The sequence below is a fragment of the Squalius cephalus genome (genome assembly GCF_949319135.1).
Source record: "Squalius cephalus genome assembly, chromosome: 15".
Taxonomy (NCBI): Eukaryota; Metazoa; Chordata; class Actinopteri; order Cypriniformes; family Leuciscidae; genus Squalius; species Squalius cephalus.
The window spans coordinates 19,560,248-19,982,878 of record NC_137136.1 but is presented as its reverse complement, the minus strand read 5'-3'; the positions used below and the strand labels follow the sequence as shown (position 1 = coordinate 19,982,878).

At 37.7% G+C, this 422,631-nt stretch overlaps 26 protein-coding genes and 2 long non-coding RNA genes across 51 annotated transcripts in view; 15 read left to right on the top strand and 13 right to left on the bottom strand.

Moving 5' to 3' along the window:
* The first annotated feature begins 2,609 nt into the window (after positions 1-2,609).
* mfap5 (microfibril associated protein 5) lies at positions 2,610-7,258 on the top strand. Its single transcript, XM_079893971.1, has 7 exons — positions 2,610-2,689; positions 4,085-4,169; positions 4,288-4,317; positions 5,503-5,541; positions 5,617-5,704; positions 5,817-5,890; positions 6,794-7,258. The coding sequence occupies exons 2-7, from the start codon at positions 4,124-4,126 to the stop codon at positions 6,895-6,897; spliced, it is 381 nt and encodes a 126-aa protein (XP_079750097.1). The 5' UTR covers positions 2,610-2,689; positions 4,085-4,123; the 3' UTR covers positions 6,898-7,258.
* A 6,884-nt stretch (positions 7,259-14,142) lies between these two features.
* On the bottom strand, positions 14,143-16,541 carry aicda (activation-induced cytidine deaminase; the record flags this gene model as incomplete). Its single annotated transcript, XM_079895746.1, has 5 exons — positions 16,465-16,541; positions 15,314-15,479; positions 14,809-15,088; positions 14,587-14,702; positions 14,143-14,193 (listed from the first exon to the last, which is right to left on the bottom strand). The coding sequence occupies exons 1-5, from the start codon at positions 16,482-16,484 to the stop codon at positions 14,143-14,145; spliced, it is 633 nt and encodes a 210-aa protein (XP_079751872.1). The 5' UTR covers positions 16,485-16,541.
* Positions 16,542-20,570: 4,029 nt separating this feature from the next.
* nat14 (N-acetyltransferase 14 (GCN5-related, putative)) lies at positions 20,571-23,991 on the bottom strand. The gene is made up of 3 exons (XM_079895695.1): positions 23,765-23,991; positions 23,220-23,305; positions 20,571-22,515 (listed from the first exon to the last, which is right to left on the bottom strand). The coding sequence occupies exons 2-3, from the start codon at positions 23,298-23,300 to the stop codon at positions 21,754-21,756; spliced, it is 843 nt and encodes a 280-aa protein (XP_079751821.1). The 5' UTR covers positions 23,301-23,305; positions 23,765-23,991; the 3' UTR covers positions 20,571-21,753.
* A 364-nt stretch (positions 23,992-24,355) lies between these two features.
* On the bottom strand, positions 24,356-33,792 carry znf628 (zinc finger protein 628). 2 transcript variants are annotated; one of them, XM_079894085.1, is made up of 7 exons: positions 33,487-33,792; positions 30,736-31,280; positions 30,509-30,581; positions 28,935-30,020; positions 28,513-28,855; positions 28,119-28,273; positions 24,356-27,251 (listed from the first exon to the last, which is right to left on the bottom strand). In XM_079894085.1, the coding sequence occupies exons 2-7, from the start codon at positions 31,110-31,112 to the stop codon at positions 24,993-24,995; spliced, it is 4,293 nt and encodes a 1,430-aa protein (XP_079750211.1). In that variant the 5' UTR covers positions 31,113-31,280; positions 33,487-33,792; the 3' UTR covers positions 24,356-24,992. The 2 variants fall into 2 exon arrangements, with proteins under 2 accessions (XP_079750211.1, XP_079750212.1); XM_079894086.1 differs by lacking the exon at positions 33,487-33,792 and adding an exon at positions 33,331-33,436.
* A 446-nt stretch (positions 33,793-34,238) lies between these two features.
* il11a (interleukin 11a) lies at positions 34,239-41,228 on the bottom strand. Its single transcript, XM_079894044.1, has 5 exons — positions 41,101-41,228; positions 40,332-40,492; positions 37,260-37,352; positions 36,815-36,976; positions 34,239-36,188 (listed from the first exon to the last, which is right to left on the bottom strand). Exons 1-5 carry the CDS (start codon positions 41,105-41,107, stop codon positions 36,015-36,017), a joined length of 597 nt encoding a protein of 198 aa, XP_079750170.1. The 5' UTR covers positions 41,108-41,228; the 3' UTR covers positions 34,239-36,014.
* Positions 41,229-41,423: 195 nt separating this feature from the next.
* LOC307172035 lies at positions 41,424-52,215 on the top strand. Its single transcript, XR_013823640.1, has 3 exons — positions 41,424-41,494; positions 43,812-43,891; positions 51,205-52,215. It is a non-coding gene; the product is annotated as an uncharacterized lncRNA (long non-coding RNA).
* A 16,700-nt stretch (positions 52,216-68,915) lies between these two features.
* rasip1 (Ras interacting protein 1) lies at positions 68,916-85,304 on the bottom strand. The gene is made up of 17 exons (XM_079895443.1): positions 85,003-85,304; positions 83,595-83,981; positions 82,424-82,545; positions 80,974-81,422; positions 79,452-79,712; positions 79,128-79,357; positions 78,526-78,687; positions 77,915-78,119; positions 75,696-75,994; positions 75,210-75,371; positions 74,182-74,222; positions 71,478-71,632; positions 70,831-70,943; positions 70,453-70,741; positions 70,153-70,316; positions 69,893-70,034; positions 68,916-69,441 (listed from the first exon to the last, which is right to left on the bottom strand). The coding sequence occupies exons 3-17, from the start codon at positions 82,543-82,545 to the stop codon at positions 69,263-69,265; spliced, it is 2,973 nt and encodes a 990-aa protein (XP_079751569.1). The 5' UTR covers positions 83,595-83,981; positions 85,003-85,304; the 3' UTR covers positions 68,916-69,262.
* Positions 85,305-91,532: 6,228 nt separating this feature from the next.
* cox6b2 (cytochrome c oxidase subunit 6B2) lies at positions 91,533-96,075 on the top strand. Of its 2 annotated transcripts, none has more exons than XM_079894159.1 (4): positions 91,533-91,621; positions 92,136-92,262; positions 92,708-92,808; positions 95,782-96,075. In XM_079894159.1, the coding sequence occupies exons 2-4, from the start codon at positions 92,157-92,159 to the stop codon at positions 95,833-95,835; spliced, it is 261 nt and encodes an 86-aa protein (XP_079750285.1). In that variant the 5' UTR covers positions 91,533-91,621; positions 92,136-92,156; the 3' UTR covers positions 95,836-96,075. The 2 variants fall into 2 exon arrangements, with proteins under 2 accessions (XP_079750285.1, XP_079750286.1); XM_079894160.1 differs by having other exon boundaries at positions 91,564-91,684.
* Positions 96,076-97,821: 1,746 nt separating this feature from the next.
* slc2a3b (solute carrier family 2 member 3b) lies at positions 97,822-108,453 on the top strand. The gene is made up of 12 exons (XM_079894155.1): positions 97,822-98,102; positions 98,871-99,013; positions 103,099-103,200; positions 103,291-103,451; positions 103,551-103,791; positions 104,472-104,634; positions 105,627-105,814; positions 106,196-106,300; positions 106,482-106,586; positions 106,791-106,850; positions 106,968-107,168; positions 107,258-108,453. Exons 2-12 carry the CDS (start codon positions 98,990-98,992, stop codon positions 107,513-107,515), a joined length of 1,608 nt encoding a protein of 535 aa, XP_079750281.1. The 5' UTR covers positions 97,822-98,102; positions 98,871-98,989; the 3' UTR covers positions 107,516-108,453.
* A 6,943-nt stretch (positions 108,454-115,396) lies between these two features.
* ephb6 (eph receptor B6) lies at positions 115,397-172,496 on the top strand. The gene is made up of 19 exons (XM_079894151.1): positions 115,397-115,504; positions 130,871-130,935; positions 132,247-132,519; positions 137,099-137,262; positions 137,546-137,841; positions 149,460-149,615; positions 150,263-150,534; positions 154,264-154,345; positions 155,202-155,326; positions 156,019-156,181; positions 156,971-157,085; positions 157,404-157,459; positions 159,702-159,818; positions 159,994-160,241; positions 161,193-161,411; positions 161,598-161,747; positions 168,714-168,898; positions 168,985-169,140; positions 172,274-172,496. Exons 1-19 carry the CDS (start codon positions 115,441-115,443, stop codon positions 172,377-172,379), a joined length of 3,012 nt encoding a protein of 1,003 aa, XP_079750277.1. The 5' UTR covers positions 115,397-115,440; the 3' UTR covers positions 172,380-172,496.
* Positions 172,497-176,789: 4,293 nt separating this feature from the next.
* On the top strand, positions 176,790-185,743 carry trpv6 (transient receptor potential cation channel, subfamily V, member 6). 3 transcript variants are annotated; one of them, XM_079894152.1, is made up of 18 exons: positions 176,790-176,866; positions 177,006-177,081; positions 178,198-178,358; positions 178,771-178,868; positions 178,957-179,079; positions 179,182-179,322; positions 181,522-181,620; positions 181,715-181,890; positions 182,014-182,160; positions 182,340-182,419; positions 182,719-182,854; positions 182,943-183,029; positions 183,146-183,222; positions 183,729-183,894; positions 183,987-184,053; positions 184,620-184,888; positions 184,973-185,079; positions 185,173-185,743. In XM_079894152.1, the coding sequence occupies exons 2-18, from the start codon at positions 177,025-177,027 to the stop codon at positions 185,417-185,419; spliced, it is 2,238 nt and encodes a 745-aa protein (XP_079750278.1). In that variant the 5' UTR covers positions 176,790-176,866; positions 177,006-177,024; the 3' UTR covers positions 185,420-185,743. The 3 variants fall into 3 exon arrangements, with proteins under 3 accessions (XP_079750278.1, XP_079750279.1, XP_079750280.1); XM_079894153.1 differs by having other exon boundaries at positions 176,819-176,866; positions 177,010-177,081; XM_079894154.1 differs by lacking the exons at positions 176,790-176,866; positions 177,006-177,081 and adding an exon at positions 177,594-177,670.
* A 145-nt stretch (positions 185,744-185,888) lies between these two features.
* On the bottom strand, positions 185,889-191,935 carry LOC307172098 (C-type lectin domain family 2 member B). 2 transcript variants are annotated; one of them, XM_079894156.1, is made up of 7 exons: positions 191,635-191,935; positions 191,394-191,495; positions 189,319-189,429; positions 187,469-187,585; positions 187,198-187,349; positions 187,000-187,100; positions 185,889-186,027 (listed from the first exon to the last, which is right to left on the bottom strand). In XM_079894156.1, exons 1-7 carry the CDS (start codon positions 191,735-191,737, stop codon positions 185,904-185,906), a joined length of 810 nt encoding a protein of 269 aa, XP_079750282.1. In that variant the 5' UTR covers positions 191,738-191,935; the 3' UTR covers positions 185,889-185,903. The 2 variants fall into 2 exon arrangements, with proteins under 2 accessions (XP_079750282.1, XP_079750283.1); XM_079894157.1 differs by lacking the exons at positions 191,394-191,495; positions 191,635-191,935 and adding an exon at positions 189,515-189,653.
* Positions 191,936-192,258: 323 nt separating this feature from the next.
* LOC307172099 (gamma-aminobutyric acid receptor-associated protein-like 1) lies at positions 192,259-197,056 on the bottom strand. Its single transcript, XM_079894158.1, has 5 exons — positions 196,844-197,056; positions 194,939-195,028; positions 194,463-194,541; positions 193,488-193,606; positions 192,259-192,731 (listed from the first exon to the last, which is right to left on the bottom strand). The coding sequence occupies exons 2-5, from the start codon at positions 195,026-195,028 to the stop codon at positions 192,666-192,668; spliced, it is 354 nt and encodes a 117-aa protein (XP_079750284.1). The 5' UTR covers positions 196,844-197,056; the 3' UTR covers positions 192,259-192,665.
* Positions 197,057-199,168: 2,112 nt separating this feature from the next.
* On the top strand, positions 199,169-210,163 carry leng8 (leukocyte receptor cluster (LRC) member 8). Of its 2 annotated transcripts, XM_079894797.1 has the most exons (16): positions 199,185-199,463; positions 199,933-200,037; positions 200,410-200,548; positions 202,192-202,341; positions 202,990-203,064; positions 203,164-203,584; positions 203,673-203,850; positions 204,056-204,226; positions 204,584-204,802; positions 205,346-205,510; positions 205,611-205,905; positions 206,081-206,182; positions 206,265-206,333; positions 206,413-206,542; positions 206,638-206,845; positions 206,941-210,163. In XM_079894797.1, exons 2-16 carry the CDS (start codon positions 200,021-200,023, stop codon positions 207,101-207,103), a joined length of 2,502 nt encoding a protein of 833 aa, XP_079750923.1. In that variant the 5' UTR covers positions 199,185-199,463; positions 199,933-200,020; the 3' UTR covers positions 207,104-210,163. The 2 variants fall into 2 exon arrangements, with proteins under 2 accessions (XP_079750922.1, XP_079750923.1); XM_079894796.1 differs by lacking the exon at positions 199,933-200,037 and having other exon boundaries at positions 199,169-199,463.
* Positions 210,164-211,503: 1,340 nt separating this feature from the next.
* tpi1b (triosephosphate isomerase 1b) lies at positions 211,504-226,561 on the bottom strand. Its single transcript, XM_079894798.1, has 7 exons — positions 226,213-226,561; positions 224,510-224,633; positions 224,281-224,365; positions 222,110-222,242; positions 221,948-222,033; positions 221,761-221,848; positions 211,504-212,100 (listed from the first exon to the last, which is right to left on the bottom strand). Exons 1-7 carry the CDS (start codon positions 226,322-226,324, stop codon positions 211,982-211,984), a joined length of 747 nt encoding a protein of 248 aa, XP_079750924.1. The 5' UTR covers positions 226,325-226,561; the 3' UTR covers positions 211,504-211,981.
* Positions 226,562-228,899: 2,338 nt separating this feature from the next.
* lpcat3 (lysophosphatidylcholine acyltransferase 3) lies at positions 228,900-247,972 on the top strand. 2 transcript variants are annotated; one of them, XM_079894795.1, is made up of 13 exons: positions 228,900-229,099; positions 230,754-230,861; positions 233,655-233,764; positions 234,354-234,447; positions 235,319-235,353; positions 236,801-236,982; positions 238,015-238,123; positions 240,027-240,113; positions 242,516-242,682; positions 242,804-242,951; positions 245,504-245,659; positions 245,783-245,910; positions 247,565-247,972. In XM_079894795.1, the coding sequence occupies exons 1-12, from the start codon at positions 229,015-229,017 to the stop codon at positions 245,900-245,902; spliced, it is 1,401 nt and encodes a 466-aa protein (XP_079750921.1). In that variant the 5' UTR covers positions 228,900-229,014; the 3' UTR covers positions 245,903-245,910; positions 247,565-247,972. The 2 variants fall into 2 exon arrangements, with proteins under 2 accessions (XP_079750921.1, XP_079750920.1); XM_079894794.1 differs by having other exon boundaries at positions 228,939-229,099; positions 233,658-233,764.
* A 1,646-nt stretch (positions 247,973-249,618) lies between these two features.
* Positions 249,619-267,824, top strand: clstn3 (calsyntenin 3). 3 transcript variants are annotated; one of them, XM_079893643.1, is made up of 19 exons: positions 249,619-249,712; positions 250,743-250,809; positions 253,479-253,601; positions 254,395-254,605; positions 254,702-254,910; positions 256,519-256,668; positions 256,781-256,966; positions 257,317-257,604; positions 257,932-258,044; positions 258,209-258,368; positions 261,091-261,150; positions 261,333-261,481; positions 261,754-261,902; positions 262,939-263,165; positions 263,645-263,806; positions 265,536-265,681; positions 265,850-265,985; positions 266,347-266,531; positions 267,139-267,824. In XM_079893643.1, exons 2-19 carry the CDS (start codon positions 250,743-250,745, stop codon positions 267,286-267,288), a joined length of 2,871 nt encoding a protein of 956 aa, XP_079749769.1. In that variant the 5' UTR covers positions 249,619-249,712; the 3' UTR covers positions 267,289-267,824. The 3 variants fall into 3 exon arrangements, with proteins under 3 accessions (XP_079749769.1, XP_079749767.1, XP_079749768.1); XM_079893641.1 differs by having other exon boundaries at positions 249,619-249,908; XM_079893642.1 differs by having other exon boundaries at positions 249,654-249,846.
* A 2,249-nt stretch (positions 267,825-270,073) lies between these two features.
* pex5 (peroxisomal biogenesis factor 5) lies at positions 270,074-287,743 on the top strand. 6 transcript variants are annotated; one of them, XM_079893635.1, is made up of 17 exons: positions 270,081-270,349; positions 272,597-272,754; positions 273,402-273,440; positions 273,569-273,686; positions 273,760-273,903; positions 275,548-275,638; positions 276,049-276,139; positions 277,117-277,239; positions 278,814-278,924; positions 279,725-279,808; positions 279,908-280,027; positions 282,488-282,631; positions 282,757-282,827; positions 283,095-283,316; positions 284,455-284,620; positions 286,280-286,437; positions 286,515-287,743. In XM_079893635.1, the coding sequence occupies exons 2-17, from the start codon at positions 272,641-272,643 to the stop codon at positions 286,753-286,755; spliced, it is 2,037 nt and encodes a 678-aa protein (XP_079749761.1). In that variant the 5' UTR covers positions 270,081-270,349; positions 272,597-272,640; the 3' UTR covers positions 286,756-287,743. The 6 variants fall into 6 exon arrangements, with proteins under 6 accessions (XP_079749763.1, XP_079749761.1, XP_079749765.1 ...); XM_079893636.1 differs by having other exon boundaries at positions 270,147-270,358; positions 286,515-287,729; XM_079893637.1 differs by lacking the exon at positions 278,814-278,924 and having other exon boundaries at positions 270,074-270,349.
* Positions 287,744-287,909: 166 nt separating this feature from the next.
* On the top strand, positions 287,910-292,303 carry cdca3 (cell division cycle associated 3). The gene is made up of 7 exons (XM_079893634.1): positions 287,910-288,087; positions 288,268-288,419; positions 288,621-288,723; positions 289,521-290,113; positions 290,913-291,252; positions 291,683-291,762; positions 291,868-292,303. The coding sequence occupies exons 2-7, from the start codon at positions 288,282-288,284 to the stop codon at positions 291,958-291,960; spliced, it is 1,347 nt and encodes a 448-aa protein (XP_079749760.1). The 5' UTR covers positions 287,910-288,087; positions 288,268-288,281; the 3' UTR covers positions 291,961-292,303.
* Positions 292,304-293,097: 794 nt separating this feature from the next.
* gnb3a (guanine nucleotide binding protein (G protein), beta polypeptide 3a) lies at positions 293,098-301,231 on the bottom strand. 2 transcript variants are annotated; one of them, XM_079894904.1, is made up of 9 exons: positions 300,987-301,231; positions 299,122-299,248; positions 298,844-298,989; positions 298,048-298,111; positions 296,583-296,745; positions 296,393-296,459; positions 296,066-296,267; positions 293,989-294,205; positions 293,098-293,878 (listed from the first exon to the last, which is right to left on the bottom strand). In XM_079894904.1, the coding sequence occupies exons 2-9, from the start codon at positions 299,176-299,178 to the stop codon at positions 293,772-293,774; spliced, it is 1,023 nt and encodes a 340-aa protein (XP_079751030.1). In that variant the 5' UTR covers positions 299,179-299,248; positions 300,987-301,231; the 3' UTR covers positions 293,098-293,771. The 2 variants fall into 2 exon arrangements, with proteins under 2 accessions (XP_079751030.1, XP_079751029.1); XM_079894903.1 differs by having other exon boundaries at positions 293,105-293,878; positions 299,122-299,261.
* p3h3 (prolyl 3-hydroxylase 3) lies at positions 301,162-312,443 on the bottom strand. Of its 2 annotated transcripts, XM_079894902.1 has the most exons (17): positions 311,478-311,848; positions 311,107-311,291; positions 310,805-310,963; positions 310,025-310,211; positions 309,699-309,830; positions 308,137-308,279; positions 307,882-307,971; positions 307,720-307,772; positions 307,558-307,637; positions 307,315-307,442; positions 307,118-307,213; positions 306,861-307,011; positions 306,625-306,742; positions 306,059-306,134; positions 305,471-305,611; positions 305,221-305,384; positions 301,162-301,231 (listed from the first exon to the last, which is right to left on the bottom strand). In XM_079894902.1, the coding sequence occupies exons 1-17, from the start codon at positions 311,764-311,766 to the stop codon at positions 301,180-301,182; spliced, it is 2,244 nt and encodes a 747-aa protein (XP_079751028.1). In that variant the 5' UTR covers positions 311,767-311,848; the 3' UTR covers positions 301,162-301,179. The 2 variants fall into 2 exon arrangements, with proteins under 2 accessions (XP_079751028.1, XP_079751027.1); XM_079894901.1 differs by lacking the exon at positions 301,162-301,231 and having other exon boundaries at positions 305,000-305,384; positions 311,478-312,443.
* Positions 312,444-313,129: 686 nt separating this feature from the next.
* On the top strand, positions 313,130-325,524 carry usp5 (ubiquitin specific peptidase 5 (isopeptidase T)). 2 transcript variants are annotated; one of them, XM_079894759.1, is made up of 20 exons: positions 313,130-313,465; positions 313,935-314,063; positions 315,504-315,570; positions 315,701-315,828; positions 316,050-316,195; positions 317,192-317,376; positions 317,874-317,968; positions 318,074-318,267; positions 318,913-318,984; positions 319,296-319,386; positions 319,559-319,684; positions 319,769-319,922; positions 320,034-320,208; positions 320,286-320,374; positions 320,661-320,789; positions 321,190-321,333; positions 321,427-321,569; positions 324,367-324,517; positions 324,612-324,696; positions 324,840-325,524. In XM_079894759.1, the coding sequence occupies exons 1-20, from the start codon at positions 313,358-313,360 to the stop codon at positions 324,931-324,933; spliced, it is 2,505 nt and encodes an 834-aa protein (XP_079750885.1). In that variant the 5' UTR covers positions 313,130-313,357; the 3' UTR covers positions 324,934-325,524. The 2 variants fall into 2 exon arrangements, with proteins under 2 accessions (XP_079750885.1, XP_079750884.1); XM_079894758.1 differs by having other exon boundaries at positions 320,661-320,846.
* LOC307172407 (basement membrane-specific heparan sulfate proteoglycan core protein-like) lies at positions 325,303-335,010 on the top strand. 6 transcript variants are annotated; one of them, XM_079894761.1, is made up of 10 exons: positions 325,303-325,410; positions 327,266-327,315; positions 327,423-327,584; positions 327,672-327,803; positions 327,933-328,154; positions 328,247-328,491; positions 328,826-328,928; positions 329,235-329,368; positions 329,443-329,522; positions 334,486-335,010. In XM_079894761.1, the coding sequence occupies exons 1-10, from the start codon at positions 325,325-325,327 to the stop codon at positions 334,613-334,615; spliced, it is 1,344 nt and encodes a 447-aa protein (XP_079750887.1). In that variant the 5' UTR covers positions 325,303-325,324; the 3' UTR covers positions 334,616-335,010. The 6 variants fall into 6 exon arrangements, with proteins under 6 accessions (XP_079750887.1, XP_079750886.1, XP_079750889.1 ...); XM_079894760.1 differs by having other exon boundaries at positions 325,315-325,410; positions 329,187-329,368; positions 334,486-335,009; XM_079894763.1 differs by lacking the exon at positions 325,303-325,410 and adding an exon at positions 325,571-325,751 and having other exon boundaries at positions 329,187-329,368.
* Positions 335,011-335,551: 541 nt separating this feature from the next.
* cd4-1 (CD4-1 molecule) lies at positions 335,552-354,021 on the top strand. The gene is made up of 11 exons (XM_079894628.1): positions 335,552-335,700; positions 343,816-343,931; positions 347,045-347,138; positions 347,239-347,379; positions 347,464-347,607; positions 349,650-349,901; positions 350,316-350,687; positions 351,714-351,965; positions 352,053-352,159; positions 352,235-352,281; positions 352,651-354,021. The coding sequence occupies exons 3-11, from the start codon at positions 347,084-347,086 to the stop codon at positions 352,679-352,681; spliced, it is 1,401 nt and encodes a 466-aa protein (XP_079750754.1). The 5' UTR covers positions 335,552-335,700; positions 343,816-343,931; positions 347,045-347,083; the 3' UTR covers positions 352,682-354,021.
* A 25,630-nt stretch (positions 354,022-379,651) lies between these two features.
* On the top strand, positions 379,652-385,564 carry cxcr3.1 (chemokine (C-X-C motif) receptor 3, tandem duplicate 1). 2 transcript variants are annotated; one of them, XM_079894299.1, is made up of 3 exons: positions 379,652-379,730; positions 381,365-381,748; positions 383,933-385,564. In XM_079894299.1, the coding sequence occupies exons 2-3, from the start codon at positions 381,368-381,370 to the stop codon at positions 384,665-384,667; spliced, it is 1,116 nt and encodes a 371-aa protein (XP_079750425.1). In that variant the 5' UTR covers positions 379,652-379,730; positions 381,365-381,367; the 3' UTR covers positions 384,668-385,564. The 2 variants fall into 2 exon arrangements, with proteins under 2 accessions (XP_079750425.1, XP_079750426.1); XM_079894300.1 differs by having other exon boundaries at positions 379,697-379,730; positions 381,368-381,748.
* A 19,030-nt stretch (positions 385,565-404,594) lies between these two features.
* LOC307172753 lies at positions 404,595-405,313 on the bottom strand. Its single transcript, XR_013823761.1, has 3 exons — positions 405,225-405,313; positions 405,089-405,138; positions 404,595-404,993 (listed from the first exon to the last, which is right to left on the bottom strand). It is a non-coding gene; the product is annotated as an uncharacterized lncRNA (long non-coding RNA).
* Positions 405,314-405,539: 226 nt separating this feature from the next.
* cxcr3.3 (chemokine (C-X-C motif) receptor 3, tandem duplicate 3) lies at positions 405,540-411,716 on the bottom strand. The gene is made up of 3 exons (XM_079895913.1): positions 411,452-411,716; positions 410,565-410,918; positions 405,540-409,326 (listed from the first exon to the last, which is right to left on the bottom strand). Exons 1-3 carry the CDS (start codon positions 411,461-411,463, stop codon positions 408,577-408,579), a joined length of 1,116 nt encoding a protein of 371 aa, XP_079752039.1. The 5' UTR covers positions 411,464-411,716; the 3' UTR covers positions 405,540-408,576.
* An 8,133-nt stretch (positions 411,717-419,849) lies between these two features.
* Positions 419,850-422,631, bottom strand: part of cxcr3.2 (chemokine (C-X-C motif) receptor 3, tandem duplicate 2) — a 3,613-nt gene continuing 831 nt past the window's right edge. Inside the window, exons 2-3 of the mRNA XM_079894041.1 lie at positions 422,446-422,579; positions 419,850-422,362 (exon numbers count right to left, since the gene is read on the bottom strand). Coding sequence (XP_079750167.1) covers positions 421,259-422,362; positions 422,446-422,487 — 1,146 coding nt within the window. The 5' untranslated portion in view covers positions 422,488-422,579 and the 3' untranslated portion in view covers positions 419,850-421,258. The remainder of the gene's footprint in view (positions 422,363-422,445; positions 422,580-422,631) is intronic.

Sequence of the window (422,631 nt, the reverse complement as noted above, 5' to 3'; positions counted from 1 at the left end):
AAACACCTGAAAGTGAGGAGGTTACCCTTCAGTGCATTTGGGAGGGGTGGGAAGAAACATTCTTCCCATTAACAGGTCTATATATTATATGGTGTTTACTATCTGGCACGCTTAACTTATTTTTGTCGACTCAAGGAGGACCCACCGTGTCTCCCTCAGCCCACCCCACATGGAATGATGAAGCACATGAATTCCACAATCGGGTTGTGAGGTCGCAGGACACGGGTTTGGACTAGTTCACCTCTGGCTCTCTCCTGCCTACTATGCCTCCATCTGTCAAAATGTCAACAGCTCCTCTGGTGCTCAGTTTGTCGTCCTAAGACTACTGGCCCCACAGCACAGTATGGATATTGGGAAATCGTGCAGACACGCATGTTGTGTCAACTGCATGATGACTGTCTGGCTGGGTCTAAAGAAGCCACCAGTTAAGCTAAAGGTCAGTACTGAACCAACCATCCCAGTGGCACTGTGGGTTTCCCCCATTCAAAACTGATATAGGTTGTGGGTTAGGGTCAGTATTTGCAGGGTTTATTTTCAGCAGTGGTAATTTTCCTTTCATTTACATGCCAGCCCTACAACAGAATGTCTGACCCTGGACCACAAAACCAGTCACATGGGTCAATTTTCTGAAATTGAGATTTATACATCACATGAAAGCTGAATAAATAAGCTTTCCATTGATGTATGGCTTGTTAGGATAGGAAAACATTTGGCCGAGATACATTGAGAAAATCGCCTTTAAAGTTGTCCATTTATGTTCGCGATTGTGCTGCATTCACTCACAAAAATAAATATTTGATATATTTACGGTAGGAAATTTACAAAATATCTTCATGGAACATGATCTTTACTTAATAACCTAATGATTTTTAGCATAAAAGAAAAATCAATAATTTTGACCCATACAATGTATTGTTGGGTATTGCCACAAATATACCCGTGCGACTTATGACTGGTTTTGTGATCCAGGGTAACAATATGGTCTAATATGTTGTCTATAAAGATTAACCCTAATCTGGCTAAATCTGAAACTTGAAGATTAACCTTACAAAATCAGCACTACACTGTCTAACATTAGTGAAACTACATTAGGAAATTACTTTAAAGTGGACCTAATGAGCAAAATTCACTTGTACACATTTGAACATAAATGTGCCAGCAGTGTATGTACACAACCAACCTTTGTTAAAAAATCCTCTTTTTTTAATCCCCATAAATTATAAGCAGTTTCTGCAATCTGACGGCACATTTCTTAGGCCCCGCCCATGACTGTATATTACACTGCTTTCACTTTAATACTCAGATCTAATATACACATGTGATTTCTTGCTGTTTACGTTCACAGACATAACCAAATGTGTTTATGTGAACTTTGTTTGACACAACCTTGTGTGTATTTGACAGTTTAAGCGCAATAAGACGTGAAAGAGAATTTAGTTTAATACTCATGGGACGCACCTTCTGACAACCTGCTTTCTGTGCGCGTGCTTCGGCCATATATCAGAAGTTTAGACTGATATTAATATTAACAATTAAATATATATTTCATAAATAATATTAAAAAGATTAAGATTATTTTCAGAAAATATATCTTACATTTTTAAAATCCTACCTTACTAAATTTTTTAGCATAAATCTAACTAATTTTATTGTGATTTGTGCCTAAAACGAAGAACAAATAGCTGGCGGGGTCAAAAAGTAATTCATGATCTTACGTAGATTTTCTTTTAAAAAATGTATCTCATAAAGGATGTTTAGCTATTTTTAATGGAAAGCAAGACAAAAATGCAGATTAAGAACAAAAATAACATAAAAATAATAATAATTTTAATAACAGTGAAAATGCAAGTCATATTATTAGTATTGTTATTATTAATATTAATAATAATAATTGTTATTATAATTATTAATATGACTGAATAATACTTACATGTTGACTTTAATGTAATTTCTATTACCTATGGAAAACATTATGTTATTATGAAAATGTCAAATCATCTCTTTTTCATACAATGAAAATGTATGGTGATCATTGGCTGTCAGACGTGTTCAGAACAGCCAATCACCGCTCTGTGGTGACGCCTGCTGGTGGATAGATATGTCTGCACAGACACTGTGATTTTGCCAAGTAAGACATGGGTCAATGTATTTAGTTGATCCTGGAACAACATTTGAGTCTGAAAATTTAGTCCTAACCCTAATCTTAACCCTACCCATAAACTTAACCCTACCCATAACTTATCCCTAAAATCAGAGGGAAATGATAGGTGAATAAAACTGATGTAGAAGCACCTAACCCTGGTCAAATTATGTTCACCATGTAGGAACCGTAGTGAATTACTATTAAGTTCACAATTATATATTGTTATCATATATATATAATTTATACATACATATACATATTCTGGTTCAGAACACAAAATAAATCACCCATGCAGGACTGCCAAACAGGGCCCAAGACCAAATTATAAGGTCAAGCCCCCAATTTTTTTTTATTTTTTTTTTTATAAAACCTTATTATCTATAAGGGCTATAACTCCAAAATTTGAATTAAAATGGGAAGAGCGAATGAGCAATAGAGAGAGAGAGACAGGCGGAGGGATGTTGAGGGGAGGGAAGAGAAAGGGAGGGGAAAGTAAAAGCCAAAGGATTCTGAAAAACACAAGGAGCAACAGAGGATTGGAAATTTGTAAGTATTAAAAACAAATTCTTTTTAGAATATTACATCATTACCATCGTCATAACACATCATCTGGTCATTGCTTTTAACATGCACACAGTAAAACAGAAGATATGCATTCAGAATGTGGGTAGTAAAGAATCTTAATGAGATGAATATGTAAAAATCTGCATTACTCTTGAAAAAAAACATGCAGCGGTATAAGAAATACACACTTCAAGTGAAAAATAATGCAGAATGTGAGTGTAAACTGTGTGTTGATGCATGCACATTTGAGTTGTCAGTTTATGAATATGGAATTGATTCTTCAGGCGAAACTATGGTCTGAGGGAATGCATAGGAGTGCAGATGTGTTTATGTATGAGTTTGTGTGATTTTATGCATCTGTGTGTGTATGTAAGCATGTGTGTGTGTGATTTTGTTGAGACCACAGGGAGGGGTGGGAATGCACATTCTTTAGTGTGAGCTCATGTCTTGGACACAGAAATGCAGGCTTAGAGGAAAAGACTTGGGGAGAGACAAGGAAACAGACAAAGCTGGACGGATGGAACAGCTGTAACTGATATCTTTAATGAGCGATTGAGAACAGAGAACTTATGTTCTGTGACATCAATAAATGAGAATCTGCATGAGTCAGAGGCAAATGGAAATCTAGATTGGTCTGCCTTCTCATACAGAATTCTTTTAGAATTTATATATTTTGTCCAAGTCTTTCGAGGATGCCTATAAATGGTTCGATTTTGGAAGTGCATGGTGACTCTTAAATGTGTTAACAACAGGGCCTACTTAGGAGAAAATCTGTTCTGCCGGCACACGGATACATAGTGACTGGACTGAAAGGTTTCTCAAAACAACCCCCCCCCCCAAAAAAAAAAAAAAAAATTAGGATATATAAATAATAAATGCTGTTCTTTTGACTTTCTAATCATCAAAAAAATCCTGGAAAAAAATGATCACAAATGTCCACAAAAATATAACACAACACTGATAATAAAAGGAAATGTTTCTTGAGCAGCAAATCATCATATTAGAATGATATTAGTGACACTGAAGACTGATGATGAAAATCACAGAAATAAATTACATTTTTAAATATATTCAAATAGAAAACACTTATTTAAAAATGTAATACTATTTCACAATATTATTGTTTTTAATGTATTTTTATCAATACATGCAGTATTGGTAAGCAAAAGAAAATTCTTTCAAAAAGAATTTTACTGACCCTAAACATTTGGACGGTAATGTATTAACTCTTACTTTATATCTCAACAATAACCTTATAATCTTTATTTATTTTACTTTTTACTCTGAAGGGGAAACAGTCTTCCATACCATCCACTTTAATTTTGAATACTCTGAAAGCTATTTCGGGGGTTGTTATGATATTCTCTCTTTCTCCAGGCCCTGAGCTGTGATCGGACCCCGTAAAGACCCTGAAAGATGGGCAGCTATCCAGTCTCTGTGCTGCTATGCTGTTGTCTCTTTGGTAAGTTCATCAAAACAACCAAACAGAAGCCAATTAATTTAATTAATATGAATGAATGATTCCTTTTGAATGCCCAGCCAACAAAACTTTTCTGCTTTTTTTTCTTCTTTTCTCACAGTACTTGTTACTGTCCGGGCACAACAAGCTGGTAATTCACTATGACACTGTAACTATTTTGTTAAAATGATTGTGTGTGTTTGTGTGTGTGTCTGTGTGTGTGTGTGTGTTTGCTTTTTCAGTTGGTACATTGGTTTAAAACAACTATTCATTACATATATACTGTATTTTCATTAATGTCAGGGGCAAGTTGTCATGTTTTATCTGTTATCATTTAAATTATATATTTGTTTAGCTGTTTCATGGATAATTAGTGTTTTACAATAATTTAAATGTATTGTTAATATTTACCAACAGTCTAAAAAATAGTCTAAAAAGTAAAGAGTTATAAAAAAAATCAGGAAAATCAGTCAAGAAAAAAAAATCAAGAAAATATTTATAATGAACATATATATTTATTTTGAGTTATGTCAACCTCTAAAAATATTTAATCTGGTAGAAATTCATATTTGTAAGTAAAAAATTAAAAACCTTGTAATCACAAATGACTATAAAAGTCATATAAATTCATTGGTAATAAAAAGTGATGATTTTGTGAATGATTTTATATATTTTATTAAATCATTTTAGTTAAATATTATTGTTATAAATATAGCCTAGTTTATAATATTTATATAAATACATAAATATTTCATTAAATTAGTTTGTAATGCCACTCTTAGTTGTAGTAAATTTAAAAAAAGGATGAAAACTGCTGTTTGTAGAAAATGGCTCTCTTGTCTAAAGATAAACTATTTCTATTATTTTTTATTATTTTTATTTTATTCGGGACCATGTACAATTTCAAACATAAATGTTACCATTTGATGCATTGTACCAGAGTTAGCCACAGGCTAATTTACATCTGCAGTTCCCAGGCAGGAAAAAAAAACAAAAAACATACAAATAACACTCCCCCACCCCCCACCCCCTAAACACACATAAACAAAACACATTTTGTATAAACCATATTTCAAAAAAGGTATTCTTCTCATACAGCCTCAAAAGTCCTTGTTGTGGCAACTCACCCATTCGCCTGTTAAATGAACTGTATCTTTTTCCCTGGTCCGCAGAAATGTTCTTTAGTGTTTTTGTAGCCAAGACTTAAAGTACTTAAAGTATGTGTCTTTACACACACTGACTTTCAAAAATAAACCTACCCTGAGTCAAAAGCGTGATAAAGCCCTGGTTTCCCGTACACATTTTTAGTTTGCTGTGTTTTTCTTTTTCTTGCCAGAAATACAGGAAATTGATGTTTCTGCTTTGCCACCACCAGGTGAGTTTGTATATGCAGTATATGCGAGTACGCCATTTGTATCAAGACAATAACAGTCTTGCTTCTGTCCCACAGACTGCAGAGAGGAAACATACCCCTGCACCAGGATGTACTCGGTTCATCGACCGATAAAGAGATGTATTCAATCTCTCTGTCTCTACAGGTGACTAACACAGAGCTATCTTTCCTGCTGAAATTCTCCTCTGCTGAACATGCAAAACGAGATTTGTATTTGACATGGTGCGTGTGAAATAAATGACATCTGTTTCCTCCAGTCTTCCAAGAGTCTATGTGATCAACAAAGAGATCTGTGTGAGGACCGTGTGCCAGCAAGACGAGATCCTGATGGGTGAGGCACTCACAAACTACAGAACATCCCACTAATGTGAATTGGAACTTGTGATTTTTGAATGGACCATCTTGTTATATATATATTGTTGTGATATAGTGCCCCCCCCCCCCCCCCCCCCCCCCACACACACACACACAAAATCGCTCACTAACTTATTTTGATGAGTTAAAGCAGTGTAAAAACATATGTTGCCAACTTATTGATCATACATTTTTTTTACAGTGTGATATTAAGAATAGTTGAATATTAAAAATAATATTGAGATATTATTCATATTAAAAATATTAGGATTATTTTCAGAGAATGTAGGCTATCTGTATATTCTTAAAGTCCCCCTGTGGTGAAAATCAAGCTTTTAATGTTGTTTATATGTCTATGTGGTGTTTTTAATGTGTTTTGAGACAAACCATGTGCAAATGCAAAGTCAACACCATTGCTGAGTATTTTCTCCTTAAAACTGCAGTGAACCAAAGGCAGTCTCAAAAACACGGTTTGAAATCTCTGGTGTTTCTGACATCACAAACTACCTTGTAACCAATCATGTCAACGTGTGATCGTCAACAAGTAGATCTCTGAGCTGGTGTGAGTGAGTGGAGGCGGGTCTAATTTTCATATTCATAGAACCACATATACTAAATGAGGCAAGGGTGTAGAGTTACATTCAAGTTTCAAGGAATTTTTTTTTAAATATGTCATTTTGGTGATCAAAGGTGAGTTTAAAAGGCATAAAATGATTGACTAGGGATACTTTATTATCTTACACTACCATTCAAAAGTTTAGAATCAATAAAAAAAGATTTTTAAAGAAGACTTCCATGCTCACCCAGGCTGCATTTATTTGATCCAAAATAAAAACTCAATCTTATGGTGGTAAGTACTCTCTCTCTCTCTCTCTTTCAGCTGAACTCTGTAGAGAGAAATCTGGGTGGCCGAAACGCCAAAAGAGGACAACTAGGAGACACTGTCGCCGTGGCTACCCAAAAAACTGGGCAAACAAGGCCTAAAGTCAGATGGATGACAAAGTCAGAGATAAAAAGAAGAGAGTTCTGATTCCAACATATACAAATCTGAATGTTGAATTTTTTAATGTGTTCCTAAAACAAACGAAGCGGACACAATCATTACTGTTCAATATCACTTTTCATCACCTTTTTATCATTTTAAAGTTTGTGCTTCGAACTGAAATAAGCTTGGTTGAATGTCTCAGAGTTTTAATTCTCTGGTGCTGAATGTTAAAGAAGCCCACTGTATAACCACTATATGTGCTTTATATTCTTCTAGTATACTGTATATGACCACACCAACCACTGTAAGTAAAAGACAACATCCACAATAGCAAATAAAAATGTTTATATGTTTCATTTATATGTTTCAGAATTAATTTTTTACTCTCAAAGATCAGACTAATTTGTTCTGGACTGTCAGGATGTAATTGTTGTGTTTAGCATGGGGTTTTAGGATAACCTGTTATTGTAGAAAACTACCAGAACAGATTAAATATCGTAATCATATAAAATCATGAAAAAAAAAAAAAAAAAAAAAATGATGAGCATGGATAAATCACTAATCTTTTAAAGTCGTCATGAAATCAAAATTTACCCTATTTACTTTGTTAGCACACATTACTAGTCTTGTGGTGAACAATTAATCCGTGCAAGTTAATACAAAAAAAATTGTTTGACATGGTAAGCTTTAATGAAAATCTGAAATGCTCTGGAATGGTGTTCCTTCTCTGATGACATCAGTTTGACGGCTTGTGTTGAATTTCCTAACCACTCCCCTCCAACCATCAGTCTGATATGAGCGAGGGATGGAGAGGAGGTGCGCTTAAGTAAAACCCCGCCCTCTATTCAATATTCAGTTTCACTTGGGCTGGATCCCAAATGGCACACTCCGGCCTTGTGGACCTCCTTCGAGTTCACACTTGGTGATGTCAGGAAGTTCAGACCTAAGGGGCGCTGGCCTCGAGTCCACGAGGGCACGCGAGAGTGTATTTTGGGACAGGCAAACAGGCACGAAACTCCTCCCCTCATTTATCTGATTGGGCGTTCGCAATGATTCCTGGGTAGGTAACTCGTGCACAGGGTGCGAAAGTGCGGGCTTCGCCGAAAGGACACCCTATGGACTCGTACACTTGGCGAGCATGCGCAATTTAAGGCCACGAGACCACGAGTCCACATGAAGTGTGCCCTTTTGGAATGCGGTCACGCCATTTGTGCTCCGGAGAAGCGCGGTCACGCCATCTACGCTTAAAAATATATTGCGCGTCTACACGAGGTTGCGTGGTAGGCTAAAGGTGTATTTAACATATTTAAAAAATATATAATAAAATAAATAAAATTAAATTGTTTTCTGCAAACTCCAACAGATTCTTGTTCTACATCTCCCTGAGTACCACTGTGGGGAATTTCATGTTGTTCTACTGTTTCATTCTGTAATAATTGCCTGCCAAAGTCATGACCAATACTATTTACCTTGCTATATAAATTATATAAGGCATATTTATAAATTCATAAAAGAAAGAAAGATTAGTTAGAAAGAAATATATATAGAAAAAAAGAAAAAAAAGAATGAAACAGTAAAGCAATATGAAATTCACCACAGTGGTACTCAAGAAGTAGAACTAGAATCTGGAGGAGTTTGCAGAAAACAATTTGATTTGATTTTTTTATGATTTTATAAAATACTTTTATAAATCAATTTTAACATTGAGCTAATTTTTTTGTAAATTTGGAGTGCTGTCAGTACAGAGAACAACGACAAAAATCGGTGTTGCCTACACCGTGTTATCCTCTTTTTAAAATTTGCACCCTGTTGACTTCAATGGGGCAAGTTTTAAACCTGCTTTTAGCCTCTTAACATCTTTGATTTGTCATTACAAGTGCCCAGCCATGTGAGTGATTCCTTTAGAGTGAACACGGTGAATCTGACTGCAGTAGATGTGAAAGATATGAATAAAAATGATGTTATTTCAGCCAGCGCACATACCTGTATTTACATCCTGTTTTCGGTTGAAGTCCACAGTAGTCGATTGTCGAGTTCGGGCGCATGATCGTACGTACTAAACCTATGCGCGTGAACTCGACAATCGACTACTGTGGACTTCAACCGAAAACAGGATGTAAATACAGGTATGTGCGCTGGCTGAATTAACTTAATTTTTATTCATATCTTTCACATCTACTGCAGTCAGATTCACCCGTGTTAACTCTAAAGGAATCACTCACATGGCTGGGCACTTGTAATGACACATCAAGGATGTTAAGAGGCTAAAAGCAGGTTTAAAACTTGCCCCATTGAAGTCAACAGGGTGCAAATTTTAAAAAGAGGATAACACGGTGTAGGCAACACCGATTTTTGTCGTTGTTCTCTGTACTGACAGCTCTCCAAATTTACAAAAAAATGAGCTCAATGTTAAAATTGACCGGAGTTCTCCTTTAAGCTCCGCTCCTTTCTTCGACCCTCTCTGTCTCTGGTCCTGGCTGTGCTCACTCAGTGTGCAGTGTGAGAGGGGGAGTGGCCAGTGGCTAGAGCGGCAAAAGCCAATGTGTGCTTCTTTTACTAACGGTACTAACGGTTAAAGAGATCTGCGAATAATAATAGACACACACACACACACACACACACAGAGACAGACAGAAAGACGTTCCTGTAATTTAAAGATAGATATAATATTTAGAAGTAAACAGCGTAGCTGACTTACAGATTCAGTTAACATCCACAAATGAATAAGCGCGACGATTCAGGGAGCAGGCTACACAGTGAACTCCGGAAAAACACTACGCTTGAGCAAACAGTTTGTGAATAGGCTACTACAAATGATGGCTGTGAATAAAATATGATACTCAGAAGTAAACAGTGTAGCTTACTTAATGTTTAGCTGACAGAGTGTTTATGTCAGAATGTTTATTTTTAAACCACAACCTTCTAAGTGCTCCTTTTACCGATATTACCGATATCTTTTGCATTTCTAATCCAAATAATGTCAAACCTGGCACTGCACTTACTCGTGCCCGTAGCAAGACACCTGTCAAGTTTGAAATCCATCGGACTAACGGTTCGAGAGATATGCGAATAACAGACAGATAGACAGACACACAGACAGACAGACATTTCTGTAATTTATAGATGTCTATATGTCAAGGTAAACAGTATTAGTCATGACTTTGGCAGGCAATTATTAAATAATGAAACAGTAAAGCATGAATTCATAAAAAAATATAATCAAATTGTTTTCTGCAAACTCCACCAGATTCTTGTTGTACGTCTCCCCAAGTACCACTGTGGTGATTTTTATGCTGCTTTACTGTTTTATTCTTTAATAATTGCCTGCCAAAGTCATGACCAATACTATGTAGATGTAGAACAAGAATCTGGTGGAGTTTGCAGAAAACAATTTGATTATAATTTTTTATGAATTTATCAAATATGCCTGTATAGCAAGGTAAATACTATTGGTCATGACTTTGGCAGGCAATTATTACAGAATGAAAAAACAGTAGAACAACGTGAAATTCCCCACAGTGGTACTCGGGGAGATGTAGAACAAGAATCTGGTGGAGTTTGCAGAAAACAATTTTATTTTATTTATTTTATTATATATTTTTTAAATATGTCTACCGACACCAAGCGCCTACACCTTTAGCCTACCTCGTGTAGACGTAATAGCCTACTCGTGTTTTCTGCAATTTATTTTTACGCGTAGATGGCGTGACCGCAGTCATTTGGGGTCCAGCCTTGGAAATAGGTCACAATGAAGTAAAGTCAGTTGCAACTTCCGGTTCACAGGGACTTTTAAAAAATAAGAATGGTCCATTTTAATTTCATGGTGACTTTAACACAACAAAGTGGCCAATTTGCATGTAGTATCATGGAATGTTATAGATAGATCAAACAGTAGGGGGCGACAGACATGATAAAAAAGACTGCAGAAAGCAACTTGCTGTGAATTAAATCAAGACCTGTCCGGGAAACAAAACATCTGTGATACAAGTGTATTCTCTGAGTAATTCTTTGTTTTGATAAGTGGAGATAAATAATAGAAATGATGTAATGATTTGATTTATGGCCTGTGCCTGGTGCCTGAAATGGTTTACTGATCTCACTGTGGTCATGAATAACACATTTTTTAGACAATATGTCGACAATATGTTTACTGATATGTAAACAGATGGAAGACGGAAATCTTTGTTAATCTTTGTCTCTTCTTCACAGTTTTGAAATCATAATCACCGGAAATGCCGTTAAATGTGATTTGTAGCCTATACCTTTCTACACCAGCAGTGTTTGAGTAGTTTCGTACATTATATTCATGAGACAAAACGACAGTCTTTCATTCTGGTTGAAGAGCTCTTTCACTTGCCATTAGATCCAGACTCAGAGCACATAGTTTCCACAACTACATAGATGGGAAACAGATCCCTCTACTGGACACAAGGGAACAGGGATACAAAGGGAACATTTACTGTAGGTCTCTGAAATATAAACTAAACAAGTGAACATGCAGAAATATGCCTTGCTTAAATACAGTTTTCTAAAAAATGTAAAACATAATAATAATAATAATAATAATAATAATAATAATAAAATACATACAATACATACAGTATATATATATATATATATATAGAGAGAGAGAGAGAGACAGAGAGAGAGAGAGAGAGAGAGAGAGAGAGAGAGGAGAGATCTGTTTGGTTACCTTCATCTTCTCAAATTTACTAGAATTCCCATCAGGCATACTGTAATCAGAGTGTGTTTTCTTTTTGACTCAAAGACCTCTTTTGTACAATACAATAATTCGGCTAAGACATTTCCAGTATTTCTGATGCAATTATGACAACTCTGCTTATTTTCAAACTTTATAATACTGAGAGTGTTAACATATTAAATTGAATAAATTATTTCCAGAAGATCCAAAATTCTGATTCTGTATGATCTTTAATAGAAATAATATTTATTTAAGGTTGAGGAGAGAATTCAGTCTATGCTGTAAAAAAAATTATATGATCAATAAGTTATGACAACATGATTTTTACATTGCTTCAACTCATCAAAATAAGTTAAGCAATTTTCAACTTTTATAAGTTATACAAGATTCAACAAAAAATGTTTTAAGTCAGTTTAATGTAATTTAAGTTAAAATTACTTAAACATCCAAGTTGATTTTACTTAATTTAAGGCGGCAACTTTTTTTTTTACAGTGCACATTGTGTGTGTGTGTGTGTGTGTGTGCGTGCGTGTGCGCGCAAGTGTGTGTGTGTGTGTGTGTGTGTGTTTTAGACTACATTGTGAATTCCTGCTGGTTTATGCTGGATTTTTAAGCAGGGATGTTTCAAGAAAGCAACATATGTCCACTCACTGTCCAGAATCAAGAAATGTTGATAAACTTGAGAAAGTGTGGGCAGAACTGCATAAAAATGTTGCACTAGTCGCCCACACAGTAGCCTACATACCAGCCTCAACAATACACATGATGTATACACTGTGTAAACAACTGCTATAAGAATTTCACTATTACTGAGTTTACCAAATTTGGTCAAATTAGGATGTTAGGATGGGTCTTCAATCTTCAACCCCCTGGCCAAGGACCTCTTGGTGTGTGGAGCCATAGATATGTGTATACATGTATCTTTTGGTGGAGCAGTGACCCAAGTTACAAAATGGTATAAAAATAAATACTACCATATTCATGAATTTACACAGGCATCACGTTTTGGTCCACAAAGAAGGTTAGCATGCAAATAAAAAAATTGCTTTAATAAATTAAAACAAAGGCAGTATTTCAAACAGAGTAGCAGCGTAACTGTGCTCTAAACACAAACAACACCAGAAAATTATCACAAATAACTGAAAGGCTTAAATACACAAGATAAGAAACTGAACGCAAACGTATGTGATCTAATTAATCATACAATGAAGAAGGAAAATGAGAACAAAAGAAAACTAATTAGAGGAATAAGGCAGGCAAACCAGATACAGATCACAGTGAAAATGAAACCAAAACTGAGTTTAACCGTTACAAAAGGCTATTGTTATGATACTTACATTACAAAGCCATTCAAATTATCATTACTGATGTTCATAGTTATATACTTGCACATTTCATTTTAATGTTGGTGGGACAATGAAACATTCAGCAAACTTTTACCCCTGGTTTCACAGACAAGGCTTAAGTAGTCCCAGACTAAAATGCATGTTTGAGCTGTTTTAACTGAAAGCAACTTGCACTGACATATCTTAAAATACATTGGTTCCATTGTTTTGTCTCATGATGTACATCAGTAATGTTTTTTTCTAAGGCACGTTTATAAAAGCTATAAATGTCCTAATTGAACTGAACTAACTCATTTTCTGGTTAATCTCTGCATATGTTTTCACTCTTTCATGGCAAAGTCTTGTATATTCAGTGTTACACTGCAACTCTGAGCCCTTGTATCCTGCATTCCCGTGTCTTAGGGTATGTTTACATGACAGCAATATACTAAAAAGAGACAACAATGCTGGCAAAACGATCCCGGTTCACACGGATCTGAGAATCACTTTGAACGGATCTGTATACTCACTTTGTAAAGAAACACTCCGCGAACATAATACGCATGAGTATGACGTCACCGTTTTCACAAATTCACATTTTTGTTGGTTACATGGAGATGGTAAAGGCATCATTTTCAAAACCGTGCACTTTGAAACCCGTTTTCAATAGCTTGCATTTTCAGGCCCCCCAAATGCCATTTTTGTGTAAATGAACGGCCAAAACGCTTGGCCACTTATCAATTATCAATTCTTATCAATGTTTCTTCTTAATATTTTTGTGGAAATCATGATATGTTTTTCCAGGACTCTTTGATGAATTAAAAGGACAAAAGAACTAAATTTATTTAAAATATAAATCCTTTGTAGCAAAAGATAAAATATCTAAATAAGATAAGCTAAATATCTTGTATTCATTTATTTCAAACAACAAAAATCTTACTGACCCCAGATTTGAATTTTGAAGTGAATGAAACATAGAGTATGTATTCCACAGACATTACTAAAAATTATACAGGATTATCACAGATAAAATGGTAATGCCAAAAAACAGCTTTTATTTTGACATTCAAAATAACCACATTAATGCTATACATACAGTACAAGATCAGGTCAAATTCAAGTCAAAGGATTCAAATCTCAGGTAATACAGCACCATTTCTCTTCATCCCAGTCGGTTCATCTCAGTGTTCATTGATTTGTGAATCTCATATTTGTGATCATAGCCCGAGTAGAGTAAAAACATCCCTCAGATCCTCAGTCTCGCAGGGCTACAGTGAAAAAGAAAGCAAGTCATTTAGCACTGACAAATATGCCATGACCTCTGACCTCATCAAATATTTACCTATAATTATGGATCACAACCACAAAAGCTACCATTAAATAAAGTGAATACATGTAAAGTGGGGCACTTTCTTAATGACTAAATATTGCTATAAATGGCCACATCAGTGTCATCTCAAATTACCCAGACAGCAACATAGTGTCGGCCCAGCTCCGGCCCACATCTGTTACGCGTGGAATCCACATGTACCAGATGTGGCCCGGATCAGGGCCGACACTATGTTGCTGTCTGGGTAGTCTGAATGACTGAATTTAGTTAGTATTCATTATAATCTTGTAATTTAATGCCAAGGTCGTATTAAGATTATTAAATCTGTAACCTGCAGGATCTGATTGAGTTTTCGACCGAGTCGGACAGAGTTTTGCTGAAGGTCATCCCAGGCTTTAAATCTCCTCTCCCTCCGAGCAACAAATGTTTGCCAGCAGTAGAAATAGTCTAAAAACAGAACAGAATCTAATAAAGGACAAGAGTGTGGCATGTAATTTGAAACATTGCATCACAAATATAAACCACGCCCCCCTTTGTTCCCTCCCCCATTTACCTTTATACGTCATCACAGAGATCTGCACTCCTGCCCTCTTCAAGTGTCGCAGTCCTTCCCTCTCCAGGCTGTCCTCTTCATCACAGAAGTAAAGGCGTGACACAAAGATTCTCAGACGAAGGTTGGGCGTCTGCGACAGGAAGTGGGTGAGTTGTTGAGCGCATTTAGAGCAGGGCGACCAGGAGCAGAACCAGGTCACTGAGTAACATATTCTCGCACCGTCCACACTTGAACCACACAGGCCCGGACACAACGCACCCAAGTAACGCAGAAAGAGCAGCTTGAGATGAAACAGGAGATAAAGGTTACAGATGGAGTATATATAGAGTATATATATAGTATTATAGAGTTATTAACTTTCCTCTTACTCATTCTTTCTCCATCTGTAACCTTTATCTCCTGAGGTTACAGATGGAGAAAGAATGAGTAAGAGGAAAGTTAATAACTCTATAATAATGCCTTTATGATAATATCTTTTCTCATTATCAGTTCATCTTCCCCTCACTTCTACATGGCAGCCGGTGCGATTGCGCAGGTGTCCGAAGTCAAAGGAGAGGGAGTCTGGGCCGGTGCGCCTCTTTACTACAAAACAAAGGTACGTCTCGTGTCTCCCTCGGGCCCAGCGCACATTCTTATAATGGAAGATGAATTTCCTCTGGGTCATGAGCACACTACAGTAAAACATGACACTCTGTTATTCATTTGCACTTTGAATAAGCGCAGACTTAAATTTGGTCTCTTTTTAAACATGAACATGGCAGATGAAGTGGAAAAAAATTTAAAAAGTGAACTTGTAAAAAGTTATAAATTTTACATTTATTGTTAGAAAAAACACACCAAAAAAATGTCAATTTTTTTGGTGAAATATATATCTTCCAAAACATGTTTTACTCTAAAACTGTAAGAAAATCAAAGCCATAAATCTACACAAGTAATGTTCCAAAATTGAAGTTGATATCTCAAAAAATTAGCTTTCAGTAAGAATTTGTTTATGCGTATTTCAGAAAATATGTCTAGTATACATAATTCCAATTCTCAAATAAATGTCTTGCAAATGCAAAGATTTAGAGATATTTTTATTGTAAAAAAAAATAAATCTGTTTAAACATTATTAATAATAACTTCTAAACTGTAATATTGTGCTAAAAATAGTTCTTAGTTACTTTCAGATGTAACAAATCTAAAATGTAATCACACATCAAATATAATCATAAAATATTATCACATCACAGGGAACTTTTGCACCTATAGAAATTGAATAATTCAGAAAGTCCCATCTGCAGCATCTTGTAATGATCACATTGTTCAGCACGACTGGGACACCTGCAGTCATTAGTCGGTTAAGTTTAGTCTTGGTTCTCAACCATGTGCATGTAAAAATAGACATGCATCTAATAATTCCCACAATCACTCACAGATATTCACACTAATAACTATCAGTTTCAATTTACACCTTCTGAAACTGGAGAAAGTCTGAAAACAGGTCAATGCTCTTGCACATCATTAAAGTGCATGAACTAAATGCACCAATGCATTGATTTATTCCTTTATTAATAAGTTCTTATAAAGATGGGTATACAGCTTTATCTGCATAGCGCATATAGACAAAAAAATCCCCCTTTGTCTCTCACTATCACTTGTTTTGTTTTCACTTACCTGTCCAGCTTGCTGATCATTCCGAAAGTCGAAACTTGCTAACTCATTTAGTCACATCAGTGAGAGTTTAAAAATGGGTAGAGGAAGAGGGAGGTATAGAAAACGTATGACATACTCATATAGCTGTAAGAAAGAGGGTCCCTGATTGGGTGAAAATGGTTTTCAAACCTGTTTGGGTGGGTGAGGTGAATTTAAACAGTGACACGGCTCAATAATCAGTGTATGTGATATTTAAAGAGATATGTAAAAGAGTTACAGTCTTAGTTGCACTGACAAAAGACAGTGTAAATCAGAAAAGCAAAGAGCCGTTGCATAGGTTAAATTGTGAATTGGCATGATGGAAGGATGCATGCATTTATTATCTATTTTTTAAACTCTTTATTCCTCAAGTTTCTACAATAGCTCTTGACCTTGCCTTAACCGCATATTAGTCTCTTGAACATCTGACGTGTTTTCAGACCTTTTTGCTCCAGAATGTGCGTCAGAAATTGCTGCCAACGGCATAACCAAAGCCAGTTGGAAAATTCCAGATCTCTTGACTTGCACCCAGTCAGGGAACCCTCCGCTTCATTTTTCCCACACAACCCAAACACTCCCATATACCTTCTCTCTCTTGCTCAGATTTTCTCCATCCGCACCCTTTCCACTTGTTTAGTTTTTCCCACAGGGGAAGCTTGTTTTACTACAGGAGGTCATCACCACAACCCCTGGAGAGACCTTCCCAGTGGGTTTTTTCCAAAAAGCCACTTAACCTTCACACAAGCAAGCACACCAGCGCACAGGTATAGGGAGAGGACCCGGTGAATCTGCCTGGTTAAGGAAGGAGAGTAGCACATCTACTGCGTGCTTATTCATTTGTTTCCGTCTGCAACTGTCTTTGACTCTTTCCTGGTGACTTTAAAGTTGGCATCCTGTGTGTTTGTCTGTCTCCAGTCACTCTACTTCACCCTCTCATGCACTCTGCGGCCAGGGAAATCACCGCTCTCCAATGAGCTCCCTCTCAAGTGTGTGTAAGTGTATGTCTGAATTCGAACATCTGGAAGAGATCTGTCTGCTCCCATGATTTACCTTCCGACCACAAGTCTTTCTGAGGTCTTACCACAATGCGCTATGTGTGTAGAACTTGGGAAAACAGAGAAAAGAATATACTGAAGGTCCTGCTCCTGTTAGAGTTGATTCTCATGATTGTTTTTTTTTTTTACCTGATAATAATTTGCTTTAATGTGCATTATCAAGAAAAGACAAATATAAATCTTATAATATACACTGACAATAATTATTATAAAAGGCCAGTTTGCCCAAGAATGAAAGTTCTGTCATCATTAACTCATCCTCATGTTGTTACAAGCATGTGTTCTCTGGAGCACAAAACAAGATAGTCTCAGTTCTTTTTTGTCAATACTTTGAAAGTCAGATGGATCTGATGTTGTTTTGGACCCCATTGGACTTTCATTGTAAGGACAAAAACAGCTATAACGCATTAAAATCTTCTTATGTGTTCCGCATGAAGAAAGAACTACATGAACTAAATGATGACAGAATTTGTAACGTTTGGTTCTCACAGGTGACCCAAAGCCCACTTTGCTCCATCTCTTGCTGATGGTGGGTAATGAAGACCACCACATTGTGTCAAGGGGCACAACAAATGAATCGAATCTTGGCCGGAAATGCCAAGTCATATTTTCCGAAACCCACCCACCTACACACACACACACACACACACACACACACACACACACAGAGAGAGAGAGAGTGAAGCCCATCGTGCAGACAAACTCAACCACAACTCCAAACACACTTACTTTCCAGAGTCATGAACTCACATCTGTTTCCTGGCGACAATAATAGTTACACATCAGTTAGGGGCATAGTAGCAGGTGTTCAATTGCCTGAGCTGCTCTGTACATTATAACAAAAGCTCCTCCACAACAAACCAGCCACTATGACTTGCAAAAGCTACCAATAGGAAAGATGAAGTAATTGTGCTCATTAGTTGACTAACACAATTGCAGCCCATAAAAGTTTAGTGGCTGGTACTAAAATAGGTTTTAACATTAGATTTGTACATGTGCATGACAGACACGGCTCTGTCTGAAGAAAAAATAGCGTTATGGATCTACTTCTAGTAGATTCATTTATATATCTCAATGTGAGTCTACTGAAGATGGTTGGATAAAAGAAAAAGTTTTCAGGTAGCAATTCAAATCATCCTGAAACTGTATTAAAAGCTAAGCATGCATAATACTGTGTACGGTAAAGTCATTTCAAAACCAGAAAAATGAGTTCAACAGGCCTACATATTCAACATGTTTTATCACTTTACATTGTTTAGTTAGTTCAATAATCTATTTTAATAGTTAAAAGTCCGATCTTGTAAATATGCTTAATTGTATTGAATGTGCACTTGTAGTGTAGTTATATTTTTTAAAAACTGTAGCCTACTTAAAGATAATATAATCTTAATTAAATAAAATTCCACTTAAGTGTACATTTTCACTACTATCGCTGCGTCTGAAATCGCATACTGTCTGAGTAGGTACTACATTGGAGTTTTAATTTACTTCACGGCCGCTAAATAAGTATGTTCTATGTAGTATATGTGTAGAATGAATGAAATTCGGACATACTATGTCCGCCATGTTGTTACTGTCACGTGACCTACCAGCTTTAGTTTCATAAATCCTCTCTTGTGGCCTCACGGGATGGTAAAGTGTCCATCGAATGCGCATTTCATAATCTCTGCAGAAGTAGTAGGTCATCTGGGGGGTTTTTTGCCTACTGTTTTTCAAATATATGTTGCGTCCCAATTTGTGTACTTAAGCACTATAAATAGTGTGTGTTCAAACTGAAAATTGAGTAACAAAATTACCTTATAGAATTCGTACACTAGACGGTTGAGTGCATAGTGCATAAGTACATAGTTTATAGTCATTATAGTCATCATTTAGGACACGACAAATGTATATGGACTACTCTTTTGGCATACTGTTTTTCTCATATTATATAGTAGAAAAGTATTCGATTTTGGATGCAGCGTCTCTTAACACACTTAAGTATACTTTTTAAAAATTTTAATCATGTCAAATTAAAAGTTGTAATTTAAAGTACATTTTAAATTGCTTTAATTTTTTTGTATTTTAAATAAGTGCGCTTTTGATGTGTTGACTAACATACATACACGTGAACTGTAGTGTTATTCGATATTATATTTAAAATTAATATATTTTAAATGTACTAAATTGCTACTTCATCATTACAATTACATACTTACAAACATTTAAATACATGAGATAATTTCAATAGAAATTACATCAAAGCATATTTTAGTTTAGCCTACTGCAAATGCTTGTCAGTACATTCGACAGTACATTTTAGTTTAAACATATTTCAAACAGAATAGAATTAGGAAACTATATAAGTACTTAAGTGGGTCAGAAACGCCCTCTAAAGTTCAGTTAATTGCATTTAATATAAATTTAAACTCTAATAATTTTAATTTAATTGCAATTAACATTGCATTCAGTTTAAACTAAAGAATATTCTTTTAAACTATTTTATTTCCCTATTAAGCATTCTTTTTAAAGTGTACTTCTTTTTCACAGGGATGTGGTTTTAAAACAACAGTCAAACAGGTTTAAATTAGCAGCTAAAGCCTTAAACGTGACAGTGCAGCTTTCTGTTGCAGGTGAGCATCAAGTCGACCACACAGTGAACTGTATAAACATCCGGTGGTAAATGGCAGCCTCACATGCTGTTGAGTAGTAGTGTGAGTGGTTAAGGTATAGCTGGTGTTTTAAGCTAACCACACAGCATGAGCAGCTCTTAGTTTCAAATACACTCAGCATCTCTAAACTGTATCCACCCACACACATTTAGAGTAGCATGCGGGAATTAACTGTACTTGCAATGTGTTTTGCAGCAAATTTAAAGTAATCGGGCTGGATATGAGATTAAACTCAATTTGCAATGAGTTTGTACAATGTGTCAAGGTTTGCATCTGGTGAAATTTATCAGAGCATTTTCAATGCAGCTAAACCACAGATATTTTGGTATAGAAAGATCGGTGAAGCAGAAAAACAGATAACCATGCCTGGTAGACACACATTGAAAGGTTTTACACTCTGAGCTTAATTTTATTCATACAGATTATTCATCAACAGTCAAGGGAAACAAACAAAATGTTTTCACAAAACTCAAATTCACTTAAATAAGGAGAATAAATAAGGAAAGCACATGTAAATCATTATCTTTGTCCAGTTGGCTTTTAAAAAAAAGCCTACAAAAATCCCTTTAAAAGCAATCCATGCTATAAACAACAAGATGGCTGATTGTCCTTTCAGCCAGACTGACACCTTCATGGCTCTGGCTTTGAAACCCAGTGATGATTCTGTAATGTTCAACATTACAATTCTCTTAAGCAACAATATAAATGATTTATATAAAATAACACAGCCATCACTAGGTTACTAGTGTCAGTGATTCGCTGGGACCATGTGAAAATGAACAAATCCATTTATACATTTGAAATCTAATCATTTGCAAAGGAATATTCCATGTTCAAGACAAGTAATTGTGACAACTGACAGCACACAATGTTGATTACCACAACAAGGGACAAGTCAAAATATCCTTAAAGTTGCCATTAAATGAAAATCTATTCAACAAATCCTTTTCACTAACAACTAACAAGTCCCCAACATTAACAAGTCTTTTTCGAAAATCAGTAACTCTTCGATGTACGACACAATACAGAAGAAAAGATGTCACTACTTCAGGTCCATGACGGCAAAGATCTGGGTTACAGTGAGGCACTTATAATGGAGTAGGCCAATTGTAAAATATAGTAAAATACTTGGTTAATGGCAAAATACTCACTGTTTCAATAGTATAACCACAAGATGTAAACACCATTCATGTTAACATGATTTTAGTGTGGGAAAAATTGCTTACTAACCTTTTCTGTATAAAGTTATATACAACTTCAACTTCAGGTTGAAGGTCCAATGACTATTCAACTTCATCGACAAGACAACATAACTCCATAAACCATAAAAGACTGTAAAAATGATTATTTAAACAACTTCACAGCTCATATTATACACATTTTAACAGAGGAATTAAATTGCTTTTATAAAATTATTAGCTTCACATTTTACCTTTACATCCTCCAAAGTCAAAATTATTTTTGTGGTCGCATTTAACATTACATCACTGGTTGATTGAGCTTAACTTGTATTGAATCCAGTATATTCCTTTATTTATCTGTAAAGTCTTTAGTTTCAATGACATTTATAGATCCTTAACAAACACTTTAGTTAAAGGGAACCCCAGCCAACCCTTCTCTGGCTCTTCATAATCCTCATCCTCCTCCTCTCCCTCAGTCCCTGCAGTCTCACCCTGCAGACGATAACCCAGCCTCCTGAAGAAAGCTTCTCCCACCCTGGAAGGAAATGGCACGTGGGCGTAGACCCGCCGTATGCCACTCTGCTTTGTTTTGGACTCCAGGCCCTGCACCAGCAATCTGCCCAGTCCCTCTCTGCGGTACCAAGACTGAACCACCAGCCTGCAGATCCTACAAACACCATCCCGACTCCAACTGTCTCTAGCCACGCATCCCATTATCTCCGCGTCAGAGTCCGCAACCCACACCTCTCCAGCAACCTTTGCCCTCTCCTTCAGCTCATCCTCATCCACCTGCTCTCTCTCGATTGGCTTCTTCTCTTTGGCTTTTTTACGGCGTCTGGTTTTCTCCTGGTTGGTGATCAGTTTGGCTCGGTTGAAGTAAGGGTTGGGTAGATCTGGCTCGGTGTCTGCGTGGTAACTGCTGCCCACGTAGTCCCAATACGGCCTGCTGGAGCCCAAGATGCCCACCGATCGCGGGATGGTGAGCTTGAGGTAGATGATGAGGATGAAGACGGGAATGACCAACGCCAGGATAAAAGAGTGCAGCACACAGCGGAGGATGGAGGACAGGGTGGCCAGCAAGAAGAGAGCAAGCGGACGGGTCAGAAGGTGAAGAATCAGGCGGTTTTCCATTCCCTCACATCCTTCCTGTAAACAGAGATAGAATGAGAGGAGAAAAGATGTGAGAATCTCTATTTTTTTGCAGAATCATTTGTCCACTTATCCATTTCATCATATAGCATCAACAAAACATAAAACATTATTTTTAACCATATTGAAAAAGATATCTTCAAAATACAGTATATATTTAAATCAATAAATCATGTTGTGTTCTTGCTTTAACAAGTCTTGTAAACAACAAAGACTGCTAACAAGTCACTGTTTCAGTCACTTCCAAAATCTATTATTGTGTTTTTCAGACAGTGATTATTTCATTAAAGCTGAATAAGCAGGTATAGTATCTCAAAAAGAGGCTTTCATTTTTCACAATATATAAAACAATGAAAATGTATTGCTCTGTAATTAACAACCAAAACACAACCGTCTAATACTAAAGAATTCAAAAGCATTGATAGTGTGCAAATATCCAACAAACTTATTCAATGTTGGCTTGTTTAAATGTACTTCACACTGGTGTAGAGAAATAACACATAAATAACCCCTCAATGGAGTATCTCCTATTCATTTATATCTGTGTAGTTCATATTGCTAAAATGAAGAGATTCTTGTCACTGTAAAGTGCATGTGGCCTAAGTTAAAATATAAACTGGGAGAAAGGACGAATGAAAAGAATGAAAAGAGAACGGGTGAGGAAAAAATAACAGCCCATGAGGGATAATGTTGAATCGCACCTTGATGAGAGCCTTAACAGCTTCAATGTCCTTCTCCTGCATCCTCCGCAGGACTACCTCACCAAGATCCAATCTAACCATCTTACCTGAGAGACATTATCAAAAAATAAATAAATAAAACAGTCATGCCTCATGTTAAACATCAAAATAGGGAAATCTGAATTCATTCTAGATTTTCATTTTATTTCAGAGAACCCAGCTGCAGCCTGCAAGAAACAGGAAATTCTCGTAGGAATGCAAATAAAGACAAATTTAAAGTGATAGACTTGTGGTTTATGTATGACTTCCTCATGGGTAATTACATTTTCAACATTTATCGAAAATAATAAAAAATAATAAAAAACAAAAAACTCATGGCATGGCTTGTTTGTCTTTCAGGTTGCAACAGGTTCATGAAGCATTTCACAGGTTTAAAGTAGAATGCTGTACCGTTAGCTTGCTCCATCAACCCCAGTGACACTATTTAAACCCTTATATGGTAAACGCCGCCTTCTTTATAGCTCAATCTATGGCTATCATATATAGAGCATGCGTGACCTACTTACCTAATATTCAGAGACGCAGGGATTGCTTTAAAAGAAAAGCAATACCCTCCTCTGTAGTCGATGTTACTTGTAGTGTTTGAGGGATTTAAGGATTCAGTGTTGTCTGTCTTCCCGCATGGAATGTAATTTGAACCAATCCTCATCCGGGAATACGAGCCTGCGCAAACTGCGTAGTGTGGATGCATACACGTAGCGGTTGAACCTTTCGACGCTAAAAGCGCATGCGCACTGTATGGATTTGAGTTGTGGCGTTATAATACTAATAAGGATGATAACAATAATTCGTCACATTTATATTGAGCTTTGTTCAGCACTCAAAGCGCTTCATGGAAGGGGTGTCTCCTCAACCACCACCAATGTGCAGAATCCACCTGGATGATGATGACGGTTTTACACACGTGCCTACGTTTTTATTGAAAAAAAAAAGTAAAAGTTGGCAGCTCATCTCTGTCTGTAAAAGAATAATTTTCATCCATATCAAACTGGAAAATTAAATGTATTCATTAAATCTAACCAAAAATGTACCTACAAATGAAGTAATCTGAATATACTTCTAAATTCTGAGAATTTAGTAAAACAGCAAACACAAATACTGACATTCATACCTATTTTTATTGGTAATTGTCATCTAGTACCAATATTAAGAAACAGAGTAGACATATTTACAAAAGTTCACTTTGTACAGTAACTGTCAACATGACAGCATATCATATTTCATATTAGTTTATAAATTCTCTTTTCAGTGCACCCTGGATGTAGAAGAACACCGGGGATTTTCTTCATTTAGAAACCATTGTTTTTGGTTGGGCTGAATTTGATGATTGTGGTTTGTGAAACAGCTCTCCGTAGGGGCCAGGTGAACAACCGCTATGTGCTTTATCCCCACAAAGTGCAGTCTTGGGGGGACAACAGCTTAAGAAGAAGACACGGTGGTGTTCTAAGGATGTCTATGTATGCAACAAACAATTCTCAAATGATTTATGTAAGATTTAACATAGGTCCTGTGTCAGTCCTACAGCTACAACACTGTCATCAGCTTCCTAATCTTTAAAACCATTATTCACAGTTCAAAAAGAAACACTTTAGAATGACAGAACCATTACTTGAAATGAAAACATTTGTATATCTGGTAACACGTGCCACTAGTAGTTTTGCATGTGAAACAGTGTCATGAGGTGTGAATGGTGTTAAAGCAAGTTAAACTATCAGATTTACTCCATACTCAGCCCTAAATTCCAATCAGTCCCATCTCTGATGATATGCTCTCAGCCTCAGCAACTTTTGACTCTTCTGACATTACTTCCTCTTGTACCCCTTGTGCATCATTATTTTGCTTTTCCTCAGTTCCTTCCACTAACCTATGTCCTACATCTGCTGCCTCTATTCCACCCTCTCTCAAACTGCTGGTGCTAACTTCAATTATAACAATACCTTCTCCTCCTTCTAATTGGAAGATTCCCTCCATTTGCCCAGAGTTTGCCCCAACAGCACTTTTATAACTGCCCCTTGCCCCAGAACCGTTGCCATCACCTTCTATCAGTGCAATCATTTGAACACTGTCCCCTGGACCTGTGCTTCCATCAATTTTTGTTTCGTCACCAAGCTCAAACACCACATCTTGCCCTTCCAGAGGCACCAAAGCTTGACCCGGGTGGCAAGAAAGGCTGAGATCCTCACCTGGGCATCCGATGTAGCCTGAGCCTGGTTGAATGTTCTCCTCACCCGGAGACTCTGTTTGGAAATGAAGCACAAATGACTTCTCTACTTCAACATTTCCCTCAGTATTTGCAGTTCCATGCCCCTCACTCTGTCCAGCCCACTCTTGGAGTAAGTTGAGAGAGACCATTTCGGTCTTCTCTTTCCCTGCATCTCCCTCGCATTCTCCCTCTGTCTGAAACCGGAGTACATATGACTTCTCTCTTCCCCCACTATTCCCTCCCTCTTCTCCCTGGCCCTCACCTTCGATCTGTAAGACATAAGACCGCCCTGCATCATTCCCTCCCTCCATCTCCACCTTTACCTCCATCCCATCCCCCTGATCTCCATTCTCCATTTCTTTCTTTAGGCACAGAACAAAGCGCTCCCTTGGAATTTCTTCGACAGCTTTCTCCTCGACTGGAACACTCTCAGTATCACCGCTCAACACAGCGGAACTGTTTGCTAGTGTAGAGTTTTGCGTCATCGACATAATGCTAACTGCAGGGACAGAAGGACTTTCAGGTACTTGGCTATTGCTGACAGGCGACACAGCCAGTGGATTGTTAGAATTAAGCTGTGGGAACTCTGTCTTTACAGAAGCAGCAGAAGTGGCACTGGATATCGTAGTAGATGTGGAAGTAGCAGCTGAAAACATAAATGGTTGCTTGACTGGTGTGGTATGAACAGTAGGAGGGGATTTTGGGGTAGCAGCTTTAGGCTTCCGTCCACGTCTATTTCCACCTTTCCTGCTACGACCGAGGCTTCCTAAAATGGGACGAGTCATCGTCGATGTGCTTTGAGGCTGGGCAGTGATGAGGGGAGCATTATTATTGGTCAAAATAAATCTCTGCTGTGTCTGAACTGGTTGAAATTGCTGAATTTGAGTTTGGGGTGCCGCCAAAACTTGGGGCATTGCCTGAATGGTCTGCAGCAAGGGGAGGGTCTGTGGTTCTGAAGAGGTGGGAAGAGTGTTTGTACCAGATGCTGTGGGGACCAGGATCAGACTAGGCTGGTTACCATTGTTAGACTGGCACTGAAGTAGCAGAAAATTCTGTGTCTGTGGAGGTGGTGGGGGAGGAGGGGGTGGTGGAGGAGGGGCTTGCTGTGTTGGAGTGGGATTGGAGAGTGGGATTAGTTGCAGCCCTGAAGTTGTCTGGATCATAAAATAATTCTGTGATGTGTTTGGAGGTATGTCAAGATTTGGGGGTGAAAGAATCAACGTGGAATTGCCATCACTAGGAAACAATGAGGTAAGCCCTCCAGGTACATTCAAGTTTACATTTAGCGTTGCTGTCTCTGAAGCCCCAATACCTTTAGCCACCTTTCCTGCTTCCTTTGTACACGCTACTGCACCCCCAGAACTGTGAGTTCTCAAGTGCCTCTGCAGGTAGGAGAGCATGACAAACTCTTTTCCGCAGTGTTGGCACTTGAAGTCCTTGCGCGAGGAGTGTGTGCGTAGGTGCAGCTGCAGATTAGATGAGTGGGTGAAGCTCTTGTGGCACTGGGAGCACTGAAAGGGCCTTTCTCCAGAGTGTGTCCGTTCGTGCTGTTTGAGGTTGGAGGTCTGAGAGAAAGCCTTACCGCACACAGAGCAAGCATGTGGACGTAGGCCAGAATGGAGCTGACTATGGCGACGGAGACAGCTGGTGTTCTTGAAAGACTTTCCACATTCCTGACATACATATGGCCTCTCACCGGTGTGCTGGCGAAGATGGTACTGGTAGTGTGAGCTCCATTTAAAGGTCAGTGGACAGTAGGGGCACTGAAAAGCCCGCACACCTGTGTGGACCTGTATGGGTTAAGAACAATTTTCAAGATGTTTTAATATTTATCTTGGTTTCTAGCTGATTTTGAAAACATAAACAAAATTCAAGAAATACTTCCCCCAAAAATTTAAATTATGTGAATATCTACTTAAATTTAAGTGGAACTTTAAAACTTAAAAACACACAAAAGCACCATAAAAGCATAATAAGTGTATAATAAATGAAGTTTTATGACTCGTTATATAGCTTAAAAGACACAAAACGAAATTGAAGTTAATAGTAAGCTTTCCTTTAGTGAGCTGCTAACTGCTGCAACCAAATCATTGTGTCAGTAAGTTGAACTTGTGAATCGGATCAGCCCATGAATTAACCATTCAGACCTTTTTTTTTAAACCAGATCAAACGATTGTAATGCAAAAGATACAACTGGTTGACGCCAAGGAGAACTAGTGTGTATGTCAAGGATGTGGATGTTTTTGTATGTTTGTTTTGCTATTCACATTTATTTCTGATATTAATTTCTTATTTAATTTTATTTCTATTACTCACACAAAATTGTGACTATAAAAGACTTGTACTATACTGCACAAATACAGACAACTTTTAGGATACTTTCACGGTGCCTTTGAAATTTGACAGATCCAGTCCCTTTTTATGACATTTATTATGATAAATAATAAATTAATTCTAAATGCACAGAACATCAAAACATTTACATTTGTGTTCCATGCAATTTATTTAAAAATATTTAAATGTAATTAATGTAGCAAATACATCACAGCATTGATTTAATAATGCAAAGTACGTATTTTTTTTTGTTTTTTGTTTTTTTACATTGCTCTTGCGCAGAAACAAATCAAAACATCACGTTGAAAAGCAGCTGTGTTTACCCTTTGGTGTATGGAGAGCAGTGAGGACCTTTTGAAGCTCTTGCCACACTCTGTGCATCGATACGGTCTCTCCCCAGTGTGATCTCTCATGTGGTACCTAAGTCCTGATGAACCTTTAAATGACTTCCCACATTCAGAGCAGCGATATGGCCTCTCTATAGGGAATATAAACAGAAATACCATCGTGAGATAAATATCACGTTGTGTGAGACAATGTCTCATGTATCAAATGGGTGTTTTTAATACAAAGATGTAAGGTCTTCATATATCAAAAGCTTGAGAACAAATAGCATAAATGTATAATAAATGAGAAAAAATAAACCTCACAGTTAGAGAAGCCAGATTTTGAATATAAACCAACCAAATGGTTTAACATCCACTGCAGCACCCTTACCGTTATTTGTGGCAGATGTCTTGCTACCTCCACCTCTCCTGCTTCCCTTCCCTGATGCTCTGGCAGATGGCTTCACAGCTCGTCTCTCTCCCTCCTCGGTGACAGCAATTAGACTGACATGGATCTCTCTCTCTCCATCTTCACCATCTCTTTTTAAAGAGGGCAGGGGCAGTGAGAGAGAGGGACAGACGATCTCTACTTCCGCCTCTGCCTCAGCAAGCAGCCTCTGCTCGGGAGTGTGGGAGTGCTGGTGGTTGAGCAGAGAGGAGAGCAGAGGAAAGGAGCGGTCACATGCCGAGCAGTTGAACTGAGAACGCGACTCAGACAGAGCGAGAGGATGGGCCTTGAAAAGAAACAGATAATGAGAAATGGAGGTTGTTTCTTAAAAAGCTCTTCTTTGACAAGAATTTCTTTGGTCTTACCTGAGCCATGTGTCTGGTCAGTCCACTGCTGGTCTTGAAACTCTTCCCACAGTAGGCACATTCTGTTGTAGTTTGTGCAGTTGAGACACTGGTCTCAGTGGACATCTGATTCACAGACGCGGTGAAGGTCTGAAGTAGATCATACTGTGCCTGCCCTGACTCATTTCTAACCGCATCAAGACCAAGTAACTCTGCCCCCTGACCGCTATCTGCAACTGCGGTGGTTTCAACAACCTCTTCAAAGTCTGCCAACAATGGTGTAGCCCCCACCAGTGACACCCCACCTCCCTCCGTGCTATTTTCTGTAACAACCTCTCCACCGCCTGCTGGACCAAGGCTATCTAGGTGTAGAGTCTGATGTGCCTCAAGGTGACTCTGTGTTGAAAATGTCTCATTACAGCTGCCACAGCTAAACAGCAAAACACTGGCACCCGTGTCGGTCTTGCTCATGTGGATATGCTCTGTGCCCGTGACAGCGGAGGAAGCGGGTGTGAGCGTCAGCTGTGGCAGAATGTTCTGATTGGCTGTGCCTGAGGTAGCAGGCGAGGGCGTACAGTGAGACAGGAACACCTGTCCGACTCCTCCCTCCTGTCCACCCACGAGGCCCACCATTTCAGAAATGCTCATCCCAACAGTGTTCAAATCCTCCGTCAGCACCACCTCCATCTCTCGAGTTGCTGACTCTGGACCGGCCCCTCCAGCCTTCCCAGCACTCTTCGCCTTTCCTTCTTCGTGAGAGATGCGATGCAAAGCCAAGTTGGATGAATGCGTGAAGCTGCGTCCACAATCCCCACAGATATAAGGACGTTCTCCCGTGTGTATGCGCATGTGCTGTCGCAGATTAGTGGACTGACTGAAGGCCTTAGTGCAGACGTCACAGACGTAGGGCTTGAAGCCCAGGTGTACATTCTTATGGCGACGCAGGCTGCTGGAGTTCTTGAAGGCTTTGGAGCAGCTGTCACACGGGTACGGACATTCACCAGTGTGCTGGCGGAGGTGATACTGGTAGTGCGAGCTCCATTTGAAGGTTAAAGGGCAGTAGGAGCACTGGAAAGTGCGAAGACCTGTATGCACACTGCGGTGAATCTGGATATATAAACCATTGGGATAAGAAATAAATCAAGTTGCTACAATTGTTACATTTGAAGAAAGTCACCTTTAAGACCAAATACATTCATAAATTCTCAGAATGAATGGTTAAAACTACAGTAAGGGTGTACATAATAATCTCCAACTATCAGAGGGCTAGGAATGCTACATAAAACTTAACCATGAAATCAATTATCATTTTCATTTTAAAATAAAATAAAAAACTAAATGTTCAAAAGTTTGGGGTCAGTCATAATTTCTTTGGAAAGAAATGAATACTTTTTTTATTTGGCAAAGACACATTTTATTGGTCAAAACTGACAGTAAAGACTTTTACATTGTAACAGAAAATTCTATTTCAAATGAAAGCTGTTCTTTTGAACTTTCTATTCATAATCAGAACCCTGAAAAAATGTATCACAGTTTGATTTATCTGGACCATAAAGATATATATGGTGACACTGCTTGAGATTGGAATGGCTCACCTGTAGAAGAGAAGAGCGTTTGAATGCTTTACCACAGTCATCGCACTTATAGGGCTTCTCTCCAGAATGAGACCTTAAATAACACACAAACAAACTTTATGAAGTAAAAATTGTGGTGAACAGAAATAATAAAACAAAATAAAGTAGTCTCTGCACAGAATCACATCTTACATCGGGTTTTGTGACCTGGCATGTCAACCCATATCTAGAATCATTTGACCTCTCACCTCTGGTGGTATAGTAGGGCAGATGAGCCCTTGAAGGCCTTAGGGCAAAGGTTACAGCGATATGGCCTCTCGTTGTTATGGCTTCTCTGATGATGTGCCAGTCTGGATGACCACTTAAAACTCTTCCCACAGTCCAAACACTGGAATGGATGCTCTGGGTTTTGAGCCACTGTTGCAACGGGGGGTGATGATGATGTCACCATGTCACCTGTGAGCCCGACTGTTACTGACTCTTTGACCTCTTCTTCTCCCCTCTCTCCATCCTCTTCTCCATCCTCTGTGGAGGGGAGGAGGGAAGGAAAGGGAGAGAGGGAGGAGGATGTTTGAGAAGGTAAGAGTTCGGTTTGGACCACCAGAGTAGCAACAGAGTTGGCCATCAGAAAATGTTGGGCTGTAGTGAAGGGATCTCAGTTTTGCAGTTTTGCTCTAATTATGGCAGCCATGGCTTGTGTTTGATGGAGTTTGGGCCAGTTTTCTCAGATTTCAGCCAGGGAATCTTTTCTGAAGATGAAAGTCTTCTGTCGTCTTCTCCTTCGTTGATAGAGCTGTACACATTTAAATACATAGAAATAGATTTAAGATGTATTATATGGATAACAAAATAAATAGGCATATCAGATCCTCATATTAAAATACGTTCCTCGTATGATTTGTTTAATTTACGGTATTTTGTCTCTCGGTGGAAACAAATCAAATTAGGCAGATGTCAACATCAGCTTGAATAGAATTTACTCATTCACAAAAACTATTCAAGGTAAAAGTAAATATGACCCAGACTACACTTAAAATGAGGATAAACATGGTTTGTGCTATGCAGAATGTGTTTTGGACTTTGAATTATGATCTGCCATGGTCAATGAAATTCAAGAGAAATTAGGAAACACTCAACCTATTAAAGGAGACATATCATGCTTTTAAATCGTTCCTTTTAACATATAAATCATACATTTGTAGTCTATATAAAGCGGAACTGCAATGCTTGGGTCTGAATTCATCATTATTATAGTTCCACAGGCCCCTTTTTTACCCCTTTTCTGATGTGCGTCTGAGAGCAACTCGTTTTGGTGCGGTCTCTTTAAATACAATTGAGACACGTCATACCCCGCCCCCTCTCCAGGTTGCAGAGGTTCAACTCCACCCCGTTCGGCCATTTTTGTAGTTTGATAGCAGAGATACGATTATAGCGGCACAGAAACTTTTTATTCACACGTTATTAACAAAATGTCAACAACGGAAGACTTGTCCAGCCAGCCTTACATGTTCGAGCCAGAGTCGGAGCCAGAGTCGGAGCCGGAGCGAGATGAAAATGAAGACGACGAACCTGCAGAACAACGTCTTCATATGGATGTATCGCAATGGTGTGTTACTGTATTTACACATGAAACTTTGGTCTTCCGACCTTTTACCACCGTGTCGATTTATTTTGATTAATATGTGCGAGGGAGAGAGAGCAAGACAGCGTCTAGTTTGGAGACGGTGTCTTGTTTACACTTTCGCCTGGCTCCGAAGAGAGAGAGAGCGCGCGCGCGACCGGGTCTCTCTCTCTGCTCGTTCTTTCAGTTAAACATGCGCCCTGTCACAAGCGCAGCAGTTCATCTACATTAGACGGTGTAATGAAGCGTGTGGGTTACTACATCCAACAACCGAACATTTTAACTTACCCTCTCGTAACTTCTGCATCTTTTAGCTTGGACTACAATATTGCAGCGAGAAATGAAAATGGCGGATTGCTCAAAGTGTTGGGCTGGAAGTCAATGTCCTTATTTGGCAGTTCCGCTGCAAATACTGTGACGTAATAGTTCACAAAACGTCATAGATAACAGAAAAATCTGAACAGGTTGAAAAATATGACCAAAACAGAATATAAAGATATCAACGAAGCACCTAAAGAGAATAATTTCAACTTTTCTGTACTTCTAAACACTCCAAATATACAACAAAATGCATTTAAGGGCTAAAAAAGTGGATTTAGCATGATATGTCCCCTTTAAGACAACCCTATTGGTCATCGGAACACATTGCAGCAAATCATTATAACAGTTTGAGGTAATATTAATGCGCATTAAATTTAAAATTCTATATTTTGTTTTACTTTCACCCAATAATTTTATGACTGAAGCAAAAACAGATGAGAAACTCTGATATATTGTAAATAAAAATATATAATAGAGTCCAAATGTGAGAATACACAAAAAAATCTGGGATTTAAATGCAATTTGAGCCTGGTAAAAAAAAGTTTTAAAATCGGTCATGATGTGTGGCACTGATCATATGCTTTGTACAGGTCAAATGTTCTTCCATTGAGTGCTAGATGATCTTTGGATCATTCTCAAATCATGCAACAAAACTGTGGAGTGTCCTTAAAGCAAAAACTAAGACTAACGTTAACCAAATACGAAGATATTCTAAAAATATATGAAACTATGACATTTATGAAACTATTATGCTAGTCATATAATTTGTAATGAAAAAAAAAAATTAGAAAGCCTTTAGACAAGACTGCGTGTTATTTTAATAAGAATTATTTTCCAGGAGTAATTCTGATCATCAATGTATCTCATCATCAGTAAACAGACCATCTGAGAATTGACCCACCTTCTCCTTTAAAAATCCTCCTCCTCCTGTTTCACTCCCCCTCCCTCACCCGCTATCTATCTGTGTGTTCCTGCCTTCTTGTCCCATGGAAAAGGGGGAAAAAAAACAAAACACAAAATGAAGATAAAAGGATTCAATTGGCCAAAGCGCACTCACCCCTTAGTTTCTATACAAATCAATAGTGGATCGTTTTATTGGCTGTTTGTTGAATTATTTGTGATATCTCGATCCGGCCTTATCGAATCCATTTCAGTCTTGTCTTCGTTCCTCAAGCGTCGCAATATTTATCGGAATAAGTACATTATTCAATGCATGTGTTATTCCCCTGGTCCATTTCTATGAAATGGTCGTTTTTGATGTAATGAAATAAGGCCGAAGTCCGCAGTGTTAGTCCACACAACCTTAACAATAATCTAGAGCACAAACTAACCAGCAGTCGCCCGTCTGTGACCGCCTCTCAGTAAAGTCTTCGGCTATTGGTTAGTTCTCGTCCCCTGTTGGTTTGTCTCATTGGTCAAAAACATACTGTGACGAACTTTTAATTAAGATGTGCGTAAAGCGTCCGCAGTTTTGTTTTAAATTAACAGGAAATAAACCCATTAGGTTATTCTACAAATCTCGCATCCTAAATAAGTCTCAATTCTTGAGTATAAACAAAGGAATTTCATGTTATGCACAGGTTTGGCTCTGCGCAAGGATTTGTGGGAAATGTAGTTCAGCCCATACGTCATCGCTTGCTCAGTATGTTCAATATACGCTAAACCTGCAACAGTAAGAAAATGTGCATGCCTACTGAAAAGTAATGATTAGTTATTATGTTTTAAAGGTATATTCCCCTTTTTAATTTTAGTATTCATAATTTTAGCCTTCCCTTTTAGACAATGGACAACAACCACATTTCAAAAATGTAGGCTACATGTAAATTCCTTTATTGTCTCTCTCACAAGGCACACAATTGAACACAGTCAGCCAATGTCTGCATATTTAGTGCACATACATGTAGCAACTTTGAGTCTATGTAGACACAGAAACCGACCTAAACAGAGATGATTGGCGGTGAGTAGTAAAAAAGTACAAAACATGACAGAAGTCTTGCTTCTGAATAGCGAAAATAAATAATTTGAACATAATTGACCATTTTTATATTAATAATAACATTATAATAATATCAATAAATAGTAAATACTGTATCAAAATCCTAAAAAGAGAGAAGGAAAGGGAAAAAAATAATGTTAATATTGCAACACATTGATAGAGCACTGGACTTAAACACGCATTGTATATACCAGTTTACATTCGGGAACATGTATGTACAGCTTTACAGTACCAAAGTATCACAATACATAGTATTTTAAGGCTTAGGTTGTCTTTTTCTCATGTTGCTTGAAATAAGGTTTATCAAAACATGTTCCTGAATCACAGAACCAATCATATAAAAAAAAAACCCAATATAAACCCCAATATGCTGTGCAAAAAATAAAGACAACAACATAAAAGAAAGACAAGCAAAGTTCCGGTCAGTGCTAGTCCTCTCTCCTTCAGCACTGATATACGTTACACTCCCAAAATATTGCTACATCTAGTGGCAGAGAATTGTAACCTAGGTAACAGTGAAGAGAGAATTAAATTGTATAAAAATACAATCAGTTTAATAAGAGACATAAAAAGTTGTCGTACATGTGTGTGTGTATATCTGTGTGGTACAGTTGAAGCTGAAAGATAAAATAAGAAAGAGTACACTTCTTGACTTGCAAATGAAAGAATGTTGACAATGTTGACGTGTATCAAGAAATCAAATAAATAATATCATCAAATAAATAACTAGTCAATAAATAAATAAATACATAAATAACGAATAGTTCTGAAAAATGAATTGTATAAAAAAGAAAAGGCAAAGGAAGGTTTACGGTTAAATGGAGTGCCAGAAGCAGGATGTCGACTGGAGTGCACTTGTTATTTTCAGATCGGACTCCTTCAATGATCAGGCTTCAGACTGCGACAGGGATGGACTGGGACTAAAAATAAATGGGCCTGGGACATACAAGGCCCATTACAACCCACCACAGATAATAACCCACTACAACATCGCACAAAGCATTGGGGGATGTTTAAATCTTTCTCACATGATTCAACTTTTGTCCAATATGGTGTCAGATGATTTAATGTGCCCCTTTCTATGACTCAATTTACCCCTATTTTGGGACTTTGACTGGACCTTATTTTTTGAGAGGTCATACTTCTATGGCACTACATTTCAGCTGATGGAAAACATTCTGAAATAAAATTAGGCCAAATCAATTATTGTTTTCCTGGTTCCATATGCAATATTCATAATTGTGCATGACTGGAAATGCAGAATTGTGTTAGGCACAGATTCGCTCTCATGCTTATACTTGGTTTGGTAGCGAACAGTAATGGAGGTTTGAATGAGACTGAACAAGGGTAGGTTGTGAATGGGTAGGAGAGAATAAGTTGAAATATTCAACTTCCGTCCTTTCATTATTTTCCCACAAGTCAACCCAGCCCACTGGGAAAAGTCCCGTTGCTCCCTATATGGCCAGTCCATCCCTGGACTGTAATAATGATCGAGTCCTGGCCTTTTTTGCTGTATTGTAAAGAGACTTCACCGCTGAGGTTTTTTTTTTTTTTTTTTTTTTTTTTTTGCATGTTAGCGTTGAGGTTCCTCATGCTGGTAATCTAGATTTAAGGGTAAGCAACACTCGTGAGGCCCAGTCACAGAAGAGCCGGAACTGCAGCAGGAGTTCCTGAGAGGACTGAACCACCTCCCAATGAAAGGCAGGATTTGGTGGAAGTGAGGGAGAGGGAACGGGGATCCGGGGAGCCTCTGCTTTGTTCATCTGAAATGTAAAAAAAAAAAAAAAAAGTCACAACCATGAATTGAGTTGATATTTCCATGTAACTATACATTATAGTCTCACCAAGGCTGCATTTATTTGATCAAAAATACAGTGTAAACAGCAATATTATGATTTTTTTTTTTTACAAATTAAAATGACAGTTTTCTGTTTTATTATATTTTAAAATATAAATTATTGCTGTGATGGCAAAGCTGAATTTTCAGCATCATTACTCCAGTCTTCAGTGTCACACGATCCTTCAGAAATCATTCTATGCTGATTTGCTGCTCAAGAAACATTTCTCATTCTTATCAATGTTGAAAACAGCTGTGCTGCTTAACATTTTTGTGGAAACCATGGAAAAATCCTTTTTTTCAGGATTCTACGATCAATAGAATGTTCAAAAGAACAGCGTTTATTTTAAAACAAAAATCTTTTGTAACATTATAAATGTTTTTACTGTCCCTTTTGATTAGTTTAATGCATCCTTTTTGAATAAAAGTAAACCTTTGATTGAGCATTATACTTTAGATTTTTACTACATTTTGTAGGTTTTATAAACAAGAAATAAGCCAATCTTGTAACAGTTGTATCGTTTGCTGAGAGATGTGCGTCTGAGCACGTACCTGACATTGTAAGGAGTTTATGAGGCTCTTAATTTGGGAGATCATTTCCGTCAACTTTGGTACTGAGCTGTGGTTCTGCTTGCGAGTTATTCTGTTCAGCCACTCAAAATGGCGCCCGAAGGACTTCAAGTCCGCATGGAGCTGAGAAAGAGTAGGCTTGAACTGCAAGAGAGAAAAAGAGAAAGAGCCAAAAAGAACATTAGTAAAAGAATTCAGAACAAAACAACATGATAATGTCATAGCAAACTACCCAAAGAACTACATTGTACAAGCATACAGATAAAGCGCCATCCATAGGGCAGTGCAACTGGTGCGACCCATGCATTAGGGAGTCCCAGGCCCCACAATTATGAATTGACCAATTGGGACCCCCTTGCTTGGGATGGCTCTGTACTGTTAAAGAAAATAAAGGGCAGCACGAGGGCCTATTTGTCCTCATACACACCTCCAGAGTGGTGAGGTCACTGACTCTGCTGCTGATCGCTGGAAGAGACTTGAACCTGTGGTGATCAATCTCTGCACCAAACACCGGGTCTTTCTGAAAAGAAAGGAAAAATGACAGAACGGGCATCAATAAAAGTTAAAAACTTCATATTGCACACACATTCTGAATGGAAACGTCATGGCACTTTCCTCTAGTCACACCTAAGTTCTAGATCCCCAACTTTGAACTCAACAATCAAAACAAAAGAGTAACAGTTGTGCCAGAAATGAAACGACTGGCATCCACTAGCAGAACCACCGCAGAATTACAGGGAACGGCGGTCACCCAGAGTTCCCCGAGCTTTAACTTCTGAACCAAGACAATTCAAGTTCGTGACCTGAAGCCACAGGATGTTTTCTAGAGGAAGAATAACAACATAAGCAATGACTAAGGAGTTTAAAGTGGAATAGACAACACTGGGCAGCAGGGAAACTCCAGGGTCAGGACTAAAAAAAGGTGCCATGACGTATGGGCCGGTCCGTGCCTTGCTGCACTGTCATCACGTGGCACTAGAGGGAGACAGAAACAAACTCAGGTGTTTGAAAGATATCATAAGGGGCAACGAGTGACCCTAACTTGTTCTCGTCCGTGTTTAGACAATGCGTTACAGTATCTGCGGTTCCTAATGTGGCCGCCACGTGAACGAAGCAGAGACTGTTTACAAGTCATCCGAAGGGTTGTTTGTGAGCGCTAATGAGTGCTGATAAAATGACAGGTGTAATGCTCCCTTTGTGTCTTTCAAGCCCCGTCAGAAGAGGAAAACAACATCGCAGACCAATCAGAGGTCAACGTGACGAAAATAATAGCGTGCTCAAGCCAGCTTTCTGTTTGGAATGATGTGTTTTTTCCTTGGCTTGTTGTTGTTTTTGTGCTCCCTCAGCTCTGCGTCCCTCTATTTTCTCTATCTAGGCTCGTAGTATCAGCCAAATGATGACACATCCATCCTTTAGCTCACCGTCCATCTTAGTGGGACTATCATCACACACATGAGCACTTGTTGTGCGTCTCTCTGATCTCTTTATCTCCTCGGTCGCATGTCCCCTTCTCCCACCCCACTCTCTCCGTTTGGATCATGACCTCACTCGACTGATTCTTGTGCCCTCCCTCCTCCCGTCTTCCTGAATGCAAATATGGGAATGTGATAAATCGGAGTGATTTTTATCAGGACACTTTGCTGTGGAGACCGAAAGCTAAACAAGCAGCCCCACACCTACACAGACCACAAGTATTTACAACATGCACACTCTCACCGGCACGCACACACGGTCATACAAACATTGCATGTATACACACTCTCACCACCTCACACAAGTAACAGTAACACATTCTGTACATACACGCACACACAGAGTTTTATAGCTTTCTTGTGGGGACTTTCCGTCGACTCCCAATCTATTTTTCTTTCCTAGCCTTGACCCCTGTAAAGTGGAACTCCATGCAAGAAGAAAAGAAACCAAAATAAATGCTTCATGTCATTGAAAAACTAACAAAATGTTTTTCAAAGTGTGTCGGGCCCTTTTGTCACGAGTGGGGTCTTTGATAGAGTTCTCTGCTGTAACATCTGGTGCACATATACAAGGCGGCAGACGCAAAACACCCTTATATACAAGACGCACACACACTCAACAACCAACCATTATTGTGTCTAATTGAAGCAAAGAGCTGGAAGAGGTGGCATGGGATTTTGGATCCATAAGTGATGGATTCAGATCAGGTGATTCTCTGTGCTGAAAGGAAAATCTGTCCTGTTCGAGATGAGTAATCATTTGAGTTACACATAATCTCAATGAAAACTGGAACCAAAGACCATGCAGGGTCAAAAGAACAGCAGAAATACTACATCTTAAAGGGGTAGAAATGAAAATGAAAGTTCTGTCATCATTTACTCTCTCTCATGTCATTCCAAAACAGTATGACTTTCTTTCTTCAGTCTAACACACAGCAACAAGATATTTAGAAGAATTTTTAAAACATTCCAATTTTATTTTAGTTTAATTTATATAGGCTACTATCATAGTTTTTATCAACATTTCGAAATAGCTTTTATTTTTATAGAAAATTTAGTAATTTTGTTGTATTCCTTTTTTTATATATATTTCTAATACATTTATTTTTTATTTAAGTTCTCTCTTTTTTTGTGTGAGGGTGAGGGTGAGGGTGAATAAATGATGACTGACTTTTCTTTTCTTTTGTTGAACTATTCCCTTTTAATACGAACCCCAATGATCTGGAATCGTATTCCAACAAATAATCAAGCCTCATCCTACGCCATTAAGCAGTACATCTGTTAACATTTTCATTTACAGTGGAACTACATAGAAGGCAGCACTGTACTTTTCACCTTTCTGTGCCACGTGCTTCACCCATGCTGGTAAACAGGACTTCCAAGTAACCATGGGAACAAGGATATGTTTATGTTTCCGAGGTAGGAAAGGGAGGCCTCGGAGAGGTGAGGGGGGCAATGTGGGTTCAAGACCCTCAAAGTACAGATCTCCATCACATAGAAACCACAAAAACCCAACTAAAGCCCACAGCATTTCGCTCTCAGATGGTCTGAGCGCTGGATACAAGCACAAGGCTCGTTCTGAGCCATGCAGATCGTGTTTATTCCCCATCCCGTATGTTCAGGCTCATTAGGTTGAAAGTTTACGAATGTTACATTGCGATCTTTGATGGTGTCTGGGATGTCAGCCCTGCTGCTGGGCCTGAATCCAGGGATCTGGGTTTTTTTAAGTCAGATAGAGGCTACAGTAATGAGCCTTATCTGCTCCCACATGGACTCAAAGCTACCGCAATCTGCTATCTCAGCTCTAATATGAGCCAGCTGAATAAAAAGCCGATTGATGGGTGTGTGCGCATGTTTGTGTGTGAGCGAAAGCGCCAGAGATAAGCCAATTCCTGTCCACAAATCTTTTGCAAGGAGCATTATTATAGCCCAGCTGTTCAGAGGCTCGAGATCAAGATCTGATCATCATCAGCATCTCTGAGTACAGTGTGAGCTTCCTCTCCTGGTGTCACAGCAGATCAACTCACCAGTAGGTCCTGAGTCAGCTTCAGAAGGTGTCTGGTCTGATTGGTCAGCTTGTCAAAGTCAGTTTGGATCTTCCTGGGGTGGGCAGGGAAGGCAGATGCTAACAGATGCAGTTGAGCCAACAGCAGCGAGAGGAGCAGCGATGAGGAGGAGTCACCCAGCACTGCGGAGGAGAGCAAATCATTGATGCACAGCTAAACAATACTCCAATGTTCGTCCCAGGAGCCCGTGCCACTCTTATAATAGGACCGTGTTTCCACACGTCCAAAAAGCATATCAATAATCTCAGCCCAGAGGACACTTCTTTCATCTTTTTGGGAGAATCGCACGTTGCATCACACTTAGAAGAAGAAGCGGTCCGCTGAAGCTGCTGTGCGCCCCGAGCGAGTAACACTTGATCCATTATTACTGTCGACATGATAAATGCTTCTCTAATGAACTAACCGCGAGCGCCTCAAGCCATTATCCTGTCAAACTAACTTAACACATTAACAATAACATCCCGAACAGGTTTCCATTAAAAAGTCCCGCATTTATAAATCACTTTAAAGGCTTGTCAGTTCAATAAATCAGAAGGGATGCTTAGCCTACTAGTTACATCTTATGCAGCATAAATTAGTTAAACAGAGGGGGTTTTAATAAGAAAAGGCGATTAGATGAGTTAAAGCAACAAGTGTCAATCGCAACAGTGGAAATAGCAAATTAGTGACGGTGATAAAAAAAAAAGGAAAAAAAGGAACAGAGCGAATGTATAAACAATTTGACACTTACATTTCATATTTGTCCAGGTCCTTGTTTTAAAAGGCAGATATGTTGCAAATAAATACGCAAACAAATAAACAAACAAACAAACGTATAAAATGAATAAATAAATGAAGCTCCAGATGTTGTCACGTGCTCCAAAGTTCGTCTCTCTCTCTCTCTCAGTATCCGCGCGAACGGCTCGCGACAGTAGTTTACAGAGGAAGAGCGTGAGGTGAGGAAGAAAATGAATGAATGACAGAAGTGTAGGATTAACGAGAACAAGAAAACAGCACCAAAACCTGACTGTGTCCAGTTCCAATAGTTGTTTAGTTTTAACAAACGCGAGTGAGGATGGAAAGAGACACGGCGAGGGTCAGAGAGGTGTATGGAGGGAGAGACAGAGAGAGAGAAGGATGCGAGGGTAAGTCTAATTTTTCGCGAAGTGAAATGTTTAGGCTTGTTTAAAACTTCCTTTATAAAGACGGGGGTATGACACATCCTGAGTCACCACTTCATTCATAAAAACACTCTCTCACACACACACACACACACACACATTCGCCTTCTCCTCAGAGCGCGCTTCCCGCCCCTCGGCACTGTCTGTCTCCTTTTGCGAATTTTTGAAAGAAAGAAAAAAAAAATAAGTTTCTGTTGTTTTTGTTTTTTTTTTCTCTGGCAATATCATATTCTCTAGGTCTGCCTATCTCTCCTGCTATCTCTCTTCCTCTGCACCATCCCGCTATGCGATCTATGGCAATCAAATCGTCCATCTCTTTATCTTTTCATCTGCAGATCTCTTCCCCTCTCTCCCTTTATCACTGCAAAAGTTTAAAAAGCCCATTGTTTCATTTTATATCAGTCAATCTGAGTTTGATAACTCTCCCGTTCTGTCTTTCTCTCAGCCCCGTTATATTAGGAATAAATAAATATAGGCTGCATTATTTGCATAATGTAATGTAAAGGGGGACGCTGCATTGCGCATATTTACCACATACACACCTATTCAAACTTCGCTCCTGAGACAGCAGTCTGTTATTTCCACCCTTTTCGTTCACTGACGCTCCCTCTTATTTCTCTCCAGGGTAAAGGAAAGAGTGAGAGAAGGAATAAAAGAGAAAGGTGTTGCATAGTAAGGCCTGTAAGTGTTGCATAGTAACAGTTAGGGAATTTGCAGAACATTAGCACTAACCCTTCAAGAGCGAAAAAGAGAGCCAAGCAAAGTTAGAGAGAGAGGGAGAGGGGGAAGGTTAATTTAGCATATACAGAAACCAGTGCACAGCACTGGAAACACAGAGTCACATGCAATAAAGCATAGCACAGTGTTGCAACAGAAGCAGAGAGGAGTTTCCAGACAGAGAGAAAGTATGGCTGAGGGGTTAATCCAACCTTACATACACATGCGGCATTAATAGCTGACCTTTCCATATTCACGAAAGTGAAGAAAAACTCGCTCAGGGGTGTAGGAACGACTCGAAATGTGTGAGAGGGGGGACATGTTAAGGTATGGGAATGATTATCTGACAAAAAGTGGGGGAACACTGGAGCTATGGCACAGTGCAGGCACTGGGGTTTAAATGCGGTCTGCATCCTAATCCCATTCAAAGTCCTCCATTTTCTTGGCACTTTTGATGGGTCATAGGTCAAATAAATGACAAATAAGAAAGTCCACAATAAAGAAAATTAAAATCTTTTTAAACAGATTTCAAGCTACATTAGAATTAAAAATGTACACTTTATATTCATGTTGGTTTCATATAGAAAATTTGTATACAATTTTTCATGAATCTTACATTTAATGACAGTATGTTTAATGAAACGTCACCCCCAGTTTTGATGGTTGCAGCATCCTCACTCACACTTATGCATACATAAAGCCCTGTTCACACACAAGCATTCATTTTCCCACTTTCTCATACACTCTCTCACACACACACACACACGCACACAGGGTGTGTGGAGGTAATGTGGTTGCAGGGTCACATTCTGGTTTTGTTGGGTCAGCCGTAAAGAAAAAAGGGAGGAGAGAGGAAGAGATGGAAGGAAGGGAAATGGATGAGTGTGCAGGAGCAATGGAGGGATGGAGGGAGATATTGACACACTCGCTCTTTTAATTTCCCACATCAAAGGGCCGTTTGAAGACACAGCTGGGAAAAGAATAAAAGAAAGAGTGAAGTTAGTCACTCACCGACTCTCTCTGCCTGCATGCCCTGATGGGGGTCTCTTGGGTGGTTGTTGGTGAGTCTGTTTAAGTCCCTAATCCAAAGGGCGTGTGTGTCTGATTATGTGTGGGGGTGTGTTAGCGGGTTACCAATCAGTGGTGATTGCTTTGCTGTATGCGTGTGTGTGTGTGTGTGAGTGTGTGGTCCTGACGTTCAGCCTGTCACATCACCGATCACTAAACGCACTAGAGGGAAGACCGGTAGTCTGAGCTGTCCGGTCACAAACCTCACAGACATTACACCAACTCCCACACATTCGCACACACTCCTCGATCATGGGGGAAGTGAGACACAGGTGGGGAGCAATAAGAGTCCAGACATCCTGGTACCTCATTACTGTAATATCCCCTATTATGAGACACACACACACACACACACATTCATTATGTCCATGTTCACATGCTGCCAGATCTCCCCTCCTGAAATACACATACACTGCAGCACGCAATAATACACACACTGTTTCATTGGCCAACAGGCTCACAACTCAGAAATGGTTTTTGTTGTCTTTTTTAATAGCTTCCTTTGATGTGTCAGCACCCTAGGCAAGAGGGCAGAAGCTTAATTGGAACAATTAAGGCACTAATGAATTTCAACAGGTGGGTAAAATGCTGAGTTTAAGAACTACTGTTGAAAAGCGTTTTTTTTTCCTCAGGAATGGGCAGTAGGCTTAGTGAGACTGATGGTTAAAAAATGAAACTTAAAAGTTCTAGAAAGAGTATATTCTTTTTTGTTTCATTTCACAGATAATGCTTAACTAGTGCATGAACAGGGCAATTTTCTTTTAAAGGAACAGTGATTTATTGTTTATTAGAACAAGATTATTGTTTATGGCTTTCTTTTGTTTGTGGAACACAAAATAAGTTTAGCAGAATGTCCTTGCACTTTACTATGGAAGCTTGTTTCCACCACAGAATAAAACATTTTAAAAGATAATTGCGACTTTTTATCTCACAATTGCGAGTTTACATCTCGCAATTCTGACTTTATTTCTCAGAATTGCGAGATATAAAGTCAAAATTGCGTGAAATAAAGTCGCAGTTGCGTCTTATAAAGTCAGAATTGCGAGATATAAAGTCAGAATTGCGTGAAATAAAGTCGCAATTGCGTCTTATAAAGTCAGAATTGCGTGAAATAAAGTCGCAATTGCGTCTTATAAAGTCAGAATTCTGACTTTTTTTCTCGCAATTGCGACTTTATATCACGCAATTCTGACTTTATAACACGTAATTGCGAGATATAAAGTCAGAATTGCATGATATAAAGTCGCAATTGCGTGTTATAAAGTCAGAATTGTGAGATATAAACTATTCTGAGGTAAAAAAAGAAAAAAAAAGTCTGTCTTTTTTTCCCCCTTAGAATTGGACATTATATCTCACAATTCTGAGAAAAGATGTCAGAATTGCGAGATATAAACTCGCAATTATGTGTTATAAAGTCAGAATTGTGTGATATAAAGTCGCAATTGCGAGAAAAAAAAGTCAGAATTCTGACTTTATAAGACGCAATTACAACTTTAATTCCCGCAATTCTGACTTTATATCTCGCAATTCTGACTTTATATCTCGCAATTCTGACTTTATAACTCGCAATTGTGAGATAAAAAGTCGCAATTATCTTTTAAAATGTTTTACTCTGTGGCGGAAACAAGCTTCCATTCTTTACCATACAATGAAAGTGAAATGGGTGAAAAGTGTAGATGCTAGAATAGAGGAGACAAGTAACTTAGATTTCAAATATATAATGACACTAAAATAATGCAATAAACATTAAAGGTGACATATTATGCCCCTTTTCACAAGATGTAATATAAATAATATATAAATATACCCCCCCAGATCATTTATTATAGTGTGTTAAATTTTCCCCTCTTTGGTTCTATACTTTTGTATGTGTCCCTTTAAATGCAAATGAGCTGCTTCTCCACACCTTTTAGTTTGTTTCTCTTTAGTTTTCTGTTCCCTTTGTTCTAGTTTACCGCTAGCCATTAGTTGTCATGGACACTCTTTCAATCATCACACCTGTTCATTATTTAGTCATCATCACTGTGTGTTTAAGTGCCTCTTTTTGTTCTCAGTTTAGTTGTCCGGTTCTATCATGTGTTTGTGGTTAAACACTGTTATTTTGCCTGCTCTTCATCTTTGGATTACCTGAGTTTGTTTTATTTAATAAACCCTTTTTGTTATTTAATCTATTTTTGCATCTTTATCATCATCCTCTGGACTAAGTGTGACAGAATACCGGACCTACAAAGAAGTGAAGTTGAAGATTGCCTCCATTAATGTAGCTCCCATGGGGAGCTTGCTCAAGGCCAACAGGGCTATGATTTTTATCTCCTAAGGAGGAAGAGACCTGGAGGAGTATGTGGAGGAATTTGTCGGCATCTGCCACCTCACCAATTGCATCATGGAGGGGTTTTAAGATCGGACTCGATGAGGAGATCCGGTTGGTGATGCCGTGAGAAATTCCTGCTGGACGCTGTCCAGCGGACCTTCTTTTGGTGTAGGCAAAGAGGAAGAAGATTCCGCGGCCAGCGTCCAGCCACACTCCACATTAGTCACCACCCCAGAGCCAGACCCAGCACACAGATCAAGCCTGAGGCAATGCCGGCTTAGGATTCAGAGCCAGCAGCCACATCTGTCCCGAAGGAGAAGCCAGAGGTCCTGGCTGACCAGGTGTATGAGACGGCCATGACATCTGTGACAGTGGGGTTTTAGTGGACCTGGAGTCAAAGGAATGGCTAATAGACTGGGAGACAGAGGTAGTGCTTACCACCCTATCCGCCCACGAACCTTCTCTGCCGCTGATCCCTTCCTGCACTAATGTATGTTCATCACCTCTGCCATCATTATCGCCACTGGTGCTGTCAAGCCCTAGTTCATTTTCGGCACCAGCCCTGTCCATCACAGTGTGTTCTTCGTCACCACCATCATTGTCCAGCACCTGGTTGTCTTCATTACCACCATCACTATCCATCATGGAGCCTGCTTCCACACCCAGTCTTCCTCTCCTGCACGCTCCACCGAAGCCAGCCATTCCCTCGGCTACACCACCTCTGACTCCTTTTAGCCCCTCAGTTCCACCATCAGCCCTGCCATGTAGTCCTGATCCGCCTTGGGTCTTCCTGTTCCCAGCTCTGACCTGGCATGTGGAGTCCCAAGCTCTGCCTCTTCCCTCAGAGCCAGCAGCTCCACCTCGGCCTGTCAACCAATTGCCTCTCCCCTGGCTCCTCGGCTCCACATCGGACTATCGTCCCTTCGGTTCCACTGGGCTCCCTCATCCCACAGGCTCCACTTTGGTTGGCCACGGACTTCAGGGCTGTCTGCTGCACTCCATCCCTCCACCCCTACGGCTCCATCAGGCTTATCCATTCCTCAGTCTTCACCGCTGTCCTCACTCACACCTGCGTTGGATCAGTCCTCCGGCCGCCTGGCTTCACCTCAGCCACTCGTCGCCAGGACTCCGCCTTGGTCTCCCAGTCCTTCTGCATCACTGGGTCTCTCGGCCCCACAGACTCCACCTGGGTCTCTACATCTCCAGGCATCACTGCAGTCGTTTGGGCTCAAATGACTACCTTGTTTCCTTTATCCATCACTGCCACGGTTGGTTGACTTCCTCATGGCCGTCTCCTGGGTCGCTCTGGGATCTCGTCGGCCGCCCGTTCTTCCCTGGATCCTTCCACCATCCTCTCCTCCATAGTTCCTCCCATCATCTCCTCCATGGCTTATTCTGCTGTCTGCTCTGCCCAGGTTCCTCCAATCTGCCCCCTATGGGTTTCCAGCGCCTCCCCGGTCCCTCGTTCTCCTCCTGAACCTCCACCCTTCTTCCCTCAAGCCATCCATCTCGGAGTAAGGCCACGTCTTCCCGGAGGGGGCGTTCTGTCACGATCTGTGTATTAAGTTTCATTTTCATGGACTTTTAGTTTGTTTCTCTTCAGTTACCCGTTTCCTTTGTTCTGGTTTCCTGCTAGTCATTACTTGTCATGGACACTCTTTCAATCATCACACCTGTTTGTTATTTAGTCATCATCACTGTAAGTTTAAGTTCCTCTTTGTTCTCAGTTGAGTTGTCCAGTATTATCATTATTATTTGTGTTATTATCTGGTATTATACACGCTGCTATGTTGCCTGCTCTTTATCTTTGGATTACCTGTGTTTGTTTTATTTAATAAACTCTTTTTGCATCTTTATCATCCTCTGGACTAAAGCGTGACAATATTCATTTGTGATGTGTCAAGCAGGGACTTAGGTATGCAATTTACCGTTTATCCCCGTAAATTATACAGTAATTCATAGTTTTTACTAGAAAAAACATATACATTTTACAGTAAAACTATAATGTGAATAACCAGTTTTATTTTTAATCATTTTACTGTACAAAGTACAGACTTTTTTTTTAGTGTAGTTAAGTGTAGTTTTTTTTTTTTTTTTTTTTTTACATGGCGCTAGTAAAGCTGAAGTCATGGATTCAGTTCCCAGGGAATGTGTGCCATGAACTGAAAAAATTTAAGTGCAATGTATTGTAAGTTGCTTTGGAAAAAAAGCACCTGCCAAATTCATAAATGTAAGTAATATATATATTTTAATGTAACTCCTATCAATATTTCATGCCACGTCTGTACTTAATTGGTAACATTTGATAACCTTTTGCACTGCATAGTCTGCATTCATAATCATAATCACACTTTCATTTCCCAAACCAAAACCTCAAAGCAGTTCACCATCATTTGGCTTTAGTCTACTTTGTTTTTTACTGCCAAACTGCATGTGCAATTACAACCATATATTTGTGGAGCCATTTAGTTTTCTTGAATGGAAAACTCCTTTAGGAATGCTAAATGTTTTAGTTTAACAATGTGTGTGTTGGGGATGAATAATTCTAAGTTTATTAGTCAGTGTTACGGAATAAGTTTCTACCAGTCTAAATAGGCAATAACATGATTTGATAAAAGTGAGGATGTTTAAATTACTTAGCAGCAAACTAAATCAAACTTTGTTTAATATTCTGTTCTCCAGTGTTTTAGGCCATATACTTATGATTGTTCCATGCAGGACTGCATATCACCGCCTCAGTCATGAACCCACATGTTGGGTTGTCATGATTTATGGGGACATTCGTCAGACATAATGATTTTTATACTGTACAAACTGTATATTCTATCCACTGGCCCTAAATCTACACATCACAGAAAACTGTGAAAGCTGTTTTCCTCATGGGGACCAAAAAAAAAAAAAAAAAAAACATTATCACAAGGATAAGATATTTCAGATATTGCCATCTTTGTGGGGACATTTGTCCATAACATACCTGAACCACCCAAACACACACACACACACACACCAATATCAACTGTTGGCAGAGCAGCATATGACACTAAATACCTGGAAAAGCATGATCTGATATAATTGAATAATTTCTCTACCATCTCATCAAACCCCCAAGGGAATTTCACAATGACAGGTGTTGAGAAAGAAAAAGAGGGGGAAAAAGTGTCTGCAGGAAGATCAATGTCTGTGTGTGTGTGTGGGAGGATGTATAAATACAGTGAAAAAGACAGATAATTCTTATGACAGGATGTTGTTCATGTCCTTTGACCCTCGCTTACTGCTCCCATTCTTTGTTTGGCAGAGAAGAAAGAGGTGTGTCCAGACCAACAATCTGGCAAGACCCCTTCACCTTTCCCAAACCGTGTGCCCCTCTACAGACGTCAGAGAGCAACTGAGTGTGTTAATGGCTCTATGGGAAAAGCAAAAGGGGGGAGAGAGAGAAAGAATGACACACTGCAGGAAGATAATCATTGGGCAATAAAATGACGTCTCAGAATCTGTCTCACAATGCTGCGAACACAAGCATGTACGAACACACGTGCACAGGAAACCACACACAAAACTGCTGGATTACACCTCTGCCAAATGATCTTCAGTCACATGGGGAGAACAGTAAATCTGTTTTATACAGTCCAATAAGTATATTCAAGTATATTCAGAATTTTCCGATTCTTCATTTGATTTTTTAAAATCCCAAGATCTTTAACTCTATGCCTGTGTTTCCTGTCCCACTTTTCAGCATTCCTGCACTCCTGTTGCTGAATCTACAAGCACACTGCAAAAGTCATTTTTTACTGAGTCTAAATTAAATATAAGATAACAAAGGATGTGTACGAGAAAGTAATGGTAAGAAAACATTTCTCTCTATTGAGTTGCACTTGTAGGCTCATATAGCATGACCTTGTAGTTCAATTCACATTTAAATTACTCCTATGAACTGTTTTTTTGTTATTGAAAACATACATCAAAAAACAATGTAGTCTGATTCACAATCAAATGACTCATATGAATTGGTTTTTGTTTGTGAATCAAAACATATCGCTCAGCCAGCGTAGTCCAGATCATAAAGAAATGACTCTTTTTGAGTTGGTCATTTGAATAATTGAACTCTTTGATTTTTGGGGGGGTTGAACTGATTATTACATTTGTTAAATAGAACTGAATTGCATAGTTCAACATAGTTCATCTATTTTACTGATATAAGTGTTTTAATAAATTAACTAATTAAATAAACTTAATAAATTAAGTTAAATAAACTAATACTTTTTTTTAATTAACATTCTCACAATGTTCCAAGTTACAAGGTTACTGTAAAATTCACAGCAATACTTGAGAAAGAGTTTATATTATATAAGCAAAATGGGCATTGTAACAAAAACATACTCGCATAAATCAAAATCGAATCAAATTCACCACATTTTGTCACCACACACACAAAGCAGTTCGTGTAACTAACTAAGCAAGTGTCTTACGCATGCACGGACACACACACGTACACACAGAGTTGGATTACTAACTCACTTTGAATTTATCTCTTAAAATCTGACGTATTGGAGTGTCATGATATTTTATTTCCTTAACACACACATACAAACAATAACTCTATCTGGTTACTAAAATCCTCCTAAATGGTAATAAGTAGTTGTAAATCACGCATGGCAGTAGCTGTCTTCCGGTCCTCAGAGCTTGGCAGGAGTCTGCCGATATTACGCACACAAACACACACACTGATGCAAGCTGCTTGCTGGAAGACATTAAGATTTGACATTAAGAATGAGTGTGCATTGTGGTTAGGTTAGTAGTGAAATAAAATATATTTTTTTTTAAAAACTGAGGAAAAGAGGAAATAAAAGTAACTATTTCTCCTTGCTTAAATCATTTGTATGAGGTAGTCTATTTTTATTCATTTTCGTTTATTTACTAATACATTCTATATTTTTAACATGCACTAGAATAAAGACTTTTGAATGAGCAAAAGGTCAGAGAGAGACCAAGGGAGAGAAAGAAAGTATGAGAACAGAATGAAGATGGAGGACAACCCACGCAAAAAGTAACATTTTACAGTCTTTCCATACTTTCTGCACCCTCTCTCCCCCCTCTTCTTGCGTCTCATCTGTCCATCTCATGAGCATGTTAACATTTTGCAGACTTCGGTTCAGTCTGTTAAAGCACGCGCATAAAAACACAGGAATGCTGACCGTCCCGCTCTTAGTCTGCTTAAACATTCTTTCCTCACCTGTCATTGTATGTGTCTTGTCTGTATCTCAGACCATCAATTTCCCAGTCTGTCTCAAAAATCATTTTTCTCAGGATTTTTCTTTCTTGTTTTCCAGTAAAAACCTCAAAATTTTGCACTTGCATTTCAGACACTATATCTTGATTATAATTTTTATTACTATTTTTAAGTTTATTCATGTACTTTTTTAAAGCATGAATCGAATAATGTAATATTAAGATTCACACGTATATTCTTTGAAAACAAGTCATTTTTACAAACCTAAAACCAGCTTTTTAAATAAAAATATATTTATAAAGGACTATTCATATAACACAGATATGTCTTTTTGACCTCCATCTCTTCTAGGATCTCTCCATCTTTCACCGCCTCTCCATCTCTCTTCATCTTGGCGGAAGAGTAGGTGTTGGAGGAGAGGGCCAAACATAAACCGGGGGCTGCTAAACAATAACAAAAACAAGCGGATGGAAACAGGAGTGAAATATGTAAACAGGTCTGGTCAATAGTATGGTATGTCTCTCTCTCTCTCTTTTTGAGAAAATTAATCAAGGACAGCTGAAAAAGAACTAAAGACTGATGAGACAAAAGGAAAGACAACAAGCATGAGTGGGGCTATTTTTAGCACATTCTTTGTAGCTAAAAAAAGACACCCGGGAGACATTGGGCATTCTCAGTGTCTTTGTCAGTCTCGTCTGATAGCTTACAAGAGAGCAGCGTCACAAGCGGCCAAAGGCCAAACTCATCACCCTCCCCTTTACTGGAGACCTTCTGTTACACATGAACTGGACCCTCCCCTTACTGGACCCCCTTTTGCATCTCTCCTGCGTCACAGAGGGATAACTGGAGGGCTGTGTGTTTTCTAAGGAAGGAATCTCACGGCTCAAAAACAGAGGAAAGGAAAAGTAAAGATAAAGAAAGGGACGTGGAGCAGGATAAGATATGATGGACGGCTGATGTCGGCTGACAGAGAGACAGTGGGAAGGCGAGAAAGAGGGTGAGAATGTATCGGAGACAAGAGGAGACAAAAGATCTTGGAATGCTCCAACGTCATCGGATTGTCACACTGACTGGGCTTTCATCGTGACCCCAGTGATATGAAAGAGGGAAACCTTTGGAGGGCATTCTCATGCTCTTGGTCGTGTGACTAATGCCAACCAACATCCGTACCGCTTGCAAAAATGTGCCATTTAGTCCCACACTGAATCGGCTCAAAGTACAAAGACCACTAATCTCCACCTTCCAATAACTTGGGCATTTCCATTGTGCTGTTAAGCAATGATCCTCCTTATGTCTTCCCGTCTAAGAGATTTCCAGGAGACTTACATTCAGTAGCCTATAATTACTTAATATAACACAAACTACAGCAAATAAAAAACAACATTCCTCTGTACAAAATGTATCATCATAGTTCTTAGTGAGCAGTAGTACCAGTATTACAGGGTGGGACAATCTCCCCTGGAGTCACCATTGTGCCCCTCAGGGGGCCATTGTGCCACTACACCCTGCTTGACAGCTACCTTGTTTGCCAGTCTTTTCATTGGCACCGTTATAGAGTCTTTGGTAGACCAGGCTGTCAGCAACTCATTGTTTAGTAACTCATGTTTTGTCTGGCTAGCTGTAATCTTGTGGGGTCTGATGCCACCCTCATGGTGGTGCTGGCTCTTTGCCTGTGCTTCCAGAGATTTGTCAGTGGTTCTCAGTGCTGGACATGGATGTGTGTTCCTCCACTACTGTAGCTCAGTGTATTAATTTTCAGTTCTTTTTTTGCTCATCCCTTATAGACTGGAGCTGCTGAGGGAGATCCATCAAAGAAACGCCTACTCACCTGTCAATCAAACATACATTGTGCTAAAACAGGCAATTTACTTTTTAGGTGGGGCTTTTAAATAAAGCATGTATAAAAAAAATGTTAAAAATCACTTAGGGGTAAAAAGAGGTTCAAAATACATTTGCAGCGTTAGCCTATACTGTTAGCGAACATCCCAACACCACGCACACTGCAGGGAGCATTGTTTAGTTCAGTGGTTCCCAAACGTGAGGTGAACAAAATGCTGAATTTTTCAACTTATTTAATTTTACCCCACCTTAAAATAACACTAAAACTGAGCATGCATTTCTAACTGTGCAAAAACAGGAAAATGGTAGTGTTGTAAAATCCAATCAAAGTAGGCCTTCCTCATCTTAATTTGCGGTCAAAACTGACTGCATCCACACAAGCAGCGTGCATATGATAGGTTGCATGCAGAATATGCTGCCTTAGCAAATCGCACTATAGTAGCTATGTTTTTGTACCTTTGTAAAAGTGGGGTTTAAGAGAATATATAAACACAAACTGTGTATAGAGATCTATTTATGGCCCTGTTTACACCTATTAAGATGCATTTTGGTCGATCGGATCACAAGTAGACGACGGTAAATACAGGTGTAAACGGGGTCTAAAACATTTTGAGCTTGTCCACTTTCAACCACTTCCAGAGGTAGTTGAGAACGCAATTTGACCGGATTGCTATAGAGTAAACGTTCATGTGGTCAAATGTGTTCGATCAACCGCAAAAGACCGCCTACTCTCCGCCTGAACTAACGAGTAAACATTATGGGAAGTGCGCTAGCCAGATGGGATTTAAACTTTGTCGGCATTAAGACCCAAGTTTGATGTGAAGACGAAAAACGCACCAAGCACAATGTTCTCTCACCATTACTGATTTCTAACACACTTACAGCGTTCGGCGTCGTCTTGCGGTTATCTGAGCAGAAATGAAAACTCCGTAGTTTTTCCGGTGTAGTGCCGAATTATGGGACCCGCCGAATTATGTGACCCTATAGGCGCTGTAGTGACAGTAGGGTTAGGATTAGGATTGGGATTTGGAGTAGGAGTAGGTCGGATTAGCGCAATACAGCGCTTACTAGGGTCACATGATTAGGTGGGTCATAGAATTCGGCACAACACCGTCTCTGTGTTTTTCAGTCGTCCCCGGTCGCGTTCATATGTAAATTGCGCAAGCTCATTTCGTCCGTTAGATCTAAAGACCCTCCCCCTCGAAGACATCAGGACAGAAGTGATTGAAAGCTGACAAAAGAGATGGATTAAAACACCAGATATAAATGGGTACGTGTCTGCCTCGTCAATCTACTAAAATGCATCTTAGTACCAGGTGTAAACAGGATACAGAAACATATCCTGTGTGAGTTCTTGTTAGTAATGTTGATGTGGCGAGCAGGACGAGGTCGAGGGCCGTGGGAGAGCGGCGCGAGGCCGGTGGCGTGATTGATAATGAGTGACACCGGTCTCGTATCTCTCAAGGTGGAGCAGAAGCATAAAGGAGGAGCGACGGGGTATGCAGAAGGATGTTAAATGCCTCAGGGGGAACGCTACTGTAAAACATTTGGGAACCACTGGTTTAGATCAGGGTTCACCAATCTTGGTCCTGGAGGGCCGCTGTCCTGCAGAGTTTAGCTCCAACCAGCTCCAACACACCTGTTTGAAAGTTTCTAGTATGCCTAGTGAGACCTTGATTAGCTGGTTCAGGTGTGTTTAATTGGGGTTGGAGCTAAACTCTGCAGGACAGCGGCCCTCCAGGACCGAGATTGGTGAACCCTGGTTTAGATGAATATGTAAATGAGTGCTGAACGCCTTAAACCCAATAACAAATTCAATAGATTGCACTGTTTTTTTAACAACATACAAATTGTTGTTACATATTTTTTTAAAAGTCTTTCAGTAGTTCACAAGCCTATCCCTCACAGCCTCGTTTTCATCTGTGTAAATTCAATATGGCATCTACCCTGACTAAGGATCCAGTGTTGTTTTGGGCTCCATTGACTTTCATTATATAATCAAAAACTGTCAAATAATTTTTTGATGTTTGTTCTCGTGTGACATAAGCATGGTTGAGCATATTTGATGTGCTCTGTGTGTGTGTGTGTGTGTCACCAACACACACGACAAAGAAGATAAAGATCCAAGACAGTATTTAATAGTATCCATCCACAGGTAAAACCAAACAAAGGCAGGCACGCAAACACAACCATAACATAGACAAGACCGGACCAATGAGACCTGCAAACACAGGAACTTATTTACACAGATCAACCAAAGTAATTAATAAGGAACAGCTGAACAGGATAACAAAATCAAATCAGTCACCATGGTGACAAACTCAGGCGGGAAACCGTGAACCATGATAGTGTGTTTATCAATATTTATATGTGAATAAAAGCCTTAATTATATCAGATTTTTTTTACAATCTATTTACACATTTTTTATAATTAATAATATACAAAGTTTTGGGGAAATGGACTTTCAACAGAAGGACAGAGATCTTGCAGGTTTCATAAAAATATCTTAATTTGTGTTTTGAACAAAAGTATTATTTGTTTAGAACAACATGAAAGTCAGTATTAATGACAGAATTATAACTTTTGTCTGAACTATCCCTTTAAAAGTACCCTATGAACTGAATATGGGCATTTGCACGTCACCGTTTCAGATGGCCTTGAAAAACAACCGTGTTACTTAAAGATCAGTCTCATGTAACAGGAAGTCAGAGCTTACGTTATGAATGGTCAGTTTCACATTCCAAAGCCGAAACAATCCCACTCCATCTTACTCAGTCACTTTCCCTCTCAGTGTTTGTCACTGAAACGTACTGTATGTCATAATGACCGCTCTATATTTATACAACTGTTTACATGACCAGTTAACCTCCCACGGTCAGAGGATCAATGAAGAACAACATCCTCGTACTAAAAGCTCCTCTAATACCACCCACTCAGCGACTCTCTATCTCTCCCTCGAGACGCTCCATTAAATCCTTTCATACACTCACACTCCCGCACATTTCATTGTCTTATCCTTATAGGTATGAAAGGAATGTGAGGAATGGCAGAGTCATAGATAGAGGGAATTTCCCTGAAGGACAGCAACAGACATGCAAGACAGTATGATCAGACAGACTGTGGGGAAAGGGGGGGAGATGGAGGATGGGGTGAGGAGTACAGCAAAGAAGAGAAAAAGAGTTGAATCTTTGATGAAGAAAACAGACACTCAACGGTACAGTAGGGCAGCATTACTCAAACACTTCTGACTGGATCAGTCACACCACCTCAGCATGACTCAACCTGAACTAATCCTAGATCAGTGTGACAGCTCTTCTAACACACTGTGTGTCTGTCACCAAGCTTACAATGTTGTCAGATCAGAGCCTTTACCTGTAATCAACAACTCACTGGACTTTTACTGCAAATCACTTTGAGCTTACAGGTGACTCCCGCACCAGTCGTCCAACCTGACCTCAAGTTCACCACAGACAGGTCAATGACATATAAGAGATCTAGTTTAAAACATTAGAAATGTATTTTTCAAGGTTTTTAAAAGCCATTTTACAAAAAGGTTTTAACAATGTTTTAATTTAGTGTAACCATTAAAAACTAACTACATATTTTCCTTTTTTATTCAAATATCAGAAATTATTCATTTATAAATTTGAAGTTTTTGGGTAGTCACAACACATGACATTTTACAATCTGAACTAACCTCGTCTTGCAATAAAAAGGTCAAATTATCTGATATTTAAATTACGAATACAGTCAGTTTTAAATGCACACTCATGAGGGGGTTTCACTTTATTTTGATGACTGTAACGTTGCACCTACATGTCTACTAACTCTCGTGTTAGTAGACTGGTAGGGTTAGGGTTAGAATGAGTTGACATGTACTTGCGAAGTTACTTATAGTAAGCAGAAAGTCTGTTGGAGAACCATCACAATAACGAGTGAGCAGATATTAAGCAGACAGTTTACTAATACTCTAATGGGAGTTAGTTGACATGTAGTTGCAAAGTTACTTATAGTCAACAGAATGTTAAAAAGACCATCAAAATAAAGTGTTACCGTAATTTTTGACTTTATGATATCTTTATGACTAAAAATATCTAAATGAATTGTAATTCAAAAATTAAAAACATGTTCATTACAGAACAGCTGTATTCAAGTCACTATGACTAGCACTGTATGTCTGAATAAATGAATAGATCTGGACTAAAAATGAGTGTCAAGTCATTGACCCAGGCTTTAATAAAATTACAAAATATGGGCAAGAATGAAAGCAAAGAAGAGGGATCAGATTACAGGACCGCCGGGGTTGATTTCCCTCTGTTTCCTGGCGTTACATCATCATTTGAACTGTGCCGGGCCTTAAGCAAGCGCATGCCATATGCCTCCCACCCAGAACACACACAGTCTTGACAAAAGAGGCATCAGTCTCTCTATATTTGGGCCGAAAGTGTATAGATCAGCTCTGGGAGGAGTCTGAGAAAGGATAGAGACTGATTCTAAAGCTGCCGTATGATTAAGGCGCATGGATAAATGCAAAAAGGCGTGAGTGAGAGAAAAACAGAGACATAATTTCCATACCCTCCTTTAGATAATGCAATATTGTTGAACAGAATGGGAGGAAAAAACGGCTATGTCATCTCCTGTTAAGACTTAAAGGATGAAAGCAAGAATGAAGGATCTCTAATGTTTTCTTTACCCTAGCAGCCACTGATGTGGAGAGAGAAAGCTGTTGTTTGGCTTGGTGACAAGCTCCACCCACTGAATGATTTACAAATGGCACGCTGTAATTTACTTGAATGAGAATGCATCACTGGAGTTTAACAGGTGATGTCAGAGGGCTTTCCAAGATATCACACTGAGATGATGACACACACACACACACACGCGCGCGCGCGCGCACGCACACACACCCTACTGCTTTCTGCCATTAGCACAGAGTACTATTGAAGGGATCTTTAACAGATTATAAAACAACGCTATAAAACGCACAAGTACACACACGTTTTTTTTGGTTATGGCCACAAAGATGAAGCGCACCTTTAAATGTTTCACATAGGAATCACTGTATACAGTGCACCTGCTTTACTGCTTACAGGATCATTATGATTTCAAATACACTGTGAAAGAAAAGCATTGTTAACTGTTATAACAGTAAAAAAGACAGATTGTATGTTTTGCACCTCCAGCATGAGTGATAGGGAGTATTGACAGATCTTCCTTTCACCATGTGAATTTTCAGCATCATTACTCCAGTCTTCAGTGTCACATGATCCTTCAGAAATCATTTGAATACACTGATTTGGTGCTGAGGTAACATTTCTTATTGTTATTAATGTTGAAAACTTAATGTTGCTTAAATGTCTTTACTTTCAGTTTAAAGTTAATGCATCCTTACTGAATAAAAGGATTACATAAAAAAACTGACTTTGAATGTATTCTCTGCCTTAAAAAGCCTTAAAATCTCACGGTTTGAAACACTGGTGCCAATGCCTGTCATCAAAATGATTGACTACTATAACCTTCCAGAACTGTCCAATACGCTGTTACTCCCAGATACAAGCCAATCACTAGCAAAAAAATAATAAAAAAATGTCAACCACTCTAAACCACAAGTAATTTATTAGATTTCATTTAATAGTGGCTTGCCCAGTGCATGGCTACAACAACCATTTCTATTTTGCAGCATTTTCCCATGGGACCAAAATATATTGTTTTTTCTACATTATTCTACATTCTATTCGCAAAAATGTAATTCGCAACTGCCATCAGCGTGTTTGCTTTGATTGGTCATGCCATTAAAGCTCACTGGCCTGAATTAAAAGAGAAAGAGTAAGCGAGAAGCAAAAAGAGAGAGAGGCCAAGAGCCTGTTCTCAGACAGTGAGTGATGCCATGAGCTTCAAACACAGTGAAGAGGTTAAGTACCTATTATGGGATTGTGGAGGCGTAATAAGGGTTGATGGAGTAGACGCAGGCTTGCCACCACAGCCAGGGCCCAGAGATCCCCACACTCTCTGAAAAGAGAGCGTGAGAGAGAGAGAAAAAAAAGAAAGAAAGAAAGAGTGAGAGCTCCCCTTCTGTCCCCTTTCTACCCTCTCTGACACTAATATGGAAAAAAACATGTTTTGAGTGAATACGAATGCAAATATTATTCTTCCTGACTATTACCACTGCAAGCACCTCTGCGCGGGCAGCCAAAGCGTTGGACAAAAAGGCCAAAGACTTTCTCAGTGCCTTCAAAGAGAGCCTACATAAAATAAACACCGCCATCAGATTACAGCCGCTAACATGGCTCAGTGTTAGGCCGAGGCTGGGCGCGCAACTGCCCGGTAAGTGTGGGGTCCGCTCAGTCAACACGATGACGCAGAACGGAACAAAAGCACGACAGAAAAAGCAGGTCTGTCGGAACACAGCCCCAACCCGCAGCACCGCTGACCCCACCGCCACTGCCCAGACCCAGAAGAGAGGAGAGACGAGGGGATGAGAGGAGCGTGGAGGACAGATGAGGTGGGATGGCCGAAGGGCTTGAGCCGGGAGTTGAGGTGTGGTGTGCATTTTGGACGAGACCCCTAAACCCGAGACCAGAGCGGAGACTCCCAGGGAAGGCAAACCTGAAAGAGAGCAAATATAAAACAGAAGGAGGGGTAAGGAAAGGTGGGGAGAGAAATGCAGAGCAAAGGTTAGGGTGGAGTGAGAGAAGCTGGATGAGAGATGTAGGGAGAGGTAAAAGGGACATCTGAGTGGATGATGTTTAGAGACAGACAGGACGGGAACGGGAGCGTCACCGGTGGATAACCTCTCGGTATGACATCACAGGGCTCTTCTAATACGGTGGGCAGCGATGACGTAATCCGCCTGGCAGCAGGAGAAAGTGAATCGGTCCCAGAGGAGAGCTTGGGTGTTTCACTCATCCCGCGTCTAACCTCAAACCTACACACAGTCTCTCTTTCCCATGCACGCACACACACACTGACTACACACACGCAGTCCATTTCATATTTCTCTTTTACACATCAAGGATTCGCTTCAAGAATGTAAATGAACACCGACACGTGTTCACTCCCTCTCTATTCATGGATAGAAATACACGCAAATATGCAAGGATAGATTTTCTCTCTCATACACACACACACACACACACACACACACACAGACTTTGTCAGAGCAGGGTAGGAAACTCAGGGCAGCTCAACCTCACTGACCGCACCGGCTGCAGACACATGCGCACACACGTCTCCATTTATACTATTCACCATCTTTTTGCACTAACATAATGTAGTGCGAAAGGTTTTAACTCTTAAAGTTTTCGATAAATTCTTCAGATTGGAAATTTCAGATTTAAAAATCTGAAATGTTTTTTTTTTTTTACTTTTTATATTTGCTCATATATGGTTGAATATGCAAAACGGTCATCTGTAATAACAGGACCCCATGAATTTTAATTTAATTTAAATGTATGTGTCAAACAGGATGTACAACTTGAATTTAGGCAGTATGAAAATGAACTGAAATTCAATTAACTGTAGATTTATAACTAAAACAGCATAGATAGATAGATAGATAGATAGATAGATAGATAGATAGATAGATAGATAGATAGATAGATAGATAGATAGATAGATAGATAGATAGATAGATAGATGGAAGAATTATTTTGAAGAAAGAATTTACAGAGTTGCACTTCTACTATACATACTAGCCTATATAACAGAAATATTAAATATTTTTCTGAAAAGCATGCTATACTAATCCACCAACTAGATCAGCAACAAATCACCATTCAACAATACAGCCTGGACTAAACATTCATGCCAGTTGGTCATTTCTGCAGCGTCAGTAAAACATCTAAAATCAGGGCAATTCCATTTTCTCTGTGAGAACTTTAAACTATATGGTATTTTTGTTTCATGTCTGTTTTGTATATTTTGTTTATAGTATTTTAGGCCTATGCTTTGCTACCCTTGAACAACAGATAAGGAACATCAGCTGAGGAACAGCTGGTGGCCTTGAGGTTCAGGATATTTGGGTCGCAGCCTGGAAAGCCCCAAATTGTGTAATGAAGGCAGACCTCAATAAGAACAGGATTAAGACTGTCAGACTCTAATGTGCTTGCGTCAGAATTTTGAAAACGTGAACATCATCCAATATTAAATGTGGAGGAGACAAGTTGTACACGCTCAAAGACACAGCTAAAAACACACACACATCCCGACACATACAGAGACCCTCCCTTTCTCTCTTTCCTGACTCAGCAGTTTTGTAGGAAACCTGTGTTGCTTTGAAGAGGCAAGAATCTATCATTACTTGAGAGATGTAGAAAAAGAAAGCAAAGTGAGAATAAGTGCTCCATTGTCTACCTCGTCACCCCTCCTTCCCCCTCTGCCTCCGAAAAAATAATTGTGTTGTCCTAATTACAGAGAGGAACTTCAACAGGTGCGGGGAGCAGCACCTGGAGGAATGGGTGTATATCTTTGCTCGGAGTGCATGTGTGTGTTTTATGGCCGGCCATGTGAGCAATACAGACACACACTTCTAAGGACAGGGCAGACAGTGACACAGAAAAAGGATGGGGAGGCTGACTGTTCACATCAACACTGGCATCACTGACCCATAGCTGTATGACCAGTAGCCTACTATGCCTGAAAAACATCTTTACTGCTTTAACCCAAATAATAATCATCAATTATTCCATGATGAATGGATGACAAGTTCAAAACAGCCCATGGACAGTCTCGCTCATAAACCACACAGATTTGCAAATCAGAAGTCGTATAGTAACTGAATTGATTAAATTTCCACCACAGGGAGGCTGAATCATGACTCACACAAATCTGCCACCGAATTGAGACGATGACATGGCACGGGTGATGGGGTTTAAGACAAACGAGTGCTGGCTGGTGCCGTTGGCTGGACAAATTTAAAATCCGGAGTGATGTAAACGGCTCTCACGGGATCGCATTCTTACCGTAAAAACGGCATAATGAAACAATTGACCGGAAGGGACGGAGATCTGGCACGTTGTCAAGATACAACGCGGAAAAGACAACACAGTTTTACAATAAGTGTGGATTAAAGACTTCACATGACGTCAGTACACGTCTTGGGAATTTTTTTTTCATATCCTCAAAAACATGTAAATCTAAACAAATGAAGCAAGGATGGGCTTGACGCCACGTCCATCCAGTGCTTCGTTTGGGTCAATAAGAGTGTGTTTATTTTCGAACGTCACTGTTAGTGAGAAGGTTGTTTTATCAGGAATAAGAAACTACAAACAGCAGCCTGTGTGAAGTAGCCATCCTTTCTCCGTCACAACATAGATAGCTCTATAATAAATATAGCCTACACTTCAAACTACACTTATCTAGCCTACCACTTTTAACCCTGGTTTAGGACATATAGCATATTTTGAGGATTAAAATAATGCAATTTTCAGGTGTTTTTCTACGGAGCCCCTATAATGGTGGTGGGGAAAAAATATGAGATGGATAAAAAATATTTTTCAATGCTTTTACGTTCACTCACAAATCTTGCGTTTCTCAGTTTCTGGGAAACGCAAAGCATTTGAAAGCGAACACAAAAGCATTGAATTATTATTTTTCCTCCCATCTCCTTTTTTTCCACCATGTCCCTTAAGGGGCTCCGTATTTTTCTAAGTAATCACGTGCTAGAAGTTCGTGTTTGACCAGAGTATATTAGAGAAATGAGAGGGTCTGTAGCCTATCTCTTACCATTGGAGAAAGCGTGACAGCTAACTTGGATCACATCATGAGGCACCTCAGCAGATCGTGTGGCAGTGACGCACGCAGTTCAAAATTTTATGACAGTCAGTTACAGCTTTAAAAGTACTTGCCTTTATATGTATATCTGTTAAATACTATGGTAATGCCGTAAATGAGTCCTGTCTGTCGCGAGTCGCGACATTAGAATTCTCTGCCTTCCCTTATAAAATAACCTTTTCATCATAGTAAACTCTACATATCGTTCACAACAAAAGTATTGTTTAGCGTAAAACATGTTGAAGATTAGTGAACAGGCTGTCAATTACCTAAATTATAAGGTGTTTCCTCACAAAAGCGGTTTATTCAGTGTGAAGCCTCCTCTCCATTGACAACCATTCAAAGATGGCCTCTGCTCTCCTTCCCTGCGTACCAGCGTTATCATTAGCCGTTACGCTTTTTTGGCTAAAGGTTGCAGGCTTGTCATCAAGTGGCTTGGTTTGACCGTTCGCGTCTTTTGCAGCATCTCACGTTCTAAAAACTATTTAACTCTTTCCATATGAGAAAACCCTTCTCTGCCAATAACTTATTTATAACTTATTTAGCATTGATAACAATGATTAAGTTATAAAGTTAGGGGGCGCTATTACGCTTCTCCTGAAGGAGTAGCCTACAGACAAAGAGTATAGAAGCCCACTCTTTGGTAGAGATAGGCACTATGCATGCTCGCTTCCGCGTTTTGTCTCAGCCCGCTCAGTTACATCCGGTGCTGAGTCAGAAGCCGTTTTTTTGCATTAGGTGGAGATAATGGCAAATTACACTCGCTGTATACAACAACTTCCAGCGGTTAACGTGAATGATGTTAACAATATTGTGAGGCAGTTAGCTGTCACACCTAAGAGTAAGAAAGAGAAGGGCTTTAAATTATATATTTCGAGCTACATCGACAACTTTAAGGGTGAGTATTCTCTCATATCATGCGAAATCCGACTAGCGAATCAGTTTCTAAAATCGTTGTCTCCTTTTCTGAGAAAATTTTATGAAAGTTTTTCCGCTAGTATAGTACTTTGACGCTACATTTCACTAAGCGGAATTAAAGACGCTGGCTGAGAATCTCCAGATCAAAGCACAGGTAATAAAGAAGCAGCTGAAATGAGCAATCTCAAATGCATATGACAAATAATGCGATAATCAACAATAAACAGCCTACAAATCAAAATGGGCTAATAATGTTACTGCATGAAATGCCGACCCCGGAAGTGGAATGACTGTGCAAGCATTCGTGTTGATGGACTCGATATAGGCTACTCAATCTGTGTTACTTTTGATCATCGTTCTGAATATGATCCAGATGTAGGCTAGTCTTTGACAAAAACAAGATTTTCTCAGCTTTTTGCTAAAATGTTGCTTTATTTTCTTCTTAAACTTACACACAAGTGTTGATAAAAAAGAATGCATGATTTTTTGTTTAAAAGCAGAGGGTCTGTAGCCTAGAATCTAGACGAACCCTAGCGGCAGCAAAATGTATTTTGCAGCTAGGGTAGTCTAGCAACTCTCCGTTGATTTTCGGAGCTGTAAAAACCTAAATTGGGTCAGGCCAATCACATCGTGTATAGAGTAGGCGGGGCGGGCTTAACATAATGACGACAGAGTTGCGACGGTTCCATAGACAGTAAAAGAAATGGACACAGCGAGCCCATAGGTTTCAACGGAGACAAGTGAAGTCAATTAGAAGCACTCACTTCCTGGGGGTCGAGCGTACTGCGCAGACTCAAACTGAGCTTGACGACGTAGATGTGACGTGAGCAGCCCGTCTGTCTTCTAGTAGCTGTGCCAAGAGAAATCTGAATCATTCCTTTCTGAAACTTGCAGAGACAGAGAGCGTGAGTAGGAGCTGTCCATGAGCTAAGCAGGATAAACTTTTGCTAAGTATTCTGATTAATTACTTTGTCATTTTGCCTCCACGTCCCCCCGATTGCCCGTGAGCTTCTCCTCCTGTCTATATGGTAATTTCTACTGTGCGACAGAGAGTCGCAGGTTATGACGCAATCGTTAGCCTATTTTTACAAAAACTGCTTCTACGGGGCCATAACGTAAGCTACAAGGTAATGGAGCCTTTTATACATTTTCGTGTTTCTTTAGAAATAAAAAATGGACAAATGGAGTCTTTAAACGCCTCAGATGTAAAGTTATTCGCTGTCAAAGTGACGCCAAAATGAATGGGAGTCAATGGAATGCTAACAGCAGGTGGGGGTCCGCAATGGTGGTGCCCGGGGAACCGTCAATAAAATATCAAACCCTGCCCCCCTGGACGGTTCCCTGCTTGAAAACAAAGAATGGCGGCTGCTGCTGGCGAACAGTCTTTCGAATCGGCTTTGGCCGCGACTCTGGAGGACTTGGAGTTACCACCATGCATTTCAGGCAAATTCCAAACTGTGTTTTTGCACTCTTAAAGGGCACTTCGGAAAGGGGACACCATTTGTAGGGGCGTGAACATAAGTGCACAACTGAAGGGATCACAAAGGGCCCTTCCACAAGTCCATATCAATTATTTATTATCTATAAATGAGCCTGCAACATATTAAACTGAAACCACTGGGAGTTTGAAAAGCAAAAGCAGAAGTTATTTTTTTACAAAAATCATCAAATTGCAGCAAAGCGAGAGGGCATGCACTATCCTCCAAATCACCTGTGAGCAGAATAGGTTTGGAGATGGAAAAGGAGAAAGTGACGTGATGTGAAGGCCAAATATGGTAACCCATACTTGGAATTTGTGATCTTCATTTAACCCATCCAAGTGCACACACATTAGGAGCAATGAGTAGCCTAGTGAACACACACACACTGCAAACGGTGAAAAAGACAAGAGCACTAAGGGGAGCTGTAATAAAGCTAGATATTTATAATAAAATAAATTCAAACCATATGTATATGCTGTTAAATATTAGTATACTTGTTTTTTTATTATATCCTGTAGGCTGTAATGATTAATACATTATAAAAAATATTTACATTTTTTTTTTAAATCAGGTCCCTCTCCTCCCTGCACCATCCATCATCTCTGATGGTTTTCCTACATCTCTGTACATCTCTGTTGGTGTCATTGTTTGTGAAAATGTACATGCCTCTATTAGCATCTACTAACTATTATTGCTTGCATTTACAATGTCACATGCCTGCACGTTGAACACAATTTTTCTCCAATGAGGAGGAGGAGGAGGGTGGATGTGGGAGGATGAACAGCACTTGTATAATTGCACTGATTGACTATTAGCTGTCATCACAAGGTTGAATCCTGGGCTGCGTTCAGCCCTGACAAAAAGTTGCAAAACGTTTTTCAAAGGAAACGGTGGTGCGTTGAACATCCTGTTCTGATGACGCAAGAGTTGCAACTATGGCAGCTGAGAAGGCCATTCTTTGTGTTCTTTTTGAAGAATTTTCAGAGCCTGATGAAACCGGTATAAATACAACAAAATACGCTCGATGTTACAGTCACTGCCCTTGCCATCCAGAATAAAAGAGAACATCCCAATCGAGTGAAGGGATTTGTGTAAACTGTGGTTCCTAATTATTGTGATCCGACATTTGCCTCGCATTTCAGGATGAAAAGACAAACATTTCAGGTGAAGGTTCTTACCTCCTAGACTGTGTTATGATATGACTGTATTATTTTTATTGTGAGTATTAGGCTTATCATTATTGCTGATCACTGTTGATATGCTATATTTTTACTATAAAACTCTTACGTCAAACATGTCTTCTAATATCTTCAATTGTTGCGTATACCGAGCTGCAGCGGACACATTTGTAAACGACTTTACTTGGACCCATTGTGCGAGCTGTCTCTTTAATACTGCATGGTTTATATACATGTTGCTGCTGATTGGGCTGACATTTTTGACACACCCACCAAACAAGAGAAAACGTATCTCAAACCCTGTTTGCACACCGTTTCCAGGAAACATGTCGTTCAACCCGGAAACCGGTTTGAGCTTGAACGTGCCCCAGTTATTCATTAGACAGCTATTGATGCTTTTCTGTTCTATCTTGAATAATGTGATGCTTCCTTATGCGTTGTTCCCATAACAGAGATGTAAAGCGTTGTTTCTCTGAAATTTCCAAAGGCTCATAAAATATAATACTTTGTCTTGGCTTGATATACAGTCTAATGAAATCTAAATTTTAAACATCTTTTATTGTGCCAATTTAATGGGCCCAATACTTCCTGTTTGAGCCAATGCAGATGAATGAGCAAAGTTATTTCAGTGCATGACCGCCCTGATTGTAAAGCAAATCATGATTGGTTGGAGTGAGAGAGTGCTATGATTGGTCAGAGCAAATGGCTGTTATCTGATTGGTTTAAGCAGATGGTCACGGTGGGTGGAGTGAGTCCACATATTCATGGATTTGTCTGCATGTCTTGACACTAGAAGTGTTTTAAAATCTACAAATGCAAGCAGGGATCAACAAATGCACTGGAAGCGATCCACTAATGCATGCAGCGATTCACAAATGTGCAGAAAGCGATTCACAAATTAATTCCAGGCAGAATTATGTTTGTGACATAATCTTCTTTTTTTTTTCTTTTTTTTTTTTTTTAAACTCTTTACATTTATTTGTGGATCTTAATCTATTTATTTGGAATAATGCAACAATTCTAACCCCATAGTATATACTCATGACGGGGGAGGAGAGAGAGAGTGAGCAAGAGGGATATTTGAAGAAAGACTGTAGAAAGCAAGATGGCTGAGAGACATTACAAAAGAGAAAAGGTCAGAGTAATATTACTGGAAAAAGAAGGGTTAGGATCAGGCAAGAGCTTTAGGACCTGCGTTAATATTAGAAAAGCTTTCCAGCGCTTGAGAGACCTAAGCGGGAAGGCCTGAAAACTGAGGTTGCGTTGTTTCTGCTTGTTTGAGTTGATTTCAAATATCATATTATTAATATATTTACAACAATGATTCTCAGAAATCGGTTACTGCTAGCCTAGAAATCTAGACGCACCCTAGCGGCAGCAAAATGTATTTTGCAGCCAGGGTAGTCTAGCAAATCTCCGTTGACTTTCGGTGCTGTAAAAACCTAAAATGGGTCAGGCCAATCACATCGTGTATAGAGTAGTCGGGGCGGGCTTAACATAATGACGACAGAGTTGCGACGGTTCCCTGCAACTTGAAAACAAAGAATGCCGGAGCTGCTGGAGAACAGTCTTTCAAATCGGCTTTGGCCGCGACTCTGGAGGACTTGGAGTTAAGTTTTTCTTTGAGAAAAGAGCAAAGAACGGCACTTAAAAGGAAGATGTGTTCGTTTTGCTGGCCAGATTCAAAAGTTGAATCTATCAACTAACGTTAGCTCCGCTGTTGGGAAAACGCTCTGGTTGGTTGAAGCGCTGTCCTATTGCGTGCAGAGTGAATTTGAAAGACAGCCGTTTATCCCGCCCCTTGGATTGAGCCGTGTCTATGGTGAGTTGCCAGACCTAACATCTTGATGTAGGTCTGGCTTGCCAGGCTAGCTTACTGTACCTTTAACTTATAAAGTTAAGAGCAGATCGGGAACACACACACATACATATAAAACATATTTTAAAAACTTCATTATAAATGTACATTTATTTGTATCATATTAACACCAAGAATAAAATGTTCCTGTTGTCGCTGCCTAGCGTTGTCGTAGTAACATTCCATGTGAAGCTAATGAGGAAAATTACATGGACTTTCGTTGCTCCCTTTGCCAAATGCGTTCCAAACGGCTTCATGAAACACAAATCCTCCCACCAAAGTCCCCACTTCAAAGGCTCCGCCCTTCGGAGTGAGTAGGGCATAGGGATGCGCACTTCCGATTGGAATTTGCCCTTACTAGTAAACATCAACTAGGCCTGAACAGTATCACAGAAAAAGATAACCCTTAATTATGTTTACCGAGGGTTTACCCTGACTTCAAAGTAGTAGAACTATCAAAATGCTATATTACCAGCACAAATATTTAGGATTATCTTTATAAACATTGGTTCCATGGAAACTAGAGTTATTACTGCAGTAAAATTGTGATAACTTGGGATTAGTTGAACCGTTATAAAATATTATTTTTTTTAAGAAAAATAAATCCCCATATTAATTTATTATGGTTTTCAGTAGTAACAATATCTATAGTAACTGTGGTATTTAGGTAAACTAGTATGTGGTTGCCCTGGTAAATGTTTGTAAGGGCACCTGTATCAGTATTTCCACTGTAAACACATGGCATATAACAAGTAGACTATTTAAAATTTAAAACCCTTCTAGAATTCCATTATATAAATTTTCAGGATACTGATCCACGACAATATATGTCATAAGTGATTTGCCTTTTTAGTGTACTGGTGGTTTAACTGACCAGTGGTGTTTCTCACTAACTAATCGTTGAATCCATTGCGATCATGCCACCCAGTGTTGATCAATAGAACAGCAGGTGGCCTCCACAGACTCTCACAAACTATGAGAATCCATTAATAATAATAATAATAATAAAACATGCCAGGGGATATATGTCATTTATTACAGAAATACAAACAGTGAAAAACCTACTTTAACAGAACTGTAAAATAAACTGGCATTTATCATTGCAACCAGGCAATGAATTTCCTATAACATAAATCTTTAAGGTAACCAATGCGATTAATTATACATATTCATAATTAAGCCAGTGTATATCCTTTAAAATCAAACAGATGTGCTTGATAGGCAAAGAAAGAAGGAATGTCACCTGAAATGAATTTTACATGTACAGGCCCTTATGTAGCCTACTATAGTATCTAAAGACTGATAGTTTCTCTCTATGAGAACTAGATAATGTTCATAATTTCACAACTGGAATGAAATAATGTTACAGCCTAGTCCTCTGATTAGCAGGAAGTTCATCCTGGTCGAGCCCCCACAGGAATGTTCGCAGGCGTGTTACTTCCTTCAGTAGATCAGGGCTTGGGATTGGCTGAGTCAGGTCCAGGCGAGGTGTCTCGTTAGGCAAGATAAGAGGAGGATGGTCCAAGAAACTCTCAAAAATATCTGAAAACATGTGAATAATATTAAAGAAAAAAATGATATATTATACATAATACATATTATATTACATAGTATATTACATACAATTTAAACGTTTGGGGTCAGTAAAAACATTTTTTTTTATTTTTTGATGAGCAAGAATGCATTTATTTAATCAAAAATACCGTAATATTATATTTTGTTACAATTTGAAATAACTATTTTGTGAATATATTTTAAAATGTAATTTATTCCTGTGGTGTTGAAGCTGAATGTCTTTACTGTCACATTTGATCAGTTTAATTAATCGTTGCTGAATAAAAGTATAAATTTCTTTAAAAAGAAAAACATTTACTGATCCCAAACTTTTGAAAAGTAGTGTATGTAAAAGAAGTTGATGTAACCTATAGTTTAGGGGCGTATTATCATTACTTTTTAAAAAATAAGTTGTTCATTTATTAAGGTTGTGACTCACCACCTCCAAGCTCGGTATCGAGAGGCGGAGCCCATGAGGAAGGTGGCGCTCTCGTTGGTCCAAGTTTATAATGAGTGAGAAGATGGTGAAGCTGGGAAGGATTTAGCAAGGAATGTTCTTCCTGTAAACTTGACCAGGATGACTGAAGGAAGAGAGTGGAAATTTATTGTCATGTGACTGAATTATGGATGTTAAATATCATTGTGCTAGTATTTATTTTCATATTCAGCGCAGGGGTCCGTATGTTCTCAGACTCTCACCTGAATAAGGCGTGTCTTAGGTATGCACAGGAAATTGACCGTAACTGATAGTTTCTTTAGAAACTCTGATGCAATATCTCCAAGGCCTGCTCCTTGTAGCCAGTCTAGAACCAGGTCCAGATTTGTTCGAATTTGAACCGCACGTGACCAAGAGAACAGACTGTCTGTTTAAGATGGAACGAACAAATCATTTTCAACATCACACTGCTGGTCCAGCCATAAACTCATTGCCATCACAAGTCAGCTTCTGTCATCGCTGCTCGAAACCATGCGCAAACACAATTGATTGTAAATTCTCACCTCTCTCCAAGAGTGTGTTGAGAAGAGACGTGTTTGTGAAGAAGAAGAGGTAGCCAAATGTTTGGGAGGTTAGCGGCGGAGAGAGGCAAGCTTCTCGGGAAAGCTGCAGAGAGCAGCGATACACTTCCACCAGTCCAGCCACGGTGGGCGGCAAAGTGGAGACGTCCTCTTCCTCGTCTCCTTCACCTTCGCTACCTGCTCTGTCCTTGGCTCCTGCTTTTCCTTTCTTCTTCTCCTCACTGGAGAAGGGGTTAGTGTCTAACAGTGCTGGGAGGAGGGAGTATAATGTCTGAAAGAGAGAGGAAATGAGATATAAATACATTTAAAACATATAAAAAAAATGGGTCATTCAAGCAGCACTGATGCACATTCTCTCACCTTGGTCAGATGGTAAACACATTGCTGAAAGGTGTGCATAATGACGTCGTCCAGCTGTGCCAGCGCCTCAGAACAGGTGTCCATGTCAGCCGAAAGCACAGGGTCACCCGGGGCTACGGGTTAATGTGAGACAAAACTTACCATACATAACTCAAAATGTCCATAAAATCACATGGAGAAATATTCAGACCATCCCAGGTGTGACTATGTAGCTGATTATTAACATTGGTAATTTATAATAATTGCAATTAGTTTCAGCATATTCATTGACAATAAAATGTTAACTTGCTGCTTGTTGACAATGCACAATATGTTATATGACGAGTACATTTTGACATTTGGCAGAGATTTTAACGTTTACTCCATGAGCTGCTTGTATTCGAGTTGTATCAGCCATACGTCAGTATGTTGAATATATTCTCATTGTAATTATTTTCAAAGTTCAGGCCTAATCCGCAGGTCATAATGTTTGCTTAGACTAGCAGGTTTACCAAAAAAGGACAAGATGGGATAGTTAGAGATGAGAGAAAACTGATTTATTTTAACAAAAGACATAACACGTCTACAGCAGAAGATATGGCACATTGTGTAATACAAGTATTTTTGGTTTTCAGAAAACATGCTATAATCTCTGATCTCTCTCTCACCTTCAAATTCCCATTCTTTTTCCATGGCTTCGACTTTGACCTGAAAGAAGTTGAGGAGCTCCGTGGCATTGGACATCCAGAACATGAGAGGTTGAAGGTCAGATGAGAGCTTCTGCACGCTTGGGGGAGGAAGTTCAACCTCAGCCTCTGCTGGGCTGAACAACCATAAATAAAATAAAACATTATAAAACCACTGCATTGTGCACAAAATGCACAATATATATATATATATATATATACAGTACCAGTCAAAAGTTTGGAAACACTACTATTTTTAATGCTTTTGAAAGAAGTCTCTTATGCTCATCAAGCCTGCAGTTAAAAACAAAAAAAACACTAATATTATGAAATATTATTACAATTTAAAATAATGGTTCTCTTTTTTAATATACTTTAAAATGTAATTTATTTTTGTGATGCAAAGCTGAAGTTTCATCAGCAAGTACTCCAGTCTTTGGTGTCTTATGATCCTTCAGAAATCATTCTAATATGATAATTTGATACTCAGTTATTATCAATGATGGAAACAGTTGTGCTGTTTAATATATTTTTTTGGAATACTTTTTCAGGATTCATTGATGAGTAAAACGTTAACAGCATTTATTCATAAAAACAGCATTTATTCAAAATAAAAACATTTCTAACAATATAAATCGTTACCATCACCTTTTATCAATTTAACGCATTCTTGTTGAATTAAAGTACTAATTTCTTTAAAAAAAAAAAGTTATTGTTCCCAAACTTTTGAACGGTAGTGTATATTGTTACAAAAGATTTCTATTCTAAATAAATACAGTTCTTTTGAACTTTTTATTCATCAAATAATCTGTTATAAAAAAATATTAAGCAGCACAACTGTTTCCAACATTGATCATAAATCAGCATATTAGAATGATTTCTGAAGGATCATAAGACACCAAAGACTGGAGTACTTGCTGATGAAAATTCAGCTTTGCATCACAAAAATAAATTACATTTTAAAGTATATTAAAAAAGAGAACCATTATTTTAAATTGTAATAATATTTCATAATATTACTGTTTTTTTGTGTGTTTTTAACTGCAGGCTTGATGAGCATAAGAGACTTCTTTCAAAAGCATTAAAAATAGTAGTGTTTCCAAACTTTTGACTGGTACTGTATATATATTGATACATTGCTCTGTTTAAATTATTTGTTTCATACTGTGTTTAAAATTTGGATACATGGTTGGTCACCATCTGACATTTTTAGCTTGTGGCATCTAAGAATAGTTTTATAATTTCTAAAGTTCTGTTCACACCAAGAACGATAACTATATTAGCATCCACACCAGCGGATGATATCATTCTGTTTATTCTAAGCGCGCACTACAGTTTTGTCATCTACCGCTTCAAATCCTCAAGTTCTTTAAAGCAGGATGGATTCTGATTGGCTGTCCTTGTTTTCATCACTTTCTGAAAGTGATTCCAATGACATTGTTTCTCTGTGTCATTATCATTATAGGTGTGGTCTAGATTCTGCTATTCTTTGATATTTAGAAAGATTTTTAGAACTATATCTTTATCGTTAGCATTATAGTTATCGTCCTTGGTGTGAAAATGTTATATATACACAGATGAGCCAAATAATTATGACCAGGCACTGGTGAAGAGAATATCTTTGATCATCTCTTAATAGGGCCACATATTAAGTTCTGGGTAGATTAGATGGCAATCAGTTCTTGTAATCAACTTGTTGGATGCAGGAGAAATGGCCGCCTTATGGCAAGGTGAGGTCAGAGAACCTCTGAAACGGCAAGGCTTGTGGGCTGCTCCTGGTCAGCAATGGTGAGAATATATGTGAATATATATATATATATATATATATTGGCCCAGCCCAAAAAAAGTCGCTATTTGGATTTAAATAGGCAAATGCTTAAGAGTCAATCATTGGATCGTTATTGCAGGGCTTATTGTGTTTCTAGCATGTTATATGTTTGGAAACAGTTCTTTTAACTCTAATTGATGGAGTGTGTAGTTTTTTTTACATTTTTTAAACAACCATGTAGGAAGACACTTAAGTAGACTTTACTGAGTGCTCGACTCTTGCATTGTCAATACAAGATCTTGACCAAAAATGTATGCACCTCTTGATGGAAATAAATGCTGTGATGTTTGTGATGTTGTGAAGAGTCGAGCACTCTATAAAGTTTACTCCAGCACATCCCAAAGACTTGCAATGATTTTAAGTTCTGGACTCATGTGTGAAAATGATTCTTCATGCTCACTGCCAACCATTTTTTCACAATTTGAGCCTGAGGAATCTTGACATTGTCATCCTGAAATATGGCCACGATGTGTCTTTCACATAGTTGTTTAAGAAATAAAAATCTGCACACTCCATCAATTAGGGTTAGAAGAACTGTTGCCAAACATACAGTATAACATTGATAGAAACATAATAATCACTGCAATAATGATCCAATCATTGACTCATCACTCAATAATTATTATTTTTTTTGGTCAAGCAGTGTATATACATTTATTTTTGTGTAATATTATTTCATTATAAAATTATTTTTCATACATTAATTATATATTTAAACATTAAATACATAAAAACACAACACATGCTCAGTGCTGGGTAAGGTGATAGGAATTTACTGTTTACAGGCCTGTCACTGAGCAACAATGTTTGAACAGTGTATACAGATCTACAGCATGGAGAGGTAGTGCAGGTTCTTACTTTTGTGTTGGATGTTTGTCACCGAACTCTTTAATTTTGTCCTGAAAGATGAATAATGGAACAGAGAGAGAGAGAGAGAGAGAGAGAGAGAGAGAGAGATTAATGCAGACTCGGATGAATGCATGGGTGGGAGTGTTTGGCTGATGTGTCCGGACAATGACAGCACATTTTCCAAACGGGTGGAAATGACATCAGTCAACCTCTGTTTACAAACTACGGCGAAATTCCAATGAAAGCCTATCTGTGTCTGCAGCTGTGGCTCCTCAACCACAGTTTAACAGTGCAGAGAGAGAGTCCATTTTAAGACACTCCCGTTCAATAAACTATTAGTGTTTGTTGTGTGTTTTAACTGTTACTCCAGTTTTATCTGTGCCTTAGTTTGACAAAACAACTTTGCATGAGCCAAAGAGGAGAGAAAAAGTGTAAGGAACAGTGATGGCCTGTTCAAATCATGTCATGTTCAATATCACCTTTGCATTCCAATAACCGTCTCAGTGCTGTTACATAACAGCCCAACTGTGCTTCACTTTACTCTTAATAAAGGTTGTGGTTTTACACTTTATGATATCATGATATTTAATGTCATCTAGACCAGTGGTTCCCAGCCTATTTTGTCCCATGAGTGAGGCTCAAGCACCACTTCATCAACATCGAATCAGACATAATGTGTTCATTTTTACTTATATTATACTGTACATAATTTACAATGATTCACTTAAAAAGATATCTAAAAATGTACTGTATTTTTAAAAAAGACCCAGAAGTATTTGTCATGTTATAATTCCATTTAGTTTGATTCCATTTGGTTTGATTGGTAGACATTTGATGGGATGAAAATGACAAAACAGAAATACTTTTTTAAAAATCTGGATGTGAGCCGTTAACTAAAAGCACAAGATTAATGCTTAATTCAATTGTTAAAATAATAATAAAGATAATTATTTAATTATTAATTGTATATATTCATTTAAAAACTGTCATTTCTGTTTTATAGGTTTAACAAAACAAAAGCACTTTTGGACACTTACCCAAACAATTCCTTTGATCTGATTGGCTGCCTTTAAAAGCAGTTGTGGTGTTAATTCAGGATCCAGATGTTTAGAGGCGTAGTCAATCATGAGCGACAGAAGAAAGGCAGGTGCTAAGGCCCCGCCCCCTGAATCTGGACTGGAATTCTTCGAAATAATTTCCTGAAATTAAAGTAGAAGTAGTACCCGATTTGTATAAATAAATATTATGATGCCATGGCAAAACTGAAACTGCTGCAGTATTTGTTACACCAGTGATTATATTTTTCCTAAATTAAGTTTCATTGCAACACTCACTAAGTATGCCGTATTATAAACATTTACGCAGAAATGTTGGCTGAACTGTGCTGTGATCGCTGTAGTCTACAGATTTCCGTTCAGTAAATCATTATGATAAAATCCCCCTGTCAGAACTCTGTATTTACATGCACTACTGTTTGTTTATGACAGATATATCAAGGAGTATTCGATCGTATCAGTGTTTACCTGCAGCAAGGCATCAGCATGTTTGGCCTGGAATCTCAGTAGTGATTCTGTGGACCCCAGATACTGCCGAAGCATTTCCTGTCTATCTGTCATCCCACCAGGGCCGTAGGAAGTTGACATGTCACCTTGCCATGGTGGCGGTAAGGCCAGGGGCGGGGCGGGGGTCACACGGGGGTCACGGTAAAGGAAAAGGAAGTGGCTGCCAAGACCCAACAAGTCTCCTGGCTTTAGGGCTGCTTCTCTATAAAGTGGAGCTCCATTAAGAGTGACAGGTCCTCCTCTGAATGGACGGGCCAAGGCTAAGGAAGAATGAGAACAAGAAGCATAATTGCAGACAGTATTGGGCAAGCTATTCAAAACATGTTGCTAGCTGAACTAGCATCAGAAGAAAAATAGCTAAGCTAAGCTAACTAGTTGCACTAGAAGCTACAGCACATTGCAAAAGTAGCTTGCTATGCATTTAAGCTATTTTTTAACAAATATGAAATATTTTAAATAGTAAGCTGTAATTTGATCTAATAGCTTACACGTTTAAACAAAATCCCCATAAGAATTAAAACAGAAAACTATAAATTGCTAGTTGCTGTTTGTGCAAACTGAATAATTACCATATTCATGAACAATGGTATTTGTTTGGTACTCCAATATACCACAGTACTACCATGGTACATACAGAACAAAAATACACAGAAACACTGTGGTATTTAAGTGCTTTTGTGTATTGTTAATGTTTTGATAGTTTTTTGTTTGATGAATGTCTTTACCTGCATCGTTTCACAAGCATGTAAAAGAGTTAAGCATGAAATAAAAATGTACCTTTTTTGGAATATTACAGTATTTATTATAAATGATTTATCCATGCACATTATTATTTATTTATTTTTAATTCATGTACCCTTGTAATCTTTAATCAAAATAACTTCCCCTCCTACTTGCAGCAACATCTCTTATCTTCTCTGATGATGTGTTTACTGGTGTGAGGGCGGGGCAACCTGTCACTCACATGACATCACCGCAATAGCAAACCACAACAATCCAATCAATTCCCAATGTGCAAAATCAAATCCCGTCCTACATTTTTTCTTGTTTGAGAAGCTGTTTCACTCAGATATATGTCACAATAGGGAAGAAAAGACTACTGCAAACTCTATTTCTTGTCAACTTTAATATTGACCTTCTTCGTCGCTAGCAATATAAGCTAGCACAACGGAAGGATTTGCATGTTTGTTTCCAAGGGTTGTCGCTAGTGATCTTTTTGCTGTCCGTGTTATGCCTCCCACACACTATACGACTTTCAAAGTAATCGCATTGCTCTTCTTTTCACACTGTTAGAAGTCACCGATGTCAATTCCCTTCAAAACACATTTCACACTACAGGACTTGGATTGCAGACAGGTCTAGATATTTAACGTGCTACGTATCTCTCGGGCATCACCGACAATATTTAACATGCAAAATATCTCTCGAGCATCGGAGATGTCACTGTGAACTAGCACAGATTTGCCTCTCATTTTGGGCTTTTGTCGGCAATCTCCATTAAATGTTTATGAAAATCAGGGCTAGGGTGTAGGGTGTGGGCGGCATTAGCAGACTAAATATCTAGACCTGTCTGCAGTCCTGTCATTCGAAATTTGTTTAGAATGAAACTGACATTGGCGAGGACCGACAGTTGTGCAGTGTAAAAAGAACAGAAATCCGACGACCTTGGAAGTCTTATAGTGTGTGGGCAGCAGCATAAATACCTCTCGGGCATCTGCAATGCATTGGCACTTCTCTCAGTTTCTTGCCTTTGAAAACTGACACATAGTGATCGTCAGCTGAAGTCATGATTGAGTGCAGATTTGCCTCAGATTTCTGGCTTTTGTTGGTGATTTCCATTAACTGTAGGTGAGTGGAAAACCAGGGCGAAAATCGGGCAGGGTGTGGGCAGCATTAAAAGCATCAAAAAAGTGCAGCACTATTTAATCATTAAAATGGCTCAAATGCAAAGATATTTAGTTAAACCACCCAACACTGATTGCAGTGTTTCTTCACGTCAGTACTGCCTGTTCCTGTTTTATCACGAATGTTTGAAACCCTTGGTGCTGCATTATTGAATGCGAATGTAAAAAATGATCAAAATCAGAGCCCAGGTGCAACAAACCCCTTACGTTTCGTTCTGTGAAATGTTCTTCATTGCTTTTATCTGTCTTTCTTTTGTTAGCTTGGTGTCAGGGTACCTTGACCGCGTGGTTGCTCTGGGACGGCTGTGTCTCTTCTGATCAGGAGGTGTCGGGCAAGCAGGTCAGGAGCTGAGAGGTAAGTGTCCACTTTTAGAGGCCTCTTCCCCTTCCTCTCTCTCTCCCTGTCCATCTCACGCTCACGGAATGTTGGCTTCCGCCCAAAAACATGTGTGTGACCCGTCATTATGTACAACACAAAGTCCTGAACAAATAATAAACAAGAAAGTGAGAGAGTGAGAAGGAGAACAACGAGAGTGGAAAAAAGCTGTTATCATCTTCATTGTGGTCTTTACTACAATCTGTGCAATCTCCTATCTTAAGTTGCAGAAATACAGCGACGATAAGGAATGAAGAGTGTTACAGTTTTCGACAATATGTGCTTGTGTGAGGTCATTGTGCAGAGATGAAGCAGTAGACACAGCATGCTTGTGTTGGCATTGTGCAGCCCGTGTGTGTTTATAGAGCTTCTGTATGGCTGTTTTGTGCAGTTTGTTCAATGGCCATTCCACTCAAAGGTATGAAAGCTTTGATGGTATGTTGTGATTAGAGGAATACAGGAATTATGTCATGGGATGGCTGTAAGATAAGTGAGTTGATGCATGTCTAGCCTTGCTCTGGTCATAGCCCTGCAGTAACAGGAAGTAAGGCCGATCTGTCGGTGGAAGGATCAGACTCTGCGACATCACTTCCAGGTCACAGGTGTCTTTCTCTTCCTCTGCTGCACGAGTACGTCTGTCCGCCTCACATCCACCACCTCTTGGACCGGGGACCTGAAAAATCACACAAGGATAGTACTGGGAATGGATTACATGCATTTATCACGACACACATAATACATTGACTTATGTTGTGTCATATTAGGTATAAATGACATTATAGGGCTAAACAATAAGGAAGCTCAGGTCAGGATCTCTGTGTGAGAGACTTTCATGGGGTGAAAATGTTGGAAGGGCAAGGAGAAATCAAGATCACTTAAAACATCTGTTAATTTGAACTTTTCATGACAAGGAATGGTTAGGAGAGGTTGTAAAATGTACAATTTGTCCATTGGAAGGGTAAAAATATTGGAAGGACAAGTAGAAATCTGAACTACTGGCCAAAACCGGGCAAGCAGAAAAAAGTCCTTATTGTTGAGCCCTGCGTTATTAATTTGATTTCACATTATTGAGGTTGTAATGTATTGAAAAGTTGGTCTGTATCTTTATTTTACCTCTTCACCTTCAGTAGCCATCATGCTCACTATGTTCTTTCTATCCTTTCCATTGTTTGAGGCATTTCCAGAACGCCGAGGGTCATTGGTGGCAGTGTTGCCCTGACGACGTCTTAGACTCAGGTTCATATCACTAATACTCCTCCTAAGTTCTGTGTTCCGCCCTCGATGACCTCGTTCTTCTTCTGGACCACCCCCAGAAGACATGCGACTCCTCCTCCAACGTACACCTGTTACCACAATAGTGTTTTCCCACAAATTAATTGCCACACTGGTTAATACACTTGTAAAATCTTTTACAGTTAAATACGATGATGTTCCAACCTTGATAGCTCTCTCCATCCCTCTCTCTCTCTTTCTCTTTCTCTTTCTCCTCCCTCTCGTATTCATCAAGGCGCTGGATCTCAAACCGTCGTTCAAAACCATCCTTGGGTCTCCACATATCCACTAGCTGTAAGGGGCATTCCCAGGATGCCACGCCCCTTCGACACTCTGTTTGCCATTTAATGGCTCCATCTGGCTGCGGAATGGGCTTTCCAATGACATCACATAACAGGAAGTCCTCGGGGGAATATTTCTGGAGAGCTGACCAGGTGAACAGGAAGTCAAGACATTCAGAGGGGAATGATACAATGAGCGGGTAATGCCTAATTTCCTATATATAACCTGTGATGTCTGCACTCAAATGCATATTTAATTATCTGCAGCTTGCTTTTGATGTTTTATTTTTCATCCATTACAAGACTGAGATAATGGATGAATGAACCCAATATGCTGCAGCGGACCCATATGAAACTGCCTAAATCATTATTTAATCACCCAATGTCATTCCAAATGTGTTAGTATCGTATTTCTGAATAATCTTCACTTAATTCTTTACATACAACAATTCAAACACCACAAAAGCACCATAAAAGTGATTCATGTGGACATTGCACTATATTCCAAGATTTTTTGTGAGGAATGGAATACACTATTCTTCAAAGGTTTGCCGTTAGTTTACATTGTTACAAAAGATTTCCATTTCAAATAATTGGTATTCGTTTGAACTTTCTATTCATAAAATAATCCAGAATTTTTTTTTATCATGGTTTCCACAGAAATATTAAACAGCACAACTGTTTTCAACATTGATAATAATTCTTAAGCAGCAAATCAGCATATTAGAATGATTTCTGAAGGATCATGTGACACTGAAGGCTGGAGTAATAATGCTAAAGATTCAGCTGTATTTTTTTACTGTACTTATCAAATAAATGCAGCCTTGGTGAGCATAAGAGACTTCTTTTTAAAACATTAAAACAAATCTTGGTCATAACAAATGAATGGACTGATGGCATTTTGGCTTTAATGACATCAAACCTGGCATGGCATGTCTGTGTGCCATTTCTGAATCTGAAAGAGGTTCGCAAATGAGATTTCAGAGCAACAGTGGAGGTCAATTATCAGTGAAAAATACTGACTAGTGACTAGTGAACTATATTTTACTACATTCAGTGGCATTGCACAAAACAATTAGCATTATAGGGCACAAGTCTGAAAGACTTAGGATACATTTATGGTGCTTTTGTCTTTTTTGGGATTTTGACAGCTGTGGCCAGATCATTTGCATCATAAATGTATCCAAAAAATGTCTTTCAGACTTGTGAAAGACACAAGACACTTCAGGCACATTTGAAAGACATTTTTTAGTTACATTTATGGTGCTTTTGTCTTTTGGGATTTTGACAGCTGTGGCCACATCATTGGCATCATTTTATGGGACTGTATTTTTTTTTTACAAATGTACACATTAGTGACCACAACAGCTAACTAAACTGGTTGACCATTACAGGGAATGAAATACCTGTGTCTTCACTCTCGTTCTCTCGTTCTCTCTCAGTGTAGCGGGTGATGACCTGCTGAATGAGCTGGCGAGCAGTGGAGTGTATATTTGCCAGGAGGCTCCGATAGTTAGCGCCACTGGACAGGGCATCTCCATAGATCTTGACCAGCCCAGGGGCGTTAGAGGAAGCAGGAGGCAGGTAGTGATGTGATGAAGGGGTGGCAGAATGCGCCCATATTTCCCTCTCACGTTCTCCAATGGCGCGGTCTCGGTCGCTGTTGGACCGGCCTCTCAGGAAGAGGTGAGACAGCCTTTTGGCCCTGGACTGCTGATTGGCTGGGCGAGGGCGGAGGAAGGCAGGAGAAGGGGATGGAGAGGGTGGGGCAAGAGAAGGGGTGGAGTGAGAGAGGGAGGAAGGGACTGATGATGGGGCCTCGTGCAGGGAAGCGGCATCTGAGCTAGTTGTGGACCTGATAAAATGAAGGAACAGGAAGGAGGTGATTTACTAATCATTTATTGTATGTCAATTGTTATTGTATAAGCTGTCTACATACTCAGTGAGGTACTGTATGTACAGACATGTTGATGTCACATACAATTGTTTCATTAATGTGTCATCATTATTTGGAAGGAGGAATGTTAACACAGTGACAGTAAACATATGTCACTTACTCGTGCCACAAATGTAGAGAAAGTAGTATTATTTTTTTTGCCCAGATTAATTAATTGATTCAAAAATACAATTAAAAGTGTAATTCATCATACAATGACTTGAATACAATTATTCTATGATGAACATGTTCTAATTTTCTGAATTAAGATTCGTTTTAATATTTTTGAGTGGCATAAATTCAAAACTATTTGGGTGATACAACTGTCCTGATATTGTAATGAAGAAAAAAACTTATTAAAGTATGAAATTATTGAAAAAATAACCTTATTCATTTCTTTAGAAAAAGTATTGAATAAATATTTGAAAACTTTCAAGGTCATGTGTGGTGCAACCAACATACAAACAGATATACAAATTAATGAATCATGAACTTATAACGAAGCGAGGGCCCTTGCAGATTTTTTTTTTTAAATCTGCACAGGTCAAAATAAGGTCATAAGTAAAATATATTTTTTCTTATTGACCTTGAATGTGTGTCAAGGTCATAAGTCTCAGATATTAAAAATATTAGATCATTTGACCTGTTTAGTTTATAAAATATCATGTGGTGCGACTCCCCCAAAACTTTGTGAATTATTAATTCATGATATTTATTTTAACACAAGACTGATTTAGAGTCATTAAACTGAAACTTTTGTTTAAAATGGTTTAAAAGTTTTTCCATATGAAAATAACATGAATACATTTCTAAGAGCTTGGCACATGTCCTTTAAACACGCGTTTTTTATACTTTACTTTATCAGGGACACTCTTATTTGTCATTGATCCAGAGAGTAAGAGAAAGTTCAGAACACTGACTTGACTGATGCTGCACTGGGCCAACGAGCTCCCAACTTGGCAAAGTGTTTCCGTGGAGAATTTATCCACAAGCCCACTGGGAAATGGAGCTTCCTAAATCGGGGACTGCCAGACTCCTCCATCTGAGGGAGTGAGAGAGGGAGGTGAGGGTTGGACGGGAGTGTGGAGAATGGAAAGATAAAATGGACAAAAATAAATTGAGAAAGGAAGGATCAGGGTAAGTAGGAAAAAGCAAGAAAGGGAAATGTCTTAACAGTCAGAGAAAAAAAGATGCAGAGAAACACCAGAAGAACATTGACATAAGATATCAATATTAGCCGTCGTGCAAGACTTTGAAGTTGTAAAAGATTTCATTTCCTGGGGTTGTGTCATTGATATGTATTACTCTCCAAAATCAGATCTCGGCAGTGAATGACATTCAGTAGACAAATGGCAGGAAAAGCTAACATCTCGTTGAATAATCAGGACGTGCCGTGTCATACATTCTTCGTCATCTAACAGTCTATGAGTAACTGAGCATTAACGCAGCTAGCAGGGAATGCCACAAAGTTGACGGCAGGCGGTGAATAGTTATGGCTCTGAGAAAAAGATTTATTTCACATTCATGTCTACATGTCTAATGAAAAGCAGAGGTTTGGCACTGTTGCTCCTGAGCTAAGCAAACTCGTGGAAGTCAAGTAAGAGTCAAGTGGCTTCGCCAAGAGGCCATGACGAAGATATCAACCAACATGAAACTATCACTGCTGAGGATCAGCCATGCAGCCAAACCACATTCTATGAATATCATCCTTTTTATACTTTGATTAAAAGCGCTGAATGTCGGCTATGCATAATAACATACATGTTTTTGTCCTCCGCCCTGACTGTGGACTTCACCTCCATGTATCCTCGCAGACAGACGGGGAAAACCCCTGAACAGACCCCCTAAGTGTCAGCTGCCCTCTGTCGATCCTCAAAAGTGAACTTCACTTTTAATATGTTGACTCTGTGACCATAATTGATTTCATCACATTCTACAAAGTTAATGGTGGATGTAGAACAACCAAGACACAAAATTTACTACATTTGGTTGGGAAAGGCTTTCAGTATATGCTGACTAAAGCTCCAAACCTGTCATTTTGCATCAGTAAAATGGCTTTTCTCACCAGCGGATGATCTGAATGCGACTTACCCACTGTGACGGGCTTCCTCTTTATAACAGGATAAATCTTCGGAATGGCTGTTGTTGTTTGTGAAGTGTATTATAATAATATAAAATAAATACCAGTGGAGGTCGGCTCTGTGTCTCCTTATTCCAGAATAATAAGGCTTAAATAGTCCATTTTCTGCATGAGGCCTTGCTTTGCTTTACCGGAATTTGTCCTTTCACCCAGTTTTTAGCATGTCTTTTTCATTTTCGCTGTAAAAGTTGTTCTACAAGGGTCCTCTAGTCCTTATTCTTGCTTTCTATTTCTTTCTAGTTTTCTTTCTCCCCTTTTCTGCGTCTATAGATAGAGAAGCAGACCCATTGTTCTAAATGACAGAATTTCCTTCCTCCCCAATGGACAACACCTATATCCTGAGAAAAAAAGAGAGAGAGGGAGACATAGAGAGAATATGAAATATACACATAAAGCAATGTCAAAGAAACTGCTGTATGTACTAAACGCAAGACAAAAAAATGTAACAAGCACTCGTCAGGATATTTAATAGGCCTATGTCCATACAAAATCAAAACGGCGCCGGAAATTGTCTGAGAGTAGTAGAACTCTTAGTAAGGGTAGACGCCATATTGAATTTTACATGGATGAAAATGAGGTTGTGAGGGATAGAGGATTTACAATGGCATTCGCTGTATAAAGGGCCTAGATCACATGTATTTTTCAATACTCAAAATTGTTTTATGGAGTTTTCTTCTAGTGAAATTTCTTTGTTTCGTTTGGCATGCTGTTGAACAACACTACAGTCCATTGAACGTACTTCAATCCCTCACAGCCTCGTTTTCATTCCTGTCAGAAATTAAATATGGCGCTACCCTAACTAAGATCTATGGGGACAATCCTCAGGAAATATAATACATCTGAAAGAACTGAAAAAGTATATATGTTTATTACCTAAAAGAATGGGCACAAGATTAATTAGCACTGGCCTCAGCATGTTTTACCCAACGCTCTTTGGTTTGTGTTGTAGGGCTTTTGAAAAAAAGAGGAAGCAGGAAACCTGGGACAGGATGTCAAAGACAGAGAGGCACCTGTAACCTTTAACCTTGTCAACAACAGAATGATGTGTCAGGAAAGAAGAAGCATTTGTATCCGTATATGTGAATGTGTGTATACATATTCTATTTGAGTGTATACAAGAATAAGAAGCATTTATACCAATACTTAACCAATATTGTTCTTGTTTAAAACCCACATCTAACTAAATTTAGTGAGATTTATTCACAAAACAAGAATAAAATAGTAAAATAACTATTGTATATAATTTTGCTTTTCAAGTTATTTTTTCTTTCAAGGAACATCCAGCTATAACTTCTTTTTTTTTAAGTGTAAAGCAATTATGCTGTTCTACATAACATAAACACACACACACACACTCACATGCACCGTGTCAGACCAAAAGAGTCTGCTAAGAGCAGTTGGTCTCTCAGACAGGAAGCACTGACAGCAGGCTGTGAAGGCTCCTGTGCGTCATTCAGACTTGTCCCTCCATGTTTGTTTTTAGTATGTAAGTGAAAGCTCTTCCTGGCTCCTGGTCAGAGGGAATGGGTTTGGAATGAAGTGTGCATACAGTAGCACACGCTTTCTTTGGTAAAAAAAAGTTCTTATACATCTCTCTCACACTCCAACTCCAGCTCGGGAATGAGAAGATGGTTTGGTAGCCAGCAGTGCCCTACAAAGGCAGAGGATAGTAACTACACTGTGTTCAATTGTTGTTCCCTAGTTAGTCTAGTGTGGGATGAATATAGTGTCAAAATTATCAACACGTGCGAGCTCTAGACTATAATCCATGAACTTGATAAAGGTTGCAGATATGTTTTACTATCTACAACCAAATGCCTTTCAACTTGCGTGTGCAAAATTCAAAATTGAATGAATGTGTAGCAATTTGTACAAGTAGAGACATTTTTTTGAATACAAATGTTTTCTTTTGTATTACTGTATCATAATTTGCGCATGCAACAAAGAATATGTGGGTTTGTGGATCAGGTGACACGCGTTCATTCATTGACGTCTTTTCTGAGTCAATCTCATTTGATTCATTTGGATTTTGAGACTTTCATCCGTTTACTCCGTGTGCCAAAGCTTCTGAAATTCTGGTTTGAATTGGAAAGTGTAAGTTTCAGCACAACTCACCGTCATGTTTATGCAAGAAATTTTCAATGGCAATATGTTCACACTGTACAGCCAGAGGAGAACTTTCCATGCCACAGTCACCTTTGGCTTGCTCACGGGGGAAAATAATAAATGAAAGGAGGCAATTTGTTATGAAACTTTAAACGGAACTTCCAAATGATCACATATGGAATTTAAGATATTATTTACGTACAGTAGCACTTTACATTGTTTAAAAGCTAGACTTGACAAATGCATAAAAATAAAGGCTCCAATAAAAAGGCTGTCAAATGTTATACTAAGAAGGACTTGTCATTCACTAGTTTTTCAGAAAACCATCTATGATCTGATCATTTAAAAGGGATAGTTCACCCAAAACGGAAAACTTTGTCATAATTTACTCACCCTCATTTTGTTCCAAACCTGTATGAGTTTCTTTTTTCTGTTGAACAGAAAAGAAGATATTTTAAAGAATGTTGGTAACTAGACAGTTGACAGCACCTATTGACTTCCTTAGTATTTTTTTCCTACTATGGAAGTCAATGAGTGCCGTCAACTGTCTAGATACCAACATTCTTTAAAATATAATCTTTTGTGTTCTAAAATATAAAAAATAATATTGCAACTCAAGAACCCCAAACAGCCTTAAATAGTATTTAATAATAAAATTTAAAAATAAGATGAAAGGATTTTTTATTTCATTTTTGTAGAATTTTCTCATATTTTTCCTCCTCTGTCATAACACGATAAACCAGCAAGCAACAGGACATTTTTCCTTGTATGTTGTACACCCTTACTGTTCTATGGATACTTTATGTTTTATTATCTATCATTTCAGGTGTCTGATGTACAGCTTGAAGAAGTCAAGAAGTTATTCAGGGTTGTCTTAGTTTTCCTGATGATGGTCCTCATTTGGCACTGGAACAGTTGCGTTCAGTACTTCATATCTGTAATGGAAGAGTTTCCCCAAGACTGCTGGGTTGTAAAAGAGAAAACTGAGGTATGGCTAATTTTTTATTGCTTATACAGTCATTTGTTTGACATGATGTTTATCATGCATTTTGGGAGACACAACAAGTGAATATGGAAATAGGTTATACATCAATATTCCTATGAAATATTAGATATTATTATTAAAATGTTGCTAATTATTACTCCAATTATTAAACTTCTTTTTTCATTAAATGTTGCTCCAAGAACACATTAATGTGCACATTAGATACAATGTATAGATACATTGCATTAAATGGGAATATTAATTTATGGCCATTTTACCCACATATTGCATAAAGTAAAATGGTGTATCAATTCATTCCGTTATATCTTTCATAACATAGTTGAGAATTTTAGTTCAAATAAATCCTGTAACCCCAACATTTATTGGTGATTGAAAAAAAAAATCCCATTGTTTTTGTCTATACATATAATTTCATGTCATTTTATTTTTTAAACAACTGAGTCCTGGTGTCCACTACAGAGGAAATAGCATAACATATGAATAAAATATCATTTTTCAATATTATATAGCATATTTTTCTTATGCTCTAAACAATGTGATGACATGAAAAAAAAAATTAATTTTTTTTTTTTTTCTGGGTCTCAGGAGGATATTCTTTGTTACGGCCTAAGCCTTATGAGTGTTGTATTTGTATTTTGTGTGTATCTGTTTCTGTGCTCTGATTAGTTTCGCTCTCTTGTTAGGCTCCGCAACTCAGTAGCCTATGTATTTTTAATAATGTTTAAATGGTGTAATATTTGTGAATTTGATTATGTAGCCATCTTATCCATTTTCTTGCGAGTGCCGTCATTACTCTCTGGTGCTGTGAACCTAATTCTATTCTCAGGATATTTTTATACCCTACAATTTATAATCGTTTAAATATTGATTGCAAAGGATGGAAATCGACCCAAACAATCTGTAAAATAGTTTAAATGTGCCTTATCCATCACATTCCGTGGCTGTTATTGGTTCATCATTACCATCATCAGTAACACGATTAATGTTCTTTATTTACATGTATCAGTTCAGAAGGTGCTATATACATCATCATTTTTATTATTATTAATCAAGTAAACAGAATAGATGTTGTAATAAGCAAAAAGGGTTAAAACACATTCTGTTCATTTATTCTACTTCTTTCCAAGTACTTTCAGTTTTCTTTGACGGAGGCAGCAGTTGCGCATTGGCAAACTAAAAACAGAAACTCTCTGTGAGGCAACCAATGTCCTAAGTAAAAGTGCAAAACAAAACCATGGGTAATTTGTGGGTCTGTGCTGCAATTTCAGATTTCATCAGTCAAGCATGTAGGTTATCGCTATTTCAACATGAGTCAGCTCACAAGTAATGCATTTCAAAAGGGTGCATATGACAACATCATTATAATAAATAAAATATATTTATTTTCTCAAATAGAGTTTCAGTATTTGGCACAAAAGACAGTGTTTGGCAATGATACAGCGTTAAAGGCACTACAGTAAAATAAAGCACTTTGGAAATGATTCTGTAAACTAAACCAAAATGTTCACAGAAGATTAAAAACAAATTCACTTAGAATTCTTTTGTTTTACTTTTGTGAAATTGAGGGACTGAAGAGATGCACTTTGCAACCCCTTTTTGAGAAATAAAGTATGAACTTTAGCCATAATTTACAGTATAGATGTGGATATTTGATCTAAACAACATTCCAAATCAAATCCCATGATTAAATTAAGTGGCAGTAAAGCTACAAGAACCAGTCCAGAAATAATAATAATAATAATAAAACAACCAACACCTGGTGAATGTCTAAACAAATATACAACATAAATCAACCACTAATCTAAATATGAATATGATAACATCTAAATACTTATTCTATTTGTCTGACACATCTACAAGACTAGAAATAACATAGTAACATTTAAAAGTGTTCTGAAAATTTGAAGGATGTGCGATTCATCATCCGTCCACTAGAGGGAGACAACCAGCACAGGTTAATAAAGGAACAGTTCACCAATAAATGACAATTCTGTCACAATTAATACACCCTCATCGTTTAAAGTTCATATCACGTTTTTCTTATTTCTCTTGTTGTTGTTTTTTTTTTAAGTCAAATGGGTTTCAAATGACGGGGTGAGATAATAATGACAATAATTGTTTAAAGTAGGCTATATTTTTTAAATGTAGCCTACTATTTATATAATTTTGTGAGGTGAGGTTTTCATTTAGATATCAGCACAAACCTCATTTTCTAACAACTGTTTTTACAGTAAATGTGCACTAACAGTGAAACACACACAGTGAGAGAAATCAAGCCCTTGATACACATCTAGTCTTATGTATTAAGGGTTCTGAATGAAGGATTTGGTGTAAAGTGCTCTCAAAACGTGGAGACTGTAACCAGCCGAAAGCTTGATAACATTGTAGGTGGCTTTAGTCCATTCTGAGAAAAACTAAGTGAGGATGTGGCGACCCCTGGTTTAATGCAGCGTCTCTGCTCCTCTACATCCGCTGATTTAAACTGAAATGTATACTATTAATGATGAAGAAGATCAGAGAGCTACGCTGCACCTGGAAGCAGAGGCCCACAGGGAGGATCATTACATTAGCAGGCACACTTGCTCTGGTTTACTCATTTTTTCAGTAATTGCTTTCATTGATAGTTCATTCAATAGGCTACACATATCACGATCTAAATACCGTTCACACCAAGAACGATAACTATAAAAATATATAAATACAATTTTCCAAACATTATTAGTATTATTATTATTAGATGGGTATCCACTCTGAGCTACTAGTTAAAAATAATATTAATAAAAATAATTATGATACATTATATATTTTTTAAATATTATAATATAGTATAACAATTTTTTTTTGTATTTTTTTTTTTGAAAGAAGTCTCTTATGCTTACCTGGCTGCATTTATTTGATCACAAGGAAAACAGTAATATTGTGAAATTTTAGAAAACATATTTTCTATATGAATATGTTTTAAAATGAATTCAGCTCAATGGTCCCAGCTTAATGTGAACTGTTACTGGAGGCTTAAAAGATATCATCAGTTGGAAAGGATATAAAGTTGACTAGCTGAAGACATTACTGTAGCCATACCCATTAATAGACACAGTACTTCCTTGAAAATAAATTCCAGCACAGTACAACAACCATAATGAAATGTCCCTCACTATAGATAATGCTTTAAAATGAACTCTGTTAGAGAGCTACATATGGCAGTTTATCTGGTCAATAAAATACCTTACTCGCCCGTACAACATTTCAAATCCCTAAGTTCTCGCCATACCTGAAAAGGCAAGCCAATATTGATCCTTGTTTTATTACGAGCTCTGTCGCGTTCTCTTTTTGCCAGCAGACTCTCCCCTCTGTTCTGATTTTTATTTTATTTTTATTTTTAATTTAAATGAGTGATTCCCAGGACGTTCAAGCTTTAGCATACTCCATGTCAACCTTTCTCACCCGTTGGGACAACTAACCTATGCCACTCCCACAACATGCACACAAAGTAGCCGGAGCAACTTTTCTATATTTATGGATATGACGGGACACGCATATGATAGTCTGCAATTTCCCGTGAAAACCATCCCACCTGGTCTAAAATATAAACCCTTATAATAGGCTTACCACAGTGAATCAGGGTAAGACAAAACATGTTTTGGAAGAAGGATTAATGATGTATTGACTCATTTTTTTTCAAAGGGACACTATGTAATTTTGTTCAAAAAATAATAAGTCAAAAGCCCTATTTGGATGGTAATTGTTTCTCATGGGGTCGTAAGGTATTTTCAACATTTACAGGGGTTAGTCTGTGATTTTATTGCCATCCGAATCCAGAATATCAGTGTTTTTCTCAATAACACTTCATCACAGCTCCACCTCAGCGAACAAAAAGAAAGAGAAAAAGCGTGAAACATTTGAAGTGGGCAGTTATTGTGGCAGCAATATATGATACAATGCTATTATACATAACATTAAAAATACATATCAAGCAGCTTTATTTTTACCTCAAGTAAATAAGACGCTGCATTATTTTATTATTTTTATTTTAGATTAAATAATAAATAGAACATTATTTTCCTATTATTAATTGAAATATGAATTTATCCGTATTATTCCAAGCATTTTATTTACAGCAGACAATCATATTGCCCCAGCAAATTAAGAAAACACATGTACACATGTGCACGGATTTCTTAACAGATCATTATTGATTTATTAAAGCTACAACTGCAAAAAACTACATTTGTCAGAAAATAATAAAGAAAAAATGCTCCGTTGTATGCACAACTACAACACAAAACTCACAATATAAAACATATTCAGAAATAAATTAATACCCTGCTCCAATGGATTAATTACAAAAATATATAAATACTAAAAGAAACATTCTTTACAGAGATGGAAAGGCTGACCATACAGGCCTTTTTCCACTTTATATGATTTACACACATAGCCACTATTTGTATCATGCTCTTTTTTGCTTTCCAGTGTTTAGTCTGCTAAAATGGTAACTGGTAAATGTCAATATTAGTTTGTCATCATTTTAACGCCCACATTTTTATTGTATATTGCAATTATTATTTTATTAATATTACTGACACAGATGACTATAATTTATATTATCGTTTCATACTATTATTTTATTCCCTTTATAGTGCATCTAAAGATTAGAATAAACACAAGAGGGACGTTCATAAATGAATTGTGTAAATAATAAATAGACCTATTAGAAAATATTATTTTTATTAGAAATAATAAATATATTGGTCTCGTAAGCCCCGCCTTGCCTCGTCCTCATGCTCCCCCCACATACTTTGACTTCCCACAATTCAGTGCGCTTAGAAAATCTTTCGAGAGGACGTTACTATAAGGGCACAGCAAGAGGTAGGCCTCAATATTTATATTTGTTTAGTCCACGTTTTCGTGCAATTGTTTATCTTGTGTAAGGTTTGTTGAAACTCTTTACTTTCACTCTATTGTAAAATTAATGAAATATCAACGGGCGGTTTACGAGAACGGTTCATTTGAGTTAGCGAGTTAGCAAGCGGGCTATTTACGCCGGTTAACGCTACCAAGGTTATGTCACTTGAGTTAATATATCTGCCGTTTTAAGCCTATTTTAAACCTTTTTAACGCGTTTACAATTTCACTATTCCTTACAATTACTCTTTGAAAATTAAAAGAGCTCGTTTAAAGTATAACAAGTTAGTTTTAAGCCTCGTATGATGAGACTCTGGCTGGCGTCAGTTCAAACTGTGACTATGAATGTCACTCTCAAATGTTTTATTAAGTTACCCTGACCAACTACGGCATTTGAACAGCTCAGGCCCCATTGTGCACTTTAATTTTGCTACTTTGGTAATGTTGTCGATGTGTGAATGTTTTTTATGTCACGCAGACCCATTATCTGCGACTGAAGATGGCTGATGTTATTGAGGACAAGATCAAGAACTACAGAACGGCTCCATTCGACGCCCGTTTTCCAAACACTAATCAGACACGAAACTGTTTCCAAAATTACCTAGGTAAGTACAGTAGAAATTATTATATGAGCCATATTTGTACTCAAAAATTATGACAAGTGCTTTCAAACGTTGAGCAGCTAATCTATAACCAAATGCATCATTAATGAAAGCAAGAAGTGCTTTACATACAAGCCTGTACAAAATCATCAGAATGACTATGAGCCTTAGATGCTTTTCAACTGTGATTATTAATAGTATAATGATCTCACAAATAGTTCCCTTGGAGCACCCTGGATTTAAGCGTTTTAGTCAAGGTCACATCGGCGGTAAAGCTGGGTTGCAACAAACATCTGAAGTTATGAGCTATAATGAATCTATTGATTGTTTGACCTTTTCAAAACACATTATGAATTGAGTAACTTGTGGCGGATGCCTGGGTTGTAGACTATGGACTATTTCTGGCTGATTTCAGTGCAGATTACTTACTGTTGTTTCTTTCTGTCAGACTTTCACAGGTGTAATAAGGCTTTGTCAAGCAAAGGGCAGGAAACTTCTCCCTGCGACTGGTATCAGAGAGTCTACAAGAGCCTGTGTCCAATGAGCTGGGTGAGTCTGAATGAATAACCAAGTTATAACACCGTAGTCAGCATCAAATCCAGATTGAGTAGACTTCATTCATCAGTGTGCATTTCATTTCAAAACAATTACTACCTCTGAAATAAATGTTCTCTTTGCTGACATCACCAACCCCTCTATTTTTATTATAATATGTTTCTTCTTTTTTCTTTTTTTTTAAATGTATTTAAATACATATTGTAAATACACAGTTGTTTTTATAATTCCACACATTTTTTTTTCTATTTGCATAGGATTGACAGTTCAGCTGAGTCATTTGGAATTATAAAAGAATATAGACACTACTTAGATAGGTGTCCACAACTAAAAAAATGAAACCGGCAGGGGTGTCCCATCACAATTGGACACTTACCAATAAGGAATTTCATGTTGTAAACTACCATGAGAGAAAATGCCACACCATTATAAAGGGATGCCTACTATTCCAAAATGCATTATGAAAACTGGCACCAACCATTCAGAAGTGTGCTGGACCTTGACACCGGCTCTTCACAAAGCAGAGTAATGTAGGTCTGTAGATGTTATAGTAAACTAAATGTCTATTATAATGTGGATACAGCAAGTCAAGTACTTTATCAAAACATTTTGGCATCTCCAGAGAGAATGCATGATCATACTGTTAAAAATGGTTTTTATTTCTTATGATATAATTCCATAACATTATTTGCGAAATAGTAAAGCCATAGATGAGAACCACTAACCACATAAAGAGATCCGTCTAACTCACAAACAAATACACCACCTGTGTACACCACATGTGCCTCAAACTGACTACATGTTTGAAAAAGATTTCCGATTTGTAAATGCGTTTAATTGATACTTTCTTTTATCACTAAGTTACATGAGTATAGCTGCTCAACTCATTTGTCTCATTTGTTCTGCAACATTGTCAGTGGCACATGACGCAATCCATCGGCATGTCACAAGTTTTACTGGCACATGCCAATGAAAATCGGTTGTGCCACTTAGCATAGCGGCGTATACCAGTGGCTTCTGTTCGTTACATGCCATGCCACTTAATGTTAATACTGCTACTGTTTTCTCCTACACTTTGTTCACTTGCGTTCAATGTTAATGTTTTTAAAATAAGATTTTTCTGCTCACCAAGGCTGCATTTAATTGATTTTAATGTTTGTTTGTTTTTCCTGTGATGGCAAAGTTGAATTTTCAGCAACCATTACTCTAGTCTTCAGTGTCACATAAATCAATTCTTCTCTAATATTTTGTGGAACTATGCATTTACAGGATTCTTTGAATAGAAAATAAAAAAAGCATTTATTTCAATTGGAAATCTTTTGAGACAGTGGTCTCATTCACTAATAATTGGATTGTGGATTATACATGTTTATGTGCACAGGATAACTTCTCACGAAAAATTTCTGCACTAATTCACAACACATGGGTATGCACATGAATTTGTTCTTAACTTCGTTATAACATTAAAGATTTTTTCTAGGGGGCCGTTTACACGACTCCATTTTCAACTGTAAACAGAGCACTTTTTATGCATTTTGGTCTTTCATTTACACATTTTGAGGGCCTGAAAACACACTTTGGAAAACTGGTTTTAAAGTGCAAGTTTTTGAAAACCATACCGTTGTTTCCATGAAAAAAAAAACAGTGAATTTGTGAAAACAAATTGTGACATCATGCGCATGAGTATTGTTCAGTCTATAGGTGCGTAGTTTCTTTACAAAGTGACCTTGCCTAATACTGGACTAGCATGATCTATATCCATGTATAAAATTTTATCTAAACATGTTTATAAGGCCACCAAGAGTATGTGAGATTTGTTTTGCATACGAGTGGTTTTTGTTGTTCCTACATTATTTTTATTTTTTTTTTGTAAATTTAGAATGTTTTAGAACGGAAGTTGATTTGTGTGGACATGATTAGTGAATGAGACCCAGTGTCTTTGTCATTTTTGACCAATTCCTTGTCAATTCCTGAATGGATGCTTGTTAAAGTCTTTGTGTAAAAGTATTTATTCATTTCACATATTTGAATGGTAGTGTGTAAATCATCCACTTATTTAATACAATAACTACAGCAAGCAGAGTTGATCAGACATAAAATCATAAGCAAATATCTTGACGGTCTGCCATTTCAAATCTTTTGTTTCTTTTTTAAATCTTTAACATATTTGCAAGAAAGGAAGCTGAAAATGAGTTCACCTGCATACTATTTCAGAAAATAAACCTGAAGCAAGTACCAAAAACTCCACAAAATAGTCTTTATTGCTTTCATACATAATCTGTCAAGTGTGATTATGACAGGGTATTAGCCTTTAAAAAATGTTTTTTAGTATATTAAAGTGGTAAAGTTTGTCTGTTTAAATGTACAAGAACCTCCATGACTTATTCTGTTTTTACCCTTTGAAAATGTGGCTGTGTAATAGCATACTTCGAAGAAGTGCTTGCAAACGTCAGTGTTACTGGAGATCCATCCGGTAGTTTTGGTATTTCACCATTAAGTAGATTAATGCTGCAGACGTTCATTAGTCACCAAAATATTGAGAGATTCGGATGTTAACTTTTTTTTTTTTGTATAAATCAGAGTAAGATGTCATTCTTGCCTGACTGTCAGGTAATAACTAGAAATGCATACAATTATTGGCAGCAGGGGGTTCCCATCCTGATCATCATAATGAAATGGCCCCTTTTCAAAACGTTAGGAGTGGAGGGAAACAGCTTAATTTAAGTAAAGAACTCTTAAATGAAGTAATGTATAGTACATTTTCTGAAGTCACAAAACATGATCCTCCCTAAAATTTCAGGATTTGTCAACAATTTTCCAATATATAACCTGATGTAGTTGCTCTTTTCCTTTCCTTTTATGCAACAAGACACAAGCAATGACTGTGAAATGTGATAAGATATGAAGGGCTGTGGGATTATATTTAAAATACAATGTGTTCTTGTTTTTGTTCTCTCCTTTCTTCAGGTGGAGAAATGGGATGGACAGATTGAGGATGGAAGCTTCCCCGGAAAGATCTAAATGTTCGCTGTTACCTTCGATTCATGAACTCCCCACCTTTTGTAGAGTACCTCATAATATATTATCCTATTTTGATGTCGTCTTTTGCCCGCTGGAGGAAGAAAGGTCATTCAGAGTGCGCCTCCGAATCATGTGACCTTTTGTCCTTTAGCATTTTGAGGTCCTACATTAGCATCACGCTTTGTCGCTCTACAACTTACTATTAAAAATTACAAAATAAAAACGCACACTTCCAACTGATTTCAGTGGTTTTGTTTTTGTTTGTGTGGGGTGTTTTTTAATAAAGTGCAAACAAATTATAGTTTGTACTGACTGTTTCTAAATTAAACAGTCAATTAACCAGCATACTAAGTCTGACCAGTTGAAAATTTAGTCATTTAGTGGCTTTAGTGAGATGTGGAGTTAAAGAATAATGTGCTATTGAGGTTTTTTTTAATTTATTTTTTATATGTTTTAATCATATTGCACAAATTAAGTTTTCAGATAGCTGATGATGACCAAGAATTCTGTTCCTTCTACATGCCTTGCCTTATTGAATTAACACTCGTATTAAGATACTGGAGCAATGATACGAAGGCTAACAGACAGGATGAGGTTCAGTTAAATCAGTGATTAAGAAGTTAGGTTCTATATAAACCGTTTTCACATCTTTATTCTAACGGCTCTGTTTAATCCTGCTGCTTGAAGTCATCGTGCTCTTGGCTTTTAAAACAGCAGATGGCGGTAAAATAGCATGAATTGGTACTTACTGTGACGGCAACCTTTACTAAGAATTGTGAAAATGTAGCAATTGCAGTGACAACATACTAATTGCACAGTACCTAGAAATTCCTCTATTTCTAAATCTTTAATATCTGATGCAAACCATGAGGGCAAAAGGACACATTGGAAGTGCATAATCAAGGTGAACTTCAGTTTGTGAACTTCAGTTTTCTTGTTCAAAATGCATTGGATCTTGAAATAATCTTGCTCTCCCTAAATAGAATATCAATTTAATTTAAAACCAAAAAAAAAAAAAAAATTGCAGGTTTATGCGCTAATTTTCAGAACGATATTGTAGGCTAGATAGTGTATGTCTATTTATAGCTACTGAAAAAGATTATCGAATATTTTAACACTTCATGGGAAACTTGACTTTTTTGTTTGTTACTGCAGCTTCGACTTCTTCACTTTAGTTTAATACATTAATACATTCATATCACATCTGTACAAGTCTATTCATGTTCCTTTCATGTCAGCGACAGATTAAGTAGGCTACATAGCCTAACTGAAGCGTGCAAAAACTTGACAGTTTGGATGCTGTAGGATAATGGTAAATTGACCCCTTCATTATACAGGTGTACGTTTTTAAACAAGTGATTGAAAATGGCAGGCTCGTGGAGAATTCGTCTTGAAGAATTCAGAGTGTAGGCTACTTCATACTAAAAGAAAACACCACAGTGGCATGATCTCAGTTCTCAAAATGTTTCCTGCAAGTTCCTGTTTGTCTGCCTCAACACAGTCAACTAGCGTTGCGTGTGTGTGCGCGCGCGCTATTAGGCTATGCATTATTACCTTGTATAAATTATACTTTCAAGTCATTTCCTATTGTATTTATTTCGTAATGACCATAAGACAATTTCACTGAACAAATGAAAGCTACCCTGAGCGTAGGCAACGAAACATTTGTTATCACTAGATCACACACTTTGTATGAAGTGCCAGCAAACCCCGCAAATTGTCCAATCTCGGAAGAGAGGACTACTTGTTTACAAACAAAAAAAGACGTAATTTTCTCACAGAAGCACTCACATGACAACAATAACGGTATTATTGTCAGACAGCAGGGTTTTTTCTGGTGGGATGTTGCGCTACAGAGGCGCGATTCAAGTCCAGTATTGTGACGATAACGCGCGAGTAACCAAATAAGGACATAAAATAGGGACGGGTCTCAAAGCATCATTGACTGCCTATCTAGATAAAGTTCTTAGGCTAGGTATCATAGGCACGTTCTGAGTGAGAGCAACTGCTCGCAACGATGCTCTAGTTTTTGAGATACGGACAGGATTTCCTGCGAAAGGATGTTACGTGAGTGACTAAAAATTAAGTTCTCGTTTAATCCTGTGACTCAAATATTACAGAAATAGGGGGAGCATGGCTGTGTGACGACAAAAATTGCAACGTGCTGGTGCTCATGTCTCACTCACCATAAAAACCCACGAGCTCGAGATCGTTTCATCACACACCAGCAAATACCTGTTCGACGCACGAGCTCTGCAAGCATAAACGTAAATATTGTTCTTTTACATTATCATTACATAGAAATATAACATACCATAAGTAGCACTGGAATGATCTTTTATTACAATATTGACTAAAATATTGCTTCATAACTATCTACACGTTATTTAAAATGTTGTTGCCTTAAATCTTTATTAAAATAACCCTCAAGTGAATTATATTATACTTTTTTGTTCACTTAAATGTATTACTGATGAAGAAAGTAGAGAAATGTGTTAGTTGAAATGACAGAAATTGCTGTGACAAGTAAAAGGGAATGAAATAAGGATGTTGTTTGTACAATTATGAAAACAAGTTGTATTAATATTATTATAAAATAAAATATAATACTGTGTTTGTATGAAATATATGATGTGTAAATGCAGCTATAACTTCATGTGCATAACAAGCAGGTCAAATGTATTTAATTAAGGAACTGCATGAAGCTGTTATAAACTAAAGCAAGATTGATTTTATTCACTGGTAGAATGTTTCAAATGTCAGAGTACAGGAATTTCACTGAAACTGAGTTAACCACATTTGAGCGATACAGAGAAGGATGATCTTGAGCTGACAGAAATGCCTCTTATATTTGACTTCCACATTTCTTTGCAATTCACATTGCACAATACTGATGCTCAACTGTCATCTCAACTCAGCAGACATCCGTTGTAGGAAATGAAATTTTTTGTGGTTGTTCTTTATGAAAACATAAAAGGTTCCATTCCTTCGCATTACTAAAAACAATTCTTTGTATTCTTTTTTTCCCACTGTAGAGACTTTTCCAAATACGGATTTGTGTTTACCCATATAAGTTTGGTTTAGCTGCAAGAAGAGGAAGAACAGACGACCTCTGTCTCAGTTGCCATAACTGGCTTTCGCAACGAATAGCAGAATGGAGAAGATGAAAGACAGTAAGGTAGAGTCTTTTTTTTCTGTCAGTGTCTTTATGTACAGAACAAGTTGTGATGTTTAGTTTTCTTCTTTATTCTTGTGAAAAAGAAGTGTGCTTAATTGTTTTGCACTTAACTTCAAATCTTAAAAGTAAAAAAAAGAGTACTTGCAGATAACATTAATGAACTAAATTGCCACTTAAGTGTACTTAAAGAGAGAACACTTTATTTTACAGTGCCCTTGTTACACGTTACATGTAGTATAGTAATAACTATAAATTATGCATAATTACATGCAACTAAGTCTAAACCAAACCTAAAAGTATAATTAGACTGTAACAAGGACACCTTAAAATTAAGTGTAACCTACTGTTTCTTAACACACTTAAGTACGCTTTTAGTATTTTTAATTATTGTTTAAATAATCTTTTGTCATGCTTTTAAAAAGTACATTTATTATTTTAGTTTACAAAGCAGCACACTTTAACCGTATTTCAAAGACAATAGAAGTACTTATGACATATAAAGATACTTAAGTCCCTCTTAAGTGGCTCAGAAAAGCCCTCTTAAGTTATGCTTATTGCATTTAATATGAATTTGAACTATAATACATTTTCATCTAATTGCATCTTTGCAATATTGAAGTATATTCTTATTTCCTTAAATATTCTTTTTCAAAATATGCTTTAAGTGTACTTCTTTTTCACAAGAGATTACATGCAGAAACTATGGTCTTTTATGTAATACAGTATTAACATCATCTGCTTATTTTATGACAATTTTGTAGTTCCTAAGCTAACATGTGTTTAGGCTACTATTTTTCATAATATGAGTCATAGTTTTTGGTACAGATAGATACCTCAATTCTAACCATGGTAATGGGGAGTCACCCATGTGGTTACTACATATTCACAGACACCGAAACTGTGCTTACCATGCAAGAACTGTAGTAAATGTTCAAGGGATGCCAATGGGCATCTGGGTTTGAAATGTTGTAATGTGTTTTTATTGTAGATATACTGTAGCTTGTTTTAATTGCCAGTAGCCTATGATTTATATACTGATTGTGTAATGTTTGTGTGTCACTAATGTGTTGCACTAGTAGGTTTAACTAGGTATTCTTTGATATGTCTGTTCAGGCTATTAGTGTGCAATTGATTTGATTCATCACCTAAATAAATATATGTCGTAGCTGTAGTGAGACATTTTTTGGCCTGCTTTGTCTTTGGAGGCTGTTTGGACCAAATCCCAACTGACTCTGATCCTAGATCTAATTAAGTGAATCATACTGGAATGTGTGAGACAATCTCGGATCAATTTCTTAGTTGGAATAACCGATAGGATTGCAGCATGTGAATTAAGAAACCGAGATGTGCAAAGCAGAACGATGAGGAGAAATGACTGTTCAGAGCAGGGTTTAGATGGCATGTTCAAACTTGAGCGAAATATGAACAACATTCTGACTGGCTCTTACTTGTTTCAGAATGGACTGACAGAATGGAAATTCCTAATCCAAGTGTGCAATTTTGCATCTACTGCAGGTTATTACAAAACTATTAAGTGAGTCACTGAATGTGATGATTTAATAAATAAGTACCGGTATGCATAATTAAGTTAAGGGAGACTGCGGGCACATGGTGGGATGTGAGGGTGCAAATGTGATCTGGTCTATCCTGATAAATAGAGATGAAAGATGCAGTGATGTCGTTATGAATTTCGAATTCGAATTCATTGTTTTCGGCTCCTCACAGATCACATGATGACACCCATATCCTTGTTCACTCCTCCAGAAGTCAGCCGCTGTTTGTGTGTGTGTGTGTGTGTGCATGTTTGGGTCTGTTTAAGTCTGTATCATAAAATCAGACTGGTTTGCACATGCAGAAGTTCCTGTGCTGAGGTTTTTTGCAACAGACATTTGCCAAATATTGCATGCAGTAGTGAGAAAGTTAATCAGTCCACTACAGATTACCATTTACTTCATGGAAAGCATCATTACAAATGACTTTACTCTAAAAGGCCCTACAAACCCATACAAATACAAATGTCACCCAATACACCCTATAGAACAGGCCATCAGATTATTGTTCTTTCTGACCCATTATTTGCTGCTGTACAGAAGTAATGCAGCTCACAATTAGCTTAGGTTGCTATTCATTTGACGCAAGAGGGAGGAACAGACATCAAGCTATAGAGTTTGAGAACAACGATTAGGAGAAAAATGACACCTAAGGACATATCCCAGTTATTATGTGAACTGATTTATGCAACTTTGTTGTTCCACTTTCATACATACTCTGGGAAATTACTGAAATTACTATTGTGTAATATGTGGTTATCAGGATTTGTGTGCAATTCAGAATTTGAGAATGATTTTTAGATTCCTTCCTCTCGAATTGAGGTAGCAAACAGGATGCAGAATCGCATTTTGAACTTGACTGTAATAAAGTATGATTAAAATAAATAGAAATTCATGGAATTTCACAGCTGCAATTTGTAACTAGGCTTTGAGAAAGACCTTTTTTAAGTTTTGATAAAAGTTTTAAAAGCATGAAGGTTTTTAGACAAACAGGATATTGAAGTAGTGTGTGATTATTGAGTGACGCCAGAGTGTGATTTAAAACTAAAGCCAAAAAAGTGAGAAAGACTCTTTTTCCTTTTTTGGTTAGGTTCAGTTACCCTTTAAAGCAGGAGTTATTATAATAACCCGATTTGCAAGGGACCCTTTTCAAAGCTATAAAGGCAGCTATATTTTCATGTATGAAGATAGATTTGAACTGAGAAAACTTTGGCCTTGTTTCACAGACAGGGCTTAGACTAAGCCAGGAGTAGGACTAAAGTTCAATTAGGCCATTTAAGTAGCTTTTATAAACGTGCCCTAGAAAAAGAAAAAAGAAAACATTACTGGTGTGCATCTTGAGACAAAACAATGGCACTGACATATTTTAGGATATGTCAGTGGAAGTTGCTTTCATTTAAAACCGCTCAAACATGCATTTTAGTCTGTGTCATGAAAAAACAGAAGGAGGCTGTCTAAACAATTTAATAATTTATTGATAATGTTTTCTGTGTTTTTGGCTGCAGAGATTAAGTAGTGGATGCGCCTAGCTGCCTATATGGACGTTTCATATGGATTATTAGCCTACATAATATGAGAATATTTATTTTCCAGTTGAATTGGTTCATTTAAAAGATAGATATCTCAAGCTTTCTATAGATATATTTCTCATGTCTGTGAGTTTTGGTTCGTTTTGTGACTTGACCAAGACCATGACGGCAGAAAGCGCATACTAATTGTTTTCATTATTTTACAAAAGCACAATGTTTTTTTTGTTATTGTGAGTTTACAGAAATAAAAGTAGACCCTTTAAAGTTTGGAGTATTTTAAGTCAAATCAAAGTGATGGCGCCGGCGCCTGTATGTCATGCAGTAAGCGTCTCTCCACACAAACACTTATGTGTCTAATAATAGCGCACATTTATCTAGGTTTACATTAAAGCGAGTGGACTGATTAAGTTGCTACTACTTACATGTTTCAAGTGAGAAGCCATATTTGAGGTCGATGAATGATAGGCAAATGTTTGGATTTCCTGCCGTTAATGATCTGTCCATCACAGATTGTGTGACTTTGCCACTTCCTGTGGAGGTTTTTTTTTCTGTGACTAACAGACTAATCTACACATATATATATATATATTGAGAGTAAACAAAAGAAACAGGTTGTCAATACAATCAAATAATTAATCTCATGGTTTCCAATCAGTCTTTAGAAAGCAGAATAAAACAGTAATAATGTAAAAATTTGTATATTTTATATTTAATATATTCAATAATTTATTATTATTATTTATATTATTATATTTTCTCTGAGCCCTTTCTGAACATTGAAGAGAAACAAAACAGTCAACTAAATGGAAAATTATAATGCTAAAAAAAACAACCTGTGCTGCAGAACTATTTGACATAACCGAGAAAGTGCAAGAAATTGAGAAAGAAGAAATAGGACAGGTTTTGTGCACATTTTGAGACTTTGTTGGGTCACAGTTACTTCTTTTATCTTTACTCATGTCATTTTCTGCACGTCACAGTATGTGTATTCCTTCTTTTTGTTTAGGGGAAGCAGGTGACATGCTACCTGGTGCTCTGCGTGTCCACGGCCGTCATCGGCTCGCTGCAGTTCGGCTTCAACACAGGAGTCATCAACGCACCCGATCAGGTAAATGTTTCATTAAATGAGTAGCATTTTAGACTTAAAAAAAACAACGCTTCATCACTTACTTCTGACTGTCTCTCTGTTGATGATCAGAAAGTGAAGAACTTCATCAGAAACGTGACTCTGGTGCGCACTGGAGAGCCCATGGAGGAATCCACACTCACAACAGTGTGGAGTGTCGCAGTTTCCATCTTCAATGCTGGCGGCATGATCGGATCTCTTAGTGTTGGCGCTCTGGTTGACAAGCTTGGGAGGTGAGAAAAGAGTGACCAAATTCAAAATCACACAATTTATTTGGACATAAAACAAATATAAAAGATCTTCTTGTTTCATCTCCAAAATTCTCTTTACAGACGGAAATCAATGCTGCTGTCCAACATCCTGGCTCTGATTGGTGGAGGCCTGATGGGTTTATCCAGCATTTTCACCTCCCATGAGTTGGTGATATTGGGCCGTCTGGTGATTGGTGTGTTCTGTGGTATGTGTACAGGACTGACACCCATGTATGTGGGTGAAATTTCTCCAACGGCACTGCGAGGGGCTTTTGGCACCCTTCACCAGCTCGGGGTGGTCATCGGCATCCTGGTTGCACAGGTTAGATTTTCCTATGGATGAATGTAAATAAGAGATTAAAGGGATCACTCAAAAATGAAGATTAAACTAACCCAAATCTCATTCAAAACCCATATGATTTTTTGCTTGCAATAATAACACCAAAGCTTCCATGCTGAAAAAAGATTCAAAAGCACCATAAAAGTATAGTAACATTGGTCTATACAACTTAAGTATAGTCCTCTGAAGTCATATGATAGCCTTGTGCAACGGACAGGTAGAAATTGAAGACATTATTCCCTAAAAATCTTGACATCTCCTCAGCACATTCAGTGGTGATGTCAGATTTGTAAAGAACTGATTCTTTTGAGTCAGATATTTTCAATGAGTTCATTCACATCACAAAACTGGTCTGAATGATTTGTTCATGAATTGAATTGGTTCGGTTCACAAGTTCACTGACTCATTCACTAATTTCAGTCAATGATAACAAATTACTATCCTTTTCTCATAAAATGATATTGTATGGCTTCAGAAGATATTTGGATAATTTTTATGATGGTTTTGGGTCCTTTTTGAAACTCGAAAGCTTCAATCCATATTCATTGTATTCTTCCTTTAGAAGAAAGGAAGTCGTCTGATTTTTGAACATACTGATTATACACTTAAAAAGTCAAATGCAAATAGTTATAAATGGGTCTTCTTTGTGGATTTTATGGTAGATCTTAGGTCTGGAGTCATTGCTGGGGTCTCAGTCTTTGTGGCCGCTGCTGCTGGCTCTGACGACGCTGCCTGCAGTGGTACAGAGTGTTATGCTGATCTTCTGCCCAGAGAGCCCTCGATACCTGCTGATCAGTCTCAACCAGGAGGATGAGGCACGCCAAGGTGAGACTGCTCAGGACTGAAAAAAAAGTCTTTAGAAGCATCTCATTTGGATCTAGAAAGAGCAGGAGACATGCGCAACACACCATTTAGCACTGCCTGAGCAAATTAAAGGGATAGTTCACTTTGAAATTAAATTTTGGTATGTTTTAGCTTACCTCAAGGGCATCCAAGATGTAGGTGTCTTTGTTTCCGCAGTAGTTTCAATTTTGATATTTTTAGGTCAAACCGTTCTTGTCTGTAGGTCGTATAATGCAGGTCTATGGTCACTATCCGAAAGAGCATGCACAGAGAAGTCCAAATTAAACAATTCCCCATCGTAAGTACACATTGATGGCCTAAGACACGAAACGAGCGGTTTGTGTGAGAAAACGAACAGTATCTATATCGTTTTTACCTCTTGTACACAACCACATCCAAGTGATCTGAGGGCGCGCGCGCTTCCGGCGCTTTCTTGTTTTTTTTTACGGCGGATCGCAAACAAATATGTGCATTACCGCCACCTATTTCAGAAATGGACCATTGACACTTTCTTATACTTCTTATGTTGGTTGATAGGTTAAAGAAGTATAGGAAAGTGTCAATGGTCCATTTCTGAGATAGGTGGCGGTAATGCACATATTTGTTTGCGACCCGCCATAAAAAAAAAAAAAACAAGAAGAAGAAGAAGAACGATATAAATACTGTTCGTTTTCTCACACAAACCGCTCGTTTCGTGTCTTAGGCCATCAATGTGTACTTACGATGGGGAATTGTTTAATTTGGACTTCTCTGTGCATGCTCTTTCAGATAGTGACCATAGACCTGCATTATACGACTTACAGACAAGAACGGTTTGACCTAAAAATATCAAAATTGAAACTACTGCGGAAACAAAGACACCTACATCTTGGATGCCCTTGAGGTAAGCTAAAACATACCAAAGTGAACTATCCCTTTAAGTGTATTTACTCTTCCACACTGACTATGTTGATCTTTCTCTCTTCTGCCCTCAGTGCTGACACGCCTTCGTGGGCATTCAGATGTGGAGGATGACATTCGTGAGATGAAGGAAGAGGCCATGAAGATGTCCATGGAGAAGAAGGTTTCTATTCCAGAGTTGTTCCGTAACTCCGCCTACAGACAGCCCATTATTATCGCCATAATCCTGCAGCTGTCCCAGCAACTGTCCGGCATCAACGCTGTGAGTCTCCACACTTCCCCCCACCAGTTACATAAAAAGTTTACATAATGATCTTTGATTAGCACATCCTGTTAAACATTTTAAACATAAACCTAAAAACTTTAGTGCTTACAACAAGAGAAACAATTTGCCAATGAGAAGAAAAATAAAGTTAACATTCTCTATAACAAGTCATACACAAATGTATCTTCTTTTAATAATGTTCAGATATTTATTTTACCTGAAAACGAGACAAAAATTCTGATTAATGAATGTTTGTTTGCAGTGTTTGTCACTTTGTCAATTTGTAAGGATTCCTTCCATATTTTCCCCTTGTCAACTCCCAGTATTGACATGAACTGTTCTAAATGTTAAATAGCTGCGTTTCTGTACATTTTCCAGGTAATTTATTACTCAACAGAGATCTTCAGAAATGCAGGTATCACTGGGCCAGTCTTTGCCACCATTGGAATGGGTGCAGTCAACACCATCTTCACTGTCATCTCTGTGAGTTTACACAGCTGAGCTAATATACTCACATAAACAAACATTTGAAAAGAACTGTACTGTAGGTAAACAGATGTCACCACCCTTGAATTTGCAATGTCATGCCCTTATATCCGATCAAATACTTTTGTGAGGGTGTACTAAAGAACAGTGTTGATGTTCCCACTGCTTTTCTCAACAGCTCTTCCTGGTGGAGAGGGCAGGGAGAAGAACACTTCATATGATCGGACTGGCTGGAATGGCTGTCTGTGTTCTGCTCATGACTATTTCTCTTAAACTTGCTGCGGTGAGTATCAAACTTAAACGGTGAGTTTTGATATACAATATATAATTAAATATATATGATCATTAATGGGCCTATATGATAAACTACTGATCTTCAGAAGTGTATGGGATGGATTTAACAAGGGATTCATTCAATTAAATATTAGAGAATAGAGACATAACATTTTTATTCATTTTTAAATTCATTCTCTTTTCTGATTTATAGAAGCCTGGAGATAATATACTTCAGAATGGCACTGCTATCTACGAATCTGCATCTGAAGGGGTCAGTGTGTGATCTTACTAATGAACGCCAACTTATATTTATGTGAGATTTCATTCACTGAAGTGTATCATTGCTCTTTTTTTTCTCTCTACAAATGATTCAATTTCCGGCTAGCAGGGAATTTCAGCAATCAGCGTTCTGGCCATTCTGGCAGTTTTTGGATTTGTGGCCAGTTTTGAGATGGGACCAGGACCGATCCCATGGTTCATAGTGGCAGAGTTATTTTCTCAGGGTCCACGTCCGGCAGCCATTGCTGTGGCGGGATGCTGCAACTGGACCGCCAGTTTAATTGTCGGACTGTCTTTCCTACCACTAATGGTGAGAACCTTGTCACAGAATTCAGCAGTATTACATTTTTCATGGACACAAGAGCTAAACGCATTATTATGACCTTGCTTCCTTTCCAGACACTGTGCGGCCCTTATGTGTTTATCATATTCTTCATCCTCCTCATCATCTTCTTCGTGTTTACCTACTTCCGGGTTCCCGAGACCAAAGGCCGGACGTTTGAGGACATTTCCAGTGGATTTTCCAATGCCGCAGGCTCCAATGCTGTCAACTACACGTCTGCAGAGGGTGCCATTTCTCTGCCAGTGTCCCCGTCATCAGAGAAGTTTCAGATGACTGAGCTGGCTGGACAGGAGAAAAGTGGAACAAACCTATAGAGAAAACCCATAATCTACACAAGACTGACACCCTAAATGGAGTCCTACAGTGGACAATAGAGAACAGATGCAGCTAAATAATGGGCATTATTTCAAAGGAAATAGCTAGGATGGTACTGAAAGCCTTTTATAATTGGCAATATAGTCATTATGAGCAAATAAGTGTTACATGTGGTTGCAGCGGCCTTTTGATAAATTGAATGTTTAGTCAGATATAGAGTTGAGTTGCATTTTTAAGACAACTTATGTGTGAGCACTAAGCACTTGTCCATAATCATGTGGAATATTAAACTTATTACTATGACTTATATTTAAATAGTTATTTAACAAATTTCTCATATTGCCCAAAGACTTAAATCAGACTGAATTTACGCACTAATCAGATTCACTGATGGCCTTTTAATACTTGTCCTGTTGTGCTGTTATGACTACTATTCAGTTCATGAGCATATGGTCTTTTGTGCAAAGGAGCTCACATGTTCAGTGTCAAAATTTTGATTAGTGACCTACAGACAGAATCTAAAATAGATTTATCAGTGTTTAAATGGTGTTATTCATCCCTGAAGTATTTCTCATGACGGTTGTCACTAGGCCTGACTGAATGAACACTACTGACACAGGATCATATTAAAGTTAATCATGACAGCCCAGCAATCACAAGAACACATTATTGTTTAACATGTACTTATGTGCATCTCATATTTTCAGTTTTTAGACCCCTTTTGTTGGGTAGTTAATATTGTTTACTGTAAGTATTGGTCAACTGTGTAAATATAAATTTTGTATTTTTGTTTTGTTTGTTTGTTTACATTTATTACTGCATTTTTTTGCACTCTGACTGCATGATTGAGATGTCTGGATATTTACCAATATGAGTGTTTTATATTTATATATTTTATTATATTTATAGCTTATTAAATAAAATTAATTTTGTTACCAAAACGTGATGTTTTTACATTGTTTTACCTTTGCTTATATATGAGTATTTTTAATACACAGCACTTGGAAGCTTATTTTGTGAGAGTGACCAGATCATTCCCACATGATTTGATTTTACTCGCATTTGTGACTGTTTGCATCACAGGAACTCTGTACATATTTGTTGAGATAGGCTAACGGTCATGTGTCACAACATGCATCCTTGTCATGAGACATTGTATCATCCAGAAAAGTCACATATTAATATTTTTTTATTTGTAAGTCAATCATGAGATAGTTTACTGTAATCTAATAATAGCGTCTGATTTACTTTTAAGGGAGGCTATTCAAATGTGTTTTAGAGCGCTATGTAAAAGCTTTGTTCAAAATTAACAAAATATAAATGAGTTAATAAATCATCAATCCTTTTTTTCTTTTTCTTTTATAAATCATTAATCCTTTTTCCAAAACATGTTTTTATCTTACCCAAATTCATTAAGTGAGGTGACGTGAAGGCCAAGTATGGCAACCCATACATGGAATTTGTCCTCTGCATTTAACCCATCCAAGTTAGTGCACACACATTAGGAGCAGCGGGCAGCCATTCACCTCGGCGCCCGGGGAACGAACACACCTGAGCAAGGTGTGAGCCAAACTGTGCAGGACAGTGGCCCTCCAGGGCTGGATTTGAGGAACTGGTGTGGGACTGGGAGTGGCATGCGTTAGTTGTCACGACGAGCAAGAAAGGTTGACATGAAGCACGTTAAATCTCAAAACTTCAGGGAATCACAGGTTAAAAAAACGCCGAACAGAGGAGAGTCTGCTGGCAAAAATAGAACGACAGTGCTCGTAATAAAACGAGAATCAACATTGGCTTGGCTTGTTGGAGATGGCGAGAACTGAGGGATTTGAAATGTTCGACGCGGAGATGGCGTTTTTATTACTCAAAATGTGAGTAGCCTAAGTTAAAGGGCCCCTATTATGCTATTTTAAAGTTTCCTAATGTTGTTGTGGACTCTCCTACAACATAATACACATTTGCACAGCACATCATCACATTTTCAATGACTCTCACTCAAACGCCTCGTCAAAATCCCTCCTTTCCGCGAGCTACTCTGCTCTGATTGGCCAGACAGCTCAGTCTGTTGTGATTGGCCTACCGTGTACAGCGCGTCGAAAACAAAACCGCCCATTGCCATAACAACGTCAGCTCTGCGTATCGTGAGGCTTCCTACACTGTAAACTAAACAGAACAATGACGTCGATTTTACCATATCAATGCGAGCGCAAGTCCTATGATGAAGCATTGGAAGAGCTGTTATTCAACCCGAACCTCCATCACAAGGACGGGACGTTTCTCAGTGATACACTACTCAGTTTGAGGTACATTATGAGATGTTTCAACTGTAATTCCTCACCATTAACAAGTGCATGTCCATCAACAAACCGAGTATTTTTCTAATATATTGCGGTGAACACGTGGAAACTATCAATAACAGTGTATATGTATACATTAACGTTAGCCGAGCTCTAGAGTGAATGATCTGATGTAACATAAACGTTGGTAAAACAAATATTTCCTCAAAGTAGTGAGAACGACAGACAATCTGCATTAATAGACACAGTTATAGGTAATCGTTGCCCACAACTGATTAGCAGAAGTATTTCAGTAAGAGTAATAACGTGAGTTAGCCAGTTAGCAGGAGACCTACACAATATAAAACTAAAAATTAAGTAATTTGAACACCATCTTTCAAGAGCAAGCGGTTTGTGAATCCTGTTTTGAACTCTGAGATTTGAGAAGCAGTCGTCAGTGAAATAAAGGGAACACAGCAAAAGTTTAGGATTATACTGCTGTGGTATCATGGTAAAGATGAATTTTAACCACTGATTCTTCACATGCTGGTCCTTGGGCAGTGAAAAAAAAACTGGCTTTACCTTCACATTATAGAGCACAGCGCCGTCTTCTCGACATGATGCTATCCAGTACCCACAGGAATCAGCTGCTGGTTTGAGGTTCAAGTTTTCCCATAGACAGTAAAAGAAATGGACACAGCGACCCCATTGGATTCAACAGAGAAAAGTGAAGTCAATTAGAAGCACTCACTTCCTGATGGCTGAGCGTACTGCGCAGACTCAAACTGAGCTTGACGACGTAGATGTGATGTGAGCAACCCGTCTGTCTTCTAGTAGCTGTGCCAAGAGAAATCTGAATCATTCCCTTCCGAAACTTGCAGAGACGGAAAGCGTGAGTAGGAGCTGTCCATAAGCTAGGAGCAGGAGCAACTTTTGCTAAGTATTCTGATTAATTATTTTGTCATTTTGCCTCCACGTCCCCCCGATTGCGCGCGAGCTTCTCCTCCTGTCTATACGGTAATTTCTCTACTGTGCGACAGAGAGTCGCGTGGTTATGACGCAATCGTTAGCCTATTTTTACAAAAACTGCTTCTACGGGGCCATAACGTAAGCTACAAGGTAATGGAGCCTTTTATACATTTTCGTGTTTCTTTAGAAATAAATAATGGACAAGTGGAGTCTTTAAACGCCTCAGATGTAAAGTTATTCGCTGTCAAAGTGACGCCAAAATGAATGGGAGTCAATGGAATGCTAACAGCAGGTGGGGGGTCCGCTAATCAATGGCGGCGCCCGGGGAAGCTTCAATGTTTTCCGAAACATAGGGGGCTTGAGTTTTCCATGGTGTCTGCGCGCGCAATAAGTGGGCGGGCAATATGCTAATGTTTCGTCTTGACGTCACAACGAAACGGCTAATGACTCATTTGAAAAACAATTCATTTCATTGACTCAGAGTCGACTCTTACTTTTGAAAGACAATAACTTTATATACGGTGCACTTTCAGATTTAAAACTTTGCAGGATGTTTTCATTCACTTAGAGCTATGTTACACACTACATGAAAGGTCTTTTCAATTCGCAAAAAAAAATATTTTTATGTAAAATTATGAAGCATTTATAGGTCCAAACACTATTTTTCCTCATGTCTCACACCCGTGGTTTCAATGTTGAGATACTTAAAATTAGCTAATTCTTTTACAATATGACATTATTTTATATTAGTTTTATATACATATGACTTTACACCATCTTAAAGTTATTTTTTTGTTGTTTACTGATTGTTTTTATGATTTTTTTCATCTAAATAAACCTGTCCACTTTTGAGTCCTTACCGCAACACTGAAAAAGACTCTTAATATGACATTTCTTCAAAGCCAAACAAATCTCTAGGGAAACAGAAATTAGCATGTGAGCAGGTGTCTGACAGATTGGTCCACCTCCATTAGGTCACTCACAAGATCCAGAAAAAATAAGATAAAGATCATCTTTTCTTCTTAAGTATTTATTGTGCTTCCTTACTATAATATTTACTATAGTAATTGTGTATTTTGAATTACATTTTAAAAAATTATTTATATTACTGTTGAATACATATATATTTGTTGCTAAAAGTCAAAACTGATGTATCAGACCTTGCTGGCTGCCAGTTATCTGCAATATTAGCAAAAATGTCATTTCTGCAGCACGTCTTAGCATTTTTAGGTGTTGTGGTAGAGACAAATTCAAGGTTTATGTATATTACATTGATCAGCCACAATATTTAAACCACTGATAGGTGTGGTGAATATAATTTATTATATCAGTACAGTGGCACCTGTCAAGATGATATATTAGGCAGCAACTGAACAGTCACTTCTTGAATTTCATGAGTTGGAAGCAGAGAAAAGAGTAAGTGAAAAGATCTGAGTGACTTTGACAAGAGCTAAATGGTGATGGCAAGACAACTGCATCAGAGCATCTCCAAAACAGCAGATCTTGTGGGGTGTTTATGGTCTGTAGTGGTATACCTACCAAAAGAGGTGCAAGGAAGGACAACCGGTGAACAGGGTCATGGACGCCTAAGACTCACACATGCACATGGGAAGCAAAGGCTCGCCTGCCTGGTCCGATCACACAAAAGAGCTACTGTAGCTCAAAAAATTGCTGAAAAACTTAATGCTGCCCATGATAGAAAGGTGTCAGAACACACAATACATAGCAGTTTGCTGCTTAGCAGCAGACAGGACAAAGTGCCTATGATGACCCCTGTCCACCACAGAAAGTGCCTACAATGGGCATGTGACTGTCAAATCTGAACCACCCGATCAAGAGACAGCAGCAGGATGCACTATGGGAAGAAGGCAGGCCGGTGGAGGGAGTGTGATGCTCAGGGAAATGTTGGCATTCATGTGGATGTTACTTTGACACGTATCACCTACCTAAGATTGTTGCAGACAGTGGCAATGGTGTTCCCTGATGGCAGTGGCCTGTTTCAGCAGGATAATGCACCCTGCCACAATGCAAAAATTGTTCAGGAAGGGTTTGAGGGACATGACAAAGAGTTCTAGGCATTGCCTTGGCTTAAAAATTCCCTATATCTCAATCCAATTGAGCATCTATGGGATGTGCTTGATGAACAAATCTGATCCATGGAGGCACCACCTCACTACCTGATACCACAGGACACATACGGAGGTCTTGTGGAGTCCTTGCCTTGACATATATTAAGCATGAGGATTAACCTACAATAAGATGACAGAAGAGGGGTAATGAGAAAAAGACCAGATATGAAGAGTTATGGAAAAAGACAGTGGAGGATAAACAAAAGAAACCAGAGGACAAAACAAAATATTGAAGGCCTCAAATTAAGTTTGTTGTTACAATAGAAATTCATACATGTATTAGTATTTGAAACAAGAAAATCATTTTGTCCCAGTCTTGTCTGCAATACCTCTACTATCTTTGACAAAACACCTTCTGTTTTTATCTGTTACTGTTTTTCTCTACAGTAACGTATTGTTAAGGTTACATTATTAACATGTGCCATTAACATTGTGTCCTTACCGATACAAACTGTCATTACCGCGGCAATGATTTATTTTAATTATTAATCCGATTTTTGTTTGCAAAAATTATTTGAACACTTCAGTAGAGATGATTTACACATTAAAATGATAACATTTGTCATAAAAATTTGTATCTTTGGCATGTATGAAAGCAATTGATATCTAAGGTTAACATCAACATTTTCCACGGCATAAAGAAAATCATAAAACCCCCTAATTTTAAATGACTTTTTAATATTAGTTTTTACAAAAATTGACAAATCTTGAAAGTAATGAAAAGTGTTTAAATTTAACGTTATTGTAATGTTGCAGTACGGACATTTTGTAAAAAGAAGAGATGAAAACCATAAAAAATAAATATGTTTCAGATTAAAATCTTAACGATTACATTCAATTTTGTGTACATCTTGTACTGTATTTATGTATTATGGACTGTGATGGTTAAAATTGAAATTCATAGGGTTTTATTGTTTTTTTTTTTTGTTAGAGTCAAAAGTGCCCGTAGTTGAAGAAACACCCATGTAGCTCTTGAGTGTTGTGAGCGGTATGGGTACGTCTTCAGCTGAACAAAGTATCTAGTGAATGTTTAATGAGCAGTACCATATCCATCCGCAGTCATACAGAGCCGAAGCACAACCAAAACAATGTTCTTCCTCAAAATGTATGCAGTTTTTAACCTCTAGATGGCCAAGTTACATAGTGTAGCCTACCTTAAACACTTTATTAGACTTTAAAACTTAAGAAAAAAAAAAAAATTAAATCTTGAATATGTGGTTTTATTCTCACTGGTGTTATATTGTGCACGCCTGATGTGACATGTCGTCATATTATCCAGTCCTTGGAAAGTGAACGAATTTGGATTTCCTTGAAGGACAAGCTCGCCCCCGAGACTCGAGCTTCAAGCTAACTCCAGTCCTGAAAACCGAACTGGATAAAATCGAGGCAAATTATAATAAAAGAGAAGATAGGGGCGAAGAGGAAGAGTGGAATGACTGTCAGAAAGGGTGGTGGCTGTAATATGCACTTGTGTGATGACTGACAGGACGGAATGATATTTCACAACAGGGTGTTATGAAAGGTCATTTTCACCACATAAAAAAAAAAACTTGCTTTTGTAAATCATAATTGTCATTAAAAAGTCATATATGAGAAGAAAAGTTGGAAATTAAAATAATAAGAATATTAATTAGTAGCTTAATTTTTTTGCACTTTTTATCATTATTATGACTTACGCTATAGCCTAATGTATTTTTATGTAATTTATGCCATATGACTTAGTATGTCTTAGCTTGTCATTTTATGTCATAATTTTGACTTTTTATGCCATAATTGTGATTTACCGAAGCAAACTTCCGTAGATCGTGTGTAGGGCACCACCGATATCTTCTGCAGTCACTATGTGTCCACCAGAAGGCGCTGTTTTCAAAGAGATAATTATACAACACTAGTATTCAAGAATACAACAGCCTCTATGTGCCTGTCTATATTGAAGAACCTTTGTACGTATGTCTGTGTGTATGTGTGTGTGTGGAAAATGAGAAGTGACCAAGGCCAAAAGAAAATATTCAAAATATGTATTTTCTTTTCCAGGGAAAAATGCAGCAGTTGAAAGAAGAGAAGAAAAGAAAACACACAGGCAGGTTTCCAAGCTTCTTTTACTGAGTGATGCATATTTCCAATCTGGCTCGCCGTGCCCGATCAGCATGCCAAACCAGAGCCTTCACCAAATGTGACTGTGAAAGCGTCTGTCTCCTGCGTGTCTAGACACTTTTTCTGCGAACTAGCCCAACTCGTTTTAGGCTTTCCATCACAGTGAGTAGCTAAAGTCAGTTTACCGGTCCCTTCATCTCTCTCTCTCTCTCCTTGTTCTTTGCTCAGTGACTTCTCAGTCATAATCATCATCATACATAAATACTCCTCCCTGCTCACCCACCCCCGCTCTTTCTCTCTTCTCTTTAATCTGAGATAAAAACGAGTAGACAGACTCCTCCTCCCTTCTCTCTCTCTCTCTCTCTCTCTCTCTCTCTCTCTCTCTCTCTCTCTCTCTCTCTCCTCCGGTCTCCCTCTCCTGTGTTCTTCCTCTCTGGACTCTACTTGTGTGTTGCTCTGATGGAAATGTGGAGGATCTTTCTGTCTGTCTCTCTTGTGGTCCAGCACAGTTCAGCTGAAGAAGGTATGAAACTTCCTTTGCTCCCCCTGGTGCTCTCAGACCCCCATGTGTGTGTGCGTTTTGGGGGCTCCTACTGTCCGGTCCGGTTCAGAGTGTGTGTCAACATGTGTATGAGTCTCTGAATGAGTCTGTTTGCGGTTCGAACAGTTCACTTTCATTAACATCTGCACATGTGATCGCTGTGGTGCATGTGTTTGTGAGGCTGAAGATCTGAACAGACCCTTGTACTGTATAATGAGTAGCTGTTTATGAGTTACTGTGAATTGAAGAGCTCTCTGTGGATCCTGCCAAGCTGCGTTTATGCTTAACAAAAGGGTGTAGAATAGAGCCAGCGGAGGGGTGAATAATTTGTTGTGTAACCTTTGTCTCTCTCTGACCCATGCAACCCCCCCTTCTCAACTCTCTGCCCCCTTTTTTCTGATATTATAACTGTTATAAGCTCTCATTTTCCCCAGCCCGTTCAACCCTGTGATAATACAGACACCCCACTCACTCAGTTCACTTCACTGTATATCTCTTTTTCTTTCTTTCTTTCTGTCTCATTTTTCTATTGGCTAAATGGTGTTTTCAGTCGATGCGTTGCAGACATGAGCAGTTTAAATAGATGGATTGATGAAGTTGGCATCTCATAGTGAGCTCTTGTGAAAAAGCTCTCAGTGACTCATTTTGTGTGTGTGTATATGTGTGTGTGTGTGTGTGTGTGTAAGGTATTTGGAATGCCAGAGTCTGTTATGAACATGTTTTTTCACAGAAGCTTATTTATCACTGGGTTTTTTTCTAACTTATCTGAATCTGTTATTGTGCTTTGCGTCTCTGCTCGTATTAAAACACTTGTGAAAACCGATATGAGATTGTATGCATTGTAAAAATAAAAGTCAAAGGGACTATAGTTCTACCTGACTGTCAAAAATTACTTTTTTGGTGAAACCAAGGAACATTGCTAAAATTGCATTGGTCAATCAATTGGTAGACTACCCTGCATAGTACTATATAGTCTTTTAGTGGAGGAAAAAAAAACAACAAAAAAAGCTATTTATATATCTATATATATATATATATATATATATATATAGTATATATTTCAATCAAATTAATGCTTTGATTAAAATTATTCTCTTACATTCAAAACATTATCTAAAAGAAATATCTTCCAAAAGGATTTAAAAATCTTATTCACCACAAATGTTCAAACAGTTGTGTGTTTGTGTGTGTGTGCTCTTTTCCCCAAATTGCACTAATTCTATATTAACCACTGCTGCACATCAGTCCCATAACTCTAATGATTCTAGGTTGTTCCCTCAAGGCTATAACTCTAAACTAATTCAGCAAACCCCTTTACCTGCTCTCCTATAGCTAAATGCTATACCTTTCATCACATTTAACTAGTCCACAGCCATTCCCTCAGGCCTATAACTCTGAACTAATGCAGTTGTACCTGCTGTCCTAGAGCAAAGGCCTGTACCCTTCATCACCTTTAATTAACTCAACAGCCATTCATATAGATGCTGCCTGTCTATTCACATAGAGTCCCCTGCCTTCAAGATCTCCGGAAGGCTTTTGTTGGTCTACTAGTGACGATGATCACATCAGACACAGACGCTCTAAATATATATATTTAGTCTTTTGTAATTAAAAAAAAATACAAATGAATAATACATAGTTTCACTGGCCAATACATACAGTGACACCTAGTGGTGTGAATGCAATATCAACAGAAGTTTTCAGGTACTGATGCCAGTGTAAGGCTGTTTGTAGTCAGCAATCATTCATTTATTTTGTAAGCAAAAGTGTCAGGTAACAAGGGGGGTACCAAGATAAACCGGGTAGTATTTAGCTGGTCATGTGATCTTATCATGGAGGTCCTGGTCATAAAGGCCCCCATAAGGTGATCTGCTCAATAAAACATTTTATAAGGCTACCAAGTCTTTCAGTCATATGATTTCAAATGTATTTTTATGAAAGCTTGTTTCCGCCACGGAATGAAACAATTTAAAAAATAATTCCGATTTTATATCTCACAATTCTGACTTTTTTTCTCAGAAGTGTGAGATATAAACTCGCAATTGCGAGTTATAAAATCAGAAATCCAAGAGATAAACTCACAATTCTGACTTTTTCTCGCAATTGCGAGTTTATATCTCGCAATTCTGACTTTATAGCTCGCAAAGTGTTATAACGTCAGAACTGCGAGTTATAAAGTTTATGTCTGTATATCACCCAATTCTGACTTTATAACTCTCAATTGTGACTTTATACCACACAATTCTGAGAAAAAATTGCGAGATAAAAAGTCATGTCAGAAACAAGCTTCCATAATTTTTCGAAATTACTGAATGCAAAAATAATTTCTACTAGACAACAAATAATCCTACCCTACCGTTTAAAAGTTTGGGGTCAGTAAGATTTTTTTTGTTTGTTTGAAAGAAATTGATACTTTTATTCCACAAGCATGCATTAAATTGATCAAAAGTGACAGTATATACTTTTATAAGGTTACAAAAGATTTTAAATGCCGTTCCTTTTAACTTTCAATTTTCAACATTGATAGTAATAAACGTTTCCTGAGCACCAAATCAGCATATTAAAATGATTTCTGAAGGATCATGTGACAATAAATGCTAGGGTAATTCTGATTTGCCATCATATATTAAAATAGAAAATAGTTTTTTTAAATTTGAATAATATTTCGCAATAATATTTTACTTTATTTTTGATCAAATGATTGCAGCTTTGGTCAGCATAAAACACTTGTTTGAAAAAACTTCTTACCAACCCCAAGCTTTTGAGAAGAAAATTGCACACACAAAAAAAGTTGTTTTTTTTTTTCAAGTAAAATATCCTTAAAACAATATATTTTCTTAAGATAATATATTTCTTTTTTTGAGAATATATATGCTTACCAAACTGGCATTTTTGTTGTTGTGTGCAGAAACTTTACTAAATTTGATAGATTTATGATTAAAATAAGTAAAAAAAGGGGGTAAGAAAAATAAATAAGTTAATAAGTAAATAATAAGTAACTTAAGATAATATTCTCTGACCACAAGTTTTAATATCTCCAAGTATTTTTGCTTTTAAAGGTCATTTTGAGTTTTTACTGAAAAACTGAAAATTCCAAGTAAAGCAGTCAACTTTTATAGCTCAGCGAGAGAGAGAGAGAGTTTATCCCTGCTGCAATCTTGTCAGTCTGGACTGAAGACAGTGCCATAGGGTCAGTCTGGTCTGGTTGTAAAATTGACTGTGCTCTCCTTTAGTGGTAATTAGCCTCCACTTGACTCTTCAGGGGTGTTGGTGAAAAGGAGATTGTATGTGCAGACAGGGCTGAGTGTAAATGCACACAGCAGGGTGTTCCTCACTGAGAGAAACAGAACAGTTTAAAAGCCTCACATTCTGGTAAAAGCAGCTTTTACACCCACGCCCCTGTGAAAAGAGAGATATGTGAAGGAGGTGAGGAGGATGGAGAGGTGCAGTGAGAGAGGAGAAGAGCACAGTTTCATGTCATGTCTCACACAGGGCCATGAAAAGGTCCTTGAGGCAGCACAGCTTGGGCTTCACTGAGTTTTTTTTCCCCTTATTGCTAGCCCTGTTTCATGTCCAGTTCCTCTCAGGTTGGATATACAGTATATTTGTGTGTGTACGTGACCTCCTCATGAGGTATCCTGCTGTCAGTATATTGAGTCACGCTGCTGAGCTCTCAGATCTGTACCCATCCAAGCTCAAACTGTTGCCCCAGGCCAAAATGCATCACCCTGCTCTGCTCCATCTTCAGCTGCAGTAGCAACCCCTCCCCTAGCCAGCTTCGGTCGCTCACACCTTAAAGTAATTTGATTACTAAAAATACTGGTTAAATATGTCTTTTTCTTTTGCAGTGAACTCTCATTTGCAAGCCTGTAATATAAAGATAATGTATGAAGTCATAATTGTGAGATATAAAATCGATATAAAATCCCAATTTTAATGTAAAAGAATGTAAAAAAAAAAAATTGTGAGATATAAATTGCAATTGTGCAATACTCACAAATAAATGACAAATAAGACATAGTTGCAAATTGAAATTGTGAGATATAAAGTTCCAATTATGAGAAATAAAGCCCCAATTGTAAGATACATTATGAAGACACATTTATGAGAAATAAAGTCGCAGTATATCAAATATAAAATCCCATTAAGATAAAAATTGCAATTGTGTAATATTAGGATGTAATTTTAGGACTAAAATTGCAATTGTGAAGTTGCAGTGGTGAGATATAAAGTTGCAATTATGAGATTAAACAATCACATTGTGAGATATAAATTGCAAGTGTGAAATATGTCACAATTAAGAAATAATGTTACAATTGTGAGATATGAAGTTGCAATTATGAAAAATAAAGTTGAAATATAAAATCACTCTGTGAGAATGAAATTGCAATTGTGAAATATTAAGTCGCAATAGACATAAAATCACATTGTGAGATATAAAGTTGCACTGGTGAGATAAAACCGTATAAAGAGATATAAAGTTACAATTAAAAGAAATAAGATGATTACTGTGAAATTATGAGATGAAAAGTCACAATTACCATAAATAAAAACTATGATTTTATATCTTACAGCTGTGACATATAAACAGGCAATTATGAGATATAAACTCACATTTGGAATTATAAATTGGAATTGTGAAATATAAAGTCATAATTGGGAGAAATCAAGTCTCAATTGACATAAAATCACATTGTGAGATATAACATTGTAGTCATGAAATATTGTCACAATTGTGAGAAATAAAGAAGCAATTGTGAAATATAAAATATCACATTGTGAGATTTAAAGTCTCAGTTATGAGATTAAAAAAAAACGTCACAATAACCAGAAACAAAGTCTCGATTGTAGAAGCCATAATCTTCTGGTCTGTGATTCAACATATGGTGCAACAGCATTTCAGGCCGACCTTGTGTTCCTTTCCCTGTCCTGTTCTTCTCTCCTCCCCAATCACTTCCTGTCTCTCTTTCATTATACTGTTGAATAAAGCCCCAAAATATAATGTGTAGTTGTTACTTTAACACAATTTTTTTTACCTGATCTGACTCTAAAACCACTTCTTTTCATTGTTTCCATATAAAGCCCATTTCTGAGTACCTGGCAAAACATTACAGTGTAGTCTATGCAGCAAAATTGTGGTCTTAAACGGTCGCCCCATGGCAGTAACATGCTGGATGCACAACAGTCACATAAGAAGCCCTTTGTACTTCAGAAAAGTCAGCCCGCTAAGAGCAAAGATGGCAGAACATCATGAGCTGTTTATTACTGTACGTTCCAACATTCGGCCTCCATCGCTGCAAGGGAAGATTTTTAGGACACCGCATGAAATGCGTGTTGTGCTCAACTCGACTAACGTGGCTAAATAAAGGCAGGATACAAAAGCGAAAAGAATAAAGCCCTTCACGCTTCCCTTGTGAATTGGTGTGTGCACAGGTCAAGCCATCGATGAGATCAAGCAGAAAAATACAGCGCGCCTCTAGGGCCAAATGAGAGCCGTCCAGGTCCAGAGCTGCAGGCTGCAGGAGAAGAAGGGTTCTGCCAGTGTTCTAGTGAGTCATACGCAGCGTTTTGTGGAGAGAGACAGACTATATAAAAGCTTCAATTCAAGATAAACCCGAAATGTGGAGTTTTGATAACATTCACTGACGTGCGTGAGCTTAAATCTGGAATTGTGCTAATCCCTGTCTCGCTCTTGCCATCTCTCTCTCTGTGGTTTGGTGGTAATGAGGGAGTGACTGCATGTGTCCTGGGGTGGCTGTCTGTACACAGAGACATCTGGAGCAAATTAATGAGAACCTGCCAATGTTACATACACAAATATGCATGAAACACACACTGCAACCAAAAGAACTCTAAATTGGATGCAATGTCACATTAGCACTGTCATGCCCATCTGGATTCATGAGTGTGCTGAACATATTTTAAAGATGTTAAAGCTTTAAAAGAGTTAAAGTACTTGTGTTTGAATGCATATCGGGCAAGTATGTGTTTCTTGAACTACTGGCTCTTGTGGACTTACAGGCCTTGTCTACACTAATACGTTTTCGCTTTGTTTAGTCTTTTTCTCTCCGTTTTCTCTCCTGCCATCCATCCACACAGAGAAGGCCTTTTTGTCCTGCGAAAACTGAGCTTTTTATTCTTCTTCGAAACACAAATAAAGAATGAAATCTGAGAGATATCTGTCCCTCCATTGACAGCTACGCAACTACCACTTTGACGCTTCAAAAAGTTCACAATGGGAACCTAAAACTAATCTATATGAATCGAACGGTTTAGTCCAAATTTTCTGAAGAGACACGATCACTTTATTTGATGAACAGATTGAATTTAGGCATGTATTCACATATAGGCATTGATCAGAAAGCTCAACTGAACATGCTTGACACGCAAGAACAAACCTCCTTGATTTTCGCGGAAGCTCAAACTTGCTGCGTAACAAATGAGAATGAACCTCATTGGTTCTTGCATGTCAAGTGAACATGCTTGAGCTTCTGTTTACCACGACTGATGTGTGAGTTGATGAATGTTTATATGTGAATAAAAGCCTAAACTCAATCTGTTAATCATATATAGTGATCGTGTCTCTTCAGAAATTTTGGACTAAACCGCTCAATTTATATGGGTTAGTTTTACAATCTCTTTATGAGCTTTTTGAAGTGTCAAAGTGGTAGTTGCGTAGCTGTCAATGGAGAGACATTAAGAAAAAAATATCTTAATTTGTGTTCCGAAGATGAATGAAAGTCTTACGGGTTTGGATGGAATGACATATTTTTGGGTGAACTAACCCTTTCATTTGACCTTCATATAAAAAAAATCTGTTTAAATAAAAATCAGCCATACAACTGCCTATATTTTGACCAACAAATACATTACATTTTGCTTGCATTTGATCACACCTGTGAGCTAAACTCTTGCTGTATGTGCGCATCTGTGTGTGAGAGACTATTCTAGAAAAGTGTTGGAATAAAACACTCACACCTCACTACTACACCAGGATTAACATTGTAGAGAGTTGTCTTGAGTGAGACTGACTAATCAAGCGTGAACTGACACAGCGCGTTAACACTTCAGAGAACCAAGAAAGCCAAATACACGCATACTCTCGCCCTATAAAAGAACAGAAAGCATTACCCTTTCATCAGCAACCACATATCCCAGAGTAAGAGCAAGCATGAGCACTCAAGTGAACAACTCACAGAGACCCACCACTGCTAATGCAGGACACCCACACATCGTGTTAATACACAGCACACAAAGGCAATGATAATAAAGGACTATTTATATATTATATGTCTGCTGAACAACATGGTAGGATAGACTCAAGTTACTCTAATACTCTAAAACTCTTTACTCCAATTGATATTTCTCAGGGTTGGTTTATATACATGTCAAACTATATGGGGTAAGTTGTCACAAAGACAACCAGCCATTAAACAGACTATTAAATTGGCTTTTTTAAACTGTAAAACAGTTCAAACAAACTAACATATAAATAGAGAGGAAGAATATAAAAATGTAAAAAGAAAATTAGATTCAAAATCGCCAATTACTTTGTTTATTTTCACCCTTTCAAAAGTTTTTTTTACCATTGTGCATCTCAGAACAAAACCCAGTAGCGGTGTTTGAACCCTGAATAAAAATGTAATTTTGAACAAATCGGTTGAGTGATTGATTCAATGACTCACTCATAAAGACAGTGACCTACTGGCATAATGGTTTAACCTGCAGAAAGAGTGAACATCCCCACCACTAATGAAAATTCAAGGGCCTGAAATTAATGTTGTATAAAGAAAAATATAATGTTTTGGCCGACATTAATTGTAATTAATAAATTGTATCTAACCCCAACATATGAAACAAATGTGACATCTTGCCCCAAATTTATAAGAAATCAACTTGCCTTAGGAACACAGTTCAACCAATTATATAACCAATTATACAGATGGCTCTTGTATATGCAAATAAGATAATTTACGAGTCTGGAGGGGGAAAATGCGCCCCTGGTGTCCTCTATAGGTCAAAAATCACTGCAACTTATATATTTACCCTCTCACACGCACCATCTGTCATTATGTTTCTGTCTCTAGCTGCATGCCTCTCTTTTAGTGCTCCTGTGTGTCTCAGCTTTTTAAACAAACATTGTCTCTCTCTCCCTCTCTCTCACATCAATAATGTAACTAAATGTATCTCTGTGTTTAAACTCTGACAGGCCCTTCTGTCACTTACCTGTTTAATAATAAACAGAAAAAGAGGGGGACAGAGAGACAGAGTGAAGGGGACAGTATGTGTGTGCAACACAGGAATGAGAATGATATGCCAGTGGAGTGCATTACTCTAGCACTTACTTACTTGGTTTGGCCCACACAGCAGTTTTTGCTTCCATCAGTGTGCAAACAGCCCCATCTCTCTGCATCACAATGGACCCACTGAGTGCAGCCCGGCACTTCATACATGTCCACGCTCAGGGTTACGGGCTACCTGAGAATCTATTTAGGAGTTCGGGTCATACACTTTTAATTACAGTTAGGGAACTCGGAACAAGTCAAATGGGGGAAAACCCTGGATGAAACCATTTTAAACTGAGATTAAACAGATTAGTAAATAACAGACTAAAACTGTGAGCAGAGTTAATCTTGTTGAAGCCACTGCTCTGTGTGTCTTTCTCAATATATTTCATCATGCATTTTTGTGAAAAACATGGAAATAATACTATCCCTTTGAATAGCACATGCGAATCTCCTTAAATAAATATAATTATCTGGTTAAAATCAAATGAAAACACATCTGGCATTGTGTGTAAAAAGTTGCACTTCTCTGAATATAATTAGAAGAAATCAGTGGTGTAAAGTATTTGAGTAAATGTAATTAGTATAAGTATGTTGTAGTCCTACTTAAATATCAAACTGCCAAAGTCTTGTGATTTCGAATATTTCAATGATTTGCTGCTAGAGGCGGTGATTTACAGCGTCTGTACGGTGTTTACCTGATCTCGGATCAATTTTATAAATTTGTAGACATTTGATGACACATTTGAATAGTAAAAAGGAAGAGTTGTTGGTAAAAGTTTTCTTATTGGTCTGATTAAGCATGCTCTCCAAAAAAATTAAAGATTTGTTAATTTCATTTAATAGATGACACCATAAATAAAACATTTGTAATTGGTTTGTAAAAAGGTGTTTTTATGCATGTTTGGGCTGAGTTTTTTCTCTGCATTTACAATGTTCTAACAAGCAGGGGTCATCAGTCTATGGAATTTGGTTCAATAGATTAAAAGTTTCGAAAAGCTTCATTTCTCCCATCACTTCCATCTACAGGGCATTGAAGGTTCTATGTTTTGTGTGTTTTGCCCTTACTCACCCAAACTAGTTAACAAGCAGCTTTACATGAATGTGCATTAGCAGGTGGTTGTTGAATCGCAGGTGTTTCATATGTGAGATGAGGATGTGGCTGCATTCGCTGATGAGGTTGAATCCATCCGCTATGATATTTTTATGAAGGATATTGGTTTTACTTGTGCCCTTTTTGAGCACTTGAGCTTAACTGAGACTTGAGTGTCTAGACCAATTGTTCCCAACCTTTTTCAACTCGCGGCCCACACAACCAAACACGTAGGTTTCCATGGCCCACTGCAAGAATTTTAACAGAATTTTTAAGTTAGTTCAGTAATCACTCCAAAATTAAGATCTCTCAGAGGTCACTCTTCCGCCGGAAAGAGACTTGCGTACGGCCATTACCGGAAGCCAGTGATTATAGTTTATAAAGTTATAAATATGCATATTTTTCTTACAAAAACGCATTGCTTCGCTTCAGAAGGCCTCACGCGTACGTGACCCTTAATCAATGAAGCTGTCTACAATAACTCTTTACATCGTGTCTACACTTTGTTCAAATGAGAGGATTCTCAAGCTTGCATTCAGCACTGAACAAAAACTATAGTGTTTTGAATGGTGAGTGGATTGACTAACTTAATCACCTCTGATTAGCCATTGCGTTCAAGAAATCAACAGATATGTCTGTGATTGGCTGCACTGCTCAACACTGCAAAAGCACGTTGTAAATATAAACATTTGATGTTCTCCATAGTATGTTGGGCTGGAGAGAAGAAAGTTGCACTACTGTATTTTCTTCGTTTAGCTTTATTTTTAGTCTTTTTGATGTCAGGCATTAATGAAGATTTATCCTTACTTGTAGATGAAGAAACATATGCATTTGTCCTTTTCAGCGACTCTGTTGATAACCATTTATCCATGTTTAAATCTGTTTTACCCTATAGACTACAATTGGTCATATAAAAAATGTTGTCCCGTCCCTGTGAATTTCAGTAACAGCCCTGACCCAGAATCATCCCTCTGTTCATTCCACTCTAACAGATGGAGAGGCCATCTGTAAATGATGATTTGGAGTTTCTGGAGACAGTTTTAGATCCTTTTAGCACTGTAGACCTGTTAATGATATAAATAAAGCCTTACATTACCTTTAGAAGCCATAGTTGTGTTGGACTCTGATTTCAATTGCGACATGTTTATAACAGGTTTGATCATGTTGAATTTGCCAATTGAAGAATCACATTCACTCCCTACATGAACTAACAAACAGTGATGTTTACACAGTATTTCAAGGTACATTTCCACATAACGATCCACAGTATGCATAATTTAATTTTACAGATGTTAAAATACAGTTCATACACATTGTATGTGACTTACTTGCATGTATAAAGGCAGATATAAGAGAATTAGAATTATTATAAATCACCCTGTGTATAATGAGGTCAAAAGGTGTGGTGTGTGTGTGTGTGTGTGTGTGTACGTTATAGGAAGCATTTTTTCCTCCCTTTTAAAGGTTAGATTTATTTTGCTATCCTAACTAGTATGCACAATTATATGGAGAGTTACATTTCATTATTTTCATTTAGCATTGTTTTTCCCCCTGCTGTCCCTGATTGAATATCTTTATGAACAACATCATGACAATTGTAACGCTTAGTGGGATTCCTTGTGGCTGTCCTCTCACTTGACACTAATCGACTGACTAATTACAAACACCAAACTTAGTCAGTTAAAATTATTAAATTGTTCTGCAACATTCATTAAATTTGTTTGAATGGATGCATGAAATGCCTGAGAGCAATGTACTGAATGCTGCTTATCGGCTAAGTGGTCAAGAGTCACTAAAACTATTAACATGTCGCATCAGCATGAATTTCAACTGCTTTAGGGAAGATTGCATTCAGGAAAAATATAGATTTTAAAATTAAAAAAATTACTTTACAAAAAGCAGAAGAATCTAAAATAATTTGCATAGTTAATTAACATAAAACATTTATGATAATAGTGATTATTTTTAAAGTCACCATGAAATCAAAATTGACGATTCTTGTTTGTTTTTTTATGGAATAATGCAGTATTTATTATAAAACAATTTATCCATGCACATCATTAAAAAAATTAATGTGTACGGATGTTCGTCGCAATAGGGAAAATAAGACTATCGCAACTTCCGTTTCACGCTGTCCAAGTACTAATGTTAAATATTAAGGAATACATAATCCTTTAAAAGCACAACATTTCTAAACACTCTGTTATAAAGTGCCCTCTTTTCATGTTAACTGTGTACTAAAGAAGAAAAAAAACAGTAAATCTCTCCCAAATCCCTGCCCTGCACGCTCCAAGCCATCACTGTCTTCAGGAGGAAGAGAAACGATGCATAGGAACCAAATAGAGAGAGAGACAGACAGGAGGGAAATGATAGATTGGCAGAGAGATTTGTGGGGTCCCCATCTGTGAACATAATCTAAAAAAAATCTGTTTACTCACAAGCGGGAGAGAGAGAGATGGAGGGGTGGATTTAGTTTAAGCCACAGAATAATATCAGTTTCTTGGTTTTAAGGGCAGATAGAGGAGGGAGGGGGGAGGCAGAATTAAAAACACTCTCATCCTCAGTACTGTATATGTGACAGCTGTGTGTGTGTGTGTGTGTGTGTGTGAGGCTTAGGCCTTCTGTGAATGTGTTTTATATGACTGCGCTTGTTTTGTGTTTGCTCAGTTTTGCTTGTTCAATTTAAGACTTTAGGTTCTTTACACGAGGGTTTGACCCATTTCACGCTGCCCCAGAGGAGCCAGAGCTCAGCCGCCCCTCATCTGGAAAATATGTGGTATTAAATAAACATGTACTATTTCAGAAATAATTCATTTGTAAATGGTACAATTGATTCCAGATAAGAATTCACTCGCTTCTTTTATTCCTCTTTTCACTCTCTCTCTCTCTGTCGGTGATAAACAGTTCATTAGATGAATGTCAGAGCAAGCATGAGATTATGGGAAAGGACAGCTTAGATGCCCGATTCCTGTCATATCAACCTTTGCTGTATTACGAATTTTGACATAAGTTTTCCCTGTGGCTCATTTTTCATATAGGAAGTTGACAGATGCATTCCAGTGTCATGCACATTTTAGCAACGCATTCCTGGGGACAGTCTTGTATTTTCCTGCTGAGACCACTGGTAAAATGCTTCTATTATTTATTTAAAGGGCCCCTATTATGCTATTTTAAAGGTTCCTAATTTTGTTTTGGAGGTCTCCTAAAATAGGCTTCACCACTCGAGGTGGCTAATTCGTACGAATTCATACGACCTCACTCGTACGAATTAGTACGATTTTTACTAAATCGTACATATTTTACAAGTTGCCCAATTCGTATGAATTTGTACGAATGATCTACCCCTGACCCCGCCCTTAAACCTAATCATCACGTGGGTTTAGACGAATCGTACGAATTTCTACGAATTAGCCACCTTTTAATCACTTGTACGAATTTGTACGAATTGGTTGTGAGATAGCGTTGATTTCACTGCACCCAAGGTTGAAAAGCACTTTAATTTTCTCATAATATACATTGAACATCACATACTTTCTCAAAGAGTCAGAAAACGCTTCTTTGGAAGATTCAATCTCTCTAAACCCATCCTTACCGTCAGCCTACTCTGTTCTAATTGGTGAAATGACCCAGTCTGTTGTGATTGGTCAACTTACAGCGCTGTTGGAAATGAATCACCTATTACCAAATCGATTCTTTCTTTTAAGAGACAATAACTTTATTTGCTATGCACTTTGATCTTTAAAACATTTTACATTGACAAACAGCTATACTACAGTACATACTGCATGAAAGGTAATATTCGGAAAAATGTATAATGGGGCACTTAAAAAAAAAAAGGAAGAGACACATACTTGCTTGCTTTTGTTAAAAAGTACCCATGTAGCCCCCTACAGTCGCCCATATAACAACTTAGTTAAAGCCCGAACAATAACCAGAGGTTATGACTAGTACATTAAGATAATGCTGCTTTAACGCTTGCTATTACCAATAGTATTTTTATCTAGCAGTTTGTCAGGAATCTAGAATCCCACCAGATGTGCCTCATGCTCCATCTAAACTGGGATCTAGTATGTACTTAACCCTTGACGCAGATTTGTGGAAACATAAGACTTCACTTAATCTACTTGAGAAAATTATTTCAGAGTAATTCAGAATAAAATCATATGTAACAATTTATTATGTCAGGTAAATATATCATGCCAATTTCATAATCAGTTCAAAGATAATCAATACAATAACATCAAATGCTCAGAGATAAAGAGTAAAAGATGTTGGCTAAACCCGACATTTAGAAAAAATACATATTGTTGAAGTATTTGAGGTCCTTCAACATTATGGGCTGATCTGAGTTACAGAATGGCCCTGAGCCTCTTGTTGCATTTCTTTATATAGACAGAAACTTCTTTCACATGGAAACATTGGCTAACAATGGTGATTTGCATTCAGAGTTAATACCTTTTGGGAGCAGAATGCCATTTGCCTGGAAGACACACCCTCCTCTGTGTGCGAGTTATCTCTAAACTCTAAGAACTTTATTACCTTTTCTTTGGGAATGAGACCTTTGTACCAGTCGCACTGAGACTTTTCAAATGATACCAAACATGTGTAATACTGTATGATAATTATTCACATTAAACCATATAGATTTTTGGGTAAATATGGTGATCTCAGTGTGAGAGAGAGACAACATGGGGGAGGTGATTGACTCTGGGATGCTAGTTTCTCAAGAGAGAGTTAAATGTTAATTTCGAGAAAGGTCCTTTGTCTTCTCGGGGAGTGGTCGTTCCTCAACCAGACTGCCCGGGATTTTCTAATTTCTCAATTCTTACAATAGGGAATTCTTATATAGAAATGGTTTCTATTTCTGTAATGTTGTGGCCAGAACTAGAAAAAACTGTCTCAGGTACTGATCATGTCCTTTATTTAATGGTAAAAAAGGGTTTAATGTGTGTTTAAATATAATTTTGCATGTCCTTTATTTCAATACAATGGACCCTTTTTACAGACAGTGATGACTTGGTAAATCTAGCAAAGTTTTTCATATTTTAATGTTTAAAAAACGTAATGAACATTTATAACACTAATATATATATATATATATATATATATATATATATATATATATATATATATAAAAATTTACATTTATTTATATAGCACTTTTTACAATACAGATTGTTTTAGAGCAGCTTTACAGAGATAACAGGAAAATATTGCAACAAAGTTTGTTTCCAGAAGAGAATAGCATCAGTCCAGCTTAAGTCAGTTCAGTGATGTTTCATTTTTGTTGTAAAAAAGTTATGAATTTATTTAATTTATATATATATATATATATATATATATATATATATATATATATATATATATATATATATATATATATATATATATATATATACTATATATATATATATATATATATAGTCGCTCTGGAGAAAACCAGTTCTCATATGATGGTGTCAATGCAGGCAGATCAATATTATTGTTGAATATTAAATTAAATGTTACATTAAATGAGAGTGATTTATATTTACATTAAATTACACAAAACTAGTTCAAGTTGTCATGAAACTGAAGTTGCGATTCCTATTGAAGTTCTTTCTTATTGTGACTGACAAGAAAAAATGTAGGACGAGACTTGATTTTTTCTATTGGAAATTGACTGGATCGTTGGATGGTTGTGGTTTGCTATTGCTTGTGATCTCATGTGAGTGACAGGTTGTCCCGCTGGTAAACATGTCTTCAGAGAAGAGGAGAGATGTCATTGCAAGAGGGAGGGAAATGTAAAAAAAGAATGATGTGCACGGATAAATAATTTATAATAAATACTGCAATATTACATTAAAAACAGTAATTGTCAATTTTGATTCTATGGTGATGCTGCTATTAGTTAAATCATCTAATAAACTCTGTCGCTGTCTGTTCATCTCTCTCGCTCTCTCTACTTCTCTGTCCTTTCCTGACTCTCAGTTATGCTGCTGGACACTACGGAGTCCACCGCTGAGCTAGGCTGGACAACGTATCCTGACACTGGGGTAAGATTCATGCATTCATTTAGAAACAAATTTATGTGTATCTGAAACAGACAGATCACACTTTAGAATATTCTGAGGTGATTGTGTGTGTGTGTGTGTGTGTGTGTGTGTGTGTGTGTTTGTGTGTGTGTGTGTGTGTGTGGCGTATTGATGCCCTCTTCCTTCATATGTTTTTTTTATTGTTTCTGTGGGCCTGTGAGTTTGTACTTCTTGTTTTATTCCCGCCTTTCTGAAAACACAAGAGATGAAGCATATTTAAACTTCCTTCCCTCAATTCCTTCATCCTCGGTCAGCTCGACCGTGATATATTTGTGGCCCTGGGCAGCGCAGAGACTGTGACCTACTGAGAAGAACTGAACTCAGTCCTCTACTTACTGTCCCAGCTTCTCTTGCCAGACCTCAGTTTCTCTCTCTCTCTCTCTCTCTCTCTCTCTCTCTCTCTCTCTCTCTCTCTCTCTCTCTCTCTCTCTCTCTCTCTCTCTCTCTCTCTCTCTCTCTCTCTCTCTCTCTCTCTCTCTCTGTCACTGTCACTTGGTCTGCATACATATCTTTGTTAATCTATCCATCTGTGCTTTTCTTATTCTCCTTCGCTCATCTTCTCATTCTCTCAAGCTGTCCACCCCATCTTTTTTTCTCCACGTTCAAGCCCATTTTATTCTTTCGTTCCCTTTTTAGTTCCCTAAACGAATGTTTTCATTCCTCCAGCAGTCATTTCATGTTAAGTTTTTTGATGCTGTGTTTCTCTCCGTCTCCTCTTAGTCACTTGTCTGTTTGATTTATTTTCTTCATCCTCTGTCTCGCTCTTTCTCAGCGTGGCAGTTGTTCGCCGCCTTTTTGTGAGTCAGTGAGGGTGTGTGTGTGTCTGTGATTTCTGTATTGTGTATTTATGGAGAGATTTGGGATTTTCAGCTTAAATCACCTGAAGAGGCAGGAAAGGGCAGGGTATTTCTCTGATATAATCTGTGTCATTTTAACAAAAAATGCATCTTTAAGTTTTTTTCACAGAGCTGTAGATTCCCATTTACATGCAATAGTTCTCCTATTTATTTTATATTCATTGCTATTTACATATTTTACATATATATTACATATTTTACATATATATACATATATATATATATATACATTACATATATATATATATATATATAAATAAAATATTTTTAAAATAAAAATGTCATTAAAAAAATCAAAAGGGAACTCAGACGTCTGGTCTCAATTATATATTTTCAGGTGGATGAAAATATTGTGGTTGTGCAGTATTCATGCCTCAAGCTCATTTTTATTCTCTAACATTGTTCCTCCTCTCAGTGGGATGAGGTGAGCGTGTTAGATGACAAGGGGAGACTCATGCGTACCTTTGAAGTCTGCAATGTCAATCAGAACCCCCGTCTCCAAGACAACTGGCTGGCCACACCCTTCCTGTACCGCCAGTCAGCTCCAAGGGTCTTTGTGACACTGCGTTTCTCGGTTCGTGACTGTGCCAGTCTACGCTCACCCTCCCCGACATGCAGGGAGACACTGACACTGTTCTACAAACAGGCTGACTCCCAGAGAGAGCTGGAGAGAACCTGGGCAGCTGAGGTGAGTGGCGAGGGATTTTCTCACTTTCAAGGCCCAAACCTGCAATTATAATGAGATTAAAGAAGGATTGAGAAATTTGTACTTAGCTCAGTGGTACATGGATCAGTGACATAAGACTCACAAGTCATTGACATAAAAACACAAAGTCAATTCATGCTGTAAAATCATGTTGTTTACAACTGATGATGTGTCCAACCTGCACCATTGGGTGTTTCAAAAACCATGAAATATTATTATAATGTCTGTAGCTCAACTTAAGTCTTACTTTCCAAATATCTCCTTTCTGCAGGACAGTATGGCATCATAAGTACAGTATAGCCTGTTATCAAATGCTGGTTTGTTGGATACCTTGTCCTACACCCACACACAGACATCATATGAAGTATTTTGGCAGCATTCAGTCTTGTAGCATTCTGTTTTGTTTGACTGACTAAGATGTAGGCTACTTGGAACATTTGTCATGATGGAGCCTGAGGTTTTCTTTTAAAGAAAATAAGACCCTTGTGCTCTTTGAATGACTGTATATTGTATGAACTACACTTCCCCAGATGAATCACTCAGAAGAAAAGAAGAAAACTAAACTACATAATACCTCTGACATATCCCTGCAGGCTTCCAATGATATTAATGTAAAACATTAAAGCTAGAATGGTATCTTTCATTGCTTAAGTAAAATCAAATACTAATATACAGTGGGGAGAACAAGTATTTGATACACTGCAGATTTTGCAGGTTTTACCACTTACAAAGCATGTAAAAGTCTGTAATTTTTATCATAGGTACTCTTCAACTGAGTGACGAAATCTAAAACAAAAATCCAGAAAATCACATTGTATGATTATTAAGTAATTAATTTGCATTTTATTGCATGACATAAGTATTTGATACATCAGGAAAGCAGAACTTAATATTTGGTACAGAAACTTTTGTTTGCAATTACAGAGGTCAAACATTTCCTGTAGTTCTTGACCAGGTTTGCACACACTGCAACAGGGATTTTGGCCCACTCCTCCATACAGACCTTCTCCAGATCCTTCAGGTTTCGGGGCTGTCGCTGGGCAATACGGACTTTCAGCTCCCTCCAAAGATTTTCTATTGGGTTCAGGTCTGGAGACTGGCTAGGCCACTCCAGGACCTTGAGATGCTTCTTACGAAGCCACTCCTTAGTTGCCCTGGCTGTGTTTTTTTTGGGTCGTTGTCATGCTGGAAGACCCAGCCACGACCCATCTTCAATGCTCTTACTGAGGGAAGGAGGTTGTTGGCCAAGATCTCGCGATACATGGCCCCATCCATCCTCCCCTCAATACGGTGCAGTCATCCTGTCCCCTTTGCAGAAAAGCATCCCCAAAGAATGATGTTTCCACCTCCATGTTTCACGGTTGGGATGGTGTTCTTGGGGTTGTACTCATCATTCTTCTTCCTCCAAACACGGCGAATGGAGTTTAGACCAAAAAGCTCTATTTTTGTCTCATCAGACCACATGACATTCTCCCATTCCTTCTCTGGATCATCCAGATGGTCATTGGCAAACTTCAGACGGGCCTGGACATGCGCTGGCTTGAGCAGGGGGACCTTGCGTGCGCTGCAGGATTTTAATTCATGACGGCGTAGTGTGTTACTAATGGTTTTCTTTGAGACTGTGGTCCCAGCTCTCTTCAGGTCATTGACCAGGTCCTGCCGTGTAGTTCTGGGCTGATCCCTCACCTTCCTCAGGATCATTGACGCCCCACGAGGTGAGATCTTGCATGGTGCCCCAGACCGAGGGAGATTTACCGTCATCTTGAACTTCTTCCATTTTCTAATAATTGTGCCAACAGTTTTTGCCTTCTCACCAAGCTGCTTGCCTATTGCCAATTTTATCCCTGATGTCCTTACACAGCTCTCTGGTCTTGGCCATTGTGGAGAGGTTGAAGTCTTGTTTGATTGAGTGTGTGGACAGGTGTCTTTTATACAGGTAACGAGTTCAAACAGGTGCAGTTAATACAGGTAATGAATGGAGAACAGGAGGGCTTCTTAAAGAAAAAGTAACAGGTCTGTGAGAGCCGGAATTCTTACTGGTTGGAAGGTGATCAAATACTTATGTCATGCAATAAAATGCAAATGAATTATTTAAAAATCATACAATGTGATTTTCTGGATTTTTGAAAAATTACAGACCTCTCCATGCTTTGTAAGTAGGAAAACCTGCAAAATCGGCAAAAGTGTATCAAATACTTGTTCACCCCACTGTATGTGTGTATATATATATATATATATATATATATATATATATATATATATATATATATATATATATATATATATATTTACATTGTTCAATTAGCAATGTGTAAATCAACATCTTTTGATCGTACACCTTTAGACATTTCTAAGCAGGGTGGCTTCAAGAGATATATAACTTCTACAAGTGCAATTACCAGGTCATGTTTGTTAGAGGAAAACACACAGTGTGGTTTTAAGACACCATTATGTGGAGTCTCAGCAATATGTGTGGTTTATTACTCCTCGGGGGAGAACCGGAGAAGATAATGCTCAAAACAGTAAATAAAAGTTGTAGTTATTCCTGTGGGAGTGTAATGTGGTCTATCGTTGTGTAAATCAAATACTTTTCTTCTAGTTGCGCTGGTCTTGCAACTTCTCAGTTACATAAAGCTCTTGTCATCTCTTCTTTTTTTGCCTTCTCGTAGTTAATCTTTTAAATGCAATGCTGCCGCACTAAAAATATCTCCTTGAAGGAATAGTTCATCCCAAAACTGAAGCTCTGTCATTATTTAGTCAACCTCATGTTGCTCCAAACACATATACTGCTATTTATTCTGTGGAAGGCCAGAGTTTCCAGGTTTCAGGGGCACATCTGATGGCATTTTGTTTTGAAGATTTCACTAGAATGGATAGCAGCTGCGGGAAAGCAATAGATTGGCGCGTGTGTCCAAGATTCCGCTGTTGGCTTCCACCACTGTTAACAGCTGCAATAAACACTCAGCAAGACATTAAAAATAACAAATTCCATTGCCAGATCGACACTCATTATAACACAGACTAACAATGAAAAACTCTGTTCAACATTTGGAGCTGCTTAAGCTGTATTAAATACATCCCTGCCTATTTCAAAAAACAAAGTGATCAGGACAGGCCCCATTATGGTGGCCCAGTAGTGCACAACACAACGAAATTTAAAAAGCAAACATAAGTTCACAACACAACGAAATTAAGCCACAACACAACGGAAAATGTACAATACAACGGAAATGAGCCACAACACAACGAAATAAAGCCGCAACAAAACGGAAATGCTCCCGACCAGGCGACCACTAACGTTAGAGGGCTCTCGGAGCCCGATAAAGTTAGTTTTCCTTGCAGTTGTTCTATAGAGTTGACAGTCTTAATATATCAATACCACGATTAGTTTTAACAGTAGGCTATGTAACCATTGTATATCATTGTATATAAAATATACTTCAAAATCACCTACATTAATTATAGCTGCGTATTTATACTCGAGTCGAGAATGCTTTGACGCGCTACCACAGCGCATGATCCCTAAGGGAACGTCTGGCAATTACACCAAGTGGTTAAAACGTATAATTTATTATAATATAATTTGGTAAATAAAAATAAAAACTATTTGGTGAATTGCAGAATTACAGGAAGGCATTGGCACAATTTCACCTGTTGTAAGTCAGTCTGGTTAATAGGAACTACAACCTTTGAAACATGATAAAAGAAAAAATAACTTTTATTATAGTACAGAAATTTCCTAAAAGATAATTGTTTACTGTAAATATGAAGGGAGGTATTGGAAAAAAGTCAGCTGTAGTAAATCAGTCTACTACCAATACAATCAAGCTTTGAATTTTTAACATGTTTGTTTTTAAATGTTAAAAAGTAATTTTAATTAATACAAATTATACGTTTTAACAACTTAAAGGAATTGGCAGATGTTTCCTTAGGCATCATGCGCTGTGGTAGCGCAGCAAAGCATTCTAGAGTATAAATATGCAGCTATAATGCACATAGGTGATTTTTAATTAATAAATGTCGATATACAATGGTTAGCTACATACTGTTAAAAACTAATCATGGTGTTGATATATTTTTTAGGCCGCTGACTCTATAGAGCGAGGAAAACTAATTTTATCAGGCTCTGAGAGGCCTCTAGTGGTCGAGAGCATTTCCGTTGTGTTGCGGCTTTATTTCGTTGTGTTGTACATTTTCCGTTGTGTTGTGGCTTATTTCCGTTGTGTTGTGGATTCAGTTCGTTGTGTTGTGGCTTAATTTCGCTGTGTTGTGCACTACTGGGCCACCGTACCCCATCCACCCATATTAATATACTATATACTGCTATATACAGCTATACAGTATATATACGATAAACAACTGCTTCTATGAACTGTCACTGTAGACTAGAGGGGTGTGCACATTCTTCAAAATGTCTCCTTTTTTCGTTCAGTGGGGGGAAAGCTTATGCATTTAAAATGACTTGAGAGTGATATAATTTTAATTTTGGTGAACTATCACTGTAAACATGACTGACATATTAATAATTAGTTTGATAGCTCTCTCTCTTACACTGTTCCAGCCTTCCAGTGGAGAGACGAGAGAGGGCTGGGTGAAGATCGACACCATCGCAGCAGACAAGAGTTTCAGCCGTGTGGAGCCAAGCCTGCCTCACCAGTACAAACCTGAAAACGCGCGACGCATCAACGTCAAAACCCGCAGCTTTGCTCCTCTCACACGCAAAGGGTACGATGACCTTTTTGCCTTGCCCCATCTCCCTAAAACCCTTGATGAATGATGGTCACTGTGTGCAGATGAAATGAGGATCCCTCTGAATGTGGTCACTCAGGATCAGGCAATTCTGCTGTGTAAATATCAGCCACAGTGTTAATATTTGCCATGATATGGTTTGAATATGAAAACAAACAACAGTTATTAGTCTGTCTGGTCTCAATGGATGTTTTGCTGGCTATTAAGCTTGTCGTCTGTCTCTTTTCATCTCCCTTTCTCTTTATTCTCTCTTTTTTAGGTTTGTGTTAGCAATAGTAGACAGTGGAGCATGCGTGTCACTCATGGGTGTTTCCGTATTTTATCGTCGCTGTCCAGCAACCAGTCGTTTCCTGGCTTTCTACCCAGCCACGCCCTCAGGGGCGGAGCCAACGTCTCTTGTTCCGGTGACTGGGACTTGTGTACCCCATAGCCAATCACAGGGTGGGACAGCACCAAGAATGCACTGTAACACAGAAGGCGAATGGCTGGTGCCTGTTGGAGGATGTACGTGTGATGCGGGATATGAGCCCAATCATAATGGCTCAGCCTGTTTAGGTGAGTCAACAAAGCATGTAGTCTAATGGTGGAGATTTTGATTCATCTCAGTGACTTGAATCTTTTGAATCCATTTTCCAAAAAGATTTGTTTAGATTTGTTTACTGATTCATTGTGATGGGATATGAGCCCAGTCATAATAGCTTAATTGGCCTGTTTAGGTGAGTCAACAAAACAGTAGTCTAATGGTGGAGATTTTGATCCATCTCGGTGACTCAAATCTTTCTAATTCCTTCACACACACAAAAAAAGATTTGTTCACTGATTTAGTCAGTGATGGATTATAAACCCAATCATAATGGTTTAGGCTGTTTAGGTGAGTCAAAATATGTAGTCTAATAGTGTGGGTTTTGATTAATCTCAGTAACTCGAATCTTTTTTAATCTATTTGGCAAAAACATTTGTTCACTTATTTAGTCAGTGATGGGATATAAGCCCAATCATATAGGCTCTGCATATTCAATTGAGTCAACAAAATATGTAGTCTAATGGTGGAGATCTCAGTGTCTCAAATCCTTTCAATCTATTCACCAAAAAGTTTTGTTCAGATTTATACACTGATTCATTCTGTGACTGTTTCTGCAGGTTACAGCAGTAAGTCATGGAAAATCTTTCTTTATATTTTATGAGTGAGTCATTGAATCATTTACTGAACTGAATGGATAAAAAAATGTTTGCGACCGAAACAAGGTCTACAATACCACTAAAAAACTCTTATATTATTGGTATTTGCGTGTCTTCAATACTACTAGGAGACTCTAGAAAGCATTTTTCTTTAAGCGCGGTTCTCCAACAAATTGCGAGTTTTCTAAAAAAATTTAAAAAAGGTGGAACCGGTGCAATGAATTGAACTGAAACATCCTAAGCCTTTGATTACTTGGAATCTGCTGTGGAGATGATTTATTATTTAAATGTTTTGAATTTGTTTGATGCACCATTCTATATGCAATTATGCATATAGGTTTGTCTAAAGGTGAAGTGGAACACACCTTAAATCAGTGAATGGAACTGAAAAAAAAACAATTTGTTCACTTAAATTATTATTATTTTTCTTTTAAATGCTGATTCATTCATGAATCACTGCTAATGTAGTCATATGGTTTCTGTACACTACACTGACATGAATGAAAGTATTACCCAGCTGGATGTATTTTTTGATTTAGACTCAGCATACAGTGACCTGAAAATGTATTTGTGACATTTAAGTCACAGTCTTTTAGTTACAGTAAACAAAAAAAATCAAACCACATGGCATTTGGAAACAGTGATGAATTAGCTTCAGTATTTTCTTTTTTTAAAAATGACTTTTAAAGGGGTCATATAATGTCATTTTTGTACAAGCTAATATGATTCTTTAGGGTCTAAATAAAAAGTTTGTAATATACTTTAATTAAAAATTCTCATTAGTATTGTAAGAAAACACTCATTTTACCTGGTCAAAAACAGCTCTGTTTTCAGCACGCCGTTTGAGTGCATGTGTCTTTAAATGATAATGAGCTTTGCTGACCCCGCCCCACTGTTCTGTGCATACACCGTTTGTAACACAATTTAACACAATAACCATAACGCGTTGTTTATTATAAACATGGGATTATGAATTATATTGAGAACGTCATGCATAGAAAACATGCCGTAATGTACCCTGAGTGTAAAAATAGCCGCATTCATCGTGAAGCGTGCAGCAAGCGATTTGCAAAGATTAATATAAAGATTAATATAAAGGTCAATAAAACGTTACACTCACTCACTTCTTCTGGAGGTGCAGCAGGAACACGAATAGTTGGTACCGATCCTTTTTTCAGGAGCAGTTTCTTAGCAAAACCAGCTTTATACTGACCCTCGTTTGTAAAGCAGTCTGGTGAAATGATTCGCGCAAACATGAAAGCAATGACGTTGATCGCGGGGAATTCCCTTCGAAAACAAACTCAGCCACTGCGTCTTCAGCTATACGGATTTAGGAACATCAAAATGACTGCTGTGTTCATTACCATTACACCCAAGAACACCACAATCGCTAAGACGCCATTCTACTCAGTGCTCCAGCTATCAGCAATGAACGCGCCGGTTGGCGCAGGCTATGATTGACAGCTCGCTCACGAGGGCGGGTCTGTGTTGAAACGCTGCTGTCAATCAACCATTGTGGGAGGGGCGTCGATTTTGTGACGTCACAAAATCGAACAGCTTGATTCAGGAGAGGGGGAAACATATAAGAAGATTTAAAAAAAACACTGGATGGATTTTTATCATTTTATGATGGTTGTGTACAGGCACTGCCAACACACATTTCAGTACAATCAACTTGTAAAAGTGCATGTACCATTATATGACCCCTTTAACTAATTGGTGTCAACTTTATTTTTAGTGGATGAAGTCAGTTCATCTCAGGTTCACACTGGTCTCCTATCAGTGTTTTCACAGGTATAGCTTATCATATTTACTATGAGTATGATCCACTAACGTTTGACAACCAGAAAGTGTCCAAATACTTCTAACCACCAGCCCCCTTTCACTTACCTTATCATTTCATTGTGTGTGCATCATTGTTGTGTCAGTTATCTCTGAATCAGAACTCTGCGGGCTTCCTGTCATAGTAATTATGCACAAAATTTGAGGGACAAAGAATTACACACGGTGTATTCAGACAAGCGGGAAGGTGCCCATAAACACAGATCTAATTAAAAACACAAAAGCATTTTGTGGTTCCGAGTTACAAATTTGTCTCCACAAGTTAGCTAACGAGGAGGTGCCCTCATTTGGAAAAATATTCCAAAGTTAAATAATGATTTTTTAAGTGTAAACTACAAAAAGTATTCTGTTAGGGGTATTTTAGGAACGTGAAAACCTGAATTAATCTGAAAATGCAATACTTTACTAAATAATAACTGATCAAAAGTGACAGTAAATAGTTTTACATTGTTACAAATGTAAACAAATTATCAAGGTTTCCACAAACATATTCAACATTTATAATAATGTTTCTTGAGCTTCAAATCAGCATATTAGAATTTCTGAATGATCATGTGACACTGAAGACTCGAGTATCGATGCTGAAAATTCTGATTTGCGTCACAGAAAAAAATTACATTTCAAATATATTAAAATAGAAAACAATTATTTTAAATTGATATAATATTTCACAATATTACTGTTTTACTGTATTTTTTCTCAAATAAATCCAGCCTAAAAAAAATCTTACCAACCCCAAACTTTTTAAGAGTAGTATAGATTTATATATGAACAAATTAATGTTGTGGGGATATATTTTTTTTTTAAATGGATGTCCCTAGGCAGTTAGTCTGTAGCTTTATATATAAACAATAAGTTTATTTTTGGGTCAGGTTGTGTTTACCTGAAATCAATATAGTAGATATTTTTCTTGGAACTTTGTCAGCATAATTTGCATTTTCAGTATTGTCTTTTTCCTTTATTGTCTGTTGATTAGCTGATGGAAGAGAAGCAAACAGAGAATTTAAGAAATGTTTAAGACTAACTCATCTTTATCATCAACAAGTTCTTCCTTTCTGTCTATATGAGCAATTGAGGTCAGAGAGGAAGAGAGAGTTGCAGTAGAAGTGGAAGAAAGTGGAGCTGAAAGGCACTACTTTCTCTGAAAGGGGTTAATTTCTGAGGGCGATGCGAGTAATTCAGACAAGAAGTTTTGAGATATCTTGAAGACGAAAGTAGAGTGGTGGGGAGACGGAGAGAGAGGGGGGATAAGAGAGGGTTGTGACACATTTAGGTCACGGTGATGTAATGGCCATTCAGCGGAACAAGTGACAGAAACCACAGGGAAGAGGAGGGGGAAGGACATGGTAGTGGACACGAGTTAAAGACTAGAGGACTGAGATAGCAGAAATTCCTGATGTATTTTCTTGAGTCAGTGCAGGTGTTCCAGAATCTATATTTCATTTAGATGTCGATTCAGCAGCAAACTGATTTGAATTCCTCACTTTTTGTCTCCTTTTTGTGTTCCAATCAGAGCTTGGCAAGAATGTGAGTTATGATTTATGATCTGAATTTATGACCAGTGAGAGATGACAGTGACATATGTACTGCAAAAAAATAATCAAAATAAAATAAATAAATAAATTTTACTTATTAGTATTTTTTTGTCTCTTCACTAAAAAATAATTAAGCAAGATAAATTACTTTAGAATAAAAATTACAATATTTTAATTTAAAACTATTTTTTTTATTATGTTGCTATTAACTATTATGTTGCTTCTGTGCTGTCTAGTCAAGAGCATCAGCTTTCTTCAATTGCCAAAATTAATAAACGGCTTAATTAAAGCTGTTATTGCCGATAAATGATACATGGTCAATAATAAAATTCTTTAATACTTTGCCTTAATAAATTAAAAATAAAACACTTAAACAAAGCACAACATCATAATGTGCAGTATGAAAATGGATATTATTTTTTTAGATCTGCTAAAGATTACATTTAATAGTGTTATTAAAGTAATGTTTTTAAAGATTAACTTTAAGTGATCATTAGGCGACAGAAAAGGTAATCTAAATGTAAAAAATTGAGTAAATAGGCATGTAATTAAATTTCCAATATTTACCAATGTTGATGAATAATAATAATAAACAACACATTGTGTGTGTATATATATATATATATATATATATATATATATATAGTGAATTCCATATTTTCTGGACAAATGTGTTGATATACTGTATCAGATCTGAGGCCTTGAGCTTTTAGCAAGTTGTGTGCTAAAGAGCAAGTCTTATGGAAGTAAAATAATGTCAAATGTTTTTGAAACAAAAAGCCTGTTGAATTGCACTACTTGAAAAAAAAAAAAAAAGGCATTTCATTAACCATGCTTGCATTTTAATGCATTGTATTTTTAGGGCTTGCATTTTTATGGCCTGAAATTCAACATGGTTGAATATTTAAGCTGTGAATATTTCAATTAAAAACATTTCAAGCACATTTTCATTATTAAAAATTCAATAATCCATATTCACCTTTCATATTTCACTTCCAAAATATTCAAACTGTTTAAAAATACAACCTATAATACTCAACAGGCAATTTTCGGTCCATTTTATTTCGCTTTGCAAATTCGCTTCCTCAAATTAAGTGGTTCAAATTCGACAGTAAATTCAATGGAACTGCAGGAAAAGCAGTAGATTACCGAGCATACTCTCCATCTGCTGTTAGTCAACCTCACCAGCAGGTGGTGCAAAAGCGCGTGTTGTGACGAAGACCAGCAACAGTTAGAACAAGCCATTCATTCATAAAACTCATTTACAGCAATGTAAGTGTATTTGTGATTATTATGATGGCGGTTTTATGTTAAATTCAGTGTCTTCACGGTTACTTTCCCTGTGTAGCCTACAAGCATCTTTCTCTACCGTGAACAAGAATATAATGTTATTCCCCGATGCGGATATGATCCAATGTTACATTTTTGAGATTGACATATATTTCTCTTGGTTGTTTAGTGGCCTTAACTTTATATTGTGGCGATGTGCTGCATGCAAGCTATTAGGGTTTCCCTCAATAGTTAAGGATTCCCTTGCTGGACATATAAAACGCTTAACGTAGCTTAATGGACTAATTACAGTGATATAAAAGACCAAACTCGCAGGCAAGCAGATGGACTCAGAATAACGCGCAAAGTTTAATGATGAGCGTTTCCCAGTGATACATTGGCATAAAGTTGGCTTGACATTGGACATTCGCACATTTAGGGACCGTCTCTAAAGTGTATACGACTTTGGTATACACGTTTCTAAATGTGCGAATGTCCAATGTCAAGCCAATTTTACATTTATTAGGCTACATTTAGTCATTTATTTAGCAGACGCTTTTATCCAAAGTGATTTACAGTTAAACTAACAATAGGAGGACAACAATATGCAAGTGCTATGACTCAATATGCAATACACGTAGGCATAGCCTACTATACTATACTATATATAGAGAGAGAGAGAGATAGAAAAGAGAAGAGCAAGTGTTAGTATTGATTTTGGTCGAGTTTGGTCTTTCATATCACTGTATTAGTCCATAAGCTACGTTAAGCGTTTTGTCCCGACGGAAGGGGAATCCTTGAGTATGAGATATTGACGGAAACCGATTATAATCCTGTTCGTGTAGGTAGAGAAAGCTGATGACCTGTAGGCTACACAGGGAAAGTAACAATGAAGTTATTGAATGAAACATAAACACAGCTTTTGTGTCTTTATCATTCTTTCAGCACATATACTGACACAGATAATCATTTTCATTTTATGAATGAATGGCTTGCTCTAACTGTTGCTCTGTCTTCGTCAACAACAAGCGCTTTTGCACCACCTGCTGGTGAGGTTGACTAACAGCAGATGGAGAGTATGCTCGGTAATCTACTGCTTTTCCTGCAGTTCCTTTGAATTTACTGTCGAATTTGAACCACTGAATTTGTGGAAGCGAATTTGCAAAGCGAAATAAAATGGACCGAAAATTGCCTGTTGAATATTATAGGTTGTATTTTTAAACAGTTTGAATATTTTGGAAGTGAAATATGAAAGGTGAATATGGATTATTGAATTTTTAATAATGAAAATGTGTTTGAAATGTTTTTAATTGAAATATTCACAGCTTAAATATTCAACCATGTTGAATTTCAGGCCATAAAAATGCAAGCCCTAAATATACAATGCATTAAAATGCAAGCATGGTTAATGCAATGCCTATTTTTTTTCCAAGTAGTGCAATTCAACAGGCTTTTTGTTTCAAAAACATTTGACATTATTTTACTTCCATAAAGTCTCAACAGTCCCATAGACATGACTATTCTTTTGCTTTGCCCTCACTTGTCCTTCAAGATTGTAGTCAATAAAGCACGACTGAGCAGATGAAACAATTACACCTGCTCATTCACACATGAAAACTTTTTTAGCATAGTGGACAGCTCAGTGTCCATCCTTTCATCCCATGTGGGCCTAATATCAAATGTCATTTGCAGAATCTTCCAGATTCTGGGTATAATTAACCTTTTTCGTTAGATTTTCTGGTGTTTATAAAGGCAGAATGACTCATTTTCACTCCTGTCATACTAATATTCTAAACAGCAGCCTTGAAAGGAGGGGTGACGTTGATTTGCTGTAGGATTTATATCCTCCAAGTTATTAAGGCCATTCAGATTGCATAAAGGCACACTCTTGATATAAAATAGTATGACATTTTTAATTTGCATGTTGATCTGTGTCGTTTTGCCCGATTCTCTGGGATGAATAGGATGGAACCAAAATGTAACTGGTGACTACTACCGGTAGGTTGTTTATAGTCTCTACCTCAGACATGAGTCATGTCCACAAAATGGAAAACACTTCAGGAGTTTGGAAGTCGTCATCTGATTGGTTGAATTCTACAGGATTTTCGGGAGACGCATGTGTTCTTTAACGGTCAACCTGAAAACAAAGCCGTCATGCCGCCAAAGACCCTCATGGAAGAAGAAAGCCATTGTATTTACAACTGTTGCATTGAGGGCTAATCGGGATCAATTAAACTTTGGATTTTCAAAGTATGTGAGGTTCGCAGCACCATTGTTGCAGTAAACTTGCACAACATTCTTGAATAAATCATTTAATATGCACGCCGGTCTGTTATCGTAGGTACTTCGCCTTTACATTTTCATTCCCCTAAACATGATGCGGAACAAAACAAATTATGATTGGTTGCTTTTCATGTTGGTCAGACGTCCTCTTGGCCAATGAAAGCTGCGATGGAGTGCAAATCTTCTGCCATCAATCTGAACGTTCTGGCAATGCGAGAGGTTATTTATAATGTGCAGAGGGCTTTTTGATTGTGGTACATACTTTATATTGCCTACTATAACCATGAATGCTAACACATTCTACAATGACTGAACGCAAAGTGGATAGCGTTACTTGTCAGTGGATGAAACTTGAAAGCTGTGTATTGCCTACATTTCCAAAGGCTGCTCCAGTGCACATGTTGAATAAGTTTTGTTGTAATGCTTTCTGAAGGGAATGCAGAAGAGGGAAAAGCCTTGCCAAAAGAGTTGCCAATTTGTGTTTGACTTTTTTTTTGTGCAAGCATGATTTGATTTTATTGTACTGATGCAAATCATCCATTGTCGAACGACCGTCCGCCTTTAGATAGGGCGTCCATGAGCTTTCAGTCTCCAGTTCTCCCAAATCTAATCAACGGAAAAGCGTATTGTGAAATCCAGGAGCCAGCAGAGCATTACAAGCAAATAATTTCACATTAAATGGGATAATTATGGAGATTAATTAGAGAGAATTGTATGTCCTAGGGTGGTTTCTATAGCGGTTTGAGAAGCTTAGCTCAGAGAGAGAGAGAGCTAAATAAGTACATACCTTTTTATGTCCCGTTTTTGAAGTTGTGCGTCAGTCACTGTGTTTGTTGTTTGTGTGTTTACGTGTGTTTGTGTTTGTGCATCTGTGTGCTTTAGTCAGAATGCTGCAAGCCGAATAAAGAGAATGAGAGCAACCACGAGAGGAAGAGAGAGAGAGAGAGAGAAATTGGGTCAGCGATCTAAATACCAAGTACGATGTCAACGGCAAATTATACACTTCACTGAGGTCTCTCGCTCTCTCTCCCTGCCCATTTGCTTTTACAGTTTTCCTTCATCTGAATCTTTTTCAATGTCTTTTTCACTGCTTCTCTAACATGCTTCCTAATTTAATTTTTCATCTCAGTTTTGGTTTTGTTTGAGGCGTGCTCTATTTAAACTTGAACAGCCCCTCCCCCACCAATGCCTTTAGCTTAATTCTCTCTTGGTTTCTCAAACACTCACATAAACCTGCTCAGAGTAAACTGAAAATATAGTATAATGTAATAATATATATATATACAAATGAATATTTTTTATTATAAAGTTATATTTGATTATATAATAAATAAATGAATAAAATGTGGTTTTATACTGTATTATAAAGTTATATTTAATTGTATAATAAAATATAATTTATAATATAATAGAGTTTTCTGGTTTGACCAATAAGAAACAATCCAAAGAAATTCAATAGAAATCTATTCTAACATTGTGCGTGTGTGTGTGTGTGTGTGCGTGTGTGTGTGTGTGTTTGTTTGTTTAGGTATACCCACATCCTCACAAGATGGCAATATCTGGAATCCTTGTTGGTTTTTTTTTTTTTTTTTTTTTTTGTCCACATGAAAAAACAGCTTATAAATAATATTGAACTTTAATAATAATACAATAATACTATACTTTGAAAATGTAAGAATACAGAAAGTTTTCTGTGATAGGTAGGTTTAGGTTTAGGGGATAGAATATACAGTTTGTAGAGTATAAAAATCATTATGTCTATATAATGTCCCCATAAAACATGACAACCCAACATGTGTGTGTGTTTATGTATATGAATGGATGGATGGATGGATGGATGCATTAAATTGATGAAAAGTAACAGTAAAGACATTTATAATGTTACAAAAGATTTCTAAAATGTATCAGGTTTTAAAATATTGAGCAGCAAAACTGTTTTCAACACTGAAAAAAATGATGAAAATGTCAATAAGACGATACTTGCGCACAAATAAATCTCCTTTTAAACTTTAAATTTGATAGAAGACTGATAGAATAATCAGCATTCTTACTGAGTTAGCTGGCAGCATCCAAGCCCGGCCACCCACTTTGTCTTGTGATGGAAAGGGATAACATACTGTAAACAACATTATGATTAAATATTTCAAACATTTACTGCCAGAACAGTGATTTCAGCCTCTTGAAAACACTTAACCCCTTCAATCTGCACAATGGATACAGCGGCTTTTCTTCAAGAGGTCACAGTCGGTTTATCATTGTTCATGATAGGACACATCTCTGAGATACATAAAGCATAACTAACATAAAGCATTTATTAACCTTTGAATGTGTTAGTTAATAAAAATGTTCATACTAGTTCACAGTGCAAGATAATATTAACAGATTCAATATTTGAGATGTTCATTGTTAACTAATGTAGTTAATTGTTAACAAATGAAACCTTTTACCAATTATACTTACTCCAATGCCTGCCATGCATGTCATAAAAACACCTTTTGTGTCTTCTGCAGATCGACAACTTCTGAATCAAATCAATACCATCTCATTCATTAATAAGAAATCTGGGCCAGTTAATAATGGCTATAGATGTGTTAAATTATTTTTATGAGGAAACTAAATGCCCTGTGGCTAAATAGTGGCCACTAGAGACAAAAATGAGAACCTGTGATTGGCTGATGAGTGGGTGAATGGGGAGTGTGAATAGGAGAGAGAGAATGTTGAAAGGTGTAGGAGATTGTCTTAGGAGTGAGGAAGGTTTGTAGCTAAAACCTGTCTTTTGTCACCGCTATAGGAGAACACATTGGATAATGTAATCCAACCGCATGAAAGATAGATGGACAATGCTCTCTTTCTTTTCTCTCACTACGCCCATCTTTCATCTGTCCTTTCACACTTCTCACAGTAGTGTTTAGGAGCGAATATCAAATCTGACAGACAAGCGAGAACATAAAAATCCTTTTAGCTTGCTGAAAACTGAAATCTCTTTCTTTTCTCCCTCCCTCTCTCTCTCTCTCTCTCTCTCTCTCTCTCTCTCTCTCTCTCTCTCTCTCTCTCTCTCTTTCTCTCTCTCTCTCTCTCTCTCTCTCTCTCTCTCTCTCTCTCTTGCTCTCGCTCTCTCTCTCTGTCACTGAAGTGCTCAAAATGTGTTATCCGTGCTTGACCTGTATATTCACATGGGGACTTGTTAGGACTTCAAGGCTGACAAGGATGAAATGGCAACTCTTAGCTCAACCGTAATTATGATAAAGCGTTAAATTGTCACAGGTTTTCCATGACAAAGCACTTCACCAAATCACAGCATTACTGTCACAAGTGTCATAACATGAGCTCTTCTGTGACTCAGCGATTTGTATTGTTTGATAAGCCTGATCCACTTGGACATTTCATTGTGGATTATGTAAGCATATTGATTCCCGATGTACCCCATATTGCGTTTGTTGTGGTTTGTTCTGTGGCCGCACAATTGAAGGGATAGAGGTCATTGCTGAGCTTCAAGCTGGTTCACAATCGATCTACAATGAAAGGTTGATATGTTTCATAGCTGTGTTTCCCGCAAAGGACTCAAATTAGCAGCCAATTAGAGGTCACAGGGTTGTAGCATTGGTTTTGGGTGGCGAGTGGTTCAAGCAGCTTCAGCTGTCTATTTCATGTGGCATGGATGTTATGAAACTAGAAGCGATTTCTCATTAAATTACATCCTGTCAGAATAACAAAATTCGGGCTGAGCGATTTCCCTCTAACAATGATTTTGCTCTTTGTTTTCTTGGTAATTATACATCTGACTAAATAAAACAAGTGCCTGTGAGAACAATAAGCCTTGCTTATTAAATTTGCATCCCCTAATTGAGTGTGTTTGAAACAAATTGATTTTCCAATCCTCTTTGCAACAGTTTACGTTTCATTTGCCAGTCACTGCATCCAATTGGATCATTATATACCCCTTCTGTACTCGGCATCCAGTTCCTGGTGTAATTGACAGAATTCCAAAGCAGGAATCGGGCGCTTTCCAAAAAGCTTGAGTACATCTTGTGCTGTAATTGTAATGCTTTTCTTTCTTTTCAACAGGATGCTCAATCGGGTCCTATAAAGCAGTGGCCGGCTCAGTTTCGTGCACTGAGTGCCCAGCTAACAGCAGAACCAGTTCAGAAGGGTCTAAACTTTGCGAGTGTCGGAGTGGCTACTATCGTTCACCTACTGATGCCAACACCACCGCCTGCACAAGTAAGAGAGCAACCAGCTATATGTAAGAAGATAAGACAATGAATAGACCATCCTCATTTATACAGGAGAAATGTGAAAAACAGCCTGTCACTGAGGCAGTTCCCTATAAGGGACAACTTTATACCTTATCTACCCCTAAAAGATGTGTATTAGTACCTTAGAGTGCCCATATGTACTCTTTTTCAGATGATTCAGACATGATTTTTTTATTTGACATTTTTATAAGGCAATATTAGTTGTACAATGTCATGTGGTGGGACTCCCCCAGAACTTGATATTGATTAATTGATCATTTATTTGTAAATAAATAATTATTTTTACTTTGAGAAATATCAGAATATCTGTACACAGATCTATTCGAGGTCTATGCAAAATATATTACTTTTTACTTGATGAATACAAAAATATTTTAGTTGAAAATGGTATAAAAGTTTTTCAGAACCATATCAAACCAGTGTGAATAAAAAGTACATTTCTAAAAACATTTTAAAAGATTTCCTTTTCTTTATTGTGGGCAATCATTTGTCATCAACCCAAATTCCTCAAGTTTAAATTCTGCTCTGGTTTATAGAGGGTAATCATTAGACGGTTCAGCAGCGGGTGAGCACTAACAGTGTTTGAGAATAACTGCAGGTTTCCTTTCTCAGGCCCTCCGTCAGCGCCGGTGTCTTTATCATGGGAGTATGAGAGTTCAGAGGGTGGGGTTTCGTTGCGCTGGAGACCTCCCAGGGACATGGGGGGACGGAGTGAAGTGTGGTATGGAGTGGTGTGCCGAATCTGCCCGTCTGCCACTAGCACACCATCCAGCATGTGCTCCTGGTGTGGAGAGACTGTCACTTTTTCCCCTTCTCAAACTGGCTTAAAGCAAACAAGGGTCACCCTCAAAAACCTGCTCACTAGGGTCACCTACCTCATACAGGTACTTACATACAGCACTTTGTTCATATAGAGCCAGAGCCTGTAGAATTCTGAGGAGTCTCATACTGGAAGTACAGTAGAGACAAGCAGGAATAAAATTTTGGAATGTTAGGTGGATTGACTTGCGCCATCAGTTGGATTTCATAGTGAGCATCATACTTACATGCTGATTAACCCTCTGGACCTCTTCGTTTAGGGGTCACACTTGGCTCCTTTTTTTCAGGAAAATCTTAGAATTAGAAAATTTAGAATTTTGAGAGGATTTTATGATACTACTATGCAATATTTATAAAAATTGTATGAGCTATTTTTCCATTAGAATTTATTTTTTTTCAATAAATGCAATATTTCAAATGAATATAATTTGTTTGTGTAACCACCTGTATAGCTCCCTATATAAATATACAGAGAGGCTTTTGGATTCCCATTAGGGCTGCAAGATATGAGGAAAAGCTGCGATGTGCGATAACATTGTTTAATATTGCGATGACGATATGACTTGCGATATTCAAATGTGAATGTTAGCTATAGCTAACAACAATTCCTATTTTTTTTTTTTTTTTTTTTAATAGACATTGTAAAATAGAATATACTGTTCCCATGTCTTAGTGCTTTAATAGGTTATTTGCGTGATAGGTCAAACGTTTATTACCCTCCTGGTTCAGATTACGCGATTTAGCGTGAGTGAGTGAGCGAGGGACAGTGAGTGTGTGTGTGTGTGTGCGTGCGTGTGTGTGTGCGTGCGCGCGCGAGTGAGTGAGTGATACGCGATTTAGCGCGAGTGAGTGAGCGAGGGACAGTGAGTGTGTGTGTGTATGTGTGCGTGCGCGCGCGAGTGAGTGAGTGAGTGAGCGAGGGACAGTGATAGTGTGTGTGTGCGCGAGTGTGTGTGTGTGTGTGTGTGTGTGTGTGTGTGTGTGTGCGAGTGAATGTTTGCGAGTGAATGTGTGCGTGTGACGGCACGCGATGACTGGTCGGAAAGCAACGTGTAGTCTGACATGTTTCTTGTCCACGACACGACAAGATTTTAGGAGTCAAAATCGTGTAATCTGACACCGTGACTATCGTAACAGACACAAAAATCTTGTAATCTGAACCAGGTGTTATTCATCGTGTCAGGCTGTCTGTTGCGATGTGTTCATCGCGCGAGTTCATATCGCGATGACGATGAAAATTCGATGTATGTTCAGCCCTAATTCCCATTGTTTTTTTTTTTAGAAATTAATTCTATTATCTATTATTAAAGTTTTGCATTTAGATATATATTTAGACATTGTAAAGTCTACTTTTTGTCAAGATTTAGATATTTTTTGTTAGATAAGTATCAGTTTTTGCATTACATTTACAATCAAACACTAAAATCTTGTTAGAGAGGGAACACATGGAAAGCATTTTTGTTACTCAGTATTTGATCATTAAAAAATCTAACAAAATAAGGAATGGATAGCGATAATTCTTCATTGCTGTACACTTTTTTTCTGTGGCTGATTGTAGTTTGTGTACCACCAAAAGATTGTCTGAGTTTTCGTATTTTTTTGTATTTCTCGTTCATTTCTTATGTCGGTCATTTTTGACCACAAAGGAGCGAAGTGTGACTTTTTTTTTTTTTTTTTTTTTTTTTGGACCATTTGTGTGTTTTCACAAACGAAGAGGTCAAGAGGGTTAAATGAGAGCATGATATAAGGGAGACCCAGACAAGTTGTCACAAACTGTTGTTTGATATTTTTTATATTTGATATATTTGATTTAATATTTTTGCTGTTTTATGAATCATGTAAAATTTTTCTTTTGTACTTTGTCATTGTTTTGCTGTGAACTTCCCCTGCTACTGATCATTGTTTCTTAAATTAATGATTTTATAACAATAATGGCCCGCATGGCATGTTTAATAGTTTGTTTTTCATAGCTAATACCATTCAAAAGTTTGTGGTCAGTGCTTTTTTGCTGTTGTTCAGCAAGGATGCATTACATTGATCAAAAGTGACAGTAAATACATTTACAAATATATATATATATATATTTCTATTCAAATAAATACTGTTCTTTTGCACTTTCTATTTATCAAAACAGCACAGCTGTTTTCATCATTGTTATTAGTAAGAAATGTAACTTGAGCACCAAATAGGGTTGTAACGGTATGAGATTTTCACGGTATGATAATCGTCTCAGAAAATACCACGGTTTCACGGTATACGATATTAAACTCTCAATCATCAAAAATCATCAGCTACAATGACCCTTAAATGAATGAAAACAGATATGGTTTTTGGTTGAACATGGTTTATGAAAATGCAATCAGATAAAATGTAACAACTTTTGTTTGAGAGGTTTACTAAATTAAAACATGGACAAAAAACTATACACGATAGTAATATATTTCAGTCATTATTTCTTCAGGCTAAACCAAACTTTTTTTGACAGGTTGTACTGAACACCTATGAGTTTCAGTCAGTGTATTTGATGATTATTATTTTAGAAAAAAATATAAAATGCTCATTAAGTGTTCTCTCAGAGTAGCTCTGGATATGTTCATGTGTTCACGTCTTCACATACATAGTGAGTGAGACAGCAGACGCTTTAAAAACCATGATGAGCATCATGCGTACTTGAGTGTGTACTAGATCTACTAGACGAAACGGCGCTGCTCATTCATACAGAGACACGCTAAATATAGAATTAAGGGGGTCGCACACCAGTCTTTTTGCGCTATATATTCACAGACACGCACATCGCGATTTGATTTACTGCACAGCTATATTTTTATTTATTCATCCATCTATCAAATCGCACATTTTACGTGGCATCTGTATTGTACTGTAATTGTTTACAATTACAATACTGGATTCCGGGATTCCCTCTGCATGACAGAAATATGGCCTTAACTTATAAATGGAATTACCTTTATCTTCACGGAGGGATGGTGTTCCCGAATATGGGAGAACATGTTCGACGTGTTTCCTCCTTTTGCCGCCACTCTTCGTCCACATCTCTTGCAAACTGGATATCCATCTTCAAGGACAACCCCACGATCGTTTTTCGGAAAATATTCCCATACTGCAGATTTTAATTGTTTTTTTTTTTTCGGCGGAGGATAGAGATTCGCAGCGTCTCGGACATTTTCAGCGCTGTACAGGTATGGGTGGAGTGTAAGCAGTCAAGCTGAAAGAAGTTGCATAGGCCTATATGCGGCAGCGCGGGTGAAATCTGGTTTCATTTTGTTTTTTGTTTTTTTTTTCAAAACCGCGGATAAGCAAATGTGCACGATATGATAATCGTACATGTCAATATCGCAATAAACCGCCATACCGGTATACCGTTACAACCCTAGCACCAAATCATCATAGTTAGCTATATGAAGGATCATGTGGCACTGAAGACTAGAGTAATGATGGTGAAAATTCTGCTTTACTATCACAAGAATAAATTATATTTTCAAATATATAAAAATACAAAATACCTATTTAAATTGTAATAATATTTCACAATATTACTGTTTTCACTGTATTTTTTTTTCAAATAAAGACAGCCTTGGTGAGCATAAGAAACTTCTTTCAATAAACATTTAAAAATCATACCAACCTCAAACTTTTGAACGGTATTACATGTTCCTATACAGAAATTGTAAAGACAAAGTATAAGTGTCTTTATAAGTATAACTCATTATTATGCCTTAATGCTGCTTATGTGCATGTAAGAGCGTTGTTGCAGTGAGCTGTGTATGATTTGACAGGTTCAAGCTATAAATGAAGTGTCCGCGCTGAGCCCTTTTCCACCTCAGTTCGGAAGCATCAATTTCACCACCAGCCAATCAGGTATAAAGAGCATGTATGCTGGGACCATCCGCAGTGCGCGTGTGCACCAAACTGTTTGCACAGTGTATCTATGTCTTACTTCGTCTGTCTCCAACCATCGCTATGTCTAGACATCCTCCACCCCTCTCTTTCTGCTTCCTCTCCCCACGGTCACAGCTCTTTCCATCTAAAACTCTTTCCCTTCATCATTTTTCATCTTCTGCTATCTGGACCCAGGTGGCTTTGGGTCACGATAGACTGTCATCTCATATAATGGTCAAGAAAGCAGTAAGAGAGACGGAAAGAGATGAAAAATGGAGGGAGGATAATCAATGTGGCAGCCCACAGAAACTTTGGAAACAAACGGTGCAATTCAGATGTCCCTCTCTCGCTGTCTCTCTCTCTTCGTTTTCTATCTTTAGTAGTAATTCAAGCTCAGATGAATTCTGCAGACCTGTATATGATGGGTTTATGTAACTTAACCATTATTTATGCTTTGGGTGCTGCTGATTGAACGGGATTGAGTCACCTTTACAAGCACTTCCACATGACTGATTAACAGACATTGGTTGAGACTAAGGGGGTCGGGGGCTGGAACAGGGTGGGAGAGGAGAATGGTTAACTCATGACCTCATTAACACGGATGAGGCTTCAGCAATGTCTAACTAACCGTCAAACATGCACCAAAGCATGATGTAAATGGCTTATTTGGGCCTACATGTGAATCCACGTGTGTATTATCGCTCTATAATGCTCTTTCTCTTTATAATGAGGAAGGCATTGAATATTCATTCAGAGCAGTGGAAAAGTAGGCTGCCTATTGTGAAGTGATGAGCCACCATGTGGTCACTCTTATAATTACATGTTCTTATCTCAGTGCCTTCTGAGGTTCCCATGCTGCACCAGCTGAGCAGATTCCAAGACTCCATCACGCTGTCCTGGCCTCAGCCTGACCGGCCCAATGGTGACATCCTGGAATACCAGCTCCGATACTACGACAAGGTCATTACTGTTATTTATGCAAAATTCATAATCACCCCCCATAACCGGAGATTATGTTGTTAATTAAAACTAACACTATGAAGTTTTTGTTCATTGAAATAAAGCTGAAATAAAATAAAATATTAATATTACTTAAAACACTAATAATACTCAAATCGATTAATCACGATTAATCACATCTAAAATAAAGGTTTTTGTTAACATAATATATCTGTGTAAATATACATATTATTATATTTATATTTATTGTCTGTGTGTGTGTGTGTGTGTGTATATATATAAATATATACACAGACATGCACACACACAAAGAGAAATATATATATAATATATAAATATAATAATATGTATATTTACACACAAATATTATGTAAACAAAAAAACTTTTGTTAGATGCAATTAATCATTACTTAAAATGTTTAATTTTGCCTTGGCAACTAACTGAAACAAGCTCAAGTACTAAAATTATTTAAAAAATAAAATAAAATTAAAGCTAAATAGAAATATAAAAAATGGCAAAAAGCACATAATATTGAAATAGAACTGGAAACGACATGAGTAAATGATAACATAATTAAAAAATGTTAGGTGAACTATCCCTTTACATCAATATAAAACGTGTATGATGATCTGTAAATAGCGAACAGATGGTGCTTTATTGTCACAGAGATGGTGCTTTCTCTCTCTGGCAGGGGTCTGACGAGGACAGCGCTATGAGCGTCTTCAGTGAAACCAACACAGTGACAGTTGGAGGTCTGATTCCAGGCTCCATCTACGCCTTCCAGATCCGTGCTCGAAATGAGAGAGGCTACGGACCCTACAGCCACACTATTTACTTCAGCACTCTAGCAATGGGTAGGCCATAAATATAACGCGTTATGTCACACTTAATTTATCATTCTAGCTAGCATATATGCAAGCTTACTCATAAGCTATTAAATTTGCAGTCTCAGTAACAACGGTGTCTTCTAGCTGTGTATTTAGTCAAATTGCCCCTTACAGGATAATTACCGATTATGCTCTTCAGAGTTCATTTCTTTTCATTTTTCAGTCTGAGTATAATAATTTTAGTACAAAAAATAGATGCAATTTTTCTTTTCAATGACTTCAGTACGAAATGCTACTTGTTTAGTAAGCATATGACCCATGCCTAGGTAAATATACACTAATTCAGAGATTTCAGATGAACTCCTTTGACTCCAATTTTTGACTCCTTTTGACTCCTCCTATTATTCATTTAAAGTGCCCTCAAATTTAAGAAATTGTCAGTAAATATAGCATATTTTACAAAATCCTAAAGTTATCATCTGCAAATATTTAAGAACTAATTTAATCTTTTTTTTTAAATTAATACTTTTATTCATCAATTTTAAATTGATTAAAAGTGACTGCAAAGACTTTTATGTTGTTACAAAAGATTTCTATTTCACATAAATACGGTTCTTTTGAACTTTCTATTCATCGAATCCTGAAAAAAAATCAGTTTCCACAAAAATATTTTCAGCTTTGACCTTGATAATAATAAGAAATGTTTACTTTAAATATCTTTTTGTGTGTGAATATAATAAAATATTATTTTATAAAATTATATTCTCAGTTATTATGTTATTATTTTATTTGGTATTGCCATTTTTCTCTTTGTAGAGGAACAGTCTAAGCAGATTCAAAATCGCCTGCCCCTAATGATCGGGTCAGTAATGGGCGGAGCAGCATTTCTATTGGTTGTGATAGCGATCATCATTGTCTTTGTGTTTCGAAGGTATGTACATTAAAACCCTTGATCTCAGCTATTGTGTAAGATATTTGTATTATTGCTGTCGCGATTAATCGCATCTAACATAACAGTTTGTGTTTACAAAATATATGTGTGTATATATATCATTAAATTTATATATTGTATGTCTGTGTGTATCTGTGTGTGTATATACTGTACACACACACACACACACACACACATTTATACATATATTTATACATTATACATTTATATCTCACATATATGTTAGATAAAAAAGGCCTGTTTATTGCATATAAAATTACAACAGAACATAACAGTTATTTGGTCTTTTTCCTCTAGTAAAAGGAGAGAGAGCCCTTATAGTGACAGACTTCAGAGATATATGAGCAACAGAGGTGAGAGCTTTATGTCTTGTACCAGTGAACTGCAGTGAATACTTTGTTTTCTGTTCTCCAACAGTCACTTCATATATATGAATGAAGAGAAAAAACACATTTTCACTTCATCTATTAAAGTGGGCTGTATTCAGACTACTTTGTAATTATTGCTATTATGCAACAACTATGTTTTAGTAAAGTCTACACCACAAGTGTAGAGTTTGTCAGTCTGAAAACTTGAGCAGACTGGCAGCATGTCTGTGACAGAACCAGTCATTAGAAGGGTGAAAACCAGTGTAGTCGGGGCCATACGCACATATATGCCGTATACTTACTTTTTGCCCAGGGCTGTTTGCGTATTAAAACTTCTATGGATCAATATTTGCGTGTACCCACTTGCTTCGAAACTCCATAGTCTACTGTCATGTTAGCTTCCCCTTTAACTGTGTCCAATGCTGTTGTGTAAACTCGCAATTCTTTGTTGTAATTGGTACATACCATGCATTAGCACTTCTATCATTCTACCTTTTCCCGCCCATCATCGACTGACGGCGCGTGTTCGCGCTGCAGCGAGAGAACTCCGCTCAACCCCTAAATAACCAAAACTGGCAAGTACTAAATAAATATTTGTACCATAGTTATTGGAAACATATAGAGTTACGATATTAAATAATTATATACATCGCACACGCCCACTTTCAGAGCTTTTATAAGCGGTAAGTTCCCATACGAACTGAAAAGATAATCAGCGCAACCTGACTGAAGCCCGGTTTATTTAATTGTGCATGAATGGCAAGCAAATCACTGTATACATTCACTGTAAAAAATTATATTATCAATAAGTTTTGACAACATATGTTTTTACATTGCTTTAACATTGCATCAAAATAAGTTGAGCAATTTTCAACTTTTTTAATAAGTTAAAAAGATTGAACTCATTTTTATTAAGTCAGTTTCATGTAATTTAAGTTGAATTGACTTAACCAAGTGGATTGTCCTTAAAAAATTTAAGGCAGCAACTTTTTTTTTTACAGTGTACTCTGAATCTTATCACACCTCAAAAGTGGGATAAGATTTCCGCGAGCCCTTCGTGACATCGATGATGAAATGTGTGACCCATTTGAATTCTATTGAGAATTTAACACTTTAAAACGCTATAGAGAAAATCAAACATGACCTAGAACAGCCATAAACTAAAAAGACTGATGAAAAGAAGAGAAAACATCATCTTGTGCCAACATTTATTAAAAAGATTTTTAAACTATTTATGACCATCCTTACTAGAATTTATCATGATTTATTGTGGTAAATTTTTACCAACTTGTATAATTTATAATTTCTGGGCCTGGTTTAACAGACAGGGTTTAGCTTAAGCCAGGATTAGGCCTTAGTTAAATTAAGACATTTAAGTAGCTTTTATAAACGTGCTTTAGAAAAAAACATTACTGCTGTGCATCTTGAGACAAAACAATGACACTGACATATTTTAAAATATATCAGTGCAAGTTGCTTTCAGTTAAGACAGCTCAAACATGCATTTTAGTCTGGGAGTAGACTTTAGCCTTGTCTGTGAAACCAGGCAATAATCTGTTCAGGGAACAGGCTATATATTTTTTTTACTATAGATTTATATTACAACTATGACATGTGTAGGTTGCTAATGAAGTTGCTAACATGACATTGCTAACTTTAATGAAGTTAGTTTGACTTATGGCACATTGAAGTAGAAAATTCTGTCAAACTGATAAGCTTTGAGGTGCTTAAATAATATACAATACATCATAATTGCAGTTATCAACCAACTTTGCATGTGTGGATGATACCACAAAAGACCATTATAATAAACAAACAAATAAATCTCACGAGTGTGCATGCCCTGGCCTGGGGCCCCAATAAAGCAGTACACACTTCAACCCCTCCCCTAATGTTCAAACCAAAACTACACCCTTGAGGAATTGTCTTTTATATGGCCACTAATGCCAAAGCAAATTTAAGAAAATGTTATCTGGATTTAATTTTCACATTAAATTATTTTTCCCCACCCACTTGCATAAAATTAAACCTCAATTCCAGATGTACCACTTTTCACAATGAAAATAATTCCAAAGCAACATGTTTAAATTATAGTCATATAGAACTTATTAAAAATGATTTGTTAACCAATTTTTAGTCTGAATTTATTTGATTTTTAATGATTATATTACAAGTGAATAACAACATACTGGGTGAAACTGTGTAATGTGGATGTTTTTTCATTCAGGTGGGGTGAAATATTACGTGGATCCCTCCACTTACGAAGACCCCAGTGAGGCAGTCAAAGAATTTGCACGAGAAATCGACCCTGCTCACCTTAAGATCGAAGAGGTCATTGGTGCTGGTTAGTACATGTGTGAAAGTTACTTTTCCAGTGTCAAGATAGCATTAACTTGACATACAGCATATAAATCAGATAAAACGAGCATTATGGATTCTATGGCTTTTATTAGTTTTGGTGATATGTTTAAATGTCAGTTTGAAATAGAACAATCTAATGACTGGATTTCTCTTTCTAGCTCAGTTTGGGGAGGTGTCCCGTGGCCGGTACAGGCCACTAGGTCGTAGAGAGGTGTTGGTTGCGGTTAAGACTTTGCGTTGGGGAGTGACAGACCGTGAGAAGAATGTGTTTCTCAGTGAGGCAGGAGTCCTTGGCCAGTTTGACCACCCCAATGTGCTGAAACTAGAAGGTGTGATCACACGCTCCCCTCCTGAACGTCTTATCACAGAATTCATGGAGAACGGCCCTCTGGATGCCTTTCTCAGGGTAAGAAGTGACAAGATGTTATATTCAGTTAATTATTTTTATTTATACAAATGAACTATATTGTTATATTATATTTAAAATATGACAAGATGGAAGTTAAATTATCAAATAGTTTATGAAGAATGACCCTTAGATGCCTTTCTAAGGGTAAGATAAAGTGGCATTTTTCGAGGGATTTTTAGAAGGACTCTGACTCTGACTCTGAGATGGCGAACGGGAACATGGTTTGTGTAACATTAGCAACACATTATCAGCTGTTTGGTGATGTAGTCAAGCAAAAGGCTAATCATATCAATTGCCGTTATGTGTCCGATATTGTAGAGAGCTATAGATAAAATGCATTACATTCTGATACATCGACTTGTAGACAAGCCTGTATAATTCACTCTTCCACTTCTGGAATATGGCTGAATGAAACCAATATTTCCACTTGCCATTGTGTAGCCTTTACTACAGTAAAGTTGACAGAGTAGATCAGGTAGTCTGAGCTGATCTGATGTGATTGAGTGGAGGCGGAGACTAATTTGCATATTCATGGCTACACGTATACTAAATCAAGCATGGGTGTAGAGTTCCATTCAAGCGATTTTAAGACATGAATAAATTATTTTCACAGGAATTTTTTTTTTAAATATGTCATTTTAATTTAGTTTTAAGAGTTAAAATTATTGACTGCAGGGGAACTTTAATTTAAATGATCACAGAATTTATGGAAAATGGATGCTTTACTGTGGGTAAGAAAAAAATTATACAAAATAATTCTACTATTACTAATAATATTTGATTCTTATAAATTAAACATATATATATATATATTATATATATATATATATATATATATATATATATATATATACACTAATTAAAAATTACATTAATAAGAAATTATGAAAATGAAAAATGTTAAAAATACGATATTATATATTTGTAATTATTTGTAATTTTTTAAAGGAAAATGAGGATCAGTTCAGCGTGTTGCAGCTTGTAGGCATGCTGAGAGGTGTTGGAGCTGGAATGCGCTACCTTTCGGAGCGGAATTTCGTCCATCGTGACCTTGCTGCCCGGAATGTTCTGGTGAATTCAAACCTGGTTTGTAAGGTGTCTGACTTCGGCCTGTCACGTTTAATGAGGGGTCTGGACCACAACATGCCCACCTACACTGCTTCACTGGTGCGTTATGGGAAGATTTCTGTAAATGTGCAATACAAAACACTATTATATGTTCAAAAGTGTGGATGTGTGGGAATTCCTTTCATTTTCAATTCCTTGCAGTGGTGTGTCTGTTTTTAGGTCTAGACATCTTTGTTAATTAGCGTTGTCATTGCGTTTGCTCCAATTACTGTCTCTGTCTTTCAGGGGAGTAAGATCCCTGTGCGGTGGACAGCTCCTGAAGCTTTCCAGCATCGTAAATTCAGTTCAGCGAGTGATGTCTGGAGTTTTGGGATACTCATGTGGGAGGTCATGTCATATGGAGAACGTCCGTACTGGGACATGAGCAACCAAGAGGTGAGCATTATAGATTTTACAGTCACATTTGCTTTACATCCCATGCAGTCACAAAGCAATTATATAAACAAAATGTACACTAGAGGGAGTTATTAGACTGTTTGATGAGCAGTTGCATAAACAACCCACAGTAAAGAGTGTGTGTGCAGTTCACTGCTTGGGATTTAAAGTTTTCAGCAGTACTGTGAGCGTGTGACATTAAGCGGATTTTAGTGTATTTTTTTAGAGAAGTTTACAGGCAGCTAGAAATTTCATGACCTCAATCGGTGCGCATTCACATGTCAACCAAAATACAACATTTAATGACTATTTTTTCAGCTGCTTTAATTCCAGAGTTATTTTCCCCAGTTTTTTACTTCATGGGGATTTCAAAGGATTATTCAATAAAGAGCTCTAAGACATGAACCAAGGTGACTAGCACTAAGCCTTTAATTTACAGCAAAAAAGTATTTGAATGTTTAAAGGGTCATTCCACCCATTTGAACATTGTTTTTTATTTAAAGTGGGTCATATATGTAGTCAAAATGTAAAATAAATTTTGAATTTGGTGCCTTCGTGACTGAGGAAAGACAAAAAATAACTTCAGGACGCATTTGTATGAAAGACAACAACTCCCACAATGCACCACATTGCACAGCTCCGCAAGCCACTCCCACTAATCCAGAACAGCGCATATCTGCCTATAAGAGAAATCACTCTTCCATCTACAAGGCTAGCTACCACCAGAGCTTGAAATTCATTTCACTTTCACACAAAATGTCTAGTTAGTTGGCGAACTCATTAGTGCATTACTCCTCGTTTGTATTTCTTTCGAAAAGGTGAATTATTGCATGGTACCTGGATGTTCAGTCAGAACATATGCGGTGCGAAACTAGGATAGTTCTCAACACAAACGTCCGTGTCCTCGTCTGATTCAGAGATTTCGTCCAGGAGAAATTGTCATCGTTGAAATTCTTTGCCACGGACGGACTCTATCTCTGTGTTCGTAGTTGCATCTTACAGTCTATGAGTTGCATAGTGAGATCACCGGCGCCACCAGTCCGCCCTAACTCGAGCCAGTCCGGGCTCCTCGTCCGCGGCAGGCAGGTCTTCTGCCTCGGCTGCTCTTCGCTATAATGCGGCTTGTAAAGGTAGCCACAAACACCTGATTCAAGCATCAGACTTCCGAAATCCTCTTCTTCTATATCATATTGAGCACTCTCCTCCGCTATTGTCATTACTTTACATCTGTCTCCACAGCGCCTGTTAGCTTAGCTTCAAACAAGATGGAGGATATTGCTTTCAGTTTCAGAGAGTAAAGTCCCACCCACTGATCTGTAATAGGTCTGTAGCGTGAGCGGGTCCCGCCCCCTGGGAAAGATGAGGAACTAGTGCTTGTAGTCTCAACAGAAATCCCCCCCTCTTACACTTCCTCCTACAATGACGCAAAATGACGATTTTTGCGTCATTGTAGGAGGAAGTGTAAAAGGTAAATAACGGATTTCTCCCGTCTCAGGGGAAAATGAGAGAGTGTTGCACGACCATTCAATAGTATGACTGGGTTTCTAACAATGCAAAGCTTAATGCAAATGGGTGGAGTGTCCCTTTAAAGGTACTACTACTCTCTGTTTATGTACAGGCCGTGCAGAATTTTTAGGCACGTTGATTTTCTGATCATATTTTATTCCCAGGAACATTTTGCCAATTCCAAACCATATTAGTCTTAATAACTACTATTAATTTTGTATTTAATCATTTATAAGTGATATATAATTGTTCATGAAGGCTGGAAATGAAAAATGCCTTATTTTCAGGTGTGCAGAATTATTAGGCAAGTTTTCTTTTTCAGATAAAATAAGCCAAAAAAGAGATTTAACTAAGACTGAAAAGTCAAAAATTATTAAATCCCCATGAGAAGTATGCAATACTAATGCAATACTAGAGATTGCAGTTAAGGCATGACCATTGGACAGTGAAATGCTCATTGGGTCAGCAGGGTCAGACAAATACAGGTTGAGAAGAAAAGACACATGTTAACTGCAAAAGAATGAAGAGTTAAGGTGAAGAATTAAATGTGAAACCATCAGGAACCCTTTAGTCTTCAGCGCCACCATTTTCCAGAATTGCAACCTACATGGAGTCTCCAGAAGAGCAAGGTGTCAGGATCTCAGAGACTTGGGTTAGGCAAAGAATCCTAAAAAAATTACCCCCACTTAATAAGAATCACAAGCTGAAGTGTTGTGAAATACATGAAGACTGTTTTTTATAGACAGACAGATTGAGAGTGACTCTTGAAGACCACAGCACCACATCCTCTTCTACCACTATTTGAAGAATTCATCTTCCAGAATACATTTTAATAAGTTTTGTGAGTTTATTTTTAGTCCCTCTCCTACCCTGAAGTCCGTTTTGCAGAGATGGACTAAAAATTAACTCACAAAACTTATTAAAATGTATTCTGGAAGATGAATTCTTCAAACAGTGGTAGAAGAGGATGTGGTGCTGTGGTCTTCAAGAGTCACTCTCAATCTGTCTGTCTATAAAGCCTAAAAAAAACAGTCTTCATGTATTTCACAACACTTCAGCTTGTGATTCTTATTAAGTGGGGGTCATTTTTTAGGATTCTTTGCCTAACCCAAGTCTCTGAGATCCTGACACCTTGCTCTTCTGGAGACTCCATGTAGGTTGCAGTTCTGGAAAATGGTGGCGCTGAAGACTAAAGGGTTCCTGATGGTTTCACACTTAATTCTTCACCTTAACTCTTCATTCTTTTGCAGTTAACATGTGTTTTTTGTTCTCCACCTGTTTTTGTCTGACCCTGCTGACCTAATGAGCATTTCACTGTCCAATGGTCATGCCTTAACTGTAATCTCTAGTATTGCATTAGTATTGCATTCTTCTCATGGGGATTTAATAATTTTTGACTTTTCAGTCTTTGTTAAATCTCTTTTTTGGCTTATTTTATCAGTAAAAGAACACTTGCCTAATAATTCTGCACACCAGAAAATAAGACATTTTTCATTTCCAGCCTTCATGAACAATTATATATCACTTATACATGATTAAATACAAAATTAATAGTAGTTATTAAGATTAATATGGTTTGGAATTGGCAAAATGTTCCTGGAAATAAAATATGATCAGAAAATCAACGTGCCTAATAATTCTGCACACACTGTATATGATGAGTCACGCAGGTACTGGGATACTTTTCAGCGGTTGGCGTCTGGGATTACATGAAGAAGCTGAAAAAACTGAGACAGACTAAATCTAGAAGAAATGTGGCAACGTCTCCAGGATGCTTGAAGAAACCTGCCTGAAAATGTCTCGGGTTATGACTGTAACCCTCAGGGAACGAGACACTGCGTCGATGACGACACTTTGCGGAATGCCCCCAGCGTAGCGCGTCTGAAGCATGAACAGGCACAGGCACACTTAAGATGAGAGCACTAGAGTTCCAAGCGTAGAAAGAATGTCCAGGCTATAGAATCTGATAAAAGTTTGAGGGGTGGCCCATCCTGCTGCTTATCGCACACTTCTTGGATCGGGACCCCTGAAAGGAGGGCTCGAGAGGACGCCATACCTCTGGTTGAATGAGCCCTCACAACCAAAGGCAAGCTGCACACCTGATAGGCCATAGAGATATTCTGAATGATCCAGTTACTGATGGTCTGTTTCGATGCAGAAAGCCCTTTCTTGGGTGACCCCGAAGCACACCAGCAACTGATCTGACTTCCACCATGAAGAAGACCTCTGGACAAAAATCTTGAGAGCTCTGACAGGGCAGAGCAAATTAAGTCTTTCTTCATCCGCCTTCACGTGAGGTGGGGGATGAAAAGCCTACAGAAGCCTGTAGGCCGTGCCACATTAGATGACACTTTAGGCACATAGCCCGGCCTGGGATGCAAGATAGCCTTAATATCGCCTGGAGCAAACTCCAGGCCCCTGTGAGATATAGAAAGGGCCTGAAGATCTCCTAATCTTCTCAGTGAAGTAATGGCTAATAAAAAAAGCAACCTTGAAGGAAAGGTTCTTGGCCTCAGCCGACTCCAGAGGTTCGAAGAGGGCCTCAACCAGCAATTCGAGAACCACTGCCAGGTCCCATGTGGGAACTCTGATATGATATGAGCCGCTGGTCTCATCCTCCAAGCCCCACGGAGAAAACGTACGACCAGCTGATGTCTCCCCAGAGGCCCATCACCCAGAGGAGCGTGGAAAGCCGCAGTGGCAGCCACGTACACCTTGAGTGTGGATAGGGTAAGACCAGCCGAGAAGCGATCCTGGAGGAACTCCAGCACTGAAGCCACCGGGCAGTTAACTGGGTCCACCTCACGCTTTCTACACCAAGTGGTGAAAACATTCCATTTTAGGCCGTACAAATTCCTCGTGGATGGAGCTCTAGAGCCGAGTATGGTCTCGATTACTCCTGCAGACAGGCTATCCTCTCGGTACTGTGCCCCCTCAGGGGCCAGACCCACAGTTTCCATAGCTCTACCTGCATCAGCAGGTCCCTCCTGATGGGAATCTCCCATGGAGGGCTGTCCCGGGAAGGATATTATATCTGAGAACCGTACTCGGGCCGGCCACAACGGAGCTACTAGCAGTAGACAGACACCGTCGCAACAGACCCTCTCCAGATTTTTCCTGGGAGCAGAGCGATCAGGGGAAACACGTACAGACGCAACCTCAGCCACAGCCATGTCTGCACCATGGCATCCAACCCCAGGGGGGCTGGTTGCGTGAGGGAGAACCACAGTAGATAGTGTGTCGTTTGTCAAGACGCAAACAGGTCCACTTCCATTGGGCCGAACCTCTTGCATATTAATTCCACCACCTCTGGGTTGAGTCTCCATTTCCCGGGCCTCAGCCCCTGCCTCGACAGGATGTCTGCTCCCTGATTCTGGTCCCCTGGACCATTTTCTCTTTTTTGAAAATGTTTTACAGTGATGGCCTGGCCTAGCTTTACCTTGGTCACCGTGGCCAGGATGGGCTCGATCCGTGCAGGCGACAGTTGTTCCCGCATCGTAACCAAGTCCCACACCACCCCCAGGAACGAACAGAAGAACCCGATATTGGAATGCTTTGCCCCTGAAAGCGAACCTCAGGAACCTCCTGTGAGATGAAAGGATTGATATGTGGAAGTATGCATCCTTCAGATCTATTGTGACAAACCAATCCTCGGATTTGATCTGACTCACGATGGTGTGGAATAGTGAGCATCTTGAACCTGAATATCCCTAGAGACCGATTCAAATGCACCCTCAAGAGCCGACTGTGGATGCCTCGCATCCAAACAGTATCACACACCGATCATGTGTGTCACCTTCCGAAGTTTAACGTGGGCAGGAAGACACATGCTTTCAGCTATGCTTATTGGTAACAATTCAAGTTCCTACAGGACAAACAACACCAAATAGGACAGACAGTTGACACAGAGCGCTTGCTTCATCGCAAAAGCTAACTCTGTTGTGTGTTGGCGTCCCTTTGTAGCGTCCGTGTATGCCTTCACATGTTACGTCATGACGCAACGCCAAACAGGATTGGAATAGTTTTATTCATGCTTCAGACGCGCTACGCTGGGGGCATTCCCCAAAGTGTCGTCATCGACGCAGTGCGAGTTCCCTCGAAAGGGTGTACCTAGGACTAAAACTTTTAAACTCAAAGGGTGATTGTCAATTTTGATTTGATTTAGTTAATAGAAGTTAGTTAAAAATAAAATATATTTATGACAATATTTTCAAAAGCATCCTCACTTTACAGCATTTTTACACTATTTTTAACTTTTTACACAAGTGACTAAAACTTTTCACGCTGTAGATTTGCAGGCTGGTTTCTGCAAGCATCTTGGAGACGTTTGTCGTGGAAATTCTTAATACGAATACAACCTACTTAATCTGACTTCTTCACCACGGACAATTTAAACAACTTGCAGTTGTTAAAAATAATAACTACAGTATCTCGAGGATACTATTCCCTGAATTACCTGAATAATTGCAATACAATACAATACTTCCCTGAAGTAAGGTGACGGCGTCCTGTCAAGAAGTTACTATCACTACCTCAATCACACATGAGCACACAGGTCTTTAGCATCTATACACTCTCACCGTCCTTCTCAGGTGTACGCTGGTCCGACACAGGATCATTAATACTAACTCAGAGTATTACAGCTTCACCCCGAGGGCGGCTCTATAGACTTCCAACACTATCACTGTCTCTACGGTGGTCTTTTGAGCATAGAATTTTTAGTACTTCTATTACTACCTCAATCACACATAGGCTAGGTGTTCTTTTGTTTTCTTTTGAGCATAGAATCTGTTTCTCAGCTGCGCAGCATATACCTGTCACGACTCCCAAGTTGCTCTTTGTAGAAATGAAGTTTTATTTACGGCCGGGAGATCACTGGTCACAACAACCAAGTGAGTCTCCTAAATAGAAAGATACATGTACATTTATATCATACAGTTGAGTAAAAATCATCATAGTCTGCATTTCTCTGTACATTTAATGTTGAAAATATCCATTACATAAAATATTTCTATCACACGTTGCTGCTGTTCTTCTGGATTTAGTCTGTCTCAGTTATTTCTGTTTGTTCATGTAATAACAGATGAACTCGCTGATGGTGAGATCAGCTCTCTGTGTGGATCATACTAGCTGTTGACAGACTCCTGTGCATGCAAAAATCTCACTGGATTATTAGAATTAATGGCAAAAGGAATGTTTGTAATTTCCTGTTAAATGGGGAAAATGAATCATATTTGTTTTGCATTGTTGCACTCTGTTACCAAGTATTTCCATAACACCCTACTAAATTAGTTTTATTTCTCATCTGATTTCTCTTTTTTTTTTGCAGTTCTTGCTGGTTTTCAGTTCCTCTTTCCTCAAAATCATTGTCCATTCCTTTTTTTTTATTATTATTATTTCTCTGTGACTCATACAATGAGACACTGAAAGTGTCATGTCTTCCCTAATTCCTCTCTCTAGGTGATGAAGGCAGTGGTCGATCAGTACCGTTTACCTGCTCCGAATGGTTGTCCCCCGGCTCTTCACTCTCTAATGCTGCAGTGCTGGCAAGCCGACAGGCAGGACCGGCCAGGTTTTGACTCTCTCCTGTCATCCCTTGACCGTCTCATTCGCCACCCTGCCTCCCTAAAGGCAGAACACAGCCGGTGAGATGCTCAAAACTACATTTAGCACTTTTCATTATTAAGGAAACATTGTGTTTCATCTTTTACAACATTCTCCTCTTTCTTAGTCCCACCCAGCCACTCTTAAGCCCCACCCCTACTGACCTCTCATCAGTGTCAACAGTCGGTGATTGGCTAACAGCTCTAAAGATGGACAGGTATAGGGATGCGTTTGAGAGAGCACAGTACCACAGTCTGGAAAGTGTCAGCATGCTCACTATGGAGTAAGTTTAAACACACTTTTCACACTAGTTTGTCCACTTATAATGTCCAACATATTACATATCTGTCAGGAGAATTTGCCATTTTTCTTCATTTTTTCAGAAATAAAAATTCTCAGCACAGTGCCCTTACCACCATCTCTAATTAGGGGCCGAACACCAAAGGTGCGGAGGCACCAATTGTATCTGTTGGCGTTCTTATTATTATTATTAGGGGCCAAGCACTGAAGGTGCGGAGGCACCTATTGCATCCATTGGCATTTATATTATTCTTCTTCCGTTTCTTCTTCGTCCGCCATGGGCGTCTAGTTTCAGGGCAACGCCACCAATAGATACCAATTTTTAAACCTACTGTTTCGAACTTCCCTAGACCGTTTGTCCGATTTTCACCAGAATGGAATCGTGCCATCTCATCTCCAGACCGTACCGACTAAAAGTTATGGATTTCGTGTTGATAGACAAAACTGTTTTTGCAGAAAGCAAAGTTGAGGCATGATGCCAAAATGACTATTCAGGCTTTATCTTTGCAATGCCTTGACATATTGACACCAAACTTTGTATGTGTCATTGTCACCTCACTCTGACCACACCACATAAATTTCGTAATTGCGCCACCTATTGGTCAAAAGTGATAAACCGTTAAATCATATTTTATTGCTCATAGCTCAATTGCTCATTGTTGCAGTTTGTCTGAAACTTTCAGCCATGTTGGCATGTCTTATCTTCTTCTTTGTGCTTGGCCCCAATAATTGCTGTTTGCAGCTATATTTATTTATTTATTTTGTTTAATAGCATTCTGTGATGGACATTTGTAATACTTTTGGAATTAAACGGCCAACTCCTTTTTTTGCTAATGTCACAGCTATCATTTTATGCATTGTAAATACACCCAATTGAATCATATTTTCACACTTCTTTCATAATTTGCCATATTCTTTTTTCTTTATTACATATTACATCCACTGATCTATATAATGACATATCATATTTCATCCCTGTCTCTTTGGTAAACAAGTGCATAAAAAAAGCTTTGTGGGGTAATTATTATTTTTTAATATATATATATATATATACATACATACTGTGTGTGTATATATTCTGGGTTTGAAATTAAAGCCCGCCTAATGCGGGTGGATTTCAGCAGTTGACACACAAACCTGTTTCCCCTCACACACTCATAATTTGCTCCGGATGAAAATTGTTGGTGTTACAGGGCTTGAATTTCAGCGTGGGATTGAGCGTATATTGCACATAATTTTACTCATTCCCGCAGATTTTGTGCTCACACCCAAAGTGCGTGCAGATAAAGCCACCCTCTCAGTACTAAATTGAGTTATTTTTGCTACTTGTTTAAAGGTTATATATATATATATACTTATTGCCCTTAAACAGCTAAAAACACAAAAAACAAGGTTACACTTTATTTTAAGGTGTCTTTGTTACACTGTAATTATACATTTGAGTACTGAGTAGTATCAAGTAACTACTTGTACTTACTGTAGGGTTAGGATTAGTTTTTGGTTTAGAGTTAGTTGCATGTAATTATGCATCATTTATAGTTATTACTACAGTAGCTACATGCAACATACAGGTGCTGGTCATAAAATTAGAATATCATCAAAAAGTTGATTTATTTCAAGAATTCAACTTAACAGGTGAAACTAATATATTATATAGACTCGTTACATGCAAAGTGAGATATTTCAAGCCTTTATTTGTTAAAATTTTGATGATTATGGCTTACAGCTTGTGAAAATCACAAAATCAAAATCCCAGAAAATTAGAATATTACATGAAATCACACAGTAATTACACAGTGATACCATGGTCATTGAACCAGGTTTTGGTTCTTTTGGCAGTGTGGGCCGGTGCAAATCCTGCTGGAAAATGAAGGAAGCATGAAGTGCTCTAAAAATGTCCTGGTCGACGCCTGCGTTGACTCTGGATTTAATAAAGCACAGTGGACCAAAGTCCTCTTTTCTGATGAGAGCAAATTTTGCATCTCATTTGGAAACCAAGGTCCCAGAGTCTGGAGGAAGAATGGGAAGGCACACAATCCAAGATGCTTGAAGTCCAGTGTGAAGTTTCCACAGTCTGTGTTGGTTTGGGGAGCCATGTCATCGGCTGGTGTTGGTCCACTGTGCTGTCCACTCAACGCAGCCGTCTACCAGGACATTTCCAGAGCACTTCATGCTTCCTTCAGCAGACAAGCTTTATGGAGATGCTTCCTTCATTTTCCAGCAGGATTTGCACCTGCCCACACTGCCAAAAGAACCAAAACCTGGTTCAATGACCATGGGATTACTGTGTAATTACTGTGTGATTTCATGTAATATTCTAATTTTCTGGGATTTTGATTTCGTGGGTTTCATAAGCTGTAAGCCATAATCATCAAAATTACAACAAATAAAGGCTTGAAATATCTCACTTTGCATGTAATGAGTCTATATAATATATTAGTTTCACCTGTTAAGTTGAATTCTTGAAATAAATCAACTTTTTGATGATATTCTAATTTTATGACCAGCACCTGTATGTGACAATGACACTAAAATGAAGTGTTACCAAAATAATGTCAAAAAGCTGGTCTTGGCGAGTATTCACGTAAACACAGTCAGTTATGTATAATTTCAGCATCATTACTCCAGTTTTCAGTGTCTCATGATCCTTCAGAAATCATTCTGTTATGCTGATTTGGTGCGTTTTGTCTTATTACTGGTATTATCAATGTTGAAATCAACTGTTTTGCTTAATATTTTTGTGGAAACCATGATGCAATTCTTCTTCAGTATTCTTTGAAAGAAAGAAAGGTCAGAAGAACAGCCTTTAATTGAAAATCTTTTGTAGCATCATACATGTCTTTACTGTCACTTTTGATTAATTTAATATGTTCTTGCTGAATTAGAGTATTAATTTCTCTTAAAAAATGAAATATTGGTGTATTTTATTTCCATTCTTTGTTTAGATTAGTTTCTAAAATGTAATTAGTCTTATATATTAATCAAACAAATACAAAATTATTTTATTCATATTTTAAGATTAAATGTATGGATCTGGGACAGAAGTAATATAATAAAATCTATACATAAAAAACGTTTTAAGTTTAACTTTTCATGTTTCTCTCTTTATCACTCAGGGATGTTCAGGCTCTCGGAGTGAATCTTCTCGGTCATCAGCGGAAGATCGTAAACGCAGCGAAGCAGCTCAGGACACACCTCACTCAGGGACATGTGGAGGTCTAATGCTTCCTACATTGTGTTGACACAGCAGTGCATGCTGGGAGATCTATCCCACAAGAACACTGGAATAGAGACGAGGACGACAAAAAGAGCCTTGAGTGAAAAAGAGGAGTTTTATGAATTATTCCCCCATGTGTTCCACCCCTTGCTGAACTGTTGTCTTCCACATTCTTCTTTTGCTTACTCCTTCAGTGTTACACTACCTCTCACTTTCTTACTTATCAGTTCATTACTTAATGCCATTCAGTATGAACTTGCGCCTTAAGAACACAAAGCTCACAAAGAGAAAGCTCCTTCACAATCAGTATTTTGCATTGTTTTCCAGGAAAAATATATTAAAAAAATATATGTTGACAGCTTGTCAATTATTTTTTCCCCTTTTTTAAAAAAAAAAAAGTGTAAATATTCTTTTCAGAAAATACACTACCATTCAAAAGTTTGGGTTCTGTAAGATCTTTTAATGTTTTTGAAACATTATGCTCACAAGGACTGCATTTATCAAAAAATGCATTACAAAAATTAATAATGTGAAATATTATTAAAATATAAAATAACTATTTTAAAATGTATTTTATTCCTGTGATACAGTCTTCAGTGTCACATGATCCTTCAGAAATCATTCTAGTATGCTGATTCGCTGCTCAAGAATTTATTATTATTATCAGTGTTGAAAACAGTTGTGCTGCTTACTATTTTTGAGGAAACCGTGACACATTTTTGAGGATTCTTTGATGAATCAAAAGAGCAGCATTTATTTGAAATAGAAATCTTTTGAAACATTATAAATATCTATACTGGTTTGATCAATTTAAGGTGTCTTTGCTGAACAAGTATTAATTTCTTTATCTATTTAAAAAACTGAATAGATACAATATAGAAACAATATTTTCTCATTATATACTGAAAAAAAATGCACTTTTGTTTTGAGTCAATCCATGTTGTGTTATGGATGTTATTTTTACTGGAAAACAAAAATATACAAAAATAAAACATTTAGAAAAAAAAAGTTGCACTGTATGCTAAATGTATGGCTGTATAATATCATACAGTATTTACAGTAAGTTATTCAAAAACAAACAGTCAAGTTTTTGCATTTTGCGAATATAAAGCATACACAAGGCCACAGTAGTTCACTGCTTATCTATGACTAAGACCTGTGACGTTCTATCTTCCTACCTGTGATAATCATTTCACATACAAAGGCACATCTGTGCTACTGTGAGCCCATTCCCTTCACCCATCCTAGTCCTGTCCACTAGCAGGTGTGTTTTTCTACACCCAACAAATGATGTAGCATTAAGAGACACTGTAATATATATGAGCATTGTGAAGTAGGTGTTGCAGTAAATGTGATCTACAATTACTGGCTGAAGTGAAAGCGAGATATGTGCTCCGTGTGTGTGTGTGTGTGTGTGTGTGTGTGTGTGTGTGAGAGAGAGAGAGAGAGAGAGAGAGAGAGAGAGAGAGAGAGAGAGAGAGAGAGAGAGAGAGAGAGAGAGAGTAAATCAAATTGTGTTTGTGCGTGTGAATGGATTCATCTGTAAAGAAATCTGTAAAAAGGGAGTGTATGATCATGTATATTTGAATCTGTTTGATTGTACAGTTGTTCACCACTGTTCCACTACTGTCCAATTTTGTAAAATATATATGATTTTGTTTAAAGATGACTACTGAATTTGTTTGTATTATCTTCAAGCTCAAAAAAGTCTGTTCTCATAACGCTGCTGAAATGTCCCTCTTGTTTCCCATAAACAGCACAGAGTCAGCAATATGACAGCTATCAGACACCGATCAGTGTGCGTCAGCTTTACCTGGAGGTGGATGAGATACTAAGAATGAGATCAGAGTATGATCTGATAGGGGTAATGGACACAAAATTCACACATACACAAGTTAACTACTTTAACTGAAAGTAGGCTAGACATGCAGGTTTTTTTTTTTTTTTTTAAAGAAATTAAAACTTATTCAGCAAGGATGCATTAAACTATGGAAGCTTGTTTCTGCTACTTAATATAAAGTTTAAAAAAAAGGCAATTGCGACTCTTTAATCTCACAATTCAGACTTTTTGTTCTTGCAATTTCTCGCTATTGTGACTTTATTTCTCAGAATTGAGTCTCTATTACCTTTTGTATTTTTGTATTCCGTGGCGGAAATATGCTTCCATATTAAACTGATTAAAAGTGACAGTAAAAAATGTAACATTATTACAAAAATAATTCAAATAAATACGTCTCTTTGAAACTTTCTATTCATCAAAGAATTCTGAAAAAAAGCATCACATTTCCACAAAAATATTAAGCAGCACAACTGAAAACTTAGAGGAGAAAAAAAAGACATGCTGGGTTTTTTTTAAAGTCCTTATTATAGTACATACTGTATTATGCGTCAACCATCTCTATATGTTGCAAAACAAAAGCATGCACCCACTTGTTTTTGTTGCTAAACAAGTCCTACACTGTAAATTATTGATGATTATTTGAAATGTCGCACATACTGTAGCATATAGGTTTGTGAAAAGCATCCTGCAAAGACTTAAAGGAGAAATTCACTTTTAAAATGAAAATTCTGTCATCATATACTCACCCTCATGTTGTTTCAAAGCTGTATGAATTTCTTTCTTATGTTGAACAGAAAGGAAGATATTTAGAAGAATATCAGTAACCAGACAGTTTTTGGGTCCCAATGACTTCCATAGTATATTTTTTTCCTACTATGGAAGTCATTGGGACCCAAAAACTATCTGGTTACTGATATTCTTCTAAATATCTTCCTTTCTGTTCAACATAAGAAAGAAATTCATACAGCTTTGAAACAACATGAGGGTGAGTATATGATGACAGAATTTTAATTTTAAAAGTGAACTTCTCCTTTAAGTGCAAAAATAACCAAAACTCTAGATACATGCTACACTTTGACCTTATTGAACTTAACTGAAACTGTTCATTAAATCAATGCAACAAAATAAGTTGTTTGCAAACATTTGTGGTAGGCAGGATGAAATCACAATAATTTGCACACAGAAATCTTACAACATCTTAACATAAAAAAACAACAGTTGTAACTCCCAAAAGCAGTCAAGGTAAAACACATGCCTTGGTTATCAGGCCGTTCTGAACCTCCAAAATAACATCCAGCAAATATGTGCTTTTTTAATGCAAAACAACACATGACTAAGTTAACTGGAGGAAGAAAAAAATAACATCCATTACTTCACAACATGCGGTCCAACTAACATTCTATAGATAGTATCCCATAATGCGTTTTTGAGCCCTTTACACAAGCCATTTAAAACACTATTGACCAACCATTATGACTCATGTACCTGACCATCAAACAATTGTCTTTTACACTATCAAAACTCACCTGAAACATATTATTTACGTTAATTGATAGCATTTAGCCAAATGTAAAACCCTTTGCAAATGTATACATTCAAAGTTGATATACAAAATAGATCAGGTTTCATTTATGTCCCTACTGACACTGTTCTCTTGGTTAACCAAAACACTTATTTCTTCTTTGTGATGTAAACATACAATTAGGCCTTGTTTTTTTACGTCTCTAGTGTTTGACCACTATGTATTATGCCTTAAATGACCCTTTATTACACATCCACTCTCTGATGTTGTTTTTGCCTATAATGTCCGCTTAATCCCAAATTTTATCTACATGCTAAAAACGTTTAAAAAATGTTAGTAAAAGTGTGCTTTATGGACACAATTGTAACCAGTAGGAAACTACATAACATTGGTTAGTAAAAGTGTGCTTTATGGACACAATTGTAACCAGTAGTAAACTACAAACATTGGTAATCTATTGCTGGAACATTGAGAGGGACAAACTGGAATTAAACTGGTCACGTGACTATTTTACATCATGTAAAAATGTTCACCTGAACTCAAGACCATTTATTTAATAAAATAAAATAAAATAAAATAAAGATTTTATGTGGAAAAATCTTTGCAAAATGCAGCAGGAAATATTTTTAGATTAACTCGAAAGTAATTTTTGGTCATAAATGTTACCGGTGAAACGAAATATTTATGTAACTAGGCTTACTCGATGGTTAAAACAGTACAGTACACCGTGTTTCGCTCGTTCTGACAGCTTGACGGACTTTTTTGGTAGTTACCACATGAAAACGTCTGCTTTGGAACGAAAGCCTACGTGCAAAGCATCATTAGGCGACCTGTTAGTGCGCCAAAACATGTGGTCTGTCCTGTTACGTTGAAAGACGTGAAAACAATTACGAAAACCAGTTTATACCTTGATCTGGTGGGGTGGTATCTGTCTGACCAGTCCTTCACCACATTACTGAGATAAGAAGTCTTGTAGCCTAGTCTGTCACTGGCCAACAACAAGGAAGACTCTTTGGTTTTATGTGGATTTAGGCCTGAATGATCCAGTGTTCAGTGGAGGAGAACAAGCACTCATTGATCGCACAGTGATCGGACGTTGGGATATCAAAACCTACCGCGTTTCCATTAAGGTGAATGTTCCGGCCACTGACGGTTGTTTTGAATCATCTGGAACATCCTGGTATTCCTCAGCTGGTTTGGAACAGGTTTGCAGTGCGTTTATCTGACACTGTGTTTTTAAAAGTGTTGACTGATATGGTTTTGTTTCAGGTAGCTTACTCAGTTAAAAATGATGGGTGAAGACCGGAAAATATGGACCACGGACCAATCTCGAAACTCCATAGAGGTACATAGTGAAAGCCCCTTTAAGTTTTTCTTTAAACCCAATCAAGAAGACTACTTAAGTTAAATAAATAAATCCTAAGAAAGTAATCTTGAATATTTGTTTAAAGCTAGTATTTAAAAGGATCTTCACCCAAAAATGAAAAGCCTGTCATCATTTACTCACCCTCAAGTTGTTCCAAACCTGTATGAATTTCATTCTTCTGCTGAACACCAAAAAATATATTTTGAATCTTATTTTGTAATGAAAACGTTGATGGACCCTATTGTCTATCGTTGTATGGGGAAAAAAACCCAAGTCAATGGGGTCCATCAACTGGTTACCAACATTCTTCAAAATATCTTACTTTGTGTTCAGCAGAAGAAATAAGGACATACAGGTTTGGAACTCATTGGGCTCCTAAACCTCAGAGTCCTCTTCTATTGTCCACCTGTGTGAGTGACGTCCTCCTCCCTCCTTTCTTGGCTCAGCTAAAAGTATAAATACTGATGTCAGACTGCTTATTTTCTATTGTCCACTGACATTCAAGCAAACATGCTATACACCAATTACTAAAAATAACATTGGAATAACGTATTTAGGATTTCGTAAGGTAGGTGAATATTGCTTTGAATGCAGGCATCTTGTAGCAAGTGCACAAATAACTGATTGTAATGTTATGAAAGTGGATAGTCTTTTTCTGCATTTTTTATTAAATTTGGCAGACGAATTGTAAAATAATGTTAATGTAAAAATGTGCTTTGTTAATTTGGTTCTATTCAAAAATATTATTATTAATAGTTGTAGTACTAGTAATTATTATTTAATATAGTAATATATATATATATATATACATATACATGCACACACACACATTAGGTCACACCGATAAGAGGAATTTAAGTGTTTGATTACATTGTACAAAAACAGTTCATTAAAGTTTGCGTAATAATAATTTTTAAAAGAATCGTTACATTTAAAGTATACTGATTATAAGTACTGTTGAATGACCCGATGAGGAGGGAAACCGCTTCACCTGAATGTTCATTTAAATATGCAGAAATTCCTAATGCATTTTTGAAAATAATCTTTTTCTGTGGTTTACTTTTTTGGTAATGTGGATTTTTTTTTTTCTGTCAGTCTTTTTGGTCTGACACTCCTCCAGAAATCATGTCACCAGCCATCTCCAGAACTGCTGCAGGAGAGATAAATCACTGGTGGAACCAACTGAAGTTCCGCCTTCAGCATAGAAAAGGATGGAATGAAATGTTGGATGAGACCTTCCTCATGCAGAACAAAAAGTGAATAACTAACTATTATCAATATAATAAATTAGGCACTACATTTGCATTTCAAGAAGGAAATGCTAGTGATGGCAAGGCAGTAAAAGAATAATGCTGAAATTCTGATAAGTTTAGGATTTAGATTTTGATTCTGTAATGTCTGTAATAATTTAACAGTGTTAATCAAAAGGAGATTTAAGTTTAATCTTAAATATCTTTTTTTTAATTTAATTATTTACTAATGGAGTCTGGATTAATTACAGAAATTTGTGTAGTAAATTAATGAAGGAAAATAATGTTATAAAAGAATATTAACTTTAGAATATCACTAATAAGAATATTAACTTTAGAATATCACTAATAAAGGGAAAAGATGTCCTGATTTCAGCTCCCACCTACAGCTGTAGTCATTTCTCTTTCTGTTCTGCAGAGTAAATGACATCCCCCTGTTTTCCGCCACTAAGGAGAATAATGCAGCCTGCATAAGGAAACTGCTTGACTGTTCATCTACAAATATCTTTGAGAGAGGTAAACCACAGTTTTTGCCATTATTTGCCATTGCATAACTGGCACATTGAATGACAAACACATCTGTCACTGTGTGTGTGCGTTCCAGGTGAGCTTGGAGAGACAGCTCTGCATGTTGCTGTGATGAATGATAATTTTGAAGCGGCTGTGGCATTAATGGATGGAGCACCTGAGCTCATCAACGAGCCTATGACCTCTGAACTCTACCAAGGTCGTTGTTTTAAAAAATCTAAATGTTCCTCAAACATTAAAAAACACAATTTTATAACTATTTGTGCTAGAAGATCTCATGGATGTAAGCTGTGATTGACAGGTTTAACAGCCCTTCACATTGCTGCAGTTAACCAGAATGTTAACATAGTCCAGGAGTTGATAACAAGAGGGGGTGATGTGGCAACACCCAGGGTCACGGGCATGTACTTCCGCAAAAGAAGAGGAGGACTTCTGTACTTTGGTGAGATGGATGTTTCTGTTCTATTAATCGTTTTTAGGAATTATTTGATTAAAGGGATGCTTCATCCAAAAATTAAAACTCTCTCATCATTTACTCACCCTCATGCCATCTCTTATGTATATGACTTTCTTTCTTCAGATAAACACTAATGACATTTTTGAGAAAAATTGCCACTCCTTTAATGCTTGAAAAACCACACACAGCAATACACAGTTAATCCCAGTAGGTGAATGTTGATGTGATAGATGTATAGATGTGTGTAAGAAAAATACTATAAATCATTGCCTCCAGGCTACTGTCATACGAGACTTCATGATGTAAGTGTGTTGCGAAGCTCACGCGAGAAGTGGCATCCTCTGTTCTTCCGCGTGAATTTAACACACTTATATTTATGCCAAGCTGAACTTGTGAGCGCCTAGGACAGTTCGCCGGAAGCGTTGGTTTATACAGTGAGGAAAATAAGTATTGAACACCCTGCTATTTTGCAAGTTCTCCCACTTAGAAATCATGGAGGGGTCTGAAATTGTCATCGTAGGTGCATGTCTACTGTGAGAGACATAATCTAAAAAAAAAAAAAAATCCAGAAATCACAATGTATGATTTTTTAACAATTTATTTGTATGATACAGCTGCAAATAAGTATTTGAACACCTGAGAAAATCAATGTTAATATTTGGTACAGTAGCCTTTGTTTGCAATTACAGAGGTCAAACGTTTCCTGTAGTTTTTCACCAGGTTTGCACACACTGCAGGAGGGATGTTGGCCCACTCCTCCACACAGATCTTCTCTAGATCAGTCAGGTTTCTGGGCTGTCGCTGAGAAACACGGAGTTTGAGTAATACATGGTCTCCTTAATACAGTGCAGTCGCCCTGTCCCATGTGCAGAAAAACACCCCCAAAGCATGATGCTACCACCCCCATGCTTCACAGTAGGGATGGTGTTCTTGGGATGGTACTCATCATTCTTCTTCCTCCAAACACGTTTAGTGGAATTATGACCAAAAAGTTCTATTTTGGTCTCATCTGACCACATGACTTTCTCCCATGACTCCTCTGGATCATCCAAATGGTCATTGGCAAACTTAAGACGGGCCTTGACATGTGCTGGTTTAAGCAGGGGAACCTTCCGTGCCATGCATGATTTCAAACCATGACGTCTTAGTGTATTACCAACAGTAACCTTGGAAACGGTGGTCCCAGCTCTTTTCAGGTCATTGACCAGCTCCTCCCGTGTAGTTCTGGGCTGATTTCTCACCTTTCTTAGGATCATTGAGACCCCACGAGGTGAGATCTTGCATGGAGCCCCAGTCCGAGGGAGATTGACGGTCATGTTTAGCTTCTTCCATTTTCTAATGATTGCTCCAACAGTGGACCTTTTTTCACCAAGCTGCTTGGCAATTTCCCCGTAGCCCTTTCCAGCCTTGTGGAGGTGTACAATTTTGTCTCTAGTGTCTTTGGACAGCTCTTTGGTCTTGGCCATGTTAGTAGTTGGATTCTTACTGATTGTATGGGGTGGACAGGTGTCGTTATGCAGCTAACGACCTCAAACAGGTGCATCTAATTTAGGATAATAAATGGAGTGGAGGTGGACATTTTAAAGGCAGACTAACAGGTCTTTGAGGGTCAGAATTCTAGCAGATAGACAGGTGTTCAAATACTTATTTGCAGCTGTATCATACAAATAAATAGTTAAAAAATCATATATTGTGATTTTTGGATTTTTTTTTTTTAGATTATGTCTCTCACAGTGGACATGCACCTACGATGACAATTTCAGACCCCTCCATGATTTCCAAGTGGGAGAACTTGCAAAATAGCAGGGTGTTCAAATACTTATTTTCCTCACTGTAGTTAAAAGATTTTAAAATATTAGTACTTTTCTGACACACACCTATCGTTTCACTTAATTATGAAACTTCAGAAGACATTGATTCATCCACTGGGATCGTTGTGTGTGGTTTTTCAAGCATCAACCTATCAACACCCATTCACTTGCATTAGTTTGTTTTCATCTGAAGAAAGAAAGTCATACATCGAGAATGGCATAAGGGTGAGTACATGAGTACATTTTTATTTTTGGATGAACTATCCTTTTAATTAAAAATATGTTAAGTTTAAATGTAGATGAGCATCAAAAGAGATGACTATTACAAACATAGTTACATAGAAACATTAATAAATAAATTGTTTAAATGTAGGTGAACACATCCTGGCATTTGCAAGCTGTGTGGGTAATGAAGAAATCATGTCCATGTTGATAAAAGCTGGGGCTAATATTCGGGCCCAGGATTCCCTTGGTAAGAGAAAATAACTCACTGGCCTAGTTAAATATTTTACTCCCAATTTGTATATCTGCATATGTGTTTGTAACTTTCTTTCTCTCATGAACAGGTAATACCATCCTGCATCTGTTGGTTTTGCAGCCCAATAAAACAACTGCATGTCATATTTTTGACATTCTGATGTCACAAGATGCAGAACTGGACCCCTCAATCCCTCTAGACAAGATTCCCAACTTCAGAGGCCTCACACCATTCAAACTCGCTGCCAAGGAGGGCAACCTTGTGGTGAGAAAGAGATCTTTTCATGCGTCTCTTCCAAAAACATGCATCTTTTCTGCCACAGGATTGCAAAGTAACATTTTTCAGCTTTTAAAGAGCATGGGCTAATGTTTTTGTGATGCTGCACAGGCCTTCCAGCACTTGGTTAACCGCAGACGCATTATTCAGTGGAGTTTGGGACCACTGACCTCCAACCTTTATGACCTTACTGAGATTGACTCCAGGGTGGATGACCTCTCAGTGCTTGAGGTTATTGTCAGCAGTCCGAAAAGAGAGGTGTGTAAATGTGTGCAGGACACATTACAGCATATCAAACAGGCCTTGACAAAGAAGAACAGGAAAAACTCAGCTTAAACATTAATGATAATAAATAACTGACTAAGCCAGAGTGCTTTAGCTGGGGTGTTGTTAGTTCATCTCTTAACTAAGTGCTTTGTGCATCGTCTCTGTCTCAGGCCAGAAGGATTCTTGAGTCGACTCCAGTGCGACAGCTCGTAAGGCTGAAGTGGAATCTGTATGGGAAACATTACTTCAGGTGCCATATCATGAAAATATAATTATGATATAATCATGTCCATAATGTAGTGTAATGTGACATGTGGAGGTTTAAAGGAACATTTTTATTTTGTCATTGTCGTACCTGAATTTTTTTTTCTTTTCTGTTGACTGTCAAAACGGCTACAAGCTTTTCCACACTTTCAGCATTTTTCTGATTTTATCAGAAAAGATTTCACTTTGATAGCAGTAGTGTGCTATGAAGCCTTACACAATATATGAAACGATGTTTATAATTTCAGTCAAACTAATGATGTTGCACTATTAATCTGTTTACAGGTTATTAATGCTGGTGTACCTGCTGTACATTAGCATATTCACTTTGTGTTGTATAAACCGCCCCCTGAAGGACATTCCTGAGAATTACACCAAAGCAGATAACGACAACACCATAAAAATACAAAAAAGCTTCACGGTGTGAAACATTATTATTTTGATATTTCTGTATGTCAAAGCACTTTTATATATGTTTGCAAGTACCTAATTTCTGTGTGTGTGTTTAGGAGAGCTATCAGTCCTATAAAGATCACCTGCGTTTAATTGGAGAAATTATCAGTCTCATAGGAGCCATCATTATTCTGCTGATAGAGGTCAGCAAAATTTCCCCACACAACTCAGTCTGACTTTAAAAACATTATGCTATGAAATGTAAAGTATTATTGGTATTATGGCAAAACACTCATACCTTACGTTGAATCATTTTCAGATTCCCAGTATTTTGAAAGTGGGGGCTAAACGCTACTTCGGCCAGTCTGCACTTGGAGGCCCCTTCCATGTCACTTTGTGAGTTTATCTTGTTGTAAAGTCTATTATCACAGGGGTTTTCAAATGGGGTCCAAGAACCCAAAATGTATCACAAAATACTGTAAATATACATACATTTGTTTGTTTTTTTTACATAATTTAAATGGCAAAGCTGAATTTTCAGCATCATTACTCCAGTCTTCAATGTCACATGATCCTTCAGAAATCATTCTAATATGCTGATTTGGTGCTCAAGTAACATTTCTTATTATCATCAATGTTGAAAACAGTTTTTCAGGAATCTTTCAAAAGAACAGAATTGATTTGGAATATAATTTTTTTTGTGACAATGTAAAAGTCTTTATTGTCACATTTGATCAATTTAATGTGTGATTGCTGTATTGAACTTGGTCCATAGCTAGGGGATAATCATATTGGAGGGTTTGGCATCAAAATATTTGAAAACCCCTGCATTTTTGTTGAATGAAATCAGTTTGACTCACATCCATTCACTTATACTGAATTTCCTTGCATTTCTGCGGCAGGATAAGCTACGCGTGTCTGGTTGTGATTTTGTGTGTGATGCGCACCACTGGAATGGCAGGAGAGCTTGTGCCGATGGCTTGGGCTCTGGTTCTCGGCTGGTCCAATGTTATGTACTTCGCCCGAGGTTTTGAGATGCTGGGACCCTATGTCATTGTGATTCAGAAGGTGGAGCATTTTGCTGAGGCAGCCTCTCAATGTTGTCGGTTTGTAGACCCAGCATAGCTTAATAATGTATTTGTGTGGATGTTGTTTTGCAGACAATATTTGGAGATTTGACAAAGTTCATGTGGTTGTCTCTCATCTTCCTCATTGGATCCTCAACCGGTTAGTTCAAATACAGTTGCATCACCATATATTAATGCGCAGTGCTGGGTAAATTGCTTCCAAATTCTAGTCTGTTACTACATGACGATACAATACAATCGGACTACTTTTAGATTACTTTGGAATAGGATAAACTTGTACCAATTTGATATAAAAATACAGAGAGAAAGAAAATATGCCATTTTTTATCATCAACAACATTAAACATTATATTACATAAGGGTTTCCTGGGGTTTGTGAAGGAACTACAAGTTGATAAACCTATTAAAAACATAATAGACCTTAGTCAGGGTAGCGCCATATTTAATTTTTGACTGGAATGAATATGTGGCTGTGAGGGAGAGAAGTACGGCGTGTGATCTAGTGATCTAGGACCTTTATCCTTCACAGCCTCGTTTTCATCCGCATTGAATATGGCGACTATCCTGACTAAGGTCTTTAATCTAATTACAAGTACTTAATTTTTGCAATCTGATTATGTAATACAAATTACAAATAATCAGTTACTACCCAGCACTATTGTGAGTTTGTAATGTAAATAATGACTCCCTTGTCTCCTTCCTCAGGCTTGTGGGTCTTCTACATGACTCAAGAATCTTTAGCTTTACCGCCATACCGCTCGTTCCCCATCACCGTCTTCAGTCAGTTTGAGCTGAGCATCGGTCTGATAGACTTGCCAGTGGACCACACTCTCTACACACATCCAGTTGTGCACTCTGTTCACATCTGCTTCAGCGTGGTCTCTTACATCCTCCTGTTCAACCTCCTGATCGCCATGATGAGCGACACGCAGTGGAGGGTCACCCAGGAACGTGACGAACTCTGGAGGACACAGGTCGGTATTGTAGCTAGACTAGTTCAGTCGCACATTTATTGTTCTGGAAGCATGTTGGGTGAAAATGGGTTTCTCTGTTCACAGGTGGTGGCCACTACTCTGATGCTGGAACGGAGGCTATCACTGCGTTTGTGGCCTAGACTGGGTGTCTGTGGCCTGACGTTTGGCCTTGGAGAATGCTGGTACCTCCGGTAAGGACACCCGGAATCACAAATTCAATACAAAAGCATCACGAAACGCTCAATTTTTTTGTCTTATTCTTTCATAATATCTCTTGATTCCAGAGTGGAGGATCGCAATGATCTATTGGTGCAAAAGATGAGACGCTACGCTAACGCATTCTCTAAGGATGGAGAATCAGCCAAGGAGAAGGAGGAAACAGGCAAGAGCAACAGTGGAAATGATCCAATGCCTGAGAGCAACCAGGCTAGAACCAAAAGGAGGCCAAATAAATGCTGGCAACTCATTCGCCAGAGTATAGAATGTGAAAAGGAAGAAAATGTGGATTGCCCGGATTTCAAGTACATCTAAAATGGCCCAAGATCAAGTAGAAATGTTTAGGTGAAATGACATTGCTAATATTTAAAGGGTTCCTGTTACATTATTCTGTATTATTTTATTGTTTAATAATATGCAAACATATAGGTGTGCAACATCAATATTGTTACATATAAAGGTGGAAGTTTAATTAAGAAATACAAAAAGAGACATTTCAAAAAGAATGTATGCGCAGTTCAGTACATTATCATGTGAATATTAGCCATATTTAGTGCAAATAAACAAGCTTTGTGTAAATGATCAGTACAGTTAGAAATGGGTGCAGTTGTAATACAAATAAAACTATTCTAAAAAGTTTCTAAAAATGTATTTTCTGCATCTATAATGCTTCATGGCATGCTTATGGACCAAATGTCCCTATTTCTGATCTTTAGAGAAAAGATAATTAGATTAAGCGTTGAGTTATGATATCCAGATGTATAGTTGGTTTTGATTGGTGTAGTTGATCTTCTGACATCTAGATCTTCTGACAGATGTACTGTAAATATAACTTGCACTGAGAACGGCGCCAGCTCCGTTCAGGTGGGTTATTTGCAGCCAGAATGGCACAATTTCCAGGAGAGGAATCATTTTCCCAATATCTGTGTGCATACGGAAGCATAATAGTCAGTCATTAGCTACTAAATCACATTTAAACAAATACATTCATTTTACAATCATTTTATGTTTTTGTAACCATATGATGAATTATTCATGGTGGCTTGAAGGACAAGGTGTAAAAAGTGCCTCCTCGAGTTTATTTCCTATTTTTAATTTATATTTTTCTGCTGCAACAAACAAACAAACAAAAAAAAAAAAAAAAAAAAAAAGGCAATACATCCCTGAATTCAATTTTTCCATATTATTACTGTCCACTTAGAAAACTTAATGTTGGAAATAAACAAACATTTTGGTTACAATAAGGTCTTATTTGTTAACATTAGTTAATCCATTAACTAACATGAAATAACAATTAACAAATATTTTTACAGCATTTATTAACCTTTGTTAATGTTAGTTAATAAAAACATTCATGTTAGTTCACTGTGCATTAATGTTAACAGATACAATGTGTATATACTTACAAATGTAATAGTAAATGCTGAATTAACTAATATAAATAGATGCTGTTTCAGTATTGATCATTGTTAGTTCGTGTTTACTAATGAAGTTAATTAATGTTGAAACTTGAAACCTTAAAGAAACCTTATTGTAAAGTGTTCTGAACATTTTTTTCCACCTTTTCAAAAATCATCACCCCCTCCAGGCCAAGGGTTGACACTGCATGCTAATTTTTGTATGTAACCATTAACCATTAACCATTGTATGTAACCATTAATTGCAGGGCACTTCCAGTGTGTAGGGAAAAGCAATTCAGAAGGAGACCAAATGGATAGAATTTTTTTGTTCTTTTTTTGGGGTTGAAAAATTATTGGAAATGTTTTGCCAGCAAAAAAAACAAAAACAAAAAAAAAACATCCTTTAAGGTAACCGACTCAGGTAGTAAAAAAAACAAAGCAGCATTTTTTCACATTGCCCTTCAATGTGTTTTCAGTCACATTTTTTTTTCCCACCTCACTGTCAATACAGTGTTGTTAATCCATGTCCATTCATTTGTCCCCACTTGACTTAGCCCAATCCAGTAGTCCAAATTCCCTTTCCTGCTCAGATACATCTGCAGAGATGAGATATTGTCAAAAGGCATAAAAATACATTTAAATGAGATTCACTCCTGTTAGTTTTAATTTGACCATATTTACAGAATTACTGACCTGCACACGTTGATTAGTAATCACGGCAAGATCTCCTCCCTTCCTCTGGCATTCCTCCCTGCTCAGCTGCCAGTTCAGACGGTTTTGAGACATGAAGTAACAAGTATTCTCGAACCTCAACCAGCCCTTGCCACAATCATTGCACAGATGCCCTGCACACATACATTTAAGTGGGGAAACAAGAAAACTCTGAAGTGATGTAAAAATAAGTTGCATATGAAAAAAAAAATTTTTTTTTAGACAACCGTATGTCTGTTGTTCACAAACTCACGAGTTTCTTCAAGAGGATGTTGTTGGTAAACCTCTTGGCATTTATTCAAGCTGCATTCCTGTTCCGGTGGAGACCTGTTCGTCTCCTCTACCACCTGACATGGCTGCGTCCCAGTCACTGTTTATAACATAGTGGAACAATGTTTCAGCACACCTGACCTCTAAATAAATAACCATTTCCACCAAAATACCATAGTTACTAGACTTATTTTTTGTACTGTAAAGTCATAATGTAACATCGAAATCTTGATTAGTTAGTGCAAGAAGTTTTTACAATATTTGTCATTGTGTGTAACTTTTTTATTTTGAATTGATCACATTTTTCTGAAAGTAAATGCTATTTTCTTTTTACGGAATAATTTTAACCCACCTATATTGTTCTAAGACATAACATTCAAAACATTCAAAAATGATTCTTAAAGGGGTGGTATAATGCCCTTTTCACAAGATGTAAAATAAGTCTGTGATGTCCCCAGAGTGTGTATGTGAAGTTTTAGCTCAAAATACCTCAGATATTTTTATACAGCTTGTTAAAGTTGTCACTTTTTGAGGGTGAGCAAAAACACACCGTTTTGTGTCTGTTCCTTTAAATGCAAATGAGCTGCTGCTACCGGCACAGAGGGCGGAGCTTCAAGAGCTTGCACTCACACTGAAAATTTCAAAAACTTTTAGCCTTTGATGTTCAAACCGGATTCAGACAATGACGGAGAGACTCAAGAAGTGACGACATGTAGAATGCAACAGGACATTTCTGAATGGTTAGTTGATGAATTTATGTAGCTTATGTGTAGTTATCTTCTAGTCATTGATTAACATATTCTGTCTTGATAATCTATAAATCGTGTTCTGGGGGCGGGGTTTATGTAAATTCTAGGTTTGGTGATGTCACTAACCCGGGAGGAATGTTCTGTAGTCCCTACCAGCCGATTGTTGTAGTCCTTAAAAAGCAATTTCTTTAAAAGCAAATATCTCCCTTTGCTCTGAACTTTGAGCATTGTAACTTTGCAGATGTTGTTTATGCTCAAACAGCAACATTACACACTAACTAAAGTTAGAAAAGTGAAATCATAATCAACCACCCCTTTAATCATTCTTGATTATGGTACAACGGGTCTAGACCACTTTTAAGGAAAATGTCTGTTTGTTTGTTTTTGTTTTTGTTTTTTGTATCAAAGTGTATTATGATAAAGTCGTTTTAATTCAATCATGGAGTAACACAAATTAATAAAAATTTTTTGGATACTACTCTGGCCAAAAAAAAAAAAAAAAAAAAGACTTTTCCTGTTTTTCATTTCTTTTGGCCTTTCATAATGTTGCAATACAATACATTATATTGTATTATATACTGTATTATTCTGCTATAAAAGTTATTAACAGGTTTATAGTGTACTACAGCTGTTAGTTTTGTGCAAGGAGAAAATTATATCCATGCATTTAGCGCCATTGTCCCCTATCAGGAAACAGTGTGTTTTAAGGGTTAGATCCTAGAAAAAAATGCTAAATAATTTTCATTCAAATTTAATTTGAATTCACACACACACACACACAAAATACAGTTGCATAACATACTGAAAGGTCAAAGGCCATAAGTGGTTCTTCAAGTACCATAATGACCACCGATTGACCATTTATTGAAATATTTTAATAAAAGTAATAATACTAATAATAAAAACTGAAGTTAGCTTATATTTTGTTTGTTTAGATATTGTTGACACAAAGCTTGTTTCCAATATCAAAAAAACGATGTAGAGTTTTGACCAAACTAGCCCAAAGACAATAAAAGAAGTTACTAAAACAATAGCCTAATAGGTTCCGAGTTCTAGGCCTACATGTAAAGACAGTTATACTTACACTTAATTAGCAGTGCAAGGAGCACAATCAGCAACAGGACGCAGATGACAAAAAGAACCAGTGAAATGATGCGGTAAACACGAACCTTCCGGTAAATATCAGACGATGCATCTGGAGAAAAACATAATACATCCTGTCGTTACATGAACCGTCAAATAACAGAAGTCAAGAGGTGTGTAATAACATCATTCATCACCTGAATCCGGCGGCAGCTTTTTCGGCTCAGACTTGCCGCCTGCGTACTTGCCGAAATTGCACAGTTTTACGTACATGTCTCTTCTAACGCAGCGTCTAGACAGAGTTTGCTACTGTAGTGCGCACTTAACCCAGCTCGGCTATCACAAACACACACACACACACACACACACACACTACGGGTGGGTTCGACCGCGCGCGCAGGGGCTTTGAAGACGTTCATCCGTCACTGTAGCAACAGTCTGATGACGACGCTCCGTAACACAATATCGGCTCTGTGTCCTCGTGTGCCCTTATGAGACCTTGAAGCTCTCTCCGGACAAAATAAGATACCCGCTGTCCTTCAGAGAGCAAGATATGCAGCTGTGTCCCAGATATGGGTTTTACATTGTGAACTATGGTCATACAAAAGACTCCTATCAAATTACAGAGCAATCTATAATTTATGCAGGCTTGCAGGGCCATGGTGGTAACAGATGTTTCTAACGAGAAACCACTTGGGTTGGGTATAATCGGATGCTGCTATGAAGCAACTGTTTAGTATTAAATGAAGCACTACTCACAATGTTCCCACAAATATTTTTAGCACAGGTAGGCTATAAAGCTAAACTGTAAAAAACAATGTTAGTAATTTTAAAGGTTAAGAATATGCTGCTTTAAATACCTGTATTGGTTAACTGCAATGGCAATAAACATGACAATTTATGTAGCCCAGTAAACTTTTTAGTATTACCCTAATCTAAGCACTACCACTACAACTCTCAATATTCCCCAAAATAAGTCCATCAAATAGTTTTGCACAGATACAGGAAATAAATCTTTGAGTTGGTTCTCCCAATTTGCTCGCACAAAAACAAAAACAAGTAATAAAAACTCAGTGAGTGTTTTAGCGCAATTTTCTGACGTCATGGGATCACAACACTAAGAGATAGTAAATCTTTTTATTGTTTTTTTTTTTTTTTTTTTTTTTTTTGTGCGTTCCCGAGATTAGACCTTCCTTAACATAATGCCGAAAACCCGAAGTCTCTAGGTGGTCTGGTTGAGGAGGAGATAGAAGTGCAAGATTGGTGCGCACAGACAGAACAGAAATCATGAGTTAACAATCGCAATTTTGTCCGTAGGAAAATTGCGCTAAAAAACTAAAAAAAAAAAACTAAAATGTTTTGTGAGCGAATGCATAGTTTCATGGTATTTTGCTCTAGAATGCAAATTTAATGAAATATAGCTACATTTTCTTCCCATCTCATTATTTTCCATCATGTTCCTTTTAGTGCTCCACTGGGAAAAGGGACATTATGAAGTTCACAACTGATTTATGTTTCCTTTAAGATTTTTGTGTTCTAATCTACTGTCACCTAAATGCCACTTTGATGCATGCAACATTTACATAATACATGAGTTGGGTTTGGTAACCGCAGCTACTTTTTACAGTAAATTTAAGCTTTTTTTTTTCCTCCCTTTTTTTTTTTTTTTTTTTTTTTACAGTGTAGACTATTTATGTACATCTTCTGCATACCCTTTTACCTTGACTTCAAAATATCTGTTTTTGTTCCTCTATTTGGCCTTTTTTCACTTGTCCTGTTTTAGACCAAATAGACAGCTGGACTCTCTATCACGCATTTTTGTAACTTGTGTAACATATCATACAATGAATAATTCACATGAATGCCCGAAAAGAATATTCATTTAAAATAATACAGCATTGTTTTGAATACTTCTGTATTTTATAATTTAAACATGTACTCAAAACTTTAAAGAAATCAAACTCCTGGCATTGTTATCATTAAATGAGTGCTTTTATTCACTTTATTAGCAATTAATTGGCCTAAAATGTGCAGTGATAGGAAAATTAGTTTTGATGATTGAATAAAAAGTTTTACCTTTTTTGACTGTAAAAGAGCGGATTGAAGAGGGCAAGCCATACACATGTTCAGATGGGTTAGAGAGAGAGGAGTAAACATTCCCTTCATCTACGTCTTCCTCTGCGATGTCAGTTGGAGACAATGCAGTTTAATAGAAGAACAGTTAGATATGAGAAGAAAATGCTTCGTGATTTGTATAATGACTAATAACAACTTGTTTACTGCTTATATAAAAAAATATTTGAATAACCATTTTTACCTTTTGTCTCCTCTGGCTTCTTCTCCTCATCCTCTTTTTCCTTCCCCTCCTCAGCCGTTGCAATCTCCTCCAACTCCACTTCTACTTCTGTCTTGCTCGCCATGGCTTTTTTTTTTTCTGTCTGCCAATTCCCTTGAGTTTCGTTTTCCTGACTAATTTGTCAGAGGTCCCAGTAGGTGCAAGCTCTTTAGTTACTGGTTTAATCTCCTATTGTCTCAACTATTCTGAGGACAAATGACACAGTAGTAACAGACAAGCTTCACTTTTAAATATGCTGACCTGATGAGAATTCTCTCACACCAGGATAAATCTGAACATCACACATGATCATTTGTTTTCCCGCAAGTTCCGCTTTACACTCCGGCAAGTTGCCACGATATCCCTCACTTCTCTCTTTTTCGTACTGTCAGATTGAATCAATACACTAATCATGTCTCATCCTAATGGAAAAGAAATTCAAACATATCAAACCCGAGTCTCTTTAAACCTTCTAAGTTTAAGTGTTAAATGTTAAATATGTCTAAAAATTGCTGAATAGGATAATGGACAAGAATGAATGAAATCTGCACTAAACAAATGCTTTAAACATTATGCACAGACTCATAGACAAGAAAGAGGCTAAAATATTTTAAAGATTTGTTTTATATGCACAAAAGTTATTGATAATACTTTACAAAAAAAGAAAAACAAGAACAAAAACCTATTTTCATTACATACAAATGATGCGCTCCTGGGAGAGAAAGAGAAGTCAATACTTGCTTACTCTACTACTGTGTTTGAAGTTTATCTCTGTTTTGACTTTCCATTTTCCCTCTTTCTCTTTAGTGTCTCTCAATTCTCAAGTTCCAATACTTTATTGCCAAGAATCTGTTTAAAGAAACATATAGTTTCCCCCCAAATACTGATAAATGCAAACAGCACCCTTTAGTCCCCATTATGAACAATGCCCCCTGTAGGTACAATGTATTGAATGTGGGATAATAGTGGTAAAATAATGTATCATCTTTCTCTCTCTTCTTTCTTCCTCCATCTCAAGCACCGTAAACACTCTCATTACTGTATGTCATGTACAGGAACAGGTCTTCCTCCTGGTGTTCCTAAAAACAGACAGAGCTGGTCAATTTAGATCAGAAATCATATTTTTAAATTCTTTTAGTTTATGATTAAAATTGTAATAGTAAAAAGTGTGTGCATATAGACCACAGTTCAAAAGTTTAGGGTCAATAAGATTTATATTTAAAGAAATGTATACTTTTATTCAGCAGTGACACATTAAATGGATCATACAGTTTTTTTTTTAAATCAACATGGATAATAGTAAGAACTGTTTCTTGAGCAGCAAGTCAGCATATTAGAATTATTTCTTATGGATCATGAGACACTGAAGGCTGGAGTAATGATGCTGAAAATGTAAAAAATCTATACATTTTAAAATATATTAAATATATTAAGACAGAAAACATATTGTTGATTTTTTTTGTTGTAATAATATTTCAGCATATTACTGTTTGACTTTATTTTTGATTAAATAAATGCAGCCTTGGTGAGCATTAGAAACTTCTTCAAAAATCATTCCGATCCTAAAAAAACCGCAGTGTCACACGCATTTTATTTAGTTCCTTTTGTTTTCCCTGTGTATTTATAGCCCTCAGTTTGTGTTCTCGGTTGTCTGTTCTCGTCTGTGCTTGGTGTTGTGTTATCTTGATCTCCTGAGTGTTGCTGATTTATTGTTTATTAACAGTTTACTGCTGCACAAGATCCAGCTTCAAACTCATCCTTGCTGCAATGAACACCCTTTGCTAATAAAGTTGAGTTTCTAACTCGGCACTAGTGAAGAGGGGTGCTTGAGTTACCTCATACACTGCAGACAGCGGGGAGCTGGATGGAGGGAGGGAGTTTTTTACGAAAAAGAAGAGCGCTTCTTCCGGCCTCATAGACACCCGCTGTCTGATCAGGAAGCAGAGCTGGCCGACTGGAAGAGAAAGTGGAGAGAATGTCAATCTAATCAAAACTGAACAGTATGTAAATGGTTTCATTTCTTCCTCAGAAGAAAGACTGGAATAGGGAAGTTCAGGGTCAGAAAGAGTCTCAAAAAATGAAAAGGCCTTAATTTACTGGCATATCATTACACAATGCTGATGGACAATCATGAGATGAGTTAAATTCCCCTGTAAATTTACAGAAATTATGTAATACACAGTCTGGATTTAAATAGGGAAATGCTTAAAAGTCAATGACTGGATCATTATTGCAGTGATTATTATGTTTCTAGCATGTTTGGCAACAGTTGTGATGGAATGTGTAGCTTTTCATTTCTTAAGCAACCATGTAGGAAGACACCTCTTGATGGAAATAAATGTTGTGATGTTATTTCCATCAAGAGGTGCATCAATGTTTGGTCAAGATCTTGTATTGACAATGCAAGAGTCGAGCACTCTATAAAGTTTACTCCAGCACATCCCAAAGACTTTCAATTTTTTTAAGTTCTGGACTCAGAGGTGTTAATTCATGTGTGAAATGAAATGAAATTCATGCTCACTGCCAACCATTCTTTCACAATTTGAGCCTGAGGAGTCTTGACATTGTCATCCTGAAATATGGCCATGATGTGTCTTTCACATGGTTGATTAAGAAATGAAAATCGGGTTAGGGTTAGAAGAACAGTTGCCAAACATACAGTATAACATTGCTAGAAACATAATAATCACTGCAATAATAATCCAATCGTTGACTCTTAAGCATTTGCCTATTTAAATCCAAACGGCTACTTTTTTTTGTGGTTGGGCAGTGTATAATGTTGAGGGCATGTATGAAATAAGAGCTGTCACCTGTGAGGTCTGAAGGAACAAGGTATTTCTTTTTGTCAAGTTCAGGAGCTCGTGACCTTGCAGCTCTCTCCACAATTATCTAAGGAAACAAACAAACAAACAAATAAATATACAACTCTCCAAAAACCTTCCTTTTAGAGCAATATAATATTAGTTGAAAATTCTGTCATCTCTCATGTCATTCCAAACCTGCATGACTTTCTTCTGTAAAACATAAAAGAAGATATTTTAAGAAATGCCTCAGTATTTTCTTGTCCATACAATGGAAGTACATGGTCACCAAAACTGTTTGGTTACCAACATTCTTCAAAACAACTTCTTTTGTGCACCAGAAGACAGAAATACAAGTTTGGAACAACATGAGGGTGAGTAAATGATCATTTTTGGGTGAAGTATCCCTTTAAAGCTTTGAACCGTCCTGATAATGTAACTGAAATGTATTGTTTTTTATTATGGTTTTCAACCATGAAACTGACTGGAATTTTATCCGGATGTTTGGCACGGACTCTCTCCCCCTCCGCTCTCCTGATCTCCAGTGGAACACTTCGCTGATACTGGCTAGACATCTGAGGGCCAAACACACATGAACAATAACATCAACATTAAAATATAACTAACAAAACATTTCACGCTTCCTCATTTGATGCATAATTCATCTGCCTGATTAGTTATTGTCATTCAAACATGGGCAGAAATAAACACATTGTCAGATCTGCATATGATCATTAATAAAGCATATTTATTCTCTGAATCAGTCAATCATATACACTAGATGTAACAAATTGTTTATCTTCAAATGCTCCGGTCATTCTTCTGCCACCCCACCATGGGCTCTTCCTCTCCTCTGCCCTCAGTCCAGATGTTGTTCACATATACTTCTGCCATATGTTAAAATTCAAACCATATGTACATTTTCTACAATCCTAACACAATACAACAGCTAGATTTTTTAAAGTCACCATGAAATAAAAAAGGACAAATCTTGTTAATGAAATATTGCACTATTTATTAATGATTAAAATGTATATCCATGCACATTATTTTTTTTTTTAAATTCTGTTCCCATCATAATCTTTAATCAAAATATTAATTCTCCTCCCAATTGCAGAAACTTCTCTTTTCTTCACTGATGACATGTTCATTGGCGCGAGGGCGGGACAAACCTGTCACTCACATGACATCACAGAAAAAGCAAACCACAACCATCCAACGATCCAATCAATTCCCAACGGACAAAATCAAGTCCCGCCCTACATTTTTTTCTTGTTCGAGAAGCCGTTTTACATGGATATGCATCATAATAATAAGGAAAGACTATTGTAACTTCCATTTCATGTTGACTTTAATAAAAATAAAACATTTTAATGATAACTAACTATAAAGAACTATAACATAGAAAAGTCAAAGTTACACATTGTCTGCATTAGTTCATCGTCCGTAACTTTACGGAATGTTCTGCCGTTTCATTGAAGATTGTGGAAAATGCTTCAGAATGTTTTATTACTGTGGAACTAGGGAGAATAGTTTGTTATGTTTATATTCACTCAACCATCCACTTGTGCCATGGAGAGGAACATCACATAATACAGACATGCATTGCACACCCATCAATTACAACAGAAATTAAATACTCGGATTTGACATTTTTGCATTCCTATTTACTCTGACGTCTGAATAGCTGAGTGTGCAAAAGAAAATACCAGAAAACGCATCCAATACTGTAGCAGATGATCATGTATGCCAAAAATGACTCTGACCTGTGGGTGTCTTTTTTCTGTGCTCTAAATAGCTTCATTTCACTGGGCACTACAGTTAGCCTTGCACTATATTTCTCACAAACATTACAATATGTTTACTACATGACTTGCACCATGGTAATTTCATGTGCTTACTCGTGTAAATACCATGGCATATGCATATGATAGTAATTCACTACCGTAGTATTATGTAATAATAAGAAGCCAACACGCTTGTTAAGTTGTGATTTGATGGTGTTGCGAAAAAGACGAGTTGCCACATGGAGTGCTGCAATGCGAAAACATGTCGTCCATAGTACTGGCCGCTCCTAAAACACTCACTATTAACACTCATAAACAATAACAATCTTCTGCCGTCAGAAAGTGCATGATACTGTGAGATAACTGCGCCCATAACAACTGCTGGTGACGTAAGGCCGCGAGCTCACATGATATGATATGACCTGCTATTCCGCACAATCCTTGTTCTGGGAACAAAGTGAACTTAATGCGGGTTACCGCGAGGTTGGTGTCTGAAACTTTGGTCCACCACAAATCCACGACCGTTTCCACCATGAAACTACGCTAACCTTATCCACATTAAACTGAGTGGATTGATCATTGCGGTGAACACACAAAACATACCTTGGACGGCTACTGATAGATTCAGGAAGAAGTCAAATGTAACGCCCGTCTTCCCCGCTTAGACAAAGTTCAGATGCCCTTATCAGCGCAGTAATTATGTTGCTCTCCAAAAATCAATAACTTTATATTATAAATCGCCTTCTATGTTGAAGATGTCGACTGGTCCACTTCTCCCACTAAAACAACAACAAATAATGTACCGCCTCATTCTGTAAAGTAACCAATGAGAATTATATAAATAGACTGACATAACGTCTAGCCTTTTAGAGGAAAGAGGAGGCGGGATTTAAATGTGTTGACAGTGCTTCTATTGGCCAAAGTGAGCTGTCGCTCACGTGTACCCCTAGGTCAGCGGAACCAATCAAAATAAAGCATAATTAGGCCAATGAAGAGAGCTCTACATTCTCTGGCTCTACCGTGTTTCTGTGTTACGTGTCTGACGTGTCCTTTTCTAGGCAAAACCAGCATGTGATTATGGTAGCAACCCAGGACAGAGACAATGTTTTTTTTAAGAGTGACATTCGTTATCAACTTCCTAATTGTCTTTTTAGCAGATAGATAAATAAATAAATAGTTTTACTATTAATAAGTTAACTACAACCATCAAACGCGGAGAAAACAAAGTGACTAAAGTAGGCTAGAACACAACTAAACAATAAACAGTATACAGTTGTATACAACAATACTTGTATCTGACCAATGGTTGGCTTCATTATGCAGTGGCACTACAGCCATTACAGACTGACCCAGAAAGTGATGCACACAAATAACATCCAGGGTGATACATGAAGGAGCAATGCATTGTTCTACAACAGTGGATCTCGATCTCAACCTTTTGACTTTAAGGGCCCTTCATTGTCCACAACAACAACATTTAAATTCCCCACCCCCACCCAAAGCATATTCATTATACAAAAACTACTAATACATATCTTGTTTTTATAGTTGTTTTAGCTTATTTTAATGCTAGTTTTAATCTTTTTTGTTTGTTTTGTTTAAGTCATCTTGAGGTCCCCTCAGAAGTTTGTTGAGGCCCACTGGTTGAGAACCACTATTGTACAGTATAGAATAAATCTTGGGGCTGCTAAGGTATATGGGAAAAAATAAAATAAATATATATATATATATATATATATATATATATATATATATATATATATATATATATATATATATATATACAGTACAGGCCAAAAGTTTGGACACATTACTATTTTTAATGTTTTTGAAAGAAGTTTCTTCTGCTCATCAAGCCTGCATTTATTTGATCAAAAATACAGAAAAAAAAATGTAATATTGTGATATATTATTACAATTTAAAATAATTGATTTTCAATTTATTATACTTTAAATTATCATTTATTTCGGTGATGCAAAGCTGAATTTTCAGGATCATTACTCCAGTCTTCAGTGTCACATGTGACATCCAGTCTATCACATGATCCTTTAGAAATCATTCTAATGTTCTGATTTATTATGAGTGTTGGAAACAGTTCTGCTGCCTAATATATTTGATGAATAAAAGGTTAAAAAGAACTGCATTTATTCAAAATAATTTTTTTTTTATATATATAAATCTTCTTTATTATCACTTTTTATCAATTTAACACATCCTTGCTGAATAAAATTATTGATTTATTTAAAAAAAAATAAAGAAAAAAATTACTGACCCCAAATGTGTATTATAGTGTATATTGTTGTTATAAAAGATTTCTATCTTGAAAACATTTGCTTCTTTTTTTTTTTTTTTTTTTTTTTCTTTTTCTTTTTTTTATTCATCAAAGTGTCCTAAAAAAGTATCACAGGTTATGAAAAAATATTAAGCAGCAGAACTGTTTCCAACTTTGATAATGAATCATCATATTAGAATGATTTCTAAAGGATCATTTGATAGACTGGAGTAATGATCCTGAAAATTCAGCTTTGCATCACCGAAATAAATGATAATTTAAAGTATAATAAATTGAAAACCAATCATTTTAAATTGTAATAATATATCACAATATTAAATTTTTTTCTGTATTTTTGATCAAATAAATGCAGGCTTGATGAGCAGAAGAAACTTCTTTCAAAAACATTAAAAATAGTAATGTGTCCAAACTTTTGGCCTGTACTGTATCTATATATTGGACTGATCAGAATTCAGTCTCAGTTTCATATATGTATATATATCGGACTGATCAGAACTGAGTCTCAATTTCAATTTATTCTGTTATCCTATTATGTTAGAAATGCCAATATTTGCCTTCTCTGTGTCATGTGCAGAACATTCTGTCGTCCAATGGGAGAAGCTGGCAGAATTTCCGGCGTCACCATCATCATCTTCTCCAGCCATTTTGTTAGAGGTGTTGACAGTCAGCCATCGAGTTCAACGAAGAAGTTGATATGGGCTCCGGTATTTTCCTAATAACAACTGAACCTTGGTTTGTTTGAGGTCTTCGGTAAACCAATATTAAGCAGCATTTGTACGCGATTATCTACACGACAACCTATATCACACGTTAGAACTATAACTTTTCTCATATTTGCGTAGAATTTTCGGACGAGCTAACAGTAGCTAATTCGTTAGCTCTGGCCAAATGGCGGCGAAGTCGGCACAGCAAGCCCCTACATCGAATTGGTAAGATTTCTACACATTACAAATCCTTACCATCATAAAATATGTCGTTCGCCACATCATTTTGATTGTTAAACGGATGTTTTTTACAAATGGAAGACATTAGTAACATGTAAGTTACGAGGTAAATGGATATGCGTAGTCTAATATCCGCTTCGCTCTAAGTATATAGCGAATTATATTGTTTCACAGTCACTTACGACTTAGTTATTGGTTGAAGTTTTAGTTTAAATGATATGTGAAAATTTACTCCACATTAGAATTTGACTAGAAATGGTCTAATTTACGTTTGGCCTGTGCATAGACTTGATTCACATCAGCGCCATTTTTGATTTTTAACGGAAATGAAAGCGAGCTGTGAGGGATAAACGTAACGTTAGCCTATATCTCTTCGGTGGGTTGTTGTACTGTTATTTAATATGTGTGTTTGGATTGTTCTGTTGACGAAACACTGCAAAAATATCTTTCCAAGAAATTTCAGTTGACAAAAAAACTCCCGTCAGTTTGAGCTGTGGAAAAGTTTAAGTGATCTAAGAGCTTTATACAGCTTTTTACAGCGGATGCCTTTGAAAACACGGTAAGTCTATCCCTCACAGCCTCGCTTTCATACCTGTCATGGCGCTGCTCTGAATAAGGTCTATTAGAGGCCTCGTTTCTGGCTAGCCATAGTCTCTTACCTTTATGGCTTTTACCAACACACTTTTGTGGCATTAATAATGTAAGCTAGGCATAGTATGGATAATAACTGTTAACAATGTGCATGACTGAATTGCAGATTTGAAGTGTACATACATTATAATGTTATGAACTGGTTGTTGTTACAGTCAGTTTTTATTTGTATGTGATCTCCATGTTTTGCATGGGTCAGAGTCTTGTGTAGATGCCTAAAAATGTACTGGAACCTTCTAGATGGTATAACCTAAAGTTGAATGTACATTGTCTTTCACAGGCCGTATGGTAGTAATTCAGGTGGAGAGGGCCCAGTCCATGAGAACCCGGAATGGGAAAAAGCCCGACAGGCTCTAGCCTCCATTACTAAAAGCCAGAACTCAGCCAAGACTTCACCAACCAATCGCACCACCCAACAGGTTAGTTATATCTATATCTTTATATATCCCTATATATATATATATATATATATAGCCTATATCTATATATATATACACACCAGTGATGCGCGGGTCAATGTATAAACAACCCGCACCCGACCGACGTTTTCAACTAACCCGCCCGCAACTCAGACCGCAAAAAAAAGAGTAGAAAATATTGTACCCGACCCGCTTCCTGACCTGCATTTTTGGACAGAGCGCAGAGCGGCATTTTTAAAAGGACGGAGCGTCACCCTATTTCCCGCTCCAATTTCGCTCCGCGCACACCACGATTCTGAAGCATGCTCAGTCAAGCCTGACTCAGTCTAGGCCTACTGTTGATGACTGCAAGATGGATTCTATTTTCAGTCAAAACTCGGCTCAATAATGGAGTTCAAAAAGTAGGCTACTTCAAAAAGGAAAATAAGAAGTCACAGGTGTAGGCTACTATAATATAAAACTAACTATAATGTGGTAGAAGAAAACGAATGTGGAGACATCATTCCAGTCAGTAAAGATTCATTTTGGAATCTAAAAAGACACATCTCTCGTAAACATGCAGTGTGATGTGAACACCTGGGAATAAAGCAAAAGGTTAGCAAATTGAATACGGTAACCTGTAACAAAGTGTAAATTAAATATAGCATAATATTCAAACAATTGATACAAGCCCATTTAAATTTTAATTCTGCGCTCTGCGCAAAAGTTCAGTTATAAGAATGTTGGCCTAATAGTTAGGCTAATTTAGCCTACTTTTAAAACGTTAATGTATATTTTTTCATATTTTTGTTTATATAAATTTTATTTATATTATTAGGCCCATTTATTCGTTTTATTTTACAGCAGTTTGTGTGTACAATGGATATACGCCCATTTAAATTTTAATCGTGCGCGTTGCGCAAAAGTTCACTTATCAAAATTCTGGCCTAATAGTAAATTTACTTTTAAAATTTTTATGTAGGCTATATTTTTGTTTATATAATTGTTATTTATATTATTAGGCCCATTTATTCGTTTAATTTTACAGGACTTTGTGTACGTAGGCTATATTCCTTCTTACATAGGTCTAATTTGTAATTTGAAATAAAACATTTCTATTTGAAAAATGTTGTTGTTGCTCATTAGTTCTTTAGGAGGTAAGGCTGTGGTCTAAGCTAAAAGTGATATACATGTAGATTTTTTTTTTTTCCTTTTTTGGAGCGAGGGGGGGGGGGGGGGGGGGGCGATTTGAGTGGAGCGCGGAGCAAACTGCGTTGAGCGATGAGCGATAATGAGCGGAGCGGCCTGATGTAGCTTTGAGCGGGGGAGCGAACATTTCCGTGAGCGATGATGAGCGGAGATTCTCACCGCTCCACTCCGCTCATATGCTCTCTAGTACTATATAAATTACAAAGGTTTAATTGGCATATTTATTTCAAACGACCCGACCGACCGCGACCCGAATATCATTAAAAGTGACCGCAGGCACCCGCTCATTTCGGATCAACCCGCGCATCACTGATACACACACACACACACACACACACACACACACACATACATGCATACACAAATAGATATGTTCCCTTTTTTATCGTTGCATAAACTGTATGCCCATTTTGTGGTTAATGGTTGATTTTGTTCTGTTTTCTATTATTTGTTAGGTTGGACAGTATCAGGCGACTGTTACAGACTCCTCTACAATGCAACAACAGCAGCAGCAGCAGCAGTACTATCAGCAGTGGTATCAACAGAACCAACAACAGTATGCTGGTTACCCATATCCCTATAACTACTACTACCCCATGCCTCCGGTAAATAAATGCACCCCTTCATATTCTTACAGCATGTACCTGTATACATTCTGTTTGTCAATGAAAAAAAAGTGCTGCACGGGGTGTGAATTCCTTATCTCTGTGCCCTTTGGATGTTAGAGATAGTTCAGCTCAAATAATAAAGATATTCCAAGGCACTCGAATAGTTTTGAAAAAAGTTAAAAAGCCTTTATTTCATCATGGCTTTATCATTTAAAAACTGGTGACAAGTACACACATACAGTCTATTTGTATTTGCGCCAAGAACGGGTCAAAGTAGACGTTGTTCGCGGGCAGCCAATGAAGACCATAGGTGGGGGTTATGCAAATGTTACCACGTTACGTATGCGGGTCACAGAAGTAAGACTGCAATTCCTGATGAGTCGTTTAGGTGGTTTAGAGGTGATTTTTTTGGGGGGGGGGAGACAATAAGTTAATTTATCGTGCACTTTCGACTTAACACCTTTGTAGACCGTTTACATTCACAGACAGCTCTATTACACACTGCATGATGACGGGTAATATTCGAAAAAGCATAATAGAAGCACTTTAACTATAATAAACCTGCCACTTAGCCCAACTTTAAACCATTACAGCTGTTCCTTTTTGTGCAGTTTCCAATATTATAATTTTTTTTCACTCCTCCAGTATGGAGGATCATATCCTCCAGGACAGTATGGTGTTCCAGGGGGCTACCAGACACCAACTACGCCCACTGGACAGGTATAGACTTTTATATATCATCGTGAGCTTCTGCTGGCCAAATGTAGATCAACTAGTTGTGTAAGTAATTCATTCATTCTCCCTCTCTCTCTCTTTCAGACCCCTGCCATGCCTATGGCAGAAGATCAGTCCTCCAGCTATCCCTCCCAGCCCCCTCCTCCTGCAACCCCTCAAGCTCCCCCTCAGAGTCCTACATCCACTGACCAGCCCCCACCCCCTCCTCCACCCCCCATACCTCCTCCACCCAATGCCCAGTACCCTCTTCCACCATCCCAGACCCCCTACAGCCCCAATGGTACCCTGCCATACAGCCCTACGGATTCCAACCCCATGATGCGGGGCTACAATCCTGGGCAGATTCGGCCAGGGTACCAGAGTTACCCAGCACCTGCATATCAGTCCCCTCAGCAGCAGGCTCCAGGACAAGGCCCATATGGAGGTGCAGGCATGGTGGATTCTAAGAAGCCTAACATTAGCAATATGAACAAAGGTGGACAGCAGCTGTGGCAGCGCATGAAACGTATGTGTCTCTGTTAGCTTATGTGTGCTAAACATGTCATGTTAAGTATATCATCCTAATGTTTTTTTTTTTCTTTTTTCTTCAACAGAGGCTCCTGGAACAGGTGCTGTAAAATTTAACATACAAAAGCGCCCATACGTCATGTCCAGTCAAAACTTCCCATCAGCTGAGCAGGCCCCTGGATTGGGATCCCTTAATGCGACAAACCAATCTCCTGGCTCTGTTGTGGCAACATCTACAACTTCAGCTGGATGTTCCCAAACTCGGTAAGCATACCGGCTAATATTTAAAATTAAAAGGCTGGTTGGAACATACTTGTGTCTCAGTTGCAACTGACCACATTTTCTAGATTAAACAGATCATTAGAGCTTTGCTAATTTGAATGCATTTTATCCCCCATATAAGCTCAGTAATATTAATTTAATATAAGACATCAATGACAACAAACTTTTTTTGGGGTGGTTCTTGAAGGCCCCAGGACTGGCCACAGGCCATGAAAGAGTATGTACAGCGTTGCTTCACAGCCTGTGAATCTGAAGAGGACAAGGATCGTACAGAAAAAGTACTGAAAGACCTTCTGCAGTCCAGACTACAGGATGGCTCGGCTTATACCATCGATTGGACCAGAGAACCGCTGCCAGAGTGAGTTGCATCAGTGTCTTTTCAAGCTACTTAACTATTGGCACTAAACATATGAAATAAATCCTAGTATAAAACAATTTCTTCAGTAATTTCAAATCTAGGTATGATCAAGTTTTTTTTATTAGGTGCCATTTTGACTGGACTGTTTTTAATGTGAATAGACAACATTTTCATGCAGAGATATGTTTAACTGATGTATTTAAATGATCACCTGGAAATGTATTTTACAAATTTTTGTCTTGAGTGTAGAGTCTTGTCTTGTTTTTTTTTGTAAAATATAACTTTTGTTATTCACATGGTGTATACATTTTTTTTAAATAAATTGGGACTAAACAACTGCTTTTTTTTTTTTATCAGCCTGAAGCAAAAGCAGTCTCGCTGGCAGGTGGTTCCTCAACGCTCTCAGGAGAATGCTATTGGGAGAGGTGGAGCCACCCGTGGCAGGGCGGGGGCCAGGCTGGGTAACTACAGAAATGTCTTTTCTCAAAGAAGCCCCTCCTCCAGCTCGTCCCACTCCTCATCACGATCCCCATCCCCTCACAACCGACAAAGGGACAGGAGTAGACATCACCGCAGGTAATGCGCAGGGTTGCAAAGTTCCTTAATCTAATACTAACACTTAAAAAAAAAATGTTTTGCAGTTTACCTGTGTCGATTAACCAGCAAAATACCGGAACGAGACGAGGATTCATTAACTGCAGTATTATACCGTTTTATAAGGTTGCATGATATATTTCATACCCATTTAAAAATCATAATATAGCATAGGGCTATTGTGATATTAAAAAGTCTTCGATTCAATTAAATAAGTATATGTGCTGCAGGAGTAAAACGCAATGCTTTATTTACATGCGTGCATGTCACATCAAATCTTGACATATATTACATTGTGTTTTTACAGTGTTGTGTAATAAAACCATATGATTAGCCTACTTGCATTTGATACTTAGGTCTATTTTATTACAAAAATTTTTTATCAGATTAATCATCAAAATAATCGACCAATTACTTGATTACCAAAATAATCATTAGTGACAGCCCTACTTTAAATCATCACTTGAAGTATGATAGAAATTGGAGATCAGCAGAATTTGAATGGTGACTGTCTTCCTTCTGCAGTGATTCTGGCTCCCAATCAGATAGCAGCATGTCAAGTGATCCTCGCCTCCCGTTGTCCCGGCGGCAACAAAAAGGTGGCCGAGGCCGTGGGGCAGAAAGGGAGCGAGGCAGAGGTGGTGTGGGAGAAAGAGGCAGAGGAAGAGGCAAAGCAAACAGAGGGCGGAGGTGAGATATCATTGTACACCAAAATTGAATGCCATTAACAAGTTTTTAACTTTAGGGAATTACTAGTAGCCTCATTGCCTTCTCCTCTGACTTCTATCAGGAATATGGAAGACCTAACGAGTGGAATTGGTAAAAAGCGGAAAGGTGGGAACGCAGGCCTTGACTTTCACGACCCGAATCGTGAAGCGAAGAAGCAGAGCCGTGCAGCACGCTTCCACACTAAATTACGGACTGAGCCCCTGGTGTTAAACATCAATGTTTTTGACCTCCCCAATGGCACCCAGGAGGGGCTGAGTTGGGATGAATGCCCCATAGTCGGCACCTGCCAGGACATCACCAAAATCTACCTGCGCCTCACATGTGCTCCTGACCCTGCAACCGTCAGACCTGTACCTGTGAGTGTTTCTCAAAGTGTTGCTTTTCTTCAGGGATCTGTTTAATGATTATAGTTCTGTGGTTAACACTGGATTCTGTGTGTCTTATTCATTGGTTGTACTGTGTAAAGTGGTCTGTAGTTGGTAATTTATGCAGTTTCATTGAAGATTTGTTTTGAATATTTTCTTGTTTCAGGTGTTGCGAAAGTCCCTGATTGCGGTGAAAACTCATTGGAAAACCAATCAGGATTATTTGTATGCATGTGAACAAATGAAGTCAATACGACAAGATCTCACTGTGAGTTACGCTTACTAGTACTAATTACCTGCCTTACCATTTTCTCATGTAGTGTCTTATCTTGAAATCTTTTGTCATTCAGGTTCAAGGTGTGCGTACAGACTTCACCGTGGAGGTATATGAGACTCATGCTCGCATCGCTCTGGAAAAGGTATGTGATGTAAAGTCAGCTCTGATTAAAAGGCACTTTTGTTCTTTTTGAACTAAACGCACATTTCAACTGTTATCAGGGTGACCATGAGGAGTTCAACCAGTGCCAGACCCAGCTGAAAGCGCTGTATAAAGACTGCCCATCGGACAACATTGGAGAATTCACTTCCTACAGGCTTATCTACTTCATCTTTACTAAGAACTCTGGAGGTATAAATTGCCTTTTCTGTTTAATCTCTAGTTTAAGGTTTTAATCTCACTATTTTGCACTCCAATTTTTATTGCCCTTGCTACGTTTATCATAGACTTGACCACCGAGCTTGTGTACCTGACCCCCGAGCTCCGTGCTGATCCATGTGTAGCTCATGCACTTGAGCTCCGTACTGCCTGGGCTCTTGGAAACTTCCACCGGTTCTTCAAACTCTATCGGAAAGCTCCACGTATGGCTGCTTATCTAATAGACAAGTTTGTGGAGCGTGAAAGACATCTAGCACTGAGGGCCATTTTTAAAACGTGAGTACAGATGCCAGGGAGATTGATTAAAAAATTATGCTATTGATTATTTGAAGTCTAAAGTTTTCCGTCTTGTTTTCCCTTCTCTGCTGCAGGTTCAGGCCCTTTGTGCCGGTGGAGTATGTGCAGTCCAGCTTGGCCTTCCCAGATTTAGATTCATGTTTAGCATTTCTAACAGGGCTTGGGGTTACATTCACCCCCTCTGACCCAAGCAAAATAGACTGTAAAGTCAGCTCAGCCTGTCTTACAACCTCGTAGTTTGGGGGAAAGGGTTGGGGGTCACCAGAGGATTTACACTTATAGAGCTTATAAAGACTGTAGATAAGGGACCAGATATCTGCATAATAGACACACATTCAGAGTCTAGAGCTGATCATATATACGAGATATATCTCAGATTTTTTTAACTCTTGTAGAGTGATGGACATTCTGACAGATGGACAGTTGACATCCATATACAGAGACTTAGGTGCCATTTCAAGACCCAGTATAGCCTATTCACACAGCCCATTTAGTGAAGTATCAGGCAACCAAATACTTGCAGAATATCCCTTACACCAATAGAAAAATGAAACACAGGGCAAAGATCTAATGGGGTCAGGTCAGCTGGTCATGTCAGGTCCCACGTCATAGAGCTCAAAAAGCATTTTCAAGCTAACAGTGTTGTGTGTTCTCATGTTTCTTTCCTCTCAAGCAAACAGCCACAAAGCTCAAGACCTGATATCATCACAGTTAATGCTGAATATAACGTGAGCCAGTTCCCACCAACAGCGTACCAGCTCAAGTCTGTGTGAGGCAACGGATCCTTCTCCAAGATTTTTGTCATCTTTAATGGACTTTAAAGCCAAGTGCAAGTGCAATCCTTCAAGCACGAAGAGGATGGTTTGTATGCCCTATCTTTCTCTTTGCCTGAGATGTCTTCAGTAAGTCAGTGGTGGAGGCACTCCATTAGATCTCCTTCCTCACTTCATCTCTAGGATCCGAATGCTGATAGCCTATAATATTTGGACTGAGTTATAACAAGATCACCTTCAGAAATGCAGATTAGGCCATATTTTCGTACCATCACCAGTTCTGCCCCCACTTCCCACACAGTTTCCTCTTCCACACATGGCGTTCAACACTCAAGAAGCTGGGCCTCATTAGTCATAGATACCATCCTAATCGTTCCTCGACACCCAGGAAGCACAGCTCAGTGACTCAAAATCTTTCACTTCCACCCCAGCTGTGATCGGAATAGGCCCAACCGTTTTAAAGTCATCCAAGTCCACCTAGGGGATTCATTCACCACTAAGTTTGACCTCCAGCCACTGAAGAGCCAAGTCCCCTCAAGCACCACTCAACATAAAAGGTCCACCCAACACGCAGTCAGCCTGACCAAGTTCATTCATTCAGAAGGAAAAGCAAGATCAGTTTTCCCTCACAGCAAGATGGTGGTTGTATCCTGTCTTCTCTCCACTGGCCACCTCATTCCTGCAAGGGCATCCACTTTCCTGCTGTGGTTTGGCAACACATGGGTTTGTATGGCTCCTTAAGCTTCGGCCACATCTACTGGTAATGGCTGGTAAGAAGGACTTGATGTTTTGAAAAAGCGTGGTGGATTCGTCATTCAGCTTGGGTTGAGGTGTTACCATTGTTGAACCACATGCTTGGCTTGATGTCTTTTAACCCTGCTGGCAGGTTGTGAATTTGTCATATCTCATTTTGAAACGGGCCTAATTCTGAACCCTGTTGCACCCTTTATCTGCAAGATTGGCACTAAAAGATCTGTACGAGAAAAAAAAATCAAATATATCGGCATCATTTTACATGGATATTACTGTGGTGCAGTTGTAAATCTCATAGATTCATATGGCATCATGGTCTTAATCTAGCCAATTGAAACATGAATGCGTTATAGTAAAAAAAAAAAGTTGTACCAATTCAGTTTTACAAAGTTCATCTAATGCTCCTTGATCTCTAATGGACTGCTTTAAAATGGTTTCATTGGAGTCGTAACCCAAACATCACTTTCACTGCAAATGAGCGAGGAGCTTTTTAGCATTTTTGCTGTTGAAGTAATCGTATTTATTAAATGTGATTAACATTCATCCAGCATGGATAAGGCTTGGGTCTGAAATATGTGTGCTTTAGCAAGATGTGCTCAAGGCCACTATGAGCAGAAAGCATCCCTAACATCTCGTCTGTAAAATATGTACATATGTTTTCATGCAAATAATGTGCAAAGTGAAATTTATTTTTCTCTTATAGTACTTTGGTTGTTTATAGTTTCTTTTTGTTTGTACAATGGTAAGTGTCATTTTGCTGGCAGTTTTTAAAGTTGAAATATAATGGATGGTAAGCATGTGCACACTGATTTGAGGTTTAGTTAAAATAAGTGAAGTTTCCCATTCAAATATTATAAAATTTATTGCTCCCCTAGACACAAATTAAATAACATGTTATTAAGTAAATCTCTTACAATTCACACTTGTGAAGGAGTCTGGGATTCATGAATTGACAATATGATGCCAAATCTTTCCCTTCTTGATAATTATTTAATATTCCCAGGTAGTTATTTGACTTTGAGGTCAAATTAGTACTGAAGACTGCAGTATATTGAAGTTTGGTTAAGGTTTTTCTTTTCTTTCTTTAAGTTCATTTTGACTACCTAGGGCATCATTCTGTTTGGATGTTTGTATTTGGTTGTACATTGTAAATGAATCATTTGCTACTGGTTGCCACACTGACTTTGCTCTCCTCTCCCTCTCAACCTTCAACCCCTCCCACCCCTTGTTCTCCTCTCTCCTCCTGCACTCCTTTATTACCAAATTCTCTCTCTTCTTGCAGTCATGCACAATCGGAGCAAAGCAAGAGATGAAAAGATGAGGGCAAAACTAATCCAGAGGCACACTGGAAAATGGCCATTGAGACACCCAGACATCAGCCAATTGATTCTTCATTGTGCCTGTTGGTGTCTGATGCATTTGTCATTCTAATGAGAGCTTGCTTTCAATTTGCAATGGTTTTCTTTTCTTTTCTCTTTTTATGCCAATATCAAAATCCAAAAACACCTTGTCAGTCTAAAGTTGATGTATGGATTGTATTTCAGGATTGGCTCCATATAGTGTTTGGTAGAATTGCTGCTGTATGTTCAGGTGTGTCTTTAGTCTATTCTTAACATTGCTTTTTCTTTTTTTTTTTTCTAACTATACTTTGTGTTGTTTACTGATTTAGTTTTTCTTTTATATTTTTCTTTTGCAGTTCTTTACTGACATTTTGTTTGTGGACTGAACATGTTTCTGATGTTTAATATAAGCTGTAGAATTGCATACTGCACATGCCTGGACATACAGATAGTTCTAGACATTTTATACCCTTATGTAAACTTTAGATATCCAAGCAACAGGTCTGAGAAATCCGTAATGTCCTCAGGTCTTTAAAGTAAACTGCAGTTTCTAATGATAATGGTTATTGGCTGCCCATAATGAATATTACTTACGGATTGTCCAAAGCAATGTTAATCTCAATTGATGCCACTTTGTTTTTTTCCATGAAATGTATTTTTAGCCCTTGCTGTTGTAGTTGTGTAATATTTTCACAGCAGTATTACTAACTGTCTCATCCCTCTCTTCAGATGTTGCCTGTCCTCTTCTTAAAACATTGAGTTTCTTTAACTTCTTTCCTCTGCATCAGATCTTTGCTTTTCTTTTAGTTCATATTGGTGTCATATTTTACTTAGATTTGCCTCTGTAAGTGTTCGCTTACATTTTCCACTTTATCCATTGACTTCTTGCCTCGTCTCATCTTTATTTTTTTCCCAGCCATCTGTTATTCTTTCTGCATGTTCTTCTGTCTCCCTCCTCTTTCCTCTGTATTGTGTACTATAATGCAATGTTGCGATTGGTTTATATTTGGTCAGTGCTTGGCAGTAAGTATTTCGACAAGACTGTGCTTGTGTCTGTTTCTTCTTTTACAGCTCCACCTCTCAAAGCCCTAATGTCTCTGCCCTGAAAGAAAATACTGCCATTTGTAGATGCTGATCTGTACATTATGTACATACTTTATCTTGAGAAAAAATAAAGAAAAATAAATAATCTGATGTATACTGATTGTGATTTAGTATAGTGGAAACTATTAGAATTGTCTTCTGAATATGAAGTTACAGAGGTTCCCATGTATAGTGTTCTCCTTCCTGCTTTGCTTTTTTGTTTTAGTTTACTTGAAGTTTGATGTATGAGAGTGATTTATACAATGCTGGTACACTATATTAAAATAGTTTAGGGTTTTTAAAGAATTTAAAACTTTAAATCCGCAAGGATACATTCAATTGATCAAAAGTGATATTAAGTACTTCTCCATTGTTGTGGGAAATTTCTGTTTCAAATAAATGTTCTTTTGAGCTCAAAATAATCTGAAAAAAGGTACCAAAGTTTCCACAAAAATAGAGCATCACAATGGTTTTCTTGAGCAGCAAATTCACATATTAGATATTTTCTGAAGGAAGGATTATTTGACAGACTGGAGTAAATGCCATCACAAGGGTAAATTTTAAACTAGTTTTTTTAATATTTCAACAATATTTCTGTATCAAAAAAGATTCAGTCTTGGAGAGCATAGACTTAAAATATATAATTATGCAGAATGTTCCAGTAAAATAACTTGAGACAACAGAAAAGTGTTGTACACTTCTGAAACATTTATTAGAATATAACCGTCTTGTCCTTTATATCAAATAACCATGGTTATTACATATGAGCAACTTTGCCACAGGCCAGCCAGAGAGAGACTCTTTGAGGGACAGGAAAACATAAGGACAACCACATTCATGGAAAGTAGTTTCACTTGAATTAAACGGACGCTGAGGTTGATTGACTTCATCCTAGAATTTTGACACCATGTACACAAGAATGTTGGTAAACATTATTCAAGTAAAGGCGTGGGCCCTAAAGCCCAATGATGGTTCTCATTACAGTCCTGTACTTAACTACACAAATAGGAGATTTAATAGCACACGTTTCAGTGGAATAAAACTCTTGAGTTTTTAAGTTTGTCCATTTATAATAACAATACAAAAAACAAAAGCACAATAACACTTTCTAAAGAAGAGCAGGATTTGGGAGCAGACCTAATTAGATCGATGATGGTTTCAGCTCTTTAAGCTTTCGCATTAATAATCTCAATAAACTCTGGTTTCAAGGAAGCGCCGCCCACCAGGAAGCCATCCACGTCTTTCTGGGAAGCAAGCTCCTTGCAGGTCCCTCCAGTGACAGACCCTGAAACGATGGACCATCAAATAAAAAGGTTACATTTTCACCAGGAATTTTTTTTATATATAAAAGAGCAGCACACATAAAATATCTTTATTGCGGAGGATATTTGGATCTGCTGTTGCTTAGAAAACGTCTCTAAATCTTCCAAAAAGTAAAGCAAACCATTAACTACGAGCCCTAAAATAAGCACAGCTTCATCAGTTTATAGTAATAAATTACACTGGTATCATGTTGGAACGCTCTCAAAAAAAGAAAAAAGGAGACAGTACAAAAGCTGTCTCTTGGGTTGTACCCTTTCAAAAGGTACACCTTTGTACCTTATTTACCCCTAAAGCCTAAATATTAGTACCTTAAAGAAATATATTAATACCTAAAGTGTACAGAAACTGGCACTAGTTTCATGTCTCTCATATTCTCGGGGGACTCTTTCTCGTTTCATACGGATGCAGAAAAATCACCTCAGAGGACTTTAAACAGTTTTAATATTACTATAACATTGTTGCAGTGTTTGTCCTGTTGTTTGGCTCATAGTTTTTGATATTTTTAGAGGGAGCTTTAAGATTAATATACTAGTAACATAAAATAATTGCTTCAGTCACCATGGGTGAGTCACTCACTCGCAGTGATGGGGAGCTTCACTGCACATCAACTAGGTAGAAATTTACTCTTTTCGTATTTGTCCAGTAGGTTTCCTTTAAAAGGAAACTCCTCCATAACAGTTTAAAGAAAGATTACTTGTTTGAATCCTTGAATGCTGTCAGTGTAAAGTTTCACCACAGTGGAATTGCTTTACACATGGAGTCATTTTGTTTCAATGCTGATGTACCCTCATTAAAAAAAAAACACTATTGTCCAGAAAAAGTAAATGTAATTAGTATCAGGTAACATTGTTGTTTAAATTTGCATAATAATGCCTTTGGTATGGTGAACTTAATCTTGCTTTCCTCAGTCACCATTTGCGAGATACTCGTTCAAATTGATGGGAGAGATTCTGTGAAGAATGAAAAGCTAGAAATTTGCTCTTTTAGTATTTGTCCAGTAGGTTTTCTATAAAAGAAAGCCCTTTCATACTTGTTAAAAAGAAGATATTGAGAAAGTTTGAGCTTGATATTTTAGTCACCAAGAGTGAGACACTCATTCACACTGATGGGGGAGCGTCACTGCACAATAACTGGACAGAAATGTACTCTTTTAGTGTTTGTCCAGTAGGTTTCCTTTAAAAGAAAGCCCCTTCATAGCGGTTGAAATTAAAATACCAAGCTCGAACCTCCACAATCTTTTAGTGAAAATTATATATCACAGCTCTACATGTGGTGTTATTTTAACTCATTGCTGATGTGCAATCATAAAAACTGGTCCAGAAACAGTCTATGTAATTAAGAGGTAACATTGCTGGGGTGTTTAAATTTGCATAATGCCTTTCACACGTTCAACTTAATCTTGTTTTCCTCAGTCACCATGAGGGAGATACTCGTTCAAATTGATGGGAGAGATTCGGTGAACTATGATTAGCTGGAAATTTGCTCTTTTAGTATTTGTCCAGTAGGTTTTCTATAAAAGAAAGCCCCTTTGTGCTGGTTAAAAGGAAGATACTTTAAAATGTCATGTTTGAGCTTTCAAAATATTTTAGGGTAAAAATATTATTACAGTTGTTTAAAGGGTATTACTTTATTGCTTTTTGTGCTATAAACATGCTTGTCCAGAAAAAATAAGTGTACTTGTACTTTTGATTGGTCAGTCGCAGCGCTCAGTGGTCAGAAGTTCCTTAATATTTACCATAACCCATCTGAGTATAAAAAAACAGCACTAGTTTCACGTCTCACATTACACCACGGACTCAATCTTTCTTGTTTTATGCGATTTATAATACAATCTATTTCACAATTTATTTCACATAAGAGGTGTTTGTGCAGTTATTTAGCTGATAGATTGTAATACAATATTTTTAGAGGAAGCTTTACGATGATGTACTAGTAAAAGTATAAAATAATTGCTTCAGTCACCAAGGAAGCCCCTTTATAGCTGTTGTTTGTGAGTGTTTCAGTGTTGGTGAGCGTTTCCCCATCAGTGTTTGTGAGCATGTCACCCATGGTGACTCAAATGTTGAGCTAAAACTTTCTAAATTATTTTCAGATTATTTTTATTGCCAGATTATTTCGACTTTTTTCTCGAAATTTAACGAGTTTTTTCTCGAAACACGACTTTATTCTCGAAATGTAATTAGTTTATTCTCAAGATTGTATTTCGACTTTTTTTCTCTCGAAATTTAACGAGTTTAAAGGGATAGTTCACCCAAAAATGAAAATGCTGTCCTCATTTACTCACCCTCATGTTGTTCCAAACCTGTATGACTTTTTCTTCTGCTGAACACAAAAGATGATATTTTGAAGAAAGTCGGTAACCAAACGACTGATGGACCCCATTGACTTCCATAGTAGGAAAAAAAAATACTATGGAAGTCAATGGGGACCAGCAACTGTTTAATTACCAACCTTCTTTAAAATATCTTCTTTTGTGTTCAGCAGAAGAAAGGAAATCATACAGGTTTGGAACAACATGAGGGTGAGTAAATGAGGACAGCATTTTCATTTTTGGGTGAACTATCCCTTTAATCTCGCATTATAATGACTTTAATCTCGAGATGGTTTTATTTTTTTATTATTGCTTGGCCCCAATTCTCTTCCATAGTGATATAATTTCACTATAAAATACAAAACTTCTACAATCTTTATTTCAACTACTCTAAAATGGCTTCATTTTAAAAGAAACCAACTGGACAAATACTAAAAGAGTACATTTCTAGTTACTTATTGTGCAGTGACGCACTCCCATCAGTGTTAGTGAGTATTTTACCCTTGGTGACTAAAATATCAGGTTCAAGCTTTCTAAATATCTTCCTTTTAACAAGTATGAAGAGATTTTCTTTTATAGAAAACCTACTGGACAAATACTAAAGAACAAATTTCTAGTTAATTATAATTAACTGAATCTTTCCCATCAATTTGAACGAGTATCTCACTCATGGTGACTGAGGAAAACAAGATTAAGGTCAACTTGTGAGTCACCATGAGGGAGATACTCGTTCAAATTGATGGGAAGGATTCAGTTAATTATTATTAACTAGAAATTTGCTCTTTTAGTATTTGTCCAGTAGGTTTTCTATAAAAGAAAGCCCTTCATACCTGTTAAATGAAAAATATTTTGAAGTAAAATATTAACAGTTGTAAAAGGTGTTTTGTCATTACATAATAGAGATGGGTGATACCACTTATTTTGTTTTTGATATGATATCCATCATTTCAAGATATGATACCTCTAAACTGAAGTAAAAAAAAAAAAAAAAAAAAAAAAAAAAATTATATATATATATATTATCGAATTACTAATAATAAAATGGGTAATGATACACACTTAACATCATTTTTGAAAGGCATTTTAACATTCAATACGTCCTAATTGGAGTTTATTAGATTATATTTTTGTTTACACATGGTTAAAATATTTACTTGTAGTGATAACCATGAAAATCTACAAAATATTATAAGCCCAGTTGAACTATGGTCACTGTAATGTTCATTTTCATAAGGGACTGCCAGTGACAGGCTGTTGCACCCATAAAATGCAACCTTTTTATTCTGATTCTTATTCGGCAGTGTGTGAACACTCTGTGATTGATTAGTTCTGCTTTGCAGCATTTATATGCATTCAGATAAGCAGGAAAATAGTTCTAGTACACAATTATCCACTAAATGTAATGCACACAGTATGCATTGAATTGGATGAATAACATATGTTATTGTCAAATAAACAAAATCACTGGTTAAAAAAAAAAAAAAAAAAAAAAAAAAAATAGTATCAATATTTTTTTAATTTGAGTATTGATACTTTCGATGCTCGACGTCAGTATCGATATTTCATATCGATACGCCCATCCCTAGTGATTTTATGCTATAAACACGCTTATCCAGAAATAATTGCATACTTGATTGGTCAGTCGCAGCGCTCAGTGGTCAGAAGTTCCTTAATATTTACCATAACCCATCTGAGTATAAAAAAATTGCACTAGTTTCACGTCTCTCGTATTACACAGAGGACTCATTCTTTCTTGTTTTATGTGAAATCAATTGTATTAAAAATCTCCTCAGAGGTGTTTGTGCAGTTACAGTACTTGGCTGATAGTTTGAGATACAACATTTTTAGAGGAAGATTTTATCTATAAAATATTTGCTTCAGACACCATGGGTGAGACACTCATTCACACTGATGGGGGAGCGTCACTGCACAATAACTGGCCAGAAATGTACTCTTTTAGTATTTGTCCAGTAGGTTTCCTTTAAAAGGAAGCCCCTTATAGCTGTTGAAATAAAGATTAAGCAAATTTGAGGTTGGTATTTTTTAGTGAAATTATATCACAGCTCTATGTGGTGCTATTTCATCTCTTTGCTGATGTGACATCAAAAATCTTGTCCAGAAACAGAATATGTAATTAGTAGCAGGTAACATTGTTGGGGGAGTGTTAAAATTAGCATAATAACGCCTTGCACAATTTCAACTTATACGTGAGATACTCATTTAAAGGGCACTGTTTAAGCCTGTTATTAAGATGTGTTTTGGTCGACTGGATCACATGGAGATGAAGCTAAATACCGGTGTAAATGGGGTCTACTACGTTTTGAGCTTGGCATTGTCCAATTTTGACCACTTCCGGAGGTTGTCGAAAACGCATATGACTGAATGCGTTTGAACAGCCACAAAAGACACCTACTCTCAGCCTACTGACCTAATGCGTAAACATTATGGGAAGTGTTTGTCCAGTAGGTTTCCTTTAAAAGGAAGCCACTTCATAATCTTGAACTTAATCTTCAAGAACTCTTTCTTTCAACAGTTAAGTTCAACTCGTGAAAGGCATTACGCAAATTTAAACACGCCCTGAGCAATGTTACCTCCAACTAATTACATATACTGTTTCTGAAAAAAAAAAAAAACACCACATAGAGCTGTGATATAAGGAAGAGGATTAGGGCCAAGCAATAATAATAAAATAAAACCATCTCGAGATTAAAGTCATAATAATGCGAAATTAAACTCGAGAAAAAATTCGAGAAAAAGTCGAAATACAATCTTGAGAATAAACTCATTAAATTTCGAGAATAAAGTCGTGTTTCGAGAAAAAAAGTCGAAATGAAATGTAGAGAATAACGTATTCAATCAGTGTTCATTGCATAGCCTACTGGTAGAGGACATGGCAGAGTTGGATCACTTAGTCAAGCTATATTTTAGACTTTCTTTCAGTAACAAAGAAATGCTATCAACTTGAGCTAATTATGACAGAATAATAATTAGCATACGAACTTTAAAGAGAATTTGCAAGCGGCTAGGTCTTTTTAGAAGAAAAAAATCAGTCCAATATGCACGATGTACTCGCTTTTGTCCAACATGAAATGACAACCAGTGGACAAATGCAAGGTTATCGCTGGCTTCACCTACGCGCAATTCATCGAGGTTTCCCAGGATACCATAAGACGCATTATTAAACTTGTTGATCCTCAAGGTGTGGAATTTCGAAAAAGGAGACGCTTGAGAAGACGGCAGATTATTTCGACTTTTTTCTCGAAATTAAAGAGTTTTTTCTCGAAACACAACGACTTTATTCTCAAAATATAATGAGTTTATTCTCAAGATTGTATTTCGACTTTTTTCTCTAAATTTAACGAGTTTTCTTGAAACACAATGACTTTATTCTCGATATTTAATGAGTTTATTCTCAAGATTGTATTTCGACTTTTTTCTCGAAATTTAATGAGTTTTCTCGAAACACAATGACTTTATTCTCGATATTTAATGAGTTTATTCTCAAGATTGTATTTCGACTTTTTTCTCAAAATTTAACGAGTTAAGTATTGCTTGGCCCTAATCCTCTTCCATAGTGATATAATTTCACTATAAAATACAAAGCTTGAACTTCTACAATCTTTATTTCAACTAATAAAGATTGTTAGTTAGTTTAAAATTAGCCTGGCTCCGCCCTCCTGCGTACTCCCGCTCAATTTTATTTCCCTTCAGTACTACGTCTGGGATTGTGGTGTATTCTTTGGTTTTCTCCGATCATTTTTTTGGCGGTCCAATCAGCGAACAGAGGGAGTGGCTGAGAACGATGACGTTGAGGTTGTGCGCTAGTTTGAGTTGTAGGGTTACGCCACGACCAAAGGTTAGCGATTGGTTATGGCAGATCCAGAGTGACTCTGGGCAGATCCAATAGTTTTAAACTTCAACAGAATACCCTACAAGGAAATTAACGCTTGTCAATGGAGAGAGGCCAGACTCTCTGTACAAATGAAATGTATGAGAGTCTGGTAGAACCAGGCTACTCTAAAACGGCTTCATTTTAAAAGAAACCAACTGGACCAATACTAAAAGAATACATTTCTAATTACTTATTGTGCAGTGACGCACTCCCATCAGTGTTAGTGAGTATTTTACCCTTGGTGACTAAAATATCAGGTTCAAGCTTTCTAAATATCTTCCTTTTAACAAGTATGAAGAGATTTTCTTTTATAGAAAACCTACTAGACAAATACTAAAGAACAAATTTCTAGATAACCGTAGTTCACCAAATCTCTCCCATCAATTTGAACGAGTATCTCCCTCATGGTTACTCACAAGTTGACCTTAATCTTGTTTTCCTCAGTCACCATGAGTGAGATACTCGTTCAAATTGATGGGAAGGATTCAGTGAATTATTATTAACTAGAAATTTGCTCTTTTAGTATTTGTCCAGTAGGTTTTCTATAAAAGAAAACCCTTCATACCTGTTAAATGAAAAATATTTTTGAAGTAAAATATTAACACAGTTGTAAAAGATGTTTTGTCATTACATAATAGAGATGGGTGATACCACTTATTTTGTTTTCGATATGATATCCATAATTTCAAGATAAGATACCTCTAAACTGAAGTTTTAAATAAAAAAAAAATATATATAATTATCTAATTACTAAGAATAAAATGGGTAATGACACACTTTATTTTTGAAAGGCATTTTAACATTCAATACGCCCTAATTGGAGATTATATTTTTGTTTACACATGGTTAAAATATTTACTTGTAGTGATAACCATGAAAATCTACAAAATATTATAAGCCCAGTTGATCTATGGTCACTGTAATGTTCATTTTCATAAGGGACTGCCAGTGACAGGCTGTTGCACCCATAAAATGCAACCTTTTTATTCTGATTCTTATTCGGCAGTGTGTGAACACTCTGTGATTGATTAGTTCTGCTTTGCAGCATTTATATGCATTCAGATAAGCAGGAAAATAGTTCTAGTACACAATTATCCACTAACATATGTTATTCATCCAATTCAATGCATACTGTGTGCATTACATTTCTTGTCAAATAAACAAAATCACTGGTTCAAACATAGTATCGTAAAGTAAAATAATTGCTTCAGTCACCATGGGTGAGACACTCATTCACACTGATGGGGGAGCGTCACTGCACAATAACTAGCCAGAAATGTACTCTTTTAGTATTTGTCCAGTAGGTTTCCTTTAAAAGGAAGCCCCATTATAGCTGTTGAAATAAAGATTGTGCAAGTTTGAGGCTGGTATTTGAAGTGGTGAAATTATATCACAGCTCTATGTGGTGTTATTTTATCTCATTGCTGATGAGCCATCAAAAATCTTGTCCAGAAACAGAATATGTAATTAGTAGCAGGTAACAAGATATTAAAAACAAGTTCTCTTCAGTCACCATGAGGGAAATACTCGTTCAAATTGATGGGAAAGATTCGGTGAACTATGATTAGCTGGAAATTTTGTTCTTTTAGTATTTGTCCAGTAGGTTTTCTATAAAAGAAAGCCCCTTCATTCTTGTTAAAATAAAAATAAAAAAATAAAATAAAAAAAGTGTTAAAAGTTTAAACGATGTTTTGTAGTGAAGTAATAATAAAGCTTGATAAATGGTGTTACTTTGCCTAGAAATAGAATGCATAGGTAGTAGTACTAGATGATGACATCACTGGAGGCGTATGAATTTGCATTAGGTTCACTTTCAGTCCCATGAGTGAGATACTTACTCAAAGGGATCGGAGTAATTCAATTTTAATGGGAAATTTGGTCTTTTAGTATTTGTCCAAAAGGTTTCCTTTAAAAGGAAGCTGCTTCATATTAGTTAAAAAAGGGTTTGTTTGTTTTAAAGGGTTTAGCAAACAGTCAAATATATATTTATGCATCTATGTATGTACTAAACAATGATATTTATTATCTAGAAACAGTCTTGGAGTGCTTAGTAAAATCTGATCCACTTAAAGTGAAAGGCATAATGGGTAGCATTATGGGTAATGGGTAGTAATTTGAATACCACATTACTACTTACTGTATACATCAGTATGTGCTGCTTTCTATTTTTGAAAAAGCTGCATGTGAAACAATAGGCATTAATGCATGACGCACATTTTAAACAGAATTATGCTACATCACTGTCACATCACTTCAGTCACCATGAGTGAGGTATCCGCTCTCAGTGATTCACTACACCAGAATTAGGTGGAAATTGGATCTTTTAATATGTGTGGATTATGTTTCCTTTAAAAGGAAGCTTCTTATTACTTGTTAAAATAACGATTTATTTAAAGTTTGATTGAAAATGAAAAAGTTGATTATATCCAAGAATTGCATCTGCTTTAAATTTGAGGTGTTTTGTAACAATATGACATACACCTTTTTATGTAGTGACAATTTTGATAAAACGACTGACTGTTGTTACTATACACTTCAGATTTGTCAGTAGCGTGTTTATGTAGTTGTGTGGCATGACTATAATAAATCCCTACATAATGTTTCTATATAAACATACTGAAGTGAATATAAACCAGAATAAACCTTCCCAAACAGTAATACACAGCACTAGCATCATGTCAGTATGTTACATTTGCACAGCACAGTCCACCATGAATTCTCCAGTTCTTTATTTACATTCCTCGTTTTTTTAATAAGCAGTGGGTGGGAGGTGAAAGCATTAAAGGAGATGTGTCTAAATTTGCACACATGATGCCTTTTACATGTTTCAAATGCTTTTGTAATTATTCAATATAAAGTAATGGACTAGTATCAAGAGAAAGATTTGATTTAACCGGTTTAACAACCATTTGATTTAACCAATCAAATGTTGGCTACAATAAATTTGCATGACTCCTCTTATTGTTGAACTTAATCTTGTTATCTTCAGTCACCATGAGGGAGATACTCGTTCAAATTGATGGGAGAGATTCAGTGAACAATAATTAGCTAGAAATTTGCTCTTTTAGTATTTGTCCAGCAGGTTTTCTATAAAAGAAAGCCCCTTCATACTTGTAAAAAGAAAGATGAATTAAAAGTTTAAACTTGACATTTTGTTGTAAGATAGTATTTACACTTAATAACTGGTGTTACTTTGTCAAGAAATAGTATGCATAGTTAGTTGTGGATGACATCACTGGGGGTGTTTGAATTTTCATTAGGTTCACTTTCAGTCACCATGGGTGAGATACTCACTCAAAGGGATCGCATGAATTCAATTTAATGGGATTGTTGGTATTGTTGGAAAAACAATACCAACAATCCTTGTACTATGGAAAAAAGAAAAAAGGAAAAAAGAAAACAATATTTAGAGCACTGACCTCCATAGATGATCCTGACGGAGCTGGCAACAGCCTCTGAGACGTTGGCCTTCATCCACTGCCTGAGCTTGTCATGCACCTCCTGAGCCTGTAAGAACAGCAGTGAGAGACTCGGTCACTGAGTTCAATGAAACCAGGGAACATGTTTGAAAAACCTCCATGCTCTAATTCATTCCAAACATCTCACCTGTTGGGGTGATGCGGTTTTCCCAGTGCCAATGGCCCAAACAGGCTCATAAGCAAGCACCACTTTGCTCCAATCCTTCACATTATCTAAAAGAGATGATAGTTTTATTTCAAATACAAGGAATGTTTTATAATACACACACACCACTAAATCAACAGTTACCTGCAATGAACTTGGTCTGTGCAAAAACCACTTTCTCCGTGATTCCGGCCTCCCTCTCATCCAGCTTCTCACCAATGCAGGCGATCACACTCAAACCGCTCTCAAGAGCATGAGCGACCTTCTGTCCAATCAACTATCAGAAGAAGAAAAAAAATAGTGAGTTCATATGATTTAAGTGAAATGGTGACCGAGTATCTTTTGTGAGACCATTATATGCTTTCAATTTTAACTTTAAACTTTGTTTCCTATGTGGTTTGGCATGGTAATCCTATTCATACGTACTAAATGTACTACACGACTAATAATATCGTTTTTTTGTTCAATTCCATTATTTTCATAAAAATGCTCATTCAGAGACTATGCATATTTAATGAGCTTTGCAAATTTGCATACCCATAATAGTTGACATTTTAACCACCACCAAAGTAATAAAATTCGATTTAAAATTAAATTCTGTTCAAAATAATGTTATACTTCATTAAATCAGCCTCAAACTCAGTGCTACTTTTATTCCATTTCTTACTGTACACATTTTTGTCCAGAGATGGTATGGGCAGGAGTTAGAGGGTGAGAGGATTGTATGGCCTTTTCAAATTTGCATACCCATATAATGCCTTTCAGTTGTTCAAACGCTGCTAAAACTTACGCAAGAAATAGTCACCACCAGTGAGGTACCCACTCAAATTGATGGGAGATCTCACAGCAAAAATGGTAGTTGGAAATTTGCTCTTTTAGTATTTGTCTAGTAGGTTTCCTATAAAAGGAAGCCCCTTCATAACTGGTAAAAGAAATGTGTCTGGGAATATTTTAATAGTGAGCTTGAAGTTTTAGTGAAGTAGTATTACAGCCCTACTACGCGTGTGGTACTTTAATTTATTATGTGCTGTAGTAAACATGCGTTTTCAGTTCAAGAGGGTGACGTTGTTGGTGGTGTTTAAATTAGCGTAAAAATGTGTTTCACGTGTTTAAAGTGCCCCTATTATGCTGTTTAGAATATTACCTTTCATGCCATAGCTGTTTGTGAATGTAAAAGGTCTTCAAAGGTTTAAAGATCAAAGTGCACATCAAATAAAGTTACTCCTGAAAAGAGTCGCAAGCAATTCCAGTCTTTCTTCCTGTAAAATATCTATGAAACAAAGTAGCAAATTTGCATAATGCCAGCCAATGATCTTCATTGGCTGTCCGCAAACAATGTCTACTTTGACCCGGAAGAGTTTGGTTCGTGTTGTCGACATGTCGAGAAGACATTGTTTTCAGCACGGCAAATCAACTTTGCATGCACTTCCAAAGGATGAGGACTCGTGTTGGAATTGACATGGAAAAACCGACACCATCGCTGAGGAAGCCTACGGAGCTGAAATTCAGATTTGGTAGTAATTCAGGCGTTTCTGGCGCGTGCTGTAAGCAGTTGACCAATCACAACAGACTGGGTCATCTGACCAATCAGAGCAGAGTAGGCTGACGGTAAGGATGGGTTTAGAGAGACTGAATCTTCAAAAGAACCGTTTTCTGACTCTTTGTGAAGAAATAAGGTGATGTGCAATGTATATAATGAGAACATTCAAGTGTTTTTTGAACTTTGAATGCATGTAAACCTATTGCATGAGACCTCCAGAACAAAATTAGGAACCTTTAAAATAGCATAATAGGGGCACTTTAACTTCCATTCACCTTGTTTGTTTCACTTACCATGAGTGAGATACTAATTGAAAGTACTAATGGCTGGGATTAACTGCAAAATGACTAGTTGGAAATTTGCTGTTTTTGTCAAGTAGGTTTTCTATAAAAGGAAATCCCAAATATTTGATTAAAAAAAAACCCTGACTTTTAAATTGTTTATGCTATGCATATTTTGTTACTTGTTTGTCTAAATAGAAAGAAAATGTAGCCCTAACCAAGCGCTTTGGTTTTTTTAATAGTATATTGTACATTGATTACACAGAATTTGCATTTGCTAAACAGTACAGCTGCTATAAATCAATCTACACACAAGAGGGCAGTAAAACACATGTTTTTAGTAGCATTTCCAGAATCAACACGTTATACTGACATCAAATACACCTAATGAAATATGTAAAAAAAAAAAAAAAAACTCTGAAAACACACTACAACTGCTGATTTACTCTATAATAAAAATAGGGTTTTCTATAACATGTAAGGCACTAAGTTACCTCATCACTCTCTCCAAACACATGGCGTCTCTCAGAGTGTCCCAGAATCACCCATTTTACTCCACAATCCTTAATCATCGCTGGGCTGAAACAATACAACGGATCTTTCAAGCGACAAATAGGAGTAAAAATAGAAGAAAAAACAGCCATAAAATGTGAATGAATTCGATATATTTTCATTTTCATGGATTATTTACAGTGTTTCTGGACTGTAAACGGGTTGACGTACCTGATCTCTCCGGTGAAGGCTCCCTTTGCAACCTTGTAGCAGTTCTGTGCCGCCACATCAATGTTAGGTTTCAGCTTGGACCTGGCAAAGTCGAGGTAGATGGGTGGGGCACCACACACAACCTCTGTCAAACAAGCAAACGGGTTCAAACAAACAAACTAAACACGGAATTGCAACTGCAGTGCTCTTTTTATGTGAAAGACCACCATGGCAAATCGATGTTAGTGTCCTGAACATTTAACCTGATTACTGACAGGACAACTTGGAGTTCTTGATAGTTCATACTTTTTTAGCAAGTAAAAGGCCTTAAGTATAATTGTAAAAATGTCCACCTTTCGGTCATGGTACACATGTTTTTTTGCTGTACAAACTTTATAAAGTAATAAACAATGCCATTTATGTTCTTATGGATATGTTAAGATAAACATTTACAATTACGGGACAGAAGCAACTTAGGTTTACTTTATTCCATACATTTTTTTGTTCTGTTTAGAAAATTCATGTATCATTTATGAAACAACAGTCTTTTGAGGAACATTTATTTGTTCATCTCTCAGTCATCAGTTTCATTGCATTAGATGTTTTGCTCCCATTGCATTTAATATTTTGTTTAAAGGTTCAATAAACTGTGCAGTTTTAAAACTTTTTTTTAAATATGTCAGTGTTTTTATGATTTTTAAGGCTAAGCTGTGTTCCCCTTGGACGTGGCATTTATACTGTAAAATTATCTTGGGTCAGCCTAAATTAAACTCACTGTAAAGGGCAGACATATCTGGCGCTTCGGCCCCCTTGATAAAAGGTCAAAGGAAAAGTTACTCATATGACTGCATACTACATAGGCCACGAAGTAAATCGAAGAATAGCTAGTCCAAGATATGACAGTCCGACCCATGACCTTTGCGCGTTAAGCGCTTCTCTCTCGGGTTTCAGACCATGAATGAAACAGGCGACGCACAAGCAGCGTGACTTTTGGACTTTACCAATTCAAAGTCCACAGTTGTGTCATTGACACATCAACTCTGTCTGGATTCTCAAATAAAGTCGGACGGTGATGCAGCCAGGTTTACGTCACAGCGAACAGCGGAAACACCGCGCGACCAGAAATCACTCGAAACGCGAAACTGTAACAACTATCGTTCTTTTTCCAGAGTCATATTTTTTAAAGAAATAGCATGAACTAATATAGTACAGTTTTGCTGATAAACCGAGCATCCTAATAATCCTGTCATTTGATTTGACAGGCCTTGAACATGCACACGGTGGAGGCTACGTGCTGGAAATCACACACCATTTCCAGCATTAACCCTTGAATCACGACACAAGATGAGCATCGTTCATTCATTCATATCGAAACATGACGGGCAGTCCACTCTTTTATACATCGAATAGCACTTAAATATCAAATTTGAACAGAAACTGGTTTAAATGTTTCTGTCTGGTTGCCGCTAACTGATTAATCGAGATGATTACAAGCAATAGGTTAATTTACACTGTAGAAAACAGAGCTGTTATCTTATTGAATAACAACAACGAGAAAGAGCCTGTAAATGATGCGCTTAAAGCCGATGGCAGCTGTCAAAAGACCCGCGTGAATGTCATTTCAGGGTCAATGCAGTGGGTTTGCACAACCCCGAAAAGGCCTGTGTTTGCAATGGCATGTGACTGTGCCTGGTGGTGAAGAGGAAACTGGATGAAATACGCACCGGTGTCTGGGTTGAGTTTAGCGTTATTCAATGTGTTGGCGAGCTCTTCAATGCTCTTTTTGTCGCCGTTCATTTTCCAGTTGCCACCGACGAAAAACTTCCTGCCAGTCATGATTGCAAAAAGTGTTGCTTTCACCAGAAAACAATTGACGAAAGAAACAAACGGGAAGACCTCCAGACGAAGAGACAGCGAGGAAACACAGTCCGCTGGGGTTTATATAACGCTGGCTGTAAGCTCCGCCCCCCGGCGCTTCCCATTGGCTCAAGACAACACGCCTGCGAACGTGCTTTCTTTGATTATAGGAGAGAGATACGGGTGCATTCACTGTTCTTTTGTGTTCTTTACTACAAATCACAAACCAGCTGTGCTTTGAAAATGTTTTATCCGGTTCTTTCACTTATGGCATGTTTATCATCATAGGGAATATAACAGGAGACATATACAATAAATGTAAAAATGGAGAAATAAACGCTTTTCTCATTTTTAAAGTCAGAAGTTCAACAATACCTAAAACAATATTAAAGTTTTAAAAATATGAAAGCAAAAATGTGTAAATATTTGTAAACATTTTCGTGTTTTATTTAACGTTTAATGTCCATTTTTTATTTTTTTTTTTTGTTTGTCCTTAAGTAACCACTGAATGTATTTGTAAATCTTTAATAATTGCACTTGGCTTGCAATCTATTACTTTTGATAGACCCAATTGAAATAGGAGAACATGGATCTATCGGCCAGTTCTGGCACTAAAGAGATGTAAAAGAGACCCAAAAATGAAAATTCTGTCATTGTTTACCCACCCTCAAGTTATTACAAACCTGTATGAATTTCTTTCTTCTGTTGAACACAACTGTTTTGAAGAATATGGTACCAGTTTTGGGGCACCATTGACTCCCATAGTATGGGGGGAAAATACTATGGAAGTCAATTGGGTCCATCAATTGTTTGTTTATACAGACATTCTTCAAAAATATCTTCATTAGTGTTCAGCAGAACAAATACATTTACACTGGGTTGAAACAACTTGAGTGTGAGTAAATGATGACAGCATTTTCATTTTTTGGTGAACTATCTCTTTAATGTGTATTTGGAGGTGGGATTAAATTTGCATTCCCACAATGCTTTTCGCTTATGTCGTCTATCAAAGACGTTTTCTGTTATTTTAAGTTATTTAAAGAAAAATATTGCATGAAGTACACGAACGTTTGTTAATAAAACAATAATTTCAGTTTTAATTGGTCTTCTGATATCTTTATACATTATTCTACTCCAGTCATATGGTCACCGTCATAGATATGCCTGTCGAAAGTACCGAAACGGGTTCATCACACGTTCTTACGTGGAAATTTGCTCTTTTAGTATTTGTCCAGAAGGTTTCCCTTAAAGGGAAGCCCACCATACAAAGTTTGAAATATAGAAAAATTAAAATATATTGTGGTTTTTACATACTGAGATGACGCAATTAGTGTTAAACGTAGTTTGACGTAGATATCGAGACTTTTGCAAAGTGCGCATTACTTATAAAATATGCTATTTAATTAGAAAATATTATTTGTTCATTGCAGTATTCTATTAAATTAATACAACGTATGTTAATAAACATCAGTATAAAATGCTCATTTTGAAATTGCTCGTTTTCATTTATACAATGACTACTAGTGTGACAATAAACAGATACAAATATCCAATACATAAATGGCAGCATGGCCCAAACAAACAACATCCTCAAAAGAACAAGTTACTAAGTTCTAAGTTAACTTAAAAGTGATTACAGATCTGGTTTGTTTTATGCCATTGTTTAAAACAAACCACGTGTATTATTGTACACTTGCGTACTACTGTATATCAATTATTATACAGTTGTTGAAATATATATATTTTTTAAAAGTTAGTGCTCTAAAAAGAAAAGATGCCTAGAGTAATAGTGAAAAAAAAGAAAAGAAAAAAACTTTCTTTATTAACTCTTCAAAAACAAACTGACATTAACATTGTTAAAAAAAACAGGGTAACACTTTATTGTGTACTTACCATAGTAATAACAGTAAATTATGCATAATTACATGCAACTAACCCTCATCCTACCCTAACCCTATAGTAACTACATGTTGTTAATTAATATTAGCCTACTCAGTGCTTATTTGTGTAATTACACTGTAACAAGAATGGACACCTTAAAATAAAGTGTAACCAAAAAACAGGCGGGGATCAATACATTTTGCAAGTAATTTATAGTTTTAAGGCACTCCTTTTTGAAGCAGCTTGAAGCATGTAAATAAAATGTTCAAAACATTTTTAAATGCGACAACTTGGAGCTGGAAACAATACAAACAGTATGCAGAGCATGATGTGCAACAGGATAAGTGCAGCAAGGCCGTTTGGTTTGACAAACACTAGAGGGCAGTATTGTGAAGCTGCTATTTTTATCAAGACACTTTTTTTTTACTGTCAAATTGAACAATAAGTCAGTTTCTGCGTATGTCATTCGTTATATTTGTTCTTTACTACACAAACCCAGTCTCACGGACTAATAATGTTTCCATTATCCTAAACGGACTTCAGCACTAAATAAACAATCTCATCCTCGTTTCGCGTCATTAATAAGGTGCTTGGCAATGAACTGAAATGGCACAAGGCGCAATATTGCGCAAGGCGTTTGCGAAAGCCGAGATTGAAGGTTCACTGTGAATGGTGTGAGAGGTGACGAGAGGAGGAGTAAGCAAAACGGAGTTAAGGAGCACGCGAGACCTCACGAGCGCCACACACTCACGGAAACCCGACCGCAGCTACTTCCGCCCACACTAAAGATGGCGGCTCCCTTCATGGAGAAAATAGCCGAATATTTCGGTTCACCCGAACCGGCGATTCGATTGATTTTGTCTGTCTTATTAGGTAAGTGAACGGCGCACAACTGAGATATTTTAGGCTCCGCGGAGAGCTTGTGATGAGTGTCGTTAGGAGTCATTAGAAGCGTGGACAGGTATGTTGTTGTAGTTGTAGTTGTATTTGAAGTCTGCCCAAGTCACACCTCAAGTCTAACCTGTTCCCAGCTGCACTAAAGACACGGAACCAACACCAACTCTCTCTATTCACACCGACTCTAGCCAGAATCAACTGTCGACAAGGGTGACCTACATGTCACGGTTAACTCCACACATCTGCTAGGATTACAACTAGTTTAACTCGGTAGACCTCCATCTGACAGCTGAGCTGTCTTTTCATTTTGCAACTGTATTTTAGTGCTTTGACCTACAGTTAGCTGTACGGATTCGATGCAAATGAAGCTGGGTTTCAAGTTACAGGTTGATAAGAATAGGGTTGTGAGAGCAGATAGCAGGGTTATTTGTACTTTGGCCAGGTGCATTGCAGTGGACTGGACTGCTAAACCACTTCAACCAGATGAATGACATGTGGGCTGTCTGACTGAGCTGGGAAAACATTTGCATGATTTCCATGGAATGACTGTTACAGTACTGTTGTAGTCTTTCTGTAGCGTTTCATGTGTTTGTAACATATATAGTGTTAATACAGTCCCTCAACAGAGTTTTTACCATGTGGATCATCAGAATGAAGCCTGCTAAACTTCCAGTTTTAACCTGTGCATGATACATATGTTGATGAAACTGTTTTCAGTGTAAAACTGTATTCAATGAGGATGGTGTGAGGAAAAACGTCAAGACCGAAAGTTGAAAACATTTAAACTTTTTACTATGGATGCACAATATATTACATATATGAATGAGACATATAGATCACCTTCTGCTGACACTCACTTAAAACAGAGTTGTTATTGTTGAACAAAACTATACATATTATTTAAAACATTTTGATAATTGAAATGAAGTTAAAACAAAATCTAAATCTTAAACGAATATTAGAATAATTAGACTTGGCCACTAATACAGTAGGTTTAAGCTGAAGTTCTATAATTACTAAAACTGAATTAAAAGTAAGCCAAATAGAAATAAAAAACAACAACTAATGATACACATGATCAAAGCGAAAATGAATAAAAAATAACAGCTAATTCAAAATGCTAATAAATACTATAAAAGTTTATAAATAGCACTCACATAAAGTTAGTATTTAACAGCACTAATCATGTTAAATGTAATCATTAGCACATATCAAAGTGAATATCCATTTTTCATATTGTAGGCCTACATTAGAATTAAAATTCACCTGCAGTATTAAACCTATAGTGTTTGTTTTTTTGTAATTTGCTTTGGAGACCAATTAGTGTAGAATTTTAAGATCGGCCATATTGATCGGTCATTGGCCATAACATGAAAATATTCATCAGCTTATTGATTTTATAATTATATTATTAATATTAGATATTTAATATTGGTGCATCCTCAACACAGATCATACACATTCCTATCCGTCAAACGCTCCATCAAAACTTTCTCTAGTGTCGTGCCCTCAAGAGTACAATTTAGCTAGTCAAGTTTATGTGCAATGACACACGCTCATGAAAGAAGCGTTTATCTACAGTTGCCACACATTATATGCCTAATCTGTTTCTCTTTCTTTTCCCCTGCAGGTTATCCCTTTGCACTGGTCTACCGGTGTTTTTTCTTTCATCAGTCTGCGACAGTTGTTCATCTCTTCCACACATTCTCCGGCCTGGCACTGGCCACGTTTAATTTTGGTGAGATAGAGAACGAAGCAGGGAAGGAGTGAGGAGCTGAAAGATCTGATAACTAGTGTCTTTACAACTGTAACATGTTTAAGTGAGCTTAAACTATTAGCTTACTAGCTTCTTTTTAGCAGTTAAACACTAGTGGTCATGTTTACGTGAATGTCAGTCTTGTGATTTATGTAGTTAGCATCTGCCAGCCCATATTTAGACTGGAGCAGTTTTCTGCCAATAGTTCAGTTCCCCTAATCTTGAACTTGCTTGTTCACACCGATTCCATTGCATCTTATCTAATCACACTGAAGAGTTGATTCTAGGTGTGCTGGCAACATATGTCAGCAGCATTCTCAATATTGAACCACATCAAAGTGGGTTCAAACATAGTTTTCTCACTGAATGGGAGTTTTAAAAGGGAAGATTAAGTTTTAAAAGTATTATTAATGGAATATCACAGTTCTGTTTCCAACATTTCGTTTGCTTTTGTGGTTCATTTTTGTCAAAGATAAGGGCTTTCCGCAGATCAGTTTCCTTATTACAAAACAGTTGCTCTAAAAATACCACACTACCGTTTAAAAGTTTGGGGTTGGTACGATTTTTTTTTAATGTTTCTGAAAGAAGTCTCTTCTGTTCACCATGGCTGCATTATTTGATCTAAAATACAGTAAAAACAGTAATATGGTGAAATATTATACAATTTAAAATGATTGTTTTCTCTTTGAATATTTGTTAAAATTGAATGTATAGCTGTGATTGCAAAGCTGAATTTTCAGCATCATTACTTCAGCATATTAGAATGATTTCTGAAGGATCATGTGACACTGAAGACTGATTTGCTGCTCAAGAAACACTTCCTTTTATTATCAGTGCTAAAAACAGTTGTGCTGCTTAATATTTCTGTTGAATACAAAGTTCAAAAGAAATATTTTGTAACAAAGTCTTTATTGTCACTTTTGATCAATTTAATATGTCCTTGATAAACAAAAGTTTAAATTTCTTAAAAAAAAAACAAAAAAAAACAAAAAAAAGACTCATCCCAGATTTTGAAATGGTAGTGTATATTTCTCATCAGGGCTTGACATTAACACTTGTACTAGTCAGTACTAAATTGAGTTAGTTTTCGCTGCTTATTGCCATTAAACAGTCAAATACACACACAAAAAAAGGTCAAAATACCGGTTTATTCACATAAACACAGTCACTTGTGTTTTAAGTGAACGTAAACACGCATGTGTAACAGTAAAATGGCTCCGTCTCAAATTATGAAAAAATATATTAAAAAAAATATCTATATGGCAGTTTTTCCCCATGCAATCAATGTCAAAATTGTGGCAAGTGAAAGTGGCTGGTAACTTTGGAAAACCATAGTCACAGTGGCTGATGAGCAAAAAAGTTAATGCCAAGCCCTGTTTCTCATTCTCATAAAGGTAATAAACACAGAGCATTAAGGGTTTTTATTTTTATTTTTCATGATATGTTAGTTGTCCAGTGAGAGTGCTTAATTATTTACTTTCGGCCCCCGTCAGATTTCCTCTTGAGGCTGTTCTCTGTAAAGTTATTTAGCATTTAGTGTCCTTGAGAATAATGGAGGGAAAATGAAGGGTATCCTTGACTAACTGCTCTGCAGTCTGTGGTCAGGGTTTCCTGGTGACTGTGGCTTTAAAGAAGATTGTGACAGAGAGACATGAGGTTTTGTCACCATGGCAATAACCCCTGGTGGTGAGAGCGTGGCTAATGAGAATATGAGTGGCAGGTTGAAAAGCAAGCTAATGAAAACAGATGAGTGTTGTGTTGGGTAATGGGAAAATTAACTTGTGCTTGTATTCTGTGTATTTGATTTCTTTTGTGCTGCATTTGGATCTAACAGCAGGTCTGTCTCTCTTTGTCATTATCTGAGACATTCTACTTTAGTTTGAGTCTAAAATCTGCCTTTCTCTAACTTTTTCCTTTTGAAAGGGATAGTTCACCCAAAAATCAACATTCTTGTTCTCATTATCATTTACTCACCCTCATGTTGTTTCAAACCCACTTGACTTTTCTCCCGTAGATCACAAAAGAAGAATTTTTGAAGAATATCCCAGCCCCTTTTTTTCCGTATAATGAATATGAATGGGAACAGGATTTGACAGGCTCCAAAATGTCCAAGAAATGCACCACTAAAGTATGAATTATCATATAGTCCATTCTACTTGTGCACCATATTTCAGCCCTTCTAAAGTCATACAATATGTTTCTGTGATAAACATGCCAAAAATGTTGTTGTTTTTCACTGATAATGTTCCCTTCCACCGTTCAATGAAGCTTTACAAAATGGTACGTCATACTCCATTGGTTCTCATGAGCAAGTCTTATTTATGTCAAAAATGGCATATTTGATTTGTCAGTGAATAAGTTTAAAATTCTGGTCTGTTCCGAAGGCTTAGAATATAGCTCACTTTTATAGGCTTAATATATAGATCACTTTTAGGATACTTTTAATGGTGTTCTTGTTATTTTGGAGCTTGACATACCCAGTGCTCATTTGTTGGCATGATATGGAAAAGAGAGACCGTCAAAAAACAATTACTCATTCAATTACAAAAAAATTCTCCTTTTGTGCTCCACAGAAGAAAGAAAATGACAAAAGGGTGAGTAAATGATGACACAATTGGCATTTTGGCTGAATTATTCTGTTCTATTAAAAATCTTCTATTAAAAATCTTATTGTCTCATATTGAAAAAAAAATCTCATATTGTAGATAAACTTGTAGTTATGTGATGGTCTGGTTCTGCTGGAATGCAATAACTCATCTCTCCATGTCCTTCCCTCAGGGTATCAGGTCGGTCACTCCTTCTTATGTATAATCATTCAGTTCTTGATGCTGAGGCTGATGGGAAGGACAGTCACATGCGTTCTGAGTAGCTTTATCTTTCAGATGGTGAGAACACACACACACACTCATTCACTTTTCTTTATCTCTTTATCAGTTCTTGTGCTCTTGACGTGATCTTGTGCATGAACTGCTGTAAGCTTAAAACTACCATATTGGATCATGCATTTAATCCTTAATTTAATAGTTATAATAGTGCTTAACTTTGCGGTGCATTGCATGCTTAACATTGAAGTACCAGACTGATACTTCATGACTTTTCTTACACTCACGAACTTATGACATGCTTCAGCCATCCTCCATGACCAATGTTATATTTTATGTCAGGGTCACGCAGACCCCAGTTAAAAAAACATGATTAAATTCACATGATGAGATTTTCTGTCTGGTGTACACACTGCGAGAGATACACTCCTCCTCTTTCTGGAATGTCTACCAGTCATATTTCTGAAAAATGCTTATCTGTTGAGAAAAATCTTTTATTAATGAGCCTAAAAGAATGTGAAGGGAAATTAAGAGCTTTTTTTTTTTTTAAAGTTAACACATCTTTAGGATCTCTTTAACCCCAGACAGAAAAACAATAAAGTCAATGTCAAACAGAACCTGAGGCTGTACACTGTCTCTTTTTGTGTGGCAGATATATCTGTTGATGGGTTATTACTACACAGCTACAGACGAGTATGATATCAAATGGACCATGCCTCACTGTGTCCTCACACTCAAACTCATCGGTATGATGCCTGCTTTTAATTACCATCTCTTCCTTATCTATTATTTCCCTGACTTTATATATTTACAACTGCATTCTGTTAAACTATTTCTCACAAGGCAATCACAAGGTGAATTAACAGATAGTTACAAAATGCCATAGTACAGTAATGGTTGAAGTGTGTGTGTGTCTGTTTATATTTGTGTATAATATAAATATATATCCCTATATATATATATATATATATATATATATATATATATATATATATATATATATATATATATATATATATATATATATATATATATATATATATATATATATATATATATATATATATATATATATATATATATATATATATATGATGACTGATAAGTGGAAGATGTTGAAAATAATGTTAAATCCTACAAGTGAATTTAGGAATCACATTATTATAATATACAGTATGTTCATTTTTTACAGTTTTATTCAATTATTAGTGTTTTTAAAAAGTGTTTTTGAGTATTAGAGAACAGCAAGGTAATGTAAACTTAAAAACAGTGGAAATTAACATGCACAATAAATATCCACTGCTAAAATTAATTAAAATGTTTCATACTGATAGAAACGGATATGGTATGTGTTGTAAATCCCTACTGTAGATGTACCTAGGTATGTTATTACCATGTCTGCAAAACCATGGTATTTTTTACTCTGTACTAGTGTAATTACCATTGTTGTTACTATTTATTTTATACTTAATCACTATTTTGAAATTTTCCACTTTATAAAAGACGTATTGTCTGTAATATTGTTGTTATATGAGATCAGCATCACCTTTTTTTTCTCCTCCAGTGCTAGTGCTCATGTCATGTTAGTACTGACGATTATTCATTTTCTCATTGCAGGTTTAGCGCTTGATTACTATGACGGTGGAAAAGAAGTGAGTTTGACTTTATGAACTGCTATTATCTTCCACCATTTCTGTCTTCCTTTGTTCAGTTTGTTCACCTTTCATCCTCTTATCATTATCTCACTGCTTTTCCTCTTCCTGCATCACTCTTTGTATTTTTATGCATGATTTGAGCGCAAGGAACTGATGAGGAACCACAAAGTATCTTCTTCAGTTGTGTAGCAGACGTTCTGCTAAATGGCCACTATGGATCAGTGTAATGATTCCTGGCAAGGTGAAATGTAGTGAAGTTCCCTAAGATGTAATTTTGTAATCTTTTAGTTCTATACTGCAGTGATCTCATCTGTGGCTCATATTAAACGCCTCTGTCTAAATATTAATCGTAGCAGTGGCTTGACACAGTTGGCGTCTTCATGTGATTGTGTGAAAGGTTATATCTATTGATTATCTCCCTCTGTGTCAATAACTGTAGTCACTCAAGAAAGACAATTCCTACTCCTTTTAAAGCAATGTTTTATTGAGGGTGTAAAGATTACCTTATGGCCGAAAATAGACTGATTACACCTGGTATTAACATCCATCTCAGGCGATTTGATCAGTCAGACAGACAGATCGCGCGATGTTTACACCTGGTATCATGCGTCTCCTTTGACCAGCTGTGACATCACTTCACATTACATCAATTATTCTCTCAAATACTGTATATTTGTCATTTAAATCAAGTCACAAATGTGATTTTTCACCCTTAGAATGTGGTTTAAGTGAAAAAAGTCACTAAACGTTTTTGACCCTGTATTAAATACTAACCACTTGATATGGATCTCGGTACCAGGTGTAAATGGGTACATGCACTTTTCTTTGTTCACTGGCATGACTATATGGCATTCAAAACAAGAGTCTTTACACTACTGTTCAAAAGTTTTGGTCGGAAAGATTTTTTTGGAAAGAAATTAATTATTTTTTATTTAGCAAAGATGCATTAAATTGATCAAAAGTAACAGAAATCTTTTGTAACTTTATAAATGTCTTTACTGTTCTTTTGCGCTTTCTATTCTTCAAAGAATCCTGAAAAAAATGTCACCTTTTGTGTCACAAGTCTGTTTTCAACATAATAAGAACTGTTTCTTGAGCACCAAATCAACATATTCAAATGATTCCTGAAGGATCATGTGACACTGAAGTCTGGAGTAATAATGCTGAAAATTCAAATTTGTCATCACAGTTATACATTACATTTTAAAATATATTACATTAGAAAACCTTTATTTTAAATGGTAATAATACTTAACAATATTACTGTTTATTCTGTGTTTTTAATCAAATAAACACAGTCTTGATTACCATAATAGACTTCTTTCGTTAAAACAAATCTTACAGACCCCAAACTTTAAAGTGGAAGTGTATATCTGTTATCTTTATAGATTTCTGCGGCCAGTTCCTATCTTTTTAATTCATTTACTCATTTTCTTTTATGTAGCAATCTCAGATAAACGCAGAACAGAAGAAGTCTGCCCTCAGCTCTACGCCGTCTCTGTTGGAGGTCTTTGGTTTCTCATACTTCTATGGAGGCTTTCTGGTAGGGCCTCAGTTCACACTGCGAAACTACCAGATGCTGGTGTCTCGAGAGATGTCCGATGTCCCCGGACAACCACCCAATAGGTAAGTGCACAAAATTTCACAAGTGCAACAATACTAGCTCAGCTAAAGTCTGTCAAACCAATTTTACTTTCTACAAACAGGATTAATATGTCCATTACAAGGACATTGACTTCTTTCACTTGCTCAAGGACAAAGTGATAATGAACAAGTCTTAGTAACTCACTCAATCTTTGTGTTTGTCGTAAACCTTTAAGCTATAGGCATTCATATAGACACTGGATGCTCTAATGCTATTGGATTGCTGTACAACAGGCCATAGAGTTAGAAAATGTGGTCACACTTTAGTTTAGGGTATTGAGACTTTTGTCTCAATAAACTCCTAATTACTGCTTATTAATAGTTAGTAAGGCAGTTGTTACTTTTAGGTATTGGCTAGGATTAATATGTACTTTATAAGTACTAATAAAAAGCCAATATCCTAGTAATATGCATGCTAATAAGCAACTAGTTTATATAGTGAGAATTGGACCCTAAACTAAAGTGTTAATGGAAATTTAATTACAAATAAGACCTATTACTGGTAAAAATAAGATATCAATCCATTTTGACAGGAAATCAGTTTTCTCACTGTTAAAAATGAACATTCTGTGTTTTGTTGTTTGTATATGAATTGCAATACATCATACCATGAAGACGATAATTGATTACCAATGCATGAAAAGTCAATCAGAATGCAGACAGATTGTGACATGCTTTTCCACACATAATTTTTTTTATTATATCCCTGAGACAAATAATATAGAACAGCAAAACCCTTCATAATAACTTTATACTGAGAAATAGCACAGTCTTTGTCACATGGTGCCTCAACTCATTTGCATAAAGTTACGGTTTTCTCAACTTTGTCAAATTGCTGAGCTCCCCCATATCATGACTCCAATTGTCACTTTAGCTTGAAATTGAAAATGAATGGTATGCATTTTAGGCAGCACTGCTTTTGACCACAACTTAACTAGTACTGACCCATTAATGCTTATTATAGTCCTCTGTTAATGAACTATTTAATCGAACAAGCATTTCTTCCTCTTGCAGTGTGGTTCCAGCAATGAAGCGATTCGGTTTAGGTCTGATCACCCTATCTATCTTTGCGATGGGCGGGCCGCTCTACCCAGCTAACTACTACTTAACAGATGAGTTTGAGGTTAGTGGATTGTGACTGAACATACACAGTCACAAAATGAATGTTCAGGATTTAAGTTGTTAACAGCCTTGTGTCTGTATCTCTTGAGCTGCCACTTGTTTTTGTTCTGTGATCTTTTCAATGTGGCACTGATGCCACAGAAAGCTCACAGTCTGAATGAGAGCACTCTTTAAGTCTGTCAGGTATAGTCTTGGTGTGTATAGTAATTTTGGAAATGAAAAACGGTTACTGCGAGCCACATTTTTGACTGAGGTTAAAATGCAGAGGAGCAAGTTAAAATGAGTTCACACAAACAGTAAAAAAAAAATGATTCATTGTTAGGGGTGTTCATGTATAACCAAGACTCAGTTATATTAATTAAATCAGTTCAGCTTATCAAATTTCAATTATTTCAACATTTCAGCACAAACGTATGGAGCAATCATTCAAGCAGTGTGCTAAAGCTGTAGCTTGCACTGCATGTTACATGCGTATAGAAAGCATGGCTTGCGTATTCTTGCCTTGTAAAAGTAAAGCAGTCTTGATGTAATCAGATGTGGGAGCGCTTTCCAAACAACGATTGCGTTTACTTCAAACATTGCGTGTTAAAGGGATAGTTCACCCAAAAATGAAAATTCTGTCATCCTTTACTCACCCTCAAGTCGTTTCAAACCTGTACGAGTTTCTTTCTTCTGCTGAACACAAAAGAAGATATTTTGAAGAATGTCGGTAATCAAACCGTTGATGGGCCATAGAATGGAATAAAAATATTACGGAAATCATTGAGGCCCATCAACTGTTTGATTACTGACGTTCCTTAAAATATCTTCTTTTGTGTTCAGCAGAAGAAAGAAATTAAGTTCGGAACAACTTGACGGTGAGTAAATGATGACAGAATTTTCATTTTTGGGTGAACTATCCCTTTTATGTACAACATGACAACAAGCACCATAATCATATCGTTAAACACGATACTCTTGTTGCGTGCTGTAATTTGGCATATTTTACAAACTATACAATAAAATTTTATTGGACAAAGAGTCATATCTGTATTTTCTGTATCATTATTGTTAGTAACATAGTGAGTTAAACTAACCTAAACCTAAAACAAAACATTGATTGATTTAACATTGCTCAAATACTTAAATAAACTCCTGTTTGTTTAATACAAGGTAAATATCTTGCAAAAAATATTTCAGTAATTTCTTTTGATTTTAGTACAATGAGATGATGTTTTAAATCATGTTTTCAAATTTTGAATGATTATGATTACATACAATGATATCACACTATTCTCAAACAGAATAATTGGTCTTTATACAAAATATACCGTAGTTGTCTTTGTATTTTAGGAATGATGTCCCTTGGAATATATAATAGTTCATTTAATTGTTAATTTGGTAACACTTTACAGTAAGGTTTCATTAGTTAGAACTGATAATAAACAATACTTCTGCAGCATATATTAATCTTATTTAATGTTAATTTCAACATTTAATTATACATTTTTAAAATCCAAAGTAGTAATTGTTAACATTAGCTAATGCACTGTAAACTAACATGAGCAATGAACAACTCTATTTTTATTAACTAACATTAACAAAGATTAATGCATACTGTAACTAATGTATTGCTTAGTTCATGATAGTTAATACATTAATGTTAACAAATGAGACCTTATTGTAAAGTGTTACCGTTAGTTTGAATGAAAAACAAGTATGAAAAGTCTTGACATCCCTATTCATTATCATTTAAACCTCTTTCTGCAAAAATACAGTAATCATTTGATTGCTGTACGGGACGCAAAATAAAATGAAAACATACTATTTTTTAAAAATGGTTTTATAAGGTTAAATCATGTTTAAAAAGAAAGATTTGTCATAATGCATCAGAAGTGATTCATTTCTTCTTATCTGTGATTCAGGCACATCCGTTCTGGTACAAGTGTGTGTACATCCTAGTGTGGGTGAAAGTAAACCTGTATAAGTACATCAGCTGCTGGCTGATCACGGTGAGTAAACAGCACAACCACAATCCTCCATTAAGAGCACACTTGTGGTAATTGAGAGTCATTACATTTCATGCTGCGCACTCTGTCAATGAATCTTTACTCTCTTCTTGGTGAGATGTTAGCTGTGTAAAAAGTCAATTACGGTCAAGACGTGGCTTTCTTTTTCTAGCTGAGAATGTGAAACTGAACCTCCTTAGGGTTCGCCCGACTAGAAGTACAAGCCACACCTGATCAGGTTGTGAGGACGGTAAACAGGTTTTCAGGCTTAAAACTTTCTGTAGATTGTGAGTTGTAGGTGTGATTGCATTGTTTTAATTGTTTTCTTTATGTTTGGAAAGGTTTCATTGACATTCAGTGGGCCAATTTCTATTGTATTTTACTTTTCTTCTTTTTTTGAGACTTAGGCCACACTTAAAATGTCTGAATGCCTAAATAAAGTCTCAGTTCTGAACAGCATATCTGTTGTTTTATGATTTATAACCAAACCACATCATATATAATTCCACTTGGTTTGATATTTTGTATCAAATGCAAAGACATTCATACAGTTTTTAGATGTAACCTAATGGGATAGTTCAACCAAAAATGAAAATTAGCCCATGATTTACTCACCCTCAAGTCATACTAGGTGTATATGACATTCTTCTTTCAGACGAATACACTCATCTAAAGGATTATTAGGAACACCTGTTCAATTTCTCATTAATGCAATTATCTAATCAACCAATCACATGGCAGTTGCTTCAATGCATTTAGGGGTGTGGTCCTGGTCAAGACAATCTCCTGAACTCCAAACTGAATGTCAGAATGGGAAAGAAAGGTGATTTAAGCAATTTTGAACGTGGCATGGTTGTTGGTGCCAGACAGGCCGGTCTGAGTATTTCACAATCTGCTCAGTTACTGGGATTTTCACGCACAACCATTTCTAGGGTTCACAAAGAATGGTGTGAAAAGGGAAAAACATCCAGTATGCGGCAGTCCTGTGGGCGAAAATGCCTTGTTGATGCTAGAGGTCAGAGGAGAATGGGCCGACTGATTCAAGCTGATAGAAGAGCAACTTTGACTGAAATAACCACTCGTTACAACCGAGGTATGCAGCAAAGCATTTGTGAAGCCACAACACGCACAACCTTGAGGCGGATGGGCTACAACAGCAGAAGACCCCACCGGGTACCACTCATCTCCACTACAAATAGGAAAAAGAGGCTACAATTTGCACAAGCTCACCAAAATTGGACAGTTGAAGACTGGAAAAATGTTGCCTGGTCTGATGAGTCTCGATTTCTGATGGTAGAGTCAGAATTTGGCGTAAACAGAATGAGAACATGGATCCATCATGCCTTGTTACCACTGTGCAGGCTGGTGGTGGTGGTGTAATGGTGTGGGGGATGTTTTCTTGGCACACTTTAGGCCCCTTAGTGCCAATTGGGCATCGTTTAAATGCCACGGCCTACCTGAGCATTGTTTCTGATGTCCATCCCTTTATGACCACCATGTACCCATCCTCTGATGGCTACTTCCAGCAGGATAATGCACCATGTCACAAAGCTTGAATCATTTCAAATTGGTTTCTTGAACATGACAATGAGTTCACTGTACTAAAATGGCCCCCACAGTCACCAGATCTCAACCCAATAGAGCATCTTTGGGATGTGGTGGAACGGGAGCTTCGTGCCCTGGATGTGCATCCCACAAATCTCCATCAACTGCAAGATGCTATCCTATCAATATGGGCCAACATTTCTAAAGAATGCTTTCAGCACCTTGTTGAATCAATGCCACGCAGAATTAAGGCAGTTCTGAAGGCGAAAGGGGGTCAAACACAGTATTAGTATGGTGTTCCTATTCATCCTTTAGGTGAGTGTACAATCGGAGTTATATTAAAAAATGTCCTGGCTCTTCCAAACTGAATAATGGCAATGAATGGCCGTTTCTGTTTTGAAGTCCATAAAAGTGCATCTATCCATCATAAAAGTGCTCCACACAGCTCTGGGAGGTTAATAAAGGCCTTCTGATGTGTTTGTGTAAGAAAAATATCCATATTTAAAACCTTACAAATTAAAATAACCAGCCTCCGGCCAAACTAACATACGGATTTGACTTAACTGTAACGTGCAACTTATGCGAGTAATGTAACGCACTGCTGATATTTACGCTACGCCATGACGCACTACGCTACTTCCGACATCACAAGCTGCGTAAGTTGCACTTTAGGCGCAAGCAGAGCCGAAGCTGTTAAGCTTCTCTTCAGAAGGCCTTTATTAACCCCTCGGAGCCGCGTGGAACACCTTTTATGATGGATGGATGCACTTCTGGACCAGAAACAGCCATTATACAGCTTGGAAGAGCCATACTCATCCCTAAATAAATATATAAATATATATATATCTCTATATTCTTAGGAAGGTGTGTGTATACTCTCCGGGCTGGGCTATAATGGGAAGAACGAAAAAGGGGAGCCCCAATGGGATGCCTGTGCCAATGTGAGGGTATGGCTATTTGAGACCACGCCCCTCTTCACAGGCACCATCAATTCCTTCAACATCAACACAAATGCTTGGGTGGCCAGGTATGTGCTTTTTTTAATGTATTTGACATTTATTCACATCAGTGACTTTGAAAATCTTATTGTTTTTCTTTTCAATCTATGCGTCAATTTATTTTTTCTCCATTTCTCGTCTACAATACAGGCATGTGTTTAAGAGGTTGAAGTTTTTGGGTAACAAGTTGTTGTCTCAAATGTTCACATTGTTATTCCTGGCTGTCTGGCACGGCTTGCACTCGGGGTACCTCATCTGCTTCTCCGTGGAGTTCATCATTGTCAATGTGGAGAAGCAGGTAACCATGGCAACATTACTATACCAGACATGAGGCGTGAAGTTGTTTGAAATCTAGATGTCTAAAGTCTTTGAGTCACTTACTTTCATGCCAACAGAAGGCAGATCTGAAAGTTTACAGCTTTGAAGATATAGTGTCTCTGAGTTTAGTATCTCACTGAGTATTTATTTGAAATTATTGTCTTGCTCTGATATAAGTGATGGAGCAAAAAAACTGCATTCTAGAGTCCTGATATATCAGTTATACTTAATAAGTTAAACTTATCAAATATTAAATCTATTTTGAACGGCTTGCACAGGATACATTACACACACACACAACACTACTACTGTTCAAGAGTGTTTTATGCTCTTCATGCTCTTGTCTTATGCTCACCAAGGCAGCATTTATTTGATAAACAGTATTTGAGTATCAGAAATATTAATACTATTTAATATATTTGAATATGTTTTAAAATGTAATTTATTCCTGTGATGGTAAAGCTGAATTTTCAGCATCATTACTCCAGTCTTCAGTGTCACATGATCTTTAGAAATCATTCTAATATACTGATTTGCTGCTCAAGAAACATTTCTTATTATTGTTATCAATGTTGAAAAAATTCTATGATAAATAGTAGTGCTGTCAAATCGATTAATCGCATCTAACATAAAAGTTTTTGTTTACAGAATATATGTGTGTGTATATATTATATTTTCATATATATTATATATATATATATGTCTTTGTGTGCATGTCTGTGTATATATGCATATACACACACATGAAGATATTTTTGATGAAATCTGAGAGCTTTCTGTCCCTCCATTGACAACAACGTCATTGCAAATTTCAAGGCCCAGAAAGTCCATGTAACTACAGTGGTTCAACCTTAATATTATGAAGCGACGAGAATACTTTTTGTGCGCAAAAAAAAAACCTTCACCTCCATTCATAAATCCTCTCCCGTGGCCTCATGGGATAGTAAAGTGTCCATTGAATGCACACTTCAGAATCTCGGAGGTAGTAGTAGGTCATCCGGGGACTTTTCGCCTACTGTTTTTTGAATACTATATATTTGGACATACTACTCTCTTGGCGTACTGTTTTTCGCATACTATATAAGACCTTATGTATCCCCGCCCCTTTTCAGCGCTTCGCTCGTTGTCTTTTGACTTCCGGTCTGTATTTTCACAGCGATTTTGCTTGTTTATTAATGAACGGCTCGTTTTAAAATCTTCCCGGTCGTCTGACATTTGTTAAGTCATTTGCTTTAAACATTACAGTCCTCATGATAACTTTCGTTAACTTTACATTAAGTAAATCCACTTCAAAAGCTAATTACTTCTGGACAGCAATGCCATAGAAATATACAGAGCGACTGCAAAAACGGAAGTTAAAAGACAATATTCTAAAGATGGCGGCGCCCTCGTTTCTCTGGTGCATAAGGTCTATAGTAGGGAAGTATTCGATTTCAGACGCAGCGATTGAGAGCACAGATCATGTGTCCACCACGCGTATCTAATTGACAGATATACCACTCGCTCTTTATTTCAGTGTTGTTGTAGTTGTTTCAGTGTACGGTTTGCTTTACACATTCTGTGCAAAAGCATATAGTTAAAGTAAACTTCATCATTCAACTGAACTGTGCACATGCATTTTAGACACGTCTTTTTCCATCTATGCAATAAATGCACATGCTCTAATGAGCGTCTTTACTGCTGGGCTATGACCCATTTCAGGGGAAGCCAAAATTACAATTTAAAATCTATCAGAGATATAGAAATGTATCTGCATATTACAAACAAAGCGTCATATAATGAGAAGGCTACTTTCTACAACCTTTATATCCTGTGGTCATGGTGAAATTAGGTTCCTCCAATCTTTCATATAAAAAAAAGGAAAGAAAACAACGGTGAGGAGGTCGACGATTCCCCAAATTTCTGAATCGATCAGAAGACTGTTGCAGCTGTTTTGAGTATCTATCTTTCTTGTGCAACACAATCTTACAGGTTGAAGACAGCTGTGAGTATGTGAGGAGGCATCTCGCCCTTGTAGTCCTACTTTAAAATGTGAGACATCATTAAATGAAAGTCAATGGAACATTTACAATTGATATTTTCCTGTCTGAGCCAAACACATTTTTTTGATGAATGCTGATGGTACAGATTGATCATTAACCTTCTCAGGAGAAAAACAAAACAAGTTGAAATGTAATATTATTCAGTGAAATATGGCTCTAGGCAAGATTGAAACATTGTGCATGTTTACTTGCAGTATGTGTCCACCGGTGTGGAGTGAGTGGAGCGAAGCGCTTTCGCTTTATTTTTTATGGGATCTGAGCGACAGGCTCATATATGGAAACTTACATCGAGGCAAAGCAAGCAATGTTTTTTTACAGCATTTTTTAATGCTTAAATACTAAATGTATTTGTTAATGTTCATTTATACAACTTGAAATGATAAATGTATTAGCATTTTGGCCAGAATATTGAGCGTTTCTTCCACGTACGTGGACACATGCCATTAAACAATGGCTAAATGTAATATAACTTCTCTAAATATTTTTGCAGGCTCAGGCACTGGTGCGGGACAGTCCTTTTCTGACATCCATCGCTCAGAGTCATCTGTATCCACTTGTATATTTAGTACAGCAGTTAATTCACTGGCTATTTATGGGATACCCTCTGGTGCCATTCTGCCTCTTCACTTACGACAAGTGGCTCAAGGTGTGTACTTACTACTCAGGCATTCGTTCATCATTAATCTGATGTTGGATGTCCATGTTCCTAACCACCTTTATCAAAGTGTTTGCTATTGTCACTTACATTTTGAATGCATTTGTTTTCCAGGTTTACTCCTCCATTTATTTCTGTGGTCACATCTTTTTCTTCGCTGCCTTTCTCGTCCTGCCATACCTCCGCAAGGTGTTCGTGCCTCGAAAAAAAGGCAGTGAGAAAAAGGAGGATTAATTAAAAGGGTAAATTTAGCATCTGTCTCTTCTAGACTCTCTTGTTTGTGCTTACCTATCTGTTATCACTGTTTTTTTGTATGTGTGTGAGAGTGACACCTATTCTTTCCTGTTTGCTGTTTCCTGTGCTTCAGATCATATTAGTAGTTGCATGAACAGCGTCACAATGTCTGTATTACCAGTTTGAAACTCAAGATATTCTTTGGCCCTGTTTACATGGTATTTACATCTATCCATTGTGAGCCGGTCTGACCGATCACAGAAATCATTTCAATATGCTGATTTGCTACTCAAGAAACATTTCTTATTATTATCAAGGTTGAAAACAGCTGAGCTGCTTAATATTTTTGTGGAAATCATGATAGTTTTTTTTTTTTTCACAGGATTTATTGATTAATAAACAGGGCAGCATTTATTTGAAATATTAATTGAAATAATTTTTGTAATATTATAAATGTCTTTACTTTTGCTTTTGATCAATTTAATGCATCCTTGCTGAATAAACATTTTATTTATTTATTTATTTATTTTTAAATTCCGACCCTAAACTTTTGAATGGTAGTGTACGTCACTTTATCCATGTTACTGCATGTTGATAAAGCACAAACAAATTAGAAACAAATGTAAACGAAAGCATGAAAAAAAAAAAAATCTGCGCACCATTCTTCCAAACTGTGCAAATATTCTTGAATTTTTATCTCACCTTAAAGGAGAACTCTGGTCAATTTTAACATTGAGCTCATTTTTTTGTAAATTTGGAGTGCTGTCAGTACAGAGAACAACGACAAAAATCGGTGTTGCCTACACCGTGTTATCCTCTTTTTAAAATTTGTACCCTGTTGACTTCAATGGGGCAAGTTTTAAACCTGCTTTTAGCCTCTTAACATCCTTGATGTGTCATTACAAGTGCCCAGCCATGTTGAGTGATTCCTTCAGAGTGAACACGGGTGAATCTGACTGCAGTAGATGTGAAAGATATGAATAAAAGTGATGTTAATTCAGCCAGCGCACATACCTGTATTTACATCCTGTTTTCGGTCGAAGTCCAAAGTAGTCGATTGTCGAGTTCACGCGCATAGGTTTAGTACGTACGATCACGCGCGTGAACTCGACAATCGACTACTGTGGACTTCGACCGAAAACAGGTGCAAATCATAATGTACATCATTTGTTCTTTCTTGAATTCCACTAGCACAAAAAGAAAAAAGATTTGCAGTTTCCGTGTCCTTTTCTATTGTGACCCAAATCCCTTGAACCCACATCACATCTTAATTACGGCTTCCGAACACGTACGTAGGATCTTCCCAGGAGGACTTATAAGCAGCATAATCATACTTCATTAGATCATGACTGATGATTCAGTTAGGATCAGTGTGACCATAAGCCATTTAATTCCAGTGGGAAAAATTGTATCATCCTTCTGTCTCAAAGCTTTTCGCTGGCGCTGCGGCAATGTTTAATTCATCCAGGTCTTCATAAAATGTCTGTTTATTTGTTGCATTACAGTTTTTTTCCCCTCTCATCCAAGCGTTTTGTCATAATCATAATGAGTTTTTACTGATAACTGACAAAACCTTTAGCAATCTTTGACTAAAAGTGCTTTAGAATTAGTGACTGTGAAAGTCAAATGATCACCCTTTTTCTTCCTCTTTGTCTTACACAGGTTTGTTTGCGGCCATCTAAGTTTGACTGGAGTGAACTGTGACTTTTAAAGAGCACCTGAAGAGGACAAATTTTAAGGCCTTTAGTAATATATTACTATTTACATACAGCACTGATGTATGTGTACAAATGTTGGAAAGTTTTCTCATTCTTTCTGACTCTAATGAAAAGGGTTAAAGGTTGCAGAAATGCAAGCATTTCTGAGGTTCAAGATTCGTTAAATAAGATTTACTGATGTTTGGTGGCTGAAAATAATTATACTGTATCTGCTCATACCATTGCACTCATTACTCACAGGAAACAGGAAATGAGACCATTACTAATCAGAGAACTGGCTTTTGCTGTCGCTGAGGTCATGTGTGCACTTTTAGAGGGAATGTAGAGCATGTATTTGAAAGATGGAAACAAATGAGACCTTTTTTATTTTTCTTTGCTAGCAACTTCCAACTTGTGTACCTTTAGATAGAAAATAAGACATTGAAATGTGAAACACACATAAGAGTGAACAGTGACTGAACATTCACCATCGCCTGGCATTATAAATGAATGTTTTTCATTTTTATAACCTATTTTTTTTTTTTTTTTCTTGTGATCAGACAACTTCTGATGGGGGACCTTCTCTTTTTTTTAGGAAGGAGTTTTATGGTAATTTTTTTTTTTTTTTTTTGACACGCTTTCATAAAAAGGCTCATCATTCTGTCATCTCATCCTCTCACTCCATTTAACACTGTCCAACCATCTGACCTTTTCTTATTCATTCCATTTTATCCAGTAAATCTTTTTGTCCTGTGTATGAGCACAAGCAAAACAGAAACCACAGAAACACATCAACACTAAACACCAGAATCATATATATGAGGGTAAATTTGTGTCAATATTATTTAGAGCAGAGTATTATATATTTAAATTATAAGTATTTTAGTGAGCAATGAACTAAACTGCACATAAAAAAAACAAAAAACTGCTGTTATTCAGATTGATGAAGTCTGTCTCTGTGTGTGTGTGTGTGTGCGTGCGCAGTCCTTAAAAATGTCATTTTGTTTCATTGCACAGTGAAGTTATTTTTATACTTATAACTTTCATTCTCAACACTTCAGGATCATCATACATCAGGATCTTTTTTCTATGTGATCTGCTCTCAGTAATTGCTACACATATTTGCCTTCATATCTGTATATGACATGACATATTGAAGATCCTTGGCAGAAATGTGCATCACTCTTCAGTGAGGACCGATTTTTAAAACCTGCACCCAGATTTAATCCGAGGGAACAGAGGCTCACTGTAGCAACGGAATTGTTTTATAATATTTATATATGTGGTTGCAAATTTTAATGATGTAAAAATTGTTTTTGGGAAACAACTACTACTGCCTTACTGCTACCAAATGTACAAAAAAAACAGAGAGAGTGAAAAAAATTCAATTACTTTTAAATGAAAACGTTTTTTGTAATATTCATTAAAAAATGCTGGATTTTAACAAAATCTGCTCCAGTGTGTTGTGGTGTTTTTGAACTGGTGTCAGGGTTTTAGATCTGTCTGCTGTGGGAGCCGATATGACGTCATCTTGCAGTCTGGGCCCTATAGAGCTGAATCACAGTTAGTGATAGTGGGGAGTGCAAACGCATTCACTAATGTCCTTCGTTTTAGACTCAATGTGGGAATAAATATGTAGGTTGAGGATGAGTAGTAGTTGACACGAGCCCTCCAGATGCTTCCCTCCCAGCCAGATGTATCACACAGCCAGCCATCGCTAATCGGGATGAAAAAAAAAAAAATGTTTCCTACTATTGACAATGCTTAGCTTATTAATATTAAATAGTTTATGTTAATGTCGCTTGTTAACTTCCAATAGAAACGGCTTGGTTGTTGCATATTAACTACTCCGCTATACCATCCTCCAATGAACACGCCTGGCTAATGAATATTAATTAGCTACGTTCTGACCTTCCAATGGCGGAGGGTTGGACTATGAATATTAAGAACCAAGCCTTCGTCGCAGTAGGATCTGTAAATTCGTTTACCGGGGGTGAGTCCTGAGAGCGAGAGAGACGCAGTGTGGGCGGGTTAAGAAACTGCGAGAGGGAGGAGATATAACACTGTCTTTTTTCTCACGGCGTCCACCGAAAACGGGGGCATTGGTTTATTGGTATATAATATTCATATTCTTCCAGCTTCGCTCCTTTTCACAGTTCAGATCATTTCGTGAGGCACCGGAGGCCCCATCGCTCCACCCGTTGCGTTCGCTGTGCTCGTGTGTCGGCCGGCATCAGGCTGTCATAGGTGTGTGAGTGTGTGACGGATGCTTAGAGGAGACTGAGCAGGGTACCATCTCACACCTCACGGTAACGTGCATTTCATCCTAAAATAATATGTCTAATTCGATTCGTGCGCTTATGACAGGGGTTAATACCATCCAAACTGCTCTCTGCTTGTACATATGTAATGATATGGTGATTTCGGGTCGCTTGAATTTATTTACAGGCTTGAAAAATCGATTCATGTTTGTCGCATATGTTACAAATATGAGTGAGCTGTAACATTTTAATAACGCGTTTGAAACACCAGTAGGTTATATCACATCTTCCCGTCATTCAAGTTGGCAGCTTTTCATCTTCATTTATTCAAAAAAAGAATGTTGACGTAGTTTATGTAAATGGATTATACATCTTTTCAAAACAGATGTTATTCGAGGACATGTGTAATGAATCACATTTGATATTCTGTTAACAAACCTGCCTATGTGATATCCGCGTCCGCGCGCACAGTCTCGAGGATACACCTGCATGCGCGTGTAAACGAGGATGCGCAGACTTCTCACTTTCACGCGCACTCAAATCGCTTAATATCAAGGTTTTATTGATTTTTGATTGTCACTAGTAAATATGGACTATATATATTTGACATACTGTATCTCAGATGTAAGCCAGACCTACTCGGTCAAACTAGGCCATAAAGATGATGTCAAGGGTGTTACATATCATATTCACATGTACCTCAAAGCTAGTATTAGTCTATATGTTTACGTTTAAAGAAATGCGAGCAAGGAGATATATCTCTGTCTCTCTGTCTCTGTCCTTGCACTTATCTGTTTCTCCTCTGTCCTCTATCTTAAACATGCTTTATATCAGGTTAATGCATGTTATTTCCCTCTGTCCTTCCCCTCCTTCCTCCCTCAGATGGCCAGAATGAGTTTTCTCTCCTTTCTCCTCTTTTGCTTGACTTCGGTTGCCCATGGCAACAAAGGTCAGTCTCCTCCATCCTTTTGAATGTTGATATTGAGCATTATGTTGATGATGAAGTGCGAATGAGTGTATTAACATTTTCATTGGCAGCTTCTTTTCGGCACGTACAGTTGATTGAAACCAGTAACTTGATTCATTGTGCTGCTGTTAAGTATGAAAACATGTCAGTTATTCAATATATGCCTCCTGTATGAATGACAACTTAGATTTTGTAGAGATCACAAAAGGTAGGCCTCATCTCAAGGTGAAATGGGAAGAGACAACATTGAAAAAAGTGAAGAGACATGGAATGACACACTGGAAGATAAGAGTGAAGAGATGAAAGCTAATGACAGATATGTAGACTAACTGGTGGGATAGCAAAATTTGGAGGAGGACAGAGAGGATGCTTAGATATATATTGTAGGATCTCTGTGAGAAAAAGAGAGGGAGTGAGAGGTCGACTCTTGTCCTTGAAGAAAAGGGTGAAAGCTTATCTATTCTCGTCTCAGCTATTTTTAGAGATGTGGGAAACCGGAGATGCTGTATTTCTTAATTTACGGCTAATGTTTCTCCCATGAGTGTGATCACAGACATGCGTGGCTCTTTCTGTCTATCCTCCGTCACAGCTGTTGTCAGAGTCGTTCAAAAAAAACGCTCTGGTCAGTCAGTGTGTGAAAGCGGCACGTGTGATAAATGGAGGGAGTCTGTAATCCGAGGAGTAATCCAGTGGTCTGATGCTCAGATTAATGTTATATGGCTGAGTGAGGGATGAGAGGGAGGAAGGCAGGCGTGGGTGGGTGGGAGAGAGAGGGATAGGTAGAGAGATAAATGGCAAAAAAAAACACAGACTGACTTGAAATATGAGAGCGAGGTGGTCAGCATGCAGCCACACATGAAAAATCCTTACATGCAAGACTGGTCCATTGAGTTAGTGGTCAGCACACTGTCTAGTAGGATAATATAATATGACCAGAGTCATTTTAATCAAGCAGGGCTCAATAATAAGGATTAGTAGTGATGATTTTTACGTGCCTTGCCAACATTTTTACTGGCACAACCGCAAAAGAATTATTGGTTTTCATTTTTAACAGTACGTATTTGCTAGAAATGATGTTTTATTAACAAAGTTCGGGAGGAGCACGTTCAGATAATCTACCCAATCAGCATCAGAGAAGTTTTCCAGCATCCCCTCCTCCACCCCAACTCCTTCTCTAGATTATTCCTATCCCAGCCAGGGATGGGGCTTACTCTGGGTTCGGACTGCATGCCAAATATGCATATTCTATATCTGATTATATGTTAGTGCGAACGCATGAAATATTTATTTTTTATTCATTTATGTTTTTTAAAAAGTTCATTAAATTGATTTTTGTTTGCATTTATACTGATATATTTAATATATAAATATACACTACCATTCAAATGTAGGGATCAGTAAGATTTTTAAATGTTTTTGATTGAAGTCTCTTATTCTCAGTTGCTCACCAAGGCTGCATCAAAAATACCATAAAAACAGCAATACTATGAAATTGTTACTATTTAAAATACCTGTTTTCTATTTCAATATATTGTAAAATGGAATTTAATCATGTGAGGGCAAATCTCCAGTCTTCACATCCCTTAGAAATCCTTCTAATGCTTTTTTTTTTGGTGGATACTATGATTTTCAGGATTTGACATTAATAAAATTATACTGCTCAATGGGAAGTTTAAAAGAACAGCATTTATTTGAAATAGAAATTGTTCCAATTTGTTACAGTGTAAAAAAATGTGCAAGTAAAAGTATTCATTTATTAAAAAAAAAAAATTTTTGAACCCAAAATTTTAATTGAATGTTTTACAAGAAAAGTGCAATAAGCTTGAAATTATACACCTATAATGTAACACCAACACTCCATAAATAAAACACTGGAAAACAATGGCATACAAATGCAAAAATATGATTGGTTTGCCGTTTTCAACACATACCTAATGTTTTTAAGACAAGCTAGATAACATTATCTCATTGACAAATCTGGGGAATTTGCAACAACAATACAAAATAGATCACAGAAAACCAAACATTCAAGTCAAGGCATAAAATGGGAAATTCAAGATAATAAATGTAAGATTTTCAGTAGCAGTGCAGCACCGACCGGAAAGACCCCAGGCCAGCGGGTCACCCTTATTGTTGAAAATGTCTCATTTTCAGGGAGTTTGGTGTAGGTTTGCATGGTTCGGTCTTTCTCTGAGCGTTCACAGAGAGCTTTCTGTCTATATTTGAGTGATAGGCGCAATATACCTCACGGTGTGCGATCAGGCCAAACATCTCTACATCTAATTACTCTGCAAAGCAGCGATGCATATCATTCTGTGTGTGTGTGTGTGTGTGTGTTTGTTTTTGTGTGTGTCCATCACACAGTTTTGGTGGATCCTCATATGGGTATGTTTGTAATTTAATGTGCAAGTGTTTAATGCATACGTACAGCTGGCCGAACCATCGCACCATCTGCCAATAATGTATTTCAGCACGGCTTTTTTATTTGTTGCACATTCCTTCGACTTGATCTCCTTGTGTTCGTCTTTGAACCTCTGCTCACTCACCTTCATAACGGCGTGTTATAAATAGTCTTGTCAGAAAAAAAATAGCCGTTTGTTCTGAATCGTCTCTCACACCTGTCCCTTGCTTTTGTGATTGTTTTTTCTCAGCAAATAAACACAAGCCATGGATCGAGACGGAGTACCAAGGGATCGTCATGGAAAACGACAACACTGTCCTCCTCAACCCTCCTCTGTTCGCCCTGGATAAAGACGCACCGCTGCACTATGCAGGTAAAGATGCTGATAATGTCGCACGTTTACTTGTTATAGTCGTGCTGTGATGATTAATCCACTTAAGGTCACATTAGTGGGAAAAACAGATCCATTCATTGTCTTTTGTCAATAGCACAGCTCACACAGATGACACTTTCAAACCAAGCAGTTTTCTGTTGGTCAATGCACCGAATCCATGTGACCAACTTGAAACCATTGCAAAATCAGCTTGGGGAAATCTATCGCCCTCGCATAGATTCCTATTAAAATGCCTGGGTTTCACTCCTGAAAATTCACAGAACAACGATGAATTCGCACCTTTAGTCGGTAGTTAGAATCTTTTACACCCAAAGTGTGAAACGGAAGCAATAGTTGTGCATAATCATATTACTAGAATACTTCCAAATGACAGGGTCTAGTTAGGGGTTTTGTGTACGGGTTATTTTGAAGGGGAGGGAGCCACTTTGAAGCTTCTTGCAGCTAGTTCAGTAGTGCGGTAAGTAATTACATGTTATGTTTACACAAATTACATGAATTACACAGGGATTAAGGCTGACAGACCTTTCCCCTCCGCAGGCTGAGCTAACATTCACAGTGCCGTGTCATTTGTGACAGCACTTCCTGAACACAGACGAGTGTTTACTTGCAGAAGAACACTCAGCAGCACTTTTCACATCATTTCACACATTAATGTTTTTTCCACTTGTGTAGTAATGGCACTTTAAATTAGGATTTTGGAAATGGATTGTCACGTACAAATATATTTTATTCAAATGTAATCAGTGCAGACTTCTTTTTCTCTTTTTTTTAGGGGAGATCTGTGGGTTTAGGGTTCACAACGGACCAGGTGGTTCTGGTTCGGCACAGTTTGAGGCCGTGGTGTTGGACCGCTCCACTGGAGAAGGTCTGGTTCGGTCCAAGGAGCCTCTGGACTGTGAAAGCCAGAAGGAGCACAGCTTCACCATCCAGGCGTATGACTGCGGTGAAGGTCCTGACGGCACCAACAGCAAGAAATCCCATAAGTAAGAGATTTTTTTCCATTTAAGTTCATGAAAAAAACTGTTGTGGTCATCCATTTTGGATTCTAAATTGCACTCCTAACCCTTTTTTTCCCCAAGGGCCACCGTGCACGTTCGTGTAAATGACGTGAACGAGTTCTCTCCTGTCTTTGTTGAGCGTCGGTATGAGGCGTCGGTTCCTGAGGGTCGTCTGTTTGATCGGATTGTGCGGGTGGAAGCCGTGGATGCCGACTGCTCCCCACAGTACAGCCAGATCTGCTTCTATGACATCATCACACCCAACGTCCCTTTCACCATTGATAACGATGGTGAGAACTACAACTGCAAAAGTTTTTTTAATACAATATTGTTCTATATTTTAGTCTGGTGTTTTGATGTCTTTAATTTCAAACTAATATCTATTTAATCTCCAGGTTGATGATTAAAATTGAACACGAATAAAAGGTTTTCACTGTCGCCTGTAGCTTCCATACAAGATTTGATTAAGGCTGTGAGGTTGGAAGCAATTTAACTCTAGTTATGAAATAAATAAAAACTGTTGGACTGAATTGAACAATTAAATCTTTTGAACGCATGATGAACATTTTTTTCTCTGAAGTATGAAGGTGAAGGCTGTTTTTTACTAGCTATCTACATATTTTAACAAAAAGGATTTAAAGGTATGAAAAATCTGTATCATTTTCTTTTATGTCATTTTAAACCTGTATGACTTTATTTCTTCTGTGGACATAAATACAAAAGAAGATAGATTTTGTTTAAAAAAAAAACGTATGTCAGTATTTTTTGTCCATACAATAGAAGTCAGTGGTCTATTTAGTTCTATAAAATATCTTGTGTTCTGCAGAATGACTAAATAATGACAGAATTTTCATTTTTGGGTGAACTATACCTTAATTATATAATAATAATTATAATTATAATGTAGGTCCCCATATTAATGTGAAAATTATAGAGCATTATTAATAGTGTAATATTATTAAAGTGACAATATTATTACTTTGAGATGTGATTTTTTTATTTAAGACACATTTGATTAAAATTATTTAATTTTGATGATGGTGATAAAATTGCCTAAAACTGCTTTTACATTCACCCCCATAATAGTATTGTAATATATAATATTATAATCCTTCCTGTGAAGATCATCATTTTATACAATTGTTCCAAATAATTGTTTATCTCAAAAAAGAGGTGGCATCTCAGTGTTAAGCTGGTTTTAGGGTAACATCCAAGTTCTCTGAACATCCCAGTTTCTGCAGTGAGACTGAGGGATAGTGACCCTTCCTGATCATTCAATGCAGATCAGAGCACCCATTGACAGACTGAGGGGGAGGCGATCAATAGCCGACATTTTGTAACATGACAAATGCTGATGAAGAAGGAACTGGCCGATGGAAAGAAAACGAAACAAGGGAGAAAGATACAAAGAAGAAGGCGCACAAGGAAGAGAAGTCCTCCTTTAAGCCATGACTTTGCAGATTTTTCTGCTGTAGTGTGTGTGGTTTGGTTTCGTAATTTGGGTCAGTCCGACTCAGGCTGTACCAGACACCACTGTGTGAATATCCTTTTATTTATTGTGCCACTTCAATATCGTTCTTTTACTCTCTCTCTCTCTCTCTCTCTCTCTCTCTCTCTCTCTCTCTCTCTCTCTCTCTCTCTCTCTCTCTCTACTCCAGTTCACTGTTGGCCTTCACCTGTTGCTGTCGTCTTTCATTGCTTTGTTTGTTTTTGCTCTCATTTTCAGCTGCTTTTGAATCTTTTGCTTTCTTTATTTTATGCTCAGTGTCCCTGGCAGTAGTCAATCTGTTTTATAATTTCCAACCAGTCACCAAAGCCTCTGGCTTTCAAGTATTGTTACATTCTATGTGCCTATCTCGCCATATAAATAAACCTCTCTCTATCTCTTAAAAATCAAGGGAACATAAAGAACACTGAGCCACTGGACTCCAAACGCCAGCGTGTCCACAGTTTCTGGGTGACAGCATTTGATTGTGGGAAGAATCGAGCTCAGGCTGATGCTCAAGTTATAGTCACAGTCAAACCTTCCTGCAAGCCAGGCTGGATCGGTAATTATATTTAAATGTATTTGGCTATGAATTCAACATTATTGAAAATCGACAACGTTATGTCTCAACATATGTTATTTCGTATTATTATATGTGTGTGTTTGAATCACAGGATGGACAAAGCGAATCGAGTATACTCCTGGTTCCGGCAGTATCCCTCTCTTTCCGAACCTGCACTTGGAGACCTGCGAGGAGACGGTTTGGAACATCCAGGCTACTGTTGAGCTTCAGACGGGTCATATTGGGAAGGGCTGTGACAGGGACAGCTACTCCGATCGATCTGTGCGCAGACTCTGTGGTACGTGTGTAAATGGCATCAATTTCTGATCTGGGAAAAATTTTCATTTTTCTGATAAATTGTCTACAGTTTGAATTTGATGATGGCAGACCCTTGTTCATTAGGATTAGACATGATTAGCGGACAGAAAATTGAGGACTTTGGAGTTTATCTGTTGGAGTGCTCACTGTCGCCCAACTGTTCATCTCATTTAGAGCAGATGGGAAAATATCACAAAACATTCCGTTCTCCTCAGATTAGCAGCAGGATGCAAATCCCTTCAAATTAGGGTTTACTCCATAATTCCATAGCTCTTGCTGACACCAGCCTTGTTTTCAAATCAATAATGTGTTGGCGTTTAACATTTTCAGGTGCTGTGAGGGGTGAAGTCGACCTCCTTCCACCTCCATCTCCTGCAACCAATTGGACCGCCGCGCTGCCGACTCTACCGTCCTCTGATTCATCCCTGGTCTTCTCCTTCAATGGCTCCACCCATGTTGCTGTAGTACCTGATTCAGTTGCTTTGGCAGTATCCGGCGACCACTTCACCCTGCAGCTCTGGATGCGAAGAGGAGGTGCCAGCTCTCAACCACCGGCCAATCAGGCGAGGGGAACCCGTAAAGAGGAGGAGACTATTGTCTGCAGCACTGTAAAGAATGGTCAGTCTGTGCTAGCTTTGTCATCATATTTCAGTAGTCGATACTAGTGCCAGTAAAATTCAAGTGTTGTGTTATGCACACTCTTTTATTTAAAAAGTTTTAATTCTGTTCAAATTCTGGCCTGTACATTTTGTATTAAAAATGTTTTATTTCATATCAGATGTGTTTACATTAAGGATTTTTTTTTTTTTTTTCATATCAGATGTGTTTACATTAATACCAAGATAATTTTTGACCATGAAACTTTGCACTGAAATACCAGTAACTTTGACATCCCTGGTCATATTTGAGCTGCTCTACTAAACAGTGTTATGATCTCATTTCCAGATGACACATACTCTCATTACTCCTTATCGGTACATGGCTGTCGTCTCTCTCTCTTCTATTGGCCGGATGTGTCTGCTGCAAGACCCGTCAAATTCCTTTGGAAACTGGAACAGGTAAACTAACCGTGACAGCAAATCTCAGTTACTTGAATTCTGTCACACACAGTCTGTCACAGGAACTAATTGAGATATCTTGTTTTGCATCATATAAACGCACATCTGGGTGTGTACACCCTGTTTTCAGAGCTTAGCTGAACTTTGACTTCTGTCTCTGATAGGTGTGTGACAGTGAGTGGCATCACCTGTCCCTTAGTGTGCAGTTCCCCTCTGTCACACTATATGTGGATGGTGTGACCTTTGACCCTGCACTCATCCATGACAACGGAGCTATCCCCAACCCCGCACCACACCAACGGCTGGTCATCGGAGCATGCTGGGGTAATTTTTCAATTAGTCATATGTGATAAATCTTCAATTGGTGTGAAGATATCAGCAGTGGGTGGAGCAGAAATCTGTAGTACTGTTCTTTTCTAAAACTTTGTGTGTTTCAGCTATTAATAGACTCATATATTATTTAGCTAAACAGAACCGTTCTTACACACTGTGGCTCTCATTTAGAGTGTGTGTGGTGGAAAGATGCTCAAGCTTTCAATCTCCCTCTGTTCTGCTAACTGGGTCACATAGTCTGTGTTCATCACCTCTTAATGTTTTGACACTGAGCTGCAGCTTTAAGTAATAGTTAGCCTAATAATGACAGTTGAGTTATGCCATTATTTACTCACCCTCATGTCATTTCATACCATGAGCAGTAATTATAAAAAAAATAATTTGTGGAACTTGTGGTTATTGTTATGCCGCTTTAGCCATATAAAACCAGTTGATAGTGACCAGGGACTCCATAAAAAACATTTTCCGCTCTGTGCGGGTTGCTTCTCTCCTGCTAAAGATGTTAAGCACCACATTAAGAGCTGCAGATGACGCGATTGTTTTAACAACAGTATCAGAAATGTTGAGCAGGAAAATAGATATTTTTGCTAAAACGCTGCAGAAAACAAGAATGCAGCTAATACAGTTATTTTTGACCTGTCATACAGATGACTCAGATCGTTTAACTAAACCAGGTTTTTGACAAGAAGGTATTGTGAAGAATATGGGTAACCAAACAATTGATGGACCCCATTGACTTCCATAGTAGGAAAATAAATACTATGGAGGTCAATGGTGTACATTAACTGGTTACCAGCATTCTTCAAAATATCTTCTTTTGTGTTCAGCAGAAGAAAGACATTTATACAGGTTTGGAACAAAGTAAATAATGACAGAATTTTCATTTTTGGGTGAACAATCCCTCCTTTAGACGTTTTGATTTTCCCTATACATTAATCAGCATGTTAAGAGCATTTCATAATAAACAACGTTATAATTTGGAAAATTATTTAGAGATGGCGAGGAAAGACAAAAAACTTTGAAATTACTTGTTTACTTTGTTTTGTGCTCATGATGAGAGTTTTGATTATTAAATTATATAAGTTGTTTGTTTTTAGTAGTAGCAAAATATAAAAATGGTCCATCATTTTCTTAAGAGGTAATCTGTGCACCCACAGTATGTTTTCTCAGTCCCAAGGCCTTCTATGAGCCATACACATACATAGGTGTCTAAAAATAGTAGCCTGTTAAAACAGCTGATCTTACCTTTTCATATTCATAAACAGTTACTTTTTTTGGTAAATATTGGTAAAAAATTCTTAGACATCACTACTTTTGCTCTCGAGCCCAGGATTCTTATCTTTCATAACTATTCATGACTATCATAACTATTTTGAGTGTTTAGTATTTTTTCTTTTATAAAGTATTACGGCAACCCTGATGGAAATGCATAAGTATTCCAAAAAAGCATTGCCCTGACCTCCGCTGGGAAAGAAATATAGAGACCGGACCTCTTTAATTGAAAAGAACATGTAAATTGCTTTTTTTCTTCCAGTATAAATGACAGAATATAGACTACCATTCAAAAGTTTGGAGTCAGATTTTTTTTCAAAGAAATTAATACTGTTATTCAGCAAGGATGCATTAAAGTGATCAAAGTGACAGTAAAGACATTTATAATGTTACAAAATATTTCTAATAAATACATTTCAAATAAATGTTCTTTTGAACATTCATTCATCGTAATCTTAAAAAAAAAAAAATACTGTTTCCACAAAAATATTAAGCATCACAACTGTTTTCAACATTGATGATGATAAGAAATCTTTAATGAGCACCAAACCAACACATTAGAATGATTGCTGAAGGAACATGTGACACTTAAGACTGGAGTAATGATGCTGAAAATTCAGCTTTACCATCACAGGAATAAATTACATTTTAACGAATAATAAAATAGAAAACACTTTTGAACTGTAGAGCAATTTATTTTCATATATTTATATATATATGGTTTAAATACAGTTTATAACATTAAATATTAATTTTAATACATTCAAATAGCAAAGTTATTTTTAAATATTTCACAATATTACGTGTTTTTTTACACTATTTTTTATTAAATAAATGCAGCTTTGGCGAGCATTAAAGACTTTTGAACGTTAATGTAGGTTCCAAATGATATGTATGTGAGTGAAGAATGACAGTTCTTTCCATTTTTAGATGAACTATTCCTTAAAGCTACACTGTGTAATATTTTAAGTTGATTTTTAGCAAAAAACACTTTGTTCTTTCAAAATTATACGTTCTCATTAATGTGTAATCACTTTAACCAACTAATTAAGTATTCTCATAAGCGTAGAATCTGCCATTTAGAGTACATACGAGCGAGTCGCTCGAATGGCGGAAGCCATGTTGCGCATCCATCTTGAAAATACATTAGACAAAGAGGGACATACCTGGAAATTCAAGCTTCGCCTTTCACGTTTTGACACTCAGTGGCACCGTGACGAATGTGAGGGGGAGATTACTCGCGACTGCCAGCAGATTTGAAATAATACGGCCACCGTAGGAGTTAAAACACCCTCGGAATGGGATGGGCTAGAAAGTAATATTCAGTTGGTAGTCATAAACAATTTCACCGCTAGATGGGAGTAAATCCTACACAGTGTAGCTTTAAAAATGAATGAATACAGCTTTTTATTCACTTACTTTCCCTTATTCCTCCCTATAGAGCAAGAAGAGAAATCGAAAGACATTGTGAACAACACCATGCCAGAGAGTAAAGACACAGGTGAGGTGCACACCAGGAGAACATGCCTATGTTTGTGTGTGGATGAGGGTGTGCATGTATGTGTTATTCATGAGCTTTCTGGGATCAATAGAGATACTCAGTTAAATGTCAGCATGTGTTTAATGTTCTTAAATTAGTCTGTATCAATTAATATTTATATATCTTCTCATTTTGGTCCACAGGGAAGTTTGTCAGTGGTTACAAAGGGCTTTTGTCAGGAGTAACAGTGCGTCCAGGAAATGTGGAGCCACACAGTGTAGTGGAGTGCCTGTATGCCTGTCGAGAGGGCCTTGATTTCGGAGACCTTGAGACTTTGGGCTCAGGCATGAAGGTACATTCAAACTATAACTTAAAGTTTGATAACTTTACATTTTTACCCATAACACAGCCCAGATTTCTTCCCAAAGGCCCTTTCCCCATTTCTTTTTAAATGCGCTACTATAAATGTTCTGGTTTGCTTTTTGTCTAACTGAGATGCAAAATTGGTTTCTGTAGTAATCTGTCAATAGTGCTCAAGTTGCATTTAACCTGGAAAATTCCTGTAACATTTAAACAAGCTCGATTTTTTTTACTATTTTTCTAACCCTAGTTTATTTTCCTCAGGTGCATGTGAACCCTAGCCAGTCCGTACTGGTGTTAGAGGGAGACGACATTGAAAGTTTCAACCGTGCTGTTCAGCAGGTGACATACAGGAACTCTCTACGATTTGCCACCCCTGGTGTCCGTCCGCTCAAACTCACCACCTCTTTGAGGTACATGACAAACCACACGCTGAAATAGTGATCTTTCTTCAGCATTTCAAATTAACCAACATATCTAAAGTCTTATGAATTCAGACTCAATATTATTAGTCATTTTGTCAATTTACTGCAGTGGACAAGTAGGTTAGTGTTTAACTGCCTAAGCTAAAATTAAAATTAAAAGCGAATTAAAGAGAAGGAGATGAAACAATCAATTTCTAAGTGCAGAGTGAAGAAAATCTGTAAAGATGTTGAGATATCAAGTCAAAGGGTCGCGGTGAGCAGCTGTAGCATCAACAATAAATGTAACCAGCTGCTCACAATGAACATATTAATTAGCACATATTCACATAAACATATGGGCACACATTTCTACATACAGAAGCGTGAATAATGCCACACAATCAAGTATTAATTAATAATATAACACTGATTCATTCATCAAATTAACAACAATTAATCATATATACTTTACCATTTAAAAATTTGGGGTCAGTAGGATTTGTGTAGACTTTTAATTTGTTTAAAAAAAATACTTTTCAAATGTTTTCAACCATTGATAATAATAATAAATGTTTCTTGAGCAGAAAATGATCATATTAGAATGGTTTCTGAAGGATCATGTGACACTGAAGACTGGAGTAATGATGCCATCACAGAAATAAATTACTTTTCAACATATATTAAAATAGAAAACAGTTATTTTAAATTGTAATAATATTTCACAATATTGATTTTTTACCGTATTTTGGATCAAACAAATGCAACCTTGGTGAGCATGAGAGACTTCCTTTAAAAATATTAAAAAATCCAACCCAACTCAAACTTATGAATGGTGGTGTAGATCAATAATTTATTACTTAAACAAGACAAAATAAAAATATGACATTATTAAAAAAAAGACAAATCAGCCTAAAGCATTATTAAATGTGTTAGCTTTTAACACATCATAATCATAAAGCATTCCAGCAAAATGACACAAATACTTTATTCTCAAGTATCTAAATATTCAGTTTACATCATCACACTTCTCTTTGTCCTTCTGCAGGTGTTTCAGTGAAGAGAGCTGTCTCTCTCTCAGACAGCTGGAGGGTTATCTGGTCGTGCTCCAGCCTGACGCCCCGCAGATCTCTCTGTCTGGGGTGGGACCCCACCTGGCCCGACCAGCCGCTGAATTTGAGGGTCCTCAAGGGGTTCCCTTGTTTCCTGAGCTCCGTATCGTCTGCTCCTTGTCTCATGCTGTGAACACAGCTGCTCAGGGCATGGAAGGAGGGGGTAAGCTTTGAACATCTCACCTAAAACTGTGAACTCACAGCTTGATGGATGACCTCTATATGAGCTTTTTTTATCAAAATGAATTATTTTCATTTATTTCTGGAAAATGATCTCTACATCAGACCCTGTAATAGCCAAGAGGCTCACCTTGCTGAATAACTAAGAACAAAAGATCTGAAGTCTAAGAGCGTGTTTTGGTTTTGTCTGGAGGTGGTGCAGCATAGATGGACTTTCTATTAAAGAAGTCAAGATCAATCATCAGATATTTGCAAGTTAGTATGCAAGCGTTGTCTGTCTATAGAAAATGTGAGCAAAACTAGCAATGGAATTGCTTATCTGCTTACAGGTTAACCTATACTCATTCTGTTATCTGTAACTTTAAGCTTGTGCAATGCAGGAGACAGAACTTTGCTCTCCTCTCACATCAGTGTTATGGCCAAAGGCTAGAGTTATTCAGTATTTTTCTGTCTCTTTATCAGCACTGATGTCAGATGCTGTGGCTCACACTCTGGATGGATGTGAAGTCCAGCCCTTGGGCGAGGAGCTAAACCCAGAAAGGGAGGAGCTTCTGGTTGACATGGAGGCGTTAAGAGAGAGAGGGCTGGACATCATTAACACAACGGCCTACATTGCCATCACTGGTAATTATTCATCTTTAACTTAACAGCTTACATTGCCATCACTTACAATAAAGTTTGTCTTAATTTTGAACAATATATATCTAAATTGTTTTAGAAATTGAATAGTGTTTTGTGCTATTGTGCTAGTTTTTGTGCTTCTTCAAAATAAATGTCACTTGGTTTAATATTTTATTAAATAATTTAAAACATTTATACGTTTAAGTGTTTCTTTAGAGTCCGGGTACTTTTAGGACTGTTGGTGTGTTCAAGTCATGTCGTCAAGATCGTACCCAGCAAGCAAAAGCTGTCATTTCACCGTCTATATTAACTATAGACCTGATATAGTCCGGCTATGAGTAACCCACTTCTAGCCAAAATAATCTTGAATTTGGTTACATGTCGCTTGCGAGATGTATGATGTTCCATCATGTAAGGAAAGTCGACAGTGATTACAAGGTGTTTGGTTTAATTTCTTTGACATGTTCTATGGGTAGCCTGTGCTTCTATTCTTGGGCAATGGTTTTCACTGACAGCCCAAATTTTGTCTTGTTTTAGCCTAGACGTCAGGGCTGTGTTTGGACGGCTGTTAGACGTCTTTTAAATGCAAAATTACTTGCTGGGTATTTACAAGTTGAACGCACATGAATGCCACCACAATGTCATAAATACCAGTGGGGAGCTCAGGATTTTCTCTAAGCCCCGATCTGTACGAGTTGGGGGCGTGTAAGTCAGAAACATGGCGGAATACCACAATACTTAAAGGTATTTAGCTGTGATATTGTCAGGCTTTTCTATTAACAGTGCAGTAAGCTAGTTGCCTGCACAGAATATGATAGCATTATAATATAACAATATAATATGTAACAATAAAGTTTACAGTGTCTTCATAAATGAATTAAAAACATAAAAAAGCAAAACACACCTGATGCACATTCCTTGTTCTTCATTTTCTGGAAGTAGATTTTAAGAACCTTGCTGTATTTTTGTGTAATTGATTAAGAGAAAGTACTCCGCCATCTTACTTCCCACCTCCTAAATACGAACTTCCCAGGAGGACATGAACGCACCATGTAAATGTAAATCATGTACACTATCGTTCAAAAGTTTGGGGTCAGTAAGATTTTTGTTGATGTCTTTTTGATTAAGGCTGCACAATATATCGTTTTAGCATCGATATCGCGTCCGCGATAGTCACAACGAGGATGTGCAATGTCAAGTATAGGGATCAGCTGCTCCCTGGGTAGGAACGCGTTTGATTCGCGGATTAATTGCAAAGTTTATCCATCATAGAGTGAATGTTTATCATTTGCATGTGTTTTAAGTCCTGTCAGTTTAAGCATCTAGCGCAAAAAGACTGGAACTCGCGCGCTGTTTTCTGTGTGCGCATTAAATTCAGTTCAGTTCTCTTTCTCTTTCTTTTGAGCTTGATCGGTCATGTGCACGCAACATGAAGTCAGAATGTCTGTTTCGGCGAGTCTCCTCGTAAACAGACGGTTATGTGTTGTAAACAATTGAGTAAGAAAACGGATACATATTATATTGGATCCTTGCTTTAGTCTTAAAGTGATAGCAGCCTAATATACCCACAGATGCTTGTCACCAATGTTAATCAAACAACCAAAGAGAAAGAGAAAATCACTTTTGTAGCTCTAACAAAGATAATTTTGTTTCAAAACATTATTTTAGCACATAATGAACTCATTCTTATTTATTTCACAGGAAACATTCTTTAATCCTTTCTCTCTTTCAGGAGCGGAGTCTATCTCTGTGTACGAGGATGTGTTGCGCTCCATTCGCTATCGCTTAGCAAAGGGCTCTGCTCGTTTTGAAAGAAGATTCCGTCTGTCGTGCTCAGAAATGAACGGCCGGTACACCAGCAACGAGCTCACGCTGGAGGTAATAAACACCTCTGAACACACGCGACACTGATATGGATCCTTCAGCCTGACCTACAGCACACTAACCTAGTACACACACTTCTTGACAAAGAACACCATCGAAAGTTCACACTCTTAATGTTGATGTATAATTAACACACAATCTCACTGTCTTTGTCTTGCTCAGGTGAACTTCCTGCATTCTCTGGACAGTCTATACCATCCGTCTCACCTGCTGGCGTCTCAGCAGCAGTTCCTCCACCCATCCCATCACACTGGAGAACTGAGTGGACACACACTCCCCAACCCACACCGCAACTCAGGTAACATGTCTGAAATATGCAAACACAAATATTTACTGATATATCTCATTTTTCTTCTAGGTAAAATAGGATTAAAAGTGATTAAATGGTTAGTAAAGTTATTTAAGCTCTTAAGGTCAATTTATAATGTTAGTAAATTGTCTTTTTTTACTGCAAGAGTTTTGAGTTTTGAAACTTACAGTATATTGTAATAGTATAATAAAATATTATAAGTATGTCTTTCTCAAAAGACAGTTTTATTCCTCATGATATAACCCTTTAAAAAAGTATAAACTATAAAGAATAAACATAATGTCTCTCTCTCTCTCTCTCTCTCTCTCTCTCTCTCTCTCTCTCTCTCTCTCTCTCCTCATGCGTAAAGTTGTTCCAGGAGCTGCAACTGTCATCATCATGGTGTGCGTGGGTTTCTTGGTTGTCATGGTGATTCTTGGCGTCTTCCGCATCCGTTCCATCCATCGTCGTGGTGACGGAGCAAGAGGCGGAGGCAAAGAGGGCAGTAACCAATGGGATGATTCGGCCCTCACCATCATTGTGAACCCAATGGAGGTATGAATCCAAAAGTAGATACATGTACTACTGTTCAAAGGTTTGTGGTCGGTCATTTTTTTTGTTATATTTTTGAGAAAAATAAATGTTGTATGCTCACCAAGGCTGATTGAAAATACTGGGGGGAAAAAACTGTACAATTGTGAAATATAATTTTAAAAAGTTTTCTATTTGAAAATATTTTAAAATATCATTTATTCCTGTGATGGAGTCTTCAGAGTCATATGATCCTTCAGAAATCATTCTAATATGCTGATTTGGTGCTCAAGAAACATTTCCTATTAATATCAATGTTGAATCAGCTGTGCTGCTTAATATTTTTGTGGAAACTATGATTCCCCTTTTCCCAGGAATTATGAAAATTCCCTTAATGAAAATGAAAAACAACATAATTTATTTGAAATATAAATCTTTTGTAACATTATAAATAGATCTTTACTGTCAGTTTTGATTAATTTAATGCATCCTTGGCTGAATTAAACTGTTATTTTATATATTTTTTAAAAATATCTTACTCACCCAAACTTTTGTACTGTAGTGTATCAGCAAGCATTATTACTGATATGTGTGGTATCTTACACGTCTCTCTTTGTATTCTGTCTCTTAGACATACGAGAACCGCATGGGCATTGCAGCAGATATTGAAGGAGAGTGTGATGATGAGGAAGAAGTAGTGGATTCGCCCGGTGATACCAGTGATGACCAACGAATCATCATCAAGAAAGAGGGAAGAGACTCCGCCCCCAGGCGCTACTGAGCCAATTAGCCATGCCCACATTCTAAAACTCCTCCCACTCATTTAAAATACAGGAATATACACACACAGACGCACCATCAAAGATAATGAAAAAAGTGTCTAAAACACCTGTGACACAATTATAGGATCTCAGCCTCTGTGAATGCAATGCTTCTCTCTGGAATGTACGCTCCCACAATGCACAAAGCATTCCCTAGTCATCACTCTCGAATCAGATCCCAATATTTATTAATGGCACAATTATGTTCATTCACCCTACAACCTTTCCAATTGATGTGCTCACAACACTGTATTAAACATAAGGAAAACACTAATTGTCAGCTCGTATAAACTAATTGACTCAGAATGTTTCAAATTACAGCCTTTTGTAACTAATCTAATGTCTAAGTACAAAACGACTTCAGAAGCTGTATTTCCTCTGCACAATCTGTCTCTTGATACATTCCTTGAACAAATTCACATGTACAGATATAGAGGACTAGTCAGTAAAGGTGTTTCGTAATAGTGATAGACTGCAGCTAGGTATGCAAGTGCTTTCTTTTAAGCATCACAATACACACGCATGCACACACACACAAATCTTTCGTGCACCTCTTCTCACAACCTCACGAAAAACACAGTACAGTGCAATGCCCTCTGCTGTATCAGAATGTTAGCTCAACCTGGGCAGTTTTGATTGTACTTAAATGTGTGTAAATACAAATGACTACTACTATTATTATCATTTTTTTGTTGTTTCATTATTTGCGTTCATTTTCAGTCTTTGCACTTTCAGATAGGCTAGGCTAGGAATTTTTTTCTAATATCTCTGGCAACATACTGGTAATATACAGTGACAATGACAATAATAGTATTAGTAATAAGAGCGGTAATGATTGGCTTGATGAATGTCTATTTATTTGTGTGTTCAATTGTGTAATTTAAAACTTGTTAATATCTGATTCACAGTGAAACAGAAAGGCACATTATTGTAATGCCTAAACACTCCCACTCTGCCATCATCCTCCCTCTCTCTTTTCTCCTCCGTCCTTTCTCCATCCTTACACTCTTTAGATACTGCCACTGCTTTTTTTGGTTTCTGAATGTACAACTGTGCCAACCCTTCCTCATTCCAGCTCGCACTTCCCTCTCTTTTCCTGTGACTATTTCTCTGTCTGTGTTAGTGTACAGTGGAAACCTGTCAGTAAATAAAGGCCTGTTGTTTTTGCAGTGTGATATTAAGAATGGATAAATTTGCATTAATAAGCTATATTATTTCAATGGTTACCATTGGGACAATTAACTATACTTATAGACATAATGACATGGATTATATGGATTGATTGATTGTTATTGATAACCATCTGAAGAAATAACCTGTTCAAAAAATTCATAATAAAAACACACGGATGACGTCAGAAGGTGGTCTCTGGTTTTTTCATGTTATTCTTGAAAGGGGATAGTTGAACACAACAGCCAGAATGGCATAAACAGTCAATTTACAACAAGAAACTGACATGAAAGGCTCAAAACATCAGAACCAGATCAAATCCTAATCGGAAAAGATGAATCAATAAATTTAGGGGGAAAAAACTGATGGCACATGTTAGCAAGGGCTTCTAAAAATGGTTTAATTCATTTTATAAATATAACAAATGGAGTGGGGAGAGGGAGGTGGTAAGGAATCTACATTTATTTATTTTGCCAATATTATAATGCTATTAATCAAATAAAACAAAACACGGCCGTCTTTGGTTGTTCCATACATTCTATTTTATAAGGTGAAAGTAAAGTATCAGAAACCTATTTGATTAATTTGAAAAAAAGGTAAACAGCCACAATAAATATAAATAAATATACATATATATATATGTTTGTGTATTATATATGATTGTGTATATATATATATATATATATATATATATATATATATATATATATATATATATATATATATGAAGAGTTCAGATGCAAAAGCCTCTAAGTGCCATCTGAAATTTTCTTCTAGAATGATAATTTTTATCAAGCTTGTATATTTAAGTTCAGTAATTTCACTTAAATCTTCATTGCCATTTAAGTGAAATTACTGAATTTAAATATATCTGAAGATATATCTTATTATCTTATTATCTTATAAGATATATCTTATTCAGATATATCTGCCATCTGGAAATTTCAGATGGCACTTAGAGGCTTTTGCATCTGAACTCTTCATATATATATATATATATATATATATATATATATATATTTTTTTTTTTTTTTTTTTTGTACATATATATATATATATATATATATATATGTACAAATAAATAAATATGGCACAGTTTTTTTTTCTTTTTTTCAAGAAAGCGACATACTTTTTTAGCAAGAAAACAACTGTACAAATGAAATGGATTAAAAAATGGATTTAAAAAATCAAATAAATCTGAACAATATTATTAAAATTGCAACAAACTTGTTTATTCCCATCCTGTTGGGCAGCATGTTCATTTTCTTGCCATTGTGTAAATTAATGAGCTTTACCAGTGTGTCGTTCTGGTTGGCTAGCCGTTTATAGCAATACTCCCTTAAATTGCAAATTAGACGTGGTATATTCATTTTCAAAAGTTACAGAAGTCAAAAGGTACTGCACAACAGGAATGAATTTAAATCCTTTAAAGCACATTTACCTTGATGTTGAAACAATAGCTTATCAACCTGTCAGTCAAAGCATGCGCTGTCACTTTAGGAACTTTACGTAACTTCAGCGTAAATCTCGCTCCGCCCGTCTTGATGCTCAGCACAGTTCAAAGCGCTTGTCTTTACGCAAACTGCGTTTGTGAATAGCCGAAGCGTAGCGTGTTCGTCTGGCTGGTTCGCTCATGTTTCAGTGGGCCACACGGGGAAGGTAAATAAAGACAGGACGGTCACCAGCGCAACATTTACCCGTCAGGAACCGACAACCAGGGGGCCGTTAACCTCAGCCGTCTTTTTGAGGGCCTGCTTCGTTCTGTCGTGTTTTGTTTTTGTTAAAACTGCATTACTCACGGGATAAAAGGAGAAAGAGAGGAGAAGAGAGGTGACAACATCGCCTGGGCAGGTGAGAGGAGTGAGTTTATTTAGCTTGTAAGCTAACTGTCTGCAGCATAGTTGACTTAGTTGACCTGCTAGCTTTATTGTTATGATTCATAGCTGCTGCACAAACAAGGCTGCGAATAGCTAACCGCTTGTGGTCTAGTACGTTGGGATGTTCATCTGCCATTTACACTTGGAAAAAGCGACACTTGCTCTCAGTAATGTTCCTGTGCTGAAGCCAAACTGACAGCAGACAAGAACCAGATCTGAGCAGAAGAGTTATGCATGTATGTTTTCATAACAGTGATCAGATGGCCAACTCAACCGGTGGCCACTCTTGTTCATCTCAATGATTTTTCATCAGAGGTGTCATGCACGAGGGAAGCAGGCTGTTTGTGAAATTATTGCATAAGGACAGTAAAGTAGACCTGCACTGTTTGTGCACGTGCAATCTTGGTTAATTGCTAATAGATGTCTTCAGGAACAATGGAATCTGTGTAATCCTTCTAGTCTAGATAAGCTGATGAAACATATGTTTATGTCAGTGGAAAGGTAGCTCAGTCCACAGGATTAATCTCAAGCCGATGATTCATTGTCTTTCAGGCTCTGTTTAGGCTATGGCCTCACGATGATCGCAGTAACTTTCTATACAACTAGGGCTACAACCTTTCTGATACCAGTCTAGAGGTTCTCAACCTCTTAAAAAACAAAATCCCATATAATTTTAATTTCTAGAATTGGAAAAGTAATGTAGGCTAAATGATTGAAATGAACATTTTATAATGATTTACAGCATAACATGATATCTACTAACATGTGCTACATGTTCAAATAAAGTTTTGATGTCAAAATGATAAATTATTGGTATTTATCTGCTCCGTGAATAATTATACATACCTTAGTAAATAATAATAATAATTATTATTCGTTACATTTATATAGTGCTTTTCTCTGCACTCAGGTCGCTTTATGTGGAAGGGGGGAATCTCCTCAACCACCACTAAAATTGTTTAGGTCTTTAAAATGAATTAAATTAAATAAATGAATTGTTTAGGTCTTTAGAATAAACATTAGCCTGTTTATTTTCCAATTTACAACAGTGCATAATATTCTGTCTGATTTTCGCATTGGTCTGAACAAAAACTGCAGACAGGCTGAATGAAAATGTAAATCCACTCTCTGACAGTAGGTGGCACTTATGGAACTGCAGAAATAGAGCCGTTTCCCCAGTAAATGCTGAACACAAAGAAGAATCATCCTAAAATGAAAATTAAGTCATTATTTACTCACCCTGGTGTTGTTCTAATGCCGTATACTAGCCTTCTTTCTTTTATGGACTACAAAAGGAGATTTAAAAAAAAAAAAAAGTCCCGCTCACGCTTGTCATAATGTGAATAGCGACCAGCACCAAGCTTCAAGCTTCAGCATCAAGACGCAACAGTATCACAGAATGATCCCATGTAACATGTCGTATTTTCCAAGTGTTCTGGAGGTACCTGTATATGATATGTGTTTATCGTAACAAGATGTTATCGCATTCACCTCTGTCACCTGTCATTCTGACTGTCACCTGACAGCAGGAGTTCTGACCCGGAGGTATTTAACTATTTTTGGGATTTCTACTAGGCATTGTATTTGGTGTCACATTGTCTTTAATCTTGATTTCGAGTGGGACATTTAAAAAAAAAATCTCCTTTTGTAATCCATAAAAGAAAGAATGGTGAACGGCATTAGAACAACAGCAGGGTCAGTAATATATGACTTAATTTTCACTTTAGAGTGGTGAAGTATCCCTTTAAGACTTTTAGTCACTACACAGAGGTAAGATAAAAAGAAAATGCCTTACTGCCTCGCTATGTTTTTTATACAAATCAAAACCAATACTGCATGGTTCGCCTGCTTGAGACTATTGCTAACTTTGTTTAATGCTGGATTTTGAGTTTTTCAAATCGCAGTAATCAAATATGGTTTAATGATAATTCAACTATGAAATGTTAATACTAACCGTCTGGTATTTTATCGTGGTTTATCGTCAAACCGGTAACCGTTTCATCCCTCACATAAATACTGATGAAAGCCAAAATATTAATGCCATTGAATATTTTCGAAAACAATACTAGGCCTATGGGGCCTTCGAAATCGAATATTGTTGCGGACAGTGGTGGGCCTTGGAGTCAAAAAGGTTGAGAACCACTGAGTTGATCACTTAACCACTTCACTACTGTCACTTTTATAACATGCCACTTAATGATTACATTTCATTTACTTGTAGATATCTCAAGGTGTTAGTTTGATCCAGCCTCACAGTGTGTTGCCATGGCGATGCGGGAGTTAGTGGATGCGGAATGTGGGGGAGCCAATCCCCTTATGAAACTGACTGGTCACATGACCCAAGAAGGAGGGGCTTGGAGACATCGATCAACACCCACTGTAAGTTCCTAAACTTTTTAAATTTTTTTTGTAACCGGGGCAAATGTTTGGCTCCAACCCTAATCAAACACAACTGAACAACTAATCAAGGTCTTCGGGAGTATTAGAAGCTACAGGCAGGTCAGCTTGATCAGAGTTGGAGATAAACCCTTCAGGAAAGTGGACATAGAGGGCCAGAGTTGAGAACCTCTGATGTAAATATACTGATTTGCCAAGAATGTGTTTATTCATCATACTGTTTACAATCATCCCTAATGATGGTGGCTCCGGCTCTCAAGCGTGCTGAAAATAAGACTTTATCCCAAAAAGTCTGATCATCTGATCACAGCCACCCTGTGCTGTTTGAATAAAACATTGACAGATTAATGGCAGACGTTGTGGTTATTATTTATTGGTAAGCTAACCAAATGATTTATTGTCTGATCAGAAAGTAATTAATAGATTTATCTGAAAAATATTACTAGTTAGTTAGATTATTCATCTAAAAATGATTTTTTTGATGCATTATTCAATTATGTGCAGTGATTCATATATATAAATATGCAAATAATGCAAATAATCAATAGTTGCTGCCTTGAAAATAATAAAATCTAACGATTAAATTAATATTAAAAGTTTTTTTTTTTTTACTCATTTCCCCCCCATAGATTCCTCCTACTCCAATTGAAATAGCCACGGAAGAGGAGGTGTGTATTTTGGTCTTTTAGTATTTCAAGGCGTTTTCAATTTCTAAGACCTGATGTTTGTATCGGGTCAAGTAGTCTGTGATCATGTCCCGTGTTCTTACTGACATCCTGTTGTTTTTTAACTCCAGCTAGTCAATGAGTTTCTACAGGCCCCACAACGTCCTCCTCACAGTTTTGACATGGGTCAACTGCTGGAGGAAATGCAGCAGATAGATCAACAGAACTACAGACAGGCTCCACAGAGAGGTAGTGTGCACAAACAAACATCCAGACAGATTTTGTTTAAGTGTGATTATAACTATATGTTTTCTTTTCTCAGCTCCTGACGTGGCTGCTCTGGCGCTGTCTGGCGATTGGGCGGCAGAGTTCTTGTCCACTGGTGACTCCGCCTCTTCTTCTGGACAAGCTGGTCTTGATCCAGCTGATGCTGATTGGACCAGAGAATTCATCAATGAAGTTGCAGGTTAATACATATATATATGTGACATTTGGCAGTGACATCAATCAATTTTGTGTTTTGCAAAGTCTTTTCACATATTTCTATGGTATACTGGAAAACAATAGCCTGGCTAACGTCAGACCTCTTTCTCATTGAGACGTGGTCTGGGAACCACATGTTCATTTTCTTGTATTTGAGGCGTGGTTTACGAATGCCCAGAGCCGTTTATTGGGCGATACGAATGTCTATCAAATGCGCCTGTACGTAGCTCATAGCCAGTCGTTTCAATTATACCAGATGACGTATGTAGAGCGACAGAAATTCGACGAGGAAGAAGACGAAATAAACTTGCGTTCTAAACTACTTAGAACACTATCTAAGGCTGCATCGAAAGGTAACTTTGCGTCTGATGCCATGTTGGATCCATAGATATAAACAAACTGCTTCGGTGTGTCGCATAGACGTCGTCATCGTCTTGCTGCTCCCTCCCCGTTCTGTGATTGGTTCCCTTTTTGAGGGGAAAATCTGGTCCATGGTGTCCAGGCTGCCTAGCAGCGTGAATAAAATCGCGCTGCGCGCAAGGCAGCATGGGGAAACCCAGGCTAGGAATACAATGGTAAGTATTCAATAAGTTTTAAAGGCTTTTATCGCCAAAAGCATTCGATATATGCAATACTTACAGTGTTGACCCTTCTTCATAACCTCTGTAATTCACTCATGGTGGACTCATGCCAAATCCTGACTGATGGCGATCCATTCTTGACTTGTTAGTGATCTGAGTTGATCACAATTTGTGGGCTTTTGCTTGTCCACTCGCCTTTTGAGGATTGACCACAGCTCTAAAGGATTAAGATCCGGGGAGGTCCCTGGCCACGGATCCAAAATTTCAACATAATAATCTCAGAGCCACTTCATTATCACTCTTATCTTGTAACATGGTGCTCCATAATGCTGGAAAATGCATGGATCATCACCAAATCGCTCCTGGATCATTGAGAGAAGTTGCACTTGCAGGATGTTTTGGTACCATTTTTTTATACATGGCAGTGTTTTTGGGCAGAATTGTGAGAGAGCCCACTACCATGGATGAAAAGCAACCCCACAGATGGATGGTCTCAGGATGCTTCACTGTTGGCATGACACAGGACTCTTTTCTTGTCCGGAAGAAACAGTCAATTTTCCAAATGTCCAAAACATTCGAAAGCGGGCTGAATCCGAAGCCGAAGGAGGAGGAGACACACTTTCCCATGTGCTGATGATATGATGATGTAAGCTGGCCATTGTGCGTGCCAAGGCCAAAAGATGACCAGTGATGCTTTTTACAATTACTTAAAATGCATCTGATCTGATCTAGAATAATCTAGAAATAATGTGAATCAACACAATAACTGAGTTACACAATAACACAATTTATGTCACTGCCAAAACTGTTGGTTTAGCATGACTGTATGTATATGGCATATATTATATCCTTTTTTAATTTAAGATGCTATTAGAAATCATTAAAATATCATTAGATGTCATTCAATGTCATTAGATGACAATTGACAATTCTGACAAATCTTTACTTATCTTTGCCCAGCCATCCTTTCATTCTCCGTAGCTTTACTTTTTCTGTTGTCTTTTACTATACTTCGACCACTCAGTTCCCTTCCTCCTGTCTCATAGACCCCGGCCGCTGGGCAGAGGAGTACCTGGAGCAATCAGAGGAGAAGTTATGGCTTGGAGATTTGGGAGAAAGAGAACAGGACAAAGAATGGTATTTTATGTTTCTTAAAAGGAATAATATAGAGAGACTTGGCATAAGAATATTATACACTATCGTTTTTTTTATGTTTCGAAAGAAGTCTCTTATACTCACCAAGGCTGCATTCATTTGATCACAAATACAATAAAGTATATACAATAATGTATAAAAAAAAAATCGCGTAAACTCTGATACATTTTTTTAGGATTCTTTGATGATTTATTTGAAATATCTTTTGTAATATTATAAATGTCTTTACTGTCACTTTTGATCAACTTAATGCATCCTTGCCTAATAAAAAAATCATATTCAAACATTTGAATGGTAACGTACATAGATTATACTAAGGTTAGATCAAGAGTAATAGATGTTTACAGAGTCCTGATCTTATCCTTACTTTAATGTATTTTTAATACTATCAGGACACAAGAATACCAGTCAGGAGAAGAACTACGTCAAACAGCGAATGAACTCCTTGCCAAAGTGGACGACCCTAAACTCAAGAACACAGAGGTGAGAGCAAAAGGAAGGGTCTCCCTGGTGTCGGTGTTGTTTAAGTGTTCTTTGAACTGCACCTGAAACACTTTAGTCCATGTCACCACATGCATTGATATATTAAACAAGCATGCACATATTGCAACTAAAACACAAATTGTAAACCAATAGTTCCACTTCTAAAAAAATATCTTTTTAATATGAATAGTCCATTCTATATAAGTTGCTATGTTGTTTGATAACCACAAACTGCCTACGGCTGGGTTAATAAACTGTTTTACTTGGTAGAAGAACTGTTTATTCTGATAGCTATTAATAAATAAATTTGACCATAAGTAAGGAGTTTTTTGGCAACCCACCTTGGTAAAATCCCTGTGTCACATGGCTTCTCATGACATATTGCTGTATTAAATGCAGCAGCACTGGAACTTTGGTAACATAAGTTTATGAAAAATGTTTTTTTGCTAGACATTTGACTAAAGTGTATCTATTTCAAAATAAATTTGCTCTGCTTTCACCCATGCCACATCACAGAAATTATCCATCACAACGGATCCCTCAAGTTAAGATAAAACCGTGTTAATGTTGTCTCAAGGGATCATTTTACATCCCAGAATGCACTTCTGGGTTATATTTAAAAGGTTAAGTAACACATCACTTACCACAGGTTCTCCATGGGATGAAAGATGATTATTATTTAGGTTAATTTTTGCCTTGTGGTTGATGATAAAGTGATGTGACATCGTTCACGTTTTCATGGGCATTTCTTCACTTATTCATTCTGTCTTTTTTCATTTAACTCTGCTCTGCCTTTGTCATATAATTTGGGATATGTTATGCTTTTGGCCGTTACTCCTTCCTCCTTGTGTCTGACCATAACTGTCAAGAAGAAACCACTGATGGACTTGTGTGTGTGTGTTCAATGCATCGCCAATGTGTTTCCTGTTAGCAGTAGATGTGTAATAGCTGTTGTTGTTGTTGTTGTTATTGTGTAGTTCCTGCGGTTCATTAGGCAGATTGGCGATGGCAGTGTGACTGTGGAGGACAGAGCAGGAAAAGAGCACACTGATAAAGCACAGGCCAAGGAGGCACAGCACTGGGCCTCAAGCCTTACCCAGGTACGAGCCCTTCCCAGCTCCTCTGATAGAGGAAACACTGTGAAGGGTGACACTGCAGCCCTTTGGCAGCCATCTTGGCTCTTCTCAAGCTGTAACTACATGGCATACTGTAAATCCTTGCCGATGTGCACTGCACGGATTTAAATACTAACCCATGTGAAAATACAGTTTTGGATAGTTTCATTTGCTTCAGAGACTGAATTCTGTACACACAATGGAGACCAAGACCTCATTTTAAATTTGGTACTCAAAATCTATTTTCAATACATGTATATAAAATATACACTACCAAAAGTTTGAGTATTTGGTTTGAGTATACCAAAAATATACTTAAAAGTTTGGGGTCAGTAAGATTTTTTTTGTTTAAAGAAATTAATAGTTTTATTCAGCAATGATGCATTACATTTATCAAACATTTATGACTGTAAAGACATTTATAATGTTACAAAAGATTTCAATCCATAGATTTCTCCATAAATGCTGTTCTTTTGAACTTTATATTCATCAAAGAGTCTTAATAAAAAGTATAATTGTTTTCACCAAAAATGTAGCAGTTTTTTTAATTGTATTTTTGATCAGCTTTGGTGAGCATATAAGACTTCTTTCAAAAACATTTTAAAAAATCGTACTGACTCCAAACTTTTTAACTGTAGTGTAATCTAATTTCAAAATCATCTATCAAATTATTTGTAATATTTAATTATATGTGACCCTGGACCACAAAACCAGTCACATGGGTCAATTTCTTGAAATTCAGTTTGTTGGGATAGGACAATATCTGTCCGAGATACAACTATTTGAAAATCTGGAATCTGAGGGTGCAAAAAAATCGAAACATTGAGAAAATCATCTTTAAATTTGTCCATTTATGTTCGCGATTGTGCTGCATTCACTCACAAAAATAAATGTTTTGTATATTTACAGTAGAAAATTTACAAATTATCTTCATGGAACATGATCTTTACTTAATATCCTAATGATTTTTGGCATAAAAGAAAAATCGATAATTCTGACCCATACAATGTATTGTTAGCTATTGCCACAAATATACCCGTGGGACATATGACTGGTTTTGTGATCACATATTAGTTAATTATAAACATATTAGTTAAAATACTTAAAGATCATCCACTATTTCTAGGTCATCAATCAAATTTGTGGAGTCAATGCAGCTTGAGTTTTCACTCAAATTGTTACACAGATAATATAAAACTGAATTAGAAACTGTATTTTCACTAGTGGTCTCGGACGTTTGGACCTCACTGTATATCAAGCCAAGTCCACGTTTTAGGGATAAAGGATAAATCACAATTGTCCAGGTCTAGGTCTTGGAAACTGGCCCTTGTTTTTAAAAAAGATCTTGGTTTTATCCCACGGTTCAAACGAGCAGTAGTTTGTGATATTTCCTTCTTCCTTCCATCATGGACGATCATCATGACATGATCCCTACATTTTAACATTTTAACCTCCATACATACCTAAATTTTCCCGCTATCCCTAACAATCTCACACCAAACGCACACTATCCATAAATACCCCCTACCTGTACCCTCTGTCCCAAACTGGCTGCCCAGTTCCTGGAATCAAGGGAAGGGAATGTGGAAGTGGAAACCCGAGAGGGCAAAGAGAAGAATGACAAAGTTAAAGCTAAACAGGCAGAGCAGTGGGCTACTATCGTCAGGCAGGTAGGACCCTGATCACCTGGCAACAGTGATGCAGTAGTCCTGCTATGTGTTTTGCCTGTGTAGGCTTGTCATGTTCATTATGTTAACTAGCTCCTGCTGACCTGCTGCCTTAAAGAGAGCAGACTGTTGCTTTAGTTTAATAGTGCTTTTAACATAGTTATCACTGAAAGACGTGTACAGCTAAAACCCTGCTCACACTGCTTTTCACTTGTGCCCAGCTACTGAAACCACTTTGACTTCCTGCAATAGTGAAGGTACACTGAGCATTGCTTGCTATTTTTAATATAGAGAGGAAAGGAAAGATGGATGAATGAGGGTGAGTTTTTTTTTCTTCCTCTGCTGGTCTCTCATGCCCACTTTCTTTTTCCATTACATCCTTTCTTTTTTCCCCCACTCTCATTCATCACAGTATCTTGTCTTTTTTTCCCTTCACCTGAGTATTATTTAAAGGTGCAGTAAGCGATATTTGAAAAACGTTGAAAGGGGAGCGGACTGAGCACCCAATAAACTTGTAGCCAATCAGCAGGAGGGGGCGTGTCCACTCATGATGGGAGAGGAGAGAGAGTGAGCAAGGGGGAGTATTATCTTGCTTCGCATCTGCTCTAATAAAAGAAACGCTCTTGCATTGTGTGTTCGTGCACTTTGAGGATGGGTGTGTTTGTTTGGGTTGGTTCAAATATCAACAACGTGTTCAACAACGATTTTGAGAAATCACTTATTGCACCTTTAAGCATTTGCAGGCTCTGTGATGTGTTAATATGGAGGCTGTTAACAGCCTGGCATGTCGCTGTGCTCGGTAGGTTTCGGCAGATTCTGCTGAATCATGGGTAGATGAATTCGCCACTTATGGGCCAGACTTCCAGCAGGCCAAAGCAGCTGTGGAGGTGAGCCAGGCTGCACACTTGCACACAGATACATGAACTTGAGTGTGATACCTATGCATTCATTGGTGCTTGTGTTGTTGTGTGTGTGTGTGAGTTCAGAGTGATGTTGATTTCTGGGAGAAACTCCAGCAGGAGTGGGAGGAAATGGCGAAGAGGGATGCTGAAGCTCACCCTTGGCTCTCGGACTTCGACCAGATGCTCAGCAGTTCTTATGACAAGGTATCTGGATATACACCTGTACCCATTTACAGCATGGATACTTCCACCTAACTGAAACCTTGAGCCCTTTCCCAGGCTGTTATCTGTGCTTTATTACAGTTTATTCAATGGTTAGTTCCGGTCTTTGATTCGTAGTAAAAATAGACAAAATAACTGGCAATATGATGTCTAGAATGTACGTTACTTAATATAAACCTCTTGTTGGACTGTTGTATAAGAGCAATATCATACTCTCAATCCTGCTGTTACCTGTGGCCGAATCTCAGTCGTTCTTATATTCAGAAGGACAGCATTTTAAATGTTGCCTACTACATATTCACTCTTTTTTATACTAAGTTTAAATTTGCTGCACAAAAATCATTTAATAATTTTCTTTTCTTTAAGTAGATTTTTTTTATTGTTCAGGGGCCGTATTCACAAAGCATTTTATCTTACCACTAGGAGTACTCCTAAATCGCACTAAACGATTTTAGCTTGGAGTTTTCTCTTAAAAGTTATTCACAATGCCTTTCAGACCTACTTTTAGTAAAGAAAAATGACAACTCCTAAACTAAGAGTGAGTCTTCGTTGCTATGGATGACGTCATTACTCATGCACGAGCTTGACTGAAGTGACCACCTTGATTGGCTGATGATTGTAACGCGGGAATGATTCCAAACACCTCCCCTACGATGATGAGTGACAGGTGACAGGTCTGAGAATGCGTGCGCTACACAAGTCGTGGGAAGGACGGAAGATGATGAATAACTGAATAAATAGCCTAAATGAATAAAGAGTAAGGCAAAACAAATAGCCTAGTAGCCTAATGAAACATATGGATTGATGCAATATCTTTGCAACATTATTGAATTAATCTGTCACTATATGCCTCTGCCTACGTTTGCAAAGAGAAGAACATTTTAATTTGATTCACAATGAAACGTTACAATTAGTTTACATGCAATGAGTAGCCTAGTTTTGGTTGTTGTTGGTGGCGTTATTGCATCCCTAGTTATGCCTACAATGCAAAATTGTTCCCTCGCGATTGGAAGCTCCTGTAGCCGCCGCATACGCATTTCAAAACATCGCAGCGTGAAATGCCACAAAAAGCGGTTTGTGAATAGGTCTTAGTGAGTTAGGAGTCCTCTCGACTTCTTTTAAGCTGTCCCAGACTTAGGTGCTACTTTTAGGGCTAAAATGCTTTGTGAATTACTCTTAGTGAAAAAAATTAGGAGTCCTAAAGTTACGAGTGACACGCCCATTATTTTTAGGAGTTGCTCCTAAATTCGCCAGTTAGGAGCTACTTTTAGCCTTAAAATTCTTTGTGAATACGGCCCCAGATTCCAAATTCACTACCGTTCAAAAGTTTGAGGATGGTAAGATTTTTTTTTTTTTTTAAAGATGTCTCTTGTGCTCACCAAGGCTGCATTTATTTGATTAAAAATATAGTAAAAAAAAAAATAATAATACTTTGAAATATTATTACAATTTATATTTTTTATAGATTTTTAAATATTTCTAATTTTTAATTTAACAGCAGCCATTATTCCAGTCTTCAGTGTGATTCTTTAGAAATAATTTTATTTCACATTTTCAAATTTGAATAATTGTTAATGTTATTATTAAGATTATAATGGTCTTTACTGTCACTTGTGATTAGCCTAATACACTTTTGCTGAATAAAAGTAATAATTTCTCTCTCACACACACACACACACACACACACACACACACACACACACACACACACACACACACACAAAAAAAAATTACTGACCCCAAACTTTTGAACAGTGGTGTGTTTTATTCAGATATCTAAACTTTTTCAGAGAATGATTTAAAAAAAATAATTGGGAAAAAAAATAATTTGTGAATATTTACTTTCATGTTGTTGGTCCCATTAAAGGAGAACTCCGGTCAATTTTAACATTGAGCTCATTTTTTTGTAAATTTGGAGTGCTGTCAGTACAGAGAACAATGACAAAAATCGGTGTTGCCTACACCGTGTTATCCTCTTTTTAAAATTTGCACCCTGTTGACTTAAATGGGGCAAGTTTTAAACCTGCTTTTAGCCTCTTAACATCCTTGATGTGTCATTACAAGTGCCCAGCCATGTGAGTGATTCCTTCAGAGTGAACACGGGTGAATCTGACTGCAGTAGATGTGAAAGATATTAATAAAAGTGATGTTAATTCAGCCAGCGCACATACCTGTATTTTCTTCCTGGTTTCGGTCGAAGTCCACAGTAGTCGATTGTCGAGTTCACGCGCATAGGTTTAGTACCTATGATCACGCGCGTGAACTCGACAATCAACAGTCAACAGGGTGCAAATTTTAAAAAGAGGATAACACAGTGTAGGCAACACCGATTTTTGTCGTTTTTCTCTGTACTGACAGCACTCCAAATTTACAAAAAAATGTTAAAATTGACTGGAGTTCTCCTTTAAAATTAATGTGAATATGCCTTTACTCTTCTACTAGGGATATCAATTTGAAGAAGACAACCCCTACCTGTCCCACGATGATCCGTTTGCCGAGGGCATGAAGAGGATGGAGGCGGGGGACATTCCTGGAGCCGTACGTCTCTTCGAGAGCGCGGTTCAGAGAGAGCCAGACAACCAGCTGGTCAGAGCCTCATACATATAAACACAACATCCAAAAACCGATGATACATTTTGTCTCAAGGGACTCTAACTCTGTTCTACTTGTTTGTCTTTGTTAAACGCTGACTGTGTGTGACGATACTGCAGGCTTGGCAATATCTGGGCACCTGCCAGGCGGAGAACGAGCAAGAGTTTGCTGCTATCAGCGCCCTCCGCAGGTGAGAAGCATATCTGCAGTCTTTCTGTGCACATCAATTAAAGCTGCAGTCAGCAAGTCTGGCAGATTGAGGGGACTTAGCCAAAATTTTGAATGTTTACAACTCTCATTTCCCTCCCCCACTATCACCCTCCCATCGAGTTTGCATCCTTCATTCTGCATCCTTCCCATCTGCAGCTTTAAATTCTCCTGACTAGTCTATGACAAATATGATTTATTAAAATACCGCTCCTGCCTTTTAAATTCAAGTCTCAATTGTTGTTTTCAGATGTATTGAGCTGAAAAAGGACAATCTGACGGCTCTCATGGCTCTAGCTGTGAGCTTCACCAATGAGTCACTGCACAGACAGGCCTGCGAGACGCTCCGTGATTGGTTGAGGCACAACCCCAAATACAGGCCTATCCTGGAGCAGCATGAACGAGAGAAGGAGAGGGAGGGTGTGAGAGAGAAGGAAAAAGAGAGGGAGAGATTTGGATCTCTTTTGCCTGAGTAAGAGGATTCTTGAATGCAGTAAAAAAAACATTCTGGGTTCAAGGTCTGAAAAACTGGTCCTGTAACTGTGTGCTAACAAGATGCAAGCTATTAATGGCATCTCTTCTTGTTAATCTGCTGCGATGAGGAACATTCGATTTTGTTGATTGCACCGGGTACAGGTTTCGCTCCTCATGTATACTGCCGTTCAAAAGTTTGGGTTCAATAAGATATTTCTGAAAGAAATTAATACATTTATTCAGTACTTTTATTTCAAATAAATCCAGTTCTTTTTAACTTTTGATTCATCAAATGATACTACAAAAAGTAAGTTTTCTCTAAAATATTAAGCAGCACAAGCACAACTGTTTTCAACATTGATAATAATAAAAAAGAAATGTTTCTTGAGCACCAAATCAGCTTTACCAAATGGTTAGGGCACATAACTAACCATGATATCTGCTTTGAAAAAAACTGATGGATGAGTCAGAATTATTTTACCACATATGCTGAAAACCTCTGTTAAATTCCGTTAAATCTTATTCATGATTGTACAACACTGTGGATTGATCAGATGTGGAAGAAGCCTGTTTTCAGTGCCTGTCGACACTGGCATGAGATATGCATAAGTCACTGGACAGGGCATTGTAACCAAGCAACAGATTTACATTTGTCACCAATCATAAGCGAGCAGTGCTCTAAAAATACATCTAACACAAACACAGGTGTGGAGTTCCATCTGAGTTCCATCCAAGTGTTTTAATCAGTTGACAGTGCAGATATTAAAATACTTTTTTATGACTCAAGAATGATTATGCACTGTCTTTTCTTCGTTAAAGAATATTTTTTTAAAGTAAAATCTACTCACCATTTTGTTCCAAACCTGCCTGACTGGCTATCTTCTGTGGAGCACAAAAGGAGGGTCTTAGAAGAATATTCTGGCCTATATGAGCACTGGGTTTCTTAAGCTCCAGAATGACAAAAAGCACCATGGAAGTGTCATTAAATTGACTGTATTCCAAGTCTTTTGAAGCTATATGATTGTTTTTTGGTCATGCGGGCAAGTAAATAATGAGAGTATTTTAGTTTTTTGTGTGGACTATCTCTTTGAGCTACAGACTAATCCAGTTCTTTCCTTCTTTCTTCTTCCTCTTAGGGCACTGTTCAGTGAAGTGCAGACGTTGTTTTTGAGTGCGGCGGCCGCTGACCCCGCACGGGTTGACCCTGAGCTGCAGTGTGGGCTGGGCGTTCTCTTCAACCTCAGTGGAGAGTATGACAAGGCTGTGGACTGCTTCAGTGCCGCCCTGTCTGTGATGCCACAGGTTGGTTCATTCACACTTAAAAGTAGGGTAAGCGTTATTTGAAAAACGCTGTTTGGAAGTTAGTCGGACCGACACACGAACAACAACAGCAAACATTTGTAGCCAATCAGCATTAGGGGACGTATGACGGTGGAGGAGAAAGAACGAGCAAGAGGGAGATTTGAAGAAAGACTGCAGAAATAGAGATGAGACACAATACAAAAGAGAAAAGCTCAGATGAAATCACTGGAAAATTAAGGGTTATGACTGGGCAAGAGCTTTAGGACTCGCTAGAGAATGCGGTGTTTAGCATAATTGTTAGTGCACTCGCATGCAGGGGATTCAAGACCGACTCGAAGCAGGGCGGTTAGGATTGGAGGCTGAGTTTTGGAGGCGGAGCATTGAAGAGAGGGGTGTGTTTGTTTGGATTGATTTCAAATATCAACAATGTCCAACTGCGCTTTTGAAACATAGCTTACCCCACCTTCAAAGCAGTGACAGACCAAGAATGATAACTTAAACGATAAATGTAACTATAATATTTTATTAATCGTTCTAATTCTATTATAGAATAGGGAAGTCCACACCACAGCTAAATATTATATAGTTATCAGCTAGTTATCATAACAACATAGAGAAATTAAATCATTGGAATCATTTTCAGAATTTTTTTTTCCAGCTGATGAACGATAAAAACATCGTCAGCCAATCAGAATCCACCCAGCTTTTAAAGAGCTTGAGCGTTTAATGTCGGCATGAAATGCAAACATATTTTCTTCCCTATTGTGACGTGTAGGACGGGACTTGATCTAGTTCATGGGGAATTAATTGGATTGTTGGATCGTTGTAGTTTGCTATTGCTGTGATGTCATGTGAGTGACAGGTTGTCCCGCCCTCACGCTAGTTAAAGGGTTAGTTCACCCAAAAATGAAAATTCTGTCAGTAATTACTCACCCTCATGTTGTTCCAACCGCGTAAGACCTTCGTTCATCTTCGGAACACAAATTAAGATATTTTTGATTAAATCTGAGAGCTTTCTCACTCCTCCATAGGCTGCTAGGTGACCGAAACTTGCTGGCCCAGAAAAGTTATTAAAGAGATCGTTAATATAGTCCAAGTGACTACAGTGGCTTAATCTTAAGTATATCAAGCGACGAGAATACTTTTTGTGCGCAAAAACAAACAAAAATAACGACTTTATTCCACTATTCATTTCCTTCTCTCTGGGCCTCGTAGTGTTTTTGCGCAGCGCGTCTGTGTTACACGTCACCACGTAGGCTCACAATTGGCCGAAGCTGGTCATGTGTGTGATGCGTGATGACGTGTAACACAGACGCGCTGCGCAAAAACACTACGAGGCCCAGAGAGAAGGAAATGAATAGTGGAATAAAGTCGTTATTTTTGTTTGTTTTTGCGCACAAAAAGTATTCTCGTCGCTTGATATACACAAGAGAAGAGAAGCCGTTGCATTATTCCATAAAAAATTACATTTGGATTTCATGGTGACTAAAGCAGCCAGCAACAAAACTGCAGCATGTGCTTATAACCAACAATGTTAATGTGGACGCAGATATAGTTCATCATTATAGTTGGGAACAGGTCTTTATAGATTGTTATGTTCTACACATTGTTCATCAGTATTTTAGTTCACATTCTTCCTTCTCTCAACCCTACGTGAAGGATTATCTGCTGTGGAACAAGCTGGGAGCAACTCTTGCAAATGGTAATCGCTCCGAGGAAGCGGTCGCAGCTTACAGACGCGCACTGGAGTTACAGCCTGGATTTGTACGTAGCCGATACAACCTGGGCATCAGCTGTGTCAACCTGGGTGCACACAGGTTAGTAAAAGAAGAAGGTTTCATGGGGGTAAACAAGCAAACAAAAAGCTAAATGCCATTTGTCGTTTCTCCATCAGGGAGGCTGTAGAGCACTTCCTAGAAGCCCTTTCTCTGCAGCGACAGGCCGCCGGGGATGGAGAGGGAGGCGCGGGGCGAGGGCCAGGTACAGCAGTGACTGTGATGTCAGATAACATCTGGTCCACCTTACGCATGGCACTGAGCATGATGGGAGAAAGCTCGCTTTACTCAGCCGCCGACCGGCGAGATCTGGACACGCTGCTGGTGCACTTCTCCCCCAGAGAAGGAGAGACAGAATGAAGGATGGAGGAGTTGAAGGAGCACATGAAGATAGAATGTGAGTGTGGAGAAGCCTGTTTTGGAGAGAAACATCAAGACTCGTGATGTACATTTCAACAAAGGGACATGACGTTGCTTCACTAAAAGAGTGAAAGCCCATTAATGGACAGACAGATGCCTGAGAAAAAGAGACATGTTGAAAAGGCCATGGTACAGTTTAAGAACACTACAGTATTGCTATGGATTGTCACAAGTTTACGCTTCCAGAGAATCTGTTGTAATTTTTCCATTTAGTTAATCTTGACGATTACTGTTCTTTCCATTGTCCTTATCAAAATGACAGTAATATTTCTCTTATGGGGAAAGTAAGGTCCCTGCACTGTGAGCTCAAGAGTACTTGCCTCTGTTTGACAGAGAAGAGGGATGTGGAGATCTAATTGTGTTCTATGTCACTACGGCTCCTGTACAAAGTAACAGTGATTTGCAAGCCTTAAAGTTATATTGGCACCTTCATTCGTAAGCGAGACTGAAAGACATGTCTGTAAGCACTCTTTCTTATCGGATATTTGCTCTTGCTGTAAAATTATTTGCTTAATTGTAAATTCTACTTGCCATATTGTGTATTGTACCATAATTATTAATGTTTTGCATATAGCCAATTCAAATTGCTATTACTTTAAGCAATAAAGCTTTGACAAAGATGCTTGTAACTTGAGGAAAGATATTCATATTTCCAAGCATAAGTAAATTATATAATTTCATGAGTTTATAATACACTTTATAATTACATGATTTTAAAAATATATTGATTTTTCTTTGTGCCATTTTATTCAGAGTTTGCTTTTAGCAATAATCAAAATACAAAAATATACTTGTTTTAATATTAATTCAATTCACTAAAGTATTCTTTGTAACAACAGAAGTGTTCAGCTTTTTTGTTTTGTTTTGTTTTGTTTTTTTGACTGTTCAACTCAAAGTATTAAAAGAAGGCGTCAGCATTCAACCAGTCAACACGCGGCTGTATTTCAAATCGCTGATACACGCCCAATAAAATGTATTCACCGTCTCGGCCAATCAGAAGAGCCGTGGCAGGAACTCTCCCGTTCTCCTATTGGTCGGTTTAAAAATCGCCGCAAACACTGAATGATCCATTTAAATGCTCTCGCTCGAGTCACGAGGAGTTTGGATTAGAAGACGAAGACTGAAGCATTTCTTTGTTAATTTCTGCTGTTTAACGTTACATGTACATGTTTAAAACGTGTCATAAACATTCAATCTGATCTGGTGCGAAAGATAAAGGGAATACGTTATATAACGTTAGTGAACTGAGCGTGGAAAACTTTGAGCTTTAAGGTGAGTTTGATTATTGAACAATAACTTTATATTGTTGGTAAAACGTAACATGGCACGATGTGCTTGTTTATTTAATGTATGTTAAAAAAAATCAACTACTAGTTTAACTACTTTTTTCGTTTTTTACCATGCAAGTTTTTCTAAACCGTGCTGTTTTCTGAGTAGAATTGTCTCTGGTAGAATACAGAGTAAACATGGGATCCAGTGAAAGCAAGATGTCTGTGGCATCAACACCTCGGGTAGATCCGAGCCAGCGGCCGAAAGCAGCGCGTGTAGCGAGACTCGCAGACCCGCGTTCACCGTCCTGTGCTATCGACCGCACACCTTTACAGGTACAAACATACAGTTTGACAACGCTTAAGTTACTTGTATTACAGTGTAACGTTAGCCAGTTAAAGTGCTAAATCATTTAATAGCTTATCGATAAGCCGGACTGTGAGGTGAATTTGACATTTCTCAGGTTCCTAATGAGCACAGCAGTGAGCAATGGACAAAATAAAATAGTTAAATTTTTTTAATGTATTTTCCTGTAGGTGGGTGTGGCTTACTCTCCTCTACCTGCGGTGGAGTCAGTTGGGCCTGGATTTGTTGACCCCCGCTCACCCACGCCTGGCATTACTCGAACACCAATAAAGGGTTAGTCAAGTGTTCTCCATTACAGGTTCAGTGTTTCTGCATTCTTCATTCACAATAATTAAACCCTATGAAAGGAGGGTTGAGAAAGCTGAGAGCTAATTAATATTCATTAGCTCAGCCCTTTAGAGTGCAACAGTAACTTACCTGCCCACTTCCAGAAGTGTTTTTTTCTTCCATAAAGTTACAGGCCATGAACCAAACCAACCAACTGTGAGTTGAATCACATTTCTCACCAGGATGCTGTTATAATGGACAGTTATGATGCTGTTGTAAAATAATGTGGGCTGATGACTTCAACAAATGCATATACTGTTGATTTAACAACCTAATAGCTCACAGTAGATCCGTGTCTAAGGGTTTGTAATTTATTGTTAAAAATCAGTTTCCCTATGGAGAAAATGATTATTAATTCCAGAACCCGTTGCACTCTGTAGTAAACTCGCTGTCCTCAGCCCTTCCAAATTAAATTTGCGAATGATTGAAGTCGAAACAGATCTTTTCTTCTTTGTGACATACATCCGAGTGAAACCGGTGATAAGAAAAGAAAATGCAGGGTGAGGATTTAGATCTGTCCATCAGTTGTTGATGGATGGGAGCCAGATATATGAATGTGAGCTTGTAGTTGATTGTTAGAAAGGGGTGGGAGATTTGATTAAAAATTACAATGCTAATTTTTACAATAGAAATTAAAAAATGAAACCTATGCATTGATTAATAGTTCACAATAAGATCAATAACAAGCATTTAGAAAATAGAAAGTGACTCTTTAATCTCAAACTCCTTTGTCTCCTTTACAGTGAGCGTCACATCTCTCGCTCGGCGGCTGAGCACCTTCTTTCTCAATGATGTCAAGTCTGGTGGCGAGACTATTTCTCCTCTTCCTCCGGTCTCCTTTACCAAACACCCCAGCCTGCCCAATGGGGCTCAGCAAAATGATTCCGGCCTCAGAGAGCCCCTACTCCCGATGGCAAAAGCTCAGAACTCCGCCTCCCTCAGGAAACGCACCGATGCCGTGTTCACCCCTGCGCCGTCCTCTCCTTCGCTGGGCTATGGCTCCATATGCAGCAGCCCGTTCGTGTTGGTTGGACACACGCAGATGGAGGTAGAGGTGGATCCTGAGGCCTCGCTGGAAGAGGCGGAGGAGGCCCTACTGCTTGGTTCTTCGCCATTAAAGAAAGAGCTCAGTTTGAGTCTTCTTGCGTGTCATGAAGGCGTTTACTCATCTTCTCTGGAGGAACGTCCTCTGACTCCTCTTCCTCCTGTTGAGACGCAAGCGAATGAAGATCATTCCTTCTCAGTCGCCCCAGCACCCACAGAGTCCGAGCCTGTTGCTGAAGCTGTCGTGACCCCGGAGGAAGCTGAGGTCCCATCCCAGACGTCTGACGAACAGGTTTGTTTTTGAGATTTAGATGTCTTTCAAAGGTTTGAGAATATATTGTTTATAATGTTATTCAGCAAAGATGCAGTAAATTGATAAAAGGTGATTGTAGACATTTATAATTTTGCAAAAGATATCCATTTCAAATAAATGCTGTTCCTTTGAACTTTCTATTCATCAGAATTCTGATAAAAAAGGAATCATGGTTTCCACAAAAATATTAGACAGACATTGATCAAAATAAATGTTTCTCAAGCAGCAAATCAGCATATTAGAATGATTTCTGAAGGATCATGTGACTCTGAAGACTGGAGTAATAATGCTGAAAATTCAGTTTTGCCATCACGATTAAATTATATTTTAAAATGATCAAAGTAGAAATGTTATATAAAATTATATAATGAATGCAGCCTTGACTTCAAAGCAATAAATCTTATTGATCTCCAATTTATTATATATATTAGTTTTTGTTGTTGCCTTTTTAAAATACCCTGCATAATTATATTAAAGTTTATTCTTAAATAAATAAAAATATATATATATTGCAAATTTATCATAATTTTATTTTAAAAAAATTAAACCGTTATGAAATTTTATTAAAAAAAAATTGTTTAACTATGTTATGAAATGGGGGGGGGGGGGAATACATTTGTTTTTATAGTTTTACTTTAACTTTAAATGGATATTTTTTGTTTGTGTTGTGACCAATGAAAATGTCAGGGCAGGTGGGAATCTGAACTCTTTTATAGGCCTGTTTTGGCATCAGAAACAATCCATACTGAGACTAAATGATGTGTCTCTCCTCCATCAGGTCACAGCTGCACTTCCTGAGTCAAGCCATGAGCAGCCTGAGGTGAGCAAACCTTTCTCGCCTCAACCGGTTGTTGCCTCCAGCAAATCCAGCCCAGTGACCAGCGTCCAGGTCCAAACGGTGCAGTCTGACATCCGTTGTCTGAAGTTTGACACCCGCAGCCCCAGTCAAGCCATTTTTAAGCCCCAGTGGTTGGGGGTGGGCTTCGGGACCGCTGGTGTCAGAGCAAGAGGGGTACAGGGACGTGGAAAAACGTCTGTCTCTTCACCGCTCTCCACCAAAAACACAGCCACAAACGAGAATAACAACATGGTTGTGCGCGCCAAACAAAGACCAAGAGGTTAGTGTGTCTCTCGGCCACATGCTTATGCGTCATTAATCTAGTTTCTGATGCTACTTCCTCCATCCGCTTTATTTTTCATAACAGATTTTCTTTGAGTGTGCAGGACTTCCAGTTCATTAGCCGCTATTGGTAAATAACTGGAAGAATGGCCATGCAGTAAAAGTTAACTATTTGTGCAGCAAAACAGTATGTTTATGATTGAAGTAATATTAAAACAAATACCAGTTTGCAATATTAAGCAGCACAAACTAATTTTTTTTACCGCTAATATAACTGAAAGCAATGACAATGGAAGCCTCGCATATTCAAAAAAGTAAGGTGGATAGAAGACTAACACAAGGATAAATATGTATATTTAAGTTTTGGGTTTTTTTTTCACTTTTTCTCTGGTTATAAACTAGAAAATTGAGGTATTTGCTTATTACAGAAAAAGTTCTGATTGGTGAGGGCAGATCGCCTCTGCAGATCCTGAGGGAAGCCAATTCACCCAGAGACCGCAACTCTCAGGTAATTACACCGTTCTTAGTCACTACTTGAACATCAGTGCTCCTTTTACTGCAGACGTCCATGTTATGCATGTAATCACTTATGGATCTTCATGTTTCTCGTCAGATGAAGCTGAAAGTGTCCACCCCAGAAAAACAGAGATTCACCCAGATGGACAGGAGAGCTCTGATTCTGTCACTCAACAAGGAGAACGAGTGAGAAAAACTGGGCACACCAGGATAAATCCAGCCAACACTATCTGTATATACTACAATTTTAAGCCTTAAACTACATGATGATTCTATTTTTCCTTTTCTTTGTTGTTTCTTTGTAAATAAACACTGTTTTTAATGTAAATAAAATTAACCCTTTTAATTTTTGTTTCTTCTTTTTTGAGTTTGTCTGAGGACATTGGATGAAACTATTATTCACAAAAAACATATGCTTGAACATAAATTTTTGTCATTGCTAAAGACTGTTCGCAAAGCAAGTGATGATAATGCCGCAATATACCACTACTGTAGCCCTGCAGTTATTGGAAAATATAAAAACTCTTATGCACAATTTTGTCAGAGGTCTGTTAGCTATCAGATATTTGTCCAGGATCAGTGTTCTGCCTACCGTTCAATAGTTTGGGGTCGGTAAGAATTTGTTTTTGAAAGTCTCATGCTCACCAAGGCCTATTTGTTTGATTATAAATACAGTAAAACAATACTATGAAATATTACAGTTTAGAGACTTTTAAAAATATATACTTTAAAATTGTAATTTATTGCTGTGATGGCAAAGCTGAATTTTCAGCATTATTTCTTCAGTCTTCAGTGCTACATGATCCTTCAGAAATCATTCTAATGTTCAAGAAAATGCTGCTTAATATTCTTGTGGAAACTGTGATTCATGTTTTTATAGGATTCTTTGAATAGAAAGTTTAAAAGAACTGCACTTATTTGAAATAGAAATCTTTTACACTTTTTATTTTTTTACTTTTGATCAATTAAAAGTATCAATTTCCTCATAGTATATTATACACAATTTTTGTTTTCAATTCCATCAGATATGAATGGAAGCTTGTTTCCGCCACAGAATAAAACATTTTAAAAGATAATTGCGACTTTTTATCTCACAATTGCGAGTATGCAATTTGCATCTCGCACTAAACTTGTTAAAATCTAACACTAACTTGAAAGAATTGCGAGTGTATCTCACAATTCTGACTCTATAACATGCAATTGCGGCTTTACATCATGCAATTCTGAGATAAAAAGTCAGAATTGCGCGATGTAAACTTTTTTTATTTTTTATTCTGTGGTGGAAACAAGCTTCCATAGATAAAATTGTATAGGGAAAAAAATTAGTCAAGTTTGTCAGTTTTTATTTTATTGGCCTGAATAAGCAGAAAAAGACATGACACTATCAGTGAAAATCACAATCCAAAAAAACCTAACACTAAACTTGAAATTAGTTTCAATCTGACAATCTCACTAAAACTCATTTAATCTATCTATAGTTTGTAAACCACATTTTATAAAAGTGAAAATTCTGTGTAGACTGAAATTGTATACTCAATCTTGCGCAACTATTTTGGCAACCTCTGTCATGTAGGTTTGATAGCACAGGATGCATTTAGATATCAGTAAGCTTGATTCAACTAGTGTTGAAGACTTATTTCATATGCTATATTGATAATATGCTGTAACACACCCTTGTGTTAATGACCCTATCCAAAAATTACCTCAAAAATCACCAAATAGTTCATGGTTTGGTAAATGCCCACTTTTGCAGTTAGCAGTCCCTGAAAAACTGTTTTCTGTTATTGCATGGTTTCTTTGACAAGACTATTCTACAGATCAAGCCTGTCTCTAAATGAGGTTTTCTTATTCACAATCTTTCTCGTTCTGACGGCACAACAAACACATCTCTTTCCCTCCCTACTTATACAACTATATCCCATAGTCCTGTTTCAATTGTCCCCTTTACATTTTACCCTGTCTTTGACATATTCTGATTTTGCCTCTTTTTGAGACAGCGTTTTAGTTCCAGATCTTCAGAAAGCTATCCCATGATCCCGTGCAGCAGGCCATCCCATCAGGTGTCACGCCAATACAGCTCACTCTGTTGTCATGACCAGACAACACTCCTGTAAAAGACAAACATTTTTTTTATTACAGATATTTTTGCATCTGATATATATATTTATCGTTCTCCTGAAGTTCACATCCATCTTTGTATCTCTTTCCAGTGACTCACCCACTCTCTCCGCCTTAAGCGTGTCCCAGATGTTGCAGTTGAAGTCGTCGTACCCAGCGAGGATGAGTCTTCCAGAGAGAGAGGGAGCGAGGGAAGTCACTCCACACATGATGCTGGAGTCCTGGAATGTGATGAGCTCCTGGTCTGAACGCAGGTCGTACAGCTTGCAGGAAGCATCGTCTGAACCTGTGATCACTGCATTGCCGTTGGGGAAAAACTGAAAAGTGACAGAGAGAAAAATGAATGTATAATATATTGCAAATCTTGCTGCCACTATGCTATGTGGTGGCTGTAAGGAGTTTTAGAGGTTGTTAGTGTTGCTATGCAGTTGCTAGGTGATTTCTAAGTTGTTCCAGGTCAGAAGATCCCACCCCGATGGCTGCATCCGAAATCGCATACTTACCTACTATATAGTAGGCTAAAAAGAAGTATGTTTGAATTCACAGTACTCATAAAAGTGTAGGCAGAAAGTACCCGGATGACACTTTACTATCCCATGAGGCCACGGGAAAGGATTTGTGAATGGCGGTGAAGCGATGTAACTGACGCTGGGAGGTCACGTGATAAGGGTAGCATTGCGAATGTAGTACATCGAGATTACATTCATACTACACACACTCCATTTTTCTGGTCAACAAAAACCAGAAAACATTTTATACATTTTGGCCATTCATTTACTCAATAGCGGCATTTTGGGGGACTGAAAACGCAAGCTTTTGAAAACGGGGTTTCAAAGTGCACGTTTTTGAAAACTATATTGTTATTGTCTCTGTGTAAACTAAAAAAAAAGCGAATTTGTGAAAACAGTGACGTCATGAGCATGCATTTTACGTGTTCAATCTCTAGGCGCATAGTTTTTCTTTACATATCGCCAACTACTGGCCTGGCAGCATAATACAGTGTTTTTAAGCGTTTTCACAGATCATTTTGACAATGTCGCCATCTGTGTGTGAAAAATGCATTATACATCATTGAACCCTGAAGCATCTAATTTATATAAAACGCAAGCTTTTGAAAACGGGATTCAAAGTGCAAGGTTTTGAAAACGATCCCTTTACTGTCTCCGTGTAAACGTCATGCGCATGCATATTACATGTTCACTAATGCAAATTATGTGTTCACGGGGCTTTTCTTGACAAAGTGACATCGCCAACTACTGGCCTGGCATGCATAATACAGCCTTTTTAGCAAATCCATGTGAGCGGGGATCGTTTTGACAACGTTGTCGTCTGTTTTTAGTACATCATTGTCGTGTAAACATACCCTAGGATCTTAAGGAGCACTTTTGTGGATTTTTGCTCATTGTGTTAATGAAGCAAAAGCATCTCTCCAACAAACTGCACAGTTTAATGAATCATTCATGTTTATAGTACCAACGGTACGAGATAATCTTCATATCAACGTTAAATACATTGGTTTAGGGCAGTCATTCTCTACCAGGGGGCCTCAAGATGACTTAAAATGGTTTAAAATAAGACAAAACAAGCATTAAATTAAGCTTAAACAACTAAACATAAAGATATTTCTTATTAAAATTCACCCCCTCAAAGACTGTCTTTGTATAACCAGCTGGACTCTCACTGTCTTTGAAAACCTGTATATATGAGGTAGTCTAATTTTAAATGTGTGATTTCTAGAACTGGACTAGAAACTAAAACTATGAAAAATGTTTTCGCTGAGTGAAATAAAGCTGAAATCAAATCAAATATATACATTTTAAATATTAGATGAAAAAAAAAACTGAAATAATTTAAAATGAATAAATATGAAACAAACATAAAACTAAAAAAAATGACAAAAGCATATAACAAAATGACAAAAAATGTAATAAATTAAAAAATATATCAAAATAAAAGTTAATTAACAATTGTAATAAATACTATAATATATATAATACTACATGGGGATCTTTATAATGTGTATACATTTTTCTAGATATCAAACTAAAAAAAAATAGTGGTGGAAACTGTTAGTAAACGACTTATCCAGTAAATTGGATATATATAATATAAAAAACATATAAGTAATTTACTTATCCAGTCGACAATGGGGAGCCTTGGAGTCAAAAAGGTCTTACCCCAATGGCGTTGATGTCACTCTCATGGCCTCCAAAGGTCTGTCTGCACTGGCCGTCACGGATGTCCCACAGTTTGGCTGTGAAGTCACAAGCTCCTGAGATGAAAGTGTTGAAGTCAGGAGCAACACCCAGAGACATACAGTCTCCCAAATGTCCAGCGAAGACCGTCTTCTCTGTTCCTGTCTCAATGTCCCACAGAAGACTGGAGAAAGGTCAGAGGTCATGTTATTTAAGAAAGTAAGATGTGCTGATCTGAATACATCATTTGTAGCAAAATGTTCTTTGCTCTTTTAGTTTATAGCTCTTAGAAGTCTAAAGTGAATGTACCAGGTACAGTCTCCAGAGCTGGTGATGATCTCACTGTCACTCAGGAAGCGGCAGCAGGACAGGTAACCTGATCAAAACAAAATCATATACATTAAAAAAACAGACTTCAAGACACAGCTAGCTGATGTAAAGCATCTCAAGGGGTAGATATTGCTCGTGTGGATTGAGAAGGATTGGAAGTCATTCTCACCTGTGTGTGCTGCGAGCTCACGCATGACCTTCACGTTACCATCTTTAGCCTTCAGGTTATAGATGGAGCACATGTTGTCAAGTCCTCCACATGCCACCATGTTTCCTGAAGGTGCGTACGAACATGTCATCACCCATGAGGACTTCAGGGGGATTGCATGCACCTAGACCACAATCAGAGACAATGGTTTGTTAATATTCTACAGATTAAGTTTTTTTTGGCAAATGGTTATATGTACATTGGGCCTCATTCATGAAACTTCAGAGTAATTTTCAATGATACTTATTCATCAATGTAATTTATTTTCACATTTGACTAATTTGTTAAGCCCTGATGCTAACATGGCGTCAGAAATTCAATAAACAAACTAACTAACTAGTTGGTTAAAGGGCTAGTTCACCCAGAAATGACATTTTTGTCATAATTTACTCTTCCTCATGTCATTCCAAGCCTGTATGCATTTCTTTCTTCTGTGAAACACACACACACACACAAATATATATATTTTGAAGAATGTTGGTAACCAAACAGTTTTGATTTCCATTGTATTTTTGTACATATAATGGAAGTCAATGGGAACCAAAACTATATGGTTACCAACAGTCTTCAAACTATCTTCTTTTATGTTCCAGAGAACAAAGAAAGTCATAAAGGTTTGGAACGACGTAAAGGTGAGTAAATAATACCAGAATTAAAACTTTTGGCTGGACTATCCTTTTAACTGATTCATTTTGTAATATATTATTATGGCAAATAGTGTTATTATTATCATCAAAATGCAGTGTCATCAATTAGCTTAAAAGAACACAAAATGGTATGTAATGTTTTTTCATACAAACTTTTTTGAAAATATGAACACATTTATATCAAAGGTTTTGTGAACAATTTACATAAAATTAATTCTACTCATGTTTCATGAATGAGGTCCAATATTTCACAATGGCAACTTTCTCTCATTTGAGACTTTATTTTTCATAATAGCTATGATTGTCATGTAATTGCGTAATTTTACTATACTTTCTCATAAGTGTGCCTTTATCAACTGTGAGATTTAAAGTCACAACTGAAAGATACAAAAGCGAGTCAATTGTGAGAAATAAAGTTGCAATAGCACTAAATAAAATCAGAATGACCTTGGTTTATCTTAAATATGTTGCATAAAGCAGCTTCCATGTTTTCAAAAAGAACTGAAAGCGTCTCAGTCCTGCTTTCGTGCTTCATGTCATTAAAATGCGTCTCCTCCCTTTTGCACACAAATGTGACCACTGGCAGACACTGATTTTCTTAATAGCCTTCACCAGAAATGATTTGCATTTAAATGTACGTGACAGCAGCTCCAAGTTAAAGCAACAGATTATGTAATTTATTACATCTGTAACAATTAGTAATGATAGGTTCAATGATTTTTTGTAGTTAAGTCCTAATATCACACTGAGGAAAAATTAACTGAAAAAACTTTCAATACCTTATTGGTGCTGTAGCTGTCCCATACAATCAGTTTACCGTCTTGAGATGCACTGACACACAGCCTGAGAGAGAGAGAGATTAAATATTTTAGGGGACCACAACAATGTTATTTTAGTAATATTTATATATTATTTATTAATATTTTGAATTAGCTTTTATTTTAGTTTTAGTCATTTTGCTATGTGCTTTTGTCATATTTTTATTTAGCATTCATTTCTTTTTTATTTCCAATGTTACCAGAGCAACATTTCTGTATTTATATATATATTTATATTTAATTTTATTTAAGCTTTAATTTAAATATCGAAAACCACAACTAGTGGAGAATGCTGAAGGATGTCGCTAATATCATCAGGGTTATAGTTTTGATTCTAAAAGGGAACACATGAATACTAAAATCTTAAGATCTTAAAGGCTGCATATTAAATACTTATGACTTAAACGCAATGCATAAATGCAAATGTATGAAAAATAAAGTTATGAAAAGACAGCATTAATTCAGTGTTTATCTCAAGTGAAATTACTATCACACAAAAATCTGTATAAGCAAAAGATCTGATCCTTCTCCAGGTACTGGTGCAGGATTCTCATTTCTGAGGCCACATCTTTTTATATGTATCCATCTGTTTATAATAATGTATCATTAGTTTCACTTATCTTTGCCTAATTAAAGCACAAGTCTATTAAAAATGACAGATCAGTATCATGTAAATATGTGTATATCGATATCCTTGTAGACTAGTACATGTGGTACAGCCTGTTTTGCTTTTATTTGCATATATTATTGTGTTTACTTTGAGTCTGTCCCCCAGTGCATGGCATAGATTTTGGCCAGATGTCCTCTCAATGTCTTCCTGGTCTTTAGCTGGACACGTCCCACAACAGCTGTCCCCGCCACATGATCCTGCAGCGTGAGGTCCTGCACTGCTTTACGGGCCGCCTATAGAGCCCAAAACATACAGATATTACAGCTGATCTATGAGAATGAGTCTGTGATGTTCTGTAAAGTTACGTAATGTTAGTGAAGTTATTTAGGGGTGGGGTGGGGTTGGGGGAAACTATTGACACTAACAGTGATGTCATCCTTCAGGCTCTCCGCCTCCTTTCGCAGTTGTTCCATTTCACCCATGGCAACGGTTGTCAGGCACGATCACCCACAGACACAGACAGGAAGTGAGGTCAGTAGATCCAAGAGAATGCTGGGGAAAACTCCTAAATGTGAATATACATTTAATTGTTACAGTAATCATGACAGTGCAATTTATTTGACTGCTTGTGGGAAGAGCTTGTTGTTGTTGCTTTCACTGTGATATATCTTCAGTTGCCCCTTCAACTGCTATTTGCAATTCAAACTCCCTTCGACCTGGTTTGCAAATCCTCACAAATAAGGATGCATGCAAAATTTCACTTGTACCACCACAAACATGCAAGGGCGTAATGAGTCAGAGTCAAGCACACTGACGTACACCTGCTCTCATGATATTACACACATAGATAGTTTAGTTCATAAATATATTATATATATCTATAGTACATTCATTTTTGGTTAAGTCCAACTGCTCCCTTGAAATAAAAGGGACTTTACTGTGTAACAATGATAAGTGTGACTCTATTAGCACTGCATTACAACTGCTTTAATTTGCCCTCAGAAACAATAAAAATTGTTTTTTTTTGCTGAAAATACTGAGATCCATGTTATATATTATTGATGAGGTTAAACTCAGCATTGTCATCTATAATAATTTTGCCCTTCATTTTGGATGGTTAACCCCAGTTCGCTTTTATAATTAGTGTGCAGTCAGTCATCTTAATGAAAATATATTTTGCGAGTCATAAAGCGTAACTCTTAAGTTTGAATATAATGTCTTACCTTACAAAAGAAGATTAACGCAAGCTATCTCTTTTGTTGGATTCTTTTTTTGAATCTTTGTGTATCTCCCGAGCTCTCATGACCAAATGACTTTTGCCTAAAATTTGTTTGAGAGGAGAAAGCGAGAGAACAGGGGTGTGGATGGGAGAGAGGTGGGCCGGTGGGAGGGAGCTGTCCTGCAAAGGACATCAATAAATAGTCCCTGTTCTAGAACTAAAGGTGAACTTCATACCTATTTGACATCAGTGTGAATTAAACAGCTAGAAAATGTTATTACCAACAAGACCGTGAGCACCAAAGGCCATAACCAGAAAGAGATAATGAGAGAGAGAGAGCGAGAGAAAGAGAGAGAGAGTTTAAATCCACACTGCTGAGATTTTAAGGGAGGCCTTTTGAATCAAATCTGCTCTCATCCGATTATTGACTGCTCTTTGCATCTGGATAAGAGCTACAGCAGAGATGGGGAGGGGGTAGATGATAGAAACAGAGAGAGAGAGAAAGAAAAAACTAGGAATGGGTGTGAAAGTGTGGCCTAGCCGTCATTTGAATTATTACTTTGTTGAAAGAACAGTCTTCCATAATCAGTAGTTTACAAACTTTTCATGGTTAAAAAAGTCCTATACCTATTTATACAGAACCTAAAAAGTATTAATAATGTCTAGCTGATCATTTACATTCATTATACTATGATTAACTATTAGGGCACTGGAAATGATTTAATTTGTTTAAAACAATCTTTGTAATGTTGAGAAATTATTATTCATTTTGTACCAATATCCTTTTTATTCAATAGCTTGCCTCTTCTGATATCGTAGAAAATATTTATACGGACTAAAAATGACCGACCAACAAAAAATAGTCAGTGTTTTTATGGATTTAAAGCATAAAACTGATTGACACTTACGTTACGGTTTGGTTCTGACCTGAAGAGGACATTTCTGAGTGGAATTCATTATCATAATCTTAACTTTGCCATAATCATAATGTAAAACTAAAGCAATAGCAAACAAACCCAAAATATACCATTGAATAAGTGAAAAAAAAAAAAAAAAAACTCCATCACTTACCAGTTCCTCTTGGATGTTTCTCCACTCTATTTGTATTTCTTATACCTTTCCAATTCTCTATCCACTTGCCTTTTCTCGGGACAGTGTTCATTCAGGTTTTCTGCTTTACGCACCTTCTGATCCCTCTCTCTCTCTGTAAACTCTGTGATGCTTTTGTGATGCCTAGATGAGGATTGGAGGGGATGAAGTGAGATCAGGGCTGAAAGGATAAAGCCTTGGATGGAGAGAGCGAGAGGGAGGGAAATCTGTTAGGAGAGGAGAGAACAGAGAGCAAAAGACAAGAGAACTAAATAGTGGAGAGAATCAGGTCATGAGGTCACATGACAAAAAAAAAAAAAAAAAAAAAGCAGGTGTGTGGAGGGCCAGGTGAGGGAACAGAGAGGACAATTTTACTTGTTTTCTTTTTCTATCTTTTTTTTTTTTTTTTTCAGAGAATGCATATCCATCCATTTTCCCTGTTTAGAAAATAGCAATGCCAATGCCGGCTAAGTTTGCTTTGAGATGAATAGTGCTCATATAAGGTTGAAAAACCCTACAAGTATGGAACAGATTTTTCCAGACCTGATCCCAAAAGCCTTGGTGATGCATCCCTAAACTCTGAACATAGATGTCCCAGAATACCAAAACTTTTTTAGATGAGGGTCATGGCTAAAGAAGCCTATTAGTCACGAATGAGCAGGCAGAACATCCACAACATTCTCACATGTCATTGTGATGCAAGGAAGCTGAAAACAGTAAATAATGGATTGGAGAGACATTTCTATGTATGGAATGATGAACGGTTTCAGATCACTGGGAGTTGGTGTTGCGTTAACTGTTTCAAAATGAGTGATATTTATACTTTGAGATGAGCGGAAGGCCTACAGTATAATTAGGCACAAGGTACAATACGTTTTGTAAATGCTATTGTAACAAAACATAAAACACATTGTTTTGGGAACAGAAATGAGTGAGGATGAATTCTGTGGAGCAAAAGAGCTTAAAAGCCTGTGAACATTTAAGGCTTTGCTTAAATCAATTTTAGCGTCCTGATTTAGAACAGACAAACTATCATTATCATAAATATAACTCGTCCTCCCCCACCTCACTGAGCCAGACAAAACATCACAGCATGGTGGATAAAATCATCACCCGATTTACCAAGGAGGGGGGACAGAGCGACCCATGGGTGGAAAGGATTATATTCTATTAGGACAAAAGGGAATGGTTTACTTTCGCATGGATGAACATTGAGGAAAAGTTATGTGCAGCATTAGGTTCAGTGTCATGTAAAAAGCCCTTTGTTGTAATGTATATTTATGTCATGTGTATTCATATAGGATAGTCTGTTTGTGTGTGTGTGTGTGTGTGTGTGTGTGTGTGTGTGTGTTGGTGGGTCAGGTATTGCCTACATCATGGGGAGCAAATGTTTCCACATGGATATTAGATCTTGAAAACTGCTAGTTTGTGGAATCAGCCAAAATGTACACAAAGAAAACAGCTTATTAAACATGCAAAATAGTGTTTTAATGAAAAAAAACAAAAAAGTTTAGGGAGGTAAAGGGGAAAACAAACATCACTAGCGCAATATAAAACAATAGAAGTTAATGGAAAGGCCCCACCATGAAAAATCTATTTTTTATTTATTACTTAATTTTATACAGGTTAGTTCCTGCCCTTGAATTTGATTGGTCCAGCAGCTTTCCAATCTCGGCAGAAGTAGGACTACTAATGAATTCGGACTCAAGTGCTTTTCACATTTTTGTTTTGCGTAATTCACAGTATGTCAGGCTGTGAATTTTAGTAGTGGGAATTTTTCAGAACGGTTACTTACTAATGTTGTCACAATACTGGAATTTCTATCTTCGAAACGATACCTTGAACAATATCGATATTCTATACCATTTTCGATACCACCAGGGAAAACCACCATACAGATAAATGACCTCATAATTATTTTTAGAATTTGGGTCATTTTGTTGTAATAGCTTACACACAGCACGGGGAGGCTTTATTTAAATCGTTGAATTCGATTTACACAAAAAAAGACAAGTAAACAGTCACAGTAATATCAACCGAAGCGAATGAGATGAGTGAGAGGAGACGGGTGTGTGTCAGAGAGCGAGAGCGCACGGCTGGTAACGGTGTATCGATACTGCAGAAAAGGAGCATTGGAACCTGTTCAGATAATTCAGTATTGTTGAATTTCGAAATATCAATATTTTTGACAACATTATTACTTACATAGTTACAACAGTACGAATGTATCATTGAATCATTCATTTAACCAAATTATTGAACAACACTGATTTGTTTAGGAATGAAACATGACTACATTATGTTGCTCAGAGATGCGGTTGATTCTGCTTTAGCTTTGTTGGGAAATATTTTCATTGGCAGCAAGTATCTGACAATGCTTTGTCTAATATGCAAGTTACTCTTGTTTTATTTATGCATTCATGAAACCAAAATTAGCCCTATTTATTAGCGCACATTACTAGTCCAACTTACTTCAGAGAAAAAATTCATTTGTCTTTATAATCTTAAATCAGAATCAGAAAATTTGCTGCCCCGCCCGGGTCTGCTGTGAGCTAGAGATGGCAAAGTGGTGCGCTAAAATCGGTATTCCGTTTAATTTGGAATTACGTCACAATACTAAAGTCGTTAACAACTTCCGATTCACATGGACTTTAACTGTTATAAAAACAACATTATCACACTCACAATGGTAAATCACAGCTCTTGCGATATTGTTTAAACAATGATTGTTGGAATGTAAATAGACATTGAAGTGGAATCTGACTATGTTTTCTTAACACAGAAAAACACCACTATTTCATGTAGCCATTGTTGAGTGATTCTTGAAGCATCCGAGAGGACCCAGTCACTTGCCTGCAGCTGTGTGATTACATTGAGAAATCCAGGTTAAACAAAATCTCTCACTCTGGAAATACCTGGTTAAATGTATGAGAATGGAACATCAACGTTCCATTATCACTATTAATATCCATGCTCTTCAGCACTGGACAAAATCCTGCATGACACCAACATGTTCTGTAATGTTATATGTTACCATGAGGGAGAAAGGGATTATTTATGAACGCATCTCAGTGATAGTCAAACGTCATATGGAAACAGGTCAGAAGGGTCTTAGTCATTTACCTAAGAGGTAACTTCATACATCTGCATTGCTCTTAAACTCTTAACTGTTTTCCAGGCCTAAGGATCAGACACATAGGATCATATTAACACCTTTTGCGCCATTAGCCATTCTGCCCTCTATTTTACAGCACAATGTAGATGTACAGAGGATCAATGGCCGTTGTAAGTCTAGCAAGAGTCTGCTTGTTGGCGCATTAGAGGAGGTTCAGTGATATTAGGGTTTGGCTTTAATGGAAGGGCATCATGTTGAAATGGGGAGTCGGTTATGAATGATTACATGATTTCTTGCCTGGATTATTATTCCATACTCTAAATGGGAGATTTGTAAGCTTCATAAACAAATGCACTCATTTATGAGGGATTATCTATAATCTTGCTCTCCGTCTCTCTCCCACTCCCTCCCTCCCTCCCTCTTTTTCTCTCTCACTCGTTCCATCAGTGCTAATGTGCCACACCTCCCCTCCTCCCCCACTCCACACACTTGTTTTAATGTACCGTCGTCTAGATCTATTAAACACTTGAACCTTCTGTTTTTTTTCTCTCTTGGTTTTGATTCTGTGAAACAATAACAGATTAATGATAAATGTGCAGACAATCATTTTTTGTTTGCTGCGTTGATCGATATGACAGTGGTTTTGGATTTATATTGACACCTAGTGGTGTGGATGCAGTTTCACGCAAAAACCGCTATTAGCCGACCCACGCCATGTAAAATAAATGAGTTTATGTGGTTATGAATGTCTTGTGTGTACATAATATATTATTTTAAAAATACTATTCATTTTTGATAAGTAAAATAAATTAGAGGAAAAAATGTGTATGTCTTTAATAATTAATAAATAATAATTATAAAGAAGAATAAATTACTCCCTGAGTTACATAATTGCAGCATTTGCTGCTTCTTTATTCTTTGATACTTAAAAAACTAACCACAATCAAAACACAAGACATACTGAAACAAGGGCGCACACACACACACACACACACACACACACACAGATGTAGAACAGGTCGACAGGGTGAATAAGCAGCATGGTATTTCATGTCCATGGATGTCTATTTTCTGATTGGCTCATTCATCTGTCATTCTTACAGTTCATCCCGTCTTCCTGTCACTCTATCTCTCTCTTTGCTCCTCTGTTTTCCTTGGCTTCTCCCACTGCGGGCAGTTTTCAAGGCGCTCTCAGTATCAATCTTCTCCTCTTTTACTACACTCTGTCCATCAGCTGCCCATAAGGCTTCAGCTTCCTCACGTTCCTGAAATGAAGTCAAATATATATATAAGTGCACATAACACCTTTCCTCTTTTATCATCTCTTGAAGTTCCCATAACAGCCCCATACCATATCTCTGTGGAGCTTTTCAGTAGTGAACCAGAGTGCCAGTGCACATCGTCGACCCTCCGTCACTGCAGTAACACCGTGTGGATTGACAGGTCCTGATGTAAATCCAACAAGTCGCCCACAGCTTGGCTTAACCTTGGCCTGAAAGAGAAACAACAGATATAGAGAAAGTCACAGGCAAAAAATTGGGTCTCATTCATGTGTGAACACACAAATTTGGGCATGAAATCTGCGTAGAAATGTTTTTTTTTTTTTTGTGAGAAGTAATCCTGTGTATAACATAGACTGTAAAAGGTGTATACAAGTAATATACAAATAATCCACACAATTATTAGTGAACGAGACTAATTTTCCCTACAATGGTAGTCAATGGGGCCCGAGATCTGTTTGGTTACCAATATTCCTCTAAAAAAATCTTCCTTTGTGTTCAGCAGAACAAAGATATTCATACAGGTTTGGAACAACTTGAGGGTGAGTAAAAAAAACAGAATTTTCATTTTTGGGTGAACTATCCCTTTAAGTATTTATATATTGTTGGATCTGAATAAAAGAAAAATAAATGAGTGAATATTGGGAAATGAATCTTACAGTGACTGTTTTGGTGTCTCGGTCAGTGAAGAAGAAATCACCTCCTTCAAAATCATCATTCAGGTAAACAACTGCACTGTAAAGGCAACAATACAAACAAATTACAGTATGTGCATAATATAAAAGAAAAGTAAAGAAACAACGACGACTATTTCATTATTTTCCAAATGTTTTCCTTTCTATTCAAATAAGGCTCATTATATAATATGTTGGATTCACAAAAGTCAGTGCTATACCTATTATAAGCAATGCTGCAGAATTAATCCCAACAGAAAGCTGGCAGTAAGGAACATTTATTTAAATGTATCTATATACTTTATATTGAACATTTCCAGCAGTACTTGAAGCCAATTGAAGTAGATGTGTGAAATTTTTACTAATTTTGTGTGTAAGCTTGAATTTCTATTCTGAATTGTTAACCACACACTGTCTTTCATCATCTGAATCTTAATCTTCTGAATTCATTTTCTAGTAAATTAATTTATGCTAATGAAGGAAGCTATCAGCAAGCCTATTCGTTCTTAGTGAATTTCCTGTGTTTTGCCTACATCTACACATCTGTGCACCTGAGATCTCGATGCGTGAAAGCAGGAGCTTCTCTCCAGCACTGCCTGGTTTCTGGCTCCAGGATGCAGTTATCCACATGAACTGGGTGAGAAAGATCTGATCTCCCCTCTTGCTGTCCTTTGTACACAAAGTCATATATGCACTGAGCAAGACGTTAAAATAATAGACGTGTGTACGCACAGATTTGTTTATGTGTGAATAATTGTTCCTGTTAAAGCACTATACAGCGTTGTACCTGGGATGGCGGAGCGGCACACCAAGTGTGTGTAAGCAAAGTAGAGAGGAGAGTGACTTCTGAAGTATGAGTCCATCAGAACTTTTACGGTCTCCCCGATCTCATGCAGCAGCCTGGCATCCGATTGGTTGACCTGCCCATCCTGGGCCAACTGGAAAACGGATATTTTCTAGTATATTATCTAGGATATTTGATGTGAGAATGTCTATAATTTTATGAATCATTCTAGTATGTGTCATGAGTGAGTAATATTTCACCTTTAGTGCTCTGAGAACAGTCAAACCCTCGAACTTCTCATGCGGCGTGTGAGGAGAGCGTCGCCCCCGGTAGCCATCACCCACTGATGCGGCAACCTATTATCCACACATGCAGAATGTGAGGGGAGACTCTTTCAGCTGCTCTCTGCAACAGTAGTTCACATGGCAGATTTTTAAATGATTATTTAAAAGCTCACGGCAGCCAGCTGCAGCACACGATCACATTCAGATTGGGATAAAACTCCATCCAGCACCACACGGTTGGTCCCGTTCAGACCCTGATCATCCATCGTGATTGTTACGCCAACCACAGGAACAGGACCACCTGAGTCAAATTTTATATATGTTATTAATTCAGTTCAATAATTATATTACATTACATATTATAAATATTATAAAATGATGGAAGGAACAGGGTTGGACAGAAACAGTGCTTGTACCTGCATAAAATCCGCTTTCATCCACTTCTTCTACTTTCTGGCCCTGCTTTAGTTTCTCATGAAGCTGCTCTTTCTCTGCTCTGAGAAGAAAAAAAGTTTGAAGCTGCCAGGAAATTCATCTCACCATTTCCTTTTTGTTATTTTTCTATTTCCCTGTCTCACCTCCAGGTTTCTCGCAGAGCTTCGGGCACAACGTCCTCAGGTGTCCACAGATCCTGATGAGGACAGAGAGTGAGTGAGACTGAGGCCTTTTTTGGCTAGTTTCAGAAAGGGGAACATAAGGTGAGAGGTGAAAGACTCCAGCAACAAAAATGAGACATATACCGGGTCACTGAATTTAAAGTCCAAGTTTGCCATCCCAAAGTACAGCAGTCTCTTCTCTTGCAAAGCTCTGCTGACATACTTGGCAATTTCCTTTGAGAAAAAAAAAGATAAAATAGCCATTTTAAAGTCTGTATTGATTTTGCTCATTGACTCATCCATTCATCAAACAGACACACCCATCTATAAATGCAAACATTATTCTTTCTGCCCCATCTCCCATGTGTCATAGTTACTCCAGCACTCCATTCATCATACCTGCATAGGGCCTGTTTCCTGAGCCTCCGTGTCGCCCTCTAGAGTCTGAGAGTAGAGCTCCAGGTTACTAAGGGAGTCTGAATCTGTGGGGTAAAAGAGCAGCAAGGAGCGCAGGGTCTCCACCGCCCCCTTCAGGTCACCAGCTGCGGGACACCAAAGAGTGGTATTAAAGACAGTTTTTAGTTAATGAAATTTACAGAATAGTATTACAATTTTTTTTTCTTCTAACTGATCGGAGCTTGAGAACAATAAACACCACTAATTCCCCAGTGTTGTTTGTGTTAACTAAAACTATTAAAAATAGTTTTGGTTAATTGAAATAAATCTGAAATAAAATATAAATATTAGATGAAAACCTTTAGAAATGTTGACTTATAACTAACCAAAATAAAATAAGTTTGAAGTACTAAAATGACTAAAACTGAAATAAAAGTACCAGTAAATTAGAGCTAAATATTAATATAAAATAATAATAAAAAAAAAAAAGACAAAAGTACATAACAAAATGATTAAAAACTAATAATTAAAACATAAAAATAAAGGCTGATTCAAAATATTATTAAATACTATATATGAATAATACTAAAATAACACTGCTATTTACACCCACATTGCAACATTAAAAAAATGTAGGCTATGCCTATGCATGACATTGACAGAAATTAGAAATAAGCCAAGGAAAGATAAAAAATAACAATAAATACAATTAAAATATAAAAAAATATATATTTGTAGTATTACAAAATTGAGTCATGTCACAAGAGGGAACCACTGTGTTAATGTATTACAATGGTGTCCATACATTACTATTTACTTTATTCAACTAAGTGCAATAGAGTGCACTTTTTCAGCGGCGCTGGTTCCGGAAGTATTTTTTTCCATTCGTTTCTCCCATAGGGATTTAGTTAAAGTCTTAGTTAAAGTGTTTTAAGCTATGAACCAAGCCAAGCAGCTACAAGGTGAATCACAACATTACAAAAGTTTGATTTGAAGCAAAAACGTAGTGAGGGAAAGAACTACAATCCCATGAAGCATTGTAAAAAGCATAATCAAATTAAAAATGATGGAGAAATATAAAACTGATTTCATATATCAAATATTTTAAGTATTTTGAGACCATAGGGAGACATTTGTGGCATGGGAGTGGGTGGAGCTAGCAAGATTTTTTTGCTCAGATTGGTGGAATTTTCTGTACAGCATTATGGGTAATGTAGTTTTTCACTATGAATTCCGCTGTCACACACGATTATTTTAAAACTAAGTTGAAATGACGTGGGCTATCAGCTTCAACAGAAGTAAATACTATTGATTAACAACCTCATAGCTCACAGTGAGGCTGTCTTTAATAGTTTATAAGTTATCATTAAAAATCATGATTTACTTCTGGAACCAGACTGTTGCACTATTACTTTTTTGAAAAAGAAATAAACCAAAACACTGTTTATCTCCAAAATTTAATTAATAATTTAAATAACAAAAACACTGGCATTTGTGAGTAAACATGGGCAGGAAATATCAGTGCTTGTGTATTAATAACATCTGACCTATAAATGACATCTGACCTTTAAACTGTGCAATATGTAGATGCTCGAGCTGTAAGGGCAGAAAGTCCTCCACAGCAGAAACCCTTCCAGGTCGCGTCGACACTAAGGTCACACACGTCTGTTTGCATGACAGCAAGGAGAGAGAGAGGTCTGAAGAGACAGAGAAAGACTGAGTTTACTCAACTGTTATATAATAAACAAAATATGCCATGATTTTTTTAAATATTCTTTGCAAGTGAGAGAGGAGTTGCCAGTTTTACTTTCCCTTGAAATTATCAGATGTTAAACTACTAATAGTGGCTGCAATAACTTGATAGACTTTGTGAATAAACATCCTTTTTGACCTGCAGCTCTCTCGTAAACTCCCTGTGCAGTGTCTGGCTCCTCCGGAAAGACTCGTGGCGCCATCACACACTGAGCTCTGCACTCTTCCGTCTGCTTGAGCGTCTCATTCACACACTCCTTCCACTTCTTCACCGCCTTCACCCAATCAGATGAGCTCTCAGCCAGAACGGCTGCATCATACATCTCCTAAAAAATGATAAACAATGTGAAAAAAGATGGTAGAGAAAGGGGTATACAGGACAGCGAATGTGGTTAATTTCATAACTTTTATCATTTTGTTTTAGGATTAGGAGAGAGAAAATGAGATGAGTGAGGACAGTGAGGTGCAGAAGTATGTAATTTAAAAGAAGTTATCCACATATCCAGCAATTAAGACAAAAGACTGTGGGAAGAAACTGCCAAAATAACAGCCTGCACAACACACTAGAAAAACAAAATAACTATTATGACTCACAACACTACTAACAGTCATGCGAGCTGCTCAGATGCAATGCAATTTAAAAAAATAGACTAATTTGGTGGTGGTGACATTGGTGGTGTTATATTAGTTTGTTTATCATCATCAAGATTTAGTTAGGTCCTCATACACAGTTTTCCAAAATCAACATACATAATGTATATTAACCGGAAAAGGTGTAGACTGAAGCCTTAGCTTATTTTACCTACCCCTTATTTTATTATAATTCTATTAAGCTTCACGTCCACTGCTAAATTGAATCTATACATAGTTTTAGTTAACAATAAAAACCCTGACTGCTTTTCTCTTCTGCTGAACTCACCCAGTGTTGCTCATGCTCTCTCTCTCTGTCCTGGAAGGATTCCTCTTTCACTCCTATCATCCTCCTGTACTTCTCAATGTTGTTCCTCATCTCCAGGTGACTCGGATTGGCCACAAAGAACGTGTGAGCGGCTGAAGCTGCTTTGTCCATTTTATCCAACTGTACAGAGGGGGAAGAAAGCTTAAACTTACAAAACACAAAGCCAGTGCAGGGTTACTCAGACCTTTCCAGGTGTTGTGATTAACATATCTTATTATTATTGGCCTGATTTCATATATAATCATTATGATTACTGATTTTACCTTATAGTAGGTGACTTGCAGGTAGTTGTAAGGGTTTCGTGTTCCAAATTCATACTCGATGTCTGAAGATACTGGGAGCAGAGCAGCAGGAGAAGCACTTCTACTCATGCAGAACCTCACACACTCGGCCCGCACCTGGATCCAGTCTAGCACCCCCAGGTCCCAGAGACTACTATCCGCTGTGTCTACACACATTAACATGCAGTCAACAGGACAAGTCATGGAAAACTCCAGTCTCCAGTTTGCAGGGCATGTTTTGTACTGCTGCATTAGTTGGACTGAGTTTCAAGCACTGTAATTGAATGAGTTTACTCCAGGTCATATGATAGAGATACGCCGAACTCATTTGTCAATCTGTACAAAAAGTTTACCTAGTTTGGAGACTTTGTCATCTTCTCCTGTTAAACACTCGTCGTGACATTTTCGTCTGGTCCGCAGAAGCATGTCTCGCGTGGAAATGGATTTCTCCAGAAACTCCGCCGCGCGCTCCCAGTCCTCCCTAAAATACGCCCGAACCCCGCGGTAATAGAGCTCATCGTAAGGGGTTAAAAGTCCGGATGATCTCTCTGAAGATTGTCCACTGCCTGCAGTTATAGATACATAGTTGAGAATAAAGAGGAACGCCACGTATACAGGGCTTGTGTTTGAGTGTAGCGCCATAATGCTGGGACTGCAGCTGGGATGAAGGGAGGGAGGAGGTCCCACAGAGGAATGAGGGGAATACGTGACTGCCGGCAAGAAATATAGGTAGCCTACAGCACGAGAGAGGAAACTGTGTGTGTCTGTGTGAGGACACATTTGCTTATAACATTTAGTAAATATTGATGTATTATTATTTTGTGTTTTATTATATTCATTTACTTAATATTGTAAATTATTACTAAAAATACTTAACTGGTAAGGTTGGGGTTTATCTATAATTAACTAAAAACAAAGTCAATTAATAACAGATTTGTAAAAACTCTGTTTTTTTTGTTTTGTTTTCTATGTATACGTTTTAATACGTGTACGTTATGCTTTGAGACAAACCATGATCAAATTAATCAGTCAACACCATTGAGTATTTTCCATTAAATCTTCAGTGTAATAAATTAAAAAAAAAACACCCTTAAAGGAGAACTCCGGTCAATTTTAACACTGAGCTCATTTTTTGTAAATTTGGAGTGCTGTCAGTACAGAGAACAACGACAAAAATCGCTGGAGCGTTTAAAGTGACAGACAAAACTGCGTTATCTTTCTTGGTATTCGTGAACCAGGTATGAACTTATGGCCTTTAGGGTTTGTATCAGCCTGGTGTAATCATAATTAGATGTCTTCTACACTGAACCCACGTCCTCCAATCCATATCTTTGATTATTTTTATTTATTACATGGCTTGGCTGAATTCCAATGTAGAATGCGGTCTGTTATTTCTTTATAACAGACCGCTGCGGAGTATAACAGACCGTTGCCATGAAAAACAGCGCGTTGCTATGGACGCGGAACGGACTATTTTCTTTGGCGGAAGCAATACAATCGTTTTTAAATCAATAAACTCCTTTTTAAATCAATAATTCGTGTCAAATTATTTATTTATTTTGTAGGTAGCCATGTAATAAGCGGGATAATGTATAGAGAGGCGGTCGTTATAGCGAATAACAAGCCCTTCAGGCTGTCAAGACCCCGACGCGAAGCCTGTCGGGCTTGTTATTCGCTATAACAACCGCCTCTCTATACATTATCCCTTACTTAATAAAACTCCCAGCCGCATGAGGCCAGTATTGTTATTTACATGAGGTAAAATTTTCCGCTTTCTCATTTTGTCAACTGTCATGGCTTCCATATTACCGTAATGCACAAAATACATGAGAATTCATAATATAATTTAAAAAAGAAAGTATTAGTCATGCCAAGATTACTATGTTGCATTAAACGACCATTTAAACCCTCTTCAATGAAAGACGTTAAACAAACGTGTACATTTGCTATTTTTATTTAAATAATTGAAATGTAAAAAAATATATGCGCGCATTTTAGACACTTTACGGTCAAGCATTTGCGGATGTAATGAGTGCAGTGTGAGTGTGTGCAGCGCCCCTGGCCTCGAGTAAAACACATTGGATCATCAGCAGCAGCTTTCATTGAGGGGAAACAGAGAAAGAAGGGGCTGTCAGAGACTTCAGGCGGACTGTATTTCAGGAGCGGGGGCCAAAAAACCCAAGCGGGCAAGCGTGTGTGTGTAGGCAAGAAGGCCAATTGCGTTTAGCCAGAGATGACGGAGGTTAGCGAGATATTGATGTCGGTTCTGTCTACGATTCGGGTTCCGAGGCCCGGAGATCGTGTTCACAAAGACGAATGCGCCTTCTCATTCGCCAGCCCAGTGAGTTCAGTAGACTGCACAGTCATCGCGCACTTTCGGGAATTTTTATTTATTTATTTGCTTGTTTGTATAAGGTTGCTGTTTTGCTTTTGTCTTCTTACCATCTGTGAGAAGCGGATCGCTAACTAGCGCTCATTTAGTGCTCAAGTTTGCACTATTTTCCTTCATTAGGTCATACGAGTCATCATTGCACTGTTGACTCTGCACTCTTTGGTTACATCTCGATTAAGCCATTCATTTTCTGTAACTTTAAATGATCAGATTATATATAACTTTAGCTAGCTGTGAGCTAGTTATAACGCTAAGTTTAGCTAGAAGCTGCAAAGTTTCTTATCTTGAGAAGCCTGTGTGCTTCTGTATCATGCGCGTGAATGTTATTTTGTGGTGTGCGCGTGAGACCGCCTCATTGAGCGCGTGGTGCTGCTGACCAGCAGTATTTTGTTATAACAGTTCTTTCCGATTGTTTCAGGAGAGTGAGGGAGGCTTGTATGTCTGTATGAACAGCTTTCTCGGCTATGGAAGTAAGTACGTAGACCGACACCACGCCAAAACTGGCCAGAGAGCTTACCTGCACATCACCAGGACCCGGAAAACACAGGTAAGCACATGACGCATCATTCAGTGAATTTATGAATAATAAAGTATGATTTGAGTACGTTCATATATCTTTAAAGTCTCCATTCTCCAAACAGAATTGTAAAAAAAAAGAAAGAAAATAGATTGATGACAAACAGGTTTCCCTAACACTCCTCCTGTCTTTCATTGGCCAGACAAACAGAGTCCCGCCCCCAGACTCGTGTCATTGGTTTAGCCAGTGTTGCTGTTTCAGGCTGGGTGGGACACAGCAATTATTAATGTTCAACATTTGGGTTGGGAAGTAAAAATCCTATTCATTTATTTAATTTTCATAATAATTAAGGATATTTTAATAACCATTAAAGCCAGACTTCTTATTAATCAATGATATATTGAAGCCATTTGTTGAAACCATCAGCCTAGATTTTCAATAAAATTTGTTTAACAGTGGAATTCCTGTTGAAGAACTACATTAAACATTACCCATGAATGTCCAAAGAAATCTCCACCAATCAGGGAATTGTGACTAGCAAATCATGCAGAAACACCTCTCTGTGATCACCCACTTCAATAAAGCACTCCGAATGTTGTAACCATCAATCTCCCTACACTTTCAAACTAATTAAATATTTGTTTGCATATTTTGCAATAAATGTAAATAAACTGCTTCTATGTATGTAAGCAGCATTTGTCAAATTTGTCATTTGCAATGCTATATGGGATTGTAGTTCAACAAAGCCGTTAAGGTCGGATTGAAATGAAAATTCATCTTGTCTACTTTCTAAATGCATGCTATAGATCTAATTGAGAACAATTCATGCCTATGTTTTTTGACCTAGTATAATGTTTAATCAAAATGACATAACAGGTCCTTCCTGTGAAAATAACAAGCTTTTCTGCAAGTTCATGTTCATCCACCTCCACTTTTGATTGCAACACCCACATCTTAAAATCCACATAAACCGATGCATAGAACCAATAAATATTTTTTTTTTTTTGATGTTCTGTTACACTCAGATATGCATCACAATACTTAAGATAAGATCTGTCCCCACTTCCGTTTCATTGCGACTTTAATTACTCTACACAGTCTTGTACCTTTTGTATTTTTGTCTGATTTTCCCCAATGGGAAAATTTAATAGAAAAAATACCGTAACCAAGGCTGCAAAAAAAAAAAAAAAATGGTGTGGGCACTGTATAGCTAAACAGTTCATAGACTTTTCTGGAAAATCAACATGCACGACACGTGGCTTATTTATGTCTCTGCATATTAATATGGTATAGGAGAAACTATTTGAATGAAAAACATATTAGACCTTTAATTCACTGTAGTTGATGTGCGACTCTTCATGTCAATGCTTTTGAACTAAGCAAATACGAATTGCACAACAAAGCTTTGTAGTGTCTTGTTTCTTGTGCTGTTCTTCTGGCAAATGTAGACTAACCTTGTCTGTCTATCAGAAGGAGGATGATCCCAATTCTGGATCCGGTGATCCTCCCAAAAAGAAGCCCACAAGACTGGCCATTGGTAAGCACTTGCTTTCTTTTGCCCTCAGTCTTAGTGTAATATTTTAGTACACGCTAGTTTTTATTGTAAGTAAGCTTATATTATTTTATGAAACATAAAAGGATGTAAAGCTTTCATGTTTTTCTCGTAGGGATTGAGGGAGGGTTTGATGTTGATCAGGAGCAATATGAGGAAGAAGTCAAGGTGGTTCTGTTCCCAGACCGACAGGAAGTAACATCAGAGGATCTAGGCTCCATGCCAGATGTTGTTCGGGAGAGGGTGAATATCATTTTATATTATTGTATTTTTTAACATTATTTTTCACTATGTAATAATAACAGACTTGTGGATGGCATGTTCATTTTCTTATTAAGCTGTAATAGTCAGTTTATAGACTGTTAACTTTTTATTTATTTACCAGATATAATGCTATATAGTCATAATTAAGTGTAAGCTTTTCTAACTATCATTCTCTGTGTTGTTGTCATTCTCGCTTGCAGGTGTCTCTGTCGATGGCGGGGCTGCAGGCAGCAGACTCGGTGTCACATGCTCTGCAGGTGCAGCAGTGGGACGGTGAAGTGCGACAGGAGTCAAAATACGCAGCTGAACTTAAACAACTCGACAATGGGGTCAAAATCCCTCCAAGGTATACACACGTGCAAATGTTGTTGACACATTTGTAGGGCTGTAATCAACCAAAGAAAATCTTGGTCGACTAAAGTCCTGAAATTTTCGACTAAAAATCGGCTAAAAATGACGTTAGGAAAAAAAAAAAACTTTAAATTAATTAGCTGCGCACTGTGCGCCTTGTTGTCCGCCTAAATGAATTATAAATAAACATAAAAAAACTAGTAGGCTATTTGCAGTATTAAATCGTTTTTGACGTAATTATTTTGCACTGAAATGAGTCTGACACACGAGTCTGTCGGCTCTGGCAGCGTTGCTTCACGTGCACCTGCGAAATATCAGATCAGAGCCTATGAAAATAGTAATATGTTGTCAACTAGTGATATCATGACAAGAACTTTTGAGGAATATGTAACATAATTTAGACAATTGTTTTTGTCATATGTATTATAATAACTGACAGACACTATAATTTCAGCGAATAGACTATTATAGACGAATAGACTATTAACTTAAAGCTTTTACTCTTAAACACAAAAGGCACGTCCACTTTAATAAAAAAAAAAATTATTAAACAAACCAGATCAAGTAATAATATTCAGCAAACCTTCTAGTAGCCTACTTTCTTCAATCTGTCTCTCTTCTCCAGTGGGTTGGGCTAATCCAAAAGAAGTGAAAACAAGGGGGGTGTTCTGAAGACAGACTGTTACCTGTGAAACAGCGGTGCTCTGAAAACACCCCCATTAGCAATTAGTGCTTTCCACCTGATGAAATGAACGCGGCAAAACTGATGAAATGAACTCGACAAAACTAATAAAATGAACGCGAAAGTAAAAGAGGCAGAATCAGAATTTTGGTCGAGCCAGAACGTATCGACCAAATAATCGACTAATCGACTGGGAGATTACAGCCCTACACATTTGATATGTACTGCTGCTAAGCTCTGAGAATATGATCCCAGAGGAAGTTACAGTAATTGATTGTTTGCATTTAGATGCTCCTATCTTTCTTTCAGTGGTTGGAAGTGTGAGGTCTGTGACCTCCAAGAGAACATCTGGATGAATCTGACAGATGGGAAGGTTTTGTGTGGGCGGAGATATTTTGATGGATCGGGAGGAAATAACCACGCCCTCTTGCACTACCAGCAGACCGGATACCCATTGGCTGTCAAACTCGGCACAATAACACCTGACGGAGCAGGTGAGATTATCACACAAAATCTACTGGAGTCTAAGTAAATGGTCTCTTCTGCTTCTTCCATTGGTCTCTTCTGCTAACCACGGCTGCATTTATTTATTTAAAAATACTGTCAAACTATAATGTTAAATATCATTGCATTTCAAAACATCTTTCAATATATTTTAAAATATAATTTATTTCTGTGATGGCAAAGCTGAATTTTCAGCATCATTACTCCAGTTTTCAGTCACATGATCTTTCAGAAATCATTCTAATACATATACTGATTTGGTTAATGTTATCATCAATGTTGAAAACAGTTGTGCTGCTTAATATTTTTGTGGAAATCATGATGCATGTTTTCCAGGATTTATTTATTTATTTATTTTAAATAGAAGGCTTTTTTGTCATCAATGTATTTATTCTCACTTTTGATCAATTTACAGTGCTCTTTTCTGTAAAAAAAAAAAAAGGGGGTATATTTGAAGACATTGTGTGCTGTGTGTCTGTCTTTGCAGATGTCTATTCATATGATGAAGATGATATGGTATTAGATTCTAAGCTTCCAGAACACCTTTCTCACTTTGGCATCGATATGATGACTATGGAAAAGGTACAGTCATTCCTAAAATCTCTGCAAGATGGGCTTTCATTCTTAAAGTGCTTAAGAAGCTGTTCAAAAAAAGCTGGTGTTAAAGTGTGTTCCTCCCTCTGTCAGACGGAAAGAACCATGACTGAGCTGGAGATCGCAGTGAACCAGCGTGTGGGCGAGTGGGAGGTGATTCAGGAGTCGGGCACCACTCTGAGGCCCATGTGGGGCCCGGGGCTCACCGGTATGAAGAACCTGGGAAACAGCTGCTACCTCAACTCTGTCATGCAAGTGCTCTTCACCATCCCAGACTTCCAGACCAAGTTAGTGTCTTTCAGAGTGCTTTTGCCATGTTTTTCATATACACTACCGATCAAAATATTGGGGTCAGTAAAAAATGTTTTAAATACTTTTATTCAGCAAGGACACATTAAAATTGACAGTAAATACATTTATAATGTTACAAACTATTTCTATTTCATATAAATGTGTTTATAACTGTTCTTTTGAACTTTTTATTAATCAAAGAATCCTGAAAAAAAATGTTTCAAAGATATTAAGCCAAACGGTTTTCAACATTGATAATCAGAAATGTTTTTCAAGCACCAAATCAGCATTTTAGAATGATTTCTGAAGGATCATGTGACACTGAAGATGTAATGATGCTGAAATTTTTAATTTACCATCACAGGAATATATTACATTTTAAAATAGAAAATAGTTATTTTAAATCGTAATAATATTTCACAATATTACATTTTTGTGTTTTTGATTAAATAAATGCAGCCATGAAGGGCTTATTTTAAAAACAAACAAAAAAATCTTACAGACCCCAAAGTTTTGAATGGTAGTGTATGTGTATTAGACATGAATGTTTTATATATTTTTATATTCATAAGTTAACTATTGCTGAAATAAAATGAAGTCTCTAAATGCGTCTTTGGTTCCTCTCGCTCTTTAACTGTCAGATACGTTTCCAACATTGACAAGGTCTTTGCTGAGGCGCCCAGTGACCCTACCCAGGACTTTAAGACTCAAGTGTGAGTACCTGACCTACAAACCTTTAAAATAGGGGTGTGTGTTTAGTGATCGTCCACCCCAAAATCTTCAACCTGAAGTTGAGTAAATGATGACAGAATTTTCCTTTTTGGCTGAACTATCCCTTTTATACCATACTTCCAGCAGAGGTCACTATACATCAGTTCTCTCTCTCTACTACCTGAAAGAAAGCAGGGAAAAAACATGAACATCTACTTAGAATTTTTTTTCAAAAAGCTTAAACACTACAGCAATTTGATGAAATAACCAAAAATGTTCTCTTTCTTCCTTCCTTTTCACTCTTTAATATCAGAGCAAAGCTGGGCTATGGCCTTCTGTCAGGAGAGTACTCTAAGCCGGCCCCGGACCCCGGAGATGACCCCAGTGCCTCCACCGAACCCAGGGTACACGCGCACACACACCCACCTTTTAACAATTCGAATTCACCGGGTCTCATTCAGGAAAGAAGAGCAGAATTTATGTGCAAATCTTTCATAAATTTTTTCTAATGAAAAGTCATTCTGTTTATGTTTAGTTGTTGAGATAAGCCATTCATAAATGATTTTGTTTGTACAGGGTGACCAGGTTGGGATAGCACCTCGCATGTTCAAAGCTCTGGTTGGACGAGGCCATCCGGAGTTCTCGACCAATCGGCAGCAGGATGCGCAGGAGTTTCTTCTTCACTTTATAAATATGGTGGAGGTAATGATGATGACTTTCTCCTGCTGTCTTTGTTTTTCTCTACTTGTGCATTCGCTCAATTCAGCTTTTCTTTATGTTGGTCAGAGGAACTGTCGGTCTGGCATGAATCCCTCAGAAGCTTTCCGCTTCCTGGTAGAAGAGAAGATCGTATGCCAGCAGTCACAAAAGGCCAAGTATACGCAACGAGTGGACTACATTGTCCAGCTGCCCGTTCCCATGGACCAGGCAACTAATATGGGTTAGACACTTATTGGAATGTAGTTTACTTAATTTCCAGGAAAAAAAAAATAAAATAATACTCCCATTTTATCCTTCCTCTCATTTATCATCTTCTCTTCCTGTTTATCAGAGGAGCTACAAGAAGCGGAGCGTCGCCGTGATGAGGCGGAGTCATCTGGAGCCCCTCCCCCCGCTGTGACACGTGCTCAAATCCCATTTGCTGCCTGTTTGGCTGCTCTCAGCGAACCAGAAACACTCACAGATTTCTGGAGCTCTGCAGTGCAGGCCAAAACCACTGCCACAAAGTAATAATAATATTCATTTATGTTTTTTTAGTCAGTCTTTGGGTTTCTTCTGTGTGTTAATATATCTTTGTTTCTAGGACCACTCGCTTTGCTTCATTTCCTGACCATCTTGTTATCCAAATCAAGAAATTTACTTTTGGCCTGGATTGGGTTCCTAAAAAACTAGGTGAATCTCTCTCTCTCTCTCTCTCTCTTTCTCTCTCTCTCTCTCTCTCTCTCTCTCTCTCTCTCTCTCTCTCTCTCTCTCTCTCTCTCTCTCTCTCTCTCTCTCTCTCTCTCTCTATCTATATATATATATATATATATATATATATATATATATATATAAAATATTTATTGAAGACCTCTGCTAAAACATGTTCATTCTGTACAAATACATCTATAAATGAAAATAATTCAGTTAATTGGTTTACAGCCATAGTTTGAAGACTAATATATGATCATTTTATTAGATGTGAGCATTGACGTTCCTGACACACTGGATCTGAGCACGCTCCGTGCCATGGGACAGCAGCCAGGGGAGGAGCTTCTGCCAGAGGTGGCCCCGCCTCCTCTCATGACCCCCGATGTGGAGGTTAAAGGTATCCTGGGTTCCCACGGCAACGAGGAGGACGACTCTCTCTACTCCCCACTGCTGTGTCAGTCTGTCTTTTCTCCTCTTTCCGACTGCATCTGTCTTCACTTGAGCCTGTCTTTCATTCTTTTTCTTTTTCCTTTGCTTTCTTCTTTTTGTCTTCTTTTGTTCATTAAATTAATTTGCTTTAGTTCAAGATAAACACTTTTTTAATGTGTTGCTCTCTATATACATGATGTATCATACAGCCTCAGTATTTAGTTTTCAATTAAATGGAATTTGTCTTGGATTTAAGCATTGGTTAAACTTTTTTTTCCATTTAATTTTGATTAGCATTCAGTCTGTGTAATGATTCCTTGTATCAAAAGCTGTGTGTAGACCACTCTCTCTCTCTGTCTGTCTCTTAGCTCCGGTGTTGGATGACTCCACAGTGTCTCAGCTCTGTGAGATGGGTTTTCCTCTGGAAGCTTGCCGGAAGGCCGTGTACTACACGGGCAACACTGGCATCGACGCTGCTATGAACTGGGTGATGGGGCACATGGATGACCCTGGTAAATACATTCATCAATGAGTGTCAACTGTAAAGAGGATTTAAAGCAGTATGCAGATTTAGAGTAATAATTCTGTGTGTGATTTTTCTGCAGATTTTTCCGCACCTTTAGTGTTGCCTGGCTCTAGTTCTGCTCCTGGCACAACACCCACTGAAAGTGTACCTGAGGAACACCTTGCAACCATCGTTTCTATGGGCTTCAGTCGAGACCAGGCCACTCGTGCTCTTAGAGCTACGGTGAGAGGCAAAAATATATTGATGCATAGATCTGATTTTTTTCCAACAATGTTTTATAGATAAACCTACTGATAGCTACCGCAATCTGTTTCCTCAAATATGGTACTTTTTTAAAGAATTATTAGATATGTTAGAACAATAAATACAGGGTTTTTCCTGCATAATTACAAGGCAATTATAATTGACAATTCTGTCAAATTTCGTTCCTCCTCCGGCTCTCGACAAAACTCAGACAGACAGTCACATGCTCAGATACACTTTTTCCACCGTGACTATTCTGTTGCGGGCCAAGTAATAAAAACATAACATTCCAATGAGTCGAGGGTGGATGACAGATAAATCATTATAATGTGTTGAGTTTAATAAAGACACAGAACTCTCATCATGGTAAAACGCAATGAACGTGCGTCACTCTTTTACTTTCGTTTTCAACAACGTAATTCTCTTCGGGGAAAACCAATCAAGGAAAACATATCAGGGCTCGACATTAACGCTTGTCCGGGACACGTGTTTTTTTTGAAGGGACACGTGAGAGAGAATTGTACTTGCCCAACTGGACAAATGCCCTGATTAAAACGGCAATATCAAAAAATAAAATAACAAGGGAATCACAGAAAAGGCGATTTCATTTAATGTAAGTGGCGATTGATAGCCTATAGTTGATAATAATATAGATGTCTTACCGTGTTTCCCAACGTTTTGATTGTTAACAGCCTAGTGTCTTATTCTAATTAAATGTATTGATCAAATTGAAGAATTTGAAATGAAAGATGGAGCATGCATTTAATAAAATTAGGGGGGGTATGCCCCCAGACCCCCATTGAGCTACTGTGGTCCACCCACAAAAATACTGTGGGAAACACAGTAGGCTATATGATGGTCTACGAAAAATACTACTTAAACATACATGATCAGGATTTTACCATCTCCACCTCGTTTTGAGCCAGGAAAAACCCTGATATATTTCTGTATCGTTAAGCCCCTTCACAGAGATTCCGGAAAATACACTGATAATGTGTCCCGGGATTTGTCCTGGAATCGTTTGATTTTGGTTCATTCACACTGCTAGTGATTTTCTGGAATCTGTGCATGTGTTCACACACATCCCGTAAAGACATGTGACATCAAGATGTGATGTATAATGTAAGCGTCAAAAAACATTAGCTAGTGTTGTAGAACTAAAGAGAGAGGCTCCCAGGAGCGCGCTTAAACATCACACTTTTGATTTTCCCGGCAAAAACGGCAAATAACAGTATCCTTCACTTAAAATCAGTAAAAATTTCTTCTTTGTTAATGTGTAACGTTGACCTTGATCTGCATTTAAAACCCACGGTCAAAGAGTCGCTCTAACTACCGGTACGTAATTTTGATGACACTTCACTAAAACGCATCCCTTACGGCATTGGTCCTGCCTTTAGTTCACACAGTGCACGTTCCGGGACTGATCCCAGCAATGTTACTAGATCTCCATCCCGGGGTCAATCCCAAGATGTGTTTCCGTTCACACAGAAGGCACTCTAGCAATTTATATGGCAATTTTCTGGGATCAATGCTCTGTGTGAAAGGGGCTTTAGTTAATGTAAGAAATATTTCATCTTTTTAATAGTTCTCACAACAACAAAAAACTTGCAATTACTCGTCTCACTTAAAAGCTACTTCTATATTGCACTGAACAATTAATAATATACAACAATACACTGTGCACAAAAGTTTGGGATTGATTTTACGTTTAAAAAAATATTTTTGAAAGTGTTTATGCTCACCAAGGCTGCATTTATTTGATGAAAAAGTCAAAAACAGTAATATCATGAAATATCATTAATTTTTATGTGAAGCAAAGCTGAATTTTCAACAAGAATTACTCCAGTGACTTCACATGATCCTTCAGAAATCATTCTTATGCTGATTTGGCGCTCAGGAAACATTTCTTATAATCAATTAGGGCTGCCCTCAACTAAAGATTTTTCTAGTTGACAAGTAGTCGTTCATTAAACGATTAGTCGACTAATCGCGCGTTCATATTAACAATTCATAAATCATAACAACGAACCTTTATTTGCATATATATTACTAATCAGCGCTCAAATGCAAGCATAAATCTTGCCACAGCACACCAGCAAACAAAATGATTATGAGTGTGTCGTGAAAAAACAGAAGGAGACTGTCTAAACATTTTAATAATTTATTGATAATGTTTTGGCTGGAGAGATTAAGTCACGCTGCCGACTCGTCATCTCGGCAGTAGTGGGGAAATATTTTTTGTTACATTATAAATGTCTTTAATGTCACTTTTGGTCAATTTAATGTCGATGCTCACCAAAAAAAAATCTGACTGACCCCAAACTTTTTAACAGTTGTATAATCTTATGAACTGATATTCCATGAATTGTTGCAGTAAAAAAATATTTCTTATGGTTAAATGAATGACCAAAAGCATAACATTGCCCCCAATGTTGCATACAAGCTAGTTACCACACTGTATTTACCTCACTACCATAAATATTACATTCCTTTTAATTTGTGACACCGAAGAAGTAAATCATTCTTCAAGATATCTTCCTTTTTTAATTTTTTTTTATTCTTGGGTGAACAATCCCTTTCATGTTAAAAAAAGAAACTCGCACAAATCGAGGTCTTTAATGTTGGTAATAGGTTACAAAAATTGCAAACGTCAAATAAAGTGAACAGAAAATAAACCAGTCAGTATGTTATGAATGCAATGCACCTTTTCAAAGGCCATTTGTTATCTCTTTCTTTTAAGAGATTCAGGCCCATATTTTTCAATTTCTGTTTGTAGAATAATATTCTAGAGCGTGCTGTGGACTGGATCTTCTCTCATCTGGATGATCTGGAGTCCATGGATGTGTCTGAGGGTGGACGCTCAGAGGGAGGAAGTGAAGCCAGTCGGGAACCACCTCCAGGACCACGTGTCCGTGATGGAGCAGGAAGTAAGTGTGTTTGTGTGGCATTTTATAAAAAAATTTCTTAAATATTATGCTCTCTTCTAATGATTCAAATCTTTCCCATCCTTTTGTCCTGAAGAGTATGAGCTTTTTGCGTTCATCAGTCACATGGGATCGAGCACAATGTGTGGTCATTATGTCTGCCACATCAAGAAGGACCAACAGTGAGTGAAGTTCTCTCTCCATCAGTGGACTCCAATCCCTCTATTATTATTCATATGCAGCTCTTGTACAGCAATATCACCTTCTCAGTATTCATTCTCTTCTCAGTGGTTTTATATCCAGTGTCTGTCTTTGTTTCTTGCAGGTGGGTAATCTTTAACGATCAGAAAGTTTGTGCCTCTGAGAAGCCACCTAAGGACCTGGGCTACCTGTACTTTTACAGGAGAGTGGTGGAATAAAGTAAACTAGAATAGTATCTTTCTCTCTCTTTCACCCAGACACACACACTCACACACTTCTCTATCTGATCCACTGGAAAAGTAGGTAACAGACTCCTGCTTCTGAACTGATGCGCCATTTAATAAGTCAAAGCACTTCTCCATCGAATTTATTCACTACCGAGAAAAACCAGACGTAATAAAATGGAAGGAAAAAAAAAGAGATGTAGGATGTGCGGATTAGAGTGTTCTTACTCGAAACGCCCATATGTTGTACAATGCCTTACCACACACTAGTCTCCTTCGTGCCTCCCCCTGATTGGATTGTGACTATTGTGACATCATCGCTTCTAGAGCTAAGCTCCACCTTCCTTCCCTTTATGTGTTCCAGAATGTTTCTGCAAAATGTTTAATGACAATATCACTAAATCACAAAACAAAACAGCTAAATATTATATATTGGAATTTTAAATTTAAAAAAAAAAAAGAATGCAAAAGGTATTGTGCGGTTTCACTTTTTTCCTTATGGTTTGTTCTCCTTTTTTGGGGGAGGAAAGAATTAATTTTGTTCTTTTTGCTTTAAAATAAAAAATGTCTCTTTGCTTCTTCTGACTCTGTGTATTGTGATTATGGGTGTGTATAAAGGAACTTTGTTAGCAGTAATGATCGTATTACAGGAAGGAACAAACTGAAAGTGCAAAGATTGTTGATAAATGTGAAAGCAATGAATTAAACATGAATTAAATGCAAAAACGACACTAATGACATTTAATTAAGCATATCTGGTTAACAATGGAGAGTTAAAGCGTCGTTTGTCTTACTGCTGTCAAGCTTTGACGGTAAGTAAATTACAAAGCTCTTTGAATCTTAAGTGAATCTACATAACGTATCACATTTGCAAGCGTTGTCTGTAATGAAATGTCAATACTGAGAATCTGAGATTAATGTGCACGTGCTATTTAGGCCTGTTGATTTAGGTGTAAAATACTAATATCAATTAATGTTTAACGTTTTACCGTAATTCTCAAATCTATCAAGGATTTCCCACTGCGAAGTACATGTGAGAGGCGTTTTCTGCCCTACATTGGTTTCTGCTCTCCAAAAACACTTTTTTTCTTTCTTCCGCTGTCTCACCTCATTTGAGATTCTGGTGCAGCCTGGTTAAGGTTTTCGTATCGGCTAGTTTCTCACACGCGCTGGTTTTTGCCAGTTGGACTAAAGGCTCATAAACATTTTTTGAAACTTTGTTAACAAATCAGAAAACGGCATTCAAACGTGAGTATAAACAGCAGAGCTTTCAACAATGAAATCTATTATCTAACTTGTCTTGCATACGCGAAGGGTTTTAAATAAAAATCGTGACAAAAACAAACAAACAAACAAAAAAGTGATGCAACTGAATGATATATTTTTTTTAAGATAAATCTGTCTTCAATTCCTAGATGAGATACGGATATATTATTTTAGAACCAAAAGAGGATAATATTTCTTTAACACTCGATCATGAAGCTCATTTATATATATATTTTTTGTTTTGTTTTAATATAGGCTAGCCTATATTTTGTTTTCTTTTCGTTAACTTTAATGATTTTTAAATATATCGTCATATATAAGGACCGACTTTTTTACTAATAATAAATGTAACTTAAAAAGTAAAAAACAAATGTAGCCTATATACTGTAATTGTTTATTTTAAGAATTGAAAAGTAGACTAAATAAACGATTACAAGATTATAACGAAAGCACAGTATTTTGCAGGATTTACGAAAATGTTTCATCTTGTCATAGGCTAATAACCTGGATAAAAAACACAAATCTGTAATAAAAACAGCAGATTGAAATAGAAATGCTTATTTGCACCACAAACACTGTAAGGGAAATGTATATTATGCATTGAAGATACATTATAAAGCTTTGATATTTAAAAAAAAAAAAGTACAATAAACATTTTTATTCATTTTCTACCACTATTTGTGTATAATTTGGAGGCATCATATAGCCTATTTTGCTGGTGATAACTTGTTTAGCTTAATAGTAATACAAAGTGTCTTGGATATTTATCTAAAATTATTCAAATTTCATTTTAATCATTTAAATTAGGGCTATATTTACAGAGAAAAAAATATTTTAGGTTAAGAGAGAATGAAACGATATTACTGAAAGCAGTTGCACTTGTGGCTCACAGCCACATATGTTGATTTCCTGTTTACCCCTTTTTTTTCTTAGTTGTTAAAGCATGGGCCTCTTATATACGAAAGAAGATTATCAGATAGGATTTTCTCATGGAAATGAAACACCGGGCTTTTTGATTTAAAAAGAAACTTTACATTTCATTCAATATATTTTTTTTTAGAAAAAGGAACAGAATGCCAACTTGCAAGATCCTCTTTTTTCTCCTTCTTGGTGAGCATAAACCTTTTATTTATTTTAAACAGTCTATATATAATACTCTGCCTGCACAGCTTTGCTCTCTTTAACCCTCCCTTATTCTCCAACATTCTCTCCTTCAGCACTGTGTACATTGTGTGGGAAATGTGATAAGTTATATCAGCAAGTCGGGGGTGACATTTCCATGGATTGTGGAACCCTAAATAGGAACAGTGATGTAGAATGGAGATTGGACGACGTTCGCATTATTTTCATTAAGGGCAAAAGTGGAACTAAAATGACGGGTATCAGTTTCTTCTCCTTTTGACACAAAAATGATTGAATATGAAGTATTGTGAGGAGTCACGCTATAATTGATTTTATTTTTAAAGGTAGAACCCATAATAAGGATAAAGTAAGGGTAAATGACGGAACTTTGAGGGTTCCCAAACTGGAGACAAGAGACTCTGGAGATTATACCTGCGTTCAAACAGGGAAAAAATACACTCTGCATGTTGTGTCAGGTGAGAGACGACAGCAGTGGCGAGAACCTAGAGTTGGCTTTTTTATGTATTTATTTATTTATTTATTTATTTATTTTTAGAATGATTGTATTTTTCATATTTGCTCTCTTTTCTCTCTCTCTCTCTCAGTCTTTGCTACACCAGCAGTGCTGGTGCAGTCCAGTAAAGCAGAGCTGCACTGTGACATTACAGGAGACCCGAATGCTGAAGTAAAGTGGCTGAATCCCTTAAATGATGAAACAAATCATAAAAAACAAGTGATACAGCTGAAGCCTGTGACTTCAAAGGATAATGGCCAGTGGACATGTCAGGTCAAGGATTTGAAGATCAGTTTACAATTGACTGTTGTCGGTTGGTGTCCCTAATAGTTAATAAAAGTGTTTATATTATTATAATATTTCACATTTCATGCTATAAATGACATTTGTCTGGGTCTCCAACAGGTCTCCTGACCAAAGCTGTTGAAGTTGCTGAAGGGGGGAATGTAGTGCTGCCCTGTTCTCTTTCTCAGAGTGTATCTCAACGTGTTGAGGGTGGGAAGTGGAAGGCTGACCACCTCCCTGCAGACTCTTTCCCAACCCTGACGTCCTCAGATAGCAAAGGCTTACACTGGAATGGCATGAATTCATCAAAAGTCACATTTACTAGTGGACAACTCAGCACAAACTATGATGTCACATTGATGAAAGTGAATACCTTACACTGATCTTGCTTTGAATAAACTATACATAACATTTTCATGTTACACTCTTAAAAAAGTTTTTTTGGAAAAAAATAATTTGCATAATATATTAGTATAATTAGAATAATTTATTAGTATAATTTGGGTTCCACAAATAACCTTTAAGTGAAGAGTTCTGAAAAAAAATGTGAATAATTTTATAAAATGCATAATCTAAAGAGCCTTTAGTGCAATGAAAAAGTTCCATTGATGTTTAAGATTCTTCATGGAACCATAGATCATGCCAATAAAGAACCTTTATTTTAAGAGTTGACAGTCATTTCCTCTCTTATTCTCTCAGGCGCAGCCTAGTGATGCAGGGGACTATGTGTGTACGGTGAAGTTCGAGGGCGGAGCAGAGCTAACTGCAAAGACGAATTTGACGGTTGTGGCCAAACCTTCAGGTGAAACAAATCTACATTTCACAACTTTACAAAATCAGTCTTGTATGGATGCACTTTATATATCAGAACCACATCAGTCATAGTTATTGGCCAAATTGATTATCAGCTTATAGGTATCAGCCAGAATTGTAATATCGCTGCATTCCTACAGGAATTAATATAATTTCACAATAGAAAGGATGCATTTTATGTGCGTTGTGCACTAAGCAAAATCCCAGATCAACAGCTCAGTCTTAGTTTATAATGATCATTGAACAGGTGGAAGTGAACAGGAAGTCACTAAAGTGAGAGGAAAAAAACCTGCAGGTGGGGTACCATGGAGCAAGGAGATGCTTGGCTTAAAGCTGTGGATCTGGATTGCCGTAGGAGCCAGTGCTGTGGTTCTGATCGGACTTGTCGTTGTGATTGTTTTCGTCCAGCAAAGGAACAAACGAATGAAGGTGAGAGGAAGAAAGCCAGCAAGCTAGCAAGAAAGGAAGTGGCTCATTTAATGTTTTTTTTTTCTTTTATCTAGAAGAGAGTGAAAAAGCTGAGATCCATGCGGCAGCCTCTTACAGCCAAAGACTACTGCCAATGCAACTGCCAATACAACAGGTACCTCCTCTTCCTTTACTACACAGTGATACTTGTATTACTCACAGTCAGGCTTACTGAGCGTTTGTATGGTCTTTATGTTGCTTTAAAGGGATAGTTCACCTCTAAATAAAAAAATGTACACAAAAAGATATTTTGAAAAATGAGTTTTTTGTCAATGAAAGTCAACGGGGTTCTAAGTATCTTCAAAATATCTGCTATCGTTCTACAGAAGAAAGAAAGTGATAAAGGTTTGGAATGACATGAGGGTGAGTCAGTGATATCAAAATGTTCATTTCTAATGCTGCCATTTTGTTATATATTAAAATTAATTAAATTTTACTTTGTTATTTTTAATTTATCAGTTGATATTGCTTATTTAATGGTTTCTGCTCATTTCCCTATTGTTACATTTAGATTACCATTGCCTTTTTCCATAATGTTCATAATTCTGCCTAAATTCACTTTCAAGCATTTCAAGAGATTTATTTGAATATTTTAAAAGTTAAATATTTTAACTTATTTGGACAAAATGGTGTAGAATAGTGTAGTAGAATTTAAATAATCTGCCATTTATCTGTTATACGAAACAAAATATAATTTTTTATATCCATGAATCCCTATTGTTTATACCAAGGTTATTTTCGTAAATGAAAACTGAAACTAAGACTAAAACATTTTCGGAAAATTAAATAAAATAGAAAATTTCAACAAAAATGAAAAACTAAAACTAAACGAAACTAACAACAGTTACTGAAAATCTAACTGAATTAAAATAATAAAAAGCAAAAATAAATAATCTTTACTAATAAGCTCTCATCTTGTTCCGGAAAATCACTTTTTTTCCATTTCATTGCACTACTGTGGCAAGCCGTTTTAACATTTAATCCTTAAAACCTAATAGTATCTATTTTCATGCTACTTGTACTTATTTTTTAGATACTAGTATCTATTCCATTAAGTGCCAGTACTTATTCCAATAGTGTCTAGTATTTAATTATACCTAACTTGTTAAAGGAGAACTCCGGTCAATTTTAACATTGAGCTCATTTTTTTTGTAAATTTGGAGTGCTGTCAGTACAGAGAACAACGACAAAAATCAGTGTTGCCTACATCGTGTTATCCTCTTTTTAAAATTTGCACCCTGTTGACTTCAATGGGGCAAGTTTTAAACCTGCTTTTAGCCTCTTAACATCCTTGATGTGTCATTACAAGTGCACAGCCATGTGAGTGATTCCTTCAGAGTGAACGCGGGTGAATCTGACTGCAGTAGATGTGAAAGATATGAATAAAAGTGATGTTAATTCAGCCAGCGCACATACCTGTATTTACATCCTGTTTTCGGTTGAAGTCCACAGTAGTCGATTGTCGAGTTCACGCGCATAGGTTTAGTACGTACGATCATGCACCCGAACTCGACAATCAACTACTGTGGACTTCAGCCGAAAACAGGATGTAAATACAGGTACATTTTTATTCATATCTTTCACATCTACTGCAGTCAGATTCACCACGTGTTGACTCTGAAGGAATCACTCACATGGCTGGTGCACTTGTAATGACACATCAAGGATGTTAAGAGGCTAAAAGCAGGTTTAAAACTTGCCCCATTGAAGTCAACAGGGTGCAAATTTTAAAAAGAGGATAACACGGTGTAGGCAACACCGATTTTTGTCGTTGTTCTCTGTATTGACAGCACTCCAAATTTACAAAAAAATTAGCTCAATGTTAAAATTGACCAGAGTTCTCCTTTAAGAAACAATAGAACTAGTGTTTATTTTTTTGTTACATTTTAGATCAAAGATATCCTTACCTTAATAGATACTAGGACTATTTAAATAATCAGTATGCAATTAATATGTTGAATATTAATGAACCAACAACATGTCAAAGAGAGATGACACAGGAAATGGACTGAATTGAACAAGGACGTTTTTATAATAACAATATAATAATAGCATACCTTTTTAATGGTATTAGAGTAAAAAAAAAAAAAAAAAAGCATATGTAATATAGTGCATATATACTCTTATTTTGACATGACTCGCATTCTCAGTTTGATAAATATTAGATTCATTTTTTTATTTTATATTTTTATTATTTAATATTAAAGATTAATATTCAGAATTTTTGATTAAGGAATTATGAATGCTCTCCAAAAGTTCCAATCTCTGGGTTTTGTGGTTGTTTGGCTGGTGGGTATGAATCTGTTTTTGGATCTACTTAACTGTTGTTTGGATTTTATTATTGTCAGGTAAGTCTTTATTATGGCCTACTGTACATTCAAACCAATAAATGTCATATCAAACACATCTTTTATCACGTTCATGCTAACCAATTAGTTAGATAAACCAACAAAGCCAGTAACAATGTTCTATAGCCTTAGTTTAGTTTAGAACTCTGATGTTCATATGGAAATGCAGGTTTGAGAGGTGGCGCCCCGCCAAATCACGACTTGCTTTACGGCACAACGTCACATACTTCAACAACATATGAAGCAGCCTCTATTCAGACGTGCTCTATTCAGACTACTCATTTCAGACGTGAATCATGGCAGATTCGATGAAGAAAACAAAGAAAGCACGGTCGGAAGAGTCAAGGAAAAGAAAACAAGAAACGTACTTACGACAGCAACGTTAAATACAAGTACTCCACAGCGACTCTAGGGGTCGCTGTTTGACAAAAACGGTAACCGCATAGTATGCCTTTAATATTTTCTTATTAGTTCCTTAAAGCAACACTAGTATGTAACATTTTTTACCTTAAAATAATGTTTCCAAAATCGTTTCAGTGGTTCATCAAGTCGTAACAGGGTGAAAGGGACTTAAGCCTCCGCCTTTGCGGTCCGCGTTTCTGTAGTTCTAATGAGACATACAAATTTGACTTGATTTACGGCAAGCGCTACAATAGTCATTATTTTGTTTTTCTTCGTTTATGATGTGCGACAGTAGGCTGTGGAAGGCTAAATGATTTACGACAGCGGTAATGGACAATTCCTCTTCCAACCTGTAGGGGGACCGAAGAGGAAAAGTTCCATAGTGTTGCTTTAAGAGATTGAAGATATCTGCAAATTAATAGATACTAGTAGCTATTCTGTTTTGATATAATCTATTAATTTATGACATGTAACTATTCCAATTTTGACTAGTATCTTTTTAAATATTACTAGTAAGTATTTGTTAGATACTAGTACTTATTTATTAAATGCTATTATTTTTCATTAGATACTAGTACCTATTTTATAGATACTAGTAGTTATTCATTAGGTACTAGTACTTAGTTATTAGACACTAGTATCTTTTGTAATTGTTACTAACTATTCTTATTTTACTAGTCACAGCTGCTTTTGTTAGTCAGAACAGCCACTGTAGAGTTCAATTAAAAATCTTAGAATAGAATAGAATAAAAAATCTTACTAGTAACATTTGGAATAAATATTAGTATCTAATAAAATAGGTACTAGTATCTATTGAATAAGTACTAGTAGCTAATTAATAAGTACTGGTATCTAATTAATGGGTACTGGTATCTAATGAATAAGTACTAGTATCTATTTAATAGGTACTAGTATCTAATGAATGAGTACCAGTATCTAAAAAATAAGAACTATTTCTAATGAATAATCTATTAAAAAGGTACTAGCATCTAAAGAATAAGCACTTGTAGCTAATGAATAAGCACTAGTACTTAATGGAATAGATACTAGTATCTAAAAAATTAAGTACTAGTAGCATGAAAATAGATATTAGTAGGTTTTAAGGATTACATTTTAAAACGGCTTGCCATAGCCCGCGTCTTTTTTCCGTTTTTCAAAGCAAATTAGCAAAACCGCTTTCTGTGTGAACCAGCCTTAAGAAGCAGAAATGGCCAAATAAGTATATCCATCATGACTAGACTTCTTGTAAATACAGCTGTACCTTAATTCCAGGTAAGATAACCATCTCATGTGAAACTAAACAAGTTACCACACGTATTAGACAAGAGACCACCCTAAGCAGAAAACGGAAAAAACAAATAGCATGTCTAGCCCAGAAATAGACGTACATTGGTCAGAGAGGTAGGCCTATACTAAATGTCTGGTCTAAATAGAACATTTGAATATGAGTATAACTATGAGTATATGATTTTAAACGATGCAATAGACAAAAAGCATACTAAAAATGAATACAAGAATAATGTTTGAAAGGATTAATCATATAAATAACCTTAAAGAATAATCATAATAATCATACGCATATTTTTTTCTTTTTCTTATACGCCCCGTTTAACAAGATTTCATTTTTAATGTGAATGAGTATTACTTTTTTTGTTGCATTTGTTTGGTTCTTTGTTCATCCTCAAACAATTATTTAATTTTTATTATTAAGAGGTTTTCACAAGAGTTAACTATAAACTGCAACTAAACATATAAAAACTAAATAGAAATGTGTTCACAAAATAAAAACTAAACTAAATTTATAGGAAATTTGAAAATTATATTAAAAGAAAAACTAATTAAAAAATGCAAAACTATAATAACCTTGGTTTACACCACATCGTAGTTGCTGGTATAATGTCAAAATAAGTAAATGCAGGGATGTTATATTCAGTGTTTGGGAAAGCTACCTTTCAAAAGCAATGCTTTAAAGTATTGCATTACTTGTTAAAAAATAACTAATTACGTTACTTTTTATTAGAAAGTAATGCACAAGTTACATTTGCATTGCTTTTTGTCACTTGGGGTTGCTTGCTTGTTTGTTTTTTAATATCAAAGTAATTCATTACTTTACTAGTTACTTGAAAAAAGTAATCTGATTATTTTACTCTCATTACTTGTAATGCATTACCCCCAACACTGGTTATATTTACACAGTTACACATTTGGTTAGTAATATTTCCTTATTCGTAGTTAATAATTCATATCAGTTTAAAGCATAAATGAACGCAGTGTTAAAGCAATAATACTACAGTATTACAGATTTTCACAGCATTTGTTTGTTTGTAGAGCTGAGACAGAGATGGAGTTGGGACAGCAAGAGAGGCCGCTTCCAGTGCCCAGAAAACAGCGCAACCCGCGTACACATCCAGCAGGCCCAAACCATACATTCGACAAGTGCCAAGAGCAAGACTACTGAGGAAAAAATAAATAAATCATGCCACGCTGGGCCTGTGCTTTTAAATGTGCTTCTTGCTTAATGATGCCAACAATGCAAATGAATGAATATGCCATGATTACTGTACTTTTAAATCAAATCGTGCATTTTGCAGAATATATAATATAAATGTTTCAACAACTGTAATTTTTGAATGACAAGAATGTTGAATGTTGCAGTTTTTCTTTCAAAAAATAAAATTTGTATATTCTTTTTACATGCTTCTACTGTACATGTGTGGGTTTCTCTCTCTCTCTCTCTCTCTCTCTCTCTCTCTCTCTCTCTCTCTCTCTCTCTCTCTGTGTGTGTGTGTGTGTGTGTGTGTGTGTGTGTGTGTGTGTGCACACTATAGCTTTAATAAACAGAATTAAACTGGTGCAGCTGGAATTTTTTTTTAGTTCACAGGTGTCCATACATGCACAGCTGTTCTTAGACGTCAAAAACAAAACAAATGACTCAAATGTTTCTTTGTGAATGTGATTATATACAGCAATTGATACATTATACTTTCATATTAAGAACATTCATCTGATTTTGAGTACAAAAGTGTGTCTGTGTTTTGGCGTAGAATAACATAAAAATGCACTGTAAAGAAAGTTTAATTTCTTGAGCGCAACGTTTTTAGAACGCAGAGTCGTGCGCGCGAGACGCTGCAAAAGACGCGAGCTCAACGGTCACACTCGTCCGTCTACGGCGCGTTTACGTTGAAAAATGATGGAAAAGTAGCGCAGTGGAATGGAAAAACGCGTTCTGTGTGAACGGCCCCGAAAGACGTTAGAATGCAAGAGAAAAGAGCTCTGGGAAAGGCTCGCTGATGCAGACGGAAGGCATTTGGTGTGATAAATGATGTGTGGCACTGATATAAAGGTAGTAATACTGAACTGTCAAAGTAAAAACAAAGGCATATGCTACGATACCACAGACAGATGAGTGTAGAGCTGCGCAAATCACGTTGCAGTTTCCTGTCCCATATGTGTGTGACAGAGTGTGTTTGGAAGAAAATGTCAGTGTAGCTCTGAGATCCTGAACAGAACAGAACACATACACACACTCATTTCATCAGAACTGTAAGTATTGCTCTGTTACTATGATGACAAACACAAACTATGCTACTTTTTGTTATTAGTCTGCATGCCTGATATGTGTTTTCTCGTATAAAGCCAAAGGTGTTTTGTCATCAGCTAAATGTCTGACACAAACGATGAGCTATCAAATATTCCATACAAAATGACAGTGGTGGAGATCTTGTTCGTTAATGATGTTTACAAGCAGCTAGTTTTGTTCATTAAAATAATATGGTCCTATATACTGTTTTAAAATTGTATTGAGTGTGAAGTTCAGCGTAGACGTTTCGGATGCCGATCTGTTGTTTTTGGTGTGCTGTCTGTCTGTAATCATAAAACTCAACGATCAAAAGTTTAATAGCTGAATGATAACATGAATAACCAATTCAAGAGACATTTTTAGGCGTTGCCTATTGATATACAGGCATAGCTAGTATACTAAATATTTCGGGTTGTTTTATTTTTTGGAAGTCTTACTGCATAATAAGTTATTTTGTGTCAATGTGCATGTATGTTGTATTACTCTTATTGTTGTTGACATACAATAGGCTATTTAAATGTTTCAGCCTTTACTGTGTAGAATATTAACAGATTAGACATCGTATTATTAAGTCACTTCAGTTTAATTCTAACCGTCATGTAGGCCCAGGCCTAAATACGGATCATTACTTGAAAATTCACAATTATTTGTTGTCGACAGACAAACTCTTAGGCTATAAACTGTGTGAAGATGAAGTCAAAGACTTTAAGCACTGTTCAGGTTTAGTGTTTTGTAGTCTTGTGTGATAAGCTGAAGGTTTGGTGTAGTTTCAACAGTTTCGTAATACGTTAAATGTTCAAAGTCCGATTGAATAGCACTTTTTTGCATTTGCTACATTTACTTTAAACATTTGAGGTCACTGAGATATCAGTATAAAACAAAAACAAAAATGTGAATATTTAGGTAATATTGAACAGAAACAGCAAATTTTCATAAACGTAATTTACAATATTAGACAATTTTACATTTAAATTGGAAAAGGGTTCATGTTTAAGTCACTTATACCTATATCACATAATGTATATATTGCTTCAAAATTTCAAGGTATGGGTTGCTCTAAACTGCTAGCCTTTCCCTGTTTGAAACGAAGACTGTGAACAGCTTTTACACTATGAATTATTCATTTTAATAGACACCATCCTCCACCCAATTTTACTAATGGAAATCCATCCACATTAATTGCAATTTATCAGAACGTATTGTATACAATGCCCACTTAAAAATGAATGCCATTGCATTAGATAGAAAATATCAATGTAAGCGGCATCTGCAAACAAAACGCTGCTAGAGCGTTCGTCAACTAACTTTCTACAATTCCTGTAGCTCAAACAAGGCTTAATTCCCAGGGCCTGCAGGAACCTGATCAAATGCAATAGAATGCAATGTTAGTTGTTTTGGATGAGAGCGTGCCAAATTCAAAACTGGTATTAAGATGCTTTTTAGTGGATGTATGAAGTCACCAGTTCACACAGGTGTCCAACCAGAGTAACCACAAGAGCTCATCACATTGACTCGTCTGACTATCCAAAAGTATCCAAACACTCTTCATAATTTGAACAGTAAATCTATTTATTTATCACTTAAATAGTTTGCTTGAAAATTGTGCAATAACAATGCCATTTAATATGATATTTTATTATATAATGCAATGGTATTTTTTTTGTTTAAGTTTGGCTTTGGTGTCCAAATACGTTCTGAGGACACAACAAATTTACGATACAAATACAAACAGATGCCCGATCATAAAAAAAACAACTGTGCGTCATTGTCAGACATCACTGCCTTTTGTTAAAGATCTCTTTTTGTGTGTGGATTGTTGAGGCAAATCACAAACAAAACATAGAAGTAGGTCTGCTATCCATCGTGACAACATCAATATAAGGATTTTTATATTGATTGCGTTCCCTCAGGTGAATAAAACGTAGCAAAACATGCTAGCACGTCGAAGATGTCATGGAGAGATAATGTTTGTCAGGGTATAGCAATGTAGTCGCAAATGTCTGGGTATGGTTATCTTACATGCTTTTTATATCATGCTAATTGTATTCTGAAAATATAATTCCAGCATAACTGACTTTACAGATATGCACAGACTTTATGCAACGTTAAACTATTCTCGTGTTAGCGGCACGTATAGAGACTGCTGTACTGTAGGAGCCTGATTAGATTTTGCCGACTTTGTCTCATTCTGTCATGGCCAGATGTCTGAGAAAAATATCAATTTACATGCAAATCATCAAAACATCTTTCCAAAATTCAACCCATAAAGAACGCTTTTGACCTCAGGTGCAGCTCACGGTGCACAGTGAAAAAATGTCAAATAAACTATTGACATTTTTTTTATAATCACCTTTGGTTACACTTTATTTTGAGGTGACATTGTTACAGTGTAATTACACAAATAAGTACTACATTAATTAATTAACTACATATTTACTATAGGGTTTGACTTAGTTGCTTGTAATTATGCATAATTTACTGTTATTACTACAGTAAGTACATGTAACATGTAACTACATCACCTTAAAAAGTATTACCTCTACTTGTGTTGTCAGTAGTTATAAAAAAAGCAGTATTAATGATCACAGTATAAAACAACAGATTATAGCAGTGGATTTGGACTCTAGCCGTTTGCTGTTTAATGCAGCGGCCTGTAGTTGTGGAGCGACACTTGTTCAGTGATTGAAACAAATCTCTGAAATGGAGAACAGACAAATTCTTCAAGACACACTAACACAATAACAAAAATCGGAATCAAAATTATTTAATGAGCACAGTCATCAGCTGTTGCGTACACACATTGCGTATACACATTGCGTATACCAGATGCATTACAATGGAAATGCAAATGCAAAAACAGGTTCATTTTCTCAGACAAGGATTTGTTTGTGCTGTCTTTCGTTATCATTAGCCATTTTAAATAATGTATATAATATGATATTTATATACATGCATACACTCAGTTCAACTGCGCATGCATGCATTATGTCAGCTTATGAAAGAGAGTTTGAACAATGTACAAGAAATATGCCATAATCATATTATTTGATATGATTAAATAATAATAATAATCTTTGATATAATGGCAATCTTGCATTAAATAAAGTGCAGTCAGTAGATGCTTTGACCCAAAATTTAAGGAATCAACATGAAACAAAGGGATCAGTCAGACAAATTATGTGGAACGGGTCGTTAACGGCACAATGATGTAACATTTTTAGAGCATTTATTTCATTAAAATCTGAAAAACATTAGGTTATGACCTTTTCCTTCGGTAGCTTGGATTTTTAGAGTCATTATCAATATAATGAGAGTTATGATTGGTTTAAAATATTTTATGTACATTTAAATAAGATCACGGACAACATCTCTTGATCTTCTGAGAATTCAATCCAGCATTCTTCTTCTGACTGTAAAGGACGAAAAATAAATTAAAGGGATAGTTCAACCAAAAATGAAAATTCTGTCGTCATTTACTCTCCCTCAAATTGTTCCAAACCTCTATACATTTCTTTCTTCTGCTGATCACAAAAGAAGATATTCTGAAGAATGTCGGACACCAACCAGTTGATGAGCCCCATTGACTTCCATAGTATTTTTTCATTTCCATACTATGGAAGTCAATGGGGTCCATCAACTGTTTGGATACCCATATTCTTCAGAATATCTTCTTTTGTGATCAGCAGAAGAAACAAACTCATACAGGTTAGGATTAATTTGAGGGTGAGTATCCCTTTAAGTCAGCATCCTGATTCCAGAATAGATATGTGTTTCATAGATTCTACATTGGACGTGGAATTAAAAGAATAGAATAAGTGTGTTTTAATAGTCAAGGAAACAGCCTTTTTGGATGGTCCAGTGTTACATCACAATGGGCGTGACCCTTCATTTTTTAAAACGGCAACCCTTGACCTAGGAGTGTGAAACGGTGACCTCAATAAGTTTGAAAATACAGAGTGAATCTGTGTTTGATTTTGTTGTTAGAGTGCTGCTTTTATGAAGGAGGGAGCGATTATCATAATGAGAGCAGGATTCCCTCTTTCACAAAGTGTGTCATACAGACATTTTTCTCTGTTTCTCATCCTCTCACTTCAGCGTTGTCCCACACACATACCACACAATTTGTCAGAGTGTTTTCCAACCTAACAGGTAGTTTCATTCTGGAACAGAATATGTAATTCATGAGAAAGAAGACAACAAATCTGTCTTTATGGATGGTCTGGGTCTACTGTTATGGAAGAGGCATTTAATAGGCAGCATTTTTTTGAATGTTTAACATTTTTTACTTCTCTCAGAAGACATTGAGGATGTCAGGTGATTCATTCACCTCAATAAAGTAAACAAGCGTCATCTTAACCAGATGTGAATTGTATGGCAGCCACAAAAAATAATAATTTTAATGTATATTGTGCATTCAATGGAACTCCACTTGAAAATGAAAACGAGAACAAGTGTATATATCGGAAATGACACTAGATGACCGATTTCTGAAAATATGTATGACTTTTTTAAGCATTTCTGTGAAAATACATTTATAGAGAGGGCCATTTACGGATAGGCCCATCAGCAGAAAAACACAGCATGGCGTGAACGCAACAATTACGCAATGGAACAAAATCATGGTTTATGCTGTGAGGTTTCAAAATTTGCAGTCTGAAATATGATCTAATCATCTGTAAATTACTCTAAAAATACACATTTTCGTAAGCCTCACACCAAATGTCAGTAATCTCTCGTTCTGTCGACATCTCTTTCCACTGACATTTACTTGCATTTCAAACCTACAGGACTTCATTAAATGGAGGAGGTTTGCAACTGAGAACTCAAGAATGAAAGCGACAAATGCAATATGTCTTTCTATGTAATTTCCACTCACTTTTCCAAAACACCATGTGAAACTCTTAGACTAGAAAACCCAGAAGCTGTTGCCTGCAATGGCGTCCATCTTAGCCTTCTTCAGCACTCTGCACTCCTCAGACTTCTTCAACATTTCCGACAGCCCACAGTCTAAGCAGATGAATGTGAATCACTAAACGTTTCTGAAATTTCAGATCTGGTAGAGGATCCCCTGTTAGTCACGCAGCCTTAGCGAACCTCTCACAAAACAGTATTACAATTATCGCTAATTTTAGCATACCAGACAAAGATTAGATAAAATGGCAAGAAAAAAGAAAAGTGTTGATTATTTCCCCCTGAAAAGTCCTTCATACTAGTTATAAGGTAAGATGTGTGGGAGACGAAGACAATATCAGTCCTCTTCAGTCAAGTACACACAGAAATGACTTGCTGAAGGGGAAACACGTAACGAAAACCTGTATGGGACATATTGAAATAAATCGCCCACTTTTCTTGCTTGCTTTCTTTCAGTTATGATTATGTTGGTGTCTCGACACCTTTTCAGTCTTTGTGAGTAATGAGGGATCCCTCTAAAATGGGTCTTTCCTTACAGCTTCGAGAGAAAAAGGAGAATCAGGGAGAATGTGGATATAGAGAGAGAGAGAGAGAGAGAAGTAGTGAGAATAGAGTTATCTAAGAGAATAGTGTTCTAAGTAGTAAAGAACTACATGAAGCTTTTTTGAAGAAGATGAACTGAGCACGGCAGGAAGAGCGAGAATGACAGAGAGGTGAAACCTCAGACACAGATGTGAGGCAGGCAACATGTTTGTTTCAACCTTCATGTGGTTCCCCTTAGCAAACCACTCCTGTTCATACAGCGCTGAAAGATGCTCTCTCTGTCTCGCTTTTCTTTAATGCATTTATTCTTTTACAGCAGGATGTCTTATTCACTCTTAAACATGTTAGAGTTTTACATACTGATGTCGTTGGACAGTCTTTGAAGTTCCTCAAAGAACTTTTTCAGTGTAGGTCTTAACAAAATCAATGCACTTGTGCTTTAAAGAACCCAGAAAATACAAGGCTTACCCGGAGTAATCATAATGTAAGATGAAGATGTTTCCTCATCAGTAAAAAATAAGCATATAGCCAACTCAAAAACCTTTCAGCGTTGGTTCTTATTAAGAAAAGCGTTCTTTGCCAAACCCAATGTGCTGCAAAAAGTACCTTCATTACCTTCACCTACAAGTGCAGCTTGTTTAAATTGGTGTGTATGAAGACTTGTGAATTGCTTGGGCTTTCTAGATCATCTTTAATTCACATTTAACACAGTAATCAGAATAAGAAGTCAGAAGAATCAGAAGTCACTGAATTTGTGCTTATGAGGCATTTGATTTGGTGAGTTACAAACTATAAATGTAAGAGATAAATCTAAAGAGAAGAGCGAGATCTAAAGAGACGTATTGTGCAGAAAGATGCTGACTTGACTTGAATAAAGCATTGTTCTCTTTTCCTAATCATCATTCGTATTCCCAATCGTACCCATTGGCTTTCATTTCAGTATTTGTTTAGTTTAAGGAACCGCATTGGTTTGAATTAGTTCATCTTATAGCAGAAGTGATACAGAGAAACCTTTTAGTCATTAAAAAATAAATTTAACCCTGTTAGAGATCAGTCCATTTTTAGAGGAAGTTGGGTTGTGCTAATTTATTTTAATAATATAAGAAACAGTTTGGGTTTATCAGTCTAAAGTGATAAACAGTTTATCAGTTAAACAGTCTTTATCCATGACAGTGCTTCTTTAATGCATTTTAAACTTCATATAATGCCTCATAATTGCATATTACATAAGTAGAAATGAAATTAATCTTTTTTACTTTTCAAATACTGTTCCTCTTTCTTTCTTTTTTTTAAAGAAATAACATTTAAATCAAGAAAATATTTCTTGTGATTTAACTAGGCATCTACATTTTATTCAAATTCTGTCAAGTCAGATTTATCTATGAACGTATACAGCTGTTTTAGCACACTGAGAACATTTGTACAAGTTACAATTTTTAAAGTTCTTATACAAATTAAATTGAATTATCTGTTCATACCCTAGTGAAAAAAACCTATACCAAAATACCAATGCACTTACTGATATAAATATTATAATTAAACTTTATTTGGAGTACTTCTTTACCTCACAGAGTGCGCATTTCTTAATATTAAGCCTAAAATGTGTTTTAATACTATTAGTAAGGATAGTATGATCTCTTTATAATATCAGTCTTTAAATGCAAGATATTTAAAGTGTACCTAAATTAGTTGTTCTAAATTAGCACACTTTAAGTATATCAAATTAGTATACCAAAAGTGCAGTTATAGGGTATTTATATTTAGTACATACAAGTAAATGTATTTGTACTTAGCATAAAATGTATTTCAAATACATCTTGGTACATTTATTTTTCACTAGGGTAGTGCAGTCATTATATGTTGTTACATTCCACTCATATTTGCTCAAGCCGCGTACGCACTCCAGTTCCAAGTGCGGGTTAATATTATTGTTAGGCATCGGATCTCTGTAAACAGATGATAGATATTTTAATTTTATGTAATGCATGTAAAGGAAAATGGAACAACTGAAAGACAACAGAGGAATAGAAATCGTTAGAGTTTATTCTGTCGGGCTCGGAGCGTTGCATGCTGATAAAGATGTTCATTTATAATACATTTTTTTTTTAAATGGATTAGATTACATCAATAGCTCTAAAACACTGGTTACTGGATACTGACATTTAAAAGTAGAGTCAGATAAACTATGATGTGGCAAACAAAAAATGAATCTCAAAAACAGAAAAACCTAAATATAAAATAAGCTTTTCAGAATGCATACGGATACGGTAACACAAAACATGTTGTCCTCTATATGATAATATTTATTGCAGACTAGAAAAACCTATTCAAAACCTTTTTGGGCGTAACAGGACGATGTCTAAATTTTTCTGGTTATCATTGGAAAACTTCAGAAACTTTTTGTCATTTAAATGTTGTCACTGAAACTTTTCCGACATTAATCTGATTGAAAAATTCACTATGAATTAGAAATTTACTATGAATTATTATATTGTTCTAACAATCATGTTTGGGAGGAACTCATTTTCAAGTGATAACTCGGTAAAAGCTAAAAAAAAAAAAAAAAAGTAACAAAAAATTTTGTAAATCATGTAAATAACCGGACGTATTCTTTTACCTCTCAGGCCAATCAGACTGAGGGGAGGCGTCAGCAGAGGTTAAATAGAAATATTTTGGCCTGTAAGTGAACACATCCGCTGCACAACTTTGAAGAGGAACGATAAAGTATTTTGCTCATAAGGTGAGTATATTTACACAAAGATGTACATTTAATTATAAACTGTTTTATTTACACTTGGCAGCTTTAATCAGTTCTTATTATGGATGATTTTATTTGATCTATTTTTATGCTTCTCTAGATCAGAATAGAGGATAAATTCCTTTTTATACCTTTTTGTAAGTTATATTCCCTTAGAAGCAAAAAAATAAATGAAGCTGCATTATTTACTGTGAAGTCTATAATACTGTAGAATATGCTGAATTACAGAAAGCAAATTTAACAGGAATTAAGCTTTGCACTTTTTATATTTTCGGTTCGATTACTTTGACGGCAAATATGTTACATGGTTAAACACGTGTCAATTCACAATATATAACAAGACATCATATGTACAAGGGATGTAAAACAGACGTATATTCTTTTGGTGAATACAATGCTGGGAAAATTAACTGAAAGACTGTCTTCGGATCTATTATAAAATGAACAGTTAATGACATACATGATATTAGAACATCAGTGTTTATATTTCCACTGTCCTTAGTACTAAACTGAATTTATAGCACTCGAGTAGGGCATTAAAATAGCTTTGAATTACATTAGAATAATTGTATCTCTATCTTAAAAACAACAACAACAAAAACAACATGCTTATTTCATAAAGTCCTTGACTTTTGACTTCTGAAAGCTTTGTTTCAAGTTCTTGGTCTTACTAATGTTCCCCTCCCTTCTCTCCTCCATCTCTCTCTGTGTGTCTGTTTACTGTTTAACCTCCATCCTGACCACAGCCCAGATCATCTGTCTTTCTGGGTTAGATGTTCAGGTGCAGTCTCTGGCTGTCTTTATCTCTACATCTATCGTTTGTGTGCTTCTTCTCTTCTTCCTCTGTTCTGTTTCACATTCTTCACAGACTTTTCCCTCATTTCTTACACATTGCTTTGCTCCACTAGACTTAAAATGTTCATCAGATTACAATTGCTAAGTTCACTATTAGACAGTTTTGTAATAAATGGCAGCAAAATGAAGGAACATTTTAATTCAGATTGAGAACAATAAACACATGTGGACCTTACGTACTGTGGCTGACTTAAGTTTACCTGTGTCGTCTCCTGATCGACGCTTAGCCCGACTCAGCCGACGTCCCGTCCCTCTTGGGAATAAGATCTCTAGTGTCCAATAACCTGCTGCGCAGCAATAATTAAACATACTCCAGACAATGCCTTTGAATATGCTTTAATCACGGCGGGAGAACCTCAGACCAATTTCAGAGAGAATCCCACCAGCAAAAAAAAGTACAACAGTTTTTATGGAATAGGAGCATGGCAGTAGTGAAAGATTCATTACATCGGTTTTCTACAATATGACTGGTTCTTCATATCTATAATTCAGCAAACCCTTCTGTTACTAGGGTTACTAAAAGTAAAATCTGATTTCTTGATAACTTCACTTTGTTACTCAAAGTCATGAGTTTATATATTTAGACATCCATCTAGTTTCATTTCCAACTTTTGTAATATTCGGACATGATTCAGACATACGCACACTTTCTTTTGCCAAAGTGTTTGGGAACATTTAGGTTTCAAAAGCATATAAATGTTATTCCTGCAAGAAAAAGAAATGTTAGTTATGGTTAATAAAAAATTCTATCACAACACAAATGGTTGAATCTATTATAACTGCATGTCTCAATTAATGGTGTACATTCATAGCAGTTTTTTATTCATATAGCAGACGTTTTTATCCAAAGCAACTTCCAATCCCAGAATGCTGCTAATTAATGATTTCATTAGCCATTGATAAGACAGTGTGCCTGTAAATCTTTTATTTATTTACTTGAAAATTGCACTTTTTCATACTGAAATGAACTAATTTAAGCCATATTATACATTCATAAATAGCCTTTACCACTCCGCATGAACATTTATATTCCATATGGCTAATTATTTTGAACTATACGTTGTTGGATTTTTAGTACTTTTAATAAAAATGTAACTGCCATTAAAAAAAGTCAAACTGTTCTTTGCAGTATACTTTTGGTTCTTAACTATATTGGTGCAAATTATACCATGCAGAAGTTATATTTAATAAACATTTACTTAAAAGAAAGCATTTTTTTTCCAGAAGGTCCTACTTTTTTCATAATAGCTTTATCTTGTTTTATTTTATATATAAATTCAGTGCATACTATCAATCTAAATAAATAGCCACTTTTTGTTCTCAGTGGTGGACAGGCAAAAATAAAAATAATAGAACATAATTTTAAAACCCAAAACTGTGAAAAAATCAAGTTGGAAAAATATAATTTCTCATTATATAATTAGATTTTCTTGAATGTGCATTTATATTTGAGCTTGTTTATCTTAAAATAGCCATAATTTACGTTTATCTATTTGGCTGACGATTATTCCAAAGCGAAATGCATTGCAATTAACGTATTAATTTGATCATTTTCATGCAACCCTTGGAAAGCAAACCCATGACCTTACCGTTGCTAATTTAGAAATCTAAATAGGATAAATATCAATTTTATGGCAAATGAAAGTAAAAAACTAAAGGATTTACACATTGCACATTGTAAAAAATCAGTCTGCATTTTTGTTTGAATCATCAATCTCTTCAGAAGGAGTAAAAGGAGAGATTTCTGTGTATCTCATGCACAAAAAGAGAAAAAAGCCAAGATCAGATATAACAGACATAATGCACACCGCACTCCAAGCTCAGCGACAGCACCAGCAGCGCCATGTGGTGTGTGTTTTTTCTGTGTGTAAGCGTGGAGAGATCCGCCTTTCGTGGAACAAGGGAGGAAGAGAGGGGGTGTTTTGGAGGAGGAGGTGAAGAGGTGAAAACGAGAGGGATGCGAATCTACTCCCTGCACAATCTCAGCCCACCACAAACACACCTCTCTGCGTCTTTGTCTCGACGTCTTTCTAGTTGTTGTTCTTTCATGTTTCTTCACTGGTACTTGTCTTCCTTTATGTCTGTAACCCAGAGCCCACCACAAAGCTTCTGTCTCCCCCTCACCATCCTGCAGTTTCTGTTTCTGTTTCCCTCAATCACTCAAACAAATCTGAGCCCACCACAAGCCCCTTCCTTCCTCTATGCTATGTGATGCATTTCTCTATGGCTATGTCTTACAGATCACCATTCATCCACTCTGGCTCTGCTCTGAGGAAAGAATGATGTTTAGTTGGATACTAATATCGCTGCTTGTTGGATTTCTCAAAGCGCAAGGTAAGTTGCAAATATCTTGACAGTTGTTACATGGCGAAGAGCATGAAATGCAGCCTGTATAAGCATTCTTCTTCTGACCGATATGTTCTTCTATCATCAGAAAGCCACAAGGTAGTTTACGCACAGATTGGAGGGACCGCTACCCTACCTAGAGATGCATGGGGAAATAAAGATAATGTTTATGTGAACTGGTACCGTGGGTCTGAAAAAGATCCAACTATCAGCAGGAACCCTCAAAAGGGTGAGATGCATACCGTTTTACGCAACCATAATAATCAGGCTACCGTGTTTGATATAACTGCACATGTATGTTTGTCTTTTGTAGGGAAAGATGTGAAGACACGTGTCTCTCTGTTAGAGGATTTCTCTCTCCAAATCTCACCAGTACAAGAATTGGATTTTGAAGTTTGGCGCTGTGAACAGCATGAATTAAAGTATAGATCCTCCAGGACCTACAGACTGTACCGTGGTAAGACAAAGTACAGAGAAAGTGTGAGTGAGAAACAAAAAGTAGAAAAAGATCCAAATTTTACAGTCTCAAAATCTCTTAAAGCAATATTTCACTCAAAAAAAAAAAGCTTCATTATGTCATTCCTTTTTCTGCGCAACACAAAAGAAGAACTGTTTTTGTCCATACAATGAAAATCAGTGGGGTCCAAAAACAGCACTGGACCCCACTGAGTTTCATTTTAGGACAAAAAAACCCACACACAAATAAATAAATCTTCTTTTGCCTTCCACAGAAGTCAAAAAAGTTTAAATATTGAAAAAAAAATTCATTCTGGGTAACTAATCTGTAAAGTGCTCTCGTCTATCTTCCAAAATAAAATTCAAATGTTTGAATTATGTATGTTTTTTCTATAGTTAATTTTTCAAATAGATGAGGAAATGACACGTGGGCCCTAATGAATGGGTGACATTAGCTTGTTGTAACTATTGAAAATTAAACTTTCTTTTCTTTTCTTTCTTTTTAAATGTTCTTCAACACTGAATCTAGTACTACACATATAACTATCCAAAATGTTTATTGGTCAATCTCAGGTAAATTTATTTATGTTTTTACAAGGTTTCTAAGCAGAAGATGGATGCATGTTTTCTCAGTCCTGTTACCAAAACTCATGTGCCATTTAAAAAGCATGTTCAAAAGCATGTCAATTAATTCTTTTGTTTTCCCCACAAGAAAGTGTTTATTTTAAAGAAATGGTGGGTTATATGTTCAAATAATTTATAATTGTGACAAAAAAATAAATCACTTTATATTAAGGCAAGGTGTATTTTAATAAAAAACACAAAGTCATTTTTTTTTTCATTTTAAAGAAGACCGAAGCCTCAAGTTTAACTTTTTTTTTATTATCTAATTTATTAAACAATTGTATAAATGATGGACCAAACAAAACTGATAAAAACAGTGGTTTAACTTTATTTGTTTAAAAACAAAACAAAAAAAACACATTAGTAACAGGAATGAGTGTCCATATGAGTGTCCATATGAGTGTCCATATGTGTGTGAGAGAGAGAGTGTACATGACTGTCTGTGCATGTGTGCTAGTGGTACTTCACAGCGAATGAGGTGGAAAGAGAAAGAAGGAGAGAGAGGAGAAGGGAGAGAGAAGGAAGGAAAGACAAAAAGGAGGGGAAAGAGAGGGTTTGCGGGTGTGTTTCGCTCCTTCGCTTGCAGCATGCCATGGGTGGGTGTTTCTGGCACCTGCATAGTAAGGGTTCTTTCCATCTTCAACAAAATATTAGAAAGATGAAGACAAAAAGTTTAAGTCACTTCGTGGTCGACTGGCTCCCTGTAAGAATGGTATTCACATTGTAAAACTAATACTAAATGTCTATAAAGTAATTGCAACTGTAAAAGTCACAAATCAGATGAATAGTATTTATATCAACTAATAAATCAACAAAATAGAGGACTCTACAACTCTAGTCACACAACAATGCAAAAAAATTATATTTCATGATAAAGGTTTAGATGTAACAAAAGCTACTTTTTAGTGTTCTCAGTATTTTATTATAAATGTTTTTTTAATTATATATTTTAAATTTGCAGTTATAATAATGTTCAGGACATTTTGCTTAATAATAAAATGTAAATGTGAAACTTTTCATGCATATTTATACATACAAATTCGGTGGAATGGCTCACCGACTGTTGAGCTCAATTCAGGATGTGCACACTGCAGAAGTAGTCTGTCTCCCTGTGTCATAGGGCTGAACTGCAAAAAAAAATTAAAAATACATGAAAAATTAATCTATGAATGTATTCTATAATCATCTATCTCCATACTACACTCATAAAGGCAATGATTAAGTCGTATAATTTAACCACTAGAATGATTTTAATCTAAATTCTAAACTGCATATTTGGCATTATGAACAGAATTAAATCGGTTACTCCACTCTCATTTACACTTATAACTATACTATAACTATAACTATTCACATTACATAATAAGATTCTCTAATGTTGCCATATTCCACCTTTCACCTTTTTTTTCTCTGTTTTAGTCACTATACTCAACAAGGTACCGGCCCTGATGTTTGGTGACTCTCTGTCTCTGGAATGTAAACTGGAGTCTAGTTCAGCTCAGCCCAGAGTAACATGGATTTCACCTAACAAATCTGATTGTCAACAACAGCCACTTTACGGAGAGAAGATTTCAGTCACAGATGTGTCCAGGTGTCATAGTGGTGTTTGGACATGCAAAGTGGAGTATGATCGGAGAGAAGCTAAAGCAACTACAATGGTTTCTGTAATAGGTGAGTGAGACTCCATGAGTTAAACACACAGTATATCTATCAATTTATTGGAGTTTTCACATTCTGAGAGTTGCTTACTATACTAAGCAATAAGAAAATGTATAATACACAAGAAACATAAAAGATAATTGCAGTCAAGACCTATAAGAATGACGAATATGGTGAAATATGTCAAATTTAGCAGAATAATGATGGAGCACTGATAAAAGTTATAAAACTTACCTTTTTTGTAATGCTAAATGTAAATAGATAAACAATATATTTAATATAATTTCAATATCATAATTATACACCTGTTGTTTTTTTTATTTGTATTATGTTATTATTAATTGTTTATTTTATGTCCAAAGCTGGTACAAATTGCTAATAGTAATAATAGTGATAATGTTCCCTTTTTCATCTCTTTTTTTCTAGGCCTCTCCCCTTCTCCACCAGATCCCATTTATACCCCATTGTTCTCTACAGTCAACATTCCTTGCTCCCTGTCTTTTAACATTCCCTGGTCCGTGTTAAATGAGACTGGCCTTCAGGGTGGTAGCTGGAGCTTCACTCCTCTCAGTAACCAAAACAAGAAGGAGAATCTCCTCAGCCTCACCGTTGGTCCCGTGGTCAGATGGGATGTCACACCGGAGACAGAAGGCAGGGTCATGGGAAGAGAGTTAAAAGACCAGGATCTATCAATTCATAAACTGTCTGTATCAGAGAAGAGCAGGGGGGAGTACGACTGTAACCTGAAGTTCAAAAGAAAGACCCTCAGCAGTAAAGTCAAGGTGGAGGTTCTGCAGGGTAGGTGAAAAGACAAGTGTTGGGGTCTAGTCTAGTAACTAACCACGCTACTAACTTAGCTACTTTCAGTCAATATTGTGACAGCACTTCCATAATGGTGTAGCTTTACAAAGTTCTGTTCACTCTGCGGCCATATTTGCAACACCTCCGGACAACTATTTCAGGCCAAGACCAAGTTCTATCTTCTTGAATGGGAATATCCTGAAAACTCACAAAAATGTTTGCCGTACTCACATTTAAATAATTTCTACCCGTATTGTCTACACCGGACATTACAATAAATAAGTCAAGATATAACAGAAATCTTGGACTTATACTGACACCTAGTGGCGTGGGTGCAAAAACGTTGTTTTCAGTTTTACTAGTATTAATTTATACAAGTAAAAGTGTGCATTTTAGGAGTTAAGCAGGTTAGTATCAGCTACTAATATTAGTCTGGTTATGTGATCTCACATAAAATAAATCAGCTTTTATTAGACTATCCCCCGGTTTCACAAAGGCTTAAGCCTCGTCCCAAAAAATGTGTATTTGAGCTGTTTAACGGAAAGCAATTAGCACTGACATATCTTAAAATATGTCAGTGTCTTTGTTTTGTCTCAAGATGTTCATCAGTAATGTTTTTTTTTTTTTCTAAGACACGTTTATAAAAGCTACTTAAATGTCCTAATTTAACTAAAGCTGAATCTGTGAAACCAGGCCTATGACTGTAGTTACCACATATGTGAGTAAATGATTTTAAACATATTTTAAAAATGTTATTCAAATTAAAACTTTTAATAAGGATAAAAGTACAGTGTTCTTTTAAATTATGAATAACTTGTAGCTTCAGGCAAAGTTGATTCCCAACTAAATTGACACTGGACATTGAAATGACTTTGGATGAATAAAGGTTCGCTGTGCGTTAATTATTACAAAATTTGGTTCGAAACCACAAATGTTTACGTTTCAAACACTTCATAATCCATTTACAATGCTAACTTTTCTTGGCTTGTTCATTCTGAAATCTGCAATTTCTCCTTCTCTTAGTTTCCTCATCCTTAGGTTCTCGAGTTTATGAAGGCCAAATGGTGAATCTGACATGCACATTAGGACATCCACTCGACCCTGACCTTAAGGTGAATTGGACATGTCGCTCCTGCTCTTTTCCCTCTTCCACTCTTCCCTCTTCACCTTTTCTGTCCTTCCCGGAAGTGACAAGGGGACACAGTGGCCAATGGAAATGTGAACTCTGGAAAAATGAGAAGTTGTTGACATATGCTGTGCTACCATTGAAGATTGGTAAGAGAAGTGAAAGAAAGAGGGAGAAAGTGATGCATGTGAAATTAAATGTGTTAACGCTTCTGCTGTCAATCAATTGTTTCACAGAGAAAGCCCCAGTGGACATCTGGCTTTGTGTTGCCATCAGCAGTGGAGTTGTGCTCTTCATCTTGCTCCTTGTTATCGTCATCATAGGCATCCGCAGACACAAACAGGTAATTTGTTTGTCATTCGTGAAGTGTTTGAAAGGTGAAAATCAAATGCCTTATTTCTTTCATTCTTCTTTACAGATAATGATGTACAGACGACGAAAGACCAGATTCTGCTGCTGCAAAAAGTGAGTTTGGTGGTTGTTAGACATGCTTATAATAACACATACTGTAGCCACAAAACGTATTTGGACACTTGAAATATATGAATGGCATTGCATTATATAACAAAATTTAGATATGGACCATTTTTGGTTGAATTATGACATGATTAATTACACCTGTGATTACTCTAATAGCACACCTGTTTGAACTTGAGGGGAACTGAAACTCTTAGATAAGTTTATTGGTCAGAAAGGCCTATAGCATCATTTGTTTGCAAATAACACATTCTGCTAATGCACTGAAATCACGTCTACACACTGCATTTACCGTTACTGTATATATGAACGTGCATCATCCTCATCCTCATGTTTGGTTGTCTCTCTCTGTCTCAGTCCTCAGCCAAAGGGATTCTACAAGACCTGAGGATCCTCTGCTTTATTACTGATTTACTAAATAATCATGTTAATGTACAGTTGCCTGAACAAAGCCTCTCATAACAGAACTGGCTGTCTTCATTGTGCAGAGGATGCTGGTTTATCTTTGTTATTGTGTGAAATACACTCATAACTATACTATATATAATTGAGCATGCTTGATAGGAACCAATATTATATGCAACACAATATGTGACCCTGGATCACAAAACCAGTCATATGTCGCATGGGTATATTTGTGGCAATAGCCAACAATACATTGTATGGGTCAAAATTATCAATTTTTCTTTTATGGCAAAAATCATTAGGATATTAAGTAAAGATCATGTTCCATGAAGATAATTTGTAAATTTTCTACTGTAAATATATAAAACATTTATTTTTGTGAGTGAATGCAGCACAATCGCGAACATAAATGGACAAATTTAAAGATGATTTTCTCAATGTTTTGATTTTTTTGCACCCTCAGATTCCAGATTTTCAAATAGTTGTATCTCAGACAGATATTGTCCTATCCCAACAAACCGTACATCAATGGAAAGCTTATTTATTCAGCTTTCAGATGATGTATAAATCTCAATTTCAAGAAATTGACCCATGTGACAGTATGCAGTATCTTTAAAGGTGTAAATAACATGACATATTATAAAGCTCGTCTGGAAGATAAATGTGCCAATTGTGTATTGTTACAATAAGGAACCTATACCTGTACATTTTATATTAAAATGGCCCAAAGTGCCTCCTTATATTGTGCTAATATTTTTCATTGACTTCTGTTATACTTATCATTTTATCCTCTGAATGCTCTTTTGCATTTGCAAATGAACTTTCCCCCCTCTTTTTTGCTTGTATATCTTTATTTAACGAAAAAAGCAACTGAAAAATATTGATAATGTAAAATAAAATAAAAAACATGAAACAAAATTGTATGATCATTCTCACTCCAAAATGTCTTCATTTAAAGGTGATAGAGAAGAGTGATTGTAATATACCATTGAGAAGAAGTACCTTTGGCCTGTTATAAATATTTTTTTCAGAGGATCACATGACTAGAATAGACTTCCAACAGAACTAAAAGTATTAAAACATATAACGTCATTGTGGCTTCTCTAAAAGTTGAAAATGTGGTTGCTGTCAAATCAAAATTGTGAGCATTTGTTGAGATTCTGGTATGGTAGTTTTGTATTTGTTTGATGAAATTTTTGCTTGTTTGTTTTCATTTCTTTCTTTCTTTTTTTTTTTTTTTTTTTTTTTTTTTTTTTTTTGCAGATGAAAATCTGGCATATTTTTACATTTTTTTACCATGTAGTATTAATGTGTAATGTGATTAAATAAACCAATAAACAACAATGTTGTGATAGTCTTTTCTTCCCCATTGTGATTAAAGGTTATGAGGGCATATTCATTTAAAATAAATATGATGTGCACAGATAAATCATTTAAATAAATGCTGCAATATTCCATGAAAAGAACAAGATTTGTCAATTTTTAAATTCCATGCTTGCTCTGATTTGATCCACTAATGTCTGCAGTCTCATCTTGTTTAATCATGTACAGTAGTGGCCAAAATGATCCAGCCTTGGAAAATTGACATCTTCACCCTTTATTCAAATGTTATTTAAAATGTGTTAAAGATTGTGTAAGCATATTGCGTAGTTGTGCTGGATTCAATTGTTTTATTTGCAGTCAACATTTTTGGACAGGCTGTCATACAAAGCAATTATGAACACATGCAAAAACCAGAGAGAACCAGTGAAATGTTTATAGCTGTTTACAGTCAATGTATGCTTTTTCATGTTTGCTTTTGGTTTTCTATGCTTTTTTTGCACAGTAAAATAAGACATGTAGTTTGCCTTTTTTTTGCCACTTAATTTGTGAGAAAAATACCTTGACCAAGTTTAGTGTTTTGTTTTTCCCTTATTTAATAAAACTTGTACGGTCATTAAAAACAAATTACTTGGCCACTAGAGTAGTACATAAACACTCATACGCATGTATAGAATGTGTGTGTGTGTGTGTGTGTGTGTGTGTGTGTGTGTGTGTGTGTGTGTGTGTGTGTGTGTGTGTGTGTGTGTGTGTGTGTGTGTGTTTGTGTGTGTGTGTGTGTGTGTGTGTGTGTGTGTGTGTGTGTGTAGGATATATATATAAATCAGGGTAACTCTTGCTTATCTCCACTAGATGGCAGCAGAGCCAATAAAACGGATTTTTTTTTTTTTGCTGAGGTTTGGAGAGAAATGCTGGCACATCCTGAAACCAAACAGCTATAAAAGCTGCAACCTCACATATTATGCAGTATATTTGTATTCAGTGTTTTAGTTGTATTTGATTATCTTTAAATATTCAAAAATGTAAAAAAGTTGGTAGGCCTACCACGCAAGGTAGCCTGCTAACAACATTAGGATCTTAAAAGTAACTGATGAATCAGCAAAGTCATGGAAATAAGTGAGAATAATGAATAGGCCTACCAAATGTCAAAACAGAAATTAATTGAGAAGCTTTCTTTAAATGTACACTATGTAACTTTTGGCCCACTAGTGGGTAAAAAAAAAAAAAAAAAAAAAAAAAAAAAAAAACCTGCATGCATTATGCGGAAGAACATTGGGTCTCGTGTGCATATGAACAATTTTAAGAACAAATCACGATTCAACAAAAATTTTGTAATGTAATCTACGAGGCTGAATCCAGTTATTATTCGTTTGTTAAGGCCTTATTCGTTTGTTACTTATTGACGCGTGCACCTCCCCTTTAAATGACGCGGCGCTTCCTTAAAGGAGAACTCCGGTCAATTTTAACATTGAGCTCATTTTTTTGTAAATTTGGAGTGCTGTCAATACAGAGAACAACGACAAAAATCGGTGTTGCCTACACCGTGTTATCCTCTTTTTAAAATTTGCACCCTGTTGACTTCAATGGGGCCAGTTTTAAACCTGCTTTTAGCCTCTTAGTCTTAACATCCTTGATGTGTCATTACAAGTGCACCAGCCATGTGAGTGATTCCTTCAGAGTCAACACGTGGTGAATCTGACTGCAGTAGATGTGAAAGATATGAATAAAAATGATAAAATTTCAGCCAGCGCACATACCTGTATTTACATCCTGTTTTCGGCTGAAGTCCACAGTAATCGATTGTCGAGTTCGGGCGCATGATCGTACGTACTAAACCTATGCGCGTGAACTCGACAATCGACTACTGTGGACTTCAGCCGAAAACAGGATGTAAATACAGGTATGTGCGCTGGCTGAAATTTTATCATTTTTATTCCTATCTTTCACATCTACTGCAGTCAGATTCACCACGTGTTGACTCTGAAGGAATCACTCACATGGCTGGGCACTTGTAATGACACATCAAGGATGTTAAGACTAAGAGGCTAAAAGCAGGTTTAAAACTTGCCCCATTGAAGTCAACGGGGTGCAAATTTTAAAAAGAGGATAACACGGTGTAGGCAACACCGATTTTTGTCGTTGTTCTCTGTACTGACAGCACTCCAAATTTACAAAAAAATTAGCTCAATGTTAAAATTGACCGGAGTTCTCCTTTAAGCACCCTGTGTGTATGGCATTGCTGGCACCTAGCTCTGTTAGAAATGAATGAAGAAATTCTGCATTTCTCAGCCACATGTAAGGGTGCGTTAAATCCGACTAAAGGGATTAATAGAGCAAAAATTGATCTAGTGGAAAATGAAATATTGGCACAATTTACTGTACTGATATTTTTTAATTGACTGTTTTAAATGGGACAATGCATCCATCCGTCCTTTTAGTTGTGCAGTTTCTCGGCCGCCACAGAGGGAGCTTTAAAGGACAAGTTCGGTATTTTACACATAAAGCCCTGTTTACAGATCGTTTCTGATGAAATAGAACGGTTAAGATTAAACTTTTGACAGATGCTGCTGTCGCGAGAATTTTAGGTTTATTTCGCTTTCCCCTCCCCCCTCAAGAATGGTAGTCTATGTGCACTGGAACAATCCTTCCTAAAACGCATTAAACTTTCATTTAAAAAGAGATGAAACTCACCGAGTGGTCAGGGGTGTTCACTGATATGCTCATACAAAAATCGCTGCAAAAGATGCTTTCCAACAGGTTTTATCATAGTTTTTGTCCAACTCCATTGACTTGCATTGAATGTGCTGTGTGAGGTCAGAGCCCTTCTCTGGTGAGGTACGGTATTACTCCGCCGCTTCTTCTTCTGCTTCTTCTGTGTATTCAGTGAAATGCCAGTGGTTTGCTTGCAATTGGCAAATGTGCATTATCGCCACCAACTGGGCTGGAGTGTCTATTATTCAAGCTCTCAACGGAAGAATCTACGGGTGTGAGACGTTTGGAAAAATAGATCCACAGTTTTACAACGAATGGTAAAACACCTGTTGGAAGCATCTTTTGCAGCGATTTTTGTATGAGCATATCAGTGAACACCCCTGACCACTTGGTGAGTTTCATCTCTTTTTAAATGAAAGTTTAATGCGTTTTAGGAAGGATATGTTCGAGTGCACCTATACATCCATTCTTGAGGGGGGGTGGGAAGCGAAATAAACCTAAAATTCTCGCGACAGCAGCATCTGTCAAAAGTTTAATCTTAACCGTTCTATTTCATCAGAAACGATCTGTAAACAGGGCTTTATGTGTAAAATACCGAACTTGTCCTTTAAAGTGGACAAATGTGCATTATAGTACAGCTTCACTCTAAAAACTGCTGGGTTAAAAAATAACCCAACCTTAACCACACCGCTGGGTCACTATTGGACAGAACACGCGCTGGGTTGGTTTGACCCAAGTGCTGGGTTTTACCATTTAACCCATATTTCTGGGTCATTCATTTGACTCAACCAGTGGGTGAAATTAACCCTCTTGCTGGGTTAAGTCTTACTCATGTGCTGGGTTATCTCTTGTCTCATTGCCTTAATAAAATTAGTAACAAATATTTGTTATATTACGAATGTAAAAAAATTATTATCTCTGTAATACAATAAACCAGAGAGGCCACAGTACAGGTATATGTGATTTCAATCTCATTTAATTTTTTAAAATTTTTATACATTTCTTTAATACTTTTCGTTATTGAATACAAATGTTAATCAATGTCAAAGGTCTGACATGTCCCCCTCATTTAATCCCTGAGGCACAGAATGTGCAGCAATTCACCAGTCATCTCATTTTGTAAATATTCAACCATGTTGGTCCTCACAAGTCAAGTAGAGTCATCTTTAATTATATAGCACTTTTTACAATACAGATTATATCAAAGCAGCTTCACAGTAATACTGTAACATGAAAATAATACAACAAAGTTTGTTTCTAGATGAAAAATTGCGTCATTGTCCACCTTAAGGCAAATCAATAATATTGTTGAATATTAAATGTCCCCAACTAAGCAAGCCAAAAGCCAAGGCAACAGTGGCAAGGAACCAAAACTCCATCAGGAGACAGAATGGAGAAAAAAACCTTGAGAGAAACCAGGCTCAGTCGTTCAGTTCTCTTCTGGCCATCGAGCGAACAGTGTATGATTATGATTCAGGCAGCATTACAGGTCAGAGGTCAGATTGAATAAGAAAATTCAGAATATTTATCCAGTTCCATCTGGTTGGAAGTCGGAGTCATCACACCGGTATGGAGACGAGTTTGTTGAGGATCAGTCGTGTCGATGAGGCCTTCACAGGGCTGATGAGGCTGGCCCTTCAGGGATGCGTCATGGATGGGTCCAGGCGCAGGTCCACCTTCTGATCTGGATATGGCCTGGATCCGGCTGACTTCAGTAAACTTTAGAATGAACAGAAAGACAAAAATTAGCATAGATGCCATTCTTCTTATTAAATAATGAGTACATCAGGTGTTATAGGAAAGTGTCCCCGGTTCCGGCTGACCTATGCAGCCTAATAATCATTTAACTGATTTGAATAATAGAAATGTATAATGTTCTATATGAATGCCAGGTAAAAGATATGCGTTTTAGTTTAGATTTAAACTGACAGAGTGTGTCTGCTTCCCGGACAATCACTTAGAGTGTTGCAATAAAACTGACATGCAAGTTAAGTTTTTTTTGTGGAAGTATCAATTTATTATTGAATATGCAATTAAAATATTGCAAACATTAAATGACCAAATGTGAAAAACAAACAAAATGTGTATTCAGTATTTGCAAACTGAATTATAGTAATAGTAATAAAAGAGTAATTTGGACAAATATTATCAACATTAAGGCATTCAAATAAAACATTACTTTATTAAAAGTAAAATATTACTGTAATGTTGATAGTGTCTAACGTTAAAACTCACAAACCCACAAAGCTGCACAAGTTACACACAATAAAATACTTCGGGTAGGCTATCATGTAAGTTTGCATTTTTTAAGTTTTAAATATTGACGATCATTCGTTCAACTAAACGGGTATAATTTTCTTCTCAAAACTGACGCCTGTCCATTTATTTCTCCTTTCCTCAGTCGCTGTAACGTTATATAAAGATTGCAAGTCATATCCTACATAATAAAAACTAGGCTATATCAAGCTCTTGAAAGCCTTTTTTGGCAGAACGATGCAGAAACGATGGACATTACAGAAAACACACGCAGACTGTGCTGGAACTTACCTCAGTCACTTCTTCTGACGAGTATTTCTAAAACTACGCCAGCAGACTTTTCACTCACAACTCACTAGCTAGCCTACATTAGAGACTCATTTCCCGCTGATTTTACGTGCGAGCCCTGTGAGGAAAGTGCGCGTATGGATTTCATACAAAACGCTTATCTCACTTTTAAATACGCAACGTTCACAATGAATAGGCCTACGATAATTACATGATGAATTTAGAATTTAAACTGCATATTTCAAAAAGGCTGCTGATATAGCTGGTTTAATTTCAACTAAGGATTTAACGTGGCATTTTGTCAAAAAATTCTAACTGGCTAGCTGTGGCTATTTAATGTTTCACAGAAATAAATAGTTACCACTCACACTTCCATATCAACGACTGTATGTTGAACAGTGAAATTAGCTTGCTGCTACCACCACAACTTATTAAAAATATAGGTAAACATTCATATTAACTTACCATAAAACACTGCCTGCTCCGAGTGGCGTGCTCCTCGAGTCAGAAGTGAAGAATCCAGAAAGTTCCACAAAGAATGAAAAAAGTAACCAGTTGCTGGGTCAAAATAACCCAACCAGCGGTTTATTTGTGAATGACCCCCTTACAACTCATTTGACCCAGCATGATCAACCCAATAATGTGTTTACAGTACCCCAAACAGCCCAACTTTTTGACCCAGCACAATCAACCCAACAATTTGTTTACAGAAACAACCCAGCATACTCTTTTACTTAAATCCACATTTTAAACAGTTTTTACTGTGTAAGAATTTTTTTAGGAGGCTTTGAACTTGACACATTACACAATGCACAAAGAGCCGCATTTTCTGCACATTTCGTGGCACTGTTTCTTGGCAGCCTTAGAGGGTGCGTTAAGGTAGACATTATCCCATTATAGTAGAGCTACTATTCTAATGAAATCCAATTTTTTAGCAGTTTTTACTGTAGAATTATTTTTGTATTAAACTTTGAACTTGACAATGCACAATGAGCCGCCTGTTGAATTTCTGTCCATTTCGCGGCGCAGTTTCTCGTCAGCCTTAGAGGGTACGTTAAAGTGGACATTATCCCATTATAGCAGAGCCACTACTCTAACGAAATCCAAATTATAAGCAGTTTTTATTGTGGAATTAATTTTTATGATGCTTTGAAATTGACATTACACAATGCACGAGCCGCCTTTTGAATTTTCTGCCCATTTCGCGGCGCTGTTTCTCACCCGCCTCAGAAAGTGAGTTAAAGTTGACATGAGCCCATTATAGGACTATAGAGTGCTGCTCCTCTAATTAAATCCAAATTTTAAGCACTTTTTACTGTGGAATTAATTTTTTATGAAGCTTTGAACTTGACATTACACAATGCACAATGAACCGCCTATTGTATTTTCTGTACATTTCGTGGCACTGTTTTTCAGCCGCCTCAGAGGGTGCGTTAAAGTGGAGATAAGCCCTTTATAGTAGAGCTACTCTAATTATATCCAAATTTTAAGAAGTTTTTACCGTGGAATTTTTTTTTTTATAATGCTTTGAAATTGACTTTGCACATTGCAAAATGATCCGCCTATCGCATTTTTTGCCCAATGTGCGGCGCTGTTTCTTGGCCGCCTCAGAGGGTGCGTTAATGTGGACATAAGCCCATTATCGGAGTGCTGCTCCTCTAATGAAATCCAAATTTTAAGCACTTTTTACTGTGGAATTCCTTTTTTTTTGAAGCTTTGAACTTGACATTATACAATGCACAAAGAGCCGTATTGCACCTTCAGCCCATTTCGCGGCGCTGTTTCTCAGCCGCCTCAGAGGGTGCGTTAAAGTGGACATAAGTGAATTATAGTAGGCCTAGAGCTACTATAACGAAATCCGCATTTTAGGCATTTTTTTACTGTAGAATTTTTTTTTATGACGCTTTGAACTTTTACACATTATACAATGCACAGTGAGGCGCCTATTGCATTTTTTGCCAATTTCGCGGCGCTGTTTCTCGGTCGCCACGGAGGGTCTATTTAAGAATGAAATGAAAAGTTAACTGTTTAAATGCAAATAACACTGATATATCAATGAACATGGACTGTAAAAATATAAAGGCACATACATATATTTACAGTATTCTTTAATTATTGTACGTCACCAGCTCAATGTAGGGACCATGTGGTTTTTCTCTTATTCACACTTTTTAAGGACCACGTTTCTATTGTCTATTTTCAGAAAAGAATAATAAACTATTTTGAAAGGTAAATAACAAATAATAATAACACATAAAATGACTGTAAAAAATATACATCATTATTTAATTATAGCTCATGACATCATTTGAATGGATTTATAAGTCAATTGAATAAAAAAATAATTAAAACAATTATTACAAAAGAGATTACGCCAGTTCCAGCTTGGATCCAGCCTCTTATGAAGACTTCAGATGACACAACACCTTTGAATAGATGAAACTTACCCCTGCAAGGACTCCACAACATCAAACATGGATTATACAAAATTATAATTTTATCATTGCTTTAACATGCACAATAATTTTGGTTAAATGCATATATGATATTTGCACTATCTTAAAATTTACTTTCGGATATCATCTCATAAAATGCTATTGTGGTTTTGTGACATAGAAACTTGCATTTTCTGTAAAGCCGCTTTGAAATGTATTGTGATAAGCGTTATACAAATGAATGTATGAATTAAATTGAATTGACTTGAAAGAGCCATTGCATGTTTACTATGGACCCAATCTGACAATACATTTAGAAGAGTTATCACATTGTTGACCCATTTGGGAGTGTTAAAATTTGGAGGTGTTTCACTGGTGCTTTATATCCTGTGTGCTTGACTATCATCATGCACAATGTCAGATATTTTTACTGTAGAATTTTGAAATTATGGACCCATGAAGTGGACAAACATGACAGTACAGTTAGGAGAGCCATTGCATTGTTGGCCCAGTTGGGGGACTATATCTCAGCTGCCTTTGAGGGTGTGTTAATGGTTGCACTGGGGCCTTATACCCAGTATGCTTGACTGTCACCATGCACAATTTGAAACATTTCTACTGTAGGATTTTGAAGTTATGGACCCATGAATTTGACAAATGTGACAATACAGTTAAAGGATAATTTGCATTGTCTGCCCATTTGGGGTGCCACATCTCAGCTGTCTTTGAGGGTGGGTTAAAAGCTGTAATGGGGCGTTATACCAAATGTGCTTGACTGTCATGCACAATTTCAGACATTTTTACTGTAGCATTTTGAAGTCATAGACCCAAATGCAATGGCTATTCTAACTGTATTGTCATATCTGACAAATTCATGGATCCATAATTTCAAAATGCTACAGTGAAAATGTCTGAAATTATGCATGATGACAGTCAAGCACATTGGGTATAAGGCCCCAGTGCAACTTTTAACTTCAAAACGCTAGAGTAAAAATGCCTGGAATTTGGCATGGTGACAGCCATGTGCTTTGTAAATAAGTCCCCAGTGCAACTTCTAATGCACACTCAAAGGCAGCTAAGATGTAGCAGGAAATGCAATAGGCGGCTCATTGTACATTATGTAATGTCAAGTTTAAAGCTTGATTACAAAATAATTCTACAGTAAAAACTGCTTAAAATTTGTATTTAATTAAAGGAGCAGCTGTCCAATAATGGGCTCATGACCACTTTAAGGCCACTCTGAGGCCGCCGAGAAACAGCACCGCGAATTGGGCAAAAAATGCCATAGGCGGATCATTTTGCATTGTATATTTTCAAGTTCAAAGCTTCATAAAAAATAATTCCACAGTAAAAACTGCTTAAAATTTGGTAGTAATTAGAGGAGCAGCTCTACTATAATGGGATATGGTCCACATTAACGCACCCTCTGTGGCAGCCGAGAAACTGCACAACTAAAAGGACGGATGGCAATAAGCAGCTCTGAATGCATTGTCCCATTTAAAACTTTAATGGTCAATTAAAAAATATTGGTACAGTAAATTGTGCCAATATTTCATTTTCCACTTGATCAATATATGCTCTTAATCCCTTTAGCCGGATTTAATGCACCCTTACATGTGGCTGACAAATGCAGAATTTCTTCATTCATTTCTTTTTTTTTTTTTTTTTTTTTTTCTTCCTCCCACCTCCACCCCCCCTCTTCGGAGGACAGCTTTATTTTATTTTTATTTTTTATAGAGACGATATATTTTTTAAGTACATACACTATATTACATTTAAATCACATTTATAATCAGTGCATTTAACTGTTGTCCTACCATAACCTTTCACCATGTTTTAGTAAGATTTAGTAAGATTTTCCACAGACTGATAACAGGCTTGTACTGACTGCAGACTGCTGTGCTGGAATATAGACTGGTAACGGACTTGTGCTGACTGCAGACTGCTGGGCCGGGCCCGGGACACAGGCTGGTAACTGGATTGTGCTGACTGCAGACTGTTGAGCCGGGACACAGGCTGGTAACTGGATTGTGCTGACTGCGGACTGCTGGGCTGGTCCACAGACTGGTAACGAGCTTGTACTGGCTACAGGCCGCTGATCTAGGACTCAGACTGAGAGCTGGTTTGTGCTGACTGCAGGCCACTGGGCTGGTCCACAGGCTGGTAACGAGCTTGTGCTGACTGTAAACTGCTGGACTGGGACACGGACTGGTAATGAAATTAGGTTGACTGCCGCTGAGCTGGGACACAGACTGGTAACGGGATTGTGCTGACTGCAGGCCACTGGGCTGGTCCACAGACTGGTAACGGGCTTGTGCTAACTGCAGACTGCTGGGCTGGTCCACAGACTGGTAACGGGCTTGTGCTGACTGCAGGCCGCTGGGCCGGGACACAAACTGGTAACGGGATTGTGCTGACTGCCGACTGCTGGGCTGGTCTACAGACTGGTAACGAGCTTGTGCTTACTGCAGACTACTGGGCTGAGACACAGACTGGTAACGGGCTTGTGTTGACTGCAGACCATTGGGCTGGTCCAGAGACTGGTAACGGGCTTGTGCTGACTGCAGGCCGCTGAGCTGGGACACAAACTGGTAACGGGATTAAGCTGACTGCAGGCCGCTGAGCTGGGACACAGACTGAGAGCTGGTTTGTGCTGACTGCAGACCACTGGGCTGGTCCACAGACTGGTAATAAGATTGTGCTGACTGCAGGCCATTGATCTGGGACATCAGACTGGTAACGGGCTTGTGCTGACTGCAGACTGCTGGGCTGGGACACAGACTGGTAACGAGATTATGCTGACTGCAGACCACTGGGCTGGTCCACTGACCGGCAACGGGCCTGTGCTGACTGCAGACTGCTGGGCTGGTCCAGAGACTGGTAACAAGATTAGGCTGACTGCAGGCCGCTGATCTGGGACACAGATTGAAAGCTGGTTTGTGCTGACTGCAGGCCACTGGGCTGGTCCAGAGACTGGTAACAGGCTTGTGCTGACTGCAGACTGCTGGGCTGGGACACAGACCGGTAACGAAATTGTGCTGACTGCAGACGACTGGGCTGGTCCGGAGACTGGTAACGGGATTGTGCTGACTGCAGACTGCTGGGCTGGGACACAGACCGGTAACGAAATTGTGCTGACTGCAGACCACTGGGCTGGTCCGGAGACTGGTAACAGGATTGTGCTGACTGCAGGCCGCCGATCTGGAACACAGACTGAGAACTGGTTTGCGCTGACTGCAGGCCACTGGGCAGGTCCAGAGACTGGTAACAGGCTTGTGCTGACTGCAGACTGCTGGGCTGGGACACAGACCGGTAACGAAATTGTGCTGACTGCAGACCACTAGGCTGGTCCGGAGACTGGTAACGAGCTTGTGCTGACTGCAGGCCGCTGGGCTGGGACACAGACCGGTAACGAAATTGTGCTAACTGCAGACCCCTGGGCTGGTCCGGAGACTGGTAACGGGCTTGTGCTGACTGCAGACTGCTGGGCTGGGACACAGACTGATAACGAGATTGTGCTGACTGCAGACCACTGAGCTGGTCCAGAGACTGGTTACGGGCTTGTGCTGACTGCAGGCCGCTAAGCTGGGAGACAGATTGGTAACGGGATTGTGCTGACTGCAGACCACTGAGCTGGTCCAGAGACTGGTTACGGGCTTGTGCTGACTGCAGGCCGCTGATCTGGGACTCAGACTGAGAGCTGGTTTGTGCTGACTGCAGGTCACTGGGCTGGTCCACAGACTGGTAATGGGCTTGTGCTAACTGTCCACAGACTGGTAACGGGTTTGTGCTGACTGCAGGCCGCTAGGCCGGGACACAGACTGGTAACGGGATTGTGCTGACTGCCGACTGCTGGGCCGGGACACATACTGGTAACGAGCTTGTGCTTACTGCAGACTTCTGGGCTGAGACACAGACTGGTAACGGGCTTGTGTTGACTGCAGACCATTGGACTGGTCCAGAGACTGGTAACGGAATTAAGCTGACTGCAGGCCGCTGAGCTGGGACACAGACCAAGAGCTGGTTTGTGCTGACTGCAGACCATTGGGCTGGTCCACAGACTGGTAACGGGCTTGTGCTGACTGCAGGCCACTGGGCTGGTCCACAGACTGGTAATAAGATTGTGCTGACTGCAGGCCCTTGATCTGGGACATCAGACTGGTAACGGGCTTGTGCTGACTGCAGACTGCTGGGCTGGGATACAGACTGGTAACGAGATTGTGCTGACTGCAGACCACTGAGCTGGAACACAGACTGAGAACTGGTTTGCGCTGACTGCAGGCCACTGGGCTGGTTCACAGACTGAAAGCTGGTTTGTGCTGACTGCAGGCCACTGGGCTGGTCCAGAGACTGGTAACAGACTTGTGCTGACTGCAGACTGCTGGGCTGGGATACAGACCGGTAACGAAATTGTGCTGACTGCAGACGACTGGGCTGGTCCGGAGACTGGTAACGAGCTTGTGCTGACTGCAGACTGCTGGGCTGGGACACAGACCGGTAACGAAATTGTGCTGACTGCAGACCACTGGGCTGGTCCGGAGACTGGTAACGAAATTGTGCTGACTGCAGGCCGCCGATCTGGAACACAGACTGAGAACTGGTTTGCGCTGACTGCAGGCCACAGACTGGTCACAGATTGAGAACTGGTTTGCGCTGACTGCAGGCCACTGGGCTGGTCCAGAGACTGGTAACAGGCTTGTGCTGACTGCAGACTGCTGGGCTGGGACACAGACCGGTAACGAAATTGTGCTGACTGCAGACCACTGGGCTGGTCCGAAGACTGGTAACGGGCTTGTGCTGACTGCAGACTGCTGGGCTGGGACACAGACCAGTAACGAAATTGTGCTAACTGCAGACCACTGGGCTGGTCCGAAGACTGGTAACGGGCTTGTGCTGACTGCAGACTGCTGGGCTGGGACACAGACCGGTAACGAAATTGTGCTAACTGCAGACCACTGGGCTGGTCCGAAGACTGGTAACGGGCTTGTGCTGACTGCAGACTGCTGGGCTGGGACACAGACCAGTAACGAAATTGTGCTGACTGCAGACCACTGGGCTGGTCCGGAGACTGGTAACGGGCTTGTGCTGACTGCAGGCCGCTGAGCTGGGAGACAGATTGGTAACGGGATTGTGCTGACTACAGGCCGCTGATCTGGGACACAGACTGAAAGCTGGTTTGTGCTGACTGCCGGCCACTGGGCTGGTCCAGAGACTGGTAACAGGCTTGTGCTGACTGCAGACTGCTGGGCTGGGACACAGACCGGTAACGAAGTTGTGCTAACTGCAGACCACTGGGCTGGTCCGGAGACTGGTAACGGGCTTGTGCTGACTGACTGTTGGGCTGGAACACAGACTGGTAACGAGATTGTGCTGACTGCAGACCACTGAGCTGGTCCAGAGACTGGTTACGGGCTTGTGCTGACTGCAGGCCGCTGAGCTGGGAGACAGATTGGTAACGGGATTGTGCTGACTGCAGGCCGCTGATCTGGGACTCAGAGTGAGAGCTGGTTTGTGCTGACTGCAGGCTACTGGGCTGGTCCACAGGCTGGTAACGAGTGACGAGATTGTGCTGACTGCAGACCACTGGGCTGGTCCAGAGACTGATAACAGGCTTGTGCTGACTGCAGACTGCTGGGCTGAAACACAGACTGGTAACGAGATTAGGCTGACTGCAGACCACTGGGCTGGGACACATACTGGTAACGGGCTTGTGCTGGTTGTAGACAGCTGGGCTGGGACACAGACTGATAACGAGATTGTGCTGACTGCAGACCACTGGGCTGGTCCAGAGACTGGTAACGGGCTTGTGCTGACTGCAGGCCTCTGAGCTAGGATACAGACTGGTAACGGGATTGTGCTGACTTCAGGCCGCTGATCTGGGACACAGACTGAGAGCTGGTTTGCGCTGACTACAGGCCACTGGGCTGGTCCGCAGGCTGATAACAAGCTTGTGCTGACTGCAGACATGCTGGGCAAGGGCACAGACGAGTCACGGGCTTACACTGATCATCCCACATACCCCCATAGCCTCCAATAGGGTGGAACACATATCCCTTCCCTCCCGCTAAGTGACATAACTAATCAGCGGGGCCCAGAGAGAGTTGAAGTCAGCTGATTGAAGTTTGTTAAAAGCAAACATAGACTCCAAACTGATATGGTCCGACAGGAGATTTCTATACTGGTTAATGCTAAGATGATTTTTAGTTTTCCAATTCAAAAGGATAGTTTTCTTTGCGACAGATAGTGTGGTGAGGACCATGTGTGCTTTGTCAATCTCCATATTAATATCATTAAGATCACCTAATATACATAGTTTTGGGCAAGTAGGTATATTACACTTAAGCCATATTGATAAGTCTTCACAAACCTTAGTCCAGAATCTTTGGACTGGTGTACAGAGCCACAAGGCGTGCATGTAATCGTCTACTGTGTTACTTGTGCACTGCGTGCAAATATTTGATTGATTAAAGCCCATCTTGAACATCCTTTGTCCTGTGTAATAAGTTCTATGGAGGATTTTGTATTGTATAAGTTGTAGATTTAAGCTGTCAGTCATATTAAAGTTGTTTAGTATTATTTCCGACCAGAACTGATTAGTAGGATTCTTCATTCATTTCTAACAGAACATTGGTGCCAGCAATGCCATACAGGGTGCCTAAGTAAGGGTTGTGCAATTTAAAGGGGAGGTCCACTCGTCAATAAGTAACATACGACTAAGTAACTGGATTATTCTACTAAATTTACGAAAAAATACAGGAACAACTGAAACCACACGTACGCAAAAAGCACTTAAGCTACTTTTGCCCTGTTCAAATACACACACTTGCGGTCTTTGCACGTGACCACTTGTCTAGTAGCCTATCTACTTACGTATTTCCTGTAGTTGGCCCAAGTGTTCAAGTAGGTGTGAAGACTGCAAGTGCATGTACAGAACTGATTACCTGATGGGACTCACTTATAGTATAATAATGCAAGTTTACAGAGCTTTTTTTATTTTCAATACTTTGCATTTTAAAATAAACTTGTACAGTAGTCGCTATATAACTAACAGTAGGCCTAACTACAATTTTAAAGCTGTGGTGATAAATTTGATAAAAAGCAGTTGCAAATGATATACAAAATAGCCTACACATTGCCTACTTATCTTTGCACCAATAAAATGTGCAACACTTTATGTTTTACTACCAAATTATATATAGGCTAATATCTAATTAATTTAACTTAGGCCTACAGTGGAATATTTTCCTCGACATCTCGCAATTTCGGGGCACGCGAGTTCCCTAACATAATGCATGATGAATAAGCTTAACCTCAAATACCGCTCTGAAGCGGTTTTCAAGATAATATGGGCTTCGTGGGCACGAGATCGTATGTTGAGCGAACGACATCCGTTTCTCGTGGCCACGACTTAATGTTGAGGGAACGGCATCCATTTCTCCTGGCTACCAGTTTTGTAACATGTGGGAACCGAATCTTTACACGCGATACGGACTCCTCCTTTTACCTCGGTCATAATTTACTTTATTTGTTAATTTAAGTCTCTCATAATTTTTGTTTTGTTTATTGCCTTAAAAGGGACTTTATTTGTGACCCGAGTATTTCATTCAAGCCAGCAAATTTCTGCCGAAAAATCCCATTCAACTTAAAAATGCGCTTCAGGTGTCTTTCACTCCCATGTCTTAATGCCAGAGACCGCACTTTATATGAAATTACTAATTCAAAGTAAAATGTTATTTCATCAGTCATCTCCATCTCCGACTGCTGTATATGGTTACAGTATTGACCGGTGTGGTTCCCTCAACATAGATTGTGGCTACGAGAAATAGATGTCGTTCTCTCAAACTATGAAGTCGTGGCCACGAGAAAAATATATTGTTCCCTCAACATATGATCTCGATGCCACGACTTTAGGCTAGGCCTACATCGCGTGGCCACACCATAATGATATCGTTACCTCAAAAAAATGAACTCGCATTGGTGGCAACAACATATTATTACGTTCCCACGAGTTTATATGTTGTGGCCATGACAAAACTAAGTGAACCGAACATGTCCCCCTCCCGGTCACCATTATTACGAGCTCTGGAGTGTTCAGCAAACATTTTGTCGGCAAACTCTCCTCTGTTTGGCGTTTTTTAAAAACAGGTGATTTCCCAGAAGTTCAAGATTTAGCTGCTCCATGTCAAACTTTCTCGATCGTTGTGACAATTAACCTGCCACTCCCACACCATACACTCCTCAAAGCCGCAGCAACTTTTCTCTATTTACGGATAGCCTATGATGAGACACACACGGGTGAGACACACACGGGTGCAAGATTATGAAGTGCCTTATAAGTACAGTGCCCTCCACAATTATTGAACCCCCTGGTAAATATGATCAAAATTGGCTGTAAAAAATAAATCTGCATCGATTATCCTTGTGATCTTTCATTCAAAAAATGTGCAAAATTCTAACCTTTCATTGAAGTAAAAGAATTGAAAGTGGGGGGAAATCACATTATGAAATAAATGTTTTTCTCCAAAACATGTTGGCCACAATTATTGAAACCCCTAGAATTTTTTACGAGTAAAATATCTCTGAAGTATATTCCCATTAATATTTACCTTTTTTAGTACACCAGGGTGACTAGGAACATGAAACTGTCCAGCTATGACTTCGTGTTTCACAGGAGTTTAAATATGAGGAAACACAAAGGCCAAATCCCCTTAATCATCCATCACAATGAGTAAAACCACAGAATACAGTTCTGATGCGTAGCAAAAGATTGTTGAGCATCACAAACTAGAAAGTGGCTGTAAGACAATAGCTAAAGAATTGAAAATCCCCATTTTGACCATCAGGGCAATAATTAAGAAGTTATAACCAACTAAAGATGTTATGAATCTGCCAGGAAAAGGACGTGTGTCTATACTGTCTTCATGCACGGCGAGTATGAAAGTTTGAGTGGCCAAAGACTCTCCAAGGATCACAGATGGAGAATTGCAGAGATTAGTTGAGTCTTAGGGTCAGAAAGCCTAAAAAAAAAATTATCAAACAACCCCTACATCCTCACATGTTGTTTGGGAGGGTTTAAAAAAAAAACCTCCTCGCTCATCCAAAAACAAATTCCAGCAAATTTAATTGTCAGACACGACTGGATCTTCAAACAACACAGGGTTCTGTGGTCAGATGAGACTAAAACAGAGCTTTTTGGCAGCAAACACACTAGATGGGTTTGGTGAACACAAGGATAAAAAGTACCCCATGTGTACAATTTAATATACCATTGGATCTTTAATGTTGTGGGCATATTTTTCTGCTGGAGGTCCTGGACTTCTTGTTCAGATACATGGCATTGTGGATTCTATCAAATATCAACAGATAAAAAATCAAAACCTGACGCCTTCTGCTAGAAATCTTATAATGGGCCGTGGTTGGATCTTCCATCAGGACAACGATCCAAAACAAACATCAAAATCAAAACAAAAATTTGTTGTGGAGCACAAAATGAAGCTTCTGCCATGACCGTCTCAGTCCCCTGACCTGATGAGTGGGCTGAACTGAAGAGGAGAAGCACCAACATGGATCTGGGAATCTGAAGGATCTGGAGAGATTCTGTGTGGAGGAATGGTCTCTGATCTCTTGTCAGTTATTCTCCAAACTCATCAGGCATTATAGGAGAAGACTCAGAGCTGTTATCTTGGCAAAAGGAGATTGCAAAAAGTATTTAATGAAAGGGTTTCAATAATTGTGGCCAACGTGTTTTGGAGAAAAACATTTATTTCATAATGTGATTTTCCCCCCACTTTCAATTCTTTTACTTCAATGAAAGGTTAGAATTTTGCACATTTTTTGAATGAAAGATCACAAGGATAATCGATGCAGATTTATTTTTTACAGCCAATTTTGATCATATTTACCAGGGGGTTCAATAATTGTGGAGGGCACTGTAAGTAGCAAGATCTTGAATTCAACTCTATACTTTACTGGAAGCCAGTGCAATTGCTGAAGAACTGGAGAAATGTGCAATCTGCGTGATATTATTAATTTGAGCTTCAAAGGATAGTGTGCTATCCATGATGACACCCAAACTTTTAAACTGTGAAGAAGGACAGATTGCAGTATTGTCAATGTACAAAGAAAGACAATTAGATTTAGACAAAACAGATCTAGTGCCAACAAGCAAAGCCTCAGTTTTGTTGCCATTTACCTTCAAGAAGTTAGCTGAAAGCCCATCTTTAATTTCAGCTAAACAGCTGGACAAAGATGGTGGTGGAAAAGAACCAGTGGGTTTGGCAGACAAGTTGGGTGTCATTCGCATAACAGTGGAAATTAACACCATATTTCCTCAAAATATAACCAAGAGGGAGCATATAAATAATGAAAAGAAGCGGGCCCAAGACAGAACCCTGGGGAACACCAGTGGTGACTGTAGATGTTCTTGATCGAAAACCCTTTAATTGAATACGCTGACTGCGTCCAGATAGATATGACCTAAACCAAGACAGAGCAGTGCCAGTAATACCAATAGAAGCTAACCTGTCAAGAAGTATCTTATGTGAGAGACACAGTATCAAAGGCAGTGCTCAAGTCTAGAAGGACAAGTATGGTTAAAAGCCCAGAGTCAGCTGCCAACAGTAGATCATTGGTTATTCTGACAAGAGCAGTCAGTGCTATGGTGGGGATGAAAGCCAGATTGAAATTGTTCATACAAGTTATTATTGGAAAGATGTTCATGAATTTGAATTGCAATACACTTTTCCACTATCTTAGAGATAAATGGTAAATTTGAAATTGGACAAATTAAATGGATCACCCCCTGGTTTCTTAAGTTTGGGAGTAATAATAGCAGATCTGAGATATGGAGATACAGAACCAGAAACAAGTGAAGCATGAATAATTTTAGTAATCAATGGCGACAGGGCTGGTAAACAAGCTTTCACTAAAGGAGTTGGTAGAGGGTCTAACCGACAAGTCGAAGATTTAGATTTACCTATCAGACCCACTATCTCTGAAGTAGTTGGTAGTGTAAAGTTAGAGAAAACAGAGTGAGGAGGTGTGTGAGTGATAGACTGACAGGAGTCATTGTGAAGCGTACCAGTAAGTAATTGCTGATGTACATTTTCAACCTTAGATGCGAAAAAAGTCAAAAAGCGATCACATAAGTCAGTGGAATACATATCAGATGGCAAAGAATCAGGTGGTTGCAGAATATTGTTTACCATCAAGAAAAGGGACCTGGAGTTCCCATTGCTAACTCCAATTATGTTGGAGTAGTAATCAGATTTAGCCTTGGACAGTGCTTTTTTTATAATTTTGAATATGTTCAGCATACATTTCTTTATGAACAGTAAGGCCAGACCTGACGTGCAACCGCTCTAACCTACGGCCTTTAGTTTTAAGTTCACGCAGTTCAGGTGTAAACCAAGGAGCTAAATGTACAAATTAAACAGTTTGAGTTTTCACAGGTGCGAATTCATCTAAAATCATGTTCAGTTCATCATTGTAGTATGTAACCAGTTCATCAACAGTAGAGACGTAGAAGATGGCAGTAGAAGATGGCAAGTTCATCAGCAAGAGTAGGCACATCAATGTTCTTAATATTCCGAAATGTGATCGGACGACACGGGTTTACCTTAAAAACTGCAATCTTGGCACAAAAGGACACCAGCAGGTGATCTGATATGGACAGATCATAAACAGTACAATTATAAGGTGTTATACCAGAACAACAAACAAGATCAAGAGTATGCCCCTATAGTATGAGTGGGTAGTGTGTTAAATTGTTGAATACCAAAGCAATCCAAACATGATAAAAATTCACATGCATTACTGACATTGTCTATGAATGTTAAAATCACCCAGAATGATTACATTTGGAGACATGGAAGATAGATAAGTCAAAAGTTCAGATAGTTCAGTTAAAAAGGCATTATTGCTCTTGTGAGGACGGTAAAGTTGTGAGGATGGTAGGAATTGCACCATTGATTTTTTTAAGGCAATTGTTTCAAAAGGAGAATATGTATAGACAAAGTTAACTGAGATACTTTCAATTTCTCTTTATGAAGTATTGCTAGCCCCCCTCCCCGTCCCGTATCACGTGATTTACAAACATAACTATATCCTGGGGGAACAGACTGGTTTAGATGAAAAATTATGTTCATTTTGAACAAAAAAGTTACATAGTGTACCTTTAAATCAATTGCATATGGCTACGCTTCTTTCAAGCAAAAAAAAAATCTCTCAATCCAAAAAAAATATTTTACCATTTACTCACCATGTCATTCTAAACCATGACTTTCTTTCTTCTGAAGAACCAAAAAACATAAATTACTGTTTTAACAAAAGTAAATGGGAAATAATAAAAGATTTTTCATTTTTGGAAGAAATATTCCTTATAAAAAATTGAAACTAGTGAAAGACCACAGAATACTGGGTTATATTGTGCTTGATCTTGCCTTATATGATTCTAAGTGAACTTTAGATTTTCTTCAGGGGAAAAGATCCATCAGCACTCATTTTCTCTGATACTAAGATGATACTAAGATGATACCAACTTTTGATGTTTACAAGTAGAGAATTGAGAAATTATGTCCTTTGTATCAAGGGTGCTCAATGGTGATCTGCCCTGCTGAATAGTTTTATTTATCTTTTTTTTTTTGGTGAGTTTGACTCGAGTGGGAACTATGTAACTAAAGAAAATCATAGTTTATATTATGCAAAGTATTTGGAGGAAGTTCAAGAGTTAACACACATTTACCGTATGCACTGAAAAGGGGGCCAAAGACTTAAGAAGAAAAGTGATATTTCCTGTCTGCTGGGTTTTCTTCTCGCACAGCACAGGAAACCACAGAGGTGTAGCGGGCATGGAGACTCAAACATGTCTATATTTTTTTTTTTTTTTTTTTTTTTACAGTTGTCACTTTTGTCATAGTAACAGTCCTTTTAAGAGCCTTACAGAGCAAATATACACATCACTTGACAGGTTAAAATCACAGGTCAGGTGGAGAAAAAGTTTGTTGTGCGGTCATACTCACTGCCACAGTTCCTTCATCCCACCACTCAAAATGGGTGAGAAAGTGGTAATGTGGTGGTGGGCATAATCTTCTCATGTATATCGAGGAAGTGAGGTTTTTTTTAATTATCAATGTGACAATGTTTTTGTTTGTTTCTATGATTGTATTTTAAGTTTGTCTGAAACTGTATTTCCCTACAGAAACATTCAGCTGTCATAAAAAAAAAGGAAAGAAGCATAAAATACTTAATAACCAAACCCATTTCCTATAAATATAGATAAACAGCAGTTTTCCCTTAGCCTCAGCAATTCCCTCTCTTTCCACTTCTCTATTTTTTTTTTAAAAGCCAGCCTTCGTGATTCATCAGGGGTCTTGCTGTTGCACCCAACCTCTTAAACCTTGCGGTACAGCTTTTGTCATGTGCCTAACTACTAAAAACAAACAAACATTATTCTTTGAGCAGCAAAAAAAACAAAAAAACAGTGGCATTTCTGTAGGATATTACCATGACAATACTGTTATGCAAGAGTAACAATTACATGAGAGTCTTGTTATAGAAGTAGTGCAGTGTCATGAAAGTTACTTATTGTCTTAGTATTCTCAGTTCCTTAAATGAAACAAGACCATGGCATCAACACCTGCTGCACTATTATTTTGTTTTACATCAGAACAACCCATATGGACATGATATTTTTATGGATAACAAGAATTATATATATATATTACTAATTTCCATTATTTATTTGATAAAAAGTCAAATATGTGAATGAGATTTAAAATGAAAAAGAGCTAAATATACCCTGAGTTGCACAAACAAGATAAGTTATTTTCTAGTTTTAGTTTCTATTCTCATTCTTAATCTAACAACCTCCAGAGAGATTAACTTTTCAGTGACTGACACACATGCAAAGTACGTATCGACTCGCCAATGTCACAATCCAGAAATAGATGTTTATCATTAGCCTTCAGTTTACTGGCACATTGCAAGTGTACATTACCTAATAGGAAATGCTATTAATGTTTTAACCACTTATTTTATGTATAGGCAATACTACCACATGTATACTTAGTATTTAAACACAGAAACAAACATTTTACAGGGGTACATTTGATATCCATAATTAGTTGCTGCGCAATTTCAGCTGCAGAATTAGGTCAGACTTCCTCTGACTGGAGGTTTAATTACTCAAATGTTGCTTCTGCTAAAGAGGTTATTAGTGGTAGCAAACACCATGTGAATCCTGTTCTGTTGTGGAGAGGCAGTGCCTCCTCAAAAAATTGAATGAGAAAATAAACAACCGTACAAAAATAAAACAACGCAAATAGCCTATTACAAAATGTGATAATCAAAAGTGTATAAATCACTCTTTTTTTAATTTTCTTACAATTTTTCTAAAGTGACACTGTCCAAAAGTGACACCAGCAGTTAAAGTTACAGCGTGAGGCAGCGTCTCTCTGGCCTCCTGTGAGTCCATTGAGTTTTAAAGCATCCTGTGGGTTTGGCAGGGGTAATGAATGGGCAAAAGTTGGCTATTCCTGCAATAAATCCCACTTCTTGTTTCTGATGGGTTCCATGTCTGCAAATCAGTCTGAATGAATAATTAATGGGGAAGAATTATTAAAAAGTAAGTAAACAACTCACCCACTTGGATATTTTTACTTGATGTCAAGTCAAAATCACTTGAAATTACTTACCCATTATTTAGTGAGCAATCAGCTTGGTAAAACACAACATGTCTGAAATCATTATGCCACTTGCACCATTTACCGATCCCTAAAGTTGACTAAAAGAACATCTGAACATCAGTTCACAAATAAAATATACATCAAATATTAAATGTGTTACTGCATTCTTATGGAATGCTTAAAAGGCACTAAACTTGATGAGAAATATACTTGGTTTTAATAAATAGAACATTACACTGTTTGTGTAAAAATAACTATTGTTTATTTATTTAACCTGTGAAAGATGTCAACAGTAAGAGTAACTGCAACATGAATTTACATTGGATTAAAAAAAAAATATATATATAAAGCTGTGAGGCCTCCTCATTTAGGAACACCACTGAATGCCACTGTTTTGTAGGGGAAAGTGGGGCAAGAATAGAAGTGAAATGTTATTACATGCCCCATTGGTGGGGCACGTTGTAACATGTGAGACAGCTTAAAATGTTATATGATTTAATAAAAAAATACAAGAGAAACTAAAATATTTTGTCAATGAAATACAATAACAAACATTTTCCATATAAAATAATGGCATTTTTTTTTAACAATTAAAAATAAAAAAAAATTGGAGTTTGACAATGAACACTGCAAAACGCAGCTATAGCGCATAGTTCAAAAACAATGTGTGCAAATAGATGAAGAAACACATTCAGACATTCAGAACACAACTAACACAACACCCCACCCTTCCTCTACACACAGCTCTCACAGAACAGGACACAAAGAGACCCTATTTTCAGTTTTTTTACTGTACTTTAGAGATAATGTTGTAAAGTCCAAATATGCTTTACAGATATATTTATTGGAAAGGGTTTACAAAATGTCTTTTTATGATGGTTCAATGAACCATAGACAGTTATTGCACATGCACCTGTGGAACAGACCTTAAGACACTAACAGTTTACAGGCGATAGACAATTAAGGTTACCGTTCCAATAACTTATAGGACATTAAAGAGACCTTTCTACTAACTCTGAAAAACACCAGGAGAAAGATGCCCAGACAGAGTCCCTGATCACCTGCCATAGTCCCGCTGAAGGAAGGCACGAGGACTGCAGAGGTGAACAGAACAATAAACTGCAATGTCCGTAATGTAAGTGCGCTACAGGGAGACAGGAAGGACAGCTGATCGTCCTCGCAGTTCTAAACCACGTGTAACCATATTTGTGGTGAAAGAGTGGAGTAACATCTCACAGCAAGAACTGGCAAACCTGGCGCCGTCCATGAAGATGAGATGCACTGTAACACTTATAGCTGGTGGACACATCATTATAATGACTGCTACTTTTGATATTGACACCTTTGTTCAGGGACTCTTGTTGTGTAATTTGTTCAGTTTATGTCTAAGTTGTTGAATTATTCATATAAATATTTACACATGTTAAATTTGCAGGAACAAAAGCAGTTGAAAGTAGCCTGGAAATCCAGACCTAAATCTGAAAGATTATGGGTCTGGCATCGACTAATGAAAATCGGCCAGCTCAAGGGGCGGCACCAAACATGCATGTGAAAATCTCACTGCACGCAATTGGATAACACTACGACCAATCACAACAAGCCCCATATGCTTAGCTACCAGCGGAGCTAACTGGGTTTAGGGATCAGGGAGTGGAGATGGGTAGGTTTAGGTATATGTAAGGTGGGAGGAGTTGTATCTGGATCCAACTCCTCCCCCTGGATTTCGTGTTCTGCAGTGAGGACCATCGCGGCAAAACAGCAAAAACGCCCTTCTTGCAAAGGAACGATTCGAGCGGCGTCTTCTGTTCCTCTTTTAGATAAAAACCCAAGTCTAACTCGTTCATTGTAGCGGCCAAAGCCGTTTCAAACAACTGGTGTCCATCCATAGCCATACTAATGACTTCGACATCACAGCGCTGCGCTATTTTTTTTAGTTGTTGCTGAGTTTATGTGTGAATGACATCGCTAACATCCTAAAATAGCATAGGAGACACAGTGTATGTTTAAAGAATATTCTAAAACGGCTTTGAATGCAGCTCAGCCAATCAAAGACCTCAATTTGAACCTTTTTTATGGATGACAGAATTTCTATTCTTTAAACAATTTAAAAGTGATGGAAGTCCTATGAAACAATTAGACTAGGGCAATAGAGTAAGGTTTAAAATTGGTTTCAGAAGAGACATTTCCTTATAAGAGTGTGTTGCCCTGAATAGACCAGTGAGAAGTTTTTGGTTGGTGTGGGTTGGTGTTTTAAGGTCTGAGGCTGTAAGCAAGTAAAACAAAAATTGACAGGTGGTACCTCATAACCCAATGTGCAACATATAGGTCTACTGTCTGTCTAAGAATTGAATATATTGTCAAGATTACCAGTCTTTGTCTTTAGCTATCACTCTCTGTTCATCGTCTCCCGGTTCCCTTTTCTTCTGCTTAAAAGAACTCTGCCAGATTTCTCTTCTCTATTCTCCTTCAAACATTTTCATTTGTAGCTTTCACTTGGCCTTTAATAGTGACAAGTACAACCTGACACAATAAAAAAATCTCTGCGCATAAGGTAGAAAACCAAAACCAGACAACAAAAGTACAAACTAATATACGTGAGCAGCGATGTGTGCAAGTGAGAATGGCAAGAAATGAAGAACAGGACGTGGTGTAAAGGTGTGAAAAAAACATCCCGTTGCATGTGCATCTGTGACATAAGGATGAAACAAGTAGATGGAACATCTTGCTTTGCAACAATTACTTTTATAAAATCAGCTTCATACTGATGGAAAAGAAACACATGAAAAAATATCTGTAATATGAAAACAGATAACTGTTAACATCAGATAACTAATTACAAAGTTGGCTTGATTTGATTGTTTTCTGACTGAAAAGTTGAAAAAGCTTATAATTGCAAATACACAAGGCTGAAATATTATCAGTTAGCATACAGAACAATAATTACAATTTCTCTGTAGTTGTCAACTTTTTCTTTGCTAGCAAGATCATCTTTAAGAATAATGAACAATAACTAATGAACAGTCTATGTTTGCCAGCTTGTAACATGCATCCTATTTCTGCATTTCCCTGAGCAAAACATTTCATTGAGAAAGCAAAATGAAAATTTAAAATAGAATTGTGAATGAGCGACAACTGATCGTTATCATATTTCCTCTTTTGAACCCTGATGGTGCTCCCTGCCACTGTCTCCTCCTCCTCTCTCTCTCTCTCTCTCTCTCTCTCTCTCTCTCTACAGTGCATCTGCATGCCGTGACCTTTAGGTCTAATAATGAGTAACACTCAATGTACCAATCATTTCAGCGCCTCTCAACTACTGTGAGATCATTCACTTACACAGGTACGTTTTCTTCCTTCCAAATAACCATAGATCGATGATGCTCACATTGTTGCTGAAATTAATGTTTAATTGTTGTATTAATTTTACATTTTAAGATTATCAGTGATAATCTCATTTTATTTCAATATTATTGGATTTGTTTCTTGCCATAATATTTAGAGCATTTTGCTTCCCTTGATTTGATATCCAATTCAAAAGAGTTTCAAAGGAGCTTCACTTCCAATTACGATGAAATATTTTAAGACTTAGATTTTTAAAAGTTAAATGTGCATTTTCAGCACAAACAGATTGACATTATTGCGACTGCAGGATGATAAATAAGGGGAAAAACCAGGGGGTGACAAATATCACCTACAGAGATTTCAGGTTTCAATTACAGAAATTCAGAACATTATTGTAAATAACATGGTTTCGCATAAAGAGATCAGGAGACTAGGTAACTATACACTCTTAAAAAATAAAGGTTCTAAAAGTGGGTTTTTGCAAACATTTTGGGGTCCCCAAAAACCATTCATTGACCAGTTCTTTAGATCCTTTTTTTTCTTAGTGTGAAGAACATTTTAATAATCTAAAGAAACTTCTTCCACTAAGAACCTTTTGGGGAAGGCAAAGGTTCCATGGATGTTAAAGGTTGATAAAGAACCTTTATTTTTAAGAGTGTATATCCAAACTACCCACAGTCTCATTTTCAAAGAAATGGTGTTTTACTTGGAATGCCCGCTCAGGGAGGTGTTAGACCGGTTCGTCAGCAACAAACTTGAAAGTCATAGTTGGTTCAGCTTAGTCTCATCAATGATGAGGAATCTGAATTGCATTATGACTGATAAACATCAGTGATGAATGTGCTTTGTGGCCACAGTGTGGTTTTTCATTTTCTCTTATCTGTTCAATCGATCGATTCACAGAATATGAAAACACTTGATTTGAAAAACAACAGTGTGTACCAAAGCCGCTGTAAATTCACTTATAAAATCCTGGATTTGTCAGAGCGGGAATAGAAATGAATAGGCTATATGAAAAGGCTATGAATTAATCCTATGCATCAATTCGGTTACATCTTATTTCAAACCTATAGAAACATTCCTTCAGAGGATTACAGAAGAAGATATTTTTATGAATGTTTAAATTGTTTTGTCCATACAATAAAGGTCAATGGGGTCCAAAAATCATTTGACCCTACTTTCATTTTATGGTCAAAACAAACAAACGAACAAAAACAGAATATCTTCTTTTGTGTCCCAAAGAAGCAAAAAAGTCATAAGGGTTGGAGCGACATGAGGGTGAGTAAACGATGACAGAATTATTATTTTGGGCGAAGGATTCCTTTAATTTTGAGCTTGAAGGCTTTATGCCCCCTTTTGGCCAAAGTACATTACTTCAGAAAAAGTTACTTCTTCAGACGTAAACTATAAACTGGAATAAATGTAAGGATATTGAAATTTTACCCTCAGACTTTAAACCGCACGTTCAGACAAAATGCTGTCAAACACACAAAATAGCACATTCTTGTTTAACATCTCACACTTGAAACATTCATTAAATTATTATATTTCTAAATAAATAAAATAATAAATACTCTTATTGAAAGTAAATGATGGAAAAAGATACTAATTCTGATGTATGTTTCTTTGCAGAAGATGACTTTTGATGAAAAGATCACCATGAGCATGGAAGAACTTGGTTTCTCTGGTGATTACGGCAACTACTCAGTGTATGACGGGGACTGCTGTGGAGGAGGAGGACTTGTCTGTGATCAGGACTCTAGCATGCACTTTGATTCCATTTTTATTCCGGTCCTTTACTCTCTGGTGCTGGTAGTGGGGCTGGTGGGAAATGGGTTGGTTCTGGTGGTACTGTGGAAGAAAAGGCAGAGCTTGAATGTTACAGACATCTTCATCCTTCACCTGAGTTTAGCAGACACTCTGCTGCTGCTGACGCTGCCCTTCTGGGCTGTAGAGGCAGTGAAGGGCTGGGTCTTCGGCACAGCGCTCTGCAAACTGAACGGAGCTCTGTTCAAGGTGGGCAAAATCTTTGTTGTTTATGTTGTGTTTTTAAATGTTGATTTTATGAAATGATTGGGTACACTACTTCTCCATTTTATTGTTTTATGCATACATTCTGTGATGGAACTGTATGAATGACAATACATTCTATAATAGACATTCACACAAGTAACCGAAAAATTCTAACATCTAAATTAACTCCTTTTTTATCATGTCATTGCTGAATCAACATAAATGCATTCATTTATACTAATAAAATCTAAAAAGTTGGAGATACATTCTTACATTTACATTTAATCATAGCAATTTACAAAGGAGAACAATAGAAGCAATCAGACCGACAATAGGGCAACAATATCTAAGTGCTGTGAGTGACTGTACTGTGTAAGTCCCAGTTAGCACAGTACACACAGCAAGTTTTTTTTTTTATACGTTTTTTTTAATAAATAGAATAGAATAGTTAGTGTTAGTATTAATGGTAGTATTAATGAACAAAATACTCTTTTGACACTATAAAAAACCTTTTGTGCAATTGATTTTATTATTTATTTATAGATTTTTTTTCAAATTGATTATTATTATTTGAGCTGTACAGCTGTTAAAATCATTTTCATGGTAACAGTTGTAAAATTGTATATAACTTTACACAGAAAAGGTTAATAAGGGATATTTTCACATTAAAATCATGTTAATATATTGTTTATATCTTGTGGCTATACTATTGAAAAAGAGAGCCTTTTGGCAGATTTTACGGATCGGCCCCATTCACTTCCATTGTTCCTCAATGTAACCCTGATTTTTGCTTTTTTTTAAGAAGTGGAAAATAATTTTTGTGTTAAATAACAAATGCTGTTGATTGAGCCTAACTTGTACAGAACCAGGAATATTACTTTAAAGGAGACATATCATGCTTTTAAATCGTTCCTTTTTACATATAAATCATACATTTGTGGTCTATATAAAAGCGGAACTGCAATGCTTGGGTCTGAATTCCTCATTATTATAGCTCCACAGGCCCCTTTTCTACCCCTTTTCTGATGTGCGTCTGAGAGCAACTCGTTTTGGTGCGGTCTTTTTAAATGCAAATGAGACACGTCATACCCCGCCCCCTCTCCAGGTTGTAGAGGTGACACTCGGTTCAACTCCACCCCGTTCGGCCATTTTTGTAGTTTGATAGCAGAGATACGATTATCTAGCGGCACAGAAACTTTTGGACATCCAAGATTTGTGTCAACACAGAAAACATTTCATCATTGGATAGTTTTTTCGTTTTATTAAAGTGTTGTTTTATGTCAGCTTAATGCCCGGAACACTTTTCAGAAAAGATAAGGCAACAATTCACACGGTAATTCAAGAAAAAAATATCTCCTAATGCTCCACATGAAAGTTTGGTCTTCCGACCTTTTACCACCGTGTCGATTTATTTTGATTAATATGTGCGAGGGAGAGAGAGCAAGACAGCGCCTAGTTTGGAGACGGTGAAGTCTTGTTTACACTTTCGTCTGGCTCGGAAGAGAGAGAGAGTGCGTGTGCGACCGGGTCTCTCTCTCTGCTCGTTCTTTCAGTTAAACATGCGCCCTGTCACAAGCGCAGCAGTTCATCTACATTACTCACCGATCAAATAAGACTTTGGCGGGCGCTAAAACAAGTTCAATGCAGGAAAAACCCTGTTGTTGCTTAAGTAGTTATCCTTGAAGTGCTTCACGTTCGCGCACACAAAAATGACTTTATGGGTACATTTCCGTTAAAAATAAAACTCAACCAGGCACTTCGAAGAGGTTCATTGATGCTGGGAGACAGTGTAATGAAGCGTGTGGGTTACTACATCCAACAACCGAACATTTTGACTTACCCTCTCGTAAGTTCTGCATCTTTGAGCTACAAAATCGTAGCGAGAAATAACAATGGCGGATTGCTCGAAGTGTTGAGCCGGTAGTCGATGTCCTTATTTGGCAGTGCCGCTGCAAATGTCATAGAGAATAGAAAAATCGGAACAGGTTGAAAAATAAGGCCAAAACAGAATATAAAGATATCAACGAAACACCTGAAGAGACTCATTTCAAATTTTCTGTACTTCTTAACACTAAAAATATACAACAAAATGCATTTAAGGGCTAAAAAAGTGGATTTAGCATGATATGTCCCCTTTAAGAATCAACTTCAGGTTTGCAGTCTCTTATTGTCACGTTTCTCCATCAGATCAATTTCTACTGTGGGATTTTCATGCTTTCCTGCATCAGCCTTGACCGCTTCCTGTCCATCGTCTATGCAGTGCAGATGTATTCTCGTAAAAAGCCCACGGTGACTCACTGTTGCTGCCTGATGGTCTGGCTCTTCTGCATTCTTCTCTCCATTCCTGACTGGATATTCCTTGTGGACTTCGAGGACAGCAGACGACAGGATAAAATAGAATGTGTTCCGTTTTACCCCTCTGATAATTGGCGTCTGTACTCTCGTCTGCTCTACCATATTTTGGGTTTTGCTTTTCCAGCAATAATGATGTTGTTCTGTTACTCTTGCATCCTCCTGCGGCTGCGACGTGGCTCTCAAGGCATGCAGAAGAAGAGGGCCATCCGTGTCATCATAGCTCTCGTACTGGCCTTCTTCATCAGCTGGACACCCTTCAACATCACCCTCATCGTTGACACCATGAAAAACAACCAAACCATCAGTAACCAAACATCCTGTGACAGCACCACAGCATTGGATGTAGCTCTTACAGCAACTTCCACATTGGGCTACTTACACTGCTGTGTCAACCCAGTGCTTTATGCTTTTGTGGGGGTGAAATTTCGCCAGCACTTGCTGGACATACTAAGACCGCTGGGCTTCACGCTGAAGGGCCCAGCAGGCCTGGTGTCGCGGAAAAGCTCTGTATGGTCAGAGTCAATGGACACATCACACACGTCTGCAAGACCAAACATATATGTGTAGTCAGTAACCATCCCCTCTTTTTCTGCAACCTTTAACATCTGTATCAGTATTATGTCAGAATAGTTTGGCTTTAAGTACACAAGTGTTTCTGTTCACACCAAGAAGGGTAACTATTAATTGTTCTAATTCTATGAGAATAGTGAAGTCCACACCACAACTATAACGATAAAGACATAGAAGAACTATATCACTGGAATCACTTACTTTCAGAGTTTCCCAGCTGATGAATGATAAAACCATTAACAGACAATCAGAATCCACCCAACTTTAAAGATGAAGTATGTAAGATTCATTCTTAATCCAGTTTATTGTTCATTGACTAGTGACTACTATTGTTATGCTATGGGTTTATCTCCCCTAAAAGGGTAAAGATTTAGCCTCACAGGCACCATTAAAACGTTCAGAGTAGTCCACTCAAATCTGTCAATCTCTTTCCAGCTCAACGTATAGCATGAGTGTGGCTAGCTACTGAAGCAGGAAAAGACATTCAGCTTCAGAAGTGCAAGCCTTTTATGTTTTTTATTGATTTTTTTAATTTTAGATAAGACAGTAGTAGGACAGGCAGGAGGAGGGAATTGTCGAGACTTAAACCTATAAATCTTTATTTCTCTTCTCACATGTGGCAGCTACTTTAGGTTATGTTTTGCATTTCTCAAGTATACTTGATTTCTTGAATTTTACTGTTATGCATTTTGAAATTCCGGAGTTATTGTACAGTGTCTACAATTGTTCCAATTGTCTTATGTTTTCATTTTTTATTATGTTTTTAAATATATTGATTTGCTGTAAATATTTAAAACATCTTGAAGCCCTACTTGTCATAAGAAGCAGAACCGCAAATGTGTATTTTTTTGTACTGTCGTCTTATATTTTGAATATTAAAGGTTAACTTCTTTTGCTGAACCTTTGTTTTTTTCAGTTGTGTTAGCATAAAACTTCCAGGTAAGATGTCTGTCTCATTAATGCTGTAAAACTGCAATACAATGAAATAGAAGAAAATTACATGCACAGTATATGACTTAATGCTATTATGCTTTTTCACTTTTTCTACTTTAGTTTGTGTGTAGTGTTGCTGTTTGAGCATTAAAAAGATCTGAAAGGTTACAAAACTCAAAGTCCACTTCAAAGGGAGACATTTTATTTAACAGAATCCACTTTTCAAGAACTAGGCTACAACAAACGGCTCGTTTCCGGATCTTATTAAGTAGCCTAATAATATAATAAAAATAATAATAAAAACATGTCTGTATTAAAGTAAAAATGATTGATAAACACGTCTTTGGAATGAAATGAAATAGCAAGTAGCCTACTTTGGGTGTCTTGTTCATCATATTTATTTTCATATTTAACCAACAGAACTTAAATTACATTCAGTTTAATAGCAACACCGTAAAGGCTTGTTCGACTTCATACAGCTCTGTGCAGACCGATCGGCGGCTGACTTGAAGCAGTGCATGCTAGTTAAGGCGCCTTTCCACTGCACCGACAGCCGTCGGACCGGAAGTCATTAATTTCCAATGGAGAGTCGTACGGATGCGTTGAAATATCTGAACTTCTGCGGCTAGACGTATGCGACCGGTCGGCCGGATGTGATGTATTCTAATCAAAACTATGAGCGCGAAGCTAGAATTATCAATAGGCTTGTTTAAGATGCGCCTTGCCTCGCCTGAATTGTAGTCGAGAGTAGGCGGCTGCAGTGAAAGCAGGAGTGAAAAAAGCGCAGGCAAGACGGACAGTTCTCTCTTCTTGCAGTGGATCTGACACCTGTGAGTAGTGGTGGGCAAATCGAGGCTTCGTGAAACAATGAAACAGTTGAAGCAAATGTGCCATATTGTGTCGAGGCTTCGAAACAATCCGACACCCGTCTCAACGGTGACACCTAGTGGTCACTTGCAGGTGTTGATCTGAAACAACCTTGACAAAGAGCCATTAACATTTTTTTTTATTATTTTTTATTATTGTATCTAATGTGTGAAGTTTGTAACCTGTAGGCTCCTCACTGTGCATAATGTTATTTTGGTCATGAAAAATTAATATTAATAAAAGGAATCAAGCCACAATATCTCACTTTTTTTTATAGATTTTTATTCAAAAATATTAATTTCTCTGCTGTGGAAGAACTCAGCCTACTTCTTTTTTTTGTACAGATAATTTCTCGAGCCTTTGAAAAAATCCTCTCACAATGGACACTTGTTGCTAGTATGCAAAGATATTTTTTTAGCAATGACATACAAATAATTATATTTCAAACAATGCATACCTTGCTTAGATGGCCCGCAGCAGTGTCAGTAGCGGGCCTACAGGGGGAATGCTACCATCCTCTTCACCCTGCAAAATGGCAGGATGAGTACTCCTCAAATGGCGCATCATGGATGATGTATTGTTGCAGTAGGCTAGCTGCCGATCACAATACATACATCTCACTTTATTTGGGGTTTCCAAATGGAAATGCTCCCACACCACAGATGTACGGCATCTCTTCTCTGGAGATTCTGCATCTCTTAATCTATCTATGTATCTATATATGTATTTATCTATTAATCTATCTGTCTATATATATTTCTATCTATGCATCTATTAATGTGTCACTATATGTATACTCTATCTGTCTGTCTCTAGCCTATCAGTTATTGTGTAAATTTAAATGTAAGCCTAAATATAACTAAACAAATCGCACTATAAATGTCACTATATCACCAAAAATCTGCTATCTCAAAATCAAACTCCTCTCACAAAAACCCACGAGGTCAAGATGCGTTGACTTCACTTTTATACAGATGTGCGATTGTGTGATCTGTTCCCGACTCTGTCAATCAAACGCTGATTCGGCGGACCATGCCACCTGTCGAAACACTTGTGAAACACTCCGAAGCTTCATTTAGCCGTAGTTACGTGACATGGGTGTTTTGAATCACGCTTCGGATCAGTGTTTCGAAACATCTGCGCTTCGGGATCTCGAAAAGCTTCGGAACGTCAGTTTCCAGGGGGGTAATCCAGCACCCGGAAAGCGTACCATCCCCGGGGGCCGCCATTGGCTAACAAGCCATCACCTAAATAAATAAAGTGATTTGCTCCCTAAGAAACTCAAAAAGCAAAGATGCTTCTCATCAGGACACAATGTTTATCAAAAAACACTCAGCCACTTTAACCCCCCCATTGCCCATCTAGTAAACCTCTCAATTACTCACAGTTTCTTTCCTACAGACTGGAAACACGCGATTGTAACTCCTATCTTTAAATCTGGCGACCGCCATGCAGTCAGTAACTACAGACCCATAAGCTTATTACCAGTAATCTCCAAGGTTGCTGAAAAAGTGGTCATAAACCAACTTACAGATCACATTAACAGCTGCAACCCTGGTCTAAACCCAGTCCAGTTTGGATTTAGAAAACTTCACTCTACAGAAACAGCAGTTCTACACCTAACAGAGCAAATCAGATCTGTTCTTGACAAAGGAGGAGTTGTTGGAGCTGTGTTTTTGGACTTAAGTAAAGCCTTTGACACAGTTAATCACAATGTCCTTTTGTCTAAACTCATTAGCTTCAACCTTTCGTCCAATACACTTGCATGGATTTCATCTTACCTATCCAATAGAAGGCAGTGTGTAAAAATCAAAGGCATGTGCTCCAGCTTCTTGAGGTGCACAACGGGTGTACCTCAAGGATCTGTGTTAGGCCCACTACTTTTTAGTCTGTACATCAACGACCTACCTCAGCACTGTCACGACGTAGAGGTACAACTCTATGCTGACGACACAGTCTTGTACACCCATGCAACATCAGCTCAACAAGCTGCAACTAAATTAACCAATGCCTTGGTTGGAGTGGCCGAGTGGTTAGATCAATCCTGCCTTACCTTGAACATAGGTAAAACGAAAGGCATGTTCTTCTCCAAAACCAAGCTGAACATCCTAGACGTAAACATCTGCTTTAAAGGTGAACAGATTGAGACTGTTACTGAATTTAAATATCTTGGAGTGCTGCTTGATTCAACCTGACCTTCAAAAAACACATAAAGAAAATGACAAAAATCATTAAATACAATTTGGCAAATTTTAGACAGATTAGATCCTCTCTATCAACAGAGGCTGCTAAGATATTCCTACATGCTCTTATTTTCTCACATATCGCATACTGTATCACCTGCTGGGGGCAGGCTAGTCAAACAACAATTAGGCCCTTAGAATCCCTGTACAAACAGGCCCTGAAAATCTTTGACAAAAAGCCACTCAGGCACCACCACTGTGACATACTACATAAGTACAATCTACTAACTTTTGAAAATTAAATGCACAGTTTATAAAATCCTAAAAGGTCTGGCCCCCACCTGTTTGAGTGAGTTTGTCTGTTACCGTGGCTCTGTAAGGACCACTAGAATAACTTCTGTACATAGCTGCACTGTACCCTTTCGCTATTCAGCATTTGGACAGGCAGCTTTCTCTGTCAAAGCTGTAATACAATGGAACACAATTCCAGATAATATAAAAACTTGTGACTTGTTTGGGGCCTTTAAAGTTAATATAAAAAAAACATTTAAAACTTTCACAACAATGCATCCACTAACTTGCTAGTGGGCAACATTACTTTTCCTTCAGTCACATTTACCTCCTTATAGAAGGGCGTAAGGGTTGAGAAGGGGTTGTGTGTGGGCATAATATTGTATGTCGTGATCATAGTGTGTGTGTGTGTGTGTGTGTGTGTGTGTGTGTGTGTGTGTGTGTGTGTGTGTGTGTGTGTGTGTGTGTGTGTGTGAGTGTATGTATGCCCTTGTTTATATTACATTGTGGGGACCAGCCAGCGGTCCCCACTTTTCAAAAGGCTTATAAATCACACAGGATGAGTTGTTTTGAGAAAGTAAAAATGCAGAATGTTTCCTGTGATGGGTAGGTTTAGGGGCAGGGGCAGTGTAAGGGGATAGAATGTACAGTTTGTACGGTATAAAAACCATTATGTCTATGGAGAGTCCCCACAAAGATAGTGAACCAGACATGTGTGTGTGTGTGTGTGTGTGTGTGTGTGTGCGCGTGCCAGTGAGGGGTACTTCATGTGTGAAGTACATGTTATATGCTCTTGAACAATGTTTGACGCTTTATGTTTGATATGTCACATATTCTTGAATAATGTTGATATTTTAATCTGTGCTGTATTTATTTGTACCTGGGGACTGCAGATGCAAATTAGCCTAAGGCTAACTCTGGTGTAATGCATCAAATGTTTACATTTATGTTTTTAATTGCACATGGTCCCTTTTAAATCAAATCAAATCAAATCAAATCAAATCAACCTGCTGTTTGCAATCCATTGACTCCCATTCATTTTGGCGTCACTTTGACAGCGAATAACTTTACATCTGGGGCGTTTAAAGACTCTATTTGTCCATTATTTATTTTCTAAAGAAACACAACAATGTATAAAAGGCTCCATTACCTTGTATCTTACGTTATGGCCCCGTAGAAGCAGTTTTTGTAAAAATAGGCTAACGATTGCGTCATAACCACGCGACTCTCTGGAAATTACCGTATAGACAGGAGGAGAAGCTCGCAGTCAATCGGGGGGACGTGGAGGCATAAAGTCCGATAAAGTCAAGGGAGAAGCCCATAGAGAGTCATAAAGGTGATCCTGCTGCTAGCTCATGGACACCTCTTACTCACGCTCTCCGTCTCTGCAAGATTCGGAAGGGAATGATTCAGATTTCTCTTGGCATGCAGCTACTAGAAGACTTACTACTGTCAGACAGGCTGCTCACGTCACATCTACGCCATCAAGCTCAGTTTGAGTCTGCGCAGTACGGTCAGCCATCAGGAAGTGAGTGCTTCTAATTTGCTTCACTTTTCTCCGTTGAATCCAATGGGGTCGCTGTGTCCATTTCTTTTACTGTCTGTCTATGATCTTCTCAGGAGCGGCTGCAGGAGCTCTGATGAAGACACACCTGTTCCACGATTGGCCGAATGCACCGATGGCAACGATCAAGTGTGTTTCGTGTTTTTTACAGTCTATGGTTTATTAGAACACCTTAAGTTCCATGTTCACAAATCTGTTTTTTTATAACAGTAACATCTTTTCATGTAGTTGCAATGTTATTGTGTCATGTTTATCAAAATAAAACTAATAAAAAAACATAGACCCCACTTTTTTCTTGCACAAACAGACAGTATTTAGCAGTACATAAAGTTTGGAAACCTATCTGAAATGTTTGTGTATCTGACAAATATTGCATTTATTTCACTTCATCTGTGGTAGAGTATTCGGTAACACTTTATATTACGACCCGCAAACAACTGCGTAAGTAAACCGAAATTACGGTGTACGTTTCTGTAATTATAGTGTACTTCCGTGTAGGTATAAGGGAACAATATGTTAAGTTTTGGGTAATAAAGGGGTAACAAGCAGATATACAACCTGCAAAGAACTTCGTAAGTAAACCGAAATTACGGTGTACGTTTCTGTAATTATAGTGTACCTCCGTGTAGGTATAAGGGAACAATATGTTAAGTTTTGGGTAATAAAGGGGTACAACCAGATATACAAGCAAATTATTTATAATGTAATTATTTTAAAACTAACAGGTACCTATTCTGTTAATATATTCCAGGCAAAAATTGTACGTCTGTTGTATATAAAAGTTTTTATCACATTTCTGGCAAAATATGTCTTTGTGCAATGTAGTTACAGGGTAATTTTGACATCTGTGGGTTGTAAATTAAACTTTTTGGCAATGCTATTTATTGGCTTTTCTTACTAAACTACTTAACGTTAAGCCAAAAAAAAATGTTTTTGCTATGATTTTAATTTAGAACGTACCATGTAGTACTTATACTTACCTTATCACATTGTATTGCAATAACACTTAAATGTCAGGGCAAATATACTGTGTAATTAAAAGTTTTTTGTTTAGTTTTTTTAATAAGAGTACCTTTCTCTGTAATTACTGTGCAAATAGTGTTGTTTCGTATTGTTACATAGTAAGTAGTGTTTGTTACCCGTTTCAACTGTGTAGTTACAGGGTAAGTGTAACTCCTGCGGGCTGTAAATTAAAGTGGCGCTTGTTACCCCCTTGTTCTGTGTATTTACAGGGTAAGTGTAACTCCTGCGGGCTGTAAATTAAAGTGGCGCTTGTTACCCCCTTGTTCTGTGTAGTTACAGGGTAAGTGTAACTCCTGCGGGCTGTAAATTAAAGTGGCGCTTGTTACCCCCTTGTTCTGTGTAGTTACAGGGTAAGTGTAACTCCTGCGGGCTGTAAATTAAAGTGGCGCTTGTTACCCCCTTGTTCTGTGTAGTTACAGGGTAAGTGTAACTCCTGCGGGCTGTAAATTAAAGTGGCGCTTGTTACCCCCTTGTTCTGTGTAGTTACAGGGTAAGTGCAGTAAATATACAATAAAGGATCCAATTTAATTTCTGACTTTTATTTTAAAAAAATGTCAAAACATTTTTTCATCTTAATAAAACATTGTCTTTTCTACAGTATACTCAAACAACAAAGTAACACATTATACCCCCCCCCCCCCTTTATTTGCGTCCCTTGCTTTTCTTCTTCTTTCTTTTCTTGCTCTTCTTTTTCTTAACTTCCACAGGGGACTCTGAAGTTGAGGAGTTGATGGAGTCCCATTGGTCTTGCTGCACTGCAAAAATATGAATATACAGTATATACATGCTCTTAGCAAGCTACACCTTCAATTTTACGTTGTCGAACAATCCTCCACTCTAAACATTTTGTGCCACCTGATATTACTGTAGTAACTGTAATTTTGAAGAAAACACATTTTGGTGAAGTTTGAGTCAGATCATGGGGGGGTTGTGATATTTTATAGTGATAATGACTGTAGTGCAGCAGAAAATGTTTTTTAAAAAGGCATAGTTGTTCTGACAGCAACAAAAAAACAAAAAAGCATGAAACACAAACCTGAGGGCAGTGGCAATAGTTCAATAGTTCGGATTGAGCTGATCAACAAACGGACAGGGAACTACGTCATCACGTTGAAAGGTCACGCCTGCGCCGGCCGAAGTACCGCCCCACTGTTTACAATGCGACCGTACGTAGGAGGATAATTCAAATAGTATTGTTTGCGATTATATATATAGAAATAGTATTCAGTGAATATGAATATGAATAGTATATGAATAACATTCTGATGAATATGAATAGTAGTTCAAATAGCCGGCGCAGGCGTGACCTTTCAACGTGATGACGTAGTTCCCTGTCCGTTTGTTGATCAGCTCAATCCGAACTATTGAAGGTAAAAAGTCTATAAATTATATATTCCTTTTTTTTAAATGACCTATCGTTTCGCTAGATAACAACCTCTTCTTCAGCTGTGATCACGTACAGCCCGTTTAAACACTTAAAAGACTTTTGAAACTGCATTGATTTGGACTTAACGATGGTGACCAATGTTTGTTACCGTTGTCCGTTGTAAATTTTCATTTTGGGGTGAACTAATCCTTTAACAAGTGCATTTATAATGTACAGTACCAGTGATGTTTAGTTCTTCAATTTGATGTTTTAAAAAATAGGAAAGTGGTCACAAGTATAAGCCCTGGAGTAGGGCAGGAGTAAAATTTAAACGTCTAACCTTTCTTTCTTTCTTTCTTTCTTTCAAAGATAAGATTATCACTCTTAAAGCAGAGATCACCTTGCTCAAAGATGAGTGTGATTTTTTGAAAAAGGAAATTGAAAAGATGAAGTCTGCTGTCCCATCTGCAATGACACAAAGATATGCTGTTCCTATAGTGCCACAGCCCTCATGTTTGTGTTTCATGCTTTTTTTTTTTTTTTGTTGCTGTCAGAACAACTATGCCTTTTTTAAAAACATTTTCTGCTGCACTACAGTCATTATCACTATAAAATGTCACAACCCCCCCATGATCTGCCTCAAACTTCACCAAAATGTGTTTTCTTCAAAATTACAGTTACTACAGTAATATCAGGTGGCACAAAATGTTTAGAGTGGAGGATTGTTCGACAACTTAAAATTGAAGGTGTAGCTTGCTAAGAGCATGTATATATATTCATATTTTTGCAGTGCAGCAAGACCAATGGGACTCCATCAACTCCTCAACTTCAGAGTCCCCTGTGGAAGTTAAGAAAAAGAAGAGCAAGAAAAGAAAGAAGAAGAAAAGCAAGAGAAGCAAATAAAGGGGTTGGGGGGTATAATGTGTTACTTTGTTGTTTGAGTATACTGTAGAAAAGACAATGTTTTATTAAGATGAAAAAGTGTTTTGAAATGTTTTTGTAAAATAAAAGTCAGAAATTAAATTGGATCCTTTATTGTATATTTACTGCACTTACCCTGTAACTACACAGAACAAGGGGGTAACAAGCGCCACTTTAATTTACAGCCCGCAGGAGTTACACTTACCCTGTAACTACACAGAACAAGGGGGTAACAAGCGCCACTTTAATTTACAGCCCGTAGGAGTTACACTTACCCTGTAACTACACAGAACAAGGGGGTAACAAGCGCCACTTTAATTTACAGCCCGCAGGAGTTACACTTACCCTGTAACTACACAGAACAAGGGGGTAACAAGCGCCACTTTAATTTACAGCCCGCATGAGTTACACTTACCCTGTAAATACACAGTTGAAACGGGTAACAATCACTACTTACTATGTAACAATACGAAACAACACTATTTGCACAGTAATTACAGAGAAAGGTAAGCTACTCTTATAAAAAAAATAAAAAAAACTTTTAATTACACAGTATATTTGCCCTGACATTTAAGTGGCATTGCAATACAATGTGATAAGGTAAGTATAAGTACTACATGGTACGTTCTAAATTAAAGTCATAGCAGAATTATTATTTTTTTTGGCTAAATGTTAAGTAGTTTAGTAAGAAAAGCCAATAAATAGCATTGCCAATGTTTTTCGAAATCAGCTGTTTATAAAATTGTTTCAGATTAAATTTTTATCATACTGTGCTTACATACAGCCATATATATATATATATATATATATATATATATATATATATATATATATATATATATATATATATATATATATATATAATTTACAACCCACAGATGTCAAAATTACCCTGTAACTACATTGCACAAAGACATATTTTTCCAGAAATGTGATAAAAACTTTTATATACAACAGACGTACAATTTTTGCCTGGGATATATTAACAGAATAGGTACCTGTTAGTTTTAAAATAATTACATTATAAATAATTTGCTTGTATATCTGGTTGTACCCCTTTATTACCCAAAACTTAACATATTGTTCCCTTATACCTACACGGAGGTACACTATAATTACAGAAACGTACACCGTAATTTCGGTTTACTTACGAAGTTCTTTGCAGGTTGTATATCTGCTTGTTACCCCTTTATTACCCAAAACTTAACATATTGTTCCCTTATACCTACACGGAAGTACACTATAATTACAGAAACGTACACCGTAATTTCGGTTTACTTACGCAGTTGTTTGCGGGTCGTAATATAAAGTGTTACCGAGTATTCTAATACGACGTGAGCAGAAAGTGTCCGACTTCACGTCTCCATTTTCAGCTCCTCCACTCCTGCATGCTGCAACTCTCGCCGATCGGTTACATCCAGCCGCAGCCGTAGTCGAACAAACTTTAAGAGTGTTTTCTCTGTTTTTTCCATACTGTTTTTTCCTAAGGCTGACAAACTTAGAGTGGTTAAAATTTATTTAAAACAATGTTCCTGGACATTATAAATTCAACGTTTGTCTGTGCAATGCACATTTTACGGAAAACAGCAGACAGACTGAGTACAATGCAGGCTATACGCACAAAAGCTTAAAGGGATAGTTCACCCAAAACTGAACATTAGCCCATGATTTACTCACCCTCAAGTCATCTTAGGTGTATATGACATTCTTCTTTCAGACGAATACAATAAGAGTTATATTAAAAAAATGTCCTGGCTCTTCCAAGCTTTATAATGGCAGTGAATGGCCGTATATTTTTTGAAGACCATAAAAGTGCATCCATCCATGATAAAAGTGCTCTACACAGCTCTGGGAGGTTAATAAAGGCCTTCTGAAGCGAAGCGAAGCGTTTGTGTAAGAAAAATATCCATATTTAAAACTTTATCGACTAAAATAAATAGCAGACAGCCTACACAAGTCGACTTAAGCCAAAAGAGTAACATTTGACAATGTATGACGTAGGATGTAGAAGTATAGCTTAAGCTTTGACGCCTCTCATGGTTCAAACGAACAGGGCTGGGCAACAAACTCAAGCTCCTCCGACATTTCTCTTTAAAAATTGTCGTTTTAGACTTCTAATTCATGACTGGTGTTTCGTTTTGCTCAATCCTCTGCGCTTCTGCGTTCGTCCAAAAAATATATACAGTAATTTCAGAATCTTAACTCATGGCTCGCTCGCCCGCAGCCTTAAAACAGAACGACTGGTTCACATCGGTCGATCTGAAAGATGCTTTTTTCCACATAAGCATTTATCTGCCGCATAGGAAGTTTCTTCATTTCGCCTATCAAGGCACATGTTACGAATTCACAGTCCTACCCTTTGGGCTCGCACTCAGCCCTCAGACTTTCTGTCTGTGTGCAGAGGCGGGCTTAGCTCCCCTGAGAATCTCAGGTCAGCAGATTTTGACAATTGGTTTATTATAGCCGAATCGAAGGAGAAAGTGTTGCAGGACACCTGCCGTGTGCTGACACACACCACATCTCTCGGATTCAGGGTGAATGTGAACAAAAGCTACCTTACACCCAGTCAGAGTGTGATTGTCTCATGCAAACTCAGTCTCAAGAGCGCTGTCTGTCGCAGTTCAGAGAGGGGGTGAAAGTGCAGTATCGCACATGGCTCAGGCTGCAGGGTCTTATGGCTTCATCTATCCAGGTTTTGCCCCTAGGACTCCTGAGAATGAAAGCGTTCATGAAATGGGTTTGCACGGCAGCTCTGCGCCACTGGAAGAACACAGACTTTTACGCACAGGGAACCCCTCTGGGCACAGTGATGTTGTAAGTCGTGACGACAGATGCGTCCTTAACAGGCTGAGGGCAGGAGGGTGATAGGTTTGTGGCCAAGCAGACTACATTCAGCGCACATAAATAATTTAGAGCTTGACCAGGAAAGCTCTGAATTATTTTCTGCCTTGTCTGCAGGGACATCATGTGCTCGAACGCTGTGACAATACCACAGTAATGGCATACATTAATCGTCAGGGCAGCTCTAGCTCACAAGTTTTTGGTGTGGAGCATGCGAGTTTTCCTGTCGTGGATTTCTCCACTCGATGTTTCAGAGAATAGGGGTTACGACAGTAAACTATTGTTATCGTTCTTGGTGCTTTAGTTTCGTGATTGTGCTGATTAACATGCAAACTGCATAATAAACATGAATATATTCTTGAAAATACAAGAAAAATATTTAAAGAAATAGTGTCCCTTTAATTAAAGACCATATGCTCTGAAAGGGTAAACCCATTGACCACAGCGCAATGAAGTTTAAAGGGTGCCGTGTAAAAACTCCTTCAAGCATTAATTGCTAAAATGTGTAAAAAAAAAAAAAAAAGAAAAAAAAAAAGAATTATGTATAGTCTACCATCAATCTCGGATGTCTCTAATAACAACAACTAACGCGCACAAATTTACAATAAAAATGTAAATCGTCAGTTTTCGGCGTTTAATTGCGGGGTGCTGCATGATTTCATTCCTGTGCTTCATTCACAGTGCACAAAGTTGCCTCTTTTTCATGGCTTGTTGCGCTTCTGTGTTGCCACGTATTCCCCCGTATTCACATAAACACTTCGGTTATGTCCCTGCCTGCTGTCAACGGTAACGCATGCGATTAAGGTTTTTCAGTTTAGCGTATTAAAAATATTTAACACAATTAACGCAGCATCCGTTTTTTTTTTCTGTGATCCTTTGGCTAGCGTTACATTATATGATCACGTTCTTTTTCATGCAAATACTTGTAAACCTTTCAAGCGCGACAAAAAGAGAACGCGCTGTCTATGAATGTCCAATTGACACATGACAGGAAGACGCGCGCCAGAATCGACTCTCTCGCACTTGAACCAATAATAACAGACAACTAGATAAAAAAAGTTTGTAGACAAACTTTAAGTTGTCATGAAAAAAAGCCTTGCCAGGAAGTTTGAATAAGTTTTAAAGCTTGAAGTTGGAAGGTTTTTAGTTTTAATTAGTTTAAGTTTTAGTTTAGTAGTTATAAAAGTTTGAATGTTTTCAGTTTGAAATAGTTTAAGTTTTAGTTTAGTAGTTTTAAAAGTTTGAATGTTTTCAGTTTGAAATAGTTTAAGTTTTAGTTTAGTAGTTAAGTTTGAAGTTTGAAGGTCTAGGCGGGTTAGGGTTATGGTTAGCTAATGGAGTCTAAGGGCCTCTCCAACTGTCAAAATTTTAATTTAGTTTGGAGTTAGAATGAAAGAAAGAAAGAATAGTTAGAAAGAAAGAAAGAAAGTTTTAAAAGATTGACGTTTAAAGTAGTTTATAGAGAGATAGATGGATAGATTAGAAATATTAGAATGGAAGCTGAGTCTTGATTGATTAGAAATAGTAGGCTACATAGAATGGCAGCTAACGGACTCTAATCTGCCTATTTTTGAATTTAGACAGTTGGAGTTTATAGATAGATAGATAGATAGATAGATAGATAGATAGATAGATAGATAGATAGAACGATTTTAGTCTCAGAACAATAATAATAATAATAATAATCTCAAATAGCCTACAATATCAGTAAGTTGGCTTTTTCAAGCCATCTTAATAAGTATGCAAGAGAACAATAGTGATACCTTGCCTTTGGCAAGCACCACTAATAATAATAATCTTAAGTAGGCTACAATATCAGTAAGTTGGCTTTTCCAAGCCAACTTAAAGCTACACTGTGTAGGATTTTCTCCCATCCAGCGGTGAAATTGTTTATGACTACCAACTGAATATTACTTTCTAGCAAAAAATAAAATAAAAATTACTTTCTAGCCCCTCCCATTCCGAGGGCGTTTAACTCCTATGGTGGCCGTATTATTTCAAATCTGCCGGCAGTCACGAGTAATCTCCCCCTCACATTCGTCACAATGCCACTGAGTGTAAAAAACGCGAAAGGCGAAGCTTGAATTTCTAGGTATGGAATCTCTTTGGCTAATGTATTTTCAAGATGGAGGCGCAACATGGCTGCCGCCATTCGAGCGACTCGCTCGTATGTATTCTAAATGGCAGATTCTACGCTTATGAGAATACTTGTTTAGTTGGTAGAAGTAATTACACATTAATGAGCACATATCATTTTGAAAGAACAAAGCGTTTTTTGCTAAGAATCAACTTAACAAATTACACAGTATAGCTTTAATTATGCCAATGTCCAGTTTGTTGAGTATCCTCATAAGAGCAGTCTTAAATGAGCGTAAAGAGTTGTGAGAAAATGGGACGCGTGTTCCACGTGCCAGCAGAATCAAAGAACACAGGTAACAGAGAAAATTTCTTACTGCTCTTGACTAAAGAACACTTGTAGCTTTAATAAGGATTAATCAATATTTAATTTATAATTTATGCAGTGAAGACTGTAAAGTGTTTGGTAACTTTATTAAATTTCTGTGTAATTTCTACCTGTTAGACAGGAGGGACACAGGTAAACATGACATTTATTATGGGCTTATGTGAAGATTACTTTAAGTTCACTTACATTAAAAATTATTTTGGAGCCTATAAATGTTAAAATTGATAGCTTTCAATACACTAATTTTGAATGGTGATAAATGTTTCATACTGAAAAAAATAAAATATAATTCACTCAAGACATCAGTAGCAGTATTGGTAACATTGATACTGGCTTTTATTCACAAAAAGATGCCATTAAACAAGTATTTAAGCAATGGCGGTCACAACCTTTCCCATCAAGTTGTTGGTCACAATCACAATACTAGTGTAGGGTGCCACAAAATCTCAAAGGGTGTCATGACTGAAAAAAGGTTGTGAAACACTGGTTTACACTAGTAAAGCAATCCAGTCAAATGCAGTAGACTACTTCTGAAAGTTGTTGAAAGTGGACAAGCGCAAAACACTTTAGACACCTTGACACCTGTTTTTAGCACACACTTTTTTGATCTGATCAACCAAAACTCATCTCCAAGTTTAAACAGGGCATAAGAGATAAAGCAGATTGTCAAACAAAGATGAGGTCATGCTAATGCAGCACAAACAATACTAAGACTCCCAGGAGACAAAGTTACAAGTTTGTTTAATTTTCAAAAACAGAGCAAACAGTAAGTGAAGAAAAAGGCCAAGTACGCAGCTATGATTTCACTTCATGCAACAACCTCAATATGCCTGGATAAAAATGCTTAATTTTAGTCTGAGAATACAGAGGTGCTGGATCTTGAAAGCCAGGCTGGACTGACTGCATCAGACTCATAGCTTTAAGTGGTATTTTACTGGGTTTCTCCAAAGGTTTGGAACCAAGAATTGCTGACTGCAGGACACTAGGCTGGACCACAGACTGGTAACGGGATTGTGCTGACTGCAGGCCACTGGGCTGGTCCACAGACTGGTAGCGGGCTTGTGCTGACTGCAGGCCACTGGGCTGGTCCACAGACTGGTAGCGGGCTTGTGCTGACTGCAGGCCACTGGGCTGGTCCACAGACTGGTAGCGGGCTTGTGCTGACTGCAGGCCACTGGGCTGGTCCACAGACTGGTAGCGGGCTTGTGCTGACTGCAGGCCACTGGGCTGGTCCACAGACTGGTAGCGGGCTTGTGCTGACTGCAGGCCACTGGGCTGGTCCACAGACTGGTAGCGGGCTTGTGCTGACTGCAGGCCACTGGGCTGGTCCACAGACTGGTAGCGGGCTTGTGCTGACTGCAGGCCACTGGGCTGGACCACAGACTGGTAGCGGGCTTGTGCTGACTGCAGGCCACTGGGCTGGTCCACAGACTGGTAGCGGGCTTGTGCTGACTGCAGGCCATTGGGCTGGTCCACAGACTGGTAGCGGGCTTGTGCTGACTGCAGGCCACTGGGCTGGTCCACAGACTGGTAGCGGGCTTGTGCTGACTGCAGGCCACTGGGCTGGACCACAGACTGGTAGCGGGCTTGTGCTGACTGCAGGACACTGGGCTGGACCACAGACTGGTAGCGGGCTTGTGCTGACTGCAGGCCACTGGGCTGGACCACAGACTGGTAGCGGGCTTGTGCTGACTGCAGGACACTGGGCTGGACCACAGACTGGTAGCGGGCTTGTGCTGACTGCAGGCCACTGGGCTGGTCCACAGACTGGTAGCGGGCTTGTGCTGACTGCAGGCCACTGGGCTGGACCACAGACTGGTAGTGGGCTTGTGCTGACTGCAGGCCACTGGGCTGGTCCACAGACTGGTAACGGGCTTGTGCTGACTGCAGGCCACTGGGCTGGACCACAGACTGGTAGCGGGCTTGTGCTGACTGCAGGCCACTGGGCTGGTCCACAGACTGGTAGTGGGCTTGTGCTGACTGCAGGCCACTTGGCTGGACCACAGACTGGTAACGGGATAGTGCTGACTGCAGGCCACTGGGCTGGACCACAGACTGGTAGCGGGCTTGTGCTGACAGCAGGCCACTGGGCTGGACCACAGACTGGTAGCGGGCTTGTGCTGACTGCAGGCCACTGGGCTGGTCCACAGACTGGTAGTGGGCTTGTGCTGACTGCAGGCCACTTGGCTGGACCACAGACTGGTAACGGGATAGTGCTGACTGCAGGCCACTGGGCTGGACCACAGACTGGTAGCGGGCTTGTGCTGACTGCAGGCCACTGGGCTGGACCACAGACTGGTAACGGGCTTGTGCTGACTGCAGGCTACTGGGCTGGACCACAGACTGGTAGCGGGCTTGTGCTGACTGCAGGCCACTGGGCTGGACCACAGACTGGTAACGGGATTGTGCTGACTGCAGGCCACTGGGCTGGACCACAGACTGGTAACGGGATTGTGCTGACTGCAGGCCACTGGGCTGGGACATAGACTGGTAACGGGATTGTGCTGATTGCAGGCCACTGGGCTGGTCCACAGACTGGTAACGGGATTGTGCTGACTGCGGGCCACTGGGCTGGACCACAGACTGGTAGCGGGCTTGTGCTGACTGCAGGCCACTGGGCTGGACCACAGTCTGGTAACGGGCTTGTGCTGATTGCAGGCCACTGGGCTGGTCCACAAACTGGTAACTGGCTTGTGCTGACTGCAGGCCACTGGACTGGGACATAGACTGGTAACGGGATTGTGCTGATTGCAGGCCACTGCGCTGGTCCACAGACTGGTAACGGGATTGTGCTGACTGCAGGCCACTGGGCTGGACCACAGACTGGTAACGGGCTTGTGCTGACTGCAGGCTACTGGGCTGGGACACAGACTGGTAACGGGCTTGTGCTGACTGCAGGCTACTGGGCTGGGACATAGACTGGTAACGGGATTGTGCTGATTGCAGGCCACTGGGCTGGGACACAGACTGGTAACGGTATTGTGCTGACTGCAGGCTACTGGGCTGGACTACAGACTGGTAACAGGCTTGTGCTGACTGCAGGCCACTGGGCTGGGGCACAGACTGGTAACGGGCTTGTGCTGACTGCAGGCCACTGGGCTGGACCACAGACTGGTACCGGGCTTGTGCTGACTGCAGGCTACTGGGCTGGACTACAGACTGGTAACAGGCTCGGGCTGATTGCAGGCCACTGGGCTGGGGCACAGACTGGTAGCGGGCTTGTGCTGACTGCAGGCCACTGGGCTGAACCACAGACTGGTAGCAGTCCTGTCCTGGATTTTGGTCACTAGACCAGACAACAGACTGGTATCTAGCTTGAGCTAACTGCAGACCACTGGGCCAGTCCACTGATTGTGAGCCAGTTTGTGTAGGTTTTTGTAAAACAAGCTGGAGCAGAAACTGTGAACTTGCTTGGGCTGGGTGTTGGATGCCAGTCTGGTCCACAGACTGTGAGCTGGCTTGGGCAAGTTGTTGGATGCCAGACTGTGAGCTGGTTTGGGCTGGTTGTTGCATGCCAGACTGGTCCACAGACTGTGAGCTGGTTTGGGCTGGTTGTTGTATGCCAGACTGGGCGGTGGTTTGGGCTGGTTGTTGCATGCCAGACTGGTCCACAGACTGTGAGGTGGTTTGGGTTGGTTGTTGTATGCCAGACTGTGAGCTGGTTTGGGCTGGTTGTTGCATGCCAGACTGGTCCACAGACTGTGAGCTGGTTTGGGCTGGTTGTTGCATGCCAGACTGGTCCACAGACTGTGAGGTGGTTTGGGCTGGTTGTTGCATGCCAGACTGGTCCACAGATTGTGAGGTGGTTTGGGCTGGTTGTTGCACGCCAGACTGGTCCACAGACTGTGAGGTGGTTTGGGCTGGTTGTTGCACGCCAGACTGATCCACAGATTGTGAGGTGGTTTGGTCTGGTTGTTGCATGCCAGACTGGTCCACAGACTGTGAGGTGGTTTGGGCTGGTTGTTGCACGCCAGACTGGTCCACAGACTGTGAGGTGGTTTGGGCTGGTTGTTGCACGCCAGACTGATCCACAGACTGTGAGGTGGTTTGGGCTGGTTGTTGCACGCCAGACTGATCCACAGACTGTGAGGTGGTTTGGGCTGGTTGTTGCACGCCAGACTGATCCACAGATTGTGAGGTGGTTTGGGCTGGTTGTTGCACGCCAGACTGGTCCACAGACTGTGAGGTGGTTTGGGCTGGTTGTTGCACGCCAGACTGATCCACAGATTGTGAGGTGGTTTGGGCTGGTTGTTGTATGCCAGACTGTGAGCTGGTTTGGGCTGGTTGTTGCATGCCAGACTGGTCCACAGACTGTGAGGTGGTTTGGGCTGGTTGTTGCACGCCAGACTGATCCACAGACTGTGAGGTGGTTTGGGCTGGTTGTTGCACGCCAGACTGGTCCACAGATTGTGAGGTGGTTTGGGCTGGTTGTTGCACGCCAGACTGGTCCACAGATTGTGAGGTGGTTTGGGCTGGTTGTTGCACGCCAGACTGGTCCACAGACTGTGAGGTGGTTTGGGCTGGTTGTTGCACGCCAGACTGGTCCACAGACTGTGAGGTGGTTTGGGCTGGTTGTTGTATGCCAGACTGTGAGCTGGTTTGGGCTGGTTGTTGCATGCCAGACTGGTCCACAGACTGTGAGGTGGTTTGGGCTGGTTGTTGCACGCCAGACTGATCCACAGACTGTGAGGTGGTTTGGGCTGGTTGTTGCACGCCAGACTGGTCCACAGATTGTGAGGTGGTTTGGGCTGGTTGTTGCACGCCAGACTGGTCCACAGATTGTGAGGTGGTTTGGGCTGGTTGTTGCACGCCAGACTGGTCCACAGACTGTGAGGTGGTTTGGGCTGGTTGTTGCACGCCAGACTGGTCCACAGACTGTGAGGTGGTTTGGGCTGGTTGTTGCACGCCAGACTGGTCCACAGACTGTGAGGTGGTTTGGGCTGGTTGTTGCACGCCAGACTGGTCCACAGATTGTGAGGTGGTTTGGGCTGGTTGTTGCACGCCAGACTGGTCCACAGATTGTGAGGTGGTTTGGGCTGGTTGTTGCACGCCAGACTGGTCCACAGACTGTGAGGTGGTTTGGGCTGGTTGTTGCACGCCAGACTGGTCCACAGACTGTGAGGTGGTTTGGGCTGGTTGTTGCACGCCAGACTGGTCCACAGACTGTGAGGTGGTTTGGGCTGGTTGTTGCACGCCAGACTGGTCCACAGACTGTGAGGTGGTTTGGGCTGGTTGTTGCACGCCAGACTGGTCCACAGACTGTGAGGTGGTTTGAGCTGGTTGTTGCACGCCAGACTGGTCCACAGATTGTGAGGTGGTTTGGGCTGGTTGTTGCACGCCAGACTGGTCCACAGACTGTGAGGTGGTTTGGGCTGGTTGTTGCACGCCAGACTGGTCCACAGATTGTGAGGTGGTTTGGGCTGGTTGTTGCACGCCAGACTGGTCCACAGATTGTGAGGTGGTTTGGGCTGGTTGTTGCACGCCAGACTGGTCCACAGACTGTGAGGTGGTTTGGGCTGGTTGTTGCACGCCAGACTGGTCCACAGACTGTGACTTGGCTTGCACTGTAGACTGGTAGCCGACTTCCACTAATTGGCCACTGGACTGGGGGCTGTTCTGCACTATTTTCTGGCTACTAGACACCACAGACTCATTACTAGACTGTACTAGAGTTTCATAGTTGAGCTGTGTTGGCTCAGGTAGAGACTCAATGTGCATACTTGTACCCATTGCAGTGGTCACAGAACCAGAAACAAGACTGCCACTACCAGATATCAGAGATCCTTGAAGTTCACTACTAACATCAGAGTCAGAACCAGGCTTATATGCATTAGTCACTGATCCAAAACCACTCCTGACAAAGCCACCAACTAGAAGAAAAAAAAGGGGGGAAAAAATAAAAATAAAGAATCAAACAGACATGCTAGCAAACATGAATTATAGAATTTACCTGGATAAACCTCACCACTTCCAATATGGTCACAGACACAAAGACTGAGAAGTGCCAAAGAAAAACTATAGACAAAAAATAAATAAAAATAAATAAATAAATTATTAGATGAATGCCAATTGTTAACAAATACTACAATTTATCAGCATACCTTAAGAGTCGGCTAGTGGTACCCTCCATGGCCAAAAAAAATTACAACTAACCACCTCAATAACATCACTAAAAAAATCATACAAAACATACTTGACTGCCAAAACATGTTAGTGTTGCCAAACGAGACTTTTTATAGTGCCGGCAACTGCCATTGACCAATTGTTTACTGACAATCAGTTGTCATGGGGACATGTAATACTCAATTATTAGGTTCAGGTGTTTCAACTCTTGACAGCTGCCATTTCATTCAAGATATTTGCTTTTTTTATACTATGATTACTGGACAAAAAGACAGCACACAAAATACTTTTTTGGGATTAATTAAAATACTTTATTTTTTGTTCAGTGAGAATAAATTTAGTATTTAAGGAAGCAGTAGAATGCTCACTGTTCAAATGTCTTCTACTACATGTGAAGGGAAATAAACTGCTGTACCCAAAATAACCACACGATGTCACTATTACGCCAACCATTTTACAGTGCATTCAAAAAATATTCAAATCCATTTTCTTTACATTATGTTACAGGCATCCTTATGCTAAAATGCTTAAAAATTTAAACAATTTAAAAAAAGGCAGATCTGTGATCATTTTGAAAATGTAAATTTATTAAAAAGAGAAAAAAAAATATCTTTGTTGATTTGACACTTAAAATTCAGCTCATCCCATTTCTCTGGATCATCTTTGAAATGTGGCAAATTCAGTTGATTGACATAATTTTAAAAGAAACACACCCATCTATAAATGGACTAAAAACTGAAAATATTAAGAAAAATTAGCCATGATGAGGTCCTAGAGCTGCAGAGGCCATATATGGTTTTTCTTTTCATTGAAGCCTCTAGGGGGCAGCTGAGGAGTGCAAATGAATATGAACACACTGCCATAATATTATTGGTCTCATAATAACCTTTAGATTTATATTTGTTAATTTGCTAATGCTATAACTGTGTTTACCTCTGTTTACCACATATAATACCGGTGTGGTTAGCTTACACACATGACCCAGTTCTCAAAAGTTGACCGACCAGTTATAAGACATGTCAAAACAGGTCTGTGTAGACAATTACTGTAGGCCTAAAAAAACTTGTGATATTCAATTTATTCAATCACTCTCAAACATCATCTACCAGGGTTATGACAGTACACACAGTACTTTTTTTGCTATGGTCTAGCTAAAAAACAAAAAAACATTTCAAAACACTGGATGCAAAGACTGGGGAAACAGCACTGACTATCTGTCCCCACTAGAAAAAGAGATTCATAGAAAATTATCCATATGACTCTTAACAATATTGTATATCACAAATGTCAGCAAAAACTTTCATCCGCATTCACACAAACACAACAGGAAATTAACACAGAAACTTGCAAAAATGCATGTTCCTCATACTGAAAGTGATGTTACAACTGAGATTCTCAAAATCTATTTTTTATATATGTGACCCTGGATCACAAAACCAGTCATAAGTCGCACGGGTATATTTGTGGCAATAGCCAACAATACATTGTATGGGTCAAAATGATCGATTTTTCTTTTATGCCAAAAATCATTAGTTCCATGAAGATATTTTGTAAATTTCTTACCGTAAATATATAAAACATTTATTTTTGTATGTGAATGCAGCACAATCACGAACATAAATGGACAACTTTAAAGCCGATTTTCTCAATGTTTCGATTTTTTTGCACCCTCAGATTCCAGATTTTCAAATAGTTGTATCTCAACCAAATATTGTCCTATCCTAACAAACCGTACATCAATGGAAAGCTTATTTATTCAGCTTTCATATCATGTATAAATCTCAATTTCAAAATTGTGACCCATGTGACTGGTTTTGTGGTCCAGGGTCACATATTAACAATACATTTTGTACAGTTTTCGTAATGTAATTATGACTCATGGGAAATATCTAATGAATACTGATGATATCAGATCGCATGACAGTGCAATCATACTGTCTTTCTACACAATAATGCTCACCACGTTCTGTTTCGGAAAAAGGAACTGAGTAGGGTGAGACGCATGTGGTTATTTTTGTGTTTATATACCAGAAAGCTTACTGTACCAGAGAACGGTCAAATTTCACTACCTTTCTAAGAAAACTGTCTGTTGAAAGTTCACTCTGTTGACAAAGTCATTGGGGTGGATGATCACATGTATTAAAATGTGCTTTGGCAGTTTACTTGAACGGCCCTTCTGTTGTTCAAGATGATGATATGCTTTAAGTATTTAGAAGAACAATACACTGCAGTACATTACAAGGACTAGAGCAAATACAAATCCCCTCTTTTTCTTCTCTCTGTCATCATTTCTGTCCTTGGGGATATTCCACTCATGAGAAGGGAAAATTATTTATGCCTAAAAATACCAACAACGGTCTTTCCCAATTACCAATTCACCCTGTAAGAACATACTTCCCCCAGGAAAACTTGCTTATGTAACATGGGGAAAGAATCTTTCATGACCCCATCTCACAGGAAACTACAAAAACGTCAAATCATTATTCCTCATTTGACGAGCAATTAATAAACCGAAATTTATTTCTAATATTCTTTTTTCTTTCATAAACATTTACTTTAACAGAAGTAGCAGAACATAATAAGCTTTCACTTGAAAGTGAAGATAAGAAGTTGGGACATTAAAATAGCACTGTGACAGGACTCACCCTTCTAAAAAACATCTAAAAAAAAACACGTCATTGTTAAGAAACTGAGATGACTTCCTGTCATGAGAGCAGAAAATATCTTGTCCATCTGCAGACCCGCTGATGGTGGTGATGACACATTTCAAAACTATTTCTCCCAACTACACCAGACTTTATATAAAAAAATAAATGTATGGTTCATACATGAATGCATGCAACACAGTTGACATTTGCATGGTTGCAATATGACAAGGCTGATTTTGAAATTGACAAATGGAAATGAACAGTTCTATTATCAAGCAAGTAGGCACGGTATCGGCCAAAATGGCAAATATTGTTTTGGAACATTATTCCAAAACACTTACAGTACAGCGAAAAAATGAATAAATATCACATTGGACAGAGCAATAATCACCAGTATGATCATTTTACTGAATTAAATGTGCAAATGAGTTGGCCAGCATTTCTTAATAAGAGCATAATGTTTTACTTCATTATCTAGTACAAAGGAGAATTTGTATAAGAATGCATGTACAAAACCCTTTGAAGGACTCTTTGTCGTCCAACATTATTATTCCACACCTAGTATTGTCAAGTATCTAATGCCTATGTGCTATGTTAAATAAAGAATTCATAAAATACATTTCTGGAATTATGAGATTCAGGGCATCCAGTAGTCAATTACTGTTCTCATTGTATTCATGATTCATGTATCATCCTGTGTTTTTATTGTTGGTTTAATGTCATTCATAGGTTGAAGTGAACCTTGCTCCTCTTGGACAGAAGCATTACTGTTTACTCCACTAGAGTCCCAAAGCGAAACCTCATTACTGTCTGTTTTACAAGAACTGAACTTTATCAAAGTCAGTGTGCGTCGCCGGAACTCTTTAGAGAGGCAGAGGTAAATAACAGGATTGACAATGCAATGGAGAAGCCCAAAAATGGCCGTTATTTTGCTAGCTGTCCACTGCCTCCCTTCACACTCATCTGCCTCTGCTAAGGGGACCCTCTCCACTGGCTGAGCCGTGTTCACGATGAAGGCAATGTTGTAGGGTGTCCAGCAGACGAAAAAAGCCAGCACAAGGGCTGCAATGACAGCTGTACTTCGGCCCTTCTTCTTCCTCTGGCATTTGGAGTCGTGCCATAGCTTCAGCAGGACGAAGAAACAACAGAACAGCAGCACAAGTAGAACAAAGCTCACAAGATGTGGAAAACGAGAGGCAAGACGCCAGGAACCAGGTGGATAAAAGTGAATACATTCCCCTTTACCCTTTAAGTGGGTCAGAAAGATCCAATCAGGGATTGAAAGGATCAGGCAAAAGATCCAGATAAGCAGGCAGGAACCGTAAACCACCACAGGTTTTTTACAGGAAAACATCTGTACTCCAGGGACGATGGACAGGTAGCAGTCAACACTGATGCAGGCCAACGTGAAGATACCACAGTAGAAATTGATCTGAAGAGATTTTGAAAGAGAATAGTTATTACAATACTATAGCAGACAGTCATTGACAAATTAGAATGTCCACAATACAAAAAAGGAAATACAGTTTAAAAACATAGTATGTTGGTCTCATGTGGTTTTCAAAAACTTTCAAGAAAAGTTGACGTTTATTCATTTTCATAAAATACACACACACACAACCTTATATAATCAAAATACAAGCAAAATATTAAGGAAAAAAAACACTAAACTTGGTTAAGGTATTTATCTGACATTTTTTTTGGGCAAAAAAAGGCAAACTACAGCTACAGGTTTAATTTTACTATGCACAACAACAACAACAACAACAAACGAAAAACTACAACAGAAAGTTCACAAGAAAAAGCATAAGCTGAATATAATCAATCATTAAAATGTTGTTGGTTCTCTCTTGTTTTTGCATGTATTAATGAATGTTTTCTTTGTATGACAGACTGACCAAATATTATGTCTGTAAAGTTATTTTTTACAAATATTATTAATTATTATTAATTCATAAGTATCATTAATATACCAAGTCTTTGGGGAGTCGCACCACATGACATTTTACAACCTGAACTAACCTTGCCTTGTCATAAAAAGGTCAAATTATCTGATCATTTAAGTTATACTGACCTTGATACAGTCATAAAGGTCTGGAGGGGTCTTTCTATGATATAATTTCTTGTTTTATATTTTTTTTCTTCATGTTGGTCATACCAAACAACTTAGATTCAGCAGACAATTTAAAAAGAATGATATGAAATATTAAAGATTTTTTTCTTCACTGATATCAGGATTGCTGTATCACCGTGACATTTATGACTTAATGCCCACCAAAAATATCAAAAATGGATAAAAACATGCTTATTATAGAAGAGGTGTATACAAGTGATTTTAAGTATACATTTTAATGTATTTACAAATAAAATAATAGATAATTAGCTCACGTCATAGCCTCATGTCACTGTTAAAAATAATTTCACATTACACAAAACTTTATTTGTTGTAAAAACAACGGTCTCTTTACCAGATCCCATCAGAAGATATCCATTTTGTCTGATATCTAGAACCTGTCATTCCAATCATACTATGCTAACCTGAATTTCAGAGTCTCATTAACTCTTCCAACCATGTCTGATGATTGTAGCCGTTTATAGAATAAAAATGGCATTCAACCCAGTAAAGTCTACAGACTTATCAGAGCAATCCAGAAGCCTACAGTAACTCACCTTGAACAGAGCACCAGCCAGTTTGCAGAGTCCTGTGCCCATGTTCCATCCCTTAACCGCATCTACAGCCCAGAGAGGTAGTGTAAGCAGCAGCAGTGTGTCTGATACACTCAGATGAGAGATGAAGATGTCCATCACACTCAGGTTCAGCCTCTTATGCCACAGTATTACCAGCACCAGTCCGTTTCCCAGCAGCCCCCATAAGAGCCCCACAGAGTAAAGCAGGGGAATGAAGACCGCCAAAGCACCAGAGACTGTGCTGGACGGGCAGACCACCTCCTTATACTCATAATCGTAGTAGTCGAAGGTTTTGTTTTCCTCAAACAGTCCGTGCAGCTCTACCTCCATGTTTGACTAAAATAAAAACAGACTATTAGCAAGGGTCAATGACAAACTGTAGAATGTCTGATTGCAGATACTTATGAGTGGACTTATAAAGAGCGGTGAGTGTTAAATGTGCAGTCACATGCTGGGTTTTCACATGATGTTGCAACAATAGCGAAATGGAAAGTAAAAGAGTGGGTTGGACAGCTGACTGCTGTTACAGAGAAAACAGATGAGATGAATACGCGCGCGCGCACTTAAAAAAAACAACAACCGAAACCTCCTGTTTTGACATGAGCTGCTGATCTGAGTTTGTTAATGCATTCAGATATGTTGGGGTTTTTTTAAGTTTGCAAAAGTTTTTAGCTGCTCTCAATCTGTTAAGTTCAGTCGAGAACTACTTGTCTTTTTGTCGTTTTTTATTTTTAGTTAAATGCGGTCTGTTGTCAGTGATCCAATTATGGCTATGTAGGCTTCAACAAAGGTTAAACACAATACAGTAGCTCGTGTTTGAACAGGAGACATAATCATAAAACTAAAACTGCAAGCTGAGATCAACTTACAGGTGTTGCCATGTTCTTGATTCTCTTTGTCTCCTTCTCTTCCTTTCTATGCAGTCCGCATTTTCTTTAGTTTTACGTAATCCATCTGCTGAGAATCATATGTTTGCTCATTGCAAATACATGGTTAGTTACCGTGCACGCGCAGTGTGAAAGAAGAGGAGGAGGAATAGGTAAGATGATCCTGCCCTTGTTGTTTTTCTTCGTCTCGACCGATCACTTCATCCGGATAGCTATAGTTCCCTCCTACTCTCTACCACGTGCACTCTTGCCCCAACTGGTTAAAGATATCTCTCACAGAACGCTTGTAATCGACTCGTTAGCGTTTGGCTTGCCACCCCAAATCTTCTTTCGCCACCAAGCGGCAGCTAACCGTATACGACATTTACAGACTCTACTGTAGGCTATGTGGGTTAATGAACAGGATCAGTCATATTAAATTCGAACTAAACTGGCTACACCCCACAAGGATTTGATATAGGATCCTTTTTTCCTCAAGCTTTTATTCAATAGTTCTCAATAACACTATTATTCCGTCCATTAACACAACAAAAGAGATTTGATTTTTGCATACAGTAGCCTACCACAAAATGTTTTTAGATATACAGCACGCCTCAAGGTCCACTTTCCCGCAGAGTTTAACAAACCTGAACAAGCTAATCAAGATCTTCAACCTTAGAAAGTCACTATTCAAAAAAACTCAAAAAGTGACTTAAGTAATTCAAAATTCACTATTCTACTAATAATCCACTTGGAAGGAGTGAATAAAAATGAGTGAGTGAATTCGGACCGGACACGAGTGCACCGGAAGGGCTGCCGACATAGTTTGTGCTTGCTGTTTAATAATAATTTGAATCTTATAGCAAACTGGCTGCTCCAATGGAAGGCTATTTGCATGGAAACTAGAATGTATAAACCTTAATTAAACATTTTAATAATCGATTAAAAATCAATTTTGGACCAGCGGGTTGTAAATGGATGGATGGATGATTCAGCTGCGAGCGCCATCTTCTGGCGAGATGCGGGAATTTATTCGGCATGGCCCTTACAGTGCATTATGTATATTCTCTAGCCGTCCGTTGTGTATATCAGTTCACTCGTTATTGCAGTGCATTTTGGGATTGAATGAGTGCACTCAATAACCTCCACTATGGTTTCATTAACTTGTTATTACAGTATGGGATTGAACGAGTGCACACGATAACGTAAATGATGGTTTCGGACACCACAAATGGCAGTCCCTTCAAATAGTGCCCTATAAGGGTACAGGGGGCAATTTCAGACATAGCCAGTGTTTGATAAGGGCTGGAGCTAAGCTCTGCTGGAAAGTGGATCTTGAGAGCCAGAGTTAAGAACCCCATGTATAATTTATAGAAATAAATATTATATATCCAGTGAAACATGCACCAAATAAATGCAAAAGTTTTTTTTTTTTTTTTTTTTTTTTTACATAAAAGGCCCACTTATAAAAGTTAAGTACAAAAAGTAGAAAATTTGAAACCTCATTAGAATAATCAACGTTTAACAATCCCTATTGCCTGTTAAAATTTTCAAGTAATGAATGTAACATTTCTTCCCCCTTTTCACAATACTTCATCATCTGCATAATGCTGCATTGATGTCTGGATTCATTTATAATCATAATATTAAAATATAGCTGCAAGCAGCAATTATCTGTCACAGAAATGGTGGCTGTAGTGAAGCTCATGACAAAGGAGTAAACAAAATTGTCTTTAATTGTAACCTCAAACAAGGAAAACATGCAGGAGATAACTTGGAGATACTGAATCGAACTATAACAAACAACACCGGACCAGGGGCCTGTTTCAATAAGGAGGTTCAACCAACTCTGAGTTAAAACTTGAACTCTGAGTTGACTTACCCTGAGATGGGAAACTCTGAGTTTTTGGTTTCAGAACAGCTGAAATTAGTTAGTTCAATCAACTCTGAGTTGACTGACTCTGAGTTAAGCGCGTGCACCACAACTATAAAAAGCCATTATCAATGGAGCACAGATATTATGAGTCACCATGGCAACAGCGCCAGACAAAAAGAGGTCTGCATATTTCTCACCAGCAGAATGAGCTTCTGCAAGCATATGGAGAGTACGAACATTATTTAGTTTATAAGTTTACATTTTAATTACTGTTATACAGTGATGGGTGTAATTAATTACCAAGTAATCTAAATACTGTAATTTAATTAAAGGGATTACTCTTAATTCTTCTGTAATTTAAAGTTAAATCTGATGTAATTGTATTAGACTATAGAAGAATTCTGTATAGGCTATTTAACATACATTTTTAAAAGTTATATTTTTAATGTAACCTTCTCCCTCTACACACTTTGGTCAATTCAAGAATAATTCATGCAATTGTATATTGTTTATTTGAAAGCATTAAAAGTGCTGTTTCTTGTCTCTCCTTGTATTGTTCAAGTGTTTAAGGTTGACATGGGATTTAGTAATTAGTAATAAGTAGACCAATAAATTCTATAGATAGTCATTATTACATTAATCTAATTACACTGTTGAAGATGTCATTTGTAGTTAGTAATACAAGTAACTTACCCAACTGTTATAATATCAGAGGTGAAACTGGAAGAACAGTATGTTATTCAACCTAATTTTAATTTTCATGTGCAATCCTGCAGACATTAAAAGAACATGGTAGCAGCTGAAAATTAAATATAAAAACATAATTCAGTCAAGTAAGGCTTGAGCATATCATGGGTGTAGGCTACCTGACTTTACAAACATTTGACATATTAAATAACTAAAGCATCCAGTGTCTAGCAGTGCAGCAGCATTTTTGGCTGAGGGAATTCCTGGACGGACTTCAGAGCCAGTCACTCCCGAAGATACAAGGGCCTTCATAAAATGTAAGAGGTTTACATATGTGTTATTTTTTATATAGGCTATTTTTGATATTTCCATTTATTTTACTTTGGGCTAGGATTTTTGTTGGACCAATAGATCTGATATCTGTCTTTTGGAGCCTCCTGTCCCAACAGAACCCCAGGCAGTTGTAAGTCGCCTATACTCAATACACCAGAAATTATGACAAATAGTGTTATAAAGTGTACTCAACCAAATGCTCATCACATGGGGATAAAGAGTTTCTGCTGCCACAGAGAGGCATACAGTGGCAATGTATAATAATATTATGTGTCTACACATCAAACAATCTACACATTCAGATTTTTTCACATTTTTATGTGGAGTAGCCTATAGAATCTAAGTTTAAATCTAAGTATAAACGGGTATTCTTATCTCTCCCCCGCGCCCCCAGAGTGTGGAAGAACAGCAGGAGGACGGTCCATCAACTTCTGTTGCACAGATGAACAGTTCAGTGATTTTCAGTAAATGCCACAGTTTAATTCTGTAGAATTTGTTTAGAACTACATTATGCAACTCTAATCTACTTCTGTATTTTCAGTTGCCAGTTAAGGAGTTATATAGACTTCATCTTATTTAAAAAAAAAAAAAAAAAAAAAAACAGCAGTAAAAATAGCAATATTTTATTTATTAATAAAATATTAATTTTATTAATAAAAATGTACTGAAAGAATGAATGAGGTGTTTAAACACCACTTCCACTTTAAAAAAGGGGAGGAGACCGAAAGAAACTCTGGGTTTACCGAAGAAAACCTGCTCCCGACCAGGTTAGGTTCACAGAGTTAGTTACCATGGTAACTCTGAGTATAAGTTACCTCTCTTTCAGAAACAGGCTTGACTTACTCTGCTTTCTCAGGTTTAACATACCTCCCATTCTGAAACAGAAAACTCAGAGTTTCCCTCATTTTTAGGGTTAACATACTCAGAGTTTTCACTTAACCTCCTTTCTGAAACAGGCCCCAGGAACTAACAAAACTGAGGGCTTAAATACACAGAGCAAACAAAAGAGCTAAGGTAATTAACAGGACAACAGGTGAACGGGATCAATTAAACACACTGGAAAACTGGGTCAAACAGACAAACCTCCAGGGTGACAGAGGTGATACAGGAGCCAGGGAGGTGCCAGTAGCAGGGAACCAGGAATGTGCCGCCTCCGTGGCCTTGACAAGGGATCTTGACTCAGCCTCTGTGGCCAGGGACGGATAGCACCCCATCCCCTCCCAAAAAAAATCTTGTGAGGTGATACAGAGATGCGTGCTACCCCCCCACACACACAATATGGCTGTAGCCATCAATGACAGCATTGTATACTCTTGGGTACAGTTCTGGGGCTTGAGCAGACTCCGTATCAGACTCATGTTCTGGACTGGGCCTGTGGCTGAGCTCTGTCCCCCGGAGAGGACTTGTGACTGAGCTCTGGGGCATGAGTGGGCTACGGGCTGGAAGACTGGAGGGATGTGTGTGTGGTCGCGACAAACAAGAAAAGTTCCACCTCTCTGACCATGCCATGCCAGACATAAAGAGCAGACAGGATGACAACGCTGTTCGTTAGGCCCATTAGCTGTTGGTACATGAATTTCTTATTATTGCTTTTAATATAATCATTGCAAATAAAAATATGTTTTTAAAATATGATTTATATGAGTGTGTGTGATCCCTATCTGCGCTAAAAAAAAATTACAAAACTTGCCGTCTCTTATTTGGACCAGGTATTACGTTTATTTCTTACATCTGAAACGTATTTAAACTTCATATGTAATGCACAATGAAAATGTCTGTCATATATCACAACAAAACTATTTGAATAAACAACCAATCCACAACCAATCCACTTATACAAATCATAGTTTAATTGGAGTCCTGTTTACTTTTTTTTACTTTCTTTTTTCTTTAATGTTCTAATTACCCTAATATCATTATAAACCAGTTTGAATTTCTTTCTTGGAACATTTAAACTTACAGTACAGTACAGTAAAAACCTCAATAAATAAAAGTTACATACATGTCATACATGTTCTCATTTATGTTTTCAGAGCATCCTGTTCACTACCACCAACTCTGATGATGATCAGTTCAATATTCAGTGCCATCAAGCTTTACCCAACTGATCCATCAAATAAGATATCAGTAAATAAACATTGACATGAGCATCTTCATAGGACAAAAATGAAAAAGTATAATTTAAAAATGTTCATCAAATGCACCCGGTGATTTAGTACAATCAATCTTGTCTTGACTTGACCCAAGCGATGGGTGGCAATTTTGGTCCAGATGTTTATCAATGCTGCAGCAAGATGACAAAGATGATAAATAACATCATAAAGAACAGTTTTTGTCTCTTAAACTTTATTTCCCCACTGTTTGCAAAGACAAAAGTTACACTAATACACTCTAACTGTACTACTGATGTGTTTTGAAGTGTATTACAGATGTAGTGCTCCCTCTAGTGTTTTTATGATCTAAAATGCAGCTGAATTGTATTAAATATTCTCCACGTGTAGTGGTGGCTGGAGAGCTGACCTCTGACAAGGAATATTTTAGTTTTTTTGCCTAACAAAAACAAAATAATTTATTTTCCACTTGTACATTATTACTCAAACCGTGAAGCATCCATCTATTCTCCAAACCTCTTGTTGATGCACTTAGGAGAAGCATACAGAAAGACATATGGCCCTCAAGGTCCACTACTGTCCTACAGAATTTAGCTCCAATCTAATCAAACACACTTGATCTAATCAATATCTTCAGGATTAGAAAGCTGTGTCTGAGTGTAATCGGGGTTGAAGCTAAACTCTTCAGGAAAGTGGATCAGAGTTGCTTTGTTGTAGAGCTACTGCTGTAAGTGTTTACATTTATGCATACATGGCACACATAAGCCTACATTTCTGGAGCATGTTGAAGACTAATTGAATCCAAGCCTGTTTTACAATAGTAACTGTAAAGAATTGTTTCATAAGTGTTATATTTATATATACTGTAGAAGTCATAACAGTCAACAAGTGTCTCGTGTTAAAATTATTTCCGGTTTCTTTAAAATACTGGCATGGCAATATTTTCAGCATATTTACATGTTTTAATGGTTTGTTATGCAATCAATGATTTAATGAGTTATTATAAAGTGACTTACAGTATATGGTCTATACACTACAGTGAAGAAAATAGCTTAGGGGTGTTTCCAGTTTTATTTTAGGCCTCCTAGTCTGTTAGGTCATTTTTGACCAATTTCATTTTTATTTATTTAATAAATAATAAAATAAAATGACTTTTTTAGATATGCAATCTGAACAGTTTACTGCAAAATGGCACTTCAAAATTATTTAAAAAAGAAATACTAAACTAAATAATAATAGTTGGAAAAAGTCTAAATAAAGTTAAGCATAAAAACGAGAATTCTTTCACAGCAGGTAGTGTTGTGACAGAAGTCAAGAGTATCAAGAGTATCACTCACATTAGACGTCTTATATGGGGACGAACGCTCGATTACGGTGCTGTTGAGAAAACCTGCTACCACTAGATGGCAGTATAGCAGGTTTTCTCAAACAGCTGTGTGTGGATCGTGCAAAGCTAAACCGGCGAAATGAAAGTCTCAATATCCAAATGAATCAAATCACTTGGTCCACTGGTCCACAAATGCACATCTTACTTGTTGCATGCACAAATTCTGACCTAGCCTACATTAATAAAAAATGGAGATTTTATATTACCAACTATGTCTCTATTTGTACAAAATGCTACACATTCATGTGATTCTGGATTTTACACACACAAGTTGTATTGTAGGCTATTATTAGTTTAAATGTAGCCTAGTGACGCACATTTGTGAATTTGTCAAATAGATGGGTAGTTGTGAATCACTTTAAACATGCAGACGCAAGACAATTTGATTCCACTTAATATTCAATAAAACAATATAAAATGATTCGTTAACAACGGTCTCCTGATGTTCTTCTAAAACGAGGGCGAGCCACAACAAATCCGTGAGTACAGTTTACAAACCCGTGGGAACGGATTGCGAAAGCGTGGGCACGGTTTATGAATTTGTGGGTAGGGGGAGACCGGGGACAGTTGCAACACTTTTTGCATTTCTCTCAGTTACTCAGAGACTATTTGGACTAGACCAACCAAATTTGTATATATTAAACTTGCATCTGTCTGCTAATTACCCATACCATTTAAAGATGATAATATATGACATATCGTTCACAGTATTTATTTGAATGGAAGAAGTCAGATGTTGCAACTGACCCCGACCCAGGGGACGGTTGCAACACAAACCAGGGACGGTTGCAACATGTTAAAAATACCTTACATTTCATTAATTAACTTTAGCTTTTTGTCTCAATGAGCATAGAATTCTGAAAATATTAACTGTTTTAGGCCTACTATAATATTATAGTATTATTTATTTCAATAATATTATTGTAGACTATAATTTATTTATTTAGTCATATTTATCAAATAACAGTTATTGAGTTTTGTTTGTTCATGTGTAGAACATAGGCCTACATAGATTCAGTGTGCAGGTGTTACAGATGCTATTCAATCTCTCCATATTTCAGTGTCAGACAGGGAGAATTGAACAATTTGCAATGCAACAAACTTTTATTAAACATGCAATTTATAACTTGTTGCAACCGTCCCCAACCCTATCAGCCATGACAGGACATCATATTCCTGCTAGACACACTGACTTTGACACATGCTAACCATGTCACTTACAAGTCAACAAAACAATAATTCAAACTAAGTAAGTTTTGATTAATTCATACAAAATTTCAGGACAGTATGACAAAAATATATCTCTTGAAAAAATTTACTTTCATACCTCCAAAACAAGTTTTGTTCAATAAATGCAGCAGCAGATGTTGAATATGTCTACTGTATTTTTGGTGGGGGGAGGGTCTAACTGTGCATGTTCAGTGTGAGTATCATCACTCTAGCTTGTTTCTGATTGGAGAAAAATGACATGTTGCAACCATCCCCTGTTGCAACTGTCCCCGGTCTCCCCCAGATTGCAAAAACTGAAGGCACGGTTTACAAATCTGAGAGCGCGGATTAGAAACTCGTGGGTACGGTTTATTAATCCGTGGGCACGATTTGTTAAACCGAGGGAACAATTCGTGAGTACGGTTTATAAACTGAGAGGACGGATTGCAAAACCGTCGCCACGGATTGTTTTTTTTTTTCCCCAGAGGTGCCGAATTTTGACTCCTGCCAAATTATTACCCCCCTAGTATTGGTAGGTTTAGGATTAGTTGTGGGGGTGGGGTTAGGATTAGGGGTGGGGTTAGGATTAGGCAATCGGTACTGACTTCAACGAGGGGGGTAATAATTTGGCAGGGGGTCAAAATTCGGCACAACACCTGGCTCCGTACTACGGCTATATTGGGTGGACCTTTTTTTTTTTTTGGAGCATTCGAGGCTATTGACAATAAAAAAAAATAAAAAACAAAAAATAAAGTTTGTCAGCAAAAGATAAAAAAATATGAAATGAGGACAATAAAAAACAATATTCATAAATGTTTTTATTCACATACAAATTATACAGTACAATATGCAAAAATGGTTACATATACGCCTACATAAATGGATATTTAAACAGCTGACAAGGTAGCATTTAAAAAAAATACAGAAAGGTTTTGGGTCATTTCATCTCATATTCATACAGTAGAAGTTAAGGAAGAGCAAACTATTGGCTTTATTAATTTAATGGCAAAACTCAGCAATACTTAGTAACACTTATTCAGCAAAAAAAAAAAAAAAAAAAAAAAAAAAAAAGTATAAAGACTGCAGTTTTCTGTCTGCCATTTTCCCTATTGAATCAGGAAATTCGGGTGTGATGACTCATTAGGGCCCATTTTATTTAATAGCCAAACAGGCTTACGTTAATGTCACTGCGATGACGATGAGCCATGCTACTTGCTATAACGGGTTCAGTTTGGGTGGTTAGCATATCCAACTGACATTAACTAACAGCCACAGAAGGAAACTTCAGAGCTAGCTCAGCAGATAAATACTCTCAGCCGCGCGGTGCTTAAGAATCTCCAGACTTCCTTTTAGCTAACTAATCCTTATGTTCTTAGGTATACTCATATATAATGTTTTCATGTAAAAAAAATGTACATTTATTTAATTTTGAAAATTGTACTAGTAGTAAATATAAATACGTACACAATGCTCTCTAAAAGAGGTCATTTTACTTGCATTGAAACAAAACAAAAATCACACCTAGCTCTGTTTCCTTTGTGGCTGCAGTCATTCTCAGAATAAAATACACCTTCAGAGTATAACATCCTCCCAATCTACAGCTGAACAAGGATAATAAAAGAAGTGAGTCACACAAATCTTTATTACAATTTTAATGAAACCTACACTTTATCAGAGGAGGCAGCACAGTACAAAAATACCAATAAAACTGTTTTACGAAAATTACATAAGGAGAAGACATCCTGTCATGTTGATCTACTTTTAAAAAAAAAAAGATTAATAAAAAGATAAACAAAGCTCAATATGATGATACAGTATTACTTGTTAATAGTATGTATAAAAAATGAAAAATAAAGAAAGAGGATGTGGAGTCTGAAACCATGTTTTCAGTTCCTTTTTTGTAACACTAAACCCAGACAACTTGAGATGATTCACTCTCGTTGTTACAACCGCCACGAAAAAGCAGAATTGCTGATGTAACAAAATCAACAGCATTTTACAAAAAAATTTTTTTTTTAAATTGATGACAAAGTCTCCTCTATCAAATGGATGTTAAAATAAATGTGCTGATGTATTAGATAATGCCATGTTTTTGAAAATGAGAACATGAAAAGGTTCAGACTATACAAACTGAAATCGTGGTTCCTTTCCAATTCCAAATAAAAACAGCCATCACTTCTCCTCTTGTTCATGTCATTTGCTCTCTTTCAGGCCATGACAGAGAAGTACGAGGTATTCTCACTGTCAACTGAGCTGAATGATCCAGTAGGCCTGCGGATGGTTGACCCCCGACCGTTTGCCCATCCTGCTAATCCGAGGCAGCCCTGGGGTCCTAAAGCAGCCTTGCACATATGGGCGAGCTCACGACGGAACTTTACCCCCACAAGGCCGTAGAGTAGTGGATTTAAAGCACAATGTGCCAGCCCCAGGCTTTCAGTCACCAGAACGCCTACATCCAGCACTTTTATCAACCCACAGCTTTTGGCAATGACCCCGAGCGTCTGCAGGCTGTCGGTAAGCCGCAGGGCATTATAAGGTGCCCAACTGACCACAAACACAATAACCAATGAGACGATGAGCCTCAGAGAGCGCCGTTTCTGCCTGCGCGTGGCGTGGCACAGTGCTTTGAAAATGTGAAGGTAGCAATACAGCATGACCAGTAGGGGAAGTATGAATCCAAGGATCAAGCTAACCAGCTGCATGCCGATCTGCCATTGCTCGAAGCTCTCTTGTGTATACACTATCAGGCACATCCACCTATTCATTCCGTATATTTCCACCACATCACGGTAGAGCATGTCCACCATGGACAATCCAAAGCAGACGACCCAGATGATGGCGCAGGCCAGCTGAGCGTGGCAGGTCTTGCGTCTCCAGCTGATATTGATGGCATGTACGATTGCCAAGTATCGGTCAAAGCTGATGCAGGCCAGGAATAGCACGCCACAATAGACATTCAGCGAGAACACCGTTCCAGCTAATTTACACATGAACACGCCAAACACCCACCCGTTGATCCACTCGATAGCGAAAAATGGCAACGTGACTGCCAGAAGGAGGTCAGAGATGGCCAAATGGAGCAGGAAGGTGTCTGTCAGTGAGAAGGAGCAGGGACTGTGTCGAGACTGCCGATAGCGGCGGATCACACACAGCACTAGAACGTTACCAACTAGGGCCAGGATAAAGACTAGGATGTAAGCTATAGGGGCAAAGCGACCAAGAAACTCCCATGTTTCCTTCAGACTGCAGGGTTCTGCATCACCATGGACAACGCCTCCGTCAGAACTGTTACCGTAGTCATAATCTGTGTACTGTATAACAGAGCAAAGGACTTTTCAATATTTTTTTATTTTCTTAATTACTTGCTAGTTTTTTGATACCAACTATAACTCACCTCGGGTGGATAGTCGTCTGTGGATGCTGTTAAGTTCTTCATGATGTTCTTCAGAGAAGTGAGACATACAAGTAAAACAGTGGGCACGAGATTCACTCGTCTCTCACGCTATCTTGTCTATATGTCTCTCCTGTCTTTTGGGAAAATGTCAATAGAGAAAAAAAGAGGGATAAAGAGCGAGAAGTC

Coding starts and splice junctions, on each gene's coding strand:
- mfap5 (XM_079893971.1), top strand. CDS start 4,124: ATGGGCAGCTATCCAGTCTCTGTGCTGCTATGCTGTTGTCTCTTTG. Junction 4,170..4,287: donor GCTATGCTGTTGTCTCTTTG/GTAAGTTCATCA, acceptor CTTTTCTCACAG/TACTTGTTACTGTCCGGGCA. Junction 4,318..5,502: donor TGTCCGGGCACAACAAGCTG/GTAATTCACTAT, acceptor TTTTCTTGCCAG/AAATACAGGAAATTGATGTT.
- nat14 (XM_079895695.1), bottom strand. CDS start 23,300: ATGGTTAGATTGGATCTTGGTGAGGTAGTCCTGCGGAGGATGCAGGAG. Junction 22,516..23,219: donor CTGTTAAGGCTCTCATCAAG/GTGCGATTCAAC, acceptor CTCTGTTTACAG/GAAGGATGTGAGGGAATGGA.
- znf628 (XM_079894085.1), bottom strand. CDS start 31,112: ATGGCCAACTCTGTTGCTACTCTGGTGGTCCAAACCGAACTCTTACCT. Junction 28,856..28,934: donor TGACCAGACACATGGCTCAG/GTAAGACCAAAG, acceptor TTTCTTTTCAAG/GCCCATCCTCTCGCTCTGTC. Junction 28,274..28,512: donor GACATCTGCCACAAATAACG/GTAAGGGTGCTG, acceptor TATTCCCTATAG/AGAGGCCATATCGCTGCTCT.
- il11a (XM_079894044.1), bottom strand. Junction 37,353..40,331: donor AGCTGACTCAGGACCTACTG/GTGAGTTGATCT, acceptor CTTTCTTTTCAG/AAAGACCCGGTGTTTGGTGC. Junction 36,189..36,814: donor TAAACTCCTTACAATGTCAG/GTACGTGCTCAG, acceptor TTTACATTTCAG/ATGAACAAAGCAGAGGCTCC.
- rasip1 (XM_079895443.1), bottom strand. CDS start 82,545: ATGGAGGAGTCTGGCAGTCCCCGATTTAGGAAGCTCCATTTCCCAGTG. Junction 81,423..82,423: donor CCCAGTGCAGCATCAGTCAA/GTCAGTGTTCTG, acceptor TCATTTTATCAG/GTCCACAACTAGCTCAGATG. Junction 70,742..70,830: donor GTGTTTACCATCTGACCAAG/GTGAGAGAATGT, acceptor TCTCTCTTTCAG/ACATTATACTCCCTCCTCCC.
- cox6b2 (XM_079894159.1), top strand. CDS start 92,157: ATGGCTGATGTTATTGAGGACAAGATCAAGAACTACAGAACGGCTCCA. Junction 92,263..92,707: donor CTGTTTCCAAAATTACCTAG/GTAAGTACAGTA, acceptor TCTTTCTGTCAG/ACTTTCACAGGTGTAATAAG. Junction 92,809..95,781: donor GCCTGTGTCCAATGAGCTGG/GTGAGTCTGAAT, acceptor TCCTTTCTTCAG/GTGGAGAAATGGGATGGACA.
- slc2a3b (XM_079894155.1), top strand. CDS start 98,990: ATGGAGAAGATGAAAGACAGTAAG. Junction 105,815..106,195: donor AACTGTCCGGCATCAACGCT/GTGAGTCTCCAC, acceptor TACATTTTCCAG/GTAATTTATTACTCAACAGA. Junction 106,301..106,481: donor CCATCTTCACTGTCATCTCT/GTGAGTTTACAC, acceptor TTTTCTCAACAG/CTCTTCCTGGTGGAGAGGGC.
- ephb6 (XM_079894151.1), top strand. CDS start 115,441: ATGGAAATGTGGAGGATCTTTCTGTCTGTCTCTCTTGTGGTCCAGCAC. Junction 137,842..149,459: donor TAATGGCTCAGCCTGTTTAG/GTGAGTCAACAA, acceptor TCTTTTCAACAG/GATGCTCAATCGGGTCCTAT. Junction 161,412..161,597: donor CCACCTACACTGCTTCACTG/GTGCGTTATGGG, acceptor TCTGTCTTTCAG/GGGAGTAAGATCCCTGTGCG.
- trpv6 (XM_079894152.1), top strand. CDS start 177,025: ATGATGGGTGAAGACCGGAAAATATGGACCACGGACCAATCTCGAAAC. Junction 177,082..178,197: donor AATCTCGAAACTCCATAGAG/GTACATAGTGAA, acceptor TTTTTCTGTCAG/TCTTTTTGGTCTGACACTCC. Junction 182,855..182,942: donor AAATACAAAAAAGCTTCACG/GTGTGAAACATT, acceptor GTGTGTGTTTAG/GAGAGCTATCAGTCCTATAA.
- LOC307172098 (XM_079894156.1), bottom strand. CDS start 191,737: ATGGCGAGCAAGACAGAAGTAGAAGTGGAGTTGGAGGAGATTGCAACG. Junction 191,496..191,634: donor GAAGCCAGAGGAGACAAAAG/GTAAAAATGGTT, acceptor CTGACATCGCAG/AGGAAGACGTAGATGAAGGG. Junction 187,350..187,468: donor ACATCCTCTTGAAGAAACTC/GTGAGTTTGTGA, acceptor GTATGTGTGCAG/GGCATCTGTGCAATGATTGT.
- LOC307172099 (XM_079894158.1), bottom strand. CDS start 195,028: ATGTCTAGCCAGTATCAGCGAAGTGTTCCACTGGAGATCAGGAGAGCG. Junction 194,542..194,938: donor AACATCCGGATAAAATTCCA/GTCAGTTTCATG, acceptor TTGTTTCCTTAG/ATAATTGTGGAGAGAGCTGC. Junction 192,732..193,487: donor CGCTGTCTGCAGTGTATGAG/GTAACTCAAGCA, acceptor GTCTGTTTTTAG/GAACACCAGGAGGAAGACCT.
- leng8 (XM_079894796.1), top strand. CDS start 199,423: ATGGCGGCGAAGTCGGCACAGCAAGCCCCTACATCGAATTG. Junction 199,464..200,409: donor CAAGCCCCTACATCGAATTG/GTAAGATTTCTA, acceptor TGTCTTTCACAG/GCCGTATGGTAGTAATTCAG. Junction 203,585..203,672: donor GCTGTGGCAGCGCATGAAAC/GTATGTGTCTCT, acceptor TTTCTTCAACAG/AGGCTCCTGGAACAGGTGCT.
- tpi1b (XM_079894798.1), bottom strand. CDS start 226,324: ATGACTGGCAGGAAGTTTTTCGTCGGTGGCAACTGGAAAATGAACGGC. Junction 224,634..226,212: donor TAAACTCAACCCAGACACCG/GTGCGTATTTCA, acceptor CTTGTTTGACAG/AGGTTGTGTGTGGTGCCCCA. Junction 221,849..221,947: donor AAACCGCATCACCCCAACAG/GTGAGATGTTTG, acceptor CTGTTCTTACAG/GCTCAGGAGGTGCATGACAA.
- lpcat3 (XM_079894795.1), top strand. CDS start 229,015: ATGGCGGCTCCCTTCATGGAGAAAATAGCCGAATATTTCGGTTCACCC. Junction 236,983..238,014: donor CCCGGACAACCACCCAATAG/GTAAGTGCACAA, acceptor TTCCTCTTGCAG/TGTGGTTCCAGCAATGAAGC. Junction 242,683..242,803: donor ACAAATGCTTGGGTGGCCAG/GTATGTGCTTTT, acceptor TCTACAATACAG/GCATGTGTTTAAGAGGTTGA.
- clstn3 (XM_079893643.1), top strand. CDS start 250,743: ATGGCCAGAATGAGTTTTCTCTCCTTTCTCCTCTTTTGCTTGACTTCG. Junction 250,810..253,478: donor GGTTGCCCATGGCAACAAAG/GTCAGTCTCCTC, acceptor GTTTTTTCTCAG/CAAATAAACACAAGCCATGG. Junction 265,682..265,849: donor GCAACGAGCTCACGCTGGAG/GTAATAAACACC, acceptor TGTCTTGCTCAG/GTGAACTTCCTGCATTCTCT.
- pex5 (XM_079893635.1), top strand. CDS start 272,641: ATGGCGATGCGGGAGTTAGTGGATGCGGAATGTGGGGGAGCCAATCCC. Junction 273,904..275,547: donor ATTCATCAATGAAGTTGCAG/GTTAATACATAT, acceptor CCTGTCTCATAG/ACCCCGGCCGCTGGGCAGAG. Junction 277,240..278,813: donor GGGCCTCAAGCCTTACCCAG/GTACGAGCCCTT, acceptor CTGGCTGCCCAG/TTCCTGGAATCAAGGGAAGG.
- cdca3 (XM_079893634.1), top strand. CDS start 288,282: ATGGGATCCAGTGAAAGCAAGATGTCTGTGGCATCAACACCTCGGGTA. Junction 291,253..291,682: donor CGCCAAACAAAGACCAAGAG/GTTAGTGTGTCT, acceptor TGCTTATTACAG/AAAAAGTTCTGATTGGTGAG. Junction 291,763..291,867: donor CCAGAGACCGCAACTCTCAG/GTAATTACACCG, acceptor GTTTCTCGTCAG/ATGAAGCTGAAAGTGTCCAC.
- gnb3a (XM_079894904.1), bottom strand. CDS start 299,178: ATGGGTGAAATGGAACAACTGCGAAAGGAGGCGGAGAGCCTGAAGGAT. Junction 298,990..299,121: donor GCCTGAAGGATGACATCACT/GTTAGTGTCAAT, acceptor TGGGCTCTATAG/GCGGCCCGTAAAGCAGTGCA. Junction 293,879..293,988: donor GCTTAAGGCGGAGAGAGTGG/GTGAGTCACTGG, acceptor TGTCTTTTACAG/GAGTGTTGTCTGGTCATGAC.
- p3h3 (XM_079894901.1), bottom strand. CDS start 311,904: ATGTGTCCTCACACAGACACACACAGTTTCCTCTCTCGTGCTGTAGGC. Junction 310,964..311,106: donor TGCAAGTCACCTACTATAAG/GTAAAATCAGTA, acceptor CCCTCTGTACAG/TTGGATAAAATGGACAAAGC. Junction 305,612..306,058: donor GAGACACCAAAACAGTCACT/GTAAGATTCATT, acceptor TTTCTCTTTCAG/GCCAAGGTTAAGCCAAGCTG.
- usp5 (XM_079894758.1), top strand. CDS start 313,358: ATGACGGAGGTTAGCGAGATATTGATGTCGGTTCTGTCTACGATTCGG. Junction 313,466..313,934: donor CCTTCTCATTCGCCAGCCCA/GTGAGTTCAGTA, acceptor CGATTGTTTCAG/GAGAGTGAGGGAGGCTTGTA. Junction 319,685..319,768: donor ACTTTATAAATATGGTGGAG/GTAATGATGATG, acceptor TATGTTGGTCAG/AGGAACTGTCGGTCTGGCAT.
- LOC307172407 (XM_079894760.1), top strand. CDS start 325,325: ATGACAATATCACTAAATCACAAAACAAAACAGCTAAATATTATATAT. Junction 328,492..328,825: donor ATGATGTCACATTGATGAAA/GTGAATACCTTA, acceptor TTATTCTCTCAG/GCGCAGCCTAGTGATGCAGG. Junction 329,369..329,442: donor AAAGGAACAAACGAATGAAG/GTGAGAGGAAGA, acceptor TCTTTTATCTAG/AAGAGAGTGAAAAAGCTGAG.
- cd4-1 (XM_079894628.1), top strand. CDS start 347,084: ATGATGTTTAGTTGGATACTAATATCGCTGCTTGTTGGATTTCTCAAA. Junction 347,380..347,463: donor CAGCAGGAACCCTCAAAAGG/GTGAGATGCATA, acceptor TGTCTTTTGTAG/GGAAAGATGTGAAGACACGT. Junction 352,282..352,650: donor AGATTCTGCTGCTGCAAAAA/GTGAGTTTGGTG, acceptor TCTCTGTCTCAG/TCCTCAGCCAAAGGGATTCT.
- cxcr3.1 (XM_079894299.1), top strand. CDS start 381,368: ATGACTTTTGATGAAAAGATCACCATGAGCATGGAAGAACTTGGTTTC. Junction 381,749..383,932: donor TGAACGGAGCTCTGTTCAAG/GTGGGCAAAATC, acceptor TTTCTCCATCAG/ATCAATTTCTACTGTGGGAT.
- cxcr3.3 (XM_079895913.1), bottom strand. Junction 409,327..410,564: donor TGGCTGGTGCTCTGTTCAAG/GTGAGTTACTGT, acceptor AAATCTCTTCAG/ATCAATTTCTACTGTGGTAT.